The sequence below is a fragment of the Cervus canadensis genome, chromosome 24 (genome assembly GCF_019320065.1).
Source record: "Cervus canadensis isolate Bull #8, Minnesota chromosome 24, ASM1932006v1, whole genome shotgun sequence".
Classification (NCBI taxonomy): Eukaryota; Metazoa; Chordata; class Mammalia; order Artiodactyla; family Cervidae; genus Cervus; species Cervus canadensis.
This window is the reverse complement of record NC_057409.1, coordinates 48,533,936-49,110,651: the sequence shown is the minus strand read 5'-3', so window position 1 is coordinate 49,110,651 and position 576,716 is coordinate 48,533,936. Positions and strand designations below refer to the sequence as shown.

The 576,716-nt window shown below is 39.7% G+C and overlaps 3 protein-coding genes across 7 annotated transcripts in view; all 3 read right to left on the bottom strand.

Moving 5' to 3' along the window:
- The window catches only part of DNAH7 (dynein axonemal heavy chain 7), a 251,585-nt gene extending 218,972 nt beyond the window's left edge, over positions 1–32,613 (bottom strand). The window contains exons 1-5 of the mRNA XM_043444898.1: positions 32,465–32,613; positions 28,102–28,164; positions 12,795–12,857; positions 7,766–7,874; positions 6,893–7,040 (exon numbers count right to left, since the gene is read on the bottom strand). Coding sequence (XP_043300833.1) covers positions 6,893–7,040; positions 7,766–7,874; positions 12,795–12,857; positions 28,102–28,164; positions 32,465–32,479 — 398 coding nt within the window. The 5' untranslated portion in view covers positions 32,480–32,613. The remainder of the gene's footprint in view (positions 1–6,892; positions 7,041–7,765; positions 7,875–12,794; positions 12,858–28,101; positions 28,165–32,464) is intronic.
- A 44,327-nt stretch (positions 32,614–76,940) lies between these two features.
- On the bottom strand, positions 76,941–106,493 carry STK17B (serine/threonine kinase 17b). The gene is made up of 8 exons (XM_043445123.1): positions 106,265–106,493; positions 96,508–96,669; positions 90,603–90,815; positions 86,564–86,708; positions 85,310–85,436; positions 83,734–83,782; positions 82,382–82,561; positions 76,941–80,331 (listed from the first exon to the last, which is right to left on the bottom strand). Exons 2-8 carry the CDS (start codon positions 96,627–96,629, stop codon positions 80,049–80,051), a joined length of 1,119 nt encoding a protein of 372 aa, XP_043301058.1. The 5' UTR covers positions 96,630–96,669; positions 106,265–106,493; the 3' UTR covers positions 76,941–80,048.
- Positions 106,494–131,538: 25,045 nt separating this feature from the next.
- Positions 131,539–551,935, bottom strand: HECW2 (HECT, C2 and WW domain containing E3 ubiquitin protein ligase 2). 5 transcript variants are annotated; one of them, XM_043445118.1, is made up of 29 exons: positions 551,816–551,935; positions 374,747–375,073; positions 292,297–292,404; positions 279,594–279,688; positions 274,437–274,512; positions 266,937–267,106; positions 264,184–264,326; positions 259,095–259,195; positions 257,036–258,382; positions 255,874–255,969; positions 246,276–246,426; positions 245,509–245,612; positions 244,876–245,000; positions 234,729–234,914; positions 220,035–220,169; positions 214,009–214,111; positions 211,585–211,681; positions 194,303–194,386; positions 188,131–188,240; positions 177,687–177,807; positions 176,109–176,222; positions 165,929–166,081; positions 164,059–164,157; positions 159,872–160,001; positions 158,712–158,858; positions 157,907–158,021; positions 154,669–154,754; positions 153,532–153,644; positions 131,539–136,302 (listed from the first exon to the last, which is right to left on the bottom strand). In XM_043445118.1, the coding sequence occupies exons 2-29, from the start codon at positions 375,036–375,038 to the stop codon at positions 136,191–136,193; spliced, it is 4,713 nt and encodes a 1,570-aa protein (XP_043301053.1). In that variant the 5' UTR covers positions 375,039–375,073; positions 551,816–551,935; the 3' UTR covers positions 131,539–136,190. The 5 variants fall into 5 exon arrangements, with proteins under 5 accessions (XP_043301053.1, XP_043301054.1, XP_043301055.1 ...); XM_043445119.1 differs by lacking the exon at positions 551,816–551,935 and adding an exon at positions 551,663–551,782; XM_043445120.1 differs by lacking the exon at positions 551,816–551,935 and adding an exon at positions 550,867–550,969.
- Positions 551,936–576,716: the final 24,781 nt, after the last annotated feature.

Below are 576,716 nucleotides of genomic sequence, written 5' to 3'. Positions count from 1 at the left end.
TGCTGGGAAGGACTTAAGGCAGGAGGAGAAGGGGACGATAGAGAATGAGATGGTTGGATATCACCGACTCAATGGACATGGGTTTGAGCAAACTCTGAGAGAGTGAAGGACAGGGAAGCCTGGCTTGCTGCAGTGCGTGGGGTCACAGAGTGACTGAACTGAACTGCCATATTTAAAAAATAACAAAAATCAAATGATCATCACAGTGGACATCAAAAAAGCATTTGACAAAAATCCAGCACCCACTCATGACAAAACCTCACAACAAACTACCTTAATCTAATAAAGAATATCTTACAAATCTACATTTAACATGCTACATAAATGTGAATGACTGAATGCTTTCCCCGTAACATTTGAAATTTCACTGTCACAAGTTTTATTGAACAATGTACTGAAAGATCTACCAAGAGCAAAATGGAAAGAGAAAGAAAAGAAAAATATCTACACTGAATATGAAGAAATAAATCTATATTTGCAGAGAACACGATTCATATGTAGGAAATTCTAAGGAATCTTTTAAAGAGCTCCAGAACTAGTAACTAGTAAGACCTCATGATACAAAATTAATAAGCAATTTTTCTGTATACTGACAAAGAACAACCAGAAAATGAAATTAAATAATTTCAGTCACATCAAAAAGATAAGTACTTAAGAATAAGTTTTTTAAAGTCTAAGATTTGTACATTAAAAATATAAGACACTATTGAGAGCAATTAAATAAAATTTAATTTAATAGAGGGAAACAACATGTTCATGGACTGGAAGGCTCAATATTATTGAAATGGCAATTCCCTCAAAATTGATTTATAGATTCAATACAATTCTACTATATCTCAGTAAGCTTTTGTTTTTTATAAAAAAGGTGATAAGCTGATATTAAAGTGTACATACATGGAAATGCAAAAGGCCTAGAATAGCCAAAACAATTTTGAAAGAGAATTTTGTGGAACTAAACTACCTGATTTCAAAACTTAATATAAAGCCATAGAGATCAAGACAACATGATAGCAGTGTAAATACAGACAGTTGAAGGGAAATAGAAACCTATATATAGTCAAATGATTTTTGACAAAGGTGCCAAGGTAATTTAATGAAAACTGTCTTTTCAACCAATGGGGCTGAAACATTTGGATATTGATACGCAAAAAAAAAATAAATAAAAGAACCTTAACCCTTACCTCACTACATAGACACTGAAATAAAGCATACATATAAATGTGAGAGCCAAAACTAAAACCAGAGTTAACCTAAACCTTCTAAGAAAACATAATATTTACAATCTTGTGATAGGAAAAGGTCCTTAGATATGACTTTAAAAGAATGAACTATTTTCAAAAAATCAATAAATCAAGCTTCAAACTTTAAACTTTTGCTGTTTTTAAAAATTCCATTAGGAAAATTAAAAGATAAGCCATAGACTGGAAGAAAATAGTTTCAAAGGATATATCTGATAAAGAACTTCCATAGAAAATATATAAAAAACTCTTACAATGCAATAATCAGACAAACAACCCGATTTTTAATAATGGGCAAAAAGTTTAAAATTGAAAAATAAAGGTTTAAATTGACAATTCCCCAAAGAAATTATGTGAATGCCAAACAACTACAAAAGAGATGTCCATCGTTATTGGTCATTAGAGACATACAACTAAAAGCCATGATAAGATACAAAAGTACATTTACTGGAATGACAAAACAAAAGACGAAGCATGGGCAAAACTGTGGAAAGATTAGATTCATTCTTATGGGAATGTAAAATAGTATGATGATTTGCAAAAGAAAATTTAGAATTGTCTTAATTTAAACATACACCTCCTATCAACACATAACACAGAGTTTCTACAACTAGGTATCTACCCAGAAGTGAAAACATACGTCCATGAAAAGACTTGCATGCAAAACTCATAGCAGCATCATTTATAGTGGCCCCAAACAATAAACAAGATGGGTTTCAAATACATACTATACAATTCCATTTATGTGAAGTTTTAGGAAAGATAAAACTACAGAGATAGAAAGCAGATCAATGATTGCCTGGGGCAACCAGTGGTAGAGAGGATTAATTGAAATGGGCAAAAGGGAATTTATGGATGACAGAAGTATTCTAAAAGTGGATTTTGGTGAAGGTTGTACAACAATAGAAATTTACTAAAATTCATTCAATGTACATTTAATACGGGTGAGTTTAATAGTGTATAAATTATATCTTAATAAATCTGTGATTTTTAAAGCCTATATAGAAGACTATGAAAATATAACATTCAGGGGGAAAAAAAAGGGAAAAGACAAACTGACTGTACAAACACAGACTGCAAAGTAGTAACAAATAAAGCAACACAGGCTTCTCATCAACAATAATACATGCCATCATGTGGATATAGAAAATACTGTTGTGTAAATTAAATTTGCTAACAAGTTAGCAAGTAACTTAAGGATAGTACTTAAGGAGTAAAACTTAAGGATTCTTATCAAAAAAAAAGATATATCAGGTGATAGACGTGCTAAATTGACTGTAGAAATTCTTTCACAATGTATATTAAGTCATCACATCATACACTTTAATTTTATTTGTCAATAAAGCTAGGGGAGGCTTCCCTCATAGCTCAGTTGGTAAAGAACCTGTCTGCAATGCAGGAGACCCAGGTTCAATTCCTGGGTTGGGAAGATCCCCTGGAGAAGGAAATGGCAGCCCACTCCAGTACTCTTGCCTGGAGAATCCCATGGACAGAGGAGCCTGGCAGGCTACTGTTCATGGGGTGCAAGAGTCGGACACGACTTAGTGACTAAACCACCACCACCAAATGGGGAAAATGTTAATATGTTTCATTAATATTTTTCAATCTAATGTTTTCCAGATTTGTAGGGGAAAATTACTATTATCCTTTAACTCTGCAGCCAGCTTACTCATCGTTTCAAGAGAAAGGCAAAATTAGTAGAGACCTTTATAAAATGGAAGTCTTAGGTTTACTCTCTACAGATTCTCACTGGAAGAGCTACTAAGGGATGGACTCAGCAAAAAAGAAAATGAACCTAGAGGTGAGAAGCAGAATGCAAAGACTATTTTCTAAAAAATTAGAAAACATATTAGTGACTCTAAGTAAGTGTTAACTTTAGAAAAAAAAAGAGTATGGGGAATTTAAGGACTTGGTAAAACTAAAATATTTTAGAAATATTGGTATAAATAAAATAAGCAATCATATGAAAAATGAAAGGAAAGTTCAGAGATAAGCTAAAGCACTCCAAAATCCTTTCATATTATTCAGTGAGAAAATGAATCAAATGCATTTTAAACTTAAGAAAATATAAATTACAATGTGTGTGTGTGCATGTGTGTATGCAGTCGTGCAGTTGTGTCAGAGTCTTGTGACCCCATGGACTGTAGCCTGCCAGGCTTCTCTGTCCATGGGATTATTTCCCAGACAAGTGTACTAGAGTGGGTTGCCGTTTCCTCCTCCAGAGGATCTTCTGGAACTTCAGGGATCAAACCTGCATCTCCTGCATTAGCAGGTGGATTCTTTACCAATGTGCCACTTGGGAAGCCCCCTATAAATCATAACACATGGTTTCAAATGCTAGGGTAACCACTAAAACAATAAAAATATATTTTATAACTTTTAAGACAATAGGAATAAAGGAAGAAGATAGAAAATTCAATTCAATAGAAATAATAAAAAAGATCAAATAAGGCAACATATAGTAAATAGAAAATACAAAATAAGCTGTTAGAATTAAGCCTACATATGTAGGAATACCAATAACTAATAATGGGATTAAACATGCTACTGAAGTCCAGAAACTCAGACTGAATTGTAATTAGTCCACCTTACCTGCCTCCTGAGAAACCCATAGGAAGGTCAAGAAGCAACAGTTAGAACCGGACACGGAACAACAGACCAGTTCCAAATTGGGAAAGGAGTACATCAAGGCTGTGTATTGTCACCCCACTTATTTAACTTATATGCAGAGTACATCATGTGAAACACCAGGCTGGATGAAACACAAGCTGGAATCAAATTGCCTGGAGAAATATCAACAACCTCAGATAAGCAGATGACATCACCCTAATGGCAGAAAGCAAAGAGGAACTAAAGAATCTCTTGATGAAGATTAAAGAGGAGAGTGAAAAAGCTGGCTTAAAACTCAACATTCAAAAAACTAAGATCATGGCATCTGGTCCCATCACTTCATGGCAGAGAGATAGGGGGAAAAAATGGAAACAGTGACAGACTTTATTTTCTTGGGCTCCAAAATGACTGCAGAGGGTGACTGAAGCCATGAAATTAAAAGATGCTTGCTCCTTGGAAGAAAAGCTATGACAAATCTAGACAGCATATTAAAAAGCACAGACATCACTTTGCTGACAAAGGACTGTCTAAAAGCTATGGTTTTTCCGTAGTCATGTACAGATTTGACATCTGGACCCTAAAGAAGGCTGAGCACTGAAGAATAGATGCTTTCGAACTGTGGTGTTGGAAAAGACTCTTGAGTCCCTTGGACAGCAAGGGGATCCAACCAGCCAATCCTAAAGGAAATCAATCCTGAATATTCATTGGAAGGACTGATGCTGAAGCTTCGATAGTTTGGCCACCTGATGCAAAGAAGTGACTCATTGGAAAAGACCCTGATGCTGGGAGAGATTGAGGGCAGAAGAGGGCAACAGAGGATGAGATGGTTGGATGTCATTACTTACTCAATGGACATGAGTTTTATGATTAAAAAGAAACTTCTGTTTCTTAAAACTCAGCAGAAAAGATAATCTGAAAAATCTCCCCATACAATTCTATAAATACTGAATAATATGTCACAAAGTTCTTTTGAATGCATAGCCAAGTTCTCAAGGAAAAAGGAAATACTCAGGAGGAAAAACCCACTCCAGTACTCTTTCCTGGAGAATCCCATGGACAGAGGAGCCTGGTGGGCTACAGTCCATGGGGTCGCTAAGAGTCGGACACGACTGAGGGATTTCACTTTCACTTTTCACTTTCATGCATTGGAGAAGGAAACGGTAACCCACTCCAGTGTTCTTGCCTGGAGAATCCCAGGGACAGAGGAGCCTGTTGGGCTGCCGTCTATGGGGTCGCCCAGAGTTGGACGTGACTGACGTGACTTAGCAGCAGCAGCAGGAGGAGGAAAAAGAAGGAATGATAAGGCAGAGAACACCCAAGCCCTGCGGTTATGGCTGCCCTTGTGCGGTAGAGCCTTGAACTTTAACGTACATGTGGGTCAGGAGATGATTTTGTAGGCGAGAGTTAAATGGCAAATTCAAACTCACAACTCTGTATAAAGCTAAAACCCCAAATGGGCTCTATCTTCAACCAGGGGAGGACCAAAAATGACAGACACAGGAACATAGTTTCAAAAAGACTATCTGTTTTGACCAGGACACTGGGAAGTGAAAGAGTCACTTCTAAGAATTTGTAACCAGAGGCCCACCCAGCCATGGCTTGAAGTGTTGATTTTACAGTTTGTGTGGTCTGAGAGAGCTCACCTGAAAATAAGTGGTATAAGTGGGCCAAGCTGGTAATGCCCAGTGGGGCCTGGCAAAAGCCAACTCCTAGCCACTCCACAGAGGCTCCTGCTCCGGGCCCACACAACTGCCTTCCCTTTGTAGCATACAGTGACCACTGCCCTCCCCTCAGGATGCTTATCCAGCCAGTAAGATGGCACATGGGGACAGGAAAACGGGGCTCTCCTGTGAGTGACTCAATGTAATGTGTCACTAAACTCTGTTCACAAATGGCAACGTGTGCACCTTGAAAGTCATACTGAAAGAAAGGGGCTACTGAAGAACTAGCACCAAGCAATGAAAAAAAAACAACAGGCAGAGAGGAACTGGTAACTTGCATCTGCACTGCACTCCGTAAACAGATCTGCACTTCAGACTGGGCAAGCCCGGCCCCAACCATGCCGCTGATCATTTCACCCCAGTTCCTGCCTTCTCTGCACAAAAAGATCTACAACTACAGGGAACTCACCACACCACCTGAAGAGAGAAGATGGGGAAAAAACTGCCCTAAATCTTCCACCAACCACCATACCTACACCCAGAGAGCCCATTCTCTCAACCAATATCAAGTATTAATATTGACCCCTGATGGAAGAAATTTTCACATATTGAGGTTCAGGTAAGTCATTCTGGCTTATACATGATTTGGCCTGAACTTCATGCTAACTCGAACAGCCTGTCTTACGACCTATCAAACATGCCTTGTACATCTGTTTTAACCATTAAAGAGAAGACTGAATTTCATTAAAGAGAAGAGTGAATTTAAAAATCTAAATGGAGTAACTGTGTTTCAGGCATTTAAAACTAAGCCAGCTGGCTGTGGTTTCAGACATATTCCCGCATAACTGAGGACCTGTATTTTCTGAACTGTTACCAACCTCAAGGGTACCACCAGTTATGCTCAAAATAATATCTGCTAGCAGCTGTCAGCTACAATTCCTTGTAACTATGTAACTATTCTGTACCCCAACCAATCCTTACTGAACAAGCATCCTTCTTTTTTGCCAGTTCCAAATATAATTCTTCATTTTTGCCTTTTTAAGCCTCCTCCATTTTGTAGTCTAGAAGACTATGAATTCAAATGCATATTGAACCTATATCTCCCAGACTGTAGTCCTAAATTTTGCTTGAGTAAAACTCTTTTCTATCCCTATTACAGAATTTAACTTATCATTCTCATCAGCATACCTTTTCAGATCATGATATTTAAAAATGGGACACCTTAATAGAGTTAAGCTCAATCTTTCATTATTTATAACCTAACCTCATTCCAACAAGGCTTTCAGGAATCCTTAGAGATGCACAGAATTCTTAAAATTAGATTAAAGAGTTTCCGAGGACTCTAACTAGGGTAACACACACTGGTTAATTCACAGAACTTACATGATGACATTAACAAGAGTGCTTCTGAAGTTCTCTCGTTCTTTATGTGGAGATTTGCTCTTTCCTCTGGAAGTAGATGGTCCAGCATGACTATCATCAATCTGGTCAAGTAACTTGCCCTTTTTCCCAAAGCGTTCCTTGTATTCAGCTTGAATATTTTTTTTTTAAAAAAGGTGTAAATTAGTCATCCATTAGTAAGCCAAAACATTTAAGTGGTTAAAATAAAACACTGAACCATCTTTTAATGAAAAAATGACATTCTTTAAGTTCTTAAGTAACCACATTTCCTTTCTTGAAGTTAAACTAATCTCATTTGATGTCATCATAATAGAAACCTTTATTTCAAGAATATTCAACTAATTTTATATTTTGATAAATGCAAATAAACTCAAATTTTCAACTATTTTGCATAGAACCTTCTTAAAATTAAAATTATTATAAACACAGAATGTAAAACTATTTCAGCAATAAAGAACTATGAGGAAAAAGTGTTAACATTTAATGTTATCAATCTAATAAGTCATAAAAATATTAATATGACTAATTTAGAAGTAATGTTTACAACCTATTACAATCTCCCTTAGAAAAAACAATAGTCTTTGACACAGAGGCAAATTCTGAAAACAGTTAATCAAAGTTTTATTATAAACATTGCAATTCCTAAACTATCAGCTTTTATAGCATTTGCAACAGTCTGAAACAATGAAGAAGTGAAATCAAGTATCTTCTGAGGAAATACTTTTGGGGTAAATTTTTCCACTTGATATAAACATAATTATAACTTTACAGTTTCACTGCTTTAACTACATGTTGTGATTTTTTTTTCCCTCCAGGAAATTTCCTTAAATAAAGACAGAATATTAGAGTTCTTACCATATGACTGTTCATTTTTAACACTAAACTGCTCTGGAACATCTTCATCCTGCTTTATATTCAAATGGAACGATGGAGCCGCCTGCTGCCACTGGGGCTTTGTACTCACCTGAAATATGAAATTTTAGATAGCATCAACAAAACAAGAATAGAAAGAAGGTGTCTTTTCATGAAATGCATAAGAATGTATAAACACAGACATTTTCTCAAATGAATTAGGACATCTTATATTCTTTGAAGCCAAAGTTGGAGAAACTCTATACAATCAACATAAACAAGACTGGGAGCTGACTGTGGCTCAGATCATGAACTCCTTATTGCCAAATTCAGACTTAAACTGAAGAAAGTAGGGAAAACCTCTAGACCATTCAGGTATGACCTAAATCAAATCCCTTATGATTATACAGTGGAAGTGACAAATAGATTCAAGAGATCAGATCTGATAGAGTCCCTGAAGAACTATGGATGGAGGTTCATGGCGTTGTACAGGAGGCAGGGATCAAGACCATCCCCAAGAAAAAGAAATGCAAAAAAGACAAATGGTTGTCTGAGGAGGACTTACAAATAGCTATGAAAAGAAGAGAAGTGAAAGGCAAAGGAGAAAAGGAAAGATATAAGCATCTAAATGCAGAGTTCCAAAGAATAGCAAGGAGAGATAAGAAAGCCTTCTTCGGTGATCAATGCAAAGAAATAGAGGAAAATAATACAATGGGAAAGACTAGAGATCTCTTCAAGAAAATTAGAGATACCAAGGGAACATTTCATGCAAAGATGGGCACAATAAAGGACAGAAATGATATGGGCCTAACAGAAGCAGAAGATATTAAGAAGAGGTGGCAAGACTATACAAAAGAACTATACAAAAAAAATCTTCATGACCCAGATAATCACGATGGTGTGATCACTCACCTAGAGTCAGACATCCTGGAATGCAAAGTCTAGTGGGCCTTAGGAAGCATCACTACGAACAAAGCTAGTAGAGGTGATGGAATTCCAGTTAAGCTATTTCAAATCCTAAAAGATGATGCTGTGAAACTGCTACACTCAATATGCCAGCAAATTTGGAAAACTCAGCAGTAGCCACAGGACTGGAAAAGGTCAGTTTTCATTCCAATCCCAAAGAAAGGCAATGACAAAGAATGCTCAAACTACCACACAATTGCACTCATCTCACACACTAGTAAAGTAATGCTCAAAATTATTTAACCCAGGCTTCAACAGTATGCAAACTGTGAACTTCCAGATGTTCAAGCTGGATTTAGAAATGGCAGAGGAACCAGAGATCAAATTGCCAACATCCATTGGATCATCAAAAAAGCAAGAGAGTTCCAGAAAAACATCTATTTCTGCTTTATTGACTATGCCAAAGCCTTTGACTGTGTGGATCACAACAAACTGTGGAAAATTCTTCAAGAGATGTGAATACCAGACCACCTGACCTGCCTCCTGAGAAATCTGTATGCAGGTCAGGAAGCAACAGTTAGAACTATACATGGAACAACAGACTGTTTCCAAAACGGGAAAGAAGTATGTCAAGGCTGTATACTGTCACCCTGCTTATTTAACTTATATGCAGAGTACATCATGAGAAATGCTGGAATCAAGACTGCCGGAAGAAATACCAATAACCTCAGATATGCAGATGATACCAACCTTATGGCAGAAAGTGAAGAAGAACTAAAGAGCCTCTTGATGCAAGTGAAAGAGGAGAGTGAAAAAGTTGGCTTAAAACTCAACATTCAGAAAATGAAGATCCTGGCATCTGGTCCCATCACTTCATGGCAAATAGATGGGGAAACAGTGGAAACAGTGACAGACTTTATTTTGGGGGGCTCCAAAATCACTGCAGATGGTGACTGTAGCCATGAAATTAAAAGATGCTTGCTCCTTGGACAAAAAGTTATGACCAACCTAGATAGCATATTAGAAAGCTGAGACATTACTTTGTCAACAAAGGTCTGTCTAGTCAGAGCTATGGTTTTCCAGTAGTCATGTATGGATGTGAGATTTGGACTATAAAGAAAGCTAAGGACTGAAGAATTGATGCTTTTGAACTGTGGTGTTGGAGAAGACTCTTGACAGTCCCTTGGACTACAAGGAGATCCAACCAGTCCATCCTAAAGGAAATTGGTCCTGAATATTCATTGGAAGGACTGATGCTGAAGCTGAAAACTCCTATACTTTGGCTACCTGATGCAAAGAACTGACTCATTTGAAAAGACCCTGATGCTGGGAAAGATTGAAGGTGGGAGGAGAAGGGGACAACAGAGGAGGATGAGATGGTTGGATGGCATCACCGATTTAATGAACATGAGCTTGAGTAAACTCCAGGAATTGGTGATGGATGGAGAGGCCTGGCGTATTGCAGTCCACGGGGTTGCAAAGTCGGACACGACTGAGTGACTGAACTGAACTGAAAGACGGCATACACACCCAACAGCAAATCACATTAAAGCCTGTGAATGGCATGGTGTGTGACATTTGGAATACATTAGCAAGTGCTCTGCTGTTAGTTTGATGTGGTGCCTGTTACCTAACTCGGGTGTTCATTCTGCAGAGTTTACTCAGCCTCAGACATTGGCAAGTGATTTTTCAGCCTTCCATCTTGCTGGACCCCAATACTAATGAGTTCCAATCCAGCTCCAGAGGATCTTCCTATTCTTATGATGTTAGCAGCTCTAGATTACCCTGGCAACTCACACGTTCATTCTATCATTTAAGGCAGGGGTCATAAATTCTTATACCCATACAATTCCGGCAAGTATCATAAAAGAGGGAGTAAAGCTAGTGATGATAGCTAATCGGCACCCAGCTTCAGTGCTAGGAGACATCACAGGGCCTTGGGGACAGTGTCCTAGGGAGAAAACCTCTGTCTTCAAAAAATGCAGCAGTTAATTAGCTCAAGCCAGCTACTACGATGCCAGAATACAGACCCACTACTGCTAGAACCTACGGCTCTTCAAGAAACCCAGATGGGCAGCCTTTAAAGTAAAATGTACTTATTTTTAAGCATTGACAATTGAATCTGTGTCTTCCTTTCATATCTAGAACTTGGTAGCCCATGCTTGCACTGGCTTTTAGTTTTACTCTTTCCAATCCTTTATTGCTACTTTTAAATAAACTACCTGCACACAAATCCTTTTTTCAAGCTCTTCTTTCACAGGAAAGTAAGCTAAGACAGTAAGTCAATGTTTTTCCATCCTTTCATCTGCCTTGCCAATCTTCCACTGTGATCTTGCTCCATGAAGGATTTCAGGTGAGTGAGATGTTCACAAAGGTTTAGAATCAGGTCCCCAGCTCAAAGAGGATCGGAGCCCCCAGCATGGGTTACCCTTAATTTCAACAACAAGGATCAGCACCAGAAACAAAGGCCTGTAATGAAAATCACTCTATGTTTTAACTACTGGGAAAATTTTATCCAAGAACAAATTTTAATATTCTAATAAAAGTTGCTTAGTCATTTGTCAGTGGATTTTTTTAAATCTCTTAAAAATACGATCTCCCCTAAAACACATGAAACTCAAAGAATGCTAAAAAATGCAAGATATGGCCAAATAAGAACATAAAACCAGGTTTAAATTAGCCAACAAAAACATTTCAGACTAGTATGTGCCAATGACAAGATTAGTATTCAACGCAGCCACTGACTAGTAAGTCAGAAAACTTGAGTTTACATCTCTAAACCTGTATACTAACAAGATGCAACAAACTGAGGGTAATTTTGTTTCAAAATTTATCAAATTTTAAACATATGTCTGTTTCATTTCAAGTCCTGTCTTTTAAGCTAGAAAATTTAAGATAGATTTTGTAGAACCACAGAAAAGATACATCTCACTTCTATGGAACTTGGCAGCATAATCTGGCAATATTAAAAAAATTTTCAGTTAAAATGTATAGTTTGAAATGTTCATTTACTTTATCTATGAATAGTAAGCCAAGTTTTACAAGTGAAAAAGGTCCTCCATCTTAAATTATCAGGAATCTTTCTGTATAAAGCAACACAAATTCAATTTTATAGTTTGTTCTCAGCTTTTAAAATATCTTTCAAAAAACAATCCTTTGGGTGAAACTTGAGAGTATTATACTAAGTGAAATATGCCAGACATCAAAAGATAAATACTGTATGACTCCACTTACATGAGGTACCTAGAGTAGGAAAATACATAGAGACAGAAAGAATGCTGGTTGCTGTGGGCCGAGGAGAGGGGGTACAGAGAGGCAGTGTCTGGTGGGTGTGGAGTTTCAGTCTGGCAATATAAAGAGTTCTGAAGATGAAGGGTGGTGATGGCTGTACAACAATATGAATGTGCTTAATATTAATGAACTATAAATTAAAAACAGTTTAAACAATTGTATGTTATGTATATTTTATCACAATTAAAAAAAAAAAAACATTATTTGTACTGAAGCTCCACTTAAGCTCAACTTCCAGGAGTTACAAGAGCACACTAAATGTCATTAAATTCAATATAACTACTAAATGGAAAAATTTATTACAGTCAAGTATATCTTTCCCAGTACCTGTCAACTGAAAATGTTTGTTAACTGCCTCTTCCATAGAACAATGACAATTTATAGTCATAATGATAACTTTTCAAAAGATGGCAAATTTCAGTGTCGGAAGAATGCATCTCAAAAATCATTAACCCTTCTAAATACTTTCAAACTCAGAAACTGAGGCTCAGAGATTTAAGTGACTCCCTTAGATGGCAGAGCCATTAGTGAGAAGACGTAATCCCCAGCTTCACTCCCTAATTCCAGCACTGAAATATTTTCTGCTAGACCATCCTGGAAACACTTCTATCCAGAATATTCAAATATTCAGTAGAGAATAGTAGGAAATTATAGTTTACATTTATTAAGATAGTCATTTTTCCTTTTATGTGCATCTCAGAATTTCTCAATCAGAACATACTCAAATTGAGCACAAAATTCAAAATCATAAGTTCAGTTACCTATTTACAAGTTTGAAAACTAATAAACATTTTTAAAAGGGCTAAAACCCAATGGGAGTATACACGTAAATTACCGTAGCCAATTGTGGTAAAATTCTTCCTGGTGTCTTAGGTTTTTCTTTGCTGGCTGATTTATCCTACATGCAAAAAAAAAAAAGTTTACTCTGTTAGAGCTAAAACTTATTCTCACAATCAAATATTAGAGTAAAACACTTAGTATCCAAAATATTCATTCAAAGGCATACTCTACCATTTTTTTTTAATTCTCAATGTTTGTCTTGGAATATGGTAAGGCAAGAAAGGAAAGCAGTATCCAACAATACCTGTCAGAAAGCTTTAAAAATGTGCAAAGCCTCTTGTCCATTACATCATCTCCTTGGAATTTATCTGGATCTAGTTAGTGTCCAGGGCTTACTCTGCTCCATCCCCCTTCTCTATCACTAAAATACCATTTTTGTCCTCTGATAACCAGAATGCTCCACTTACTAAGCTGACAGTGTATTCACGTTAACGCATCCTCAAGTTACTGGAAGTAACATGTACTTTTTAGCAGCAACTTTCAGGGAAAAGTGCTGATACTTTGAAGAGAGTATGATTCCATGGTAGGAATTTCACTTAGGTAAGAGAAGACACTGTTGAGAATCATACTTCCATCCATAAAGCAGATAATATAACTTGTGCTAATTCATGTTGATGTATGGCAGAAACCAATACAATATTGTAGAGCAATTATCCTTCAACTGAAAATAAATAAATGTAAAAATACATATATAAGTTATGCTTTTTGCCAATGGTCATCTTATTGCCTCTCAGCTCCAAATCTACCCTTTTTGACCTCCTTTGTGATTCTTGAACAGGACTCTAAACATCTGTCTTTTGCCAACCAGAACTAATAAAGGGTATCAAAACATCTCTGTGAGGGGAGGGGACCCTCTTTCTGGTTCTAGGGTTTTTCTCATTGTTTCCATGGTATGGCTGCCAGTTAGCATCTTTGCCCATGGGTACTTTCCCAGCCTGTGGCGTGTGGCTGACCCAGTGGCAGACCCCCTCCAGCAGGGTGGCAGGTTTGCATGGGCATCCCTAAGGGCAGCTTTCCAGAAAGTTTCCCTTACATCGCAGAGGGAGATTTCCTTTCAAATTCTTCCACATGCAAGCACATGGTTTTCTTACCTCCCAGCCTAAGTCTGCAAAACTTCAGCAAATGCCTTTGGCACCCAGGTGGCCCAGAGCCATTTCCTCTCCAAGAGACCTTAATGCAGGCTTTGGAGAAGGAATGTATCTTCCAAGTCTCTTCCCTGAATCAATCTCCCACAGTCCCAAAAGGAACGGCTTTATGTCTGCTATTTCTGTTTTCAGCTACAGCATCCATTAGCCACCTGGAGCCATTGACCACTTGAAATGTGGCTCATATGAAGTGAGATGTGTTTAACAGTAAAATACATAGATTTTTGAAGACACAGTACAAAGTACAAAAAGAAATTTAAATTATCTTGTCAATCTTTATATTGATGAGAATATCTTTTATATTGATCACACCGTGTGCTATGTATTAAGAAGTTTACAAGAACTACCTCATTCAGTTCTCTTTACAGCTCTGTGAGGTAAGCAGTGCACCACTTTTGTGAGTATTGTATACATAAGGACTTTTTAAAAAACTATGTCTTTTTCTGCATTGGGTATTTGCTGCATCATGCGGGATCTTTCATTGTGGTGCATGGATTCTCTAGTCATGGCACAGTGGCTTAGTTGCTCTGGGGAATGTGGGGTCTTAGTTCCTGACCAGGGATTGAGCCCACATCCCCTGCACTGCAAGGCAGATTCTTAACCAGTGGACCACCAGGGAAGTCTCCATGGAGGTCTTCTTCAATGAGGTAGTCTCTGCCTCCACACAGTACACAGTTCAGTAAGTATTAAAAATTATATGCTTTCATGCAGGATAGGAGATGGTGTGGAACACAGTACTCAAAGAAACTTCCAAAATGAGAAAGGATGGAAACTTAGCCTTGAGTCTCAACTGCATCTCCCAGAGTAGCAGCAACAAGCTTCCTAAAGACAGAGGAAGTAGCACCAATGATGACCTGGGAGGGGATACTGGGGTTGGTGGTGAAGTAGAAGGTATGACAATTCTCTTATTTAGACAAAGATTTACTGAATCCCTACCACATGTAGAGCTCTCTTTAAGGCACTGGATATATACCCATGGACAAAACAAAGTCCCTCCTCTGGTGGAGCTTACATTCTAGTGGGGATAGAAATAGCTACTTCAGAACAAATGTAACATAATTTCAGGATGCGATAAGTGCAAAGGAAACAATAAAACTGGGCAAAGGGATTGAGTGGGGAAAGACAGAGAAGCACTTGGTTAGATTATGGTAGTGAGGCCTCTTTTCAGAGGTTTTGTTTGAGTAGAGATGTAAATCAAGGGCAAGAAAGGGCTGGACAGGGGTGCTGCTATATTATAGAAGACATGGGCCTGGAGGCTTGATTGGCCTGGCTGGCAGCAGAGAACCGTCACTGTCTCCTCTTGGAGTAACCTCCAGCCCCGGTTTGCTGGAGACAGTCCCAGTTCACACCTCTTAGCTAAGCATCAGCAGTAGCGCTTTCACCCTCAGTGGCAGCACCGTTTGCGTGATAAATTACACCATCATGGTATTCATCATGCAACGACCCACAAAGGTGGATTAACCGTCCTGGTAGCAGTAAATAAGATCGGCGAGAAGGAAACTAGAGTCATTACCGAGGGTAGTTCAACAGCTTTTAATAAACCAGGCAATTGGAGATAAATGGACCTTGATTTACAGAAAATGCTAGTAACTGAAGGTCACAAAATCTTGTTAAGACACGGCTCTGAACCGCTGCTCCCCTGGTCAGAAAGATCACAAGGCCCTGTATTAAAGTAAACACAAGTCTTCATCTTGGTTTTCAAAGCCTCCTCAATATGCCCTTTTCACTTCCCAGCATCTGTTACAGCTACTTCATAGCCTTGTAACTCTAGTCAGCCAATGAAAAGTGAGCACCACATCAGGTAGTTTCATAAGAGGTGTGCCTCATTCATAGCGCTCTCATTCCTGCCACAGCCAGTGAGGAGCCAAGTGTTTCTGCCAGTTTTGCTATAAGGTGAAGGAGGGCTACCTGACTCTCATCTGACTTCACATGATCAAGGGGTAATCTCTGTTAGGTTAAGTCTCTGAGATTTGAGGATCTGTCTGTTATGTCAGCTAGTATTAAGTACCTTAACAGAGCCACCAATGTGTTCCTCAATATCCCTGTTAAAATCAACACTTTCTTCAAGGCCAATATTAAATTTAGATTTTAAAAAAAAAACCCTCCAATTGCAGGTGAGCAATTTTTTAATATGTATAGCACTCTTTTGGTAATTCTCTTATCGTTTAAATTCTGTCTGAAATATAATTTGTGTATGTATTTATCCTGCTCTCCTATCCTGTTAATCTGTTCCATTTCAGCCTACTAATAATTCATTCTTACAGAGTTGGATAAACTGACCTTAAAACAATTGACTTTATCATAAGAAAAATTACAAATTGGTTAACCAAGCCTTTAAGAGAAAGGAATTAGGGCCAAGATGGCAGAGCAGGAAAACCCTGAGATCACCTCCCACCATGGGCACACCAAAATCACAAATAGTTACAGAACTCTCAATGAGAATGACCTGAAGACTTACAGAAACATATTCTGCAAATAAAGATATAAAGAAGAAACCACAATAAGACACAATAAGACATGTATGAGGGACAGAGATGTTACATAGTCAAGACTCATACCCCTGGGCAAGTGACCCACAAAAGGGAGAATAATCTCAATTGCAGAGACTCTCCTGAAGAAACCTCTTTGACCTCTGCATGAGGCTCTCCAGCCCAGAGGTCCAGCACCAGGGAGACAAGCCCCCGGAATGTCTGGCTTTAAAGGCCAGTGTACTTGCTTTGGGGAGAGCCAGAAGGCTCTAAGAAACAGACTTTACTCTTAAAGGATACATGCAAAATCTCACATTCTCCAAGGCCCAGGGAAGAAGCAATAATTTGAAAGGAGCCTAAGTCAGACCCACTTGCTGATACCAGACAGCCTTCCAGAGAGGAAGGAGGCAACTGGGACTCAACTTGGAGACACGGATGCTGGTGACAGCCATTTTGGGGAGCTCATTCTACCATAAGGACATTGGTGCTAGCAAGCAATGTTGTAGAACCCTCCCTCTAGCTTACCAGCACTGGTACACAGCCTCACCCACCAGCAGACTAGATGCCATCAACCCCTTTCAGCTCCCAGACACCTAGAAATTTGGCACTACCCATCAGAGGGGCCCAGGACCTGGACCACTCACCATCAGGCAGACACCAGGTCCCAGATCCTGGACCTTGCAGACAGACACACCAAGAACTGGCTTTACCCACCAGGCAGCCAGCATTAGCACTGGGACCTGGCCTCACCCACCAGTGGGGCCAACAGCAACTCTGGGACCCTCAAAGCCAGAGATCCTGAGATGTAACGCCAACCACCAGTGGACCAGCACTAGCAACATTATACTGCCTCATTCAACAGCAAGTGAACACCAGACCCAGGAGCACTCTCAGTCCTGGCACCTTGCCCACAAGCAGGCTGATATTAGCTCTGGGACACCAAGACTTGCAGCCAGCCCCCCTCAAGACCCAACTCCACCCACCAGTGGGCTGGCACTAGCTCCAGGACTGCCTGGAGCTGTGCAACCAGCCTTCTCATGACCCAGCCCTGTCCACCAGTTGCTGGCAGCCTCCATACTTGGAAGGGCCTGGCAACCAAGCAGGCTGGAGTGGAGGTAGTCAGTGGTCAGCCTGCCATGGCAGAAGGGCCCACACAGGGGCACCCTAGAGCACTGCACTCTGGTGACCAGAGATGAGTATGCTGCTGGGCCCCACAGGGCATCTCCTACATAAGGCCACTTCTCCAAGATTGGGGAAAGTATCCAATTTACCAATTATATAGAAATAAAAATACAGAATTAGGCAAAATTAGGGGACAGATGATATAGAGGAATAGATCAACACTAGACGACAGAGTAATGGAAATCACTCAAGCTGAAAAGCAAAAACGTTTTCAATAAGGAGTTTAAGAGATCTCCAGGACAATGTTAAATTTACCAACACTCACATTATAGGGGTCCCAGAATAAAAGAGAAAGAAGAGAACACATCTAAAGACATAATAGCCAAAAACTTTCTTAATGTGGGAAAGGAAATAGACATCCAGGTCGAGGAAGCACAGAGAGTCTCAAACAAGATCAGCCCAAAGAGAGGGCCTTGACATTACACACTGTAAATAAAAATGGGAAAAAAAGTAAAGATAGACAGAATATTAAAAGCATCAAGGGAAAAGCAACTAGTTACAGACAAGGGAATTTTCATAAGCCTATTAACTGACTTTTTAGCAGAAACTCTGCAGGTCAGAAGAGGGGTGGCCTGATACAGTTAAAGATGAAAAGGGGAAAAAAGCCTACAACCAAGAGTACTCTATGTGGCAGAGTCATCATTCAGATTGAATGAGAGATCAGTTTTACCTACAAGCAAAAACTAAAAAGAGTTCAGCATCACAAAACTGACTTTATAAGAAATGTTAAATATTTCTAAGTGAAATATGAAAATTATGAAAGGAAAAAAATCTCATCGTTAAGGCAATACACAGTAAAGAAAGATCAACAACTTACAAAATTAGAAGGAAGACTAAAAGGTAAAATAGTGAAATTGAAAGTAATGATAATAGGATAATAGTAGGGAACTTTAAGACCTGACTTAATCAATGGACAGATCATCCAGACAGAAAAAGTAATAAGGAGACATTGGCCTTAAACAATACATTAGACCAGGTGGACTTAATAGATCATATATATAGAACACTCCAACCAAAAGCAGCAGAATATACATTCTTTCCAGTGCATATGGAACATTTGCCAGGATAGATCACATGCTAGGCCACAAAACAAGTTTCTATAACTTAAAGAAGAATGAAATCATATCAAGCATCTTTTCTGATCATAACTGTAGGAGTCTAGAAATCAACTATAAGGAAAAAAAACTGAAAGAAAACCCCACAAACAGATGGAAGCTAAACAATATGCTACTAAACAACCAATGAGCCACTAAAGAAATCAAAGAGGAAATAAAAAATACCTGGAAACTAATGAAAATGAAAACACAATCCAAAATCTATGAAACACAGAAAAAGCAATTCTAAGAGAGAGGTTTATAGCAATACAAGCCTACCTCAGGAAATAAGAAAACCTCAATCAACAACCTAACCTTATACCTAAAGAATAGAAAAAGAATAACCCAAAATTAGTAGAAGGAAAAAAACCCCAATGATCAGAGCAGAAATATACAAAATAGTTCAGTTGCTCAGTCATGTCCAACTCTTTGTGATCCCATGGACTGCAGCACACCAGGCTTCGCTGTCCATCATCAACTCCCGAAGCCTACTCAAACTCATGTCCATTGCATCAGTGATGCCATCCAACCATCTCATCTTCTGTCCCCTTCTCCTCCTGCCTTCAGTCTTTCCCAGTATCAGGGTCTTTTCCAATGAGTCAGTTCTTCGCATCAGGTGGCAAATGTATTGGAGTTTCAGCTTCAGCATCAGTCCTTCCAATGAATATTCAGGACTGATTTCCTTTAAGATGTACTGATTGGATCTCCTTGCAGTCCAAGGGACTCTCAAGAGTCTTCTCCAACACCACAGTTCAAAAGCATCAACTCTTTGGCACTCAGTTTTCTTTATGGTCCAACTCTCACATCCATACATGACTACTGGAAAAACCATAGCTTTGACTAGACAGACCTTTACAAAACAGAAACAAAAAAAAAAAAATAGAAAGGATCAATGAAACTAAGAATTTTTATCTTTGAAAAGATAAAATTGATCAACCTTTAGCCAAATTCATCAAGAAATATATAAATAAAGGACCAAATAAAATTAGAAATGAAAAATAAGTTATAACTTATACCACAGAAATACAAAGGATCACAAGAGATTACTATGAACTGTTACATGCCAATAAAATGGACACATGCCTAGAAATGTACAATCTCACAAGACTGAATCAGGAAGAAATAGAAAATTTAAACAGACCAATTACCAGTAATGAAACTGAATCAGTGATAAAACAAAAATTCTTCCAAACAAAATTGTGGAATAGGCAGCTTCACAAGCCAATTCTACCAAACATTTAAAGAAGAATCAGCACCCACTTTCTCAAACTATTCCAAAAACTTGCAGAAGGAACACTTTCAAACTCATTCTGAGGCCAGTATCACCCTGATAACCAATCCAGCCAAAGATACCACAAAAAATAAAATTACAGGTCAATATCACTGATGAACATAGACGTAAAAATCCTCATCAAAATTGTAGCAAATCAAATTCAACAATACAGTAAAAGAGTCATATACCATTAATAAGTGGGACTTATCTCGGGGATGCAAGGATAGTTCAGTATTTGCAAAATCAATCAACATGATACACATTAGCAAACTGAATAAAAACCATATGATCATCTCAATAGGCGCAGAAAAAAGTCTTGGACAAAATTCAACATCCATTTATGATAAAATCTCTCAAAGTGGGTGCAGAATTAATATAAGTGAAAGTGTTAGTCACTGAGCGATGTCTGACTCTTTGCAACCCTGTGGACTGTAGCCTACCAGGTTCTTCTCTCTATGGAATTCTCCAGGCAAGAATACTGGAGTGGGTTGCCATTCCCTTCTCCAGGGGATCTTCCCAACCCAGGGATCAAACCAAGGTCTCCTGTATTGCAGGTGGATTCTCTACCATCTGGGCCACCAGGGAATATGCCTCAACATAATAAAGGCCATGTATGACAAGCACACAGGTAACATCATACTCAACAGTAAAAAGCTGAAAGAGCTTTCTTTAAGATTAGGAAAAAGACAAGGTTGCCCACTCTCTCCACTTTTATTCCGCATAGTATTGGGAGCTCTAACCACAACAATCAGACAAGAAAAGAAATCCTAATTGGAAAGGAAGAATGGAAACTCACTGTTTGCAGACAAGATGATACTATGTATAGAAAATTGTAAAGATGCTACCAAAAAATTACTAAAACTCAATGAATTTGGTAAAGTTGCAGAATACAAAATTAATACATAAATCTGCTGTTTCTATACACTAAAAAACTATCAGAAAGAGAATTTAAGTAAACAATCCTTTTACAATGCAATGAAAGAATAAAATATACGAGAAAAAATATGAGGAGGCAGAAGACTTGTACTTGGAAACTGCAAGACACTGATAAGAAACTGAAGACAAAGAAATGGAAAGATACAGCATGCTCATGAGTGTGACTGGACCAAACTACCTCTTTTTTGTCAACTCTATCTTAGGCCCACTGTCCAACCCCTTCTCCTTTATACTTGATTAAGCTTTAGCCTAATTCACAAGGAATCTGCCCAAGCCAGATGAATTCCCATTCAACTTTGACCTTTGTCTTCGTCTGATACCTGAAAACTGGAGATGTGTTTTCGCTGACACAGATGGTTAATGGTCATAAGACATCCAAGCGGAGGAAAAATCCCCAGTTCCCATCTGTGCGGACATGCTTCTCTCCAGTAGTCAGACCCTATCTTTAGCTTTGGTCCTTTTAAGCTCCCCTGCACCCTTTCAGTGGTTCTAAGTACACCTGTGAATGCCTCTAGATCATTTGCTCCATATTTCCTGCCTGTGTGTAACTTACCCACATATACTTCCTACCTGCACTTTATGAATTGCCTGTCTCATTTTTCAACCTCAAAGTTTCCTCTCAGTTTATAAGGTATTATTCAGTATCTCTGACTCCCAATATCATGGGTTGGAAGGATTATTTTATGTGGAAACACAAAAGACCCCGAAGAGCTAAAACAATCTAGAGAAAGAACAAAGCTAGAGGTATCACACTCCTTTATTTCAAATTGCACTGTGTGTCTGTTTTTGACTACTGTAGTTTTACAGTGCATTCGATTGAAACAACATTCAATTAATCTACAGCAAAGGAGGCAAAAATATGCAATGGGGAAAGGCAGTCTCTTCAACAAACGATATTAGGAAACTGAACACCTATATGCAAAAGAATCAAACAGGACTACTTTCTCACACAATATAAAAGAAAACTCAAAATGTATTTAAAGACATAAATATAAGATCTGAAACCATAAAACTTCTAGAAGAAAACATAGGTAGCATGCCTTTTCACATCAGTCTTAGTGATATAGATATATAGATATAGATATAGATATAGATATACATACATAATTTTTTTTTGCTATGTCTCCTCAGGCAAGGGAAACAAAAGCAAAAATAAACAAGTGGAGCTACATCAAACTCAGTTGCTTTTGCACAGCAAAGGAAACTATCAACAAATGGAAGGCTGACCACTTCCAAAATCAGAAAATTTGCTTGTAAATGATATATCCAATAAGAAATTAATATCCAAAATATACAAGGAACTTATAAAACTCAATGCTAAAAAACAAACAACCCAACTTTTAAAATGGGCAGAGGACCTGAATAAACATTTGTCCAAAGAAGATATACAACAGCAAGATCCCCTATGACCCACCTCCGAGAGTAATGGAAATAAAAACAAAAATAAACAAGTGGGACCTAATTAAACTTAAAAGCTTTTGCACAGCAAAGAAAACTATAAACAAGGGGAAAGACAACCCTCAGAATGGGAAAAATAATAGCAAATGAAACAACTGTCAAAGGATTAATTTCAAAAATATACAAGCAGCTCATACAAATCAATACTAGAAAAACAAACAACCCAATCAAAAAGTGGGCAGAAGACCTAAACAGACATTTCTCCAAAGAAGACAGACAGATGGCTAGTAAACAGATGAAAAGATGTTCAACATCACTCATTATTCAGTTCAGTTCAGTTCAGTTGCTCAGTCATGTCTGACTCTTTGTGACCCCATGAACCACAGCATGCCAGGCCTCCCTGTCCAACACCAACTCCTGGAGTCCACCCAAACCCATGTCCATTGAGTCGGTGACTCCATCTAACCATCTCATCCTCTGCCGTCCCCTTCTCTTCCTGCCTTCAATCTTTCCCAACATCAGGGTCTTTTCAAATGAGTCAGCTCTTCACATCAGGTGGCCAAAATATTGGAGTTTCAGCTTCAACATCAGTCCTTCCAATGAACACCCAGGACTGATTTCCTTTAGGATGGACTGGTTGGATCTCCTGGCAGTCCAAGGGACTCTCAAGAGTCTTCTCCAACACCACAGTTCAAAAGCATCAATTCTTCGGCACTCAGCTTTCTTTATAGTCTAACACTCACATCCATACATGACTACTGGAAAAACCATAGCCTTGACCAGATGGACCTTTGTTGGCAAAGTAATGTCTCTGCTTTTTAATATGCTATCTAGGTTGGTCATAACGTTCCTTCCAAGGAGTAAGCATCTTTTAATTTCATGGCTGCAGTCACCATCTGCAGTGATTTTGGAGCCCAAAAAAATAAAGTCACTCATTATTAGAGAAATGCAAATCAAAACTACAATGAGATATTACCTCACACAGTCAGAATGGCCCTCATCAAAAAATCTACAAACAATAAATGCTGGAGAGGGTATGGAGAAAAGGGAACCCTCCTGCACTCTTGGTGGGAATGTAAATTGATACAGCCACTATGAAGAACAGTATGGAGATTCCTTTAAAAACTAGGAATAAAACCACCATATGACCCAGCAGTCCACTCAGAGGCATATACCCTGAGAAAGCCAAAATTGAAAAAGACACATGATGTTCATTGCAGCTTTATTTACAATAGCTAGAACATGGAAGCAGCCTAGATGTCCATTGATGATGAATGGATAAAGAGGCTGGGGTACATATATACAATGGAATATTACTCAGCCAGAAAAAGGAATACATTTGAGTCAGTCCTAATGAGAAAGAGGCTGGGGTACATATATACAATGGAATATTACTCAGCCAGAAAAAGGAATACATTTGAGTCAGTCCTAATGAGATGGATGAACCTAGAGTCTCTTGTACAGAGTGAAGTAAGTCAGAAAGAGAAAAACAAATATTATATACTAGCACCTACATATGGAATCTACAAAGACGGTAGTGAGGAACCTATTTGCAGGGCAGCAGAGGACAGAGATGAGATGCATGGACACAGCAGCAGGGGAGGGAGAAGACGGTGAGATACATGCAGTTGTGTCTCAATAAAATGGGAAGTGACAAAGAAGGGAGTGAAAGAAAACTGCAATGATCTTCAAACAATACTTCCCAGAGAACAAACACCAGATTAGGTGACTGTTTCATGCATACACCATGTTATACCACAAACGACTCTGTTTTCTTTAATCCCCAGTGGGCTACAGGGCTTAAAGGGAAACAAGGGCAAAACATATATGAGCTAAAAGTGCAACGGCTGTCCTCAGAGTGAAAGGCTTCCCTTTGGAGAGAATGAGGATGTAGCAGAAGCTGACGAGTACAGCTGCAAATGATAGAAGGAAAGAAACATAAAGCCCAAGTTCCCTAAAATTTTCATACTGGGACATTCAGGATGAGGTCTATTGCATTAGAGCTACTACAAACGTACAAAACGTCTTGCTTAACCCCAGCCTTGTGTACCAATTCCCATACACCTGACTTCTTAGGATCTCTACAGCATCCCTTTGCACACTAAGCTACCACCCCATTCTCATCAGCACCCCAGGCAGAGGGTGGTGAGGGCCTTCATGTTTTTCTCTGCCCTGCATTGCAGCAAAAAAATTATATATATATATATATATATATATTTTATAAATAGTGGCCCTCTGGTAAACCAAAAAGAGCAGCCACACATTAGCCAGAACACCATCTAGCTAAGTAATGCTGATCTTCAATAACATCAGAGGGGCGAATTTTAAAGAAATATCTACATATTTTCAATGCTGACAAGCGATTCACGAGGTGACTCAGACACAGGCCACTCCTTCCCTCCACTTTGTAACTTCTGAGAGGCTGAACTGAGAATTCCATTGATTTTTCTATCTAGACAACTCCTGCCTCACTTCCTTTCACATCCTCTTGGCCTCACCTCTTGACTTCACATGCGGCTGCAGTGAACAGTTCTGTATTGCCTTCAATTCGTGCAGGAAGAGCGGAGCTTTCCGCTCAGGACAGTATCTTATGCTTTGTGCTGTGAGGCTTCTTTGATGCCATAACATGGGGGCTTCCCCGAAGGCTCAAGTGGTAAAGAATCTGCCTGTGATGCAGGAGACGTGGGTTTGATTCCTGGGCTGGGAAGATTCCCTGGAGAAGGAAATGGCTACCCAACTCCAGTTTTCTTGCCTGGAGAATCCCATGGGCAGAGGAGGCTGGTGGGCTACGGACCGGAGGTCACAAAGGGTCAGACGCGACAGGCATGCATGCACAAGACCCTCAGGGCAGCCCATTCTGCACTCACACGTGAGCAGCCGGAATCAGGTGGAATATTAACGTCCTCGTAAAAATAAATGGGGGAAAAAAAAAACGTAAGAGGAAAAATAAATAAATAAATTAATTAAATAAAATTTAAAAAAATAATAAAAAATCCTCAGGAGGGACCTGCATCGACACAGGATGACAGCTGATGGGTTAGATGCCACCAGCCTCCACCCTAACCATCCTCAGACGTATGAAGTTCAGGACGATCATCCCAGCTGCCTCATACTGGTTTATCCAAGCTCTACTCTCCCTGACCCTTACTCCTGCGTTCCGGGATCACCTCTGCAACTGCACACACGTCCCATCTCCAGGCTCTTTCAAAGGAGATCATCTAAGACATCAAAAGCAATGCTCTTCTATCCTTCCACCTCTCCCCGCTCTTCCACTCTCTCCTTCCTCCATAAAGGATTTCGGATTCGTGGGAGGGCTCTGAGTGAGGTGGGCAGCCAGGGTGAGTCAGGTCCCCGGCTCTGAGCGGCTGGCAGCTCCCAGTGCTGGGCACCCTCGCTTTTAACAAGGATCATCTCTGAGAGCATGAAGGTCTGTGATGAAAATCATTCGAGGTCTTTCAGAGAGAAAGGCCTTATATGCTCACATACTCACTTGGGCTTAGATGCCTGGGGCTTATTTTCTCATCGACTTTATGGGATGCAAATCCATAACTTTTTAAATAACAGCAACTTCTGCCAGTTGTGAGAACTCCAAACTTTGGGTCATCACACAGTATACTTAAAAGCTCTCTGGATGGGGGGAGCACACAATCCTAGAAGCTGATTTTGGAAAAAAGTGGGTGCTCTACTACAGGGCAAGCGGCCTGTTTCTTTATGACCCAGGGTAATCTGAGCAGCGCTGACTACCCCAGCCCCACTCACAGCACCTTTCTCCCTTCAGTGAAAGAGTCTACTGTCATGGAAGCTATCAGGGTAGAATAGGCTAAAAGAAAAACTGCTGGTAACTTCAGTATTTTCTGCAATCCCTCCCCACACTCACACCCACCACCACTGCCCCCCAGCCCCCCACCCCCGGCCAAAGAAAGAAAAGCTATGTATTGCTAAAACGGCCTGATGGCTCTAATTCTACCATTTGTTCTTCCAAACATTTACAATGTCTATTACTTAAAAACACATCAGTTTTTACCAAAAATTTAAATAAATGCAATCAGTATCTCCCCGTCCAAATCTTTAACATCAGAAAAGTTTGAGTGCAAATCTTAACATTCAAATGAAATTTTTTAAATAAAGGAAATATTTAAGAAATAACTTTCAAATATTACTTCTTAAGAAGACATAAAACTTATATGATACAAAAGAAAACCTGGAAGATACAGTCAAATATGAGCACAGTATAAGGTTTAAATCAGCCAAATAAGCATTTTAAACAATTAAATGCTTCACAGGCTACAAGGGATTATTAATCTCAGCCACTGAATATTTATTCAGTAAGTAAATTTAAATTTAGTTGGTATTTCTAAATCTATAAACTAGTAATATCTTTTTAAACTAGTTGCAATATTATCCCATTTTAAAATTTGTTAAATTTTTAAAGAGAAAAATGTCTATTCCATTTTACATATCTTTGTCTCAACACAGAATATTTTAGATATTTACAAAACTAAAGAGGATGCTATGATTTTATACAACATGGTATGATAATCTTAACATCATCAATACAAATAGGTTCACAATTAAAACATGTACTTTGAAATGTTGAAGCACATTCACCTAAAATATTTCTTTGGGGTTTTTTTTAATCTGAAAGAATCCTTAATTTCAAAGTATTGGAAATCTTCTCTGTATGAAGCCACTCACATTCCATTTCATAGTTCACTCTGAGATTTTAAAATATGTTCCAAAACAAATAATGTTTGCTTTGAACCTCCAGTCACACACAACTTCCAGGAATCACCAGCCTATAACTCAATGATATTAAACTCAATATAATTATTTGACAGTAAATCTTACTGCAGTAAAATCTAATTTGTCAAGCACTTGATCAGCTGAAAATGTCTCTTAACTAACTTTTCCACAGGAAAACGATAATTTAACATCAAAATCATGAGAAAGAATGCCAAGATCTAAAAAAATCTCCTGTAGCTAAAAGTGCTAAAAGAGACATCTCTTCAGAAACCAAGTTAGCTATTATCATTTTAAACTCAAAAGGGCTCAGAGAGATAAATGACTCTGCAACAGTCATAGAGCCACTAGTGAAAAACCTGTAATCCAATTCCGTGTTTCTCAACTCTAGCACGACTTCTGCTAGCCATCTTCATAATTCTTTTATTCAGAATACACAAGTATTCTGCACATACCAGGTAATTACAGCTTACAGCTCCTTTATTAAGACAGTTATTTTTCCTAAGATATACATCTCCTAGATATTCTCCATCAGAAAAGAAATGGGGCATAGAAGTTTTTAATCAGGAGTTCAGTAACTTATTTGCAAGTGTGAAAACTAGTAAACAACATTATTACAAAAGCAATAAAATACGTACCATACATCATATACTAACGCATATATATGGACTCTAGAGAGATGGTATGATGAAATTGTTTGCAGGGCAGCAATGGAGACACAGATGCAAAAAGCAGACTTATGGACGTGGGAGGGAGAAGGGAGGAGGAAGGAGGGGGCGGGATGTGCAGAGAGTAACATGCAAACTTATCACCACGTGTAAAACAGACAGCCAATGGGAATTTGCTGTATGGTTCCAGGAACCCAAACCAGGGCTCTGTAACAATCTAGAGGGGTGGGATGGAGAGGAGAGTTGGAGGGAGGTTCAAGATGGAGGGGACATAGGTATACCTATGGCTGATTCTTGTTGAATCAACAAATCAACATAATTCTGTCAAGCACTTATCTTTTGATTAAAAAATAAATAAATTTAAAATTTTTTAAAATGATGCGATATTGGTAAATTACCGTAGACAACTGTGGTAAAAATCTGACTTGCGTCTTGTATTTTTCTTTGCTGGGCGGTTTATCCTGTATGAAAAAACACACACAAACCAAACTGTTACTCTCTTAATGCTGAAACTGATTAATTCAACCAAATGTTATCAAGTGCTTAATGTAAAGTAAAACACATTACCATCTAAAATATATTAAAACATACTTTACAGATAGGATATTGTGTACAGAAAATCATAAGAAATCTATAAAAGATTATTATAGTTAATGAATGTTCAACAAGATCACAGGATTCAATATTAATACACAAAAATTGTATTTCTAGATGCTCTAATAACAGTGAACAAATAAAAACTGTATTTCCAGATGCTAACAATGAATAATCCAAAATTTAAATTAAGAAACTAATTTACAACAGTATTGAAAAAGATAAAATATTTAGGACTCAATTTAGCAGAAGTGCAAGACCTAGCAATGGAGAAGACTTCCTGTTATTAATCCTTAAGTGCCATCTTATCTCTATATTGGTTTCCTCCCCTAACCTTGTCCACACCTCTCCAAATGGTCTTTTTATAAGTCTTCCTCAATTTAACCCTTCTGAGCATGCCATCTGTTTCCTGTTGGGTTTCTAATATAATATTACATTATCAGAATTAAAACTGCTTAAGAGTTAAGGTCTTCCTTAAGTAGTTTGGCTTGGCCCTTAGCTTTTATTTTGATTTTCAGATACTGGTCTATTGGAAGATATATTTTAAGCCTGGTATAATCCAAATTTAACCATTCTGATGAAATGATCAGAATCTATGAATGTGCCTGGTTAAAATCAACAATAATGTTATGAAGTTCTCTGATTAAATCAACTACCACCTCTCAAAAGTTAATAAGGTTGATTTAAATATAGTCATCATATGTTCTGAGTTATGGTTGTTAAAATTATCACCAAGCTGTTGGTTTCATACCCAACTGTTTTACTCTCATCTCCCTTTTAAGCAATAACATCAAGAAGACAGGATGAGGGAAAACAGAATGAGCATCATATAAATGCAAAACTACTTAATTTAACAACTAGAAAAAGCACTTGGGTAGAGATGGGCTGACAGTTTTTCCCTCTTCTTTGCCCACAATCTGTAGTGGATTTGGGGCGGGGGGAGCTTCATGCTCTTTGGATATTTGTATTTTTAAACACTGGAAAGTTCTTCAACTGAAACTCAAAATGCCTTATGTTTTAAGTAATTTTAAAAATGAAATGAGCAGTTGCAAGAGATTTATATTTCTGGTAAATACCTAACTTAAGAGTTCAAATTGCTATTCCTGAAAAATGCCATATCACTCTAAACCTTCCACTAATGAGCTGAACATATTAAAATCTCCTTCAGCAAATATGATTTTACCACCTGCTCACTTTTCAAACTAAATGAATACATAAGTAAATGTCACATAAAAATGGCATTTCCAAAAGTTTAATCCATTCTGTTTGTTTCAGGTTAAAATATAAAAAACTTCCACCTTTTTAAAAGGAAAACTATACTCAAACTTAGCATAAGTGAAAGTATCAAGAGTTTTTAAATTACAGATTAACCAAAGCAGTGAGAGAGGGACCTCTGCTGTTTAAAATAATATAGTATATAGAAAATGTGAATAATTCTAGACAGGCTTATGCCTGTTCATTCAAAAGCCCACTGCTTTTGCAGTAATATCGGTTCTTTTGCAGGGAGGGAAATATAATTTTCAAACATCACTTCTATTAAGATAAAGCAAAACTTAACTGCCAAATGGTTTTTAGTGGAAGCTTTTGAGTTGTAAACTGGTCAACTGGGGCTTTGTGAAATAACAGCTATTGAGAAACACCACTGCAAATATCCTAAATGTGTATTTTAAACTTCTACACCATAGAATATGATTCAAGATTAGCTCAAAGACTGATGCGAGCATCAAGAAAATACTGATCCATGTAATCTACAACTCAATGTTACTTTTAGTTTTCACAGTAAACTCTAACACTACCACCACCACCCCCTCAAATATTATAAAGCCTTGTAAAGGAAAAAATTATAGTTCAGTGTCAAACCAAGAAGCTAAGCAAAGTTTGCAGGCTTAAAAGCAACTGTTTTCCATTCAGTACCAGGGGGCTTAGAGGGCCTCTTCCATACAAGCGGAGAGTTAACCATTGTTTTCTAGCTAGCCCAAAATAAAGTCCACACTTAACGTCTTCCTATTCTCTTCTGACATTTAAAAGTTCGATCATTGTTCAGCATTTGTTTACAGCTACCCTTCAATTCAATAAACAGTTCAGTAAAGTAACTACTGCAACTACGTTACAGAGCAAGGCTCCTTGGCCACAGGCAGAGCAAAGCCAGAACAATGAGACCAGGAGGTTTGTGGCAAAAACAGGGCTTAACTCCCAAGGCAGCCAAGGGGGAGACAGGACAGCAGATCTCAAAGCTGGGGGCTGGGGTATTCACGGGAGAGCAGCAGGGCCTTCGGAGGAGGCCGGGGGCCTGGGGCCTAGGGAGAGGTGACTGGGAGCTGGTGTGGTCGGCGTCCTAATTAGTTCTGTGCCAGCTAAGTCCCTTCAGTCGTGTCCAGCACTTTGTGACCCCATGGACTATATAGCCCGCCAGGCTCCTCCTCTTGCCAGGATTCTCCAGGCAAGAATACTGGAGTGGGTTGCCATTTCCTCCTCCAGGAGATCTTCCCGACCCAGAGATGGAACCTGTCTCCTGTGGCTCCTGCCTTGCAGGCAGATTCTTCATCACTGAGCCACCGGGGAAGCTGCGAGGTGTAACTAAATACATGCGGGGAACAGGATCTGGGCTTCCCTGGTGGCTCAGTGATAAAGAATCTGCCTGCAAGGCAGGAGCCACAGGAGACGTAGGTTCCATCCCTGGGTCGGGAAGACACCCTGGAGGAGGAAATGGCAACCCATTCCAGTATTCTTGCCTGGAGAATCCCATGGACAGAGGAACCTGGAGGGCTTCAGTCCATGCGATCGCAGAGTTGAACATGACAACATACTGACTCAACAAGAACAAACAGGGTCTAAGGGTGGAGTTGTCAGCCCTCTGATGTCAAAAGGTCAGCAAGCCAGATACTTGCACATGGCCAGTTGGAAGGCCAGTGGGCTACCCAGTCTTAATTAGCTCAGACATAAATAGACACATCTGATTCCAACCTCCTGAAAAACAACACTGAGCCTGCAAGTCTTTTGTGGCAAAAATTAAAAGGGAACTTGATGGGTGAAGCCTGGTGAAATGGATGTGACTAACAATGATTAGCCAAGGTTTTGATGCTTTTGAACTGTGGTGTTGGAGAAGACTCTTCAGGGTCCCTTGGACTGCAAGAAGATCAAACCAGTCAATCCTAAAGGAAATCAATCCTGAATATTCATTGGAAGGACTGATGCTGAAGCTCCAATACTTTCGCAACCTGAATCAAAGAGCTGACTCACTAGAAAAGACCCTATGCTGGGAAAGATTGAAGGCAGGAGAAGGGGATGACAGAGGACAAGGTGGTTGGATGGCATCAATGACTGGATGGACATGTGTTTGAACAATCTCCAAGAGATGGTGAAGGACAGGGAAGTCTGGCGTGCTGCAGTCCGTGGGGTCCCAAACAGTTGGAAACGACTGAGTGACTGAACAAAGTTTTATATTCTGGAGAAGGGAATGGTAACTCACTCCAGTATTCTTGCCTGGAGAATCCCATGGACAGAGGAGCCTGGTGGGATACAGTCCATGGGGTCACAAAGAGTCAGACACGACTGAGTGACTAACACAAGGTTTTATATGCATCTTTTGTTACATGCCATGGGAATCTTGTCCTAAGAAGAAATTCCATTTGACACTGACCAAAGCCTGTCATGTGTGGTATGGTATGGCAAGGTATCTTTTATTATTTGAATTTCATAATATTCTTAGAAGGAAGGAAAAGTTGTTCTGATTCTTCCCTTTTGCATAAAAGAGAGAGAAGACAGAAAGATCAAGTGATTTGCCCAAAACTGCACCGCTATGAAGGGGCTTGGATTCCAATCCTAGAGCCCAAATCAAAGGCAATTCCCCACCTGGAGCTTTCCCCACCCAAATACACCCACCACTAGTACAATGGGGGCACTCTGGAACTGTAATTTAAACTGCTGACGCACTGCTCCACCGATGTGTTTCGTTGTTATGACAACACCAAGTACAGACGGTTGGGAAGAATACATATAAAAGTTTTCACCGGAAAATCTCAGTATCCCAGAGCACAAGTGCGAGAAAGAAGCTATAGCCGGCGGGGTCACACCTGGAAAGTCCGGAAGACCGAGGCTTCTATCACTTTTGAAATACTAGGGAAGCTTCGCCGCGGGGACGAGCCTGGCCCGGAGCCAACCTCTCACCTGCTCGCTGCTCATGGCTGCGAGGACGCGCTGGCGGCACCGGGTGGCCCCTGGATCTTTCCTGCCAGCGCCCCCACGAAGCCCCTCGGAAGAGAGATGTGACCCCCGGCGACACGGCAGTCTCCGCTCCCTCCGCTCCGGGGCGGTCTAGCGTCAAGGCTGCGTTCGTTGCTAAGCAACAGGCCCGCGCACGTTCCTTTTCCGGTCACCTGGTGCTCCTGGGCCCGCACGGTGGAACTAGCAGTGCGTTCCGGTGCGAGGCACTTTCCAAGGCGCTGGGTGGCGCCTGAGCCAAAGTGGTACTTCCGCAGCGGGTGCTTTGAACAACTAAGGGCGGTGGGTGCTCCTCCTTCTGCCTGGAGAAGTAAATACACTTTGATGACCATCACACTTCGGCAACCGCCTAAGAGCTGGGTGCTTCAGGTCCCTGCCTTAACTCCTATTTTCCTATTTAACGTTGTGCCTAGAAGGTCTCAGAGGACTGACTACTCATGGAATGAAATGATTGCAAATTTCACTGCTGATGTGGGCCAAAGTAGGAAAACAAAGCATGCACAGTCTAGAACAAGTAAACACCTTTCTTCTATTTTCCACGGGTTTCCAACTCCCCTTCTTGACTTTTCCCACACACTAGAAAACTATCCCTTGGAAGAAATACCAGAAAAAGAGCCATCAAGAATTCATTCAGTGGGAGGAGAGATATCCTGTTGGGGCCTTTCCTTCCTCTTTCTGACGCAGTCCAGTCATGGTCGTCACTTTTCAGTGTCCATCTCTACATTTGCATGGATGGCCAACCACTTTAGTGTCAATCTGTAATGCCTGTCCTGCTTGCTAGCTTTCTCTGTGTTAACATTCTTACATACTTAAAGGCAGGGGTCAGGTCAAGCGGATCTCCTGTGCTTTTCTTGGGATTTTAGGCTCATGGCCATCAAAACTTCTCTACTTCCGTTACATTTCATTTATCTCTCCTTTTCTTTGCCTGTGCCATTTTGGTTGGGGTAGGGGAACATGAGTGGATTTTCTTGAAGATCTCCAGTCACACAGTTTTCTACTCTTGGGTGGCCAAATTTAAGAGTTCCCATCTCACTCAAAATTCAGGCCTAAATAAGGGCGCATTGTATACCACTATGTACACCAATGTCTATTTTTGTCTTCCAACTTTCTTTCTTTCTTCCTCTTTTAGTAGCTATATGTGTCTTTGTTGGGGGTGGTAAGTAAAACACTTGTTTAGCATTCCCCCCCCCCCCGCAAATTTTCTTCAAATTAGACTCCTTTAATACTTTAAAATCCTAAAATCGATTATTGTATTCATTTCACCTTTATATTCTTCATTGAAACACTATTCAATAGAGATGCTTCAAGATTTGATGACACTTACATTGAAGAAACATAATACTTCATAATCATGCTATAAGAGGTATATTTAAAGGTAGATTATATTCTGATAAATTTGTATTAAAATGTATTAAAGTATTATATTAAAGTGTATTAAATTATTAAAAAAAAAAAAGAATTCATTTCTACCAACAGTCCTGGATAGTCTACTGCGTGAAAGATGCTGTGCTTGGCACTAGGAGTACAAAGTTACCAAGGCTCCATCCCTTCAGCACAGGTTAGGGGAGTACGGAAATAAGCAGTTAAAATGCAGTGCTAACAGAATGGAATTGTGGTCCTCAAGGAGAACACAAAATACAAACTTCTTAATTTCCTCCTGAAAATGTGGAAGGGATGTGAAAAGTGCATGGCCCAACTGTGTTGAAAGACAGCAGATTTTATACACACACACACACACACACACACAGGTGTATATATATACACACATACATTCCAATCCCAAAGAAAGGCAATGCCAAAGAATGTTCAAACTACTGCACAATTGCACTCATCTCACACACTAGTAAAGTAATGCTCAAAATTATTTAACCCAGGCTTCAGCAATACTTGAACCGTGAACTTCCAGATGTTCAAACTGGTTTTAGAAAAGGCAGAAGAACCAGAGAACAAATTGCCAACATCCGCTGGATCATCGAAAAAGCAAGAGAGTTCCAGAAAAACATCTATTTCTGCTTTATTGACTATGCCAAAGCCTTTGACTATGTGGATCACAATAAACTGTGGAAAATTCTTCAAGAGATGGGAATACCAGACCACCTAACCTTCCTCCTGAGAAACCTATATGCAGGTCAGGAAGCAACAGTTAGAACTGGACATGGAACAACAGACTGGTTCCAAATAGGAAAAGGAGTATGTCAAGGCCATATATTGTCACCCTGCTTATTTAACTTATATGCAGAGTACGTCATAAGAAACGCTGGGCTGGATGAAGCACAAGCTGGAATCAAGATTGCCAGGAGAAATATCAATAACCTCAGATGTGCAGATGACATCACCCTTATGGCAGAAAGTGAAGAGGAGCTAAAAACTCTCTTGATAAAACTGAAAGAGGAGAGTGAAAAAGTTGGCTTAAAGCTCAACATACAGAAAACCAGACCATGGCATCCGGTCCCATCACTTCATGGGAAACAGATGGGGAAACAGTGGTTGACTTTATTTTTATGGGCTCCAAAATCACTGCAGATGGTGATTGCAGCCATGAAATTGAAAGACGCTTACTCCATGGAAGGAAACTTATGACCAACCTAGACAGCATATTAAAAAGCAGAGACATTACTTTGTCAACAAAGGTCCATCTAGTTAAGGCTATGGTTTTTCCAGGGGTCATGTATGGATGTGAGAGTTGGACTATAAAGAAAGCTCAGCACAGAAGAATTGATGCTTTTGAACTGTGGTGTTGGAGAAGACTCTTGAGAGTCCCTTGGACTGCAAGGAGATCCAACCAGTCCATCCTAAAGGAGATCAGTCCTGGGTGTTCATTGGAAGGACTGATGCTGAAGCAGAAACTCCAATACTTTGGCCACCTGATGCGAAGAGCTGACTCACTGGAAAAGATCCTGATGCTGGGAAAGATTGAGGGCAGGAGGAGAAGGGGATGACAGAGGATGAGGTGGTTGGATGGCATCACTGACTCAATGGACATGGGTTTGGGTGGACTCCAGGAGTTGGTGATGGACAGGGAGGCCTGGTGTGCTGCAGTTCACGGGGTCGCAAAAAGAGTCAGACATGACTGAGCGACTGAACTGAACTGAATTGACATATACGTACATACACACACACATACAGAGAGAAAGAGTGCCTTCCACGGTGGCACAAGTGGTAAAGAACCCATCTGACAATGCAGGAGACTTAAGAGATGCAGGTTCGATCCTTGGACTGAGAAGATCCCCTGGAGGAGGGCATGCAAACCCACTCCAGAATTCTTGCCTGGAGAATCCCATGGACAGAGGAGCCTGGCCGGCTACAATCCATAGGGTCACAAAGAGTCAGACAGAACTGAAGCAACTTAGCACACAGCATATAGTAAAAGGCCCTAAACAAGAGTGGATGGCTGCTGGAAAAATTGAAAGCAGATCTGAAAGTCTGGAGAGTAGATGAGGGATTTAGAGAAAATCTGGAGATGAAGCTGAGGTGACACGCAGGTGCTGTATTTTAAAGGACTCTCTAAAACAGGACGTAATAGTGAAGAACAAATCTGACTCCATTTTGGATCTGTTTCTTTTAACTTTTGTGTTCTGTTGTTTTCACTGCAAGTTAAGAACAGTTGTCTATAGCCTGAAATGCACAGGATAGCCCATTCTCAAGGCTCTGACCCATAAAGTTGTAACAGTTTCCATTCATACAGAGATTTTTTAAAAATGTTGCAGAACAGAAAATAACATTTGTGTTGTGGGAGCTTTCCAGGAACATCATGACCTGATCTACCTGGACAGCTGCAAGAACAAAGAATTCTGACACGGTGAAGTTTGCAACAACCAGCAACACCCTCTCACCTTTGAGTATAAAGAAGCCTTGAATTCTAACTTGGTTAAGATGTTTCTTTCCAACACTAGTCCACCATCTTCTCTGTCTGTTGGCTTTCCAAATAAAGTTGTTACCTTGCCCCAACAACTTGTGTCTCTGTTGGCTTGTCATGTGGTGGAGGTTTGAGCTTGGACTGGGTAAGAGTGCATGTATGTGCTAAGTCACTCAGTCGTGTCCAACTCTTTGCAACCTTATAGATTGTAGCCCACCAGGCTCCTCTGTCCATGGGATTCTCTGGTCAAGAATACTGGAGTGATTTGCCATTTTCTCCTCTAGGGTATCTTCCCAACCCGGGGATTGAACCATGTCTCTTACATCTCCTGTATTGGCAGGTGGGTTCTTCACTGCTAGCACCACCTGGGAAGCCCCTGGTAACAGTGGTATGGAGTTTTTAGACTTCAGGGACAAATGACTGCCACAGAAAACTGTTTTGTTCAGAAATAAGATCTCATCTTAAAATTCATAAGAAATTTCAAGGGACCTGGAAGAGCTAGAATACTCTTGAAAAAGAACAAAACTGAAGGACTCATACTTCATGATATTGAAATTTAGTACAAACCTACAGGATCAAAATAGTGTTCAACAGATAGAGCTGGGAAAACTGCATATTCACATGTTAAAGAATGAAGTTGGCCTAACACTATATACAAAAATTAACTAAAAATGGATCAAAGTCCTGAATGTAACAGCTAAAAATATGAAATTTTTAAAAGAAAACATAGAGAAAAATCTTTATGCTATTGGATTTGGCAATGGTTTCTTGGATATGAAACCCATTGCATAAGCACCAAAAGAAAAAATAGACAAACTAGACTTCATCAAAATTTAAAACCTTTGTCCATCAAAAGGCACTATCAACAGAGTGAAAATATACCCAACAGAAGGAAGCAAATACTTGCAAATCACACATCTGATAGGGATTAATAACCAGAATATATAGAGAATTTCTAAAACTCAACAGTAACAATCTGATTTTTTTAAATGGCAAAGGATTCAGTAAGACATTTTCTAAAATGAGATTTACAAATGGCCTATAAACATCTGAAAAGATGCTTGACATCACTAACCATCAGAGAAATGCAAATCAAAACCATCAGATATGGAAAGATGAAACACTTGGATATAGAAGATACGGAAAAACTGGAACACTTTCACACTATTGGTGGGAATGCAAAATGGTGCAGTCATTATGGAAAACAGTATGGCAATTCCTTAAAAAATTAAAAATAGAATTACCACCTGATCCATCAATTCCACTTCTGGTATTTTTCTAAAAGAATTGAAAACACAAACATATGTGTACACCATGTTTATAGCAGCATTATGCACAATAATCCGAAAGGTGGAGGAAACCCAAGTGTCTATCAAACAATGGATGAATAAACAAAATGTGGTAATACAATGGGAAATTTTTTCATCATGTGCATATTAGTATTTATTTTTAAAAATTATACAGGCACATGAAAAATTCTCAAATGGAGCAAAATTTTACACAAAAATATGTCTCCCTAGCAGTCCTGACCCATCTTTCTCCTCTCCAGAGACAACCAGTGTTACTAGTTTCTTTGGCAGACCTTGAGAAACTTCTATACACAAACATATATATCTCTTTCATTTGTACAAATGCTTGCATACAGAATAGAAACAAGCTATTCTGCAATTTGCTTCTCCTACTCACAATATATCTCAGAGATGGATCCATGTCATGCACTCATTCTTTTTGATACTGCACAGTGTTCTGTTGCAGTTTCTCCACAATTTCTCAAACAATTCCTTATTGATGGCCACAATGATAATATATTCAGCCTCATCACAAAAGGAAATTCTGACACATGCTACAATATGGATGAACTACAAAGGCATAATGCTAAGTAAAGTTAGTCACAGAAGGACAAATTTGCTATGATTCTGCTCACATAAGGTATATAGTCAATTTATATAAACAGAATGGTACTTGTCAGGGGTTATGAGTAGGGGGAATGAGATACTATTTAGCAAAGGGTACAGAGCTTCCATTTTGCAAGATGGAAAAAGTTCCAAAGATGAACGGCAGTGATAGGTGCCCAATGTGAGTGCACTTAATGCCACTGAACTGCACACTTAAAAATATAAATCTTGTGTAATGTATATTTTACAATGACTAAATTCTTTTTTTAAAAAAGAAGAAAATTGAAGCCAAATGAGGAGGAGGAAGAGGAGAAATGACAGGATCACATTCGCATTTCTCTAAGAGAACACTAGCTTCATTGTAGTGAAGAGGGAAAGGTAAGGTGAAGGTGAGAAGGGGTCCTGATAGAAGGCTATTGGGAGAGTTCGCAAGAGATGATAGTGGCTAGAACTGGGCTCATGATGGAAGTAAAAGTGAGAAGTAGACAAATTCAAGAGATATTTAGGAGGTGGTTTCATTAGAATGTGAATGCTTGAAATGGAGAAATAATGTTGAGGATCATTTTACTGCTGTGCAGACCCGTACGGAATGATGAGGTAGAGAAAAGAGGAAGAGAAGTGGGCTTTAAAGAGAGAGTGATGAGCCCAGTGAGGGACGTGGTAACTGTGAGATACCTGCAAGACATGCAAGCGCAGGGATGGCGGGTAGATAATGTACATAGTGGGGGGTTCCCAGGTGACACAGCAGTAAAGAATGTGCCTACAGTGTAGGAGATGCAAGAGACACAGGTTCCATCCCTGAGCTGGGAATATCCCCTGGGGTAGGATGCGGCAACTCACTCCAGTATTCTTGCCTAGAAGATTCCATGGACAGGGGAGCCTATTGTCCATGGGGTCACAAAGAATCACATACAACTGAGCACACAACTCATTCTACATAGTAGTCAAAGCTCAGAAGATAGTTTCGGAACTAAGGACGTGGATTTGAGACTCTGTCATATGAGTGACATTCAGTCCATTCATCCATAGATGAGATGATCCAGGGAGCGTATAGAACAAGGACAGAGGAGAATCTAGTATAAAAAAGCAAACAACGTGAGACAGAAGGAAACCTGGGAAGGAGAACTGAGAAGTGGGAAAGAGAATTGAAAGCTGAGAATATAGACTCATGAAAACCAGAGAGAAAAATATTTCAAGGAGAATTTGGTCAACACTCTCAAATGCTTTGGCACATAGATTCAAAAGTATCCACTGGATAAAGCAATACAGAAGTCAGTGGTGAACGTGGCAAAGGGATTTCAGGGTGATATGGGTCCAGATACCAGAGGTGGGAGAATGAAGCGGGAGAGACTGTCAGTTTAGACAAACGTTTGAGTTATGAACAAGAGAGATAGAGTGGGGATTGTGGGAAGGCATGGATACAAGGACCTTATTTTTTCAAACAGGAGTGTTTTGCTTCTGTTTTATGAAAATAGTAAGGGAGAGGATGAAGATGAAGGAAAAAGTTAAAAGGAGATAGAGTTACTTCCAGATAAAGAGACACCTTGTAGGGACTCTCATAAAAGGAAGGGGAAGGATGAGTGGAGATGTGGGTGTTGTGGGTGTGGGTGTTGACTACACCAGTTTGCTGGTGTGTAGTCGGGGGGCATTTCCAAAAGTGAGTTTCATTCTTTGTGATGTAGAAAGTAAATCACTTGAAAAGAACTAGATGGAAAGTAGGCATCAGGGGTTAAAGGAAAATTTAAGTGGAATGGACAAGTTTTGAAATGACAGAAAAGGGAAGAGAACAGAATTGATCGAGGAAATTTAGGAAAAGCCCAGATGAAGCCGAAGCCTCTGAATCAGTGACAGAAATCTACACTCCAAAGATGTTCAACAGACCAGGCTCAGGCTCAGAAAAGACCAACACATTTCCCAGGCTGGTATGCCAGCAGGATGACTTTTGACTTACAGACAGACTAAAGAAAGAGGCAGACAGGCCACTCAAGATTGGCAGGTGCCTGGCCTAATAAACCAGGGAACTTACACATGAGACTTGTCTTGGGTACTCACAAGATGCATAGATCCCTGCACATACCTGCCAGTATCTTCAGTTTATATAGAGCATTAATGGGGCTCAGTCACATAGATATGGTCCAAATAGTCCCAACAACACATTGCTCTATAAGACTGTGTCTTTGCAAACTGCTCCCACTGTGAGAACAGAACATACATTTCAAGGACGGGGAGGGGATGGGGAGCCTCTGATTGCCTGGCTCCACCTTAGGGGTCAACTGGCGGTCACATGCTCTCAGTGTCCTCCAACAGCAACAGAGCAAGAGAACGGGGCATCTGATAAGAGTGAAGTTGAACTTGAATCCAGGTCCTATAAAAAAAAAAAAAAAAGAGTGAAGTTGAAATAATCTTGAACCTAACATAAGTAGAGGAGAAAGGACTGCTGAATAGACAAGGTGGTGGTCTTCGTGAGGGTAATACTTTGGGAGGCAGTAACCATCAAAGCAGAAAGGATAGGAATGAAGGTACTGACTACTGACTCATTTCAGAAGTCAAGCAATTCCAGATATTGACAAGGTCCTCATAGCCATAGACATAGATGATGGAAGTAAAGCACTTTGGCCATGGATGATCAAGGAACTAAGCTGCTAAGGCTATGCTTGTTCTCCTGGATGTTGAAGTAGCAGAGTGGAAAGGAAAACCATGAGCACATCCTCCTCAATGAATGAAGCAGGAGACAAGGAGAGCAGTTACTGTGAGCCTAAATTAGTAAGAATTTTTTTTACTAGAAAACAGAGAATAAATGCTGAAGACCCCCTCTCCTGAACTTGGGATGTAGAAGGATTGAAAATCCCATATAGGAAAAAAATCTTCAGGGACAGACAAACTTCAGTCAAAACCTGGAGGTAGGGGTAAGGTCCAGAGACTGGGGAAAGGTGTAGGATGCTGTCATATCCCCAGGGCACAATGAAAAGATCTGAATACCCGTACATTAATGAAAGTTTGAGTCAGCCAAAGGGAAGCAAAAAAAAAAAAAATGTAGAAAGTAAGAACTTTGGCCACCTGATGCGGAGAGCTGACTTATTTGAAAAGACCCTGATGCTGGGAAAGATTGAGGGCAGGAGGAGAAGGGGACGACAGAGGATGAGATGGTTGGATGGCATCACCGACACAATAAACATGGGTTTGGGTGGACACTGGGAGTTGATAGACAGGCGTGCTGCGGTTCATGGGGTTGCAAAAAGAGTCGGACATGACAGAGCAACTGAACTGAATTGAACTAAACTGAAGAACATGAGAAACAAACCAAAAAAAGAAAAGAAAAAAAAAAACCTTTAAATGCTCATACCACTGGCAGTAACCAAGAGAGATACAGAGGTGTCATTGATTTAGTAACTGCCTTGTGCGTGCCTGCTAAGTTGCTTCAGTTATGTCCAACTCTTTGCGACCCTATGGACTACAGCCCACCAAGCTACTCTGACCATGGGATTCTCCAGGCAAGAATACTGGAGTGGGTTGCCATTCCCTCCTCCAGGAGATCTTCCCAACCTGGGGATGTGAACTCACGTCTACCTGCATCTCCTGCATTGCAGGCGAATTCTTTACCCACTGAGCCACCTGGGAAGCCCAGTGACCACCCTACATGCTGACGAAAGAACTAATCCAAGTAGCTCCCAGGTGTTTAGAAGGAATTAGGGTAATTGGTAGAATCCCTGTACCAACTGGATTGCTTCAGGGAGGGTACTTGTCTACAGGCCAGGGAGAGACAGAAGGAATTACAGCAATCATCTAGACAGAGGTGAACCTGGAAAAGTCAGCCATAACCCTTTCCCCATGTGCAAATTTTTATTCTTCAGTCCTCTGCTGTCTCACGGTCCATTCACCCCGAACTCAAAAACCGTAACTGAAAGAAGCATCAGGGAATTCTGACTTTCTACATTGCCTTCATTTCTAGCTCCCCACTGGGGTCAGTCTCTCATTGGCAGAATCCTGTTTCTAAATGTGCCTTCTGTTGTGCACCTTGCCAGAATCATGGAAAGAAACATTTTTTAAAAGCTTGGCAGAGAGAGTTCTTTTGTGTTTGTCACACTGTGATCCAGGGACACCAGTGGTACAGAATCCACCTGCCTGGACAGGAGGTGCAGGAGACGCAGGTTCAGTCCCCGGGTCAGGAAGACCCCCTGGAGGAGGGCATGGCAACCCACCCCAGTATTCTTGCCTGGAGGATCCCATGGACAGAGGGGCCTGACAAGCTGCAGTCCGTGGGGTCGCACAGAGTTGGATGGAACTGAAGCGACTTAGCACTCAGCACACACATGATCCCTGTCAAGAGGAATGTGGCTCCTGGCACTGCATTCCCATGGCCGTTCTCACAGCAGTCAGTAATGTCACCAAGCAGACTGTAGCCGAGATATAATCTCTCTCCTCACCATTCAGGTTAAGGCAGGCTCAAAAACCCGACATATTTCCAAAAATATCAGGAATAAGTTTTTGATTAGATGTGTTGGACCATTGGACTCCTCAAGTTACAGAAAGACAGTTTATCACTCCTGTTATTTGTCTCCTTGAAAGACTACATCATGCAATTACTTACTGCTTAATTTGGGTAGCATGATCTATAGGCTTTTGACTTACTAATCTACAAAGATGGAAGTCCATTTAAGAGAAGGTATCTGGGAATAGCAACAGTTAGAATTGGACATGGAAAAACAGACTGGTTCCAAATAGGAAAAGGAGTACATCAAGGCTGTATATTGTCACCCTGCTTATTTAACTTATATGCAGAGTACATCATGAGAAATGCTGAGCTGTAAGAAGCACAAGTTGGAATCAAGATTGCTGGGAGAAATATCAATAACCTCAGATATGCAGATGACACCACCCTTATAGCAGAAAGTGAAGAGGAACTAAAAAGCCTCTTGATGAAGGTGAAAGAGGCGAGTGAAAAAGTTGGCTTAAAACTCAACATTCAGAAAACTAAGATCATGGCATCTGGTCCCATCACTTCATGGGAAATAGATGGGGAAACAGTGGAAACAGTGTCAGACTTTATTTTTTTGGGCTCCAAAATCACTGCAGATGGTGACTGCAGCCATGAAATTAAAAGATGCTTACTCCTTGGAAGGAAAGTTATGACCAACCTAGATAGCATATTATAAAGCAGAGACATTACTTTGCCAACAAAGGTCCGTCTGGTCAAGGTTATGGTTTTTCCAGTGGTCATGTATGGATGTGAGAGTTGGACTGTAAGGAAAGCTGAGCACCGAAAAATTGATGCTTTTGAACTGTGGTGTTGGAGAAGACTCTTGAGAGTCCCTTGGACTGCAAGGAGATCCAACCAGTCCATCCTAAAGGAGATCAGTCCTGGGTGTTCATTGGAAGGACTGATGCTGAAGCTGAAACTCCAGCACTTTGGCCACCTGATGCGAAGAGTTGACTCATTGGAAAAGACCCTGATGCTGGGAGGGACTGGGGGCAGGAGGAGAAGGGGACGACAGAGGATGAGCTGGCTGGATGGCATCACCGACTTGATGGACATGAGTTTGAGTAAACTCCGGGAGTTGGTGATGGACAGGGAGGCCTGGTGTGCTGCGATTCATGGGGTCGCAAAGAGTTGGACACCACTGAGCGACTGAACTGAACTGAGCTGACCTGATCTGGGAACAGAAGCTGGCTACTTCAGTTTAACCGAATATGAAAGACTGCATGAAGAAGACAAGCTGACTTGCTGATACTTCGGTCCCTGGGGTGTCAAGGTCAGTTGCCTTTATGACCTTATGTTTTCTTTGATGGTTTGGGTGTTTTTTTGCTAAAATGATTTTACTAGACATGAACATATGGTTGCTTAAGGATTTTATGCCCAAATTTTTGCTGGTTCTAAGGGAATCTGTTATGAGAAGATATTTTATTTTTCTTTCAAATATATAATGTAAGTTTATGCTGCTGAATTCTGACTTAAGTTGTTACTCATCTTTTCATCTTCCACTTCTGAAACTGTAACATGTGTGAAAGGAAGGAATGTGAGTTACACATGTTCCTTTTGAGGAGGTGTGACAGCTTTTTATGATTGTGGGGCGTGGTGTGAGGCTGAGAAAATCAAGTGTACAACTTAAAGCAGAGCTCAGGATACTGCATTCTCTGCCCATGCCGTTTTCTCTTTGTGAACCTGTACTGTATGTCTTGAACACCAGCTATGGGCCAGGGACTGTTCTAGGCTTGAGAGAGACAGTGGGGCAGCCAAGACCTTGGCTCCTGTTCTCATAAACAAAAAGAGACAATGAGCACAACAAAGTAGGTATGTTAATCAAATACTTATTTCAGATGGTGAAAGTACAAAAAGAAAATGAAACAGGGCAATGAGAGAGACTTGCAGTCAAGGAAATTGTCTCTGAGGAGGAGACGTTTAAACTGAGACTTGAATGACAAAAAGGAACTAGCCTTTCAAAGATGTCAGGAGTGAGTTTCCCAGGTAATGGATGAACCCGAATGTGAGGATGAAATCGACATATTCAAGGGCCTGAAGAAGGCCAGGAGCACAGTGAAGAAGGATCTTATTTTAAACAGGTGGAGAAACTATGAGTTGAAATGGGGTGCAAGTGGAAGCAGGAAGGCCAGTTAGAAGCCTCTTGGGGTTTTGACTTTCCTGGTGAATCTGGCAGTAAAGTATCTGCCTGCGAGGCAGGAGTCCTGGGTTCGATCCCTGAGTTGCCAAGATCCCCTGGAGAAGGGAATGGCAATCCACTCCAGTATTCTTGCTGGAGAATTCCATGCACAGAGAAGCCTGGAGGGGTCACAGAGAGTCAGACACAACTGAGTGACTAACACTTGTTCTGGGGTAGGTCAGGGAAGTAACAGTGGTGCTCGAATTTGGAGGAAGTAGTGGATATGGAGAGAAGGGATATATTTGGGAGAAAAACCCAACAGGACTTTCTGAAGGACAAGGTGTAAGTAATAAGACAGGCTGAAATGACCGGGTTTTTTTGTTTGTTTGACTCTTGTTGGTTTTGGTCTGAGCTGCTTGGTAGATGGTAGTGCATTCAACTGAAAGGGGGAAAGCAGGGGTGGGGAGACACATGCTGGACAGGGCAAGAAAATCTAAAAAAACACTGGGTTTCAAACCCAGTAAATGTAAGATGCCTGTTAGCCCTCCAAGTGCGACGGTGAAGAGACCGAGAGCTATACAACTCTGGGTGTAGCTCTGGGCGAGGAACAGATTGGAAGCTCAGCCATAGGCAGACGGTAACTGAAGCCTTGAGATGAAAAGGAATCGAGCAAGACAGAGAAAACAGAAACAAGAAAGAAAGGTGGTCCAAGGATCAAGCCCCAAGGCTCTCGTGTTCTCTTTCTGGAAACTAGGAATTTAAAAATTACATACTCTGTCAACCCTTTAACAAAGAGTTATGCAAGAACAAAGAGTTACAACAGATAGCTTAGATACAAAAGAATCCTATGACATTTGGTTGACAATTCATGCATGTGGTATTTGTTTGTGAAAATACCGAGCTATATATGGACCAATTCCCATTAAAAACAAATAACGATGCTGCTTTATTACCACACATTGACCTTCGACTAATCACAACCAGATCTGGAAAAGCACAGAGTGATGGCGCTTGGTTTCTTTGAACACTAGAGGGAGATATATACAGCTGCAAATCACAGAGAGGAAAAAACTTTTTTTCCTATACAGTTACTCTTTTACCATAGAATCATAGAATATTAAAATTTTTATATTCTTGCAATCATTGAGAAATTAATCATCTTAACAGTAAAATAAATTACACATGTTTGGAAAGTAACCCAATTCCTTTGTTAAACCAGGTTTTGCTGAAAAGCTATTTCATGTATGTTTACTATATGCTGTATTTTCCAGTGACATCTTAACCATTTTTCTCTTGGGCAAGGTGAAGCAATAATACAGAAATCCGGTCATTTTTATTTAGAGAAGCATCAGTTCTTCCTACCAAGGAATTCTGGTAACATGCTGATTGTAATCTGAAGTGTCAAAAGCTTTGACTCTGGACCTTATGTCTGTGGACGCTGGGAACGTGCTGTACTTCATCACGTTCAGTGTTTTTCAGGTGACTTAAAGGTCATTGACACTGACTTCATTCTGGGCTTTTTATTTGCCCAATAAAATGCTCTTCAACTTTGCTAGGTAATCGCATAGATATGTAGTGTTTTCATGATTGCTTAGGGCAGCTAGAAAACTTTCCCTTTATTTACTTTGGTGATCTTTCCAAGGAACATACTCTAAAGTGTCCTCTTTTCCTGATCAAAGGTTGAATATGAGTCTGATCCAACAACTCTCAGCCTACGAAATACTTTCTTTGACCTTGTAACTAATTTAATAAGTTCTCCTTTCTGTAACTTCAACACTGAAATGCTTCCAGTAATTGAAGGGGGAAAAAATGTCTTTTCTATTCATTGAGAAGGAATCTAGTACAGGAAAAGAGGCGATTTTCTGAAATCAAACTAGTGTGAGTCCTGACTTTGGATGGATGTTAATTAAATGTATTGAGATGATCATTTCAGACATATATCAAATCATTATGCTAAACAACTTAAACTAGTACAATGTTACGTGACAATTATATCTCAAAAAAAAAAAAAATCCTAACTTCGTCTCTACTGGTGGTGAAGGCAAACATTACTTTGCATTTCTGAACTATTATTTTCTTTTCTCTAAATTGAAATCACAACCTTTTAGAATTGTGAAGCTCATTCAGATATTGTAGGGAAAGCATCTAGCTTAGCTCCTAGTAAAAAAATCAAGCATTCCAAGTTCCCTGGGTCTCTCTCTCCTTCCATGTGAAATGCTCTATAAAACAACACAGTAAATCATATCTTCACAGATTGCATGCTATGAGGCATTGGTCAAATGCTGGGGTTGTGTACAGAATGTGACCTGAGCTGGATCGCAGCTAAATTGTCCTATGTTCTACAGGACAGGGACCGGACCTTTCCAAGTGATCAACCACTCATAAATATGGGCTCGTGAGTCAGGAGAGCAGAGAGGTGGCATTGGAAGTCTGCTGAGGACTGCTATCCCTGGAGGAATGACTTCCCCTTTCCCTCCACAAATGTAAATTCCACCTCCCCACTCCCATGAAGGTCCAGTTCAGATCCTCCTTTTTCCAAAAGATATTCCCGGCCTAAATAAACTCACCTCTCCAAACATCTCTAACATTTACCCAATTCAATCATCTGGCGATTCATGCCTGGCATTCCTACTTAACCATTTCATTTACATGTCTCTCCCCAACCAGGTAGGTTCTTATAAGGCACAGTTGATATTATGTCTTATTTTGTAGTGTTTAACTTTAATATATGTCATAGTGCTCTACATGAGGTAGGCTGTATTTAGATGTATTTCCATGCCAGTTTTCATTCAGTTTACTTTGTGGTAGGCAGCTTGACAATGAAACTCATTCACATTAACTGTTTAGGTAGTTTAGATTATTCTGATGACAACATCTGAAATTTGACAACATCTGAATATCTCTTCTATTTAAACCATAGATTCATAAAAAGAAAGAACCCCAAAGCATAACATATTAGGCTTACATTTGTACCATACACTCTGGTATCTCTGCTATGATTTTTGATGAGTATTCACTTTCTTTTTTTTTTTTATCCCCAGCCCCGCCCCCGAGTATTCACTTTCATTTGGAACAGATTAGTTAGCATGGCGTAATGATTATCACTCACAGATAAAATACAGCAGAGTATTTGATAAATACTTTCATTACCAGCAAGCCATTTTTTTAAACCTCTTTGTCAAATCTTATCAACAGTAAAGAAAAGTATGAATGGTAATGTGACGCCTGTAAAAGTCTGGGAGTTGGCATTCATGACTCCATTTTCACATACACAGAATGGAGACAGACAAGGAAATTTTATCATTATTTTTCTTTTTAATTTTTCTATTGAAGGATAATTGCTTCACAGAATTTTGTTGTGTTCTATCAACCCTCAACATGAATCAGCCACAGGTATACATACATCCCCTCCCTTTTGACCCTCCCTCCCATCTCCCTCCACCCCACCCCTCTAGGTTGATACAGAGCCCCTGTTTGAGTTTCCTGAGCCACACAGCAAATCCCCGTTGGCTATCTATTTCACACATGGTCATGTAAGTTTCCATGTTACTCTTTCCTTACATCCCACCCCCGCCTCCCCTCTCCCCATGTCCACAAGTCTATGCTCTATGTCTGTTTCTCCATTGCTATAGGCTTATCATATATGGCCTTTACTATGTTGAGGCAGTTTCCTTCTGTGCCCATTTTCTGAAGAGTTTTAATCATAAATGGGTGCTGAATTTTGTCAAAGGCTTTTTCTGCATCTATTGAGGTTATCATATGGTTTTTATCTTTCAATTTGTTAATATGGTGTATCACATTGAGTTATTTGCATATATTGAAGAATCCTTGCATTCCTGGAATAAACCCAACTTGATCATGGTGTATGAACTTTTTGATGTGTTCCTGAATTCTGTTTGCTAAAATTTTTTTGAGGATTTTTGCATCTATGTTCATCAGTGATGTTGTCCTGTAGTTTTCTCTTTTTGTGTTGTCTTTGTCTGGTTTTGTTATCAGGATGATTGGCTTCAAGAATGAGTTTGAAAGTGTTCCTTCCTCTACAATACTTTGAAAGAGTTTTAGAAGAATAGGCATTATCTCTTCTCTAAATGTTTAATAGAATTCTCCTGTGAAACCATTTGGTCCTGGGCTTTTGTTTTTTGGGAAATTTTCAATCACAGTTTCAATTTCAGGCTTATAATTGGGTTGTTCATAATTTCTATTTCTTCCTGGTTCAGTCTTGGAAGATTGAAATTATCTAAGAATCTGTCCATTTCTGCCATTCTTCCAGGTTTTCCATTCTTTCCCACATAGTTGTTCATAATAGTCTCTTATAATTCTTTGTACTTCTGCATTTTCTGGTGTAACCTTTCCTTTTTCATTTCTAATTTTGTTGATTTGATTCTCCTTTCTTTTATCCTTGAGTCTGGCTAAAGGTTTGTCAATTTTGTTTATCTTCTCAAAGAAAAAGCTTTATTAATCTTTACTCTTGTTTCTTTCATTTATTTCTGCTCAGATCTTTATTATTTCTTTCCTTCTACTGATTTTGGGGGTTTTTTGTTCTTCTTTTTCCAGTTGTTTTAGGTAAAGTTAGGTTGTCTATTTGATGTTTTTCCTGTTTATTGAGGTAGGACTGTATTGCTATAAACTTCCCTCTTAGAACTGCTTTTGCTGCATCCCATAGGTTTTGAGTTGTCGTGTTTTCATTGTCATTTGTTTCTAGAAATTTTTTGATTTCCCTTTTGATTTCTTCAGAAATATGTTGGTTATTCAGAAACGTGTTGTTTAATCTCCATGTGTTTGTGTTTCTAACAGTTCTTTTCTCGTAATTGATGTCTAGTCTCATAGCATTGTCATCAGAGAAGATGCTTGATATGATTTCAATTTTCTTAAATTTACTGAGGTTTGATTTGTGACACAAGATGTGGTCTTTCTTGGAGAACATTCCATGTGCACTTGAGAAAAAGGTGTATTCTTTTGCATTTGGATGGAATGTCTTGAAGATATCAATGAAATCCATCTCATCTAATGTATCATTTAAGATTTGTGTTTCCTTATTAATTATTGTTTTGATGATTTGTCCATTGCTGTGAGTGGGGTTTTAAAGTCTCCTACTATTATTGTGCTATTGTCAATTTCTCCTTTTATGTCCGATAGTGTTTGTCTTATGTATTGAGGTCCTCCTATGTTGGGTGCATCAGTTCAGTTTAGTTGCTCAGTCCTGTCCAACTCTTTGTGACCCCATGAATTGCAGCACACCAGGCCTCCCTGTCTATCACCAACTCCCAGAGTTTACTCAAACCCATGCCCATAGAGTCGGTGATGCCATCCAACCATCTCATCCTCTGTCATCCCCTTCTCCTCCTGTCCCCAATCCCTCCCAGCATCAGGGTATTTTCCAATGAGTCAACTCTTCATATCAGGGGGCCAAAGTATTGGAGCTTCAGCTTCAGCATTAGTCCTTCCAATGAACACCCAGGACTGATCTCCTTTAGGATGGACTGGTTGGATCTCCTTGCAGTCCAAGGGACTCTCAACACCACAGTTCAAACTCTCAACCACACTCTCAACACCACTTCTCCAACACCACAGTTCAAAAGCATCAATTCTTCAGCACTCAACTTTCTTCACAGTCCAACTCTCACATCCATACATGACCACTGGAAAAACCATAGCCTTGACTAGACGGACCTTTGTTGGCAAAGTAATGTCTCTGCTTTTTAATATGCTGTGTAGGTTGGTCATAACTTTCCATCCAAGGAGTAAGCGTCTTTTAATTTCATGGCTGCAGTCACCATCTGCAGTGATTTTGGGAGCCCAAAAAAACAAAGTCTGACACTGTTTCCACAGTTTCCCCATTTATTTCCCATGAAGTGATGGGGCTGGATGCCATGACCTTAGTTTTCTGAATGTTGAGCTTTCAGCCAACTTTTTCACTCTCCTTTTTCACTTTCATCAAGAGGTTTTTTAGTTCCTCTTCACTTTCTGCCATAAGGGTGATGTCATCTGCATATCTGAGGGTTATTGATATTTCTCCCGGCAATCTTGATTCCACCTTGTGCTCCCTCCAGCCCAGCGTTTCTCATGATGTACTCGGCATATAAGTTAAATAAGCAGAGTGACAATATACAGCCTCGACGTACTCCTTTTCCTATTTGGAACCAGTCTGTTGTACCATGTCCAGTTCTAACTGTTGCTTCCTGTCCTGCATATAGGTTTCTCAAGAGGCAGGTTAGGTGGTCCGGTATTCCCATCTCTTGAAGAATTTTCCACAGTTTATTGTGATCCACACAGTCAAAGGCTTTGGCATAGTCAATAAAGCAGAAATAGGTGTTTTTCTGGAACTCTCTTGCTTTTTGATCATGCAGCGGATGTTGGCAATTTGATCTCTGGTTCCTCTGCCTTTTCTAAAACCAGTTTGAACATCTGAAAGTTCATGGTTCAAATATTGCTGAAGCCTGGCTTGGAGAATTTTGAGCATTACCTTACTAGCGTGTGAGATGAGTGCAATTGTGCGGTAGTTTGAGCATTCTTTGGGATTGCCTTTCTTTGGGATTGCCTTTCTTTGGGATTGGAATGAAAACTGACCTTTTCCAGTCCTGTGGCCACCGCTGAGTTTTCCAAATTTGCTGGCTTATTGAGTGCATAGATATTTACAATTGTTATGTCTTTTTTCCCTCTTGGATTGATCCCTTGATCATTATGTAGTGTCCTTGCTTATCTCTTGTAATCTTTATTTTAAGGTCTATTTTGTCTGATGTGAGGATTGCTACTCTAACTTTCTTTTGCTTCCCTTTTGCATGGAATATATTTTTCCATCCTCTTTCAGTCTATATGTGTCTTGAGGTCTGTAGTGGGTTTCTTGTAAACAGCATATATGTGTCTTGTTTTTGTATCCATTCAGCCAGTCTGTGCCTTTTGTTTGGAACATTTAATCCATTTACATTTAAAGTAATTATTGATATAACAAAGGTCCGTCTAGTCAAGGCTATGGTTTTTCCAGTAGTCGTGGGTGAATGTGAGAGTTGTTCTATAAAGAAAGCTGAGCACCGAAGAATTTATGCTTTTGAACTGTGGTGTTGGAGAAGATTCTTGAGAGTTCCTTGGACTGCAAGGAGATCTAACCAGTCCATCCTAAAGGAAAGCAGTTCTGGGTGTTCACTGGAAGGACTGCTGTTGAAGCTGAAACTCCAATACTTTGGAAGGGGATGACAGAGGATGAGATGGTTGGATGGAATCACTGACTCAATGGACATGAGTTTGGGTGAACTCTGGAAGCTGGTGAAGGATAGGGAGGCTTGAAGTGCTGTGGTTCATGGGGTTGCAAAGAGTTGGACACGACTGAGTGACTGAACTGAACTGATGTTCCTATTGCCATTTTCTTAATGGTTTGGGGTTGATTTTGTAGATCTTTTTTCTTCTCTTGTATTTCTTGGCTATATAAGTCCCTTTAACATTTGTTGTAAAGCTTGTTTGGTGGTACTGAATTCTCTTAACTTGTGCTTGTCTGAAAAGCTTTCTATTTCTCCATCAATTTTGAATGAGATCCTTGCTGTGTACAGTAATCTTGGTTGTAGATTTTTCCCTTCCAATACTTTAAATATATCCTGCCATTCCCTTCTGGCCTGCAGGGTTTCTGCTGAAAGATCAGCTGTTAATTGTATGGGGTTTCCCTTGTATGTTACTTGTTGCTTCTCCCTTGCTGCTTTTAATACTTTCTTTGTGTTTAGTCTTTGTTAGTTTGATTAGTATGTGTCTTGGCATGTTTCTCCTTGGGTTTATCCTGTATGGGACTCTGTGCCTCTTGGACTTGATTGACTATTTCCTTTTCCATGGTGGGAAAATTTTCAACTATAATCTCTTCAAACATTTTCTCATTCCCTTTCTTTTTCTCTTCTTCTTCTGGGACCCCTATAATTCAAATGTTTGTGCATTTGATATTGTCCCAGAGGCCTCTGAGACTATCTTCAGTTCTTTTCATTCTTTTTACTTTATTCAGCTCTTCAGAAGTTATTTCCACCATTTTATCTTCCAGCTCACTGATTTGTTTTTCTGCTTCATATATTGTGCTATTGATTCTTTCTAGAGTATTTTTAATTTCAGTAATTGTGCTGTTTGTCTCTGTATGTTTATTCTTTAATTCTTCTAGGTCTTTGTTAATTGATTCTTGCATTTTCTCCATTTTGTTTTTAAGGTTTTTGGTCATCTTTACTATCATTATTCTGAATTCTTTTTCAGGTAGTTTGCCTGTTTCCTCTTCATTTATTTGGACTTCCGTGTTTCTAGTTTGTTCCTTCATTTGTGTACTATTTCTCTGTCTTTTCATTTTTTTAAACGTATTGTGTTTGAGGTCTCCTTTCCCCCAAGGTTGAATTCTCTCTTCCTTTTGGTCTGCCCTCCTAAGGTTGGTCCAGTGGTTTGTGTAAGCTTTGTATGGAGTGAGATTTGTGCTGAGTTTTTGTTCGTTTGCTTGTTTTCCTCTGATGGGCAAGGCTGAGCGAGGTGGTAATACTGTCTGCTGCTGATTGGGTTTGTATTTTTGTTTTGTTTGTTGTTTAGATGAGGCATCCTGCACAGGGTGCTACTGGTGGTTGGGTGATGCCAGGTCTTGTATTCAAGTGGTTTCCTTTGTGTGAGTTCTCACTATTTGATACTCCCTAGGGTTAGCTCTCCGATAGTCTAGGGTCTTGGAGTCAGTGCTCCGATTTCAAAAGCTCAGGGCTTGAACTCTACCCCACCAGTGTACACAGAGGCAGCAATGAGACTGTTCCTATCATTATTTATTATTCAAACTGCAGAATAAAAGCGTGCTGAAGCTGGAATAAGGATGCTCTTCAAGGTCATGGTGGATAAAGACTCACCCATGCAATGAATCACCTCTTCCCCAAGTGTGCAACCATAATACAGGAAAGTCATTGTCCTAAATCTTGACTGAGCAGCCCTGTGATGTGACCCATGTGGCTCTGTTTCAGGCTGGCCCCTTCCCCTTTAAGGAGCACCGAGACAAGGGTCCATGTTCCTGAAGTGAACAATACAGGAATGTGCCTTCAAATACTAAGTATTATAATGGAAGCAACATTATTTTCAAATGAGTGGTATGGTAATTATTTCTTAAAGAATACTCAGGTAAAGGTGACAGTTTTTAAAAAAATAAATGCAGAAAAAAATATGGAAGCAGACACCTTCCCCCTGTTTTTAATCATTCACAAATCTCTTAGCTGCTGACACAAACATTTAGTTGATATTATCTTCTAAATCCTACACAATTTCTCCCTCCTTTCATATATAATTCCTTAAATGGGTGGTCTTAACCCACTTAATCCATTTTCCAATTCTTGCCACTTGATCTCTTTGAAAATCCTCTATACTGTAGCTTCTATTTTTTCAGTCCATTCAACTAGACTAATATCACTAATTGACCTTGACCCACATTTCATTTTTCTTGACTACTATTCAGAATTGGAGAAGGAAATGGTGACCCATCCAGTATTCTTGGCTGGAGAACCCCATGGACAGAGGAGTCTGGAGGGCTACAGTCCACGGGGTCTCAAGAGGCAGATGTGACTTAGTGACTAAACTACCACCACCAACCACTCAGAGTGTGATGTTGCTAATTAATTCCTGCTTAAAATGCTCTCCTTTGTGATCCTGTGTGAGTGCCCAGCCTCATTTTAGTTCTCTCATGCTTTTCTGGCTCTCCTTTGCTTGTCCAACCATTTGTAGATATTCCCTAAAGCTCAGAGGGCCCCCTCACCCCCTCAGATCTCAGACCAGTGGTGCATCTACTCTTAAAGCTTCTTTATCACCTTAAGGCTTATGGCTCCCAAGCCTGTGTCCCCTGCTATGTTCTCTTCACTTGAACATCTATGTCCAATGATCCACATGAATTTTCCCTTGAATTCCCTTTTAATGTAATTCTGTCCAGAGCTACAGAAAAAAACCTGATCTTTTCTTCCCAATTTTTTTATTTTTTCTGCAGTCTGTACTCAATATCTTGAGTTCATCTTGGTTTCCTCCTTGTCCTCCAAATCCTGTCAGTTTCTGTCATTACTTTTCCATAGAAAGTCTTACAGATCAATCATTTTTCCTACTCCTACTGCCACTTTTTAAATCTAGACTCCAAACACCCAGGCAACTGTATGAGTCTTTAAATTGGGTCTCTTTGGTTGGTTGGTTTTCTGGTGTTTGTTTGGTGTTTGGTTTTGGTCCCTAGTCTATCCTATCCTATCAGTTCAGTTCAGTTCAGTTGCTCAGTCATGTCTGACTCTTTGCGACCCCATGAATTGCAGCACACCAGGCCTCCCTGTCCATCACAAACTCCCAGAGTTTACTCAAACCCATGTCCATCGAGTAAGTGATACCATCCAGCCATCTCATCCTCTGTCGTCCCCTTCTCCTCCTGCCCCCAGTCCCTCCCAGCATCAGGGTCTTTTCCAGTGAGTCAACTCTTCACATGAGGTGGCCAAAGTATTGGAGTTTCAGCTTCAGCATCAGTCCTTCCAATGAACAACCAGGACTGATCTCCTTTAGGATGAACTGGTTGGATCTCCTTGCAGTCAAGGGACTCTCAAGAGTCTTCTCCAGCACCACAGTTCAAAAACATCAATTCTTTAGCGCTCAACTTTCTTCACAGTCCAACTCTCACATCCATACATGACCACTGGAGAAACCATAGCCTTGACTAGATGGACCTTTGTTGGCAAAGTAATGCCTCTGCTTTTTAATATGCTATCTAGGTTGGTCATAACTTTCCTTCCAAGGAGTAAGCGTCTTTTAATTTCATGGCTGCAATCACCATCTGCAGTGATTTTGGAGCCCAAAAGAATAAAGTCTGACACTGTTTCCACTGTTTCCCCATCTATTTCCCATGAAGTGATGGGACCAGATGCCATGATCTTAGTTTTCTGAATATTGAGCTTTAAGTCTATCCTATACACACATTTAAAAGCCAAAAACAAACAAACAAAACACTAAAATGATTCAGAAAAGCTCCATCGTGGGGTTTGATGTCATCAAATTCTATTTCAGAAGACTATCCTCCAATTCCTTCCTCTTTACCAACCCAGCCTTATCTCCCACCACTCTCTTCTCTATACAGACTCTATATTGTGTAACATAGAACTTCTACTCAGGTTGTGATCCTCCATATTTCAGTTGGGACTTCCCAGGTGGCCCAGTGGTAAAGAATCTACCTGCCAAGCAAGAGACCTGAGTTCCATCCCTGGGTTGGAAAGATCCCCTGGAGAAGGAAATGGCAATCCACTCTAGTATTCTTGCCTGGAAAAACCCATGGACAGAGGAGCCTGGTGGGTTACAGTTCACAGGGTCACAAAAGAGTTGGATGTGACTTAGTGACTAAAAAACAACAATATTTTGACTGAGCTTACTTTTCCTCTTTATCTTTTTTTTAGTTAACTTTATCCCAAGCAAATTAAAAGGTACTCTATCAATTAAGTGTTTGCTAAAGCATCCAAAGGTCTATTTTTTTTAAAAAATAAGAATTCATATAATGTCAACTTCCAATATATTAACATTATTGTTTGCTTGAATACTATTCTCTCTTCTTTACCATGTTCAAAGACCACTTCCTCTACAGTCTTCCCTGACCCTCCCAGGTCTGAGATTCCCCCAAATATACCTGGCATAGTTTTAGACATGTAATTGAACAGACGCAAAAATATTCCATTTGTTCTATATTTTGGAGAAGAATGACCTCAATGAAACTAATTGCCTTCTCAGACCCAAAGGATATACATAGAAATTAACAGGGAAAGAGGATATATTTCTAGGTTAAAACTGGTATTATTAGTAGAAGAAATAAATAGAAATGAACACTCAGAGTTAGTCTACTTTCAGTGAAATTAAACCATAGCTTTTATAGTAAATTAAGCCTCCTAGAGTCAATGAAATACCTATCATAATAGTGTATGTAATAATCATTATTTTTGTTTTTAACAGCTTTTCCCTAATTACAAAAATAAAAAATTGACACCATAATGGTGAATATATGTAATTATATATTTGTCACAGAATGTACAACACAAAGAGTAAACTTTATGTGTTTGTATGTATGCACACACACACACAGATTGCTGGATCTATTCCAAAGGCCTCTGAGGCTCCACCCACTCCCCCCCCGCCCCAAGTTTTTACTCTATGTGCTTCAGTTTCGATAGTTTCTATGACTTGTCTTCAAGTCTTCTTTTCTTTTCTCCTGCTCTTATTCTTTCTAATTTATCACTGAAAAATCTAGAAAATGCTTTCATTGACGAGCTCCTCTCTAAGCACCTGCCCTCTTATATTTCTGCCTAATAACACGCTGAGACCAGTGTCCAGTGGGCCTCTCAGAGCAAAGTCTTTTGCTCCTCCCTCTCCCCCTCCAATTCTGTCTTGTCCTGTCAGTGGGAATCTTCCTTTCATAAAGGATTTCAATGATAATTCTTGTCCTAGGAACTGAGATCATGCTTGGTGAGTTTTTAGTCTAATTTTTTTTTTTTCTATTTTTCAATCCTTATTGACCAGGAGCTTCTTCTAGAAATCAACACATCATGACTCTGTTCTGTATCATGTATCTTCCAGGTGACCTTCATGTGGAATAAATTTGGAAAACTGCAGGCTCATTTCAGTAAAGTGGCATTGAGCAAGTTATCTGTTTCTATCCCTGTGGGCGGGTTTTTTCTCCTCTGTCAAGGGAATCTTCCATCTGCAATTTGAAGGAGAGAATTTCCACAGGTCGTGTTTCTGCCAAGGCTTTGTCTCATCATGCCTTTCCACTGCTCCAACACACACACACGCACACGCACACACACACACACACACGCACACACACACACACACACACCGTATACCACTTCTAGCATCCAGTATAGTTACTGTTTCCACACTCACATACAAAACTCTTTTCTGTCACAAGATGGTGAACACTGTCACAAAATTGTTATCTCTGTAGGCTGGCTTACATAATGCTGACGTGCTCAGTTGTGGCCGACTCTTTACGACCCCATGGACTGTAGCCAGCCAAGTTCCTCTGTCCATGGAATCTTACATAGAGATGTACTTAAATAGGACATGGTACCTAGCCAAAGATATCCAGAAGGTTTGCTCAGAAACATTTCTTGTTGGGTCAGCCTTTATTAAATCCTCCCCAGGAGATGATATTTTGGGAACAAAATATCACTGGTAGAGAGACACATGTGAAGTTTCCAAAAACCAAAGAGTATGTAACCAATGAAAGGATAAAATTTCAAGGCCTGTACAGTAAAGCAGCTGTTAGATGATTTACTGGAAAATTCCTTCAAAACATAACAGAGGTTTCCTACTACAAAGGAAATCTTTTCCTTCAAGTCCATAATATTACAGTTCAATATGTTACGCTCCCCAAAGACCTCTCTAATAAAATCTGGGGTTTTCATGATCACCCTCACCTTAAGGATCTGACTCTTTTCACTGTCCTGAATAGCCAGGGCATCACTGGTGTGAGGCTCACAATGTGTGTCCTCAACTTCAGGGATTCATTCCTTTTGTGCAGTTTCCAGTGTCAATAACAGAGGCTAGGACTTCATTTTTCAGGCATACCAGTGACTCATGCTAAACTAAGCAAAGCAGATAACCTCTCACTTTCAATTAGAGGAATTATCTTAGACCTGCCAGCAGGGCACTATGTGGATTTATCAATACAAAGCAGCAAAGAAAAGTGCAAAGCAATACTTGTAGGGTGAGGGGAGGGGTGACACAGACAAGAGCACTGTTTCCAGGGCTTCCCTCAGCTTTCTTCATGGGTGACTGACACAAGGAATGACTTTCTCGGATGCTCCAGCACCTGGGGAATTCAGCCAGGTCCTGGTGGAGGCCTGTGAAAGTGACCAGAGACTGAAGATAACTCCACAGAGCAGTGACTGTGGGGGCACCTGTGTGACCAAATGGGCCTAAACGCTCTCAATACTTCCCCAAACCTAAACATCCCCATCTAACCTCATACTTGATTCTGCTGACCTACAGGATCGTTTATTAGGTGTTATCAGGAACGTGTTGGACTCTTCATAAGGTTGTATTTAGCCATAAAACACCTTCTAGCTCAGACTTCAAGGAGGACCCCACCTGTACACAGGGTGCCATTGAACTGGCTGAGGGGTAATTGCTCCTGGGACTTTGATCCCAGAAAGCAGAAATGGCAGTGGAGGCAAGAGACACAGTGATGTGAGCTGAAGTCAGAGCCAGAGGTGGGCCCTGCTGCTCACCTCCTTTTGTATTTTCAGTTTCAGCCTGCCTGTCCCTGGTTGTGCCAGAAGCATGGCCACGACATCACTGCAGACAGGAGAAGCCCCCCCAGCAGACAGCCCCTTGTTGGGTCACTGATTAACAATGAGGAGTCTGCTTTTCCTTGTTTGGACGTTGAGACAGAAAGAACATGGTTTCAACACGTGTGACTAGCTGATTGAACCTCCAGGCTAGACATTCCTACTTTTCTTAAGAAGTGAACCTGGAAATGGTCCAGTGGCTATGGGAACGCTGGTGCAGGAATGACTTGTTCAGTAACTATCACACTCATCTATGACACACAAGTCAAGCATCCAGAGTCAGACGCTGACCTGGGCTGATGCTGCGGGAGCAGATGGCTACCAGCACAGGCTCCCGCTCGGCCTCCTGTAGCCACAAGCAGTGAAGGTGTGAGTCCCTGTGTGGGTGACTCAGCTTTGCCTCTGTTCTCTGAAGATAAATTAGATGTCACGTGCTTGACTCTTGGTGAAATAGGTTATTCTGGAGAAAATGCAAACAGACTTCAAAAAAAAATCCAGTCAATACGAAAGCTGCCCTATCAGAAAAGGTGCATATTTGGGCCATGACAAGAACTTCTTCCTTCCTTGTGAAAAAATATTATCTTCAAGGTTGTTGAGAACTGTTTACCACATGGACCCTTGGAGTTGTGCTGATAAGGAGGGAAGCAAACACCACTCCCAACGATGCTTCGCTGGGCTGCAGGGCCAGCATGCCCCTGCGCTGCCCCCTGGATGTGGCCCAGGAGCAGCCGTGAAGTCTGTTTTCATGGCAGCAAGGAACGGTCCCAGGGCCGACTGTTTTCCTGCGGCAGGAGAGAACCCTGGGGTCCGTTGGAGAGTTGTCTGCTCTATGTGTTGGACAGCTTCCCCTCTGCGCTCTGGGGAGGTGTGTGTCCCAGGAGGCAAGCCCCCTGCCCCCCTCTCGTCCCCCTGTGCTGACAGACCAGTGCCCTCATTCAGAGCCCAGGCTGCACTCTGCTCATAGCAGATCGGCTCAGGCCCAGGGATGACTCATGCCCTACCATTCCCCTCAGCCAGTGACTGGTGCAGGGATCAAGTGAAAAAAAATAGAAAGCACTGCTTAGAGGCTTTGGGAAAGGTTTTCCTCCCTAATAAAAGGAACCCTGACATGACTGAGCAGCTAGATTAACCCTTCCTTCAACCCTGCCTCTGAAGTTCTTGTTTAGGGAGAGGATAGACTTCCTATTGTTTAAACCCCGTTGGATATGGTGAAAATTGCCAAGGAAAAGCATTCTTACTGGCCTTACTGGTTCTTGGTGGTAGAAACCTAAATTTACTTTCCACCTCTGGAAGAGAGCTACAAGTCACAGGCTATTAGCTCCTACATAAAAATAAGTACAAATGCAGTGAGCTGTGTGAATCAAGGCAACTGCAGTTGAATTTGCTCATCTGTAAAATGGGATTAGTAGCAGTAACAACTGCAGAGGTTTATGATGATTTAGTACAGATAAAGCTCTTAAAATAGAGCACAGAGACTCAATTTAAATGTCAAATGTTATTATTATGAAGATGAGACAAGAAAGATTGATCATCTTGGGTTAAATTAGGGCTACCAATTAGAAAAGATTACATCAGAGCCTGGTTACATAAAGGAGACAATAATTGCAGTTTAACAATGTCTTCATCATGCTTGTTCTCTCCAGAGTATACCGGTGACCTGACTGTGACAGCAGCTCTTGTCCCTTTCATCTCCAAGCTTGGTTCAGTTTACCTGCAGGGGAGGGCTGAAAGCTGTCTCTGAGATGGCCCTGCCCTGCCTGGCCGTGGAACTTGTGACTATGTTACCTTACATGACAAGAGTTCGACAATGTTTGTGTATCTGACTCAATGCTTCTACTTCCAAAATTCATTTCCAGGAAATAACACAAAATTCACCAACAAATTTACATCCAATAATATTTGTTTATGTGGTAATTTTGTTAGCCAAGATAAGATACAATCTAAAATGCCTGGGAATCAAAATACAGTTAAATAAATTATGATGTGGGCTTTGCAGGTGGCGCTAGTGGTAAAGAACCTGCCTGCCAATGCAGGAGACATAAAAAGACCAGGGTTTGATCCCTGGGTCAGGAGGCTCCCCTAGAAGAGGGCATGGTAACCTCTTTTAGTTTTCTTGCCTGGGAGAATCCTATAAACAGAGGAGCCTGGTAGGCTACAGTTCAGGCCTCAGTCGTGTCTGACTCTTCGACCCCATGTCCTCCCCTGTCCATCACCAACTCCTGGAGCTTGCTCAACATTCATGTCCATCAAGTCGGTGATGCCACCCAACCATCTCATCCTCTGTCATCCCCTTCTCCTCCCGCCTTCAGTCTTTCCCAGCATCAGGGTCTTTTCCAATGAGTCAGTTCTTCTCCTCAGATGGCCAAAGTATTGGAGTTTCAGCTTCAACATCAGTCTTTCCAATGAATATTCAGGACTGATTCCCTTTAGGATGGACTGGTTAGATCTCCTTGCAGTCCAAGGGACTCTCAAGAGTCTTCTCCAACACCACAGTTCAAAATCATCCATTCTTCAGTGCTCAGTTTTCTTTATAGTCCAACTCTCACATCCATACATGACTACTGGAAAAACCACAGCTTTGACTAGACAGACCTTTGTCGGCAAAGTAATGCCTCTGGTTTTTAATATGCTGTCTAGGCTGGTCATAGCTTTTCTTCCAAGGAGCAAGCATCTTTTGATTTCATGGCGGCTACAGTACACAGAGTTGCAAAAAGTTGGATAGGAATGAACCAACTTAGCAGGCAGGCGCACATGCAACTGTGATACATCCACTGCAGAAGATGTTACTCTCTCTAAAATTTAAAACAAAATGACCAAGTTCTTAAATATACTGAGGAGTACAAGGTGGGCAGAAGGCAGAAGCATCATTGTGTTCGGCATTTTATCTTAACAACATTAAAAAGCATTTTTTAAAGACTGAAAGAAATATATCTCCTAATTCCATTAACAAAAGAAAGGTTAAGTAAGTTGTGGTATAGGGACATGATGGGCTTCCCTGGTGGCTCAGTGGTAAAGAATCTGCTTGTAGTGCAGGGGTCACAAGGGACGTAGGTTTGATCCCTGGGGCAGGAAAATCCTCTAGAAGAGGGCCTGGGGACCCATTCTCGTCCAGAGAATCCCATGGAAAGAGGAGCCTGCTGGGCTACAATCCATAGTGTCGCAAAGAGATGGACACGACTAAAGTGACTTAGCGTGCACATAGGCACATGATAAAATATTTTAAAATTTTTAAATGAGTAGACTTGAGTCATATTAAGGCAACATAGATAGATCTTAATAAATATATCAAAATAAGCTAAACAAAATATTATATTATTTAGGCACAGGTAGGTATACATGTGCATGCTTGTGTGTGTGTGACAGAACTAGGAAACAAGTGGTGATAAACACAAAAATGTGGGACAGTCGTTCTCTCTGGCAGCGAGGCATGGGGTTAGCAGGAAGAGGGGAAATACAAACAGAGAGAGGTCAGTTCCTGCCTGTAGTTCCTGACAGGGCACAGGGTCTTTTGCTATTCATTACATTATACAGTGATAAATAAACAAAATAAAAGAAGTCCTTGCCTGAGCCACTGACAACAGTGTGACACAACTGATAATTATGATTTATTCAATTGTCACATTTGTTAGAAGATGAGGTTGTTGATGACTTCTTCCCTTTATACATTTCCACAATTTATAATTTCTATAATTAGCATTATACTTAAAATTTAAAACAGTAAACAAATCTAGAAAGCCTATAGCTATAAAAATTCAAAAGATAAATTATACCTGAGTCTGGATGAGCTAGTATTTTCAAATTTAAGTCAGCCAGTTGAATCAAAAGTCCAGGTTTAATTGACACGAAACTACAAATAGTCAGTGGTTATATTACCTAGACCTGATTTTATTTTCTTAGTCCTGATGATCCAGATTCTTCTCTGAGAAAGTGACCACACTGGGGCCAAGCTATGAAGATTTAAAAGTGCTATATTTTCTTATAATTAATTATAAGAGCTAATATCAATTATTAGTGTATGCCAAATACTGTGTCAAGTGCTTTTCACCCACAGTCAGATTTAATGCTCACACTAAACATATGATAGTTAGTAATATTGTCAAAATGCGACAGATGAGAAAACTGAGGCACAAAGAATATAGGTGCCTTGCCCAAGACCACAGAAGTGTAAGTCGCTCAGTCGTGTCCGACTCTTTGCTCCCCCATGGACTGCAGCCCGCCAGGCTCCTATGTCCATGTAATTCTCTAGGCAAGAACACTGGAGTGGGTGGCCATTCCCTTCACTAGGGAATCTTCCTGACCCAGGGATCAAACCCAGGTCTCCTGCATTAGGCAGATTCTTCACTGTCTGAGCCACCAGGGAAGGCCCAACCAGTAAATAAGGGAGCTCAAAATTTGGACCCAGAGTTGCTATGAATCAAGCTTCCTCCTGAGGACAACTGAAAAATCTCACCACATGCTGATCTCAATAAATATGTGTCTATCAAAGTGGAAGTGTAATAAGTCTGAGAGAGGAGCCTATAGTTTGGTTCTCAGAACCACGTGTGAAAGCAGATGTACAGGCACGGCTCTCCAGGGCAGGGATCTGAAGATAGAAGTTGGTAAATTACAGACCCCAAGGATATCTAAAAGGAGCACTAGCTTGGCTCTGAGGCCATGACTACTTAGATTTATAGCCAGGTTTCATCACATATTAGTTTGTGACCTGAGAAAATTACTGGAATTCTCTGTGCTTCATTTCCTACAATTGTACAATTATAAAACATTAGTAACTACCTCACAGAGTCATTGTATGTGTTAAATGAGTTAATTTACGTAAGCACTTAGTACAATGCTTGGCACATAGTACTTCATGAAACATTAGCTATTATAATTCTGGTGTATATTTTCCCAGTGCATAATCTTTTCTCTCTCTCTCTCATTGTACATTCATCTGCTGCTGCTGCTAAGTGGCTTCAGTCGTGTCCGACTCTGTGCAACCCCATAGACGGAAGCCCACCAGGCTCCCCCGTCCCTGGGATTCTCCAGGCAAGAACATTGGAGTGGGTTGCCATTTCCTTTTCCAATGCATGAAAGTGAAAAGTGAAAGTGAAGTCGCTCAGTCATGTCCGACTCTTGGCGACCCCATGGACTGAAGCCTGCCAGGCTCCTCCGTCCAGGGGATTTTCCAGGCAAGAATACTGGAGTGGGGTGTACATTCATCAGTTGCTTTGAATTATCTGGGAAATGAGAGAAGGTATAAATAAATACAGAATGGAAAAAACGACCTTTATAATATTAATAAATTCACTTTTATGATGTTGACTGGAAGCTTAAAAATGCAGAAGCTGGTTTTCTTCAATAGTTGAAAGAACATAATTCTAGGACCAGGAGATGTGAGCTCAGGTCTTGGCTCTGTCAGTAATTATACAACCTTGGATAAGTCTCAACTCTATCAGCCACGGTCTTCTCATCTGACAGTGGAGGGGATGATGCCAGGATGGCCTGCCAGAATGCTTTATTCTGGGGCATTTTGGCAGGTTTGTGCTTTCGTTCCATGACCCACACTTGGTGAGCAACTGCCCTGTGCCAGACTAGGTGTTGGAGTTGGGACATGCAAAGCCTGGTACCTTGAGGAATTTATGGCTAAGGAGCTGCAAACCTGACTGAAGAGTGTGCATGTGTGTGAGCCTGCAGCACTGGGTAAGGGCTGAAAGCAGATATACCAATTCAAATGATGATTTCCAAATCCTAGAAAGCACACCAACACCACAAGAGGGAATAATACTGGCATTACCTTGCCTATTCAGAAACAGGTTTTTGTTTTTTGGTTTTGACCCAAAACATATGCACGATTCCATGGAACTTTCCACCTATAATTGCCACCATCTGAAGTATTTTTGTTTTGCATTTGTTTTGGATCCATTAAGATGCCACAAAACTATAACTCACTTTCTTAGGACAGAACATTTGTATTTGTTTGGCAGAAATTTTCCCACTGTCTCTGTTCAATTATTACGTTGTTAGACAGAAAATAATGATATTACCACTCTTCATGCTTATCGCCCTTGACATTTTCCAAACAGAAACTTCATTCATTGGCTGAAATCCTGTTTAATACTACTCAACATCAAAGACATTTGGTATACCAATCTACTTGGAGAAAAGGATGTGGGTCTTTAATTTAGTTACAGATGGAACTGAATTTGATAGCCCCAGATTATTTGCCAATAATATTTTTGTAGCCACAAATAACTGTCAACTCAGCATTTTAGTTTTGAGTCAGGTCAGGAAAAGGTCTACTTTGGGTCTGATTAATCATTTTTTTGTACTTTTTTTTTCAGATGTTCACGTAGTGCCCATGTGCATGGCCATCAGAGCAGAAAAGCCCACCAAGCTGACCAAAGCCATAGCTTGGTGTTGAATTTTAAGGTTTGACCCCCCAACCCAAAATTCTATGCCTGTGGCATCTGCATAAAGGAAACAGACTCTCCCAAAATGAAAATCTGAAGATTTTTTTGTTAACCTATCACCACAATATTTGATGTTCCTTAGACTGGGCCAAATTTTCTTAAATATTGCTTCTCAAAATGTAATAAAAACAGAAATACAAGTGGCTGATAAACCATGAAAAGTTGCCTGGCCTCATAATGATAAAAAATGAAAATTAAAATATAATATTTCTATAATATTGGTAATCTCTTGAAAACTGAAAATACTCAGTGTTGGCAAGGATAGAGTAATAGGCACTCTCACTTAGCTGTTGGACCTTAAAATATTAGTTCAGCTTTCCCAGAAGGGAAAAAAAATCCCAATATTCTATGTATTCTTTTACTTTAAAATTCTACTTTTAAGAAATTATATTCAAAGGAAATAATGAATGTACACAAAGATTTGCCTACAAGAATAATTGCTATATTGTTTTCAATAATGAAGTTAAAAAAATTAAATATCCAAAAATAGGAGATTGGTTAAATAAAAGATGCTATATCCATATAATAATATATAATATAATCATTAAATATATTTTGTGGCAATAATACATTTGTGATTTATTAAGTAAAGCAATTATCATCATTATAGTGGTTATACCTAAAAGAGGGATCTAATTATTTTTCATTATTTTTCAATTTTTGTTTTTCTGTATTTTCTAAGGTGAATGCATTTACCACTTTAATAAAAATTATAAATTATAATGTAATTTTTTATTAAAAAGTATATAAACTATAATGCAAGACTTCTTAAATATGGATAAAGTTCTAAATGGTATTAAAGCAAATAGATACTAGTATTCACCCTTAAATCTCTGTGATAGTAACTTTATTAAAATTTATATTTTACTAGTTTATATCAATTCAATCTCAAGCAATTTAGAATGTAATATTTGTTGAAGACACTGCAAACATATAGACATTTTGTATAATATAGTAGTTTTGCACTATTTCAGTGGACAAAGAGCTGAGATTTGCAAACTTGCACTCCTATCAGTGGGAAGCATGTGGAAATAATAGGAAGAGCTGACAGATGTAGGTACTTTTGTAACTGAGTCCAAAATAATAGGGGTAGAAAGCCAACGCTCTTTGGTATAAAGGGTGGATGCACTAAATTCCTGTCACTGCCCCTCACTGGCTGCATAACCTTGGCCGACTCACTAACTCCAGGAAAACAGGAATAACAATATCTACTCCTTCCAGCGATTATGAGATTTAAAAGAGAGAAGGAGTGACAAAAATAGAATTTGAAATACACATGGCAAAACAAGTAAACTTAGCTATAATTCCCACCCATTGGTCCATCATCTGGTTGGTGTATCTGGAGCCAGAGGAGGACGTCAAATAGCAAAGTCAGTCAGCAGCCGCCCATGTTGTTCTGCTCATGTTCCCCAGGGAATAAGGAGTGCAGTCCTTGGGAAGGAATTGAGATTGGAAATACCCTTGCATTCCTACTTTGTGTGTGTGTGTCTTAATGGAATCCTTTTGTTAAAAAAAAAGAAAAAAGCAGTGGAAGAAGCGACCATATTTAATATTCACCACATTTAATATTGCCAAGCCTTGGGAAACAATATACTCACTGCTTTGTGACCCAGATCCCAGCAGGCGATAGGCTTCAAGGGATCCTCTTTGAATTCTATAATTCTTCTCTTTTCTTTAAGATTGTTTAAATGCTACCAAACTCTTAAGTCCATGGACAGATGGAGGTCACTGAGTAAATTGGTAAATGTTGCAAAAGCCAGGAGATGAGTGCCTCAATACAAGGAAGGGCCTGATGTATTTATTCGAAGCCTAAGCATGAGAAACAGTGACCACATTATGTGGTAAAATAATTAACCTGGTAAAAACAATGATCACTTACAGTAAAAATGTAAGAAAAGTTGACTCAATCCAGGAAGATGTTGGTAAATTTACTGATGCTTTTTTGTCAAATCAGTAATTGAAAACTCTAGCTCCATGTTCCCTAAACTAATAAAACCCCTCAGTCCTGAGCAGGTCAGGGGGAAAAAAAATGTTTGCCTCCTGGAAAAGACAAAGCTAATTTTTTTCAGATTTTAAAGAGAGATATAATTTAGAAAAGGGATAATCACAAGCAACATTTTCTGCTGAGAACAAAAACCAAAGCAAAAAAATATTTATGGACATTCCCAAGAAACCACTATGGCAAATCTCACTGGAACTTTAATTCATGTGGAGGCTTTGAAACCTCAGCACACAGCAGGAAATGAAAGGGCATTTGAAAACTAAAGGACAACACCAGCTTCTCTATCCATACCTCTACAAATTGCAAAGAAGATCCTTATTTTTAGCAAAATTGCTATCACATTGACAAACAACAGTTTTGGAGATGTGTCCACAGTTTGGTGCCAACAGTACTCAGTTGCTACAAATCTAGACCCACCAGAATATTCTTTCAAAAGTAGTTTTGCCTTAAAATACATTCACATGTAGAGCAGGGAATGAGAACTGTCATGTAAAATGAAAAGTGAGGGCCTGAGAACAAGAGAAATATGCTGGAGAGCTCAAGAAGTATACAGGGAAGCAAAGTTCTTTTTTAGCTCCCAGAGAATTCCTCAGCAATTAGTGGTTTGTCTTGAAATGATAGCAGTTGCAAGAACTGCGGCCAGAGACCCATGGCCTGACTACATCATGGGAATATCCCTGGCCTCTGAGACGAAAGAAACTGCATAGTTATGGAGGCACAAAATATGTTTTTCAAAGCTTGAGAGGCATCTCTAATATATGAAGCAAACAAACCAAAAAAAAAAAAAAAAAAAAGGCAAAGAAAAATAGTCCTTGATCAGGATTTAACAGACATTTCAAGGTGGTGGAATGTGTTAACACTGTAAAGTATTGTTTATGAACAAGGAAATGTTTCACTGTACCAAGCTATCCTCCAAGAAGTATCTTAAAGTCTTGGAAGAATAAAGTCCAAGATAAATGGTTGTGGGATTTTGTCGCTAAGATTAACTTCCTGGCATTACTCAAAAAGATATATAATAAAGTGTCATGAAGAACTTCCAAAATCATCAGAGTTTAAGGACAATATGTTATTTTAGTTTTACATTTTTGCTGAAGCAGCTTTGCCCCCTCCCCTATCAAATACCTGATTATAAAAGAAATGCTTGCTTATTGTAGATAACCAGGAAGCATGAAGAAATATCATCTATCACTACACCACCCATGTGCCAATATGATTAGTATACTGGCAACTTTTTCTTGACTTTTTCCTATATGTTTATTTTTAACGTAGTTGAGATTACACTGTGTGTGTATGCATGTGCATGTCTTTTCACATAATGTATCATAGAATTATCCAAGGTCATGGAGAACACGTCACAATTGTCATTTTGCTTAACTGTTTCCTGTTATTGTATATTTTGCACATTCTTTAGTACATTTGTACACTCAAAGTGTTCTGTTATTTCAAGTAATGAGCTTTCATTGCTTCAAACATGAAAGTATTATACATTATATTTATTTGCACACATATGTATCTGTCTCAGTTTTGGTGCTGACACAAAATATTTATATTTATTTTCTTTGATGTAGTTCCTCAGAAATTAAGGAGACTCATTTGAATCTTGATTATGTAGAAAACTAAAAATCAATAGTTAAAGATAAATATAGCCCAATTTTTAAATGGGCACAAGATTTAAATAGACATTTCTTCAAAGAAGATATACCAATGGCTAGTAAGCACACGACAAGATGCTCATCATTAAAGAAGTGCAAATCTAAACCATAAGAGATTTAACTTTATATTTACTAGGATGTCAATTATCAAAAAGACAGTAACAAGTATAGGGAAGGATATGGAGAAACTGGAACACACATATGGCTGGTGGGAATGTAAATTGATACAGTCACTTTGGAAAACACGGTGGCTCCTCAAGAGGTTAAGCATAGTTACCACATGACCCAGCATTTCTACTCCTAGTTATATACTCAAGAGAAATGAAAATATATATCCACACAAAAGCTTTGAAAATATATATCCACACAAAAACTTGTATTAGCAACATCATTCTTAACAGCCAAAAAGTAAAAATGTAAATGTTCAATAACTGATGAATGGGTAAGCAAAATGTGATATATCCATACAGAAGAATATTAGTCAGCAATAAAAAGGAATGCAGTGCTGATATATATGACCATATGGATGAACCTTGAAAATGTGATCCTAAGTGAGAGAAGCTAGTCACAAAAGATCATTTTTTTATTCCATTTATATGAAATGTATCGCCCAGGCAAACATACAGAGACATAAAGTAGTTGAGCAGTTGCCAAAGCTGAGAAGTTTGGGTTTTCTTTGTGGGGAGATGAAAATGTTCTGGAATTAAACAGTGGTGATGGTTGATATATCTTAATAAATATATGAAAAATCATTGAATTGCACACTTTAATAGGTGAACCATTTGGTATGAAAACTATGTTTCAATAAAGCTGTTATTTAAAAAGAGTACTCAGCACATTGTGGAAAATGTTCAGACATTGGCTCATTTTTCATAATTTAAATGTACCAGTAAGGACCCACCATATTTTTGGCAAAAGAGTTTGCCTGACTGCAAAGCACTCTTCGGTATCAAATTTCTTTAAACGTGTTTGAAATGTTCTTACAGTCACTGGAGATAATTACTACAGTCTCTAGTCAAGTTTCAGATGGTTCACTCATAGATCCCTGCCTTTTTAAGAACAGAGTTTAGACTATGCTTCCTGAGTGAACGTAAAGAGTTATTTTTGAGAGAAATTAATCTAATTCACAGGCTTTTACTATAATTCAAAGTAAATGTGAGCTTCCTTATCCAGGAACTGGAAAAAGATTTATTTACATTTGCAATCATTTTGACAAAAACTCTCTATCAATCTCACATATAGAGGTTATTTCCATTCTAAGAATAAATGTAGTCTAGCCAGTTTAATTTAGACAGCCTTTGTTTGTTGTTTAACTTTCACAGGCATTTTAGACAACCCACAAATGACACTTATTCCTACAATCACACAGTGGGGCTGGGGTAGGGGAGCGACTGTAAATATTTCTGTGGTTATTTTTCAGAAAATACAATTTGCCACTAGGGATGACTTTTAAAGCTTATATTAGTTATTTTCACTTTTGCATGAATATATTCCTTTCTGAGATGCAATTTTCATAAGAGGGAGGAAACCTGAGTACAAAGCCTTAAAGGAATTGGGCGGGGGGGGGGGGAGCATAAAGAAGAAAATAAGGTGCTTACAGAAGTAGAGACAGGTTTACCTACCACCACTCTGGCAGGGCAACACATAAACACCTAAGTGTCTTATGCTCCTATCTCTGCTGATAGAAATGGTGGGTATGCTACTAAAAAACAAACAAACAAAAAAACCGCCTCTCTGAAAACATTCCATTCTTCATCCAATCAGTTCTCTTCATCCTATATTACCTCTCTCCTTCTCCCAAACCATGTCCTACTGAAGCCGAGACTTCACTGCAGGTTAATATGAGTCTAATATGCAGAGCTGCGTTGTGGAAGGCGCCGACGGGCGTTGTTCAATGTCACCGGCCCTCCCCAAGTTGCTTTCCTCATTCAGTCAGCCATGCAGGGACAACACCTTGGCTTCACGGCCAGCCACGACACTGACCCAAACCGAGCAATCATTCCAAAGCCAAACTCATTTTCCTCTCAAACACGCTCCTCCTCCCCTGTCACCTCCACTACTAACTGGTCACCGCTGAAGTGGGGACGGTATTGCTGATCCTGCTCACAGGGCCGCGGTCTCTCGAATCTCACCGCGCGCACTGCTGGGCCCCTGAAAGGCAAGGTGCGCGCCACGAGGCTGGGAGACTCCAGGACGAGGAGCTGCAGACAGGTCTATTTTCTCCCGGCGAACACAGCAGCCGTAGCCACAGCCATGATCTAACCTCACATACCTCTCTCTGCACTCTCCAGGCCTTCAGATGCTGCTTCATAGGCGCACCACGCGAAGCTGCCGGTGACCACGCGAGTACCTTTGGGCTGCGCATGCGCAGTGCGACACGTGACCGCAGCTGTTACATAATCGTTCTTCACAAAAGGCGGGGCGAGAGAGCCTGACCACGCCTTCTCGGCTAATTGGTTCTTTCCCTACAGTTACTCAGAAGAAAAACCTGAAAATCATCCTTTATGTGCTCTATCATCTTATACAGCTAAGTAATTAGGAACTCTAGCAGTTCTAAATCTCAAATCTCACTCAAATTTGTCCATTTCTCTCAGCTCCCTCAGTCACCACCATTTCTTACTAGGATGACTGAAATAATTCTCCCAAGTAGGTCTCTGCTTTCAAATTTACCTCCTTTTAATAGTCTCCAGACAGTGTCCAAACAACAAAAAACACAAATTAAGATTATGTGAAACTGGAACGTCCCTAGTGTTCCAGTGGCTAAGACTCTGTGTTCCCAACGCGGGGGGCCAGGGTTTGATCCGGGTTCAGGGAACTAGAATCCCACAAGTCTAAACTAAAAGACCCCGCATCAGCAACTAAGACCCGGGGCAGCCAAATACATATTTTTAAAAAGATTATGTGAAACTCTCATTTAAAACTGACATCTCATGACCTTCAAGTAAAAGGCCCGCCCCAGCCGCTGCTCTCCTCTCCGGCCACTTGTCTGACCTCTCTCTGGAGATTTTTTGGTCCTTTCAGTGAATCTGGCATTTTGTGCCTCAGGCCTCCTTCTGCCTGAAGGCGGTCTTCTTATGAAGTCTATCTAAGAAGCAGCGTTTAGGACTTCTCTAGTGGTCCAGCAGCTAAGATCCTGTGCCCCCACTGTAGCAGCCCGGGTTCAGTCCCTCATCAGAGAACTAGGTTCCGCACGCATGCTCCGACTATAGGTCCCATTTGCTGCGGCACAAATAAATAATTAACTAGTCTTTCCTACTTAGCAAGCACTACATAAATACTATGACTAAGATGATTCAGTCCTAATTTCAATTGACTTTATGATATATTTTCAGTTTTTAATCAAGCATGGGTAAATCAAAATTTAATCTATTTTCTTTCTTTTTTTTTTAATCTATTTTCTTAAATGATGCAGATTCTAATCACTTTCTCCTGTTTTTTAAAAAATTTAATACTGGAAAATTTAATTCCAATCTGGTGTGATAGGGCAAAGAAGGCATTTGAACCCAGGTGGACTTGAGCTCAAATCCCCACATGTGATAATTAAGTAACTGAAAAATTGCTTAACCTGAGACTTAGTTTGAGGAAATCTACAAAATGAAAGAAATACAATCATCCCTCAGTATCTGTGAAAGATTGATTCCAGGAGAATTGAGAATAGTAAAATCTGCAGATGGCTTAGTCCCCTATAAAAAATATATTTGCATATAGCAAACCTATGCACAGCCTTCAATGTACTTTAAATCATAAGTATAAGATTTCTTATAAGACTGAATACAAGTGTCACAACACAAATTTTGCTTTTGGAAAATTCCTGGAATTTTTTTCAAATATTTTCCATCTGCTGTTGGTTGTATCCATGGATGCAGAACCAGTATATAACAGAGGGCCAACTGTATTCAATTTGCAGAGTTGTTGTAAAGATTAAATGAAACAGCATGAATAAAAGGGTCAAATATAATTCTCAACTCATTGTGTGCCCTTCAGTCAGTCAGTCAATTCACTCAGTCGTGTCCGACTTTGTACGACCCCATGGACTGCACAGCACACCAGGCCTGCCTATCCATCACCAACTCCCAGAGCTGACTCAAACTCATGTCCATTGAGTTGCTGATGCCATCCAGCCATCTCATCCTCTGTTGTTCCCTTCTCCTCCCGCCCCCAATCCCTCCCAGCATCAGGGTCTTTTCCAATGAGTCAGCTCTTCGCATCAGGTGGTCAAAGTATTGGAGTTTCAGCTTCAGCATCAGTCCTTCCAATGAACACCCAGGACTTATCTCCTTTAGGATGGACTGGTTAGATCTCCTTGCAGTCCAAGGGACTCTCAAGAGTCTTCTCCAACACCACAGTTCAAAAGCATCAATTCTTCGGTGCTCAGCTTTCTTTATAGTCCAAATCTCACATCCATGCATGACTACTGGAAAAACCATAGCTTTGCTAGATGGACCTTTGTTGACAAAGTAATGTCTCTGCTTTTTAATATGCTGTCTCGGTTGGCCATAACTTTTCTCCCAAGGACCAAGCGTCTTTTAATTTCATGGCTGCAGTTACCATCTGCAGTGATTTTGGAGCCCCCAAAAATAAAGTCTGTCATTGTTTCCACTGTTTCCCCATCTATTTGCCATGAAGTGATGGGACCAGATGCCATGATCTTAGTTTTCTGAATGTTGAGTTGTAAGCCAATTTTTTCACTCTCCTCTTTCATCAAGAGGCACTTTAGTTCTTCTTCACTTTCTGCCATAAGGGTGGTGTCATCTGCATATCTGAGGTTATTGATAATTCTCCCAGCAATCTTTATTCCAGCTTGTGCTTCATGCAGCCCAGCATTTCTCATGATGTACTCTGCATATAAGTTAAATAAGCAGGGTGACAATATACAGCCTTGACAAATTCCTTTCCCGATTTGGAACCAGTCTGTTGTTCCATGTCCAGTTCTAACTTTTGCCTCCTGACCTGCATACAGGTTTCTCAAGAGGCAGGTCAGGTGGTCTGGTATTCCCATCTCTTGAAGAATTTTCCATAGTTTGTTGTGATCCACAGAGTCAAAGGCTTTGGCATAGTCAATAAAGCAGAAGTGGATGTTTTTCTGGAACTCTTGCTTTTTCAATGATCCAACTGATGTTGGCAATTTGATCTCTGGTTCTTCTGCCTTTTCTAAATCCAGCTTGAACATCTGGAAGTTCACGGTTCATGTACTGTTGAAGCCTGGCTTGGAGAATGTTGAGCATCAGTTTGCTAGCATGTGAGATGAGTGCAATTGTGTGGTAGTTTGAACATTCTTTGGCATTGTCTTTCTTTAGGATTGGAATGAAAACTGATCTTTTTCAGTCCTGTGGTTACTGCTGAGTTTTTCAGATTTGCTGGCATATTGAGTGCAGCACTTCCACAGCACCATCTTTTAGGATTTGAAATAGCTCAACTGGAATTCCATCACCTCTACTAGCTTTGTTCCTAGTGATCCTTCCTAAGGTCTACTTGACTTCACATTCCAGGATGTCTGGCTCTAGGTGAGTGATTACACCATCGTGATTTTCTGGGTTGTGAAGATCTTTTTTGTATAGTTCTTCTGTGTATTCTTGCCACCTCTTCTTAATATCTTTTGCTTCTGTTAGGTCCATACCATTTCTGTCCTTTATTGTGTCCATATTTGCATGAAATGTTCCCTTGGTATCCCTATTTTGGGCCCTTAGTAAACTATATTCTTCCTCTTTTAATTAACATCTTATATATCTCTGAATAGACATCCTCACAGGCGATATTTTTATATAAACACATAAACACCTATTCACATACCATAAAGATCTTCAAAAATTCAACAGATACTTAGATACAATGTTGCATGCTGTTTGGGACAAGGGAGCAAAGCCTAAGTAATTAAATCTCTCACAAATTTGATGATATAAATGAGCTCAGCCACTGGCCATTGTAGTTATTCTATTTCTGGGAATAAAGGAGACAGGTTTATTTGCAGTATCCCATGCTTAATCATTAGTATTAAATGAATTAGGACCAGAACTAATCAAAGAAGCAAACAGCTGATTACTGCTGTTTTGTTGAAGAAGTAATTGATGTTCACACAGGTTAAAGCGGCCAAAAAGGCCCCTAAATAAATGGCCCAGCTCTTTTTCTCCCTTTATAGCTTGTTTTCAATGGTCTTTAGTCTGTGATTACTTAAATATTCATTTATTTCAGAAGCCTTTTTGTGCAAATCCCAATTAAAAAACCAATCACGTTCTCAATAAATTGGGCTAACAACTTCTTTCAAAAGAAGAAACAATTGCAATGTTTCATTTCTAAAATTTGATTTCCTATGACTGTATAGGCAGTGAATTCAGTTAAAACCAGGAAAACCTCATAAATTTACTCATAGTGATTGATTAATAGAAGATATACCTTCCGCTATGGAGATATGGAGAATCTTTCTTTGTTCAATAATACTGTCTTCTAATTTTTTCCACATACATTTTGCACTCATTTGTTTACTCAGTATAACTAGAGTGACTCTACAACTTACAATTGTATCTGTAATTAGTGACCCACTTGCATTTTACCATCTGGCTAGAAATATTGGTATAATTAGCACATATCTTTCTTTTGGCCTTTCAAAGGCGTATTACAATCACTAAATTTAAATTCCAGTGGTGAACCACAGAGGGAGGAAATCTTCCGACTAATTATAAAACAATCCCTTTTTTTTGCTTATTCTGAAAGTTGACGACAGCATGGAGTTGGCATGGAATCTAAATGTGAGATATTATTCATTTGATACCGACCACATTTGCACCCACCCTTGCACATTACGGATATTCTTGAACAGTTCATACTCCTAGAGCAGAATTCAGAAGTTGTAACAAGGCATTGTCTGGCCTGCAAAGCTTAACAGATTATATAAAAGTTATTATAACTGGCCCTTTATAGAAAAATTTGTTGACATTTTTCTGGATGATCTAGACAGTCTAGATATAAATGAATGTGTACCAGTACGAGCTGAAAGGAAATGACTACAAAATATATAAAGAAATATCATTGATAGAAATTAATAATTAATAGAGGAGCAGTAAGAGAACAAAATTTTTAGAATGACACCTAGAGAGTTAATGCTGTGTTAACTAAGGGAGATAACATGAATCCAAGAAGTTCGGTGAGGAGGTAATACAGAAAGGGAGAATATGATCATCAATTTACTTAGAAGTAGTTTACATTTGAGGATACTTATATCCACATAAAGATAACACATGTAACTTCAGTGACTAGGAGGAAAGGGGGCTAAAGAGAAAAACTAGGGAGTGCCTGTGTGTCAGAAAAAGAAGATATGGAACCTGAAGATGCTCACAACTGAAAAAAAAGTTCCAAATTTTTATCAATACCTCCTTCCTACGAATTGTCAAGTCTGCACATCATTTCTCTCATCACACTTCATACTTCTTACATGGTGATTTTACTCATCTCTATGCAGCACAGTGCACTGCCATACATTGACATTTTCTAAGAGTATTATTACTTAGAAGAAGTGAATAGCCCTTCTTGTTTTCAAATTTATGTGCTTTATCCAACAGACTGCGTCTAATAAACATAGCTGTACTAGAAAAGGAGTTCAAAGACGATGTGGGTCAAAGGCTAGATAGACTCCAGGCAAAGAGGTTAGCATTTAGGAATAACAAATTTAGAAGTACTTTAAAGCAAAAGACAACCACAAATGTAAAAAAAAAATGCTTTTTAATTTGTAACCAAAAGGATCATTAAGTTGATGTAATTTTTTTTAACTGCAGTATTCAAAACAATTGTAGGCAATATGCCTTAAGCAACATGATTACTGAATAAAAGTTGAGATGGACGGCAGTTGTAATTTGTGTGAAATTTATACTTGAGTTTAAAGTTCTTTAAACTTTCACAAAATTATAAACTAGTAATAATTTCCCAAATTGGAAGTCAGATAACTTAATTTTAATACAATTCAAAATTAAAGTACAATTGCTTATACGACAATGAATAAGGACAAGTTTCCAAGTCAGATGTCAAACTGAAAATTCAAATATATACAGAGGAAATGTAAACAGTTATAAAATATCAACAGTTATAAATGCTACTTACAGCAAGGCTATTCAAATTTTGGTCTATGAATGATTTGTGACTCATTCAAAATGAAAGAAAGAGCTTGTGCCAGAATGGAAATCTATTATGTCACTAATCGGCTATTTCTTTTATAACAAGAGTTTCTTGATAAAGGAAGCAGTATGCTGATTTATATTCTGGAACAGATGCCTTATCTCACTACAACCTGGAGAACAGGTCCTGCTTACTTTCTTTAAAGTGCCATGATAATTTTACTGCTCAGAGTTAGGTTAATTTTAGTGTGGGGGAAAAAAGTTTAAATGATACATGATTGTCAGCTATACCTCTTCTATTTTTAATCCCATTGATCCAAAGATCCTAACCAAAAAGCAAATTATACTTTATAAACCCATCACAATATAACATTAATCCTCAGATGATTACTGACATCTATTCACCTCTGAGGGGATCTCCATATTCCCACTTCAGTGGGAATATATATTAACCGTTTCAATTAACACTTGCTTTCAATCTTGTGGGAAGAAAGTAAGAATTATTTTATAATTATCAAGAAAAAAATTTAATAAGTAACAGTTATTTGTGAATAAGTTCCTCTAAAAATTGGTTTATTCTCATATATCAATCAGAGAAAATTTTAAGCTCATCTTTATGAAAAAATTGAACTTTTATACTGTTTGGGTAACAACTAGTTGCTTTTACAATGAAAATTGGTAGGGAAAAAGGTATGCAAATTTATAACCCTGTGTATTCTATTAACTAAGGGGAAGCAGATAAACTATTTTAAGATTCCTCAGAATAAAAGTAAACTGGCATAAAATATTTTTTAAGAAACAGTTTATAATTCAAAATTCAAACACTGCTTGATTTTTAGTATGGCATAATTCCTCTGGAAATTAAAAAATATAACATGGTCTTTTGTAAAAGTAATAATTTCCTCTTTCTCCAATGACTTACTAAACTTTACCTGCATTAGCTTAATACTGAAGGCAAATAAATGGACAACCAACGATTCAGAAAAAAAACTCATCAGTTTAGATATACAGAAGCCCAATTAGCTTCTGCATTGACTAGTTTATTGAACCGATAACTACTTCTTAAGGAAGTTAAATGTACATTTACATGTCTTAAGATGAGAGCTTCTTCAGCACCTGAGCTGAGTGCAATATACTGGAGGGAAGAATCTCTAACAGAAAGTTGTCTAAGGACTTATTTCATCTATCTATACATATATACATACATCTATACAAACACATTTACACATATACACACACACAAGCAGAAATAACTTTTCCTTCAAGAAATGTTGAAGATGTAAAAAGAATTCTCCATTTACCTAAATAAAGCAATCTGATGGTTATTAAAAAGTTTTTAAGTTATTTGGGATCTCACAAAATTTCAACAAGTTTTTTTAGAATAACATATGATTCAAAGGGAAAAGACTCAAGGATTTCTTTTGACAAAACTGAATTTCTTTTGACACAGTATCATGGTTGCAAAGTTACAGTTATCTTACCTTGATAACATGAGTTTGAGTAGTCTCCAGGTGGAAAGTCATCAAAGATTACCCAATAGGAGTCAATCCCCACCCCCTTAGGACTGAACATAGTCACCGGCCTCCCATCATTCTGCTGTCCTTAGACTATTAGCTGCAGTGGCCCCAGTGAAACCCCATTAAAGGCCACTCTGCTGAGCCCTGTCACACCCTAGGAGAGTTCTTCACGACTTTATGTTTTATGCCCACGTTCACCTCGCTACTGCTGACTGGCACTGTGCTGGCAGTCCTACTGTGCTCTGATGTCTTATGCATACTTTTACAACTCTGAATGACTGGCTTGCACTCCACAACTCAGAAGATACTTAAAATCCTGCCAGTTGTCTAAGTCTGTCAGTACTTTCTTCTACATTCAATTAATAAATATGTTTCGTTGACTGAAAATAGAGCCCATTCAGCTTCATCTAAGCATCTTCTATTCTAGAGAATCTGGAGGATGAAAACCCTCTACACTTGAATAGCTTCTATTCTCCATCTTTCAGACCTTGTTAAATCTGAAGTATGGTGAGAGCGGGCAAAAGACATTTGAGTTAAAAATGATGCCATGCTGCTCTTTCCTCTGTTTTAACTGGTATAGAATATCCCTAATCCACTTTCTAACCCCTCCTCTGCTCTGGTTAAAGGACCTGTCTCATATAGTGGATCATATGTAATGCAGTTTCAAAATATCCATGACTGAAAAACACTTTCAAGTGTTAAATATCTTGAGCATCTATAGAATAGCTCTATTTTTATTTAAACTTGAAACTGTTATCCTAAACAAAATCTTGTCAACAGAGGCATGGTGTAGGGCTTACCTTGGAGAATCTATTAAATTCAATTGTGTTCATTTTGTTTAGTTTACATCAACCATAATATAACCCAAATCACTTTTTTCCTGATATGGAAGGCATTTTGATAAATCCATTTGAACCCAAATTCTTTCATTAACATGTAAACTCACAAGTACAATTTTATTTTTGTTATATATTTAAATATTTTTTGAAGAGTTGATATCTCAGTATAGGGAATGAAATTATGCTAGTAACTACTAATTTAGCATTCAAACATTTCCCTAAATTCTTCAATGCAAAAGTGCATTTACAATATAAACATGCCATACGTGAAGCTACAAACCACAATCTCACACGGGAGTGGATTTCAGATTCCAGATTCAGTTCAAATGGGTTAAGGAGAAAAGTGCTAACAGAGCAAATCTGACACAAGTTCGTGGGGGTTAGGCAATGAGTCATCAAAGCGGAATCTTTTGGACACCAAGCTGCTGTCCTCCGGGATGTTCTCCTTGTCTTCTCGGTCACTGCAGGTACCATTACAAGAGGGCTTGTAAGTCTTGTCCTCTGAGGACCTTACTGTATGATCCTGACTTTGAGAGGAACTGGAGGTTTCTTCGGGGTGAAACAAGTTTCCAAAGTCCCACTGCTGCAGCCAAGAATGAGAAAGGCAGATTTCGGCTGTCGGTCTTTCCCTTTGAACGAAAAGCACCGAGAAGAAATTGAGATCTAAAAATCAGGTTGGAAATGTCTGTAGTTCAGTAAATTAGAGGCTTATTTTTTTATCTATTCTGAAAATAACACATACCCATAGTACAGGAGGGAATAATAATAAGAAGAGTGGAACACCTACAGTTTGTTTAATTCTGACATGTGCTGACACATCATGAAGCTTATAGACAGGACTATCTAGTCAAAACACCAGGGAACATATTTTAGCCTTGCAAATAAAAATCAGTAAAATTATAAAGACTCTTGGGTCTATAAACCCTTTGAAGGAAAATACATGTAAGTAAATTATAATCTCTATATACTTTATTCTTAAAAAGTAGTAACAGTTAAATCTTGAAAACAGAGACTACCCTTCAAAGATGTCTATCTAATATTTTTAGTTTTTAAATTTTGTTTTCTCTTGTGAAAGCAACATGGTCAAATATCATAATATTTCAGAAGGAAAGAAAACTTCAACCTTAACATAACCACCATAACCATTAGAACGTAGGTTTCCTTAGTCTTTGTTTTTATGTTCAATTTTTATGATTATTAAAAAAGATTTTATGATTATAAAAAAATTAAGGTACTCATTACAGAAATGTTAGAATCTAAGTGAAAAATATTTAAGAAAACTAAACAGTTTAAAACCATAAACACAGAGAATAATAACTATTTCTATTAAATAACGATCTATGAATGGTAGCCTGCCAGGCTCCTCTGTCCATAGGATTTTCCAGGCAAGAATACTGGAGTGGGTTGCCACGTCCTCCTCCAGGGGAATCTTCCTGACCCAGGGACCGAACCATGACTCTTACGTCTCCTGCATTGGCAGGCAGGTTCTTTACCAAGAGCACTACCTGGGAAGCCCAAAATAGAGCTAGTCAGTGTTTGTTAAGACTTGCATTAAGCCTACGGTTTTTTTCTTAAGCAAATAAGGAAAGTGAATCCTCCAGGAGATTAAGCAACTGTCAGAGAGAGACTTGACAAGTAACAAATCCAGGATCCCAGCCCAAGACAGTATATCACAGCATCTGAGTTACATGCAGCCAAGGCATTTTCGGGTAAATAGGGCTGACCCGGGGGCTTCCCAGGTGGCTCAGCAGTAAAGAATCCACCAGCAATGCAGGAGACGTGGGTTCCATCCCTGGGTAGGGAAGATCCCCTGGAGGAGGGCATGGCAACCCACTCCAGTATTCTTGCCTGGAAAATTCCATAGACAGAGGAGCCTGGTGGGCTACAGTCCCTAGGGTTGCAAAGAGTCAGACACGACTGAGCAACTGAGTACACACATACAGGACTTATCCTGGTAAAGAAAAGGAGGTGAGCTTTTTCTTTTCCTGCTTTGAAGTTGCCAATGAGTGAGGTAAGAGTCTTAAGACATACTTTCAAGTACCTTCTTTAGCAGGCAAAGAGTATCTGCTCCTTAAAAATTTGACAATCAGTATTTGAACTTGTTATACAACTATAGTCATTTCACTATAAATAATTCATACCAAAGTCTTATCATAACCAGCCACGTATATTATACATCTTTGGTGTGTGTGTTCAGTTGCTCAGTTGTGCCTGACTCTTTGTGACCCCACAGACTGTAGCCCTCCAGGCTCCTCTGTCCGTGGGATTTTCCAGACTACTGGAGTGGGTTGCCATGTCTTCCTCCATGGCATCTTCCTGACCCAGGAACTGAATGCATGTCTCCTGCGTCTCATGCATGGCAGTGGATTCTTCACTGCTGGGCCATCGGTTCTACTACTAATCATTTTAAGGAATTTCAGAGGATAGTAGCAGGTTGAGAGAGAGATAACCCAAATCTTCTCTTCGTTTCAAGATTTCCTGTTATATATTTTACATTTCCTATGTTTGAAGTTATAGATTTGTCATTTAATGATCTCTCATACCACCTCTCTTCCCATTTTACCTGAAACTTACAAAAGCAAACATCTAATAATTTTATACTGTTTTATAATGTATCTTTCTTAATAGTCATATGTAATTTATTTTGCAATAGTATTTAAGTAAATTAATATTACTTACTCTGGATTTTTTACTAAAAGGCTCTGGATGAAGTCTGTGGCCAGCTGTGAAACTGATGAGAAAGTTTCTTCCGAATAATCTACATTAACTTGAGAAATATTGAGGTATGTTTCCTGATTATCTTCTCCCACAAATGGGGATGTGTGAGTTAATAACATATATGCTATTACACCAACATTCCTGAAAAAACAAATAACTGAGAAGATGGGAACTTAAAATGTGTGTTAATCTTAACACACTTATATAAAGTAAAATTGATTCTCAACATATTCCTGTCCTCAAATCTTGTGCAGTTAAACTACAGATTTTAAACTGCTTTTCCAAGTTCCCATAGTATACTATTAAAGCTGAAATAATTATGCTGTCTCAAGGTTTGCCACACAGAAAAAGACTGAGGGAATAATGCACATGTATGTTATATAAAAATAATGTATTAAATATGTATCATTATATCTACAGTCTGCCCTTCACACAGATACCTGTTTATCAAGTATACAAAGCTGTCCTGAGTGGCATTTCCCAAATGGTGTTCAATGACACAGTGATGATCTGTGAGACACAAATACGATTCCATACAAACAGAGGCTGCAGGTTTGGTAAAGCACAGTATTGGGCAGGCAGACTTCTTTTTAATCGCAAAACTTTTAGAACCATAAATATGTTAATGACAACTGTGTTCAGGAACCAGAAAAAGGCAATACATATATAGCACCTATTTCACCCACCTATTCAGCCATAGGACCCTTTTTCTTACCAAACCCATTTCAGTCCCCTACATGGCAAACTAAACTCTTCCTCTTGGTCTGATGGAGTCAGTCCACCACTGTGGTCTCAAGTAAAGTTCTGGTATCAATGCCATCTCTACCCTATAATATTCTCTCTGTGTCAACCATATAAACTCACAATACCCAATAAATATACTCTCATATAACTAAACTTTTAAATGGATCTAATCTCATTTTTCTATTGAGTAAATATCTTCCTAGTTCTCTTAGACCTAGATCATATGTCTCCCATCTGGTGCTTGCCCGCTGCTTCCTCCATGGTTGTTAAATAGCATTCTATCTTTATTATAGGACATATAGCACGCATAGTACTGTGACTATTTTGTTCTTTTACCAGAAGGAGTCTTCCTCCGGGAAAGGGATTTTCCTATTTATTCCTGTACTTTGGCTCAGAGCCAAACTTATTAAAAAGAATGAACAGGTAAATGTTTTCCTGTGGCATAATAATGATACTCAAATAAAATCTTTTAAAGATAGCCTTACTATTTACATTTTGAACCAAAGAACCACAGAATATGTATTAACCAGCTTTTAATAAAGGAATACAAGTAATTAACAAAATCTTACCACATATCTGTTGCTGTGGTAATGGGATCATAGTTCAGGATTTCTGGAGCTGAAAGAGAAAATAAAATTCAAATTCAATACTGACAAATATAAAAACATGACAGTTACTTTGAAGTAAACTGGATTTAATTTTAAAGAATTACCAATATATCAGCAGAAATTTAGCACAGAATTTATTATCCTGTGATTGGACATTTAGATATACCTAATGTTGAGAAAATTATATAACCAGATGGTTCAAAAGCACCAATTATATTCTGGGAGTAACCAGTATCTATGCAGTATTTTTTTTAAAACGATTAAGATTAACCTCAGAAAAAGCAATTATGAAGAAGTAAAATGTTAGAAGCTCAAATCTTTTTACAATTTTAGTTTTATTACTCTGTTAGGAATTAGTTTGAGTTATTTTATTAGAATGATTTCGGTTTTTCTTCTCAGGGTAAAGAGACTCATATGCATTCAAAAATGACACTATGAACAAACCAGCTTCCTGGAAGTGTTTTCAGATTTTCAAGTAGATTAAATATCCCTTTTAAACGATCTAAAACCTAGTTTCCTAAGCAATTAATTTTCCAGTCTCCTCCTTTGCCCCGGCCCCACCCCCGCCAAAAAAATTTAATGGTACAACATAAATTCTCTATACTTTCAGAACATTAGTAGAGTCCAAACTAGTACCTATACTTGAATAACTTTTTAGTTTCACAGTATGGTTTCATAACTTCTCCAAAGAGAGACTGTTATCTAAAGCATAACAGTCTGGTTAATAAAGCCTTTGAGTCACATATATTGTCAGCCTCCACTGCACCACCTGCTACCTTCTCACATACTTCTGTGAACTATATTATATATAATTACAATCATTATTTGAGGACACTGTAGCCTCTATCAGCATTTAGAAGTTAGTAATTTGCTTTGTTTTTCATTTTGGGAAAGTCAGCTCCCTTGCTCAGTAGCACCTGTTCTGTTTACTCATATCTTTTCAATGCCTGCATAGGGATATCAATATGAGCAACAAGAAAAAGTGTAAAAAGATTGTTACTACAAATTAAAATACTTTACCATTTATGTGCTGCTTTACAGGACTTAAAAACATCTTTCATCTCCATGATCTAATTTGTGGATTTAGTACAATATTCCTAGATTATCTAATAATAGGTTCTACTTAACACCTTTCTTTTTAAAAATCCTCCTTTTACAACTCTCAGCAAAAACCTCACTAGGACAAAAGTAAAAGTGACATCTATCAAACAAAAAGGCTTTAAATGCAGTAACACTGATTCAGTTTTCCTCTTTTTTTCATTTTCTTCTGCTTCCTAACTTCCTTTTTACCTATTTTTCTTTATGTACAAAGCTTTTATACACAAACATTAAATTTTTAACTTATATATCCAATGTCCTGTAAATTGTGATTGTCTCAATTCACTACAATTCATTTAAATATGTCAAAATCGAATTTTAATGCACTAAAATATTTGAACCAAATATATCCTGGAGTTACATGCCCTAAAATAGTTCTATATAGGTATCACTTATTAATAAATTTCAAAGTGGTATATAAAATAAAGGAAATTCTTACCCAAGTATTCTGGTGTTCCCATGATTTCCCGAAGTTCACATGCATTTCCTATTTTTCGAGACATTCCAAAATCTACAATTTTTATGTCCCCAAGAGGATATATGCTGCTCAATAATATATTCTGTGGCTAATAAAGTACAACAAGAAATGATAAATAATATAAAACAAGAAAACAATACTAAACTCAAATCAGAGGTAACTTAAGTAGAATTTGTTTAGCTATTAAACATTTATTGAGTCATCCACCAAACATTTACTGAACTACTACTTAGGAGGAGCTATAGAGTCAATGATAAGTAAAAAAATACACTTCAAGAGTATTCTTGGCTTTAATAAAAAAAGATGGATACATTGATTGATTAACTGATTATGATATACAGAATACTCGGTAGTAAAGACTGCTTAATTTTCTGCCCATAAGAAAGTCCAAGAAGGCTTTGCAGTAGAGATGATGCTTAAGGTGAATCCTGAAGGCTAAACAGAAGCATGCCAGTGAGAAAAGTGGTCTAGAGAATAGCATGAAAGAAGGCATGAACAAATAAAAACGCATTCACACCCAGAAAGAGCTAATGGTTGAGTACCGTGGTACGGTCCTGGGTCTGACTACCGCAGGACTGTACCTCAGACAGAAAGAGGCATGGGAGGGTCCATGACAAGGAGAGTGTCCAGGAAGGGAGGAGTCCAGTGTTCAAACAACGAGAGATGATTTGATCCAGACTTCAAGGTTCCTGTATGGCTACAGAGGAAGGATAAGGAGAAAGGATAGTAAAACGAGAGGCTGAAGTGGTACCTCAGGGTTTGGGAAGGGGCCTGAGTGATCTGGGGCGGGGTGTGGGAAAAGGAGAAGCCAAAAGACTAAAAGCCTCAAGAGAAAGATAAATGAGGATAATGGGAGCAAAGGAGTAAGGACTAGCAGATTATCTTCAAGAGGTAGCTAAAAATTAAGTATTTCAGAGACAGACAGTTTTATAAGACAAAAAGTCCAAGGTAAGAACAGTAAGAACAGGATGGAGTGACATGACGGTAGCATTAGAACATATGTAATGATGGTTTTTAAAAGCCCAGTGATTAATCTGAGCTGCTCACACATGCAGTCTTCTATCTATCAATACAGAAGTAAGTCCATGTAGCACATACACAGTCTAGACAAGCATGGCCTATTGTTTCCTCTCAATACCAGTTTGAGTTAGTTGCACAAAGCAAGAGCAGAGAAGGAACAGAGATGTATTGGTACTTAAAACTACATGACATTACCTTTAAGTCAAGGTGTACAATGTTATTCTGATGTAGGTAATGAACTCCTTCAAGTATTTGTTTAATGAGTCTGATAATGTCATTTTCAGAGACCATTTCAGCCAACTCAGGTAAACACAAATTGAAAATTTCTCCACCTGCAGCACTGAAATAAAATTCAAAGAATAGAAACTTGAAAAATCATTGATCTAAAAATGACAACTTTTAAATACTATATACCTTTAAGTAAAAGATATGGCCACCTAAACTTTAATCTCTCTATATATACACATTTAATGGGGGGCAGTGAATGGTGCTGGGAGGGATTTTTAAGAAATAAAATAAATGACAAGAACAGTTTAAAGTCTGGGTGCTAGTATTCACCTATGAGCTCAGCTCTGCTCTATTTTACTCATTTATTCATTAAATATAAACATACCTGTCATCTGTATATAGATAGACATTTTGATTCTCAAGACAATCATGTGAATCATGGCTACCATTCCCATTTTACAGATAAAGAAATAAATACAAAGAGGTGAAATTAAGTGAGACAGCAGAATCTAAATCTGTATAATATGGATGAGAATCTACATTCTTAACCAATATCCTGTGTTGCAGCTTTACAAAGAATAGTTGGGGCCAGAACCCAAATTTTTTTTCTTTGTTTATAAGAGCTGAAAATCTAAAGAATGCCAACAAATGCATAATGAAAAATTCCTAGATTTGAAATCAAATGATTGAAAGTTAAATCATAAATCTGCTATTTGCCAGCAATATAATTTAGGGTCAATCACTTATTTGAGCTTCCTCATCTGTAAAACAGAGATATAACTGAACTCAACAGATTTTTTTCTAAGGACTAAATCTAAACGAATGAGATAAAAACTGTCAGAAATCCTGCAAAAAAAAATCTAGATGGTTATTAATAAAAATTTATAAGGTATGTTTGGGAATATCTCAAGTAAAGCCTACTCTATATGATAAATCAGAAACTCATTTATTTCACAGAACACTATTTTCCCCCCTTTGGTTCACTCCTGTATCCACAGCAACAAGAAGAGTGTCTGGCACATAGAAGGTACTCAGTAAGTGTCTGTTGAATGAATGAATAATGGAATAGACAGTCATTCTTCAGAGCAGCTCAAAGTGCAATTCATTAGTCTTGGTGACTGTCAAGAGGAAGAAGCATGTCATGTATATCTGGAGTCACAAGAAGGAAAAAGAATCAGTGGTCACAAATCCGAGTCTCATTGAAAATCACGGGACTGACCCTTCACACTTGCAGAGGTAACCGGGCCATGAGGTCATCTGCACAGAGCGTGCCGATCAGAAGCTGCAGGGCTTTATCGCTGACACTTGACAGTGTTTCAGAGAAATCTGTGGGACAGCTGCTAAGGCACACGTGGGCATGCTTCAATAATGTTTACTGCATATCTCAATGACTTCCAGCCCCCACAATTCCCAGAAAGTTCATGAGAAGCTAACTTCAAGATCTGACTTCAAGGTTTCATAGTAAAGACAATCTGAGTATGAAAAATTTACTTTGCTATAAAACATGTAATAGTGACCTCCAAAGTTAGGTACCAGAAGACAACATTAGAAATTCATTCATCTAAAAGAAACTAATCTTTGTGAATAGCTAATATTCAGACTACCCACGTGGCCCCTCAGTTCACACGTCAGTTGTTTATTTGTCATAACCCTGCTCAAGGTCTCCTGAGGGAAGAGGGATTCCGCAGGCCAAGCTACTGAGGATACCTCTCTTCTCCCCTTTCTGGTTATGTTATTTAGCTTTAATGAAATGAATCTTCTCAAAACAAGTGGTCAAAATATATTCCTGCAAGGACACTACAGATAAGGTTAATAATGCAATCGTAAGCAAATAAGAAAATGAAGAGATACTTCAGATTCTCTTAGAATGAGTTCTTTGCTGGGCCCTTTATAAGACACATCTGATAAGAAATCAGATGAAATAATTAGATTATTAAAAGAAAATCGTATGGAATATGGATCCCTAGCCACTCTTAAAATATGGAAAATACCCAAAACTATGGGAAATACCAGAAAGATCTAAATTCTTCAGTATCCAGCAGTATATGGCAGCATAAAATGCTTAGATGAAAAATTCATTCTTGAACACTTCATAATTTTTTATATACCAACACTGACATTACAATCTCTAAAGTTAATTCAATAGACAGAATTCTCATTAATTCTAAAGTTCAAAATAAAATATAAGAAAACCACTTGAGAAAACACATGTAAAGCACTTCCCAATGCCTAGACATAAGAAGACAGCAGGCTGCCTGTGGAAGTACCTACTAAAACAAGCAGCCTGACTTCCATCCAGACCCTGCCTAACTAGTTACCCAAGCTGGGGCAAAACATGCTTCTGTTTCTTCCACTGTAACACAGTGATACATAACAAAAAATGACAGCTCTAACTTCACTGGCTTGCTCTAGCAATTAAATCAGAAAAGTCACATCAAGTACTGAGTACAACAGATGTTATAAGGATCAAAGCAGATCACTTGTAGTATTTAATACAGTGTCTGACACACAGTAAATATTCAATAAATATTAGCTATTATTACAATGAGTCAACACATATTAATGCCAACATCTAGCCTTTCTGAATTTGGGGGCTGCTTGTTAAACTCTGATTATGAAGTCAACTTTAAAAGTCCTTGCTAAATTAAAATTCATTTTTAGAAACACTATATTATATATATATATATATACACATATATATATACATATATACATATATGTATACATATATAAATGCACACAACATATTCTTAAGTGGAAAAAAAGGATTATAATACCATACACTTGATAGATCATGATTTTGTTTCTGAAAGTATACATACCTAGAAAAATAAAATAATTTCAAAATAGAGGAATATGTCATAAAAGTAACCACTGTTTACAAATGATTTCTATTTTCTATACATTCTAAATTTAACACAATAAATAGATGTTACTTTTATACCAGGAAAAGTATCCTAAGGGGTTTGGGTTTGTTTATTTCAGTAACGAGATCAAACAAACACTGACTGTCAGCCAATTACACTGTTTCTACCTCTTAGTTTGACCAGCTGACCAATGTCTTTTGTAGGACTACCATTTTTCCCACAAAAGAGGGAAAGCTCTTTACCATAATTTACCATAGCTTTCCAAAGATGAAGGTATGGTAAACAGAAAATGAAGGGGAGTTAAAAGGAGGAGAAGAAACGATAACACAAGAAGCAGAAGTTAGCAGAAACTGGAAGCATAAATGGAAAGCAGTGAAGAGCAACAGACCAACAGACCCTTTGTTAAAACAAGGCACCCAGACCAGTGACTACAGAGAAGAAAAAATTCAGAAATGTGGAGTATTTATGTTTTTTGCTTATGTGCTTGTGTATGTGTTGTGCATCTGTGAATGGATGTGATAATTGTACTTTAGTACAGTTACGCTGTCACATAAATCTGTGAACTATATACTACTTACATCTACGTTTGTCTTTTACAGCTTTCTAAAGCACAGTTTAGAAATTAGTAAGAAAGTCAAGAATATCATTTAAAAAACTCCCATAACACAATAAAGTTAACATGTAGAAGATTAAAATCAAACTACATGGTTTACCTTTCATTCATGCAAGTTTACCTTTTTATTCTCCTTGGGTAACTTCACTGGATGTGCTTTTCAAATAAATGAATACACAAATTATTTCAATCCTATCTGCCCATCAGACTGTTTTGCAGAAAACAGTCTATTTTCTGTGCCATTGGCAATGAAAGTATACTCAATTTCACTATAAACACTGTATTGTCATTTGTTTATTGAATGCTATTTAATTCATTTTGGGGTATCTGTGTGAGGCTACACATTATAAGTTTTCTGAAAATATATGAATATATACTATGTTCCTCTAATATTTTATTAACAGGAATCTTTACAAGTTCTTGTTATACTTTTATCATTCTTGTTCTTGACATTTCAAGCAACCTTACCCAACCAATTCAAATAGGTACTATAAACTTACTTCAATTTTTTAAAGAGTATACTTACTATTCCAATATCAAAATGATTTCACTTGTATTTTCATAGACTTCATGAAGATTAATCACGTGGGGACAAGATTTTGCCAATTCAAGTACTGCAATTTCATGGAAAATCTCTGCACGACAGTCCTGTCCTCTTCTTCTCTTTTTCAGAAACTTTGCAGCATATTCTTGTCCAGTAGATTTTGATATACATTGTCTAACCACAGCAAATTTTCCTCTGGGGGAAAAGTAAGAACAATAGTTAGTATAACACAGATACTGTTATAACTTTATCAATCCTTTCAAACATCCATGCCATTAGGAATTTACCTTTGCTCTCTTAATCTAATCAATTACTACATGTACTTTTATAAAATTTATAGTATCATCACACAAAAATACAAATGGCAAATGTAATATAAGACATAATTATATTTATTCTTCACTATCATATCATTAACATGATACATTACCATTGTAGGGAGAGATCTCATTTGCCCACCAACTCCATGCCATACTCTTGATATGAATTATTTTGTTTAAGTATGATAACAATCCTATAGAGTAAATATTATTCTGTCTGGCAGATTCCAGAGAAGATATGTATCTTGGTCTATTCCCCTCTGCTAAAAAGTTTAGCTTTCCTTCAAATGAAAAAAATTAAATGCAAAAATGGGTATTCGTCTTGTTTACTTCTATTAGTGTAAACATTTTGCCTCTCAACATCACTTTCGACAACCTTTGAAGCTTTTTATCACAATTTGTCAGTTGTGTTACCAGAGTATCTGTTAGTATTGCTCAGTAGTCCACAAAGCTTGTAATAGATATATCAAAAGTATACATGTCTTATGGAAAATATCCAAAGGCACGTCATGATTAACTAAGAAAATTCATGGTTATCAAAAGCTATGTACAAACACATTATTAAAGTCATGTTTATCGTTTTAGGAATAAACATGTTTTAGCTCTATCCAGTAACAGTGCTCAACATTTCAGCCAATTTTTGAAAGACTCTGGCAAACCTATGTATTCTAAAGTAAAGATTGTGAAAGTCGTTCAGTAGTGTCCGACTCTTTTGAGACCCCATGGACTATACACGGGCCATGGAATTCTAGGCCAGAATACTGGAGTGGGTAGCCCTTCCCTTCCCCAGGGGATCTTTCCAACCCAGGGATCAAACTCAGGTCTCCCACATTGCAGGCAGATTCTTTACCAGCAGAACCACAAGGGAAGCCCAAGTATTCTAAGCCTACAGTTTTCCCAAATCTAGTTTCCCAAAGACTCAAGCTATTTTGAGTCAGATTGTTTTAAGAAACTAATAAAAATTATTGACTGCCTACCCAGAAAATGTACATATGCCTTTAAAAAGAAAGCTTTATATATAATTCCAGAGGGTTTTTAGATTTCAAAGACTATCCATAAACTTCCTAAGCCTGGTTCATGGGTTTTAAAATTAAGAACTTCTATCCTAAGGCTCAAATGACTCACTGAATACCAACAAATCAGGTATAAATAAAAACCTATTTTTAATATACTTTAAATTTGGGGTAGAAGTCAGGGACAGAATAAATTGCTTATCATTTCTACTTACTATTGTCAAGGGCAGAATGACAAAGATCCCTACTCTTTATATTCTCAATTTCCTCAAAATTGGTGCCAATGAAAAGCACTGACTGGAAATCAAGATGAAAAGGTATAGCTACTAATGCAAAAAAAAATTTTAAGAAAGTGGTCAAGCTATAATTTGATTCTTCTACATATATCAAAATATATATCAACTCAGAAAATGTGCATGCATAAATTTATTTTTTTGATAGAACTTTTCATTTAAGATTTGAGAATGTTTAATTTGTATTTTCTCACCATATGCAAAAGGAATACAAATCAAAGCATTTCAATGAGCTCACAAAGAAAGTCAATCAGTCCCTTTGTTTTATATTCAAAGTGTCCAAGTTTAAAGATTTTATACTGGATAAATTGGGTCAGACTAGGAGTAAATGACTCATGAAAGGTCATATATGGAAATGGACTGCCATGACATAAATTGCGGGATGTGAAATCCTAGCTTTCTATTCTGACCACTACAAAACAATTCCTTCCTTTAAGATTTTTTTTTTTTAAAGAAGTAGATTCACTTCTGCCAATTCTTATTTAGATTCAGAAGTGAAAATTTGTCTAAAACAAAAAGGAAATTTTAAGTTTTATGAAGAAATTCACCTTGTAAAACTTAGGAAACAGAAGCTAGTTAGCCAAGAACTCTGTCCATCTGAAAAAGTTTACAGTACCAGCTGTAATAATTAAGTTCTGCTGTAATTTTATAATTATATCTACAAGCCAGAATTCTCTCAGAAACAAAGAGCAAAATTAAATAATAATAAACACTTTAACTGTTTCAGGTATTCTCATGAGGCTTACAAGAACAGTACTTATTAATGCAGAGCAAAGATGACCAAACAATATTGGTAACTACTTATTTGCCAATGTTCATCACTAAGTAAAAGCCCTATGAGGGCAGAAACCCTATCTGTCCTAATTATTAATCATAAAATCTACACTTCACTAACACATAATAGAAACATCTGTTTCTATTATAGAAATATCTGTTGAGTGAATGCAAGAGTTATGCACTTAATACAGTACCATACACTGCACTATTCTGTATACTGTACTTAAAGCATTTACATTTTTAAACCTTCTTTGAGACTCAAAATTTTACACACATATTCATTTATGTGTGTCAATCACTCAGTCGTGTCTGACACTTTGTGATCCCATGGACTGTAACCCACAGGCTCCTTTGTCCATGGAATTCTCCAGGCAAGAATACTAGAGTGGGTAGCCATTCTCTCCTCCAGAGGATCTTTAAATATTTTTACCATAATTATCAGATGACTTAGGGGGAAAAAACCAAGTATTTGTTTTCCATTCTAAAATGCTAATTGTCATTTAGAAGTATCCAAAATAATAGTGAGGGCTTCCAGGTGGTGCTAGTGGTAAAATATCTGCCTGCCAATGCAGGAGATGTAAGACATGGGTTCCATCCCTGGGTCAGGAAGATCCCCTGGAGAAGGAAATAGAAACCCGCTCCAGTATTTTTGCCTGGAGAATCCCATGGACAGGGGAGCCCGGCGAGCTACAGTCCATGGTGTTGCACAGTCGGACACGACTGAGAGCCTAAACACACACATAAAATAATACTTAACACATAATGTCCCTATATGAAATTTAACAGAAACATTTAGGAAAATTTAAAACCCTTAACAGTAATACTTAATGCATAACCTAAAAGGGCAAGGCTAACTAGATTTCCCAGCAGCTAAAAGGTCTAGTTAGTTACCCTTCTACATTCTAGAACAGACAATAAAATGTGAAAGGAGGGGGGAGGGTAGGCCACAAAGGAAGCTGACGTTTTATTTCTGCATCTGCCTCACCCTTCTAACCACAAGAAGTCCTATGAAACCTTGATTCAGTTGGGGGAGGGGTGGAAAAAACTTACCCAACATGTTAAAAAACAGGAACAATGCAAAGTTTTTTGAGAACAGTCAAAAATTAACTGCTAACTTTTACATATCTTATTCTAATTTGTTTAAAGAAAAATTCTAAAACATTAAACATCTTAAAATTAATTTAAAACCTGGTTTATAAAGATAATTTTGTAATCATCACATGCTAGAATTATGTTTGTATGTTTCAAAACATATAAGTCTCAGAAGAATCAAGATTATGATCCTAATTTTCACTTTGCAAAAGTGTGGGATAATATAAAAATTGGTAAAACACTGAAAGAATTTAAAGCAAGTTCATGGCAGATGAAAGGTCATGACTTCAATTTATCAAGGTTTATTAATGAGACTATCAACATTTACCAGGTGACTCATTAGGCCGTATCAACTAAAAGAAAAAAGGTCTCTTTCATGAAGCTATTAAAAGATGAAATATTAGGAATCTGAATTTGTTTTCATCAGAGTTTATCATGAATTTTTGCTCTAAAATGTTATAAACTGAGTCAAGTTTATGATTGTGATTTATGATGGCACCCCATTTACAAAACAATTTCAAATTATTAATATTGTTCCCAAAGTTTATGTTCTCCAAAACCAACAAAGAAAAAAAAAAAAAATCAGTCCTTCTAGCTCCCACACAGGCTATCTCAACAAAGTTTTGTTGTATTTTGGATGGTAAGATATTAACAATATTGCATCCATTCTAGACTTTTTCATTTTAAGGCTGAGGATAAAAAGCTACAAGTGATCCAGAAGAGGCTACATGGATCAAGGAAGCTGTCTGGAAATCAGGTCATAAGATGAGCATCTAAGGAAACTGACAAGATTTAGCTACATTCAAATCTCTAAAGGATTTTTACGCGGATATTATATGCAGCTACAAAAGGGGAACTATGTATATTAGGTAGAGATTAGCAGAAAACAGAATTCTGTGTGTAAGTGCCCACAAAATGGAACAGACATATTCTGAGGAAGTGAGTTCCCTATTCCTGAGACATTCAAATTGAGGCTGGATAAAAAACTTGTCAGAAAAATTACAGGAAAAATTGCTGCACTGCATAAAAAATTATATTAGAAGGCCACTGATCATTGAAGTTCTTCCAAAGCAAAGACTCTATGACTATTTAATGAGTAATGAGATACAGTCAACTAAAGAACACTTACTCTTTCCTGTATAATGCAAAGAGAAATAATTACAGACTCAGAACTAAACTATTTCTTGAAAATACCCTGAAAGCTTTTAAAAACTATATCTTTTCATAAACCATTAAAAGGCCCAAATATTTTGCACACAAAATTAAATAAATAAATATGCCTGGAATTATGAAATAAATATGCTTTCATATTTAGTTCTTAGTCTGTGACACAGATATTAGCACCCTTATTTTGTAAAAGAAAGACTGCTCCCAATATCTGACAAGTGAAAAAGCCAGGACTTGCTTTCATCTTTGACGTAAAAGACCACCATGAACAGAATTACTTGCCATGTTTCAGTCAATTTTTGTTTTCACACTGAGATTATCAAAGACAAAAAATCATTCATACTATTTTACTGTGCATCCATCAATACAAACATGGGCTTTTACTATTTTAACATAAAAATCAAACTAAAGACAGAAAATGATCACCATCCTCCCTTTGTTAAGAGTTTAAAGCTCAAAATGCTGAATACATATCATATTATCTGGTATATCTTATGCAATTTTCATATATATTCAAATGGTAGCTCTCACAATCTCAGGTCATTCCTTGGCCTGAAGGAATTTACACCTTCATTAAACCAAAACGGATCAGTATCAGTGTAAATAAATACAGGCTTTAGTTACAGATCATGCACTGTTTGTCATATGGAATTATACTATCAAATATGAATTAATTCATTTTGTTTAGAAAAGAGAAGGAGGAGAATCTCCACATTTTTTTAGGCCAGCACCATATTCTAAGAATTAGAAAAGCTATTCAACAAAAACTTTATAGCATGCTACTAAATATTTTATAAATATTAACTTGTTCAAGACTCACAACAACCATATAAAATATATACGATTACTTTCATCCCCACTTCTCAGATGAGGAAACTACAGAACTGAGAGGTACAGTAATTTGAGGTCAAATAGCAAATGGCTAACCCCAAATTTTGATGTGACAGTCCACATGCTAAGCTGCCTCTTCCCTTGGACAGCCTCAACTAAGAGCCCTGACTTCCCACTACGGGCTCTGAAGCGAGGTGCGATGTATCACACATGCTCACTAACCCTCCGTGGATCTGATTTCCAGGTCACTTAAGACTAGATCCCTGTACAGCATCAGCAGAGATGAGGACTTTTCTTTCTAATCATTGCTAAATAATAATCAAGTGAGTTTTATAAAAGTATAGACAAAGAAATCCTGTGATTTTAAACACACACACATCAAAAGTTTCCTTACCTTCCCAGTTCTTTAGATGTGAGTGTGTAAAAATTATTAAAGTTTTCCACTTTAATTGGAGTTTGAGGAGTGGTAGTTAGCATGCCTGAAATGCTTCGGCAATCAAATCTTCTCCTCAGCATGATGACTCCCAGAAAGGCTTCTTCAGTCACTTATTTTTATCTGTTTTAAAAAAAGAGAAGATGCACGGTATAACATATGTAATTAAGAAAAAAAAAAAGATGTTATCTTAGACAGGATATGTGTTATACTATACAGCTCCAAATATAGCTATAAGGTACAACCAAAAAAAAAAAAGACGGAAGAAGATTTAAAAGCATATTCTACCCAAAAAGAAGAAAAACGAAGAGCAGACACATAAATTGGTATCACCTATGGTACCTGAACTAAGTTACTGAATTTCATTTCAGAATAAAACCACTGAAAACGCCTGTAAGACCTACCAAATTCTTTTAAAAAGTTACAATTGTAATACAATCATTTAATTTCATTTTAAAACTTTGATTCTTTAAAGTTGTATCTTCACATAACAAGATAATTTAACAGAAAAACAATTAATCATTTTAAATTTAATTTTACATGGGCAAACAAATACAGTGGTGAATTCACATGTTGTGAGTTATATTACTGACATCTGAGTCACTAAGAGAAATAGACTTGTTTCATGGGTCTTAGATTCAGAACGCAGCACAGAGCCTGCTATGTATGAAGAGCTCTATAATTCTGTCGCATGAGTGAGCAACTACACATAAAGCCCTTTTCTGGAGTTCTAATCTGTACCTGAAGCTCATATTTATCTGGAACTTTTATGATATTTACAAGTATTCAGTTTTAATATTACAACTACTATTTCAATTAATTGAATTCATATAATAATGACAGACTACATATTTTTAGATACTTCCCTTTGCTATGCCTATGTCATAGAAGATCAGTATTCTTCTTCTAGCACACTCTTAAAAGAATCCCTAAGCTTTTTTCCTTCTCTGTCACATTTTTCTTCCGTTTATTTCCTACTTGACATGTTCTATACCTTCCTATATTCAAATGCCACCTATATGCACCTTAGCAAGTGAACAATGTGATTAGACGGGAGTGTTTTCAGTTTCTGTATTTTCTTGGTTTTCTTTTTAAGTCGGCATTTTTTTCCTCTTGGCCCTTGGAAAAACAGACCTAACTAGTTTTGAGGTACATCTCTAGTGTTCCAAAATTAGCAGAGTACCTTTCTGAAAATAACATTTGGACTGAACCACATCTGAGTCTGAATCCCATTTATCCATCATACCAGCTATGAGACATTTACCTCTGCTGCTGTTCTGAGGTGAATTACGTCCCTCCCTTCAAAATTCCTACCTTGAAGTCTTAATCCCCTAGTACCTCAGAAAGTGACTGTATTAGGAGAAAGGGACTTTAAATGGGTAATTAAATTAAAATGAGGCCATGAGGGTGGACCTTAAAGCAATATGCCAAGTCAAGTATCTTTATTAAAAAATATGATGAGGATACAGAAACACAGAGAGGAGACCAGATGAAGACACGGGGAGAAGGCCGTTCACAAGCCGGAGAAAGGCCTCGAGGAGCCAAGCCTGCCGACACCTTGATCTCAAACTTCTGTTCTCCAGAATTGGAAGAAAATTAATTTCTGTTGCTAAGTCACCCTACCTACAGCACTCTGTTACGGCGGCCTGGCAAAGTAATACAGCTACTTTTAGAAAAGAAAGAAAGTGGTATTTCAAATGTGTCGGAAGGGATACAAATATAACAAACACTTGGGGGTTTCAACCTTATTATTTTGTTTGAATTAAAAATAAATAATTAATCACAGAGTTGGTCCCTTCTTTTCATCCCGCTAGCCCTGAGTAGGACAGCTTATCATTTCCTTGCCAACATATGCCCCATTCAGTTTTGTGGTTTACTTTGCATTTCTCCTGATTACTAGCAAGGAAAGCTGCAATTCTGCTGCCCCTAAAGTATGGACGAATCATAGAATCTATCTTGCAGTGCTCTAAATACTAAAAATTAAAATACAAACTCATGAAGGATGAGACTGGTACAGCGCTAGTCGTGAAAGCACATCGTGGAGGTCAACCAACACACACTGTTGGTGCCCTGAGAGATCTCCAGGGACGGCCCCTGCCCTGTTGAACAGCTGTGCCCTGTCCATACACAAGACTCTCACCCCAAGTTAGCTCAAACTTGTTCTTAAAATCTGTCTCTTTTACTCTGTTCTGATGAGTTCTTTGCTTCAGTTCCGAGGGCGCTCAGTCTCGCCGCTCACACACTCCTCTCTGAAAAATCAATACTGTTACCAACTTCTAGGCTTAGTGTTTCTTTCTTCAGGTCATTCTTGGGCTTTAAGACTTTTTCCCTAAATTTAAAAGTCTATAGGTTTGTATGTTTATGATCATATTTATGTTATTAGCATACATACAGAAAGAAAGGATATACCTGTATCAAAGATGCAAACTGGGCTACATTCCCAACACTGTTCCACATCAGGCCTTAGGAATCATGAGCACAAGAACACAGCAAATTTACCCACAGAGACAGAGTGTAGGCTCTTGATTCTAAGATGTTCACCTCACCTAGATTCTAGAATCTAAGATGTTTACCTTATGCTGTAATACATCAGCTAAAAAGCAATCTATTCATAAGAATCTAGTAAAACAGAGATATATTTTATAATTATTTTCTGCTCTCAAGTTTCAAAAGAATCAATATGAATCTTAGATGTTGTCAAAGATAAGCTTAATGAAGCATGATTTATAACAGTGGGAAAAAACCAAAAAGCTTTCAGAGTGAATGCATCCCAAAGCTTAACAATAAGGAAATGGTTAAATATACCTAAATAACAGGATATTACATACCTAATAAAAATTGTGCTTTCAAATATTTTAACTCATATAATGAAAAAAGGAAGACAGTTTTATATACAGTATGTTAATTTTGTTATAAGTATATATGTTTGTTATATATAATTTTCAAATATGTTTTAAATAATATTGTTAAATATGAAAGAAAATAGATGAAAATACAGGAAACTATGACAATATATTAACAGTGGTTATCTTTGGATTGTGAAATTATGGCAGTATTTATACTCTCCTTTGTTTAAGTTATCTACATCAAGCTAGTATAGACAAAAAACTAACAAATGCCTTTGGCTAAAAAAGATGGCTGTGAATATATATGACTAGACTCTAAATGCAGAAACTAACCCATGTGCAACAGTAGAACATATCTCTTTACACATTAAGGGTTTACTTGGCTGAAAGTACATGAGCCATTATTGCTCAGATTTTTTAAGGCCTCAATGTTTTCTCCGCATTTATTTAGAGCAGATGGTATTCATTATGCAAGTAACAGGTCCATTCTTATGCAAAGACCATACAGGCATTTAGGGTAAATACTAAGCAAGAATCAATACCCTGTTTAATACCACCCAGAAAAAACAATTTTATAAATTCTGAATTAATGTCAAAGTTCTATAGAATAAATAATAATTTGTAACCTTAAGATATATGCCTTTATTGTTATATTACTTGTGAAAATTCAAATTCACCTCAGGATCCCTCTAAAAAAAAATCCAAAGTGTGATATGTAAATATAATACTAACAGGTGTTAAGTTTTATAATACCTATTTAGTTATTAGAAGGAAAATTAAAGATAGCTTTTTTTTAGGACTGGAATAAATCGTGATAATATAAACATGGCCTAATAATCAAGCTACTTAATAGCATTTCCTGATACTAGACATTGGAGTATGCTTAGTCTTCTACCCTAACAGATTTTTTCCCCTCACATGTACTGTTGGTCATCGCAATGGATGAATGGCCTATAGATATTTGTATATTTGTATGGCTATAAATGCAGCTGAAAGCAGCACTGGACAATCAGCAGTTTTTAAAACACGTGCTGGTACAAAAATAATTTTTTGAATTGTGTTACATTTCACTCTGGCTCTGAACATACTGGAAACACAAGATATGTCCCAGAAAAAAAGGAAAAACACATTTCTGAAGGTTAGACTTTAAACTTACCTACATACTCCTAATACACCTATATTACAAACTGCTTTAGGGATCCATACAGCATGCCGTAAGTGTATCTTCCTTCTATTTACAGCACTTGCACCAGCTGCCACAGCCTAGATATTTTTCTATTTCCTATCCTTTGGCCAATTTTGTATATAACAGAGCAAGAATGTCACCTTTCTCCACCAATCCCTCCACAAACACCATGCTACCCTTTATGTAAGATTTAATTCTTGGGTACATGAAGGTTATCAGTTAATTTTCTGTCTTTCCTTGCATCTTCCTAAATTTCTCACCAGATTCTCTTTACTTCCAACAAGCAATCAACAACCTTTTCTTGCTTTCTACCATAATTCACAGACCTATAACCAATTCTAAATTACCAATAATCTGTGTGAGTTACTCGATTGTGTCCAGTTCTTTGCGACCCCATGAACTATAGCCTGCAAGGCTCCTCTGTCCATGAAATTCTCCAGGCAAGAATACTGGAGTAGGTAGCCATTCCCTTTTCCAAGGGATCTTCCCAACCCATGGATGGAACTGGTGTCTCCGGCATTGCAGGCAGATTCTTTATTGTCTGAGCCGCCAGGGAAGCCCACATTACCAATGTATCACTTCAAAGAACTTTACTCCGTGTATGTGTGCTAAGCTGTTTCCGTCGTGTCCGGCTCTTTGCGCCCCAATAGACTGTAGCCCACCAGGCTCCTCTGTCCATGGGGTTCTCCAGGCAAGAATACTGGAGAGGGCTGTCATGCCCTCCTCCAGGGGATCTTCCTGACTCGGGAATTGAACTCCTGTTTCTTACGGCTCCTGCATTAGCAGGTGGGTTCTTTACCACTAGAGCCGCATGGGAAGCCCATAACACTTTATTAGGCTACACTAATAAAAAAAAAATCTCAAGGGACTTAGTAGACAAAATGTGTATGTGTGTATGCGTGAGTAGGTACACAATTATAGACATAATCAGGCAATAAAACAGTACAAGGATAATAGAAGAAGGCAAGATACAATAAAGCTTCCAATTACACAGTACTGCCAGGAATAATGCAATCTCAAGTTTATTTGCAGAGATTTTTTTCTTCATTAACTCTCATTACAATAATTACAACAAGAATTCAGATGGGATCAGTGAAGGAAGGAAGAGAGAAAATGTTAGGCTTGATCTGGACCTAAGTTTACTAGAAGGGAGAAAGCAAATGTGATGTGATCAACAGTAAGACCAAAAAAAAAAAAAAACCCTTACAAACCTTTAAATAGCTCTATTTAAAAATGCTCATCATGATATTCACCTCAAAGTTATCTTATAAAAATGTTTCATAAAATCTAACACATCATATGACAATAAATAAAAACTTCTAGAGAATTAAATTGTCTGCTTTGATCCCTGCATTAGCTCCCTGGTAACTAACTACAAGTTCAAGCCCTAACACCAAGACACACAAAATCCTTCGTGGCCAGCTTCATTTCCTGCCACACTTGTACCTCATATTTTGCCTCCACATCTCTGTTACACTTTTCTGTCTGAACATCTTTTCTACCTTTCCTTAAATGGTTAACTTTTTATTTCATCTCCTTACCTCAACAAAGAATGTCAACTCCCCCAGGAAGCTTTGCCTAAAACCCACAGCTTGTCTTTAATGCCTGTCCTTTATTCTTCAAACAGGAGGACCCTTGACATACCTCTTTATCTCAACATGTAACAAGTTAGACTGTGATTATATTTAGTGTCTAAAGGATAGCAACTATTTGCTTTCTGGCCTAAACTCCCAGCATGGTGTCTGGCACCTGGTAGGAATTTTTTTAAATGTCTGATGAACTGAACTTAATATTAAGTTAATATTAACTTAATATTTCTTAAGAATTAAGAGATACAGCAAGAATTTTTAGGTACATCTCATGTCTTTGAGGGTTTAGCAGAATTTGAGATCCATCTTGAAATTATAATATTGGGGCTTCAAATGCAGCTAATCTCTGCTTAATTCAATAGTTGACTAAATAAAATAAGAAATATTTTAAATTGCTATACGAGAACTTCAGTTTTAAACAGGATAGCCATGAAGTCTGGAAACATGGATAAAGTTATTATATCATGTATTGTAATACAATACCAACAGATTATTTACTTTGCATCTACCTATCTTTCCAGACTAGGTAGCCAGATGTTATCATACCCCTACTTCAGCTAAGAACATCAATATCTTAAGAGCTATTTCAATCATGAAATCCAGATACTTGTCCTGCAAAAGGACTGATAAATTAAGATTCTCATGAAGAAATCTAAAAGGCAATGGAAAGCAAAGTAAGGCACAAGGTTACAGGAAAAAAAAAAAACTTTTTCTTTCTGCATGAGCATTTACAGCTACCAAGTTTTCCCTATGAAACACAGGAACTGGAGATTTATTTGTCTAGAATCCATCAAAATAAAGAACTTTCTGCTAGTGTGGCAGAAGGATCCATTTCTAACTAGAAGCAAAGGTACTGGTATAGGGAAAGGGACGATGATGATTTTCAATGTCAAGGAAGAGACCATTCCTTCTACATATTCTACTAACAGGTTAATCGGTTTGTTTGTTTTTTTTTAAAGACTGAATAGAAAGTATAATCCAAGAATTTAATCCTTCGAAAAATCACAACAAGAAGCCAGCTAACTGACTCTAGTCTAACCAGCCTAGTAAACACTATCCAAGGGCTAAAGTCCCAGGTAATGACCTTAGACATGATCCTGTGTCAGTTCAGTAAGGCCAGGTGCTGTCTCTTCCACCTTCAGAAGGAGAGTTAAACCCTATAATTGTGAACCAGGACGGAAAGATGTTGAGAACGGAAATAGAGTGCGCCAACAAACACACAGTGCTTTTCATTCATCAGATGGAAAATTAAGTTTCTGTTGCAAAATAAAGTACTGTTTACTTATAGCATCTCTGAAGTACTGTTTATTCAGTAAGTATTACAATGAAAAATGAAATATGATCCTAGGATTAAAGGTGAAACTATCGTTTCACTGTTAATATTAAAATTTTTAAATGCTTAAAATATAACTATTCCCTCTTTTAAAGAGGTTGCAGAGGGTCTAGGACACCACAACACATTTATAAATGAAAAGAAACTCACTAGTTTAGATGTTTACAGTGGTCCTGAAGTTCAAGGTTACATGTATTTTGGGGGAAAATGATAAATAAATAAATCCCAAAAATCAAAAGTTCACAAAGTATGTCCTGAAAATTACACTTGTCACAACACATTTATATAGAAATATGTAACTTAATTCTTACACACATTTGTGAACTGAAATAGTCAAAGAAATCCTTTGATAAAAGTCTATTGTAGAATACAAAATACTTAAAATCACTGAATTTTGACATCAAAATTGTAAAAAACTAAAATAACTAAAACATTTAAAGTTTTCACAAGTGGAAAGTAAATACATAAATGATTGTTAATGTTTTTGACAGAACCAATACCCACAGAACACAAAGAATTCCTTAAAAAAAAAACACAGCCCAAAATCCTTTAAAAGCAATACATCTAATAGCACTGTCCTACTTAGCTACCAATACGCACTGCAATACAGTATACATGCAATTGTAAGACAATTTTAGGATTAAGTGAAAGTGTCAGCAATGGATTTCCTTGATTCCTGCATTTAAAATTGGGTCTCTAAGTAAAAACAGGGAAATTTTGATAAGGAAATTCTCTCTTATAATTATCAAACAGCTTAAAAAACCAAGCATTTAAAAACGTATTTAAATGTTTATTTAACACTAGTAAAAAAAACTCTCAGTGCAAGTTTAAAGACAGAATTGTTTGACTGGAAACATGCCATCAAATGCCTGTATCTTCTTCAGCTTTGCTATTAATATTCTGACACAGTGATCAATTAGTCAAGTCTCAACTTTCCTGAAAAGTGATTCTATCTTAAGTGAAAGTTGCTCAGTCGTGTCTGACTCTTTGTTACCCATGGACTACACAGTCCATGGAAATCTCCAGGCTAGGATACTGGAGTGGGTAGTCTTTCCCTTCTCCAGGGGATCTTCCCTACCCAGGAATCGAACCAGGGTCTTCTGCACTGCACACGGATTCTTTACCAACTGAGCTATGAGGGAAGCCAGATTCTATCTTAGCCAATCAGTAATTCAGTTTTCAACGAGCCCAAGAGAATATACAACTATCCTGTCCACAGACAAAAATGAAAGGACTTCGATAGCACAATTTTTACTTTTAAAACTTAAATATATTGCCATGTAAATATATCTCACCTTAATTTCAAGTCCATATTTTAGAAAAATGATGTAAAATGTATGATAGGTACCTCAAGAATAAAGCAGCTATTACTAACTTCAGCTATTAAAACAGGAAAAAAAAACTGAACATCAGCTCAGAGGAGGATGAAGAGGAAAGAAGAGGAGTTTTAAACTAGGACACTGCTTCTTGGACCAACTTTTTCAAACACATCATTTTATGGGCATGTGGTTTAATTTGTAAAACAAACACTTTGGAAGTTGCTGAAAACTACTTCTGGACAATCTACTATAAAACTAGCGGTGAATCAATGACAAAGTAGGTTTATCATCTTTTAATAAGATTGTGTGCCCAGGCTCAAAATGCCAGGTTATATATGCAGCCACTTGCCCAGCCTTCTCAGTAGACCATGCTGTCTCAGGGCACACATTCTCAAACACTTGGGAACCTAAAGGGGCGATCAATGTATCACACATCACTGCATATCATCACTACCAGAGATGTAAACATTACACGCTGGCAAAACAATCAGCGAATGTGACACACAGACCTAATAGAATTGAAATCTTATCAGTATGTGGCTTTAAAATGTTTTCTTTTCCTTAATTTCAATTTGCAGACTGATGTTATATGGCCTCTGTCCCATCACAGCCAGAAGAAGAACTAACATCAGCTACCAGCCGACCACAGTCTCTTTCAGCTTCGTCTCTAAGGGAATTCAAATGAAGTGCTTTCCCTACATAGAACAGAGTTGTGTAAATGTCAAAACCGTAGCCGTCACGCAGTTGTATTACATGGCGTCAAAATAAAACCAGATCGCAGGAAATCACGGAAACAACTGCAACTCGACTTCTCTATTCACTGACTTTAAAAAATCTGTTCACAAGCAGTAACTGAAAATGTCCCACAAGATGAGCACAAACTTTCTCCCGACGAAAGGCAGCTGTGAGCAGGACGTGTCCATGAGTCCAGATGTGAACACGTCCTGGGCCCCACACCCCAGCTGTGAACTCGAATGGGACCTGAAGGGACCACGTCGACGCGCCGTGGAAAGGACGCGAGCGAGCCGGTGGCGAAGGCGGCTCCCGCGGGATGCGACCCGGGGAGAGACCGGGCCACACACACACAAACACACACGCACGCACACACGGACCCGGCTGAGAAAGGTACTGGGAGGTCCAGCCGCCGCCCCGAGCGCCTCACCCAAAGGAACCAGGGAATCAGGACTCCAGCCGGGATACTGCAAGGGGTCCGGAGCAGTCGGGCCGCCCGGGACGACGGTGTCTGAGCCCATCTTCCCCAGGCCGGAGGTCTGAGCCGATCCCGGGTCCGCCCACACCGCCGGCATCCCTCCCCGGGACCCCTCCCACGTCGTGGGTCTCCGTTCCACCCAGAAAGGGGGCTGCTTTCGGGGTTTGGAGTAGCAGCACCGAGCCTACCCGCCAACCCAGCAGGACCGAGGACGCGCGAGGCGGAAGACACTGACCGCTCGGGCCGCAGCGGGTTCTCCCGCGGCTGCCCCCTCCAAGGGGGCTCCAATCCCGCCCCACGCAGGTGGCCACGACAGGACGCGTTCTCCAGCTCTAGCCCCTTGAGGTGCCGGGCAGCTCCGAGCGTGGCAGGACCCACTTTCACCCTTCCGGACAACGGCCAACAGTTGTGACCTGACCTCCCCAGCGAGGTGGCTCCCGACTACGGCGGCGAAGACGGTGACGGGAGCGTACAGTTGAGGTTTGAAAACTGCAGCCGCGTTGCGGGGCGGGGCTGCAGGCTAGAACCCACCCCATCGGTCTCGAGAGCCAATCCGAGCGCGCGCCGAGGGCTGGGCTGTCACGTGACGGGAGGGGCGGGGCGCCGGCCTGCAGCGCGTGCTGCGGGGCAGGGCTCCGCGGTGAGGGGTGCGGCCGGCGCCGGTCGGAGGCTAGGCGGAGCTGCACAGCAGGTGGGGCGCTCCAGCAATTACGGCGAGGCAGGAGTGAGGTGGGCGGCAGTCTGACCGCGCAACCGGCTGCAACTCCAGCCGAGTGCACCCCGGCCTTCAGAGCGGTCAATCCACGAGGACTGAGTATCTGCAGACTAGGGACCGGGAAGAAGCAAAATTAGTCGCTGCTTCGGACTCATTCCCAAACTTCTGCGCCTGTTTTCAGACTGTTGCCAGTCATCTCCCTTATCACCTGAACACACTCGGCCAGTGGAGACTCCGTTTGCTATAACTTGGCAAGCATCAACATCGCTTGGGGATTTATGGAACTTGGGCTCCACCTCTCAAGTCTGCTCCAGCGAATTGAGGTCTTCTGAGGCTGGATGGCATCACCGACTCCATGGACATGAGTTTGAGTAAGCTCCGGGAGTTGGTGATGGACAGGGAGGCCTGGCGTGCTGCGATTCACGGGGTCGCAAAGAGTCGGACACGACTGAGCGACTGAACTGACTGTTTGGAAAAATAGGGCTTGGTAAAGAGTCTGCCTGTCAATGCAGAAGAAACAGGTTCGATCCCTGGTCTGGAAAGATCCCCTGGAAAAGCAAATGGCAATCCAATCCAGTATTCTTGCCTGGGAAATCCCATGTATAGAGGAGCCCCGAGGGCTACAGTCCATTAGCTTGTAAAGAGTCCACAACTTGGTGACTGAACACCACCGCCATTGGGAACATATACTGGGAGGGGAATCGTTTTTTAACAGACTTCTCCAAGCAAATTCCCATCAAGCCATCCATTTCCTCTTCCATATTGTATTTTTCCCAAGATAAGTCCATAAAATGATTCACAAAAATCTTCTTGTTGTTACTTAACTGACTCATCCCAGTTTAACGTGTCTATTCCCTTAACCTTGTCACTTGGGAGAATATTGCCTTCATCTACTACTTTCTTGTTGCTAACAATTGGACTGACAAGAGAAGCCTAAAGTTAAGATGGAGAAAAAATAAAGCTGCATGCTGAAATGGATTTTTCAGCTATCGTTATTTAAGAATACACAAGCAGCAAGACTGTTTCCATCTTTTCTTTCAGGAACACGCGGTGGTTCCTAGAAGGCTTAGCACTGGGCCAGTAACCTGCAGAAGTCTCATGCCTGCAGTATGGTGGTGATTTCTGTTGTGTCTGTATGTGTGTGCGTGTGTGTGTGTGTAATTCTGGACATCCTCAGTGTCAACGTTTGATCAATAGCGAGCTCGCCTCACAGTCTGTCTTCCCTTCTGTCACGAATCCCATCTAACCACATGCCTTTACACTGCAGACCTTTCCCTCTCCCATCACTGCTTTAAACCAAACTTCCTTGTGGTCACAAGCCCTCTGCTCTAACCAGTCCCTGCTAGGCTGGTAAGTCTTTTCACGTCTCGTTTTTTTCTACCTCTTCTTCAGTTCAGTTCAGTTGCTCAGTCGTGTCCGGCTCTTTGCGACCCCATGAATCACAGCACGCCAGGCCTCCCTGTCCATCACAAACTCTCGGAGTTCACTCAAACTCATGCCCATCGAGTCGGTGATGCCATCCAGCCATCTCATCCTCTGTTGTCCCCTTCTCCTCCTGCCCCCAATCCCTCCCAGCATCAGGGTCTTTTCTAATGAGCCACCTCTTCCCATGAGGTGGCCAAAGTATTGGAGTTTCAGCTTCAGCATCAGTCCTTCCAATGAACACCCAGGACTGATCTCCTTCAGGATGGACTGGTTGGGATCTCCTTGCAGTCCAAGGGACTCTCAAGAGTCTTCTCCAACACCACAGTTCAAAAGCATCAATTTTTCGGCACTCAGCTTTCTTCACAGTCCAACTCTCACATCCATACATGACCACTGGAAAACCATAGCCTTGACCAGACAGACCTTTGTTGGCAAAGTAACGTCTCTGCTTTTTAATATGCTGTTTAGGTTGGTCATAACTTTCCTTCCAAGGAGTAAGCGTCTTTTAATTTCTTGACAGCAGTCAACCATCTGCAGTGATTTTGGAGCCCCCAAAAATAAAGTCTGACACTGTTTGCATTGTCTCCCCATCTATTTCCCATGAGGTGATGGGACCAGATGCCATGATCTTAGTTTTCTGAATGTTGAGCTTTAAGCCAACTTTTTCACTCTCCTCTTTCACTTTCATCAAGAGGCTTTTTAGTTCCTCTTCACTTCTGCCATAAGGGTGGTGTCATCTGCATATCTGAGGTTATTGATATTTCTCCCAGCAATCTTAATTCCAGCTTGTGCTTCTTCCAGCCCAGCATTTCTCATGATCTACTCTGCATATAAGTTAAATAAGCAGGGTGACAATATACAGCCTTGATGTACTCCTTTTCCTATTTGGAACCAGTCTGTTGGTCCATGTCCAGTTCTAACTGTTGCTTCCTGATCTGCATGCAGGTTTCTCAAGAGGCAGGCTTTTCACCATCCTCCTCATGAGCGCCTATTCATAAATCTCCAACTTGACGAAGTCACACCCTCCAGAAGTCACAAATCTTTACTGATTTCTGCTTTCTGCTCCCAGCCTGGTCACCTCTTTGCCGTCTGTCCCTAGGTGCAGGACTTACACTTGTCCCTTGTGTTTCTCTTGCCCCTAAATAGATTGTAACCCTCGTGCCTGAGGTCAGATTTGCCGGCTAGCACTGTGTGTTTAGTCGCTCAGTCGCGTCTGACTCTTTGCAACCCCGTGGACTGTAGCCCACCAGGCTCCTCTGTCCATGGGGTTCTCCAAGCAAGAATACTGAAGAGGGTTGTCATTTCCTTCTCCAGGGGATCTTCCCAACTCAGGGATTGAACCCATGTCTCCTGTGTCTCCTGCATTGCAGTCAGATTCTTTACCTGCTGAGTCATCTTATAGCAAGAGCATTCAGCTATGCTTACTGGGTCTCGGGCTCTGTGGTACAAGCAACAAGAAATTCCTGGTATTGAGGAACAGACGGTACCATCTGTGATTTTGCAGTAAAACTCAGGAGTCAAAACACCCCTTCATCCTACCTTATTTACTAAAGTCATTCACAGTCATGTCAAAGGTGCATGTCCTTGCCTTCATCCCTCGAGTAGGAAATCCCCATGTGAACTCCTGGTCATTCTGTGGTCACTGCCGCTGACCACACAGTTCAATAAACTGATCCTTGAACACCACACACTGACAAGAGATGGTGATGGTTATGGGCTGAATGTGTTTCCACCAAATTGATGCGTTGAGGTCCTAACCCCCAGTACCTCAGAATGTGACACTGTTTGGAGATAGGGCCTTTATAGTCCATGGGGTGACAGAGTCGAACGCAGCTAAGTGACTGAGCACGCAGGCAAGAGGATAGTGGGCCATGATCCAAGATGAAACGATTACACCTCAGCAAAAATGAAAAGGCCACCTACTGAATGGGAAAAATGTTTTCAAATCATATATCTGATAAGGAGTTAACATCCAAAATACATAAAGACCTCATAGAGCTCAATAGCAAAAAAATAAAAACCCAATCCGATTTAAAAATGGGCAATCTGAATATACACTTTTCCAAAGAAGACATGCAGATGGCCAACATGTGCTTGAGAAAAATACTCAACATCACTAAGCATCAGGGAAATACAAATAAAAACTATAATGCAATATCACCTCACACTTCTCAGAATACTTACTATCCAAAAAAAAAAAAAAAAATGTTGGTAAGAATGGGGAGAAAAAGGAACACTTGTACCCTGTAGGTGGGAATGTAAATTGGTGATGGAACTATGGGGGTTCCCCTGAAAATTAAAAATGGAACTGCCTTGTAATCCAGAAAAGTCACTTTCTGGTATTTATCTGAAGAAAATGAACACATTAAGTGGAAAAGATATATGCACTCCATGTTCATTGCAGTATTGTTTACAATAGTCAAAATAGGGAAACAAACTAAATGTCCATCAATAGATGACTGGATAAAGAAAATAAATATATATACATATATTTGTGTATATATACACACACACAATGGAATACGATTCAGCCATAAAATGAGGAAATCTTGCCGTTTATCCAATATAAATGGACATTGAGGACATTATTCTAAAAGAAATAAGTCAGACAGACAAAGACAAATACTGTATTATCTCACTTACACATGGAATTAAATACAAAACAACACACACACATACTCACACACAAAGTTTGTAGATACAGAAAACAGACGGATCATTTGCCAGAGGCAGGGACTGGAGAACAGGAGAAAAAGGTGAAGGGGTCAAAAGGTACAGGCTGAGAGTCATAAAATAAATAAGTCAAGGGGATGTGATATACACCATGGTGACTATAGCCACCATATTATACTATACTGCATATTTAAGAGTTGCCAATAGAGTATATCTTAAAAGTTCCCATAACTAGAAAAAGACTTTTTTTTTTTTTTTTTGTAACTATGTATGGTGACAGATGTTAACTACATTTATTGTGGTGATCATTTGGCAATATATACAAATATCAAATCTTATGTTGTACAGCTGAAACTAATATTATAAGTCAATTATACCTCAATTTACAAAAAAAAAACTTTTGAAAAATGGATTATGACACAGACTACACAGACTAAAGGACGGCCACTGGGGACACAGGGAGAAGGTGGTCATCTGTGAGGCAAGGAAGAGGCCTCAGAAGAGACGGAAACCACTGGCTTCTGGCCTCGGGAACTGTGAGAAAATTATGTCAGCCGTTTAAGCCAACCAGCCTGTGGTATTTGTTATGGCAGCCCTAGGAAGCTAACACAGCGGTGCTCCTCAGTCACGCCACGGGAACCCCAAGAAGGGACCAGGGATGGAGTCTTTTCGGATCATGCCAGCACACTCACCACATTCTCTCCGGGGAAAGTGACCCTCCCCAGTCACACAGGTCAGTCACCACACGCTGACCACACGTCAGTATGATGTGCTCCGCATGTAAGTGAGATGAGCAGGTTGACAACATACAGCCCTTCCCAATTTTGAACCAGTCCACTGTTCCATGTTTGGTTCTAACTGTTACGTCTTGACCTGCATACAGGTTTCTCAGGAGATAGGTAAAGTGGTCTGGTATTCCCATCTCTTTAAGAATTTTCTACAGTTTGTTGTGATCTACACAGTCAAAGGCATTAGCATAATCAATGAAGCAGAAGTAGATGTTTATCTGGAATTCCCTTGCCTTCTCTATGATCCAATAAATGTTGGCTATTTGATCTCTAGTTCCTCTGCCTTTTCTAAACCCAGATTATGCACTTGGAAGTTCTCGGTTCACATACTACTGAAGCATAGCTTGAAGGATTTTGAGCATAACCTTACCAGCATGTGAAATGAGCGCAATTGTATGCACTCATGGTACTTTGAACATTCTTTGGCATTGCCCTTCTTTGGGATTGGAATGAAAACACTTTTTCCAGTCCTGTGGCCACTGCTGTTTTCAGAATTTGCTGCTATATTTTGTGCAACTCTTTAACAGCATCATCTTTTAGGATTTGAAATAGCTCAGCTAGAATTCCATCACCTCTACTAGCTTGGTTCCCAGTAATGTTTCCTACTCAACTTCACCCTCCAGGATATCCGGCTCTTGGTGAGTGACCACACCATCGTGGTTATCAGGGTCATGAAGACCTCTTCTGTGCAGTTCTTCTGTTCATTCTTCTCACCTCTTCTTACTTTCTTCTGCTTCTGTCAGGTCCTTACTGTTTCTGTGATTTTTCATGCCTATCCTTGCATGAAATATTCCCTTGATATCTCCAATTTTCTTGAAGAGATCTCTAGTCTTTCCCATTCTATTATTTTTCTCTATGTCTTTGCACTGTTCATTTAAGAAGGCCTTCTTATCTCTCCCAATATTCTCTAGAATTCTGCTTTCAGTTGGGTATATCTTCCTTTCTCCCTTGACTTTCACTTCTCACCTTTCCTCAGCTATTTATAAAGCTTCCTCAGACAACCACTTTGCCTTCTTGCATTTCTTTTTCTTAGGGATCGTTTTGGTCACTGCCTCCTGTACAATTTACAAACCTCCATCCATAGTTCTTCAGAAACTCTGCCTACCAGAACTAATCCCTTGAATCTATTCATCTTCTCAATTGTATAATCACAAGGGACTTGATTTAGGTGATACCTGAATGACCTAGTGGTTTTCCATACTTTCTTCAATTTGAGCCTGAATTTTGCAATAAGGAGCTGATGATCTGAGCCAGAGTGAGCTCCAGGTCTTGTTTTTGCTGACTGTATAGAGCTTCTCCATCTTTGGCTGCAAAGAATATAATTAATCTGATTTTGGTATTGATCACCTGGTGATGTCCATGTGCAGAGTTGTCTCTTGTGTTATTAGAAAAGAGTGTTTGCTATGACCAGTATGTTCTTGTGACAAAATTCTGTTAGCCTTTTCCCTTCTTCATTTTGTATTCCAAGGCCAAACTTGCCGGTTATTCTGGATATCTCTTGACTTCCTACTTCTGCATTCCAGCCCTCTATGATGAAAAGGACATCTTTTTTTTTTTTTGGTGTTAGTTCTAGAAGTTGTTGTAGCTCTTCATAGAACTGTTCAGCTTCTTTAGAATTACTGGTTGGGGCATGGACTTGGATTTCCGTGATACTGAATGATTTGCCTTGGAAACAAACTGAGATCATTGCGTCATTTTTGAGATTGTATCCAAGTACTGCAGTTTGAATTCTTCTGTTGACCATGAGGGCTACTGCATTTCTTCTAAGAGAATCTTGCCCAGCATCAGGCTTTACTTTTACCACCAGACACATCCACAAATGAGCATCATTTCCACTTTGGCCCAGTCACTTCTTTCTTTCTGGAGCTATTATTAGTAATTGCCCTCCACTCTTCCCAGTAGCATATTGGACACCTTCAGACCTGGGGAGCTCATCTTCTGGTATCATATCTCTTCGCCGTCATACTGTTTATGGGATTCTTGTGTTAAGAACACTGAGGTGGTTTGCCATTTTCTCCTCCAGTGGGCTACATTTTGTCAGAACCCCTCACTATGACCTGTCTGTCTTGGGTGACCTTGCAAGCTATAGCTCATAGCTGCACTGAGTCATGCAAGCCCCTTCACCATAACAAGCCTGTGATTCATGAAAGGGCATAATCACATTAAAGGTAAAAATAGAGGAAATTAATTTTAGTAATACATTTCTTTTCAGTTCAGTTGCTCAGTCGTGTCCGACTCTGCGGCCCCATGAACTGCAGCACGCCAGGCCTCCCTGTCCATCACCAGTTCCCGGAGTCCACCCAAACCCATGTCCGTTGAGTCGGTGATGCCATCCAACCATCTCATCCTCTGTCGTCCCCTTGTCCTCCTGCCCTCAATCTTTCCGAGCATCAGGGTCTTTTCAAATGAGTCAGCTCTTCGCATCAGGTGGCCAAAGTATTGGAGTTACCTAATCGCATATATCTAAAATATTGTCTGTCGTTTCAACATGAGAAATGATTAATGAGATATTTTGGTTTGGCTTTCTGGTGGTTCAGACTGTAAAGTATCTGCCTGCAACATGGGAGATCCAAGTTCAATCCCTGGGTCGGGAAGATCTCCTGGAGATATTTTACATCCTTTTTTTTTATATTGTGTTAAATCTGGTGTATTTTATATGTACAACACATCTCAATTTAGATGCTAAATTTTCATCAGAAACACTTGATCTGTATCTACATTGTACAAAATTTGAAAGAAAGTCAAAGTTGCTCAGTCATGTCCAACTGTTTGTAACCCCGTGGACTGTAGCCTGCCTTGCTCCTCTGTCCATGGAATTCTCCAGGCAAGAATAATGGAGTGGGTAGCTGTTCCCTTCTCCCGGGGATCTACCCAACCCAGAAATCGAACCCAGGTCTCCCACATTGCAGGCAGATTCTTAACCAACTGAGCCACCAGGGAAGCCCAAGAATTCTGGAGTGGGTAGCCTATCCCTTCTCCAGGGGATCTTCCTGACCCAGGAATCAAACTGGGGTTTCCTGCATTGCAGACGGATTCTTTACCAAGTGAGCTCAGGGAACCACTGAAAAAAGACTCATATCCTTACCTTGTTTCAAATGTAAACATTTTTAGTAACTGAATACAGCACCACTTTCTGATTTCAAATTTAATTAAAGTGACATAGAATTATAGATCCATCACATTACATTTCAAGTGTTCCATAGCCACATGTGGCTGGCAGCTCCAGTACTGGACAACACAAGTCCAAAGGGCTAGACACATGTTTGCTAATTGCCTCTGGACCTTAAATTGTTTAATGCACTAGACACAGTGTAGGTTCTTGGTTCATCATGGCATCAGAGCAGTTAGGAACTTCAAAAACCCTGAAGGTTCAGCAGTCCTATTTCCTTATATCTGAGGAAAGAGTACCTAGGATGGGAGAAGTTAAGTAACTTGCAGAAGATCATACAATTAGACTATCAGCATTCATCTGGTCAAGAATTTAGGTCTCCTTATTTTTAATCCTGAGGTCTTTCTACCTCATTACGTCAAACATACATTAGGAAGAAAGAGGATTTTTAAATTTACTTGACTAATCACTTGAATAATATAGGCAAAGAAAAACATACTTATAACCTAGGTGCATTTGCATAACCTGATAAAGCCAGTGCATGCGAGAGTGTTGCAGGCCTTCGTCCCCTGTGGTCTGGGGGCCAGGTGGTCTAATCTGTCAGTCCAGCTCACCTCTGCTCATCACTGCTTACTCTGCTTGCAGCCGCCTCGCTGCACATCTCCTCCTCCCGGCCCTGGAGCTTCCGGCCACATTTTTCTGTCTGCAGCTGTCCTCCCCAGCTGTCTGCCACAGTTTGTTTAAGGCTGTGCTTCAGCGAGCCCTTTATATTTGCAAATCAAAGTATTCAGTAGAAACTGCAGCAAAATTGGAAAAGAGCTTCTATCCAGCCACAAACGCACCAAACTCTGAGGTCCTGCTTCCTGAGGGAGGGTGTGTGATTGTGTGTGTGTGTGTGGGGGGGGTGGCAGGCGAGAAGACGGATGTGTGGTTAAGTGTGTGACATCAGACAGACCTGCGCTCAAGTCCCAGCTCCACCATTCCTAGGTGTGTGGCCTTGGGCAATCCTGTCTCCTGCTCTGTAGATGAGGACAGTAGGAATGGCTGCCTCCAGCAGATTTCAGCGTGAAAGCGCACACGGGGAGTCCAGTGCCTGACGGGAGGAAGCTCCCACTTCACACAGGCTGATGTTACTTTCCAGTGGTCTTCAGGCTCCCTGAGGGTGAGGACTACATGTACCAGACTCAATACTGCATCTTGTGACTAGCAAAATCCCTGAGACATAGTAGGTCCTAAACGAATATTTCTCAAATGATGTTATGAGATACTTACGATTTCCCTCAAATCTTCTAACTGATGCTAAGAGAGAGAAATGGAGGGGGTGGCGACATGGTGATGAGGAAAGGGGAGAGGGAGGTAGCTGCTTCCCTCTTCAGAATCTATCTGGCGATGACACCAGGCTCAAAATGAAACTGTAAGTTCAATAAATGATGACGTCCAGAGGGTTATGCAAGATGAAAGAATTAGAGTCATAGTGTTCAAAGGGGAAGAGATATGGAGTAGGGCAAGTAAATACAGAGTGTAACATTGTCATGGATTTGATTTGAGTAGATAAACGTCTACAGGTTCTGTCCAACAAAGCACCTCCTTTTGTACTTCTAAGACACTTCTTTTACCAACTGCATATTCCATGAATCTTGACCTGGTGTCACATTCCCCAGAACACATGACAGGGAAGAAATAGTAAAGCTTCCAGGAATCTTTCACCAAGCAAGTCTTCTCATAACAAGAAGGCACATGTGTAGACAAGGCAGAGCTAACTTTTAACCTACTCCTTGGAGGTGACCTTTGCCTTAACTGGCTAAAGGTGACAACATGAGCATTGAGAAGGCTCATCTACTCTTCTGGCTGAGTCCTCTCCTGGCATGAAAATGTTGGTAATGTGGGAAATGATAATGATGATCACTAGATATACAAGTATATAATAAATGCAAGAGGAGGGGCTGGAATGATCCATGTGACAATGAATTCATATGAGACATTGAGAATATTCAAAGCATCCTTGAGTGTTTTCAGTAGTTAGCCTTCCCTTTAGATTTACAGAGTGGCACTTTATATCTTAATGTAACAAAAAGAGATATAAGTATAGAGCTGTTCAGAAACCCTCTAAAGGGCATAGTTTATGAGAAAGTGGGTCTGTAGTTTACTAACTATGAGATTTTGAGCAGGTTATAATATCCCTATGCCTCTCTTTCTTTCATCTGTAAAGTATAAATTATAATATGTTTACCCAATAGTTTATATAGTAACAATTGGTCATAAATTCTGATCCTGGCCCTATTCTAAGTTTGCTGTTTTTGTTAACATTTACTCCTCACACTCCTGTGAGTAGAGTGCTATATTTGCCTGCTTTAAAGATAAGAAACTTCAAGAGACAAGGAAGCTATATACTATATAACTGTAACCTGAGTTACTCGTGGAGTAGCAACAAGATTTAAGCTTACTCTGTATAAGGCCTTTTACTGTGGATACTCCATAACTGTAGGTATGAGCACCAGAGTACAGGTTCTCGGATGTTTAATTCACTTTAGTCACTGCAGTTCTGGCTCTTTTCATTCTTTTGTTTCCTCTCCTACCTCCATTCCAAAATTCCTTCACTGTTAAAATAATTTTACAGGTATATAACAAGTACAAGAAGAGAAGGGTGTAGAATGACCCATGTGCAATGGATTAGAGTTAGAGATATTGGTATGAACTAATGTTTAGTTTAATATAGATGCAGATGTTTACATATAGATTTATTTATAGATACCTGTGTGTACGTGGGTTAAGACACACATTTTCTTGCTCTGTCAGCTGAGAGCACATAAAAGCAATGACACCCCAAGAGCAATAAGTACACCTCTCACTCGTGTCTTGGTTTCTAATATTGTTCTTCAACAAAAGGAAACAAAGCTCTTTGGAGAAATTGATGCTGCTAGGACTGGGGCAGGAAACACATAGCTGCGCCTGGAACACCATGTAGTGTGAGAAAGAAGGACGTGCAAACCAACCAACAAACAAACGACCACACAATGATGGTGGTGTGTCAGAGGGATTCAGGAGCCAACTGGACTCATGAGAAATGATTAATGAGATATTTTGGTTTGGCTTTCTGGTGGTTCAGACTGTAAAGTATCTGCCTGCAACATGGGAGATCCAAGTTCAATCCCTGGGTCGGGAAGATCTCCTGGAGATATTTTACATCCTGCAATCCTTTGACCCCAGTGGTCAAAGCTAGAACAATTTGAGCTATATAATAAATGAAGTACTAGTGGATTATATACCAAAGTATAAAGTAAATATCTGTGAGCACATATAAATATAAATGATTGAACAAATAAATGGGAAAGAACAGACACACCTCTCATGCAGAATTATGAACAGTTTATGTAGCCACTCCACCCTCCAGTTGGCAGAGTCTAACTCCCCACTTCTTAAGTCCATACTTAAGAAGCTGTGCATAGTGACTTTCTTCCAAAGAGCACAGTGTGGAGATGGAGAAGAAAAGAGTAACTTTATGGTGAAGACCATGAAAAATAGTACATCAAGCCAGGGGATCAAAGTTAACACCAGTAGTCATAAGTCACTTTGATAATATGTACCCATTATTTGATGTAATGCAAATGACATGTTGCCTGTGTGGTCTTCCTCCACAAAACCCATAACCCAGTTTAACCATGAGAAAAACATCAGACAAATCACAGTTGAGAAACATCCTACAAAATACCTGACCTATAAAATACTTCTCAAACCTGTCAAGGTCATCAAAACGGAGGTAAGTCTGAGAAACTGTCACAATCAAATGGAACCTAAGATGAATGACGACTAAACATAATGTGGTGTCCTAGATGGAATCTTGGAGCAGACAAATGACATTAAACAAGAGACAGATAAGGAAATCAGAATAGACTATGAACTTTAGTCAACAGTAATGAGTTAATATCAATCTCTCCTATGACAAAATGTGCCTCGCAGGGGTAAGGCACTATCACGGGAGACCGGCTGCGCAGTACTCTCTGGACTCTCGTCACAAATGATTATGTAAATCTAAGTGTTAGTCGCTCAGTCGGGTCCCACCCTTCGCAACCCCATGGACTGTAGCCTACCTGTTCCTCTGTCCATGGAATTCTCCAGGCAAGAATACTGGAGTGGGTAGCCATTCCCTTCTCCAGGGGATCTTCCAGACCCAGGGATCAAACTCGGGTCTCCGGCATTGCAGGCGGATTCTTTACTGTCTGTAAATCTAAACCTGTTCTAAAATAACAAGGTTGTTTTCAAAAAGTAAATGAATCTGTCATTGCTTATAATATGCAAATTTAGGGAACTATAGAGTCAGAAATTAAAGTTAGGAATAACCTGTGAGATCAAAGGAGAGGACAAAACCCCATTGAACAACCAAAATAGAATCCTGCTATTATTTTTGCAGTCTATTAAAAATATCATTATAATAATAACTTGATACAGGCTCTATCCTGTCAACCTTCAAGCAAGGTTTCCAAGTCGTGGATAAAAATATATATGACAAGTAGAATAGGATCCAGAGAATTGTGTGCTTCAGTATAATATATATCACCTAATTACAATCACAAAGTAAATCTTTCATCTAACAATTCTCAAACTGTGTTAGGGAGACCCCAGTACCTTTTAAGGAGCCTCCAAAGTCAAAACTATTTTCATAATAATATTAAGATGATATTTACCCTTTTCAGTCTTATTCTTTCACAAGTGTATGGCTTAGTTTTCCAGAGATTACAGAATGTGTGATATTACAAAAGGTTAATGTAGAAGCAGTTATGAGAATCCAACTGCTTCCTATTAAGCTAGAAATCAGACAAATTGCAAACATGTAAAATAATACCATCCTTATTCACTTCCTTTGTTTTGGGTAGTATAGCTATTTTTCATAAAATATATCATTATGTTGCTATTACTGATATGTAATTGTTAAAGTAATACATCTTTTAAAAATTCCTCTTAACTCATAAATATGATAAATATTGATAGAAATTACCTATATAAGCAAAAACTCTCTGAGATCTTTAGTAATTTTTGAGTGTAGAAAGTCTGAGAACTGGAAAGATGGACGACTACTGTACTAATCATAGTGACCAATTTGCTCTTTCAGCTTTGGGACACTTGTCACTCTATTGTCATCTTGTACCTCAACCTCTCCAGTGTTTTAAGAATTCCTCACCTTCTGAGTGTATAGAAGTGAAAGTGCCACTTTCCAGCCTCCCTTGCGGCTAGATCAGAAGCAGCTACCTTAGGTCCTATCAAACTACCTGAACACATTGAGCCTTAGAATCTGGAGGAGGTGAGGCTGGGGCCAGACACAGCTTTTTTTTTTTTTTCCAGTGGGTTTTGTCATACATTGACATGAATCAGCAATAGATTTACACGTATTCCCCATCCCGATCCCCCCTCCCACCTCCCTCTCCACCCGACTCCCCTGGGTCTTCCCAGTGCACCAGGCCCGAGCACTTGTCTCATGCATCCCACCTGGGCTGGTGACCTGTTTCACCATAGATAATATACATGCTGTTCTTTCGCAACATCCCACCCTGACACAGCTTTATAATGGAAGCAGAAGTGGCAAGGAGATAAAGTCCTAGAAGCAGTAGCTCTAATGCACCTCGTTAGTCCACTGATAGTTGTGTCAACAGCACATATTGCTATAGAATCCTGTATTTCGGCAGCAGTGGGATCTTCACCTGAACAATCTATTTCTGTGAATCTGGCTATTATTCCTGGTTATCTTGTCCTGACACTGAATCTCCAGCTGGGATCTCTGTTCTATGAGCTGCACAGTATATTTTAAATAATATTCCTTTTCAACTTCAAACATCCAAAGATGCTTAATGCCTGCAATTATAACTCTGACTATTCTACCAAAAATTGGTTTCTTAGTTAACGTCCATCTTGACCTCTTTCAATATCAGCCTTTCTGAAATTCCATAAGTGAACCAAGATTAAAGGAGAGAAAAAGCAAAATAAACTTACCCTTTACTTTATCTACTATAGAAATCAAGTAACTACAAAAATAAATGTAGATGTTTACCATTTTGAAAGATAAAAGAAACTTCTGGCCTTCTGCTCTAAACTTTTACCTATGTTTTGGAATTATGATCCAACTTTCAACCAGCACAGTATAAGATTTTCATGTGTTACTTCCCAGTTATGCAATTTCTATAAAACAAGCAAGAGGCTCTGAAGAGAATGACTTATGACACCATGCCATGTGCTTAGTTCATTATAAGTCATTTCAAGGACCTCCAGTCATTCTGAGCCAATCAAAACAGAAATGTTCTAACACATTTGAGAGTATCTTGTTTTATAGAGTGCTTAAGAAAGGCAAGAAAAGCACGCTAGATTTCAAATGTACCAAATTATCCAGAAAGGATTTTGAAACTGGTCCCTGTTAGGTTACTTTTCTTTATTATTTAATGTGGTATATAAAATATAATACTTTTCTGTTTGAGCTCCTAGGACCTGGAATGGTTCTGCCTTTTAAAATTTGGCAAGCAAATTATAAAATATTTTTATTCTGCTCATTTTCTTGCTAGATTTCAAAAGTGAGAAGTACAAAGACAAGTTAGGCCCTACAGATCTCCCAATTTCATGCTAACTCAGATTAAGAGGGGCTTAAATTAATTTTGACTAGAAAAAGCATCTTCTACAATTCAAATACTACCTTAGAATAAGGATCCTTTGAAATAGTGTCTCGAAATAATTTAGCAAAAACATATGAGGGCAGTAATCCATTGCTTTTTCCCTCTCATTCTCTTTGTCCAGGTTAGAGTTTAGGGGTCTTGGATCTGGATATTTCCACATTTGAGTTGTCAGAGGAAAGGTCTGTTTACAGGCGAAGTCAACAGAAAAGCATTCATCAGCACACCTTACCTTGCGAATAGGTTGAGGAATTGAAAAACAGGCAGATACAATGACCAATGATGACCTACTTCTTGCAAACCTAATTTGGGGGTGCATCTTTTAAAATATGAGGTTTTTGAGGGTGTACTTGAGAGAAGCTGCACAGACAAACTCATTTGTCTCTGTTTCTTCCTGTCTCTTACCTAGGGTATGTTTTTTCTCTACTTGCTAAGAACAGGAAATTGCAGAATAAAGATTTGATCAGTTTCCATCACCTGTATATTTGCCCAAATAAATTACACAATGCATCAGAATAGATTAGTTTTATGTAGTTTTAAATTATCTTTTAATCTTCCAAGTCTGGAGTTCTCACTATTAAAAGCCTATCTCTGAGAAGGTTGCCCTTTCAAAGTAAAAATAGGCGATACCTTTGAGACATTTTCCATTACTGGTTGACCTAGAAAAATCCCCTTCTCGCAGCTCAGCCCTGAGCAGGTCTAAGGAACTTCCCAGCCAGTCATGCATCATGTGAATGTGGCGCAGGATAGGCTAGTATTGATAGCACCTGCAGTCTGGACAGCATTTTAGAGTGAATAGAGAGCTTTCGCACACAGTATTTTGTCTGGGCTTCAGCAGCCCTGCATTTACGGTAAGCAAGGCTAGAACTGTTCCACGTTACTTACAAAGAGAATGAACTATGAGAGGGGCTCTCCCCAGTGAGGTGAGGGCTGAGCCTAGAACTGCAGACTTAGACCGTCTGGGCCACCCCTGAGAGAGAGGAATATCCAGGGAGCAAAGTCATCTGACTATTGTTCTCTCCTCTCCCACCCCAGTTTACAGAAAGGAAACATTTCAGGAAGCCCAACAGAGCAACCAGGAACAATGGAGAGGAAAGGAGAGCCCAAAGGCCAGATGGCAAGGCAGGCGGAGCCCCCGGGGGATGAGGCAGCAGGAGCCTGGTGTCATCCCACGCTTGGGGTTCACTTCTCCCCAACCGGCCTGGTCATGTGTATTCCCCGGATTGCCTGAGGTCATTTTGGGTGAGAATTAGGAAAATCAGGAATGATTTATCACCTAAAGAAATAAGATTTAGCACAGAACTAAGAATTCCAAACCAACAGCCAAGGTTTGAGAAAGAAATTTAAGAGAAAGGAATGCACCTGCTTTTAAAAGCTGAAATTTCTGTGGCGAGACTACCTAAGTACACAGGATTTAAGTTTTGTAGTGAAATGACAGGAATGTTCCAAATAAAGCATGGCAATACTTCTTCATGCAAAATGCTAAGTATATATCATTTCATTTAATTCTTACCACCTGCCTTGAGGTCACCACTATTATTCTTGGTTCTCCGGTGAGGAGGCTCAGGCTCAGAGAAGTTGAATGACTGGCTTAAGGTCACACAGCTGGAAATGCAGACAAAATTTGAACTCAGATGACAAATCCGACGTCCTGCTCACTATACTGCACTACATCCTAAGTAGTAGGTTACTTGTTCTCATTTTTTATTTCCCTTTGTGTCCCATCTTCGTGACTCATTATAGTATACAGATGAGTTTTTAAAAAATATTTTATTTTCCTTGTTTATTAGCTGGAAAAATTTTTATTAAGAGACATTTACAATCACCCATTCTTTGGTAGCCTGCAAGTACAACAAAGTTTATTAGGAAAGTCAGAATAAATTAAATCTGTAATATCTTACAAAATAATGAGTTTATATTACTATAGCAAAAAGCTACTTACTTCTAAGAAACAGGAAGTATGCAAACAACTCTTCTGAGAAGCAGAATAGATGTTACAACAAGCATTCATATGTGAGAAGATTCACTTTGGTGGTGATTATGTCTTTTATGTGTACTCTGTAATTATTTGGGATGTTATAAGACTTCAATGATAGGATACTGCAGAAGCTTTCCCTCTGATCTTCCAGGGACTGATTGCTCTTCCACCTCCAGTTCTCACCTGTCCATTGCTGTGCCCTGTTCTTTATAGCACTTTTATCATAATTAATAATTATGGATTTGCTTACTGCCTTCCCCATGAGACTGTAAACTCCCAACAGACAGGAATCATGACTGCTTTATTCAGCAGTGTTTCCCTAGCACCTATCATGGTGCCTGGAACATAGTAGCAATTCAATAAATGTTTGATTGGATGGATGGATAGATGGATGGATGGGTGATGGACGGATAAATGGGCGAACAGACATGTCAATATTCCCAGTTTCCAAAGATTTGAGTAATAGGCAAGTTGGTAATGTTTGATAACTTTTGGGACCAAGATGAGTCAGTCATCCTTTCCCTAAAAATAGGCCTGAGAGCTGGTGGTAAGGAATTTTGAGGCCAGTATACTGGGGTGGAGAGGAAAGGGAAGTCAATATACTAAGCATTTATCAGGAGCACAGCAATGGGCTCAATACACATTATCTCATTTCACATAAAAGTACTGCATGAGAAAGGAATTTTTTCTATTTTACAAATGAAAAAAGTGAGACTCAGATTGGTGAGATTACCCAAGGTCATTAAACAGAATACAGAGAACCAGAATAAGGACCTTGATTTATCATATGTCAAAGACCATATGTTTTTCCTTTTAACAAATTTGCTTTCCTTAAAACATCTTTTTAATTGGCTTGTAACTTACATATAATAATTGATCCTATTTTAAGTGTATAGGTTGATAAAATCTAAATATATATATATATATACATCCTGCAACCACCATCCAGATAAATAACATAATCCAACTTGATTATTAATAAACATTAATTTATTTAAATAATAGTTCCTCATTCTGAGATTGCCTTTCTCTTCCTGTGGGTGTTAAAATTTATTACATTTTATGATAATAATTGTAAGAGTGGATGATACTTGAAAATTGTTGTTAGCAAATGTTCAACTATATGTAAAGTTCATAACACTAAATCATTTCCCTGCCCCTACTAACCACAGTTTTTCTTTTGGGTTGTATATGGAGCTGAATTTTATTGCTACATGACATCCAGGTGGGAAAGCCACTGCTTCACACCATTCTCTAAAACCTGGGAATTTTCATTCTTTTATTCAAGAACAAGTCTAATGGTCTCATCAACATCCTATTTATTAATGTAGCGAGAATGTTTGGTGAGTTCATGATAGTGATACATTATTATTAACTGAATTCCATGCTTTATTCAGATCTTGGTATTTAGATGATGTCCTTTTTCAATTCTAGTATCCCATCCAGGATACACACCATTGTGTCTCACTAAGCTCCTTTTTGTGTGACTATTTCTCTGTTTTCTCAGGGATTTCTTGGTTTTGATAACCTTGATAGTTTTAAGAAATACAGGCCAGGTATTTTTTATGATGTTCCTATATTGGAATCTATCTGTTTTTCTAATGGTTGAACTGCAGTTATAGGTTTTGGGAAGACCACAGAGAAAAAGTGTTACTTTAATCATATTATATCAAGGGAACATATGATCCACATGATTTACGACCACTGATATATTGGCTTGATCACCTGGCTGAGGTAGTGTTGGTCCGGTGGTTTCATTTTAAAGTTTCTCTTTTCTCCCTTCCCTATTCTGCACTGTGCAGGGAAGGGAGTTAAGCAACCGACATTTAAAGGTGGAGTATCCACATAAATTACTTGGAATTCTCCTGCATGGATGATTTCTCTCTTCTCCGTTTATTAATTATTCAAGTATTTATTATCAATATGGACTTATGGATATTTATATGCTGTATTATAATTCAATACCACTTTTTTTGCTCAAATTGTCTCAGCTTTTTTGGTTGGAAAAAAAGTTGTATGTCTTATATCCCTTTGACATACTCCCACTGCAGGTCTTTTTATTTTTTAGCATTTCTTTACTTTCCAGCACCACAAGATGCACCAGGCTCATTGTGTATGTTTCCCAGAATCAGTAAGTGCTAACTTTAAAAATATGATTTTAAATATATATGATTTATACCTTAACTAAGGACCTTAACTCAGGACAGGTCAAAGTCAGCTAGGAATCATTAGTTTACTAGTGTGTACGTGTACAACCATCACCACACCCAAACTGTGTGGCTGGTTAGAAAAGATCTGTGCATATACTCCCACCACAAAACTACTGGCATTCTTGCTTGGTTCCAAGATTCAGACAGCCTATTATCTTCATTCCTCCTTAAACATCATTATGAGTGTTAGACAGTTTAATTGCAGATGAGAGAAAATAAACCCAAACATTTTAGCTCCAAATCATCAGTAGTATTGTATGAGGAAGAGATTCTGATGATATAGACATTGCTTTTCAAACCAACGAGTGTATACCCCAAGTTACCCAATGTCTGGCCAATGAACAGACAAAAGTAAAGTGGTAATGTACTGGGTCATCACATTTCTTTTATATCTGGGGCAGTGGGCAAGCAGTTGTTATTAAAGCTAATGGAAAAAAATCATATTTTCAAATTAAAACCAAGTCTGATGATACATAAAAGTTTTACTCGAAAGTAAATGAAACACACATATGATTTTGTGTTGGTGGAGCTGACTTCAAGCTACATTTCCATATTTGGAGCATTCTCTATCCCTACTGGTGATTGGATGCAACATTTAAGAAACGTTGACACGGTTTCCTGAGTGAAACTGGAATAATAGTAAATCTTCCCTAATTGGTGAGTAGTTCCTCAGCAAACTTAAAATGGTTTGTTCTGTTGTTTTGTTCTGTGAGAGGTAGGGAGAGCATGTGCTGGTAGAGTCATGACAAGGTTCAAGAGTTTGGATTTGAGTTCCATTTTCCTATGCCAACTAAATACCGGATAGACGTGAATTATTATTATGTCCAAGAATGTAGTGTTGCAAGAGGTAGTATTTTATAACAATATTATAAATTATCAAAGAATATATATTTGACAGATTTATGGCTTGGAAATTGCTGGCTTTTCCTTTCAGTTCATTAAACTAGACATCAGCTAAACATCTTTTGATATGACCTATAATAACTGGGCAAATAAAATATGTGAAATTCATTTCTATCAATATATACAATGTATCTTTATTAGATATTCTCATTTCAATTTACTGTGACTCCAAAGTTTACTTTGGTTGACAAATGCTATATGAGTCAACCTAGTATCTGTTTAGAAGAAAGTATATATTTAAAGGGAAAAAAATGGAATGTCATTAACAGGTAACATTTTTTGATCAATAAATAGAGGAAAGTATGGAAAAAACTTTTTTCCATTCCTTGATAAAGGGGTTAAACGCTTTCTGGGCAAAGGATGAAATTTTTTTAAAAAATCAAGAAAGATTTCCTGTAGGTGATTATGATGATAGTGGGAATTGTGCATTGTTAAAGCATTCACCAAGTGAGTTTCAAGTTTTCTTAAAAGAATATAACGAAGGTAGATAAATTTATCATAATGAAAGTACAGTGAGGTCAAAGGTTATAGAGAGAGCATTATGACACAATAACCATGAAGTCAGTGTCATAGGTTAATCTCTTGCTCTTCTCTTTCAATGACAATATCAAACTTCAGTTAGTTATAGAAGATGAGTCTTTGCTTTAATTGCTCTTATGTGATACAGGAAATTCATTTCTAGTTTAAAATACATGAGTTTAATGGCACATCTACTTCACGAAAACTTGACATAGATTCTCAACTTACATGAATGAACACAAATTGGTTTTCAAAAAGATACTGGTAAGCACGCATCATTTTCAAGTATATCATTTACTGACTATCTATCCTTCCAGCATATATTAGCCTTTCCCCACGCTGCTGCTACTGCTGCTAAGCCACTTCAGTCGTGTCCGACTCTGTGCGACCCCACAGACGGCAGCCCACTAGGCTCCCCCGTCCCTGGGATTCTCCAGGCAAGAACACTGGAGTGGGTGCCTTTCCCCATATCTTCTATTAATTGCCATGTCTCAGTAGTATTTATTTGGTCAGTTCACTTACATTACCAGCCAGTCATAAAATAACATTACAGAGTAAATCAAGTGTTCCAAACTGGAAGACCTGCAAGGTAAATTCAACCTACAGACTGATTTGCTTTGATCCACCCAGTATTAAGGGGCTGCCCTGGTGGCTCAGTCGGTGAAGAATCTGCCTGTGATGCAAGAGACCCAGGTTCGATCCCTGGGTCAGGAAGATCCCCTGGAGAAGGGAATGGCTACCCACTCCAGTGTTCTTGCCTGGAGAATTCCATGAACAGAAGTCTGATGGACTACAGTCCCTGGGGTCACAAAGAGCTGGACAGGACTGAGCAACTAACGCTTTCACTTTCACCCAGTATTAAAGAGACCTAGAAATACTAGTTTTAGAAATCTAAAGTTTTAGATTTCTGGGTTTCTCCTGATAAGTAAACACTGACCTGAATCTTTCAACACTGACCTGAATTTCACGTGAGTAGAATCTGCCGGAGCAAAGTATTACAATGCCTCCTTTAGGCAAACCCACCATTCTCTATTGCTTACACCCAGCCAGTTGCACTCAATAAACACATCCAGCCATATGCTTGTTTTACTATTGTTTTACTTGTCTGGCCCCTGCAGGCTTGTGAACATGTGACCTCTCAATTAGACTGATGTGGGCGGTAGTGGTGGTAATGTGCATATGTGGTTATGAAACAAGCATTCAACCAAGATGGTTTAGCAAATAGTCTCAACTCATGTGAGTTAAGAGATTATGATTTGTGTTAATTCATTCCTTTAACATTAATTTATGCACTACCAAATAGTAAAATAATCTTTTAGGGATAAACAAAATAGATTCCTAATTATAAATATCATGAAAAGAGAACTTCCTGTATCCACAAAGCTGCATACTAATCCCATGAGACCTTTATCCCTACTTTGCTCTCTTTCCTCTTGAGTTTTTTTCCTCCCCAAATGTATCACAGAAAAATCATAATCTATTTTTTTTAAAGAAGATTTATTTTGGATTAAGTGATTTCATGATGCAACATGGTTTTAAACAAAAATAGAGATCAGTATGAAAATAAAACAAATTGTACACATAAAATATCTTTCCCTCAAAGCATTTCAGAATCATAAAAAAATACAACTCAAAAGTCAGGGGTTCAGGTAAGGATAAGAATACAGACTTTCCAGAAAACAAACAAGTCTACATTTCAGAGTCCCAGGCTCCATTTAAGACCACCCATGATTCATTTCTAGGATGTCAACAGTCTGCATTATTTGCTTGGAGAAAAAAAGATGAAATTTAAATATAAGGTAAAATGAGAGCTGTATAATCTCAATGTCAATAGCAAATACTTCCCATTATTGTTCTCTATTAAAAGTAACATTGAATAAATATGAGGCTTAAATCAACTCAACAAAAATAGAAACATAGCTATTAATTGTGACATGGTGTAATAGACACAATGGGTGGAATTTGTGAAAAGAAATTTGAAGGCTTAAAAAATACACCACCTGTGCTCCACTGAAATCTTACACATAACGTGGCTTTTTTTTTTTACAGAGCCTAAATATTAAAAAGTAATCATTACTATAAAATTAGATTAATACTTTCAGTAAGAGGCAGGAGAGATGCATGTATCTTTATTTATTTACTTTGGAATGCCTGCATCCCTATTATAAAAACGTGATATTATGCACTTTCCAACATATTAACAGCCTCAAATTTTACTTATGATACCATATAAAGAAAAATAGGTTGTAATACCATCTTTTAGAGCGTTAGGGTCCTAAAAGAACATTCAGTTTTGTATGTTTCCTGGTTAGTCCTTCCAAGGTATTTCTTGAACATTATCCATCCTTTCTTATAGAAGGTGATAGTAACCAGAAGTTTACTGATTCCTTACCTGCATCAGTAATATTTGATTCAGTTTGAATCATACACCATACCTATCAACACTGCTCAGGGTTGTAATATCTTAAAAGAAAATTGGATAGAAAGATATTACCTGCCCAAGGCCACTCCACATAAAAATTTCATGTATAAGTTTAATTTTCCTGTGTTTCCCAGAAGCCATACAACTAGGGCCTTCCAATTCTGCTGAACTGTTTGATCATGAAAGCCAAATAATCTACCTTACAGATTAAATCTAAGCAAATGTATTTCAGTCTTGATTAATTTCTTGGAAAACTGGAAATACAGATTAGGTCTCCATTTGCAATTCAGTAACCCAATTGTCAGGTTTTTTGCTTATACATGACCAGGGAACATTTAAGTTACCATTAGGAGCCATGAAAAATGTTTTGGAAGTGACTGTCATGTCAAAGAATGTCTGCTAAAAAACAAATTAAGCAAAAGAAATGTGTCAAGCAATGTGTGCTCTCTTTTCCCCTAAAGTTCAATTATAACAACAACAATTGTTAAAAGTAATCCACAACACAACTTAATGCTAAATCATTGGATCTCCTAATTAAGCTATGGTTAGCTTTAATACTTTTGGACTAAATTCTGTTTTGCAATACAGAAAAATGTTATCACCCTACTGAAGATAAGGGGACCCAAGCAGTGCTCTCATTGGGCAGCATATAATTCTTTTCCTCAAAGTCAGAAACCAAAGTATATGTTTCTACCCACAGCCGCAGAGCCATAAGGTGATCCTTTCACCCTTGTTTTAACTTTCCCCCTGCAACAGTATACCTGTTGATATGGGCAGGGCACACACGTTCAGCATATCCTTTGTGCCAGCTCCTTGGAATGCAGTTACCACTCCTGAATCTTGATAGTTGGTCCATAATTAGCATTACATTCTTGGCAGGGGTGGGGGAGAAAGCGGGGGCATGGGGGGATAACACTACTGGTTCCATCTTTTCTGATTTTCTTGTTCCTATCATCCTTCTAGTGGGCAGCAAGTGGTTGGCCACAGTTTAGAAAGCTTGATGTCTCTGACATCCCCTTGCTTCCATGTGAGGCAAGCAAATCTAGCTAGAAAACACAACTGAATTAGAAAGGCAATATAGGCTTTGCAAAATTAGAACCTAAGTGAAAGTGACATTCTCATTAATTTAAACTCAATTTTATAGAAGTAAGGTGTCTAAGATTTAGAATATTTTCACTCATCAATTAAATCAGAAAGCAGGTAAGAACACAAAAGGGCCTGAAAGTCAGATTCACTTTGAGGGTGAGGCCATGGTCTTTATTTGTATTTGTACTATGCAGTGTGATAAGTATTTTGTAATGATGGTGTAGCATCATTTCATCTTCAGTGGGAGTTTCCTCAACTGGGTTGGACTGAAAAGACTCTTCATTATCAGATGTTTGCCTTAGTTAGAAGTGATCAAGTCATAATTTGTGCAGAAAGAAGAAAAAAGGTTGGATCAATGTGCGGAAGACAAAGAGGAAAAGAACCTGCAGTGGTCCCTTCAACCCGTATCACCGGAACTCAGCTATCAGGGTTTTCTAGATCATCCTTGTTTAAAATTAAAAAATAAAATCAGGTTTCTGATTAAAGTGCTGTTTCATTATCTTGCTTCCAAATAATATTTGAGAAAACTAAACTTACTATAATATAGAAATCCACCAAAAGCAATCAAATTTTGCATTTCGTTTTTAATTTCTCATAATAACGTAGTAAAACGGAAACATTAAGGATATTGGGAATTTTTTCTATGAATATGCTAACTTCTTCAAGGACTTTTCAGAAGGTGTCATGTTTTTAAGAGTGATTCAAAAAATGAGAGTTTGGGTAGACAAGCAGCTTGCAAATTTCGGTGAAACTGGAATAGGCTGGTATACATATTAGTGTCCACATTTCTCAAGATGAAACCTGGAACTGTAGCTGTGAAGTGCTGAAAGTGATCTCACAAGCCACCTGTGAAAATCAGCCCCAATGCAGACAAGACTTGATACCTTCTACTCCACGGAGTATGTGAGGATCAAGACAAACCAAGCGCCCGAAAGCACTGAGAAACTCTAAAGCACTGTTTAAACATATTCCACCATTACTGTCAATCATTTGAACGCAGTTTTTTAAACATGATTGTTATATAAGAGAAACAAATTTTCCTTCACTTATTACAGAACTTTTACTTAATTATAAATATAACAGATGCTAGAAAATTGCAACCACATTTCTTTGGCCAAGATCCATTCATTTTTTTTTTTTTTTTTTTTGCACAAGAAAAACATTTTGGCCCCAGAGGTGGATGGGCTCAGGAATTGGGATTTTTAACACTGCAAAGCAAAGTTATTAGATTGGTGCAAATGTACCTTTGGTTTTGCATTTCTGAACTTTGCCATTTGATGCCATTCTTAAATGTGGTTATGTTACACATCATTTTAATGTGCATTTCTTGCTTTATGTTTTTTGCTAGTGAATTATTACTTGCTATTTATTTTATATGTATTTTAGGCTATGGAAATTATGTTAGACAAAAGGTAAATTTGAGCAATTTCTTATTTGAGTTCAAAATGGGTGGTAAAGCAGTGGAGACAACTTGCAACATCAACAACGCATTTGGCCCAGGAACTGTTAATGAACATATAGTGCAGTGGTCGTTCAAGAAGTTCTGCAAAGGAGACAAGAGCCTTGAAGATAAGGAATGCAGTGGCTGGCCATTGGAAGCTGACAACGACCAACGGAGAGGATCATCAAAGCTGATCCTCTTACAACTACATGAGAAGTTGCCCAAGTCAACCATTCTATGATCGTCTGGCATTTGAAGCAAACTGGAAAGATGAAAAAGCTCAGTAAGTGGGTGCCTCATAAACTGACCACCAATCAAAAAAACCCATCATTTTCAAGTGTTGTGTTCTCTTATTCTATGCAACAATGAACCATTTTTTGACCAGACTGTGACATGCTACACAAGGTGGATTTTATACAACAACCAGCGATGACCAGCTCAGTGGGTGGACCAGGAAGGAGCTCCAAAGCACTTACTGAAGCCAAACTCGCACCAAATAAAGGGCCATGCTCACTGTTTGGTGATCTGATGCTGGTCTGATCCACTACAGCTTCCTGAATCCCAGCAAAACCATTACATTTGAGAAGTATGCTCAGCAAATCGATCAGAAGCACCACAAGCTGCAATGCCTGCAGCCAGCATGGTCAACAGAAAGGTCCAATTATTCTCCACAACACCCAACAGCAGGTCATACAACCAACGCTTCAAAAGTTGAACAAATTGGGCTACGAGGTTTTGCCTCATCTGCTGCATTTATCTGACATCTCAACTGACCACCACTTCCTCAAGCATATCAACAATTTTTTTGCGGGGAAAATGCTTTCCAAGAGTTCGTCAGATCTTGAAGTATGGATTTTTATGCTACAGGAATAAACAAACTTATTTCTCATTGGCAAAAATGTGTTGACTGTGATGGTTCCTATTTTGATTAATAAAGATGTGTCTGAGCCTAGTTATAATGGGTCCGAAACCATAATTACCTTTGCACCAACCTAATACACCATAGTGCAGATGAAAAAAGAAACAGGGAAACTATTGAACTTAATTGTGTCATTTTTTGGATAACTCGAAGATCCTTGGGTTGGTCCATCATGGTTCAGTTCCCCACCTTTTCACACTTTAAACCCCGTGTGTAAATGCACTCTGGGCTTCCATGTGCAAGCATGTGTGCACGCTCAACTGTATCTCTTCTGTGACCCCATGGACCATAGCCTGCCAGGCTCCTCTGTCCATGGGATATCCCAGGAAAGAATACTGGAGTGGGTTACATTTCCTTCTCCACTGGGCTTCCACACTTGACCAGTATCATCATACTATTATATGCCATTAGGTATCAACAGAAAGAGCATTTATATGATTTTTTTTAGCCACAGTATCTCCCACATATGAAGTTGTCATTGGAACTCCCAGATGGAGCAAGCTGTTCTCTTGATTGTAGAACATATCAAATTTTATTTAAAATATTTTTTGAACCTTGGTATGTATTCCAATAGACTGTAAACTTCTTGAGGACAGATTTTGAATCTTGTAGCTCAACCATCAACCATAGCAGCTGGCACAGAGTGAATGCCAATGCCTCTTCTCTCACCTAAGAGATGTTCTGCATGTATTTGATGTATCATGACCATCTTTTATAAAATGGTATACTATATGCATCATTTATAAGCATTTTAAAGAAAATAAGACCAGACAGCCAAATTATCTAGGTTCATAGTCCAGAAGAAAATATTTACGGATATTTCTATTTGTAGAGTACATTAAAGTTGAATTTATTCTGTGGAAATGTTAATTTAATGTTTTAAATAGTTATTATCAGATTCTTTTGTTTATACTAATGAAAAATAAGAGATCAATTATCATGGTATTCTGATGTGATAGGTACAGCTTGGATAACTTTCAACTCTGAGAATGGTAGCAATTAATGATTATACTGGTATTTGGAAAGAAATAATTAGAGAGATATATTTTATTTCAAATCTTACCTAATAATGCAGAATGTGACAACAAAGTGTCACAAACCAAAATGCAAGCTAACATGGTCTATGAAAATAGCTTTGAAAGAAATGCTGTATTTTCGAAACCTTCTATCAGCTGCTTAGGGAATGCCAGCTCTGAAACATCTTATATACCATCAAAAATGTGTTTTTTTAAAAGTATGTTATACTATTTTCCCTTATAATGAAAAAAATACAAACAAGTAGAAATAGTTTGTAAAATTAAATATATACTTATATTCATGATAAGTAAGTACAAACTAACATTTCCAGTTAAGATTGTTTTCTTCCCTTTCTTTCTGACACAATTATAGTACACAGATAAATCCATCCTTCTTACTTCCAGATTGTTGTAACCTTTTTCCCCAGAATGTTTCTCCACACTGCAGTACCTGCCTTTAGTGTAGGCATACAATGAGTAGTATTCCTCTTGAGGGTCCCCATAGTAAATGTAGTTTAACCAACAGAGTAATCAGTTCTTACCATCATCAACCATCTATGAAAATCATGCATTTGACCTCTATAAAACATTAAGATAGCTAACACCCTATAACAGGAATTCCATGGCTACTATAAATGTTGTTCTCGGCAATGCCTGTAATACCATAGGCTGGCAAACCAAATGTTTAATCCAATGCTTTTATTACCCTCAATTTAACTTAATTATATCGAACACCTGGTTAGTTGTGGCCATAAGTTAAGAAATAAACCATGATGGTGAGTAACCCCAAAGTAATAAAAATGAAGAACACCCTCTGATAAACTAAGCAGAGACAACGCCAGTGATGTCATGCAGTTTCTGAGATATTATAGAAAAATTGTTTCTTAATATTGATAAGAAAATTATGCATCAGTGAAAATGCAGACTTAGAAATATAGTACTGAGACTTTCAATTTGTGATGTCTTGACTGATGAGGGAAAATGGAATTCTTATTACTAAAGAGAGCTGATCTCTTGGGTGTTGCTGATGGCTCCCTAACTGAGCTTAGTGTTTAATGAGGCTGTACAAATAAAAAGCAGTGGGGGAAATACGAAATACCTGTATTAAATGCCATCCTGTAAAGTATTTGATGGATGGAAGAGTCTAATGCATTTTAAATAAATGCATATCATACTATCACATAGAGTGAGTCTTAAAAAATTATTACTTAGATGCACAGTCCTTGTAGTGGTAGACATGGCACTGTGAAGAAAGTTTGATTTAGAAGCTATTTTCTATTACACTTATCAAGTGATGGAGTTGTTGTTAGTCATATTATAATGTCCCTTCAACTTTGGTACATTCAGTGCAAAATATTTTGGGGAATTTTTTGTACCTTTATAAAAATAAAAGGCCCTTTTGTTCCCTTGAGAGTGCTTAAAAGGATACATACACGCATGATGCCCGAATAAGCATGGAACATGAAAATGGAACAGATGATACATATAGTATGATAGGTCGATTCTTATCTACATCTTAGAGAACATAAATATAATGAAACTATAAAAAATAAACAGAACTCACTGTGTACTTTTTTCCTGATACGCTGTGATTAATTGCTAGTTATTTTAAAATTGTTTTCATGCATTATAAAGCATAAAATCTGTCATTAGTAATTCATTGATAACAGTTTTGTCTTCAGCCATAATTACACACATATCACTTTGCATATACATTGTCACAGACCACCTTATTGCAAATCTTAAAGGTTACCTCATATTGACTTGGTTTCATTTTCCACTTGTGTCCCATGAAAGCTGAAACCTATGGTACACACCATGCAGGTACTCAGAAGCAAGAAAATGAATATTCTGTTATAACTTAGGGCTTAAATGAATGTATTTTCAGGAAATATATTTGTTTTTATTATACTATTTAACTTGCACTAATTTGGAGATTGGGCCAAGTGCTGTCAGTTTGGCTTGAACCATGTTCAAAGGTTAAGTTTCATGATTCTCCTGAGTCTCTAAAAGTTACCATGGAGCTGATCGTGTACAGGTTCATCTTTGTCTTGGAATATAACAAATGGAAAAAAGTTTGGCAGTCAAGAACTGTTGATTGAAAGACTGTTGGGTGGTTCCCTGGGCATCAAGCTCACCCAAATCCTTCCAAGAGGATCATCATCACTCTCCAGTACCCAAATGAGACAGAGCATCCGTTCCTGGAAAATAACAGCATTCAGCTTTACTCTAATGGAAGCGACTCTTGGAACTTCCAATGCTCAGCCATTCTTCAGGAAGGCAGCTTCTGGGCATTGCGCCTCCAGGTCACTCAAGTCCAAAGGTACTGGTCTCTTCAACGGCTGTCAAGAGTTTCTCATAGAGCATGGAGAAGGATGGGTACGGAGGGAGATCCAGGCGGTTAAAGCAAGTGTGAGCTCTGCAAACAGAAGAAGCAGTAGAGAGTTGAGAACGCTGTGAGTGACCAGAGCCTTCCTTCTGGTGTCTGTGCATGCTCGTCTTTCATATTCAAATTTGCTTTGTTGCCAATTTTCACACTCCTTTTGGAAACACTTTGAAAATGTTTTGACTTGAACAATTCAGAACTGAATTCTTTTAAGGGAAATAATATCTTTAAAAAATTTTTCTTTACATTTTCACGATCATTTAAAATCCATATTACATATATATTACTGTTTGTTTAGTTGTCTAAGAATTACAAAGACAAGTTTGTATCTTTATCTCTCTTTTGACGTTAGGTTTTTTGGTTTTTTTTTCCCTAAAAGACATGAAGATAAGCTCTTGCAAAGTAATTTGTTTTCAGAGTTGGCATTTGCCTGAATGTTTCTTAAAGAGTCAATGGTCTTGCATTTTTTCATTTTGTTGGTCAGGGAAGAGCACTGAGTGTCTCTGAAGACCTCATGGCTTAGAGTTTTGGGAAATTCCCTGGCTGGACTCTCCTGTCATAGTCAGTAGACCATTGTTACTTCTTTGACTCCTGTGCTATAATCTGATTTCTCCTAATTCATGATGCAAAATAATGGCCATTTAAATCATTATGTTACATTCTTTTTTAGAAATACCTCCCCTTTTGCCAAGATAGGAAAAAATATGCTTTCCTGTTATTTGCACCTGAATCACAATAAAAAAATAGACAACCTCCAAATAGCACATCTTATCAGGAAGCAAATCTGCCCTTTTGACATGAAATAGGAAGCTTTTTGCTTGGAATGTACAACAGTTTGTTTGCAGGAGCTAAACAACTTTGCTTTTAAAAACTGCTCCTGAATTAATATGGAATTTTAGGAGCTGTGATCATTAACAGGCTGTTTTTACAAAATCACATGATTTTAACCTTTTATTCTTATAAATCACTTTAATATTTATGAGATAAATAGAGTCATACTCCTAGTGTTGTGGGAAGATCAGAGGTTTGCAGTTGGAGAAACTTGAGTTTGAATTTCAGCATTACCGACCAGCTGTGTAATTTGCAGTGAATTATTAAAAACCTGCCACTCGATTTCTCATCTATAAAATGAGAATCATATTATTTGTTTCAGAAGGATATGAGGATTAAATGAAATCATAGAAACACTATTATTTGTCTCAGAGGATATGAGAAATTTAATTTGAAATTTAATATGAGAAATCACAGACACACACTTAATAGAATGCCTGGCTCACAGTGTTTGACCAATTAATAAGAGGTGCATTTTTAGCTACATTTCATTACCATCAAAAAGATTTACTCTAATCACCTTCATTAAATTGCCAAAGGATAATCATGACTCATGGAAACTGAGATAACAAAGAGATAATAAATAAAGCAGGTGTGTGGCCACATAGCTTATTAAAAACATTAACACGAAGGGCTCTGTCATATTAGGAAAATACAGATCTTCCTCAGCGTACAATGAGGTTACATACTGATAAACCCCTCGTAAACTGAAAATATCATAAGTCAAAAAAGCATGTGACACACCTAACTAACTGAACATCATAGCTTAGCCTAGACTACCTTGTACATGCTCAGAACACTTACATTGGCCTACAGTTGGGCAACATCATCTAACACAAAGCCTCTTTTATAATAAAGAGTTGAATATCTCATGTAATTTATTGAGTTACGGAATGTTTGTATGTGTACCGTTTTTTTACCCCAGTGATCACATGGCTGACAAGGAGCTGAGGCTCACCGACACTGTCCAGCATCATGAAAAAGTATAGCACTGAATATTGTTAGCCTAGGAAAAGATCATGACTCAAAACTAAAAATACGATTTCTACTGAAAGTGTATCACTTTTGTGTGTGCACGCTCAGTCATGTCCAACTATTTGTGACCCTATCGACTGTAGCTCGCCAGGAAATCTTCCTGACCCAGGGATTGAACCCACGTCTCCTGCATTGGCAGGCAGGTTCTTCACCACTGAGCCACCAGGAAAGCCTCTTATCATTTTCAAGCCACTGTAAAGTCAAAAAATTCTAAGTCAAACCCTCCTGAGTCTGGGACTGTCTGTACCAATTTTGGGACACAGAAATAGAACTGGCTCAGAGTTTACAAGTTCTTGTTATTACAAACTCTAGAATATATTGGGGGGAAATCATTTAATCAATCTTTGCAATCAAATACTTTTTTCATAAACTATTTCAAAATTGCATTTGACATAGTTCATATTATACCTCCTTACATCAGAGCCTTAACTTGGGTCTCGAAGAACATTTTACTTTTTAAAAGAAACTGAACTAGCATACTCAAAGTCTTAGAAATGGTTTAAATATCTATCTTGTGTAAAACACTGGTATAAAAATACTAACTGAAAACTTTAAATCTGTTATAGGGAAAGGGGAGGAAGAAGCAGAGAAATGAAATATATTTTGAATATAATTATCATCCAGGCTTTGTGAGTGAGACCCATAACATTCATTATGGGTCTACCCATTAGACTAAAGACGGTACTTCTTTTAGATGAAATTTAAACATTTTCACTTCATTGGCTACCAACAAGGCTGAGACCCTTTCCCCAAGTCAGTTTATTTGTAACATTTCCTGTTTTGTGATCTACATGTTCATCTACTTTGCCCATTTCTTTTTTCTTCAAAAATTTTTATTTTAATAAATACACATCACAAAGGATGTTTCATATTAACCATTATCAAGTACACAGTTCTGTAGCATTAAGTACATTCACATTGTTCTGCAACCATTACCATTATCCATCTCTAGAAATTTTTCCTCTTTCCAAACTGAAAATCTGTACCTATTGAACACTGACTCCTATTTTCTCCCAACCCTGCAACCCCCATTCTATTTCCTGTCTCTATGAATTTGACTACTCTAAGTACCTCATATAAGTGGAATCATACAATATTCATCCCTTGTGATTGCTTTATTTCATTTAGCATTTTCCAGGTCCATGTTGTAGCATGGGTTGCAAATTCCTTTTTTTTTCCCTGCTGAATAATATTCCATTGTTTGTATATACTATGTTTTGTTAACCCATTCATCCATTGGTTGACACTTGGGTTGTTTTTACATTTTGACTATTGTAAAAAAGTATTGTTATGAACATGGGTTCCAATTTTTCTATATCCTCTCCAACACTTGTTATTTTTTTTTAATAACAGTCATTCTTATGAGTGTGAATAAATTTATCACATAAAGTTTTAGGATTTCTTATTGACTTGTAAGAAATACTTCAAAAGAAAGAGATTTACTCTTGTCTTCTCTCTCACGAATCTCTTCTAGCCTGTTCACCTTTTTATTGGGTTTGCCAAAAGGTTTCGTCAGGTTTTTCTGTAACATCATATGGAAAAATTAGAATGAACTTTTTGGCCAACCCAATATTTAGTTATGCATTTTATTTATATGGCAGTATTAACCAGATTCCCTGCTACCCATTTTTAATACACTGTCTTTCTTCAGCATGCTGCTGTGATAAGAAATGTTGAAAAGATGATCTCCAGAGTTTACACCTCACAGAAGTTGTTCACGGTCTTTTTTGCTCTGGGTAGTGCTAGTGTACCAAAGAGTATGATAGATGAACTTTTGGGATAACTCTTAAAAGAGTAACTCATTTTATATAGGTGTAATCTGGAATAGATATGTGTGAATTCATTTTTGTGAACTGAGTCATATTGGGGAAACTAGGAAATAAAATAATTCAAGTAAACCTTTTCTCTAGTTAAGCAATAATCCCTGAAGTGAACGTATTAGTTGCTCGGTCATGTCCGACTCTGTGATCCCATGGACAGCAGTCCATGGAATTCTCCAGGCCAGAATACAGGAGTGGGTAGCCATTCCCTTCTCCAGGTGATCTTCCTGACCTAGGAAGTGAACCCAGGTCTCCTGCATTGCAGGCAGGCTGTTTATAGTCTGAGCCATTAGGGAAGCCCAATAATTACTGATTAAAGTTTCTTAGAACAGGACAGGACTGTAGGTGTAATATGTCTATCACATGCTTGTTAAGCCTGTTTCTTCCCTCTTGATAACCAAATAATTTCTCTTAACTGAAGGTTAATTTTACCTCATCAGGAGTTAACAAAATAATCACATACATGAGGATGACAATTTATAAACAGTAATGTTTGAATCCTACAATTAATTTCTTATGCATACTTGGATTGAATGATGAATTTTAATTCACTGTGGTCTTGTGGTATGATGAATTCTAAGATGATCTTCCATGACCCATGCCTTTGTATAATCCCCATCTTTTAAGTATGACAGGGGACCTGTAATTTGTAACCAATGGAATATGGCAAGGGTGAAGATATATTGAAGATGTAATTAAGTCTCTCATCCGTTGATTTTAAGTTAATTAAAAGGGTGATATCCTGAACTTGGGCCTGACCTAATTAGGTGAGACCTTTAAAAGAGCATCTAGAAATCAGAGAGTCTCTCTGTTGCTAGATTTGAAGAGGTAGACTGCCATGAATTCTGCAGATGCAAGGAATAAATTCTACCAACAACCTAAGGGAGTTTGGAAGCAGGTCCTTCCCTAGTTGAGCTTTCAGATGAGAATGCAATCCAGCCAACATTTTGATTTCAGCTTTCGGATGCTGAAAAGACCTGGCTCAATAGTGCTCAGACTCCTGATTACAGAAACAGTGACATAGTAACCATGTTGTTTTAAGCTGCTAAATTGGTATTAATTGGTTATGAAGCTTTGGAAAACTGCTACAGGTCTCAATGTAGTAATGTAGCCTAAGAAGAGGTAGTTAAGTGTAATAAATGTAATACAGTAGCATCACCCCTATCAAGGGCAGTGGTGCAAAGCTGGGAGTCAATAGCAGTCCTTTCATCCTCCCAGGCTTCTGAGCAAAAAAAACAGGAACTCTGAACGTCTCTGCTGTTCAGTAACTTATCCAGTAAATCCATCAGCCTGGACGCTCATATTTTTGATTCAGTTCTCAACACAAAAGGAAGGACTGGACAACTTTTTTGATCCTCTTCAGTCACAAGACATAATCACCATCATTGGTCCTTAACCTAAAGCTATCATGGATTCCTAAATTGCACCTGGTTATATTGCACCTAATATATAGGTGCAATTGCACCTAATATATAGTTACCATAATAGAACTTTCCTTCTGAATAAACTGAAAATGTTTCATGAGGATGGAGAAAGTATGTATTGTTGAGGGGGAAACTGTAGAAAGATTAAATGGGTCCGCCAAAGTCAAATCAAAAATAGACCACAACCTTGGGTTCCTAGGGGAAGTCCAACATTAAACTGAAAGCAGGGAAACTAATGCTTCGTTTTTTTCACTTTTGGAAGCCTGAGTGTTCATTTCATCCTACTTCATGATTTAAAGTGCTAGTCCTCAACACCTTACCAGATTACACACATTTTGAAGACAGAAATTAGAAAAATTAAGCTTCAAATATTTTTTAAATAAATGACTCAATCAAAACATACAGAAGCTTCAGGGAAAATGGTCCAGATTTGGTCAGTTCAGAAAAGTCTGGGAGATACCAGGGGATTTTTTAGGTGCTCTAACCAACAAGTTCTATCTCACGCTCACCAGAAAGCAGAGATATTCAAAGAGATACAGGGGGAATTCATCAGAATCATCCAAGAAACTTGTTTACAATGGAGATTTTAGGTGCACTCCCTGAGATTCTACTTTAGAAGGTCTGGGGTGGGCCTAGGGATCTGCTTTTTAACTATCAATCTAAATGAGTCTGATGCAGGTAGGCTCCACTATTGGAGAGGCATCAGTTACATTAGAAGTAAGATATCTATACTGGCTATTCTCAGCAGAGTTTTGTGTGCTTGCAAAAATTTCAAAACTCCTTATAAACAAGACAGCATTGCTAATAAGGAAATTGAGGAACAGTGTGGTTAAATAAATTGCCCAATATTTACCATCAACTGGCTGTGTGAGCCAAGAACAGGGGAAAAAAAAAAGCAAAACAAAACACAATCCTCTGAGGCTTCTCACACCCCCCTCTCCCACCCCATTCCATGTCCTAAGAAAACTCTAGCAGAAAATAACAGAAGGGCCCTTGGATTATGTTGATATTGGCAGCAAAAGCACATCCAGTTATTCAGTCTCAATAAAAGAACATTTTTCAAATCTTTCAAAGCCAGCCACACTAAGGCTATAATGAGTTTACCTCATTTTACTCTATGCAGCCAGAACCACTCAAGGAGGGCAGATCTGAACTAGTCTTTGGGAAATCATGCTGGCATTAATATAAAGAAGATTTAAAAGCCCTCCAGACATCTGGTCTGACTTAATAGACCTCTTGGTGCTTTCTGGATTCTTTAAACGTTAACCAGGAGGTCATATGCTTAACCCTCTTTTCTTTCCTATAGATACAGATAAGTCGATTATCCAAATCCAAAGAGCCCAAAGTATCACAATTATATCTGAAGCTTCACAGATTGATTAATTGATTAATGCATTTCTGTGGGTGTATGCATTTATAAATTGATTCTCCCAGAAGTGACTCTTGGTAGCTTATAAGGACTCAAAATACGAGGCAAAGAAGAAATTAGAATCAAGATTTTAAAGAGAGGGTGAGAAAACCATGGGCTTCATTTTATCTAGTAGATATAGCCCTAGAAATAAAATGTATATAAATCTAATAAGTCCTTTTTATTTGCATTATCATTTAGAATGTGTTTTTATCAGTACTCTCTTTTCAATTGGCAGTGGTGCCTAATCCTTCTGATTTGTTTCCTTACTCCTATTTCAACCTTTTCATTGAGTAATTAATAAATCAAAAACAAATACTTAAAAGCATTCTGGGAAATCCCTAAAGGATATTAGAATATCACACTTTAGTGTCATGATTTCTTTGGAAGTGGGAGCTTTCCTGACCAAGTTTACTTGTCAAGCTCACATTCTCCCCATCGAGCCTGGCTTCCCCACAAGGGAATCAGGTGTTCACGCAGTCTTGCTGGCAGGGCAGCCTAGATGAAGGGGCAGAATTGGCCAGGAGCTGGGCTGTGAGGTGGGCAAAGAGGGGCTCTCTTCTTAGGCTCTCCAGGGCCCCCGCACCTGCAGACTCTCTTTGATTATGTACCCTCTTGAGACCCCATATTTGAAAGCTTGGCATTTCTATACAAAGTTCCCTGATGAATAAAAATTAATTTTTCAACTTACATTTCATTTATTCCTTAATTCATTGAACAAACAAGTTCTAAGGTTATACTGCATGCCAGGCATTGAGCTGTCCCCTTGTATATGAGGATGAATAGTCTGATCTCTGCCCACAAGAAGTTTATACTCTGACAACAAAATGTGCAGGCAAATGGGACCCGCCAAAGGTTATGCAGTCTGTGCTCTCTACTAGAGGTTTGAAATGCAGCTTACCTTTGACTCTGCTCACCAACTCATAATCCCTAGCTCAGGGCTGCTTTTCTCCAGAAAACTATAAGAAACCTTTGCCTATTCCAAAAAGATTCCTATGGGCTATTAGTGACCCTGCATATAACGCGCTATGAGTCTGCTCTGTGGAGTCAAGAAAGGCTGTACTGTTTATAACAGCCAGGACATGGAAGCAACCTAGATGCCCATCAGCAGATGAATGGATAAGGAAGCTGTGGTACATATACACCATGGAATATTACTCAGCCGTTAAAAAGAATTCATTTGAATCAGCTCTAATGAGATGGATGAAACTGGAGCCCATTATACAGAGTGAAGTAAGCCAGAAAGATAAAGAACATTACAGCATACTAACACATATATATGGAATTTAGAAAGATGGTAACGATAACCCTATATGCAAAACAGAAAAAGAGACACAGAAGTACAGAACAGACTTTTGAACTCTGTGGGAGAAGGTGAGGGTGGGATGTTTTGAAAGAAAAGCATGTATATTATCTGTGGTGAAACAGATCTCCAGCCCAGGTGGGATGCATGAGACAAGTGCTCGGGCCTGGTGCACTGGGAAGACCCAGAGGGAGGGGGTGGAGAGGGAGGTGGGAGGGGGGATCGGGATGGGGAATACGTGTAACTCTATGGCTGATTCATATCAATGTATGACAAAACCCACTGAAATGTTGTCAAATAATTAGCCTCCAACTAATAAAAATAAATAAATTTAAAAAAAAAGGCTGTAGAGAGGACACTATCCGAGCCAAGCCTTGAAGGATTTGTAGGTGTGTAGAGCTTTTCTAGTTCAACAACAAAGAGAAGGACGTTCCCAGCAGACTGCCCGGAAGCGAGAGGAAGCACTGCAGCAAACTTGAGAACTAAAGTGCTTGAGTGACAGAAGCCCAGACTGGATGTGAAGGCACAGGCCTTTCCCATTCGGTCCATGTGTTAAAGGCAGCGAGTGGGCATGCAGCCAGAGGTGGCACGGGCGCTATCAACGCCAACAGGGAGTGGAGGAGGTGTGGAAGGACGAAGACGCTGAGTTAGAGCTTGCAACCGGCGTGAGAAACACACCTACCAACCACACAGAGTGACCCATTCAACGGAAGGAGTTCAGCCATTGCTTTGTTAGCCTAAACTTATTAACACAAACAAAGCTATAACTTTTGTCACGACTTTATAAACATTCACAATTTCTCTTTTATCCCCACTAATACTGTCTTAGACCATGGGATTTAGGGCAGGAATTCTCACTACCACTAGTTCACAAGTATCTGTGCAATCCTGGTGGCAGAGCACAACCCTGACCCTTCCCAGGTGTTCAGTAAATGGGAAACAGTGGAAAGGAATTCTATGGCACTTACTACACCCACTACCCATGTGTTATATACCATTCGGCAGTGACGGTTATCTGTTCACTGAAGTATCTGTTAGGCCCTTCTCTAGGTTTTAAAGTCCATGCTGACAAGAGATCAACTTATATCTCCCATAAGGTAATTAGTATCTAAAGGCTTATTAGAGAATTAGATTACTAATTAATATCTTATTCTAAAGTCTTATTAGGTTGCCTGGGTTAAAATGAACTGGATCTATAAATACAGTGTAGAATGTTCCCACAGTGGGAATTCCTGCATGGGGGATAATCAGCAGAAGAAACTCTTGAAACTGTGCCTGGTAAGCAGGTCACGTCTCACCTGTGGGTAGCTCTGGGAAAAGATGAAGAGTACATACTTTTCAAATGTAAGAATTTAAACCCAACAGAAGAACACCCAGTGAGGAGTAGTTCCAGATTGAGAACTCAAACAAAATATAAATATCCTGGGTGGATACAGCAGATTTCTTAAATATCTAAAAACTGTAAAATGCCAGGTGAGCTCTGAAGGCTAGGGATTAGTGAAAACAGTCAAAATAGCTGAATTAATTGAACAACGTGTTAGGCATCATTTTTAAGCACTTTGCCCATTGTAAGCAACGGCAAACCTAGACAGCATATTAAAAAGCAAAGATGCCTATTATACAGAGTGAAGCAAGTCAGAGAGGAAAACACCAATACAGTATATTAGTGCATATATATGGAATTTAGAAGAATAGTAATGATGACCCTATATGCAAGACAGCAAAAGAGACACAGATGTAAAGAACAGACTGTTGGACTCTGTGGGAGAAGGCAAGGCTGGGATGATTTGAGAGAATAGCACTGAAACATGTATATTATCATATGCGAAATAGACTGTCAGTCCAGGTTCGATGCATGAGGCAGGGTGCTCAGGGCTGGTGCGCTGGGATGACCCTGAGGGATGGGATGGGGAGGGAGGGTCAAGATGGGGAACACATGTACACCCATGGCTGATTCATGTGAATATATGGCAAAAACCACCACAATACTGTAAAGCAATTAGCCTTCAATCAAAATTTAAAAAAAAATAAAGCAAAGACATCACTTCACCAACAAAGGTTCATATAGTCAAAGCTATGGTTTTTCCAGTAGTCATGTATGGATGTGAGAGCTGGACCATAAAGAAGGCTGAGTACAAAAGAATTGATGTTTTTGAACTGTGGTACTGGAGAAGACTCTTGAGAGTCCCTTGAGCTGCAAGGAGATCAAATCAGTCAATTCTAAAGAAAATCAACCCTGAATACTCATTGGAGGGATTGATGCTGAAGCTGAAGCTCCAACACTTTGGCCACCTGATGCGAAAAGCTGAGTCATCAGAAAAGACCTTGATGTTGGGAAAAGATTGAGGGCAGAAAGAGAAGAGAACAGCAGAGGATGAGATGGTTAACAGCATCACCGACTCAATGGACATGAATTTGAGCAAACTCTTGGAGACAGTGAAGGACAGGGAAGCCTGGCATGCTGCAGTCCATGGGGAGGCAGAGAGTTGGACAAGACTTAGCGACTGAACAACAAAACATCTCACTTCATCTCCAAAACAGCTTTGTAATGTAATTACTAGTGCCTATCCCAACTGTTCAGATGAGGATATAAAGACACAAAAGTGATTCTGGCATATCTTGTCTGGAATGGCCCAGAGTCATATGTTAAACTTAAGAGCTTATCAAAAATATTATGTGCTATGGCTTAGCATGACAGGCAAAGCCAAAGCCACATTCAATTCACATAAGCTCCTTGTTCTCACAGGGTTAGATCCTAGAGAGGGGAGACAGTCAATGGGTACACAATGACAGAACTGAAGGAAGCCCTACACAGTAAATAAGGTAGGACAGAATGACAGGCACCCTGGGAGCAGAAGCCTGGAGGGCCTTTCTGAGCACTGAGCTGAGTCCTTAGGGATGACAAAGCCAGTCGCATGCAGAACCAGCAGAAAAGAGATGGGGCAGAACGTTCTAGAGTCTTGAGGCAGAGTCACGTTTGGTAAATGTGAGGAACGAGGAGGTGGCTGGTGGCTGCGGCTGTGAGGGGAGAGCGTATGTGTGGAGGTTGGGGTAGCAGGCCAGCACAGGCCATGGTAGTGGTCCTCGGTAAGGAGTCTGGATTTTACTATAACTCACTGATGGATATAAGTAGGGGAGGGAGGTGATATGGAGATTGCAGAAGCTCGCTTTGGTTGCTGAGCGCAGAATGAACCACAGTATGTATATACAGAAATTGTCGTGTAGACAGCAGGCTATGGCAATAGCCTTGTGGAGAGGGGCTTGTGCAGTGGACTATGGTGGTGGAAAGAGATGAGCCCAAATTCGTTTTTGGTCTTGAAGCCAAAGAGAAGGGGATGACCAGTTCCTTATCAGCCATAATGTTCATCATTCACAAACACATACTTTATGATTTACAGCTGCTGTGACTTGAAAGACTCAATTCTGTTGACAGAAACAATGAAAACTATCAAGACTTTTACTCCATTTAGGAACTACAAATTATTTCAATAGTATTTTACATTATTTACTACAGTTCTTTTTTTTAGACAAAGTATGCTCCCTGGGTCGGGAAGATCCCCTGGAGAAGGAAAAGGTAACCCACTCCAGTATTCTTGCCTGGGAAATCCCATGGATGGAGGAGCCTGGTGGGCCATAGTCCATGGGGTTGCAAAGAGTCAGACATGACTGAGCAACTTCACTTTCACTCTATGCTTTATGAACATTTTATCCATTTCCCAAAGTAAAGACTAATCCAAAAGGTTCAGCATATTTAAGCATCTTTAATAGAGTAATATTCCTAGTCATCATGGGTATATCTTTGTTAGCACATGCTGATTCAACGGTGGGATACAATAAAACCTTAAAATATTATTATTAGAGAGCACGAATTGAGTAAGAAGGAAGAAAGGGAAAGGGTGGGAGATGGCTTTATATAAGAGATTAAACCATGGAGCTGCTGCTGCTGCTGCTAAGTCGCTTCAGTCGTGTCTGGCTCTGTGCGACCCCATAGACGGCAGCCCACCAGGCTCCCCCATCCCTGGGATTCTCCAGGCAAGAGTACTGGAGTGGGGTGCCATTGCCTTCTCCGAACCATGGAGCAGACAACTTTATTATAGGAGAGTCTTCTGCCAATTTGCTCTCAACCAAGGCCCCTCAGCTGACCAGCAGGTTGGGGGGAGCTGGGAGACGGGAGGGATGCCCCAAGACAAGGATGGGAAAGAGGTGGCACCAAGGGATCCTTACAGTGCCGGCTCTTGGTCTGAACTTTTTTTAATTAAAGAGAGTGACATGAGCTTCTCACTTACTTTCCCATTTCCTAGCTGACAGCTCAATTTGCCAGTAGACAATGCTGTCTATACTGGAGGAGGAAGGGCTGAATTATTGATGACACTGTAAAGCAATATTTCATGACACTGAAAGATGTTCATGATTAGTGATATTTGGTGAACAAAAAGCAGGTCATAAACAGTATATATGCTCTGATTGTATCTTGTTTTTAAATGTGTGTCATGCATGATGTGTATGTTGTATACAAATGAGTAGAAGTATGTTTAGAGGTTATCTCAGTAGTGGACTTTATATATTTTTATTATATATTACTATAATATTTATTAATTATATTACAGTATATTAATGATATACTATAATACATACTAATTTTTATTATATATATTACTATATATGTGTTTATATTATATACCCATCTCTTTATTTTTAACTTCTTGGCATTTTTGTGAAAATTTTTCTTTATATGGGTCTTCCCTGGTGGCTCAGATGGTAAAGAATCTGCCTGCAATGCGGGAGACCCAGGTTCAAGCCCTGGGTTGGGAAGATCCCCTGGAGAAAGGAATGGCTACCCACTCCAGTATTCTTGCCTGGAGAATCCCATGGACAGAGGAGCCTGGCAGGCTATAGTTGATGGGATCACAGAGAGTTAGACATGAGTGAATAACTAACACTTTTCACTTTTCTTTACATGAGACTAAAAAGTGAAAAAATGTCTCGCAATACAGGGGTTAGGGAGTAAGAGGTACAAGCTTATGTAAAAAATAAGCTATAAGGATATATTGTACAGCATTGGGAATATAGCCAATATTTTATAATAACAATAAATGGAGAATAATCTTTAAAATTGTGAACCACTATATTGTACACTTGTAACTTACATAATATTATATATACATCAATTAAAAACTTTTTTTTTCATTTATTTTTATTAGTTGGAGGCTAATTACTGAAAAAAATTTATCTTTAAAAATGATGCTATCTTTTAAAGTTCTATTCCACTGGAAAAGCTGTCTCCCTGAGACACTCATTTCATAATTAACTTACTTTTTATTTTTTAATTTGGGTCAGAATTGCATTTATAATCATCTCCAGACACAGGCATTTTCTAAAATGAGTGTTTCCCTCCTTTGGCAAAACCAACACTGCCCCATTACTACAGCAGCTCTCCCACCGCCCTGTCCCACCGTCCTACTGGGCAAGAGCCTCTGGGAAGAACACATAAAGTCTACACCACCCTGGGAAAGAGGATCTGACCTGCATTTTCCTGCGGGCATGCGAGCAGCCTGTTTTTCAGAATGTTTAAGAGAGCATTTGCCATAAAGTGAATTTACAGTCTCCTAAGCCCATCAGGGCACGGGGGACAGGAAATCTACAGAAATGCAAAATACAGAGCTAACTACCAACCAGGAAGCAGAGGAAGGGCAGTAATGTGTTCAAGTCAGACGCCTCCACAGACACACCGGCCTGCCTCCATCATTATTTACCATCTGGTCTATAGTTACTTTATTACCAAAAGACAGAAAAAGAGAGCCACGGATTCAACTTGTTCTGGCTTCAGAGACACCCCTATATACTTTAACACACTTCTTGGCCCATGTTGTGAGTAGCATTATTTACTGCTACTGCAATGAGGACTAGGAAGTCGGAGAAAAGAATGAAACTCATTTGCTTCCCTGAAAGGCCGAAAGGCCCTCAATCATCCATGTCTAGAATAAGATGCCCTCCCTTCTGCTGGGACTGCCTGTCCTCAACCTTTACAGCCACTTCCACTATCACTTCTCCAGGGTGCAGCCTACCCTGCTTGACATAGGATGATGCCAGACTTCCTAGGGAAAACACATTTTAAGGAAGAAGTAGATCCATTCATTTTGTATCCAGTATGTACAATGTCACATTTTGAATGTTAGACATCATCTCACAAATAAGAAAAAGAAATACATTGGGGTTGAATAGCTTGGTACAGACCAGTTCTTTAGTTCTACAACTTAAACTTAGTAGGAAACTGCAGGAATGATGGCTTTAGTGTATCTGTGCTGACAGTAGGAAAAAATGGACTCAGTCATATACACCATCTCTTTAGATCAGAGCCAATCTTACAGATCTTTTTGGCACTTAACACGCCACATTTCATGATGACAGTTATCAGTGAAGAAATCATTTCTGATAAAACTATATGGTCAGGCGCTGAAGTTCTCCTTTTATGTTTTTCTTCCAATGTACCACTTTTGTGAAGCGAATTTTAATAGTTTCAGCAGGATGGTGGCTCCCAGAAGAATCATAATAAAAGGTTTAAAAGAACAAAGAAAACATACTATCCTTAAGGACTTTCATGCACATTATTCTCACTCACTTGACACAAATACTCCTTGAGCAGGGCATTGTTATTTCTACTCTTCAGAGATGGATCCAGGCTCTCAGGATCACATAGCTAGTGTATCAAAGTGCTTAAATCTGCACTCATATCTCCTAACAAGGCTATGTAAATTGATGAACCGGTGAAGCAGAATAGTCAAGTAGCTCTTTCCTCCCACTGGACTTAAAACATTAGAGCCTGTTACAGGCAAGGTATGAAAATGGTCTGCTTGCCTGATGTGCCTCATATCTTTATGTATGACTTTTACAATCTGGGTAGAACTGGAATCTAGAACCTAGAGCCTCAGGTCACAAGGCAGAAAGGAAGCAACAACAAAGCCTGTTGCCCAACTGCATGTGTGCAATGCTACGAAGAGCCCCACCATGTATGATGAGTCAAGTATATGAACTTCCTGGAGCTCCTGGGGAAGTAGACAAGTGAATATGGCCTGACCCCCAAGATTCTTCAGCAACCTGTCAGTGCTACTTATTGATGAACTGAACCTAACAGACCACCCCTTCCCTGGCCATTTAAAGTTGGAGAAACAGAGGCTGAGAGATCAAGTGGTCTTTTCTGGTCCCAGACTCAGCTGGTGGCAGAGGTGGGCAAGAAATCCCAACCTCCCAAAAACTCCAGGTCTTCTAACTTCCAACCCTGTGCTCTTTCCAATAAGCTGCAGCCTGACATATATTACAGATGATGATGGCAGAAATCATAATTGCAGCCATCATCAGCTGGGCCAGGGTCAGCAGTAAATGTTTTATATGCAAGATTTCATTTAATCTTCAGAATTACCGACCTACAATGTAGATGAGGAAACAAACAGAGGTTCAGAAAGATTAAGTAACTTCTCCAAGACTACACTGCAGGCAAGTAACAGAACTGGGGTAGAGCTTAGTCTCTCTGAAGCCAAAGTTTGTTGTTTACACCAAATTGCCTTTCTCTGCTCACCAGGTTTGGTGAAAATTTCAGTGATTAAATAAAAACAGCTGATATATCTGCCTACTATTATAGTTTATTCCATCTACTTTACAAAAGCAAATCTTGAAAGAACACAATTCATCTGTCCTTTCTTGACTCTTTAATGCATCCTTGAGTTTCTCAGAAAGGTGAAAGGCCCTACTCAGAGAGTGAAAATCTGCTTTTGTGTTGCAAATGTGGCTTAAGGGTGAAAAGGCATGTTTCAGACATAAGGAAAATAAAATAAAAATTCTTCTTTAAATAATGAAATTAAATCTCTTACATTTGGAGCACCAAATCAGCCAGCTAATACTTAGATGTTTGCGTGCAAGCACCTCTGTTCACAGACTGAGATGTACCCAAAGAGGTGGCTCAGGTCAGCCCTGAGTGAGCTCTATTCATTGCTCTCTGTATTTTCAGCACCACCTTTTTACATATTTATGCTTAGAACGCTATTCTTAAAAACCAGTGCCTTACAACTGCTAAGAAGTCAGTCTTCTTAACAAGTTTCTCAAAGTCATCTGTATAGTTGTCTTGGTATCCTCAGGGGATGGTTCCAGAACTCCCTCAGAGATACCAAAATCCGTGGATGCTCAAATATAAAATGGCATATCATTTGCCTCTAACCTATGCACGTCTTCCTGTATACTTTAAATTATCTTGTGTTCAGTTGTATATGACTCTTTGTGACTCCATGGACTGTAGCATGCCAGGCTCCTCTATCCATGGAGTTTTTCAGGCAAGAATACTGGGGTGGGTTGCCATTTCCTACTCCAGGGGATCTTCCCAACCCAGGGAAGAACCCACGTCTCTTGCATCTCCTGCACTGGCAGGCGGATTCCTTACCACTGAGTCATCTGGGAAGCAAGTCATCTCTAGATTGCTTGAAATACCTAGTACAATGTAAATGCTAAGTAATAGTTTCCGCATGTAGCAAACTCAAGTTTTGTTTTCTGTAACTTTCTGGAAACTTTTCAAAAAAGTATTTTTGACCTGCAGTTGTTGGGAATCTGTGGTTGGCTGAATCCGTAGATGCAGAACTCATGGATACAGATGGGTGACTGTACTTAAACTCAGGATAACATCATGGGGAACTTAGTATCACTTGGGAAGATTTAACCTCCCCAGAAAGCAGTTTTATTATTAGTAAAATGAGAGGCAATCTGAAATCCTCTTTACTCAAAAATTCAATATGTTACTGCTGATTGATAAAGGAGTTCTGAAACTAACTCTTCTCTGTTCCTCTTTATTTGCTCCCTGCTTTTCTTCTGCTTCAGTTCCAGTTTGCTCCATTCAACCCAGTTTTTTCATTCACAGATGCTGCCTTACGAGTCTCTTAGATTTATTAGTAGCAGCAGAAAAGCTATTTTTTTCCACTCAAGGAAATATATCATTTTATTACGTATGAGAGTACAATGCAGAGAGCATTCACAAGGTGGAAAGGCATGTATGATAGATTGAAGAGGCATATTTACATGATTTAATTTTCCTTAGAAACCACAATGGTCATTTTTAGTGAAGGGATTCAAAATAGTTACCAGTGAAAAACTTAAAACTAGAGCTTCTGAGACATAAATTAGAGCCACAAGTGTGACCAACATTGCTTCTCCAATCACTAACAAACGCTTTGGTTCTGTCGTATTTTGTATTTTAAGATATGTACGTATGTTCTTCACATATGATCAGGAATATCTTTCTTTCCATTATTTAGAAAGGTAATCCAAGATCAATTCATTCTAAAAGCTTTTTCCACTCTTCTAAACTTTCAACATAGAAACAGCAATAAATCAACATACACTTAAGCTGAAGTTCCCCCCTAGAGCACTGTAGTGAGAGTACAGAAATGTTTTCTACTTTACCTGGGAAGAGCAGTGATTTTCCCCCATTTCTCCACACAGAATCTTCTTGGGCCATTACTGCCTCGGAGAGAAGCAAATCCTTCATAGGGAATGCTGGATGTGCCTGTAACGAACTATCAACCCAAGAAAACAGAAGGAGAAGGTGAAGCCAAGAGACCAGTCTCTAGGAAAGGCTGGCATCATTCATATACAGAGGTCCTGGGGAAGAACAGCATACTGCTCACTGGTGGTAAAGCTCAGAAGATAAAACTATATAAAGACAGAATAACTATAATGTGCGAATTCTGACTAAGAGCTGGAGAATCCCAAGGAAGGACAGTGCATTAAAAAGGGAAAGGGGATGTGGACGGTTTGTAGAAAATACAGCATCCTATACATTCTTTAACTTAGAAGCTTAAACCACGCATACTTTCCACTAGAGATTAATAAAGTGGACATGTCGATTAACCTAAGTCTACTTAGCATCAGTCCTTGATCAATTTGAGGTGAATGAAAAACAAAAAGAACTTCTAGGCCTGCAAATTTGAGACTCAGACCTGTAATCCAAAGGAGCTAAGATTCAGCCTACTTGTAAGATTTTGTCTAAGCAAACAAAAGGCTTCCTCATGTCTGACATTTCTTTAGCTGCAACCAACAAACAATTGCCGTGTATAACTATAACACCATGAGAAAATAATGGGTTAGTTCTCCCAGTATTCTTAAACTTCAACATCATCTCAAATTTGTGGAAAGTTAGATGGAAGAAAAGAAGGGACTCTCTATCAAGGAACTGGATCATTTCTTGATAAAGGAGACTGAAGATTATCTCTTTCTGTTGCAGAGATGCTGGCCTGCAGAGAACTTGGAGGCCCTCTTGATGAAGGGATCAAAGTGCCCTGAAGGCGGATGTTGTTCTGAGGACTCTTGGATGGCAATCGGTACTTCCTCACAACTCTAATGAGATGCTTGGACTAGTTAGAGATGTTCTGCATAGTGATGGAACCAAAGAACCATGCAATCAGAAGAGTCTGGAAACAGTGTACTCAGAATATGCAGATAAACATGGGATATATTTACTGAGTATAGTTAGCTATTATTAAAAATATGAAATTCCAACAATAATTAATGCATTAAAAAGATTAACTAAAGGCATCTTACCTGTAACAACCTCAGTCGTTGTTCATTGTTGAATCTTTCCACTGCAGCCCAGAACCACCGAATTACAATGTGATTGTCATGATATCCTATCAAATCAATCATGAAAACTAGTATTACTTTGAGTTTTCTATCTTAAGTCACTATGACACTGGCATGTCAACAAAAGACTCCCAGACATAAATCATCATCTTGGATTCATTAAAGGTTATCTACCATTTTAGACCAAGGAATAACACTGTTAGTGTGATCACATGAGTGTCAAAAGTAAAACAAAACATTAAATGGAACCAAGAAATCTGTTTCCATTTAGAGGTCACTAAATGAAGCTAGCGGAGAGAACAAGTGAGTTATCGTTAACCATACCATTTTTGAAAAATACAGTTGCTGGTATTGGAAATGCTTGAACCTTTCGTTCATTCAAGAAATAATTTTCTACAGGAGTCTGAGCAAACTCCAGGAGTTAGTGAAAGACAGGGAAGCCTTGCGTGCTGCAGTCCACGAGGTCACAAAGAGCTGGACACAACTGTGTGCTGAATAACAAACCACTATGCCAAGCACTGTTACTACGTCTGAGGGTTGAGGGTACAATAGCAAAGAAAATAGACCCTCACAGGGCTTCTGGTAAAGGAGAGAGACATAAATCAAATAATTACACAAATAAACATATATTGCAAACTATTTTAGAACTATATATAATGTTGATATTTTAAAATCAAATTACTTTTTGTTAACAAAAAGGGAAAATAATTACACTACTTTCATTCTTTCAACGTGTAAATTTCAAAGAATCATCAACCTAAATGTTACTTTTATTCCACACTGTAGTAGAGTTTAATAAAATGTCAACAGTGTCATCCCACAGGAGGATTAAGGGAGTAGCAGTGGATTCCAAAACCTCAGTGGAGAAAAATTACGTTCAGAGAGAAGCTTGACAAAGATTACGGCACAGTTGGTGATTCAGCCCAGCTGACTGACATACGCAGTGTGCAGAGAGCAGCTCTAATTCTGAGTCAGCAGCAGTGAGTCCTGAAAAATTTCCTTCGAATTTTTCCTCACGTGGGTTTTGAGGGGACTCTTGCCTTACTGTTTACCATCTGGTCAGTGATGCCCTTTGGAGAAGAAAGGGATCCAAAGGAAGGGTAAATACAGCTAGATTGGACACGGAAATCCAGAGGCTTGTTGTCCTGCCTTTGGCAAAGATGAGCTATTTGGTGCTGAGAAAAGAGTTTTGTCATCTATAAAATAAGTGCAGTGGCTCTTTATAGCTTTAAAGTTTTCTGACCCTTTGAACTGGCCCTTTTATGCCTCTCCTTTGCTGTCTGTGCCAAAACCATTTAGAGAAGGAGGAGGAGTGAAAGTATCTCGTGGTATTCTCTACAAACAGCTGCCCGTGAACATACGGCAAACGCCAGCAAAGCCGCCCCTTCATTCAATGCCAACTAGCTGGGTTAGCAAACACGGCAACTGCACATCTTGCCCTTTTCCTGCCCCTCCCTCCCCCCAGCACTCTCTTCCCAAGGATTTTTTTTTTTTTTTGGTTTTTTGTTTTGTCTTCCCAAGGATTTTATTTGATAAGATTGACAATAAGCAAAGAAATAGGTACTTGATTTGTCATAAACAGAGAAAAAAAGTCTATCCTATGTAAACAGAAAAGTGGCTGATGTGATTGTTATTAGAATCTCCTGAGGGTGTGTGTCGTGGGTAAAGAATGAGCTAATAGTATTTATGGTAACACCTAAGTGACGTAGCATGCTGGAGAAATTGTATTTTAGTGAATGAAACTGGTTTAGTTAACAGTTATAACAGCCAAGGCCTCTGTGGCTTATGCAGAGGGCCGATTGGTAAAGACTTATTACAGCAACTGGACTTCAGAAATAGCAGCAATGGACACTGCTATTTAATCCTGCCTTTCAGAGAAAATGGGTAGGCAAGGCCAGCCCAGGGCAACAGTGATGGACTGGAAGAGACAAGCATAAGCCAAAATAAAAGCAACTGAGCCAATGTTAAGGTATACTTTTACTCCGTAGTTTTAAAGTTTTCTTCCTTTAAATCTCTGTTTCAATTTACCGATAACTGGAGAACTGCTCAGCTCTAATTTTAGTCTGCTAAGTGATTAATTCAGTGACTTAAAGCTTGTATTCTTCACTCTCCAAGTTCATAATTACTGCTCACCTCTTACATTCTAAATTAAAAGACAAAAGCAAAACCCAACTGTCATTTGTCATGACTTTCTGAAGACTTAATAACACTACAATAAATTTCAGAAAATATATTTGTTCTTCCCTTCAAAGTATTGAATAAAACTAACTCTGGGTTAGCATCAGGTCGTTTTCCAAGTGTATTGATTCAGCAATCAAATCACAATGCCAACTGCTAATTGAAAATTTGTACTGATCTATAGAATGCCAGCCCTAAAGCTTCCTATCTGGTGACGTGTCCAGTTTTAAGCTGCTTCCCCAGTGGCTCAGCAGTGAAGAATCCACCTGCAATGCAGGAGATGGAGGAGATGTGGGTTTGATCCCTGGGTGGGAAAGATCCCCTGGAAGAGGGTATGGCAACCCACTCCAACATTCTGGCCTGGGAAATCCCATGGACAGAGGAGCTTTATGGGCTACAGTCCATAGGGTCACAAAGAGTCAAACATAATTGAAGATACTGGGCACGCATGCAGGTTTAAGCTAATCTTACAGCAGTTTCCTTTTTGGTTGAACCTAATGCTTGAATTCTAAAAGGGCTTGTTCAATAAATTTGAAATCTGAGAACCGTATCTTATTCTATTCATGAGTTTCAACTGTGAATTACAGCTGGTAAGTAGTTCAAGTGAAATGTAGAAAAACTACGTTTGCTCATTAAGAAGTTAAGAGGGTGTGCCTCTTCAGGTTTGAGAATGAAGACAGAAGAGGTGGAGTTTAACCAGTTGGATATGAGCTCCTTGATGCTTCACTAACAACACCATAAAACAATTAATTACTGTTCCTATGGTCACATTTCTTCGCCAACAATTAAGACTTATGACATCCTCAGATGGTGCGTAAACAATCCTCCTTCCACTTGACAGATGAGACAGCTAGGGGAAGAAGGGCATGTACCTTGCCCACGGTCTCAAAGGAGAGGGCGTCAGACCTATGATTAGAGAGCAAGTGCCTCTGCCTGTCCTGGATCCAGATCCACATGCTGAACCACTTGCCTCCCTGTAGTCTGAAACTTAAAATCCAGCCACCTATAAGTCAAATTTCACCTCCTCTGTATTCTGTGTTGTTTCTCCAATCACTTAGGTCTATTTCAGCTGTGCCTGCGATGACCAGTTCTAGTTCTCGTGCATCAAAAACAGATACCAGCCTGGCATCCACCACCTGTGGAATAAAAAGAATATAGGACATGGCTTAAGAACCTGGAGAAGCCTCAGCTACAATTACACTTCATCAGAAAAGGAGGGCACAAGGAGTGTTGGGAACGCATGGATGTGTTCTGTGGAGGCACTTTTAAAACTGTAAAGTTCTCTACAAATATATTTTTAGTACAAGGTTGATGAAATTTTCAACAGCATTTTTGTTTTATAATTGGTCACTAATTAATTCTTTTTTTTTTTTCCTCTTGGAGAAGATTCAGTGCTTCAGTCATTTTCATAGTTTATCTTTATTTTAGCTATGTGGGCTTTTTCACAAAAGAAGTCACATGAAATACTTGTAACAACTCATTCTGACCCTCAGATACTATCATTTCACATACCGGGCATGAGATTTGATTACCCATATCTAAGCATGAGTAAGATGCATGACTTAAATGTTATTAGTGGTCATGAAACTCTCAAATGCTATTTGAATTCAGGTCATTTCAATGATTTCTTGTAACAGGGGAATAATTTTTTCTTTTTTGTATTCTTGAAACATATAGGAAAAATCATTGAAGTGTTTAAATTGAATTAGCAACAGTAAATAAGGCAAAAGAGAAACGAGAATACGACACACATATGAAGCAGAGGGAGGCGGACCCAGGTCCCACTGGGCTCAGCTGAGGTCCCCACTGCAGCTGGTGGCCTTTACCTCATAGAAGCCGCGCACCAGGCTCTCTGTCTGCTGCACGACGCCCCTCTCAATCCTCCACTTCACCATCCTCTCAATATACTCCTTCTTGTTCTTCTCTGTGACTGGGATGTTGGCACCCCCTGGTTTTAATTCTCGTTCAGTAATCTGTGATTAACAAACAAAAAGGCTGACCATAAAGCAATATGCTTGATGTTGTAAGACTAGTGCTTGCGATGAGCTGGAATCGGACGCTACCTGTCCCAGCCCTGGGCACATCTACAAGCAGGAGGTCAGCACCAGCAGAGCTGGTACCACACAGTGGTACCAGGGAAAACAGGCACCAAGCTGCTGTCTGAGCACCTCCATGGCTAAGTATATACGTGCCACAAGTGCTCCAGGGTAAGCTTTAAATCCACAAATAAGTCTTCTAAATGAAAACGAAGAGGTTTCAAATTCTGTGTCACTGCTATCTGAAGGTCTGACAAGACATTACCACAAATTTCTTCAGGATTCAGAATCAACTATATACAGAAAGCAAATATTTAGGTAAAGGTTTACCTTAAGGAAGCAGAATTACATTCAAGCAAATGTTAACTTGAGACATACTTTCCAAAATATGAAATTCAAGAGACCAGCCAGGTATTAATGTCTAACTAAGAACATTACTTATGAACCAGCATACAATTTCTGAAAGAAATCTTTTAACCAACTCTTTCATCAATTCAAAAAAGAAGTGTTTTCAAGCCTTTGCCAAAATAGTGTTTACTTTCCCCCAGCTTCAAAACAATCCATTTTAGTTCTTAACCATGAATGAGAATTAAGTACAAGTGCCAACTGAATATTTTAATATTCAACTCTGCGGTAGCATGGATTTTTATAAACTATATTTTATATCAGGTACATTCTAATATCTCATGAGGATATTTTAGTTGGAAATAAAAAGATTGCTTGTAACTCACAAATAGTTATCACTCTCTATAAATTAAAACATCTTAATCTGAAGCTGGCATTATAATAACCTTTGTAACCAAGATTATTGTTAACTGTACATAAATTTGGGATTAAACCACCCAACCAGCCACAAATAAATAAACATTTGATCTTAGCCACTGAATTAATCCTTCACCAACCAAAAGTCTTCAATTACCACACACAATCACCATTATTCACACACAGACCTGCCCAAAAACTTCTTCGTTCACAGTGAACGTGAGGTCCAGGATGTCATGGATGTCGTTGTCTTTCATCCACTGCAGGCTCTGATGGAACTCTTCATCAAGGTATTCTAGATCACTCAGGTCACAGAGACTAAGATGACAAACGAAGAGAAACAAATATGTAGGCATAGATATTAGCAAAATCCCAGAGTCGTGAAGAAACACACTAAGAATTAGTGACAAGTACAATATCAACTAAATAGGCAGTGATTTCTGGAATGTGTTTTGTCAAAGTCAGTAACCAAAGTGGTGAAATAATTCAGAAATGTATAAAATTTTTAAATCCTGATATGTAAAATGCTTTAGGAACCACACAGTTTGTTTTATCTTTTACAGACACAGAACTGGGGGTGCAGAGAGTGGCTGCCCATTTGCACAGCCACCCACAAGCAATGCCAGGGGTGGGACTGGGACTTGGGCTGACAACTTGGGTTCAGTAATCTTTGGCTAGGTTAAACTATCTTAAATTATCATCTTCCTAATTAGAAATTCTTTGTACATTTCTATACTGTACTTTAACTTTTTTTTCCCCCAAAGACTAGACTCTATGATCCACATTCACATATATCCCTTTCTTCTTCATGGTTCTTACTCTTTCCATGATTCTGAAAACTGAAAGCCACAGAATTGCTCTACAGTTTTAATAGCTTTCTATAGTTCTCTCTTCTTTCTTCATTGCTGAGAGAAGTTCTACATGAGATGGAGCTACTATTACATGTCCCTGTTGTAAAGGTAGTAGCAACTGACTTGCTTTATTGTTTTGGAATTTCCTCCCATCAGCCCAGTTTCAAAGATGATTTTTGTTTAGTTCAGTCTACACATGTGTGAGACACCAAGTATGCACCAAACATCTTAATAGCTACTTGATAAACAGTTACTGCCCTCAAGGAGCTAACGGTCTACTTGGAGAAACAAAGATACAATTAGATAAGTTGATTTAAGGTGGTAAGAGCCTAGGGTGGATAACACATTATTTGTGCACTTTTTTATATGCATGTTATGCTTCAGTTAAAATAAAAAAAGGTGTGTAAAGTAAATACAGGGACCTCCCACAGAAAACATGCAAGACATTTATTTTGACCTGGAAACTGATTGATTTTTCTGATTATGTTTTTCATTTAGTAAGACAAACAGATTTCTATATAATATTTTATTGGTTCCATAATGCTTTCACATATAGGGTCTCCACCAAAATGTTACAGAGTAGGAATACCTATCTCAGTTTTACTGATGAGAAACTCAGCTAAGGAATGTTATATAAGTTGCCTGATGTCACACAGCCAGTAGGTAGCTGCGACAGAGCTTGAAATCAGATCAACATTTAAAAAAAACATTTTCTCATTTTTAAGATGAGAAAACTGCATATCAGTAACTAAGCGAAGATCAAAAGTGGCTGGGGAAAAGCTGTTTTATCTCCTGATTTCTTGTCCAGTGCAAATTCTACTCCTTCCCCTCTCCCACAATGGTATTACATTTTCTCCAGCAACAAATGACATCTTCAGTTTACTCTGTACAGTTGATTTAAGACACAGTTCAACCTAATCCATGTAAACATTTGAAGATCAAAACTAATCTTCGGACAGTTTTTAAATAGATTATTTATCAAGCACTGTAAGTGCCAGGTGTTGAGGCTATGATACCTGATATAAACAACCAAGCTACACAATCATGACCTGGAGATTTAGAAGAAGCTTTTTGGAGTAGATGACACCTATATTAAAATCTGCAGGATGTTTCAAGCTCAAGAGGTAAAGGGGAATGAATAAAAAGGAGAATGGGAGAAAAGAGAGGCAGGAGAAGACAACCTGAACAAAGCACAAAGGGATGGAGTATACAGATATTCCAAGCATATGGCAGCACCAGAGAGTTAACCATAAGACAGGATGTCCAGAGAATGAGGCTGGAAACGTATCTAGAAGCTGGTCTTGAATGTCATTCTAAGGAGCTTGGTGACTCAGAACTACTGAAAGGTTTTAAAACAGGCAATGACATGATCAGATATGAGGTGTGACTTTAATTTGTTTATCCGCAAGTGGCTGTGTAGAGGATTACTTATAATGGGGGGTGGGGGTGGGTATCATTGGGTGGAAACCAATTAATAGACCACCACAGTAACCTGTCTAAAGTAAGATAAGGATTTTACTTAGAGCACAACTATCAGTGTAGACTGGGTATGTGTGTGATCGTGTCTGACTCTGCAACCTCATGGAATGTAGCCCACCTGGCTCCTCTGCCCATGGAATTTTCCAGGAAGGAATATTAGGGTAGAGAAGATGAACTTTAGAATTATTTAGGAGGCAAATGTGGAAATGAGTAAACCATTTTAGTGGGTGGGTAAAAGGAAGCATATCTAAAATGAGACAGCAAATGAACTCAAGTTATAAGATAACTCTGATTCACTGCCAGTCTTGAGGGCCACTAGCTGAAAAATTCCTAAGGCCACAAGTTTAGCAGGCAAGACAACCTGAATGATTTGTGACCTGTACCATGGGAATGGGGTAGGAGGTGGGGAAGAGAAGAAACTGCTGTGCATTTACTCCCCTGTTTAAGGGTGACTCCCAATTTCTGACCAGAGTGATTTGAGTGTTGGTACTGTGAACTATGATGAGGCACATGGCAGCAGGTATATTTTTAGGTCAGGAGAAATTGATGAGTCTAGTTTTAACCATGTTGGTTTTGAGGTGCCTGTGAGACATTCAAGAAGAGACAGTAAGTAAAATATTGACTGCTTGAGCTTACAACTCAAGAGAGATCATATCTAAGGGTGTGGACTGGAGAGTCAGTAGATGAGACAGCTGAAGAGATTTCCCATGAGAACATACATAGAGAAAAGAGGGGGGACCAGGATGGAAGCTTCAGGAATATCAAGGTTAAAGGGCAAGTCAGGACACCCACAAAAGAGGCATAGAAGTAAAAGGTGAACCCAGAGAGCATAGTGTCATGGACACCAGAGAAGGAAGAACTCAAGAAAAACGGACAGGTCTGGGAGGGGTCAAGAGTATCAAAAGCAGCAGAGTGGTCTATTAAAACAGAGACTAAAAAGCATTCTTTAAAAACTTCCACAGGTTACTGGTGAGAAGAAAGCTAGACTGAAGTGTGTTGAGGGCATGTCAACAGTCAGCATAGATTACTCCTGCAGGAAGTTTAAATGGGAAGATGAACGATAAGGCAATGAAACAGAAAGAGGCAAATAGGCCAGAAGAACCAGAGAGGCAGAAGGCCAGAGTCTAGGTGCTCAGGGCTTCACTGGCCCAGACATCAAAAGAGACGATGGCAGAAGTCTTCCTACTGGCCCTCTTTAAGAAGCCATTAGAAATCCTTTCCGTTGAGGTCTAGGCTCACAGAAAGCAGATCCATGGACACATGGCCTTGGTGAGGGGATGAGCTGGTCAGAACCATGCAATCAGGCTGCACTTTCTCGTTGCAAGTTTGAGCGGCTACTCTCACAGACAGTTGCCTTCTGTTCAGCCTTGTAAATGACTACTGATTACAGGACAGAAACTGTTTGCTCTACATTTTACAATAATTGCAATCTTTCACTGTGGTAACAATGAAGAAAAAGTTCTGTGAATGCTAAATTTTCATCTGCCATCATAAATTACTGCCTTGCATATGGAGAGATTTCAAGAAAAATATGGGACTTGAAAAATACGGCCCACCTCTAACAAACAAATGTTAAAAAAGGAGAGGGAACATGTGAATCAAGAATAAGCAGTTCAATGTTTGCTTAAGGCAAAATGTAAAATGCATCTTGTGAAAGATGGGGGGCTATGAGTCACCAAGACTAATCCACAACTATTCTATTAATAATTGACATTAATACCACAGGAATTTCAGCACTGTATTTGAAGTACAATTGTTTTGAAGAAACATGTGTAGCAACAAATGAGAATGAATTACTCAGAGCAGAGCAAAACTAAGCCTTTGGGAACAAGACGGGAATAAAGGATCAGAAGCTGGAAAAATCCAGTAACCATTTTTGAAATTAGATTAGTTGATTAGTTTCAGAAATCTAAACCACTATTAAGTAAATAATAATAGATTTGAGATAGTGAGTTAAAAAATGACCTTGACAAAAGATTCTTTTGGATAAAGGAAATACTTCATTCTTTACATGCAAATTACACAAGCAATAAAAATACTCTTACATTCTGAGAAGAGCCTTGTAAAAGGGCCGTGTGAAGAAGGCATCCAACAAATACTGGTGAATTAGTGCAAGACCAAGGATCCTACCACTGAACCGGAACCTGTGAAGGAAAAGCAGGAGATGGTTTACATATCTTGGAGCAGTTTCTAAATGGTTCTGTTTCCTCTCAAGAATGCCTTCCAGTTCTAACCACCTAAGTTTTTCTAAGATGAACTGCCTTCCAGGTTCATGAGAATCTGTATGCACGGCAGGCTGTCTTCATTAGTTGATTTTCACATCTACTTGCAGAAAAAATCTGTGTCAATCTGATATTCAGAGAGATACTGCTGCACCTCCCCCCATGTCAGTGAGGTCCAGCATGTAGCACTCTACATGGCCAGCGTGAAATCCCTGTTAGCATGACAGTGAAATGTCCTTAAATCACTTGTAAGAAATGTTGACACAATGAGACCAGTAATGGTGGGGAAAATGTAGTTTGCGTGCATGAATATTAGCAGGATTTCTCTAATGCAAACCTAGTAGCAATTCCCTTTTGAGGAAAAGCCCAGGCTCAGAGTGAGAAAGTTTCTAGTCCTATTCTCTCTCAAACCCCTCTCTTAACAGAAACTGTCACCATCCAAGAATTATGCATGTGTACATTTGAGGGAGTTTCCTCATGGGACATTCTGTTCTCTAAAATTTCAGTGCTCAATTCTATTCTGAATCACTTCGGAAACTTTATTAAATATATCTGTCATGGCTGGATTTGCTGAGATGTACATATATTTTCTTTTTCAAAAATATCCAAGTTTCTAGCCTTTTGAAAGCCTGATGCCCTCTGAAAGTGTAAATCCACACTGAGGTTCGTAGTGTCCAACTGTAATTTCACTGTTAGGCAACCATCTTAAGATGAATGCCCAGCAGCTTTGTTTTTCTTTATTTCCACTTAGGTAAGCATAACTGCAATAGCTACTCTTAGGAGGACCTCTAATTGTAGTTAAACGGAAGTTAATTTGAAGAATAAGTCCTAAACCTTAATGCCCTCCACCCACCAGCATTAACCTCATGACTCAAAGAAATTTTTTCCATGATTCCTATTCACATTCTTTTTTTTTTTGTTACAATAGTGAAAATGAACAGAAGCAAGCAAACGGATCATACAGATACTTCAAGTCTATAAATGCAGGGATGTAAAAAATGTCACAGAGTGCAATTTGAGGTTTTAAGAATAAATAATTCCCAGATGGGAATCCTATACCAGCTTTACTTGACTTTGTGTTAAAAAATAGGAGTGGGGCAATTCCTGGCTACAAACTTGAAATAGTGACGGGTAAGGGGCCTCTGCTGTGACCCTACACCCCTGCCTGCCTGCCGGGGTTCTCTTCCACCATCGGTTCCTCTAGGCCACTCTGCCTTCCTGTCCTCCCTCCCGTTAGAAAACCAACAGGCCCAGCTGCTCTGCCCCTCCCTACATGTGAGCCACTTCCCCAAGGACTGTTCTAGAAGCTGCCTGACCTTTGGGTCAGGATTTTGCCCTACTCACCCCCACCAGTCCCCTGTTATAGCTCAGAGTCGCCCAAAGCTTCAGACAAGGATTTAGGGTCTTGCTAAGAACCTAGCATTATCTGCAACTTTCTCTCAGGAAAACCTTTTGGATTCTACCCAACTCACTTAAAATTGGTCTTACAGAACATAATCTATTCCTAGATTGGAGAGTGCCTGTATGTTAAATTTGATAACACAAACAAGAATCAAATGAGATATTTAACTGAAAATATGATTTTCTCAAAAAAAAAAAAAAACCTTTTTTCTTTTTTTAAAGTTTAGATGCTTATAAAATCTAATATCACAGAAAATCAGCTAAAGAAAAATTTGTGGAGAAAAATACTTACCATTCATGGTGATTGTCTACAAAGGCAGACATGGGACTTATTTGTACTGTGTATGTGTCATTGGCTGAATATTCAAATAAGCCATAATATGGGTTAAAGAGTTCTCTGGATACCAGGAAGAAAAACTCTCTGGAAGGTCCACTGTAATCCAGCCTTTAAAAAATTCACAAAAAGAGTAGTCATTATTTTTTTTCTATGTATTAGGCACATTTTACGCAGTGCTCAACTTTCGGTAAAACAGGAAGTCTAATTATCAAGTTTGGTGGTGGTGGTTTAGTCACTAAGTCATGTCCAGCTGTTTCAACCCCATGAACTGTAGCCTGCAAGGCTCCTTTGTCCATGGAATTTCCCAGGCCAGAATACCAGAGTGGGTTGCCATTTCCTTCTCCAGGGGATCTTCCCAGCCCAGGGATCAAACCCATGTCTCCTGCATTAGCAGGCAGATTCTTTACCACTGAGCCACCAGGGACATACCAGGATCGTCCAAAATACTACACATTAAATGATCATGACTCCTGATTGGAGACATGTTGTGACCCAAAACAGCATAATGAACATTTACATGGAACATATCCAAAAGCTAATTATCAGATAATGGATGAGATAGGCAATATGCTAATACTTTGATTGCATAAATACGCATCCAAAGGTAAATAACTTAGGTGCCCAGAGCCAGGCACTGGGGAGAGAGATTGCAGTGGGAATGCCTTATTTAAGCAGGTTAAACCCAAGGGCATCAGTTACATACATCCATGGGAACATGGAGTTCTCTGTTTTTCCAAAACAGTTTTAAATGGGGGCAAAAAAGACTTTAGTGAATTGGTGAGAGGATATTACAGATACAAGGCCTCCTAGGGAGATCAGAGGCAAAAGATGGAATGATAGGGTTCAGATGAAAACTTTAAATTATAAAACACCAAGGAAAATTATAGACAAGAAAAGTGAGGGTGTCTAAAGCTTCCTCGGGAAGGTAGTTGAGAAGAGGCTGAAATTCTAGCACCTGAACAACAGTGTAAATTCCATTTTACTTACAAAGACATCAGGGTCAAAGTAAAATCTGAGAAATGATTATGTGAGGTTTGAGGACTGACAAGCGGCAAACAATGCTGAGAACAAAAAGCGCACCAAAGAGGAGTATGTAATACAGCAATTTGATACACTCAATTCAAAACGAAAAATGTCAAGTACATCTATCTACCCCATGGTAAAAAGTTGACATAAGGGTTCAAAGACAGGAAGAAATTCTGAAGGGAGAATGAAAGCTATGGATAAGTTGGTGATGGGATTTAATGAGACTTCCTTTGTTCACTCTATTTTTTTCCCTCTATGGAATTTCCTTCAATGGCCACTTCTGTATTTTTTTATGACAAAGGAAAAATTCCATATGTGTGGTATGGAATTGTGTGATAGAGAAAAGGATCTTATTATAGGTAGAAGAGGGGCTAGAATAATAGTAAGCAAAATTAAAATAGTAAGGAAAATTAAAATTAAAATATATCTTAGTTGAAAGTTTAACAGAATTTTCTTAAAACAGACATCAGCTACCCACAGACTAAGTTCTTAATTTTTGCCATATCTGAATATATATGCACTACCATTTACTTAATATTTCCAGCTTTACTTGCTTTTCCAATGTAGCCTTGTCTTACACAATATTTTGGAATTGTGATGTGTTAGCTTTCTTTCTTTTCTAATACACATGAAAATAAACACAAATGTTAAAATAAAAAAGTATCAGTCTATGTAATAGGCCAAGGCGGCTTCTGGTGGTTTCCTTCCACTGTCCTAGTTCTGGTCTCTGACACCACCAAGTAGAATACTTCTTCCACTTGCACACTCTTCACACACTTAGGGGCTTCCCTTCAACAAATATGTGAGTGCCTGTTAGGTTTTGGGTATTGATCTAGATGCTAAAGGTTTAAAGTTTTTTTTACGTCATTTTCCACAAGATTCTAAGTTGAGCAGTGCCTACTCCTGGTCCCGGCCGCCTCCTCACTCATGAACAACCTCCTCTCAAGGCCTGGCAGGGAGTTCCCTTGTCACGCGGGGCCTCTGCTCTGGATACTCTCCAGGGTCAAAGTCTGACCTGAGGGCGTGTCTCTACTGATCACAACACTCCAGGTGCGGTCTTGCCGGCAAAGCCTCGGGCTCCTGGCCTCTCTTAGTGGACACTTCTCTCCACTGCTGTAGCTTAATGCCACCCCGCCTTGTGGGCAGTCACTTTACTTTGTTGACGCATCACAAGCCAGTCATCAGCTCAAACCTTTCACCTGTGTTGCTTTAAACTAGGACTCTCCCACCCCGTCTGCACGTCGCCTATCTTTTTAAAACCTAAGCACTAGACGCTAATATTAATACTTGCCATACTAAATTTCACGTGAGACTGAGTCCATGGTTCCAGTCTACCTGGATCCCTGTGGACGCAAAACATCTCTCTAAATTCCCGCTGGTGATGAATTACATCAGCAGACCCCTATGTCTTTGCAGAAACAGAGAATGCCAATCAAAAGTATCTTAGCAGTCCTTTTGTCCATCCCCTCACCTTGCTGAGAAGATGACTGGGGCCGAAGGAAATCACTGACTTGTATCAAATGAAAGCTGCAGTGGAGGATCCAGGCCTTGACACAGGTTTCCTGACCCCATGTGTGATGTTCATTACTCTTCGATATATTTAAAACGTCCATCAGGATGAAACACAACATTGCTTATAGAGGAGAGGTCAGAAAACTGGGACCTGCAGGCCAAATCTGGTCCAGGCCCTCGCCCTTTGTGAAAAAGTTTTACTGGAACACAGCCATGCTCGTTTGTTTATGTGTTGTCTGGGGCTGTTATGATGGCAAAGTGAGTAGGTACAACAGGGAATGGCCTGAAAAGCTGAAAATACTTACCATGTGGCTCTTTACAGAAAAAGTTTGCCAACCTCTGTTACCGAAGAAAGTAGGAAGAAAATGTTACTTTATTAAAAAACCTAGCTTACTCTAAATCCTCTTTAGTGAAGATCAGTTCAAGAAAAGGTAAAATCACAACAATATCCTAGGGTGTATGAAATCTTCAGGAGTGGTCACAACTGCTAAGCAGGAAGCCATGAGCCCTGGCCTGGAGGTATCCAGGTCTAGGAGGAAAATGTATCTTCCTCAACTGGTCAGGCTTTTATCTGCTCTTTTTCTTTTCTTTTTTAAACTCCAGCAGCATTGATAGAGTTACTCTAATGTGAAGACATTTTTAAAGTTTGATTTGATTATAATCTGAAATTCAGAACCACATATCTGAGAGCAGGTTGTTGATTACAAATTACATATGTCTACCTAATTCAATAAGACGTGTCCCAGCAGGATACCTTATGCATGCACTTCCTGTAATGTCTTAGCAACCTCTTCCACATAAATAGTTAATATGACTCATATCACAGGGATCATTTGTTACATTCCTGTTTTGCCAGTTAGGTTGGTTCCACGGCTAAAGACTTGGCACGGAAATACAGAAACTCCGGACAACGGGTGTGTAGCCACACAACAGCTGCATCTGAGGGCATTTTGGAATAAGCACAGATGTCTTTAGGGTGGTAATGTCTTTTTGAGCCCCATGAAGTGCTGATAAGGCATTTTAAACACTATCATGTTGCTGGGCTGACACCACCCAAGTTGTTAGAGGCATCCAGTATTTGTTAAATAATTTTATTCTCTGGTTCTTTATGTTCAACTAAAAATTATCAAAAACAAAGTATCCCAAAGGAAGCAGACTATAAAATGAAAGAGGATAGTGGCATTGGGAAGTCTGACGGTCATTTCCTACACGTTTTCTGGAAGACAGGTTTTCTTTCTTACAAGCTGGTTCAGGCACACGTGGTCTACACACCCTCTGATTCACTCTTACACTTGTAGCAGCAAGGCATTAGTTCTTGAGCCACTAAAGAAGTGATAGGGGAGTAGGGAATTTTGTGAGCAATTAACATGACAAAGTTTTACCCGGAGATACCAAGCCAAAGCCTAGAAATTAGAAGCACCTTTCTCAACATGGTTTGGGTCAGTTAGGTTATCCTGCAAATGTCTCTCTTTAGAAGAAAACAAGCAACACCTTAGTTTCATTTGAAGCTTTACAAATATCTGAGGAAACACTGGTCAAGGCCAGGACCCAAAACAACTTCTAGACCAGTCAGGTGTAAGAGCTGCTGGTTATTTTATAAGCAGGGACTCAAGAAAACCTTTCAGATCTCATCCCCCCTAGTTTCTTGCATGTGTCTAAGTAGAAATATCATAGGAAGAGCTCTCCTGTACTTAAATCCCCAAACTAAAACTGTTTGCACGCATCCCCTCCCGAGTCCAAGTATAGCTTTGCAAGACGGATGACTAATGTCATATAGAAGGCACCTTACATATAATGAACTCATTCTTTCTTAAAGAAAGGTACCTTTTATAGAGTTGGCCATGGAGGAAAGGAAAAAGAGGCAATCACAGTGTAAACATCCTCTCTTGATCCAGGCCATTATTTCCTTACTTGTTTTGGGTACTAAGAACTGAATATAAACCTGAAACTAACACACTATTATAAATCAACTCTACTTTAATAAAAAGAAAAACAAGTGAATGGCCCAGGATGTCCTATCTGAACACAATAGTCTACGTAGCTAACTTCTGACACCAACAAGCTTTAGTTGCTAAAACTTTTAATTCAGAAGAAAATAATACACTGAAGAATATGCAGTCCTTGTGGCTCCCCTCTTAAAGAAGTAATGTCTAGGCAGACAGAAGCCCAAGAGGCAAGCAGACCATGCCATTTCCTGCCACACTCAGTCCAGATGACTCAGTTTCCAAGTCATTCTGCACTGCTATTTTCTCCTACTCCCCACTTTGCACGAGCAGATAACCAAATTAAACTGAGTGGAAATTTAAATGACTAGAACAAAATCTCCAGCTCTGACCAAATTAAATCAGTGTTTGCTTAGAAATTTTCTGTATTTCATAAAAAGCCAAGCATAACATGACATTAATTTAGTGAGATACACTAATCACTTGTCAACTAGCATATTTACATTAAAAGGCTCTAGAATTATTTTTGCATTTTTAATTGAATACAGGTATCTCTAATATTCTGGGGTTAATTCTACCTCACATGGTATTTGTAACTGTCCTATGAATTTACAACTATGACATCTCCCATCAATTTCTCTTGACTCAGCTCTTCCAGTTCAGGAAAAATCTATATATCATGTGTCAAGACCTACACAAAGAAACATCTTAGAGCAGAACAAGAAGTCTCTGAGTGAATCTGCTAATTCACACTTTTTTGGAGATTAGGCAGACACATTATTCTGAAAAGAAAAATCCTTTCTCTTTAAGCCCTCACTAATCTATTGTAAATAAAGACCCTGATCATGACAGGTAGAAAATACTATCAGTGAGATGGTATCAATAGAAATTGCAACATATTATTCCCTCATAGATAACAAAGTTGACCTTAACAACACAAAATAATACTCTATACATACCAATACCTCTACTAATTTGGACTTTCCACAGAATTAACTCTCTCGAAAGACTTACTACTCTACCGACCTCAAGTGCAGAAGGAAGCATACACATTCCAAAGCTACCCCGGTGGGCCCCATCAGCAACACCAGAATAAGAAAAGTTGTTCAGGGAGACAGTTTCTGACTCTCCCTAACTCCTGTCTCTATGCTTTCTTTTAATATGTGATCTTTTTAGAATAGCTTTTCATTTATGGAAAGGTTACAAAGGCAGCAGGGAGAATTCTCATACACCTCACACCTAGTTTCCCTCTTAACAACATTTTACACAAGCATACTATATTTGTTACAATTAATGAACTGATATTGATAGATTATTAACTAAAACTCACACGTTATCCAGACTTTTTTCATTTTTGCCTAATATCCCTTTTCTGTTCCAGGATCCCATTCAGGGTACCATATTACATTTAATTGCTGTTTCCTTAGGTTCATCTTGACCTCATCTTAAGCGCTTCTTAGGCACTTCTGGTTTTTGATGACCTCGACAGCTTTAAGGGGCACTAGTAAGGTAATCTGGTAGAATGTCCCTCAGTTTGGATTTATCTGATATTTTTCTCCTGATTAGACTGGTGTTACATGTTTTTGGAAGGAAGACAATAAAGGTAGTGTCATTCTCATCACATCATATCAAGGCTATATACTATTAATAGGACATACCACTGTCATCGTTTGATTTTAGCCTCAATCGCCTGCCTGTGTGTCTGAAAGGCTCCTCCACGGTAGGCTTACTTCTTTCCCACCCCTTTCCATAGGGTACTGTTTGGAAGGAAGTCACTATGTGCAACTCATAAGGAGCACTGAATTATGCAGAATTACTTGGAAATCTTCTGCAGAGGAGATTTGTCTATTTTCCTTCATTTAGTTATTCAATTGTATATTTATATCAGTATAGATTTATCTTATACTTCAGGGTTCTAATCCAATACTACTTGATTTTGTCGCTCAAAGTATTCCAGCTTTGACCACTGGGAGTTCTTTCAGATGGTTCTTGTGTCCCTTTGACATCCTGTGAATTGTTTTGAGTTTCCCTATACTATCTGGCACAAGATGCTTCAGACACTGTCTTGTACATTTCCTGCCCCAGTCCAAGAATCATCCATATCTACAAGGAGCCCTAGTACCCTTTACTGAAGAACAATATTAAAAGCCAACATCTACGCACTAGTTGTATATATATATTTTAATACCTATTACTAGAGCTAAACATGAAAAACTTCCAAAATAACACATTTTGAGGACATTAAAATTAATGAAGGAAAAGCGACAGAAAATTTTCAGCTCCATTCTAGAAATTCACAGAAAAACCTAGGTAGCTTTTCTCTTTGGGTATTTATTAGAAATCAGAAAGAAATGTCATGATCTTTAATTTTAATGTAATAAGATGGCAAAGGCTAAAATAACTACTTAATTTTATGTTGTTTTCAGGTTAATCTTGCAAAACATATGATGTATTCCTAATGATTTAATAGCAAAATAAATCTGATATCTAATAATACATATGTATGATACTGACATGATATGGCATGAGATGAGAAATTATCTGGACCCATTCCAGCCTCAACAAGCCTTATGCTGAGATTGTCCCTGAGGGCTGAGGTCACACCTCAAAATATCTTCTGTCTTACTTTCCTTCTGGGGTTACAAGAAGAAAATAGGTAATGGAGGCAGGAAGTATCTGGACATTAGTAGCAATTAAACAAAGAGGTTTCAATCCCCACTCTGTCTGGGCCTCCTCCTAGGAATGGATGTCAGTCCAGATCATGGGGAGACAGCTTTAAGATGATAAAGCATGATAAACATCTGTTCTATTCAAACCTAAGTAACAGCACTTCCAAAGACTCTTGACTACATCTCTGAGATCTCAACAAACTGTGGTCTAACAATTATGGAAGACAGCTGGAGCTCTGAGGGAGGAAAAGTATTCTCATCCAAACTAGGCTTGTTATGTAAGGAAATACTTGGAATCCCAAGCATACCTGTGATTAGGCTAAAAACATTTGCCTTCATTTTCAACTGTGCACCTGCATCTTTAGGGCAACTAACAAAAGCTAGAAGTCCATTAAGGCTCATTAGCAACAAAAGGCTCAAGGCTCAGGCAAGCTTCTCAGACTTTCTCACATTATATTGTTCTCCCATCTAATACTTTATTTTAATCCAGGCACAGCTGGGAGACTCTACATTGAGCAAGATAAATTATCAGTCACTAGCTGAAGTAGTGAAAAGACCCATGGGTAGGAAAAATTCAGGTAGATTAGAGTTCAAGAAGTGAAGTGAAAATGTTAGTAGCTTAGTCGTGTCCTGCTCTGTAATCCCATGGATGGTAGCATGTCAGGCTCCTCTGTCCATGGAATTCTCCAGGCATGAATACTGGAGTGGCTTGCCATTCCCTTCTCCAGGGGATCTTCCCAATCCAGGGATTGAATCGGGGTCTCCCACCTTGCAGGCAGATTCTTTACCATCTGAGCCACCATGGAAGCCCAGAGTTCAGCATTTTTGCCTAAATCCCAATATTGGTCTAAGAATCCTTTATGGAAGACAAGATGCCTAATTTTGAATTTTAATTTTTCTATTATCTAGTTTGACTAGCACATGAAAATTATGTTACACTTTAACAGCTCCATTTCATCAACCAAATACCACATGGCTGAATTTGTTGAATATTATTAAGATTCCATAATCTACTTTATTCCTGGGCAAGAGTAGCGTGTAGCCTTAGAATGAGCCAAATCAATAGGAGTTGAGCAGTTAAAGAGAAGACAACTGGAGTTCTAGCAATCATGTGATATTTTTTAAATTCACTCTAGTGATGTCTATAAAGAAGGTGCTAAGACTCCAAACCTAAACCTGAAATGAAGAAAGAGGAATGACTCTAGCAGAGATGAGAGCTGCCATCTTCTGAAGAGTCATAAAACCACTGGTATGCCTATTTGAATGGAATAAACACCATGTAGGAGTCTTCATGCATTCATTTCCTAACTTCATCTCCACAAGCACACTCATGGAAGAGTCACAGAAGGCTGGACTCTCTTTATGGTAGGTGTGCCAAAGAAAGAGAAAAAGTGGGGACAGAGAAATAAGAACTAAGGCCTAGAAGTTACTGCTGGGGAAGTGTCCAGGTAGAATAGGAGGATTTTTCCCCCTCTTTTTGTCTCTCTCTCTTTTTAATCGAAGTATAGTTGACATACAATATCACTGTCAGATATACAACATGGTGATTCCATATTTTTATACACTGTATGATAACCACCAAACCACTGTGGGTCTAGTTACCATCAGCATGGAAAACTATTACATTGTTACTGACAATATTCTTTGCTATACATTACATCCTGTGACTTATTTATTTTACAACTGGAAGTCTGCACTTCTTAAAACCTTTTGTCCATTTCACCCATTGCCCCTTGCTCACATCCCCTCCCCTCTAGCAAACACTGGTTTCTAACTCGTGATTCTAAAACAGAACTTTTTTGACAGGTGAAGTATGATTTACTTCACATCCCTGTGCACATAACAAGATCATAGATGTTAAAATGCAATTCCTTGTTTTTTTCTCTCAAAGTCCATGTCTTGAACCTTCTTATACTGTTGTTGGGAATGTAAAATGGTGAAGCCACCATGGAAAATAATATGAGGGTTCCTCAAAAGAAGCAAAAATAGAGTTGCCATATGATCCAGCAATCCCACTTCTGGGCATATAATCAGACAGAACTCTAATTTGAAAAGATACACGCTCCCTGTGTTCACAGCAGCGCTATTCACAATAGCCAAGACAACAAACGTCCATCAACAGATGAATGGATAAGAAGACGTGGTACATATATACAATGGAATAATACTTAGCCATAAAAAGAAATTATGCCATTTGCAGCAACATGGACAGACCTAGAGATTATCATACTAAGTGAAGTAAGTCAGAAAGAGAAAAACAAATACCATACGATATCACTTATATGCGGAATCTAAAAGATGACACAAGTGAACTTATCTACAAAACAGAAACAGACTCACAGACATAGAAAACACACTTGTGGTTTCCAAAGGGGAGGGGCTGGGGGAGGGATGGAGCGGGGACTTTGGGATTAACAGATGCAAACCATTATATACAGATAAACAACAAGCTCCTACTGTGTGGCACAGGGCACTATATTCAATATCCTGGGATAAACCATAATGGAAAACAATTTTAAAAAGAATGTACATACATAAAACTGAATCACTCTGCTCTACAGCAGAGACTAATACAACACTACAAATCAACTATACTTCAATTTTTTAAAAAACACATTTTCCTCAAAAAAAAAAAAAAAAAAAAGAGGTTGAGATAATTAAAACTCTGGGGTGACCTCAAAAAAAAAAAAAAAAAAACACATTTTCCTTTTCAGAGAAAGAGTTAAAGAGGGAAGAAATGAAACTAAGAGTCTGCTCTCAAAAATGATCTATAGTTATGAGCTTTTACCAAAGAATCTTTATGTCAAATGATTTAAAAACCAGGGGAAGCTTTAAAAAAAAAATAGCTGAACGGTTTAAGTGTATGAGAACAGCATTTCCTGCCAGAAGGATTTCCTGTTTTAGGCAACCACAGGGGACGTGGTGGGGAAACATCCGCCGGCAGCCGCAGCCGTGCTTCAAAGGCCACTTCTCTCTGCTACTCACCCTTCCTCCCCGACGAATGTGACGTACAGCTTATTTCTCTGGAGGTCTTTTCTGGAGTACCCCATAATTTGATTAAAAGCATCTTCGAGCAAGTGATCTCTTCTGATAATTAACCTGTCCGTAAAGAGACAATTTGAAAAAACACAGATGATTTCCTAATCCTTACCTTTCCGAGCACTTGCCATTTAATTTCCATTTACCACAGCTAGGTGAAAAGTAGCATGACTTATTATCATCGCTGTCTGCAATAAAGCACACGTCTGTCTGTAACTCTTAATAGCATGAACAAAAGTTACATCAGAGAATCATTGGTAAATAGAGCACCCCACCTAAGACCTGTAAAAACAATGCAAAAGTTCTTTCTGATGGTCAAATTCATTTATCCCGGGAGGAAAATCATTAGAAACAAGACACACACTCATAAAACTTTTGTTTATAAAAGGAAGATTAAACCTAGGAGGTAATGTTTTAAGCATTCTATGTAATGAATGCACCTAGACCAGGAATTCAATTCTTAAGTAGCTAGAAAGATGACAGTGAGAACAAGAAAGATGAATTCTTAGTGTCCTTTAAAGAAGAGGAGTTTACATAAATTTCTCTAACTTTAAAATTAGGTGAACCTTGAAACTCTCTAGGTGACAGATAAAAATGAATGATACTTGCAGTTGATTAATCCACTTATGACAATGGCAATTTAAGGCATCTTTAAACAGGTGTCAATTTGCCCTTAATGCAAATAGTAACGGAAAGGGAGATGACAGGGAAGCCAAAGGCATGAAAGTTTGATCAGCAAGATTTTCATAAGTGAAGCTAGAGATGTGCAGTGTTTGGAGCAGGTTGATGTTTTTGAAGGTGATAAAAGGGGAACCGGCAAGTTCAGGGGAACAAGCCCTGCACGGGGGCGGTGAGCTGTGCAGCTGCTGGGCTGGGCATTTTTCCTGGCACACCCAGGTCATGGTGGGGCTGCAGTCAGACGCCCTCCTCTGTCCTCTCAAGTGGCATAGTGATCTTTAGTGGAGACATGAGATGGGGTGGGGTGGGGCTGAAGGGAGTATGGGTAAGTGGGAAATTCACGTAATTCTGGGCCAAACAACCTGATGATCTTTCAATTTCCCCATTTAAAGGGAGGTAGATAAAGACAGGCAGAAACAACTTTCATGCCATATTCTGTTGGACAAGTGAAGCTTATTTCACGGAAGGAAACAGAGCTACGCAGTGGTGGTCCTATACTCCAATCAGCCAGGCAGCACCGGACTCCGTGACAGCCTTATATCCAGTGAATATGTGAGCAGTCAACAAAGAGGTACTTTTCAAGAGAACAAAATAAATCAGCTTTTCATTTTGCTTATATTTTCACATGAAACATGATTGTCACTTTCCTGTCTGCTTTAAAACCTTAATTGTGCTTAGTTCAGCAACTATGTTTTAGGTGATACTGTTGATTTACACACACCAAAATAATTATGTCAACTAAACAAATTCTGGTCATCCCAAACCACAATCTATTTCCTACAATTCCCAAAGCATCGCATCCTATTACCATCTACCAATCCTGGGGTTTGTATCATTTTGACTTACTTTAATTTCCCTGGGCCTTGTCCATATCCTTTAGTCTCTAACTTCCTGTAAAAGTTCCTTAGTTTGGCTTCAAAGTCTCGCTTGTAAGGGGCTGGAGCGCGGGCATTGGCACGCTGAGTACCTACAGCAAACCACAAAGAGACAAGGGTGTGGATTTGATGTTCATCACATCACCATGAAAAAAATACCACCATGGGGCTGAGACCACAGTTAACAAGTAAAAGGAGGCTACACTTTCGAGTCCTTGACTTTCACCTCTCCAAGTCAAAGGACATCACAGGGCTTAACCAGGATCTTAAGATGTCTTAGATGTCTTCCCTGTGGCCTTTTGGTTGAGAATAGCAATTCTGTTTGAAGAGTTAATGGTGCCTATGTGTTAGTCAGTATGTTCCTCTTTTCAGCCCAAACTAATATGAGTCAAGCAGAGTTACTGATGTCTGATGGTGAGATGGTATCACGGCAGTTAGACAGGAAGTCACAGTGTGAAAGTACGTGGTACAGAAAGCCAGGGCAGTGAGTTCCCATACTTGACGAAAAACCTTCAAAAACGTATTTTTGATATGTACTGTAATGCAACTAAGAAATACTGTAGACACATAATTTCATACATTTCATACTACAGGGTGGAAAGATACTGATCTGAAACAAAATTCAGCCATAACTGCAGAAAGCCCACGTCTCCTGGTTGTGTAAATAATACCACGATTTGTTGTGTTCTTAATATGTGCCAAGTACTGTGATGACCTACAGATTATCTATAAAGATGTTTTACATGTCCTTCCACAGCGAGCATAATTAATAACATATAAAAGCAACATAGTTTGTTCCCCCTTTCCATAGAAAAATCTGGTTCTGTGTCACACTGACTAACTGACAAGCTGGGATACAAAACTGATGATGGACGTGGGAATCAGCCACCATGACAAAAACATGGGAGGCTTCCACTAAACTTCACAACACAATAGGAGACACAGGGAAACACAACCGGTGATGTTCCTTACATCACACACCATGCAAGCTCCTTCCAGGTACCCTCAGGCATGAACCAACTAAGTGATGATTATTTTTTCCTAAGACTGTTCAGCACCAGATCCTCAGAATGAAAAAGGTCAGCTTGCTGGAGTGGGTGTCTTGGTTGGGAAGACAGAAATAGTATGCATCAAACAACTAGAGAATGGCTAAGTCCTAAACTAGACGGTATACAAAACTCCTATAAAGCAGAAGGAATAAAACTATAGCCTGGCCCCATAAAACTAAAAATAAAAAATAAAACTATTTATTTTTTAAAATATTAATAAATAAAAATAAAAAATAAAACTATAGTTCGGGCATGGCCGAGCTGTACTTGGCCCTATCGATCTATTTTGTTTGCCATGTGATGTTTTTAAATTAACTGTCAACATTTAAAATTTAGGAGATTTCAAGTAAAAAAAAAAAAATCTGATTTGTCCTGAAAATTATCTAGGGACTTTTGTAACAACTGGCTTGCATTTCCCTAGGAGGACAGTTTCCCCTTCAGGGGAAGTCTGTGCTCCCCACTGTGCCACAGCCTCTCAATGACAATGCATTTGAGACCAGTGTTACAGAAAAGTAATAGTAAATGAGGATAAGCAGAGATCAAAATGCTATTGGAAGCAGGCTTTATAAACATGGGAGAACCCATAGTCTATACTGAGGCAGGGTAGCAGGAGCTGGAATAAGCATTGCCTGCAGGTTCAGAAGACACTGTGGAGACCCCACTAACCTAGAGCAGATGGGGAATGCTGGAAAGTAGAATATTAAATAGGTCAGAAGTCTGATAGCAAATTATGAGAAGACTTTCTAAAAACCTAGCCCAGAAGTGTGAGCATGATGCAGCAAGCAGGGGGAACCCTTTATAGCAAGGAAATAACAAACAAGTGATGCTTTCCTTCAGAAATGAAGGAAATCATTCCTTCAGAATCATTTCCTTCAGAAATGATTTTCAAAGTGTGCTGAGTGGATTGAGGACAGGAAGGCGGAAAGACTCAGGAGTAGCTGCGGAAACAGGCCTGAGGGGATGAGAACCAGCCTGGACTGGTGACTCAGAGGGGCTTTCACAATGTGAAATAAGAACTGGTAACCATAGGTAAGTGAGGAAGAGAAATAAGAAGCTCACATGGGTGGGGGGAGGAGGTGGGAGGGGGGATCGGGATGGGGAATACATGTAACTCCATGGCTGATTCATGTCAATGTATGACAAAACCCACTGCAATGTTGCGAAGTAATTAGCCTCCAACTAATAAAAATAATTGAAAAAAAAAAAAAAAGAAGCTCACATGGTAATATAAAACCTTTCAAACAGTAACAAGAGTTGTCATTTGTTGTGTCTGCTCTTCAATAGAGACCATTCACTTCACAAAGCGGATCTTGGGAAATCCTCACAAGTCTAAGAAGCAGGCGTTGTTATTACTACCGTCACCAACACTTTGTAACTAAGGAAGCTGAAGGCATATGCCAGTGAATGGTAGATTTAGGATCTGAGCCAGTTCTGACTGACGCGGGAGGACGGGGGACATGTGAGGCTTTATCCATACTAAGCTGGAGACGACCACTGTTCAGGTGGATATACCCTATCAGCGCTTGAAAATATGGTACTGGAGTTTCAGTGTGAGATCCAGGCCACACTTGGGGATTAAATAAGTCAGTGTATGTGTGGATAACACTTCATGCAGTGCCTCCTGCACCAGCAGCCCCGTGTAAATGTTGTTATTGCGATTATCTGCATAGCGGTGAATACTAAACACATCGGGAAATGCAGTGGGATTTGGGGAATGGAATTTAATGAAATCATCTATTGGTTAGTAATATGTGCAGAGTTCTATTGGCATAATTATGAATCTTACCCAAAAAGCTATGCCATAAAGGAAACAAATAAACTTGACCTTAAAGGTCTGGGATACAGAAGGCTCCTCCTAGGCAGTAGTTCTCAATCTTGAACGTATATCAGAATCACTGAGGATGCTTTTAAAAAACCCAATGTTCAGGCCACAGCCAGGACATACTACGTGAGAGTCGGTGGGGATGAGACATAGACATACGTGTGTCATGCAGGTCTCCAGATGATTCCAACATGCAGCCAAGGCTGAGAACCATTATCTCCCACAAGAAGGTCCAAACTAACCAATGAACCCCCTGGGCACCATCCAGGGACAAAGTGGGGGTACTTCCCGTGTATTCGTAAGACATCCTCTGCAACATGAAGGAATACGGTCTGCATGAACTCTAGGCTCCTCTCTTGGACGGCTCAAGGCAGAGGCCCGAAGCACAAGGGCAGTCAGAGTGGCAGAATAAAGCTGTGAGGCTGCAGTCTGAGCAACTGCAGACAAGTAAGCCCAGACAGCTCAGAAAGCAGCCGTAATGAATCAGCTCTCAAGAGCACGGACATTGATAGGGAAGAGGAGGAAGAGGAACAAAAGACTGAAAATCTTTCCAGACACAAAAGAAACACAATTCTTTAAGAGCTGATTACTTTTTAAAAATAGCACATATTCCACTGCCATATAATTTGAGATGCTTAAGAGGACATGAGAAATGCCATAATGCATTCCATCAATATCAACACAGACACTTAATAAAAATTAGCTCTAACTCCATTTCAGCTCTAGGTAAAGGAATTCAATTACGGAGACTCTGGAGACAGAAACTGTTAAACGCAAACATTCTTTTGCTAATAGTTCTATTATGAAAAAATCATTTACACATTACATCATGGTTTAAAAATTACAGTAAATTACGCTGCTGGCCCTTGTCAAAGTCTTAATGCAAGTCAGGTGCAACTGCCAAGAAAATCCAGGGCAGAAACAATATTACTTCCACTTTGGAAATTTTAAAAAAAGTATCTTGGAGAGTGAGCTCACAGTACTGAATAAGAATCATAACTGCAAGTGAAGTTCTAGGATATGATTCACTTAGAGAGAGAGTCATGTCATAGTCTTCATGGTCTTAAAAAAGGAAGTCAGATACAAAAGGTCAACACTGCATACAAGAAGTGATCAAATAAAAGGCTGATTTTATGAAGAGTCAGTATTATGTTAATTATTTGCAGGAAAAATTTCGGTAACAGATATAAGACTTTAAAAAAAAAAACATTGCTAAGCAGTTCTAAAGCACTCCCATATAATGCTGTTAACATTAGTTCCATAGACTCTTACAAAACTGCACAGTCCTATCCAAACTTAAAGAATTCTACCAGACAGAGGATTTCTTTTCTAGGTGATACTAAGAAAAACCTTGGCATCAAACTGCTAAGAAGTCTGCGTCTTCTTTGATGCTGGGTGTGACACCCAGAACCCAAAATGCTCTGATGACTGGCTCTTGGTCTGTGGTGGAAGGGTGAAGCTCAGCCCAGTTCAGCATGGTTCCAGCCCTCTGAACTGGGATGCCTGAGAAGAGCATTTCTTTTCTGTTCACTTCCTAAAGACAATAAATGCTATGCCTTTCTTTTTTATAATTCCCTGTTAGTGAATGAGAATAAAGTATCAAGCACTAAAATAATTTCTGGAAAACTCTATCTTCTGGAACATAGATCAACAATGGAATTAAGAAAAAACTCATAAAAGTAGCTGGTACAGAGCACAAGCAAGGAAGTCCCAGCAAATTTTGCTTTATTCTCTAAGAGTAATGAAAGGCCCTCACGTCACTATTGTGACCTTGTTGATGATTCTACTTACATACCATTTGTTTAAAAAAAAAAAACAATCTGATATCTGATTTTTCAAATGTTGGCAAATTAAAAGCAGTTTATTAAAAGAGGAAGGCTGGAGGGCATGCCACGGACTGGCATCCTCTGAGAACACCAAGAGCGGGGAACAAGGAAGAGTAACAGAAACACAGAAATAAAAACACCTGCATATTGTAATAGAGACAGTAGTCTGTGGTTCTCCTTCAGTCTTTGGAATCATACCCCCATCCCCACCCACGAATGAAGAGCTTCCTTCATTTGTATTGTTTGGTTCCTAGATCACCTCTGTGGGGCTGAGCAAAGAGCCCCACAGATACACAGCTAAAACAAGTGGCAAGCTAGGATACTGAAACAAAAGCAAGGATGAAACTACCATCCTAAAAACAAGTATAAAGCTACTTCAGAGACTGTAAGGGAGAGGAGGGGAGGTGGGAGGGAGACAAGCGGGAAGGAGGGAGAAGGGGGAGAGAGTCGCAGAAAGGGAGGGAGCAGGGGGGCAGACGGGAAGAGAAGGATGAACATTCCTGACAAGAGCTGACAAGACAAGCAAAAGATGGGATGATGACTTTGGAGGGAAAGGGGGAAAGGGGGAAAGGGGGGCCTTAAGGAGTTGCACTGTGTGTTGGGAGAAATAACTGCCCACGAGACAGCCTTCAGTGAAGACCCACACGGCTCTTCAGGGCTCTCTGGTCTGGTTACTTCCCTTGAGTATGACCTGGCGCTCTACTGGCTTCCAGAGGCTCCAGTTCTAGTCAAGCAATAACAGCTCTGTCTGAAGATACCCTCAAATATGAAATATCCTCAAGGCACTGAAGACAGGGAAGCAGGGAGAGATATAATGTACTGATAAAAGTCTCAGCAAACGGTAGGTTAAAGAAATTCTCTGATGTTCAACAGTATAGCTTTGGTCACGTGGAAAATTCACATAAGTGAGCTCATCTCCAACAATATCAGATAAATTAGGTGTTCTTGCATTTAAATTCCTAGAAATGTGCAGCTACAAAAAGTCCTGAAATAAACTTCTGGGTCCTATATTTGGCATAATAAACCATATGGTAATTGGAAAGGTCTTTTCCTTCTGGCATAACTAAGGTCAGGACTGGCACTATAATGGACCTAGAAAAACAAACCTTCACATTCCAAGATTTTGACAACTTTAGGTGAGCACTATAGCAGCTGCAAAAAGCAGTGAGTCAAAGTTTCCAAAGCCCTTCTCTCTCCTGCACTTGAAAAGACATGTAAATGTGCTTGGAATGAGGAAAAGAGTGGAAAGTTTAGCAGGTTCCTAGGCGTTCTGAAAGAAGATCATTAAAATTTACGACTGTCATAATTTTCACAATATTATTTCTCACACCACTAAAAGGGATGAAATTCTAGTCATAAGAAAGAGTATAAGACAACTTTCAAAAATCCATTTGAAATGTTTTCATAAGAACTTCAGGAGTATTGGTAGAAGAAGAGGCTATTTTACTCAAAGAAACAGATTCTTCCACAGGATAAATGAGGCTAGTCCTGCCTTTGTATCATGTGGAATTAGTTATAGTTACTTCCATTGATATCAGGCAGTACATCCCAATTTCAAGATCAAATAAAGCCCACTGAAAGACAGTAGGCCAAAAATACGGAGATGATCCTTCCTGAAAATTAAAACCACCACAAACACTGCACACAATTTAGATATCTTTGGAAATCGTAGAACTTTCAATCTGTTTCCAGAATGCATTTATTGCCACCAAGAATTACTCATGTACATTTGTGATGCCTCATGAAAACAGAAACTCAGTCACCATTTAGAATGTTCATAGAGTCTCAAGAGTGTCAAACTCGTCATTGAGAGAATATGCCTTTGTAGGGCCCAGAAGGGATAGAATCTAGGGATCTACCTTTTTCTCTGGGAGGATGGGGCCACAGTAAAGGTCTGGAAAGGAGAGCTTTGACTGGAATGAGCAATACTCCAAAGAGCTTCATTTATTTAACCATAAAGCATGAAGTGAAGGGACAACCCATTTAAACACCCCCACAGGTTCTAGCTAAGATTAAGGCCAGTCAGAATGATTACAACTCCAGGCAGCTAGTTCAGTAAATCAGGAATAAGTAGATTCATACAGACCAGTTATTAGTGGTTCAAATATTGACAAATTATACTTCTCAATTTCCAGAAAGAAAGAAAAAGGGATAAACTAACATTTATTGGATGCTTGTCATGTTCTAGGTACCAGGCAAGGTGTTCTTCTCCAGATAACTATGGGAGGTGATTGTTATTATTTCCATATTAAAGAAAAAAATTCAAATTCAGGAAAGACAGTAAATTGCCCAAAGTTACACACAGTTGGTAAATGACCAAGGCCGGTAGCAAATTCCATTAATCTTTCTCCTATTCCTTTAACTTTCCCCTAGAGTCATATACTTGTTTTTCCATCCTGTATCATCAAAACAGGGTCCCTACTTTGTTCGAAAGTTGGCCTGTGCTTTTGTCTCCCGCAGGCCTGTGCTTGCTGAATGCTGCTTCTTCACCCCATTCAACAAACCACTTTCCTCCCACCCACACTATCTGACCTTAACACATACATAAACACTCCACTTCCACATCCTAAAATCCTTCCTTAATTCTTCTCCTTCTAAGTATTGCCTTATTTTGGCTTATTTTCACTTCCATGTTTCATGAAAAGAGTATTTTTTACACCCTTTTTCTACTTTACATCTCCTATCATCATGTAACTGGTAACATTCCAGTTTATGACCTATTAATTCATGGAAACTGCTCTGGGAAATGTCATATAAAACTTCATGGTCTTCAAATCTAATAGACACTTCTCAGGCCTCATCCTTCTTGACTCCTTCGGGCACCTGGCCCTGTGAGCCAGTCCTTCCTCCTTGAAACCTGGCTTTTCCGAAAAGACATTCTCAATTCTCTTCCGAAATCCACTGACTCACTTGCATCCCCAACCCCTTAGTGAATGTTGGAGCTGCTTAGGTCACCATCCTTTATTTTCTCCTGTTTTCCACTGACCTGTCCTCCCGAGCTCCTCTAATCTACGCTGTGGGCTTCAGCTGCCACCAGCAAACCTGTGTTCCTAACTGCTAACCTCTCCTGAGTGCCAAGACTGTTTTTCCAGCTGTCTTTGGGTATCTCCAGTTGGATGGTCCAAAGATTCTTCAATAAAACATGTCCCAAATCAGTCTCCTTTAACCCCCTTCCCCCTTCGGTCTAACGTTTTCCCTTTCTTGGTAAATGGCATTACCATCTGCCAGGCAGTCCATGTGGTGAGGACCTCAGAATCTGCCTTCACTCATCCCCGTCTAGACTCAAAGTTCTAAAATCTACGTAGATCCAACATAGTCTTTGTCTTTTTTTTTCCCATTTATTTTTATTAGTTGGAGGCTAATTACTTTACAATATTGTAGTGGTTTTTGCCGTACATTGACATGAATCAGCCATGGATTTACATGTGTTCCCCATCCTGAACCCCCCTCCCACCTCCCTCTCTACCCGATCCCTCTGGGTCTTCCCAGTGCACCAGCCCCGAGCACTTGTCTCATGCATCCAACCTGGTGATCTGTTTCACCCTAGATAATATACATGTTTCAGTGCTGTTCTCTCTGAGCATCCCACCCTCACCTTCTCCCACAGAGTCCAAAAGTCTGTTCTATACATCTGTGTCTCTTTTTCTGTTTTGCATATAGGGTTATCGTTACCATCTTTCTAAATTCCATATATATGTGTTAGTATACTGTATTGGTCTTTATCTTTCTGGCTTACTTCACTCTGTATAATGGGCTCCAGTTTCATCCATCTCATTGGAACTGATTCAAATGAATTCTTTTTAATGGCTGAGTAATATTCCATTGTGTATATGTACCACAGCTTCCTTATCCATTCGTCTGCTGATGGGCAACTAGGTTGCTTCCATGTCCTGGCTATGATAAACAGTCTTTGAATTAACTTCCCTTTCTCCATCACCATTGCATGCTAAGTCGCTTCAGTTGTGTCCAACTCTTTGCGATCCTATGGACTGTAGTCCACCAGGCTCCTCCGTCCATGGGATTCTCCAGGAAAGAATACTGGAGTGGGTTGCCATGCCCTCCTCCAGGGGGTCTTCCTGACCTAGGCATCAAGCCCACTTCTCTTACATCTGCATTCACGGGCAGGTTCTGGTAAAGAACCTAGCGCCACCTGGGAAGCCCTACAGTCCACCCCTTTATCATGTCACCTGAGTTAATGCAGCAGCCTCCCAGACGGTTTCTCTAACTAGTCCCTCATATTCCAACACAGTCTGCACCTGGCCACCAAACCGAACTTTGTAAAGCAAGTTCTACGCTTCTGTTTGTAAATTTTCAGTGGTTCCACATGGAGTACACAGTGAGGCTTCAGTAACCAACCAACTCTGGCCTATTTTTCCAACCTGAGAACTTGCCTTCACTAGTATGTATTAGCTTGTCCTAAACTGCTTTATGCTTCTGAGGTTTAGCTCATGCTACTTCTTTACCTACAATGTCCTCGTTCCTTTGGACCATCTGGTAAAATCCTAGTCATCATTCTTCAAGGCTTCCCTTCACACCTGTTGTATTCACCTTTCCCTAAACTCCCCACCCCCACACCTTGAAGGAAGAATCATTCCCACAACTGTGTTCCCAATACATCTCATTACAGGACTAACCACAGAGCTTTCAGGCACTTGCTGACTCACTGGCCCACCATGAATTTTCAAAGGCAGAGACTGTACTATTCATCTTTGTAGTACCAGGGTCTATTTCAGTGCTTGGATCATAGCTCAATAAATCTCTGTTAAATGAACAAATTAATAGACCTTTTCCTGTTTGCAGTATTCAGTAAGTCTGTAGCTTCATTATGATACCAACATATAAAAACAAAAGTTATATGTCAGAGAACACAAAGCAACTTTTAGTGACACATAAAGAGTTTGGATTTCTAAATAAATAGCCTTTTTATTACTTATTTTAAATAAATATTATTTAACATTTAATTATTTAACAAATATTATTTATTATTTATTTTAAAATAAATAATTTTTAAATAAATTTAAAATAGTTTTAAATTCTGATAGATGCTATTGGTGTGAACAACATATAGCTTATAATAAGGATAAATATAGCTGATGTTTTGTCAACATCATGACTACTTTCCTTAAAAAAATACTCATTTACTAAGCTGCATTATCTACTTTTTATTTGTTCATTCATTCATTCTTCTGTTCACATCATACCTCTTTCAAAAAGAACTTAAAATTTTTAGTTTATTTCATTTATCAACATGTTTTACCTGTCCATGAATCTCTGGTCTTCTTATCTAATGCAATTAGTGCCTACTGAAGGGAAAAAATTATCTAAGACCATTAAACTGGCTAATTTGAATTCTGTATTATTTCTTGAAACTGGAGATTTCTTTTCATTATTCACTGAATCAATCTCCTAACTCGAATTTTTTAAATCCAAAAAGCTAACATAGCATTTTGTGCTCCAATACTTTCTAAGAATTAGCAGACACCACATGACATCATGAAAATAAATTCTCTATCAGTGTGTTTCATACTGTTAATATTCATCCTCCTATTTTGGAATGTCATTATCTTCCTGTCAAAATGAATCCCCATGGAAACAAACCATTTTAAGAGACAGGAAGTGCCACAGAAACCTGTGCTAACACTACAGATGTAGCCAAAGTGTTCCCTTACTGTCCTTTATGAGGACAGAACATCCCCTGCATGCAGCAGGGGGACTCACCTGGAGAGTTCTGGGGCGAGGACACAGGGGAGCCACGTGGGGACTGACAGTAGCTGGGGTGGAGTAAGGCATGTGGAGGCACATATGACATTATCTCTTCTTCAAATAAACTGGGGAAAGAAGAGAAGCAAGATGCACACGTTAGCCAAAGATATGGGTAAATGCTTTGTTTCCACAATGAGTAAGTTGATCTTTCCCTTTGGCTCACTCCATCTGAGGTCCAGTTCACATCCCAAAGAAAGCATCTGTCCCCTTTCTCCTGTGGGTAATCCTTGGGACAAAATGCTGGCTGTTTGCAGCTTTTGTGAAACCTGCCGTTATTTACCCGTTTTGCCACCAACTTTGGACAACATAATTTCTACTGTGTCACTTAAATAAGTGAGTTTGAGTTTGCGTGTTCATTTGAAAATAGACTGGATTTTTGATTTTTACATTTGAGAATAAGATTCAAACACAAGAGATGATGTTTATTGAGGACCCATAATAAATGCACAGTGTGTTCTATATCTTCATTCCAAGCAAATAGAACAGGATCTTGGCCTTCAAAGAACTCAGGATTTCATAGGAGAATTAAAAGCAAAATATAACAAAACACCTTGTAAATAATTACAACTGCTAAATAATTAGCTTTCTTATTTACTCTGACTTTATAATATTTTTCAAATGTGAGGATTTTGATCTTATTCAATCTAGTGTCTTCTTTCTGCTCCATAGTGCAGCTTTTATTTCTAATACTCTCCTAAAAGATAGTAATCAGGGATCTGAGATCTTAAAATCCTGACTTTTAATTAATTGCTATAATAAAGAAATGTACTGTTGATTGTCAAATATACAAACACTTGACAAAATAGAATCAACAACCTAAGTAAGAGTACTTGTGCTTTTTAACTAAGAGAAGTGGCTTTTCTTTAAAGTTAGTCAAATCTAGAAATCTGTTAAATTTGTTTTCAGAAAACACTGGGAAAAGGCGGCAGCAGTTTAGTCTTCAGAGATTTAAGGAAAGAACTCCTAAGGATTATAGAAATGGCTTTCAACTGAGGCGATTCTGCCCTTCCGTGCACTCTCTGAGAACACTGCACGATGTCTGAGGACATTTTTGGTTGTGGTAACTGAGAAGGCAGTGCTCTTGGCATCTAATGAGTGGGGTCAGAATGCTGATAAACATCTTACAATGCACAGAAGAGTGCCCTGCAACAAAGACATATCCAGCCCGAAGTGTCAGTACTTTCAAGGCTGAAACTCTGGGCTATATTAATAGCAATACAATAACAACTTGATAGCGCTTTTCTGGTCTTCATTCATCTGCACACGTCTGCTAAACCACTATAAACCACTAGAATGAAAGCATTTTTAGATACCATATTGTTAAGCCATCTATCCACTTTTAAACTATAAAAGTCAAAAGATTTAGAAACAGAAGCAATAAGTAACTGTATTTGTAATACCAAATTAGGCCCCAAAACAATCAATTCTCTTTCTCAATAAATCAGTAACCATTAGAATATTGTGAATTTTAAGTTGACTGCTAAGGAAAAATGCCACATAAAACAGTTGATACCACAAAGATTTAGAAACTCACAGCAAAATTAAGAGTAGCAATTAGCACCCTCTCCTTGAACATCTATATCTGTGTCCCTTTGCTCCATGACACCTATCATTTCCTTTAAATACAACCAATATGTGGAAAACTTTCCTATCAAGAGAGAAAATGTTCTACTTGAAAAATTTAACACAGAGACAGAGAACAATATAAAAAAACTCAATACATATCATCCAGGATTAATACATACTTACACTATTATCTTTTGCTTCAAACATACATACACACTTACAGAGGTGAATATACCTATATATAGCTGTATCTATGCATCTGTGTATGTGCATATTGTATAGGAAGTCCCTTTTGAGCCCCTCTATCGTGATTTCAGGGATGGATGTGAGAATCGGACTATAAAGAAAGCTCAGTGCCGAAGAATTGAAGCTCTTGAACTGTGGTGTTGGAGAAGACTCTTGAGAGTCCCTTGGACTGCAAGGGGATCCAACCAGTCCATCCTAAAGGAGATCAGTCCTGGGTGTTCATTGGAAGGACTAATGCTGAAGCTGAAACTCCAATACTTTGGCCACTTGATGCAAAGAGCTGACTCATTGGAAAAGACCCTGATGCTGGGAAAGATTGAGGGCAGGAGGAGAAGGGGACAACAGAGGATTAGATGGTTGAATGGCATCACTGACTCGTTGGACATAGGTTTGGGTGGATTCCGGGAGTTGGTGATGGACAGGGAGGCCTGGCGTGCTGTGGTTCATGGGGTCACAAGGAGTCGGACACGACCGAGTGACTGAACTGAACTGATGATGATTTTAACATATCCTTCCACAATTTTAACTTTTCAACATATATATACAGGAACAACATATAGCTTTGCCTTATGTGTTGCTAGAAATCATATAAATGATTTATAAGCTTATTACATTCTTAAACTTTTTTACTCAACAATATATTTCTGATATCCATGTGTGTTTCTATATAAGGGACTTACTTTACTACTTTCACCTGCCATGTAATATACAGTCCATTCTATGAATGTTTGTGCATGTATACTCAGGCCCTTCTGTCATATTTGACTCTTTGCGATGCTATGGACAGTAGCCCACCAAGCTTCTCCGTCCATGGGGTTCTTCAGGCAAGAATACTGGAGTGGGTTGCTGTGTCCTCCTCCAGGGGATCTTCCTGACTCTGGGATCAAACCCCCATCTCGTGTGGCTCCTGCATAGCAGGCGGATTCTTTACCGCTGTGCCACCCGGGAAGCCCTGTCTATGAATGTATCCGTTTACTTATCCATAACTTTCTTGACAAATGCTGACTTTTCCCCCAACTGTGTGCTTTAATCAATAATGGTGCAAGGATTATATTGTATGTATTATCTTGTATACACATAATAGAGTTTCTTAGTTCTAAAAGCAGAGTTCGCTCAGTCATTAGTGTAGGTTTTCTATCCGTACAAGATACTGTCAAATTGTTCTTTGAAGAGATGGTAGAACTGCAATACCACCAAATACAGACAATATGGAGTTCCCATTTCTCACCTGGTATTATCAGACTTTTTTATTTTTTCAATTGAATAACATGAAATAGTGTCTCATTATTTGAAATTGCATTTTTTTTTTCTTTTTTTTTTGAAATTGTATTTTATGATTACTATCATCTTTCCATGAGTTGACTGGCTAGTCATGCTTCGATTCTTTTGAAATGCCTTTTTATATCCTTTATTTGTTTTTCTTTTGGGTTATTTTCTTTCAAATTGATTTAAAAGCCTGCTTTATGTATTCATGATGTCTTTGTTTTATATCTGGCGAACATAGTCTTCTAGTTTGTTGCCTTTCTTTATGTCTTTATGTGTGATGTCTTTTACTACATAAATTAACAATTCCAATGTAGCCAAATTTATCAATCATTTCCTATGTAAGCTCTGCACACTTTTTATAATTTAACAGAATATATGAATTAGAATGCATGCTAAGTTGCTTCAGTCATGTCTGACTCTTTTATGAGCCCATGGACTGTAGCCCACCAGGCTCCTCTGTCCATGAGATTCTCCAGGCAAGAACTGGAGTGAGTTGCCATTTCCTCCTCCAGGGGATCTTCTGGGTGCAGGGATCAAGCCCATGGCGCTCATGTCTCCTGCACTGGCAGGCAGGTTCTTTACCACTAGTGCCAAAATAGAATAACCAATAACAAATACAGAAAAGTTATCTTAAAAGTCTTAAGTTTATAATAGCCATATTGGAAAACAACTTTCCCTGGGTTTATTTTGAAATGAATAATTTCCTGGAGCTGTATCATCTCTATATTGCAGCTTGCTGATATTCAAGTCCATTTGTATCAGGCCTGCCTTTCCTTTCTAAGAAACAGACAATGTGTATAGGTAAAAAAAAATAAATCAGATACAAGGATATAAAGTACAGCACAGAAAATTTGGCCAATATTTTTATAATAATTTTAAATGGAATACAATAAATGAAAACATTGAATCATTGCGTTGTACACCTAAAACTAATATAGTTTTGTAAAAATCAATTATGGGCTTCCCTTAGTGGCTCAGTGGTAAAGAATATGCCTGCAATGCAGGAGTTGCAGGAGACAGGGTTTCGATCCCTGGGTTGAAAAGATGCCCTGGAGAAGGGCATGGCAACCCACCCCAGTATTCCTGTCTAAAGAATCCCATGGACACAGGAGTGTGGAGGGCCACAGTCCATAGGGTCACAAAGAGTAGGACACAACTGAAGCAACTCAGCACGCACGCACACAAATCAATTATACGTTAATAAAAACATTTTTATTAAAAAATAATTCATACAAATAGACAAAGTATAAAAAGAGATATAGAGACTCCATCTATGTAATGAACAAATCCACTGCCTGAGTTTATAGTTACTGATGGGAATGACTCAAACTCCAAAGCAAAATAAAAAATAAAGAAATGAGAGTATCCCAAAATGTTTCAATAATCATTAAATATTATTTATTAAGCATGCACATACAGTGTAAAATTATTTATTTGCTAATCCAAATGAAGTAAAAGTCTAGAATTAAATATCATTTATCACGTGTACGTAATAATTATAAAGCTATTAATATGTAAGTAAATTTCTCATGTTTCTCCAAAGGCTCATTAACTTCAGAAAACATGTCTATTTTCCTAAAGGTGAAAAATGTAGTCTTTTTCTATATACAAATCAGTTTTCAAGTATTTTAAAATTCAACCACATAACACATAGAAACTCATGCAAATTACAGTGCTTACTAACATACAAACATTATAGACTATATTGTAAGTCAAACTATTTAGGACTATATCATTACAGGTTACTTAACCAAGAGAAGGTACACAATAATTGTGATTTCTGTTTTGTAATCATTTTTGTTTTTACTAATTCCAACAGTAGAATTCTTTAAATAGAAAACCACAGACTTCTAGAATGAATCAAAAGAGTCCTATCTCAGCCAGAATTCTGTAATAAAACTTACTATTTTATCAACAACCAAACTATGGTTAAAAACATCATATTCCACATTAATTGACCAAGAATCTTCATGAATATCTAGCATGCTACATCCTGCTTTCAGAACTGCCTAAACACCACAGTTGAGGGTTAGCATCTAGCCTGAGAAGTGACCCCTACCCACCAATTAGGTCATGTTCAGGATAAAATGAAGGAAGATATCCATGAAAAATGGTCATATCCCTTTGAGTTATGTTCCAACGGCAGAGTAAAAGAAAATTACTTTTTGGCTTTAGTTTTACAAACACGGCAGCAATCAAGCCTGCAGTATAAATGGTTAGAGTTAAGATTCTCATGAATAATATGAATGAGACTAGTAACACTTTGGAATAAATAAAACATTGCTTGATAATGGCCCAGCATGACTTCCCTTTAATTCTGTGGAGATTATAATAGTGGGTGTCCCAACCACTAGGTAGAGCAAAATATTATTTTACTTTGGTCTCCTACATTTGAAAAATAATCAAAACTGAAAAAGTGTCTTAAAAACTTGCCGGTTTGCAAAAAAAAAAAAACTTGCCGGTTTGCATTCTAAACTACCCTAAAGTTCATAAACCAAAGCCCATCTAACTATTAAAAAAGAAAATATAATCAGTCAGTTTTTATGAAAGTCTATCAAAGTTGGCAGTGAGTACCAGTGACCAAATTTCAACTTTCTTCTCTGATTTCCCAAACTTAAATTCTCAAAGCCATAAAGTAAATAAATAACTTCAAATCAGCAAAATGGGACAAAACACATTCTGAGAAAAAACTTTTGGATGAAAATACAAATACAACCTCTCTTTTACTCTCATGGGTAAGCGAGGTATAACCTTCTGCCTTATTCTGTGATGGGACATTCTACTCACTGGTATCTTTCCCTTTCCCAATACTGCATCCTCTGCCAGCAGGGTAAAACAAAAATCAAGCTGATTCCAGTGATAAGAAATGAAATCTGAAATGACTTATCACTAAATCAGTATTCTGCATCTTCATCATGAGTATTCCACAAGAGTCTTTCAGAATAAAAGAAAAGCACTTACTGGCTGCCAATACTAGCACATTATTTTCTAAAGTGCTCCAGAATGCCTGATGATAGGCGATTTCCCACTTTGAGAAGGCATTACATACCTCAGCAGCATGACAAGGTCTGCATCACTTGAAAGACGCACCAATCCTGGAGTCCCTTCAGTCCGGATAAATTGGATCTTCTCCCTATTCAAGCAAATAAAGAACTCAAACATGTGTAGTAAACGTTGGCGACATGATTCAGTACTTAAGGCACCATTTTTTTAAAAAAGAATGGTCACCACATTTTTTGGTACCTATTATGTGGTAGCTACTGTGCCCTAGGAATACACATCCAAGTAAAACGTGGTCCTTGTCGTCAAGGAGGACCCTCATGAGCATCAACATCACCCATTTCTAACAATGATAAAAAAATATTTTATTGCTCTCATCTTTTGCTACTCAAATACTACTATAGGTAGCAGCACCGTCCACCCAATAAAATTCAGTCTCTGCTTTGAGTTAAAGCCTTGCTGTGGGCTTGACTATAAGTAACAGTCTGGACCATTCAGATTGATTCCTTCTTATTACAAATAGGATATTCATTTATTTTCCTGAGGATATGCCTCTACATTATGCATGATGAGCACATTTCTACTTGGAAGTAGGTACTATCTGTAAATTATATATTCAGTATAAAAGCATGTGGCTCTTTGAAATAACTGAAACCTAAAACATCTTCAGGTTCTACAGTTGGTGACTATATGTACACTTGTGCAAATATGTATATACCTATATGTACACATACCAAACACAATTTTGGACCATTATTTATTATAGATATATGTGATAACACCAGCATTCACTTGTTTGAAGAGTCACTGTTTTGTTAATCTCAATTCTTTATATGAATATAAATTCAATAAAATATTGTTGGTTGTTTCCGCTCATTTACATTATGCCATTTCAAAGCACACCATATCAATTTTGATAAGAAGACAAAAAATAAGAACATAAACTAGGGTACTGAAAGCATTGCTTTTGATAGGAACATACAATCAACACAAATACACAATTTTACTCTAAGTGCTAAATGACAATATATTCTGATTTCTGTATACTATGAAATAAAGTATCAATATCTGATGTAAGTATTTGTTTAGATTTAGTTATTTTCTATAGACTATCTTGTTTTCCTATTTGGTAGTTTCATAAAGTTATAATTAATTTTTATAATCTGAAATTTCAAATTCTAATTTACCTGTAGACTTGAAAGTAATGAGGTGAAAGACAAGGTTCAACTGTTGAGATGAAAAATTCCTAATGTGCGCTCTTAGCCACATAGCTTACTGGGAATGATAAACTGAGTTTCAGTCAGTTCAGTTCAGTCCAGTTCAGTCACTCAGTCGTGTCCGACTCTTTGCGCCCCCATGAATCGCAGCACACAGGGACTCCCTGCCCATCACCAACTCCCGGAGTTTACTCAAACCCATGTCCATCGAGTCGGTGATGCCATCCAGCCATCTCATCCTCTGTCGTCCCCTTCTCCTCCTGCCCCCAATCTCTCCCAGCATCACGGTCTTTTCCAATGAGTCAGCTCTTCACATCAGGTGGCCAAAGTACTGGAGTTTCAGCTTCAGCATCAGTCCTTCCAATGAACACCCAGGACTGATCTCCTTTAGGATGGACTAGTTGGATCTCCTTGCAGTCCAAGGGACTCTCAAGAGTCTTCTCCAACACCACAGTTCAAAAGCATAAATTCTTTGGCACTCAGCTTTCTTCACAGTCCAACTCTCACATCCATACATGACCACTGGAAAAACCATAGCCTTGACTAGATGGACTTTTGTTGGCAAAGTAATGTCTCTGCTTTTTAATATGCTGTCTAGGTTGGTCATAACTTTCCTTCCAAGGAGTAAGCGTCTTTTAATTTCATGGCTGCAATCACCATTTGCAGTGATTTTGGAGCCCAGAAAAATAAAGTCTGTCACTGTTCCCACTGTTTCCCCATGTATTTCCCATGAGGTGATGGGACCAGATGCCAGGATCTTAGTTTTCTGAATGTTGAGCTTTAAGCCAACTTTTTCACTCTCCTCTTTCACTTTCATCAAGAGGCTTTTTAGTACTTTTTCACTTTCTGCCATAAGGGTGGTGTCATCTGCATATCTGAGGTTATTGATATTTCTCCCAGCAATCTTGATTCCAGCTTGTGTTTCATCTAGCCTGGCATTTCGCGTGATGTACTCTTCATATATGTTAAATAGGAGGTGAAAATATACAGCCTTGATGTACTCCTTTTCCTATTTGGAACCAGTCTGTTGTTCCATGTCCAGTTTTAACTGTTGCATCCTGACCTGCATACAGAATTCTCAAGAGGCAGGTCAGGTGGTCTGGTATTCTCATCTCTTTCAGAATTTTCCACAGTTTATTGTTATCCACACAGTCAAAGGCTTTGGCATAGTCAATAAAGCAGAAATAGATGTTTTTCTGGAACTCTCTTGCTTTTTCGATGATCCAGCAGATGTTGGCAATTTGATCTCTGGTTCCTCTGCCTTTTCTAAATCCAGCTTGAACATCTGGAAGTTCATGGTTCACATATTGCTGAAGGCTGGCTTGGAGAATTTTGAGCATTACTTTACTAGCATGTGAGATGAGTACAATTGTGCGGTAGTTTGAGGATTCTTTGGCATTGCCTTTCTTTGGGATTGGAATGAAAACTGACCTTTTCCAGTCCTGTGGCCACTGCTGAGTTTTCCAAATTTGCTGGCATATTGAGTGCAGCACTTTCACAACATCATCTTTCAGGATTTGAAATAGCTTAACTGGAATTCCATCACCTCTACTAGCTTTGTTCGTAGTGATGCTTTCTAAGGCCCACTTGACTTCACATTCCAGGATGTGTGGCTCTAGGTGAGTGATCACACCATCATGATTATCTGGGTCGTGAAGATCTTTTTTGGGCAGTCCTTCTGTGTATTCTTGCCACCTCTTCTTAATATCTTCTGCTTCTATTAGATCCATACCATTTCTGTCCTTTATCGAACCCTTCTTTGCATGAAATGTTCCCTTGGTATCTCTAATTTTCTTGAAGAGATCTCTAGTCTTTCCCATTCTGTTGTTTTCCTCTATTCCTTTTCATTGATCGCTGAGGAAGGCTTTCTTATCTCTCCTTGCTATTCTTTGGAACTCTGCATTCAAATGGGTATATCTTTCCTTTCCTCCTTTGCTTTTTGCTTCTCTTCTTTTCACAGCTATTTGTAACGCCTCCTCAGACAATCATTTTGCCTCTTTGCATTTCTTTTCCATGGGGATGGTATTGATCCCTGTTCCTGTACAATGTCACGAATCTCTGTCCATAGTTCCTCAGGCTTTCTCTCTATCAGATCTAGTCCCTTAAATCTATTTCTCACTTCCACTATATAGTCATAAGGGATTTGATTTAGGTCATACCTGAATGGTCTAGTGGTTTTTCCTACTCTCTTCAGTTTAAGTCTGAATTTGGCAATAAGGAGTTCATGATCTGAGCCACAGTCAGCTCCCAGTCTTGTTTTTGCTGACTGTATAGGGCTTCTCCATCTTTGGCTGCAAAAAATATAATCAATCTGATTTCGGTGTAGACCATCTGGTGATGTCCATGTGTAAAGACTTCTCTTGTGTTGTTAGAAGAGGGTGTTTGCTATGACCAGTGCGTTCTCTTGGCAAAACTCTATTAGCCTTTGCCCTGCTTCATTCCGTACTCCAAGGCCAAATTTACCTGTTACTCCAGGTGTTTCTTGACTTCCTACTTTTGCATTCCAGTCCCCTATAAAGAAAGGGACGTCTTTTTTGGGTGTTAGTTCTAAAAGGTCTTGTAGGTCTTCATAGAACCATTCAACTTCAGCTTCTTCAGCATTACTGGTTGGGGCACAGACTTGATTACCGTGATATTGAATGGTTTGCCTTGGAAACAAAGAGAGATCATTCTGCCATTTTTGAGATTGCATCCAAGTATTGCATTTCGGACTCTTTTGTTGACCGTGATGGCTACTCCATTTCTTCTAAGGGATTCCTGCCCACAGTAGTAGATATAATGGTCATCTGAGTTAAATTCACCCATTCTGGTCCATTTTAGTTTGCTGATTCCTAGAATGTCGACATTCACTCTTGCCATCTCCTGTTTGACCACTTCCAATTTGCCTTGATTCATGGACCAAACATTCCAGGTTCCTATGCAATATTGCTCTTTACAGCATCGGACCTTGCTTTTTTCACCAATCCCATCCACAACTGGGTATTGCTTTTGCTTTGGCTCCATCCCTTCATTCTTTCTGGAGTTATTTCTCCACTGATCTCCAGCAGCATATTGGGCACCTACCGACCTGGGGAGTTCCTCTTTCAGTAACCTATCATTTTGCCTTTTCTGACTGTTCATGGGGTTCTCAAGGCAAGAATACTGAAGTGGTTTGCCATTCCCTTCTCCAGTGGACCACATTCTGTCAGACCTCTCCACCATATCCCGACTGTCTTGGGTGGCCCCACACGGCATGGCTTAGTTTCACTGAGTTAGACAAGACTGTGGTCTGTGTGATCAGATTGGCTGGGTAAGGAGCAGCGGCTGCCCTTTGCTGGAGCAGCCGTGAAGAGATACCCCACGTCCAAGCTAAGAGAAACCCAAGTAAGACGGTAGGTGTTGCGAGAGGGCATCAAAGGGCAGGCACACTGAAACCATAATCACAGAAAACTGAATTTAGTCCTAGGCTTCTTCTGCTTAGATCCATTTTACATAATGTGTTAGCACATGAAACACCAAATCTTTGATATTTTCAACTTTTCTGCCTTTTATTGCCAGTATAAATATTACGTTTTACATAATTTTACATAATGTTACATTACAGCCATATTATATATACTATATAGCAGCTAGCTACTGGAAACACAGATATAGATGAATGGTATATAGATGAATGGTAGGCATACATATAAAGGAACTACCAGAAAAGAAAAGCCAGCCTCTCCTCTCTGCTTATGGTTATTTCAGTCTGAAGTCTCAAACCAAGCAGAACATTGTCCCTCAAGTGTTATAATCTTATGTCTGAAGCACATGATGGAAACAAAGGCCCATTATCAGGTAAGTGGTTTTTTGATAAGAGATATAAAAGTTGGTTTAAAGAAAGCTAAATCAGAAAAAAATTATCTTGGGAAAAAATGAACTTGACCAAAGAAGTACTGTTACAAGGGTGACTAACAGTATGTTGTGATCCTGAAGAAACAAAAGCTACCTCTAGCTTATCACCACAATGGACTCGGCAAACAATAAAAGCAGAAAACAAACAGGCTGGACTCTCTCTTCCACTCATCTAACTGGAACCACACGGAACTGGTTGAGTGATGAAAACGATAGCCTGCTCTTGACTGAGGCTGTGCGGATCACATGATATTCTGTGGATAAGGAAGAGACCATAGCTTCCTGAGTCAGAAGGATGACAGGATGAGGGAAAGAAAGGGACAGACAATGCAGGAAATACACCAACTGGGAAACTTCTCATCACTTTCCAGATATTAACTATGAGGCAGTGAAGACAATTGGCCGGATTCTTTAGGCCGGAACATGCAGAGGTGTGGCTTCCCTGGAGGCTCAGACAGGAAAGAATCTGACTGCAATGTGGGAGACCTGGGTTTGATCCCTGGGTTGGGAAGATCCCCTGGAGAAGGAAATGGTAATCCACTCCAGTATACTTGCCTGGAGAACCCCATGGACAGAGGAGCCTGGCGGGCTATGGTTCAAGGGGTTGCAAAGAGTTGGACATGACTGAGTGACTAAGAACATACCAGAGGCAGGCTAAGACTAGTTCTCTACAGGGCCAGCTAATTTATCACAATGACAAGAGATGGGTCATATGCTTCCAGGAACAAGGCACTGAGACATGTTATCTGATATATATCATATTACTGTTGTTGTTCAGTCGCCAAGTCATGTCCGACTCTTTGCGACCCCATGGACGGCAGCACCAGGCTTCCCTGTCCTTCACCATCTCCCAGAGTTTGCCCAAATTCATGTCAACATTCATTCATTCAGCAAACAATTTCTGAGTACCTACTACGTGCTAGGCATTGTATCACATACCGGGAATCAAATAGGGTATAAGACACTGCCCCTTTCTCAAAGAGTTCATGGTGCAGTGGAAGAGAGAGTCCATGGGCAATGCCAGCATGACATGAATATATTTAAGTTATTCCATTCATTTAACTGAGCCCTGTTTAGGCTTTATGCCCACTCCTCTTCTATTAAGTCCTTCAAAGAGTTCTTTCATGTAAAAACAAAGAAGGCATTGGTTTACTGACTGTCAAGAAAGAAGATCAAGGCTGAGGAAGAGAAAAAAGTGGGTAGTTATCCTCAGAAATATCACCAATCTTTCCTGGTGGGAGGAAAAATGGGAACTATTCCTTGGTTATCAGGTATTTGCCCAATATTCTTTAGTCTAGCATTTCTTAAACTGGCATCATTGCCTACTAGAAATCTACAGATATAATCTTGAATACTAGGAGAATTTTAAAATGCTGTGTTTCCACTTTGATGATTAAAACTGCTAATATGAGATAAGCATATTTTGGACAAGCTGGATGACATTTATGACTAAATATTACAAAGTGACATCAACTCCCATGTTTGCATTTACAAGACACTTGTTGCCAAGTGATCAGAGGTGAACTTTTAGAGTGTTGATGAGCAGGGCTTGATGTTAAATGTGATAACTGTACCTGTCTGCTACTAACACGCAATTCTTTCACCATTTAAAAAGACAAAACTTTTCTTTGGCAGTATTAAATTGCAAATTAAATGATCATGATGAAATAAGGCAAGGTAATGTATATGTAAATTGCCACAGGCTAAAGAGAAAACAAAATAAATGGACTTAAAAATGCTAAATAAAGCATAAAAGATGCTATGGATTTTTCCAAGAACAAAAGTTTTTAAATAGTTTATAAGTAGAAAAATGGCAGTAGAATCATCACAGGATATGTTTAATGATATATTTTTCTTCAGTATTGTACTTGGGGGTACATTATTAAGTGAAGTGGCTCATCACATTGATGAAAGTAAGCTATTTGTTAAGCAAGAAAAATTATGATCAAGATAATGCCACAGATGCATGTCACAGACCATTAAACACAAAAATCAAAAGAATCAAGTCAAATACAAGTGAAACAAAAAGCACAAATACATCTTTCCACTGACACTGGTCTCAACATTGGTGATTTGGCTTCTGTAAAACAAAATCTTCTTGCAATATCATTAATTCAAATTTTTTTTGTGTTTGTTTTTACTTAATTTATATTTCTTTTGGTTTTATAGCTTATTAAGCTATAAGGTTATGGAGTCTATACATATTTTATATTTGTACACATTTTACATTTCACTAAATACACATGGTTGAAAATCACTACTGTAGATCTGAAATGTTTGTTTTCCTTTTAGGATGGAAAATAACAGATTGGATCCTAAAAAATTTCCATGAGTCCACCCAGTGTCTGAAATAATCATAACAAGTTTGAGAAATATTGTTGAAGATTCACATGACTCTGATTAGAAGGACTTTTGAAAGTTACATTAACATATTTACTCAAGTTTATTTTATAAATTTATAGAGTTAGAAGAAATCTGTGGTAATCCTCTAATTTCTTTATTGCCTTCACCTTAATGAAGAAATTCTATTCAATTTTAGTGGTTTATAATGAGAATTAAGATTATATTTGGCTTCCCTGGTGGCTCGGTGGTAAAGAATCTGCCTGCAATACAGGAGATACAGGTTCGATCCCTGGGTTGGGAAGATCCCCTGGAGGAGGAAACGGCAACCCACTCCAGTATCCTTGCCTGGAAAAATCCCATGGACAGAGCAGCCTGGTGGGCTACAGTCTATGGGGTTGCAAAGAGTCAAACACGACTGAGTGACTGAGCACGCAAGATTATATTCAAAGAACATTTTATCATTTGACCGTTTCCTCATGGGCATGTTGCTCATTGTACCCTTTACAACACACTCTAGCACTTCCTCCAGCAGCGTACTTCCTCACACAGCCACTCAGATATGACTTCAGTTCCTCTTGAATCGTGGGATTCTGCAGGGCAAAAGCCCTTCCCCCTTTATCTCTGTGCCTTCCAGTACCCAGCACGATGCTGTGCAGATAAGAAGGGCTTAGTCAAACCAAACCAGGCGGATGATCAGTTAACACCAAAATACATTTGGCTCCCAACAAATTTCCCTGAGTCCATTCAGTATTTGGAATAAACTTATCTTTATAGCATTTTTTATTGTGGTGGAGAAAAGAGAACCAGAAAGCTAACACTATTTACTAAAACAGAACCTACTGCAGGAAGGACAAAGACAGGTAAAGACAACTTCTTCATAAGAAAACACAACTGTTACATAGCTAAGAGATTCATACGGATACTAGACTATATACATTGTGACATCTCAGGAAAAAGTTGCTGGCTATCACTGTCTCTCAGATGCCTGTCAAATTCAGACCTTGGTAACCACTTCCTCCCAATGCGTAGAATCACCCCACAAGATCATCTCAAGCAGAAGATCATCTGAGGACAAGGAACATAGTCTCAAGACCGGAATTCCCACAGAAAATAGCCTCGCTAAAACCAACCAACATTTTGGTGAAGTTAAAGTAGGGCACGTGATCAGACACAATCAGAAGCAGCAATGCCTCTAAACCACAACACTCTCTTGATTTCAGACTCTGAACACATGTTTCCTGTATGATGTTGCTGTTGTTCAGTTGCCCAGCCGTGTCTGATTCTTTGCGACCCCATGGACTGCAGCATGCCAGGCCCCTCTGTCCCTCACCATCTCCTGAAGTTTGCCCAAGTTCATGTCCATTGCATCGGTGATGCCATCCAGCCATCTCATCCTCTGACACCCTCTTCTTCTGTAAACAGAAGGTTCCTGTATAGTTTAGTAAACCTTCAAAAATATACATGTTGTGAAAAATTGCCTCAGGGCAATTTTAGAGAAATCCCCATGACTTTTCTGATGGAGTAATGTCAAGAAAGGAAAATCAGTACTAATGATTCATATTTCTGATTACAGTCATAGGGCACGGTCTGGCTTGAGGTAAGAACCAAGCTGTAGAAAGGTCAACTTTTCTTTCTACTTCCCATTACATAGGTAAGGTTTGAAAATACAGATCCATTATTATCTCATAATGGTGATGGACACACACAGGTGAAATCAATTAGTCATATATTTAGAAGCAATATTTGTTGTAAGTGGATATAAATCAGCTCTGTGTTAAGAATTCAGAGAGTTACTTCACTCTCTCTCTGCTTGTTTTCTCATCTTGAAATAAGCTTAGTTATAGTATTTGCCTCATAGGTTGGTGGAAAGGATTCAATGAACAAATGCAAATAAAATGCTTATCACAGAACTATTATATAGTAGCATGCAAAAATTTCAAAATATTGAGTATATTATCAGATAGGTCTCATAATTATTTATTCCTTTTTCAACAGACAGAATGATCTATCGAAAATAGAGCCAAATTAGATGTCTGGTCATATATTCCTTTTTCTGCTTCTATTGTTGGCAAGTTGTTTTAATCCTGGCATTTATCTTGGTTAATTCCACAAATACCTATTGAGTACTTCTATGATATGCACTAGATAAGACCCTGGCCTCTCTGTAATACTGAAATAATGCTGTGAGGACCAAAGAGATAATACATACGAAGGGTTTAAAATCCTCAAAATTTAACAGATAATGGGAAACATTATTCTCAGTAAAGCAAAATAAAGCAAAACTATTTTAACGCTAACAAAAGGAATTTAGTTATCACATGCAAAAAACATGTGGCTATAAGACACTTTAATCAGGCATTCTTAAAAGCTTGTACCCTAAGTCCATCATTATTCTGAAGAATTAATATCTAGGTTATGCTAAAATGTATAGCTAGAGGTTTATGTTTTCTTATGAATTATAATAATTTATTATGTATTTGATACAAGTGTTTTAACTGAAAAGATATTCAGGAATTTAAACTATATTATATAGGCATGTATTTTATTTAAAAATAAATATATATTAAAAAAAACAGGTTACAATATAACCCATTAACATTAGAATGGACAAGTCTGTTCAACGGTATGTAAAGGGGCAGACAAGGATACCGCAGCATTTTTTAAACAATGATATAAAATGTCAAGGTAAACGAAAAAAATAACTTGAGACACCAATTTCCAGAAAATCGTACTATAAAATTGTACTAGCAGTTTTCTAGATTTGGCAGTCATTATTTAGAAAACTATAAAAAAAGTCCACTCATAACAGAAACGAAAATATAAAATACTTTTGGAAAACCTAGACACAAAACTTTCAGTGCCTACATAAATAAATAAATAAGAAAACTGTATTGCAAGAAATGCAAAGGTTGAATGCATGAAAAGTTATACCTGTAGAAGAAAAAATGGAAAACTGTAAATATGTTAATCATATGCAAAGTAACTTAAACTTTTTAAAAATTTCCATCAAAATCCCAATGTAATTTTAAAAGTTAATAACATTATTCAAAATTTCATCTTAATACTCAAAATAATGCTACGTGCTAGAGAATTTTAGCCAAGTTTTTAAAATAAATAATTGTTATGCTACCACTTCCTGGGATCTAAAGTAATTATTGGAATATACAAAGAAATATAAATTGATTTATTATAAAGAGGGATTCTGTATCTTTATACATGTGATTTTGTATACTGGAAATGTAGTTACTTACCCCTTTGAGGTAAATAATTTTAGAGGCTATCATTAAGTTCCAAATATACTGCTATGAAATTGATTAATTTAACAAATATTTCTCAAACACCCACTTTATACAATATAAGATGTGAGGTACTATAAGAAGCAAGAAGTTATAAAATGAGTAAAATATAACTTGATTTCATGTAGCTTATACTTGATTTGGAATATAAGTGTAAGAAAACATATGGTAGAAAAATATAAGATGTTTTTAAACATTTTAAGCACAGATGGTAATATTATGCCATTTCTATTGTAAACTATAAAATTCAGACACATATGATACCTGATTTTTGGTATAATGGCACTCTGATGGGTCTGCAAGAATGTTTACTATAAAATGTACCGTGGCTCAGAGGTTAAAGCGTCTGCCCGCAATGTGGAGACCTGGGTTCGATCCCTGGGTTGGGAAGATCCCCTGGATAAGGAAATGGCAACCCACTCCAGTATTCTTGCCTGGAGAATCCCAAGAAGGGAGGAGCCTGGTAGGCTACAATCCACGGGGTCGCAAAGAGTCAGGCATGACTGAGTGACTTCACTTTCACTTTCACTTTCAAGGAACAGACAGTAATAACTTATTCAATGGGATGTATTAATATTATCCATTTGTATGTAGGACAATGTGCTTGGAATAAGGACATTTTAATTTTAATTAAATTAATTTTTCTGAAGACAGTTTCCATAACTACTCAAATTCATTGAGAAAGACAAAAAAAATACATTATTAACACAGAGGCTATGTATATTTTATTTGTTTTGTAAGAAATACTTCTGATTCACTAGTAATTTTGCAATTAAATGTAGATGTAAAAATCAGATTTCATTAAAATTCATTTTTAATATCAGAAATAGTAATACATTGTTCTCTATGATTAAAGAAATGGTTTATTATCTTCTTGGGTTTAGGGAAAGCATTAAGGCTAGAATCCTTCCTGATACTGTACTTTGGCCCACACAGAGTCCGCATTTGATGAGCTACTGAAGAAGGATGCCATTTTGCTGAACTCTTTTTTGCTATGTGCAACAGAATATAGCAAAAATTAACAACAGAACAGACGTACCTAAAACATGGTTATTCTTCATGCAAGAAAATGGTTTGAAAAATCCTAAACGAATCCTTTGTTAGCCAGAAAATATAATGCTTTGGAGAAATATCCAGCAGATGAATATATTTAAGAACTTTATTTATGGAAAAATTTAACAAATACCTGGGCATAATACTTTAAGAGAATCTAAACTAATCTTGGCTATGAGAATTTTTCTTTTGGGCCTTTTTTAACCTTAAGTGATTGACTGTCTAGTTATTTTAAAATTAATAGTTATGAGATTCCACATAGAGAAAATGTGAAAACTAGATAATTATTTACATTTTGATGTACATGTCAAAAATCTATACACTACTACAAATTGGCATATCTATTTGCATAAAACATAAATAGCAATTATTTATTCTGCAGAAGCTGTGAAATAGATACCTAGGACTAAGGATCTGTGTTCCTTACTATCCTAGGTAACAATATTTCAACCCTCTCATTAGCTCTATAAGAAGATAATTGCCTGAGAAGATGAGTATAATTCACCTTTGGATGACTTCTAAAATGTGTCAATGACTCTGCCATGATGTTTGGCCCTCAGTAATTTGCACTGAATCTTGAACCAGAAGACTCACTCTTCTGTGCAGACGTGGAACAGTCAAGGCTGGTTTCATTGCTTACATGTAAAAAATTTTAGGACAAAGTTTCCTAAAGAACATAGTGTAAGTGCAACACTAGAAAGCCGTCCAACATAGAAATTAGTGATGGGATGCAAAAGGCCATTCCTTTATTTTAACTATGTCCACACAATTATGTGATGCCATTTATACATATGATCCATCTTAAGAAGAGTGGTTTAGAAAACCAGTAAATTTAGGGGTAAATTACTTTAAACTGAGTCCTTGTGATATAATCAAGATGTGAAGGACAGGCTACTAATAAAATATTACTTTAAATTTACTGTATCCTTTCTGTTGCTTACATAGTATCAGGGGTAGTAAGCATACTATCTCATTTAATCTTCAAAAGGACACTGCAAGTTAGAAACTCCTGTCCCCATCCAGATGAGGAAACTGTGACTTAGAGGAAGGAGCTAAATGCCTCATTCACAGTCTGGTGAGTAAATTGCAGAGCCAGAAACCAAACTGTGTCTCTTTGACCCTGAACTCTTAAGGTCTATAGTCTACCACTTTCTAAGTGTCATTTTTAATGCTGATCTTCCAGTTGGGAAACGGACCAGGACTCTCCAATAACATTATGTGGTTGTCAGTGAATTATCTTAATTATTTTTTTTAATTCAATAGTTAAGCCTATGTAATTTTTTCATAAGAAAAAAAGTTTCAATGAATTTTTCCTGTTACATATAACTTGGTACAACAAAGTTCAGAAATTTGTCACATTGGTTCCAGACATCTGAAGGAACAGTAAACAAGTGAGGAGAAAATGGTGAGAGAGAGCTAGGCAGGTTGTAACAGGAAATGCATAAGGATTGGCAAAGGGAAATCTATGCTATTTTGAACAAGTAGATCAGATGTTAACTGAGATTAATATTCTAGCCAATATTAAATGCAGAAAAACTGATCTGTTAGAAAACTGAACAAAAAATAGGTTAGAAATTTTGAACACGGGGATTTGTTTTCGGGTGGAGAGGGAGGTGGGAGGGGGGATCGAGATGGGGAATACGTGTAAATCTATGGCTGATTCATATCAATGTATGACAAAACCCACTGAAATGTTGTGAAGTAATTAGCCTCCAATTAATTAAAAAAAAAAGATTAAAAAAAAAAAAAAGAAAGGTAGCTTTCGGAAATTTTAACTTTTTATTTCACAAAATCCTGTATTATTTGGTAATTTCACAACGGCATGCACTGTTTTTAAAAATGAAAACAAAATTAACCATATAATTTGAACAATAACGAAACTCCAGGGCTCTTAAAATAGGGTTATGTGAAGAAACAGAAGGTCAGAGTCTGCATTTGCTTCTATTCTGGTGAATCCTGGGACACATAGTCATTTGCCTTTTGCAGCTCAGAATTTCTTGACTTCCAATTTATTGATTTACTAGTGACATAAACAGGAAATGGCCCAATTTATTCAGAACAGAAAAAAGTATCATAGATTATTCCCATGGGAAGGAAATTTTTCTAGAACATACTCATGGAGGAATTGACCTATAGTCCGAAATAATTATCATCAATGTCTGAGGAAAGCTGGGTTAGTAGGGAGTAGATCTACTGGTTAAATTCAACTATTACACAAAAGGGAATTCTCAGCTCTTAAGTCAGTTTTATGGTACTTGGTCCCTTGTTCATAAAACAATATTGTACAAGTACCAACACCAAAGTTTTATTGACTTTGTATGCATTACATTCATCTATAAAATATTCTTAAAAGGTTGTGTTTTTAATGAATAGATTTGTCTTTGGATAAAATATTAGAACATTTTTTATCAGTCTATATTTTAATGTAATTCAATGAGACACAATCCATTTGACGGAGCTACAACTTTTGGATGTTGAGTTTTCTGAGCAAATAGATCTCTTCTGAGATTAAAAAAGAGAGAGAAAACAACTTGGTAGCATGTACATTTGCTTGGCAGATGGCGTTAGAGGAAGCAGAGTTTTAAAAATAGCAATTGAAAGCAAAAGCTATAGCCCAGTGCATGAAAACCCATAACCATTCTACAGGAAAAGGTACTCAAGGTGTGTCTCAAGGAAGAGAAAGCTGTGTATGGATACAAACTAAACAAATTGCTTGCTATCTTCTGGAGGGCAAGGAAGCATACGAGAAAAATGAAAAAAACTCAAAGCACAGAGGTGTACCTATTTGAATTTCCCAAAGGCTGACACTTATTTCCTCATTGTATTATGGAGAAAATAAGAAGGAATGTTTTTCTCTGTGCCACAGATGAGGAACGATGTACACACAGCTCAGGATACGCTCACGGTTACCTTTGCTACTTTTGAGCCATGACTCAGCAGTTCCAGTCCAGGCATAAATCTCTTATCAAACATATGACTGAAATATGAGATTAAAGAAACCCAGCTTCCCCGCCTTCATTTGTGGAAATGCTCCTTACAATGCAGTTTTTAACTATAGGAAACAGAGTGTTCCTCTGGATGTACAAACTTCCCCATCACGTAGTTACGATAAGCAAAGTGCTGAACTATCAACAGATTTTCAGGCTAAAAGCACATACTGACACGCACTCTATGTAAGAGCAACATGATCCCATTGACTGAAGTCCCTGCTTCTTCCTACTTGTCATGACTGCTCAAGCTTTCTATGGTCAAATTCTATAAACAGTTACAGAAAATGTAAATGGAAAATTTATTAATAAGTTTTGAAATAAGATGGAAACTTAAAGTCTATCCAATAATATCTTAGCAATAGATTACCACATGAGATTGTCCTTAAATTGAGGACTCTGGGTGTCACCAAAAAATATAAACCTTCAGCAATTTTTAGGAGATTAGAGACTTTAAAGACTCTAAAAAGCAGAAGGAATAAAACAAAACTGGAAGCTTCCAGTGGGGCCTCCAGGTTTTTCCTCTGTTAGGACCTGTTATGGTTCTGTCAAGTCATTAAAGAATAATGATAATGTGAGATTCCTTGCTCAGGTAGATTATATCATATTATTTCTCTGACAACAGAGATGTTAAGATATGTTAAATTAATAATAATGCAGAGTTGCAGAGCAAAAGTGGAAAATTCTGTGAGTTTCCTTTTTCTTGTTCTTTTTTGTTGGGACACGGTTCTTTCAGAGGAATGAATATTGACTAGAAGTGAGGGGAGGAGCAGGTTGGAGCTGAAGATGGTAAAGAGAGAAAACAGAGTTCTCCGTATTTTCTGATTTGCAAAAGAGGAGGGATTTTGTTTGTATGTTTGTTTGTTTTGCTTTGCAGCCCAGAACCTCTAAGATCTCTCATTACAGAACTGAGGGGCTCATTTCTGCAATGTTATTTTTACAGAAGACTCTCTAGAGGCCCATGGGTTGCTGAGTAGATGGTATAATATAAAATATACAAAATGACAGCTTGTATAATTTTTATAATTCTTCCTGACTGAGAACAGCATGCTTGTCAAGTTGGGGAAAGCACTGATTACCTGAGTTAGATGTTAGTTAACTATGTGAAAACCGGGTTTCTGTATAAGCAACATTAGTAGTATTATACTTGAAATTATGTGAAGTTTTAGCCTTTAAAAACTTTAGAAAGTTTTAATGATGACTTTTAAGATACAAGAGACTAAGAACATCATAAGAAGGATATTCGGGAATTTATCTCCATATCAACATATACGTACATTCACTATATTTGCAAAATGTTACTAGATATTTTAGCAGTAAGGAAGGAGAAATAATGAATTGGATAAGATCCCTATTTGCAAGGAGCTTATAATCTAATTGGAAAATAAAGCATAAGGACTTCAAAAGTCAAAGCACAAAAGTCACATAACCAAAATAGTAGGAAGAACAGCTTGATGCATTAAATAATTAACGATCAAATTAACATCTAGACCAGAGGCTATTACACCTGGATGTGCCATTGAAATTATATGGAGAAGTTTTAGGAAATTAAATGCTTGGACTTTATCTAGACCTCCTGAATTAAATTCCTGGGCAGGGCATGGGAGGATAGAGGGCATAAATTCAGAGAAGGGAGATAAGTTGGGGGAAGCCAGACCTGGCATTTTGGACTTTATAAAACTCCGCAGTAATACCGACAAAAACAGTTCCACACAACTTACTGGAGCAGTATTTGAGAACTGTCATGGGCCAGGATGGCACCACTGGGCAAACATATTTTTGCTGTTAAAAGTGGCACGTAGACTAAATGGGCTTTGGGTTACGCAGGATTTCAGCAGAAACTCCCAATTCTTTCCATCTCCACCTATCTGATGCTGAGCACACCAAAAAGAAAGACAAGGCTACATCATGAGAGTGAGATTCCAGCATGGAGCCGAAAGGCTTCAGGAGGGGCATCTCACACTGAATTGAAAAAGAAAGATCTTGCCACACACAGAAGAGCTTGCCAGCGAAAAGGAACAGCATGTATTCAGGAAAGTAAAACTGGGTTTGAAGCATGACGCACTGAAGAGTTGTTTAGAAGAGAGGGGTCATACAGGGGAATGCTGGATTCTGGAGAGGATCAGATTTCTTCCTTGAGTTCCACTGTGTTTTTACTATGGAGAAATGTCAGTACCAAGTCTAAGATTCTATAAGTCTCAGTTAAATAAACATTATGCTGCTTTTGCTTATTCATGCTACATCCAAATAGTTAGTGTCTTATTATATTCATTATAAGCTACACATCTAGGATGCATTCTTGGCTGTGAAATTTTATTTTTTTTTCATATTCTTTAAAGATGGTTCTAGATTCCTTAGTCAATTTCATTCAATTCTCATACTTAACAGAGAAAAGCCAGGACTGCACTGATCTGCTATTGGTGACAAAGTATTTGTGCACAAAATGCCTTTGTTCAGAATGACAGAAAATAAAAGTGAATTTCCAAAACAATTATCAGTGTTGCTGAAGATTTCATGGTTGGGGCTTATGCAACCTGAATTAAATACCAATATTTTGGTTACCTGAGTGAGTGATTCCTGGTAAGATCAGGTTGACGCTCCTGCAGAATTTCAAAGATGTTGGGCTGGCGCAGAAATGCAACAATCTTGTCATTGTAAGCTGAAAAATATATATATATATATATATACACACACACACACATATATATAGTAAGTAACAGTATTTAAAATCTGTTGTTAGTTTTATTCACATAAACCCAGACTTCCTTTGTTCTCCTGATTAACATTTCCTGTGCTCAGAGACATAGTTTAGAGCCCCCGTGCTGTGTTGGGCTTGGTCGCTCAATCGTGTCTGACTCTTTGCAACCCAGTGGACTGCAGCCCACCAGGCTGCTCTGTTCATGGGGATTCTCCAGACAAGAACACTGGAGTGGGTTGCCATGCCCTCCTCCAGGGGATCTCCCTAATCTAGGGATCGAACCCAGGTCTCCCACATTGCAGGCAGATTTTTTACCGTCTAAGTCACCAGGGAAGCCCAAGAATACTGGAGTGAGTAGCCTATCCCTTCTCCGGGGGATCGTCCCAACCCAGGAATCAAACCAGGGCCTCCTGCATTGCAGGCGGATTCTTTACCAGCTGAGCTACCAAGAAAGCCCTTAGAACCACTATAGATAACTAAATTCCAATCTGTGTCTGTCCTGTCAATGAGTATTGGACTTAGATGTTAGGTATGATTGATTTAAGCACTCATTAAACTCATTTGATGAGCCATAGTTATTATCAAATTGCAAGAGGAGATCATCAACAAGATTCTAGATACTGACACTAATACTGATTCTAGATACTGAGACTTACTGCTACTGCTTACTAAAATCACCTCATGAACAATTGCTAGGAATGGAAAACCATCTTCTGATTAAAGGTCAGCCACCCACATGGGTAAAGAGGCAGGGCAAGAGCTGCTAAAATACAAGAGCTGCCAACAGCAACTACTGAAATACAGAGGCAAGCCATTCCCAAATTCTAGGTGGAAATAAATGTCACTAAGTCACAGGGTAGCTCTTTACCAACTCAGCCACACCAACAGTTACAATACAACCAGCAGCATCAATTATGTACATAATATTTTAAAAGGAAAACCTATATCATAGTCAAGGCTGGCTAATGTCTATAGAAATTTTAAATGTAATTAAAATTTATTAAAGGCTCTGCTAATATTCTTTTATCAAGAAAACTAACTTGCTCACATAAGATAATTCATCTTGATTACATATCTATTTCTAATTCGAAATACAGATACATTTAAATCACAGAACAGAGGATCTGAATCCTCAAACACCAGAGATTCTAGTCAGTTAATACTCTTGTGTTCATAAATATGATCAAGAAACATGCCTTACTTAAAAAGAATATCAGTCAAAAGAAACATAATTCTCGAGTCATCTGCCACGTCAAAGCTTAACTACATCAAGCTTATTTTAGTTAAATGTGAATGAAATTTTAAAAAATACTATCTGCTAAAATGGAATCTCATTATCGAACTCAAAGCGTCCTAACTGCACTTTTGACCATATATAAATAATAAACATACTTTTATAGTTGAAATCTTATCACTAGATGTTTACATTTCATCTAAGATCAGAGACTAGATAATTTTTAAACTACAATTTTATAGTACTTTAAAGTTCTATGTGCAGTATTTAGCATCAAATTAGTAATTATACAATAAAATATAGACTATTTGATTTCTACTCAGGATTTCTTCTGAGTAGAAGTGGTTCTCAGTGATTCTGAAACTTCTTTAGGACATGGGCACTGCATTATATTTCATGGTAAATCTTTCTTTAAAAAATAAAAATTTTAAGATAAAACCAGACAAATGAAGAGCTGCTCAAATTGAAGATGGAACAGCCCATTTGCCAGCCTATCCATCCCACCTGCCTTAGGGGCTCCAGGTTCGGAAACTGATCTACTTCAACCTCATCATTTTACTAACAACTCAAATTATTCTTTAGGACTACTGGCTTGTATTCATTTATTTTTATTTTACAATTTTGGCGGCTTTTGCTATCTTGAATTTGCCACAAAGCCCCTTAAGAATGTACCATCATTAGTACTACAGGCTCACACGCCATTTAAACTCTGTCTCAAGTATTAGATATATATTAAATAAATATTTGTTTGTCCAAATGCCTAATTTAAAATGGTCACACAATCCAGTTGCTTTAACAACCTATTTTTCCTTAACTTCAAGAATCTAGCATAAAGACTTCACACGGAAAAGGCAGAGTAGTATAAAAATTCTCAGCCTACAGGATTTTACAGGACATAAGTGTTTGATACTCCAATGAGTTTTTTAGGGATAATGCAACTGTTTCTCGGTACAGAGCAAATGTAGCAGGCTGACAATAGGGAAGTATCAGCAGAGAATGCACGGTACACATTGATATGAAAGCAAACAAAGACTTTTGGGAAGAGATGACATACCCACTGGAACCATGTCCTGGTACTGTGGCCTGCTGACTGTATTGAACGTACTCGATGGCCTGGGAAGAACTGGTGGTCCTGCATGTCGAGAATCTTCTCCTACCTGCAAACACAAGCAGTGTTTATGTTCTACACTAAATTCCAGAGTACTTTACAAAGGTATCCTAAGCCAAGTTGTTCAGAATACTGACAACAAGCATTGCTAAGTACCAACTGATCAGAACAGAGGCTAGCTTGAAGGGCGGACACAGGACTCTCAAAAGCTCTGCTTCAGTTGCTGAATTGAGGGGAGGGGTTGGGGTATCCATGTCCCTGAGAGGGGCCAGGGCTGTGACAACTGAGCAAACATACAGAAGGAGTTCAATATGCCTATGGGGATGTAGATGCTGAATACATGTTCCTCTGAATATCTTCTACCTGACAGAACACAGACCTGCAACAATGTATCAGAGAGAACACTTGGGTGCAGCCTAACTCACTGGGGCGGTGCCAGGATATGCCTTCTTTTGGCCAAGCCTCAGCAGAGGAGGAGCTGAAGAGCAGCAGTCTTCGTGAGGGGTTCTGAGTTGGGCATTATCTCCTCAGAAGCAATTTTACATGCTTATTAGTGCCCTCAGAGCAACAGCTCTTTCTGGTTTGAACCTCCCACACCAGCAAGCTAATCACAGCAGGTGTGGAGGAGCTAAATAGGGTTGCCTCAACCGAAATGAGTTTTTTACCTACTATAGACTTAGAAACTCATATATACAAGTAGATAAACAAAAACGCCCATTAATAGTCTTACCCGAAAACTCTAACACTGCTTTAGCTTCTGTTTTAGAAACCGCCCCCCGCCCCGACCCCTACGTTACAGAAGTCTTTCATGACAACAGTAGAACAATCATATGAGAGTTAAGAGAGCAAGGGGCAAAATAACTTCCTGGATTTATAAATTTGTACATTTATTTTTTAATGAGTTTTTGTTCTATTTTTATATTTTTAAAATTTAGTTAATTTATTTTTAATTGGAGGATGACTGCTTTACAAGATCGTGTTAGCTTCTGCCATATATCAACATGAATCAACCAACCTCCTGAGCCTCCCTCCCACCTCCCACCCCACCACCCCCTCTGGGTTATCACAGAGCACCAGAGCTCAGATCCCCGCATCATACAGCAAATTCCCACTGGCCATCTAATTTTACATACAGCAGTGTATATGTCTCAATGCTACCCTCTCAATTCATCCCACCCTCTCCTTCCCCACCACAAGTCTGTTCTCTATGTCTGCGTCTCCACTGCTGCCCTGCAGACAGGTTCAGTAGTAACATCTTTCTAAATTCCATATATATGTGTTAATTATGCAATATCTGTCTTTTGCTTTCTGACTTACTTCACTCTGCATAGGCTTTAGGTTCATCCACCTTACTAGAACTGAGTCGAGTGTGTTCCTTTTTATGGCTGAGTAATATTCCACTGTGTATATATGTACCACAACTTATTTATCCATTTATCTGTCAATGGACATCTAATTGCTTCCATGTCCTAGCTATTGTAAATAGTGTTGTGATGAACAGTGGGGTACATGAGTCTTTTTCAATTATAGTTTCCTTAGGGCAAATGGTCAGTAGTGGGCTATTGGGTCATATGGTAGCTTTATTCCTAGTTTTTAAGGAATCTCTATACTGTATGCAGGTCAAGAAGCAACAGTTAGAACCGGACATGGTACGACAGACTGGTTCCAAATTGGGAAAGGAGTACATCAAGGCTGTATATTGTCACCCTGCTTATTTAACTTATATGCAGAGTACATCATGAGAAATGCTGGACTGGATGAAGCACAAGCTGGAATCAAGATTGCCAGGAGAAATATCAATAACCTCAGATATGCAGATGACACCACCCTTATAGCAGAAAGTGAAGAAGAACTAAAGAGCCTCTTGATGAAAGTGAAAGGGGAGAGTGAAAAGGTTGGTTTAAAACTCAACATTCAGAAAACTAAGATCATGGCATCCGGTCCTGTCACTTCATGGCAAACAGATGGGGAAACAATGGAAACAGTGATAGACTTTATTTTCTTGGGCTCCAAAATTACTGCAGATGGTAACTGCAGCCATGAAATTAAAAGGCACTTGCTCCTTGGAAGAAAAGCTATGACCAACCTAGGCAGTATATTAAAAAGCAGAGACATTACTTTGTCAACAAAGGTCTCTCTAGTCAAAGCTATGGTTTTTTCAGTAGTCATGTATGGATGTGAGAGTTGGACCATAAAGAAAGCTGAGCACCAAAGAATTGATGCTTTTGAACTGTGGTGTTGGAGAACACTCTTGAGAGTCCCTTGGACTGCAAGCAGATCCAACCAGTCTATCCTAAAGGAAACCAGTCCTGAATATTCATTGGAAGGACTAATGCTAAAGCTGAAACTCCAATACTTTGGCCACATGATGCGAAGAACTGACTCACTGGAAAAGACCCTGATGCTGGGAAAGACTGAAGGCAGGAGGAGAAGGGGACGACAGAGGAGGAGATGGTGGATGGCATCACCAACTTGATGCACATGAGTCTGTATAAACTCCGGGAGTTGGTGATGCACAGGGAAGCCTGGCCTGCTGCAGTCCATGGGATCACAAAGAGTTGGACATGACTGAGCGACTGAACTAACTATACTGTTCACTATAGTGGCTGTATCAATTTGCATTCCCACCAACAGTGCAAGAGGATTCCCTCTTCTCACCCTCTCCAGCATTTATTGTTTGCAGATTTTTTGATGATGGCCATTCTGACTGGTATAAGGTGATACTCATTGTAGTTCTGATTTGCATTTCTCTAATAATGAGTGATATGGAGCATCTGTTCATGGATTTGTTAGCCATCTGTATGTCTTCTTTGGAGAAATGTCTGTTTAGGACTTCTGCCCACCTTTGGATTGGGCTGTTTGTTTTTCTGGTATTGAGTTGAATGAGTTGCTTGTACATTTTGGAGATTAATCCTTTGTCAGTCGTTTCACTTGCTATTATTTTCTCTCATTGTGAGCATTTTCTCTTCACCTTGTTTATAGTTTCCTTCACTGTGCAAAAGCTTTTAAGTTTAATTAGGCCCTGTTTATTTATTTTTGTTTTTATTTCCATTACTCTAGGAGGTGGGTCATAGAGGACCTTGCTGTGATTTATGTCAAAGAGTGTTTTATGTATGTTTTCCTCTAAGAGTTTTATAGTTTCTTTGAGTTTATCTTTGTGTATGTTTTTAGGAAGTGTTCAAATTTCACTCTTTTATACGTAGCTGTCCAGTTTTCCCGGCACTACTTAATAAATCTGTACTTTTAAAATACAGTTTCTACTCCTACCCACTCAAAGCCTCACAATCATTTTATCACACTGCTTCAGTCAGGTGTTTGGTGAGGGTTTTTCTAAAGACCCTAAAGTGGAAACACTGTCCCTGTCCTTCACTGCCTGTTTATCCTTCAAAATGTTCTCACTCATTTTTCAAAGTACATTTCAGAGCCTCTCCTCGATAAAGCTTTCCCTTGCCTTCAAGCTGAGGTCAAATGCCACCTTCTCTGACTGCCATAGCACTTGGGGGACATTTTAAAAGCAGCTGCCATTATTAACAGTCTATAAAGCATTTTTCACTTGTATTGTTATTCATCTGGATTATAGTTAGTTTTATACATTCTCTCCTTAGTAAGAACACAGGGACACATGTCATTTTTTTGCATACCTCACATTAAACACGTGTCTACACTGCCGCTCCTCAGTCACTTCAGTCGTGTCCGACTCTGCGACCCCATCCCTGGGATTCTACACTACTGGTGTTCAATAAGTATTCGAGATACCCAAATTTCTACTACCCGGAATATTTGCTAAATGAGTCTAACAGAATGGCTGGGAAGACTTGTGAATGCAACTAGAATTTTCCCACTCCACTTCTCTTGAGTTATTGCTTTGAGAAATGAAGCCTATATGTGTATATATATATATATATGAAGCTAAAGAAATCTCCCCTTGGGAGAGATTTCGATCATTAACTATACCTTGTTCGTCATTCACCAAACTTATTGTTTCAATCTACCAATCTATACTTTCAGTCCTTTCAGTCAGGAAGCTGACTTGTGTCATCATTTCCTGGAATAGACAAGGTTCTTCTTGACATCCTGCTTCTTCAAACCAGACCATCAGACTGTGGGCAAGCCACGATAGACGTGCAACTACTGCAGGATGTGTGTGCTTCCAACAGTGGGCCAGAAGGCACATCCCCCTCAAAGGTTTAACAGTGCTGAGGCTAAATGCTGAGGCTTTATAGGGTCATCTTAGTCCCACTCAGTTTCCATCCATAAGAAGAAAAATCTTCATTCAAATTTTAAGGTGGACCTTAGTATCCTCACTACTAGACCATGACAATAATTCAAGTTCTGAGGCAGAGGAGTTGAAAGAAAATATAAGTAAAGTACTAATCTCATGCACGCTGCCCTGATCAGACTGAACGGTCAGCGTCATGTCGTGAAGTGGAGATAAGGCAAGGGTCTAAAGGGCACAGGTTGTGTGATAAAAGCAGGCAGGGCCTAATATGCTACATATGATGTACAAAGTCCAAAGGTGAGAGGTCTACACTGCTTTTTAGGTGAATGTATTAGCATCGTCCATTTTACCACTAATGGTTTATATGACAGCCAGGTAGAGATTTATTAGCTACTCATAAAACATACATATTTTTGTGCATACCTCATCCTGCAATATATTTATATATCATTTTTATATGAGCTTCTTGTGTGTACTCGTCTGTGTCTGCACTTTTAACCAGCAAACACACATGAACCTTAGAGCCAATATGTAAATCGTGAGGGGAAATTCCAAGAGTGGAATTCTGGTAAATCAAATCCAGTTATTTAGTGCAATCATAATCTTTTCTTATAATAGAAGCTGCAAAAATATTTGACATACAATATAATACTGCAAAGATGATATGCTCATAGACATAACATGGAAAAGGAATGCAGGAAAAGAATCTTGATTCTACTTGTCTAAGGGAATGTTTAGAAACAATGTATATAAAGTGATGATATAGGACATTCAAAGCATAAGTCCATTGTTGCCATTGTTGGGTCGCTAAGCCATGTCTGACTTTGGCAACTCCATGTATGTGTATAGCACACCAGGCTCCTCTGTCCTTCACTGTCTCCTGGGGTTTGCTCAAATTCATGTTCATTGAGTTGGTGATGCTACCTAACCACCTCACCCTCTACTGCCCTCTTGTCTTGTACTGAGGAGAAAATATTTGACATAAAGCATTCCTCTTTTATTTATTTAACCTGCTACCGAAAAGGGGAAACAGAAAGATAGTATTCCTTTTTTCTATTCTTTTTTGGTTAGGTTATTGGAGAGCCCTCATGTGGTTACCACGGGTCACTGCAAAGCAGCAAGGCAGAGTACAGTAGAGCTTTTAATTCTTAATTCTGCCCCTTTTCTCTGGGCACGGAAATCAACTCTCAGATAGACTCTAATTTTAAAGAAGATTAGAGAGGATCACAACCTCATAGCCGAGGCCGGAGATTTTCATCTAATCCAGGAATCCTCACTTAAGAAACTTCCCTACCTTTAACCCAATTTTAATCCCCAATGAAAATCTCAGGGACAGAGAAGCCTGGCAGGCTACAGTCCAAGGGGTTGCAAAAAGTCAGACCCAACTGAGTGACCGAGCAAAAGTCACGTCCATTTCTTCCTATGAAGTTACTCTCAGGTGCGCCAAAGGGCTCACCACCACCCTCTCTTGAACACTGCATTGCATTGTGAATCTTCTCTCATCACCCACTGCACTTTAAAAAAAAAAAAAAATCTAATTTCTTCAGCCTTTCCTCTAACGTCCTACTTTTAAACTTGCAATTTAGGTTCTATTTGTTCCCAGGGAAGCCCTGTCAACATCCCAGTACTTCTCAGCCTCCAAAGGACAGTCTCAGACTAGGAAAACAAGGCGGTAAGGAAGGGCCCGCAGCCTTCAGGGAACCCCACGCCCTGCACCCCGCCGCCGACAGGCCAGCCGCCCGCCGGGACTCACCTCGCCGGCGCTGTGGCTGCGCTGCCGGGTCAGATGCTGGCGATGCACCAGCGCGCTCGTGGGTCTGCTGCTCTGAAGCGGGAGCCGGGGGTCGATGAAGGTGGTGGTCCGGGAGTTGTGGTCAACAAAAAACGCCTAGGAAGCAATCCACCGGGTCAACAGTCCATACATGCCACAGACGTGTCCTATTCGTTTCACACATTCAGGGAGAGACCCACTTTGGAGCAATAACCTTCCCTCTGTTTTCTCGTAATTTCAAATCTTCGGGAGAATTACTCCTTCCTCCCTCAAGACAGACCAGAACACAGGAAGCAACGCTTAGACTGGATTCAGAGTGAAGAGAGCAGGAAGGAACGTGGTCCCCGTGTTCAGCAAATACTCTTAAGAGACAGTCGTCAAAGTTAGGATCTTAGAAAAAAATCACCTGAGTGGACATTTGGGCTTCTCTTAATTGATGCCAAGTGCATACTGCTATGGGATATTACCAAGTTCTTCTTTCAAACATCATTGACTTCTCTTTTCCTTTTATGCAATCAGCTACCAAGTCCTCCCCCCATTTTCCCAATATAGAGTCTCTTCTATTTGTCCCATCCCAGTCTGGCTGCCATTGATTCCATTATTTCAGGACTTTCTCTTAAATGTAAAGTTATTAATAGTTTCTTGGTCGTTTCCCATCTCTAACAACCTTGAGTCACTGAGTTGGCACCTCACTGTGAGAATATATTTTTCTAAAAGCTTTGACTATACCTCCACTCCAATCCAAAGCCTCTACTGGCTACCTGTTATCTAAAAAAAAAATTCCACCCTTCGGTCACTTTTCTAAGACTCTTTATTTAAAGTCTCCTTATTTGCTCTTCCAGTTTAGTCATCTAAATTTTATCATGTTCAGTGACTCTGGGCAAGTCACTTAAGTTCTCTGGGCTGCAGATTTCTTATAAGAACAGGTCTCCCTCTCTCTCTCATTCATAACAAACACTTCTCCCCCATAACGTGACAGGCGGGAGGAGACCACGTCTGACACGTTTACTGCAGAACCCCCAGTGACAGGAAATCATGAATGAGCACAAGCCATTTCCCTCAGTTTTGCAGTAAAGTCTGCACACAATGTAGACAGGCCTTTAAAAATTCTTTTTAATTCTAAAGCTCTTCAGAAGAGCTTATTTTTCATTATCAGTAAGAACCAAATGGTAGTAAGTTTTCAAAGAAAAATTCATTCAAGGCAATTATGAAGCCCATTATCTCAAGGACAATTAAAAATGCAAGTTTTCCACGAACAGGTAAAGTTAGTTAGGTCATCAAAGATAAAAAGGACTATTAGGAAAACCTGGAAACTCATTACTGATTAAAATGTCAGGACACAAGCTATATGCCAAATAACCTAAGCAAAATAGAACTGACAACTCAAACTGATGGAGCTCCTTTAACAAAGTACCATACCTTAAAGGCTAGGAAAGAATATATCTAGATAAATCCCAGGGGCAGATGGTATATTTATGCCAATTAAAAAAAATCACCTTTCCATTATGAAACAAAATGTTTCTGTAGATACAAAATCAGGAAACGGCACAATAATTTGTAAGTAGCTCCCAAATAGGCAGAAAATGACTTCTTTAAAAAATAACTTTGAGCAGAAAGTGCACAAGAAACAGAGCAGAGAAATAACGAGAACCAGAATCCTTGTTGGCCCTTTTCTCAATGTCTGATTTCCAGGTACAAAGCTTAGACTAAACGGAAGTTGTGTAGGAGATGGTGTCATCAACCTTATATCCCTGAGTAATGTTCCCTTCTTTCATAACCTATCAGGTGGAATGTCTCACTTCTCTGACCCTGTTAAAAAAAAAGTACATCAATTGTAAACCCTACACAGGTTTGTATTGCCAGGCTCTGGTCTCAAATGTGACACCAGTTCCTGTTTGATTTGAGCTTCTAATCAACATCTGGATATTACTTCTGCCACTGTTTAAAATGGCATAAAATAGAAATTCAATTATTTTTATAAGTAGACATTTCAAAATAATATCATATCAATCTCACATCATCTTTAAGAAGATTAAGCTCTTATTACTTACAACAATAATATGAAAGATGCTAAGGGGAAAATGCAAAGAGTATGAAAATAGAATTGCCTACTTACTCTACCTAATTTCTTAGGCATGTTTTGAAGGTGCAGGTGGCCATTTAGAGGTAACAATGATGCACCTGTAATTGTAAGCACAAATGGGTGTGTACATCTAGGTCAGTTGTGATTTACATGGAGCGTCACAGTATAATTTGATGTTAAGAGGCTTGTCTAAAATCCATTCTCTAAAGAATTATACTGTAAATGCCTTCAGGGTAGGGACTCCTTACTCACCCTGTTCTCTCTGATAACTTTTAGGGCTATCAGAAAGAGGGTGCTCAGAAAATAAACCTCCAAAAACTTGAATAGCAGACTCTTGACCAAAATACAAGAAGACAAATGACAATGAACCAAGTATTAAAAATCACAGTTTTTTTTTTACATACGCATAGAAAGACTGACAAGCTTGAGAAAAATAAATGAGAGAAGTGTGTGTGTATGTGCTGGGTAAAACATGTGGAGAACTGAAGACTACAAAACCACAAATAAGACAGAAGGTTTCAAAATATCCCAAATGGACATGTATCAACTACCAAGTCAAAACCTGAGAAGTCGAAGCGTAAGCAGTGATTACATGCTCGTGATCCAGGAAGACAGCCTGGGTCTGAACCCCAGCTCCGCTGTGTACTAGTGACATAGCCTGGGGTAAACTACTTAACTTCTTTAAACCACCATTTCTTTTCTGTTAAATAGGGGCAGTAACGCCTACATCAAACAAAGGTAAAATGAGATGGTTCACATAAATTTTTGAACATAGTGTCTGTGACCCCTTAAATGTGACTTACTATTATTACTATTATTATTACTAATACTAGTTTTAACGTCTGAGACATTTCTCTAAAGATCATAATTTTTCTCCTTACAGTCTAGACACCAACCTCAAAAAAAAAAAGGACAGCCAGTAAAACTGTACTTCCCAGGCTCCTTCTAGCTCTGTGTGGCCTAGACTAAGTTCTGGCCAGTGAGCTGTAAACAGCGTGCCACGTGATACTTCTGGACAACCTCCTCACAAGGGAGATTTTCACAAGGTGAGGTCCTCCTTCTGCTCATCCATTCAGCTTCCTAAAACAAAGATGTGGGCCACACACAGCTCCCGCAGCCACACTGAACCTTGAAGAGTTTGGCTTTAGTAAGACCGAGTGGCGAAGCCAAAGACTGTAAGCAGCTGGGGCTCTTACAATTTAAGGAACCACCCTAAGACCCACAGACTGCCTGCCTCTGAACGTCTTCATATGAGAGAGTAAAATCTTGCATGTTAAACTTTGTATAGGTTTCTGTCGCAGGGTAGCCGTACCAAATCCTAACTGATGCACCGTCTCAGCACAGACGAACACATAAGCCAGCCACCACCATTATAAATAAGATTTTTCATTATTTTATAAATAATGATGTCTTACTGTTGTTCACCTTTAATACAGTTGGGTAATGGTTCGAGGTATAAGTGAAACGTAGGGCTGGGAAAGTATAAAGCTGAGATTTGAATCCGTCTTCCTGACTCCAAGGCCCATGAGAGTGCCTCCTTCCCCCCTTTTTACTTGTTTCTTCTTTTTCCCATTCTTTCTTCCTCCTATTTTTCCTTTTGATGATGTTCTCACTCTCTTCACACCTCACATAATACTTGAGTTTAGAAAAATATGAACATATTCACTGAATTAGGCCGACAAGAACATTCACTCTCAACGCTGACCAGCCCAGTGCACCAGCCCTGGCGAAGGGCAGCGCCAGAAACTCCTTCCCCAGCACACGCCTGAGCTCTGCGCATTAACTGCGTGACCCTGGATGGTGCTCTGCTACATCCACATAAAGTAGGAGACTCAAGTCCCGGCTGAGCCGTGGAAAACGTAGCCCACTTTAACATGAAGAGGAAAGCATCAACAAATACCACCCAAAATTTAGGCCTGCCATTTCTATTTGTGATGCACAAATCAATTATGCCACAAAAGTGGATCACATTCCCACAGGATAGCCTAAGTAGCTCAAGTCAGTAACAAAGTTGACTACTTTTTTTTCCTCTTTTTACTTTAATTTGGGTCACTTTTTATGTCATCATTCTTGAGTGGTCTGCCTTTATTTATGAAATTTTCTACCCTGTATTAATAAATACTGCCTGAGTAAACAGTATGTTGAGAATGCAGACCACATAGAAAAAGCAATTGTATCAAAAAAATGAATCTTTTTCAGATTAGCCACTACTTAAGCAAATTTTGAACAACATAGAGTCTCTACTGTTAAGTTTCATTAAGGAAATTCACTCAAGCTTCCCCGTGCTGGACCAACTAGAACTAACAATATAATAAAAAACTGAAAGGAATGCAAATATCCAAATTCAAATCTCATTTTAAAAACTTCTACCCTTTCACTGCTTCAGGGCATGGTCAGAGTCAGAAAATATGAGCTGGTTGGAGCCAAGTGGTATTTTAGGGAGGCCAAACAAAATACACTTCTCTCTTTACACAATTCTTTTTTTAAGTTTCTATTATTTTAAGAAAAGAAAAAGCCATCAGTATTTGTGAAGAAATACCAACCTCGGGCTCAACAAATCTAAGTCACAGAAGTTTGAAATTGTTTCCAGTTAACATTTTGCCAAACCAGGAATCCGTATTAAAAGACCATGTAAACAAAATAAAACAAAAAGCACTTGTAACTATGCTACAGAAAGACAGACATCAGAGCTTCTTTCTTTCCCTAAAAGAACAATTTAAAGATCAGAAGTGCTACATACTGAATCTGTTCTAACTTCTAGTTTATCAACTCTATAAAATCTTAAAATGCTCAAAAAAGTTAATTGTAATCTAATTTTTATAAAGATTTTAATTTACTCACACATTCTCTCCCTTCCAAAATATAAATCTCCTCTCAGCTCCTGGTCCCCTCTCTAGCATTTCCCCAATTATGAGGAATAAACATGCTATTCTTTTCTCTATATTGTATCCCAGACAGATCTCTGTTACCAAATGATAGATGAAAAGGCCTGAGTGATATAGTTTATTATAAGTAAAAAACAGTCATGCTAACATTTTCTACCATTTGGTTCATTTGAAGGAATGAGTGGTCCTAAATATCTCATGACATCTGTATCAATCACAAAAAAGTTAAAGAAAGTTATTTTGTTAAATTGTTATGATCAGAGAGCTAAAGTGGATAGAAGAGAAAAGCAGGGACACAAGGACTGGGTTAGCGTTCTGGAAGCAGCTGATCAGTTAGTAGATGTGGAGAAGTGAAGCATTCCCAATGCTCCAGACACAAATGTTAGCTCAAGGCAGGGCGGGGCACAGGGGAGGCCGATTTCATGTGTTGTGAGTGGTGGTATTTAGGTGTTAAGACAAATAATACAGGGAAGCCAGTGTCACGCTGGGGATGGCTTGGACCAGCTTCCATGAAGCTGGATAATGGCAAATGCTACAGATCAGCCCTCTTCCCCACCACCCCTAAGGAGCTGGTTGCTAAGCATTTACCACTACAGAAAACCAAGAATGAAGTTATCCAAATCAGTACATTTTAGGTAATATGGAAGGGCACTACCATGAAATCTGAAGATAGTATACTACATTTTTTATAAAGATCCAATGCTGGCCAGAGGACAACCGTTTAAAAGCAAAAGGCAAAGGTCATCTTCACATTTGAGCAATTCCTTCAAGACTCCATGGTACTAGCATTTTATTAAAAAATACATTCGCAAAACCAAACTCTGCTCTATTCTCTCATTCAGAAAGGTATACAGCCTCAGAAGATTCTTCGCTTCAGGCTCTGTGTGCATTTGTGTGGGTTACTTTTTGGTCTAACAAGTTTGTACCCCCTTAAAAATAAGCAAGAGATCCTCTAAAAGTGTGCTATTTAAAGTTTAATTTCATTTCTACTTGGAATGCTATGTAATTGGAGGTGATTAAACCAGATCACCACCACAAAGTTATTAGTTGTTTCAAAGCAATTAAAGAGATGCACCACAAAAATAAGAAATACAGTGCTCTAATAGACAAAAAAAGAAAAAAAAACATAGTTTTCTAAGTGTAGAACTTACTCAGCTAAAAGACTTTTGGGATTCACTTGAAACTTCCAAATATTAAGTTGCATTCTACTCATTAAGATGAACCTGACCTAATAAACTGTGGTCATGAGCTTCATATAGGATTAAAACCAGAGTCTATGTCATCACTTGGGCAACTTCTCCAGCCACATAGCCTATTAGAGTATGGTAAAATGAGAATTCTCAAGTAGGCTAGGACTGTGGTAACTTTCATGGTACAAATATTTTCTCTCTTCTAAAAATCTATCGTAACCATAACTGCTACTTGCCATGGTCATTCTACTTGCCAAGTTGAATATTCAGACCATGCTGATACTCAACGCCCCAATCTGACATCCAAAGTCACGATGTCCTAGAATTACAAAGCTTGGCTTTAGAAAGCTTTGGGAAAGGATGCTTCACATTAAATAAGGAGATGGTTACCATTTTACATTTTTCTTTAAAGAACCGATAACATTTATATCACTTTTTTTTAAGTTCAAAGTTTCTTAGCATATCAACTTAGGCTCAAGTAGAACGATCTGGGGAAAGCACCTGTGAGGTGCCCCACAGTACTCTACTGTTTGAGAGTACAAAGCAGCAGAAAAACAGGGTTATTCCATATTTGCCATCTGAAAGGGGAGACAAAACATAAATAACTTTTTCCAAAAATTAAACCAAACAATAAGCTCACTATATAAACTTAGGGAATATCAAGCTTTGTCATAACTTTCTAACTGTCCATGTCTTTTGTATCATTCTCTGTTATCCTTAACTCTCTGCAATGGTGCTTTGACAGATTTTACTCCACTGATATTGATCTCTGATGGTTAATTTTATGTGTTAACTGGGCCAGTGGGTGCTCAGACATTTGGCCAAACAATATTCTGGATGTGTCTGTTGGTGTTTCTGGAAGAGATACACCTTTCAATCAGTAGCCTGAGTTAAACAGATGGTCCTCCCCAGTGTGGGTGAAAGTGAAAGTGTTAGTCACTCAGTCCTGTCTGACTCTTTGCGACCCCACGGAATGTAGCCCTCCAGGCTCCTCTGTCCATGGGATTATCCAGGCAAGAATACTGGTGTGGGTTGCCGTGCCCTTTTCCAGGGGATCTTCCCGGCCCAGGGATCAAACCCTGGTCTTCTGCGTTGCAGGCAAATTCTTTACCATTTGAGCTACCTGGGAAGCCCTCCAAGGTGGGTGGGCCTCATAAAATCATTGAAGGTCAAAAGTCTGCGTAAGAGGGACCTGCTTTGGCCTGACTGAGTAGAACATTGGCGTTGTCTTGAGTCTTGAGTCGTGAGCCTGCTGGGTTTGGGATTGGATCGTATGCCATCGGCTTATGCACATGCCCGTGTGTGTGTGTGTGTGTGTGTGTGTGTGTGTGTGTGTGTGTGTGTGTGTGTGTGTGTGTGTGTGTGTGTGTGTGTGTGTGTGTGTGTGTGTGTGTGTATCTAACACAGGGTTTCTCAATATTTTCCCATCACCCCTTCAAAGGACCCAACGTGCCCGCTCAGCATGTGTCCTTTTTCCATTGCTCTACTTCAGGTGTTTCCCTCCTTTCCCAGGCCCTGCTCTCTCTCCTCCACAATCCAGTGTTATAAAGACCCCACTTATCATTTAGGGTTCGGTTCAAGTCCAATCTTCACTATGAAAACTCTGCAGGTATCCCACTCCAGAAACGTCATTCCGCATCTACACTAGCGCATGATGCCTATTCTGTGTTTTCATAACACAAATCAGAGGCGCTGAAGTAGAACAGGCTTGGGGAGGGTGCCTAGAGGTTTTACACTGGAAGTGCATGATTCTGTGCAAATGCATGGATCTGATTTCAGTTGCGGTTCTAAGAAGAAAGCTGCTTCTCTTGTGAAGGATGTTTCTAAAATGCTATCTTCATGCCCAGAGCTTACAGAGTATGTAACCACCACAGAAGAAGACCAGTAATCCAGCAAGAGACAAGTCCGGCAGAGAGGCTGCCACAGCAGAGCACTCACAGTGGAGAAACAGAGAATGCTCTGGGTCAGCACACAGCTTTCAGGCAGAAGCAAACGCTCGAGGGCAGACTGGTCAAGAACAATACGGACAAAAGGGACAAGAACAGTAAAGTGACCCGTATTGCGACAAAATCATTTTGTTGGACCACCGTGGTTAAGGGAGATCGGCAGGCTGTTAAGAGGAGGCATGGGACACTACACTAATTCTATACTGTATCTTTGATAAGTCACGGTGTATTTCCCATTAGAGTAAGGATTCAGCCATCAATAACAAATCTTCATCACTTTCATAAAAGTCTAAATGGAAACTGTTTAGTTTTTGTTCTAGATAGATTCTTGCTTCTACCTAATCATTCAAATCAAGATTTTAGTGAGCTGGGTAGGAATAACCAGGTGAGTAGCATTCCTGACTTAGAGTGCCATATGGTCCATGTTATTCTGTAGGTGTCTGCATAATCCATATTTTTGCTTTCCCCAAACTAAGTAATAAAAGTCTAGAGATTTGTAATTGTACTGCTTTTATTTTCTACACTATAAGTAATGAGTCAATTACTGAATAAATTGTGTTAATTATAATCCTAATTGTTTTTCTTCCATTTGTTATCCCATGATTATCTAAGTGGATGCCAACCACAGCCCCAGGAGCTGGACAGGACAGGTTACTAACTCTCACTTACGAGAAAACTGAGGTTTGTAGAAGTTAGATCAGACCAGTGATGGATCCAGGAATCCTGATCCACTGCAGCATAATTTCCTCAAATTCTTCAAATTAACAATGGGAAGGAAGAAAAGAATGGAGTGAAGAATGAAGGGAGGAAGAAAAGAAAGAAGAAAGGAGGAAAGGATAAAAGTAAGGAAGAAAGAACAAACACTACTATGTTGAGTAACATTTGGTTTTCCTTATTAAAACTCATAATCGTCTACAGATATATTATCCCCATGAGCACATACTAATGATCAAACCCAGCCAAGAATCAGAAGCATTTTAACCAAGTCACATTTTAATACTACTGATGCATATTTCTTGCATAAATATAAAAAGTTTATATCAACACTGTAACCCAGATCCCAAATTACCCTTTTTTTCCACAGTCCTGAGAGTGTACAAAAGTTTAAGAATTATTACAGTAAGAAGAAAGAAGAGATTTTCTTTCTATGCTGGCCTACTTTCTTTGCTTAAATGTTTTGTTTCAAATAAGACAAGTCAAAATGTGTCCTGTCTGTTAGTTGAAAATCCTAGACTTTAGGTTCAACAAATATGTATATACAGATGTTAATCATAGTCTCACGAGGACTATCCTGCACAAAGTAAAACTTGGATTAATTGCTAGGATAAAAATAATTAAGAAAATCAAGTAGTGAAACAAAATACTAATTAAAACACAGTGTGGAATTCTGAACAAGATACCTTTTCAAATGTAATTAAAAGTAGAACTATATCATCTAATCCTTAAGACTAAAGAATCAAAGATCTATAAAATCCAGGAGCTAAAAAGGGAAACCTAGTCTTCCTCTAATTTAACCTACTGCTTTTTAAAAATAGTTTTATTGAGATATAACTCAGATACTATACAATTCACCCATTTCAATGGTACAATCCACTGTTTTTAGTATATACATAGGATTGTGCAACCATCACCATAATATAATTTTAAAACATTCTCTCCACCAAGAGAAATCCCACACCTATTAGGTTGAATTATAGGAAGACTAGGCTTCCCTTTTTAGCTCCAAGATCTATGGTATTTAAGCATGAAGTCATGAATGTGTTTCTGGTGGGGTGTCATCTGATAAAATATCTATAATCTAATCAAAACCTATTTGTATGACTCAGCCTTGAAGGATACGAGTAATCCCAACACCTGGACTGGAACTCTTCTTCCTTGGAATGATAAAGTATACCTCATTTTCAAAAACAATCCCTCCCAATAGAGTGCAGTGGTTAAGAGACATGCTCCTAAAGTTAGAATCCTGAATTCCTCACTTGCTTACTAACACACACATTAGAAGAACCTGACTGTTGATGCAGGAGACGTAAGAGATGTGGACTCGATCTCTGGGGCAGGAAGGTACCCTGGAGGAGGACATGGCAACCCATTCCAGTATTCTTGCCTGCAGAATCCCATGGACAGAGAAGCCTGGTGGGCTACAGTCCACAGGGTCGCAAAGAGTCAGACACAACTGAAGCGGCCTAGCAGACGCATGCATGCATGCAAATTTCATTAAAATGTGAACAGTAATGATAATACCCACCTCATAAACTGCCATGAGGTCTAAATAAAATAATCCATGAACAAATACCTAGTGAAGTGCCTGGTACATGGATTGAGCCCAATAAATGTAGGTGTCATCATCATTATCATCTGATAAAGAAGGCCTGATAGTCTGTTCTTACTCTTGAACTCACAATGTTAAAAGAACATTTAACTTCTCTTCTTTCATGTAAGTCAAGGACATTTTTCACCCTAGAACTCCCCCAAAAAGCACACCAGATCTAGAATTTTGTGAAATCTCAGCCAACTTAAACCATTGGCCTTAAGTAATTAGAAGAAAAGTCTCTTCCAAATTGGAGACAGCTAAACTGTAGTACAAGCATAATCACTACCCTGTTCAAACATGTAATGTGAAAAATCCAAGCCAACACATGGAATAAGAGAGGTCAAACCAGGCAAGTCCTAGGAGCTACTTCCAGAGAGTGCACAGGAGGAGGATTAAGCGGCAATGGGGAGAGAGCCTGGGAGCTTGCTTGTTTGTCCAAAGCAGAGATCACTGAAAAACCAGGAAGCTACAGATGACAAATTTCATTCATTCATCAAACCTGTTTTGAGAATCTTCTACGTGAATGGCACTGAGGTTGAAGAGGGAGTAATTAAAAAATAAACAGAAGGACTCTCAAGGAGGGGATCATCTGCTTGGGAAGACAAAACAAGTTAACAGCAACACCATGAGACACAGAGGTATAAGCATCATGAAACCGTGCAAGGGGGATTGTGGGGACTCGCTTATGTCTAGAGAGCCGAGAGCAATCCACCCACGATGCTGCCCTTCGGGGTGGTGTATGAAAGCCCCCACCCTCTCGGCCATGGTAGGAGACCCCACCACATGCTCCCAGAGCACCGCTTACTGCCGTCACTGTCAGAGCTAAAAGATGTGTATTCACCTCCTCCCTGCTGAGAGGCAGGGAGACAGCACAGACTGGATCTGGATGGCCTAAGTCAAATCCAACTCTACCACACAGTAATTACAGGACCTTGGTCAGCTCACTTAGCCATGCTGTGCTTCAGTTTCCTCTTCTGAAAAACGTGGATTAAAAATAGCAGTTATGTACAAGGTTGCTTTGAGAATGGAAGGAATTAATCTAAGTGCACAGCCACATCTAGCACATATCTAGTGGTCCACACTACATAATACTACACTGTGAGCTTGTATCATGGTTATCAGAGCGGCATGCTTATAGCAGGCATTCGGAAGTGTGTTGAATGGCAAAACTAATGAAAACAAAAGGAAGATGTTGCACTTGAGAAAAGAAGATGGAGCCAAATTTCATAGGCCTGAGCAGCTAAATTTGACAACCTTTCTCATACGAACCATGCCTTTTCATGCAGGTGAGTATTTGGTGATTCTATTCCATGTCAATTCTAGAAATTAGTCATCACTATGGGGAAAAAACTCATAGTATTTAATAGTTTTTTGATGTTATATTAAATGAGAAAAAAGTTTACTCCGTTTAAACATTCTAGAGGTAAAGCAATACATCAAAAAGGGGCAGTTAAAATTTCAGGCTAGAAGAAAACCTGTTAACGGCGAAGGATGGGAGCTATGATTTTTAAAGTACAGCTATCGCAAGAGCCTCTCCCAGATGTTCTTTCAAGCTATTTCTGTTTATTGGAAGTCAGTCATTTGTAAAGAAAGGATGATGGGGAGCACAGGGAGATATGCCTGCTTTCATTAAGGTATCCAGCTTAGCTAAAAATCATTAAATTCTAAATGCACAAAGCAGAGGAATCAGGCTAAAGTGATCATCTTTCAGGCCTGTCTGGTAATTCATTCCATCCACATCTTTCACGCCACACATCTTCAAAAGGAAAGTCACCAGCAACCTGTGAGGTTCGCTGTCTCCCAACTCACACTCAATGCTCTTAACAATGCTTACAACTTTAGGCTGAAACCCCACGTGAGTCCAAACCCTCAGGGAAGAAGACAGATGGTTATGTTACCCACAGAGTCGAGATAATGTTCACCTCTGTTTAACCATCGAAACTTTTATAAAAGCTATGAGACAGAACTTGTTCTTAAGAATACATCGTAACTCATCTTTTTTTTTTTTATGTTAAATTAATTTTAATAATGTATTTATGCATTAAATAGTATTCTAAGTTCAACTTAAACTCTTCTCAAGGTTCAGGTGTTATTAATAAGAAGCTCTCTCCTGAAGCATGTCTGGCAAGTTATGACTGGCAAGAAAGGAACCTCCCCTTCCAGGTCTGCATGATAAGTTCCCGATTCCGTTCAGCTAAGGATACAAAATGAGCTAACACGTTAAGTCTCTGCACAGAGCAGAAATACATGCAGCATTATCTCAGCTTGGGTTTTTCCCTGGACCTGTGGTTTTCCAATGAGTACAGATCCCTATGACATCAGGAAAAAAACTGTCAGAGTTGAGAACAGAGCTGATTCTTGGTCTGCTAATGCTCTTTTACAAGCAGGCATAATACCATCAGTATTTTCTGTCACCCTATCTTGGACTACCTGCGCATTTCCATTCAGTAGAATGTTTGCAAACACTCGGCGCCAGCAAAGTGACATCCTCCTCGGGAAAGAGAGCGCACAGAAACTGCCCAGTGTCCCTGCAGGGTCCCCGCGTCCTGGAGAGGCTTCCCTGCCGTCCCACCTGGCTCTGATAGACCGCCATTCTACCTGTGCTTTAGGGACCTAATCACAAGTCCATTCTCTTTCATCTATTCTGAGCTTCATGCTTACCACTTCTAATCTTCTCTGGGCTGAGAATTAGAGGTTTACTAAAAAATTTTACAAAACTCAAGTCAGTAGTTTCAATGAAAGTCTGAGGGTTCCTCCCATGCATTAAAATGTATCCGTGAAATTTGTAATATCAATTTTGACTGCTTCTGAGTCCTCAGATAAGATTGCTGGAAGCTGAGTTCAGGATGAGCAAGATAACACTGTGGTATTTTTGCTAGAGGGTACTTTAGGGAAGAATGGAATGCACTGAGTACTTCCCACATTCCACTCACCTTGAATGCTCTTCCCTGGTAGAGTTTCTTTCTCACTTCATCTACGTCTGCGTGCATGCACAGCGTAATTTGTGAGTCCTTCCCTAGACACCTCTATAAAAATAACTCTCTTCTCCTGCCTTTTCCTAGACCCCGTATCCTGCGTTTCTTTAAATCAAAACTTTAATCAGCTCTTCGCATGCCTGGTATTCACTTGTCCACTGGCCATCTCTTCCATCAGAATGACAGTTCTGAGGAGTAGCTGGCTGCTTGTTTAACACAGGTGTTCAATAAGTATTTGCTGAATGAAAAAGTCAAGTACAGTTACTATAAATATTTTGTCAACTTAATCCTCCCCACACAAGTCACGTATTTCAAGTATTTTTACAGACAGGGAAACTGTGGGTTTCTCAGTGCTTGGAGAGCATAACATGGTGGTTAGGAGCAAGGACCCTGGAACCAGACTGCATGGGTCAGAGCCCAGCTCAGACACTGCCCATCTCTAGTCCCTGGGCAAGTCACTGAACCATTCTGCACCTGAACTCTGCATATGTAAATAGCGATAATAACAAGAGTATTGTCTTACAGAGTTGTTGTGGAGAGCTTGAACATAAAGAACTTAAACAGTTCATGGCTCCTAGTACATGCTGAACAAGAGTTAAATCAACAAAATCTTGGCTGAGAAACACCTTAATAAGAATTACTAACTTTCTCACTTTGATTTCTTACTCATAAAACAACCTCCTGATAGCAACCCGGCTTTCTGATTCATTTGTCTAAGAAGGAAGTGCAGATGTGGTTACCTGGTCTGTTCGAGAGTTACGTATTTCTCATCATAAACTAATCAATCTTTGAATCTTGTTTAATGTGCTAACAAAATCAGGGTTTTGAACCAACAAGACTAAGGCCCAAACCCAGATGGTGTCACAGACACACCCTGTGTTGTTGCTTAGCAACGACCTCGCCACCTTCTCCAAACAATGCCACAACTTGTATTCAACTATCCACAACACAGCTAGGAGAAGGAAGTATCATTGCCTAAGAAACCTCTTCTCTAATCAGTAGAAAATGGTGAGAGATTACAGTTCAAAGAATATCCATGCAAAGTGGGTGTTTTTGCCCATCGAGTGCCCCGACCCCCATACACTGTATATACCACTTCAAAAGAGGGCAGCAACTGCTGATGGTGACAAACAGCCTGCTTGCCCAGGTTTCCCTGGAACCAGGAGATGGAAATTTTCCCCTCACAAAGGACTTTCGGCGCTCACTTGACGGGTAGAGCCAAGTGCCAAAGTCACAAGGTCGCACGGTCATGTGGCGGCTTCCCCAGGGCCACACCCACAAGTTACCTTGCCCTGATGATCGTGTTTCATTTCCCAGCCCCTTGGCAGCTCCAGCTGTTTGTTTGCAAACATGTTGAGGAATCCCACGAGGTCCCGGTTATGCTGGTAGCGTTCAAAGTGGTGGGTGTCCCGCCGGACTTTGGTGATCATGTGCTTCAAACATGTGTTGTTTGTAAACATGCGGTAGGCACTCTGGAGAGAAGGATGGGAAACCCACGTTAATCTGCTTTGTAACATGCAAAAGCAACACATAAATTCCCACGGACATATTTAATCTTCGGATGGTGTACCAGATTCAGTGTAACTCTAGACCCACACAGGAGACAGAGCAAAATAATCTTGATTAAAGTAAAATAGACTACAGAAAGTCAGGGAGTCTTCATTAATGAATCTAGATTTCTAAGGAACAAGAACACTGTGGAGTTTCATTCTACAGGAGATGTGAGACCTTAGAGATGGTTTTAGGCAAAACCCACACAGTCAAAATTATACCATGCAGGAAACAAATATACCACCTCACAGAGAGTCCCAATATAGCCAGCATTTCCTCCAGCACAAGATCTCTGGCTCTTTGGGTGCATGCCAATGAAACAGTTGGCATACAGTTAGGAGCCAAGTTGTATAGAAAAATGGCCATAAATCTGAATATTAGAAGTACATGCAATGGGCTGAGTAGTTCTCCCTGAGAGTCATATTCAACTGAGACTATAGTAGATTAGAGGTTTTCATCTCACTTGTGCTTAAAAGCATAATCTCACTGAATGGGACAGCGAGCAGAATTACCTAGACTGTATATCTCAATATTTTTTTAAATCTTTTTTCTTCTTTATTTTTCCTATACACATACACACACACATTACCTATATATGACTAAATTTACATGATTGAAATACACATTTAGTAAAACTCCACTATACCAGCACACATAACAAAGTGATCTGTAAAATGATACTTAAAGAAGAGTCCAGAAAAAAAAAAAAAGACCATAAGCCGTAAGCTGTCTTCATGAGTCAGTCAACAGATATTCAACACAGAAAAGGAGGAACCATATAGGCTGTTTCCTTGAAGGAATGTGATGTTCATGAAACTGACCCACCATGAAGGATCTCTCCAGGAACGCTATGCTCCTCAGGTAGATTCAAAGAGCTTTGGATTCTTCCTACCTTTAGTATCCCAGGGATATCAGACTGAGTGCAGAGGCCTATAGACTTTACTTTATGAGTTCTGTTATTTATTTTCTTTTAGACAGACCAAGGTAAACCCGAAAGAAATCAGAATCTCTGGAAATAACTTCACCTTAATAAACATTTACTGTGCTGGTTATTGAAAATAAAAGGTGAATAAGTAAGGATAGTCTGTCGGGAGCCGGAGAGAGAAACCCCGCCCGTGACAAGGTCTGGGTCCAAGAAGCTGGCACGCAAAGGTGTCCGGACCTCCGGACCGCTCCACACGCAAAGGCGTCTGGACCTCCAGGGGTTTCTCGGGATCGCCCCACCATCCACTCCCAGGCCTTCGTCCTTTCATCTTCTGATGCTTGGCGTTCTTCTAGGTTCCCTAAAAACTAGTCTGACTCTTACCTAAAATCCCTCCTTGAAACCTTTGCATGGCAGCAACACAGTCCCTGGGGGCACATGGGTCCCAATAAACAGGCCAGAGGTAAGGAATACATTACGCAAAATATCCTGCCTGTTCTGGCTCTACTGGAATTATGACTGCCAATTTAGAATCTGGAATGCTCATGATTGCACAAAAACCCTTCTAGCACAAAACCAAATCTGCTAGCAACAGGCCTATCTATCCCATAAGCAAAAGTAGATAAGAGTCCATTACGAGATTGAGAAGATTCCTTAGGGTGTGATCAGGAGGGAATTCATGAGACTTCTGACCCTTAGGATTACATACCAGAGCTAAGTCGCCTGGGGCGAGCTTCCCAAGATAAGGTTTGTAGATGGCTTTTCACAGTTGACTAGCTGCTGCCATTAAATTGTTTAAAAGTTATGTGTAGGTATTGATTGTTCTGGAAAGTTATTTATGATGTAACCTATGATTATGCACCTGATACAATCTTATCATTCCCCCCTCCTTAAACCTCTTTAAAGGATTATTGGTTTTAGGGTATATAAGCACTGATGTAAAAGAATAAAGTAGTCTTGATCCTGCACTCAACCAAGACTCGACTTGCTTTCTTTTCTTCGCTGACGCCGCTCATCCGAAGGGAACCCCTGGACTCCGCTGGGGCTGGACCCCGGCAATAGTCAACAATGCTCCTATCTTTCCAGAGACCCTCAGAATGTGTCACATCTGGGTCAGACGTCGGCAATTCATTGCCAACGGGAGTGCCTTCAAGAGCTTCCTTTCCTTTGACATGGGGAACACAGCAACTGGCCATGTCTGAAATGGTGGCTGCTCTCAAGTTTGGGTTCCTGGGTTTCTAAAGGACTCCAGGGATCAGAGAACCCTGACAGCTCAATTTGGGATGAGAAACAGACCTCTGTTAGCTTAAGCCACTGAGATGTGTCGGTCACCATGACTGATGTATAACTCACACTACACAAAGTAGCTGTTCTACAGTTATTCTGATTGATTTGCTATCATTAACCTTTTGCTTTGTATGGAAATTATTTTTCCCCTATGAAAATGGAAGGCAGGAAGGTCAGACACATTAAACTCTACTCAAATACTAGTGAACTACTTCCTTAGTGCACCTGAGTAGAAAGTATTTTGAGATCACATTTCAACCTGATAGCCTAAATGAGAGGAGGTTTGACGGCCACGAGAAGTTACGAGGTTCAGAGTACGGAGCCCTGCCAAAGCTGGCAGGCCCACGCAGGGGCTCTGGACAATTAGAGCCTGAGAGAATAAGAAAGTGATACCATGAAAGCAGAGAAGGAGGCTAATAAAAGAAGTTGGAGGCTGTCAGAGACTAACATTAGCTAACTAATCGTTTAGCCCGTGGCTGACCCTGCCTTGGAGTCTTATGCACAATCAACAAGGCATCTGTTTTCTGTGTTTGGCTGCATGTTGCTGGTTTATTTTCACACAAGCCATCGCAAGCATAGAGGCCGGAGAGAACACTAGCCTCTGTGACGGTGACAGTAATGAACTTCCAAGTCATTCTCCCTAATAAGTCTCTCTGGGAACAAATTACGGTGGGATGATTCTGCCGGAGAAATCATCGCTAAACAGGTGTACCTCTTGTCACCCTCCCTTAATCCTCCCCCCACTGAAATAAGTAAATAGGCCACATCCTGACTCTTTATCTGGGGCACCAGAAAGGCGCCTCCCTCTGCTAAAGAAAAGCAGCAGAACTGCGCTAGGGCATGGAGTAGCAGTAATTAGGTGAAGGGACCCACCCCGGCCTCGGAACGAAGCAAGCCCCTGCGGCCAGACAGCTCTTTAAGCACAGGAGTCTTGAGGCTGGTCTTGTGATTAACTACATCCTTTCATCTTCCCCCTCTCCACTCAATGACATGTGTAATGTTGTGCCAAGTTCAACTGATCTTTGCAAAAAGCATCTACCAAAGTAAATTTAAGTATAAGAAAGATTTCTCTCATCAGTATCTAGCAAACAACCTTTAGAATCACGGCTTTTTCAAGTCTGAATAATATGCACATGATTATCAGGGTCCATATAAAACACATAAGGCAAACAGGAACATCCCTCTAGACTCTGGCTACATGTTTATAAAGAAATACATATATACTTACTCACATCTATATGTTTACTTATGTATGTTTATATATGTGTATGTGTAACATATTTATACATGTCTGTATTTATATACAGGCTTCCCTGGTGGCTCAGTCAGTAAAGAATCCGCCTGTAATCCGGGAGACCTGGGTTCAGTCCCTGGGTTGGGAAGACCCCCTGGAGGAGGGCATGGCAACCCACTCCAGTATTCTTGCCTGGAGAATCCCCATGGACAGAGGAGCCTATCAGGCTACAGTCCACAGGGTCACAAAGAGTCGGACGTGACTGAGCAACCAAGCATACATACACATGCTTGTATACGTATCCATCTATTCCAGTTTTGAATATATATTTATGTTTATTCAATATATATATAGTATTGATTTTAAAATGTACGTTATATATATGACCAAAAGTATACTTATTCAGAAAAGATATTTATACTCCAGTTAATACAGAACTATGGTGAGGTTTCTAATCACAGCTCATGGATAGAGACAAAGAAAGTCATTTAATCTCTGCCTCAATTTGCTCAACTCTATGATGGGATAACAGTAACTGCCCTGATTTCTTCATAGGCATGTGGGATTCAAATCCGTGGAAAAAAAAGGGTGTAAGAGTGCATTGAAGAGGTAAAAATCACTGTAAAACCATAGAGTTGAACTAAGTACAAGAATATATAAGGGATTATACCCACCATCACTGTGTCCTAACAGATCAATGATAGTAGTAAAACTCTTTTCTACTTTCAGTCTTTGAAGATCTTGGGCAAGCATTCCACTTTCTATTCAGGGAAGAAGGGTCTCATAACCTCTTATTAATTATGTGCGAAGCCCTGTTCTAAACCCTGAGGATACAGAGATGAGCACAACCTAATCCCTCAAAAGGATGGAGAGGGAAAATTACAGGGGAAGGTGGGAGAAAGGGGTTCACTGGAGGCAGAAAGTGGAGCTTGGAAAACAGAGGTCACAGTAGCAGTGAAAATGCTGAAATACACTGATAAAACTAGCAGAGCTAAGAATCAGAGGGGTCCAAAGAGCTGAGAAACACTAAACAGGTAGGATTAGGTAGAAAGAGCCTTGTCTTCATGGAAGCTGACAGGACAAACCTGTGTGAAAAGAAAAGAGACATCTTTATTCTCCCTTCTGGGGTTTAGTGGGTCTAACTGGAAAGGGATCCTTTTTTGCATTTGAGTTGCTGTTTTGCTTTGGTCTGACAGAACAAGATGCAGTAAAGGGATCTGATCTGCTACCTGAAACAAAAGTGGATTTATTTCATAGCAGTGTCATGATAAAACTTCTTGCACAGAGTGATCTCACCTTGGAAGATGCTGCATGTGGATTCACACCGGTTAAGGTGATCTGGCAACTGTTAATAGTAAGCAGAGCCCCTTTAAATGATACCTAAAGGATGCAAAGTTTTCTTGCCGTTCAATGTGAATTAAAATGTCCATTTTGGTTATCCCTTCTCTAATCCAAAACTCCCTTTCCCAATCCTCTTGGTTGTTTCTTGTCTTATCATTCTAGTAGAGAAATAAACACGCATGGTTGGATGAATGATCAACTGAGTATTAACTGAATTTCTTTGTGGAATTTCATTAAAATTACACTCCTCAGAGCTTAACGTGTTTTGTATGGCTAACTGTTTGAAGAGTAAGAAGTGAAAAATATTGAGAAGAACCGAGAGGAAATTACTGCCATTTGGCAACAGAATAAGAAAATTATATGTCTTATCAATCAACTAATTTATCAATTAATTAATCACAATCAATGCAAATAATAATTAAACCTCCTTTTTCGGGAGCAGGTTTTTTAAGTGTTACAGTGATCGTATGTCCAGGATTACCTGGCCCAGTCTTAATTTACTCTAAATCTGTTATTTCCAATAACACAGGTTAGTACATTATTGCTAAATAAAATCTTTCATTTTCCAGAAATCCTTCATCAAGAATAGGTATTCTGAATTCATGCTTGGAAAACATTATCACTGCTGCCATAGTAAATGTATACAAAGGCTCACAAGGAAGTAGATGTGAGCATCTGTATACATTATTCACTAAACAAAATTTGTTATAAACAAAATCAAGTAATATTGTTTGCATAAAATATATGCTAGTATATGGAAATAGTCTTGTTTTATGCAGCTTATCTTCAAAATATTTTTAATCATAGGGACTTTATATTTTTCTCATCTGGCTAAGAAGTAAAATGGAGGGAAAACTAAACTTATTGACAAAACTAACTGTAATTATCAACTAATCTATTTTGCAAGAGCACAAGTTTCTGACTTATAAGAATATATTTGAGTATTTTAGGACAATACTTTTCGTCATTAAGTAGAAAGGAGTTTATATAAAGGAATTAAGGTATTTCTAGACCATATTAAAAGCTAAAGTAGTAATTATTTAGGGCTTTCCTGGTGGCTCATAAGGTAAAGAATCTGTCTGCAATGCAGGAGACCTGGGTTCAATCTCTGGGTTGGCAAGATTCCCTGGAGAAGCGAATGGCTACCCCCTCCAGTATAAAATAATCATTTGGCATGTATGTTGGAAAAATTATTTAGTTGCATATAATGAAATGTATGTATGTTTGACAATTATTAGACAAACACAGTAATCCCACATATCAAAGACATAACACTAAGAATTAAATCTTGAGTTACCAGAGGAAACGGTTTAAGACAATTTTGGAAGCAACCTGATCACAACCAGCAGAGGGCAGTAGAATATATCTTAAAGCAACTACAATGCAAAAATAGTAAAAACAAACACACATACACAGACACACAAACGAAAAACAGTATTTTGTTCCTCAAGTTTTCCTTTAGAGTTATGGCAACTATGTATCTACTTAATTTTTGTTCTTTTCAATAAAGATGATAGGTATCCACCAAAGAACTATTAGAGCTAATAAATGAATTCAGCAAAGTCATAAGAAACAAGATTAAAATACAGAAATCTGTTGCTTTTCTATTATTCACTAATAATGAGTTAACAGAGAAAGCAAAATAAAAATTCCGTTTAAAATTACCTCAAAAAGAATGAACTTAGAATAGAATAAACTTACCTAGAATAAACGTAACCAAGGATGTGAAAGACTTATGTCCTGAAAACTATAAAACATTGATAAAGGAAACTGAAAATGTTTAGAAAAGGAAAGATCTTCTGTATCCTTGGGTTGGAAGAATTAATATTGTTAAAATGTCCATACTATTTACAATAGCCAAGATACAGAAGCAACCAGTTTCCATCAACAAATGAACAGCTAAAGAAGACACAATTACCCAGCCATAATAAATAATGAAATTCTGCCATTTGCAACAATGTGGATGGACCTAGAGAATATTATGCTTAGTGAAATAAGACAAAGACAAACACAGTATGTTATCACACAATACGTGAAATCAAGAAAATACAAAAAATGAATTTATATAACAAAACAGAAATCACACAACAAAAAAGATGGTAGCTTGAAATTGGCCACAGTGGGAATATTAACACTATAGAAATCAGTAAGTGCAAATCAAGTCTTAGTACTGTTTTATGGGCTGTCTAGACTAGAAATGAGTAAACTAGACACTTATGGACTGGCTGGCTGTGTTTGCAAACAAAGTTTTATTGGAATATAATCACATCCATTCATTTACATGCTGTCCTTGGCCCAAAAGCTGAAGATATTTATGCTCTGGCCCTTTCCAGAAAAAGTTTGCTTGCTGCCAGTTTCTAAGCATAAGTTCTAGATTTAAGAAATCGACAAAGAAAATAAAATGCTAATAATATAGAATGAAGTTCAAATTGTGCTGTTACACTGCAAATAGCACACATAAAATGAACAAAAATAAATCCAATATTCAAAAACTATTATCTGGCTCAACAAAAAAGGTGCTGACCTTATTGACACAAGTGTGTGAAAAGTATCAGCTCTTTCTCCAAGACACATTCTCACCATCTCTACTGCTACTGCACTGGTCCAAGTCCTTCCCATGTCTCACCACAGGGCCTTTCCACTTATTCCTAGATGACAAGTTTGCCTTTTAAAACCTATTTTCAACATGGCAGGTAGAAGAAACTTTAAAAAAAAAAAAAAGAGAAAACTACATCCCCATATGAACTCCCTTAGGAATAAAACCCACTTAGAATGAAGCCCAAACTCCTTGCCAGATTACACAAGCCCTACGTTTTGAAGCCCTAATCATCCTTCTTGACTTCCCTGGTGCCTCAGACGGTAAAGCATCTGCCTAAAATGCGGGAGACCCGGGTTCGATCCCTGGGTGGAGAAGATCTTCTGGAGAAGGAAATGGCAACCCACTCCAGTGCTCTTGCCTGGAAAATCCCATGGGAGAAGCCTGGTAGGCTACAGTCCATGGGGTTGCAAAGAGTCAGACATGACTGAGAGACTTTACCTACTTGACCATCCTTCTGATCATACCACATACTACATCAAACATCATTCCTGTCCTCAAGCCTTTGCTCTTCCTTGGCAAGGAGAGTTCTTCCCTAAGGCCTTTACCTTCCTAGCTTCTTGAAATTTTATAAAATCTTGGAGAAGTCTTTCCATCCACCTGATCTAAACCAGCATCTCTAATAGCTTGGCCCCTTACTCACCCCAGCCCGGTCATCTATACTGTTTTAGTTGCCTCATGAGACATTTCACTGCCTGAATTATCTTTTTTTGTTCACTAGTTCATCTTTATTCTACTCTTGTCTTGTTTACCACTTTATCCTGAGAGTCTGGAATGTACTAGGCAAATTATGGGCATTTAATAAATATTGGTTGAATGAAGGCATGAACAAATGAACAAGCACAGAAAACTTGTGTTACCTGATTCCAAGTTCAAAGCTGTTCCCACCACAGCATGACTTACTGTTTTACAGTGACAACTCTCAATGTTATTCATTCTTCCTCATATGAAAGCCTTCAATCTCCTAGAATTGTTCCATACACGAGTTTAGATTCCTGTAACCTGGCTTCTGAAAAGATACATCATTCTGCCAGCAAAGGTCCATATAGTCAAGGCTATGGTCTTCCTTGTGGTCAGTTGTAAGAGCTGGACCATAAAGAAGGCAAAGTGCCAAAGAATTGATGCCTTTCAACTCTGGTGCTGGAGAAGACTCCTGAAATACCCTTGGACAGCGAGGTGATCAAACCAGACAATTTTAAAGGAAATCAACCCTAAATACTCATTAGAAGGACTGATGCTGAAGACGAAGCTCTGGTATTTCGGTCACCTGATGCAAACAACTGACTCATCGGAAAAGTCCCTGATGCTGGGAAAGACTGAGAGCCAAAGGAGAAGAGGGTGTCAGAGGATGAGATGGCTGGATGGCATCACCAGTGCAATGGGCATGAACTTGGGCAAACTCCAGGAGATGGTGAGGGACAGGGAGGCCTTGCGTGCTGCAGTCCACGGGGTTGCAAAAAGTCAGACACGACTGGGACACGTAACAACAACCTGGCTTCTGCCTACCTTTCAAATCTGACTTTCGCTAGTGTCCTATGCTCTCCACATACCAGCAAGACCAAACTGCTGAACTAATAATGCAGCTTCAGTAGTTCTACAGATTACTAAGACAGCTCTGCAACTTCATGAATCTCTTATTTTGTAAACGATGCTCCTTCTACATAGAGAACTCTGGCCCATCTTATTTCTAGGGCAAACTCCTACTCAATCTTTAAAACTACCAGTCTTCAAAACCTTCCACTATTGCCTTTCTACAGCCTCCAAATCCAAGAATGTCACTCTGATCTCAGAATAGAATCTAAATCCCCTGCCATGCTCCACAGGCAGATCTATGATCCGGATCTTGCTGACTTTCCAACGTCCAGTGTAATACCACACCACTCATTCTTTCTATCACCACACAGCAGCCCCTATGCCCTCTTCTGAGCTCTGGGGTCCGTGTACATGCTATTCCAATTACTCCAAACACCACTACTCTCCTCCCACAGAAGAAAAACACGCTCTCCCATACACATTTTACATATTTTAAAATATTCCTCTATTTATTGATTTATTTTTTCAGATTACAGCAATGTAACATTTTATATTTCTTTGTTCTTTTGGAGAGCCCGTAATCATGATCTCAAAGTCCAAACTAACCAATGCTTGTTGTCAGTGCTCAGATATTTGGTTATATTTGTGCAGGAAAAATAAAAGTGGTCATTAAGAGTACAGAGAGTCAGCATCTCTGGGATTTTAACCCTAACAATCCCTTGAGAAAGTTATTTCACCCCTCTGTGCCTCGGTTTGTTCATCAGGAAAAGACAGAAGTTTGACCGAACTCACAGGTTTCTATGTTTGGGCTAAATGGTTCGAGACATGGGCAGTACTTAATGCTGAGCTGGAAGACATGGCACTTGGTAAACATCAGCTATTTCCATTCTTACTGTCAATACACAAATGAGGGTCATTTCCTCCGGCCTATTGCTTTTCTGCTCACACCCTCTCAGACTGGCTACTCACAGGGTTAGAATGCAGCACGGTGAAGAACTCGGGGCTGATGAGGAACTTCACGGGGGGAGACTGCAATAGCAGCGTAAGCCTGGATCTGGAGGTAGAGTGGGGCAGGACGCTCTCCCGTCGGAAATCTAGATGGGGCAGACCACAAAGGCTTCAGAGACCTTCGCACCTGGTGGAGACATACTCATTCACTTGCATCTTTTTTTTAAAAGAACACCTATATCATTTACTGTTATTTTCATCCTCAAGATATTGTTTTATATCTGTAAATTCATGTGTAAAACCCAACTGTTCTTCATCACACTAAAATGGAACTCAGTCATGTTCATAGTCATTATTAACATTTTAATGCATCCTGAGATGTTTCAGGTGATCAGATTCTTTCTTTATTCACTACTGCACGGATCCAGAGATTTAAAGTAATTTATATTCTCTTTGGTTTTGTGATTCTTAGTACTAAATAAAAAGTCAAAAATTAGAAGAGGTGTCTGGTGAATTTGACTTTTTGAGTTGGATTACCAGATCTTAATGAAGATCAGAAATCCTTTTAAAGAAAGCCTCATTTCTTGGAAAGCCTTACTTATTTGTTTTCTACTTTTGTGAGATTACAAAACAAACCAACCTGCAGGCTCTTACCTGCACTGGCTTGGTGAAAGTCGGCTTCCTCCCCGGCCCCATCAATAGCATTGCTATTTTCCTCAGGCCTCTCATTGGTCATGGTTCTGCGGATACTCTGGTATCTAAAATCAGGAGCCTAGAGTTAGATCACAGCAGCCTTGAAAACATGGGGCTCACCGCTGCCCCAGAACTCAGACATTTTCACCATCTTCCCAGCCTGGGCCATTTCCTCCCCCAAACTCACTCCCCTACCTTCTGGGCCATCTGTTAAGTAAATCATTGAATTTAATGTCTTCTGTTCAAAGTTTGCGGAACATTTTCCTAACAAATTAATAAAACTTTTTTTTAAAAATTGTGGCCTTTAATCAAAGAAAACTAAATTCCCATATTGTTAAGAACAACTTTTGTTCAATAGCAATTCATTTTTGAAAAAGAAGGATAGATTTTAAAAGCTTAGGCAAATAATAAAGATGCATCACAAACGAAGATTCTAGATATTTAAAAAGCTATTTGGCTTCAAATGACAAATACATATGCTCCGTTGTACTAAAAATCAATGCCTTGGGTTGATCATTACTTATTTCCTCTCTCTAGTTTCCAAGCAAGCTGTGGATTTGCGCGCTTAATACTTTTCAACCAAGAGACAGACAGTCAATGAGGTCTATGAATCAAGAGAGGCCACAGCTCCGCGTTAATGACAGGACACCCAAAGATGAAAGAGGCAACCACGTTTCCCACCTCGCACATGTAAAAGCTGGCCCAACCACGAAACTGCCCGTCCTTACCGCCGGTTGAGCTGCTCCATCTGCTGTATGGAGTTGGACCTCTGCAGCACCTGCGGGGCAGGGGGGGCTGTGGGCCGCTGCCACGTCGTGGTTCTGTTGACGTGGTCCACGTAGAAGATCCTGCCGTGGCTGTCAATGCGCGCCTCCCAGTCTAAACAGCAGTAACGCAGGCAGAGGGGTCAGGAGGAGCAACCGAAGCCACTGGTGTGGCTCATTAAGCAGCACGTGTTTATCTCGGCGACATGCTATAATCTGGGGCTAATAACACACACCCGGCCACACAATCCAGCAACCCCCACCCCTAGTCCACTCCAGAATGTGCTTCACCAGTCAGAAAACAGCTCCTGAGTGCATTACCGACCCCTTAAAAACTCCTGATCATGGGGGATCCCCCTTTACATGTGAGTACCAGCATTTAAAAAATACTAGTTGGTATCAGAATATTTTAGATATTCACATCAAAATTGGTATTGATATTTATTTCACCAAAAAAAAAAAGATTTTTCTGTTTTTTCCCCAACTTGGAAGAAAGATTCATAGCTAGAAATTTCCACATGCATATTTCTACACAATTTTAGTAGATGTAGTCTTCAGAAGAAATTGCTATCCTAGTCATCAAATAGTAGCATTATCTACGAATTTCCATTTGCACTTTCCCAAAGAGGAATACATTTCCAGAGCAAGGTTAATGACTTGTTTCCAACCTCAAATAAATACCACGTTTCAAAAGATTATTTAATTTTATGTTTAAGCTATCTCATTAAATGTATTAGTCTTTGTTAATAAACATATAAGAGCACGTTCAATAAACACAGCAACCAGACTGGTCTTCAGGGCCAGACATCCCACCTCTGTGAATTCTTTAAGAGGCTATTTCCCTATTAAAATAAGCAGATCATGAGTTGATTTTTACAAAAGGCAACATTTTTAAGTTGGCTGCAGTTGGGAAGGGTAATTTATATAGGAATATATGAAAACAGCAGAGATCTATTCTTTAACCAGGAAAGTTCTTTATATAATGCTATTTCTATGGCAAATATGTTTTGAAATTAATAAGCACCTTTCTCTTGAACAGCTCTGTTAATTATCAAAACTCTCCATGTGATCACACAGTTTATCAACAGGAAACATGGATCTAAAACTAGAGACCAAGGGGAAAGCATGCTTGCTCCTGACCAGCTATGGCATTTACTCTGTAGGTGAGCGGAACATGTATTCCAACAAAGTCTTTAGGATTGCAAAGACCGGTATGGTGGACCAGCCAGCACCAGAAGATCACTGAGGGCTGCCTCAGCTGGAATTGGGAAGATTTCCTCTTGTTGCTCTCAGCCTGTCGTAACTTACGACATATGGCAAGGGAAAGAAAACTCGGGCTGAGGAAAAGCAGATCACAAGACAACAAACAACCCCATGTCACTCATGCTCCAAGGTGACACGGACTCATGACGAAGCAGGTTGCCAACCCTGAATTATCTGGGGACAGCTACAATCTCATCAGTGGGACAGCTGCAAAAGACCGCGTGCTCAGCCTGCCATGTGCGGTCAAACGGTAAGGACATAAAACCACGTTCAGGGACCATTTTTCAAACCCTTTGATCCATACCATTGTTTTGCTCTGCTCTTCACATAGTTTCCCATCTCCAAGATTCTGAGAACAAGTATTCCCACTGCATTCCTCTCTCATCAGAGCCAGGATGATTCAAGCACATGCTGTATGTCAAATCAAATGCACATGGAAACAAATGGCCGTTCCTTCCCCCCAAGAATGTTTACAGTAGCTTCCAATTTTTAAAAAATGTAAAATAGGTCAATTAGGAATAAAAACAGAACAGAAACCAACTAAAGGAAGCAGAGAGAGAGAGGAAGATGCTGCCAAGCTCCCAAGATAAGGTTGTAACTAAAATTTGGCTCCAAGTTTTCTGGCATTTGAGTCAGAAAAGAAAACACACTGTTGCATACTTTCCATCTTCTGACAAAAGAAAATAAAAAATTAACTTCAAAGGTGGAACTTTTCCCTTGAATAAACTACATAAGAATTTACCCCATGAAACATGACCTGTATGAGGCCCACATGGGTAGCAAAATGGAGGGGAGTGGCTTTGAGGGAAAGGGGTAATCTCCAAATATATTCACCACTGTACCTTGCACACAGCATGTAATAAATGAACAAATAATTTAAATAAAGTATAGCTATAAAAAAGAATGAATCAAAAAAAAAAAAAGAATGAATCTTGTATTCACTTTCCACAAAGACCAGGAATAACCTTAATTTGTATTTCAGTAAAGATATTTCTATACAAAGGGAAGAAGGACTCTGTGGGAAAGGGCAAGGGTGGGATGATTTGGGAGAATGGCATTGAAACATGTGTGTTATTGTATATGAAATGGACCGCCAGTCCAGGTTCGATGCATGAGACAGGGTGCTCGGGGCTGGTGCACTGGGATGACCCAGAGGGATGGGATGGGGAGGGGAGTGGGAGGGGGGTTCAGGATGGGGAACACATGTACACCTGTGGCGGATTCATGTCAATGTATGGCAAAACCACTACAATATTGTATAGTAATTTGCCTCCAATTAAAATAAATAAATTTATTGGGACTTCCCGGCTGGCCCAGTGGTTAAGACTCTGAGCTCCCAATGCAGGGGGCCCAGGTTCGATCCCTGGTCAGGGAACTAGATCCCACATGCTGCAACTAAGACCTGATGCAGCCAAATAAATGAATAAATATTTTAAAAAAATAATAATAAAATAAATAAATTTATTAAAAAAAAGAAAACAATTTCCAAAAGTTTGCTTTCTCAGAATATGTGATGCTGGATGCACATTATGCCTCTCCCTATCAAACATCATATCTTTACATTGAGGTTGTTACCTAAATCCCCATAAAGAGAAATGCTATTTTACTGGTCTTAAGTGGACTCTTGGCATTGAATCGGGAAAGACTGTCATGCTATTGGCATATTCATGAACTACACATCCACGCTTACCCAAGTAGCCGATACCCTTCCATCCAGGCAAAGATAGCAGAGGTGCCTACAGGAAGGTCAGTCCTCTCTCATTATATATCAAAATTACTTTTCAGGAGGCAGGGGTATGGTTGCTTTAATGTAAGTTTTCACATGAGGCCTGGTTTGTTCTTGGTTAAGAAAGCAAATGAGAACACATTGGCTGACTTAAGTTTCGTTCACAGCTGATGCTAAAATCAGACGGGCAGGGTTAGAAGACTGGGGTCTTAGCGTCTACTTCCTTGTCTTGCCACACTGTAAACTGGGGTATATAATCAGTATGCTGTGTGTGTTTGTGTGTGCACACGCATGTGTTGAACTAGATTAGTAAACAGAAAGCCTGCATCTAGCCATGGCTTTGTCACACTTTTGCTACATGATGTTCAACAAATTACGACACCGCTATGGACCACAGTTTCTTTACCTGAAAAATTAGAGGACAGAAGCAAGCATTGCTAAGGTCCCTTTCATATCTAAAATAACATGAACCGGCAAATGACATGCATTTTACCACATTAGGTTCAGTAAGGACCTAGCGCCATCTTATGTCTGGGCCAGAATTTCCAACATAGACCCTAAACCCATTCATACTTTTGGTCCAGAGGCTCCGGGGTCCTGAAAACCACCTGCTGACTGCACTTCGGTCACTGCAGTTCCAATATTATCTTCTGTGCATTTGGTCTTCCACATAAGACTTCATTTCCATAAAGAGCTTCATGGCAATAAAAAGGTTTGAAAACTATGATGTAGAGAAATGTATCTCAAGGTGTGAGGCTCTGAAAGTATGTGTCAGAATCACTGTGAGGATCAATGTAAATGCAGATTCCCAGGAGATACCCCAGCTCTTCAGAATCAGACTATCTGAAGCCAGCATTCAGTTACCTACATTTTTAACAACCTTCCCAGGTGATTCCTAAGCACACTAAAATTTAAGAACACCCACACAAATTAATAAGAACTTAAAAATGTAGCTAATTCACTGTACAAACCCATGGAGCTAAGGCAGGGCTTCTCAGAGGTCCTGAAGTACAGGCTCACAAGAGACAATTTCAGTCTAAATTCTCCACACTGGAATCCAGGAGCAACGGGTCACCTAGATACCCTGAAATTCAACTATATTAATAACATCCCCCTTTAAATAGCTGGACAATAGGGGGAAGCTGCAGAATTAGAAAGCGTCAAAATGTGCGCCAAGCCACTGTCAGTGTCTATCCCAGGGGCAGGAAGGTGAGGTCTTAGATAGTTTCAACTTTTGGAATCAGCCCACATGGGCATGGAGCAGGGGTCAACCCTAAGGCCCCTCTTCATCTCATCATGCTTCTTTCTCACGCCCTTCACACAGACCTTGGTCTCCACTGGACCACCCAGCTGATGAGACGAAGACGTGAACCCATCTCAGCGAGTGCTGAGGCTGGGAAGAATCGATGTCTAGACAGGGTGAGTCACACCTCAGGGAAGCCAGTACCGAACTGTCTACATGAACCAACGCGGTGAGAGGACTGTGAGCGGGGCCTGACTTCATTATGACTGGGTTTAGAAAAATGAAACACCTGAGTGTTGTGAGTAAACTTACAGGCTCAGTATGAGAATGATAATAATCATGGTATCCTCACCAAAGTGGTGAGATGACGAAGTTATAATGAACTAAAGGTACTCTTAAGGAAATAAGCTTTGTAATAGATGCTACAAATCTTTCCTTATTGAAACAATCAAGGAATTATGATACCATTGTATAAAGTACAAAAGTAAGTTAAACTTGTCTATGCCTTTGGGAGTCAGGACAGTAGGTCCCCCTGCCTCTGGCAGTGAGAGTGGGAGACGGCAAGGGGCCACAAGGACAAGTGAGGTGGGGCTGGCTGCCCACGGGGGCTCAGTTTGTGGGAATGTAGCAGGCGGAACGGGCTCTTTTCCGCATGCATGTTATGTTCGAATAAGAAGTTTTAAAAAATTTAAAAATCTCAAATCTCTTAATATTCAGTTTGTAAGGAAGAAGCTTTTTAGATTAAAAGCATGATTTTTTTCCCTCAAAAATAACTTTAAGGTTCTAGAGACTAAGAGCCCCGAGCTTTAAACAGAGTAGAAATTCTATAAGATTAATTGTACTTTTCAGATTCACTGCCTTCTTTTAAACCTTTATTTCAAAGGATGTTCTAATAACAAAAGTGCACAACCACAAAAAAAAAACATGGTAACCATTCCCCTGTGTCTTTCCAGGGCTACCCATCTGAACCCACCATATAAGTAATACACTAATCTAGATTCTATAAGAGTCCACTGTTCATCAGTGAATTATTCATCCTGAATCTATTCCTATTCCTACCCTTTTGGGGGAAAAATATTTTTCAACAGCTTCCTATTGTCTCCAGTGCAGCCATGGGTTAAGTCACAATTATACTGGAGGCAATAAGAGAAAAATAAAATAGCTTTTCAGAAGGGGCTGAGCTGACCATTCTTTTTTTCTCACTCATCTTAATGCTAAAAAGACCAAGATTCGTCATGCTGATAACATCTGAGTGGGCTTCAGCCCTGAATGGCCTCCAGCTGCCAACCTATCAATCATCTCAGAATAAGATACAGCAGATTCTTAAGGCACTCAGTACATATTCAACTCAACCAGCTTCCCTGCAAGGCTCTCAAGAGAGCCATGGCGCTTTTAAGAACCAGAGCTTTCTTATTTTGTATGGCTCATTGGAATGTCTCTCAACCAGTAGTTGGGGTTATACAGCCTGCAAGGTCACAGTACAGGGTCCGTGGCCTAAAGCAAAAATAAGAGTTTGAGAACTAATTGGTAGATGATCATTACAGCTGAGGCAGCCTTTGTACTAAGTCCAAGATCTGCTCCCCGATCCTGAGATAGGAGGAATGAGGCTGGAAGAAGCAAACAAAGCAGGAAAATTGCTTTACATAAAATGAGATCAAACAGATGTTCGGAGACTAAGTTATAACCCTGACGTATAGATGACCACACCGTCAGCTATAAGAGTGAGGAAGCGTAGCAAGGACATCCCGTGTCCCCTTAATTGAGTTTGCAAATCTTCAGAGAGAAGCAAGCTTTACTGGATGGCTTCCTCACTGTATGTTAGTACACACATATTTTTAAGGCAAAAATAAGCTAAAATAGCAACAGTAATAATAAGGAAGAAGAAAAAAAAGTCAAGAATGGGGGGATCATGCTTCAGTACCCCATTCTGCAGGTGTGGGGATAATGACATACACAGAGGAAAAGACACTTCTGAGTCCAACACAGATGCTTAACAGACCAAACCCACTGCACCAAAAGATGGTGTTAATACTATCACCGCTCTTCTTCTATGTGAGGGCCTCCCAGGGAGAGTTTCTGCTAAGTAACTTTAACCTGGAAAGAAGAGACAGCTGAGCATCTTCTCAGTCTTCCTAGGTCTGCCCTCAAAACACAATGTAATAAAGTTTCAGAGCACTGCCCAAAGTCTCTAATTTCAGGTGTTGCCTGGGCCTAATACCAAAATATGTCACCACTTTGCCACTAACCAAGCTTTCAGAATTTACTTTCATCTACCTACACAATAGTCCCTATCATTATAATCTTAAATCATAGAGGAGGAAAAAATGTTTGAGATTCTGTCTCAACTTTTGTGTGTTCATTGCTCAGTCATGTCTGGTTCTTTGTGACCCATGGACAGGGGCTTGCCAGGCTCCTCTGTCCATAGAATTCTCCAGGCAAGAATACTGGAGTGGGTTGCTATTCCCTTCTCCAGGGGATCTTCCCAACCCAGGGATCAAACCAGGGTCTCCTGCATTGCAGGCAGATTTTTCACACTCTGAGCCACCAGGGAAGCCCATCTCAACTTTTACTAGTATGAAATCTTAAGTTACTTATCTGGGCTTTGCTTTCTCCATCCATAAAGAATCAGATCAGTTGATTTCTACCCATTGATCTATAAGCTACAGATAAGACTTTCTTGACCTACTTCACAAAATTGTTACAAAGAATTTTTTTAAAAACATTTAAGATGCATTTTAAACTGTAAAGCACTATATAAGTTCTAGGTATTATAATGCATGCACGCATTCTAAGTTGCTTCAGTCATGACCAAACCTCTGTGACCCTGTGGACTGTAGCCCACCAGGCTCCTCTGTCTGTGGGGATTCTCCAGGCAAGAATATTGGAGTGGGTTGACATGCCCTCCTCCAGGATCGTCCCAACCCAGGGATTGAACCCATGTGTCTCTTACATGTCCTACATTAGCAGGCAAGTTCTTTACCACTAGCGCCACCTGCGAAACCCCCAGGTACTACAATAAGTAATGTTGAAAATATAACCCTAACCTTAAAATAATTCGGCGAGGTCATTTAAGAGACCAACCAATCTTTACACTCCAAGTGGATCCCCTTAGCTGAGGCTCCCATGAGACAATATGTGAATGCAGAATGCCATGGCTCTAAGTTAGAAGCACAGTCAGAGACTGCTAGTTCCACAGTGCCCAGTGAGGAAAGGAAGGCAGAGAACTGGCCGGGACAGGACAGACAAATAACACAGGCAGCCAAGTGATTAAATAAACTGTCAACAGATGAGACAGACTGGGAACAGGAGAGAGCGAAGCAGTGTGGGGACACAGTTTGAACAGTAATCAGGTATGCTCAGACATAATCTGTAACTGATTCATGATAATATAAAACCCCAAATTTGTAAGTTAATAGTACATAAGAAGGAACAACTCAAGAATTTTCCTTCTGTTCATCAGTTACTCATTAAATTGAATATACTACTAAGGTGCTTTTCTCATTTTGGATATATTAAGTTGTTAAAATCAACAGCCAATTGTTAATTTTTTTAAATCTTAAAATTTTAGTATTACATCTGTGTAATGCAAATACCAGTGTTGAAACAAATGCATGGAGACAGCACAAAGAGTGGACATAATTTCAGCAGGCAAGTACCCGTCTTTCTTAAATACAATCTAGCGACCAAATTATGAGTCCAACAGAATTCAGATATAGCCAGCAGGCTACAGCCATACGACCCTGAATGCACCCGATCTCATCAGAGGTGGCCAGGAGGATGCCATTTATCCATACACTGACACAATGCCATGCCTCATGTCCAGGTGTCTGAAACTCCAATTACTTATTATTAATCCACATAGGCATGTAAACAAGCTCTCCCACAATTCTCTCCTGATGTTTCTAATTCAATTTTCTCCAATTATATCTATATATCACCCAGGAATATTTTTCTTTTCTGCCCCTAATGTTTTCTGCAAGGGTAAGTAATAAGGAAGTTTCCCTCCCCCACCTCCAACCTGCTTAAGATGACACAATGGTTAATCTATCTCTTGGCTTATTTTTTAAAACTGCTTAAAATATATGTTTCCTATGAATAATCACCCCCCAGTTATCCAAATATATGAACAAGGGGAGGATTTGTGCACAACAGTATTTCCAAATGACTCAATATTTCGACAAACTGCACATAGCATCCTTCAGCTCTTTTGTCAGAATTCACCTGAACTAACCACTCAGCATTTTAGCCTTTTAAATGCATACTATCTCTCCCCTCTTATGTCCTACCATTTTTTAAACACAGAGGGCCAAAGGGATCAGCTTCTTGCCATGATCACATATAAGAGAGTGAACAGAGAGGTGAATCAGAACGAAAAGCAGTAAGGCAGAAAGATGTATTTTCCAGTATGTTCTTAAATGCAGTATTTACTATTATTAATATCATAGTTTACCAAAATGCCTTGCTCTCACAGAGTAATATTGCTTTAAGGGATTCTAGGAACTTAAATAGAGTTTAAATTACATCCAGCCAATGATTGGCCATGGGCATCACTCAGTTCTCTGAATTTAGGTTGCACAACTTTCCTAGCATCCCTAGTCCTCACCCATGTCTCCTTTAAGTGCTAAATGTTTCTTGAAAGTGAAGGAAATAAGCACTACAATATTGTTAAGTAATTAGCCTCCAACTAATAAAAATAAATGAAAAAATAAAATAAAATCAAGGACATTTTTTTAGTCCAAAAAAAGAAGAAAGTGAAGGAAATGAAATGTCTTTCAAATCCCCAGATAATCATCATACTCCAAAAAAAATAGTAACTTCTGAAATTAATAACACTTCTCTGGATATCCCTAAGAGAAAAACCAGGACCCTGTACTTAATGACTTAAAATGTTACAAATAAATAAAAAAACAGTATAATACATGGAGCTAAAGCTTTTCCAAGAGATTCTACCTATTTGTTACAGTCTCTCTATGTGTAACAATTGAAATATTTGTGTAATAATTAATTACACAATAATTGAATATTCGTGTAATAATTGAAAACTCATGCTGTCATTAGGCAAATTTAAAGCTTTTCTATTGTATACCCAGTTGTCCATAACATCTGGACTTCTTTCCCTTTATATACTTTCCCCAGCTGCCCTTGCATCTGATGGAACAGTGCCAGCCAGAAGCCGACAGCGAAGCACTTCCCAGACTATCCGCTCAGTCGAGTGGCAGCTGCCAGCTCCCTTCTTCTGGGGTCCTGGGCATCCATCCTTTAAGTCCCGTGGGTCCTGTCTCCCTTGCACCCTTTCATCAAGGTGAGCCCTTTAGGTAGCAGTTCCTCACTTGGTGGGAGAGCCTCGTCCACCCTCTGGTACCGGCTAACGTCCTGGCGAACCGAAGGCAGCGATCGCAGTGGCTGGTGGCCGTTGGACTGACAACCTAGGATTAAAGGTAAACAGTTACCTGGGTCTTGTTTTCCCCTTCAGTGTCAAAACAGCCTTTGTAAAAAAAAAAAAAAAGAAAACTTTACATAAATCCTGGGGCCAGTCACATTTCCCACCCCTCCCCTCCTCTTCCTGTTCCCACGCTGGCTCGGTCCTAGTCAGGCACCAACGCTTCAGGGTCACACCGTGACCTCAAGATAATGAATCGAGAACAAAATATGGAGGAAGAGAAAAGGGGATGCTTTAGGTAGCAAATAAATTACAGAATAAGAAAATCATTTCTATTTCTGAGTCTACGCTATTTAGGCATATGAAATTATCCTTGGGCTTTTTGATGCATCTATGATAGAAGAGTTTGAAGGAATCATTCTACCCGTCCACATTCACTCAGAGAGAAAGCAAAGTTCACACGTAAATTTGCATCCTCAGACACTCAAACAGCATATTTCCAAGTGTCAGAACACGTCACCTGACTTAGCTGACGTTTCTTATACTGCAGAAGGCAAAAAATGACTTTAGATGCAAAGCACACATGAGCCATCTGTGTTGAAGCTTCGTGCAATGAGGAATGACCTAAGACGTTCCAGAAAACCTCACAGATAATACTGGTAGATGCTGCCAGCCTGTGTGGTTCTGAATCTACACACCTAGAGATTCCTTATGAAACGCTTCTTCGCACTGCCCAGATGAGAGAACCGAGCCCTGGGCGCGTGAATGCAAGGGTACACAGCACGCACACGCGCGGTTTGCTCCTGGACATCTGCCCCGAGGCACTCCAGGCCTCCAGGGTTGCAAGGACCACAGGTCCCCCCACCCACCAGGCCACTTTCCTAGGGAAAGCAGGTGCCCACATTGATACAGAGCCTTGAAGTTCATTATTTGACAGCCCTCTTATTTCAGCAATAGAAGATCCATTTAAAAAATAAATAAATAAAAGAAGCTGTTGAACCCAAAGGTGAAGAATTCCGCTAATATCTGACCTGCAGCATAATTTACATTGAGGGGCAACCCTCTGAGCAGGGATGCCTGAGACACGGGCCACACTGTCTCCTCCATCCTACCTCCAATCGCGCCCTCCTCCTGGGCAGTGGCCCCTTCACAAGCCCCTGGGGTATCCCGAGCAGCACCCTCTTCCTGGGGCTGGCTCTCAGCAGCAGCAGCTCCCTCCAGGCTCCCCCGCCGCTGCCAGACGGCCCCCACCTCCTCCTGGTCAGGCACAGGGGCCGATTCTGACCCTGGCCCTTCCTCCTCTCCACTGGGCGCCTGCACCACAGGTAAGGAACCAGCAGTGCACGTGGAATCCTGGGACCCTTCAGCAGGGCCACTGCTGGCGGGCCCTGCTGCACAGGCTCCGTCTTCCTCCTCCTGAGAAGAAAAGGCTGGCGTTTCAGGAAACCGTGCGCTCTCGAGGGATGAGCACCGTGTCTCCACCGAGGAGAGCTGCGTGGTAACGCTCTCATTGCAGGAGCTGTCGGCCCCTTCCAGGTCACTCTCTCCCTCGGGCCTGGTGCTGGCCTCGCTCACGCTCTCTGTCCTGGCAGGGTCGCTGGGTTCTGTTTCTGAGGACACCTGGGAAGGCTCAGACCCCTGATCGAGGGACTCCGTCTCACTGACGGCTCTTCGGCTCCCCCCCGACGTGTCAGAAGTGCCCGTGTCGGCCCCACTTGTGGGCTGATCCGCCTCCTGAGAGCCACACAAGTCAGTGCTGCCCTGGTCCACACTCGGTTGAGACTCTGGGCCATTCTCGCTTTCATCTGGGCCCGGGCCTGAGGGTAAAGAGGTCTCCGCAAGCTCTGGAAGATTTCCCGGCTTATCCTCGAAGGAAGCAGCTTCGTTAAGGGAGGCTTCCTCGGCCTCCACTGGGTTGTCTTCTGGCTTTGTCTGAGAAGTCAGGCTCCCATCATCAGGTCTCGATGCCCTGCTAAACATGATCAGCCCTCCGTCCTCCTCCAAGGAGGATGGATAGCCCAGGTCTTGCTGGAACTCATGGTCTTCTTCATCTGAGTCAATATGAAGCATTGCATTGAGTCTTGTGTCAGTGGGAAAACTACTCCTTAGCTTTGGAGAGGCTCCCACAGACCTCTCCGAGCAAGTAGCTGCACCTGACCTAGAATGGCCACTGTGTTCAATAGCATCTAAATAATCATTGAGTGAATCCTGACGTCCTCTGGGAGGTGAGGTCCTTGAAGACGTAGAAGTTAATTCCTCTGTGTCTATTTCCAGAGTAGAACTAGTCCTGAGAGAATGCTTGGGGGTCCCATCAGCACTCTCCTCAGAAACTGGGCCATTGGAACAAACTGGGCTGTCGTGATGGCCCCCTGGCATGTCCTCCTCATCAGAAGGGCTTCCTAGGTCTCCGTTCACAGAACTGACTCCAAGTATTGTGCCAACAGCTTCCGGAGAGGCATCTGAAGGAGAAAACAGCGTTTATAAAAACAAAGTGTTATTACGAATTAGCTTTTAATATCCCAATCCTTTGCCGCCAATCTGTTCAAAGAATTCAGTCATCCCATGGGGGGCTCTTCACAGCAAGGGTCCCCAACCCCAGGGGCACACACTGGAAAAGTCCACACAGCCGAAGGTGAGCGGCAGGCAAGGGAGTGAAGCCCCGTCTGCACTCACAGCCTCTCCACATCACTCACGTGGCGCCTGAGCCCCGCTTCCTGTCCGTGGCAGCAGGACGAATGGAACGCACTTGGATGACCACAAAGCCGCCCCCCACATCCCTGGTCTGTGGAAAAGCTGTCTTCCATGAGACCAGTCCCTGGTACCCAAACGGCTGGAGACTGTTTCACAGTTATCACCAACGTGCTGAGATTCACTGCTCACTACCTAACAGGTACATATACTGCCGGCCAGCCTGACACATGAGGTTTTATATGTTCACTACTGCTGAAAATGCCACATCCCAGTTTCCAAACACAGATAAAAACCTAAGTGAGATTTTATTTTATATATAAACAGACTTTCATACCTGCTTGAAAAACTTCAGCAGGTAATCAATCGATAGCTATTTTATGTTCAGAACAGGACACAAACAATTCTATTCAAATGTAAACTGGCAACAGACTGAGATGTAATAAGTTCTACGACAGTGGTGTATTTACTCAGATATCTCACCTTCGTGCACAGAAGATGTGACCTCCACTCTGAACTGGAGGTACCCACTCACATGGTCAGCTGGGAGCCTTCTGCCAAGGTTGTAGCTGAGCATCTGATCACTGCAAGAATAGAAATGGTCTTTTCATCCTGCTTCTCTGCTGTAGGCTTCATCTCCTTCCTGCAGGCCACCCCCTAAACCCCACATATGTCTCTTAGAATTCTCAGACTCATGAGAAAATGAAAAGGTATGTTAGAGTCAACGTAATATTATTAATTTGTACAAATGAATACTTATAAACCCAGGGATAAAAGGGAATCTTGTCACAAGGAAAATTATTAGTAAATGCAATATAATACAAAATGCAATACAATGTTATGATTTTTCAAAGGGCACTGATTTGTTCTCTCACTGCTAAGACTGATCAGGAAAAGGACATTTTAAAAGCCATCAAGGAGCTGGAAAAGGCCTAAAATTTTGACTGTTTTCTGACTCAAGTATAAATGAATAGAGGGCCTGGTTCCAAGCATTTAGCATGAGGCAAGAATACTGGAGTGGGTAGCCATTCCCTTCTCCAGGGGGTCCTCCAGACCCAGGGATTGAACCGGGTCTCCCACACTGCAGGCAGATTCTTTACCAGGGAAGCCCCTCTAAAAAGGCAGGCATGTGGAATTCGCTGGTAGTCCAGCGGTTACAACTCCATGCTTCCACTGTAAGGGGCGGGGGTTTGGCCCCTGGTTGGGGAACTAAGATATGCCATGTGCCATGGACAAAAGCAAAGACAGACGAGCTAAGGGTCATCATGTGGAGGGCACAGAGCTGCTATATCCTGAAGAACAGGAGTGGGGAGCTAGGAGAGAGCCGAGTGAGAACAGGCCAGGCTCTGAGAGCTGCTCCGGTGTGTGAGGGGCAGGGGCTGCAGCTCCTCCCCCTTCTCGTTTGCAGAATAAGGGGCTCGCTCTGGGCCCTCACTTGGTGGGGGTGACTATCACTGATTCTCTGCGCAACCTGTGAGTGATACTGATGGGATGGCTGGAGAAGCGGGCTGCACCCCCTGGAGGGGTCTTGTTGCCACACTGGCCGGCGGGCGGGAGGGGCCCACACAGCGGGCCCTGCCTAGCTTCTGCTCCATCTTAGCTCCAGGCTCAGGCCATCGGCCTCCTGGAGGATGAAATAGCTGATATTTTTCAACTCTGTGCTTATTTATTAAAGTCAAATACAATCACATCATTTCCTTGTATGCAAGCAACTCTTAATTAAGGAAAATAATCAGAGGGACAGGACCAGATCACCCATCTCTGCTCTCACACTGCCCTCTATTGGCAACTTCGGGAGGAAACACAGGGCCTCCACCTAAACACTTGGACCACTGTAGACTTCAGAGCCTCTAGTCCCTACTGATTACTCATCTACACACGATTTCCTTTCTTCTCTACCTCCTCGGCATAATTTTAAATAGATGCTACCTGTTTAAAAGAACACATGCTAATGTAAAGTCCCAGTTCAGCTCTTATGAATTTCTTTGGCTTCATACAAAGAATTTCTTAAAACAATAAGGTTTTTTCTTTTTCTTCCCCATAAATTTTGTAATAAATATTTGATTGATGCTCTTAAAATGCTTTGTTTCCCCCATCTGAGTGCTAACACCCTAATAAGGGCTTTGCATGCATCATCATCCCCCTGTGAGCCAGGCGGTGGCCCTGTTTTCTAGAGGAGGAAGCTAAGGCAGAGAGAGGATAGGTAACTTGCCCAAGGCCAGACAACAATTAAGTGACAGAACCAGGATTAGAACACAGATATCTATGACACAGATGCCCCTGCTCTGTTAGGCCCCAGATCATATCTCATTTTATGAGCACTTTCCGTAATCCTTGGCTGCTTTAAGTAGCATGGATTTTAATGATATTTACTCATGGCTCATCCCAATGCAATTGATATCACGATGTTTTGTGTACTTAAACTGATAAGTTAAGAAAAATTTTTTTGGTAAAGGGATGTTTTGGCATTAACTATTAGATGATATAAGTATGTTAAATGCTATTACATTAGAGTGTTCCAATAATTCTGCAATGACTGCAACCTGCATAACAGAAGTGATGTCTCTTTCCTTGACTGCTGTCTTCCAGCATTTGGAGAGTGCCTGACACGCAGAGACGCTCCACCTTTGTCCACTAATGCATGAAGCCAGCAGCAAACTTCCTCAACCTGCTCTCAATACTGTGGTCCTCATCCATCTCTTTGGACATTCAGTCTTGGAATAATAAAATCTTCCCTTCTTTGCTAAAATCAAATTGACTCTCCTCTCCTCCTCTTTGGGCAATAAAAGTAAAGTGTTGGTGTCGATGATGAAGACTTAAAAAAGTGATGAATTTTAGCTAGGAAGTAAATGTTTAGCAGGGATTCTAAGAATGGGATCCATTCTTTTGCTCATTATCATATTCCCAATACCCAAAACAGTGCTTAACATTTAGTAGATACTATACATATACATATCCACATATTTGTTGAATAAACTTAACAAATGAGACTCTTTACTTTGAAAAAAGATTTTTAATAGGTATTAGTGCTGTTGTTAACCCAAACTGACAAGATACTCAGCTCTACCATCTATAAGTACAGGAAAGACTCCCTATTCAGAAATTCCAAGTCAAGGGGGTTTCATCCTTCCTGAGTGACTGCCAGGGGATTCACCTGCTTCTTATTCTTAGTTTCATCTGACTCATCCTGCCTCTTTCCTGTGACAGATAATTGTGTACCCTACATTATATATTATTATGGTATATATAATAAGTGCCAAAGAACTCCCACTGCCTGATTGAGACATTTTCTCACTAGTGTAATCAGAGCAAACGACAAAGCATGGGAAAGTGTTGTGCTTTTTGGACAGAATGCAAGCCACTTTCTGAAAAAAAGCTCACATTCAAACCAATACTCTTGAAATAGGTAATCAGTAAGGAGTTTCAGCTCATCCTATAAAATTTCACCATATGAAACTTCAATTACTTCAGAGAGTTGCAGTCTACAAACACATAAGTAAAGAAAACTCATTATTTTTCAAGATGTATCAATTACTTGATAGAAAGTAATAATCAGATTAAAAATATATTTAGATGCTAAGAGCAGATACACTAATATGTAGTATCATGTTTATTTAATAAAGCAAATCCCTAAGTATCAGGCAATGCTTTTGATATATCTGTGTGGAAATATTTCATAATTCTGGCATATCGCAAATTCATGCTGGACTTCCTTCCAATATACACAGAATCTATGCTAGGCAGTATTATGTGTCCATTCTTTAAAAGACTGAATGAAAGCCAGCAAGTTAACAGGAGAGTCAAGCACTAATAAGGCTTTATTTTTCCTTGATCATTCTTATGGGTATACATAAATGGACACTTCTGTCAAAAGTCACAGATATTATATAAATTATATGATTAAACTTACATAAATTAAATTATAAACATATTATATTTCCAATAGTTAATTCTCACCAATTATAATTTTTCATTTTCTATCAATCCTAAAAATAATTTTTAAAAACTTCCCAAAGCTGAAGCTCCAACACTTTGGCCACCTGTTGCTAAGAGCCAACTCATTGGAAAAGACCCTGATGCTGGGAAAGACTGAAGGCAAAGGTAGAAGGGGCCACAGAGGATGAGATGGTTGGATGGTATCACTGACTCAATGGACATGAATTTGAGCAAACTCCAGAAGATAGTGGAGGACAGAGGAGCCTGGCGTGCTACAGTCCATGGTGTAGCAACGAGTTGGACATGACTTAACGACTGAACAACATCATCAAAAGAGTATTATCTCCACTAGAAGCAATAATTGCTATCCTTAAAAATAACTGTAATTTCCCTGTTTTATCAAATTAAACCAGGCTGCTAGAATTTCAGCATAATATTTCTACTTTATGTGGTCTTACTCAACCATTGCCTCTAATGGACAGAGAATTAGATTCCATCAGAATCTCTTAATTTCAGATTTCAAAGGGGTCTTTGAGATCACCTGGTCTAAAGACTTTATTTTTCAAACGAGGAAACTAATGTCTGAAAAAATCGTGGCTTGTCAAAATGCTAAGAGGACATTTAATTAGCTGCAAAGTGCCTGTGAATGATCAACCTCTCAGTTAGCTGGACGCGTATTCCATCACCGCCAGCCTTAAAGTGTGGCAGAGAAGTCGAGATTCTGGAACAGACTCATCTGCGCAAATCCCAGCTCCACCACTGGCTTGCTAGCCTCAGCTTCCTCATCTCTGAAAGGGGTACAACAACACTGTTCACCTCGCAGAGTTGTTGAGATTATAGAAGCAGAAGAGAGTAATTTACTTAACTCCTGACATAGAATAGGGCCATACTGTTCATCACTGATACTGCTGACCACCACCACTGTTATCATACATTCATAATGTTCCCCTAAAATGAAAAGGATGCCCCCTAGTGCTACGTCAGAGCAGCTGTGTTACTGAGTTTGCTGGTACTTACCGTGTGAAAATATATCCACCATTTATAATAAGGAATGGGGGCATGTTATGATTTCTCAACTACTTGATTCACAGCTTACAAAAAGCTAACAGAAAGGAGACAGACGTCAAACCACATTTTAAAATTCTCTCAATGAGTAATTTCTAGTTGCCTAAATGAATGTCTTAGAGCTCTAAGTACATGTCTTAGAGCTCCACATCATCTCTGAGTCCAGGCTCTGTTTTAAATGGCCCTAAAATAAGGCAGTTTTGGTATCTCAGGCATAACAAACATCTCTGGATAGGGTGAATCCGGATTGGGAGGTGTCAACCTGATACTGGGATCCTGTACTAAGGAGAGGCTGTTATAGCAAGACTTCAATATACTCAAAAATCAATTAAACATGTGACATTTTACGCTGAAATGCTAATAGTAGGTACATCTTGGAAAAGATAGATAACTCAAAAAAGGTACATGAAAATAAAGTCCTTTTTGTCCTGCACATTTTAAGGCATATACCAGCACTTTCATTTTTAAAAGAAGTATGTTATCACTTCTTATCAGTGAGAAAAGTTCTAGGACTTCAAGTATCATTTCAGTTGCTTCCGTGGAAACTACTTGCAACAGGATCCCTGATTACCCAATGGCTTGCCGCTCCAGTAGCCTCTGGACTGGGATGGTGAGCTTCCCCAGGAAACGCTTAATGATAGGCCGGCTCTTAGCAAACTTGTCTTTAATTTCAATCTCTAAGACATCAGTAAGGAGTGCAAAAAAGGAGTATTTCTGAAAACAAAACATAACACAAGTCAAAAAAGAAATATGAAATTATGTATATCATTTTACTAATGTAAATGACTATAAGAAAAAATAGTATCTCTTAACTTCTAATGACATAGAGAGTCTACATTGCCAGACATATCTGCAACAACTGTCAATCTTTTACTCAGTCAGAATCATGAACAGTCACAAAGATTAGAAAGCAAGAGTCAGGATCTAGATGACAAAGGAAGCACCTGCAATCATCCAAGTCTTCTGGGCTGAATAGTTTGAGGAGATACTATCAAATATTAAATTATGCACAATACAATTTTAGTGCTCACCACATTTACTGCATTTTAACTCTTTAATATTTAATATCCTGTTATATGGTGGCTTAGAATTAACCAATACCCTGATTAACAGCAAACTTAATTCCTGATCCCATGGAATTTTGAAGTTGCACATCATCGTCCTTCACTTAGTGGTTAAAATAGAAGCACCTAAGGAATATTATGATTTCCCTGGTTTATAGCAAAATAAAACAATGTTCAAATAGAAGTTACTTAATTTAAAAGGCACATAGAGACACTTCTCCTGGGATAGAAAAATAAAGTATGAGGTTAAGATAAGCTTTGTTGTTTTCAGAACGCCATTGGGAAACACTGGATCAGATATTAATAAGGATATAAAAGAAAAATAACCAACTTTACTCACTTACAAACACTTTCACATATATTACAAAGATAAGGTGTTCCTTTTTATAATGAGGGTCTCACAAAAAGTGAATGATGGAGCCAGAAATCTAACCTGAACCATTTGTCTCTGTCCCTGGTAGTATCTAAGCAACAACAAGGATGTCTGGCTAGTGCCAGCCAACTTTACACTCAGGGGTCACTAAGTTTATATAGTCATAACAATTTAATTTCCCCAAAGGGCCATGAAGTTTAGCAATCTGCTTAATGGAAAAAACACTTGCTTAGAATAAGACAGCAGAGTTTAAGCACTACTTCTGCCCCTGAATAGCTAGTTACATGAACATTTTAAGCTTTTGTTCATTAATCACAAAAATAGAGAGATGAGAATATCATCCCTTACATATCCTTTGTCATGCCTGTACTGGTAACATGGCTAAGAACTCTGTAAATATTAAATGTTAGAAAAATAAAGTTATTGCTAGTATCATTACTATCTCCACTCTTTACCTTCTAAGTGATCATCTTGCCATCATCTAGGCTTCTAATGTGTTAAATTAAGTGGTATTTTTTAAGAGTTATTCACTATTTGGAGACAGTATTTCACACCAGGAATAAAAAAACTGGCAATATTTAGCCCCTAAAATAACCACGAAAACTGCCCAAGAAAAACATCTTGCTGTGCTGGTAAGTTTCAGCCATAGCTTTCCTCCAGTTGGTTTTGGAACTCTTGAAACTCTCTCTCCAGTGAAATACTGTTCAGCATTGTTAGAACGTATTATTGTCATTAAACATTTAGGGAGTGATTTAATAAACTGTGCAACTCCCATGCCAATATACATTTGTCTTAGCTCAGTTGGTAAAGAATCCGCCTGCAATGCAAGAGACCCCAGTTCGATTCCTGGGTCAGGAAGATCTGCTGGAGGAGGAATAAGCTACCCACCCCAGGATTCATGGCCTTTCCTTATGGCTCATCTGGTAAAGAATCAGCCTGCAATGCAGGAGACCTGGGTTCGATCCCTGGGTTGGGAAGATCCCCTGGAGAAGGGAAAGGCTACCCTCTCCAGTATTCTGGCCTGGAGAATTCCATGGACTGTATAGTCCCTGGGTTCGCAAAGAGTCAGACACGACTGAGCAACTTGCACTTTCACTTTCAGAAACACTCATTAAAATTAGTATGTGAACGGTGTCTTGATTCCCTGAGGAGTGGTAGGAGAACTCACGCTTTGCTCCCTAGAAGAGAATCAATGTCTCTGTTCAGTCTGTGACAAAACAATATTTCCAGTGGGAAAACCCTGGGCTTGATTTCACTAATACGGCACACTGCCGTGACTGGTAGGGTATTGTAGCTATGAGGAAGTCTGAAGTACCATCAACACAGTCTGCCTTCCCTCAGGACGACAACTCCTCAACTGCCTTGCGTAATTAACCAAAATCCAGAAATCAAAAAAACATTCGCCAAAGCCTGTAGGGAGAGAAATTCCTTTAATTTATATTGAGTATGTGCTAGAACAAAATATAAAAATTTTAAATAAAAATGGGATCGATATTACTGACTTTTCCTTCTGCCTCAGGCTCGCATATGGCTCTGCAAGGCACTGTTACTGATGTTGTCCTTACAAAATTTTGATATTTTGCCCATCATTAATTTTTGCCTTTATTTTGATTTCTTTAAAAAATGTTGCATTGAAATATTAATTTTGATCATTGAGTCTTTTGAACCCTATAAATAACGCATCTGAGGGAAGTCCCTCATTTGCTTAACCCTAGACCCACCCCTGGTTAGAAGGGAATTTCTCATTGTACCCTTTTTCTAACAACTTCCAGACACCTCAGCCATCTTACCCACACCCATGGGCAGCTCAGTGATACAGAGACCAGTGGAGAGAGATGGAGCTGGCCAACTTCTTGTCAAGCAGAAGGTCTCTGACGATCATCTTACCTCTCGGTGCCAAATTGGATTGGTGGTGTTACTGATGATAGTAGACCTCCTCTCCTGCCCGTGGTGGGCACAGGTAGGGAAACTGCTCTTCTTCCCTGGCTGAATGGACATCTTAAGGTAAGGGTCAGGATTGAAGAACATGCCTTTCTTTAGCCCAACTGCCCTAAGGTCTTTAAAGAAAGAAAGAGAGGAGGAAGAAGGGAAGGAAACAGAGAGGGAGAGGAAAGGGACAGAAGATAAGACAGTCACATATTCTGATTAGAACAAGCGGGTCAATGGCAATTCGCTCTTAAATAATTACACAGAAAACTCTGAACAGAATCTATTCAGCAAACAATAACAAAATTAATCACTCTATGATTGCTTAGATAAGTGAGGGCAAGTAGGTTATGACTAACTCCAGCAAAGGGTCCTCTAACGGGCTGCAGAATGAAGCCAAATTTGTATCACCACGTTATATACCTCCAATGACTTTCCTAGGTACCATTTTGATTCTAACGTATGCATCTTCACCACCTTTTTCTGTGTAGCTTGGCAAGCAGCACTTCACACAATGTCTTAAGAGAAATCCTTAGTAAATACTGTATTTAAAAAGAAAACCAATATGTTCTTTCATGAGATAAAAGTGGATCTTCTGCATAAACATACAAAACGCAGAGACTTCAGTTTAATTGCGGATGAAACTTCAGAGCACACATTCAGCTGTACCATATGTAAAATGTTATATATATTCTACAAATGAATGTTAGAAGAAAAAGGGAGACCAGAAATATTTCTAAAATTTGATTGCTATTTGCTGTATTAAATAACTGTAAGGTTATTTTTTCAGCAGCCTGTTAAGTAACTTAAATATTTGTTAAAAGTCCCATAAAAAGTCCCATCTTAGATTCACCAGTTGTTATTTCATACAATATGAGCTGCTAAAATTTCTGGCTAATGTCTGGTTAGTGAAGAGACTAACACTTTTTAAAATGGTCAAGCTACAGGATGCAAAAACGTCAGGATAAAGCTGGCCTCACAGGGTCCCCAGTTCCTTTCTGAGAATATCGTTAGCGTAAGGTTGGCTTGAGAGCTAAGTGATCTTGGAAGCTTCTGGAGAATAGACAGTTTGTAGGTCACTTTATACAGTTATGATCAGTGTAGGGAGGTCCTGACCACTGATTCAGACAAAGAATTCTGTGGATAGGCTCTGAACCCTCAAAGACCTTGTGCGTGTGTGCTAAGTCGCTTCAGTGGTATCTGATACTTTGCGACCCTATGGACTGTAGCCTGCTGGGTTCCTGTGTCCATGGGATTCTCCAGGCAAGAATACTGGAGTGGGTTGCCATGCCCTCCTCCAGAGGATTTTCTCAGCCCAAGGATCAAACCCAGATGTCCTGCATTGCAGCTAAATTCTTCACCATTTGAGCCACCCAGGAACCCCCCCCCCCAGGTATGTCTCCTGCATTGACAGGTGGGTTCTTGACCACTGAGCCGCCTAGGAAGCCCCTCAAAGACCTCTGAATGACCCGAATCAGCTGGGGAAGAGTCCCTGTAGAGTAACCTCACAATTTTTAAAAGGTCACCAGGGTCATCCTACTCAAGTCCACCATTCCCGAAACACAAAGTCTTTCTCAGAAGGACAGAATTGGCCTGGGGTTGCCCATAGCACCATATTCTCTAAGGAGTGCTCCCTGGAAGAAGTTCACCAATGTCCAAAAAAAAAAACTTGTGACCTAGATAATGTGTAATGAAAACAGACCAGGACTGTTTACTGTCTCATAACTGGCAGCAGAGGGAGGCAGTCTAACACATCAGAAAAGACTGAAAAACTCAACCAAGAGGACCTATGTTAAGAACACTGCATGGAAGACAGTAAGATCTTTCATCTAAAAGCCCGTGGGAGAAGAGAAAGATTGAGCAAAGAACTAGACAGGCACTTCAGAGAAGCTGCTATAATCTCATTAGCCTCATGGATCCCATCTCTGGCAAGTCCTACTATGGAATCATTATTAACACAGCACTTGAATTTTACTGTCAATTTAATAATGCTACATGTTTTCACTTGGTTTTATTTGGTAACTTTGAGAAAAAATACAATTTGAATATTTTCTTATCCTTATTGTTGGGCTTGCCTCTGACTCAAAGACAAAAGAATGATATTCTTTAGCTGTTCAAGGGATTTTTTACTTCTCAAGAAGGGATTTCTTTGCAGTAAACAAGTACATGTACAGAAATGGCTGTCATGAAGTCTGACAGAGCTAAATTATTCATGCAAAACACTCCTTTGAAAAAACAGCATCCACCAGATTAAGCCATAGCAATGAAAGATGTCACTGTTAACCCTTTCTACAAGAGACACTACACAAGTAAGTCTCCATTAATAAATACAATAAACTACCAGTTATTTGTACTCTGATTATACAGTTCACTTTATCCATACCTTGACTTTCTCATTTATGCTTTACATATTTTATTGCTCATAAATATGCATAACACCTAATAGGTTAAAGAAGGAACGACAGGTTAAATATCTTTAACTTTTTACTTGGAGAAGAGGTTTAAGACTTTCATCAAAAAACAGTTTTTGTTTTATTTGTAGAGTTCAATTATTTGTGTCCCTACTTATTCACAGATAATCAACAGCAGAATATTTGCAGATAGATATTCTACAGAGCTTAAATGTTCTCCATAAATACTGTCATCCACTGTCAATATGCTACACCAGATGAATTATTTAGAATTACCATTATAAAATTGCTTTCATCTTCTATACTTTTTAGACATTTCTGTATATCATCTGCAAATATACCTGATCACACAGTAGGAAATAAAACAGATTTTTAGATAGCCAGCCTCCGTGTGTACTGTGGTGGATACTGGAAAACGTTGTATATAAAGAAAAAGCATCTGGCTACGCCCCAAAACTTATTTTCTGCTTTTCAGGAAAATGTCTTGGGATGTTCAGCCCTCATCTGGTCGTTCTCGAATGGTGGGTTAATTAACATCCCCTCTGAGGTCAAAATCAATATGTGTGTGTCATGTTTAGAAAAATATTGATCACTCGAAAGCTTAGAGCAGTTCTTCTAAAATAAGAAAACTGTGGCATGGGCAAACTAAGTTTTCTGGGCCATGGAGGTTTTCCAAGTGTTCCTTATCTGTAAAGGAAGGGTCCATTTCTGTTTCTGCAGCCCACCCTGCACCCCTCCCCGCCACCCACCCAGAACCCTGAAGCACAGGTAGCCACTGAAATATTCTCAGAAGAAAGACAGATAAGGGGGGTGAGGAGTTTATCACAGGCTGTGGTACTAAGTATTTTTAAATACTTAGATTTTAAAACCCTGAGGGTTCCAACCAAAATATATCTATTGGTCAAATTTGAACTATTTATAGCCTCTGAGATTTGCCAGAGAACCGAAGCAAAAAGGTAGTCATGGTAAGCAACTTCATACGGGGAGGGGAAGGAACATGCTAGACCAGAAATGGATACTACAATGGCCTTGGGCTAGAAATGAGTTAACACATGAGCTTCCATCATACACGATAATCATGTATCCATGGATGTGTGTTTTCAAGATCAGCCTCCTAACTTTCACTATTAAAAATGTCAATTTTCATGAATAACATTTTCTGCAGTGAAGAAAAAGTGAATCTATCAATAATTTAAGTTTCATAAGTACTACACCAATGGAAAAAAATGAAAACATCTTATGGTGACAGACATCTGTTAGAATTTATCTTACATGTGCTGCAGTACAGTTGTCTGTTTCAAAAGTCCATTTCAAATACTGATCTCCTTAGAGAAATCAGTGGTCATATATGGGTATGAGAATTGAAACTATAGAGAAGGCTGAGCGCCGAAGAATTGATGCTTTTGAACTGTGGTGTTGGTTGAGAGTCCCTTGGACTGCAAGGAGATCCAACCAGTCCATCCTAAAGGAGATCAGTCCTGGGTGTTCATCGGAAGGACTGATGCTGAAGCCGCAACTCCAATATTTTGGCACCTGATATGAAGAACTTACTCATTTGAAAAGATCCTGATGCTGGGAAAGATTGAAGGCGGGAAGACAAGGGGATGACAGAGGATGAGATGGTTGGAGATGGCATCATTGACTCAACAGACAAGAGTCTGAGTAAACTCCAGGAGTTGTTGATGAACAGGGAGGCCTGGCATGCTGCAGTCCATGGGGTCACAAAGTATCGGACATGACTGAGCAACTGAACTGAACTGATGGGACTAGATGCCATGATCTTAGTTTTTTGAGTGCTGAGTTTCAAGCCAGCTTTTTCCTCTCTCCTGTTTCACCTTCTTTCATCAAAAGGTTCTTCAGTTTTTCTTCACTTCCTGCCATAAGAATGGTGTTATCTGCATATTTGAGGATGTTCATATTTCTCCCAGCAATCTGAATTCCAGCTTGTTACTCATCCAGCTCAGTATTTTGAATGATGTATTCTGCATATAAGTTAAATAAGCAGGGTGACAATATATAGCCTTGTCATAATCCTTTCCCAATTTTGAACCAGTCTATTTTTCTATGTCTTGTTTTAACTGTTGCTTCTTTACCTGCATACATGTTTCCTGGGAGACAGGTAAGGTGGTCTGGTATTCTCATCTTTTTAAGAATTTTCCACAGTTTCTCATGATCCACATAGTCAAAGGTTTTAGCATAGTCAGTGAAGCAGAAATAGATGTTTTTCTAGAACTTCCTTGCTTTCTCCATGATCTAATGAATGTTGGCAAGTTGATTTCTCGTTCCTCTGTCTTTTTGAAACCCAGGTTGTACATCTGGAAGTTCTCGGTTCATGCATTGCTGAAGCCTAGCTTGAAGGATTTTGAGCATAACCTTGCTAGCATGTGAAATGAGTGCAATTGTATGGTACTTTAAACATTCTTTGGCATTGCCCTTCTTTGGGATTAGAATGAAAACATCTTTTCCAGTCCTGTGGTCACTGCTGAATTTTCCAAGTTTGTTGACATACTGAGTGCAGCACTTTAACAGCATCATTTTTTAGGATTTGAAATAGCTCAACTGGAATTCCATCATCTCCACTAGCTTTACTTGCAGTAACGCTTCCTAAGGCCCATTTGTCTTCACACTCCAGGATGTCCAGCTTTAGGTGAGTGACCACACTATCGTGGTTATCTGGGTCATTAGGACCTTTTTTGTATATTCTTGCAACCTCTTCTTCTTTTCTGCCTCTGTTAGGTCCTTGCTGTTTCTGTCCTTTATTGTACCCATCTCTGCATGAAATGTTCCCTTGGTATTTCCAATTTTCTTGAAGAGATCACTAGTCTTTCCCATTCTTCTGTTTTCCTTTATTTATTTGCATTGTTCATTTAAGAAGGCCTTCATGTCTCTCCTTGATATTCTCTAGAACTCTGCAGTCAGATGGGTGTATCTTTCCCTTTCTCCCTTGCCTTTTGCTTTTCTTCCTTCCTCAGCTATTTGTAAAGCATCCTTAGACAACCACTGTGTCTTTTTCCATTTCTTTTTCTTTGGGATGGTTTTGGTCACTGCCACCTGTACTATGTTACACATATGCATCCATGGTTCTCTGGGCACTCTGTCTACTGGATCTAATCCCTTGAATCTGTTTGTCAGCTCCACTATATGATCATAAGGGATTTGATTTAGGTCATACCTGAGTAGCCTAGTGGTATTCCCTACTTTCTGCAATTTAAGGCTGAATTTTGCAATAAGGAGCTTAAGATTGGAGGTACAGTCAGCTCCAGGTCTTGTTTTTGCTGACTGTATAGAACTTCTCCAACTTCAGCTGCAAAGAACACAAATATCTGATTTCAGTATTGACCATCTGGTGATATCCATGTATAGAGTTGTCTCTCGGGTGATTGGAAAAGGGTGTTTGCTATGATCAGCATGTTTTCTTGACAAAACTGTTAGCCTTTGCCCTGGTTCATTTTTGTACTCCAAGTTCAAACTTGCCTGTTTTTCCAGGTATCTCCTAACTTTTGCACTCCAATCCCCTATGATGAAAAGGACATCTTTCTTTGGTGTTAGTTCTAGAAGGTCTTGTAGGTCTTCACAGAATTGGTCAACTTCAACTTCTTTGGCATCAGTGGTTGGGGCATAGACTTGAATTACTGTGATGTTGAATATTTTGATTTGGAAACTAACTGAGATCATGCTGCTGTTTTTGAAGTTGCATCCAAGTACTGCATTTTGAATTCTTTTGTTGACCATGAGGGTTACTCCATTTCTTCTAAGGGATTCTTGCCCACAGTAGTAGATATAATGGTTATCTGAATTAAATTTGCCCATTCCCATTCACTTTAGTTCACTGATTCCTAAGCTGTTGATATTCACTTGTGCCATCTCTTGCTTGACTATGCCCAATTTACCTTGATACATGGATCTAACATTCCAGCTTCCTGTCCAATATTGTTCTTCACAGCATCAGACTTTACTTTCACTACCAGACATATCCCCAAATGAGCACCATTTCTGCTTTGTCCCCAGCCATTTCATTCTTTATTGAGCTCTTAGTAATTGCCATCTGCTCTTCTCCAGGAGCATATTGGACATCTTCTGACCTGGGGGCGGGGGGGCTCATCTTCCAGTATTGTATCTTTTTGTCTTTTCATTCTGTCCATGGGGTTCTCACGGCAAGAACACTGGAGTGGGTTGCTGTCTCCTCTCCCACTGGACCGCGCTTGCCCAGAGCTCTTCACTGTGACCCGTGCATCTTTGGTGGCCCTGCACGGCATGGCTCATAGCTTCACTTCACAAGCCCTTTTGCCACAACAAGGCTGTGATCCGTGAAGGGGGTTCTTGGCCTTTTAAAACTGCCAATCAATTTTTTTTTTTAATCATTGGCTTTCAAACTTCTTTTGACAGTGACATCTGTATGAAATCCATTATACTGAAACTCATTTTACACATATATATACAGGTGTGTATTTTTTATTTGTGAAGATTTTCAGTTTGTATAAACTGGTGTTCTATGAAAAACATTTCCCTTTAGTGTTTAAACTCTATTTTTTTTCCTATTCTTTTTTTCATTGTTAGTTTCAACTAAATTCATCTTATAAACCACAAATGAATTCCAACTCACAAGCCGAAAAGTAGTGCCTTAGTTGTATGAAAAATATACAACAATCAGAATATTTTACTAACCAGAAAATAAACAACAAAATATTGTCTTCTCCATTTTCCAACATTTATATGTATTTCTCCATAGAAACAGGAGTATCTCTTGGGTTTTTTAATCTTTTGTCTCTAAATTTTTCCTTCCTCTAAATGAGGTAAGCAGAGCACATATTGCATTACAGTTTTTCTTAAGTAACAGTCTTTTTATCACCAGAAAACTTCCTAGAAGAAATAATTTCTGAATATATACTAATAGTTTAATTTTACCTTGGTAAGAAATATGCTTGAATCCAGAAATATTACAAAAAAATACTTTGCATATCATATTTAAGAATCTATAGAAAGAAACAACTGTTCCTAAGTTTGACTTGCACACTTTCAAACTGGACATAGTGTTTAAAGATATCCTTACCTGACAAAGTAAAGCTAACAAGCTTCCGAGAATGCTGATTTCCTGAAGCCCCTCCTTCCATGCCTTCTGCCCCCATCTGCAGAGAAAAAACACATATCTGAAGTTTCAAAGGAATATAACACTTTCCTAGGGAACCACATATGTTTGCAAATATGATGGTTTTTGTATCAAACATGTATTGTAATACATGACTTCATTTGCTACAAAACTTGGAATCGACACACAAAAGCAGATTCTCAAAAGATGACAGAAAAGGTCATACCTAAATTTAACCTTTGCCCAAAATATGACCAACATGAACTTTTATAATCCCTGGGATAGGAATCAATGTACTTTATGTCTTTTTATTTCTTTGATAAGAATATAGTTGATATGTAAATAAGTTGATAAGTAAATTACTTATATTGCTATTATAGTATTAAAACATGCCCTTAAGTTAAAAATCAAACATCAAATTTCTTCCAATTAGGAAAACCTAGGATAAACTAAACATGTGATTTATATCAAATTCATTCATATATAGATAGAATTATCTCCTGTTAAATATTTGTGAGTGACCATGTGGATGTCCCGTCGCCCTCATAGGCTTCTATTTTATTATGCTGCTGGCATATGACACATGCTATTACAGTTAGCAACAATAAGAACTTGCAATCCTATTGTAGTATTATCGCATTGTAAAGCTTTTCCTAAAAGCTTCTGAGTAAGTTATATCTCACTCATTTATAGACCACGGAGCAGATTAAGTCTTTCTCTCAATTCATGTATAATTAGTGCTCAACTCATGGTTAAAAAAAACAAAGGAAAAAAATTTTTAGGAAAAAACGTTTTTGTGGTTCTTTAAAATAGAAGTCTGCAATACTGTAAGAAACAGAACTGAAGGCAGAATATATTTTGAATAGTTAAGAAGTAGAAACCACGTTTTAATTCTGAAGGATAGATAAAACCCTTCCATCTTATCTTTATGGCACTCACCACCTCCTTTAAAAATCATACATTACCAAGAAATAAAACTTTTACTAATCTAAGCAAAGTTGAGGAACTTGAAACTAAATTCCATTCAAATAATGAAAAATAAATTTCTACTTTCTGAGTACTTTATGTACTTAGTTACTCAGTCTGGTCCAACTTCTTATGATCCCATAGACTGCAGCCCGCCAGGCTCCTCTGTCCATGGGATATCCCAAGCAAGAATACTGGAGTGGGCTGCCGTTCCCTTCTCCAGGGCATCTTCCCTACTCAGGGATCAAACCCGGGTCTCCTGCACTACAGGAAGATTCTTTACCGTCTGAGCCACCAGGGGAGCTTCAAATATAATTAAACACTCTCCACCCTGCTAGGTAATTCTAGCCAGGCAGTTTCACCTCCGACTTTCTTTCTCTTTTGGGGGCTGTGGTGGGCCTTCCTTGTGGCCACAGGCTTGTCCTGTTGGGGAACACAGGCTCTAGAGCTCATGGGCTCAGGAGTTGTGACTCGTGGGATCTTAGTTCGCCAACCAGACACTGAACCTGCATCCTCTCCATTGGAAGGCAGATTCTCAAACCCTGGACCACCAGGGAAGTCCCTCCCGACTAGTTTCTGTACCTTAGTCAAGACTATCCTGTATGACACTTAACTACTTCCTGATTGCGTCACATGTCATTGGTAATAGACTAGAGTACCACCCAGACATCTTTACTTCCTTCCATCCAATTGCAAACAGTCTTGAAAGAAGTAACTGAGAAACTCTACAGGGGAGGAAACGAGCTGCCATCCTAATCATAGGCTCTCCTCTATCACATATCCTTTTGCAATGAACCAAGAATTTTTTTAAAAGTTGTGTCTTCGCTGTCACGTGTACTTTGACGTCATTTTCATTCATCGGAGTACACAGTGATGTGTGCCACCTGCAACAGGAAATCCTTCACTTCAGGAACAGATAAAGGCGACCATCACTCACTGCCACGCATTGCTTCAACAGAATTAACAGTGTTGCTTATGAGCTTTCCTGGATTAAATCCATGAAGGGAGTTTATTTAAAATCCTCTCTCTAAACAGAGTGCAGATGTGCTTATTATTACTGATGTCACTACATCTGGTGGTCAGCTTTGGTCTTTCCTGGCTTTATTGTCATGAATGATGAAGTTGGATTCTCTGAATATTAGCTCATATGAGCATTCACCAGAGTCCTGGTAAAGGACACTGTTTGCCTATGAATTATGTGAGAATTATTTCATATTAGCCTTTTGCCAGACAGAGAACATATTTAAAAGGAGAATTTGAGGGCATTTTCCTTAGTTTCGATAACATCTTACAACATTTTGAGTAGGCTTTGAATGACGAGACTATGGATCTTTTCAGAGTCCCATTGATCTCACTTGGCATGAAAAGACATCGTGTCTTCAGAGGGGGCGCATCCCCCTGGGCAGTGTGGTCCACTTGAGGGAAGGCCATGATCTGTGAGATGCCCGGCACAGGAGGCACGCGTGTTGCTGTGTCTGTCTCAGCTGTAGTCCGTACTACCTGCTATTCGTGACCTTGTAGTCCAGCAGTGTGGGGACGGTGAAGGCAGGGAGAAGCAGACAGTGATGCTGTCTGGCCAGTTTGGTGCTGTCTTTGCTCTATTTAACCTGGGAATGATGAGTCAGACGGGTATAACACAATATAATAAACCACAGATACTTCAGATACTTGCTGAGAGCCAATCAAGGTCCCGATTTTAGCACCACCAAGAATGAAAATGTGGTTTCTATTGCTCAACTATTCTTTGCATCTTATTGTGGAATAACCACACTGAAAGGGGTTTGTGAATATCAATGTTGTCAGTCAATCACAATACCTACACACAGGTCATACACCTAGGTGACCATCATGCTGTCATAGAGACCCAGTGCTCAGCCCACAATGAAGTGCCATTGGCACCGCCTCTCAATAATGGATACAGACCCAACATCTCAAGCGTGGTCAGAAATCTATTGACCATCAATTCCATTAGTCAGTCTTCGAACCAAAATGTTCTATTATGGTTGAGAGTGTTGTGTCTGTGAAGCTTTTAAGCTGGTCTAAAATCTGTCTGAAGCAAATTAATTATCTCCAACTGTCCACAGGCTTTGACAGAATAATCTCGATGCAAAATCAATGAAATGAGATCAATGCTCACCAGGCTATAAGCTCCCCCTGCCATCAGTGATATCTGATCATGGAAACTGCTCAAGTCTAAGAAAATCTGAATCCAGAAAGTCATGTTTGGAAGCTATTATTTAATTTCACACACAGTTAAGCTTTCAAAAGTTTTATTATAAACAGCCCCACTTTTCCAGTTTTGTAATTTTTTTTAGAATATTAATTATAGCATGTTCCCGTGCACATGACTACAGATTTTCTAGTCAACAATTGTTATTCTCTCTGTGAACCTTCAAAGTCTCATATAGCAAGTGTGGGTTATTTTTAATGCTCTATACTTTGGTCACTTCAACAGAAACTCAAATATAATTCAAATGTGAGCAGAGGACTTAGATACTGAAAATTATACACATATTGTTCCCTCTATCTCAAATGCTCTTCCCTCCCCCTTTTCACCTAAGCAACTTCTATGCATCCTTCAGATTGCCCTGTAAACATGCCTTCTTCAGGGAAGCCTTCAAGACCTTCCAGATCAGGATGAATCTTGCTAGTATATGCTCTCATAGCGTCATTTTACTGTTACTCGTGGTAATTATCACTCAAATAAATACAATTTAACTGATGTGTCTCTCAAGCCCTACCAAACAAGAAAGCTGTGTTTTTGCTTATCATTTCACTCCTAGTGGTGAGTATAAGCCTGACACTTAGAGCCTCCCAGTGAATATCTGTTTGATGAATTAATGAAAGGGAAAGATTGCTTGATATAGCTTTGGGGGGTCAGACGATTTCAAAATGCCATCTGCAGAAATTACTTTCTGAATTTCAGGGAGTAAACCTGTCCACTTACCTATTTCCAAAAACACATACATCTGTAAATGTGTACACACACATATATAATATTATGAAGATTTTATACTATGGGAATTGATATTTTTATTCTGAATTTTTTTGACCTGATTTTTATTAATGACTTATAAGAACTGCAAAAATTTACATATCTTGGACTCTCAATCTCCCCAAACTAAGTCCATGTCTGCTCAGTCGCTTCAGTCATGTCCAATTCTTTGTGACCCTAAGGACTGTAGCCCGCCAAGCTCCTCTGTCCAGGGGATTCTCTAGGCAAGAATAATGGAATGGGTTGTCATTTCCTCCCCCAGGTGATGATCTTCCGGACCCAGGGATCAAATCCATGTCTCTTATGTCTCCTATAATGGCAGGCGGGTTCCTTACCACTAGTACCACCTGGGACAGCTATCTAAACCCAACCATCCATATACAATGGAATGCATTTTGTGAAACTGTTAGATTCTAAAGTTATTTGGTGAAGTGAAAAATCACAAAATTGTGAAAAGTAATTCTTAAAAAAGTACCATATTGGAAATGGACATACTCTCCTTCAAAAGTCCAACACAATCAGTTTCCTCCAAAGCTAAACTAGACATCTGCTTCCTTAATTGAGGACCTGGTAAAGAGGCTGGCTTCTGCCAATTAGCCATACTGAAAATATGTGTGCTACCTGTAGGCGCTAGAGCTCAACTCAGCATCAAGAGGGATTCGGCACTAAGAACGTCCAAAGGAGTAGCACATTCACAATCCTATCTCATACTCTCTTTGGGTGAAAGCTTGCTAAGCGGACTGGAAGGTAGACTCACTCACGATTTAAATTGCTTTTTTTCCCCCTCTCTTTTACCCACTGAGTTCATGTAAACTAAATTCACAAAAGATGCAATGCCACCATTTCCTACCAACCAGCCACCCCAACAGAGTTTAAAAAACTTTCCATGATGGCCACTCACTAATTTCTTTCATGAGAAGATTCCCTAGAGAGTTGACTATATACAGAATTATTAATCAAGCCATATTTTCCCACTGATTTGTGTTATGGATTTAGTTAAGCCATCCTGTAAGTTATTTTCCTTTCCCAAAACGGCACCCACGCTGTTATGTGTTTCCTTTTTCATTGTTTCCCATAACCGTGCCAGAGCTGCAGAGGCAAAAATAGAAACCAAGGCCTCTAGAACTGAGGCTAGAGGGAGTGGGCAGAGGGGCACTCACCATCACAGCGGGGTTCTTCACCGTGATGCAAGGGGTCGTGGCGCGCAGGGCTCCACTGATGCCGTGGTAGTATTTGAAACAGATTTTTATCTCGGCTGCAAGTTGATTGGAGAAAAACAACAATTTAAACATAGAAACAAGTCCTTGGGGCCTCACCTGAGGAAATCCACCAGGCTGCTTCTAGGTAAATCACACTCAGGACTCTGAATGACCCCTCCCTTTCCAGTCAGAGACAATAGATTATACCGAGTCTTGTTGGATTTTATAGGCTTCTCTGAAATTTTCTAAGAACAGCTCAAATATATTAGAAAAAACAGTGCATAAAAACAACATGCCAAATACAGTGTAGAGAGGAGCTCCTGATGGACAAAACACAGGTTGGACCTCTGCGCCCATTATTATTTACCCCTCACATCAGGAAGCAGAAATTCCTGTCCCCATAGTACAGATCAGGCAGCTCAAACCAGGGCTCTGCAACAGCCTAGAGGTGTGGGACAGGGAGGGAGGTGGTGGGGAGGCTCAGGAGGGAAGGGGCGTAGGCAGACCTATGGCTGGCTCATGTGGATGTTTGGCATAAATCAACACAATACTGCAAAGCAATTATCATTCAATTGAAAATAGATTAGTTTTTTAAAACACTGTTGAGGTTTGCTAATGGTCAAAGAGAAAATGACAGAGTCAGGATTCACACCCCATCTGTTCCATCACAAAGCCTTCCCTCCTATCCTCTACAACAAAGACAGACAGCAGCCGTAAGTGCAGACAGACAGGAGCAGACTAAGAAGTATGAGGGAAACCTGCAGGTGACTGCAGGGAGAAAGTCTGAAACCTGGATTAGCTCAACCTTCTGGGACTTCCCTGGTGGTCCAGTGGTTACGACTGTGTACTCCCAAGGCAGGGGTCCTGGGTTCTATCCCTGGTCAGGGAACACGGTCCCACATGCCACAACTAAGACCCGGCACATTTCAGTTCAGCCACTCAGCCGTGTCTGACTCTTTGCGACGCCATGGACTGCAGCACGCCCGGCTTCCCTGTCCATCACCAACTCCCAGAGCTTACTCAAACTCATGTCCACTGAGTCAGTGAGGCCATCCAACCATCTCTCTGCCATCCCCTTCTCCTCCTGCCTTCAATCGTTCCCAGCATCAGGCTATTTTCCAATGAGTCAGTTCTTCACATTAGGTGGCCAAGTATTAGAGTTTCAGCTTCAGCATCAATCCTTCCAATGAATATTCAGGACTGATCTCCTTTAGGATGGACTGGTTAGATCTCCTTGCAGTCCAAGAGCCTCTCAAGAGTCTTCTCCAACACCACAGTTCAAAAGCATCAATTCTGTAGCACTCAGCTTTCTTTATGGTCCAACTCTCACATCCATATATTACTACTGGAAAAACCCTAGCTTTCACTAGATGGATCTCTGTTGGCAGAGAAATGTCTCTGCTTTTTAATATGCTGTCTAGGTTGATCATAGCTTTTCTTCCAAGCAGCAAGCGTCTTTTAATTTCATGGCGGCAGTCACCAACTGCAGTGATTTTGGAGCACCCCAAAATGAGGTCTGTCCTGTTTCCATGGTTTCCCCATCTATTTGCTGTGAAGTGATGGGACCAGATGCCATGATCTTAGCTTTCTGAATGTTGAGCTTTAAGCCAACTTTTTCACTGTCCTCTTTCACTTTCATCAAGAGGCTCTTTAGTTCTTCTTTGCTTTCTGCCATAAGGGTGGTGTCATCTGTGTATCTGAGGTTATTGATACTTCTCCTGGCAATCTTAATTCCAGCTTATGCTTCATCCAGCCTGGCATTTCTCATGATGTACACTGCATATAAGTTAAATAAGCAGGGTGATAATATATAGCCTTGACATCCTCCTTTCCCTATTTGGAACCAGTCGTTGTCCCATGTCTGGTTCTAACTGTTGCTTCTTGACCTGCATACAGATTTCTCAGGAGGCAGATCTGGTATTTCCATCTCTTGAAGAATTTTCCACAGTTTGTTATGATCCACACAGTCAAAGGCTTTGGCATAGTCAGTAAAGCAGAAGTAGATGTTTTTCTGGAACTCTCTTGCTTTTTCTACAATCCAGTGGGTGTTGGCAATTTGATCTCTGATTCCTCTGCCTTTTCTAAATCTAGCTTGAACATCTGGAAGTTCTCGGTTCATTTATTGCTGAAGCCTCGCTTGGTGAATTTTGAGCATTATTTTGCCAGTGTGTGAGATGAGTGCAATGGTGTGGTAGTTTGAACATTCTTTGGCATTGCTTTTCTTTGGGATTGGAATGAAAACTGATCTTTTCCAGTCCTGTGGCCACTGCTGAGTTTTCCAAATTTGATGGCATATTGAGTGCAGCAGCAGCATCTTTTACGATTTGAAATAGCTCAACTGGAATTTCATCACTTCCACCAGCCAACCAAAAAAAACCATCTTTTCCCCAAGTGAGTTCAATGCAGTCACTAGACAAGGATCAGACTGAGGAACCACCAGTAAATATACATCTATATCTCCAGAGGCATGTACGTGTATGTATATATACGTTAGATATAACTACAGATATATACATATATATGTGCATATATATATATATGTATTTTTATATTATATAATTTGAACTTGATAACAAGACTACAAATGCCAATTATTGTTTTTGGAAACTAAGTACAGTCACCAGGAAGCCAATGTATGTCAAGGAGTAAAGCTGAGAGTCAGTGAAATTTTCTGTATACAGAGCATGTGGGACACTTAAGTTCAACTGTGAGCTGTCTTTTCCCAAGGCTTTGTCTAACAGAGGCGACAGTGCTGACGGGCGGAGCCCAGAGGAGAGTCCCAGCCCACCCGAGTGGGACTCCTCTCTCAGCTGGGTCCCCCAGATTATTAAACAGGGGCTGCTCAGTGTGATTCCCCAAGCAAGTTAATCTTGCACTGACTTTCCTAACTGCACCAAATGTCCTCGGTACAGGGTATTTGGTTTGCTTGTTTTAAGAAAAAGATACAATAATTAAAGAAAAATCCTATTTTAGGTCTATATAGGAATACTATATATAAAAATCAAATACTATATGTCCCATCAGTTAAAAAACACTAAATCTCAAAAAAAAAAAAAAAAAAAAGGTTTATCATGGGGTAAAATATAGACTGTTTCCACTATGTGCGTTAATCACAATGCAGTAATTCTGAACGCAGTTGGCATTATCAAGCGAAAGCTTTTACCCATGCCCAGCACTATGTGAGACGGTGCGCAGGAATCAGAGAGAGGAGTCTGGTCTAGCAGGTGTTTTACGGTGCAGCTGATGAGATGACAAAATCCAGAAGGCAAGCACTGAGAAGGCAGAGCGCCGGGGTACAAGGGTGCGAGTGGTGGAGAAGATCCGTGAGGGCGTGGTGGAGTCAGAAAGGCCTCACAGAACGAACAGAATCAAACCTTCAGCTGGGAAAAACGAGGTGAGAGAGAGAGAGTGCGGAGCAGCAAGAGCAGGGATCCAGGGATGACATGCTGACTGGAGGGCCAGCGAGACGACCTCGGCAGGAATTCCCCGGGAACCCTAAAGGACTGGACCGGGCACTAACACTGGGTTTTGATGATTACAGAAACAGTAATAACCGTGTTCAGTCCAGTTCAGTCACTCAGTCATGTTCAAATCTTTGCAATCCCATGGACTGCAGCTTGCCAGGCTTCCCTGTCCATCGCCAACTCCCGGAGCTTGCTCAAACTCATGACCATAGATTCAGTGATGCCATCCAATCATCTCATCCTCTGTTGTCCCCTTCTCCTCCTGCCCTCAATCTTTCTCAGCATCAGGGTCTTTTCTAAGAAGTCAGCTGTTCTCATCAGGTGGCCAAAATATAGGAGCTTCAGTTTCAGCATCAGTCCTTGCAATGAATATTCAGGACTTATTTCCTTTAGGATGGACTGGTTGGATTTCCTTGCAGTCCAAGGGACTCTCAAGAGTCTTCTCCAACACCACAGTTCAGCAAATCACCCTCCCACTTGTTTTCTCCAAGAATGATAGCATGTATTCTATAAGAACAAAGCTAAGTCATACACACAAGGCCTGTCAAAGTGAGACAAGCTCGGCAAAAGGTGGGAACTCTATGGGCATGAGCTCATTGGCATCACGTTCTACATGCTGGGAAACAGCAGCATGTGAATATGCCTGCAGCAGTGCCTCATAGATCCAATCAATAGCCAGTGAGTGAGCAGCTTGTTTTTCAATAAACAGAAGTGCATTTTTATAAGGTATCTTCCCCCTGCCTCTCAAGTTAGGACACCACCTCCTCTTTTGTAAAGTTTTAATAGTCAGCTAGGTAACAGAGCTCCAGAAAAACATCTATTTCTGCTTTATTGACTACGCCAAAGCATTTGACTGTGTGGATCAGAACAAACTGTGGAAAATTCTTTAAGAGATGGAAATACCAGACCACCTGACCTGCCTCCTGAGAAATCTGTATGCAGGTCAAGAAGCAACAGTTAGAACCACACAAAGAAAACAGACTGGTTCCAAATCAGGAAAGGAGTACGTCAAAGCTGTATATTGTCACCCTGCTCATTTAACTTATATGCAGAGTATATCATGAGAAACACTGGGCTGGATGAAACACAAGTTGGAATCAAAATTGCCAGGAGAACTATCAATAACCTCAGATATGCAGATGATACCACCCTTATGGCAGAAAGTGAAGAAGAACTAAAGAGCCTCTTGATGAAAGTGAAAGAGGAGAGTGAAAAAGTTGGCTTAAAGCTCAACATTCAGAAAACTAAGATCATGGCATCTGGTCCCATCACTTCATAGCAAATAGATGGGGGAACAATGGAAACAGGACAGACCTCATTTTGGGGGGCTCCAAAATCACTGCAGTTGGTGACTGCTGCCATGAAATTAAAAGACACTTGCTCTTGGAAGAAAAGCTATGACCAACCTAGACAGCATATTAAAAAGCAGAAACATTTCTTTGCCAACAAAGATCCATCTAGTGAAAGCTAGGGTTTTTCCAGTAGTCATATATGGATGTGAGAGTTGGACCATAAAGAAAGCTGAGTGCTACAGAATTGATGCTTTTGAACTGTGGTGTTGGAGAAGACTCTTGAGAGTCCCTTGGACTGCAAGGAGATCCAACCAGTCCATCCTAAAGGAAATCAGTGCTGAATACTCATTGGAAGGACTGATGCTGAAGCTGAAACTCTAATACTTTGGCCACCTGATGTGAAGAACTGACTCACTGGAAAAGACCCTAATGCTGGGAAAGATTGAGGGCAGGAGAAGGGGACGACAGAGGATGAGATGGTTGGATGGCATCACTGACTCAATGGACATGAGTTTGAGTAAGCTCTGGGAGTTGGTGATGGACAGGGAGGTCTGGTGTGCTACAGTCCATGGGGCCGCAAAGAGTCAGACACGACTGAGCTACTAAACTGAACTAAGGTAAGAGACTAGGAAACTGACAAAAATAGTAGCTGCTTATTTTTATCTGTAGAATGTTGATAACCAAACCAGCTTTGCTAGCTACTTGTTTTAAGTGCTATTTTATTCCTTACTAAAACAACAATCTCCAACCCCTGAGATAAATTAGAATCCCTGAAACTATAAGATAAACTCATTCTGAACTGTGTACAGCAGATTTTGTGGACACAGTCACCAAAAACCACAGAACTGCTTTAAGATTTGGTGTAAAGACATGGGAACTTACACAGATCACTAGTTACAAAACCAAATGCATAAGCTGATTACCAGGGAGAAAAACCCAGTACCAGACAGAACTAGCTGTTTGCACCCGGACTGAAACTAACCACCTCCTTCAGCAGGACAGCAGTGAAGCTTTCTGCCCCTAAAATACAGGAACGTTTCACGGTGAGTGGGAGGTTTCACCTTCACATATTAGGTAGTGTTTGAGGAGGTCATTCAAGATTACAAAAAATGATGCAACTAAACAACATCCCCTCTTGAGGAAGTGAGAGCAGCATTTTGATAAATGTCTCTGAACATTTTAGTTATGAGAAGAGGTAACTGGGGAGAATACTCAAGAGGGTGGATGAGAGAAGCTGGTGTTCATGTTTCTATTTTAGCTACTATTTTAACCTCCAACTGCAAGAGGAAACAGAAAGCTATTCCTGAGAAACAGATGCAAGAACAGGTGAAAGCAAATCCAGGCACGATGACAGAGCCACTGGTCACAGGGCCAGCCCAGCTCACAGGCAGTAGAGCTTCAGGATGAGAACTAAGGAGCTTTCTACCTGAGAAGGGTTTCTCCATAGCCTGATGTGGCAGCTACATCGCCCCTGCACGCTAAGTTACCTCAGTCATGTCCGACTCTCTGCGAACCCATGGACTGTGGCCTGCCAGGCTCCTCTGTACATGGGATTCTCCAGGCAAGAATATTGGAGAATATTGGTTACCATGTCTTCCTCCAGGGGATCCTCCTGACCTGAGGATCGAACCCACATCTCTTGTGTCTCCTGCATTGCGTATGGATTCTTTACCACTAGTGCCATCATCTGGGAAGCCCAACATCACCCCTACTTGCCTCAAACTCTGGAGAGGGAGATACACACATATCTATGTATACATATTTTATGTGGTTCCTTTGGATTATAAAAAGCAAAAATATTTTCTTCCCCAAAATCGCGTCATTAAACATGTTGTCTCAGAGACAGTAAGGCAGGAGAAGATTGAGGCCTCCCACTTTAACCTATAAGGACCTACAGTCAGGGGGGCCAGCTCTCACCTCAGAGGAAAGTGGCATCTTCCTCTCTCTCACATCCCCTCTGAACACCTGAAGCCAGTCATGGATCATGGAAACATATTTTGGCCCCTTTTAAAAATCTTCTGGACATGTTTATTTGTAAAGTTATGAAAATAAGGTTTAGCAACCTCTAAGTGCTGATAAGACAAAGAAGCCCTCTTATTTTCAAAATTTTAATTTACCAGCTTCCATAAATACAAATGAAGATGTCCCTCAGAGCAAGGACATCTCAACTCCATGTCCACCACAGACGGAAGGGTGATCACTGTCCAAAGACAACACTATGTACTTGTTGGGAGTGATTGGGAAAGTAGAAAGAACTTAAATCTGTTCCCAAGTAAAGGAGTTCCTGTAATTGTGTCATGATGACATTGCATTTTAAAGCAATCATTCTACCATTTGTTTAAAGAAAGAATATACTTCTGAGTTTATGTATAAATGAAGCATTTTTAGAAAGATCAGATAAAACTGGTAAAAGTGGTTGTCTTTGGGAAGGGGAAATTGGTGACTGGGGCATGAAGTTGGGGAGCTATTACTTTCATTTTTTGTATCTATACCCTTTTCATCTGTTATCTGTTCAAAATATATTTTTTAAAAGAAATCTCAACTCAGCTACATTAACTCTAGGCATTAGTGTAAGATTCCATTTCAAGCTCTCTTTGAAAAAAAGGTTCTACAGGCCACTTTCTGCAAGAAATGATTTTGCTTCAAAGACTAGGATCTTTGAAACATCATCTACCACATTAAATATCTTCAAGATTCCCTTAGGCAGTAATTAATAGCTTGCTCCTTTTTAGAAAACCTGGAAAAAAAAAATAGAAAACTTGGACTTCTCTCAAGTTTTAGAAGTTGACTATTTCGAACCATAAATGTCCTTCACTTAGCCATTTCTATCTCATTAAAATAGAATAATTTTTAAAAATCAAGCTAATTGCAAAAAATTTTTAAAAAAGATTTTAACCACTGCCTTTGTGCTTTTAATAAAGTCTTCAATATGATTCCTATTGATAGGCTCTTTTATTCAGAGGTCACAAGTTGAAAAAGAGTAAACACATTCCAATTCTCATGCTTTTGATAAATTCACCCTTAGTTCCAGTGACATGCTCACTTGGTTATATGTTACCGCATCATCGTCTCTTTAACGAGAGCAAATGCAGCCAGAAGGCTTCCCTTGTGGCCCAGCAGTAAAGAGTTCTAGGTGTGGAAGATGTCCTGGAGAAGGAAATGAAAACCCACTCCACTACTCCTGCCTGGGAAATCCTGTGGACAGAGGAGCCTGGCAGGTTACGGTCCATGGGGTCACAAAACAGTCAGACTGGACTTAGTGACTAAGCAACAGCATGCAGCCTGAAAGAACCAGGGTCTCCCCTGCTTAAGCTCAGAAAAACGATCTTGAATATCGAAGACAGACTGCATCAGTGAAATGTGGCCCATCCTAACAGGACGAGAGGAGTCACTGGAGCCAAAACATAAAGCATGCTCATAGAGCATGAAAAGAGCCAAGTCCCTCCAAGGGGCAGAAAGGCCCTTCTGATGGGGGCTGAAAAGGGCTGAGCAATGGAGAAAGCTAGAGCAGGGGCTCTGAAAACACAAATAAAAGCTGGGGCTCTCCCTTCTCCCCCCACCCATTAAAAAGTCACCCACAAAGGTTCTGCTTCAAACTTGAGTGCCAATCAGAGGTGAGGCTGTCACTTACACAAGCCACATGCATCCATAATGCACAGCTTCCTAATCCTATCTACTTCCCAGGGCTGAGACAGATGAGATATGTGAAAACACTAGGTAACTTATACAAATAGCAATGTTCTGTTATCACCATTAAGGATCACAAAGCAGTTCAGTTCAGTACACAGCAATGAAGCTGTGGTTTCCAAACTCATACTGATCCAGGATTTAGTGAGTTCTTGAATGGTGCCTGGCACAAGGTTGGACTTAACCAAATACTTCATGATGGCTGGGGATAAACATGAACAAATAAATGGAAGGGATGAAGGAAGGACAAAAAGCGAGTCTGAATGAATGAACGACCAAAGTCTATGAAAGACTACAGAGAATAAAATAGATGTTTTAACATGCCAAGACAATTTTTGAAAACTCTTAGATGTAAAAACTCAAGAATATACATTGCACAGGTGATCCATTCATCTTCCATGAGCATAACCTCATTTGAGGAATTTTGACAGTCTTGTGACAAATGAGCGCACATGAAGCTGATCCTCCTCTCCAATGTCTAGGAAGGGCATTTACCTAAAATTAAACCTGTCTTTGTCCTTCAAATTCAACCCAGTGGGCCCTGTAATAATATAAGTCTGGATCACCTGCCTCCTCTGGAGGTTTATCCAGATAAACAAAAGCCATCTTTACTTTCAGAAACAGCCTAAATAGTGCTCAAATCGAGGTTTGCCCACAAACTTAAGTCAATTTTCAGAGAATTTTACTTTACTTGGACTTTGAATAGCTAAAGATAAATGTTCTTTCTGAAGATGAAAGCAAAAGTTTTTAACGTCATAAATTTTCAAGATCAGAGGCTGAAAATGTAGACGTGTTTAACCCATTCCCCAATCCCAATTTTTTTTTAGGTTTCACACCATTATCTCCAGAATCAAGCAAAAAACTTCATTATGCTGGGAAGTCCCCTTAGATCTGCTCTAGCCAGACATGGAATTAAAAAAAAAAAAAAAAAAAAAAGATGTCTAAAAGACACTGACTACACTTTTAAGCACTGATATAAATACCACCTGAGGTTTTTACACTGAATGGATTTCAAAGGGATAGAAACATGTCCTGGGGGAGACCCCATTCTGATGAATGAAGATAAGTTTATTCTAAAGCCAAATCTTTCTGTACTTCCTATTCACTTTCACTTTAACTTATACAGCTTTACTCAGTCCTTAAAAAGGTATTACTGAATATTTCCAGTTTCACAATCATGCTGTACAATACCCTCACTGTGTGAAGAATTAAGGTGGAAATGCTAAAGTAGAGGAGAAAACCAAAAGCATTCCCAATTCCTAACTTCAACGTCTAGCCCACTTCTGCTAAACATTAACAGTGAGATGTAAAGAAATATATTTGTCAAGACAGAGATGCTCACTATATCCTAATCAGCCAGGACATTACAAATCTTTAATTCACACTTCATGGAGAAAGAAAGAAAATCAATCATGGCAAGTGGGATACTCTGTAAATGGGTTTTTTTAAATTCATAATGTTCCAAATTACAGCAGCATGTAGTACTGACCTCACCCAGGTGTTCACTGAGCCTCATAACGTGAATCTGCACACTCCATCAAAAGGTAATCATTCCTAGAAGTCTTCAGCAGTTTAGAGCAAACAGGAAGGTTTTACCTGAAGTTCAACTGGCAATATTTCTCAGCTGGATCAGCCTCTTAAACCCAGGAGTCTTTTCAAAGGAGGAATCACATTGAAAGTAAACCCAACTACTTCCCATTCCATTTTTTACCAGGTTCTTTTATCACTTATGCTTCTCATTACTTAGACACAGCAGTTAGACCAATGTCGGAAAGTAAAGATGAGAAACAGGCAATAAAAACAAATCGCCCATAATCTCACCTCCCGGATACAACCGTTGTTCACATTTTGGCGAACCTCCGAGACTTTTTCGTACATGTGTATTAGCTAGGAGAGGATGAGATGGTTGGATGGCATCACCAATGCAATGGACATGAGTTTGAGTAGGCTCCGGGAGTTGATGATGGACAAGGAAGACTGGCGTGCTGCAGTCCATGGAGCCGCAAAGAGTCGGACATGAGTGAGCAACTGAACTAATGCTTTATGTATCTGCTTCCCGCTCCCCTCACTTACTGTTACATGATGAGCATTTTCTGTTAACAACCACATTACACGTAAGGTTTAAAGACAAACCAGAAATTGAACTCTGAAAAAAAAAGACACTCCTTAGAGGGCACAAGTAGGATTAGAGAAAGCTATGAAAGGCTGCCCTGCCAGTAAAATGGTCAAATTATCTGATGTCTTTAACGGCAGTTCAAAAACAATAGCTGCTAATATTTTAAATGACTTTTTATATTACAGAAGTTTTACATGCTTCAAAAAAGATATGCTTACAGCAGGTTTCCATTTTTAATCAAACTGAGATCCAACTAGTCCATCCTAAAGGAAATAAGTCCTGATTATTCACTGGAAGGACTGATGCCGAAGCTGAAAATCCAATACTTTGGCCACCTGATTCGAAGAACTGACTCATTTCAAAAGACCCTGATGCTGGGAAAGATTGAAGGCAGGAGGAGAAGGGGATGACAGAGGGGCATGGTTGGTTGGTTGGCATCACTGACTCTATGGACATGAGTTTGGGTAAGCTCTGGGAGTTGGTAATGGACAGGGAAGCCTGGCATGCTGAGGTCCATGGGGTCGCAGAGTCAGACATGACTGAGTGACTTAACTGAACTGAGCTACCATTCTTTTTTTTTTTTAATTAGTTGGAAGCTAATTACTTCACAACATTTCAGTGGGTTTTGTCATACATTGATATGAATCAGCCATAGATTTACACGTATTCCCCATCCCGATCCCCCCTCCCACCTCCCTCTCCACCCCATCCCTCTGGGTCTTCCCAGTGCACCAGGCCCGAGAACTTGTCTCATGCATCCCACCTGGGCTGGGGATCTGTTTCACCATAGATAATATACATGCTGTTCTTTTGAAACATCCCACCCTCACCTTCTCCCACAGAGTTCAAAAGTCTGTTCTGTACTTCTGTGTCTCTTTTTCTGTTTTGCATATAGGGTTATTGTTACCATCTTTCTAAATTCCATATATATGTGTTAGTATGCTGTTTATGTTCTTTATCTTTCTGGCTTACTTCACTCTGTATAATGGGCTCCAGTTTCATCCATCTCATTAGAACTGATTCAAATGAATTCTTTTTAACAGCTGAGTAATATTCCATGGTGTATATGTACCACAGCTTCCTTATCCATTCATCTGCTGATGGGCATCTAGGTTGCTTCCATGTCCTGGCTATTATAAACAGTGCTGCGATGAACATTGGGGTGCACATGTCTCTTTCAGATCTGGTTTCCTCAGTGTGTATGCCCAGAAGTGGGATTGCTGGGTCATATGGCAGTCTGAACTGAGCTACCATTCTTAAGTATCAGTATCTCTGGTACCAGTATATTCTCTCTCTTTCTTATATTAAATTCCTTGCATACAGAAAACTTAATTCTTACTATGGAGTTAAACAGCTCAGAAACATTTTAAAGAGCTCAGTTTTCTGTATATTGCAGAAAAATAAATTCTGTAAATGTAGAAGTTAACCTGGACAGGCCAGTAAATCATTTATATGTATACATGTGTGTGTATACAACATACATACATACATACATATATATATATAAAACTATATAGAAGTACAGCATATAGGCATGTGTGTTTATAAATAAATATAACATCAAATAAACTGGGAAATGGTTATTTGCAGCCAATCTCTGATCCCTAGTAAATGACCTCTATGGTAAAGTGCCCCAGATTATCTCATCTACACTTGGAGAGACCAAGAGCCAAAAGCAAAACTTATTCTTCTGCTGGGAAAAATAATAGTGAAGTATCCCAGAAGCAAAAAATTCTTAAATTAACTGAAATCTTGAACTATACTTTCTTCCCTTTGAAATTAATACAGTATTAATTATAAATTAAGAACAAGGGTATATAAAATATGTAACATATTAAAATAACCACAGAATTTATATACCATTCATTCATCAGATATATGTTATACACACACCTAGAGACATACAAACACTTTTTTCAAACCATACTAACATTCTCTAATGAATATTTCCCAAAAGAATATATTTTACAGTTTGGGGTGACAAGGCATATATTGATAAATAAGAATCAAAAACTTTTACAATAAAATTCATAAAAGACTTCATAGATTTTTGCATATTTCTACAATGTTCAAATACAAACTTATGTTGACACTTAGGTACTTACGTTCCATGAAATAGGGCCCAGGCTCAATTCTCCATACAATTTGTCCTTTTTGTGTTCCAGTCACACCCCTGTTTTTAGAATCCCAGAAGTTGGCTGGAGAATTCTCATCTGGAAAAACCAAATAAACACTTTTTAAGCTTATAATTATAACCTCATTGTCTTTCCTTAGCTCAAAGCCATAGTATGAGTTCTAAAATAAATGGAAAAAAATAAAGAGGGAAATATCAATGAACATTATTGTTAATGACGGTTGGACGGCAGAGTAGAAGGACATGAGCTCATCTTCTCCTGCGAGAACTCCAAAATCACAAGTCACTGCTGAACAATCGTCAACAGGAGAATGTTGGATCCCAGCAAAAAAATATACCCACATCCAAGGGCAAAGGAGCCCAAGCAAAACGGTAGGAGGGGTGAAACTGCATTTAGAATCAAACCCCATGCCCAACAGAAACGCTCAGAGAGCTCAAACTAAAATCTTGTGCACCCCAGGAGACTCCACAGAGACTGAGCCAGACCTGCCTTTGAGGGTCTGAGTGTCTCCTGTGGAGCTACGGGTCAGCAGTGCATTACAGGGGACTGGAATGCAAAAGTAGGAAGTCAAGAGATACCTGGAGTAACAGGCAAATCTGGCCTTGGAGTACAGAATGAAGCAGGGCAAAGGCTAACAGAGTTTTGCCAAGAGAACGCACAGGTCTTAACAAACACCCTCTTCCAATAACACAAGAGAAGACTACACATGGACATTACCAGATGGTCAATACCAAAATCAGATTGATTATATCTTTTGCAGGCAAAGATAGAGAAGCTCTATACAGTCAGCAAAAACAAGTCCGGGAGCTGACTGTGGCTCAGATCATGAACTCCTTATTGCCAAATTCAAACTTAAATTGAAGAAAGTAGGGAAAACCACTAGACCATTCAGGTATGACCTAAATCAAATCCCTTACAATTTGACAGTAGATATGACAAACAGATTCAAGGGATTAGATCCGACAGACAGAGTGCCTGAAGAACTATGGATGGAGGTTCATGACACTGTACAGGAGACAGTGATTAAGACCATCCCCAAGAAAAAGAAATGAAAAAAGCAAAATGGTTGTCTGAGGAGGCCTTACAAAGACCTAAGAAAATAAGAGAAGCTAAAGGCAAAGGAGAAAAGGAAAGATATACCCATATGAATGCAATTCCAAAGAATAGCAAGGAGAGATAAGAAAATCTTCCTCAGGGATCAATGCAAAGAAACAGAGGAAAACAATAGAATGGGAAAGACTAGAGATCTCTTCAAGAAAATTAGAGATACCAAGGGAACATTCCATGCAAAGATGGGCACAATAAAGGACAGAAATGGTATGGACCTAACAGAAGCAGAAGATGTTAAAAAGAGGTGGCAAGAATATACAGAAGAACAAGACAAAGGATCCTCATGACCCAGATAATCACGATGGTGTGATCACTGACCTACAGCCAGGCATCTGGGAATGCAAAGTCAAATAGGCCTTAGGAAGCATCACTACGAACAAAGCTAGTGCAGGTGATGAAATGTCAGTTGAGTTATTTCAAATCTTCAAAGATGATGCTGTGAAAGTGCTGCAGTCAACATGCCAGCAAATTTGGAAAACTCAGCAGTGGCCACAGGACCAGAAAAGGTCAGTTTTCATTCCAATCCCAAAGAAAGGCAATGCCAAAGAATGCTCAAACTACCGCACAACTGCACTCGTCTCACACGCTAGCAAAGGAATGCTCAAAATCCTCCAAGCCAGGCTTCAACAGTATGTGAACCCTGAACTTCCAGATATTCAAGCTGGATTTAGAAAAAGCAGAGGAACCAGAGATCAAATTGGCAACATCCACTGGATCATCAAAAAAGCAACAGAGTTCCAGAAAAATATCTACTTTTGCTTTATTGACTATGCCAAAGCCTTTGACTGTGAGGATCAGAACAAACTGTGGAAAATTCTTCAAGAGATGGGGATATCAGACCACCTGACCTGCCTTCTGAGAAATCTGTATGCAGGTCAAGAAGCAACAGTTAGAACTGGACATGGAACAATAGACTGGTTACAAATCAGGAAAAGGGGTACGTCAAGGCTGTATATTGTCACCCTGCTTATTTAACTTATATGCAGAGTACATCATGCGATATGCCAGGCTGGATGAGGAACAAGTTGGAATCAAGATTGCCGAGGGAAATATCAGTAACCTCAGATATGCAGATGACACCACCCTTATGGCAGAAAGCGAAGAAGAACGAAACAGCCTCTTGATGAAAGTGAAAGAGGAGAGTGAAAAAGCCGGTTTAAAACTCAACATTCAGAAAACTAAGATCTGTTCCCATCACTTCATAGCAAATAGATGGGGAAACAATGGAAACAGTGAGAGACTATTTTCTTGGGTTCCAAAATCACTGCAAATGGTGACTGCAGTCATGAAATTAAAAGACACTTGTTCCTTGGAAGAAAAGCTATGACCAACCTAGACAGAATATTAAAAAGCAGAGACATTACTTTGCCAACAAAGGTGCATCTGGTCAAAGCTATGGTTTTTCCAGTGGTCATGTATGGATGTGAGAGTTGGATGGTGAAGAAAGCTGAGCACCCAAGAATTGATGCTCTTGAACTGTGGTGTTGGAGAAGATTCTTGAGAGTCCCTTGGACAGCCAGGAGATCCAACCAGTCCATCCTAAAGGAAATAAATCCTGAATATTCATTGGAAGGACTGATGCTGAAGCTGAAACTCTAATACTTCGGCCACCTGATGTGAAGCACTGACTCATTGGAAAGGACCCTAATGCTGGGAAAGATTGAAAGCAGGAGGAGAAGGGGACAACAAAGGATGAGATGGTTGGATGGCATTCACCAACTCGATGGACATGAGTTTGAGTAAGCTCCAGGAGTTGGTGATGGCAGGGAAGCCTGGCATGCTTCAGTCCATGGGGTCACAAAGAGTAGGACACGACTGAGTGACTGAACTGAACTGATTGTTAATGAGTTACTTAATGACTTGCATTTACAAGGAGAACTAGAGAGGAGAGTGGGCAGGTGGAAAGAAAATGGCATGTCTGGGCTTAGCCAGGTTGGTCACTAAACTGCCAAAAGACAAAACTGCAAAGAATAAAGAGTATGACTGTTCATCAACCAGCAATGAGATGACACATAAAAAGAGAGTGGGTGAGTTCCTGTCTATAAAATCCTTTATAAAAAAAAAAAAAAAAAAGATGAAGAGCTGAGCTGATAGAATATAAGAGAATCAAGATGGGGTTAAGGGAGGGGATGTTAAGTAGGAAACTGAGTCAAGACACAGCACAGGTTTGCCACGGACACAGCACAGGTTTGCCACGGAGAGTGTTCAGGAAATACCAAGCGAGTCAGCGCGTTGGCTGGGGTAATTGTTCCCAACGGTCAGCAGTGGGTTACCGTGACGCCACGTAAGAGAAGGAAAGAGGAAGAAGGACAGAAAGGACGGCTCCAAAGAACAGGCCTGAAAGCAGCATCCTGTCTAAGCTCTCTGACCTCGGGGCACTGAGAAAGTGGTCATATTTGTAGGACACACTGGGGTCCATGAAGGAGACACAACACTGCTCTGGCTGCCCGGGGCTCGGCCCCACCCTGAAGGCAGAAGGGATTCATGTTCTTTAACTTGCTCACATCGCACTAGTCTGAAGCTCGGTTCTAAGGTCCTGGAACAGGAAGTGAAACTAAGGATGTGACAAAGAGACCATCCAGAGTTTTACAGGTACACAAGTGTGTGTGCAGAGACCCTGGCTCTTAAAGTCGGATGCACCTCATTTTCATCCCCAAACCTCTTTCCTAGGAGGGAAGATTAGGCATACACTTTAACTGAGAGCTGGAATTAAGCAGACAGGGTGAAGTCAGTGAGCCGCTAAAACAGGAAATGTAGAGAACAGGTTCAAAGTCCAAGGGACTAGTCCTGAGAATAAAAACCTCAATTCTTAAGAGCATAAAAGAAACAGAAAGTGGCCCACATGAGGGGCCGGATGATCCAGCTCTGAGGGATTCCTGTCTGTGGCTTCCCTCGGGGCTTTATGACATTGAGAAGTCAAAGAGGTCTGGGAGGAGTGGTCCTTTCCACTGTCTGTAATCAACACAGTGTAAGTCAAAGATGCTTTATAGTGAAAGGCCAAGAAGCAGGGTCACCTCCTCTCAGAAACACAACACAAGCCAATCCACTCCATTCCATCACAGAAACACAACCCCAGTGACATTTAGAAGGCACTCAAGGATCACCTAAAACTGGATTTGAAAGATGGCATGTGGCTCCCTGGGGCAGATGCTGCTCACTGCCTCTCCCCTGAACCTCTTCCTTGTCATCTGAACCCCAATTCTGTCCAAGGTAACAATGTACCCAGTTAAAACAGTTACCCTTAAATGCAGCTAAGGATGTCATGTGGCCAGGACATGTGGGTTGAATTCTACTGGGTGGGACTTCTGGGGGAGCTATTATTTTTAAGACTGATAAAAGGACACTCAATAATCTTTTTGCTCTCCCCCCGCCACCTCCTCTCTCCTTAGATGAGAGCCACAAGCTAAGGATGACAGAGAAAGAAGCTAGAAACATCCATGATGATCATTTGAACCCTAAATGGCCCTCAGACTTCTTGCTATTGAGGCAAAAATAAAGTCCTACTTATTTAAGCCCCTGTGGTTGGGTTTCTGTTACTTGTGGGTGAACACAATTCCTAACAGACACAATTACCATCCTAAAAGTCATTCAGTGATTTAGACCCATGAGGCCTGACTTGAACCAGAATCACTGACTGCATCACTTCTCCAGTTTAGACAAGGGTAGCTTCTTCTTCTCTAAAACATACTTTAATGGGTAAAGCTGCTTGCATAGGAACAGAGACGCTCATGTTTTCAAAAACAGATGTATTGTACTAGCTGTTGGTCTCATGGAAGGCTACAGGAAGCTGGACCCTGCGGGGCACAGAACACAGGCACGGGGAGCAGAAGGTGTCCGTCCGGCTGTTCTAAACGCAGACAGCTGTGCACGTGAGGAGGCTTCTGAACATACTGCGGAGCCAGTTTCCTCCTGAGGCCTCAGGAAAGACAGGCAATAACAAATCTCATTTTAGGATCCCAGTGATAAAATGCAACACTCACAAAATTATACTTCTTAAAGTGTGACCTCACCATAAGAGGGTTGGCACTTCTACTATTACTAAACTTTTTCTCCCCAAGCCATCAGTTAAGCCAAATCAAGTACACACTTCTGACACATCAATCCTTGGGAGATGGAGGGCTGAGGAGCAGAGACAGAGGGGAGGGCGGAGGTGATGCGATGAGAACTGTCGTAAGAGGACGTATCCCCACACAGAAGTGGTTCCTGGGGCTTGATACAACCCTCTACATGTGCCCTGGAGAAGAATCGTTGTCAGAGAACCAGTGCCAGCCCTCCTGTTCCAAGAAGAGCCACCAGCAACTTTTTCTTTGCCTATTATATTCACTTAGAGGTAGAAACACTGCACCGTGTGAATACCCTCCCTTGGTCTCAGAAGTCAGAAATAAAGGAGAACGAGTTATGAGTGCTTCCTCCTCAGACCCTCTACCAAGAAACAGACCTAGAGTAAGGTGTTCAAATCACCTACCAGCTCGTGGGGTTAGCATAAACCATATATCTCTGATTTTAGCGCCTATCATTGGTTTATAGGCAATGTGGACAACTCCATTTGGCTAAATTTATGATAGTTAAAGAAATAAAGGCTAGTCTCTGGAAGCAAAATATTGAAAATGTACCGTGATCATTCAGACTCATAAGGAGCTCAAATGTCCCATATATGATGAGAAATGAATAGAATTAGGATGAAAAGGCCCAGAGCAAATGCTTGATGGGTCTGCTCTTTTTTTTTCAGCAAAATGTCACGGTGAGAAACAATCCTGTAAACCTTCCTGGGGAAGGTCTTATTCCCCGCCATGCATACTGTCTGTCATGGAGAAGTCACCCAAGTTGGTTAATATTCTGGCTATTCTACATGGAAATTTTTCTCTGATGAGATAATATTTCGGATAGTTCATTATCCCTGACAGATAGTAGCACTCTTGGCATTGAGTGACAGCTACTCGTAACTGAGATATAAAATTCCTAGAAATAAACCAGCGGAGGGTCACAGTATTTTACAGTGGTGTTCACAGCCTCCACGGCTCCAGCTCCCACTGCACAAGCCAGCGGAGCGCTGGGCAGCCTTGGCGGCACCATCCTAAAACTAAATAGAATGACTCATCCTTTGTCTTTCTTTCAAGAACACTGATTTTAATCTGTCCTTCAGACTAAAACTCTTTAAAGTAGGTAAACACCTTCAATTAGGTTGCAATCCATTCTCATCTAGCCAAAGAACACCTTCTGAGTGACTGTGTTTCTCTGCTCAGATCTACTTTTCATGGATATTTGAGGACAGAATATTTTTTCCCAGGTTGTGTAACTTGTTTTTCTTTACCCTCATTTAACATCTATTTTAGGCAATTCAATCTTTCTTAAATGCTCCTACTCCAAAGAAGAAAAATAATTGAGTATAAAATACTATACCAAAGAAAGGGTTCTGAACTCCCTAGATGTATCATATAGACATAAAACATGCATCTATTTCTTCCATTAATTGAACAAAGATTCTGATAGATCAAATAAATGTCATTGCTCTTTAAAGTCAATTATCAATTGTTCTGTTTATACTTGGAAACTTCCCTTCCTCATTTCTCTTAAGAATTGTGCAAATCTGAGGATATCTGTCCTCATACCCTCTAATTTCTACCCTCTGACTTAGACCAAGGTGCCATGCACTCTGTGACATCCAGAACACGGATGATATGAGGCCCCATCTGCCTGGTTTCTCCATTCCCTACTGCCATCTTTTCTGTACCCATGTCTATTTCTTGCCTTCTTGCCCAGAGTTCTAGGCAATAATGTGGTGCCCTTGACTCAAACACTTCTATTAGCACCTTTTCTCACTTTGACCATTAGATTCTTCCTCCCAACCTAGAAACATATCAGCTTCCATGAGGTATATTCTCCTGCTTTTGCTCCTTGACCACTGCCTTCCCTTGCCCTTTTTCTCATTCACATTCTTATTTGCCTTCCGACCAAGATTAAAGTGTCTATTACAGTTACAATGGAGTTTATAATCTCGGAGTATATATTCTAGATATTTAGGTAACTTTCTAGCTGGAACATAATCATAAAAACATTGGAGATGATCAATGCATGTGCCTAAATATCTTCTCTAAATGTAATTTTGTTTGGCAGAGTTTATATAAAGCTTGTCCACTCATATCTCTTACATATTCTTTGTTTTCTTATAAATCTAGTTGGCAGTACATTTTCTCTAAATATAAACGCATAGCGCACACCCCCAAAGCCCTAAAAGCCTCCTAATAAAACTCATACCTGTTTGTGAATATTGTGGGATCATAATCAAGAAAACTCTTGAAAATCTTTACTCTTGCCTTATTTTAGCAATCCATGATACTTTCCCAAACTGATTTCATTTAGTGCTTTTTAAAATACAGTTAGCCCTTCAACAAAAGCAGGGGTTAGGCAAACTGCCCCTCTCTGCAGTCAAAAATCAACCTATAGTCAGCCCTCTGCATTCAATGGGTTCCTCCTTATCCACAGGTAGTTTCACATCCACAGATTCAACCAACCGTGGATCATGTGGAGCTACAGTATTTATACTGAAAAAACTGAGTATTAGTAGACCTGAGTAATTCAAACCCATGCTGTTCAAAGATCAGCTGTATTCTTTAGGGCTACTCCAGTTAATTTTGTTTTTAATACGAGAACTACTTATTATGTTAAGTCTGCTTCTCCAAGGGAAAAACAAAGTATTTGGACCCAGGGAAAAAGGAGCAGGTGTATAAGATTACACAACACAAAACTAACTCTCTTTTTTATTAACTATAGAGTACAATAGCTCAGAGAACTTTCTCAGATTTGGTTAATTAGATGAGAAACAGTCTCCTTCCCTTAATGAAAACCAAGTGTCTTAAACAAAATCTCTGTATAAGCTGATTCACCAACATCTCCTACACATTTGCTTCCCAAGTGGCTCGGGGGTAAAGAACCCACCTGCCAATGCCAGAGCCACGGGAGACGTGGGTTCAACCCCTGGGTCGGGAAGATCCCCAGAGGAGGAAATGGTAACCCACTCCACTATTCTTGCCTGGAAAATGCCATGGACAGAGGAGGCTGCAAAGAGTCGGACATGACTGAGCACGCCTGCACCTTCTTCCCCTTTAGCTAAGTGATCCTCCCGGGCAAGGATCGCCTGACTCCACTACTCACAATGAATACCCTGGGATTCTGCAAAACACAGATTTCTAGTTAGTAGGTTTGAGTCAGGATGCAGGAATCTGAATTTTAGCAAACACCTCATTCAGTTGATTCTGATACAGTACTACAAAAATACCTCATGTGGGAAAAAACATGTTCATATAATCTCCAGGGAAACAGAGCAATCACATCCGCCATGCACATCTCATTAATCACTTCCCTCACATTGGTCAGTTTGTTCCTTCCTCCGTTCCTTCCTTCACCTGAAAGGTTTTTATTGACTGACTACTATGAAAGTCAACACTCCATCTCCTGCCATAAGGAGATGGCAGTGTAATAGGAAGAGACTGGCACGTAAGGTACAACGCAATACTAGAACTGCTAGGATAGAGGTGTGCACACTTTATAAAGTACTAAAGGAGAACCAAAGAGGAATGATCAGCATCCCCTGTGACTGTGTATAATGAATGCGGTGCTGGTCTATCAAGTCTGAAACGTCTCTGGGAGATGAATATGGAGCTAAACTTTCGGAGATCTACACATTTAAGCCAGTTATTACGGTATTTCAATCCATTTCTCCTTTCTTCCTTAGAAGGAAGGTTAATTATATCAACTTACTATATGATTGTAAAGATTAATTTTAAAAAATAACTTCTTCTAAAATACCACTGAGACCTAAAATAACATAAGCATAAAGTCTTTCATGCACCAAACTCTTCCTTCCCCATATTTCACAAAGAGAGATCAGTGTGAAAGTAATCTGTTAAAGATTAATTTTTTCTGTATGATTTTTAGATTCCAGAAAATGTCCTATGAATAGGTTTTGAAGATAATAAAAATATCTATAGGAGATATGACCAGATGTATCAAACATATCCAAATATAATTTGGATTTGAAAATGTTTCTATGTCTATATTAATATTTCTAAAACCATACAGTACTGGAGATAAAACAGGAACAAAAAAAGTATTCAAAGTCCTCACACTTCTATCAGCCAACCTAGGGGAATTGAAAAAAGATGAGAAATTTTGCGAGAAAGATGCCATGTGACAGACTGTGCCAGAGATGAAAAATGATGCTTACAAAGTTTCTTTTGCTCTAAAGCAATTGCTCCCTATATTTTCTCATAAAATGGCATAAACATCTAAATTGATTTAAAATTACTTTGGGATACAAATTGAATATCCCTATACCCTGAGATAAGATCATAAAGGAGCCTCAATTTATCCCAGCTACACTCAGAAATTAGATGCCCTGTCTACGATTTGGGATTTAGAAAGCAATCCTAAGCTATTAATATAATTTGAATCAAAACGATCATTCTAGACCTGGGCAAAAACACACCTTCACAGGTGCTGCGTGACTGTTAAAACTCTGCAAATTTACCTGCAAGTGCTAGGCAAGTTATGTGAGAGGAAAACTCTGAAAATGATTGAGATTTGAACTAAATTGCAGGGAAGGGGTGACTCTTTACCACTGATTGTACCAAAGAGAGCACCAATCTTATTAGTGCTATGAGAATTCCCTAACAAACTGCCTCATGAATCGGCACACTTTACATTTGTCCCTAGATTCCCAATTCTGTACACTAACACCCTCTCTGAGTGGGGAAAAAATAAAAAAGAGTGTGCATATCAGACATATTTAGAGACTGCAATGATGACACATGTTATCAAATGAGAATGTCCCCATTGGTGACTATGGCTTTGGAACCACTTGAATGGCATTTTTCTTAGACCAGAAAGTTTTGCTGATCATAACGTGCTGGAGATGAAAGAAAAAGACAGTAGCACGTTACAGTGCAGAAGAAGCAACAGGGGCTGAGAAGATAACGCTTGTAAGAGGGAAGGTCTGCCCTCGGGGATGTTTGCACTGAAGTCCGTGTCTCACTGCCTGCAAGGGAACAAGGCAGCATTTAGCATGGGATGGGGGGGTGGGTGGAGTGGGGCGCATATACTGATTCAATGCCATACACACCCGCAGTATGAGAGAGGCGTGTTACTGCTGTCTCTACAGGAGGCCTCACCAGGAGTGGGAGAGCTCAATCCAAATTATGTTTCAGTAGCTCCATCCTGGGTGACATAATTTATAACCAAGTCCTAACCAAACCCCTGAGGTCTCCTCAACACTCAGACCTCCATACATGCTGGGCAGAGGCTGGAGGCCCTGCTAAGCCACTTCCTAAATAAAATACCTGACCCTACACTAGTCAGTTAAACCCTCATTTTGACAAGGAAGGAGTGGGGGAACCACCAACAGATCAGTGAGAACTACTTGCACTCATTTCAGTAAATACCTCCCAAGAGTTTCAGTCAGAGAGGGTTTACGGAAGAATTCATTCTAAACACAGGCATCCCAGGTGGAGCAGCAGTTAAAGACTTGCCTGCCAATGCAGGACACACAGGAGACACAGATTCAATCCCTGGGTCGGGACGATCCCCTGGAGAAGGACACGGCAACCCACTCCAGTCTTCTTGCCTGGAGAATCCCATGGACAAGGGAGCCTGGCAGGCTATAGTCCATGGGGTCGCAAAGAGTTGGACACGCATGCCGGCATGATGTTGACATGTAAAAAAGGGATCCCTATTTCCTTCAGAGTAAAATTCAAAGTCTTTACAGAGGTGAACAGTGTCCTACAGGACCTGGCAGCCCCAGTCTCCACCCCTCAAAAAATTACAGCTCTGAGTTCACGTTTCCCTACGCTGCCCCTGTCCCCACCCTATCCTCGCCAGCCACAATGGGCTCCCTGACCGGGAAGGGGATCTGAGTACACCACGCCAAAATATGCCACTTTGGGCTGAAAGTCATTAGTTTTCGGCTCTTGCCTTTAAATCTAAAAGCAAGACCCAAATTTTCATCTGTAAAATCTCCCTATTCTGTACTAGAAAGAGTAAAATGCCTCAATCACTACTCACCAAAGGAGAAGGAACTAGCTTCAGTCTGCATAGCAAACCTTCCTAAGAAACTCTTATCTTCCAGTAGCTCCCCCCATATATTCACCTTCCCACAATTTCCCACCCCTAGAAGCCAACTCCCTTTATCTAGTTACTTCTCCACAATTTATTGCCCTTTGTTAAAGTAGCATATAAGCCCAAGTTTAATCACTCTTTCTGGTCTTCATATCTAAAAAGGCTTCATATAAGTAGAAATAAAAATGTTAACAATTATTAAAATCTGTATATCCTTTTTCCTCTTAATCTGTCTTCTGTCAGTCTAATTTGCAGGCCTGCTAGCCAAACCTAAGAGAATAAAGTCTTTTTTCCTCCTCTACAATATCCCCAAAGTTCTGTTAAGGATTCTGCCTCAGGATCTATTTGTCTGAAACTTTCCCCCCATATATCCATATGGATCAGTCTTCTCCTTAAACCATTTTTCTTTTTTGCTTGCACATAACCATCTCAATGAAATCTACCCTGACTGCCTCTAGCATTCCTGGAGTATTTTACCCTACTCAATCTCCTTTCCAAAACCGTATCACTATCTAACACACTATATAATCTACTTATATTTGTATATTGTCTTTCTCTCCAAGGGGTAAATCCCAAGAGGTCAAGAACTTTTTGTCTATTCTGTTCATTGATTTATATTAAGTAACTGGAACAATATCTGGCACATAGTAGGTGCTCATGTTTAGTTGAATAAGAGATGTCTTCATATATTCTTTTAATTATGATGCTATACCATTAAGTTAATATCAGTATTACACTGTTAAAATATACAAAGGAGGAAATAAAATTCTCACCAAGGAATGCATAAAACCTTTTTCAAAGACATCTCTGTCTTTTTCAAAATAGAGAAAAACAAGGACAATAATGCTAAGTCCTATCACACTAACTTAACAAGATCAATTTATTTAAACTCTCAATCTTTTTTTTTATTAGTTGGAGGCTAATTACTTTAAATATTGTAGTGGTTTTTGTCATACATTGACATGAATCAGCCATGGATTTACATGTATTCCCCATCCCGATCCCCCCTCCCACCTCCCTCCCCACCCCATCCCTCTGGGTCTTCCCAGTGCACCAGGCCCGAGCACTTGTCTCATGCATCCACCTGGGCTGGTGATCTGTTTCACCATAGATAATATACATGCTGTTTCTCTCGAAACATCCCACCCTGCCTTCTCCCACAGAGTCAAAAGTCTGTTCTGTACTCTGTGTCTCTTTTTCTGTTTTGCATATAGGGTTATCATTACCATCTTTCTAAATTCCATATATATGTGTTAGTATGCTGTAATGGTCTTTATCTTTCTGGCTTACTTCACTCTGTATAATGGGCTCCAGTTTCATCCATCTCATTAGAACTGATTCAAATGAATTCTTTTTAATGGCTGAGTAATATTCCATGGTGTATATGTACCACAGCTTCCTTATCCATTCATCTGCTGATGGGCATCTAGGTTGCTTCCATGTCCTGGCTATTATAAACAGTGCTGTGATGAACATTGGGGTGCACATGTCTCTTTCAGATCTGGTTTCCTCAGTGTGTATGCCCAGAAGTGGGATTGCTGGGTCATATGGCAGTTCTATTTCCAGTTTTTTAAGGAATCTCCACACTGTTCTCCATAAGGGCTGTACTAGTTTGCATTCCCACCAACAGTGTAAGAGGGTTCCCTTTTCTCCACACCCTCTTCCAGCATTTATTGCTTGTAGACTTTTGGATAGCAGTCATCCTGACTGGCGTGTAATGGTACCTCATGGTGGTTTTGATTTGCATTTCTCTGATAATGAGTGATGTTGAGCATCTTTTCATGTGTTTGTTAGCCATCTGTATGTCTTCTTTGGAGAAATGTCTGTTTAGTTCTTTGGCCCATTTTTTGATTGGGTCATTTATTTTTCTGGAATTGAGCTGCAGGAGTTGCTTGTATATTTTTGAGATTAATCCTTTGTCCGTTGCTTAGTTTTTATTATTTTCTCCCAATCTGAGGGCTGTCTTTTCACCTTGCTTATAGTTTCCTTTGTTGTGCAAAAGCTTTTAAGTTTCATTAGATCCCATCTGTTTATTTTTGCTTTTATTTCCAATATTCTGGGAGGTGGGTCATAGAGGATCCTGCTGTGATTTATGTTGGAGATTGTTTTGCCTATGTTCTCCTCTAGGAGTTCTATAGTTTCTAGTCTTACATTTAGATCTTTAATCCATTTTGAGTTTATTTTTGTGTATGGTGTTAGAAAGTGTTCTAGTTTCATTCTTTTACAAGTGGTTGACCAGTTTTCCCAGCACCACTTGTTAAAGAGGTTGTCTTTTTTCCATTTAAACTCTCAAGCTTTGTAACAATAATTTTGTATTAATTCAATCACACTGATACCCCAAGCTGACATTCAACTCTGTTTATATCTTACAGTCTGTCACACCAATGCACAAAAAGATGAATTAGCTTTCCTCAGAACACATGATCAATCTCCCACAAAGGTCTTTGAAACATATTAAACAAGATTTTTTCCTGATGAAGACTTTCAGAGCATTTCTAAATTAAGATTTATCTTTTTCCTCAGCTGAATGTTTTCCTATAGGAAAACATTTGTATTATCAAATTCCTTGATAATACATCAAATGCAATAATCACTAAAAGTTTACTTACATCAAATACTCTATTTTATTTGGCTATTATAAAAATTTATAATAAATATCATTGTGAAAAAAGAATATTTGTAATAGTTTCAGTCAATTTCATGTTAGAAATATGAGCAGGAATTAGATGCTCTTTGTAAAATTTGAGACTTAAAAATGAAGTATACACTGCTGCCAGTACATAATTTTCCCCAACAGTTTGCATGGCTGTATTTCCTCCAGCAATTATACTTTTACAATGAGAATGTAAGCCTAAGCTCCTTTAAAGGGCCAAGCAGGTCAGCATATGGTATCTTGGTAAACACCTTGGCACAAGATCCACTTTAGGAATATTATGTAACAATGACACTGAAATACCACAATTCCCATCCTGGTACCAAAGCTGACAGGTTAAAACAAGACTTCCTATTATTAAAGAACTTTCATGAGAAAGAGTAGGTAAATGATATTTTTCTAAAGGTCTATAATTTGAGGCAAGATGATGGCAGGTTAACAAAAGTTAGAAGGGAGACGTTAAGGCCTAAAAACAGAAAGAAAACAATTACAGAAGTGATGGTGGAAATGAAATTCAAAATTAATTCAACACATATTTACTGAAAGAAAGCTGAGCGCTGAAGAATTGATGCTTTTGAACTGTGGTGTTGGAGAAGACTCTTGAGAGTCCCTTGGACTGCAAGGAGATCCAACCAGTCCATCCTAAAGGAGATCAGTCCTGGGTGTTCATTGGAAGGACTGATGTTGAAGCTGAAACTCCAATACTTTGGCCACCGGATGCAGAAAGCTGACTCATTTGAAAAGACCCTGATGCTGGGAAAGATTGAGGGCTGGAGGAGAAGGGGATGACAGAGGATGAGATGGTTGGATGGCATCACCGACTCAATAGACATGGGTTTGGGTGGACTCTGGGAGTTGGTGATGGGCAGGGAGGCCTGGCATGCTGCAGTTCATGGGGTTGCAAAGAGTCGGACACAACTGAGCCACTGAACTGAACTGATTATTTACTGAGCAAATCCTCTCTGGCAGGCCATATTCTAAGTGACAGGGATGTGAGGTGGAATAGGAGAGTCAAAGTCCCTGTCCTTGTGGAGACTTTGGTCCAGTGGGGAAAGCGATGAATAATCAAACACAGAATAATGTGCATGCCAGGTAGCGTAGTAGATATAACGTAAAATCAGGTGGTGGCAACATGACTTAAAGGAATACAGCCAGGGAGCATGAGGGGTGTGAGGTTGGTGGAAGAATACCATTTTCCTTAGGCTGTTGAGGGAAACTTGGAACAGGGCCATGAATGAAGTGAGAATGTTTTCAACTGGGAGATTTGGGAAAAGGCAACAAAGGAAAATCCAAGCACCCTGAAACAGGACAAGCCCTCCACGTTCCCAGGAACAATAAAGTGATGCAGGCTGAATGATGAGGCAGAGCGTAGGAGAAGATGAGATGGGAGAGGCAGGCAGGGCCAGCTTGCAGACATGAACAGTAATAAACACTAGAGAAGCTTACCTTGCCCTGGGCACTGTTCTACTGTGTTGCCTTTACTAACTCATTGCAACCTCTAACAATCCTTTGAGGTATCATTATGAGATTTTTAACAACGGGGAGACTAAGGCACAAAGAAGTTAAGAAATGCACGACAAACCCAAAACTAGTACGTGCAGCGTGAACCCAGGCTGGCTTGTTCCAGAAGCCACGCTTCTCAGTGCTATACCAACCATCTATCTAGACCACAGGGAAGAGTCTGGATTTCACTTGGAGGATAATGGAAAGTCACTGGAGAATTCCAAGCAGGGAAGTGACATGATCTGCATCTAATTTAAAAAAAAAAACACAAAACCTTCTGGTTGCAGTGTACAGAGTACATTGTACAAGGATAGAGAGGATGGTGCGCCGTGACGCTTCAGGCCCAGGCCCAGCACCAGCCTTGGAGCCATAACCTAAACATGACCCTCCTCCATCACCATCTTTCCTGTGCAGACAGAGCCGCCGAAGCTATAAATATCCACCCTTAGTGCACAAGGCTCTGAACCAATTCCAGGCTTTTCAGTCCAGTGACCCTGGGAGATGACTCATCTGCCTCTAGACTCTCTCCAAGCCCAACCATCACCCTCACCAAGTCCACCATTCTCCTCCTTTCCCGCTCTTATTCAAGTAAGTCCTGAAACTCCAACTATCGCCACATTCAACCTTAATCAGCCAGCACAGGAAGTTCTGATGCTCCATCACTTGGTGATTCAATAAAAGCCTTCCTGCAGCATATTTAATATGTCACTAGCGGTTAGTTCACAAGGACACTCTATTCCCCAACAGAAATATGCTTTTTGTTTTTAGGTACATACCACTTATTACAGGTGATGAAAGTAGTATACTGCCTGATAACCATGTTACCAGCTGTGGCTGCTAGGTGATGCTAAGATCCTAGAACTTCATAAAACAGCAGACCTAAGTCTAAAGTCCATTTTTCCCATTTACTGTATGACTTAGGGCGAGTCTTAAAACTGCAAATACTCCATTTCTTTCTTCCATAAAATGATAGCAGCACTCCTAGCTCAGAACGCTGCAGGGAGGATGTGTGTACAGAACGTGAACCTGGTACATACTAGGAGCTACATGTCCAGGTTTTTAAATCTAGTTCATCCTTTTTAAAAAAAGCTACGTCTTTAATACCCAGAAAGCACAGTTTCCCAACTTCTTTACTTAGTTTTAACTTTTTAAATGTATTTCCTTTAAAGAAACTATTTTATTCTGATTTTTCAAAAATACACTTAAAAAAAAAAAGCATACTTATTTATATGTTTTTGGAAATTTTTCTTTCTTAGGCAAAAGATGCCAAATAATCAGACAGCAAAAGTGCAGACCATAGGCACAGTGATAGTAATAGCACATTATGCCATGTACTATGCCCCGTAGCACATTCTCCCACATAGAGCATCTGCCTAGTTCTTGGACAGAGGGTCACTCAAAGCTGAAAGCTCTTTCAAAGAGCTTTAAGCCTGGCTTAAAAAAAAAGTCAGGTAGGGACTTCCCTGGTGGTCCAGTGGCTAAGACTCTGTACTCTCAACGCAAGGGGTCCATGTTTGATCTCTGATCAGGGAACTAGTTCCCACAGGCTACAACCAAAAGACCCAGCACAGCCAATTAAGTATTAAAAAAAAGAAAGAAAGAAACAGGCAGAGCCGCCCTCATCTCTATACATAGTAAATCCAAGACAGAATACAGTTTCCACTTAGGAATCTCTGTCACCCACTGTGTGCATAAAAAGTCACCAGAAATTGCATTGTTTTGACTACATATCCTCCTTTTCTTTCCTCTGATTATTTTTTGTGAATACACTAAGCTCTCACTCATAGATAATTCCTTCTAATACTAAATGAAGTTTAAAAGCAACCTCTAGATCATCCAGAATGTCTCTTTTACACTGGACATGATAACTGAAGATCCTGGGAAACGTACCATCATAAAATATAATGTTTAGCAGCAAACCATCCTTTGGTTCAGTAATCCTTTGGTTACTACTTTGATCTTAAGAAGCTCAGTAAAAAGGACTCATAATAAGGATTGGAAACTGTAATAGATAACCTTATTTAAAGAATGCTATTGCCCTTATTGAAGTGAACCAGATGCTTGTCGGAGCTAATCCAAATGAGTTCTGAAAATATGAATTAGAAACACGTGGGAGCAATCTTTCTGGAACAGTTATTGCTACTGATTCTAAAGAATAATTTTGTGGAAGGGGCTACTCCTTTGGGTCCTGCCCCAAAATGGCTTTATCAGAAGATTGATAACCTTCCCAGAAATCAGATTGCTCACCTGAATCTTTACTACATCATCAATTTCCTTTTCATTAAACTGAGCATGTTATTCAATAAGGATCCTCCTGGCATTCCAGTGGATAATTCTTCATATCTGTCCAGTACATTATAGAAATAGTTAAGGATCCCTGGCTCTCAGGCACTAAATGCCACGTATGCTATATGCCAAGAAAAAATAACATCCCCGACCTCTTTGAGAACCATTTTTGGTACACAGTCAAAAAAATAAATTTTTTCATTTGAAAATACTAATTTGAAAAAATTAAAATAGAATTGAAATTTTGCCCTGCCTTCATCCCAGTTTCTAAACAATTAAAGCAGATTCAGAAGGTCTATAGAAAACTGAGACAGTTTGCCACAGATGCCACAAGAAAATATTTTTTAAAAACATGGTTTTATTCTTGAGTTAAAATTTTCTTGTAAGATTGTTAAATCATCACTCTCTAGAATGTGAATTCATATGAATGAATACTTTCCCACAAAAATTCTACATTACAAATAAATCAGTTTTAACTTCTCATTCCCAGAGAGAACAGTTTTTAAATCCATCAAAAACACTATTATTCCAGAGGCAGATGACCTGTCATGAAATCTATTTTGACTCAATCTAATGCCATTTTCAAAGCATTCTTGTAGGTAAAACCTGTACTTAACATGCACAGTAAAATAATTCATCTAAAACCAGTGCAACTCTAGAAATTCACAGGGAGGGGACTGTATAAGTAAGTACGTAAAGTCGCTCAGTCATGTCCGACACTTTGCGACCCCATGGACTGTAGCCTACCAGGCTCCTTCCATGGGATTTTCCAGGCAAGAATGAATACTGGAGTGGGTTGCCATTTCTTTCTCCGGAGGATCTTCCCCACCCAGGGATCGAACCCGGTCTCCCGCATTGTAGGCAGACGCTTTACAGTCTGAGTTGTAAAAGTTTCACAAAAGCTTTAATCCCAGCACTGATCTCTTATGTCAAGATGTCAAATGACTAAACATGATAAATGCATCAGATAATTTGTTAATAATTGTTCCTAACCAAGCTGAGAGCGGACAGTATTAAGAATTTTTCAAAGAGAAAGGCAGAGAGAACTGTAAATCCCAAGCAACTGGGCATGGAAATTAGAGAGTGGAATTCATTTTACAGAACATTCTAATACCTTACCTCAAAAAATTTCAAAGAGTTCATCTCTGCTTTCACCAGGGCACAATCCATCATTTTAAATCAGATTTAGGAAGCAGCAGGAAGAAACATTTCATTTTCCTTAAAACAATGCACCTAGCCTACCCATTGGAAATTTCATTCATAGGAGTGGCCAGAACCGAAGTCTAAGAGGGTCTGGAGTCCTAATGTGGTGGGGAGAGAGCTGCGGGTCCACTCCTGAAGCTCTTCCTGCTCTTCTTCCCCCGAAGTTCTAGAAATGAAATACTGAGTGGGACTCGGGCAGGCCGCTAAAGAGACTTCTGTCCAGCGATGAACTGAGAGCTGCCCCTGCCTTTCATCAAGACTTATCACTGTTCAGGCCTCCGAAGTGAAAAAACAATCCTGTACCAGTGTCCCCGAGGCTGAGGCAGCCGTGGCCACGCCCCCGTCAAGCACAGGATGCAATCGCCCCATCCTCCCCTCACTTCCTTCCTTCGCTTCTCCATGGGAGAATTCCAAAGAACGAGTTCCGTGGGTACACACACACACACACACACACACACACACACACACACTCGCACACACAGTGGGCTGATGTCAATAAGCTGTTATCACAGAGACAGGGGCTTTCTGTTTGATTTGCTCAGAAAAGAATGGCCACTATATGGGGAACTCTAATTTACTGTTATCATTAATCAGACACAGCCTTCATTTAAGTTACCGAAATAGGCTCACGGCATCCTAGCCAACCCAGAACGGAGTTTGTGGACTTGTGATTTCAGATTGTAAACAAGTACTAAAACTTTTTCATATATCAAATTGCTTTCATGAAAACCCCCAAATGTGGTTATCAATCCAGAGGTTATTTTCAGACCCTACTTCTAAAGCAAAAATAGATACAGTCGCCAGTTTAGCTGGTGCTGCTATCTTAGTCTAGGAAGCAGTTGTGGTAGGAGACTCTCTAGTCAGCTGTGTTGTTCTTCAGTGGAGAAATGGGCTTCATAAAACTGTGTGCCCACTGGGCAGTCGTTGCAACTTTGAAATGCTGGCTGAACTGGGTGAGTGCAATCAAAGGCTACAAGACCATCTCTTCCCAGCAAAACTTGGAAAGCAAGATGAGATGCCTCATTTGTCACATGCTTTGCTGTGAAGTGGGGCAGACTAGATTTAAGCTCCATGCTACATTTGGTGGCTATAATTTCCTTTCCACTGTTCTCTTAACTGAGACTTCATTTGCCATGAAGCTTCAGAACTTTGGACTGATTCTGGAGTAGACTGAGTGACCACAGCAAGCTTGGCATTCCAGAACCGCCACCACCCTGTCCAGGCTCTATTGAACATGCAAACCCAATCACGTCTTAAGACAAATCATTGTGGATTTCTGGGTGTGTCCTAGCAAACAACAATAATAGCAAGCAGGTATGGAATGCCTACTCTGTACCAGGAACCATAGTAAATGCTTTAAAAAAATAGTCTCTAACGAATGCTCTAAATCATACTCTAAAACTGAGGTCGGTGGTGTTATTAGGTCCATTTTACAGATGAAGAAGGGCTTCCCTGTTGGCTCAGATGGTAAAGAATCCACCTGCAATGCAGGAGGCCCAGGTTCAATCTCTGGGTCAGGGAAGACCCCTGGAGAAGGGAATGGCTAACCACTCCAGTATTCCTGCCCAGAGAAATCCATGGACAGAGAAGGATGACAGGCTACAGTCCATGGGGTTGAAAAGAGCTGGACACAACTGAAGTGACTGACTCTTCACTTTTCACAGATGAGGAAACTGAAACTCACAGAAAGGAAGTGATAACAGCCAGGATTAAAGTCAGATCTGAATATATATCCAAACCCAAGCTCTTTTACAATACACTGCCTCCCTCAAATAACACTGTGAAAATGCCAGTGTCCTCACTGATTAATAGGTGGCCAACAGGCCCAAGGCAGGCTCAGTCACCATTAGGAGATTAGAAAAAATAAGCTAGAAAAGATGAATATGTTTCCTATTGTTGGCATGAAAGACGGCTACAGCCTATGAACAAGTCTTCCCAACAATGTCAGCATTTTTGTTTTCATCCCAAGTCTGTCTAACCCTTACCTCCACTCCCTCTCAGGCCCCTGGACCCACCTGATGCTCCCATCACTCTGGCCCTCCAAGCCATTATTCTTTGCCTTCCCAAGATTGTAACAGTGGCCAGATATGCCACTTAAGCTGAACTCTAGGTTCTGGCCCATCCACGTGTCACTGACATTCACAGGTGACAGGCTATTTTCCTACATAAAGGAAATCTTCCTCACAGCACAAGCCTTTGTCATAATGGAACACAGATCTCTCCAAGTTGATCAAGAAAGAAACTTATAGAGTGGAGCCAGGGAGATAAGATGACTGTTACAGCTTAGCCTTAAGGCCATCAGATACCCACACCCTTTCATAGCCAGTACCCCTTCACTCACAGTAATCTACTGTAATAAAAAGATACAAGCAAAGGAGAACAGTGTTAGACCTTGAAGGTTACATATGCCTTTCTTTCCTCTAAACCACACCTTTGAAGAAAACACCAAAAAATAAAAAATAAAAAAACAACAGCAACAAATAAAATGGTAAAGCACCTTAGTGTCAATTTTGTGTCCACATGATACCTTAGCATTTTTGCCTGTTGGGTTATCGTAAGGCACCAGGCGCTGGGAAACATATGTGAACAAGGCAAACGGCTCCTGCTCTCTCTTGCAAAGCTTCTATTTTAGAAAGAGAGAGAAACGTAAAGTAACAAACATCAATTCTTCAGTTGTTATTATGAGACACGCTACTAAGGCAAAAGAGAAGGTGGTAATGAAATGGCTGAGCTGGGGACATGACCCAGGTCAGAGAATAAGAGGAAGCTTCCTCCAGGAGCTGGTGTGTGGACTAAGTCTTGAAGGATGACTAGGAATGGGGGCGGGGATGGGAGAGGAGAGACAGCTCTTTCCAGACAGTCAAGAGCTTTGGAGAGGCCATCAGATGAGAAGCAAATGACCTTCTCTTTTTCTGCAATTTGTTTATTCATTTATTTTCTCCCTTTCCCCCCCAAAGCTTTAAACTTTTTATTTTGTATTGGGGTACAGCCTGTTAATAATGTTGTCGTAGGTTCAGGTGAGCAGCAAAGGGACTCAGCCATACATATATGTGAGTTTAGTTGCTCAGTCGTGTACAACTCTTTGCAACCCCATGGACTATAGCCAACCAGGCTCCTCTGTCCATGGGGATTCTCCAGGCTAGAATACTGGAGTGGGTTGACATGCCCTCCTGCAGGGGATTTTCCTGACCCAGGGATCGAACCCAGGTCTCCCACATTGCAGGCAGATTCTTTACCGTCTGAGCCACCAGGAAAGCCCCAGCCATACATATATATGTATCCATCTTCCCCTGCAAACCCTCCTCCCATCCAGGCTGGCACATAACATTGAGTAGAGTTCCATGTGCTATACAATAGGTCCTTGCTGGCTATGCATTTTAAATATAGCAGTGTGTACATGAACTTCCCAAAGTCCCTATCCCTCCCCACCACCACCCTAGCAACCGTAAGTTCATTTTGAAGTCTCTGAGTCTCTTTCTGTTTTGTAAGAAACTTTTTAGATATCACATATAAGGGATGTCACATGATACTGCTCCTTCTTTGTCTGACTCACTTCACTCAGTACGACACTCTTCAGGTCCATCCAACAACATGACCTTTTCAAAGACTGGAGGAAGACCAGTGTGGCTAGAGCACGTATGATGGGGGAAAGGTGAGGCCATGGGAAGAGAACAGACTGGACATTTTCAGCATCAGTGTATTGGGAGAGAAAAGGAAGCTTAAGAATAAGGGAATGGAAACTGTCCTTTCCCCTTTCCTAAGCTCTTGTTCTGAAAGGACAATTGATGATCGCAGTTCTGAACATTCTAAGCAAGGATGCTGTGGGTGGAACTGTGATTTGTGGCTGCTGAATGAATTAATCACATAAATTAAATTAAGTGATTAAAGACATTACTTAACTAAAGTAGCTTACTTCCCCAAAGTTCACAGAATATTTTTTAAGAGTAAAGTAGAGAAGAGCAAAACACAATTCTTAGATTATAATACAAATTGGCAATGGAAAAATTCAACAGTGTCCCTGCCAGCTATCTCTATGCTGGCACCAAACCACAAAACAAAAGCCAGGTTAGCACATGAGGAAGCAACCCCTTTCCTGAAAAGCCCATTACGATCTTCCTTTGTGTTTATGCCTTTTGCATGCCTGAGTCTGACATCACTCACATGCATTATTGAAGTCTTGCAGCAAGTGTCTGCTATCTGCTACAGGTTCAACTGCCTGCTTTCTCTTCAACATTGTGTTCATGAAGCAGCCAGATGAATGCTCATTTCATCATCACTCTGTTTTCGAATTCCCAAAATCTTCCAATGGAAATACACATTGGCTTGTGTATAAATCAGAAAGCTTTTGAAAATACATCTTAAAGTGAGACAGCTGCTAAAAAATCCGGGAGAGAACCCTTAAATCTAAACTCAAGCAGGCACATGTATATGAAACATGTTTTCACTCTATATATTTTTAATTTAGCTTAGAAAGTGGTAGCAATCAAATACAATAAAAATAATAATGGCTATCATCTGTTATCTATTAAGAAACTTCTATGTGCCAGGCACACACTCCCTCATTTAATCCTCAAAATAATCTTCTGGAATTGTCACTACAATGCCTATCTCACAAATTAAATGGAGGATAGACAGATTGAATTACTTGCTGTTATTTACATACCAAGAAACCAGCTGAATTTCAAAGCCAGGGTTTACATGACATCAGAGCTCATCCATTCTGCACTGCTGTATAATTCCCAGCAATAACTATCTACCACTCACCGATGCCAAGAACTGCGCTGGTATTTCAGAATCATTAACTGATAAGAGTTCTCCCAGCCATCCTGAGAGGTGTTGCTATCCTTAACATGAGGAAACAGTTTGGAGAGGTGGAGTAATTTGATCAAGGGCACACATGGCGAGGCTGAAAGGCTCAAGGGAAGACTTTCCAATAACCTACATAACTTCACATCCGCAGCACTGCTGGGTTACTCACTGTTCAGTAAAATAAGTATGGGTCTGTTACTTTCTTAGGGTTTTGCAGTTTTACCTGGGAAATCAATATGCTTAGGAAAAGCATAAAGTCCCCAAAGAACTGATTTTCTTATCCTAAATGAATAAGGAAATCTCTTTATCAATGCCCATTCAAGTCAAAATACCAGGATTCTGATTCTCTGCTTTCATAAACAAGAATAAATGACCCTTACTTTTCTGACAAATAAACACACACAATATAATGTGCCAAAAACTCTGAAAGGCATAAAAAAATAAGTGGTTCTTTTTTTTTTAAAAGTAATTTCCACTAATGAACTAAAGATACAGCTATAGTGGAATCTCTTTTATTTCACTGATGTGTACTTTGGAGCTCTAAGAATATACTATTTCTCCTTATGGGTTAATTTGGTAATAACACCTAAAAATGCAGTATTTTTCCTTATCAATACATTTTGTTTTAAGTTCAGATTAATGTAAAGACAAGTGTTTTTAAAAGAAATATTAACATATTGCATACAATTATATACAATCCCACAAGCCTCATTCAATTCATAATAACCATTTAATTACATTTTTAATGGATTCTGTAGCTATGCTAGTTCTTATTCCAAATAAAATTGTATTATTATAAAGCAAGGTGAATTAAAGAATAGACTTTAGGCATGTAAGCTCTGAAAATAAAATGAAAAAGATGCAAAATGACTACAATAGAGAAGGATGCAGAATTATTTTATTTGTGTATGTGTGTTCTGTGTTTCTGTCTGTAAAATGAGAACATATGCCTTTCCAATAGGGCTTTGTTAATGCTTGCGACTGGAGGAGGGCATGGCAATCCACTCCAGTATTTTTGCCTGGAGAATCCCATGGACAGAGAAGCCTAGTGGGCCACAGTCCATGGGGTCACACAGAGTTGGACACGACTAAGCAACTCACACACACACACACACACACACACACACACACGCTTGAGATAGCAATGAATCCGAGATTCTCTGCTGGAAGCACCTATATAGAGATTCCAATATATTCACATTAGTGGACACTTCAGAATTGGCATTTTAATATACCACCATAGTGTATGATAATGTAGACTCTAACACAGAGATTTCCAAAAATCCTGAAAGAGTACAACTCAAATTCCATTGTGTACTAGAATCAACTGGTAAGGCTCATGTTTAAACTTTAGACTAAATTTCACAGAGCAAATCAGAGAAATTCTGATTCAGTGGACATAAGAAGGATCTTAGGAGTCTTCATTGTTACACATTTACCCAAGCTAACTCTGGTACCAGTGTTCCTTAAACCACACTGACCTGTAATCTCAGAATCTGATAGACCATATATGTGCATGTGTATGTGAGGTATACATGCATATAAATGTCATGTTTGATTTTGTGAATTTGTTTTAGTAGAAAACTCAAAAAGAAACATGCTTCTTTGTCCCTTTGCAGTGTTCCCTACCCTAACAATCCTCGTGTTAATTATTTCCAATCCATCTTAAGAGGAAAACTATATACTAAGAAGACAAGTACGGGGAAAATGAAGAGACAGGAAGGGACACTAACATGAGAAAAAAAACCTTTTGTCTGTATTCAAATCTAGAACAGTGTTCCTCAAAAATGGGCCACCGGTCAGCACTGGGTCATAAGCTGGCTGTTAATGACCTGCGAAAAGTACAGAAATCACGCATGAGCCTTCAGAAGCTTTTACAGAAATTTGTCAAGAGTAATTTTAAGTCTGTTCAATACAATTATAAAAATGTGGGCTTATATTTTGTGGATCTTATTTTTTACTCCATTTCATTCTTCTAGTAGCTTATTTTTACTCTAATTTACAAATGATCAGTGTCGGTGATAAATCTGACTAACCACAGGTAATTTGAGAAACTCTGGTAAACTCTAGATGCAAGAATCGGTAATCTTTGGGAGCCTCCTAGCCCAGAGTTTGATTTTAAAAAGTGGCTATCTATAACATCATTTCCAAAGGTTAGGGGCCAGAAACAATTTATTGAATGAATGTCTGAACTAACATCTTTAACTTTTCATAATAACTCACCCTACGTTGTCAACAATGCACCAATCTATGTGTTACATTGAATTGACCATCTTTTCTTTTAGCTTGTACCACCTCTTAGAATAATATTTTAGTAAAATTTCCCAGAAGTTTACTTTCAGGAGCAAAAAGCAGTCCTTGTTTCACTCACTGTAAATCTGTATCTTTCAATTTGCAAAGAAAGCCTTGAGTTTTAATATTTGAGAATTCAGTGATGAGCTTTTATCACCACATCTACTGTATAGATATAATATCTATAACCCTATCTGTGAATCTTTGTTGACATGAAACTATTGTTTCAGGCTTTTCTCAAGAAAGCAGCCTGGTCCTCTTAGCATTGGGTCTCTATCAGCTATCTAATGATATCTGAACAGCTATCTGATTGCAATTTTTGGCTATGAGAACAGTAATAAGAAGCACAAAATATCAGTACATTATTTCAGTCATAAATATTTACATTGACACAGATCTCATTTTGCAGTCTTCCTGCCTCCTAGTAAAATCTGAATAATAATTCTCTTATTGAAGACCCACATTCTAAACAGAATTGAACCTAAACACTAGGCATATTCCTACAGTTTCTGTTTCAGGTCAGTATATCCTTTCATGTCCCCCCCCCCCAAGTTGCTACTTTTGCTCTACAAATGTTGCCAAAAATAACTTTTCCTCTTCCCAGTTAAATATGGTATTTATAGAAGGTGGGAATGGAGAATTTGAGAGCATGAATCTGTACACACAACAAACTCACAATAATAGCAATTGCACTCCTAGCTGTCAAGATTTCTAGCCAGGAAGAGTGAGAAATGAGGGTGTTTTTTTTTTTTTTTTTTGCTCCAAAGTAATTATGGTCCCTTTTTAAAAGAGAATAAAGCCATCTTTAAATATCTAAGTGTGTTCTGCGTTGCTTAGATGTCACACACTAAATTTGTTAATTATGTTTTCTTAACATTTTTAATCCAGTTTAAGACATTTTTTTCATTTAGTGAGTTTATATGACTAAGAACTTTCGGACAGCTTGAAGGCAGCACAGAAAAGCACGGGTTCTGCTGCCAAAACGGATGCCTGTTAGTGGTGTGACACTGGCCAGGGAGTAACCTTCCACACACTGCATGCAGCTCACTCATCCCCGCTTATAACACGGGTGCAATCACGGTGTATGACCAGAACAATTCTGAGAGGGTGGTAAGGCTGTATAAAGCAAGGGGACAGTGAGCCTGGCACCGTGGTCTCACTCACTACTGGCAAACCCAGATTCAAGTGCTGCCTTTATTCTCAATAGAGAAGACGCTAAATCACTGAATTATTTCAATAAGTTTTCAGAATTTTATTTTGGTGACAAATATGAATATTAAGTAGATTAATGACAATCACTAGGAAGGCAGTTGGCTAGATGAACTAACCTCAGAAGTCATTTGGAGCCAGTTTATCTAACATGACTCAACCAGGCTTCAATTTAGCACTTTCATTAAAATTCAAGTAACAATGTTGGGGAAAAAGAATTGCCTTTTACTAAAGAAATTAAAATTATGTCAATTCCTTTTATTGTACTACATACATTTGCTTCAGCTTCAGCAATCAATTTGGGAAAGTAGAGTAGATAAAACTAAAACAAAACTAAAATCACAAGACATATTTGTAAAAGTAGATGGCATTCATCCAAAATGCCTTTCCTGGAACAAACTGTAACAACTTGATTCACTGCCGCCCTTTCCTACCAAACTATATTTAAGGATCTGTAAGCATTTCCATTATGAACAGCTATCAACAGGATTTGTCATTTTACCTTCTAATCTGTTTTAGAGTTTATGTATAAACCTCGTAAATAATAATCTCTTTTTAAAAAGCTTTTGTTTTTTTAATTGAACAACTTCCTTCAGTAAAGAATACTTTCAGTACAGTACAGAAAAATTTCTTCAGTACAAGGTGGGCGATACCATAAATAACAGAAAATTACAGATTATTTTATTTTTATTTTTTTTACAGATTATTTTATACATGAAAAAATGTTTTAATAAGCAAAATAAGATGTGTGGTCAAGATATATGTGGCACCATAGATTATATAAATTCAGTGGTCATTGTCTCATGAACTACAATAATTTGAAACTAGAAAAGTATCCAAAAAGATCAACAGGCCATTTTATGACACAGCCATTTTATAGAATGTTATGTAGTTATTACACTATGTTCCCAAATAATTTTTAATGACACAGGAAGTGCTCATGATATATTAATAATCCGTGGAAAAACATACTGCAGAGTTATATGTATGTAAAAGTCGCTCAGTTGTGTCCAACTCTTTGCAACCCCATGGACTATAGTCCATAGAATTCTCCAGGCCAGAATACTGGAGTGAGTAGCCTTTTCCTTCTCCAGGGTATCTTTCCAACCCAAGGACTGAACCCAGGTTTTCCACATTGCAGGCAGATTCTTTACCAGATGAACCATAAGGGAAGCCCAAGAATACTGGAGTGGATAGCCTATTCTTTCTCCAAAGGATCTTCCCAACCCAGTAATCAAACCGGGGTCTCCTGCATTGCAGGAAGATTCTTTACCAACTGAGCTATGCAGGAAGCCCAGAGTTATGTGTATAATATGAGCTTAATTGTCTTTAAACACACACATGAAATTTATAAAAATAAAGTTGTAAAAGGAATATTCAAAATATTCAGAGCAGTTATTGTTTGGCAGGAAGACTTAAGGGGCTACCCAGGTGGCACAATGGTAAAGAACCCACCTGTCCATGCAGGAGAGACAGGAGACTTGAGGTAGATTCCCGGATCGAGAAGATTCCCTAGAGGAGCAAATGGCAACCTACTGCAGTATTCTTGCTAGAGAGCCCCATGGACAGAGGAGCCTAGCAGGCTACAGTACGTGTAGTTGCAAAGTCAAACACGACCGAGCACACACACATGCATGCAGGCAGACTTAAATGTCCTGTATTCTTCCATATTTTCTAGCTTTTCAGAAGGAACTTGCATGACTTTAATGAAAAGAGAGGCTTCAATCTGGCCTAATGCGACAGAAAAATTCAGAAACAGTAATAAATTTAAAAATGAAGTTTCCCTTACAAATCTATCTATCCTGACACTTGAAGATATTACTTACAGTGTGAATTTCTTAAGTACTCATTCAAAAGGAGCTGTTATTTACCAAATGGAGTTGGCCCAAAAAAGTGATCTTGTAGCTAACGCACATTATCCATAAACCTTGTCCAAAGATACTAAAAACCACAAGTATCATCCATCACAAAAGCACCTTCAGGGAAAAAAAACACAAATTCAAGATATATCTGATAAAGGAACTGTAAAAAAAAAAAAATCGAAGCAAAAGATGTCACATGAAAACTAGTTTGACTCTGAGTTTAAAACTGTATTTAAAACTCCAAGTACTGAATATTCATTAACTCAAAGAAATCTGCTCCAAATGGAATTATGACATCAATTTAAATCAAACATAAATATACTCAAAGAATTCAGATTCCCAGGCTATTTCAGTGCCTCTCTACCTCCTAGTGTAAACACAGGAGTGTGTGCACACATATAGACATAAACATATAACCCAACAGAAAAATCATACTACAATCAATAAACATTCATGATCATAGATATTTCCATTTTCTTTGAAAAAATTGAATTGAAATAAATTTTATTGAAAAAACAAGTTTTACATTTTTCATCAAGATTACATTTTTAAAATTTATATGGTCCATTATATGTCAGCTATTATGCAAAGTATTTTCACCTAAGCTCTATTTTTCAGTATGTCCTCTTTCACCAGTGTTAGAAAATCTGGTCCATGCAGATACACTGCCATAGTCAATCCACTCTATCAGTCTGTGTTCTTTGAGATAAGAACACAGAAGATACTTTCTCAATTATCATATTCCAAGAATTATCCAGTGCTGGGAAATATCCAGTATACATTTTAGATTAAATGAATAAGAACTGATTCTCTATCCCAGATAACCACGATAGTGTGATCACTCACCTAGAGCCAGACATTCTGGAATGTGAAGTCAAGTGGGCCTCAGGAAGCATCACTACAAACAAAGCTAGTGGAGGTGATGGAATTCCAGTTGAGCTATTTCCAATACTAAAAGATGATGCTGTGAAATTCCTGCACTCAATATGTCAGCAAATTTGGAAAACTCATCAGGGGCCACAGGACTGAAAAAGGTCAGTTTTCATTCCAATCCCAAAGAAAGGCAATGCCAAAGAACATTCAAACTATCACACAATTGCACTCATCTCATATGCTCACAAAGGAATGCTCAAAATTCTCCAAGCTAGTCTTCAACAGTACATGAACAGTACATGAACTTGAAGATGTTCAAGATGTTCAAGATGGATTTGAAAGGCAGAGGAACCAATTACCAACATCCATTGGATCGTAGAAAAAGCAAGAGAATTCCAGAAAAACATTTACTTCTGCTTTATTGACTACCAAAGCCTTTGACAGTGTGGCTCACAACAAACTGTGGAAAATTCTTCAAGAGATGGGAATACCAGATCACCTTACCTTCCTCCTGAGAAATGTGTATGCAGGTCAAGAAGCAACCGTTAGAACCAGACATGGAACAACAGACTGGTTTCAAATCGGAAAAGCAGGATGTCAAGGCTGTATATTGTCACCCTGCTTACTTAACTTAAATGCAGAGTATATCATGCGAAATGCCAGGCTGGATGAAGCACAAGCTGGAATCCAGATTGCCAGGAGAAATATCAATAACCTCAGATACACAGACGATACCACCCTTATGGCAGAAAGCGAAGAGGAACTAAAGAGCCTCTTCATAAAAGTGAAAGAGGGAAGTGAAAAAGCTGGCTGAAAACTCACCATCCAAAAAACTAAGATCATGGCATCCAGTTCCATCACTTCAAGGCAAATAGATGGAGAAACAATGGAAACACTGACAGACTTTATTTTTTGGGGCTCCAAAAATCACTGCAGATGGTGACTGCAGCCATGAAATTAGAAAACGCTTGCTCCTTGGAAGGAAAGCTATGACAAACCTAGGCAGCATATTAAAAAGCAGAGACATTACTTTGCCAACAAAGGTCTGTCTAGTCAAAGCTATGATTTTTCCAGTAGTCATGTATGGATGTGAGAGCTGGACCATAAAGAAGGTTGAGCACTGAAGAATTGATGGTTTTGACCTGTGGTGTTGGAGGAGACTCTCGAGAGTCCCTTGGACTGCAAGGAGATCAAAACAGTCAATCCTAAAGGAAATCAGTCCTGAATATTCATTGGAAGGACTAATGTTGAAGCTGAAGCTCCAATACCTGGCCACCTGATGCGAAGAGCTGACTCATTTGAAAAGACCCTGATGCTGGGAAAGATTAAAGGCAGGAGGAGAAGGGGATGACAAAGGATGAGAAGGTTGGATGGCATCACTGACTCAATGGACGTGAGTTTGAGCAAGCTCGGGGAGATGGTGAAGGACAGGGAGTCCTTGCATGCTGCAGTGCATGGGGTTGCAAAGAGTCGGATACGACTGAGTGACTGACCTGAACTCTATCCCAGTTTCTTTATTTCCCTCAGACTTTGCTTTCATAAGTATAAAACATTTTATAAATTTTTGTTGTTGTTGTTAGTCGCTCAGTCATGTCTGACTCTTTTTAACCCCATGGACTACAGTCAGGCTCCTCTGTCCATTGGACTTTCCAGGCAAGAATACTGGAGTGGGTTGCCATTTCGTTATTCAGGGGACCTTCCCAACCAGGGATGGAACCTGAGTCTCCTGCATTGCAGGCGGATTCTTTCCCACCTGAGCCACCAGGGGAAGCCCCAGTTTATAACTGTATTTTGGAGCAACCAGTAAAAATTTGAAGAGATACTAAGAGTTGAACAGATAGAAAGCAACATCTAAATAATCTCCTTATACTGACTGACAAGTAAATAAGAAGAATCTGACAACAAAATATAAAATCTAATAGTTTCTCATCTTTAGGGGAAATCATAAGTTACAAATTCTATTAAAACTACCATTGGGGATTTCCCTGATGGTTCAGTGGTAAAGAATCTGCCTGCCAATGCAGGAGACACAGGCTGGATCCCTGATCCAGGAAGATCCCACTTGCCTTGAAGCAGCTAAGCCCAGGAGCTACAACCACTGAAGCCCACACACCTAAAGGCCCTGCTCCACAAGAGAAACCACTGCATTGAGAAGCCCGTGCACAACCGGAGAGGAGCCCCCGCTTTTCTGCAACTAGAGAAAAGCCCTCATAGTAATGAAGAGCCAGCAGAGCCAAAAATAAATAAATACAGAAAACTATATTTAAAAACTACTCTTTGAAGATGCTCAAATTCCATAAGCAGATCAGGGACGTTTAATAACATTACTCTCTAAATAAAACAGAAACTAAGTTAGTTGAAGCTATACATTCAGTAGCTTGGACATTCAGTGCTAAAACACTGAATAAACAATTAAGACCTTAAAGAGAGAGGAGAATCTCAAACACAACCTAAGAGGAAACATATTATGGCTACTTTTAGCTCTTCAGGTGCTTAAGTTTATATATTTGGAAGAATTATATTCCTTATATTTACGGTGCTAAAAATTATCCTGGTGTAAATTCTTCTAAATGGCATAAGAACAGTTAATTCACAAATGTGGAAAAGCTTCCATTTTACAAATTGATCATGGAATAACAACTGTAACATCTGAAATGGCTTAGAATTAGCTTTTCTCCCCACTTCTTGCCAGCAGATTAAGTCAATACAGCTAAATTAAAAGTAGAAAATGTGAACCAGACAAACAAGCAAAATACCAAAGAGAAAATGGAAAAGAAAATAAAGAAATTTTTTTTCTTGGCAAGAGTCTATTCGTATGCATTCTCACAGAGCATTTTTGCAGGTCTCTGAAAACCAGCTTCCATTGCCAATTTTGTGTTCAGATTACTTTTCTACTCATTACTCTGAGAGCAGCAAAGTCAACACATCCCTCCTCTTTGGGGCTACGGGTCGGTGAGACTGCCGTACGTATAACAGAGCAGTTAAGAGCCCACTGTCGGCAGTCAGGCTGCGGGGTTTAAATCTGGACTCTCCCATGTCCCCTTTTGGTAATTTTGGCTAAGCTGCCTTGAGTCCCATTGATGGCAGTGATGATGGTTTAGTCGCTAAGCTGTGTCCAGCTCTTGCGACCCCATGGATTGTAGTCGACCACGCTTCTCTGCCCATCAAACCCAGGTTTCCTGCACTGCAGATGGATACTTTACCATAAATCCCACTGCACAGAGTCAAAATAGTATAGTGTGATACAGATAATACATACAGCATGCTGAACACACATACACACTTTTGTTTTCATTTATGAAAAAATATACAGATAAAAAAACAATGCCACCACAAATGGTTACCTATAGAGACAATGAAGGGATAAAGTATAACACTGCTCTTCACACACTTTCTTACACAGTTTTACCATTGGCCTAAATGGTATAATATGAATAGTTTTTTAAAAGCTGCACCCATTAAAACACATACATTTTTTAAACACATGAGCTCACAACAGTATTAAAATGTGCATAGCCACTCACCAAAAAGGAGTAAACCTCTTAATCACAACTGGAAATAACTAGGCCACTAATGTCATGCATTTTTAAAACAGTCATTGAAATCAAAGAATTAAGCATTTACCTTGACAGTTTCAGTGTGAACTGTACTTTAGAGTAACAAAGATGCTGAAGCTGATGGGGAAACATGCATCTTAAATAAGCATCCCAGGAAATAAATGTGGAAGGAATAAAATTATTAGAAAATACACAATTTTCTAACACCTAAGAAGCAAACTTAAGCAAAAATATTATGTGACACATCAATGGGAAACTTTCTAATGAGGACATTAAGGTGTCATAATCTGAACCCGCAAATCAACCTTAGCATCAGGAAGAATGGGAAAACCAGATGTTAAGGATTTAAAGTATCTTTTGACTGAATGAAATGTGGAGTATTATAGCATCACTAGTGACTGAAATCAATGCTAGTCAAGATGTTTGCATAAATTTCAAATTTACAAGAAATACAGGAGACCGACGAGCAAGTTAAAAGGTACTGTTGTTTTTTTCCAGTTGCTAAGTCATGACCAACCCTTTGTGACCCAATGGACTGCAGTACACCAGGCTCCTGTCCTTCATTATCTCACGGAGTTTTCTCAAACTCATGTCCATTCAGTTGGTCATGCCATCCAACCACCTCATCCTGTTGCCCTCTTCTTCTCCTGCCCTCAATCTTCCCCGGAATCTGGGTCTTTTCCAATGCGTCGGCTCTTCACATCAGGTGGCCAAAGTATTGGTGCTTCAGCAGCAGTCCTTCCAATGAAGATTCAGGGTTGGTTTTCTTCCGGATTGACTATTTGATCTCCTTGCTGTCTAAGGAACTCTCAAGAGCCTCCTCCAGCACCACAATTCCAAAGTATCAATTCTTCGGTGATCAGCCTTCTTTATGGTCCAACTATCACACTGGTACATGGCTACTGGAAAAACCATATCTTTGACTATAGGACTTCCGTCAGCAGAGTGGTGTCTCTACTTTTGAATACACTGCGTAGGTTTGTCATAGCTTTCCTTCCAAGGAGCAAGAGTCTTTTAATTTCAAGGCTGAAGTCACTGTCCACAGTGATTTCTTGGAGCTCAAGAAAATAAAATCTGCCACTGCTTCCACTTTTTCCCTTCCTATTTGCCATGAAGTTATGGGACCAAATGCCATGATCTTAGTTTTCTGAACATTGAGTTTTAAGTCAAATTTTTCACTCTCCTCTTTCACCCTCATCAAGAGGCTGTTTAGTTCCACTTTACTTTCTGCCATTAGAGTGGTATCATCTGCATATTTGAGGTTGTTGATATTTCTCCTGGCAATCTTATTCCAGCATGTGATTCACCCAGTCAGGCATCTCCCATGATGTACACCGCACAGATGTTAAATAAGCATGGTGACAATATACAGCCTTGTCATACTCCTTGCCCAATTTTGAACCAGTCAGTTTTTCCATGTCCGGTTCTGTTGCTTCTTGATCCACATACAGGTTTCTCAGGAGACAGGTAAGGTAGTTTAGTACTCACATCTCTTTAAGAATGTTCCACAGTTTGTTGTGATCCACACAGTCAAAGGCTTTATTTAGCATAGTCGGTGAAGGAGATGTTCGTCTGGAATTCCCTCGCTGTCTCTATCATCCAACAAATGTTGGCAATTTGATCTCCAGTTCCTCTGCCTCTTTGAAACTCAGCTTGTACTTCTGGAAGTTCTCAGTTCACATACTGCTGAAACCAGACTTTGCTAACGGGCTCTATGTGTGTGACGGATCACACCCTGAGCACTCAAGCCTCTTGCCAGTCTGCCTCAGCCTTCACTTGCTGTTTGCCCAAAGACTCAAGATCAGAGAGATGAGAAAAATGAAAGCCTTCTCAGGTCTTTGCTGGGTATAACACAGTCCTGTATATGTGTGTCCCTAGATATATCATAGAGTCCCTAGAATGTCAAGATTTTTCAAAGTCCCGCATATTATTCCTTTACATTTTTCAGCCAGCCATTCGCATGCCCCAGCATTATCGCCACCTCAGGCAGCTGCGATGCTAAACAGTCACCAGTGATTGCTGTGTGTGCCTGGTCAGTTAGTCGTGTCTGACTCTTTATGACACCACGGACTGTAGCCCACCAGGCTCCTCTGTCCACAGGAACTCTCCAGGCATGGAGAATTGGGGTTGGGTTGCCATGCCCTCCTCCCAGGGATCTTTCCAACCCAGGGATGGAACCCAGGTGTCCCACACTGCAGGCAGATTCTTTACTGTCTGAGCCAGTAGGGAAGCTCAGCGATTACTTTCGACAAATATCTTGGAGACACCATGATTTGCTCTGAGCGAGCTCTGAGCTAGGTGAAATAAAGAGAAGTTCCATGAATTGGGCTTTTCCAGAGAGCAGCCAGACACAGCAAGCAGTGGCAATTCTCTAAGTATGAGGCTTTGCAGGGAGCTGGGAATCCATTCTGCTCATGCTTGTAGCTGTCAAGCTGCTGGTTTTCTAAGTCTCCTTGGTCATAAAGCTTTTGGTTTTCAAAACTACTGTGCTGTTTGGCCTAGGGAGTTAGAAATAAGGTAAGTTAAAACATTGGGAAGCCAAAACCTGTTGTTCTATTTGAGATTCAACTAGCTGAACAAATGCTCCTCTTGTACTTCAAAACATTCAGATGATTTTCAGAATGCCAAAAAATTTAATTCTGAAAATTCTCTCCAATGTTCTCATTATATTTTAGAGAAGACTTCTGAAGATCCTTATTCTACCATTCAGAACTGCTTCTCCTCACAAGGATCCCTTGAAGATTACATTAAGTTATTCCTATCAGCCTTCTCAGTTCAACAAGTTGTCACTTTCAGGAACCATATATACTTAAAGCATGATCCTTAGGGAACTAAAAAGTCCTTTATAGACAATTGCTTTGACCGCAGACCTCACTGATAATCACACATGGTTATCATGTCACTGATTGTAAAGATCACTCATCACAAACTCATCCCTCCTAATGAAAAAACAATTAAGTACAACAGGCCCTTCTGACCATGGGGGCTATGACAGCAGTTTCTATTAAATTTTTATCTTCATTTCATAATGCTTCTGCACCTTTGCTGTTAACAAGCTGTACACCAGTACAGCAAATAAAGTAAATGTCCATATACAATGTCCACTAAAAAGGAATCAACAATGGAATTTTCAAGGTGTTCACTAGCTTATCATGGTATAAGGGATTACGAAGGGACAGATTCCAGTCTATTAATAAGCAGAAAATATTTCTTATGTCAAAATTAGTAAAAGGTGAAGAGAAGTTCTAGGAAGTTAGAAAGCAGACGCTTACCTCCTACCAGGAGGGCAAGAGTCTCCCAGGATCCAGACTCAGACCGGCTGGAGGGGTCACTAGGAAGGCAATGCCCTTACACCAAGGCTCTTCGTAAACCACGATTTAGAAGCTTAGGGTGATACTAAAAAGTGAACTTTCCTAAACTGCCAAGAGTGTACCATCTAATACAGAGCATGGCTGACATTAATTTTTTAACTAGTTTAAAATGAAATAAAATTAAACATAACCTTAAACAAAACAAAATAATTAAGTTCCTTAAGAGTTAAGATTAAAAAGAGGTAAATGAATGAACCAGTATTCCCCTTTATGGTTAGGAGCAAACTTCCTTTAGGATCTTAAATAATTCTTCTAAACCTCAAATTCTTGGATCCTTAAGGGTGGATTTTTGAAGATACCAAAATCCATAATAGAAAGTAAACTTTGTATGTATGTACACATTTTATTTTTCCCTGTAAAGAGGGCCCACAGCATTCATCACACTCTCAAAGGATTAATTATAAGTGCCATAACAGTAAATGTATCATAAATTGCACCTAGCACCATATTAAAAGGGTTATACACTGAGGCCAAGTGGGATTTATCTTAGGGATGCAAAAGTAGTTAACACACAAACATCAATCAATGCAATATACCATATTAAAAAATGAAAAGAGGAAAGCCACCTGATCATCTCAACTGATGCAATAAAAATATATGTGAAACAATCTAACATTCTTACGATAAACATACTTAACAAACTAGGAATAAAAGGGTATTTATGAAAAACACACAGCTAACATCATATGCACTGGTGAAAGACTGAAACCCTTCTCCTTAAGATCAGGAATAAGATAAGGACATCTGATATTGCCACTTCTATTCAACATTGTACTGAAAGTTCTAGACACAGAATTAGGCAAGAAAGAGAAATAAAAGATATCTAAATTGAAAAAGAAATAAAACTATTCATGGTAACATGTTCTTATATAGAAAATCCTAAAGAATCCACAAGAAAAATACTAGAGCTAATGAATTCAGCAAAGTTAAAAGAATGAAAAAATTAAGTTTTATTTCTACATGCTAGCAAGAAACATCCAAAAAAGAAGAAAGCAATTCCATTTACAAGAGCATCCAGAAGGATAAAATATCTAAGAATAAGTTTACGCAAGCAGGTGAAAGACTTAAGTGTACACTGAAATATATATAACATTGCTTAAAGAAATTAAAGAAGACACAGATTGAATGCAGTAACTATCAAAAGTCCAAGTGATTTTTCTTAAATAAATGAGAAGACTGATTTCAAATTCATTTGGAATTTCAAGGGGCCCAAAACAGTCAAAACAATCTAGAAAAAAGAGCAAAGTTGGAGACTGTACTTCTTAGTTGATAATTTACTATAAAGCTACAGTAATCAAAACAGCATGGTACTGGCATAAGGACAGATATACAGACGAACAGAACAGAACTGAGAGTACAGAAATAAGCCCATACATTTATGGCCAACTGATCTTTAATAAGGATACTTAAGGACTTCCCTGTAGCTCAAACGGTAAAGAATCTGCCTGCAATGCAAGAGACCAGGGTTCGGTCCCTGGGTCAGGAAGATCCTCTGGAGAAGGGAATGACAATTCACTCCAGTATTCTTGCCTGGAGAATTCCATGGACAGAGAAGCCTGGCAGGCTACAGTCCTTGGGGTCACAAAGAATCGGACACGACTGAGCAACTAACACACACAAGGATACTTGAGACTATATAATGGGGAAAGAACAGTCTCTTGGACAAATGTTTCTGAGATAGCCAGATATTCACATATAAAAGGATGATAAAGCTAAAACTAATAAGCACTGTGCAGGGCCACCAAGCCGGATAGGTCATAGTGAATAGTTCTGGCAATATGTGGTCCATGGAGGAGGAAACAGCAACCCACTGCAGTATTCTTGACTGGAGAACCCCATGAATAGTATGAAAAAGCAAAAGACATGACACCAGAAGAAAAGTCCCCCAGGTCAGAAGGTGTCGAGTGTGCCACGGGGGAAGAGCAGAGGGCTTAAGATTACTAACAGCTCCAGAAAGAATGGCGCAGTGGGGCCAAAGTGGAAATGATGCTGTTGTGGATGTGTCTGGTGGTGAAAGTAAAGTCTGATGCTGTAAAGAACGATATTGCATAGGAACCTGGAATGTTAGGTCCATGAATCAAGGTAAATTGGTCATGGTCAAGCAGGAGATGGCAAGGTTGAATATCAACATCCTAGCAATCAGTGAATAAAATGGACGGGATTGGGTGACTTTAATTCAGATGACCATTATATCTGCTACTGTGGGCAAGAATCCCTTAGAAGAAATGGAGTAGCCCTCAGAAAGTGAAAGTGTTAGTCGCTCAGTAGTGTCTCACTTTTTACAACTCCATGGACTGTAGCCCTCCAGGCTCCTCTGTCCACGGAATTCTCCAGGTAAGAATACTGAAGTGGTTGGTCATTCCCCTCTCCAGGGGATCTTCCCGACCCAGGGATCAAACCCGCATTGCCTGCATTTCAGGTAGATCCTTTACCCTCTGAGCCACCAGGGATGCCCTCATAGTCAACAAAAGAGTCCAAACTGCAATACTTGGGTTTGAGTTCAAAAACAACTCTATGATCTCAGCTTGTTTTCAAGGGAAACCATTCAACATCACAGTAATCCAAGTCTGTGCCTCAACCACTGATGACAAAGAAGCTTAAGTTGACTGGTTCTATGAGGACTTACACCACTTTCTAGAACTAACACCAAAAAAAGATGTCCTTTTCAACTCTGGAGATTAGAATGCAAAAACAGAAAGACAAGAGATACCTGTAATAACAAGCAAGTTTGGCCTTGGAGTATAAAATGAAGCAGGGCAAAGGTTAACATAATTCTGTGTAGAAAATATGCTGGTCACAGCAAACATCCTTTTACAACAACGCAAGAGATGACTACACATGGGCATTAATTAATTAATATAACTAAAATATTAATCATGATAATATGATTAATATGGAAAACAGACTGATTATGTTCTTTGCAACCTAAGTTGAAGAAGCTCTATATAGTCAGCAAAAACAAGTCCTGGACCTGACTGTGGCTCAGACCATGAGCTCCTTATTGCAAAATTCAGTCTTAAGTTGAAGAAAATAGGGAAAACCACTAGGCCATTCAAGTATGACCTAAATAAAATCCCTTATGATTATACAGTGAAGGTAGCAAATAGATCCAAGGAATTAGATCTAATATATACAGTCCCTGAAGAACTATGAATGAGGGTTCATAACACTGTATAGGAGGCAGTAACCAAAACCATCCCAAAGAAGAAGAAATGCAATGACGCAAAGTGGTTAGAACCAGACATGGAACAACGAGGAGGCTTTGCGAACAGCTGAGGAAAGAAGAGAAGTGAAAGGCAAAGGAGAAAGGAAAGGCTATACCCAGCTGAATGCAGAGTTGCAGAGAAAACCAAGGGGAGATAGAAGGCCTTCTTAAATGAACAATGAAAAGAAATAAGGGAAAACAATAGGATGAGAAAGACTAGAGGTTACCAAGAAAATTGGAGATATCAAGGGAACATTTAACTAAAGGATGGGCATGATAAAGGACAGAAACAATAAGGACATAAGAGAAGCAGAAGAGAAAAAGAAGAGATGGCAAGAACACACAGATGAAATACACAAGGTTCTAATGATCCAGATAACCACCATGGTGTGGTCACTCACCTAAAGCCAGAAATCCTGGAGTCTGAAGTCAAGGGGACCTTGGGGAGTATTATTGTGAACAAAGCTAGTGGAAGTGATGGAATTCCAGCTGAGCTATTTCAAATCCTAAAAGTGCTGCACTCAATATGTCAGCAAATTTGAAAAACTCAGCAGTGACCACAGGACTGGAAAAGTTCAGTTTCCATTTTAATTTCAAAGAAGGGCAATGCCAAAGAATGTTCAAAGTACCATACAGTTCCACTCATCTTACACGTTAGCAAAGTTATGCTCAAAATCCTTCAAGTTAGGCTTCAGTAGTGGGTAAACGAGAACTTCCAGATGCACAAGCTGTGTTTCAAAGAGGTAGAGGAAAGAAAGAAAAAAAGTGAAGTCGCTCAGTCATGTCTGACTCTTTGTGACCCCGTAGACTGTAGCCTGCCAGGCTCCTCTGTCCAGGGATTTTCCAAAATCCTTCACGCTAGGCTTCAGTAGTGGGTGAATTGAGAACTTCCAGATGTATAAGCTGGGTTTCAAAGAGGCAGAGGAGCCAGAGATCAAACAGCCAACAATTGTTGGATCATTCAGAAAGCAAGGGAATTCCAGAAAAACATCTACTTGCTTCACTGACTATGCTAAAACCTTTGACTATGTGGACCACAACAAACTGTGGAAAATTCTTAGAGCTATGGGAATATGAGACTACTTTACCTGTCTCCTGAGAAACCTGAATGTGGGTCAAGAAGAAACATTTAGAACCAGAGATGGAACAACGAACTGGTTTAAAATTGGCAAAGGAGTAAGACAAGGCTGTATACTGTCACCCTGCATATTTAACTTATACGTACAGTACATCATGAAAAATGCTGGGCTGGATGAATAACAAGCTGGAATCAAGATTTCTGGGAGGAATATCAACAACCTCAGATATGCAGATGATACCACTCTAATGGCAGAAAGTGAAGTGGAACTAAAGAGCCTCTTGATGAGGGTGGAAAAGAGAGTGAAAAAGCTGGCTTGAAACTCATCATTCAAAAAATAAAGATCCTGGCATCTGGTCCCATCAGTTCATAGCAAATAGAATTTGAAAAGTGGAAACAGTGACAGATTTTATTTTTGAGGGCTCCAAAATCACTTGGACGGTGACTAGAGCCATGAACTTAAAAGATGCTTGTTCCTTGGAACGAAAGCTATGACAAACCTAGACAGCTCACTTGGACGGTGACTAGAGCCATGAAATTAAAAGATGCTTGTTCCTTGGAAGGAAAGCTATGACAAACCTAGACAGCATATTCAAAAGCAGCGATGTCACTTGGTCGACACAGGTCCATATAGTCAAAGCTATAGTTTTTTCAGTAGTTAGGTACATATGTGAGAGTTGCACCATAAAGCATGCTGAGCACTGAAGAACTGATGCTTTCAAACTGTGGTGCTGGAGAAGATGCTTGAGAGTCCCTTGGACTCTTGAACTGCAGGGAGTTCAAATTAAATGAAATTAACCCTGAATATTCATGGGACGGATTGTTACTAAAGCTGAAGCTCAAATACTTTGGCCACCTGATGTGAACAGCCAACTCACTGGAAAAGACCCTGATGCTGCAAAAGACTGAAGGCAAAAGGAGAAAGGGGCAGCAGAGGATAAGATGGTTAGACAGCATCACCTACTCATCTCCAGGAGACAATGGAGGACAGAGGAGCCTGGCGTGCTGAAGTCCATGAGATCACAAAGAGTTGGACACGATTTAGCGACTGAACGACCACAACACCCATTGGAAGGAAAGGAGACATTTGGAAAAGCAGGAGAGGTTAAAGGGAGACTTTTAATCTATACCCTTTTAAATTTAAAGAAACTTTTGAGCCGTATGACTAGATCACTTAATCCAAAGAAGGCCTCTGTTACATGGTCATTAAAATGTGGCAAAATATTCTGTGATAAAATATTTTAACACAGCTATTTTAAATAAAATTAGAAACTAGAGACACTTTCAAATATTGCAAATCACTGTAGTCAAGAGAAAGTTGATGAATCCCAAAAGGATGGGAGGAGAGTCTGTTTATTTGACAGGGGGACTGTGTTCTCTGTTGGCAGCCATGAATACTTTGTCTTCATTCATAAATAATCTGGCACTAAAAAGAGATCTACAGAGGAAACTGCACTTCCATCTTGCTTCACAATGATGGTCTTAAACCAAGGTGGTTGACATGATCATGCCATATTTAAAAAATGTAATAGGCTTCAATATTAAAGAATTCTATTGCAGATGATAGCAGGACTACAAGTAATTTTTATTTTACTCTTTATATTCCCTGTATTTTCCAACTTTTTCCTGAGCTTAACCTTCATGATCAGGAATAAAACTATGTTTTTTATAAGACAGATGACTCCAGAGGCAGGATGGAGGAGGAACTGCAGCAGGAAGAGACTGGTAGTAGGAACATCAGTCAGAGTTCCTGGATGGAAAGTTAAGGGGAAAGATGACAAGGATCTGAATAAAAACAGAGGTAGTGGGGGTACAGGGTATAAGCAGGTAAGATGAAGAGGTGCTGACCAGGCTAAATGGATAAAATAATGATGAAAAATTCAAGAATAAGTCCCAAATTTCTGAGTTGAACTAAACTCAGTAATATTATTCCTGAACTGCCACTAGCAATATTGGAGAAAAAGAAAGAGGGGGGCTGGTGGCAGGACTAAGATGGAGGCAAGTTAAGTTCAAGCAAGAGTTAAGTTTGAGGGATCTGGGCCCATTCCAGTAAAGATGTCAAAGCAACACTGGCAATACAGTAAAAGCACTCAGAACTAGAAGGATTGGTGATCTAAATGTATAGATGTCAGCTGAAGCTATGGAAGAAATGGAAGAGATTGTTCAGAGTTTCAAGAGCAAAATTAGAAGAAAATAGCCTAGGATAAAAGACAGAAGAACACCAGTCTTTAAGGTGAAAACAAGCAGTAAAGGAAGGAACAGAAATAAACGTAAACAGGTAACTAGGAAAGAATGGACTTATTTTCAAGAAAGAAAGTGTAAGATCAACATTATCAAACACTGCAAAGATGAAAGGATAAAACCTGAAAATGTCATTGCACTAGGCAATGACGAGGTCCCGAGTGAGTTTAGTGGGAGCAGAAACAGGTCAGTGTTGGGAGTCTGGAGCTAGACTGCTACGGGTTGAAGAGTGAGATGGAAGATAAGTATTCCAACATCAAACCTACTCAGTTTTCAACTGAAGGATAATTGCTTTACAGCAAACCTAACCATTGAAAATCCAACTTTCACACTGTATATATACCATTCATTTAAAATCTTTAATAAGTGAGAATGGAAAGTTAATCCTCCTTTTATTTGATGACAAAAAGTGAAGAAGTTTAGTTCAATAGTTAAATATATCCCCTGTGTTCAAGTCCTGTTTCTATCACTTGACTGTGTGACTTTGGACATATAATTTTACGCCTCTGTCCTTCAAAATCCTCACAGGTAAAATGGAGATGGAAATTGTACAATTTCAAGAGATTGTTGAGGAGTAGATGATGTAACTCATGCAAAGCAACCAGTTGAGTATGGGCTCACTCGAGATTCAGATGTTGTATGTCCTAATTCTTCTAACTGTACAAAACCAGAAAGAAATTAAACATGGATCTCCCCAACTGAAGTTCTAATTATTTCATTTAGGACTTCTCATTAAGCTTTCTCATTCACTAGACAAGGAACACTCACTGAGCCTCTTCCATGGACCAAATATGTGCTGGATCCCAAGACACAAAAATGATTAAGTTTTGGTCCCAACTTTTACAGGCCAGAGGAGGCACTGGCTACATTGAAAAAAAAATCATTAATACATTATTTCTTTGTGTTAAAAATATCACAAGTTGACAAGTAGAGTAATGGAAGAGTTATTATAAGGGTTACTTATAAGGGTTGTGAAGAAGCAAAAAGAGAATACAAATTTATATGTACTTACAATAAAATGATGAAAAGAACACTTGATGTATCCTGTACTTTTTACAATCTTTCCTTACAATATCCCTAGCTAAGATTTTAAAAAATTCTAAGCTGCCAATTGATTAATTTCTTTTGCATGCTTTATAAAATATTAATCACTAATTTTAAATACATGTTTAATCTGTTTATTTTTCTCTGCATTTCTCAATAACTTCCTGGCATTAACAATAAATCTCTTGACTCACCAGTTGGTTTCTTTTCTGTAACTCATATGCAATAAATCACATGGAATCTCATTAAGATGTAAATGTCTTCTCTGCCTTACAAACAACAGCTTATTTACTTAAACACAATATGAAAGTTACAGTTAATGAAGAGTATTCAATAAACCACCGAAAATGGAATTAAAGCAAATCTTTTAATGTGATCTCAGTAGAGAGAAATACATATTTCATCCTGTAAAGCACCTTCCTGAGATCCTGTATTATTAGTCACCCCTCTCCCTTAATAGCCTATAAGCTGATACTATAACCTGCTAGAAAAAAAAGCACAGTGTTTACCTAGGTGGGACTCTAAAGACCTAGCTTCAGGTCTTAGAAGATCATTTATGGGCTTCCCTGGTGGCTCAGATTGTAAAGAATCCACCTGCAATGCAGAATACCTGGGTTCATTCACTGGGTTGGGAAGACTCCCGGGAGGAGGGCATGGCAACCCACTCCAGTATTCTTGCCTGGAGAATCCCCATGGCCAGAGGAGCCCGGCAGTCTACAGTCCATGGGGTCATGAAGAGTCAGACACAGCTAAGCAACTAAGCATACATAACCTGCTAGAAAAAAAGCAGTCACCTAGGTAGGACTCTGAAGACCTACCTGCAGGTCTTAGAAGATCGGTTTTCTGATCTAGGGCTAGTTCTTTATTCTGAACTTCAGTGAAGGAGGACTGAAAATACCTGTTGAGCCTAGCCACGGTTGTTGGAAAAAAAAAACAAACTAGAAAGTTTTATCCAGTGCTCTTCAAATTCCCAAGTCCAATACTAATGTGAAGTATTTTACTGAAATGTAACTTCCCTGGACTAAAATAACAGTTATAGTAGATAAGCTTTGTTTTCTTAATTACTTATTTTAAATTAGTCCAAAGGAAACTAATCTGACGGGAAGTCAATCTCTAAATATCTGCCAAATACATTTCATTTACTATAAAATGCCTCACTTACTGTGGAAAATGTCAGGACAATGCAGAGCTGTGCATCCTGAACTTCTTTCCACTAACAGATACAAATGTGCTACTTCCACCCCATCCTGGAAACTGGAAAGAAGAAACATGGGCTCTAACCTTATAAAGAATTGGACTGAGGAGAAAGCAGAGTGACAAAATTCACTGAACAGTTATTTACTGAGTGCCTATTTCATGCCAGAAACAACTCTGGAATACATGCAAGAACTAAACAACAACAAAAACTGCTGTCTTCGTGGAACTTCCATTGCAGCAGGAGGCAGAAGAGCGTGATCGACAATAAACAACAGACATAAGGCAAGTTCGGGAGAGCACTGGAAGGTGTAGAGGGCTTGGGGGCAACAGCAGAACAGGTCAGAGGCTTCAGAACAGGAACCAGGATAGAGTTCACTCAGGAAGGAATGTCGGAGCAAAAGGCTGAGTAAGACTGGGGAGTCAGTCTATGTTCTGGGCAGAGAAGAATGTGCAACGGTGCTCATGCAGGAGCTTGCCGGAAAATGCTTGGAGAGGAGCAAACAAATAAAAGGAAAATTTTTGAAGATTTAAAAGGAGCAGAGAAATTAAGAGCAATATAAAGAAAGAGAGCACCCGTCTGAATTAGCTTTCCCTGCAGTCACTTTATACAGTGTTGACCTGTCTTGGTTGGTAAGCTGTGTACTCCAGCACTGCAAGTTAGAAAAAGACAGAAGAAATCTCAACCTTCTAGGTTCTGAATCTCTTTTCAAGAAAAATGAAGGCCTCAGGGCCAAGACCATCTCCTTCCTAGGCAGTGTTTTTCAAATACAACTAATGAATGGATTCTTTATATAAAGAGAAAAAAATTTCTGGCATGATTCAGCATAGATAAGTTCTTTTTACTATAATATTAAATATACACAAATGTATAACTAAACACCAATAGTGCCAAACAAAATTATAAAACAAAAAATTATGCATTAAATACAAGCAAAGCTAGAAAACAAATAAAATTCAATTAACAAAGCTCATGTACTGAGATTGATGATGGTGTTTGTTGGAACTATAATGAGATCCTAACACTGACTACTAAAGCAAAAGCTAGGTTGAGTTAATCGTGCAAATAATGCATGAAGCTGGGTGATGACTCAGTTCTTCTCATTTTTCTTTATTAAAGCTACTGTGAAATTTTTGTTTTGGGCCCTTTCTTGGCACAGGCACATTAAGCTTACCTTTTATCCTCCTCATAAGTTCAGACAATTAAAGCAGTATTACATGGTGACAGCAACATTATAAGCACAAATGCTATAAGCTGATGATCCTAATGAGTCACAATATGTTTAAATATGAATACTCTGGAGAAGGAAATGGCAACACACTCCAGTATTCTTGCCTGGAAAATCCCATGGACAAAGGAGCCTGGCGGGCTATACAGTCCATGGGGTTACAAAGAGTCAAACAAGACCCAGCAACTGAGCATGGGTGCTGGGTCCTGAAGAGGCAGAAGGTCCCGGGAACAAAACCAGAGAGTTTAAAACTCCTCGTAAAAACAAACCCCTGAGAAGACGCTTCATGTCCCCAGGGATCAGGGTCTTATGGCCGTATTTCAGCCCACGGCAGAGGAGCGACCACTGAAGTGTGTAGGGTGTAGGACACAGGTAAGAGAACAACAGGTCAGATTAGAGCGTCCGTCTTCCGTGCTGTGAGTTTGGGGCTATCGTTTAGCAGCTTCCTATTTCACTAAAAAGTAGCAGCACTAGATAATTTTTATCAAAAATCAAAGCCTTCATTTGTCTCAAATAAATAGTTTATGAATGCTGAGTGATGAAGAAACATTCCTTAAAATACAATTTCGTTATTCTTATTTACAGAAAAGTCATTTTCTAAAGACTAATTTTTTGCTTTTTCATGACTTTCTTTAGGTATATGGATTCGACAGTTTATATAGTGTGTATTATCAGTCATCCACTTAGATGCTATTATTATCCCCATATTATAGACGGTGAAACTGAGGCACAAAGAGATTGCATAATGTGCCCACAGGCACACAGCTGACAAGTAGCAGGGTCACACTGCAACTCAGACGCCTGGGTCAGAGTACATGGGTTTCACTACCATGCTATACTCTCTGATCCTTACCTATGGGCTTTAAACATACACCTATTTTCTTCTTCCTTAATGTATTTATAGCATCTAATCATGTGTATGATATTCAATACACAAGAAACCTAGAAAAATGTAATGAGGATTGAATTTTTCTGTGTATCAAAAGCAAAATATTCTGGCAGTTTTGCAGAAGTGAAACCATTAGGGTTACTAGTTGTGTTTATTTCTCAGACTCAAGAGTCACCATCCACAGAGCTGCTTTTCGATTATTATATGTTACACGTTGGCTCCTGTTGGCTGGAAAGGCTAGCACTGGGGGTGTGGCTACTGCCATGATGAAAAGCACCCCTGTGAAAAACTCACCAGAAGTATAAACCTTTCTCGGCAACAGGAAAGCAACAGCTCCTAGAATTGGAAGCATGGATAGATTGGTACATAATAAATTGTGATCGCAGTGCAATCCGTTGTGAATTAGTCACTTCATGGGCCATTCGGGGCAAAATTCTCACCTGTGTCTGGTTTCTCTCTCCATATGGCACAGCGACCTCATGCCATTAACTGAAGAACATTCCATGAATGAAATTAACTGTTGTATTGTGGAACTGTCTGTTGCTGGCAAATGGATGTACTACCAAGAAGCCTTACAGAGAGACATTTCCTTATTGCAGCATTTTCTAAAGTGCATCTTGAGAAACCTTAGTGCTTTGAGAAGCTACTAGGAAAAGAAGCTCCTGGTCAAATACAATAGACACAACACGCTGCCCCTTGGAGGTTCATAACATTCATTAGCAAATATCAATATAAACACTCCCAGAAGCCTTCTGACATCCATGGTATCTTAAACTGACTTGATCAGGGGACTCTTTACTACATATACCTACAAACAGCCTGAGGACTACAGTTTGAGACTGTGACTTGAAATTCCCACTACTGTGGATCTTCCTCCTGGCTCTGCAAGAAGTTTGATCTTGTCAGGCTCCTAGAAGTTAGGTAGAATCAGAACTGCAGACTAAGTTGACAAAGAAAAAAGCAGCTTGAAGGGGATATAATTTCTGCATCTTCTGGTCTTCTAGGAAAACTACACAGAAAGTCAAATTATCACTAGAAGTTTGGTAGCAAGAAATCAAAAGTAGGGGAACAACTTCAGACGTTTAAAAGTGTCTGGCTACTCCCATCTGATACATGCACACTGGCCCTTGGGACCACACAGCCCTCATCTTGAGCCAGCACATCCTCTCCCCGGACAGTGACTGGATGGACACTGCCAAGGACTACACTGCTCACTCTACGCTTCTGAGACTCCTTCTGATTTTTCATTAACTCTTTGGATTTTTTAAAACCTCAGTTCTAGCATAGCCAGGGCTTGGAATAATAATACTTAATTATTCAGTACTTCCTCGGTGTCAGGTATTTTATGAAGTACTTTTATTCATTAGTTCATGATATTTTCCTTACAACTCCATGAGGTAGACCCTACCATGGCACCCATTTTTTTTTTCATGAGGTACCTGAGACTCAAAGAAGCTGTGTGACTTACCCAATGTCACAGAGAAAATGAGGCCAAGCCAAAATTTAAATCCAGGCCATCAGTTTTTGAAACCTATGCTCTTCAGTAGCAACTTCAGTGACTTAAAGACCTGAAAACTTGACAAGTTCTTTAAGATTACTTGGCATGATCAATATGGCAACTTGACAGTTTAATTCTGAGGGAATTACTTTTACATTCTTGTCAGAATCCCTTCCACTCCCCTAAACTATCACATATCATGACTTCTCAGCAGCCGCTGATCAGTTCTCACACTGAGCAGAAGTCACTGCATGGAATACTAAACACACCAGACGTGACCCTGAGGAGGTTATTAATCTGTTCTGTGCCTTGATTTTCTTGTCTGTAAAACAAAGTATACTTCCATTAATTCTTAATATGGCAGGGATTACATTTTCCTGTGAATGCATTTTTAGCCTTCTGGGGAAAATAATGCCATCTAAAATCTTGTTGTTTTTTTATTAATACAACACTCTCATACTTAATGCCTACTGGGGCCAATGCAGTCACTCTTCTGGAAACAAATACACACTGCTACAAAACCTATCAGTATGAGAAACAAGATACTTGGACAAAAATGGATTAGGACCTCACAATAGGCAAGAGTGTTGTTTTTATTTGTGATGAATGGAGCAAGTATTTAGACCAGAGAATTTTCTGATTTGAACTTTGTATGCTGTCTAGGAAATTCCACATTGTGATATTCTTACACACATTGGCATTGGTGATAGATTATCTTCCATTTGCCTCGCTCCTACTCCCATCCACTTTGCACCCTTTTCACTCTACTCTCTGCCCTGGGACACTGACTTGTATTGACTACATCACTGAACTCCATTGCTTTCAAGATTGAAATTGGATTTAGTCAACAGGTAGTATCAGCAAGAGACAGAAAGGAGGGAAAAGAGGAAAGTCGGGATATTAAACTCCCAGTCCTAAATATATAGCTCCTCGGCACGTTACATAATTCCTACCAGGCGACCGTCTCCACCTGGCTCTCTTTGTCATCCAGGTTCTGGTAATGGCCCCTCTTCTTGCATCTTCAGGCCTAGCTGGTAATGGTACACACTCCACTGTTACCAACCATGTCACCCCTGTGATTTCCCTACGCCCTGCTCTTACCTTGTATCAAAGGATCTTCAAATTACCTAAACTTAGATGGCCATCTGCTTCTGCATGGACCCTGACTGATACAGAACACGATCAAGAACACCCTTGTGCCATTTTTGTACTGAATGAGTATTGCTCTCATTATAATATTTAATTCTTATGAATGCATGTTTTAGATTGTACGATCTCACATTGGAACCCAGTGTAATCTTATAGAGTTTCCATTTTTGAGGTTTAATTCTTATATGCTTTCTCTCTCATATTGCACTTGACTTCTGAGGACCAGAATAAGAAGATATATATTCTAGCTCCAGATATTATATTAGCTTCCTAGGACTGCTATAAGAAAGCAATACAAACTGAGTGACTTAAAACAACAGAAAGTTATTCCCTCAGAACTCCAGAGGCAAAAAGCTTGAAATCAGTGTGTTCAAAAGGTCAGACGCCCTTGCCTCTTCCTCGCTCGTGATAGCTCCTGGCAGGCCTTGGTGTCTTTGGCTTGTAGCTGCCCCACTGCAGCTTCTGCCTGTTTCCACCTGGACACCTTCCCATGTCTTTGACTGACCTCTCCTCTCCTTTTAAGGACACCAGTCACCGGATTTAAGATCCACCTTAATCCAATAGAGCTTTATCTTAGTTAATGATATCTAAGATCTAATTTCCAAATAAGGTCATAGTCTGAGGATTCAGGCAGACATGAATTTTGGAAGGACACTATCTAACCCATTTATAGATATGCTATGTAAATTTGTTCAAATAATTTTCTTTTTCAGATTTAGTTTTTATCTATAAAATAGATTATATTAAGGTTGGTAATATAATAAATGGAATAATATTGTCCTCTATTTCCTAGTCATGCTAATCGCTTATACAACTCTTTACAGAATGAAGTCTATATTTCACTAAACATAGTACTTCATGTAACTTCTATTATTCAATTCAGATAGGCATGTAAGATGAAATCTATTTTCTGGGTCAGGGTTATATAATCTTTAAGGATCCTTCTAGTTCTTTGATTTTAAGTTTTAAACTCATCAATTAAAATGCTATGTACAGAAGCTTAAAGAACTGTATCATATAAAAGAAATTTATTCTTTTAATAGTAAATGTAAATGTTCAAGTCAAGGACTTGGGAAAAGAGATCTGTTAGTGTTAAGTCAGCAATGAAACACAACATATTCCATCTCTAAAAATCAGAATAGTAGTTTATAAATCTCAGAAGTAGGAAGAGTTAATGAAAAAGCATTAATCATTTCCCCTAATGAAATGCAAAAATGACAACAGTATGTTTCAGAAATATTTCTGGAAAACATGAAAGAAATACAGAGCAACAGAAATCAACACGGAAACAACAGTAAATAGTGAAAAGGAAGACATGAAAATATCACTGTTAGCACACAAGACTTACATATCTAGAAAATGACTCCAGAAAAAAATAATACAGATAATAAGAGTGGCAATAGAGAACTATTTGTTTTCTATTTCTTTCATTACCTAAGGTATAAGACAAACTAATTAGATAAAGGGAAACTAAATTTTGCCATAACTTAACTAAGAATAATATACTTTCCTCCATCCTTTACCTAAACTTGGAGCTGTAACTATAGTGAGTCAATAAGCACCATCCTTTAGTCCATGAGAGAGTTCAGGCCATCTAAAAGTAGACACAGGAGCCACCAGATGGATGATCCATCTAACACCCTGGCTCAGAAAAATCACCTAACTTACCCCAGATCATATAGTTAGTTAGTAGCAGCACTAGCTCTAAGCTCGGTTTGTATAATTCCAAAACTCAATATACCAAAATAACTTTCTAAGAGAAAGAAAAATGGATTTGCAAGTATTCTTTTTCAGATGTTTGCCACTTAATGGGGACAAAATAGCCTTTTGAACAAAAGGGAAAACTGGGTATCTACATATGAAAGAATAAAGTTGGACTATTATCTTATACCACATACAAAAAATAACTCAAAATGGATCAAAGACATAAGCATGAGAGCTAACACTATAAAATTCTTAGAAAGCCTTGTAATTCATGATATTTCATGTTCAATGTAAACAACACGCAAATAATTCCATCCCAGTAGCAGACCACCTTGGGCTATACTTTAGAGGCCAGTGTTACTTATCCACCACTGTCTGAAGTAGAAATTTTCTGGTAAAAAACTCTAGGAAGCCCCGTTTTAAGTTTCCACAGTTTTAAGTTGCCAACTATAAGAACAGCAACTTATGATCAAGCTCTTCCTTCAAGTACAGTGATATATGCACTTCACATTTATTAATTTTTTTCTCCAGTCCCATAAGACTTATGGTGTCCATCTGACAGATGATGAAAGTGTAATTTATATAATGTGCCCAGGTCCAAGCTGCCAGTAGGTAACAAAGATGGAATTCAAATCCAGACTTACTGAACATCAATGCTGATGTTCTAACTACATAGTCTTCTATGTAAGACTGAAAGATGTTTGAACTTGCAGGCCTAACTGTTCTCAAAAGGATACTTCAAGTTATAAGCAAATGTTAACACATCTTTGAATAAAAGGTTCAATAGCCTTTTAATGCTGTGTCTACTGACATTTTCAAGACAAGAAAATAGTGGCACTGGATGCTGCCAAGCTTTCAGTACAAGGAAGGTTCTCTGGAGATTTAGATAAACTCCTGGAGAAGATGCTAAGACAGTAGGAACTCAATATTATACTATGAATAATTGAACTGCAAGAGTAATGAATAACTGGGAACCACCTAGAATAATAAAAAATGCTAGGATCTGGAAGTATGGCGAATTTGTCTAATAAGAAATTAATTGGCTCTCTCCCTCAGGCCAGTTTCTCATGAACTTTTTCAGAAATCTAAGAACCAAATCTCAGATTTTTAACAGTCTTTCTAATGACAGTAAATAGCGTTTGTTGCTTTTGTAACCTTCACTGTGGGATTCTTGAAGCCTTTCCAAAAAGGATAACCTAATTTTAACTGCCAACATTGCAGGAGAAATTGCATCACTCCTGTTACATACATCAGTAAGGAAATGGGACAGACAGAGGAAGGAACAGATATTCAAGTTGGGGGAAAGGAGAGTAGAGCATATGACTAATGCCTGCCTACCTCTGAAAAAGATACAGCGTTTTCGCTGTTGAGTGAAAAGATAAGCTTGTGCATTGTATTAAAATCAAGCCCTTTGACTGAAACAGGATAGCCTAGAAATAGTTCAGAAGCACGGGATATTTGAAACTTGAAAATGGACTTTCAAAGACTCTATTTTTATAAACCAAATGTGCACAGGAAATTCTGTTATTCTACTTCTATTCCATAGCTTAAAGAGTTGCATTGTCCTAGCACAAAGATTTTCTTGGACTCAATCCCAGTCATGTTTACTTAAAAATCATGAAAATCGCACTAAATATATCTTATCCCAGATAGCATCTTCCTGACAGATGCCCCATCCATCATTTTCCAAGGCTGAATGGTAACCCTTTTGCCCCCTCTCTAAGCCACTAACGTGCATTCTCAGGAAATGTAAATACAAAGTTTAAAATAATTTTCTATTCTTATATTCATCTAGTGTCTACTTAAAACACAATTTTAAAATTTCCATGAAACCTAAAAAGGTATACAACTTTATTTGTGATGTACACCTTAATCATTTGGCAAGCTTGTACCTGCTATCATTTGAGTGGTTTCTAATTTCATTTCATAGCTAATAACAGGCTTTAGCAAAATGATATAATGTTTCTGGAAGGATATTTTGCAGTATCCCTCAAATTAAATGTGCACATTCATTGCTTAGCAATTCAATGCCTAAAAGTAATCTTTTAGAAATACTGATACAGATGCTCAAAAACATAACTGTAAGAATATTTCTTGCAGTACTATTTGCAATACTAAATTTTGGCACCAACCCAAATAACCCTCAATAGACTACTGATTAAATAAACTATGGTACAGGTATATAATGAATATTTCAAAAAAGTTAAAAAAAATACCAAGATTGATAGATGTCCAAGATGCACTGCAAAGTGGAAATAAAAGCAATTTACAGAAGAATATACCTAGCATGATATATTTTTTGTTTAAAAGTCTATTTTTGCATTTATATGTACATGTGTGTTCATGTGCATTATCACACAGAATCCATCATTAATACTTCTTACCTTTGGTAGAGAAAGGGAAACAATCTGTATTATTTGAAATTTTTACAAAAAAATACAATATTCTTGTAGAAGTTTTTAAATAAAATTTCTTTTTAAAAACTCTAGCTTTAAAAGTATTAATCATCTCCTCCTCTTACCTAATATTTCAAAGTATCATCAGGTAACAATATACCTTGCAGGTAACAATAAAAAAATGTTTTATACACACATATGAATATACATTCACAGATACTTTTAAATGAAATGAACATTTAAAGAACTTTATTTGTATCTTAGCAAAAAAATATTTTCTTAATGGCAATATTTATTCATCAATATAATTTCCAATAGAAAACAAAATTGCCCAGATGAGTGAAAATACTGAATCACAGGATGGTAACTGCTTATGAAATCACCAAATGGAGGGGATACCAGTGACAACTAGGCAGGCATCCCAAGGAGAGAAACTTGCCACAAAAACCTTAAATTACTAAAAGAAAAAGGAAATGGCAAGCTTTCATCAGAAATTCAATAATCAAGCCTCTATATAGTACCTGACCATTTAACAGACCTTGGATTTAATTCGGGAGGGGGTGGTTTGCAAGCAGCATATTTTTTATTTTATAGTCAAAAGGAAACTTTATTAACTAGTGCCGAACATGAGAAGACAGTAGAGGCTTTTAGCCACAAGAGTCCCGCACACAGCGCCCGCCCCGCACAGGTTGCTTCGGTTACTTCTGCTTTGATGGGTCAGCCCCCCTGAGAGATATTATGCTCCGTAATGTTTCCCTGTCAATCATTTAATGGCTTTTTTCAGAATGAATAAAGCAGCATATTGAATAATGTGTTTTTCATGGTACCAAATACAAAAGTATGCCTTTGACAAATTACCAAAGTATACAAATTACACCGGAAGCCCCGCCCCACTCCAGGAAAAGCAAAGTGTAACAGAGCAGACAAAACTTCTGCGGCTGACGATGTAACTTGGGAGACCACATAAGTACCTGGGGGGAAACTGAAATATTTGTAAACCAAATAAAGTAAGAATTACCAACAAATAAACCTCTTTGCCTTAGGGTTTTTTACTCTTTTGTCACTCTCCCAACTAATAACCAGCTTTAACTGCGCCAGTTTAGGTGGAATCACAGGCAAAGAGACAGCTAGTAAGTACAAAACAGCCACCGGCTACCAAAATGATGCTCAACTAAATGCATTTTCATTCTTTGATAGTTGATGTAATGTGCAAGAAAATGTTTCATAAATATGCTTTGAGGAACATTATCATACTAACAAAGTAACAGATCACTAAAGGCTCCTGTTTTCCACACACACTGGGATTACATATAAACTACTTCTAAGGAAAGGTAGACTCTTCCATTAAAAATTCATCTCATGAAGTTAAAGAGTTTCCGTAAGCGTAAACCTTCACATCTTCAAGATGCCATAATTTTCTAGATGTCCTTTCCAAAAAACATTTATACTATGCAGCTCATTTCTGCAAAATGTGACTTGATTACCAACTCCTCAGCAACTTATGTGATTTATTTTAGGAGACTGACTCATTTCCCTAAAGCTTTACAGCTATCTCTTGTTAGTGAAAAAACTCTAAAGCTTAAAAGCTCTCAAGGAAATGAACCAAAACATTCTGGAAAATACATTCTTGCAGGGAAGATAACAATGGCTATCTGACTAGAAGGTGTAAGGAAGTAACAGGAAAGAAGAATGACAAAATGTAATAGGACTCAGATCTTTTGAAGGAAATTTAAAAAACAGGAACAGGTCTGTCTCCCATCTTAATATGTGTAACCAGATTGTAAGCCAGACACTTTTTTAAGTTTTCACAGGTTGTATATCAAGCATGTTGTCCTAATTCAACACCATACTGTCAATATTTTCTATAGCATCTTGTCTTTCTTTTAAAATTATGTTACAACAATATAGTTCGGGCTTTATATTCACCTAAGATTAATGTTTTAGGCAGATGCCATTTGACTTTGATAATGTACAATAGAACCACTTACTGGCTGTGGCTGGCTAACCACGTTATATTAGGTTTTGGCCACATGCAATTAAGTTTTAGGGTAAAGTTTTCTGTTTGCATCCATACAATAAACAGCTCCCTTACAACTGAAGGATCTGCAGCAACTTGCAGTATCCACACTGGATAAACCTGATTTTTGAAATCTTTGTTGATAGGTGGGGAGTCACATGGTGCTAGAGTAGTCTTGTTCTGCAAACCCCAATAGTCAAAAAACATAATCCTCCCTATGACTCTCCTTCACGAATGTTTACTTATCTGCCAAAGCATTAGTCACGCTTCTTTCTGCCATCTCTGCTAGGATAATGTAGGAATAGAGAGTCTTCAAAATCTTTTCCTAAATCTCTCAGTAGTAGAAAATGATGTTCTCATTTCCCAGCACCCAGTAAACCTGGCTTTGGAGCCTCTTCTCTTTCCCACAGCATACCTTATCTGAGTCATGAGGATTCTGCTGATACTATCTTCAATAATGCCCTATACACATTCTACTTCCATCAATTTCTCCTCTGTCAGCCCATACTCTCTGTCACCTTCACTGCCACAAGACTGTGACCTACAATTCATTCTCCACCAGCAGCTAAAGTGATCTAAGAAATCAAACTTGTTTCTCTGCTTCTTAAAATCCCTCACCGGTCTCCCCTATACTTGGAATAAAACCCAAACTCCTTATGCTGGCTTATAAAGTTCTCTGTGATCCAACTTCTGTCTGTCTGACCCCCATCATGTCTCACGTCCCCCTTATCTACTCTGCTCCAGCCACACTGGCCCTCTTTCTGTTACTGAAACCTGCCAAGCTCATTCCTGTCTACGACTTACACTAGAACTATTCCATCTGTAAATTTCCCATCTCTGACTTTGGCGTGGCCTTTTCCTTCTTGTCATTCAGCTTATAAGTGTCACTTTTCAGAGAGGCCTTTTTGGACTCCCAGTATAAATCTACACGATCATTCCTATCAGATTACCCTGATTTTCTATTCGCACTGTACTTACTCAATAATACTGATATTTTATTGCTCACTTATTTGCTGTCTTTCCGCTCTAAAATATAAGCTCCACAAAAAGAGACCCACTCTGTCCTATTCACTGCTGTATCCCAGAATGGAGAAGGATGCCCAGCACCACGCAGGCGTACTATAACTGCTTCATAATGAATGCTTGCAAGAAGAGCTCAAAGGATATGAGCTTTCTGGTACAAAAATGTGACATTTCCAAAACGACTATATTGCATTTATGTGGCAGACAGTACTTTCAAACACTTTCACAATCATTTGTTTAATCCTCCCAATGACCTTTTAGAAGTTCACCATGATTCTTCCTTTCCCTAACACAAACAGAAGATGCTAAGTGATTTGCACCAGGCCATACAGTCAGGCAGCATAGGGCTGAGACTAAAACCTAACTGCTGGACTCCTTGCTGGACTCTCTTCCTACTAAGCCTAAGTTAACACACGAAAGCATATACTGAACGGAAGCCTTCTGCCATCATGTGCTCTGGGTATGTACTGCACTTAGAAGATCATAAAGAAGTTATTTGTTCACATCTCCTCTCCCACATGCTATATGCCCCTGTAAAACAAAGCTGATGTTTTATTCATCTGTTTATTCCCAGTGCCCAGCACACTGCTTGGCACATGGTAAGCATTTAAATGCTTGTTGAATGTAAATCAGAGCCAAGTGTTCTCTGTGCAAACCAGATGGGTTATTCTCTATTTCAATACTGAAGGTTTCATGCTGAATACATAAAAATCCTTTAATGATTCTTTTGAAAAGCCTCAAAGTTCACATCTTCCATCACCTGAGCTCTTCTCATGTATCACAAGTTGTAGGGTTGAAAGTGAAATTGCTCAGTTGTGTCCCATGGACCCATGGACCCGCCAGGCTCCTCTGTCTATGGGATTCTTCCAGGCAAGAATACTGGAGTGGGTAGTCATTCCCTTCTCCAGTGGATCTTCCCAACCCAGGGATTGAACCTGGGTCTTCTGCATTGCAGGCAGATTCTTTACTGCCTGAGCCACCAGAGAAGTCCAAGATGAAGGGCTTAAATGAGTCCAAATGAGTTCCTCCAACTCAGTACTCCAATTCACTTTCTATTTCTTAATGTGAACAAACAGCATATAGAAAATCTAAGATTCATTTAATCTGAAGTCAGAGGCTAGTGACATATACTATATTTTTGTCCATGCTCTGAATGTGAGAAAAACAAATGGTCATAATGATTTAATAAGAACACTGAATGGGATATAAAGAATCACAGGTTTCAGTCCGAGGCAATGACTCTTAACAGCCATGTGGGTATTTACCTGCAGGTTTCCATCAGTTTCTCAGTTTCCTCATCTATAGTTTACAAATTTTCTATCATCTTTAGGGCCCTTCTGGTTCTAAAGGCTTCCCAGGTGGTTCAATGATAAAGAATCCATCTGCTAATGCAGGAGATGCAGGAGACTCGAGTTCGATCTCCGGGTTCAGAAGATCCCCTGGAGAAGGAAATGGCAATCCACTCTAGTATTCTTGCCTGAAGAGTTCTATGGACAGAGGAGCCTGGCGGGCTACAGTCCATGCAGTCACAAAGAGTCCGTCACAACTGAGCACACATGCCCCCTCGCTGGTTCTACAGAATCTGTTATTCCGTCAGCAGTCCTGATTAGCATGTACTGGCCTCAGTATCTTACCCACATCCCCAGAGTCTCTGAACTCAAATAGCTAGATGCTATATAGTTAAAAGTGCTATAATTAAATTTGCAGTGGTAATAGTCAAATATATATAAATCAATAAAAAAACGACTGACTGACAAGGTGGATGGGAGGGGTTCCTCACCTTCCACTGGACTTTCTCTCAAGATGCAAAACCTTTTGAACAGCAAAACGTAAATTCCACATGATTATTTCAAAATGCTGAGGAACCAAAAGAAACATTCCTTCTTAGCACTAAGCATTTACTATCAAACCTTAACTCAAGAAGACTACAGTCTTATGAAGAGATTAAAATCCAGGGAGTGTTGGACTCATTTTAACTGAGCTAATCAACAAAATGGGCTCTTATCTTAGTCTTTTATCTCCAATTAGCTCAAGGGGCCTACCTATCTCACAAAGCATTGATCACTGATATGCCACCAGTAATGCTGAAAAGAACAAGCAGAATACAGCTGGTGGTGTATTTGAGCTGGTTGGTCATAGTTTCTGAAACTTGGAAAGCTGGTTGTTAGATAGCTTGAAATTGGCCATGGTGGAAGTCTTTATATGATAGAAATCTATGAACACTACAAATCAGAGGGTATTTTTTAAAGAGAGAACCAGGTAATACTCTAATGCAAAGCAACTGGCTGAGCAGTTGAGTGAGCTGGGCTCACTCAAGACTCAGATGCTATATTTCCTAATTCTAGAATTAGGAAAGACTGGGCAAAACAGACAACACAAACCAACAGAAAACAGACAGAAGATGCGATTTCTAGCCCTATATTTCCACTGATTGGCCTTGATAACTAGAGTGAGTCTATGAACCTCTGTTTTGTTGACTAAAATGCAAAAGAAGTGAAACAAAGATCCCTTTAGAATCTAAAAGTTAGGATTTTAAGGTTCTCTATCTAGGTTATTCCTACCCCAACTCCTGATGTCTTCTTACAGGAAATGCTCCATGAAACAAACCTGGATAACACCAAGACACTGCTCAATCTTCCCTCCATTGTAAGAGCGCTACTTCAGTCTGATGCATTGGGCCAATCAACCATGCTCAAACCTGGCCAGAGCTTTTAAATTCCCAGGATCTCTTAACTAATGAGCTGCATCCAAAAAAAAAAAAAGTTTTTTTCCAGAAAGCCTCCTGCACTGATTTGAGGATTTCCTTCAGATTTAAACTAAAGGCTCAGAAAGGATTCCTGGCCATTTTGTCAAGCATGTGCTACTTCAATATCCTGTTGCCGCAGTGAAGTTAAATAAGAAGCCCTCTGGCAAGCAGGCAGGAATGAAAAGTGTCATGCTGCTAGAATAAGATGTAGAAGAAGCACATAATACCAGAGCTAATATCCTAATACAAAAGCTTCTACGTTGAACCTAAGCCACCATCCCGAGCCCAACATACAATAAATCCCTTAAAGGCAGAGACTGGGCATTATCCACAAAATCTGGCATGGAAACCATGAAAGATCTGCTACAGTGAATTCCCTGGTTTGGCAGAATTTGAGGTTAATTAACCTGAGGTTGGTATATAGGCAACAAATAACATTTAGTTAAACATTTCTCCCAGAGCAGCAAAGGACTCCTCAAAATAGCTGCTCCCTCTTGAGAAGCCAGCACAGATTTATCCCACAATGTAGGATGGCAGTGTTATCCTGCATGATTGGATCATGAACAGATATAAATACTCTTGTTGCTCTTCCAAGTGTTCTCATTTCTGGATGCAAGGATTTGTAAATATCATCATCATTCTACTGTCTCGTTCTTCAAAATAAAAAGGCACACAACACATTTGGGGGGAAATATTAAATTGGTAAATAGCAACAGTACAGTTTGGACACAGTCCTAAAAGTGATAAGAAATATATCACCCAAGAGGACCAATTTGTCAGTATACATACTGACAGCCAAAAAAATTTTTTTAACATTCAGTCACAGAGAACAGAACTTAAAAATAGAGAGAGTGGCTTAAATTTAGACTGGATTCTAGAAAATGATCATATATATCCAATCTAACTCATAGAAATAGATTTTTGAGAAATTATGGGAAAAGGCAGGGAATTATTCAATATTTAAGTCCATCTGCTGTGTTTAGGTCCAGATAAGTACCTAAGCCATTGAAAACAATTCCTAAAGTTTACTAGGAATACAGGAACCAAAAAATCTTGGAAAACCAGTGCACAACTAAAAGTATTCTCTATATCAACAATATTCTGAATCTGAATTCTAGAAGAACACCTCGGGTGCAATACATAACTGAATTCAATGGTATGTCAAATGGAAATACAATCTATAGGACACAGAATCTCAATGCTCACTGTTTCAACAAACTCATACTGAATTTGAATTTGGTACTGGAACTAGGGATCCAAACACGATTAAGACATGGCCAGTCTGTGACCTCATAGAACAGAGCAGAAAGCACAGACCCACCAATGGTAAAGACACAGGATGCTGAGAGCTGTCCTAACAACAGCCCATCCAGATAAATACAGACTCTGGAGCTTCAAATGCCATACAAGGCAATAGCTCAGCTAGAGGCAGCAGCATCTTTTAATTAAGGACCAGGCTCTGTGGTGAATTCAAATAGTGTTCTTTCTTTTAAGTGGGTGCTACCATTTCTAAAGATAACTTTTTTTCTGGCCAGAAGAAGAAGAAAAAAAACTACAAAGCAGTGGAAGCTTAAAAAAAGCAATCCGGGTTCAATACTAAGGATTGTGGAAAGGAGGACAGCCCTTTACATCACACAGGGTGCCGAAGTCCAGGCATCTAGGGGACCTTACATAAAAGGAGCTACACCAGAGGATGCCCAGACTCGGGATATGATGGTGCTGGGGTGGGACTGGAGGGGGGCGTTGTTGAAGTAGAAAGAGAGAGAAAGGCAGCCTGCGAAGGCCTTAAAGCTCTTGAGAAGGCATTTTTAATTCAAAACTCACATGTTTGATCAGAATTACACTGGAAGAAGATCATGTTTTTCACTTTAAGAATTCTTGGTTAGTTACATTCCCAGCATTTAAGCAAATACCTACTGTATTCATTTCCTAGGGTCATCATAACAAAATACCACAAACTGGATATTCTCAACAGAAATGTATTGTCTCACAGTTCTGGAGGCCAGAAGTCCAAAATCAAGGTGCTGACAGACCTTTGAGCACCGTGAGGGCAGGGTTTGCTCCAGGCCTCTCAGCTTGGCTTGCAGATGGCTGTCTTCATATTTATATGGCATTCCCCCTGAATGGCAGGTCTTTATCCAAATTTCCCCTTTTCACAAGGACAACAGTCATATTAGATCAAGGTCAATCCCAAGGACCTTATTTTTAACTTGATTACCTCTGTGAAGACCCTCTCTGTAAATAAAGTCATATTCTGAAGTACTACAGTTAGGACCTCAGCATATAAATTGTCAGGAGAAAAAAAAATAATAAATTGTCAGGAGACATAATTCAACCCATAACATCTATATTATAAAAGACATGGTCCCTGCCCACAAAGAGTTTATAAGCTAATTGTGACGTCGGGACTGAGTCACATGAAACAATTCAAGAAACAAACATTCAGAGGATGTAATCGAATTATAAGCTCTGTGTTTTGGGCAAAAGTCTCCAGGGTAGTGGTTCCTAAACATACATGAGCATTGACCCCTTCATAATGATTGCCACATCTCGGTAGCACTATTTACTTGGTGCTTTTCCATTTCTACTCTTTCTACCTAACTAAGTTTATCATAGTCCATTAATGAAAAAGCAGTATCCTTGCTAAAAATAGTGAGGCAAACTTAAAAATAAACACATCACTATTAAAATTTTTAAAACAGTCCATAAACTATAAGAAATTCTCTCACCTTAGTTGTTAACACAGCAGTAAAGGCTGGGATACTGGAGAGAGCTCTTTGAATTGGGAAATCATAAGACAATTTTAATCAAATTTGTTACCATCTATCTAACATTGGATAAGCAACTTAACCTATTGCGTTTCCTCATCTAGTTTCCACCATCAGGTGGCACAGTTAAAATTTAGTGGTTGGTTGCCATAACAATTATAGGAAACGTGCCCGAAAGAACTCTCTAAATATAAAAGCACTCTAAACATAGCATCATGGATAAACTGGAAGGGAGACTGAACCCTTCACCTTAATTCCGCCTTCTTTTTCACTTTAATTCGGAGCTCGCCCTTAACCTTTGAGGTTTACCATCACTGCGCTGACTGCCCACACCACCCCTCGCTTCTCTCACTTGTCAGCTCACGCTGCTCTCTAGAGGACACAGGGCCGGTCAGCGACAACGGCCTCATTTTAGTCTCCCTGTGCCTCATGCCCTGAGAACAACGGAGGCAGACCTGCCTCAGCTTCCAGTCTGTTGTTGGCGATGATCACTGCTCTGCACTTCACCTCCGCACCCAGCTGTATCTCACCAAAACACCAAAAACACAGTCCCCTGATTCTCTCTTCTTTTCTGCTTTTGAGTGAAATGCTTTGCTTTTTCACAAATAGTTCAGAACCTGATGCCACATGCATATTTTCTTCAAAAGTGGCTCTCTCCAGGGGGCTGGAGCAGAGCTGTCAGTCAGCTTGGCTTAGAAGCAAGAGACCAGAGGAAGGCATTTTCCCCAATGGTACCATTTTCCATCCCACTTTACCTGGTTCCAGTCAGCTCAATTTCACCTCTGACCCTCAGCATAAAACCATGCCTGTAACATCTCTGTAACCTTCAGTCTTAAAACATCATAATTTGCAACTTGAAAATCAAATCTCAAAGTGTCTTCTCCCTCTCAAAGCTATGGTTTTTCCAGTAGTCATATATGGATGTGAGAGTTGGACTATAAAGAAAATTGAGTGCCAAAGAATTGACGCTTTTGAACTGCCGTGTTGGAGAAGACTCTTGAGAGTCCCTTGGACAGCAAGAAGATTCAACCAATCCATCCTAAAGGAGATCAGTCCTGGGTGTTCATTGGAAGGACTGATGCTGAAGCTGAAACTCCAGTACTTTGGCCACCTGATGCGAAGAACTGACTCACTGGAAAAGACCATGATGCTGGGAAATGATTGAAGGCAGGAAGAGAAGGGGATGACAGAGAAGGAGATGGTTGGATTGCACCATCAACTCAATGGACATGAGTTTGAGCAAGCTCCAGGAGTTGGTGATGGACAGGGAAGCCTGGCGTGCTGCAGTCCATGAGGTCACAAAGACTCAGACATGACTGAGTGACTGAACTGAAGCCCATATTTTTCAACATAAATTTTATAACTGGGTATTCAATAAGCTATTACATTGAGCAAGCAAGACTCATTGGGTGCAACTTAGCACTATTCTTAACCCTGCTGCTTGTCCTCATCTGCTCTGGGGGACTAGTTCTTTGCCCACCACTGGATGGAATGAGAACAGGCCCCTTCCTTTTTCTGGTCATTCTGAGATAATGAAAAGTTCTTTGGTCACATCAAGTCACAAGAATACTCATTTCTGCAAGAAAATGTCTAGTCCTGTGGCAGAGGCAAAATTTCTGGCTTCAGTTAATGACCTCTTCTCTCTTCACATAAGCCTGCTTCAGGCAGAAAACCTTCGGGGAGAAAAGGAAACATCGCTAGATTCCACCATGTGGATTGTTTCCCACCAGCTTCTGATTCTCAGGGTAACAGTAAGGTGGAAAGAAGAGAGGCTAGGAGGGAAAGGAGGTCTGACCAGGCTGGTATGGCCACAACCTGGTGCTCATACTCAGCAAACTTGGAGTAGCTCTCTCTCAAGGGGACCTTCCTGGGTTCTGAAAAGATACCCTGCTTCTGAAGATGTGTGTGAAAGTCCCTCAGTCATGTCTGACTCTTTGTGACCCCATGGATTGTATAGTCAATAGAATTCTCCAGGCCAGAATCCTGGAGTGGGTAGCCATTCCCTTCTCCAGGGTATTATCCCAATCCCGGGATCAAACCCAGGTCTCCCGCATTGCAGGTGGATTCTTTACCATCTAAGCCACCAGGGAAACCTGAAGATTCTCACCTGTAATTTCCTTGATGTGGTCACTCACAATCCTCTTCCCCCCCAACGCTGGGACTCCATGAACACACTTGGCCTCTTTTTGCCAAGGTCTTCGGTCCCATTCTTTTGGGTGGTCCCTAGGAGACAGCAGCTTTCCATCTAGTTCTTTGAGCAGGAGCAACAATGACCCCACACCAGCCCTGCTGTGGGCAGACTCCACTCCTGATTCATAAGAAACACGTATTCTTGTGCCAACAACTCAGGCCATGCAGGCCATTGCCAGCAAGCCCTCCTCACTCAGAGGTCCAGCACAGCTTTTTACCTCTAGAGCCCTCAGGAGAGGGCCAGACACCAGTCCACTGCGTCCCTCACACTGCAGAGGACACTTGTGAGCCTCTCAGAGCGGTTCCTCTGGCATCCCTCTCAACTGATTTCTGGTGGAAGGAAGCACATTACCTATCAGAGAGAAGGAACAGGCTCCCCAGGGCATGGACAACGCTCCTAGAAAAAACCCTTCATCAAATTAACAGCTCTGAACATCTGGGTGGCCAGGTAAGGGTCACAAGAATGACTCTGGATCACCTCCTTCCCAAGTGTTTTTTGGGTGGTCGAGCATTTCACTTTGGAATGTGGACGTGGCCATCATCTTTCACCTGCGGGCCTCTGCTGAGACTGATACAAAACTAGTTCTGTATTAAGATACTTGCACACCAATGAGGCTATTCATCAACTGAAGTAAACAACTGCGATCATCACATTTCCTACATACAGTGTTCAGTTTTATTTTTTAACTCAACAAATACTTTATCCAAAAGTAATGGGATGTACTTGGCAGTACAGCCAGCAAATGGAAACAGAACAAATGTGCTCTTTGCCCGGCTCAAATATGCAGTTTCATCATTATCAACATCATTACATTTGGTTCTTCTCATACTCTTATTAAGTCAAGTCCTGTGCATAGCACTTTATATATATGCAGAAAAATTCTACTGGGGATTTTATTATTTCCTATGAGATTGCCACTGTTATCAGAGAGGGTATGTAACCTGTTCATTACACAGGAAGCAAGTGGTAAAGTAGAGATTTAAACACAGGTCTATGCAACGTCGTAGCCTAAACACTTGATCTCTAGCATCTATTATGTAAGTTGGGAGGTTTATGACAAAAGATGATAGAGCATAAGCTACAAAGTTGGAAAAATTTCAACTCCTCCTTATTCTAATTGAAAACAGCTTGAAAATGTTAATTAAATTCTTGGTCTATTACTTTGGCTATAAAATGAAAATACTAATAACTGCCTCACTAGACGTCCACTACACTGCACAGCATCCATCTCTCGCCCATTCTCAGCAGGGCAGCTTTTGCAGCAGGATCCCACCCCTACCTCCAGGTGGAAGCTGGGTGGTTTGGAGGACAGTTTGCATATGCCAGTCTCCTGGCCACGGTCATTTGTCCAGGGAAGGGCTAGATTTGTTTGGCTCTTCTTAATCACGGACAAATCCCAACTGATACACTACTCCTTAGGGTCGTTTTAAGAATTAAATAAGGTAAGTGTGCAAAGCACTTAGCTTAATGCTTGACAAAAATAAACTTACATTTATTAAACATTTGGTGGTACTATGGAACATGGATTTGACTAGAGAATATCAGACTGAGCAGATTACTTATGTAGCTAATAATAAAGGCCTAAACAAAATGAGAATCAAGAGGTGACGGTATAGGACTTCCCTGGTGGCCCAGTGATTAAGAATCTGTGCTTCCAATGCAAAGAGAGGCAGGTTTGATCCCTGGTTGGAGAACTAATATTCCACAATGCCCTGTGATGTGGTTTTTAAAAAAAAGAGAAGTAACAGTGCCAGGAATCATTACTAAATTAAAACTAAAATATATATATAGCATTTCCACTAACAAAAATAGGAAAATGAAGCTTGTGTGGCATGTCAGTCAAATTGTTTTGAACAAACTGAGTGTGAGAAGTGAGTAGGATATTCAGAGAGAAGTAATCTTGGGAGTTTTAAACAGAGGTTGGGACTTAACTAGTGGTGTGCTGGAAAACTAGCTCTTGGTAAGTGGAAGGAAGCTCTAATTTCAAATGTTTGCCCCTTCCTGTGACGTAACTGCTCTCATCAGAGCTGCCTTCATGCTAACTACAGGAGGAACTGGGAAGGGATGTGCAGAAGTGGCTCTCCTGAGCCAGGAAGAGATGGTTCCAGGCACCCTTGTTGGAAATGAAGCTTTCTGCTTCACCTGGGAGTAAAGGACACCATTCAAGGACAGATACATTAAAAAGAAGAGACTTCATAATAAAGCCGAAAGAATATTTAGAGGATAAGAGGGGAAAGGGAGTTTCAGTAAAGAGGCAAAGAAGAATTGCCAGAAGACTGGGGAGCCGGAACAGCATCACAGCCGATGAAGAAGCAGCTTCGAAAACGGAGGCAGCAGACAGCCCGTAGGCAGCAGGTGAGGACTACAAACACCTCAGCGTCTGACTTACGGGTGTTATCACTGACTTGCAAGTGCACAATTTTAGCAAACAAGAGGGAGAGACAGACTACTGTAACCTCTTAAAAATAAGAATTCTTGCAAACAAGAGGGAGAGAGAGACTATTGTAACCTCTCTTAAAAATAAGAATTCTTGCAAACAACAGGGAGAGAGAGACTACTGTAACCTCTTAAAAATAAGAATTCTCGCAAACAAGAGGGAGAGAGGGACTATTGTAACCTCTTAGAAATAAGAATTCTCCATGAATGTCATTATTTCTCCCTATCCCTTTCTTCAGAGAGACATTAAAGAAATTTTGTTGAAATATTTCAGCTCACGGACACTTTCGGGTGTTGGTCACATCTGCCTTTAGAAAACCAATTACAATTTAGAGAAAGATGTGGAAGTTATAAATTCATTGCAAAGGAATTTAATAGGAGCTATGTATATGCAAAGAACTGACTCATTGGAAAACACCCTGATGCTGGGAAAGATTGAAGGTGGAAGGAGAAGGGGACAACAGAGGATGAGATGGCTGGATGGCATCACCGACTCAACGGACATGAGTTTGGGTAAACTCCGGGAGTTGGTGTTGGACGGGAGGACTGGCGTGCTGCAATTCATGGGGTCGCAAAGAGTCGGACACGACTGAGCGACTGACTCTTTTCGACCCCCATGAACTGTAGTCCACCAGGTTCCATTGTCCATGTGGATTCTCCAGGCAAGAAAAGTGGAGTGGGTTGCCATTTCCTCCTCCAGGGGATCTGCCCAACCCAGGGATTGAACCCAGGTCTCCTGGGCGGATTCTATACTGTCTGAGCCACCGGGGAAGCCACCTAATAGGAGCTAAACAGTCATATTAGATCATCTCAGCCTTCCTTATGTTCAGAGCTTATAAACACACTCGGCCCCATGGATTTATAATCCCAAAGCATGGGGTGCTCTACTGCAAAGGAACTGCAAGAAATGACAGTAATATCTAACAAGAGAAGTCAACTGAAGCACTGTGACAGTTTAAAAGAAACTCATTCACTAAAGTTGCTCAAGGTGACAATAATTATGAGGGAAGGGGCATTTTAGATAGTGCTATAAAAACTAGTAAAAAAACAGTTTATAAAATAAATCTCTATGAGGCTCCATGAAAGGAGCTAACTCAGCATACTCTACAGAATCTTCAAAGATGAACTGATGTTCAAAGGAGGCACAGCAAATACCCATTCAGCATATTCCAGTGTAACCAACAAACTTACTCAGGACAAGCAGAGAGACTGAGAAAGAGAACCATCTAAGCAGGGTAGGAATCATTCCAGACAACTGAGCACATGCTCCCTGGGGAGCATAAAATGTGCAGTTCTTCTAAGCATCCCACCAGGCTGAGTGGAATTTTAGTTTAAAAAGATAGTATATACATAAACAGCCCCATTGCAGTAGAGAATGAAGCAGGGAAAAGACTAACAGAGTTTTGCCAAGACAACGCTCTGGTCATAGCAAACACCCTCTTCCAACAACGCAAGACTCTACACATGGACATCACCAGACGGTCAATACAAAAATCAGACTGTATACTCTTTGGAGCCAAAGATAGAGAGGCTCCATATAGTCAGCAAAAACAAGACCAGGAGCTAACTGTGGCTCAGATCATGAACTCCTTATTGCCAAATTCAGACTTGAATTGAAGAAAGTAGAGAAAACCACTAGACCATTCAAGTATGACCTAAACCAAATCCCGTATGATTATACAGTGGAAGTGAAAAATAGATTCAAGGGATTAGATCTGATAGACAGATAGACAGCCTGAAGAACTATAGACAGAGGTTCGTGACATTGTAAAGAAAGCAGAGACCAAGACCATCCCCAAGGAAAAAAAATGCAAAAAGGCAAAATGGTTGTCTGAGGAGGCCTTACAGATAGCTGTGAAAAGAAGAGAAGCTAAAGGCAAAGGAGAAAAGGAAAGATATACCCATTTGAATGCAGAGTTCCAAAGAATAGCAAGGAGAGATGACAAAGCCTTCTTCAGTGATCAATGCAAAGAAATAGAGGAAAGCATCAGAATGGGAAAGACTAGCAATCTCTTCAAGAAAATTAGAGATACCAAGGGAACATTCCATGCAGAGATGGGCACAATAAAGGACAGAAATGGTATGGACCTAACAGAAGCAGAAGATATTAAGAAGAGGTGGCAAGAATACACAGAAGATCCATACAAAAAAGTTCTTCATGACCCAGATAATCACGATGGTGTGGTCACTCAACTAGAGCCAGACATCCTGGAAGCAAAGTCTAGTGGGTCTTATGAAGTATCACTAGGAACAAAGCAAGTGGAGGGGATGGAATTCCAGTTGAACTATTTCAAATCTTCAAAGATGATGCTGTGAAAGTGCTGCCCTCAATATGACAGTGAATTAGGAAAACTCAGCAGTGGCCACAGGACTGGAAAAGGGCAGTTTTCATTCCAATCCCAAAGAAAGGCAATGCCAAAGAATGCTCAAACTACCGCACAATTGCACTCATCTCACATGCTAGCAAAGGAATGCTCACATTCTCCAAGCCAGGCTTCAACAGTTCATGACCTGTGAACTTTCAAATGTTCAAGCTGGATTTAGATAAAGCTGAGGAACCAGAGATCAAACTGCCAACATCCGTTGGATCACTGAAAAAGCAAGAGAGTTCCAGAAAAATGTCTACTTCTGCTTTTTTGACTACTCCAAAGCGTTTGATTGTATGGATCACAACAAACTGTGGAAAATTCTTAAAGAGATGGGAATACCAGACCACCTTACTTGCCTCCTGAGAAATCTATCTGCTGGTCAAGAAGCAACAGTTAGAACTGGACATGGAATAACAGACTGGGAAAATCACGAAAGGAGTACATCAAGGCTGCTTATTGTCACCCTGCTTATTTAACATATATGCAGAGTACATCATGAGAAATGCTGGACTGGATGAAGCACAAGCTGGAATCAAGACTGCCAGGAGAAGTATCAATAACCTCAGATATGCAGATGACACCACCCTTATGGCAGAAAGTGAAGAAGAACTAAAGAGCCTCTTGATGAAAGTGAAAGAGGAGAGTGAAAAAGTTGGCTTAAAGCTAAGCATTCAGAAAACTAAGATCATGGCATCTGGTCCCATCACTTCAAGGCAAACAGATGGGGAAACAGTGGAAACAGTGGCTGACTTTATTTTTCTGGGCTCCAAAATCACTGCAGATGGTGACTGCAACCATGAAATTAAAAGATGCTTGCTCCTTGGAAGAAAAGTTATGACCAACCTAGACAGCATATTAAAAAGCAGAGATATTACACTGCCGACAAAGGTCCATCTAGTCAAAGCTATGGTTTTTCCAGTAGTCATGTATGGTTGTGAGAGTTGGACTATCATGAAAGCCGACCACCGAAGAATTGATGCTTTTGAACTATTCTCTTGGAGAAGACTCTTGAGAGTCCCTTGGACTGCAAGGAGATCCAACCAGTCCATCCTGGGGGAAATCAGTGCTGAATATTCATTGGAAGGACTGATGTTGAAGCTGAAAGTCCAATAGTTTGGCCACCTGATGCGAAGTAGTGACTCATTTGAAAAGACCTTGATGCTGGGAAAGATTGAAAGCAGGAGGAGAAGAGGACGACAGAGGATGAGATGGTTGGATGGCATCAAACGACTTGATGGATGTGAGTTTGAGTAAGCTCCAGGAGTTGGTGATGGACAGGGAAGCCTGGCGTGCTGCAGTCCATGGGGTTGCAAAGAGTCTGACATGACTGAGCGACTGAAGTGAACTGAATTAATGACTGTAACTTTCAAAATAAATTTCAATAGATGAATAATATATTTTAATGATTCCCAATGACCAAAAAAAAAAACAGTACTTCACGACCACTTCGGGCTTTCCCAGTGGTTCAGCAGTGAAGAATCTGTCCGCTGTGTAGGAGACAGGAGACACGGGTTCAATCCCTCAGTCAGGAATATCACCTGGAGGAAAAAATGGCAACCTGCTCCAGTACTCTTGCCTGGAAAATCCCATGAATAGAGGAGCTACAGTCCATGGGGTCACAAAGAGACACAGCTGAGCATGACGAGTGAGTGAGTGTCCACCTCACTTCACTACTAGCATTCAATTTTCTTAAATAAGTAACAAGGTTTCCTTACATTTGAATGAAACTTATGTAGGATGAGAAATTCCAGGGTTCTATACATAAGGATGATAATAAGGCTGCTTATCTTAGCAATATTGCCATAGTTACAAACACTAACAAGTAATAATAATTTCTAGAAGAAATTTTGTTCTTTTCATAGCACTCCACTCAGGCAAATGAATCACATGATGCACTAGAAAATTCTATGTTAGCTGACATATGCTGACTGTAACCCTGCTCAAATCAACATTTGCAGTGGGTCATGTGCATAACATAATTCACCTTATTTATCCCCTTGAAATGGCTCAGGAATGACAGATTTTGGCAGTTAAAGTGAACAAAGGAAAAAATGGCTGTTACACAGCCCCAAAGTAAGAATTTAACCTCCTTCAGATGTTCACTGAATTCTTAAGGCTTTCCCTTTTCACATGAAATGTTTCATCATATCAAAAATATGCCACAGGACTTACACTTAGAGAAACACCTATCTATTTGGATGCTTTAAAAAGATACATATTAAATACTTCGAATCCTATTAGCTAATGTAAATTTTCAGTTGGAAATTTCAAGATTTTTTTGGTTAGTCTTTCAGTAACATATCTGCTTCTATATTACAGCTTAATGATGTAACTATAGTCTAAAAAATTGTTCTTCTTTTTGCAGAGTAAAAAGATGATCATTCTTTGATCTATCAATAACACATAATAGCACTTTTTCATACCAGAAGTGTAATCATTATATAATGAATATACAGGTATATATTTCTGAATATCAAAAACGGTACAGACATTCTTCATGTCAAACTCACAGTTTTCAGAAAAACATCCAAGATTGCTTAGAGTGGAAGATGCATGTTTTGAAAACATGGCCAAAAAAGTGAGTGAGTGAAGCAGTAGAGTTCAGGGAGTAAATTTATTGGTCTTTAACCATACCGCGCTCTCCATATTAAAGCTGGAATCCATGCGTAAGGAAACAGCAATCTAAAGGCCAATATATTGTATAGTAATTGGGAAAAAAAGTAAAATGACAGCACTATATTATCTTAAATATAGATATTTAAAGAATTTTTTCAGATGCCTGCTACACAGTAAACTCATAACATTGTTGAGCAAATGAATGGATGAATACCAAAAATAATCTTTTGAATAAAATTGTTAAGAGAAAACTACACAGATGGCCACCTGGCACATGAAGAGATGGTAAACATCACTAATTATCAGAGAAATGTACATCAAAACCACAAGGAGGTATCACCTCACACCTGTCAGAAATATCATCAGAAAAACAAAAATGCTGGTGAGGATGCAGAGAAAAAGGAACCCTCCTACACTATTGGTAGGAATGTAAACTGGCCCAGCCACTAGGGAAAACGTTATGGTGGTTCCTCAAAAAACTAAAAATAGAACTACCCTATGATCCAGCAGTTCCACTCCTGAGTATATAAACACTAATTTAAAAAGATATCTGCACCTCAATGTTCATAGCAGCATGTTCTACAATAGTCACAAACAAATACTCTTAAATGTATTTGGTAGCTACTCTGGAAACTAAATACCTAATGCATAAATTATTCCACTTGATTGAATTTCAGATTAAATTGCAGTTTTTCTATTGCCTTGGAAATCATGCTGGTTTAGAACCTACATACTACTCAAATTAATATACTGCATTATTTAACAGTCATGTTTTAGGTGCTTTGTATAATCCCCAGAGCTCAAGCTCAAAAGAATGGATTTTGTTTTCTGTAAGTAGAAGTAACCCAGTATGTCACTTTAATCTGAAAATCCCTTCTTCTGGACTCAGTGGCTAAATTCATACTGCTGCTTTAAACTGCCAAGAAAATGGTTTCATTATTATTAACAATAGCCAACATAAGGATGATAGTTTACAATCAGTAAGCTCCTACAAAGAGCCCAGGCACTTTGCTAAGAATATTATATGCATTATCTCATTTAATTCTCATGATACGGGTATTTTTCTTCGTCCTTTTTTTTTTTTTTTAAGATGAGGAACCTGAGGTTTAAAAACATTACACAATTCTCCCAAGCTAGTAAGTAGACTTGAATTTACTAGTCTGACTGCAGAGCCTGTGCTCTGAACCACTGATAACCTCAGAATTTCTCAAAGTGTGCTGCATGTGACAATCCTGGGTGGGCAGCCCACAGACAAAAGTTATTTATTAACAGTTAATGCACGTTAGAAAGAAAACCAGCTAACACAACAAATCTTTCCCAGACCCTGTGGCTTAGAACAACAAGGTCAGGGTAAATAACCAGTTCATTTTCTTTAATCAGACGGTTTAAGGAAAAGGATAAATAGTACAAATGGCAATCCAATACTGTGAAAATCAAGAAAGTAATAATTAAGGAAATAACTAAAGGTTGAAAAACACTGGACTATATTTTTCAGCACACAAGAAGAAAACTGAAGACTGGTTCACAGGACACTTAAGCCCCAGTCTTGACTGCCCCTAACTACCAGCATGGTTTCACCATTATGGACCTTAGTTTTTCTTATCTATAAAACATGAGCTTAAACTTTGGGATCTTAGAGCTCAAAAATACATGATTCTAATGCCTTGGATCATTAGTGAAATTTTATTGAAAGAGAAGACTCTTGAGAGTCCCTTGGACTGCAAGGAGATCAAATCAGTCAATCCAAATCAACCCTGAATATTCATTTGAAGGACTGATACTGAAGCTGAAGCTCCAATACTTTGGCAACCTGATGCGAAAAGCCAACTCACTGGCAAAGACTCTGATGTTGGGAAAGACTGAGGACAAGAGATGGGGTGACAGAGGATGAGACAGTTGGATGACATCACCAACTCAACAGACATGAGTTTAATTAAATTCCAGGAGATAGTGAAGGACAGAAAAGCCTGGCGTGCTGCAGTTCATGGAGTCACAGAGAGCAGGACACAATTTAGCAAGTGAACAACAGTCTTTAGAGATGCAATCAGCATAGATGCTGAGAGGTATACTCAAAGGATGGTCCAGACAATGTTGGTAAATTATCTTTTTGTTGCTGATTCATGACAAGAGAAGAAGCTGATCCAGAATGTGAAATACCTATGTCAGTAAGCCCATTATTTAGTTTAGATGATTTTTTACAGCAAGATCTTCTCAATGAAGGAAGCTTCCACATTGATTTACATTCTATAGAAAGTTTCTTACTGAGTCACAGATCAGTAACAAACAGTTCAATCCATGTGCCTGAAGTGGCCTGAACATGAGAAAAAGCAAATAAAGCTTCTTGAAGTGTTTTTCTTTTGAAGAATCCAAAAAACAAGCACAAGATAAAAGGTTAAAGGGAATTTAACAGTGAACCTGAAACAAATTTAATATTTTCTGCCTCTCTTTAAAAAGTGTCCATTTAATGTTTCATGGAAAGCTGTGTATGCTGATTGCCCAAGAGTTCTTACACAATAAAAGCATTTGGCTCTTTTTATTTGGAGAGTTTAGGAGGAGGCAATGAGTAGCACTATTAAATTTGTGAGGGGTCAATTCTAATTTTGGAGACAATAAATTATAAATATAGTGATTTCTGGAAGCTATCTGCAAGGTATTAATGGCTATAATTCAGAGATTCAGGGCTATAGGTACATTGTGATCATCTCTGGAAATCTTAGGGTGTACATGAGACTTTCTGGAGGGAGAAAACATAATTAGCTTCCGTTTTAAGAACAATGTTCACAAAGTTTCCCCAGATAGTGTTTTGACATTTTCAACTTTTTGTCTCTGTATTCCCAATAGGATCTCTACATTGCCCAAACTGTCTAAAGAAAGATTCTTATTTCTGATCCAGAAGGACATGGTTTCCCTCCAGATTAGTAGTGCTAAAAGTCATTTGGAGCAAACTGAACAGTGCAAAACATTAGCAATTAGCTAAACAAAAACAAATCACACTTCTAGGTAGGAAGAAAATGTAAGCCAAGAGAAACAACAATCAAAAGGCACATTGTGCCAATAAGCCACACCTCACCAGCCCTATATTCCACCCAAATCCTTCCCCTTTGGGACTTATTTCTATAGAGACCATCTCTCAGTTCCACAAATAAAACTAGATGTTGCTAGGAAACAATCCGGCTTCTCAGGACACAGCTGAAAAGGAGTGGCTGCTTCCTACTGAGAGGTATAGAAACCTGAAGCTACCCCTGCTCTATGTGCTTTTACGAAACTTACTTCACAGAGCCCAAGAGAGAACATATTATGCATATCTTTTAGTGATGACAGCCTTAAATTCAGGACGTAACTAAGACAGACGCCAACATTCATTTTCCATCCTAGCCCTGCATTCATTCTTTACTCTCAGGTCTTCTCTAAATTCATCATCTACCCTATCTCCCTTTAACAGGGGCCAAGAAAACTGTTTTGCATATTTTCAAACTACTAAATACTCATTTGAAAGATTTTTCCCATCATATCATTGATTCTATTAAACTTTTGAAAATTTCCACATGGGTTGGAGTTACTGTTTTGAAAATTTTATGTCAAATTTTTGTTACTTCTTTTGAAAACAACCGAGTGGTTTTTAACCTATATTGAAGCAGCCCAAACCATCTCTGAAGCAGTAACTACAGAAGTAGCCCACTCACGCTTCATCCTGCCTTTGACGGCAGTTGTGTTCCTCTTTTTTGCTTTCTCATCTTAACAGCCATCCCAGCGGCTCAGTTAGGAATGACTGCTGGCACAAGAAAGGCTCACGACTGATGACTGAAACACAGGTGAAGATTTTTTCTTTAGAGTGCCAGTCCAAGCTCTTTATTTCTCCTCTGTAATCCTTGGCTTTTAATCTTCTTGACTGATAACTTACGGTGGTTACATGTATATAACAAGTCAAGACATCACATCCTTTCACCAGAGTCCCAAGTACAAGAAAAAGTGGGGGTTAAAGACTGTCTTTGTGAGGCTCTGGCTTCTCCTTGGAAATGGAAGTGGCCCCAAAGTCTTCCCTTCACACATCACTGGCCAGAACCAGGCCACATGTGCACTCCTAGACTACTCACTACTTGGACTGCCATGTCAGTTCAGACCCTTCTTAAGTCTGGAGAGGGCCTACCTGCCCTGAAATCAAGGGCTTTCTGCCCACCTCCTAGACCCATAACGAAGCAGGGATCAGGAAATGGCTCAGTGAAAGACCACAGCGCTGCCATCCTCCTGTACCACACGGGATGGCCAAGCATCACAGAAGGGAGGCCATCTCCAGTCTAGAGGTCAAAATAACCCATCCAGAATGAGATGGACCAGCCCCAGGAGAGAAAGGGCTATCTCTCCTTAAATCAAGGCCTCTTACTCTCACTCTGAGGTCCCAGATAAGTCAATCTTTCTATTAAACACAGCTGTGGTTCTGCGACTATATAAATGACCCATGCTTAATGTTTCAGATGTTGGAACCTTTGCCTTTTAAAGTCATTTACTGTGGAAGACCTGTTAAAAACCAACAGTGTGTCTGAAAATACCACATATCTCATTCTACCTACACGATACTTCTATTCCTGAATGCTTGTCTCTGTGTTCATCCATCCTCTTAAGAGGTCTGAGGGCACTAACTCCTCACACCTCTTCCATGCTAGGGATCTAAAACTATTTGAAAATATACTAAGAAGGAGACAAACATATGGGACTCAAACTATCATTTATTATTTATTCAGAGTTTCTGGAAACAGCTAGATGGGGAAATTAAGTAGAACTTCTTACCGCCGATCCTAAATCAAAAGTAGGGGAGAAACTTCTGCTCCAGGCCATATTGTAGCAATTAGTTCCAGACTTGTCTTCCCAATGAAATGACTGTAAAACTAGTAGGCAGTTATTTTATGACACTGCACAATGGACTAAAATCCCAGACAGAAGGGAAACTTATAAGGTGACTCCATGACCATCCTGATCCTATCCGGGGAACAATTTCCTGAGTGTAGCACAGGGAGCTAGAGTTCATGACAGCTCTAATGAGCTAACGAGGCAGCAGGGCTTCCCTGGTGGCTCAGAGACTAAAGCGTCTGCCTCCAACGTGGGAGACCCGGGTTCGATCCCTGGGTCGGGAAGATCCCCTGGAGAAGGAAATTGCAACCCCCTCCAGTATTCTTGCCTGGAGAATCCCATGGACGGAGGAGCCTGGTAGGCTACAGTCCATGGGGTCGCAAAGAGTTGGACACGACTGAGCAACCTCACTTCACTTCAAGGAGGCAGCAATCAGAGTTTGGGTCAACTGAAGTGGCTAGAATCTGCAGGCAAGGCCCTGGAAAGAGTGATGAGGTAATAAAGGCCAAAGGTCCACATGGGGATCCCCCACAAGCCTTTGGCCGTGGTCTGGGCTGCATATGTGCAGGGTGAGACTCCCAAGGCTTTCCAGAGAGTAGCTGCTCCAGGGCTGAGAGTGCAGTGGAGTTAAAGTAGTCAAGCAGTTCTGGAGAACACTGGAATTACAGCCCAGCCAGAGAGATTGGTTAACGTTCCAGGCATCTGGCTAAGACATCAGAAATGGCATTACTTAGGAATAAGCACAAAGTCCTAGAGTAAAGCCCACAATAGACCTACTCTAACAAAACCCCAAATCAAGTCCTAACAAAATCCATAAAGGAGCCTAAACCTGAAGACTGAATCCCATCAAGTTAGAAGAGCTGGATAACTATATAAGGTTTTCCACAGATACATTCTAACCAAGTGTTAAATCATACCTAGTAAGTTCAGGGAAATAAATCATCCAACCAGAATAAAAATTAACATTAAAAGTATGCCACAGAACTCAGAGTTTCTACAATAGAGAATCCTCAATGTCCACTGTAAAGTGAAAAAATGCAAAGAAACAGAAAAATGGGACTCACAGTCAACAGAAAAACAGACAATAAAAAAGACCCTTAGACAAGCTCCCCTCTAAGATTGGATATAGCAGAGAATTTAAAGCAGATGTATTCAAATCAATTCAAATAGCTGAAAAAAGATATGACCCGATAGAGTTAAGATATATCAGACTCTCATAGAGAAATTAAAACTATAAAAAGAGAAATGCATAGTCTATCAATGAAAAGTCAAATAACTGAAATTTTTAAATCCACTGAACAGGCCTAACAGGAGAATGAAGAAAAACAAAAAGAAAAGTTGGCAAACTTGGTTGAATCCGAATACTAAAGAGATTAAAGAAAAATTAACCAGAGCCTCAGAACCTTAAAGAACAACATGTAACATATGTGTAACTGAAGTCTCAGAAAAAGAAGTTCTCAGAAAAAAGAAAAAAATGTCCAAAGAATTAATGACCAAACTTTTCACAATTTTCATTAAAAACATTTACTTAAAAAGCTTAAAGAATCCCAACCAATATAAATAAAAAGAAAATCACACCTAGGTACATTATAGACAAACAGATGAAAACCAAGATAAAGAAAAAAATATTGAAAGTAGCCAAAGGGTAAAAAAGAGACACATTACATAGAGAGAAGCAAACTATCATGATGATATGTGAGAAAGACACAGAGAAAACTTGAAATTAACTAAAGAAGAATAGCACTTCTCAAGAGATTTATTTGCCAAAATATTTTCCTAGCTATATATTTTGGCTAATTCTCGATTTAGACCTCTGATCTATACTCTAGAAAGTGAAATAAATACAAGAACACCAAGATTTTGTGACTTTGGTCACTTGGGAATAAGATAAACTTGGCTCTCCTTTCCTTAGTTCCTTCTCAGTTAAATATAGATAAGGAAATAAAACAAGAGGGATGCAGAAACAGAAAGAGTGGCGGAAAAACCATAAAGTAAGAGGAATCATTGTCCTAAGTGATTCTAGCCTCTTAGATTAAAGTGTTCTTGTTGTTTACACTGTCTTAAGTGATTCTAGCATCTTACAGATCATTGTTGTGGTTGTTTAGTCGCTAAATCGTCTATTTCTTTTGCAACCCCATGGACTGCAGCCATCAGGCTCTTCTGTCCATGGGATTTCCCAGGCAAGAATACTGGAGTGGGTTGCCTTTCCTTCTCCAGAAGATCATCCTGACCCAGGGATCAAACCCACTTCTCCTGCTTTGGCAAGCAGACTCTTAACCACTAAGCCACCAGGGGAGCCCACAAATTAAGATATTCACACACAAAGAAGGAATCACCCTATGCGAGAAAATAAAGTTGCATCCCAAAAAATGTCACATAAAAAAAATCACCTAAGAAAACACAATATGCTATTTGTAGCTTCATATTAAGCATTACAAAATCTTAAGTGAGAAAAAAAAAAAAAAGGAAAAATATGAGAAAAGTGAAAATAAAAATGCTTCATAAAATCCAAAAGGGCAAAATTATATCAAAACTACAGGAGTTACCTCTAAAGTCACATCAAAACTGCAATACTCTTTTGTGAACAGAATAGATCTTAGATATAAACATATAATTTTATTTTTTTTCCCATTTATTTTTATTAGTTGGAGGCTAATTACTTTACAATATTGTAGTGGTTTTTGTCATACATTGACATGAATCAGCCATGGATTTACATGTATTCCCCATCCCAATCCCCCCTCCCACCTTCCTCTCCACCCAATCCCTCTGGGTCTTCCCAGTGCACCAGGCCCGAGCACTTGTCTCATGCATCCAACACACAGAAATCCCTTGCATTCCTACGCACTAACAATGAGAAAACAGAAAGCAAAATTAAGGAAACAATACCATTCACCATTGCAACAAAAAGAATAAAATACTTAGGAGTATATCTACCTAAAGAAACAAAAGACCTATACAATGAAAACTATAAAACACTGATGAAAGAAATCAAAGAGGACACAAACAGATGGAGAAACATACCGTGTTCATGGATTGGAAGAATCAATATTGTCAAAATGGCTATACTACCCAAAGCAATCTATAGGTTCAATGCAATCCCTATCAAGCTACCAACGGTATTCTTCACAGAATTAGAACAAATAATTTCACAGTTTGTATGGAAATACAAAAAACCTCGGATAGCCAAAGTAATCTTGAGAAAGAAGAATGGAACTGGAGGAATCAACCTGCCTGACTTCAGACTCTACTACAAAGCCACAGTCATCAAGACAGTATGGTACTGGCACAAAGACAGAAATATAGATCAATGGAACAGAATAGAAAGCCCAGAGATAAATCCATGAACTTATGGACACCTTATCTTCGACAAAGGAGGCAAGGATATACAATGGAAAAAGACAATCTCTTTAACAAATGGTGCTGGGAAAACTGGTCAACCACTTGTAAAAGAATGAAACTAGAACACTTTCTAACACCATACACAAAAATAAACTCAAAATGGATTAAAGATCTAAATGTAAGACCAGAAACTATAAAACTCCTAAAAATATAATTTTAAAATCATGTATCTCCCTCACTATAAACATATATTTAAATACACCAGGGGAAAATGCAGAACTCTGAAGACTTTTCCTCCCCTTTCTTTTTGTCATAAGAGGAAATAGAAAAATTAAAATTCATTGAATTTTTGTTTCCATTTCTTGCTATCTAGCATTATTCAGCATTAAAATTTACATAAGTAAATACAAATCAATTTTATTTTCATCAATATAAAATTGTCCAGAGAAACAAATGCAATGGGTTTAACATTTTAATGAAATTTCAGCAAGGATATTACTTTGCCTCAACTAGGGTTTCTCAAGAGTGTGCTGACATGTGAGGATAGATAAGTCTTTGTTGTGAGTGGGTGTCCTCTGCATTGTAGGATGTTTGGCAGCATCACTGATCTCCCATTTCCCCTATCCAGTTCTGCCAAGCAAAAACATCACCAAACACTGCCAAATGTCCCGTAGAGGAAGTAGGGGACCTGGTAGAGAAGCAGTGCATAGACTAGTTTTTCCCACCCTACTCCCACTCTATTCACACACACACACACACACACACACACACACACACACACACACAAAGTGCGTGGCTTATAATCTACATTGAAAGGAACAATGCCTTCTGATAAGACATCTGTTGTTAATTTTTTTTTTTTAAGAATTCCCTTCATTCAGTGATAAAGTTCTCCAACTTTGGGGAATGTTAAGATTTTCTTACTAGATTTGATTTAGATTTCTTTATGACTGGTTAGTAGGTTTTACTTTTGCTTTCAACTCAAGTAACAGATACTATATTTTCTGGGACACGCTTATTCATCATGCACTCACCTATGAAAAAAGATACAAATAAGCTAAACAGGGTTGGGGCACTTTTATTAAAACAAATAGCAACCTATTTCTAAGTTATTTGTTAGAGGACTACGACACTTTCTTCACCGAATTGATCTAGGACACATCAAGGAATTTTGAAATAAAAAGATACCTTAGACTGCAAGTTATTCTTAATGTAATTCAACCTTCTGAAAATACAGAACATTTTTTATATCAGTTATCTATATCCAAACATCTTTTTCATTGGTTTAAAAATACTAATAAATGTTTATAGCCACCTCTTTCCAAAATGCAGCTAATGATCAAGGGTAAAGTGAAGTTTTAAGAAGAAAATACTGCAGGTTCTGACATTTAATTAGGGTAGAAATTAACCACAGAATTCATACCAGCAAAGGTATTTATAATTGTTGATTCCCCTACCTCAAAGAAGAAGAAAAAATTCCCAGGATATGGCTTTTTTAATTTATGTATGTGAATTTCTTCCCAGGAGAAAACACAAAATAGTATAATGTCAGAGCAAAATCTATGTGCTAAGTCACAAGCAAGTCCAGTTCACTTGACTCACCTATGTGATACAGTCCAATCCAATCACTGGGATCGACCTCCTCTTTAATGTCCCAGAAGATGATGAGGTTCTGGGCTTGCCCCAGCGTGTACTCATACATGCTGGCCGTCAAGCTGGAGCGGCTCTCAGAGGTCACCAGATCTGTGTCACTGTTGGCCCGCTGTAGGGTCATATTCTCAGTCATGGAGCTCTGGGCAGCCAGGCTCTGGAGGTTCTCTGGACTCAGGGTGTACCGCATCTGAGGATTTCGACGCCTTACAAAAAGCAGGTGCTCCCGGGCTGAGCTAGCCATCCCGTCTGCCTCTCTGAAGTTGACTTCCTACAAAGCTGTAGAGACAAACACGTACAAAGCATTAGCACTACAATGCAAGGAATTACATTTAAGCTTCACAGCCAATGACTTTGTGTTTGTTAAAGCCTAACCCATGCAATAATCTGCTGTCAAAATAAAATGTACTGCTCTACATTATCTGTCAACTGATGATGTCAGGAACAACTCCCATAGACTGAGGTCACATGATGGCAAAGGTCATCAAACACCTGTGGCCTCACTTTCACGACTGGCCACATTATCCTCATAGCAATTAAGAAGGGGCTTTCCCTACCATCCCTTCTATGTCTATCCTTCCTCCTTCAAAAATAGCATCCTCCTCTCCTTCACCCAACTCACATAGCTATTTGTTGATGCAATTAAATTTTCAAATAGCAGGACAGAAAATTCTGACCCATGTTAAACAGAGTTGAAACACACCAGTGAGGACAAGTTCATGTACTCAAATTCCTTCTCATAGGAATAAAACCCACCAAATCCTTCTTCAGGAATTTGCCCAAATGTTACCTCCTCACTTACATGGAGTTGACCATCCCATTTAAAACTGCAACATCCAAGCATTTCCCACCCCTCCTTCCTTGCTCTACTTTTCTCAAAAGCAATTACTATGATCTGATGTACCACAGAGTACCATGCACTTATTTGGTTCTTGTGTATTTTCCCCTATAAGAAGGCAAGCTTGGGGAAAGAATAGTCTCCTCAATAAAAGGTGATTGGAAAAACTGGGCAACTAGGTGAAAAGAATGCAACTTGGCCACTGCCTTGCACCATACACAAAAAAAGCAACTAAAAATGGATTAAAAACTTGAAGACCTGAAGCCATAAAACTCCTAGAGGAAAACACAGACCAAAATTTCTTTGACATAAATCATTGCAATATTTTTTTGGTTCTGTTTCCTAAGGCAGAGGAAACAAACGCAAAAGTAAATAAATGGTATCTAACTAAACTTAAAAGTTTTGGCACAGTAAAGTAAACCACTGACAAAACAAAAGGACAACCTACTTAACGGAAGAAAATGTTTGTAAATGATGTGACTGACAAGGAGCTGAATATGAGGAGATGACACATCCTGATAAGGAGCTCAACAAACGATAAGGAGCCAACATATACAAAGAGCTCATGCAACTCAATATCAAAGAAAACAAACAACCCTACTAAAATATAGGCAGAAGATCCGAATAGACATTCTTCCAAAGAACAGGCACAAGAAAAAATGCTCAAAATTTCTAATCATCAGGGAAATGCAAATCAAAACCACAATGAGATATCCCCTCATATCTGTCAGAATGGCTTACCATCAAAAACCAAACAAATAACAAATGTTAGCTAGGACGTGGAAAAAAGGAAACTCTCCTGCACTGTTGGAGGAAATGCAAATCACTACAGCCATTATAGAAAACCATATGGAGATTTTTCAAAATATTAAAAATAGAACTACCATATGATATAGCAAGGAGATCAAATCAGTCAATCTTAAGGAATATCAACCCTGAATATTCACTGGAAGGACTGATGCCAAAGCTAAAGTTCCAGTATTTTGGTCATCTAATGTGAACAGACAACTCATCAGAAAAGTCCCTGATGCTGGGAAAGATTGAGGGCAGAAGGAGAACAGGGCATCAAAGGATGAGATGGCTGGACAGCATCACCGATGCAATGAACATAAACTTGGGCAAATTCAGGGAGATGTTGAGGGACAGGGACGCCTGGCTTGCTGCAGTCCATGGGGTCAACAAGACTTGAACATGCCTGGGCAACTGAACAACAACAACAACGATACAGCAATTCCACTTCTGTGTCCAAAAGAAATGAAAACAGGATCTAGAAGAGACATCTACACGCCCATGTTCATTGTCGTGTTATTTGTTATGGCCAAAATATGTAGACGACCTCAGTGTCATTTAACAAATAAATGGATAAAGAAGATGCAATATTAATGTATGTATGCAATACATACAATGGAATATTATCCAGCTGTGAGAAAGAAGAAAATCCTGCTGTTTAGAACAACATAGCTGAACACTGAAGCATCATGCTAAATGAAATAAGTCAGAGAAAGAAATGTATTATCTCACTTATACGTGGAATCTAATTTGAAAAGAAAAGTCAAACACCTAGAAACAAACCAGAAAAGTGGTTACCGTGGGCTGCAAGATGGGAATAACGGGGAGGTTGGTAAAGGCTACAAACGCTCAATTTTCAGATGAATAAGGTTTGAGGAGCTAAAGTGAATGATGAATGACTACAGTTAATAACACCATATTATATAATTGAAATTTGCTAAGAGAGCAGAATTTAAATGTACTTATCAAAAAAAATAATAAATGAGGTGATGAAGGTGTTCATTAACTGGATGGTGGGAATCCTTTCACAATGTACATGAATATCAAATCATCATGATGTAAACATTAAATATCTTACAACTGTATTATCAATTATACCTCAATAAAGCTGAGAATTAAAAAAAAAAAAAAGAATGTAAGCTTCACAAATTCATCTGTTTGCCCACTGCTTCATCCCCAGCATTTCCAACAGTGCCTAGTAAACAGTTCAGTTCAGTCACTCAGTTGTGTCCGACTCTTTGCAACCCCATGGACTGCAGCATGCCAGGCTTCCCCCTCCAGCACCAACTCCTAGACCTTGCTCAAACTCATGTCCATCAAGCTGGTGATGTCATCCAATCATCTTATCCTCTGTCATCCCCTTCTCCTCCTGCCTTCAATTTTTCCCAACATCAGGATCTTTTCCAGTGAGTCAGTTCTTCGCATCAGGCGGCCACAGTATTAGAGCTTCAGTTTCAGCATCAGCCCTTCCAATGAATATTCAGGACTGACTTCCTTTAGGATGGGCTGGTTGGATCTCCTTGCAGTCCAAGGGACTCTCAAGAGTCTTCTCCAACACCACAGTTCAAAAGCATCAATTATTTGGCACTCAGCTTTCTTCATAGTCCAACTCTCACATACATGACCACTGGAAAAGCCATAGCTTTGACTAGATAGAACTTTGTTGGCAAAGTAGTGTCTCCGCTTTTTAATATGCTGTCTAAGTTGGTCATAGCTTTTCTTCCAAGCAAGCATCTTTTAATTTCATGGCTGCAGTCACCATCTGCAGTGATTTTGGGGCCCAGGAAAATAAAGTTTGTCACTGCTTCCATTGTTTCCCCATCTATTTGCCATGAAGTGATGAGACCGGATGCTATGATCTTCATTTTTGAATGGTGAGTTTTAAGCCAGTCTTTTCACTCTCCTTTTTTACTTTCATCAAAAGGCTCTTTAGTTTCTCTTTGCTTTCTGCCATAAGGGTGTTTTCATCTGCATATCTGAGGTTATTGATATTTCTCCAGGTAATCTTGATTCCAGTTTATGCTTCATCCAGCCCAGCATTTCACATGAGGTACTCTGCATATAAGTTAAATAAGTAGCAATACAATATACAGCCTTGACGTACTCCTTTCCCAATTTGTACCAGTAGGTAGTACAAAGTAGGTATCAATAAATGTTGAATAAGCAGATCAGTGACCAGTGAGCATCCTTCTCCAAGATACCCGTTAAGTTCCTAGGAGACACTCCTTACTATCTCCAAGATACTCATGACTTAACACCTTGAGTCCCTTTTCTGGGCCTGCCCATAGCCACCCCTGATTTCTAGCTGGTCCACAATATTTCTACCATCTAGATCATGATAAGTTATTTCCTTTGGCTCCCATCTAAAAGAACAAAGCCTTTCCTGTTTGAACTTAGATTCAGCCCCCTGCTGGCTCACTTTGAGTCTAGTCATAGATACCCAGTTTCTTCTCCATTGCCAGACTCTAACAGAGATTCTTTCCAAGACCTCTGAACTTTATTCAAAAAACGAAGATCATGGCATCTGGTCCTATGACTTCATGGCACGTAGATGGGGAAACAATGGAAACAGTGACAGACTTTATTTTCTTGGGCTCCAATATCACTGCAGATGGTGACTGTAGCCATGAAATTATGTATGACTCTATGCAGAGCCATAGGCTCTACACAGCTCTCTTCTTCACTACCTCTTTTATGACTACTACATTCATCAATAGGTTTATGGATTTAACACTTATTCTGCATCCCCAGTACGTGCTGGCCTCTTCAACATATTACATCTTTTCAAAAGACCTCTCCTATAAGGTGTTCTAGAATGTCAACAAGAACTTCCATTAAAAATAAAGTAATCCTGAGTTCAATGTTTACATTATTAACTAATAATCTTGGATACCTGGGCCAAGGGAAGAAAAGAGAAGGGTTCCCTAATTTCTCCCATCCCCTCATCCATTTTCACAAACACTTGGGTGAAGGGGAAAATTCTGCCACTGCCAAGGTCACAGTACTTGCAAATATATTTATTCAATTAATTTCTGTGATAAAGTTGATCTCACACTTTTAGCACTATACTTGAATTTAAAAAATCACTGGGATTGGTGGGCGAGATGTCCTGTGTAAAAAGGACAGAAATAAAGTGAACAGAGAAACTAATACTCCTCTTCATAAATTTAAATTAATACTCCTCTTCATTAATTTAAACTAATACTCCTCTTCACAAATTTAGCGCTTGCTTTCTGATGCAGTATATAGTAACTCTGACATCATATAACCCATAACTGTTACACAACTTCAAATCCATGAAGCCTAAAATTCAGGCCAACCTCTAATGTGAGGTTTCATGAAATTTTCATTTTAGTGAATTTCAACAGGCCATTCTTTGTCTGTGAACCCAGAGTGAGCTCGGCACCACATCAGCTTCAACAAGCACCATAAATAATTAACTCCTAACACACTGTAGTCAAATAGAAAATGCAGGCTGTACGTAACTAAGCGATTTCCCTGTAAGAAATAGGCGAGAATCTTTACTGCTTTAAGCCACAGCAAATTACACCTGAAAAAAGGGGGGAAAAGGGATGTATACGAAAACTATGTTATTTTTTAATGACCTCTATTTAATCAGAGAGATAGGTAAAACACAATGGAAAAAAGAATAAGTTCCAAACTCTGATTATGGGTTTCAGTCATCTCTCTATTATTAAGTTGCTCTGTCATCTTGAAAAATTTACTTTAACTCTCTGTGCTTACATCTTCCCATCAGTACAACAGAGACATAATAACACCTGGTTCCAACATAGAATTTTGGAGAAAACTAAATGAATCAGTACAGGTAGAACATTTAGAACAGTGCCTGGCATATAAGTGCTCAATTGTCTTTAACTATTAATATTAATAATGTTAGTGACTACATTCTACTTTAATTATACCAAGAAGTACTGATTTTAATACTCCCTTGATCCCCACAATTATTGGGAGAGTAGATTATCAGCACCCTCAATTATTCACAGCATAGTCCCAAAAACAGAAAGAAAAAAAGAGCCTTGTAGGCAATGAGGAAAAGCTATCCTGAAGCCCAAGTCTTAGCCCTATAGCAATGGCCTGACAAGGGCCACTCTCTGGTCCTCCAGCCAGAGATAAAGGTTGAAATTTTATTTTCTCATCATTACTGGGTTCATTCATTTATTCACACATTCAACAAACTTTTATTGAGTACCTCCCTTGTGAAAGGCATTAAAGATAAAACAGAGGAAAAGATCAAGTCCCTACCTTGAGCAGTTTCATTTTTACAAAGAGAAAACAAGAGACAGGTCAAAAGAAAATGAATAAATAACATTTATTTTTAGTGGAAAAGCAAAAATAAGCTAGAAATGTGTTAATTTGCTAGCCTAACTGAACTCTGAAAAAAAAAAAAAATGAATGAAGCATCTATGACTGGCATAAAACTATACAGTATACCAAACAGTAAAGAGAGTAAGGTTTCCTTTCAAATTCTTCCTTTTCTTTCCCTAAGGCATGTAACACGGCCCTTACTCTTCAAGAACTTTGAGAGGAAAAAATTCACAAATGAAAGAATTCAACCTGATATTAATGACACTTCATGTACATGTACAATTTGTCCCCCAAGTATGTGATAGAGCTAGTAAATGCTCATGGGGCATCAGGAAGTGACAGTAATAGAATATTTATAAAATATTTTACAGTTTTCAAAACATTTTCACTTCTATCACCTCAAGTGAGACCCCAAAATAATATGAATTAAGTTTGAAAAATGCTATCATCTCTGTTTTCAGATGAGAAAACTGAAGATCTGCAAGACAAAAGATTGGCTGAAGGAGATCTGAGGTAAGTCTTAAAGGATTAGAGGAAAAGAAGAAATGTATGAAAAGCATTCATACATCCTAACTGCAAGGATGGTTATGGAGAAGCAAGCAAGGAAGAAGATATGAGAGGGAAGAAACAAAATGAAAAACAGAGGTTCTGCAGATGTTTGTGTCTCTTCTGCTGTCTCGCATAAAGGATTATCATTACCATCTTTCTAAATTCCATATATAGGTATTAGTATAATGTATTGGCGTTTTTCTTTCTGACTTACTTCACTCTGTATAATAGGCTCCAGTTTCATCCACCTCATTAGAACTGGTTCAAATGAATTCTTTTTAATGGCTGAGTAATATTCCATGGTGTATATGTACCACAGCTTCCTTATCCATTTGTCTGCTGATGGGCATCTAGGTTGCTTCCATGTCCTGGCTATTATAAACAGTGCTGTGATGAACATTGGGGTGCACGTGTCTCTTTCAGATCTGGTTTCCTTGGTGTGTATGCCCAGGAGTGGGATTGCTGGGTCATATGGCAGTTCTATTTCCAGTTTTTTAAGGAATCTCCGCACTGTTCTCCATGTTGGCTGTACTAGTTTGCATTCCCACCAACAGTGTAAGAGGGTTCCCTTTTCTCCGCACCCTCTCCAGCATTTATTGTTTGTAGAGTTTTGGATAGCAGCCATTCTGACTGGCATGAGATGGTACCTCATCATGGTTTTGATTTGCATTTCTCTGATAAAGAGTGATGTTGAGCATCTTTTCATGCATTTGTTAGCAATCTGTATGTCTTCTTTGGAGAAATGTCTGTTTAGTTCTTTGGCCCATTTTTTGATTGGGTTGTATATTTTTCTGGAATTGAGCTGCAGGAGTTACTTGTATATTTTTGAGATTAATTCTTTGTCAGTTGCTTGGTTGCTATTATTTTCTCCCATTCTGAAGGCTGTCTTTTCACCTTGCTTATAGTTTCCTTCGCTGTGCAAAAGCTTTTAAGTTTAATTAGGCCCTGTTTGTTTATATTTGCTTTTATTCCCATTACTCTGGGAGGTGGGTCATAGAGGATCCTGCTGTGATATATGTCAGAGAGTGTTTTGCCTATGTTTTCCTTCAGGAGTTTTATAGTTTCTGGTCTTACATTTAAATCTTTAAGAAATATACCATGTTCATGGATTGGTTGAAGCAATATGGTGAAAATGAGTATACTACCCAAAGCAATCTATAGATTTAATGCAATCCCTATCAAGTGACCAACGGTATTTTGCACAGAACTAGAAAAATAATTTCACAATTTGTATGGAAATATGAAAAACCTCACATAGCCAAAGCAATCTTGAGAAAGAAGAATGGAACTGGAGGAATCAATGTGCCTGACTTCAAGCTATACTGCAAAGCTACAGTCATCAAGACAATATGGTACTGGCACAAAGACAGAAATATAGATCAATGGAACAAAATAGAAAGCCCAGAGATAAATGCACACACCTATGGACACCTTATCTTTGACAAAGGAGGCAAGAATATACAATGGAGAAAAGACAATCTCTTTAACAAATGGTGCTGGGAAAACTGGTCAACCACTTGTAAAAGAATGAAACTAGAACACTTTCTAACACCATACACAGAAATATATTTACATTTTGAATTCTAAAAGGAACTCAACCACAGCTCTTAAGGAATTGTTTCTATTTAAAAATAAAGTTAATTCCAACTTCCAAACCACCCACTTTAAAGGAACTTTTAGAGCCAGCAGTTTCAAGCCAGTTGCTGCGTGTAGTGTGATGTGAGATAAGGGAGAGAAAAGAAGATCAGAAAAAACCTGGGCAAAGAATGTGAAGTAATATACTTGGAACCTCACCAGTGAGCAGGGAGCCATTCCAGGATCTTAAGCAGAAGAATCAAAATATGAAATTTAAGCATGAGAAAGCATGAGAAAGTTAATCTGAAAGCTTATAAAGGACTGATTTTAAGAGGAAGAAAACAGAGATGAGGAAAACAGTTAAAAGCTAACTGATTAGTTAAGACATCCAGCACTGAGTGTTAAGAATAGATTTCATTAAGAAAAGAATTCAGTTCATTTTACAGCAATATTTCAAAGTAATAACACAGTAAATCAGAAATATTTCAAAGAGCGAGCCCCAAAACTTCGTGACATATTGGATATACGGGATAAAAGTGAGGGAGCAAATTAAGACTCAATTCTGGATTTTCAATCTAACTGAAAACAGAATCCCAGAGGCATTGATGAGGCCGAGAAAATCAATACTACTTTGGGTGTTTAAAATAAAAGCAATACATCTCAGTAACTGTGTCCCAAAGACTCTTGTGAAGGTGGGCCTGGGGTGCTAGTTATTATGAGGCCAGGGACAAAACAAACACTCAAATGCAAGTTTCTGCTTAGTAATGGTCTTAGAATTTATTAGTTACAATTAACTATGCCAATATATCTCTAAAGGAATCAGCTCAGTGTTTAAAAACCTCACTCAGATGTTTTACTCTACATAACTTGGATTAGTGGAAAAGAAATAAAATAAAAATGCTGAGATTACAATGAGGCTAATCACTGTAATCATTACCAAACCTGCATTGGAAAACTTCATTTTTCCCTTATAATAAAAGTAGTGTATTTTTTAAGAGTTCATGTCTCCATAATAAACAAGATCAAATACCATGTAGAAATAAATTTGCAAAGTTGCATAAAAATTTTAAAAATTAAACTACTCTACAGTTAAAATTTGAGTTTATAACTACCACATTTCAATGCAATCTTCTCTTATGGGAAAATCAGTGTTACTCAAACAACAGGTAACAACTGCTTCATATTTTCTGTTGATATCTAAGAATTCTTCACTGGTGTCTTGGTTTCATACCTATGTTTTTTGCAATAAGAAAGACAAATGTTCTTTGGACTGTCATCCATGAAAAACTTTAGTAGATAAAGCTAATGGTAAGGGAAACTGATTAGTAGTCACCATATTTATTCAAAAGACAGCTGGTCCTTTAAAGCTCCTTAGACAATCCACCCCACTGTGAGCCTCTGTGAGGCTCTATGTCCCATTCCCAAAGGACACAATTTAACATGATATAACACTCCTGGGGCGGGGCGGGGAACACCCTCCTCTTCTAATTATGATTAGGTCTGCAATAGGTTTCTCTCTCGCATTAACAGACATCTGCTTAAACAACAATCAAAACAAAATCACCTTTATTCCAGAGGTCGAGAGAGTTATAATTACTACACAAATTGCAAAACGCCTTAGTATATACAATTTCATTTCCAAAAGCAGCAGATTTTGTTTAGAAGATAAAGACAGCAGCAGATGACAAATACATTAAACAAGTGTTTTCATTTGAAATGTTTGTTAAAGAATCTGGAGGTCAATTTATTAAACTTCACCTGAACAGCAAACACTGAAAATATTCATTATGAAAAGATTTTTACAGACTGGAAATGCAACCTCAGATTTTAACTTCTTAGACTGAAAAAAAATAATAATAATGACTAACATCTCTGTTAACCCTTCAAACTCCTTCAAATACACCACATGCATATGCATACACAACACATATACATATATTATATACTTCAAATCCTATTTGTGTTTTACTATATAAATGAGGAAAACAAAGTGGGGTGAATTATATTTATGTCAAGAGACACTAAAGAAAATATAATGTGTCTGAAATAAGCACAGATGTGAGAGGTCTGGGAAGAGAAAACAGTAAGCCATTAGACCCCAAAAGGCAAAGTGTCACCTGACATGAAGAAGTGAAAGTCGCTCAGTCATGTCTGACTTTTTGCAACCCCATGGACTATAGTCCATGGAATTCTCCAGGCTAGAATACTGGAGTGGGGAGCCGTTCCCTTCTCCAGGGGATCTTCCCAACCCAGGGATCAAACCCAGGTCTCCTGCATTGCAGGCAGATTATTTACCAGCTGAGTCACGAGGGAAGCCGGAGATGAAGAAAGTTATCACCAAATTCTCAACTAAGACCCCGCCCCAGTGGCTGTTCACAGTGCCTACTTGCTAAGAGAAAGGATATTCATTATTCATTGCTTATCATACATAAACCCATACATAACCCAATGCAAGCTTACTCATCAAGGATGTGCTAAGAAAATGATTGAGAACAGAAAAAACCCTCCTATACAGCCTACCAATAAATGATTTCAGGGCATTCAACAGAGAGCTTGGGCTGACTGAAGCTGTCCCTCACGTCCTCTTTTCAGGTGTTAAAGTATCAGTTCAGTTCAGTCCAGTTCAGTCGCTCAGTCGTGTCTGACTCTTTGCGACCCTATGAACCACAGCACGCCAGGCCTCCCTGTCCAACACCAACTCCCGGAGCCTATCCAAACTCATGTCCATTGAGTCAGTGATGCCATCCAACCATCTCATCCTCTGTAGTCCCCTTCTCCTCCTGCCCTCAAACTTTCCCAGCATCAGGGTCTTTTCAAATGAGTCAGCTCTTTGCATCATGTGACCAAAGTACTGGAGTTTCAGCTTTACCATCAGTCCTTCCAATGAACACCCAGGACTGATCTCCTTTAGGATGGACTGGTTGGATCTCCTTGTAGTCCAAGGGACTCTAGAGAGTATTCTCCAACACCACAGTTCAAAAGCAGCAACTCTTCGGCGCTCAGCTTTCTTTATAGTCCAACTCTCACATTCATACATGACCACTGGAAAAACCATAGCTTTGACCAGACGGACCTTTGTTGGCAAAGTAATGTCTCTGCTTTTTAATATGCTGTCCAGGTTGGTCATAAGTTTCCTTCCAAGTAGCAAGCATCTTTTAATTTCATGGCTGCAATCACCATCTGCAGTGATTTTGGAGCTCAAAAAAATAAAGTCAGCCACTGTTTCCACTGTTTCCCCACCTATTTGCCATGAAGTGATGGGGTCAGATGCCATGATCTTAGTTTTCTGAATGTTGAGCATTAAGCCAACTTTTTCACTCTCCTCTTTCGCTTTCATCAAGAGACTCTTCAGTTCTTCTTCACTTTTGGCCATAAGGGTGGTGTCATCTGCATATCTGAGGTTATTGATATTTCTCCCGGCAATCGTGATTCCAGCTTGTGTTCCTTCCAGCCCAGCGTTTCTCATGATGTACTCTGCATATGAGTTAAATAAGTAGGATGACAATATACAGCCTTGATGTACTCCTTCTCCTATTTGGAACCAGTTGGTTGCTCCATGTCCAGTTCTAACTGTTCCTTCCTGACCCTGCATACAGGTTTCTCAAGAGGCAGGTCAGGTGGTCTCTTTCAGAGACCTGTCTCTTTCAGAATTGTCCACAGTTTATTGTGATCCACATAGTCAAAAGCTTTGGCATAGTCAATAAAGCAGAAATAGATGTTTTTCTGGAACTCTCTTGCTTTTTCAATGATCGAACAGATGTTGGCAATTTGATCTCTGGTTCTTCTGCTTTTTCTAAAACCAACTTGAACATCTGGAAATCCACGGTTCACATATCACTGAAGCCTGGCTTGGAGAATTTTGAGAATTACTTTACTAGTGTGTGAGATGAGTGCAATTGTGAGGTAGTTTGAGAATTCTTTGGCATTGCCTTTCTTTGGGATTAGAATGAAAACTGACCTTTTCCAGTCCTGTGACCACTGCTGAGTTTTCCAAATTTGCTGACATATTGAGTACAGCACTTTCACAGCATCATCTTTTAGGATTTGAAATAGCTCAAGTGGAATTCCATCACCTCCACTAGCTTTGTTTGTAGTAATGCTTCCTAAGACCCACTTGACTTCACACTCCAGGATGTCTGGCTCTAGGTGAGTGATCACACCATCGTATTTAACTGGGTCATGAAGAATCAGGAAATGCAATTTTTCCTCCAGGCTGCTGCCCTTTAGAAAAAGGCTCTTCTCCCCACAATTTTAGCAAATATGTTATGATCCAAATGTAATAATAGCCAACCTATAAAACTTGGAAAGGGGTAGATAAAAATAGACCTAATTTTAAGTTCCAAAAGTTGTTAATTTTAAAGACTGACTCCAACAGAGCTTTCAAGCTGTTGATTTAGTATTAAACCACTGGATATGCAGCCAGAGAAGTAAGAGAAAATAATTAAGATTTGGTTTAACTGTTTTGAGATTAACTACAAATACTCTATACTCCACAGGTACTTTCTTCCATTCCCATTGCCACAACAGCCCTAAGTCAAATTCACATCAGACCAGATCTAGGCCATCATTTCTTTTTGTAAAGTTTTTAATGACTTTAGCATATTTTTTATTTATTTATTTTTATTTTTTCATCACACTACTTCGTCTGTGAGATCTCAGTACCCTAATCAGGGAATAAACTCACATCCTCTGCAACGGAAGCATGGGATCTTAACCAATGGACGACCAGGGAAGTCCTGGCCATCACTTCTTAAAAGACCTCTCCACCTTAAAAAACTGAAAATAGAACTGCCATATGACCCAGCAATCCCACTTCTGGGCACACACACCGAGGAAACCAGATCTGAAAGAGACACGTGCACCCCAATGTTCATCGCAGCACTGTTTATAATAGTCAGGACATGGAAGCAACCTAGATGCCCATCAGCAGACAAATGGATAAGGAAGCTGTGGTACATATACACCATGGAATATTACTCAGCCATTAAAAAGAATTGATTTGAATCAGTTCTAATGAGATGGATGAAACTGAAGCCCATTATATAGAGTGAAGTAAGCCAGAAAGATAAAGACCAATACAGTATACTAATGCATATATATGGAATTTAAAAAGATGGTAATGATAACCCTATATGCAAAATAGAAAAAGAGACACAGATGTACAGAACAGACTTTTGGCCTCTGTGGGAGAAGGTGCGGTTCGGATGTTCTGAGAGAACAGCATTGAAACAAGTATAATATCAAGGGTGAAACAGATCACCAGCCCAGGTTAGATGCATGAGACAAGTGCTCAGGGCTGGTGCACTGGGAAGACCCAGAGGGATGGGATGGAGAGGGAGGCAGGAGGGGGGATCGGGATGGGGAACTCATGTAAATCCATGGCTGATTCATGTCAATGTATGGCAAAAACCACTACAATATTGTAAAGTAATTAGCCTCCAACTAATAAAAATAAATGGAAAAAATAAAATAAAAAAAATAAAAGACCTCTCCAATGCTTGTATTTTCCCCCAGACAATCCATCTAGTCTCTCCCCATAGCACTCTTTCAGTGACAATACTCCCAATCATGTAAAACACATAATTAAAGGGTTACAAGAGAAGTGAAAAAGGGGCAGGAGTGGGACCAGGTTTAGGCAGGGTGAGTGGACAGGCTTCTCACAGGTAGTGACAATTAAACTGATTAAGCTGAGACCTGAAGTTAGCAGGCCATTGCATACTGCAGGTGAGAGGTAAGAACAGCATGGATTTGAGTGGTGTTTCTGGGGGTTCACAGTGGAGAAGGGAAGGTGGTTTTTAGTGGATTTCTTTATACTACTATAAACAAACACAAAGCTCTTTACAAAGTTCCTCCATAGAAGGGTAACTATCTGTTCCTCATGAAAATGCTTACAGCGTGCCCAGCATTGCTCATGCCATCCTCTCCACCTCCTGCACCTACTCCATCTTCAAGGCCTTAGGACCACTTTCATCTTGAAGAACGCAGAGACAGAAGGCAGCATTCCTACTACTGAATTCTAGCAGTCTTTGTATACCATTCGTATCTCATGTACCTCACAATGCCTCAGAATCTAATCATAAATATTCATGTCTTTCCAGATTTTGAGGACATGTCTTGCCATGTCTTTGAGGACAAATTACTCTTTCTCTTACATGCTATATCCTGTATAAAATAATAATTTTCATAAATATTTTTCAAATACATGAACAGAGTTGACTCCTACTAATAAGAAAATAAGAATATGAAATTACTAAACAACACTATAAATAAATGTTGAATTTTCTTTAGATTTAGCCACAATAGCCATCCAAAAAAGACTAATACTGTATATTATCAACTATATGTGGAATCTAAACAATGAACCAAATTATTAAAACAAAATAAACTCACAGATATAGAGGACAAACTAGTGGCAATCAGTGGAGAGAGGGAAGTGGGGAGTGGCAAGATATACGTAGGGGATTGAGACACAAACTATTATGTATAAAATAAATAAGCTTCAAGAATATATTTTATAGTAAAAGGAAATACAGCCATTGTATTGTAATAACTTTAAGTGTTATATAGCCTATAAAAATATTGAACCACTATGTTATATACCTAAAACTAACATAATACTGTAAATCATCTATTACTTCTGTTAAAAATAAAATAATAATAAAATACCAGTACCCAAGATTTCCATGGTATATAGAATGATCTGGAAGAATCAAAAACTTAAATGAATATTTAGTATGTGGATGATAAATAGTTGTATTCTATATCATGACCCTGCTTATTGACACCAAGCTTAATTTTGATTCAAGTATTAAGATAAAAACTGTTTTGAAACTGTTCCCAAAAGGACTACCTACATTTTCATAGCACTATAGTCTCCAATGTTTTTTGACAAAGAAAAAAATCCTTTCTACCTAGGTAATCTATCCAGTCACACACTATTAAGAAACTGAAGAAGAATGCAAAAGTTTCACAAAACAAAAAACTTAAGACTTTTTATATGAGTCTCCATTCATTTAAAATTGATCCCTGCCACTTATATTTCTTTCAGTTGGTCCCTCACTGAAATTCAGATGTTCCAACAATAAATTGATGCAAAGAGAAACTGCATGAACTGATAAAAGACTCAGAATTTTATAAAAGTCAATTAAAATGATTTTGAAGAACTAGAATCATATGCTAAACCACTGATAATGAAGGGTCTGGCAAAGTTAGAATAGTTGATAAATGAAGGAGAAAATTTTAAGTGCAATTTGAATGTCATAAGATTAAAAAGAGGCCACGGGAAGGCTGATAGCAGCCTGGGACAGTTCTTATAATATGACTTTCGTGATTGGTTCAGTCAGTCAGTTCAGTCACTCAGGCGTTCCCGACTCTTTAAGACACCATGAACTCCAGCACATGAGGCTTCCCTGTCCATCACCAACTCCCGGAGCTTGCTCAAACTCATGTCCATTGAGTTGGTGATGCCATCCAACCATCTCATCCGAAGTCACCGCTTCTCCTTCTGCCTTCAATCTTTCCCAGCATCAGGGTCTTTTCCAGTGAGTCAGTTCTTCACATCAGGTGACCAAAGTATTGGAGTTTCAGCTTCAGCATCAGTCCTTCCAATGAATATTCAGGACTGATTTCCCTTAGGATGGACTGGTTGGATCTCCTTGCAGTCCAAGGGACTCTCAAGAGTCCTCTCCAATACCACAGTTCAAAAGCATCAGTTCTTCAGCGCTCAGCTTTCTTTATAGTCCAACTCTCACATCCATACATGACTACTGTAAAAACCATAGCCTTGACTAGATGGACCTTTGGGGGCAAAGCAGTGTCTCTGCTTTTTCATATGCTATCTAGGTTGGTCATAGCTTTTCTTCCAAGGAGCAAGCATCTTCTAATTTCAGTTTCAGTCCCATCTGCAGTGATTTTGGAGCCCAAAATATAAAGTCAGTCACTGTTTCCATTGATTCCCCATCTATTTGCCATGAAGTGATGAGATCAGGTGCCATGATCTTAGTTTTCAGAATGCTGAGTTTTAAGGCAACTTTTTCACTCTCCTCTTTCACTTTCATCAAGAGGTTTGACAAATATCATATTATGTATTATACAATTTTTTTTGAAAACATTAACTCCCCCAACCCTCTAAAAATATCAACACTTCACTTTTCCTTTTTTCACTCTAGTAAGTAGGCCATGTCTGTGATTATAGGAAAAGCTATTTTGGATCATGTTGGATCATAGAAAAAGCAAGACAACACCAGAAAAACATCTATTTGTGCTTTATTAATTACACCAAAGCCTTTGACTGTGTAGATCACAACAAACTATGGAAAATTCTTTTTTTTTTTTGTCTGTCATATTCTTTTATTTAGAAAGATGGTAACGACAACCCTTTATGCAAAACAGAAAAAGAGACACAGAAGTACAGAACAGACTTTTGAACTCTGTGGGAGAAGGTGAGGGTGGGATGTTGCGAAAGAACAGCATGTATATTATCTATGGTGAAACAGATCACCAGCCCAGGTGGGATGCATGAAACAAGTGCTCGGGCCTGGTGCACTGGGAAGACCCAGAGGAATCGGGTGGAGAGGGAGGTAGGAGGGGGGATCGGGATGGGGAATACGTGTAAATCTATGGCTGATTCATATCAATGTATGACAAAACCCACTGAAAAAATAAATTAATTAATTAATTAATTAAAAAAAAAAAAAAAAAGAATATGACAGACCAAAAAAAAAAAAAAAGATGGGAATACCAGACCACCTGACCTGCCACCTGAGAAATCTCTATGCAGGTCAAGGAGCAACAGTTAGAATCGGACATGGAACAACAACATGTTTCCAAATTGGGAAAGGAGTACATCAAGGCTGTATATTGTCACCCTGCTTATTTAACTTCTACTCAGAGTACATCATGCAAAATGCTGGGCTGGATAAAGCAATAGCTGGAATCAAGATTGCTGGGAGAAATATCAAAAACCTCAGATATGCAGATGACACCACCCTTATGGCAGAAAGTGAAGAGGAACTAAACAGTCTCTTGATGAAAGTGAAAGAGGAGAGTGAAAAAGCTGGCTTAAAACTCAACATTCAAAAAACTAAGACGATGACATCTGGTCCCATCACTTCAAGGCAAATAGATGGGGAAACAATGGAAACAGTGACAGACTTTATATTTGGGCTCCAAAATCACTGCAGATGTTGACTGCAGCCATGAAATTAAAAGACACTCCTTGGAAGAAAAACTACGACCAACCTAGGCAGCATAAGAAAAAGCAGAGACATTACTCTGCCAACAAAGGTCCGCGTAGTCAAAGCTATGGTTTTCCCGGTAGTCATGTATGGATGTGAGAGTTGGACTATAAAGAAAGCTCAGCATCAAAGAATTGATGCTTTTGAACTGTGGTGTTGGAGAGGACTCTTGAGAGTCCCTTGGACTGCAAGGAGATCCAACCAGTCCATCCTAAAGGAGATCAGTCCTGAATATTCATTGGAAGGACTGATGCTGAAGCTGAAACTCCAATACTTTGGCCACCTGATGCGAAGAGCTGACTCACTGGAAAAGACCCTGATGCTGGAACAGATTGAAGGCAGAAGGAGAAGGGGACGACAGAGGATGAGATGGTTGAAAGGCATCACCAACTCAATGGACATGAGTCTAAGCAAGCTCCAGGAGTTGGTGATGGACAGGGGAGCCTAGTATGCTGCAGTTCATGGGGTGGCAAAGAGTCAGAAACAATTGAGCGACTGACCTAAACTGAATTGTAATTATAAACTAAATGTTGGGACTTTCCTTGTGGTTCAATCGATAAGAAACTGCCTTGCAATGCAAGGGACAGCAGTTCAACCCCTGGTCCATGAAGATCCCACATATTGCAAGGCAACTAAGCCTGCAGGCCACAACGACTAAAGCCCATGCACCCTAGAGCCTCTGTTCCAACAATGAGAAGCCCACGCGCCACATTTGGAAAGCAGTCCCCCGCCGCCACAACCAGACACATCTGGCGCAGCAACAAAACCCAGCACCGCCAAAAATAAAAAGTAAATAATTATGTTTTAAAAACCTAAACGTTATACGTAAGTTTAACTGATTTCCATTATCTGACCTTTGGTTTGTGGAGATTACGCCCTTTCCCCTAATCACTATGAAATCCGGCTCCCCAGTGTAAATGGAGTCACTTTAAGACTCCTGCCTCTCTGGTATCTCTGGTCTGTGCCCCGTCACCACACTCGCTCCATGTTGTCTCCATAACCACCCTCTGATGGAGCTGTAAATCCAGCCTGCATCTCCAGATGAGAGCACCGTGCTGGTGGATGACACAGCTGAGGCCCACACTGTGTCTCTAAAGCCTGGTTCTCTTCCCATATGTCACAGCTCCTTGTGGCGACTATACCTGAGCCACATCATTGGTACCCATGCTTACCCACAGACCCGTGTCGGGGTGGGGAGGAAATCTTCTCTTTCCAGGATTTAAAATCAGCGCCTTAAAGGCAGGTGTCAAGCAGCCTCCTGCTGCCAAAGGAGAGTTCCTGAGCTGACCTGTCATGCCTCGTCCCTGCCTTCTCACTCTCATTTTCAGCCCACCTACTATAAGCTTTGCAGACACAGAAAGTCATTATTTACTCATTTGTTATGAGCCACAGATTTATTATAAGTCAACTTCATAAAACCATAATATTGCTAAGAAGCAGCAAGTTCCCTCTCTCAAGACAGTCTCCATGGACTCTGACAACCATGTGATGTGAAGGCATGATAAAGAGGCCCCTCAGAGTGGCTTTGCTGATGGGAGCAATGCCAGAACAGGACAAATCAGAAAAATCAGATCCTTTTTGCTCTTCTCCTCTCACCCATTCATTTTTTAAAAGGATAATGAATATGTATTAGGACTGTCCTTAAGCAAGCACATGGAAGTTTGTACACAGAAATTCTGTGGTAGGAAGAGATGTAAAGTTCTAACTCCCATGTCAATGTTGGGATTGGTTTTCATGGCATTTCAATATATGTTAACAGGAAAACAGTGCTGGCTTCTTACCTTGAAGATACAGGGAGGAAAAAGGAAATTTGTGATGTCAAGTCAGGGAAGTTTGCCTGTCTAAACTACCAGCTTTCTTCTGCTCAAATGCCTTGATGTATACAACTAATCATCAGGGACCCTAACAGCTCTTCAGCCAACTTCAGAACAACATGTCATTAAGCAACTTCATATTTTCCACTTCTTTCCCCTTCCCATTAGTTTCACCAAGATGTCCAGGCAGTATCAGTGACATGGAAACTCTTCAAGGAAGTGAAACAAATATGGAATGAAGCAAGGCTTAAGTTGGTGGAATCATTTCTATAGAATAGACAATTCTTACAAAATAAACATAGCACCATTTCAGTTAGGTTATTTATCAGATAAAGTTCTATAACTTTAAGTAAAATTGCCAACATTTTTCTAAAGATGCTGAAAAAAATCATTAGTTTCAATGAGTCAAATTATTTTAACTTATTAAATTTTTAGAAATTGGATTCCTACTCCAAATTCAATATGCTACAAGAAGCTGTGTTTTAACTAATGGATGAAAATCTATTCAAAGAAAAATCCATTCAGTTTATAGATATTTACTTTTGCTTAAAATGCTACACTATTAAATTTATAAAAATATCATGGCCTTATAGTTTCAAACATAAAATTTCATTAAAATGTAAATCAATTATAACTGGTTGTAATTGAGGGAAAATCTCAAAACACTATGCACTTATTCAATACCTCATTAATTCAATTCTTTCCTTAAAAGAAAGATCCCAGTGTAAACCAAAAACTCACTCTCTGACATGATCAGTCTTTCTGTGGTAATATACAAGTAACTGGGATAAAGAAAAGATTTTGAATCACAAGTATCAGTATTTCTCCTCTCTTTCTCTCCCACTCAAAGAGGAAAGTATTCTCCTCCTTGCCTTCTGGAGGTATGGAGACCTCGGTGGTCAGCTGGGCTGAGAACCAGGGAGATAGCGATATTTTGACTCCGGCCTCAATCCACTGTGCCTGAGACAAGGCTCACCCCTGGGCTGTTCTGCCACTTTTCTTTTTCCTCTTTTTGGTTAGGCAAGTTGGGTTGGGTTTCTGTCACAGACTTCAGTTCAGTTCAGTTCAGTTGCTCAGTCGTGTCCGACTCTTTGTGACCCCATGGACCACAGCATGCCGTAGCAAGAACCACTAGACCATTCAGGTATGACCTAAATCAAATCCCTTCTGATTATAAGTGGAAGTGAGAAATAGATTTAAGGGACTAGATCTGAAAGAGTGCCTGGTGAACTATGGACAGAGGTTCGCGACATTGTACAGGAGACAGGGATCAAGACCATCCCCAAGAAAAAGAAATGCAAAAAAGCAAAATGGCTATCTGAGGAGGGCTTACAAATAGCTGTGAGAAGAAGAAATGCTAAAAGCAAAGGAGAAAAGGAAAGATATATCCATTTGAAAGCAGAGTTCCAAGGAATAGCAAGGAGAGATAAGAAAGCCTTCCTCAGTGATCAATGCAAAGAAATAGAGGAAAACAATAGAATGGGAAAGACTAGAGATCTCTTCAAGAAAATTAGAGATACCAAGGGAACATTTCATGCAAAGATGGGCTCAATAAAGGACACAAATGGTATGGACCTAACAGAAGCAGAAAATATTAAGAAGAGGTGGCAAGAATACACAGAACTGTACAAAAAAGATCTTCATGACCCAGATAATCACAATGGTGTGCTCACTCACCTAGAACCAGACATCCTGGAATGTGAAGTCAAGCGGGCCTTAAGAACCATCACTAGGAACAAAGCTAGTGGAGGGGATGGAATTCCAGTTGAGCTATTTCAAACCCTAAAAGTCACAGACTTAGAAATCCTAGATAATAAACTGGAGATGTCCCACCACTTAGTCACAAAACCTAGATAGTGGGGGAAGCAGGGAGGGGAAAACTGGAAAGTCCAAAGATCTGAGTTGACCTAAAAAAAACAGAGAGGGGCAGGGAAAAAAAGATAAGAAAAATACATGATGATGGGAAGGGAGATATATGTACAAATTTCCAGCTTTAAAATAAATAAGTAGTTTTGAGGATCTAATATACAGCACAGTGATTACATATGAAACTTTGTAAAAGGATAGTAAATTTTACCACCACAAAAAAGAAATGGCAATTATATCACATGATGGAAGTGTTAGCGATAGTGGTAATTAATCATTTTTCAATATATAAGTATATCAAATCAACATGTTCTACACCTAAATTTACATGTTATGTGTCGATTATATTTCAATACAGCTGGGGCTGGTGAGGGGAGAACCAAAAGGGAAAGACTGTAGGAATTAAGCATGAAGAACATTTTTTCTGGGAGATTAGTAGGAGGAAGAAGGCAGACAGGAGAAGCAGCTATCAGGAATACGACAATCACAGAATGTGTCTACCACATTCTAGACCTCAACCCAAATCCTAACCCACCATGGGATGGGGCCCAGGAATCAGACTGTTCACATGTTTCCCAGTTGGTGTTGATGAATGCTGAAATTTGAAAGCTACCAGCTTTGTAGCTGTAAGAAAGTACCAGCTCATCTCTATACAGTGTCAAGTTTAATAACTGAGATGCTCTTTCCCCAAGTATATCCAAGTTTATTAAACTAATTTTAAAAGAACCAGAAGTCAACTGAGAGACTATTGTCTTTCTAAAATTAAATTCTATTTCCCATAAAATTTAGAGCAACATAATCATTTAAGCAATTAAAAACTTAAATAACACAAAATCTTGTTTATTCATCTTCATTCTTATTCTTATTCCCAAAGTTTTTCATGGCATGTTGCAGTACAACAATTCAACATGCTAAAAAGAAGTCAGTGAAGAAAAGCCAGGGGAAGCAACCCAGGGATAAAGTTTACACCCAGAACTCTTGCCATTCAGCACAATTCAGATACTAGAAATAGGCCATTGATTTGTCTCTAAATTTCCCATTAACAGCATCCCAACCAAACATTCACAAAAATCACAAGCCTAATCCATACTCATGACCTCAAAGCTCTAAGGAAAAAAACATGGACCAATAAACACATCCTGGTGTATTTTCAGAGCAGGGCGTACCAGTGGGCCACAGGCCAATGAGATAGATAATCCTACGATTTCAGTAAATCAATTGCAGAGGAGGGAATATAAAAACACAACTAAGCCTCATCCACAAGACCAGTGAGGATCCATGATAAAATTGTGACCTCCAATAATGAGCTTACTTTCTGGTAAATTTGCTTTTAACAGTAATTAGTTCGATTGTAAGCAATATGTCTAGCGAAGTCAGGAAGACCTTAATTCATATTACTCTGCCTACAGAAACCCTGTAAGCAAACGAATTCACTCACACAAGAGGGGACAGGGTGGACTCCATTCCCCTTTAAGAAAACAGACTTCTATGACTGAAAACACCAAATCACCAAGACTACCTGCAAGAAACTAGCTATGACTTCCTGTTTCTATTGCATCATAAAATTTTAGGATATCCAACTGGGGTGATGCTGCAATCTAGTGGACAATCAATTACTTCAAAAGAAGATTTTGAAAGAGAACAGCCAATTAAATTAGTATTAAGCATATATACCCAAAGTCTAAGTAAAAAACAAATTGGTCAAAAGTAGGGCATTACTAACCAAGTCCAAACGCAGTGTGGGGGTATGCGATAGAATACAAGCTCTGTGATGTTTTTACACCAAGCTAAAATTTACGAAGAACATTCTAATCAGGATATGCCTATATGATCACAAAGGAAATGTTAGACAGTTTGACAAAAGATTCTGGTTTATAAATGACATTAGTTTACTTCCAATGTAGCTTTAAGATATTATCTGCTTTGATGTTTAGTAATAGCTTGTATTTAGTTATTTTAACCGAGTTCTACCTTTATATAAATTGTTATAGAAAAGTCACATTTACATCAGGGAGTTCACGTCAACCAGGGTGGGCTCTGCAGTTCAGCGCATCCAGGGCTCATGAGCCCCACCTAATGCTCAGCAGCAGCAGCCGCAATGAGAGGGCATCTAGACCTCTGCAGCAGTTTCAGAGTAAGGAACAGAGAACCTGGAAGCCGAAACTTCAAAACCAGAACTGTGACATGGAGCCTCAGGAAAAGCCCACATAAAACACTGCCTCGCGTTCGGAAAGTACGACAGCAAAGTAAAACGTGCCAGCCCCATTTTATCACTAAAAAATAAGAGCTGAGGGAATGAGGAAATAAGTTCAGGGCTTTTTTTCCAACTATAAAAATAACACACGCGCAATATAAAATTTCAAAAAAGATGAGAAAAGAAAAAGATAAATATCATCTATAATGCCAGCACCCAGAGATGCCAGCCCACTGATATTCTGGTCTGGAAATACATGACTAGCTATTTAAACATATAGATGAGATGAGATCATACTGTAGAGTACAAACTGTTTTGCAATATGTTCTTTTCATACAAATTCTAATGTGGACATTCATATTAATAAACAGCACTATACCATCCTTTTTAATAGCCATATAACATTCTATTATGTAACATCATAATTTTGTTAAACAATTCACTCGAGATGGTCATTTTCTCATTGCTGTAAACCATGTTGTAAACACATCTTCTCACATTCATTAACGCACACTTAACTGATTATTAGGATAAATTATTAAAAGTGGAACTATTGGATTCTAGGGTGTTGAAGACTGCTACGAGAGTGCTTTTTTTTTTTTTCTTTTTCAAAAAGAGGCACAATAAATGTTTCTCACACTTGAAATGCAGGTGAGGTGGCTATTTTCCTTCCAGATACCTTCACCGATACTGAATGTCATCAACCTTTGCAGATAGTTTAGTGAGTAAGCGAACAGTTCAGAGGAAGAGTTCTACAGCTGGGTTCAAATTTTAGCTCTGCCATGGACTAGCTCTATGACCTCTGGAAAGTTAATGTCTCTGCAGATTTCTGTGAAACAGAGATTGTATCATTATATCTACCATCAAGGGTTATTTTTAGGGATTAAATGAGTTACTATAACACCTGATACACAATAAGGACAAAATAAACATTCACTCATTATATTAGATAGTGCCCATCTGAAAGTGAAAACAAAGTTCATTTTTTAAAATTTATTTATTTATTTTAATTGGAGGCTAATTACTTTACAATATTGTAATGGTTTTTGCCAAACATCGACATGAATCAGTCACGGGCACACATGTGTTCCCTATCCAGAAACCCCCTCCCACCTCCCTTCCCAGCCCATCCGCCAGAGTCATCCCAGTGCACCAGCCCGGAGCACCCTGTCTCATGCATCGAACCTGGACTGGCGATCTGCTTCACATATGATAATATACATGTTTCAACACTACCCTCTCAAATCATCCCACCCTTGCCTTCTCACACAGAGTCCAAAAGTCTGTTCTTTACATCTGTGTCTCTTTGGCTGTCTCGCATATAGGGTCATCATTACCATCTTTCTAAATTCCGTATATATGCATTAGTATACTGTATTGGTGTTTTTCTTTCTGACTTACTTCACTCTGTATAATAGGCTCCAGTTTCATCCATCTCATTAGAACTGATTTAAATGTGTTCTTTTTAATGGCTGAGTAATATTCCATGGTGTATATGTACCACAGCTTCCTTATCCATTCGTCTGCTGATGGGCATCTAGGTTGCTTCCATGTCCTGGCTATTATAAACAGTGCTGCGATGAACATTGGGGTGCACATGTCTCTTTCAGATCTGGTTTCCTCGGTGTGTATGCCCAGAAGTGGGATTGCTGGGTCATATGGAAGTTCTATTTCCAGTTTTTTAAGAAATCTCCACACTGTTCTCCATATTGGTTGTACTAGTTTGCATTCCCACCAACAGTGTAAGAGGGTTCCCTTTTCTCCACACCCTCTCCAGCATTTATTGCTTGTAGACTTTTGGATAGCAGTCATTCTGACTGGTGTGAAGTGGTACCTCACTGTGGTTTTGATTTGCATTTCTCTGATAATGAGTGATGTTGAGCATCTTTTCATGTGTTTGTTAGCCATCTGTATGTCTTCTTTGGAGAAATGTCTGTTTAGTTCTTTGGCCCATTTTTTGATTGGGTCATTTATTTTTCTGGAATTGAGCTGCAGGAGCTGCTTGTATATTTTTTAGGTTAATTCTTTATCAGTTGCTTCATTTGCTATTATTTACTCCCACTCTGAAGGCTGTCTTTTCACCTTGCTTATAGCTTCCTTTGTTGTGCAAAAGCTTTTAGGTTTAATTAGGTCCCATTTGTTTATTTTTGCTTTTATTTCCATTACTCTGGGAGGTAGATCCTGCTGTGATTTATGTCAGAGAGTGTTTTGCCTACGTTTTCCCCTAGGAGTTTTATAGTTTCTGGCCTTACGTTTATATCTTTAATCCATTTTGAGTTTATTTTTGTGTATGGTGTTAGAAAGTGTTCTAGTTTCATTCTTTTACAAGTGGTTGACCAGTTTTCCCAGCACCAGTTGTTAAAGACATTGTCTTTTCTCCATTGTATATTCTTGCTTCCTTTGTCAAAGATAAGGTGTCCATAGGTATGTAGATTTATCTCTGGGCTTTCTATTTTGTTCCACTGATCTATATTTCTGTCAAAGTTCTTTTTTTTTTTTAATTTGCATTTATTTGATTCTTACTGGGATTAAATATAGGCCCTTTCATTTTAATAAGCTATTTTTACTTTACTGGTAATTCTTTAAAGTAGTCAATCATATCATTTACCAATAATGGTGACTTCTGATATTTTCCTATTTCATTTTTCTGGAATAATTGCATTGGTTAGAATTTGTGGTCTTACATACACTTACATATTTGTGTTTATATATATCCTTATATCATTCATGACTTTATGGTAATAAAAGCATTTTTAAAGTATTCCAAAATTCAAAAGTATAAAAAAGTGATGGTATAGATGCAACATAACTGTTAAATATAAACTCTGCATTGCTTATAAAGTGTGGCATTTAATCATGGCATTTCTTTGGGAAAAAAGTCTTTGATATTTAAAAACAAATCTTTATTAACTAAATTTGAATACACCTTTAATAAAGATCATAGTAATATTTAACACTAGGAACATGAAATATAAAATAAAAAATTGTTATATTACTCAAATTAGAGAAGCAAAGGAAATTCAAAAGACAATAATGTAGCTTGCCCAATGATCCCAAATCAACTATATTTTGTTAAAGAAATATATGAATAACAGAAAAATTTTAAACCACCATTTGTAACCAAAAAACACTGAGCCATTTAACTTTTAAGTATCTGCATTTGGATCAAGTATTTTTGACTCCTAGTGTATTTTCATCCTAAAACATCATGTAAATTTCAAAAGACTCCATTTCTCACAGTTCACACATACGCCCACATTTTGAGAAGGAGCCTGAATTGTCTCTAAGATATCAAAGCCTTCAGTACAAATTAAGTCCCTTAATTGCTAATCCCCAATTTAGGGCTACTAAAGCCACAGAACATGTTAGTTTTCTTTTTTTAAGTTAAATAACAGAAAAGACACTGTATTAAAACTCAATACTAAGTCAAATATTCTGAAGGATCTTCCCCAGGTCCTAACAAAATGTATGGGCCTGCTTCCTGTTTGGGCTTCCCCAGTGGCTCAATGGAAAAGACTCTGCCTGCAATGCAGGAGTTGCAAGAGATTCAGGTTCGATCCCTGGGTTGGGAAGATCCCCTGGAGAAGGACATGACAACCCACTCCAGTATTCTTGCCTGGAATATCCCAAGGACTAAGGAGCCTGGCAGGCTATAGTCCAAGGGTCGGACACGACTGAAGTGACTTCACACAGCATGCTTGCTGATAGCCTGAGAGCTACAAACCTAGAAGCAAAATTATGGAACAGAACAAAAGCATTATTTACTGAGCACGTAAAATGCACCAGACCTTATGCTGGGAGCTTATACTATAGTCATTATCTCCTTCACCTAGGAAGGAAAATATTGTCATCCCACTGGCTTCACATTGGCTTTGCCACAGAGTCTTTCCAAGGCATCCTGAACACAGACTGCAGATTGTTCTCTGGGAGTCATGACTGACCAGCTGCTCTCCGAGGAAAGAAGAGGAACTGTCAGGGCGACAGGAACTGCAGACACACTTTGAGCTTGGAGTGGTGAAAGACTGATGACAATCAGCAAGTAAGAGTAACCACACCCCAGGGCACATGACAAGGTAAAATGACACTGAAATGTGACCAGATGACCCTTTTTACCCTCCTGGATACTGTCTTTGAATAAGAGTGAACATGGCTAAGAAACACTGGATTTGCTGTCCTACAGAATGTAAAACAAGGGAAGTTTACCAGGCAAAACACACTATTTCAATGAAGCAAAACCCATGGATAAGTTATAGCACTTTCAATAAAAGATGCTTCATATTTAAACAACCTAAGTTTTCTTTATTCTTTAATACAACAACGCACCTACCATGTACATGGACTGTTCATTTGGAAGAGCCAAAAGATTTCTAAATAATAAGTTCATTGGTTCTTTTATATCTATTCACAGTATTCCTATTCTGGCAACAAGCTCAAAACAAGAGATCCAAATTAAGCCTAAGAAATAGAAATCATCTGGAAAAGCATCAATCGTGCCTAACGAATAGATTTGGTATAGAATCAAGAAATAAACTCTAATGTTGAGCTGCTGACATGTTGGGTAAGACACTAGAAATGTCAGTCTTTACTCTGATTTCATAAAGCTTTGATCATGTCAAGTTCCAAGCGCTTGTCTTTGCTTCATTTTTACACAGAAATTTAGAAATAAAGGGCTTCCCTGATGGCTCAGAAGGTAAAGAATCCTCTTGCAATTCAGGAGACCTGAATTCAACTCCTGGGTTGGGAACATTCCCTGGTGAAGGAAAATAACACCAGTAGATTTTCTGAGTGCTGTGTGATTTCTGTTCCAAGGTCACTCCATTTGTAATTAATAAACCTAGAATTAGGACCCAGATTTTTCAACTACAAGCCCCAGTGCATAGTATTTCTACCTCTCAACTATGTTCTATTTGAGGTCACCTTGTATATAATATTGCATATGAAAGATCATTTCAAACACTTCTTTAAAAAAAAAAAAGTACACTTTTAAAAATATGTGAGTTTCTCAGTTATCTATCTCCAGAATAAACTGCATTGGAGAGTCACAAGTAAACTGATTATCTCAACCTACCCTGACCGATGCTGACTTGCCCTAACTGTAACCTCACCTAAGTCACTTAACCACACTGGTCTTTGATTTATCTTACCTATAAAAGCTAAGATATCTCCTAACTCTATAAATTTATATCTGTGTCTCATTTATAAAACAGAACCATGTTTTATGGTTTAACCATGTCTGTCTCCCACTGCATTTTCCTTTCCCTCACAACAAACTTTTAAAAAGCACTATTATCACAAAATCTGAAAAGACCAAGAACAAGAGTCTATGCTTAACAAGCATGCCAGAATATGCCAAATTGTTTATCAATAAAACATAGAGTATTTGACCCAAAGAATCAAACGGGATAGTACTCACAATTCTTTAAAGCCTTAGCATACTAGGAACTGTTTCCTTCTCCCATGTCCTCTACAAGTTCTATTATATTATATAACTGAGTTTCCCAATCTCTGAAGTAAAAGGTATTTTAATGCTAGGAATATCTATTACATCAATACTTCATGGCACCAACAAAGGATGAAAATCTGTGACCTATATTGCTAGGTATTAAAATAAATGATACATGCCTTCTAAAAGCTCCAGAATGAAAATTATGAAACCAGATGATGAAGAAGACAAGCATGGAAACGTGTTGACCTAATAACCATATATCCAGGTGACTAAGTACGAGGTGTTCATTAAGCATTTATTTTATGTCCAGTCTACCATGTTAGGCACTGTAGAATATACAGAAGGAAAAAAAAAAAAAGAAAACTTGGTTCATATTCTCTAGAAGCTTACAATCCAGTTGAGCAAACAACATTAAATAAATAACAAGCAGCACAGAACTACAGAAATTAAATGATAAATTCTGCACATGAGTGACTGAAGAATTATTGATAATTAGAAATGATATGCAAAATAAATTAGCCCAAAGAAAGAACAGAATGAGGGACACCAGACTTTTTCATAAACTTTGGATTCTACTCAACCCACTATATTTTTCTTCAGGGCAAATTATATTATATAATTCAAGATGACAATGACATTTCTGGATCCATTAATAGTGCTTTCCAGATGGCCAATTTCTGGTTATGCTTTAATCAGGTCTTAGCTGAAGAGAATCATAAAACTTAAGATTTTAAGTTTTCACTATGTCCCAGAGATATAACCAGAACAGATTTCTTTTTTACTAGTAGGTCTTCCTTTAAGACCATTTATTTATAAAATGGCATAGTTGGTGGCTCAGTTGGTAAAGAATCTGCCTGCAATGCAGAACACTGCTTGCAATGCAGGAGACCTGGGTTCAATCCCTGGGTTAGGAAGATACCCTGGGGAAGAATGTACTGAATTTTTAAGTACATGATAAATTTATATGGGCTTTCCTGGTGGCTCAGTAGTAAACAATCTGTTTGCAATACAGGAAATGAAGGTTCAATCCCTGGACTGGGAAGATCCCCTAGAGAAGGAAATGGCAACTCCAGTATCCTTGCCTGGACAGAGGAGCCTGGTAGGCTAACGTCCATGGGGTCACAAGAGTCAGACACAACTTGGTAACTAAACTATTACCACCAACAACAAATTTATATATCTCCAAACCATGACCACCACAAAACAGAAAAACAGGCACTGAACAAAATAAAGTGATCATTCATTATGCTTAACAATCCTGAATATTACTGGAAATAAGTCCGGTCAAAACAACTGTATTCTTTATCTCAACAGCATTAGAAATGTAGACTCTAAGGAGACCCATGAGTGAAAGAATGAAAAGATCAGGAAATAAAATGTAAGAGAAAGTCTTAAGGGAGTGACTGACCCAAGCAGACGAAACAAATAGGTAAGAGTAGATAGGGAAGGCAGCTCTCACTGCGCTCTATCCCCTGTTCCAAACAAAAGAGCGATGCCCCTACTCGCACTAGCAGTAGGAAAAAATGCAAATGCTCCCATTCTTCCAGTGATACCAACGCCAAGGCTTCTGAGCCCTGGAAGAAGTTCAGCTTGGAAGTTCTAGTCACCAAGCAGCAGTTAGTACAAGGGTATGTAGTAACACAATTCTGCCTTCCATAGTTGATCACCAGCAATCACACCAAAAGCCCTGTGTGTGCAGAAAGGGTGTCTCACCTCTCTTGTGAGATTAGAACATAAGAAAAGCAGCAGTGGTTCTTGTAAAAGACATCTGTTCTATTAATTACAATTGTTAGCAGGGATTACTAACTAAGAGATGAAGTCTCTAAAAAATAAATGCGATGCCTGAGTGCCTGGGATGTTTGGCAATAGACTGAAATGAATCCGAAGTAGATTCTTCATGCAAGTCAGGCTGTATGCTCCTCTCCTCCACAACCAACACCCTGACAGGAAAAAAAAGCAAAATGTAAAGTAGAAATTTTAATAGAAATGAAAGTTCCAAACTATGAGGCTGGGCTTCTCCAGAATACTAATATAGACTGACACCAGTCTACATTATGACTATAACAGAAATAATTTGTAAAGAAATAGCTAATATTGTTTACCATTGTTTTAAACTTGCTTATATAATGTCCTGTTGTATAAGGTGAAACCATTTCCAAGGTGACTTAATTGAACTACCTGATCTCTTTGTTCTCTGAATTCTACTAGACAATGGTTCTTTGCAACAATTTGCCTCACCTGTACATTTTACACTGCTGCAATTAGGCAGTAGTTCTTGTCCAGTGACCCTCTTCCCCTGAAAATCCAGAGAGGCAACTGAGCTACCTGTACCCTGCCTCGTCTCTCAGGTGTATCCGACTCTGCAACCCCATGGACTGTAGCCCACCAGCTCCCCGGGCAAGAATACTGGAGTGGGTCGCCATGCCGTCCTCCAGAAGACTGTCCCAACCCCGGGATCGAACTCAGGTCTCTCTCACTGCAGGTGGATTCTTTACCATCTGAGACACCAGGGAAGCCCAATGAACCAAACTAGCAACATTCATTATCTGCACTTCACTTTGACCCAAGAAATAAAATAAAACTATGCTGATAGTCTCATGTAAAGAAACAGAGTATTTCCCCTTCCTCCCTCTTCCACCTATGAGAAGTCAGGTCCTTTTTAACCTTGAAATCTATCTCCCTTCCTTCCTTCTTTTCTCCCTCCCGTCCTTCCTTTTTCTTTTTTTCCAGAAGCTCTTTTACCAATACTTCAGAAGAGGGGTACATTAAAACTGCCACCCACTTTGGGGGCCCTTATCTTCCCTGCTGCTTCCAATTTCATGTTGGATCTTCCAACATGAAACATTAAGAAAATGGCACCCAAGAAAGCATATGCTGCCACAGTAGCACCAGCTGTTACTGCCTCATTTTTCACTTTAAACATACTTCAGAACTCCCAACTGAAAAACTGTATACATTATATAGAAAATAAAAAATTTATTTGATCCACAGTAAAATAATATTGCTGGGACTTAGAATTACAGCCTAAGTACCATCAGTGTTTCAGGTGTGTTGTGTTTGAACAGTGAGGGCTCCACCAAAACTAAAGCAGATCCTGTTTCCTTTCAAGATCTCAAATGATTGGGTTATTGATAACTAAGCTCAGTATTTAATCCACTTTCCATTATGAAATTACCAAGCAATCAAGAAACAGAAAAAGCCGAAGGAAAACCTGAAGTACTATTCCCAAGATTTCAGGAACACACAGTCTATAATTATCTCATTGGCCAAGCTCAAAGCCATAAGCATTCTAGGAGGGCAAAAGGTTAATGCCACAACGATTGTTTATGTGCCAGTTAGGCCAGAGGATGAGAAACCTCCAAAAATAAGATTACACATTTCTAAAACATTCACTTAAAGGAGGGGGTGGTAATCTGGAATTTGCCTGGAATCCTAACACCCTCCTGCAGAGGTGGTTCTATATACACCTCAATGGAAGGTGAAGGAGTTCACAGCTTTAAAAGTGAACATGTTTTATTTCTAACTAACAAATTCAAGTATTTGGCAGTAATTTTTTTAAGCAGATGGATTGGAATATTTTGGGAAATGCTAAGGGGCTGATTTTCTATTGCTTTTTAGAATTTCAAGTTATAAAATAAGATTTTGGCTAATCTTCTAAATTCAGCAGTGTTTATTAAAGGCAACAAGCTTTAACTTTCTTATCTGGATTATCAGTGAAGCAGTAATCAGCTTTAATTAGGAAGGCAAATTCACATGGTCAAAATAATGCTGGATTAGGTGACTTTATTCTTCCAAAATAAGGAGAGGTTAAAAAAATAACAATGTGCACAGGACCGAACGGGTCCAAACTTACACCATGGTGTTCAGGGTGCGCTTAAATCACTATTTATTCTTCCGCTTTTAAACCAAACCTTGTCTTCAGGAACCTGCCTTATCTTTTACTCTTTCCACGACAAAGATTAGAACACTTTCCCTATAAACACCCATATTTATATTAAGCTGGAACAAACTCATGTTTCCTGTGTCAGGCAAGTCCATGGCCATTCTGGTTGACCACCGATCCAAGAGGACACTAAATAAAAATGAAGCTTTGCAATTTCTTGATTTATATTACTACTACTGAATATTCTACTGGATACAAAGTATCTTTCTTTGGCTTCTTCCTTAGATCAATCATCTGGCCAATATTTATTGAACATCTGGTATGCACACAGTTTTTCAAAGAATCACTTTCACAGGCTGTACAAACAGCTATAAATTTTGCTAAGATCCAATCCCATAACCTCTTCATTGGCTCTCTAACATAGAAGCCTGTAAAAATATTTTTTAGTAACTGGAAATTTCGCCTAAAGGATAAGAATTCTCTTCACCACACCTACACACTAAAAGAATCCAATGAACAAGAACAAATGATCCCCCACCTCATTCATAAATTGGACAGTGAGAGGAAGCATGTTACTCATATCTGCTAATATTTGGCTCCTGAAATCTGGGTAATGAGTTGGGTTAATGATTTAAGCTGTGTGCGAAAAGGAGCTGGCTCTCACTGGAGCAGGCTCTCAGGAGCTGACTGCAAGCATCTCTCCCCAACCTCTGGAGACCTCAAGTTGGCAGCCCAAGATAACCGAGAGGAAAATATTTACACCCCTGTGACTAGCCTCCAAATATTTCCCTCTCCTGAAAGCTGTCCCAATCTATTCTGCCCCTGGATTCAGATGGTAGGAGTTTAGCTAGCAAGGGTTACCTTTTACATTAGGAAAACATCACTTTTCAGAAACAGGAAAAACTAAAAACAGAAAATTATAAGATCCTCAGCCCTCAGGGAACTTGAGGATCCAACACAAAATACTTCTGAAGTTTGCAAAGGGGGTGGACATCTGAAACTGTCAGGAAGAGGTCACAGAGTAAAGGGAAGATGGATTTGATAGGGAGTTTAATTGATGGCTATGATTTTGGTCAGCCGGAAAGAGGGGAAGCAGCCGTCCTGGTGAGATTACTGAATGGGCAGAAGAAGAGAGGTAAAAGAGTAAGGTGAAGGACTTCACTGGTGATCCAGTGGTCAAGGCTCCGAGTTTCCACTGCAGGTGGCACAGGTTCCATCTCTGGTTGGGGAATTAAGATCCCACATGTCGGGTGGCACGTCCACAAAACACATGGACACAGAAGAGTAAGGTGAGCCAGAAAAGGACCGTGGGCCTGTACGCTTCGACCTAGGAAGCTAGGGGCAGAGGGCGCTACTGACGTTCCGTGAAGAGTGATAAAGACGTGTTTTAGGAAGAGTCTTTCCAGTGTTGCTTGACATGTTGTTTTTCGGATCTTTGACGTCTCTCTGATCTCTGATGATGCCAAGCCCGTTGGTTTTCAGTCTGGTCAGACTAGCACTCACACTCATGAGCTCAGCACCCTGTTGTGTCCCCTGCTAACTCTGAGCCTCCTGCTGGGACATAAAGAATTGTAGCTGATGCCAGCTTGACCTCATAAAGTCAGCTTGGCTTCATAAAGCACACATTAGGGCATCCCAAGGCAACGGTTTAGGATAAATTTCAGCCTAGCCCTTGTCTTCAGCAAGTTGCAAATTATTAGAATTTAAATGAAGGTGATGCTCATCTTCAAGACTTAGAAAAACTATGCATTTGTATTCTTTAAGCCATTCACTTGGAGTCTCAAATGTCTCTCCCCTCCTTATCTTTGCACCCTATAAATAATATACCACAACTACTATTCTTAGTACTAACCTGTTAGTATAACCTCTACAGACTCTGGAATCAAACTGCCTGGGATGAGGTGAAAGGGAAGGATGAGAGATATGGGATGAGGCAGGGAGAGGATGGGAGGAGGACCTACTATTTATCAAGACCTTTCTCTGGGCCTTTTTGCGGATCCCATTAAATCCTCTCAGCAATCTTGTGAGACAGGAAGACATTGAGGCTCAGTTCAATACCTTTACCATTGGACTTCCCATGCTTGTTAAAATTTTTATTTCAATAACTGACCACTCTTCCTAGCTGCTATGGGCTCAAAGGGAGGAAACGGCTGCAGTGTACATATATATCTCCAGTCTGCAATATGCCCACAAGGGTAGTCGATACAAAACTGATGACTAGAAATAATGTCAGAAATGGTAATTGACTTTCCAGGTTAAACTTGAAAAATTAAAAATAATAATATTGGGTTTTGGCAATACAAATTATTACAACACAGAAGCAAGAAAAGAGAAGGTCCTTTCCATTTGTGAGCAAAATCCTTGATGCTCCTTTTATCCCACCTCCTGTGTCGTCTTCTTACTGAATAAATTTCATGCTTCCCTAGACTTCCCCTTACAACCCCTCCAATCCAGGCCTAAGACTATCCCCCACTCTTCTCTTGCTAAAAAAAAAAAAAAAAAAATTCATTTCCTTATAAAACAGCAGATAGCAACAAAGTCAAATAATTATCAACATACAGATGACTGGTAACCCCCTCATTCTCCCAGTTGTTTCTTTGAAGAAGAACATCTGAATTAAGGAAATGAACTAAAAGGAATACCTCACTGGTGAGCCTCAAGCTGTTTGGCCTATGTACAGCTTTATCAACACCACCCACTCCCAGGCTTCAGTTACTTTGAAAGAAAACTAGGAGAGGAGAGGGTTCCTTCTGAGGCAGGCCAACGTTTCCCGGAATTCTACTGTTGAAAGCGAAACTTCTCAAACTTCACTTGTCAAGACACAGTTTCTGATTCAGTGGGACTGGGGTGGAGCCAGAGTCTGCATTTCTAATCAGTCACCAGGTGTTAGAGGAGCTGCCCGGCTGCAGACCACACTTGGGGGAGCACTGCTTGAAGCTATTCCACTTCACTGCTTGTTCTGAATGCCTGCACTTCAACACCCAGACTTGCAAAATGTATGAAGGTATAAGGTCTTTTTTCAATCTAAACCTCAGGAAGGCAAGATCTGTAACACTGGGAACTGGACTTGGGGAGGAAAGAAACAGGGGAGAGGATGACATGCACAAATCAAGACACACCTGTCTAGACCAAGCCTGCAGGTGTTCAAAAGAGAACCACAAAAAGGCCCGATTGTTGGGTTTTCCCGCATTTCTCTGAGCTGTCTCCTAGGGAGCCTTTTGGTTGTCCAAAATGTCTTCTAGTAAGTGAATGACAGCTTCCTTGCACTGTAATGTTACCTTACAGAAGAAAAAATGAATTTTCTAAATGGGAAGGGCCTGATTTGATACCCAACCAAGGCCAGATGTGAGAGCAAAAACAAAGATCTTTTACTTTTATTGAAGGTCATTGAATCACTGTGTGTGTGTGTGTATACAAATATGACACCAGCAGAGAAAACGCGATAAGAAAAAAAATGGAAAACTGAACAAAATATGCAAATACTTTACACAAATAAAATGTAAATAGCCAATAAACATATTGGCTATTTACATAACATATAAAAAGATAAATATTATTTCACATCCATCAAATTGGCAAAACTTAAATAGTCTAATGATACTAAGTGTCAACAAGGATGAGGAGCAAGGAGAATTCCCATATACTCTGGTTTTGAGTATTATTAATATGAAGGGGTGCATGCTTTGCAACACAGCAATTCTACTCCTGGTACATCCCAGAAAAATACTAGTGGATTTTCATTTTAAAAATCCCTACCAGGATTATTTGTAATGGGAGGAAAAAGAAAGAAACTAAATGTCATTTATAGAAGAATAAAGTGTGGCATTTTCAAACTTTAAAATATCATAGAGCTGTGGGAATGAATGAACTAGTTATCCAAAATCAACATGTATGGGGGAAGCTATAGAGAAACACATGCAACATATTATGTATTGCAGAAAATTTAAAACAAGCAAAACAATAACTCATTGTTTAGGACCCAAACATAGGTCTACAGTTTCATGGAAATAAGAAACAACAAATTCAAAAGAGTGGATAGTTCTGCAGGAAGAAGGCAGTGTTTCATTTTTCAAGGTATTCAATAAAAATATGGGCCTTGGTTATACTTTTTGTATGTCTCACATATTTTATAATAAAAATTCAGGACCTTGTCTTCATAAACTGGTAACCATATTCCCTTAATAGATAACTGATAGCAAGTGACTGCAAACAAAAGTGATATTCAAGTCATATCATTCTAAAGTTTACTAAAAATCTAGAATTAGTGCTATGACTCAAAAGGAGCCATGTGATTACACTGAATAATCTGCTTTCTAAATCAGTGGTCTCCAAAGTGGGGTACACTGGGCTCAAGAATAAAATATTTGAACTTATATTTATTCGTAAAAATCCCTCTGATTTCTAGCTCTTGTCCACTACATAATATACATAATCTTGTTGTTTTTCTTCAGTTGCTAAGTCGTGTCTGACTCTTTACAACCCCATGGACTATAGCATGACTGATTCCTCTGTCCTCCACTATCTCCTAGAATTTGCTGAAATTCGTGTCCATTGAATTAGTGACGCTATCTAACCATCTCATCCTCTGCTGTCCCCTTTTCCATTTGCCTTTAATCTTTCCCAGCATAAGGGACTTTTCCTGATGAGTCAACAGGCAACTATTCATATTAGGTGGCCAAAGTATTGGAGCTTCAGTTTCAGCATTAGTCCTTCTAATGAATACTCAGATTTGATTTCCTTTGGTCTCTTTGTAGTTCAAAGGACTCGCAAGAGTCTTCTCCAGCCTCACAATTCAAAAGCATCAATTTTTTGGCCCTCAGCCTTCCTCATGGTCCAACTCTCATACTGAAAGTGACTACTGGGAAAACCACAGCTTTAAATATACAGACCTTTGTCGGCAAAGTGATGTCTGTTTTTAATGCTGTCTAGGTTGGTCATGGGGTGTCCCTCATAGCTCAGTCAGTAAAGAATCTGCCTGCAGGAGTCCCGGGTTCGATTCCTGGGTCAGGAAGATCCCCTGGAGAAGGCAATGGCACCCCACTCCAGTACTCTTGCCTGGAGAATCCCATGGACAGAAACCTGGCGGGCTGCAGTCCACGGGGTCACAAGAGTGGACAGGACTGAGCGACTAAATCACCACTACTAAGGTGGTCACAGGTCTCCTTCCAAGGAGCAAGCGTCTTTCAAGTTCATGGCTGCAGTCATCATCCATAGTCACTCTGGAACCCAAGAATATAACATCTGTCACTGATTCCACTTTTCCCCTTCTATTTGCCATGAAGTGATGGGACCGGATGCCATGATCTTAGTTTTTTTAATGTTTTTCAAGTCAGCTTTATCACTCTCCTCTTTCACCCTCATCAAGAGGCTCTGCAGTTCCTCTTCACTTTCCGCCATTAGAGTGGGATCATCTGCGTATCTCAGTTCATGTACTGCTGAAGCCTAATTTGAAGGATTTGGGGCATAAGCTTACTAGCATATGAAATGAATACATCTGTATGGTAGTTTGAACTTCATCAGCATTGCCTTCCCTTGAGATTAGAGTGACCACCTGATAATGTCTGGTAATGTCCATGTGTAGAGTCGTCTCTTGGCTTGTGGGAAAAGGGCGTTTGCTGTGACAACCGTGTTCTCTTGCCAAACCTCTGTTAGCCTTTGCTCTGTTTCATTTTGGACTCCAAGCCCAAACTTACCTGTTACTCCAGGTATCTCTTGACTTCCTACTTTTGCACTCCAATCCCCTATGATGAAAAGGACATCTTTTTTGGTGTTAGTTCTAGAAGGTGTTGCAGGTCTTTATAGAATTGGTCAACTTCAGCTTCTTTGACATCAGTGATTGGGGCATACACTTGGGTAACTGTAATGTTGAATGGTTTGCCTTGGAAATGAAGCAAGATCATTCTATCGACTTAGAGGCTGCAAACAAGTACTGCATTTCAGTTTCTTGTTGACTCTATTTCTTCTAAGGGATTCTTGTCCACAGTAGTAGATATAGTGGTTATCTGAATTAAATTCACCCAATCCTGTCTATTTTAGTTCACTGATTCCTAAGATATTGATGTTTATTCTTGCCATCTCCTGCTTGACCACGCTCAATTTACCTTGATTCACAGACTTAACATTCCAGGTTCCTATGCAATATTGTTCTTTACAGCATCAGACTTTAGTTTCATCCCTAACACATCCACAACTGAGTGTCATTTCAACTTTGGCCCAGCCAAGTCATTCTTTCTAGACCTATTAGTACTTGCCCTCCGCTCTTGCCCAGGAGCATAATGGACACCTTCTGACCTGGGGGGCTCATCCTCTGGTGTCATATCTTTTTGCCTTTTCCTATTGTCTATGGGGTTCTCCAGGCAAGAACACTGGAGTGGGTTGCCATTTTCTCCTCCAGTGGACCACGTGTTGTCAGAACTCTTCACTCTGACCTTTCCATCGTGGGTGGCCCTGCACGGCATGGCTCATATAGCTTCATTGAGTTACAGGCCCCTTCACCACCACCAGACTATGATCCACAAAGGAGAATGTACACCACAGAAACAAGCATAAATTAATGTATATATGTGCTTGCACAGGGGTAAGAGAAAGTCACATATACCATTTTCATTGATCAGTGTTCAAAACTTAAAAAGTTTAGAAGCCAGTATTCAAGATGACCACTGACTTTAAAAACCACCCATCCAAGTAACCTATACCCAAACCCTGAAGTTTAAAAACAGAAATTTTGGAAGAGGACCACATTCACAAAGAGTTTTATTAGTGAAAAATACCCTGAAGCAGATGATTAAAACTATAACCTGGTATCAAACCATGTCTGAAAACTTTCTATAGATCAAATTTTACATCAGACTTTAAAATAAATATTGATACCAATGTCAACCAGCGCAGTACAAGTCTGTATCTGTTAGTGTTGAATATTGTTTAAAAAAGAAAAAACAGAAATCATTTGGAAAATTCACGTGGAAACAGGACACAATCTAGGAAACTGCCTCTCATTAACACAAGAGCTAAGTTAACATTCTCCAACTGCTTTCAGCTATTGATATTCATTTTGGAACAGGCAGGACACATTTAGAAAATGGCACATTACCAGAAAGTGTGGGTGAGGGTGTGCAATTTTGCTTATTACAATGCAGCCAGAATCTTTCCAGAACCAACTTCAGGAGCCAGAGAAGAAAATTTGTTGCATAAAACCTTTACATTGGAGTGTAATCCTCCTACAAAATAAACTATATAAAATTGAGTAGTATCATCTTACTATAAATAGTCATTCATTGAGGATGCATTTTAAAATAAACTTCTTGGCCTTTAAGCTAGTGATTCTGGTTAATGACAACTGAATTCAGAATTAAAAAGATATAGTTTCACTCAATGTATAATTAAGAATCTACATTTACCTCTTAATAAAAATGAGATGACTATTTATTGACATGTATCATTTATCAATTTCACAATGACAGAAAAATATAAGAACAGACACATTAGCCAACTACCATAAAGGCTTGCCTTTGGGCAGAAGCAGAAACAGAGGTAGGAGGATGCTAAAACTATCATGAAGCCATAAATTGAGGGAAATTGATCTATTTACTAGGATTAGTGTGCATTTTACTCTAATAATACTGTTTTCATACCAAGTCAAGTAAAGCCTTCTCAAAAGCATTTCTTTGGATACTAATTTGGAAAATCTCACTAAACAGGTCTTTCGTAGTACCAATCTATACCAACATCTATTTCATGACTTGTAAAGGAGGTACACATCTCTTAGAAAGATACAAAGCTTATACAGAAAACTGTCATTTCACATCTGAGAATAGAAAGAAGTATCAAAAATTTCGCACCCTGTTTCCATTGCTGACTACTTGTTAAGGTGCATCACAGGATGAAACAGATCATGCCAGGACAGATAAGTTTCTGATGAAAGCATTTGCTGTGATTTCTTATTTCTTCCCACAAGTTCATGAGACAAAGCAATCACTCTAATATCCAGGCTTTTGAAGCAGTGGCCCTTTTATTAGAGTGTATTTAATATACAATAAAAAACATGGTCTGCATCATACTCCCACCCCATAGCCTCAACCCCATGGCATAGGCAGAGGGGACTCATCATTGATGGATCTCACAGCTCAACAAAGTTCTCTGATGCATAGCAGTTCACTCTGGATCCATTGCCCATAGTTCTGCCTTCTGAGGAGCTTTAATGACCTAAGTCTCTTCTCAGTTGTTTTCTCTGAAAGGCTCAGAAGACCCTGGGCAACACAGCCTCTGCCCACCTAGTCTGCTGCCCCTGATGCGGGAGAACAGTTCCTCCTTCAGACCAGGGGCAGCGCTGAGGGGCTGTCCAGGCGGGAGCGGTCCTGCATCTGTTCGCCTTTTGTGCCAGAACTCTTTCAGCAGTCAGTAATGGGAGCGGAGGGGAGGAGTAGAAAAGCGAGGGGAAAGCAGAAGGGAGGTGAGAGGGAAGGGGGAAAAAGGAGGCTCACGAAACTGAAAACTCTATGGATGGATAGCCCATATGTCATATCTTCAGACATAGTTGCATCCACGAGACAGCATTAGAGCTTGATCTCTTTTTCTCCATCTCTCCCCTCTGCTTTTCTCTCCGATCCTCATTTTCTAGCGGGGTCTAATACCTGCTGGCCACTCCAGGCTTACCTCTTCCAAGTCTTACTCTTTCTAAAGATTCCCAATAAAATTTCCAGAATGAACACTTACCAGCTCCAATCAGCCTCAATTGGGTTCTCTGCTCATCTCTGAGCCAATCACTGCGGTCTGAGAAGTGCAAGGCCTTCCATAACTGACCCAGACTGGGTCATATGCCCACCCAGCAACTGGAGGAAGGGCGGTTTCAGAAAGCAAACCCAGGTGCTACTACAGAAAAAAGAGCCTTTAGGTAAACCCACAGCTGATCTCAGGACCCTCCTCATTCTGCCCTGGTCTTCAAACTCCGTCCCACTCTCCCAACCTAGGACCCTTCATCCCTCACCATGTCTGTCCAGGATAGGACCTCTCAAAATATTTTCCTAACACAGGAAACACCATGTGGTATAATGACCCTAAAGGCAAACACCTGACTTCCAGTTCTAGCTCTATCGCTTCAGCAAGTAGGATAATGTCTGTGTGCCTCTGCTTCTTCATCAGAGAGAGGGAAAAAAGGCGGGGGGGGGGGGGGGGGGCAGGCAAGAACAGCACTTCTACCAATAGGTTGATGGCACAAATAAATAAGATGATACAGGCAAAAGAGCTCCTCGCATGAAGTTCTCTCTCAAATATGTTAGGTATTAATATTCAACAATTGGTTAACATTTCACTAACACTGCCTCATTTTTGCTTATATTTGAGACATCTTATAAATGCAGTTTATAAAAAGATATCACTGAAGAACACATGTAAGATAAGCAGGGGGCATGTCTGAAGAGTGTTTTCTAAAATTATATTTCCTAATTTATCTTCTCACCATCAGTGTATGAATGGAAGCATTCCACTGCATCCTTATACCAAACTGGGTGTTATTCTCTAATCCTTCTCAGAGCCATTATGAAAAAATTCCTTAGTAACTATCAATTAGATCTATTTTTAATCCACAAGACATTATAAACACCTAAAAAGTCTAAAAATACATTAATTACTTTACATTTCTTCCAAAGCTCTCACTGATTTCATATTGTGCCTATTATCTAATTTGGTTACTGATAAACTCAGAAAAGAAGGAAGCACAGCCTAAAATGAGTGTTTAGGAAACTCGAATTCTGAACTGAAGAAGACTGAGCTTTTTTACCCTAAAGGGAATACAAAAAATCTAGTTAGAAATAATATGTTCTCAGCTCATTAAAAGCAAAAGTTAAGTGGATATATGAAAAGAAGAAATTAGTCAATTTTAATGTGTGGAAGAAAGCTGTAATGAATATTTTTCCAGTAGTTATCTAATAAGCATTTTAGTCTATTCAACTCATCAAATTGCTACCATTTAAAAAAATCAAACTCAATTTTCTTATTAAAGTTAAAAATTAATAGGCCATTTATAGGAAATCTTATATGCCTTTTAAAATAAAGAAAACCCTTCTCTGCTTTCTCAGCTTTCAAGTGTTTCAGGAGGAAAATTCTAAACAGCATGCAGAATGCATTCATCATCAAAATCCTCTACAATGTCCCAGGGGATTTCATTTTCAGTAGTGCCATATTTTAAAACAAAGTCTATGTATGCTATTAATTGACTTTTCTTTAATTCTTTTCAAATGCTTGTTGCAGAAAGAAGAAATTTGAATGGAGGCTTCATAACTCCTTTGAAGTGAAATCTGAGTAAAACTGACAGACGGATGCTAAGCTCCCACTGCATGCATGACAGTCTGGAAGGGTGGGGAGCTGAGGACCACCTGTCTTGCAAGAGCTGAGCACTGCTAAGCTCCCACTGCATGCATGACAGTCTGGAAGGGTGGGGAGCTGAGGACCACCCCTGTCTTGCAGGAGCTAAGCACTTCAGAGAGCACACAAGTCTCCAGTGACTCAGACGCTAATCTGCGAGAAACAGAAAGAAGTTTAAAAGAGTGAAATCAGAGTTTCCTTGGTGACAGAAGAGGTTCCAGATAAAGTGAACCCCTGACCTAGGCCAGGCTCTGTAGAGCAGTCAGATTTAGACAGAGTGGGGAGGATAGAACATCCCCCTGCAATCCCTGGGCAACACACTACGGCTCCCGTGAAAACGGGTGCATTTCCAGAGACACGTCTCCTTGCCGCTGGTATGTAACATCTTCGTGTTTCCTACTGTTCAATAATGTACAAAGATCTTACATTGCCCAGCAGCTTTGCAGTCACTGTGGTCTGACCATAAAGTTCTTTAAAGTAAGACTGAATATCCTGTTGCTTATACCCAATAACCAGAATGGGTAAAAAAGCTGTGTCAAGGGGAAATAATTATTGTCTTTGTTATTATCACTATCTGGTTTAACTTTACTCTCAACAGTTGCTTTTTACACCTAATTCCCATAAACATTTTCATAAAGAATACTATTAAAAAAATTATGCCAGAAGTACCAGAGGAGAGCCAATTCATAACAAAAGAAGTAACCCAGCCCTGCAAGGGGAAGAGGGCAGTCTAAGATACTAGAAAGCAGGCTTTGTTGCCACTTGCTCCATTTTTGGAAAATTCTGTACTGATCTGTATTGCCAAATAGAGACTTATTCACAGCATCCTGTAAGGATAGCTAGCAGCCAAGGCTACAGCAAAGACAACCTCTAAACTGAAGTGTATAGAAGAGGGGCTCTTTTATAACACACTTGATGGTTACTAAATTTCATTCCTAGAGAAAGGTGGAGTCAAGCAACACCTCTTAGAACACGTGTTGGAACCCCAGTTGGTGAGAAGCAACACAGCCAATATCAGAGTCAAAAAGAAGGGTACTTATAAGCTTCAAATATTGAGAATTGGCCGCAATAGTAGAGCATAAACTCATTCCACTAGGATACTATTACTCAAGCACAAAGCCACCTTCTCCCTTTTGTACGTAGTGAATAAAGAAGCAACAGTGCAGAAAATTGAGCACTCTGGGCCTAAGGGGGGAAAAGGGCATACAAGTTGGTGGTAGAATAAGGAAGTGAGCCCAGAGCTTTTCATGTCACTGTCAGCTCCATCTCAGCCATATGTCTCCCTCATCCCTCTCAAAAGGGAACTGGGCATACAATTCCCAAAGTACCAGCACCCCTTGGCATACTATTCGGCCCTCTATTACAGACAAAAACATGAGAAAGAACTCATGCTGGCCAACAGGACTGCGTGCTCTCTGACTCCAATCACCAATCTTCTCAACAAGAAGTGCAACTGGCAACCGGGTGGGACAGCTCTTGCTAGTGCAGGGACGTCTCAAGTGTCAGCAGCACAATCACAACTGAAATCGCCCCAATATATTTCTCAGACGACCTCTGGTTAACAGTCACTGAGTCAGGACTTTCCCAGTGGTCCAGTGGTTAAGACTCCACATTCCCAATGTAGGGGGCACAGGTTCAATCCCTGGTTGGGGAACTAAGATCCCAGATGCCAAACAGAGTGGCCTAAGAGGAAAATAAAAAGTCACTGGGTCACTGAGCCATAGCTACTCACCCTGCTCCACTGGCCAGGTCTCCATACAACACTTAGCCAAGTACATTACACTGTATGTACACAGCACTCAATGTTTCCAAGGGCAAACTCAGAGTCTGTCTCTTCTTCCTCCACCAGCTCACTCTCTAGACAACTTTATTTCTAGAAATAGAAACTGCCTTAAGAGCTCTGCGCTATCTTTGACTCTTTCTCCCACTCCATATTTTCTTCTCAATCTTGCCCTGCCTTTCCATTCCTCTTTCCTAAAGGACTAAGATATTCTCTCATTGAATCTCCCTGTCACTGGACAACCTATCTCCTCCTAGTCTGTCTTAACACAGCTCTATTTGCTCATCATTCATGCTTAGAAATACTTGAAGGACTCCCAACTGCCTACTAGACGAAATACAATGACCCAGCATTGAGAACCTTTCTTAACACGACCCCCAAAAGATCTTCCCACCACACCATTACTCCCCTCAACATACCTATCTTCCAATCTGTGCATTCTTCCCCAGCCCAGTCCTCATCTCAGCCATGCGCTTTCTGTATTTCTCCCAATGAGAGAGAGGGCTCTCTTTGAAACATCTTTCCACATTTCTAGCCAAATCAGTCTGGAGGTCCTGCTCACAAAGCTTTCCCAACTTCCCCAATGTTAAGATTTCTTTCTCCTTCCATCCTCCCTCCTCCACACAGTACTTTGTATTTTATTGTCCTCATACACTTATTCTGGTACAGATCCACTGAAGTGAGGAATAAATGTTGGGTCTGGATTATTCCACGTGTGATAAAAGCTTAGCTTCTGTTGAGCGACCCACTGTCTCAATCCACTAGAACTGGATGAGGTCTCCCCCAGGTCCCAAGGGTGGAGCAGAGGATTTCAGAGGCCGTTAACACATCACATCTGCCAGCCACAGGGAGGGGTTCTGGGATGTACATGCACATCATACAAGGCTAGGCAACAGTACTCAGTCAGAATCCAGTCCCCGGCTTTTCCTCAGGGAGCAGGAAAAGCACTGAATAGGGAGGATGCGAAGCTGGATGGGACAGAACTGAAAGGTGAGACTCATCACCTGACACCTGCAACGTACCACGCAGCGCCTAGTCGTATCCCTGAGGCTTTCAGTTATGAGTAAAAAGACTTTTCTTGCTTCAGCAAGTTTGAGGTCCCTCACCACCATAAATCCAACCCAAAATATCCTTTCTATGTCTGTTGGCTACATAACAAAATGTCTAACCCTAGTCACGCTTCCCCTCCATTCTTGGCTCAACCATGACTCTGCACATTATAAATCTGTACAAAGACAAATGTGCATTGTACTCATTTAGTACCTGTACTCAAGAAATCTTTTCCATATGGACTGGAGAGTAAACATTTTAGTTAGAAGGAAATAAAGGATTTCATTTTAGCCCTTTGCAGTCTTTCCAGTCATCACCTTATCACCTGTAGTCAGCAGACACCGAAAAGCTTTTATTAACAAGTTTCAGGACGGTTCTGCATTCATAATTAAACTCTTCTGTAAAAACCCATCTCTGTTTTCAGGATTACCTAAGCACTCGTGGCATATGGTAAAGCAGGTGTTTGCCAGCAAATGTTTTTTAGAAGATCTTTTCAAGACCAGAAACTGGTTTCTCCTTCTAAAATTAGAATATTACAATTTTAGCTTGGATTCCCTGACCCTTCCAATTACATATTAATTTCAGCCTACTAAAGAAGCCACAGGCTGATTAGGTGCTGCCAAAAGAGGTGCAGTTATGCTGGTTTTCTTCAAGACCTGAGTAAGCTTCACAGACGTGATTTATGCCAAGACTACATACGATCTGGAAAAATAAGCACATATGTGCCCAGCCACATTGGGATGCTGTGGACTCACTCACAGTGGAGATCAGGAGCAGTGCTGAGTCTAGCCCACCAGGCTCCTCTGTCCATGGGATTATCCTGGCAAGAATACTGGAGTGGGTTGCCATTTTCTCCTCCAGCGGATCTTTCCGACTCAAGGATAGGACCCGCATCTCCTGCAGCTCCTACATTGGCATGTAGATTCTTTACCACTGAGCCACCTGGGAAGCCCTGGAACTCGGGAGAACATCTCCTAAAAGACATCCCAGGATCTTGCTCCTCTCCAGGATTAACTGATCCTCAGTTTCAAGTCCCAGCCCTCAGGCTTACAAACTCAAAAACACACGCGGCACTCTACCAAGCTGGATGCATTTTCAAAGGTGAACTTTCATAAAACAAGCTTCTGGACCAATACAGAACATTAAAATGCTAATAAGTATGGTTAACAACAACAAAAAAAAATAATAATAACTATCTTTCTTAGATATTAGAAAACTATTGGATATTAGGGACTAAAAAATTTAAAGTTCACCTGATCACTCTATTCTGTCCCATAGCTAAGCTCATGAAAGACAAATCATAGTCATAAGATTGCTTTGGTAAGCACAGAAATCAAAGAAAAGGAGACTTAGATGTCCTTACAAAATGTACCTCAGACAAGACAGCTAAGGAAATGTCATTCCTACAAGAATTCATGTCAACGGGCCACACTTCTCCACAGAGAGCTAGCTGTGCCGTGTTGAAGCCCCCCTCATTCCACATGCCTTCTAACTGCCCTTTCAGGCTTAGCTACATAATTCACAGAGCTCAACCCAAAAGAAAAATGTGGAGCTCATTGCTCAAAAAGTGGGATAAAAGTGCCACAAAGATTCCAAAATGCAAAATGTCTCCTTCCTTCCATTCTCTGTCTCTTTTTCCCCCTCCCTCCTTCCCTCTTTTTCCTCCTCCTCCTCCTCAACCCATCATGGTATTATTTAATTTGCCACTTAAAATCTGCTTCCGTCAGTAAAGAGATACTGACAGGGCCAGTAGAGACCCTCACAGGCACCCAAGAGCCCTGGTCCCGTAGCTCGGCCTAAGTGTGCAACCCACCAGAGAGCAGGTTCCCTCTGCTAGCAGGTCCCTCCCTGGCTGGACTGACAGGGTCTGAGCCGGGGGCACTGAAGTCAAGTGAAGAGAAGTGAAGTGATCTGCCCTTGCAATGTGGCATGTGCCCAGGCCATCCCAAAGAACTGCAACCCCTGAGTCTGAGCACAGTCAGTACCTGGATCGGGAGTGGGCAAGGGGTTCACTCCTGTTGCACTCGATATGCCAGCAAATTTGGAAAACTCAGCAGTGGCCACAGGACTGAAAAAGGTCAGTTTTCATTCCAATCCCAAAGAAAGGCAATGTCAAAAAATGTTGAATCTATCACACAATTGCACTCATCTCACACACTAACAAAGGAATGCTCAAAATTCTCCAAGTCAGGCTTCAACAGAAAGTGAACCACGAACTTCTAGATGTTCAAGCTGGATTTCGAAAAGGCACAGGAACCAGAGACCAAGTTTCCAGCATCTGTTGGATCACTGAAAAAGCAAGAGAATTCCAATAAGACATCTACTTCTGCTTTATTGAGTACGCCAAAGCCTTTGACTATGTGGATCACAACAAACTATGGAAAATTCTTCAAGAGGTGGAAATACCAGACCTCCTGACCTGCCTCCTAGAAATATGTATGCAGGTCAAGAAGCAACAGTTAGAACTGGACTTGGAACAATAGACTGGTTCCAAATTGAGAAAGGAGTATGTCAAGGCAGTATATTGTCACCCTGCTTATTTAACTTATCTGCAGAGTACATCATATGAAATGTCAGGCTGGATGAAGCACAATATGGAATCCAGATTGGTGAGAGAAATATCAATAACATCAGATATGCAGATGACACCACCCTTATGGCAGAAAGTGAAGAGGAACTAAAGAGCTTCTAAATGAAAGTGAAAGAGGAGAGTGAAAAAGTTGGCTTAAAACTCAACATTAAGAAAACTAAGATCATGGCATCTGCTCCCATCACTTCATGGCAAATAGATGGGAAAACAGTGGAGCAGTGATAGACTTTATTTTGGTGGGCTCCAAAATCATTGCATATAGTGACTGCAGCCATGAAATTAAAAGAAACTTACTCCTTCTAAGAAAAGTTATGACCAACTTATACAGCATATTAAAAAGCAGAGACATTACTTTGTCAACAAAGGTCCGTCTAGTCAGAGCTATGGTTTTTCCAGTGGTCATGTATGGATGTGAGAGTTGGACTATAATGAAAGCTGAGCACCGAAGAATTGATGCTTTTGAACTGTGGTGTTGGAGAAGACTCTTGAGAGTCTCTTAGACTGCAAGGAGATCCAACCAGTCCATCCTAAAGGAAATCAGTCCTGAATATTCATTGGAAGGTCTGATGGTGAAGCTGAAACTCCAATACTTTGGCCACCTGATGTGAAGAACTAACTCACTGGAAAAGACCCTGATGCTAGGAAAGATTGAAGGCAGCAGGAGAAAGGGACGACAGAGGATGAGCTGGCTGGATGGCATCACTGACTCAATAGACATGAGTTTGAGCAAGCTTCGAGAGTTGGTGATGGACAGGGAAACCTGGCGTGCTACACTCCATGGGTACCAAAGAGCCGGACAGGACTGAGCAACTGAACTGACTTCAAAACCCCATTGAGTCACTGTGGTTCTGCCAGCATAGGGTGGGAATGTCCGCCACCACGCTTTATACCAAGACACCAAGGCGTGTGTATATTTGGACCCTGACTGTCTCTGCATCTAGACTCCCACCCAGTCAAGACAGGAGCAGGCCTGGACCAGGGTGCCAGGAGGTGAAGAAGCAGACACCCAAGCACCTGTCCCAGGGAGGCTGGGCTCCATGCTCCTGGTCATGCTCAGGTGTCCCATCAGACTTCACTTACAAAAACTACAAACTCAAAGGTAAAATCATCCAGAATTTCAAGACAGCAACTACAGAGCACTTCACCCCAAGCACAGAGCCCTTCTGGTGAGACCATCTTGTATGACTGTAAAGCTGGCCTGCTTGTCCCAAGTTCTGTTTTCTTTTAAATGTCACTGGGTATGCCACAGCTTCAACTAGCAAACATAGTCCGATTTTGCCTATAGCTACAACTTGATAGCTTACTTCAAGAAAATAAAAGTTCCTCTTTAATTAACCAATTACCTTTTAAACTGATATTTTAAAGGGTAAGCAACTTCCACAATGTGTATTTATTTCATAGTCAAACTAAAAGGAGCATTCTTATTTTCCTTATTTCCAAGCCCTTCTATAGCCCCAAACAGTGACAACATCGACCACTGGCCAAGTGTAGCAATAGCCACAGACTGAAACTGCCTCAAGAATGCATTTATCTCCATTCATTTATTTATTCAATGGATTTAACAGATCTTGTGTGCGTACATACCAGGCATTATGCTGTGTGTTACGAAGTTCAAGAAGCACACAGTCCCTTGAAGAGCAGACACTGGAACAGAGAAGACACACAGAAGTGGACAACCTCGTTTGGTAAGTGCTATGAGACCATCTGTCGTGGAAGCACAGAGGCAGGGCATTCAACCCAGCCTGGTGGAGTAAGATGAAGGTTTTCCAGACATTTTCCATCAAGGAGTGAGAACATTTTCCCCAAGAATACGGAGAGCACCTTGGAGTTACACATTCCTTTTTCCTCAGATCTGTCATATGAGAACACACCACCTCCTCCAAAGTTCCAAGTAGTCTTGCCCCTCCCTCCCCACCCCCCCAAAAAAATCAACCTAGATCTGTTCAAGACTTCAGAACCAACTACCAATTTACAAGTAATATAGGGGATAGGGGACCATATTAAACTGGCCACAAGGAATGCAGTCAGCAAAATCCTGTGAGAAACTCTTAAGAGGACAATTATCTCCATTTCTTCAAAAAATAAACTACAAGAAAAAAATAGGTAGAAGGTCACTCAGTAGATTAACAGAGACTTAAAGGACATATCCACTGACTGCAACATGTGGGCCTTGTGTGGAAGTTTTTGTATCCTTGTGGGGGAAAACATCGTAACATTTATGAGACCAAGATAGTTAATGAAATTAAGGATCTGTTCATTGTCCAGATGTGATCATAACACTGTAGTTACAGTTAAAGAGGCAAGAAGGTATAACGGATAGGGCTCCAAGCTTTGGGAACACATTTCCTGGTTTCAGACATCTCTTCGGAGACAGGGCAACAAAACTCTGAGTAACATGGCTTACTCAATGGTTGCATGTCCTCATCTCTAACACAGGAAATAATAATGGCAGTTGCTTCATTAAGTTGTTGGAGGATTATGAGATGTACCATGAAAAAGCATTCAGTGCAGTGTCTGGTTCACAATAATCATCCACACTGTTTTTATTACCACTGAGGTGATGAGGAACCTTTTTAAAACCTTTCTATTGATTGCCCTCAGCTCAGTTACTCTGGACTAGATTCCTTCTTCTGCCCAACCAGATGCCTTCAGGACATCAATTAAAGCGAGTTCACCATTCACATCTGTGCTCCTCCCTATTCTACGCCTCCCCTCCCAGCTGCCAAATTCATAAACCCACATTCCTTCTTTACTGCCCAATGGACTTGAAAAGTCCAGGAATCAAGGATTCTCCTGAAAATGGCTCTGGTTCATCTCCTTGGTTAAATCTCTTCAGATAAAATCTCTTTCAATGCATGCACTGATGCCCTAATTCACCCCAGTGGGGCCCAGGCAGGGTCCTCCCATCCCTGGCAATGGCAATCTCATGCTTCTTCCTCCACCTCAGGCTTATGTTGTGTGTCCTGGATTCAACAAACAATTTCATTATTTGCTGCTTATCACTGCCTTTAGGCTACAGAACCAAGTCTGAAAGTTTTCACCCTCTGCTGCAATTGTGACCCTTTCTCCACTTCAGAGCAGAGAAGGGCAAGCCACCTGGTAAATCCTTAAGACGAGGGTTGCCTTACACCTAACTCATTCCTCCAAGGCTACTTACTTGGTGCTTTGCACATGTAGACACCCCAAAATTCCCTCCTGTTTTTTATAAAGGAGGGAATTAGAAGAAGGAAATAAAGCTAGTTTATATGCCAGAGTCTGGAGAAAACAGCATACAAAGATGGGATGCTATTGGGAAACCAGTGTAGAGAAAGTGATAATGTTCTTAAAATCTCCCATTCTAAAAGGAAAAAAAAAAAACTCTAATTCTTCCTGACTTCTTAGGAATATACCTGGGCTGTCTATCATAGTTATGCTTTTAATTAGCTGTTCACGGCTCCTGGTAGATGATTTAACCTCTCTAGGCTCCAGCGTTTTCATCTATAACATGAGGATGTTGCATTATAGGAGCTCTGAAAAAACTCTCAGCTCTAAAGGTATGATTATAAATATTAGAAATAAAAGTCCCAGATGCAAATGTTGATCCAGTGTTGCAAGCAGGTAGACCCATAGTCACTGACACTATTTTCTCAATAACTGTTAACCAAAAATGTTTCATGACGACCAAAATGAACACTAAAAGAACTATTAACAGCATTATAAATTCTAATAATAGTAACATATATCAGTTGCCTTAAGTTGCATTACTAGAGTCACATAGTATTAGTCTAACGCCTTGGGAAATAGAATCATAATGTTAATATTAATAACTTACTGGCACAGAGTCCAGTGTATTTTCAAACGCTATCGATACATGGTAGCCAGTCTGACAGCTGCTGAGCTCGTTCATTTAATTAGGAATCTTGCCCTAGATGATGATGTCCTGTTCAAGCTTTAGAGACTGCATCATGCTAAGGGGAGACGCCCTGGGCTGAGCTAGAATAATTCTTTGCTTCCTCTTCCTCGCTCCCCTTTGTTCTCTGGAATTCAGGTATAAAATTGAACTATCAACCACTTTTGTTCAAGGCTGACCCACCTTAACCACCATGTTGGAATGCAGCCAATGCTATAAAAATATATCTAGAGACAGACATTATTTCCAGGAAATTGAACAAGACTGAAATAAACGTTTGTAAATAAAATCACAGGCTCACAGTCGGCACAGAAGTAGGATTTCAGCTCAGTATCCTACCAGCTGGAATCTGTTTGGGGCCCATATTTTTACCTGTCCTGGAAACTCCATTACAATGAATATAACAGCCACAGTACATAAAGGCAAGGGTTTGTTAGGAGCCATAGCGAAAAGCTGCCTCAACTGTATGGGTGGTCTCAAAAGAAAAAAGGGTGGTCTCAAAAGAAAATCAACATAATCATGTCATCATTTTTCCTCACTGGCTACGGAAACATTATATTAGAAAGGAGGGGATAGGTGTAACTTAAAGAAGTAGTATTTTAGTGATGGAGGTCAAATCATCATTGCAGTCTTTCTTAAAGTTTTTGCAACTGAATGATGAAGCAGAAAAGAAATCTAGACACTTGGGTGCAAGAGCCAGCCATAGGAGCCAACCAACCATTAAAAGGAGGGTCAAAATTGACAGAAAGTGTAGCTGCTATTAGAGAATATGAAAGATGACCTTACAAGCACTGAGCTAAACTTCTTTTATTCTTAAAATATCTCATTGTACGTAGAGCATTACCTTGCATGTTCTTCATGAACACCAACCCAGGTAAGTTCACACAATGTCCTTAGGTTGGTTGCTTAACCTTCCAAGTTTGTGCGCTGTGCTTAGTCGCTCAGTCAGGTCTGACTCTTTGCGACCCCATGGACTGTACCCACCAAGCTCCTCTGTCCATGGGGATTCTCCAGTCAAAAATACTGGAGTGGGTTGCCGTGCCCTCTTCCTGGGGGTCTTCCCCACCCAGGGATCAAACCCAGGTCTCCCGCATTGCAGGCAGATTCTTTACCATCTGAGCCACCAGGGAAGCCCAAGAATACTGGGGTGGGTAGCCTATCCCTTCTCCAGGGGATCTTCCCGACCCAGGAATCAAACCGGGGTCCCCTGCATTTCAGGCGGATTCTCTACCAGCTGAGCTACCAGGGAAGCCCTAAACCTTCCAAGTTTAAAGCACCTCATTTTTATCTTAACCTGAAATTATTCCGAGCATCTGCAGTTGTAGAACACTTCTAAACAATTTCAGGCAACTTGGCTCGTCTAGAGAATCTTTAAGAAGCAATTTACAAAGTGACTCACTCTGGTGACCCAAAAGTATTTTCACATCTGGCAAGTACATCATTCACTCATTCAAGGGCACAGCAAGCACCTATTACATGCAAGGCACTTGGCAGAGTCAAGGGAGATCTGCAACTTCAATAGGACAACATCTTCCCCATCAGGGAGGCCACAGGCCAGTGCATCAGACACACGAGCCCATCAGGTGAGTATAACATGGAGATGCTCCCTGGAGCAGAAGAGGACAGCACAGTCTCAGGGCCCAACGCCAGCTGAAAAACATTCAGAACACACTGGAAACCTGAGGATACGCAAAACACTCTCATATCACTTCCATCTTTTGGAAATGAAGATATAAAAAACTCATAAACAAAGTCAGGAAAAGAAATCAGTGCTTTCACATATTATTTTAAATGCCTATCATTTCCTTTGTCTAGGTACCTATTTCACAGCTGCATTAATGCATATTTTAAATGACCTAAGACGTAAGTCAACATCTTTAAGAATAAAATTAATTCTCATTACACTTCAATTTAAGGTTTCCAAGTTGAAGCCACTAACCCTAGGAAAACAGATTCTTAAATAAAAGCAGGCTAGTAGCCAGAAGAAATTCAGGGGGGAAAAAAGTACAAACATATAAATGAAACATATATTGAACTTGAACACAGGGGAGGGTCTTTGACGCACAAAGTTCAGCAACCTAAAGCTACGCAGGGCTCTTCCGTGCGAAAGCGTCGGCTTGTCTATTGCTTCCTGATTGGATCCCCACTTGTAAGGTTTCTTTAAACTTCTATAGAATAAGCAAGGTCACTGCCTCACCATATTGAAAAGTTTTATCAAGAAAATGTCACAACCCAGTTGAAGTCATTCATTAACAATTATAATTTTTAAAAGTCAGCAGAGGAATTCGTTCATTCAACAGATGTTTATGATATACTGTATTTGTTTGCTTGGTCGCCACAACAACAAAATACCACAGACTAAGTGGCTTAAACAACAGAAATTGATCTTCTCACAGTTTGGGGGCAGGAAACGGAGATGAAGAGCAGCAGCATTCACTCTTCCAGGCCGCTTCCTTGGCTTACAGACGGTCACCTTCTTCGTCTTCACACGGTCTTTCCTCTGTGTGTGTCTCTGTCCTAATCTCCTCTTATTATAAGGACATTGTCATATGGGCCAAGGCCCACCTTAATAACCTTATTTGAATTTAATTATCTCTTTTAAAACCCTATCTCCAAATACATTCCATTCTGAGGTAATGAAGGTTAGAACTCACCTGTAAATTTTGAGGGGCCATAATTCAGTCCCTAACATACCTAACCTGTGCCTGAGAGAAGAGCACTGAAACACGTATGTTACCATAGGTAAGACAGAGGGCCAGGGCAAGCTCGACGCATGAAGCAGGGCACCCGAAGTCGGTGCTCTGGGACAACATAAAGGGATAGGGTGGGGAGGGGTTTGGGATGGGGGGGTTCAGGGTCAGGTGGACACATGTATATCTACGGCCAATTCATACTGAAAAAAAAAAAAAAAACAAGAGCAGAACATCAGTGTTTCACCCATCTTGATGGTACTTAATTTTTCATTAGTATCTTTCACATGTTAGTTACACATATGTAGTAATTTAAGGACCAATAATCAACAGGCATAAAATCTAATGACCCATGGACTATAACTGATAAATCATGCAACCATACCGAAAGAAAGAGCAGCAAACAGGAATGAAATGAAAGGTACAGAAAGAGGAATGAGCTACTTTCCATGACTAGATGCTGGAGCTTGTGAACAGCACAGAGAATGGGTGACCTTCATTCCGGTCACAAGGCCTACAGGTTCCCAGCTGCCCACCCAGAAGCTCATTTGCTTCAATTGCAGTAATGTTGTTGAACAGCACTAAACACATACGATTTCAATCAACCCAAGCAGGCTTTCCATACTTTAAATCTACTACAATATTGCTGCTTCCCTCTCTTTAACTGCTTGGTCCTGCAACTATCTTTACCAAGTATAATTTCCAGGATCCAGGAAGAGTCATGTCAGTAACCACCACATTACCAGTCTGTCCAGATCATAAAAATCATGTTAGGTAGCTTACGATCATCCTCCCAGACTTGCAATCCAAAGCCTTGGTCTTCTTCATTTCTTTGGTTCCTCCATTTTGGAGCATGAGTTGTATTAATTGTAGGATCAGAATAGAAAAAATTAACTTATTTCAGGCCAGAGCTTAAATTAACTCCATGAAAACAACGAGTTAAGTAGTTTTAAAATATCAGTAACAGCAGGAATGAAGGGCAGGAAAATAGTACACCATTTCTGAAGGGGAATTTAGAAATAAATGTCAAATTCTTTGCCTTAAAATTACATATTTTTGACCCATTAATTCCATAAATAGAAAATTTCCCCAAAGATGTGCATTAAAATGTGAGTGCCTTTATATTCCTTACCTGATATATAGCATCAAAATCTGGAAACAACCTTAACACTCAAAGTAAAGAAATTATGGAACATTCAAAAGACAGAATACCAAAAATGTCTACTAAAAATATTTATGGATATGGAAAATGCTTCAACTATAATTAAGTTTAAAAATTTTAAACTGTGCAAAACAGTGCTATACCATAACCCCAGAGTTTTCAACTATACCACATTTATTTTGGGTATGCGCTACATATGAATTTATTTATGTCCTGATTTTAGAATTCAATTTTTCTTAAGATGAAATTACACACAATAAATCTGTTAAAATATACAAAAGCAACACAATATTGATACTAAAACAAAAATGAGTGAATCCTGGAGGTCAACTAGAACATTTTAAAATTCTCCACACAAGACCACCGGATGCCACAGCAGATACATACCTTCCTTTCATCCACCTCAGCAGTTCTCCAAATGTCATATACATAAACACTTCTGCCCCATGTAACACACACAACTCTTCTACACTCTTTTCTATGATTGAGTCAAAGGATTTTTTTATGGGTGCTTTGACTTTAACCTCCAGTGACTACTATATGTATATACATATGTATATATATACACATATGTATATGTATATTTCTTTAAAAATGTATAGTTTATATGCATACATATAAAATGTACATTATGTGTTCCTTAAATATATATTTATATATTACACATATTTTAATATATATGTATCTATATATTAAATATATTTTATATGTATAAACAGATATATGTACATATATCCTTCATGTATATTTTATATACACACACATATAGCATATATGTGTATGCACTTATCTGTGTGAGTATGTGTTCCTTAAAAATGGACTATCTGGATATACACTAGAACAGTGGTAGAACGGTAGGTTAATTTGTTATTCTCTTGTACTTTTCATTAATCTGCAATCAGAAGAAAATATTACTATTTCAAGAAGATAACAGACAAGGCTTTTTCTTTTCCTTTCCTATATACCTGATCATGTTACAAGGAAATCAGAAAAAACAATGTCTCTTATCTAGCATTTCCCAAGTTAATGATTCAGAACCACTCTACCTAAAATTCGATCCTTCAACCACAGCCGGGTATAACTCCTGTCTCTCTCAAGAGGCCTACTCAGAATTGCTTGTCCATACATTAGATAACCTCAAATTGCTTTGCTTCTGGAATTCCTTCACTTTTTATTTTTCTGGTCTGCTGCCTCTGAGCCTGTTTTCAGTCAACCAGCCGCTTCCTCTTCCAGCATGCTGTTTTTATCTGCTTTTCAGTGAGAAACTAGATAATTATGTCATCACTGTTCCGAATTTAGACGCGCCAATCAATCATTCCAAATTTAGACGTGCCAATCGATGGGGTTTAACATCGCACCTATAGCCTCAACACACGTGCTTTTATTTTAATGCATAAACTCGGACATACACTTTCGTTTCACAAAGACCTTCTTTGTCCTCCACATTCTTTAAAAGCTGAGTGTGCTGAGGATGAACTACGTGCCTCGAACTGCCCCAGTGCTCTACAAGACTAACCCTTCGGGCTTTCACAACAGCCTTAAGAGGTAAGGAAAAGAACCCCCATGTTACAGCATGGATTCAGGGAATAAACCCAGGCATGCTGCTTCTCACAGATATGTTATCAGATAACTGGCCTCAGAGTAAGCGAGGTACTTTTAAAGAAAATGATATGCCCAAATTTTCTTGTCATTGTGCAAATAATAATCTTGTATATTCACTAGGACTCAGTTTTCATAAAATCTTAGCAATCATGAAGACCTTCAAAGCTATCTTAGTCATGGAGTCAAACCCTTTTGTAAATAATAGATAATTTCCACTTTTCACATTATAAAAATTAACCACTTCTTTCACAAAGGAAGAGACCCAGTGAGTTCACAATTCTGTTCTCCATTCCCACACTCAAGGCTTTCTTCACATATGAATATATGTTGAATTAATATAATAGTTTAAAACGTGTGTTTTGAAGACTGGCAGCCCTGGTTTGAGTCCCAACTCTGCAATTTATGAGCTCTGTGGCTGTAGGCAAAGCTCTCAACCTCACTGAGTCCCAGCTTTCTTACTGGCCAAATAGAAGTAACTGTACCCACAACCTCTGAGTCTTTGTAAGGATGAATTAAATAACACATGTGAAGTACACAATACCTGTCACTTAGTAAACGCTTAATAGAGGTTCTTAACATTTATAAAGTTTCATGCCAGTTCAGCATTCAGCCAGATGTTCAGTTTCACAAAATAGGCCTTGTATGCAAATCAAGAGTTCATTACAAAAAGCCCTTCAATTACAACCCCCCCTCAGAATTACCTATTAGGAAGCAAAATGCAGAATGCTACTAATTACTTTTCTGAAATCAGTAAGTGCTTAACCAGAAGATATTTTTTAAGGTAGGCTAATTTTAGCCTCAAAAGATAAATTTTTCTTTGAAGCAAAAATGAGATACTAGGCCTGTTGCTCTTGTTAACCTAGTTTTTCAAAAAATATACACAAATTCTAGCTTTTGAAAATCCTACTGTTCTAATTTTTGACTCTACAGTTTCCTATTGTCATCATCCTACATTGGATTGCACACACATTGAGAGCCTTGACTCAGCCTCTCACCGTTAACAAGGTAATAGCATGTGTCATAGAGCCTTGTGGCTATTACATGAGACATCACAAGGCGCTTCGTGTAATGCTTCTAAACAGCATGCAGAAAGCACTTGCTGGATGTAGCAGTCATTCATTAACTACATAAATCTTTCTTTATAAATTGAATAGCAGAGACCAACTGTTCACATCTGGTAGTGTATGCAATTGTGGAAAGCACAAATCCTGAACTGGGTAATGATTATGAAGAATTATAGATATCACTGTTCAGCAAGTTATCAAAATTTCTTAGCAACAAACCTGCACTCCTTCTGGATAAAATATCACAGGGATTCCAGTAAGAAGGCCAATCACATTATAACTTTGAAATGGCATTTGGAGCCTTTGCATTTCCCTAACAGACACCTGCAATTACTAAGCTCTGAATTTTGGAGTGGTGATTATTTGATGTTTGTGAGGATCAATGTTTGAGTTCAAAGAAGTATAAGACATTCCTTCTTGTACAAAGCACAGGATGTGTGTGAGGCAGTGGGTCTCATCCTGGCTGCATATAAAAACCAGCTGGGTGAGGAAATCAGATCTGAAAGAGACACGTGCACCCCAATGTTCATCGCAGCACTGTTTATAATAGCCAGGACATGGAAGCAACCTAGATGCCCATCAGCAGATGAATGGATAAGGAAGCTGTGGTACATATACACCATGGAATATTACTCAGCCATTAAAAAGAATTCATTTGAATCAGTCCTAATGAGATGGATGAAACTGGAGCCCCTTATACAGAGTGAAGTAAGCCAGAAAGATAAAGAACATTACAGCATACTAACACATATATATGGACTTTAGAAAGATGGTACGATAACCCTATATGCAAAACAGAAAAAGAGACACAGAAATACAGAACAGACTTTTGAACTCTGTGGAGAAATGTGAGGGTGGGATATTTCAAAGAACAGCATGTATATTATCTATAGGGAAACAGATCACCAGCCCAAGTGGGATGCATGAGACAAGTGCTCGGGCCTGGTGCACTGGGAAGACCCAGAGGAATCGGGTGGAGAGGGAGGTGGGAGGGGGGATCAGGATGGGGAATACGTGTAACTCTATGGCTGATTCATATCAATGTATGACTAAATAAATAAATAAATAAAAATAAAAACCAGCTGGGGGACTGAGGAACGGGTGATCCCAAGGAAGGCGATTCCCCTAGGAAACTCAAGCCAATAAAAACCGGGTCCTGGGATGGGGCCTCGGCATCTGTAGTGTTTTGTTTTAAAGTTTCCCAGGTAATTCTAAAACACAGTGAAGAAAGAACTATATGTGTCAGGAGAAACAAGAGAAGCAGGCAAGAAAATTCTGGAAAAAGAGATCAGGCCATTTTACCCCATTTGTAGCTGGCCTTTTCACTCTGTTTTCTTTGCTGCACAGAAGTTTCTAAGTGTGGGGTCATCCCACTTGTCTATTTTTGCTTCTGTTGTCTGTGCCTTTGGTGTCCTACCCGCCCCCCCCAAAAAAAAACCACTGTCAAATCCAATGTCAGGAAGCTTTTCCTCTACGTTTTCTTCTAGGAGCTTCATAGTTTGAGGACTTTACATTTAAGACTTTAATCCATTTTGCATTAAGTTTGGTATATGGTATAAGGTGAGGGTCCATCTTCATCTTTTTGCATGTGGATATCTAGTTTTCTCAACACTATTCATTAAAAAAAAAAAGAAGACTGTCCTTCTCCTAATGTATAGCCTTGGCACCCGTGTTGAAGATCACTTGACTAAATACTTGATGATTTATTACTAAGGCTTCTTTTTCAACATACATAAAGCAAATCCGTGTTCCTTTTGTATATATTATTTTGTAATCTGCTTCCTTCATTTAAAATAGATAATTGATGATTACTTTCCCTTGTAATATTGTTTTTTCCTATTATTTTAAAGGCTTTACTCTGAAAGTAACACATGCTCAATGCAAATGAGAAAGATAAAGAAAAAAGTATAAGTAATCAGTAATCCCACAGCCAAAGTTAACCACTGCTAACAGTTTGGTACATTTATCCAGAACATTTTCTTTTCTGAAAATGAAAATCTTTTTCCAGATTGCAGTCTCATATGCTACTATTTTCCACCCACTTACACTTTTGGTACCTGACCTAGAGCCACAAATGAAGCAGCATCTAGACCAGTGCCTCACACATAGAAGGCACTCAAATACTTGTTGAATGAATGGAATGAATGAAGAGATGTGTGACCTCAATTAATTTAGTTAGTCCAGTTAGGAAGCAAACAAATACAAAGATAACTACAGGACAGGATGGTAAATGTTACAACAGAGCTGTGACAGGCGCACCAAAGCACAGAAGAACACTCAGAATATTGGGTCACTTCCTCCAAAAGAGGCGGTGCCTACTTTGAGTCTTAGAGAAGGACCACAAGAAGACACGCAGGTGAACAAAAAAAGGAAGAACAATCAGGAAGGGCACCAAAGCAGCAAGCAAAGGAAAGGAATAAGAGAACAGCGTAAGGAGGAAACAGCAGAGTTCATCTCCAAGGGAAGATAAGAGTAAGTGTGTATCTGTGCACATATGTGTGTGCATGTGTGATCATGTTTGAGGGACAAAGAACTGTGTGGCAGAATACCAACTCAGGAAGCTGATAAAGCATGAGGAAGGCAAATCATAGAGGGCTTTGAATGTACCCTCAAGAATTTCAACTTCATCTTGAAAACTATGGGAGCAACTAAGGCATTCAAGAACGAAACCTATATACTCAATGTGGTACACAGTTCTCTGGCTGTTCTTTGGGCGGGCGACAAGACTGGAAGCTGTGAGCAGTTCTGCTGCATGATTCTAAGTTAAAAGTGATGTGGGTCTGACTCACCCAGCACAGCGGTGTGAGAGGGGAAGGGAGAGGACAGAGATCAGCTAGCAAGTATTAAAGCAGAAGGGTCACTAGGGCACGGTGAGTAATTAGGTTTGGTTACTACGAGGAGGAAGAGTCCAGACAACCCCCAGCTTTCTAAAAAGCAGGGTCACAAGAGAAAAAGCGGTTGAAAAACAAAAAAGGTTGAGTTCCACTGGGTACATGTGGAGTGTGAGGTATCTGGGACGCAAGGAAGGGGAGGCACAGAGAAATGGACCTGGGAGCAGAGCACAGAGCTGCGAGCAGGGAGAAAAAAGAGAGGAGGCCGGGGACAAGGAGCACGAGACGGGGATGAGGAGGGCGTGCCTGGAAACAGACTGGGAAGGACAGAGTGACAGGGTGGGACAGAATGTCACAGAGCGGCACTCAGGAAAGGAAGGACACAGCTCACTATCGTAACAGCAGAGCTGGTAAGAACTCATCTTAAAAAGAAAAAAGGAGTTTTAAGCAGAAAAAGGTGATTAAGACAATATGACAGAGGAAGACACTTAGAAAAATAAGAAACTATAAGATCAGTAAAAAGAGTAAAAAGTAGAAACTCTCTAAACACAGGAAGACAAACCCCTGAATCACTTAAGAACTGGCTGTCTTTCATCATACCACTCTATCCTATCTCTTACCAATACCGGATACAGCATCTATCATTTCCCCACCTGCATCACACAAAACAAGGTAAAACTTGTCAACTTCATAGAAGGTGTGACTGTACTCTAGATTCAGATTCTGGCACCACTGTCCCTGTGATGATCTGACTTCTTTGGTGGGCAGAATCCACCCAGACCTCAATTACTGCAGCCTTTTGTTATCTTGTAAAGGGGAGCGTGGGGGGAGACAGAAGGAAGAAAAGAAAGGAAGGGAAGGGGAAGGAAGGAAGGAAGGTAGAGAGAAAGAAAAGAGGGGAGAAAGCAAAAAAGAGAAAGAAAAATGGAAGAGGAGAGAGGGAGGAGGAAAAGAAAGGAGAGAAAGAGAAACAACTTAAAAAGAAGGGCAAAGAGCAATTCAGAAAGTCAGAAAATGTTCTTGAAGCTCTACCAGAAGACCTCACACGGGATCAAACATTTCTGTTCACACACTAACTGGTATTTTCAGAGCTCTCCAGAGCCTCCCTCTGAGCTGCTTGCCTGTTTCCCGACTTTAATGTTGGCCAGCGGGACTGAGCAGGCAGACAGAGCTTCTCATTATGGCAGAGCAGAGGGAGGGTGGCCAAGCTTCGCACCAACATACACTGCAGATGCAATCCCCCTCGGCTCAGAGAAAAACTATGATGCTGGAAAGGCCTCAAGCCCGTGCACTCTGCCAGCATTACACAAATGAGTGTTCATGAGAGAAAAATAAACTCAGCAGCAACACTGAGCATCCTCTCAGGGACAGGGTGAGGGTGGCAGCTTCCTCCAGAAGGGACAGAGACGGGAAGAAAACACGCGGGACGAAGCACCCTTAATTATTAATGAGTACTCTGCCCTATTTTTAGACAGGTTTAATGAATGGACTGATATTTTAACTTGGTAACAAAGACTGGGACCCAGCATCCAAAGGAACTATTAAACAAGAATAGAAAGCTCAGTGTCCACCCCTGGTCCATGTGATTCCAAATATAAGTTCAGAGAAATTTAGCAGCTTTACCTCTACTTGTTTCCTCATGAGGAAAGCAGGGCTAATATTAAATCCTCAAACAGAAGATTTAAGTAAACTACTATAAATGCTGAAATGGTGCCATGAAAGATGGGTAACTATCATTACATCATCGATCTCTGGTGATAATGTTCAGATGAGCTCATGAACAAAGGCCCCGTGTTTATTCTTAGAAAAATTTAACACTATCCAGATTTTGCTTATTAATGTACCAATATGCAGACGTTGAGACCTCAGCCCTGAAGTAGAATTGCATGCCACCCTCCAGGGAAAGAAAGTGGCCTATTCCATCATAGCACCTGCAGAAATGGTCTCAAAATAGCTGTCTTAAAACTACAATCCCATGCTAAGCAACATCTTGTCAGAGAATTTGACATGTCTTCTAAGATATGGACCAAATGTTGGATGAATTTAGTCACCTCAAAACTATAGTATAACCATAAATGCATGGTTTAAATAATTTGATATTGTTAGGAGATAAAAATTTTCATATAAAGCCATAATTCTATTAGATCAGTGTATTTACTAGGTGGTATTCTCAGGAGTACAGATCAGTAACATCTATCCAAAATGCACCAGCTTTAACAGAAGTCCTTGGGTCTTTCACGACACTTGTATATTTACATTAGCTGGCTAGTAAAATGTAAACAAGCCTTAGTTTTCGTTTTGTTTTTTTAAAAAAGGTATAGTCTTAGAACTACAAATTAACAAATGGAATAATTTCAAGGACCATAATGTTTGTGAAACCCCATTTACTATGTTTTGTCTTTAAAATGGGAATGTGCACGTACACATTCTAAGATTGGGAAATATCCACTAAGACTACCATTACCACATTGAGCAATAGAGCTATATGCATGAAAGTCAGTTTGCTCATATTCTTTAACATAATCCCATCTCTCAAGGGTGTATTATAAGGAATAGAATCAAATCCCTTCTTACATTCAAAACAACAAAGCACCCAATTCCCTGCTTAGAATAAACACCAGGAAGAGTTAAGGCATGTCAGATCATAATTCTGACAAATATTTCCTCCCACATGTAAAGAGCTCTTTTAAAGGAGATCAAGAATGGAAAAAAAAAGTCTCAAAACATAAACACAAAACCATGATTCTGTTTCTTCTTTATATTTCTGAATTTATGGACTGAATAACAATGAGCTTTATTCTGTTTACAATAAGCAGGGGAAATGATTAAAATGATATTATAGAAGAATATGTAATGGCATGGGGAAGTGTTCATAACACTATAGATTGTTAAAATAATAAAATGCATATTTTAAGACAACATATACATTAAGGTCCTAAGTTTATCACAGAGAATACACATACGCATGCACACACCACATAAAAAAACTCCTGCACCCATATAAACCCCAGAGGAAAAAGAAGCAAAATTAATTTTTCTAATATGTCACCTCTAAATGGCTGGATTGCTAATAAATTTTTTCCTATTTTTCAGGATTTTCCTATTTTCTACAATAACCATGACATTTAAAGTCAAAGTAGCATCTAACCTGTTTCGAATATTGTGGAAACTAAATGATATCATTCTCAGGGTATAGCACAAAACTCAGTACCTACACATAGTAAATACGCTGAGCACCAAACAATTGATGCTTTTGAACTGTAGTGTCGGAGAAGACTCTTTAGAGTCCCATGGACGGCAAGGAGATCCAACCTGTCAATCCTAAAGGAAATTAGTCCTGAATATTCATTGGAAGGACTGATGCTGAAGCTGAAACTCCAATATGTTGGCCACCTGACGTGAAGAACCAACTCATTGCAAAAGGCCCTGATACTGGGAAAGACTGAAGGCAGGAGGAGAAGAGGACCACAGAGGATGAGATGGTTGGATGGCATCACTGACATGATGGACATGAGTTTGAGCAAGCTCCGGGAGTTGGTGATGGACAGGGAAGCCTGGCGTGCTGAAGTCCATGGGGTATCAAAGAGTCAGACACTACTGAACAACTGAACGGAACTGAACTGAAACATTAGTTTAAAATTTTACGTAAAATAAATGTAGTAACTTTTATTCTTGTAATCTTATTTAAATTCTTTTTTCTTAATGTGTACTTATACCGGGAGATGTCCTCAAGAAACATGAAATTTACAGAGACAGTGAGTCCCTGGTATTGTTTTGCTTTGTTAATCAGAAGACAGTATAATATTATAAATTAGTAGGCTCCTAAGAAGGGTACACTAAACATACTTTTCAAAATGGTGCTTTGTTTTCATGCTTTGTGAGAAGCTATAAGAAGGTTTCTCAAGGGCTCAAAGAGGGAGATATTACCACCCTATCATCTATGGTCCTCAAAGCTATTTATTCTCAAAGACACTGTTATAATTCAGTGGTGTTAGAAGGATACAGCTAATTTCAACAGGGACTAATAAGTGATCAGGAGAGAGATCAAAAGAACGCACTTCATGGAATCACACAGTAAAGCAAGTCCCCAAGAATCAACAATACTTAATCCAAATCCTGTCTTTCAAACCACTAAACTAAAAAATTTCCAAAAGAAAATAGCCTTGGGATGTGAAGGAGCAGACAGAAAGCCCGTGAACACTTTACACACTCAAGTTTGCCACTGCCCTTCCAGCGACCCAGGAGGGCCCGCCCACTTGGCCCCCAACCTTGGGACGTGGGTCTTGTAAACTAGCAAATAATCCTCAGAAGCACTCCGAGATGGCAGAGCAAAAGGTAAAGAACGGAAAAGTACTGTTTCCTTCTTCTAATAGTGGAATGATACTCTAACCTTTGTTACTGTAATTGAAGTCCATCCGCAGAGAAGATTACGAGAAGAGCTAGGCAGTCCAGGGGAAGGAGGTGGCTGAGAATTAAGAGAGCCCAAGGACTTACAAGTCAGGGCAGAGACACACTTCACACCAGGGCTGGCTCCACACAGGGTCTCTTTCTCTCACACTGATGCCACCACACTCCACTACACCCACAGCGGAGCAAGAGGGGTCAGCAGCAGCCCTTCTTTCTCACACTCAGCCCACTGAGGAAGACGCCAAATAAACAAGTCAATAAACACAGGTAGATGAAGATGGTCAAAATGCATAAGCTTCCAGATATAAGACAAGAAAGTACCATGGATACAATGTCCAACATGATTAATATAATTAAAACTGCTGTATGGTATATATGAAAGTTGTCAAGAGAATAAATGAAGCCAATCAAACCAGTCCATCCTAAAGCAAATCAACCCTGAATATTCACTGGAAGGACTGATGCTGAAGCTGAAGCTCCGATACTTTGGCCACCTGATGTGAAGACCCCACTCACTGGAAAAAGACTCTGATGCTGGGAAAGTCTAAGGGCAGGAGGACCAGGGGGTGACAGAGAATGAGATGGCTGGATGGCATCATCGACTCAATGAACCTGAGTTTGAGCAAACTCGGGGAGATGGTGAGGGACAGGGAAGCCTGGCGTGCTGCAGTCCGTGGGGTCGCAAAGAGTAGGACACGACTGAGCAACTGAACAACAGCAAAGAAAATAAATCCTAGGAGTTCTCATTACAAGGAAAATTGTTTTCTTGTTCTTTTATTTTTTATCTATATGAGATGATGGATGTTCACTAAACTTTCTGAACTTATCGTGGTAATCATTTCATGATTGCCAAATCATTATGTTGTACACCTTAAACTTACATGGTGTTGTATATCAATTATATCTCAATAAAACTTAAGAAAAAAGACACACACATAAACACACAAAAAACACAGGTGTCCAACTGCCTGGAATATCCCATTCCCTCTCTAGACTAGGCCCTCTTTGGAAGGATTTTATTTAACTGCTCTTGATAAGCTCTAAGAACACTTCAGCCAAAACCAAATAAAACAAACAAACAAAATTAAACAGTATTTGTTCAAAGGTTGGAGGATGGGGGGCACCCGTCTTTCTCTTTATTTTTTGCTCTTTCTTCCCTGTTTCATACTCCCTCACCTGTTGCCCGGGATTCCCAAGAGACTCAGTGGTAAAGAATCCACCTGCCAATCCAAGAGACACAGGCTCGATCCCTGGGTCAGGAAGATTTTCTGGAGGAGGAAATGGCAAACCCACTCCAGTATTCTTGCCTGGAAAGTCCCATGGACAGAGGAGCCTGATGGGTTACAGTTCACGGGGTTGCAAAGAATCGCACATGACTGAGGCGCATGATGCATGCACCTGTTACCCAGCAATGACAGGCGACATACGTGCCCACAAACTAAACCTATTCACAAATCTGCTCTCATTCAATGCAGAGAATCCCTTCAAAGCATTTTTAAAAGATTTATTCCAATAAGAACATTCATGTGCAGCTGGTGGGAATGCAAAATGGTACAGTCACTTTAACAAATAGTCCAAATTTTAAATGTAAGTATTTGTTTACTATATAACCCACCAAGGGCACACCTAGGTGTCAACCCAACATATTAAAATATGTGTCCATATAAAAGCTGCACAGGAATGTTCCTAACAGCATTATTCATAATAGCCAAAAAATGGAAAACAACTCAAACCTCCATGCTGGGGAATAGTTAATATATGATATGCCATACAACAGAATACTATGCTGGAGAAGGCAATGGCACCCCATTCCAGTACTCGTGCCTGGAAAATCCCATGGATGGAGGAGCCTGGTGGGCTGCAGTCCATGGGGTCTCGAAGAGTCAGACAGGACTGAGCAACTTCACTTTCACTTTTCACTCTCATGCATTGGAGAAGGAAATGCAACCCACTCCAGTGTTCTTGCCTGGAGAATCCCAGGGACAGGGGAGCCTGGTGGGCTGCCGTCTATGGGGTCACCCAGAGTCGGACACGACTGAGCGACTTAGCAGCAGCAGCAGCAGAATACTATTCAGCAATATAAGGAATAAAGTACTGATTTATACTGCAACATGCTGCTGCTGCTAAGTCACTTCGGTCGTGTCCGACTCTGGGCGACCCCATAGACGGCAGCCCACCAGGCTCCCCCATCCCTGGGATTCTCCAGGCAAGAACACTGGAGTGGGTACTGCAACATGAATGAACCTCAAAAATATCCTAAGGGAAAAAAGCCAAAACCAAACCAACACATATTGTATGATTCCACTCATATGAAATAGTCAAAAAAGCAAATCTAGAAATGCAGAAAGTGGAATAGTTGTTGCCGAGGGCTGAAGATAGGGGAAAGGATTAACTATAAATGGGCAGAGGAGTTTTATGGTGATGAAAATGTTCTAAACTAGATTGTGGTGATGCCTGTATAGCTCTGTAAATTAACTAAAGACTATTGAATTATATAGATAAAATGAGTGAGTTTTATGATAAACTATACCTCAATATAAGAAAAGTTATAAGAAAAGTGCACAGTGCCTAGACTACCAAAAACACAAGGTTTATTCTACTCCTACTGCACTCCAAGTCTGGGTAATCCCTATGCTTAATGAATTTAAAATACAATGGAATATTACACAAATTTTTTAAAAAAGAGAAGCTTTAGGGAATTCCTTGGCAGTCCGGTGATGAGGACTCACTTTCATTGTCGAGGCCCGGGTTCCGTCCCTGGTTGGGAAACTAAGAACCCACATGCTACATCGTGCAGGCCAGAGAAAAAGAAAGAAAAGCTTTGACCTCCTGACTGATTTATTTATTAACCAAGAACTGTGTCTATAATGCAAGAAAACCAACCACAATCAACCAAGACCAATTTCAAGATGTTACCAGACAGCTGATATTACTTAAAAGAGTAAATCATCTAAACATCATTTGCAAAGACCTCCTGACTGATTTATTTATTAACCAAGAACTGTGTCTATAATGCAAGAAAACCAACCACAATCAACCAAGACCAATTTCAAGATGTTATCAGACAGCTGATATTACTTAAAAGAGTAAATCATCTAAACATCATTTGCAAATTGTCTCAATTCCAAACTCTTTCGTATTCTAACTGTCCATATATCAGTATAGTAAATAAAACAAATTTACCCCAAGTGTACAACTGGCTTCCAAGGTAAAGATAATTACAAGGAAAAAAATGTACTATGATTCCGGATTAGCTCTTCTAAGATTTCACTTAAAGTTAATATAATCCCAAAAAAAAAAAAAAAAAAAAGTTAATATAATCCCAATAGAACTGAGAGACAATTTCATGAATGACTTTTTCAAATAGAGGTTAAATCTCTGAATCTGGGTGGAAATTTTAAATTTCAAGCCTAAAATAAAATCCTGATTTCAAAATATACATGACCATTTAAAATGGTATACAAACTCCGGGAGCTGGTGATGGACAGGGAGGCCTGGCGTGCTGCGATTCATGGGGTCGCAAAGAGTCGGACACGACTGAGCAACTGAACTGAACTGACTGAACTGATGATTTAATGCTTAAAATAAAGACATGCAAATCTCTTAAGAAAAACTAACAACCAAAAATGTTGCAAAGTAAATAGAGTAAAAGAAATGTTTGTGTTTGAGAGTAACATTTGGTACAAAATGTGAGGCTGAGCACAGAATGCCCCAGAAACAACAGGTACACGCTGGTCAGAAAGCTACTGTGCCTTTGTTACCTGACAGGCAGCACACGGGCTGGCGTTCTCCCAGACTACCCGTCCCCACGATGCAAGGCCATGGACAGAATTACGGTGACTTTCCTGCCCCTCATTAAAAAGCTCCAATGTAAGTAAGTTACTCCCACAAACCACTGAGGAAGGTGTCCAGAGCCATGGCCAAACCTGCAAACAGTTTACAGAAGACTAAATAGAAAATAAAACTACATAGTCCATTAGGTGTCAGGCCTGTTAAAGACTAGATTATCAAACTGAAATTAATAAACTCTCCAGCAACTTCATCCTCAGCCAGAAGACAAAGGATTGAGGATGAAAGGTTGGGGATGAGGGGTAGGGGGAAGAGATGAAGTACATTTCTCTTTCTGATGTGGTAATTTAAGAGTGTTACCAAAGTATTCTCTTGGAAAGAAAATTTGGGTGGAAAAAATGCATTCAAAAGCAATTAACATCAATAGCAGCAATTAAATGTTGCCACACTTTTTGGGTCCTCATCGTCTTTAATCTTGCATTACATATTTTTGAAGGTGTCAGAAACTACCCTTCTTGAACAAAGTTTCAGTTAAAAAATTCAATAGATACATTTTACTGACAAAAACAACAAAAAGTTTTCAAATTTGTAATGCTAGAGAGCAGAGCTATGACCTTGACAAAGATCTTGACTCTTCAAAAAAAAGAAAAATGACAGAAACTCTGCCATAAAGTTGAAGGAGAAATAGAGATGGCAGATTAAAATAAGTATATTCAAGATATTTCAGAAAAATCTGCTTGAATATTTCTAATAAGTTCAGAAAAAGATAATAAACAAAAATTCAGCTATGTCTTTGCTACTAATGGAAATACTTTATTTTTAAACATTGAGTCTCTGAGTATCTGAATTCTCAATCCAATTATCTTTCAAAGAGTCAATTAGGGAAGTCAGTGTACTAGGTACTGTCCATTCCTTTTTTAAAAACATATGTTGCTTTTGCCTGTCAAAGGTCTTGTTTTTCAGTCACTTAAGTTGTGCCCAACCCTTTGTGACCCCATGGACCTCAGCATGCCAGGCTTCCCTGTGCTTCACCATCTCCTGGAGTTTGCTCAGACTCACGTCCACTGAGTCGGTGATGCCATCAAACTGTCTCATCCTCTGTCATCGCATCTCCTTTGGCCTTCAGCCTTTCACTGCCTTGGGGTCTTTCCAATGATTCGGCTCTTCGCATCGGGCGGCCGATACTGGCGCTTCGGCATCAGTCCTTCCGATGGACATTCAAAGGTCTGCAGTTCAGTGACTCAGTCATGTCCGACTCTTCATGACCCTGTGGACTGTAGCCAGCAGGCTCCTCTGTCCACGGATTCTCCAGGCAAGAGTACTGGAGTGGGCTGCCATTTCCTTCTCCAATTCAAAGGTCTAACTGGCCATAATTCAGATGAGACACTGGAGGAAGAGCATTTTCTTGGTGCTTTTAATCCTTTAAGTCAGTGAGATTACAAGCAGATTTATACAATAGCCAACATTAGCTCCTAAACACGGGAAGGGTGGGGGAGAAGCTTATTTATTTATTATTCAGAATTAGTTTCCCTCTACAAGCATTTATGACTGTTCAGTGTTTACATACCCAGCCCTAGACTACAAAGACAAGCTGTTCATTATCTAAGAGAGGAAAACCATCATGTAAGCAAATATATTACAATTCAACTCTAAGTTAGAACTGAGTTGGTAAGAGGAGGTAGTGACTAACCCCCCATAACACCCCTCTTTTCCCCAATCCACGGCTTCAGCGATGCCTCACAGGAGTCATTGCTTTTGTGTTCCGTCCTTAAGGATGTTTAGCAATTCGTCAGGTAGGGAGAGCCATTCCAAGCCCAAAGTCATGAACATCTGAGAGCGGACTTGTCCTGGAAAATGGTCTGAGGAAGCAGAGAGGGTAGAGATGGGAGCCGAGGCTGGACAGAGAATTGGAATCCAGATCATAAAAAAATACATATGCCACGGTGACAAGTTGGCAGCAGGGGGCTACCAAAATAGGAATTTCCCACTGATGAGGTGATCAGATTTCCATATTAGAAATAGCATTCTAGCAGAAGTGTGGAGGATGGTATTGAGAGAGGAAAACCTGAGGACAATCGTAGTGACCCCAAACAACAGGAAAGATGGTATAGATATTTAAAAGGCAGAATTCCCAGAATTCAATACTCAGATGGGAGAGAAAAGGAGGGCAGTTACAGAAGGGACAAGTTTAGGAACAAGTTCCCAGATGTCTTGGTCCAGCTGGGTAGATGGTGTTGCCATTTACAAAAACCAAGCACATGAGGGAAGGGCATGCCAACAGAGTGGTGGTAGGAGTCAGTTCAAGATAGTCTTGGACATTCAAGACATCCAGTACAGAACTGAATATATGAAATCCGAAAGTTTAATGTTACTACAACGTCCCGGTATATTTTTGTATGCAAAACTCTCTTCAGGTGACAGACACAGTGATTCATGTTGATTCATTCCATAGATTCTACTCCATGTTTCCAAGATGCAAGTCTCTCTACTGAAGATTCCTTAAGGCTTCTGTATGTGGAAGAAATAACTCTAGATTCAAAGTCAACACTCAGATCACAAATATTGGCTTTGCACATGCTCTGCGATCTCCAGTGCTTGCCCACTTTAATCTTCGGTAAAATGTAGATGCTTTCTGCCCAGCACTACTGGGAGGGTTAAATAAGGTAAATGCATGGGAAGGAGCAGCATGATACCAGGCACACTGCAGATGACCAATAAAAGTTGACAGAATACAACATATATCATTCCATATACTCAGAAAGTTGGTGAGCTGGTGGGAAGATGAGATGTGTATAACAACAATGATATAATGTAAAAGATGATGTATGCCTCTAAGGAGATAAAAGAGTGACAGCTGGTCAAAGGAGGGAGATGCCACTTACAAAAAAGATTTAGGGAAGAACTTTCACATAAACTGGACCTGAAGAACAAGTAGGATTTAAACACGTAGAGACAAAGAGAGAAGGGCAATCCTTTCCAGGTGCTGGGGAAAGGCAGGATGGCATCAGCACGGGCAACTGTGATCAAAGAAGCTGGCTTTATATTAATATAAAGCTGGCTTTATATTAAGGCTCTGACACTCACTAGCTGCATGACTTTAGACAAAATATTCAACACAAATGAGGATAACAGCAACCATCTTTTAGTCATCATCAGGATTTTATAAGATAAAATAAGCTAAGTCTCTTAGTGCAGGGCACATGGCGGCTAGCATCATATTTAGCAGAAACACAGAGACAAGAAATCAAGGGAAGGCCAATTTGGCTACAGAACACAGTTCACAGTGCTGAATAGTTTGCATAAAGTGGAAAATAGACTACAGAGGTTAAAAAGAGAGAGAAAGAGGATTTGGGACTTTATTCCTCAGGAAAGAAAAGCCACTGAAGGCTTTACAGCAGGAAAGGAAGATGTATGTCCTCTATCTTTCCCAATATGACTTTTTATTTATAATACAAGGAAATTTAATTGTAAAATCATGTGCCTTCCACTACGAATGCTTACTGCACACAGAAATTCTCAATGACAACATCTAGAGATTGAAAAGACTAATTCTAGACTAAATTTAAAAACAAAAAAAAGAACTAGCTGAAATAGCAGGTGCTTGCACATATTTTTTTAACTTTAATTATATGTGAGTGTGTATGTGTATGTCCTGAATCACTAAAAAAATACAAACCCCTTGGGCCATGACAGCCCCAGAAACTAGTACAGTTCTGAAACATAAAACTCAGACAATATTTATTGATATTTTGAATAATTTTTCTTTTTATCAATGACAACTGCAATATACTGGTGATGATTATGAGAATGCTGATTAACTTTTTCCATACATATATATATGTTTACATATACATATATGGAATACATTTTTACATACACACATGTACATATGTAGTAATTCTCACACATTTACATTCTATCAGTATGACTGATACAATGCATCAAGTATATCAAGTATTTTTTATACTTGTCACACTCATATTCTTTTTAGAGCATGTTTGCTCCCAAATCTTAAGTCCTTATTCACTCTTAATTTGCCATTGAATGCCCACTGGAGTTAAAAATCATCAAATTTCCAATTCAGATATGCTTTGACTTTTCCTTCAAGGAGCTTATTTTGCTTTATAGTTAGTCTCAAATTTATTAAGTCCTTGTGAGACAGTAGGTATGAAATAATATATAACCTAACTGGCCTGTAAGACAGAGTAAATAGTCTTCCTAAAAGTTTACCCCCTCAAGAGCTATGGCACTGAGAAGGCCATGTGTTTTGTATGTCACTCAAATATTAACCTGATGTTAACATCTGGATGATGTTTCTTCATCTAACTATTCTGTATCACAGTAATTCATTTTTTCCAAGCATTTATTGAGTACCTGCCATTTGCCAGACATTATGAAAGGCTAAACCAGAGATCAAATTGCCAACACCCGCTGGGCTACAGAAAAAGCAAGGGAGTTCCAGAAAAAAACATCTACTTCTGCTTCATTGACTATGCCAAAGCCTTTGACTGTGTGGATCACAACAAACTGTGGGAAATTCTTCAAGAGATGGGAATACAAGACCACCTGACCTGCCTCCTGAGAAACCTGTATGTAGGTCAAGCAGGAACAATTAGAACCAGACATGGAACAACAGACTGGTTCAAAATGGGGAAAGGAGTATGTCGAGGCTGTTTATTGTCATCATGTTTATTTAACTTACATGCAGAGTGTATGCATGCATGCTTAGTTCTGTCTGACTCTTTGCAACCCTATGGACTGCAGCCCACCAGGCTCCTCTGCCCCTGGGATTCTCCAGGGAAGAATACTGGAGTAGGTTGTCATTTCCTGCTCCAGAGGGTCTTCCAGATCCAGGGATCGAACCCACATCTCTGGGGTCTTCTGCACTGCAGGCAGATTCTTTACCACTGAGCCACCTGAGAATATCCTTATATGCAGAGTACATCATATGAAATGCCAGGCTGGATGAAGTACAAGCTGGAATCAAGACTGCCAGGAGAAATATCAATAACCTCAGATATGCAGATGACACCTCCCTCACAGCAAAAAGTGAAGCAGAACTAAAGCGCCTCTTGATGAGGGTGAAAGAGGAGAGTGAAAAAGCTGGCTTAAAATGAAACATTCAAGAAACGAAGATCATGGCATCCAGTCCCATCACTTCATGGCAAATAAATGGGGGAAAATTGAAACAGTGGCAGATTTTATTTTCTTGGGCTCCAAAATCACTGCAGACGGTGACTGGAGGCATGAAATTAAAAGGCATTTGCTCCTTGGAAGAAAAGCTATGACCAACCTAGACAGCATATTAAAAAGCAGAGACATCACTTTGCCAACAAAGGTCAGTATACTGAAAGGTACAGTTTTTCCAGTAGTCATGTATAGATGTGAGAGCTGGACCATAAAGAAGGCTGAGCACCAAAGAATTGATGCTTTTGAACTGTGGTACTGGAGAAGACTCTTCAGAGTCCCCTGGACTGCAAGGAGATCAAACCAGTCAAGCCTAAAGGAAATCAAGTCTGAGTACTCATTGGAAGGACTGATGCTGAAGTTGAAGTTCCAATACTTTGGCCACTTGATGTGAAAAGCCAACTCACTGGAAAAGACCCTGATGCTGGGAAAGACTGAGGGCAGGAGGAGAAGCAGGTGACAGAGGATGAGATGACTGGATGGCATCACCAACTCAATGGACATGCATTTGAGCAAACTGTGGGAGAGAGCGACGGACAGAAAGCCTGGCATGCTGAAGTTCATGCCAGGTCACAAAGAGTCAGACACAACTGAGTGACTGAACAGCAACGAACAACCACTGATTATTCATAAACATTTTTGAGTGGATATCAAGTTTGCATTCAGACACTGGAGATTTTAGGCCTTCATTTTTGTATCTCAAGGACCAGCTTAATATCCGGCAGCACAAATTGGAAATGAGTGGTTCCTGACTTGACTGAGTGAATCACAAAGCCATTATTCAGCGATGACAGTGCCTCAACCCATCAAGAAGGTAGTATTCAAGAGCTACTGCCACTACCTAATAAGTGGAAGTTGTATGAATCTTACAACCCGCGTTTTTCTCCTCAACAGTTTAGCCTAAGTGTTTTCTCGTTTAATTCAAACATTTCAGCATGTGTCAGTTTAGAAGCTATATAAATAATTATTGCATGACTACATAATTTTTCTAGCCATTCCCATTTACTGGAAATAGCCCGAAGGTCCTTTTTTTCTTCATTTTTATGAATAATATTATGGTGAACATCCTTCTGCGTAAAGTTTGTACGTATTTCTGATCATTTCTTAGAATAGGAACCCAGAAGTAGAATTTAAAGGTCACATTTAAAGTTCTTATGCTGTACTGACAAACTGCTTTCAATAAAAAGCTTGAATTCATTCTGACTGTAGGATATAAAAGTACTAATCTCACTGCACCTTTGCCAGCATTAGGCAGTCTTAATTTTTAAATCAATCCTAGTTTGCTAATTTAAACACATTAGACAAATAAATGAAAATAATGCTATTTGCATTTAAAGGTTTCAAAGCAAGAGATCCTGAAAATACTTGGGAATGCAGAAGAAAATAACCTATTTTGATAGGGGCTTAACTTGGAAAATGATTCTGGGTTTATTATTAGAATTCACAGGCAGTTTCAGACATCTTTTATCTTTACTGCTAACCTTCTCAAAGTCAAATTGAGAGTCCTTCACTCTAACTTTTCACATTACACTGAACTCTAGGGCTTATTTCTCACTCTTAGACTCAACAAGATATTAAAAAGCATGCATTCTTTTTGTTGTTGTTGCTACATGTCTTTTATTTATTTTTTTTTCCATTTATTTTTATTAGTTGGAGGCTAATTACTTTACAATATTGTAGTGGTTTTTGTCATACAGTGACATGAATCAGCCATGGATTTACATGTATTCTTTTAAAGGGACGAGAATTAAATTTTTTTTAAGTATTCAATATACACTAAACATGAGTGTTAACAAAATGCCCAACACCTCTAAAAAACTCAAGGAAATCTAAAAAATTCCTTTCCTCAAAGGTTTTATTTCTTTTAACTTCATTATTCTTAATCATTCTGAATTAAGGATTAAGCTGCATGCCCTTTCAGAGAGACCTGACATTGTTAGAACGAAGTTCACCTGTGTATTAATTACATTTCTATTTTCTATAAGCATATGACAACAGACAGGATAACTTGCCAATTTATATTATTTCTGAGATTCCATTTTATTTCAAGTTCTACTGTGTATTTTATTTTAACCTTAAGCATTTTTAAAAATGTCCTTCCTCAGAAATGAAACAGATACAGTAAACTCCTTGCTCATAATGGAATGAGAAAGTCATCTGAAATTCTGAAATTCCAACAGAATTTGGAATTTCACTGATTCCAAACAGTGAAAATTACATGTGAAAACCATCTAAAGAACTGTAAAACTTCCTTTCTTCAAGTTTCTTAGCTAAGATCCAGCACTTTAAATTATCAACTTTTAGAAAGAAGAAAAAACAGCACATAACTTGATATAACTCAAGATAAAGCAAACCAAAAACCCAGTTCCCCATCCCATGACCTAAAGACAACACAGGCATTAGAAGTAGTCTGACCTCCTTAATATATAGATACATAAAACACATACATACATATACAAATACATACATGAAATATCCCAAAATCAATTAAAACATGCGAGCATTTCAAATAATCTTCATAGAAACAATTCCCATGGCTAAGAAAAAAAGACCAAAACCTAATAAAGTATTATTGCTGCTATTAGACTCTGGGTATCACAGAACAATAAGATTCCAAAAACATCCTGCACACCGACATAAAGTACCTTTATATTTTGTCAAACAAAGATATTTAAAAGAAAAAAAAGCACAGTTAACACCATTTTATCACTATACCATTTAATTCCTTAGGTTAAATAACCTCAGCTTTAATAAATACTCAGTCCATGCTTTTCTAAACCCACAAAAATGTTGTCTCAGAAGAACTGGGAATGACTTAGCTGGACTGGACCCAGATGAAGGACGGCCACTGCCCCCTCCACATCCTTCTTTTTGTCCTCCACCCTTTCTCCGTCAACAGGGCAGTCACCCATCCTGGACCCAGCACTTCAGAGACTCAGGTCAAGGCAGGCTTGGCTTGAAGGACACAATGCCCACAGGTGGGGCCAATTTCCAATAGCAAGAAAATCCTTAATTTTCCTGCACTAATGGGTTCAGTTAAGCTACTTTCCAAAAGTAAAGATTTTTGTCTTTGAAATATAAATGTAGAGATGGATAAGGAGGAAAGATAAAATGAGTGTAAATAAAAACATAATGAAACTACCTACTTATTCTGATATCCTTGTGCAGAAATTGGTAATTAAAGTAACAATATACAGATTTTTATGTAATAAAAAATAATCCAGCAGTGGCAGAAACACATTTTTTTAATCTCTTTTAAGAAAACCCTAAAATAGAATAACTTTTTAAAATTATAAGTTATAAAAGGTGACTACTTTATGTTTTCTTTTCTGTGAAATTCCCCTTTTAAATTTTGCATGGCATTAAAGAGATAGTTGGAAGGGATGCCAGAATGAGAGAAAAAAATAATTTTTTTAGGAACAAACTACCAATTCTCAAATTAGCACTAGTAGTCTAAGTCCTGCATGTGTTTTGTATTTATATTCCTAGGAGGACAGGGTTTCTCCTGCTTTAGATTTTTTTTTTTAATGTTCCTTTAAAACGTAAAAGATTCGCAATATCTAAACCCACAAGTACCATCATAGGTCAAAACATTAAGTGACTTAGGCTTACTTCTAATTAAATATAAAAGGAAAATGATATCTTCTGGTTTGGAAATGTGAATGCTTCCACATTTCTTGAGCATTACATAGAAAGAGTTGTTGCATAATTTTCTGAAGCCAGAAGTAAGATTAGTATATATACCATTTTGCTAAGTTTCAGCTACTGTACTTTCCTCAATAAAGACCATTAGACACGATGAATCCCACTTCCCATTCTCTTCTAGCACCCTCTCAACCCCTCACCCCCACAAACGATGTAGATTACAAGCAAACTTACTCAAGTCACCTTGAACAAGCAAATTTCACCTAGTTTTCCTTGAATCTAACTCCCACCGTTTTATTGATCTTGAAAATACTTTCAAAATAAGTGTTAGGACTTACATTTAAAAATAGTCATATAATATAATATTCCTATTTTGCTTTAAAATTTAGCCTCAAAGATCAGTAAAAACAGTGGTCTTTATAATGTGCCCTATTTACTTGTCTTCATTTAACCACCTCTGGTAGTCAGAGGGATTGTGTATGTTTGTTTTGCCCCTTCCTTCCTTCCAAACTAACTGAACCACATGCCATTCTATAATGGATATTTACAGTGAAAATGTGAATCGGGACATTATTGTGAAGTTTCCTTCCCTCAGAGAGAAAATATGCTATAGTAATATGCTACAAGAACATATTATCAAGTTCACATGACTGAGGATCCCTAAATGATACAAAAAATACTGAAAATTTTTATGTTCCAAGACAAAAATGGATACAGAAGAGCAACAGCTGACTCTTCAGTTACACATAACTCCACCCCGATGATGAAGGGAGATGATGAAGGGAGATGATGGAGGGAACTTCCCTTCTCATCCCTTTCACTGCTGAATAACTCCCTCCCTTCCACTGCTGCTCAGATCTCATGACTATTCCTTCTTTCATTCAACAAGTATGTGCCAGGCATTGTTCTAAGAAACAATGGAGAGCGGGAGCAGTGATGGTCCCTGCCTCCTGGAGCTCATGTTGGGTGGAGGGGGCATGCTCTTTACCCAGCCTTGATGCTGCCGACACCAACAGGCGGTGGTGTGTGGGCTGGATCCATGCTCTCACGAAGGCCACTGTTAACTGCAGGGTTCAGAGCAAAACTACAAACGGAGGCTGGCTCACCTCCTTGCAAGTGTCTAAACACTGAAAGGCTATAAATTAAGTTAATGAACATGTTTTATTCTCCTACCTTGATCCTCATAATGGCTTGAAAGGCCAGGTCTGAATTGAGAATTCCAGCCAGAATGTGGTGTCAAAGGGGCCACCAGCTCTATCCAACGAAGGCGGTCTCGCCCAGGCATACCTGTGGGCACTGAGCCAGTTCATCAGCCTCTATCCACACTTCTGCAAAGACATCCTGGACACCCCTTGAGCGTGAGTGTGTGCACGCTGACTTCCCAGTCTACCCTTAATAGGAAATCCACAGAGGTCAAACAGGCTCTAGAAGCAGGTTTGGGGCACTGAAGCAAGGAAATCCAGTACCCAGAGTTCCCAGAGGGTATTTCAGAAGGCAGGGCAAGTTCAGGCATGGGGTCTGGGTAGATACACTGCCTGGCCCTGCGGACTCCTCGCCCCATGGGAAGGAAGGGCCTGTTGCCCAGCTCTAAGGGCACAAGTGTGTTCCTGAAGTACAGAGGCAGGAGGTTAAATTGCTCAGTGTCTTCAGCATCATTTAAGAGCTGGAAGACAGAAAGTGGAGCACAGGAGTCAGGGCAAGGGGAAAAAACCTACTATCCTAACGCCACCAAGCAATCCCACCACATTCCACCACAGTGCTCTCCTTCATCCAGGAGGCAAACAGCAGAAGGAAGGGGAAGGAGGGAAAGAAGAGAGCCAGGATTCTGCTACTGCGGAGGGCGTCTCCTGTAACAGTCGAGAGCACAGCCCAGAAGAACCGGGTGGGAAAAAAAGAAAGTAAGGGTAAGTAAGGGAACTGATATTACCAACCAAGCCTCTGCCGAAGACCAGTTCTGCCCATCTCATAGGGACAGAAACACAACACAAAAATTTCATCATAAGCAATGTTTAGTAAGTTTATTAAATTATACCCAATAATTTAAAGTACTTTTCCCTCCACAGGCTTTGCTCTGCTCTTCGTGAGCCTTCCGCAGCAGAGCCAACCCAATGATTCCTGCTGGGAAACCAATCACAGATGCTTCTAATCTGGGAGCAGCCCATGCTTGCTTGATTCAAAACGTCAGAGGCCCTGCAATGCCTGGCTAAGCAGTGTGCTGGGACTCTGGTATGGCCACCCCCCAATCACAGAGATGTAATCTACACTCTCCTGGGCTCACCTGCTGGAGGCTTCTTCTACCTGACTAATTCATTCAGTCCCTCCAAACCAGAGACACCCAGCAGCGAGGCTGTCACACAAGATCGTCAGAGCAGTTCATGCCCCTTCCTCTTCCTCGATCTACCCACCAGGCAGATGCATGGACTTCCAGGGAATGCTTACAGACCCATGCCAGCCCATGGGTCCACAAACCTCTCCATCACATTACAGTCTACATTGTGTTATCCTTCCACCAAGAGCATAATTCTCCCTTTCTTCCTCAACACCAGCCTTCACCTTATAAGGATTCAAGTTCACTCCCTTTTCTCCATGACATACCTCTTTTACTTGACTTATTTATTTGTAAGTTCTTTGGGATGGAGTATATGATCAAACATTATGTTCAGTTCAGTTCAGTTCAGTCACTCAGTCGTGTCCGACTCTTTGTGACCCCATGGACTGCAGTACGCCAGGCTTCCCTGTCCATCACCAACTCCTGGAGTTTACTCAAACTCATGTCCATTGAGACGGTGATACCATCCAACCATCTCATCCTCTGTTGTCCCCTTCTCCTCATGCCTTCAATCTTCCCCAGCATCAGGGTCTCTTCAGTGAGTCAGCTCTTTGCATCAGGTGGCCAAGTATTGGAGTTTCAGCTTCAACATCAGTCCTTCCAATGAACATTCAGGACTGATTTCCTTTCAGATTGACTGATTTTGATCTCCTTGCAATCCAAGGGATTCTCAAGAGTCTTCTCCAACACCACAGTTCAAAAGCATCAATTCTTTGGCGCTCAGCTTTCTTTATAATCCAACTCTCACATCCGTACATGACTACTGGAAAAACCATAGCCTTGACTAGACGGACCTTTGTTGGCAAAGTAATGTCTCTGATTTTTAATATGCTATCTAGATTGATCATAACTTTCCTTCCAAGGAGCAAGCGTCTTTTAATTTCATGGCTGCAGTCACCATCTGCAGTGATTTTGGAGCCCAGAAAAATAAAGTCTGACACTGTTTCCACTGTTTCCCCACCTATTTGCCATGAAGTGATGGGACCGGATGCCATGATCTTTGTTTTCTGAATGTTGAGCTTTAAGCCAACTTTTTCACTCTCCTCTTTCACTTTCATCAAGAGGCTTTTTAGTTCCTCTTCACTTTCTGCCATAAGGGTGGTGTCATCTGCATATCTGAGGTTATTGATATTTCTGCCCCACAATCTTGATTCCAGCTTGTGCTTCCTCCAGCCCAGTGTTTCTCATGATGTGCTCTGCATATAAGTTAAATACGCAGGGTGACAATATACAGCCTTGACATACTCCTTTTCCTATTTGGAACCAGTCTGTTATTCCATGTCCAGTTCTAACTGTTGCTTCTTGACCTGCATACAGGTTTCGCAAGAGTCAGGTCAGGTGGTCTGGTATTCCCATCTCTTTCAGAATTTTCCAGTTTTATTGTGATCCACAGAGTCAAAGGCTTTGGCATAGTCAATAGAGCAGAAATAGATGTTTTTCTGGAACTCTCTTGCTTTATGTACCTGCACTCAAATACTGGAGGAGGTTTTGAACGTACCTTTTACATTTAGGAACCATGTTTCTTATACATATTTTCTCATTTACTGTTCACAAAATTTCACAACCATTATTACTATCCACAGTTTTATCCACTGAGTTTAGAGAGATTAAACAAGTTACTCAAGATATCAAAGTCAGAATAAGTGTGAACACAGCAGAGTTCTACCCATACCTGTGAAAGTTCAGTCACTCTCTTTACACGGTTTGTTTCCTGCCTGATGAATGGCTGCTGACCATAGAGACTTACGTATTGGTGTTTGGCTACATTTTGCCTTAGATAGCCTGTAAAAGACTGATCCGCAATAACGAGAATATTATATTAACAAGACTTTATAGTTTAAAAAGAATTTTTAAAATAATTTTTAAACACCAAGATAGCAAAAAGAAAGAATACGGATTAAATAGCAAAGAAAGAAAAAACAAACTATCTTGTTTAATAAAGCAAAAGATGATAGTCTGAAGAGACCAATAGAGCACAAAATCACAGGTTAGCCTGATTTTTAAAAAGAAGAAAACCAGAAATAAGCAACACTAAAAAAGAGAAAGAGATTGTTTCAGATTTTTACCAATAAATTTTAAACTCTAACCCAATCTGGGAAAATATAAATATACCAATCATTCAACAAATACTTATGAAGGACCTGCTATATGCCAAGCCCTGGGTGAATCACAGTCAACAAACAAATGAAGTCCCTCCCACTGTAGAGCTCTCTGAGCAGAGGGAGGGGGGATGCTGAGGGATAGAGAAAAATGCGTATGTAGTATGTCACACAGTGATAGGGACCAAAAGAAAAATAAACGTGATTAGTGGAGAGAGACCAGGAAAGAGGTTCAACTTTTAATGAAGTGGTCAGGGAAGGACAGAGTCATATGGGTCAAAGCGGAAAAAAACTGGAACTACTTGACTTGTTCAAGTTCTGTGAGGAGAACAGAGAGGTAACATGATCTGACATCACTTTAAAATAAGCACTACTGCAGAGACCAATAATTCTGGGAGAAATTTGAAAAGTCATTAAAAAAAAATACTACCTCTAAAAAATGGGGTGCTTCTAATAGGTTTATAAATGAACTCTATCTAGCCTTTGAAGGACTGATAACCCCTGTATGGAAAGCTTCTGAACATTTACGAGGCTCACAGAGCCTGCAAAACAAAGCAGACAAGGCTACATGTAGAGCTGTCCATGCACCCCTACCCTCTTCTCTAGCACCGTCCCCTACACACACACACACACACACACGCACACATACATACACACACACACACACACACACGCACATGCACCACACACGCACCACACACACACACACACACACACACACGCACACACACGCACCACTCCAGAGGCCAGCGCTTCCCAAACCTCAGTCACTCCAGGACCATCTTCACAACTTCTAACATATTCAGATACCACCTATAGTACATGTAAATAGCACTTAACATTCATTTAAACTGATTGACTACTCTAAAAGATAAATTTCCACCACTATCATAAATGGAAAACTAGCATCATTTGTCAAAACTAGCTACAATAATTGCATGCCTGTGACAATTTTTCAAATACTCATCTGCAAACTACCTAAGAGGAAGTCACGCTCGGCCAACACCTGATGCTGGCACGTGAGCCGTATTTTGAGAAACACTGCCACAGGCCAAACTCCCTATGACTCTAGGTGTAGACCATTTTAAATATCATATTAAAAAATCTAACACGGAGATGGTTTTAAAGAACAATGTATCGATAAATTTTACTCCAGAAATAAAAGAACAGCTCAACACTAGGAAATCTACCTTTGTGTGCATACATTAAATTTAATATATGTGCATGGGTTTATACACACTTAGAGAGACACACGTGGATAGACTACAAAGCACATTCAAAACCACTCACTCTCGCTCTTGAAATAAGTCATATTATTCTCTAAGTTATCCCAACTTAGAGAAAAACAAGCTAAGAGGGTCTTGTATAATCTGACCAAGGTCTAGCTCATACATTTAGAGCAGCAGCTCTCAACCAGAGGTGACTCTGCCCCCCAGGGTACACTGGGCAATGTCTGGGAACATGTTTGATTGTCATCACTGGAGTAACTGACGCTGACATACAGTGGGCAGAGGCCGGGATAAACATTCAATAATGAACACACAGGACAACCCCCATGACAAATATTAAGCAGTCCAAAATATCAATAGTGGCGAGGTTGAGAGACCTTAGCTTAGAGGACATACAACATCTAACTCCAAAATCTGGCTGCACATTCCAGGACTCTTTCCACAGCATTGCACTGCACTTCTATCACTGAATTAAAATATTATTCCTATGAAAAAAAATATTTTGAATTCCAAACAACCAATTCTAAAACTTACCTAAACATTAAACATACCTGAAGACTCACAATCAAGAGAAAGGACACAAGGATTTGTCTTCCCCCACTGGAATCATAAGTAAAGAAAGTTAACACATTTCTTCCACCACCAGGGAATGGTCAGATGATTTAAGAAAAGTCAACCAAAATGTGCGTCCAGATACTCTTCTCCTGTGACATTAACATTCCTCTTTGACTCCAACATGCCCTGGAGTCCTGGGTCCATCATTTTAAACTCTCCTGGGAGATTTTATAATAGGCTAGTGTGGTTTAAGTACTGTTTGCTTACACCATTTCTTCAGTTTAGGTATTAGGGAGAAAAAAGATGGACTCCTTTAAACAAGCAGGTATTTTTATCCCTCTGCAACTGAAAGAGTACTGCTTTCTGAAAAATGGAAAGAGACATAAATATATGTTACCTGACTTTTCTTCTGTTAAATCTCCTGACTTCCTTTTTCTAACCTGCTTTTGACTCTTTAACTACAAGTGCAGAGGGGAGAAAAGAACAGTTAATAAGCCACCCTGTGTCAAACATAGAAGCTTGCCTCCATCAGTCTCTGGGGACATTCAAGACAAACAAGCTAAATATCTCCACCCTTCCCTGTGGTGCAGCTAAAATACAAATTATAAAACTAAACCAGTAAACATTTTCTACAAGATCACAATTGAAGAGCCTGAAAAAGAAACCTACTGGATTCTCACTGCAGCTGACGAGTGTGAACTGTTTTGACTTTCAAAATTCATGGATTATAAAAAGCATCAGTGTGTGTGGAGGGTTATGTGTAGGATGAGTAGGTGGGGGTATAATAAGAAACAGTATTTTGGTTCTTCAGCAGATTTAATTCCTTCATCCCAGCCTCCCACTGGTATATGAGGACATGCAAATGACCCCAGAATGCGCCTCTCCATCTACCTCCTTCTGCCTCTTTACCCTCCATCCCCGACCCCTAAAGACATCTTATCAGAGAATGAGCACTTGCTTCTTTCACCTTTCCTCCATCTTTCCCATCTCCAAAGAGAACTCCATGATTTCCTACAGGATTTCTTTTTATGAATATTTTTATCTTGAGTTTTCAAATAACCGGTTATTACTCTGTAAGAAATATTTCTACCAAAATCAGGACAAAAAAATAAATTGTTAAATGTTTAAATTAGTTTCTGGCTTAAATGCAGAAAATTGTAAAGGGTTTAATAGAATTTTAACGTTTTCTTTTAAAAGATTCCCTTTGTTACATAGTACTTCATAATATTTAAAAAAAGAAAAAAAACCCAGCCCTCCACACTAAAGACTTTTAAGTATTTTTAAGTGGTATTTTAGTAGTACTTTCCACAAATGTGGGGATATTTTTAAAACTTAGGCATCTGTTTTTTTAATGGTATGATCAAAAAACCCCAAAGAGCTTATGGACAAGGAGTTGTAGTTATTATGTAGCACTGCAGTTTTAATCATTATGAAACTAATTTAATGGTGACTTATTTTTCCCCTCAGAATTGTAACCACAAGCAATTAGTAGTAAGAACTTCTCCCCTATCCTCCTGAAAAATCTCTAAAAATTAAACTCTGTGATCTGTGAAAATACAGGTACAATAAATAAATTATTTTTAGAATTTTAAAGTATTACTGCATTCCCAAATGTGAAATCACAAGCACCGGGCTGTAATTAATAAGCTTATTAAAACATCAATCAATATTTCCATTCATTTTCTGAAATAATTCAAAAGAAATGGGTTTTTAAAGCAGGCTGGCTGCCATATTGCACACTGCAGAGGTGCAAATTAATTCCACAACCCACCCTCAAGCCTACTGCGCCAATACCTTCATTTAATTTATCCAACAAATACATGAGTGCCTGATACATGCCACACACAATAGCAGTGGCTGAAAACCCCGTGATGAACAAGCAGAGAGGGCCAGTCATGGAGCTTACAGCTTGGTGTTAAATAAGTTAGCACATGCGTAAGTTTATGATTAAGTGTAAGTGCAATTGAAGAAACAAACAGGAAAGACTGCGCCAGAATAAGGATGATACTGCTTTGTAAGATTAGCATTGCATGAGAAAACTGTATAATCCAAAGAATAAAGCTGGAAGAGGCAAGCAGACAGAGGATGATACATGGAGGTTTCTAGAAAGGTCAGCAGGGGATGGAGGGGAGGAGCGTGAAAGGCAGGGTCAAGAGAACAGCAACCTTTCAGAGCAGGCCCTGGAAGTCAGGGTGACATGGGTTACGACATCACCAACAGGACAGCCTGACTGGGTCCCTCACCACAGTCTGCTCACTGGAGAATCTGTGAAGCAGGAGGGATTCTGATACATTCTTCTCTATGCACAACTCCCATACCCCCAAAGCGGGTAGGCAGGTAAGGAAAATTAAGCCAGCTAGAAACACACCTCATGAGAAAGATGGGGATTGTGAAGCCACTGGTGGAAACCTGGAAAACAGGCAGCCAGCAACTGCCACCCTTACCTATGGGGCCAAACATTAGGAATTTTTTTTTAAAGATGCTAGAAATTTAGATTTTTTTCATGTGACATATCCCAGTTTTTAAAGATAATATGGGCCAAATAAAGTTTGAGGACCACCACTCTGCAACCTTCTTGCAGTATTTTATGTTACTTAGATACAAAATTCCTAAATCCTCAACTGTTTTTACTTTTTAATCTACAACTAACAGTGTCTCAGACCAAGAAAACAAAACCAAACCTATAAGACAATCCATTCCACTATTACTGTCCTTCATTCTCTTTTTTCAACCGACACAAAACTGCCATAAAAAGCGGCATTAGTTTCCAGTGGGCAGCATCGTGACTCAAGCTCTGTATGTATTTGCAAAATGACCACTGTAAGCCTAATTAGCATCCATCACTACACACAGTTACAAATCTCTGTTCTGCAAATTTTCAGACCTACTCTCTTAGATCCAAATACTTCCAAACACACGTTACAGTACCATTGACTACAGTCATCATGCTGAACATTACACACCCAGGACTTGTAATTACTAGTCTGCACCTCTTGTCCCCTTTTACCCATTTCAGCTCTGTTCTTTAAATCTAAACAATCCATACATATTTTAAGCACAGATAACATTGAAGATACAATAGCATATCTCATATCATTCTATACTTTACATGTAAACTTTGCTGTCTTTAAATGTTTAAGTCTACCAAACGGTTGTTGTTTTTTACCCGTTATAGCAGTCCACCTAAAGAACGCTTAATAAGCATTTTCAGCACAATGCTACATCTCCAATCTCAGAGTGCTTATAATACTGTTGATGAGAAAATAATCGCAAAAAAAACAATTAGAAGACAATGAAAATCAGTATACAATTAAATCTAAATGTATAGAACAAAGGAAGATAGTAAGACGTCACAAAAATGAGATTCTAAGAGACTGGCTTACCAAGGAGGATGTAGATAGGGACAGAAGAAGAGAAAAAATAAATCATACAATAGAGAGATAGAATAATACTTGAAGAATGTATGTTATTTAAGAATAATACTTGAAGACTATTGGCCAATAGTTTGCTACTGGTCTATGAAATAAGTACAGAAATGGGAGTAAGCAGTTAGAAACTTCTCTAGCATCTTGACACTGCCCTGACGTCCAAGCCAGTAGTCAGAGGGCTTTTCTCATTGGACAAGTCATAGACCAGTTAAAGTACCATCAAACTAACAGGCAGGGCCACGTGTGGCAAAGCTGTGTGCCAGGAATATGCACTAGGTCTACATCACAACATATTAACACTTTCACGCTTGTGATCAACTATAACCCAACAGTGTGTGAAACTCAGAAATCATTTCTTTCTTCAAGATGCAAATTATTTACTATAGAATTGCTGAAATCAGTGACTTATAAAAGATGGAAGATTGGTTTGAAAATAATAGGATGACTTGCTTCACTTTGGATAAAAGTTTAAATAAATATCCTGAGCCTGCTAAAATTGCTTTAAAAATCTATTCTTCCTTTCCTGTCTACATAGCCTTTGCAAGAATGGTTTCTCTACTATGAGTGTTATCAAATCAAAACCTAAAACACTTTAGGTAGACATTATGCTTTACGAGTAGCATGTCATCAGCCCTGTAATTTTTGTAATTTTCTTCTTTTCTTCCTATGTTATGTTTGCTATTGTTTACTGAAATGTCACTTTGTCTGTTGAATCTAATAATAAAAAGTTTGGGCTTATATTTTCTATGTATGATTCCTGTTTTATTTTTCTAGTTAGTAATTCATAGTATCAGCCCATAATGTATTGACAATTAAAATTTTAAAAAAAGAAAAACTGACCCTTCTGCACAGATAATTTGAGAAATACTGACCTAACCCCAGACTGCTAGAAAAATAAGCCATAATTATGCAAATATAGCTTTCCCAAGGGCTATCTTTTCTAAAATTCGGGACATGCTGCTTGGTAACAGACTTGGTATCAAATCACACTGAACCAGAGAGTAAGAAAGTTTCTGCAAGATGCCCTGTTTGGAAAGGGCTGGAGTCTTTTAGCAAGAATCGGTTAAGCTAGGTACAAGCTATATATTCTATTCCTCATGAGTTTCCTGCCAGGGAATATGTTATAAATTGAAGTCACAAACTAAATTAAGCCAGAGGTACACTTACTACTGAGCAGGCACCAGACCTATTTTGTAATTCAAGGAAGACCCACCTTCTCCCTCTGGTACTTCCTACTACTACCTAAGACAAAAGACACTCCCAGAAAGACATCAGGGCATCCTGAAGGCAGGACAAACCAGTATTCTGGGGTCCCTGACCCAGTGGTGACTCCCAGGCTTCCCATAGCTCATTTATACAAATGGCATTCATTTCATGGATGAAAAATTATTCCCAACATCCCTTCCTGCTGCTGCTGCTAAGTCGCTTCAGTCGTGTCCGACTCTGTACGACCCCATAGACGGCAGCCCACCAGGCTCCTCCATCCCTGGGATTCTCCAGGCAAGAATACTGGAGTGGGTTGCCATTTCCTTCTCCAATGCATGCATGCTAAGTCACTGCAGTCATGTCCGACTCTGTGTGACCCCATGGACAGCAGCCCACCAGGCTCCTCTGTCCATGGGATTCTCCAGGCAAGAATACTGGAGTAGGTTGCCATTGCCTTCTCCAATCTGAGATCCCTGCTCAGCCTCAACTCCCGGGATTTACCAACATCTCTTAGGGTAATGAAATTCTCTGGTGTGGATTTCTATAGTAATACTTGAAGTTCTAAATAAATAATACTGAGGTGTTTATTCCTTATGTAGAAGTGTTAGTCACTCAGTCGTATCCAACTCCTTGTGACCCCATGGACTATAGCCCACCAGGCTCCTCTGTCCATGGGATTCTCCAGGCAAGAATACTGGAGTGGGTTGCCATTCCCTTCTCCGGGGGATCTTCCCAACCTGGGGATTGAACACAGATCTCTTGCACTGCAGGCAGATTCTTTACCATCTGAGCTACAGGGAAGCCCCACTTGAAATAATAGGCTCTAAGAAGAAAATTAGGCAGGGATCATGCAATTATTCTGAAGCACTTTTGGACTACATTGACACACACACAATAGAAGGGTTTTAAAGGCCCATCTAGTCAAAGCTATGGTTTTTTCAGTAGTCATGTATGGACGTGAGAGTTGGACCATAAAGAAAGCTGAGCACCAAAGAATTGATGCTTTTGAACTGTGGTATTGGAGAAGACTCTTGAGAGCCCCTTGGACTGCAAGGAGATCAAATCAGTCAATCTGAAAAGAAATCAATCCTGAATACTCATTGGAAGGACTGGCGCTGTAGCTGAAGCTCCAATATTTCACCCACAAGATGTGAAGAGCCAACTCACTGGAAAAGGCCCTGATGCTGGGAAAGATTGAAGGCAGGAGAAGGGGATGAGATGGTTGGAATGCAACCCCGACTCAATGGACATGAGTTTGAGCAAGCTCCAGGAGATGGTGAAGGACAGGGAGGCATGGTGTGCTGCAGTCCACGGGGTCCCAGAGAGTCAGACATGACTGAGCGACTGAACAATAACAACAAATCCCAATAGTTCTACTGAAATAAAGTCTCTCTTTGATGCCGTGAATATATCAACACTTGCTCATCTCCCATTTTAACAAGGAGCATAAATCTGGCTTTAGGATCTTTGGCAAGTATCAGTATCAGACTAGAAGTTAATTGCCTTGTTTTGTTTTACCTTTCATTTGTTGTCAAAACAATTTCATTCATTGTTTTGTTTTCATATGTTAATTACCTTGTTTCATTGCTACAGTTGCTTTCTCTTAATCATGTAATAATGATACATCGCTACCTTTTAAATTAAATTTCCTTAAGTTAAATTAAAACCAAATTTAAGACCAAAATGGTGTGGCTTGCTCTAAAACAACAGGCTTCTGGGTATCATCTCAGAGCACTCCCTCAGAGAGTTCCCATCTAGTGGTGTCAGACGAGCCTTAGCCTGTCGCCTGCTGCCCTCGTGGCCACCTGGCTGTGCTCTCTGTATTTCTGCCTCGCCCGGTCATGCCCCTCTGGCTCCGCACATCTCCCCCTCTGCCAACCCCACAGTGTCCCGTGTGCCAGCATACGTCTCCACTACTACATGCAGCACCCTGAATACCAGGATATGTCATTTCTCTGAGTCTCCAGTGCCATGCCCACATCTCGGGCACAGAGACGGAGCCCAACAGATGTCTGCCTCAGGACTAGAACTGATTCCATTTACAACCATTAAAAAGAAACAGAAAGCATGTTTAATATCGATAATGTACATCAGTGCTTTATACAGCATCTCAGTTAACCCAGCCTTCAGTCTTCCGAGGCGTTTGTCATCATCCCTGGGCTATGCTCAGATGCCCAGTCATGTCCTACTCTTTGCAGCCCCATGGGCCGTGTAGTCCGCCAGGCTCCTCCTCCACGGGATTCTACAGGCAAGAATACCGGAGCGGGGAGAGGAAACAGGTGGGAAGAGGCTAAGTTCCTGTCTGTTCTCAAACCCTTAGAAGGTGGTGGATTCAGGATGAAAACTCCCACTTCACGTGAAACTGACTTTTCTCTGCTACCCAGATCCACTTTCACAGGTTCACCTGTATAGCAGACATGCAAAATCACGATCAACAATTTCTCCCACAACTCCCTATAAGTAACTCAACAACTGTACCACCTTCCCTCAAAAACCAAATAAACAGGAAAGAAAGATCGTCGGCAGTTTGGTTCAGCTGTGATATCAGCATCTTAATCAGTCGATGTTCTAAAGAATATTTATGCACTTTTTTATTTCTTGAAAACACATGAGTGTAAAATCCCACAATAAACTCTGCTTTAAAAAAGGAGTAATTTATGCTAGGAAGCATTCTGTCTGATTGCTCCTCAGTTCTTGGGATCAACCCTGCCCACTCCTGATGGCAAAAAGGTAAAAGCTTCCGAACTGAAAGATGCAGATTCACAGACCACAGGTATTCTGACAGTTTCCTTGTTTTTCACCAGTGTTGGGAGTAATCGGATTGAAGGAAAAATTTTACATTCAAGCCAAGACGGTCAGAATGATGAGAATTATGTGAATTAGGCATATTTACTTTTTTTTGCTCTTCTATATTTTTCGCAAGGCTTAAAAGTGAACAAAAGTACTACTTTTTATAATTAGGGTGGAAAATGTTATAATTTTCAAAAAGAACTAAAGATTTCTTCTTGCCAATTACCTATGGCACATATTAACTTAAACCAAATTTGAGCATAAGCTAAGTGTTACATTACCTACAATTTACCTTTAAATACTACAGCAGAGCAATATGAAACGTATGTGTGTGTTAACCAATCTCCCATCCTAATTGGAACTGTACACTCTTACGGCAGGCAGCTGACACTGACTCAAAAGAAGCACTCTACCTTCCTCTCCAACCAAAACCAGTGATTGTGATCGTAGGCCTTTAGATGCTAGAGACAAGATGCCACTGTCAGATCAGTGGTGCTGAAGATGAGCTCAAAAATGTAACGATTAAGTGCAGTGTGGTATTCTGAATTGGATTCTAGAACTAGAACAGGATGTCAGTGGGAAAAAGTCTGGAGTTTAGTCAACATTGATATGCCAGTGTTCATACTCAATCCCTGATAGCTCAGCTGGTAAAGAATCCACGTGCAATGCAGGAGACCGCAGTTCGATTCCTGGGTTGGGAAGGTCCACTGGAGAAGGGATAGGCACCCACTCCAGTAATCTTGGGCTTCCCTGGTGGCTCAGCTGGTAAAGAATCCACCTGCAATGCAGGAGACCTGGGTTTGATCCTGGGTTGGGAAGATCCCCTGGAGAAGGGAAAGGCTACCTACTCCAGTATTCTGGCCTAGAGAATTCCATGGACTGGACTGTATAGTCCGTGGGGTTGCAGAGAGTTGGACACAACTAAGCAACTTTCACTTTACTTTACTTCTTTAACAACTAGGTCATGGTGATGTGGAAGGTTAACAAAAGGAGAAATCAGATAAGGGGAATATGAAAACTCTGTATTATCTCTGCAATTTTCCTGTAAATGTCAAATTATTAACATTACCAAAAATAAAAACCTACGAGCTTATAGACCAAGACATTAAGACTAGCACCTTAGGCTTGATTCTTCAAGGCCCTATAGATAGCCTCTGTTCCACCAGATTCCTGTCCACACCCAACAGTAGGCAGCTAGCTAACAAAGTATTCTTGCTAGAATACTGTTGCAATAGACCCCAGGAAAACCTATCATGCAAAGTACAACTAAAAATCACCAAAAAATGAGAGACTGCTGGGAATTCACAGAACTTACAGAACAGGCTGTACAGTTCTTTTGTACATTCTTGCTAACAAACATCTTTACGTGCAATGGAATGAAGTCTGAAACTTGCTTTCATTATTACCCAGTAAGAAAGCTACCCCTAAGTATTGGAGGTTAGGGATGTTTTACAAATAAGTCTAATAGTTGTACATAACCAGAATGGCTTAGACTGTTTTGTAATACAATACTCAAAACAGTTTTTTCAAAGGTAGCTTTTAATGGTGGATGTGCATAAGAAAGCAGAACAGAGACAAGGAAACAAAGCAGGTGTGAGGAAATTCAATCAGGTCTCACAGGAGGAAATACCTGAGTAAGAATTCACCAGAGATAAGAAGAAATTATATGGTCAGAAAAACACGCTGAGGGCAGCACAAAACTAGCTAAAACATAGAACAGTGTGGTTTTAGGATCTACAGAGTATATATATATAGAGAGAGAGTGTATACAATTAAAGCAAGTTTCTGAACCATTCCTTAATGCTGCTCATACTCCTGCCAAAATCCAGTGAACGTGGGGCATATGAACACAACACACGAATAAGGGCAAGAAGAAAAGCCTGATTTCATCTTCCCAACAATCTAATGCAGTAGCTTAAATGTTACCATTCCATTTTACATGTGGAGAATTGACATTCTCTTGTACGTAAAATTTTAACTGGCCAAAGCTCACAAAGCTAGAGAGCAGAATGAAATCCAAGCCTGTCCCTTCAAAGCACTTTCTCCAATCCTGCACCGCCTCCCTTCTAACTGACCACTGCTGTGAAAAGTGAGCACCAGAAAGAAAAACCCATGATGAGCTGCCAACTCACAACTGATTTTACGCAGAAAACATCTAACAGAGATAATTATAAAATATCCTCTTCACAATGTTTCAGAAACGTATATATGAATATTAGTGAATTATTTCAGCCCTTTCGTTTTTAACCCAGTCATTGTCCACAATGTGAAGTTTTCTTACCAAACTTGGAAGCTCACCTAGAAGATTTGAGGCAATGCTAAGAGCACTGTGAATGCCAGGAAAACTTTCTCAGAATGTCTAAGTTTACCTGAAGTGAAGTAATGTAAGTATTTCTATGTTAAAAATAAGAAGTATCTGTAAACTAAAAAGCTACATCAGCATGAATATTGGAAGCAATGCTTTTCAGAGAAACTTCACACTTTCAACACACTGAACTGTACTTCAAGCTTCTGGGAGTTTACAATTCTCATAGAAGTATTTCAGTGGAAATTTTTAAGAAACACCAACTGATTTTTATGTCCAGGTGAAAATTTCACATGCAGTCCTCTAATTTAATGCTTAAAGAAAGTTCAAGGACATGATGACTCTCAGGCTTCCACTTTTTGGTATTTCAACATTTTTTTTTAAATATTGATAAAAATTCCTTCATTTTTTGTTTAACAGAGACCATAAAAGGTTGAGTGAATTACCTTCCTCTCAAAGTTTCATTTTCCTCTTCTAAAAAATGAGTCCCACAGCAAGGGCTCAATAGATGTTGATGATGAAACTGATAGTATCTTTGGTTAATGTTCACCTACATCTTAAGGAGATGTATATGTCAAATCTTCCCTAATAAAAATGACATAAGACTTTTAAATAAATCATTTTAAATGATCCAATGTATTACCAAGCAATTTATTAAATATTAAGGTAATATTGGTGCCTACATGATTGGAAATTGACTAATTAGTGGAAAACAAAGTTAAGCATATTACTTTTTAATTACATAAAAGCAACATTACCACCATCTTGTCCTCTCTATGGGAGGCAGAACACACCCAGCCTCCCCCATTTAAAAACAACTTGTTGCCTGAGGCAACCAAAAGCTAGTAGATTTCCAAAGTCAGTGTGGAGAGTCAGTGGCAAAAACACCAGGACTAGAACCCTGGTATTCTAGCATTATAATCCTAGGCTCCACTGACCAGAACATGATGCTCCTTCAAAAAGCAAAACAAAACAAAACAAAAAAGAAGGCTTTTCTATTGTGCACATCCAAGGTATTGTCAACACATCACTGCTTCATTGTTCTGCCCACTCCATCAGAGCAGTCACAATCCTGCGGTCATGCCTGGTTCTTTTCCTAATTCTAATAAGTCAGAAAAGAGAGGAGGCCGTATTCCTACAACTTTCCATTCTTCTCTGGAACTCCAAATTCACCATTTAAATGTTTCATTCAATGACTTGAGTAAAAACGAAAGAGGATAGTCAAGTATCTAGAAACTCTGTTGCTTCTCTGATCTGTATTAGTTAAATGCCCCCAAAACTGTAGGATGAGATATTACTTATCTGTGCAGGCAGTTGTGGTTACCCAGAACTAGAAGACTGATTTGACTAATGAGAACAATTCTAGCCAAGACACTCTCTAAGAGTTTTCTCAGAAATAAATATTGAACGAGGTTGAGGGTTATAACCACATGCAGAAATCACACAAGGAATCAATGTTCCTGTACATAATTAAACTAACATTTAAGACAAAAGAATTTTCTGGTACTGCCAAAGCAAAACCATCCTTCTAAGCACTCAACTGGCTGTTGGCTTTTGTAGATTCCCCTCATCTGATGCCAGGAGTGATTAAGAATGGTAATTTGGAAACGGAATATAATAACACATCCAGGAAGAAAATGATGTATTTTTGCCATTTCTCATCACACTTTGACAAATGACTAAATTTTATTTGGTAATAGGAACTCAAACAAGTTGAGTTTTATTTTAAATATTTATTATAAATACATCTAAATTTATTATTATTAAAAACTCAGCCAAGATCTATTCTAGTCCTGCCACTAATTCTCTTTATGATCTTGGGCAAGTCACAACCTATTTGAACCTCATTTCTATATCTGTCAAATAAAAATAATAACCCATATGCTAGGTTCAAAAGTTTAAAAGGATTAAAAAATTACTAGGGAAGTATGCTAGAAAATATATATATAAATTCTAAGAGGTGTTAAGAACATATAGCCAGATTTAAGACAATGGGCATGCCTCATTCATGCTCTCTTTCTCTCTTTATGAGGACTGGAATCCAGGCATGACGACCCAATTTTAACCACGCAGACGAACAACAATACACTTGGGGATGGCGGAACAATGATGTGGGAAGAACCTAAATGATCACGAAGAGCAATGACGTCCAGCCACCTGTCCAAACAAACTGACTGTCAAATGAGAAACAAGCATCTCTGTTCTTTTGGCCACTATTTTATTGGATTTCTTGATACAGCAGCCTACCCTACACTAATTAATATAGTTTTTAAGACCTAAGCACAAAAACGAATCAGTACAAACCAAATCCTGTTTACAGATATTTTCTGCTTGGTCCTTACGATCTTAGTCTGCACAGTACTTTGCTTGTATGTTTGTTTAATTTTTACTTAGATGTCACCATTTAAAAAACAGACAACTTCGCATAACGATCCAAGAGTCTTTAGAAAAAAGGAAAAAAAATTAGAAGATCAGGCAACAATGACAAATGGCAACACTTGGAACTGGACATGTCCCCTTCAGAGAGGACATGTGCTATCCCCATAACCTCCAACCTTTATAACAGGCCTCTTTTATTCATTTCGTTTTCCTATTCTCAAGCCCTAGTAAATATTGGACTTTGCAACTTCTAATTAAATAAAATTATGAACATTTAAACTTTGGGTGATTTATATAATGCTATGAATTTCAGGCCTGGATAGCAATAGATTAAAATAGTTAATTTCTGCTAAACTCTCCTCCATGATATCCTGCCTGTTAACTACATTATGTCTAATAGATATCCATCCCTACAGAGTCCATATCACCACATCCTTTCTCACTTGAATTACTGTAATAGCCTACCAGACTCCCAGCCTTCCACCTTGCCCACATATTCATTCAGAGCACTAAAACCAGAGCCACCTTTTCAAATTACAAACTTAATTCCCTTCTTTCCATGGGTTTCACAATTACCTTTGGATAAATCCTGAATTCCTTATCATTGTGAAGCTGTCCTGTAATTTACTTTAAAATTACTTTAAAATATAGTGAGATGATGAGATACATAGTTAATAGTCCAAGTTCCTGAAATCAAGAACTCACTCCGCTTAGCATTACTAAGACCCTATTCAGGTATCACCCTCCTCTAGAAGCTACTGTACCGAATCCTGACCGTTCTATGGGAGGTATATAAACTTCAACCTTGCTTGAGTTATTATAATCTGTGGCCTCTCTGTTGTAAACGCCTGAAATTATTTGCTAACTAACTATAGCCAGTGTTTTTCAATTCCTTAAATACACCATATTCCCTCTTACCATGAGTTCTGTGCATATGTTCTTCCCTCTGCCTGGAACTTTTCCAACTTCTAACCTTCATCTGGCCAACTTTTATTTCCGTTCTCACTTCCTTTGAGAGATTATCCCTGGATCTTAAGACCAGCTTCCATCCCCCTTGACATGTATTCCAATAGCAGACTTCTTCCTAACTCTGAGAAACTCTGTACACAGTGGTTCACTAAATAGAAGGGACACCAAAAATAGTTTTTCATTGGTGAGGTGACTGATCAAGGAAAAAAAAAAACAACCTGAGTTCCAGAATGACCTTCAGAGCAGAGCTTCTCTGAGCTACCGTAATATGGGCCGACTCTGTTATAGCAGCTTAGCTTCTACCTTAGAAATGCCTTATTGTGTTTAATGTTTTTTGAGTCTATGAAGAAAACACATTCTCTCTCAATTCTGAGTCTTTACACATGCCAATCCTTGTACCTGGAATACTCGACAACTTCCTAACATTAACCTAGCTAACTATTAGTCTCCAGATAGCAGCTTAAGGATCATCTTTTTGGAAAAATCCTCCCTTTGTGTCCATCAGATCCAAAAGAAGACCCTACAGCCCTCTCATCGTTGCATCACATTTACTGACCTTTGCTTTGTAATAGTCTCTTTGCTTAGGTACATTATAAGCTCCCTGTGGAGGGGCCGCTTCTGACGTGTTTATCACTACGTTGGCAACAGCTAGTCTGTGTCAGGCACCTATCATTATGACCCAGGTCACATCCCTCCATCTTGGCCACAATGCCATTATCTTGCTATAATCTACATATACCTCCACACTCTATTTTACTTACGGCAACACTAATAAAGAACAGCAAAGATAGGAGGACAAACAGGAGGAAAGTGAGAGAGAGAGCAAGGAGAGATGAGTTTGGTAGATTCGGCACAGCTTAGTGAACCCTCCTGTCTAGGCTATTCCCCAAAACATCTTGTTTAAAAAAAAAAAAATACATTAAAAATATGTAGAGGTTGAAAAAAGCTAGATAACACATGTTTTCTTTAGCTATAATTTTTCCAGGCCCATAGCATATCTTGGTGTGGAGACAAACCCAACTGGATGCCTTCTTACTATTTTTTTTTATCTTGGATAGACCTTCAACTGCATCTTAACCATGTTAGTCTGGAAACTAAGGTATGATGCTTCACTAGTATGTTTTAATTCTTCCTGGAAACCAGAAACTTGGAGGCTGGTCAATCTTTGGGTAAACAAGTAAATTGTAATGTTGTGAAAATGTCCAAACTGATGCTACCTACCCCTCCCTAGAGAAACTGTGAGCAAGCTCCCTACACTGGTTGGGAATTACCAATCAATGGCCTCTATTTGCCTCCAAAACTATGTTTCTAGCACATAGTTAACCGGGATGGACAGGGCACTTTTTCTTCTTTTCTGGCTTCAAATCGTTTTAGGGGAAAACCATCTTGCTACAAGCCCAAGATACCAAAATCAAATTCTATTGCAACTGCCACAAAGCTCCTCACAACTAAATGGGGGAATTTTTAAAATGGTATCTATCATTGACATGGCCCTGCCATAATACGAAGCAGGCTCAACCACCGGAAGTAAAAACTGCTTTTTAAATCATTTTGCGTCACAGCACCCGAGAGACAATCCGTCTCTGCTGCTTCTCACCTTGTATCCCATTTCCCTTCCCAGCTTTAACGTGCCGGTTATGAGACAGAAAGGCTCCCATTCCTTAATTTCAGCAAGATCGTATGTGTCCTAGTCCTGGCACCAGAGAAGGAATACATAGATGTAATTTCCTTCTTGATTTTCCATTAGTAATGTGTTTAATTGGGCAAATTAGTCTGATCGGTTTTTCAGTTGTTACGTTGTATCTGACTCTCTTGTGACCCCATGTACTATAGCCCACCAGGCTCCCCTTGGAGGAAAACATATGTTATATAACTTTTTTCAACCACCACATATTTTGAGAAAAGTTAAATTGCCAAGTCCAAGGGATTTCCCAGGCAAGAATACTGGAGTGGGTTGCCATTGCCTTCTCCAGATCTTCCCAACAACCCAGGGATCAAACCCACATCTCCTGCTCTGGCAGGCGAATTCTTTACTACTGAGCCACCAGGGAAGCCCAAGCAGTCGGTTACTGTCACCTTAAATTAGGCTGCCTTGTTTCCATCAAACAGTATAATGTCAATAGTAGATTCCAGAATTCAATGAAATGCCTCAGATGAAACCTTTACAGTCTCTTCCATTTTTACTTCGCATGAAGATCAAGAAACTGAATTTTGCTTGAGGCTGAAATATAATACTAGCCTCGTGTAAAATGATTATTGTACATAATTTATATCCTTATTCCCATGAACTGTCTAACCCAGTGCATCTGCTATCTTGATACTGTTCATGAGTTATCAGCTGGGCAGGGGTTTTGTTTATTTCTTTATTCTTGCTCCTTGATTTACTATCACACACTATTCCCAGAATTCTGCTTTCATTTGCTTTCACTGATAATATGAATCTGCTAACAAGACCCCTCTGTGTCCTAGACTAAACAAGATCAGACAATGGGAAAGTAGTACGTACAAATGTTAATATCCAGCTATTTATTCTTCTACTTCCCAGGTGTATTTCCTGACCACAGGAAAGGTTCAGTCTGGCTATGAATGAGTCTTCAATATGTGTCAGAGCCTCCTGTCCTTGTGCCATAAAAAATCTTTACTCTGCTTTGTTCTTAAATTATTCAGCTCTTCCCTACCGCACACACTAACCACTCGTATGTCAGTATTAATAAACAGGAATAAATTATTAGTGGCATCATATTCTGAGATCTCAGCCCAGGGAGTGTGAAACATCATGGGAGCATCTGTTACTTTTCTCTTCTTTAAATAATACACTCAAAGACCACAGAAGAATCTTTGCAGCCTTAGAAATAGAATGGGGGTTAAAATGATGGCTAAATCCTCTCCTATTCTCCTATGCCTCACTCCACCTCCCATAAATATCAGAAGAGAGGCTGCACATTCTGGGGAATGTAGGCCAGCTGCTGTGACGTAGGAGGGAGATTTGGGGCTCGGAGATATAAATTTTTCAAAGAGCTAAAAGTAGCTCCTAAGAGCCTACTAACACAAGCCCCTGCCTCAGCTTCAGACAGCATTTCCATCGCCAACCCCCACTCTGAAATAAGATGGTGCTCACTTTGCCTCCTCTGGTGGCTCCACCCAGCTGGGCAGGGTTAACCGGGATGGACAGGGCACTTTTTCTGCTTTTCTGGCTTCAAATCGTTTTAGGGGAAAACCATCTTGCTACAAGCCCAAGATACCAAAATCAAATTCTATTGCAACTGCCACAAAGCTCCTCACAACTAAATGGGGGAATTTTTAAAATGGCAAAGGCTAACTTAACAAAGCCACTAACTCCCAAGTAACGTAGTCGCCTTCAGTCTATGCAGGTTTGTACAACAAGACGACTAAAAAGAAAACAAACTGTCAATATAACTAAAAACACGCTTCTTCAGCTGCTAAACAAACTAGCTTCTAAAAAGCCATATTTAAGGCTTAATTTTTCACAGTACTCCCAGAACAGGAAAAATAGATATTCCAGTCTGTAAAAATCAGGGCTGCTTTCAGAACATGGGTAATGACTCCAACAGAAGAAACACAAAATCAGGATCAGTACTAAAATAAATATGGGTTGGTTCTTGCCACCACTGAGAAACAGACTGCTTACCATGCTGGTTTTGTTATTATCTTAAGTACTGCTTCCAACAGTACTTTGGAACAGTACTTCCAACAGTACTTTCCTATGCATAGGAAGGACAAGATTTCAAATATATCAGTGTTTAGAAATTTTATACTGTCTGACATCAAATTTACCTGTCACAGGCAGAGGTTGGTTGAGTTTGGTGTGATGCCTTGTGTGATACACTGAAAGATAAAAGAGACTGGCTAAAGGCAAATTATAGGGCAATTTAATTAAAGTCTCAAGCACACTTCACTGAGAGCCTACACGTGAGAACACTGTGCACCCCCTTACCATAAACCTCTGTAGGTCCAATTCCTGTGGCAAAACCACCCCTAATTGTGGCTATTCTTCCCCTCCCCAACCTCACCTATTCCTAATCAGTAGTCACTTTGGAAATGCAGAGATGACATAAGTTTGAAAGAGCAGAAGAAAAGTGCGAGAAGCAGAAACAGCTTGGAAAATTAGACTTTAAAGACGAACAGTCATAAACTATGTTGTCACTCTGCTTTTGTCCAGAATGTCTGAAATTGGTCATTTAATTATGATTCATGTCATCAATTAGAGATTTGAGTTAACAAGCACTGTTTGTTAAAAGAAAGATCCAACTGCCTCCAGGGGAATCACTAGACTATGAAAAATTTAATCCGATTTCTTTCTACTCTAACACCTATCGGAGAATAGTTTCAGAAGGGAAAAAATGGATGATTGTGAATTCATAATTTAGGAGCACTTTAGAACAATCTGGAAAGGTAAAGTAAACCCTTAGGAACTGTATGACATTCTAAAAGGTCAAGCTGTATTTTTCTAAGTGGCCAGGGTTGGATACAGAGGACGCATTGAATAAGTCAGTGATTAACAGATCTCATGGAAGAGTAACTTGATATTGTTACCAAAACACAGGTTTCTGTGCCCAACGCGCAGTGAGGCCAAACAATATCAAAACGATGATGTTTGGAACAGAGAAAGGTTTACTGCAGGGCCATGAAAGGAAACAGGTGACACGTGCCTTAAAAACCCCAAACTCCCCCAAAATCTTTCAGCAAAGCCCTTTTACAGAAAAGGTGAAGGAGGGGTGTGGTTAAGTTAGTTATTGCAAACTTCTTGGTGTCAGAGCCTTTGTTCTGTGGTCAGGTCACGGTCAGGTAATGATGTTCCTGTAAATCTCCACCAAATGAATGTTATTCTCTGTTCTGACATGAAAGGGCAAGTCCCAAGGCTCAACTTTCACCCTCCAAGGTCCAGGTCCTGGCTAAGAGCAGGCAGATCTCAGCTGGCGGTTCCTTCAGGCCCAGGTCCCCAGGCCCTGGCCAGCTGTCATCACGGAGGGAGCCAGGTGCTCAGGACCCAAGCAGGACCCGAACCCGGAGGAGGTCCTGCAGACCATGTCCTACGCAGACCGCTGCCATTGGGTGGCAGAGACAGGGATGGGGGAGAGCTTCGCCACTGCCTCAAGGCCTGGGCCCAGCCCGTGGGTGGCCTTGGGGACAGAGCCCTGAGCCTGTTCCCTGGGCCTCTCAGTTCACTCGCTGGCCCAAGACGGGGTAAGCTGGAAGGGGAGAAGGCTGGGGTCCGCCTCTTACCTCACTCTCCTCCTGATGACCACCACTCCACCGACAATGATTGAATACACTCGCTGACGGCTGGCAGCTTGTGGGCAGGACCCACCGCAGCAGCGACCAATGGCTGGGCAAGACCACGCATGGTCCTGCAGCAGGTAACCTTCGCCTGGGAACAGGTTACGGGTGCGGGACAGCACACGGCAAGCAGAGTGCTAAGTGGGCTGCACGCAGCTGCTCTATCACAACACGACACCACCTCGCTGCTCCTGTAAAATGCATGCAAAGCCTCTGGCTTGGTCCAGCGCTGAGCCCATTAGTCTTCCTGGTCCACCTGGCTGCGTGGTTTGCCAGTCTGAACCGTGACACCTGTGGCAACACTGCGGAAGGGACGGCTGCTGGGGGTCCCAGGACTATAAGAGAGAGCCAGACTAGAAAGATCAGAAATGTCACCAGGCACTCGCTTTCCGGAGAATGTGTCTAAACTCATCAATTTTAAAAGCTGGCATGCTCAGCCTCACAAAACTCCTACTGTCTATGCACCTATGTCTGCATCAATTTCCAGAATTCTTCTATAGATAAGCAAAAAGAGGAACAATGATAAAAAATAACTTCTTGATATCCACTAGAGTTTGCCATTTGGTGCCTACACCCCCCACCCAGGACTCACGTTCATCTGAAGAGGGAAAAGTAGTTACGCGGCAAATGATCTTCAAGAGGCACAAAACCCTATCTTCTGGATAGGAACTGAGAGCTACAAGTCAGTTACCTCCAGGATTAGTCTGCCAAGTGGCTATCATGCTACATGAATAAACGGAGCATTGATCCAACCAAGACAGAAGCTTCTGAAACTCACTGGGTCTTTGATGGCCTATAATTGAACAGGCCCAGAGCTCGCCACAAATCACCAATCTCATGTGTGGGACACACAACACCCATCTCATAGCTAGACCATCTAACTCCAAACACAGAAGCCAAGAAAATGGAACTAGTGAAAAGGAAGGAGAGGACAAAAATCAATTCCTATTTAATTCTGCCTAAAGTCACTCCTATCTAAGAAGAAGGAAGAAAACTATTCTGCTTTCTCTCTATATATCACAGGTCTCCTGCTCCTAGCAAAAAACTGAGTTACCACACACCATGAATCAGCTTCAGTGGAAGAACCTGAACACCTTAACACCATTATAGAGTTTCCAGGAAACTGTACTCCTAGACATAAACAAAAACAAGGAAAGATACTGGGAAAATCTGCTGGGGATGTAGAATGTGCTATGTATTCATGCGGACAGGGCTGGAGGTGGGACGACTGAAAGGCTGTGGGTGGAAGGCAATAGATCCCAGGGGAATTCAAACACCCAACCTAAAGACAGCTAGCTCAATCCAAAGTGAAAAACTGACCAAATCTCAGATCAGGACGTGGCAGTTCTTGGCCTACCAAGCAGACAAGCAGGACACAGATGACTGCAATTATGAAAAGACTTCTCATAAAACCAGGGACAGCGTGAACCAGGGTGGAGAACAGCCCAGCTGGGGTGTGGCTGCATGGCACTCAGTAGAAAGACTGGGGAGTCCGACAGACATCGAGAGCTTCAGCTGCTTCTTCTCTACCACATAGAGGTCCCTCCCCGGCGTCCTCCACATCACTTCCGCAGAGTGACCTGTCTGAGTGTCTCTCATCTGCCCGTGATAATGACTAACAAGGGAGACGAGGAAGGAGCAAGCGGTTGTCAAATTTTAAAATATCTATGAGTACTTGAGGAGCTTTTTAAAAATTAAGAATCCCCGGCCCCACCCCAAGAGAATCAGTCAATAAAAAAGTCAATAAAAAAGCCAGCACAGCAGCCTCAGATTCATTCTGGCAAAGAAAAAGCTACCCACACACTCCATAATCTTCTGGGAAGTTACTGCAAAGAAGGGCTACAGAATCACCCATGTTACCTTTAGGGGAAAGCTGTGGCTCCAACTTGGATCACATTCTATTAGGCAATCACCTCAGAGCTCAGTTAATCCGAGCTAGTCAGTGCCCCTCCACCCTCAACCTTGAGCATTAAAAAAGAAAAAAAGACTTTTGTCTTGTTGAAAACTCTGAGTTTGTAAAACTACACAAAGGAATCATGAGCAAACATGTTCTGACACTTTTCTTTTTGCTTGTGTAAGTTTTACTCTCAGATCCCTTTGCTTTTATATGAAGAAAAGCCTGGTAATATGAGAGAGAACAGAGACCAGCTTGCCAGCCTCTCGTCAAAGATTACCAGAAAGAAAAGCTGAGGAACCTGCCTGGGTACCGGCTGTTGCTCTGTACCAAATCAGCCCGCTGCCACGACAGTGTCCTTGGAGCCAAAGTGTTCTTTGAAAGTGGAAAACATATCTCTGAACAAAGAAACCAAGTCCTTCCAACAATAAGAAGCAGTAGTCTGAAAAGGAAGAGCCTATTCAGTTTGTTGTTTTTTTTTTTTTTGTCCTAAAAGCAAGGAACTATTGCCCAATTGGCATGAATATCAGCAGAAGTCTAGAAGTACCCTAGAGTCTCAAACTTGGGCTAAATGGATTGTTACAGAAACTCTGAACACTCCTAAGCTCTTGTCTGATGAGCTCAACCACTGTAGGACCTTAAGTGAATCACTTAACCTCTGAGGATCATTCTACAAACATGCAAAGTGGGGATAACATCCCCTGCCATCCCTCCTCATAGGAAGTGGTACGCCTCAAATGGCAGAAAACATGCGAGAACTCTGTGTAAAATGTTAGTCAACAAATATTTTAACATATTTTTATCACCATAATTGCTATGCCTTTAAGACTTTAAAAAATTGAAAAGGCAGCTATTCGCTCTATCCATTAATGACTTGGGGCTTCCCTGGTGACTCAGATGGTAAAGAATCTGCCTGCAAAGCAAAAGACCAGAGTTCTATCCCTGGGTCAGGAAGATGCCCTGGAGAAGGGAATGGCAACCCACTCCAGTTTTCTTGCCTGGAGAATCCCACAGACAGGGGTGCCTGGTGGGCTACATACAGTCCATGGGGTCTCAGGGTCAGACATGACTGAGCGACTTTCACGGGAACAACATTAATGACCTACTCATTAATCTTTAAGTTATGATGCTACTCTGTAACCACGAATGAGATTGTTCAGAAATAGTAATAATCAAGCATAGGAGAGAAGGAATATATTTGTGCCTAAGGAACTTCTGGGTTCAATCCCTGGGTGGGGAAGATCTTCTAGAGTAGGAAATGGCAACCCACTCCAGTATTCTTGCCTGAAAATTCTATGGACAGAGGAGCCTGGCAGACTACAGTCCACGGGGTCACAAAGAGTAGGATGCATTCTACTCTTGAAGAGATTAGCGAGCTTCCCTGGTGGTTCAGGGGTAAAGAACCCACCTGCCGAAGTAGGAGAGGCAGCTTCAGTCCTTAGAGGCCGATAGAGGACCGCATCAAACTAAAAGTTTTCTGTGCAGCAAAGGAAACAACAGAGAGAAGAGACAACCTACAGAAGGGGAGAAAATATTTCCAAATAATACACCTGATAAGGAGGTAATATCTAAAATATACATTCATAAGGTACTCAACTTGATAGAAAGAAACCTGGTTTGAAATTTGACAAAGGATCTGAAGAGACATTTCTCAGATGACACACAAATGGTCAATAGGTGTATGAAAAGAGGCTCAACATCACGAATCATCAGCAAAACGTAAGTCATAACCACAGTGAGATACCTCACACCTGAGTGAACAGCTATTATCAAAGAGATGAAAGATAAGCATTGGTGAGGATGTTGAGAAAAGGGAACCCTCACACGTCGTTGGTGGGAAGGTAAATTGCTACAGCCATCATAGGAAACAGTAAAAACAGTGTATGTATAACGGAATATTACAACAGCACTTAAAAAGAAGGAAACCCTGTCGTTTCTGATATGGGTGAAACTGGAGGACATTATGCTGAACGAAATAAGGCCGGCGCAGAAAGACAAATACTCCGCGATCTTACTTATATGGAATGTAGAACAAATTCGTAGAAGCAGAGTATAGAACTGTGGTTACCAGGGGTTGGGGTCGTGGGGATGAAGAGGAGAGGAGGAGATGTTAGTCAAAGGGTATAAAGCTCCAGTTGTGTAGGATGAATTAATCTAGAGATCTAACGTAGAGCATGATGACTATAGTCGTTAACACTGTACTGAATATTGGAAATGTGCTAAGAGAGTACTTCAGGTGCTCTCATCACAAAAAAAGCTATGTGAGGAGGTGCTCTATTAACTAGCTTGACTGTAGTAATCAATTCACTAGGTATATGTATATTAAATTATCGTATTTTATAATTTTTAAATATATACAATTTTTAAGTGGCTTGTACAGATTAGTAAGCTTCCCTGGTGGCTCAGTGGTAAAGAACCCACCTGCCAAAGTAGGAGAGGCAGCTTCAGTCCTTGGGTTGGGAAGATCCCCTGGAGAAGGAAATGGCAACCCACTCCAGTATTCTTGCCTGAGAAATCCCATGGACAGAAGAGCCTGGCAGGCTACAGTCTCTGGGGTTGCAAGAGTCAGACATGACAGTAACCAAACAAGAACAACAAGGTAACTAAATCTCAAATATCATCTTCTTTTATCATACATATTCTTGAAACCAAAGACAGAAACAACTACGAGAAAGTACAATATTTTTAACCATTACACTTTGTCCATGGAACGATCGCACAAAGAAACGACTGGTCACCCTAATTACATACCAGGAACTAGAAAGGAGAAAAAACAAACAAACAAACAAACAAGAAACTACACAGAACTACCCTCAGCTCATCCGTGTTCTTCCATCCATCTGTATCTTTTCATTAAAATCTCTCTTCCCACCTCCACTAACCCAGGCTTCACTTAACCAATCATCTCACATAGCCAACGCTCTTCATTTCCTCCGTAAAACATGCTAATGCCCTTGGACCTCCTAGGGGGCTGCCCTCCAGGCTTCCTCTGTGCCTCTGTTTTGACCAGTTAACCTGTGTGCCCCTAAAAGCCAACTGTGTTTGCTCCTGACCTGCTTACACCAGTTCTACTTGTCATTATAATTATATAATTTAATATTACGTAAACCATAGAAATTCAAGACTAAAAGAAAGACTTGGTTGTATCCATGGAAACCAAGTTAAATGCTTTAAAAAATTTGGTAAAGGCAAGCAACTAAAAATATTTCTGTCAAATTAAGAATGAGCAAGGTGTTCTCCAGGCAAGAATACGGGAGCATATTGACCAATACCGGTTGCCATACCCTTCTGGAGCACTATATCTCCTGCTGCCCTAGTCACCAAGTCCCCTGAATACCTGGTGCTGCCAGAACCCCTGCGACCCAAGCAGCTGCACCACCTCCTCACCTGGCCCTCGCAGGGGCAAAGCCAAGTCCTCCAGGGCAGCCTCAGGAGCAAACCCCAGTGCATGACCCACATGCAGAGGTGGAAATAAAACCACAATTGAAACCCAGGGGCAGTGTGGCCAAGGAAGAAGACCCAAAACCTTCCCACCAGCTCTACAAGCTGCAGATTAAATCCACAGGATCAACTAGGCAGACTCTGTGTCTATGGAATCTATAAAAGGCCACTGAGAGCTCCCACAAGAGAAAACGCACTAGTTCTGACAGCTATGGACATCGGAGGCAATAATGCACAGGGGGAGGACCAGATTAGACTCTGAGCTGCCCCCACAGCAGGTCCAGAGACCAGCACCGTGTTGGAGGGCATCCTGGGGAGGTGAGGTGGACAATGACTCCCAGCGAGGGAAAGGACTCTGAGAGCAGTGACTCAAGAACAACATTTATTATTCTGATGTTTTGATTGTTTTGCTGATTCTTTGGGCTTCCCTGGTGGCTCAGCTGGTATATTCTTTTGGATTATTTTTCTTTTTTTCTCCTTTTCCCCCCTCTATTGTAGTTGTCAAGTTTATTGGCACTATGAAATCTAATTAAGCTTTTGAGCTTTTTTCTTTTCCTTTTTTTCCTCAGTCACATTTTTTATTGTTGTTATAAACCTCTGCCTCCACATTGGGCTTTTGCAGTTCTGGGGAGTTTTCCTTTTTTTTTTCTTTTCTCTTTTTTTAATTTTAATTCTTAATTTTTTAAGCCTATTTTTTTTCTATATTTATTACTTTGCTTGCTTTTCCTACTGTTCTTTTCCCCTTGCAGTTAATCTTTAGTGCATATAAATTTTCTTTAACTATCTGTATTAGTTTTGTTTTCCAGTTTGTGCTTTAGATAGTGTCATTCTGATAGACGTAATTTTTGGTTCCCTTTGTTCACTGAGTCAATCTATTGTACTTTATTGATGTTGGACTGTTTTGATTTTGCTTATGGGTGTATATGTATATCTGTATATTAAGTCACACTTTTTATTGTTGTTATAAACCTCTGCATCTACATTGGGCTTTTGCAGTTCTGTGGCGTTTTCCTTTTTATTCCTTTTTTCTTTCTTCCCTCTTCCATTTTTTTTCTTTTCTCTTTTTTATAATTTTAACCTTTAATGTTTTGGAATCTACTACATTTTTTCTACATTTATTCCTTTGCTTGCCTTTCCTACTGTTCTTTTCCCCTTACAGTTAATCCTTGATGTATATAACTCCTCTTCATCTACCTTTTTTTAACTTTGCATAACTATTCTTTCTTTCCTTTCCTCTCAACATATTTGTTAGTTTGGTTTTCATTGCTTTATTCCCTACTTGGCACCTTGCTTTAGTTTTGTTTACCACTTTGTGCTTTAGGTAGTTTTGTTCTTAACAGGTAAACATAATTTTTTATTTCCTTTGTTCGCCAGGTCAATCTATTGTACTTTATTTTTGTTGGACTGTTTTGACTTTGCTATGTATTTGAATATATATATATTTAATATATATTGCATTATCTTAATTATTATTCGCCTGATTTTGTAACTGCCATTTGTCTGGGGTTCATCTTTGGTTTCTCGTTTTTGGATATTTGTTTTAATCTCACTTAATACCATAACAAACCATTTGTGGAATCTTCCTTCCTGACCAGAGATCAAGTCCTGAGCCTTCAGAGTGCGAACACTAACTCCAACACCCTAGACTACCAGAGAACTAACCCAGTTCAGTTCAGTCGCTCAGTCGTGTCCCACTCTTTGCGACCCCATGAATCGCAGCACGCCAGGCCTCCCTGTCCATCACCAACTCCCGGAGTTTACTCAAACTCATGTCCAATGAGTCGGTGGTACCATCCAGCCATCTCATCCTCTGTCGTCCCCTTCTCCTCCTGCCCCCAATCCCTCCCAGCATCAGGGTCTTTTCAAATGAGTCAGCTCTTCGCATCAGGTGGCCAAAGTATTGGAGTTTCAGCTTCAACATCAGTCCTTCCAGTGAACACCCAGGACTGATCTCCTTTAGGATGGACTGGTTGGATCCCCTTGCAGTCCAAGGACTCTCAAAAGTCTTCTCCAACACCACAGTTCAAAAGCATCAATTTTTTGGCACTCAGCTTTCTTTATAGTCCAACTCTCACATTCATACATGACCACTGGAAAAACCAGAGCCTTGACCAGACGGACCTTTGTTGGCAAAGTAACGTCTTTGCTTTTTAATATGCTCTCTAGGTTGGTCATAACTTTCCTTCCAATGAGTAAGCGTCTTTTAATTTCATGGCTGCAGTCACCATCTGCAGTGATTTTGGAGCCCAAAAAAAGAAAGTCTGCCACTATTTCCACTGTTTCCCCATCTATTTCCCATGAAGTGACAGGACCAGATGCCATGATGTTTTAGCTTTCCGAATGTTGAGTTTTAAGCCAACTTTTTCACTCTCCTCTTTCACTTTCATCAAGAGGCTCTTTAGTTCCTCTTCACTTTCTGCCATAAGGGTGGTGTTATCTGCATATCTGAGGTTATTGATACTTTTCCCAGCAATCTTGATTCCAGCTTGTGCTTCTTCCAGCCCAGTGTTTCTCATGATGTACTCTGCATACAAGTTAAATAAGTGGGTGACAATATACAGCCTTGACGTACTCCTTTTCCTATTTGGAACCAGTCTGTTGTTCCATGTCCAGTTCTAACTGTTGCTTTCTGACCTGCATATAGGTTTCTCAAGATGTGGGTCAGGTGGTCTGGGATTCCCATCTCTTTCAGAATTTTCCACAGTTTATTGTGATCCACACAGTCAAAGCCTTTGGCATAGTCATTAAAGCAGAGATAGATGTTTTTCTGGGACTCTCTTGCTTTTTCGATGATCCAGTGGATGTTGGCAATTTGACCTCTGGTTCCTCGGCCTTTTCTAAAACCAGCTTGGACATCTGGAAGTTCACGGTTCATGTGTTGCTGAAGCCTGGCTTGGAGAATTTTGAGCATTACTTTGCTAGCGTGTGAGATGAGGGCAATTGTGCAGTAGTTTGAGCATTCTTTGGCATTGCCTTTATTTGGGACTGGAATGAAAACTGACCTTTTCCAGTCCTGTGGCCACTGCTGAGTTTTCCAAATTTGCTGGTATATTGAGTGCAGCACTTTCACAGCATCATCTTTTAGGATTTAAAATAGCTCAACTCGACTCACACAAAGGAAACCACCTGAATACAAGACCTGGCATCACCCAACCACCAGTAACACCCTGTGCAGGATGCCTCATCTAAACAACAAACAAAGCAAAAATACAAACCCAATCATCAGCAGACAGGATTACCACCTCACTCAGCCTTGCCCATCAGAGGAAAAACAAGCAAACAAAACTCAGCACAAATCTCACCCTACAGGAAGTTTACACAAACCACTGGACCAACCTTAGGAGGGCAGAAAGCAAAAAGAATAAAGAATTCAACCTTGAAGACTGGGAAAAGGAGACTTCAAACAAAATTTTAAAATAATAATAATAATAATAATAATGAAACGGCAGAGAAATACTACACAAATGAAGTAACAAACTAGAAACACAGAAGTCCAAATAAATGAAGAGGAAACAGGCAGACTACCTGAAGAAGAATTCAGAATAATGATAGTAAAGATGACCAAAAACCTGAAAACAAAACGGAGAAAATCAAGAATCAATTAACAAAGACCTAGAAGAATTAGAGAATAAACATGCAGAGACAAACAATACAACTACAGAAATTAAAAATACTCTAGAAGGAATCAATAGCAGGATATCTGAAGCAGAAGAACGAATCAGTGAGCTGGAAGATAAAATGGTGGAAATAACTTCTGAAGAACAGAATAAAGTAAAAAGAATGAAAAGACCTGAGGACAGTCTCAGAAATCTCTGGGAAAATATCAAAAGCACCAATATTCGAATTATAGAGGTCCCAGAAGAAGAAGAGAAAAAGAAAGAGTATGAGAAAAATTTTGAGGAGATTATAGTTGAAAATTTCCTCAACATGGAGAAAGAAAAGTAGTCAATCAAGTTCAAGAAGCACAGAGTCCCACACAGGATAAACCCAAGGAGAAACACACCAAGACACATACTAATCAAACTAACAAAGATTAACACAAAGAAAGAATATTAAAAGCAGCAAGGAAGAAGCAACAAGTAACATACAAGGGAGACCCCATATGCTTAACAGCTAAAGTTTCAGCAGAAACTCTGAAGGCCAGAAGGGAATGGCAGGACATATTTAAAGTTCTGAAAGGGAAAAACCTACACCCAAGATTACTGTACCCAGTAAGGATCTCATTCAAAATTGATAGAGAAATAAAAAGCTTTTCAGACAAGCAAAAGTTAAGGGAATTCAGTACCACCAAACCAGTTTTACAACAAATGTTAAAGGGAGTTATATAGTCAAGAAATACAAGAGAAGAAAAAAGATCTACAAAATCAACCCCAAACAATTAAGAAAATGGCAATAGGAACATAAATATCAATAATTACTTTAAATGTAAATGGATTAAATGCTCCAGCCAAAAGACACAGAGTGGCTGAATGGATACAAACACAAGACCCATATATATGCTCTCTACCAGAAACCCACTTCAGACCTAAAGACACATATAGACTGAAAGTGAGAAGATGGAAAAATATACTCCATGCAAATGGAAAGCAAAAGAAAGCTGGAGTAGCAATCCTCATGTCAGACAAAATAGACCTTAAAATAAAGAAGATTACAAGAGATAAGGAAAGACACTACATAATGATCAAGGGATCAATCCAAGAGGAAGACATAACAATTGTAAAGATCTATGCACCCAACATAGGAGCACCTCAATTCATAAGACAAACACTAACAGACATAAAAGGAGAAATTGACAGTAACACAATAATATTAGGAGACTTTAACACCCCACTCACACCAATAGACAGATGATCAAAACAGAAAATTAATAAGGAAACACAAGTCTTAATTAAATGATGCATTAGATGAGATGGAGTTCACTGATATCTTCAGAACATTCTATCCAAATGCAGAAGAATACATCTTCTCAAGTGCACATGGAACATTCTCCAGGATAGACCACATCTTGGGTCACAAATCAAACCTCAGTAAATTTAAGAAAACTGAAATCATATCAAGCATCTTCTCTGATGACAATGCTATGAGACTAGACATCAATTACAAGAAAAAAACTGTATGAAACACAAACACATGGAGATTAAACAACACGTTTCTAAATAACCAACATTTTACTGAAGAAATCAAAAGGGAAATCAAAAAATTTCTAGAAACAAATGACAATGAAAATACTATAACTCAAAACCTATGGGATGCAGCAAAAGCAGTTCTAAGAGGGAAGTTTATAGCACTACAATCCTACCTCAAGAAATACGAAAAACATAAATTAGACAACCTAAATTTACACCTAAAACAGCTGGAAAAAGAATAACAAAAAACTGCCCAAATTAGCAGAAGGAAATAAATCATAAAGATCCAAGCAGAAATAAATGAAAAAGAACTGAAAGAAACAATAGTAAAGCTTAATAAAACTAAATGCTGGTTCCTTGAGAAGATAAACAAAATTGACAATCTTTTGTCAAAATTGACAAAATTGATGAGTCTTTAGCCAGACTCATCAAGAAAAAAAAGAGAGAAGAATCAAATCAACAAAATTAGAAATGAAAAAGGAGAGGTTACAATAGACAATGCAGAAACACAAAGGATTATAAGAGACTGTTATGAACAACTACATGGCAATAAAACGGATAACCTGGAAGACATGGACAGATTCTTAGAAAAATTCAATCTTCCAAGACTGAACCAGGAAGAAACAGAAATTATGAACAACCCAATTAACAAGCACTGAAATTGAAACTGTGATAAAAAAATCTCCCGAAAAACAAAAGCCCAGGACCAGGTGGCTTCACAGGAGAATTCTTGGAAACATTTAGAGAAGAGCTAATGCCCATCCTTCTAAAATTCTTTCAAAAAATTGCAGAGGAAGGAACACTTCCAAACTCATTCTGAGGCCACCATCACCCTGATACCAAAAACCAGACAAAGTCAACACAAAAAAGGAAAACTACAGGCCAACAGCACTGATAAACATAGATAGAAAAATCCTCAACAAAATTTTAGCAAACAGAATTCAGCAACACAGCAAAAAGCTCATACACCATGATCAAGTTGGGTTTATTCCAAGAATGCAAGGATTCTTCAATATACACAAATCAGTCAATGTGATACACCATATTAACAAATTGAAGGATAAAAATCACATGATAATCTCAATAGATGCAGAAAAATCCGTTGACAAAATTCAACACTCATTTATGATTAGAACTCTTCAAAAATATAGACACAGAAGGAACCTACCTCAACATAGTAAAGACCATGTATGATAAGCCTACAGCAAACATTATTCTCAATGGTGAAAAACTGAAAGCATTCCCCCTAAGATCAGGAACAAGACAAGGGTGCTCACTTTCACCACTATTATTCAACATAGTTCTGGAAATCCTAGCTACAGCAATCAGAGGAGAAAAAGAAATAAAAGGAATCCAGATTGGAAAAGAAGAAGTAAGCTCTCATTGTTTGCAGATGACATGACACTGTAACCAGAAAACCCTAAAGATAGTATCAGAAAATTACTAGAGCTAATCAGTGAATTTAGCAAAGTTGCAGGATACAAAATCAATACACAGAAATCACTCGCATTTCTATATACTGACAATGAAAAATCAGAGAAATGAAGGAATCAATCCCATTCACCACTGAAACAAAAAGAATTAAATATCTAGGATACACTTACCTAAGGAGGCAAAAGAACTGTACACAGAAAATTATAAGACACTGATGAAAGAAATCAAAGACAACATAAACAGATGGAGAGATATTCCATGTCCTGGGTAGGAAGAATCAATATTGTGAAAATGACTATACTACCAGAAGCAATCTACAGATTCAATGCAGTCCCTATCAAACTACCAATGGCATTTTTCACAGAACTAGAAAAAAAAATTAACAATTTATATTGAAACACAAAAGACCCTGAACAGCCAAAGCAGTCTTGAGAAAGAAGAATGGAGCTGGAGGAACCAACGTTCCTGACTTCAGATTATGTTACAAAGCTACAGTCATCAAGACAGTATGGTGCTGGCACAGAAACAGAAATACAGACCAATGGAACAAGATAGACAGCCCAGAAATAAACCTATGTGCCTATGGGTACCTTATTTTTGGCAAAGGAGGCAAGAATATACAATAGGGCAAAGACAGCCTCTTCAATAAATGCTGCTGGGAAAACTGGACAGCTACATGTAAAACAATGAAATTAGAACACTTCCTAACACCATACAGAAAGATAAACTCAAAATGGATTAAAGACCTAAATGTAAGACCAGAAACTATAAAACTCTTAGGGGAAAACACAGGCAGAACACTTGATGACATAAATCAAAGCAAGATCCTCTATGACTCACCTCCTAGAGTAAATGGAAACAAACACAAAAGTAAACAAGTGGGACCTGATTAAACTTAAAAGCTTTTGCACAGCAAAGGAAACTATAAGTGAGCTGAAAAGAGAGCCCTCAGAATAGAAGAAAATAAAAGCAAATCAAACAACAGACAAAGGATTAATTCCCAAAATATACAAGCAGCTCATACAACTCAATGCCAGAAAAACAAACAACCCAATCAAAATGTGGGGAAAAGATCTAAACAGACATTTCTCCAAAGAAGACATACAGATGGCTAACAAACACATGAAAAGATGCTCAACATCGTTCATTATTAGAGAAACGCGAATCAAAACTACAACGAGTTATCACCTCACAGTGGTCAGAATGGCCATCATCAAAAAGTTCTACAAACAATAAATGCTGGAGAGGGTGTGGAGAAAAGGGAATGCTCTTGCACTGTTGGTGGGAATGTAAATTGATACAGCCACTATGGAAGATGGTGTGGAGATTCCTTAAAAAACTAGGAATAAAACCACCATATGACCCAGCAATCCCACTCCTAGGCATGTACCCTGAGGAAACCAAAACTGAAGAAGACAGAGGTATCCCATTGTTCATTGCAGCACTATTTACAATAGCTAGAACATGGAAGCAACCTAGATCTCCATCGACAGATGAATGGATAAAGAAGCTGTGGTACATATACACAATGGAATATTACTGAGCCATAAAAAGGAACGCATTTGAGTCAGTTCTGATGAGGTGGATGAACCCAGAACCTATTATACAGAGTGAAGTGCATCAGAAAGAGAAATAAATATCATATTCTAATGCACATATACAGAATCTAGAAAAATGGTACTGAAGAATTTATTTACAGGGCAGCAGTGGAGAAACAGACATAGAGAACAGACTTATGGACATGGGGAGAGGGGAGGAGAGGGTGAGATGTATGGAAAGAGTAACATGGACATTTATATTACCATATGTAAAATAGATAGCCAACGGGAATTTGCTGTGTGGCTCAGGAAACTCAAACAGGGGCTCTGTGTCAACCTAGAGGGGTGGGATGGGAGGGAGTTGGAGGGAGGGTCAAAGGGGAGGGGATGTATGTATACCTATGGCTGATTCATGTTAAGGTTTGATAGAAAACAACAAAATTCTGTAAAGCAATTATCCTTCAATAAAAAAAGAAAAAAAAATGAGCAAAGGATTAGGGGAAATATTAAAATTCTAGAATTTGTCAGTTGGACTGCCTCACAAGAGTCTTTAAGTACTTTCTCCAGTGAAGAAACTGGAATTGGAAAGCATGGAGGACTCACTGTAGGCACAGCTTAAGCAAGAAAGCCTATGAGGAACTGAATATACTGGAAGGTGGTGTTTCAGAGAGTTTTACTTTTATTTTTGCATCATTCCATGTTTTCCAAATTCTGGTAATCAAATATTGCTAGAGTCAGAAACTATTTCAGACATTAAGAATTAAATACAAATTTATAAGTGAAGAGTGTTACAAAATAAGATGCACATGAAACTGTGAAAATGTTAGTTGTGTCCCACTCTTTGTGACCCCATGGACTCTGGCCCAGCAGGCTCCTCTGTCCATGGGATTTTCCAGGCAAGAATACTGGAGTGGGTTTCCATGCCCTCCTCCAGGGGATCTTTCCGACCCAGGGATCGAACCCAAGTCTCAAAAGAAATTATTTCCTACATAAAACACTCAAGATGCATTTTAATGATCAGCCCCAAAAGATCAATCTAGAAATGTTATAATACATTTTCATGTAAAATGTGCATAAAAAGGAATGACTTACCCAACATAAAATGTTCGACACATAGGTAAACTATTAACATTACTACTGATAGCACACATGATGACAGAAATTTAGCTTTCATGTTGCTCTCCTCAGTATTTAATTTGACCTTGGTGTGCCACTCTTCATATTCTAAGATGCTGTAGGTGATGTTTCTTCAGAAAGCCAGGTAAATTGATAATAAAATATCTGGAAAGCCTCAGGCAGACCTTATCATAGTGTTCCTGTCATCTGTTACCCCAGCAGCTCCATGCCCCCAGACTTCAGGATGCTGCTAGGCAGAAGGGAGACAGATATGAAGGGGGCAAAGCAACTACCTCAAAGAGGATTCAGAGCAGGCACAAGACACGGAAGCCAGCCTGAAGGGAAAGACACTGGCTTCCCTCAGAAGGCCCAGCTCCCCCGAGCATGGGCAGAAGCACAACTCTGCCCCTCACCCAGGCCCTGACACAGGGCAAGCCTCCACGCGGCCCCCACAAGGACGAACCACCCAGGGCTGGCCTCCATCCTGAGCCTCGCGGGACCCTGAAAGACCAGATGAAAATGTTTACCATCTGGGGCAGGCGAGAGTGGTTAGTGAAGTCCCGTCTGTCCTTGAGCTGAGAAACAGGAGCTCCCCACCGTCAGGGGACAGGAAGGGGAGAAACAGGGGGATGCGAGGGCTGCGCTGCCACCACCTTCTCTCCCAGCTGCACACCAACTCCCCCTCGGGCTCACCCCCACTCTCCCCTCGGACACCTCCGGCTAACACCCAGGAAGTCTCAGCCCACTGTTGCAAAATTACCTCCTGATTCCACAGGTACCATTTCTGGAAGTGATTTCCATCCAGAGTCACATTTGCACAGCATGAAGTAGAAAGAGGCAAATAATAGTACTACTTCTCAAAGAGCAAGTCACATCAGAGGTCTCTAGAGAATATTTACATTAAATACAAAGCTGGCTGCACAACAGGTCTGATCTGTTGTGGCAATTCCCATCTTCCCGTTGCCATGCCCTTAAAAACCGGCATACCATACATGCAAAGTGTAAATGCTGTGGGAATTCAAAAGGAAAAAGCAAGGGAAAACAGCAAGGGAAAGGAGACCGCCACAGGGTCTCAGACCTCAGACTTCCTTTGTCCAGGACCAGACTTAGTATTTCAGTCTGGAAAATTCTGGAGTCTGATTACCTGGTTGCCACAATCAGAGTAGACCCTTCCCTCAGGGGTAAATTCACCTTACTGTAATTCGTAAGATCCCTATGTGTTGTGTGTGTGGCGGAGGGGGTGCATGTGCGTAAACACATACACACACAAAAAATGTCACTGTATTAATTTACAGGGAAAACTGTCAACAATTAACACAGAGGCAAATGCATCTCTTTCTACAGGCACATCACATGGAAATAAAATAATAGGGCAACAGTGGAAAACTGCCATCTCTGCCTATCCAAATGTATTCCTCTTTACTCTTGATTACTTCTGGGAACAACACATTCCTATTAAGAGAATATATGGGTTAGATGGCTGGGTGGGCACACGTCTCAGGTCTGGCCAGTCATGGGCCTCACACTGCCCCAGTAACTGGTGAGACTGTGAGCTGGGAGACACAGAGAGCCGCCTGAAGGACAGAGCATCAACTGAAGAGGAAACCAAACGCATGAGCAGAACCAAGAGACGGAGAGACACTGTCTGACAACATCATTAACCATGAGACTCAGCCAGGAGCCTCCTTGACCTTTCCATTTCGGGGAGACAGTGAATTCCCTCCTTTCCTTGAGCCACTTTGAGGTGGATTTCTATCTCTTACAAACAAAAGAATGTCCTGATTAACACATAGGAGTTTTGACAAAGAAAATGGAGTTGGACTAAGAAGAATTTATGACTTGGATGTTTAATCAACATTCATTTAAAGCAGCTTAATGCATCTGTGTCTACGCCAGGGCAGCTCATCCTTGGTCATCCCTCTGTTGTTTGACACCTGCCCTGCCCTGACACATCCTTTTAAACCAGGCTGGTACAGCCAATCCACCTGGCAGGCCGGCAGTCATTCTGTCTCTGCTCCATTTAACTCCAGAGGGCAATCATATATCCCTTGTTCCCAAGTCCTTAACTGGATGCATCACTGGATCCCAAGAATTGAGAGTAATCAAAAACCACTTAATAAATTGTTAATTCTACGGCACCCAAGAGAGCTACTAAATCCTCCGAGTTAAATGCTACAGATTCCTCCCAGTGAATTCTAGCATCGAAAAATCATTTACTGAAGCAAAACTACACAGACAAGAGTTTCCAATTATTAGGATATATCAATGATATTTTCAACTAACGTAAACACATTGTTCTTATACTCTGATTAAGGTGGGCTCTTTAAATCCACATTATCTTGATTACAAAGAGTTATTCATGTGTAATTCTGTAAGAAGTTCAAGAACAAGACAAAATGGTGTATCTTTGTAAGTTTAACTCCTATTATAGTTATTTTTCATGCAAATAAAGGCTGCAGAACTCTACTTCCTCAACTCAGGCACAAATTCTGTCTGAAGTGCCAGTTGCCAGCTCCTGGTCCTCATTAACCAATGCCTTGCAGAGACGCAAACAGCTGTTTTCTCATCAAGCTGTTGTCATCATTTGTTTGTACATCTCCCCCACTAAATTCAGCTCTTTAGAAGACTTCATGACTAGTCTAGCAGATGCTCTATAAACATTAGTTGAGTGGATTTAATTAACTACATTTGTCAGGCTTTTACCAGAATATCTGGTTTACAACCTTTATGTCAGTGTTCTGTTTCAGGCATCAAGGAAAGACTGGACAAGAGTCATAGAAGCTTGGTGTCTGCTCTCCCTTCAAGGACAGGGTAGAGATAGGGCTTCTTCCACGCAAGCTTTCAACCTTTGTAAAATGTATGCTGCAAGCTGCCTAAAACTATCTGGACCAGGGTTTGGGGCCTGACCTAAAGGTGTCAGCTCCAGACTGGACATAAGAAAGGCCACTGACCTTCAAGGTAGCTTGCTATGAAAGTTCAACCTGAGGAGGGATAAAAATGTACTGAACAGTGATTAAGCACCTAAATAAAATGCTTTCTCAGGGTGTTTGAATGCATCCTATACAGAAAAAGTTGTCATATAGTAGAAAGGCATACACACACACAAAAAAAAAAAAATCAAGAAAAAATAAAAACAAACTCTAAAACGAGAAGCCAAGAAAAATCAAAATCTATGAGGATTCCAGGGAGAAGAAAATATCTATGATTTCAGAGAAAGAGCAGGAGAAAACACAGCAAGAAGCTAAGTATCAGGAAAGTACTATAGCTACCGTTATGTGGTCTGAAATTTCCTTTAGAATATAATATGAGGAGCCAATTTATCAAAGGGCCTCACTAAAATACAGTAAGTTTTCCAATCATCTTTACCTCTACTCACGAGCTGAGGTTGTCTGCTATCAAAGTGGACATAAGACATCAGTTTTTATTCTTGAAATTTGAGATGTTCAAGACTTGTGAATTGTCTATAAATATTTCCAGGGTACCCCACAATTCCATGGAGGAGTATAACCTAGCACATTCACAAAGCTGGACTCAGAAGCCCAGCCTCAGGCTGGATTCTGCACTCCACGACAGTTTACTGGGAGATTTTGGTTGCCCAATGCTAACTCTCAGGTTAACTGAATTCTGCCTCTACCATATTATCATGTTTTCCTCAAGGGAACGTCTTAGGCAAAGGGAGAAACACCTGAAAAGGCGGAGACATAGACTTTATTGAACTTACAAAATAGGTGCTAGGTGTATTGTTATGCCCCCTTACAAATTAACGTCTGTCTCCACATCTGGGAGTGGGGGCACCAGTGAAAGGCCTAGCCCTCACCTGCCTCCATCTACTGGAGGGTATTCCTTAGGGATACAGAGTCAGGCACTATTACACAGAAACTGAACAGGAAACTGGCTCAAGTAAGAGCCAAAGCTGTGGCTTAACATTTCACAGTCCAGAGGTAACCAGGCAGGAAGAGCTTCTGCTTCCAACTCCAAATGGTGAATTTCGAGTCTCAGCACATCCCAGCCAGCAAGGAGGAGAAAAAGAAACGGACAGTACACCCCTTCCCCATTGGCCAGATTTTGTCACATGATCATGCCTAGCTCCAAGGGCCGCGAGACATATAAACTAATGTCTATACCAGCAACTGAAGGCCACCTGAGCGGAATTATACTGCGGCACAGGGCGACCCAGGTGGCTCAGGCGTAAAGAATCTGCTTGCCAACACAGGAGAAGCAGGAGACGCGGGTTCAATCCCTGGGTCGGGACGACCCCCTGGAGGAGGAAATGGCAACCCACTCCAGAATTCTTGCCTGGAGAATCCCCATGGACATAGGAGGCTGGTGGGCTACAGTTCATGGGGTCGCAAAGAGTGAGATACAAGTCAGCAACTAACCGCACACACACACACTTAGAAGTCTCCTTCCCTGTGCAGCTCCCATAACCTAAGGGAACCTGCGTGAGATCTGTCCTTCATGGCAAAGATTATATAGGAATGCAACTCACTGCTTAAATAACACCAATAATAAATCCACTATGAAGTCATTACAGAAAGCAGACAGATGTTTACGCACCAAGAAAAGGCAAAAAAAATAGTCAATGCCCTGACAGAGAATTAGGTAACTATTATATTAAACAAGAGCTAGATGACCTGAGACTAAAACATAACTCTGTTCCCAGCGTTCTTCAATTAATTAGAGATTCTTGACTCACATGGGAAAAGGAGCCGTCCCTGCTCTACTTTGAAAGGCCCCCAAACATCACTGGGTTAAGTAAAGCCACCAGTTAAAAGATAAAGTCTTTGTTAGTCTTCCAAACTGTATTTGTATTTGTTAAAGCTGCTGTAATAAAGACCACAAACTGGGTGTCTTAAACCATAGAAATGTAATGTCTCACGGTGCTGGAGGCCAAAAGTCCCCAGTCAAGGAAAGGGGCTGGCAGAGTGGGCTCCTTCTGAGGGCCAATCTGTCCCTGGCCTCGCTCCTGGACTTGTGGTTGACCATTCTCTCTGTCTCTTCACAACACTTTCCCTCCAAGTGTGTCTCTGTGTTGAAATTTCCTCTTATAAGGACATCATCCAAACTAGAATAATATGCACCTTAATCACCTCATTTTAACTTGATTACGTTTGTGAAGACCCTATTTGCAAATAAGGTTACATTCCCAGGTACTGGGATTAAGAATCCACCTACAATGCAGACCTGGGTTTGATCCCTGGGTTGGGAAGATTGCCTGGAGGAGGGCATGACAACCCACTCCAGTGTTCTTGCCTGGAGAATCCCATGGACAGAGGTGCCTACAGCCTACAGTCCACGGGGCTGCAAAGAGTCGGACACGACTGAGTGACTAAGGACAGCAAAACTGGGGTGAGGACTTCAATATACGCACTTAAGGGTGGGGACATGATTGATTCAACCCACAACACAAACATAAAAGCCCTTTAAACCTGAGATCATACTTACTACAGGAGTCATTACATGCTTTTTAAAGTCTTTCTATTGGAAAATATAACAGATACAGAAAATGCATAAGACATAAATGTGCAGCATAGCAAATAATTATAAAACAAGCACCTGTATAATTGCCATTTGAGTCAAAAACAGCAATGTCAGTGGCCAGGAACCTCTTACTGATCACAAATCTTTCCTTCTTCCAAGTGTCATTAGCATTACTTTGAGGAAAAAGGTGTCTTTTTTTTCTTTATTGTTTTTATACTTCTGAATACATCCCCAAACAACATAGTTCGGTTTTACCTGTTTTTGAAGCGCATGTAACAGTAATTCCAGCTGAGCTATTTAAAATCTAAAAGATGATGCTGTTAAAATGCAACATTCCACATGTCAGCAAATTTGGAAAACTCAGCAGTGGCCACAGGACTGGAAAAGGTCAGTTTTCATTCCAGTCCCAGAGAGGGGCAAGGCCAACAAATGTTCAAAGTACCCATACAATTTGTACCATTTCACACGCTAATAAGGTCATGTTCAAAATCCTTAAGCTAAGTAAGCTTCAGCAGTACATGAACCAAGAATTTCCGGATGTGCAATCTGGGTCTAGAAAAAGCACAGGTACTAGAGATCAAATTGCTCACATTAACTGGATTATAGAGAAAGCAAGAGAATTCCAGAAAAACATCTACTTCTGCTTCATGGCATCTGGTCCCATCACTTCATGGCAAATAGATGGGGAAACAGTGGAAACAGTGGTTGACTTTATTTTTCTGGGCTCCAAAATCACTGCAGATGGTGACTACAGCCATGAAACTAAAAGACACTTACTCCTTGGAAGGAAAGTTATGACCAAACTAGATAGCATATTAAAAAGCAGAGACATTACTTTGTCAACAAAGGTCCATTTAGTCAAGGCTATGGTTCTTCCAGTGGTCATGTATGGATGTGAGAGTTGGATTATAAAGAAAGCTGAGAGCTGAAGAATTGATGCTTTTGAACTGTAGTTTTGGAGAAGACTCTTGAGAGTCCCTTGGACTGCAAGAAGATCCAACCAATCCATCCTAAAGGAGATCAGTCCTGGGTGTTCATTGGAAGGACTGATGTTGAAGCTGAAACTCCAATACTTTGGCCACCTGATGCGAAGAGCTGACTCATTTGAGCTGATGCTGGGAAAGATTGAGGGCAGAAAGAGAACGGGACAACAGAGGATGAGATGGTTGGATGGCATCACTGACTCAATGGACATGGGTTTGGGTGGACTCGGGGAGTTTGTGATGGACAGGGAGACCTGGCGTGCTGTGGTTCACGGGGTCGCAAAGAGTCGGACACGACTGAGCAACTGAACTAAACTGAACTGCTTCCTTGACTACACTAAAGCTTTTGACTGTGTGAATCACAACAAACTGTGGGAAAATTCTTAGAGACAGGCATACCAGACCATCTGACCTGTCTCCTGAGAAACCTGTCTCCTGAGAAAACTGTCTGTGGGTCAAGAAACAACAGTTAGAACAGGACGTGGAACAATTCACTGGTTCAAAATTGGGAAAGCAGTATGACAAGGCTGTATATTGTCATCCTGTTGATCTAACTTCTATAAGTTAAGTACAGAGTACATTTCTCAGAGTACATCACGCAAAATGCCGGGCTGGATGAAGCACAAGCTGCAATCAAGATTGCTGGGACCTCAGGTATGCAGATGATACCACTCTAATGGCAGAAAGTGAACAAGAATTAAAGAGCCTCTTGATGAGGGTGAAAGAAGAGAGTAAAAAAGCTGGCTTAAAATTCCACATTCAAAAAAAGAAGATCAAGGCATCTGGTTCCATCACTTCAGGGCAAATATAAGGGGAAAAATGAAAGCAGGGACAGCTTTTATTTTCTTGGGCTCCAAAATCACTGTGGCCCTGAAATTAAAAGATGCTTGTCCTTGGAAGGAAAGCAATGCCAAACCTAGTTGTTGCTGTTGTTTAGCTGCCCACTCGTATCTGACTATTTGTGACCCCATGGACTACAGCACAACAAACCTAGACAGGATATTAAAAACAAACCAGAGACATCACTTTGCAAACAAAGGTGCATAAAGTCAAAGCTATGATTTTTCCAGTAGTCATGTACAGATGTGAGAACTGCATCATGAAGAAGGCTGAGTGCCGAAGAACTGATGCTTTTGAACTGTGATGCTGGGGAAGACTCTTGAGAGTCCTTTAGATTTCAAGGAGATCAAACCAATCAATCCTAAAGGAAATCATTCCTGAATATTCATTGAAAGGACTGATGCTGAAGCTGAAGCTCCAATACTTTGGCCACCTGATGCAAAGAGTCGACTCATTGGAAAAGATCCTGATAGTGGGAAAGACTGAGGGCAGAAGAAGAAGGGGGTTGCAGAGGGTGAGATGGCTGGATAGCATCACTGACTCAATAGACATGAATTTGAGCAAACGCCAGGAGATAGTGAAGGACAGGGAAGCCTGGCATCCATGACATCACAGACTCAGACTCAACTTAGAGACTGAACATAAACAATATTATTTCTTCTATCCCTTAACATATTTGTAATATTTATCCTCATAGTGTACATTTTAATGGTTTCAGAGAATACTTCATTAACCTAAACTCAATTTTGCACATTAAAACTCTATTTTCTGATTTTTACCATTTTCTCACATTTTTAACATCTCCACACCTTCCAATGTCTACATCAAAGTCATACCTGTAGATAGAAACTACTCTGACTAAAACTTACTTTTATAGTTTTTTCCTTACAAAATAAAATAAAAAACCACTGGTTAAAGGTTCTATCTATGCAAGCAGATTATAACACAAGCAATTTTTAAGTGTTGCTTCTACAGATACTTTCCCAGTAAGACTGAATAAGAAATGATAAGCAAAACATATTTATCAAAAGACCTGCTTTGTTTCAGGCAATATTATAGTACTGTAGTTTGAACCAGCCCATGGGCTATTTCTCACAAGGTACATTAGCTGCCAAGGAAAGGCAACAGAAGGCATGATTCAGCAGTTTGAAGGGACAGTCATTTGTCAGGGTCTAGTTGACAGGCTTCCCTAGTGAGCGAAAAACCTTAAAGGAATAATGACAATGTAACCTGCTGGGCTACACTGACCTCTGAGGCTCACCCAATGCTTGAGTTTTCAATAGTGAAAGATCTGTTTGTCAGTTCTGTTTGAGATGTGCAGTACTCTGGCCTTGCCTCCCTGCTCACCTATCTGAACTGTATCTCTGTAATCTCCAGCTGGACTCTGACTCTAGCCTGATTTCCTCACCTCCGGGTTAGCACCTGGCCATGCAGAGTAGACAGACTGCTAAGATCCAAACTCTTGCTTAGCAGGCTCCATCCAGACTTCACTTCCTGGTCCTGATCATCAGTTTTATCGTGCGATCCCAACTTAAATTCCAGTTCTAACAGTGATGTAACTCCTCTCCAAACTGAATCACAGTTGGGAAGCTGTTTTCTGTCACTCTACATGTATCTCTATGAAGTAGAAATGAGCTAAATAAAAAAGGAAATTAAGAATACTGCAGTCATGAAGTTTTCACGTTTAAGTTCTTTAAATAATAAAGTAGCTTTTCCTTTCAAATGTGTTACTAATTTTTAGTCTCTATAAATGTTATTAGCTGGCAAGCCACCCTTATTTCTAGCAATCAGAGATAATCACTATTGTTCTGGAATATCCTTCCAGACTATTCTTTTCTATTCATAAATACACAGGTAAATAGGCATAAAAATGAGATCATGATATAATTTATACTACTATTTTGTTACTTTCTTGCTTTAAAAATCTATTTTTAGATTTTTTAGATATTTTAGATCACAGAATGGTAGAGGCGATTCTGTGACAGTAAGTTTTTCTTCACAGCGTGACTTTTAACAGCAAAATAGAATTCCGTTGTAAGAATGTACCATAATTTATTAGCCATCTAATATTTAAACAATCTTTTTCATGAAGGTGTATGCTGGATCAAGAATACCCAGTTCTTACCTTCTGCCTTGGTAATCTGTTACACTTTAAGACCAAATACAGTCAATTATAACAAGATGCTAAAGGAACTTTATTTACAACCAAGAAAATTAATGACTAAAAAGAATTTGTAGTAAAATCAATAAAGATTTTAAATCTGTCATGCCTTATTGCTTGAACATAAGCAAGACAGTGCTAAAAATCAAAATTTCCAATTAGGATAAAATCTAAGTATTTGGCTTTCTGCCCAGTGAAAAGTCCATTGTCTGCAAGGGCAACTAGGAAATCCAATAAAATCCAAATGTTCTCATCTCCATCATAGTAGACCAGCTCTATCTTCTAGGTAAGTTAAGATAAACAGTTAACTTACTCTATCCGCTGAGTAAGTTAAGCAAGAGTCAAAGAAATGCAATACCACAGAGACCAAAAAAATGAGTCTCACAATGAAAACAACCAAGAGACACACCCACTTCATTTTATTAGGAAAAAACAATAACTCGTATAGCCAAGGACAGGGGCAGGAAGTTAGATGCTTTTTGTTTTTGTTTTCTCTTTTTACAATTTTTACAATTAGATGCTATTTTTTACAAACATTTATATAAGATCTCAAAAGATCAAAAATGTTCAAGCTATTGTTAAAAAGTGACAGACTATACAATGGAAAAAAGACAACCTCTTTAACAAGTGGTGCTGGGAAAACTGGTCAACCACTTGTAAAAGAATGAAACTAGAACACTTTCTAACACCATACACAAGAATAAACTCAAAATGGATTAAAGATCTAAATGTAAGACCAGAAACTATAAAACTCCTAGAGGAGAACATAGGCAAAACAATCTCCGACATAAATCACAGCAGGATCCTCTCTGACCCACCTCCCAGAATATTGGAAATAAAAGCACAAACAAACAAATGGGACCTAATGAAACTTAAAAGCTTTTGCACAACAAAGGAAACTATAAACAAGGTGAAAAGACAGCCCTCAGATTGGGAGAAAATAATAGCGAACGAAGCAACAGACAGAGGATTAATCTCAAAAATATACAAGCAACTCCTGAAGCTCAATTCCAGAAAAACAAATGACCCAATCAAAAAATGGGCCAAAGAACTAAACAGACATTCCTACAAAGAAGACATACAGATAACTAACAAACACATGAAAAGATGCTCAACATCACTCATCATCAGAGAAATGCAAATCAAAACCACAATGAGGTACCATTACACACCAGTCAGGATGGCTGCTATCCAAAAGTCTACAAGCAATAAATGCTGCAGAGGGTGTGGAGAAAAGGGAACCCTCTTACACTGTTGGTGGGAATGCAAACTAGTACAGCCGCTATGGAGAACAGTGTGGAGATTTCTTAAAAAACTGGAAATAGAACTGCCATATGACTCAGCAATCCCACTCCTGGGCATACACACCGAGGAAACCAGATCTGAAAGAGACACATGCACCCCAATGTTCATCACAGCACTATTTATAATTGCCAGGACATGGAAGCAACCTAGATGCCCATCAGCAGACAAATGGATAAGGAAGCTGTGGTACATATACACAATGGAATATTACTTAGCCATTAAAAAGAATTCATTTGAATCAGTTCTAATGAGATGGATGAAACTGGAGCCCATTATACAGAGTGAAGTAAGCCAGAAAGATAAAGACCAATACAGTATACTAACACATATATATGGAATTTAGAAAGATGGTAACGATAACCCTATATGCAAAACAGAAAAAGAGACACAGATGTACAGAACAGAATTTTGGACTCTGTGGGAGAAGGTGAGGGTGGGATGTTTAGAGAGAACAGCATCGAAACATGTATATTATCTAGGGTGAAACAGATCACCAGCCCAGGTTGGATGCATGAGACAAGTGCTCGGGGCTGGTGCACTGGGAAGACCCAGAGGGATCGGGTGGAGAGGGAGGTGGGAGGGGGGATCGGGATGGGGAATACATGTAAATCCATGGCTGATTCATGTCAATGTATGACAAAAACCACTACAATATTGTAAAGTAATTAGCCTCCAACTAATAAAAATAAATTTTTTTTAAAAAGTGATAGACTATAGAAAAGACAACTATTTTGAATCATTTCACGCTAGGAAGTAAAAAGACTAATATTTGTGGACTCCACCTAACAAAAGTTGGCTTCTGTTTATTGCTAAAACTATTTCGGATGATGAATCAGAATACACAAATGCTTGAATTCAATATGCTTTTTTATATGTGTGTAAATTTTCCCCACATTATATAAAGATTTACATTTCTGCAGTACTATACTAAACAGAGTGTCCAGTAATTTTGTTTAAACGGTAAACATGATTATAAATTTCTCTTAAACATATAATAATTATTTCCTGCTTTGGAAGAGAATCAATATGAATTGAAAATTATACTAAATTCTGAGGAAACATTCCTTGGGCTTCCCAGATGGTGCTAGTGGTAAAGAACCTGCCTGACAATGCAGGAGACAGAAGCAGGTTTGATTCCTGGGTTGGGAAGATCCCCTGGAGGAGGGCATGGCAACCCACTCCAGTATTCTCGCCTGGAGAATCCTATGGACAGAGGAGCCTGGCGGGCTACAGTTCAAAGGGTCAGAGATGACTGAAACGACTTAGCACACATTCATGTATTACTTTCACAAACTTCTGCAGTCTGACTTCAGGATTCAAATCTTGCCTGAAACTGTCCTCTCCATGGTCATTGGTAACCTCCCTCAATGTATAAGCAATAATTCTCATTCTTGAATTTCTTTTTCATAGAATATTTTACTGTTGACTATCACTTTTTCTTGTTCTTCACTGTAAAGTTAATTCATATATTGGGACCCACAAAATGGAGATCAACTCAGTGGTCCCACCCATATCACAAATCTAAACCTAAGTCAGCCTGCACTTACAGGAAACATCTGCCAAGAAACCCTGCTAAGTCGCTTCAGTTGTGTCCGACTCTGTGCGACCCCATAGATGGCAGCCCACCAGGCTCCCCCGTCCCTGGGATTCTCCAGGCAAGAACACTGGAGTGGGTTGCCGTTTCCTTCTCCAATGCGTGAAAGTGAAGTTCGCTCAGTCGTGTCTGACTCTTAGCGACCCCATGGACTGCAGCCTACCAGGCCCCTCCGTCCATGGGATTTTTCCAGGCAACAGTACTGGAGTGGGGTGCCATTAACATACATCAATCACAATTCTCCAACTTAGCTTTACCTAGCTTCCCTTACCTTAGAAAATTGAAACTGCCAGCCTTATAAGAAAACACTCAACCCTCCAGCCAATCATTCCTTGCTTCCCTGTTGCCCCCTCTAACTCTCTATAAAACTACCTCCTGCCCCAAATCCCTCAGGAACAATGCTCAAAGCTTGTGGGAAATTCCCACCATCCATGAGTTATTTCCCTTGACCAATGGACATCAAACTCATTACTAAAGTGTATTATTTTTTCCATTTGACATTACTCTCCAGCTTTCATAACCATACACCATTCTGAACCACTTCTTACCCTTCTCTTACTTCTCTGAGATAATTCAAATATTACCCAGAGCCTCATGAGATGGGCATAGATAAAAGTCCTATAGGTGGGCTTCCATGGTGGTCCAGTGGTTAAGAATCTGTCTTGCAACGCAGGGGACAGCGGTTAGGTCCCTGGTTCAGGAAGATCCCATAAGCAGGGTGGCAACTAAGCCCACACACCACAACCACTGAAGCCCACGCGCTGCAACTACTGAAGCCCGTGTACCTAAGGAAAGCCACCACAATGAGAACCCGGGTATCACAATGAGGAGCAGCCCCCACTTGCCACAACTAGGGAAAGCTCATGCACAGCAGCAAAGACCCAGCATAGCCAAAAACAAATATTAAAAAATAATGAGTGGTTGTTACCAAAAAAAAAAAGTCCTATAGGCAAAGACAGAACAAGGCATGACCTACCCTTAAGGAGAGAGATGCAAGAAACTAATGCTTCAGCCAAAAATGATAAGAATTATAAAATATGGCCAGATGGGTGGAAGAGTACCAGGAAGAAATATTTAAGCCATAAATCAGACTTGAGGATTTATGGTCAAAGAAGGCATCTTGGAGAATGTGATGCTGACCAATCGTGTTTGTGCCAGACACATTTGTATTCCCCAAAGTAGCCATCAGGCCCTCAGCTGCCTGGAAATCCTCCTAAGTGCTCCCTAGGCAGCTCTCTGGTCTACTTCCATGATAGCTATTTCTTGCTTATTTTCTTCACTCTCCTCAAAATTTCCAGATATCCTCTATTGTCTCATTCAGACAGAGAAACGTCAGAGCAAACCCGCAGCTTCAGAGAAAACAGAAATACAGCCTATTAGCAGAGAATTCTTATTACTAAAAAATGAAGCACAGAGTTCAAAGGATGGTACAAAGAGTTATTTTACTATTCCCTACATCACCATTTCCAGACATGACCACTTTGAGAGGCACAAGGAAGTCCTTCCTCTATTTGGCTTCCCTGAGGTTTCTGAAGTGTCTTCACTCCTCAGTCAGAGCCCCAGACTCCCTCTCACCCTCTGCTGCCGGCCCAGGGTCTCCACCATTCCATTCCATTCCATTTTCCTTCAGGAGGAGCAGAGTGGAGGCCAGAATGATAGTGAAGGGGATGATCCTTCCATTTCAGAGAATCGAGGGAAAGGAATTTCCAGATCCAGCTAAGGCTAGAGTGTCTAGGACCCTCTCAACATAATGCCAGACTTAAAACTCCTCCAAATCTCCACCCCACCTTACCAAAATATCCTGTTAACCTAGCTTGGTCAAGGTCCCAGACAGGAGATGGTTATGCTCCAAGTCCCAGGAAGGTTAAGTGTGGTAGGGCCAAAGGGATGAAAATCCCATTCCTTCTCATGGGCTTTTATGTTTTCTATGAAGAAAAGTCTCTCAGTTGTGTCCAATTCTTTGCAACCCCATGGACTATAGCCCACCAGGCTACTTGGTACCAGAGTTCTCCAGGCAAGAATACCGGACTGGGTGGCCATGCTCTTCTCCAGAGGATCTTCCTGATCCAGGAATTGAACCTGGGTCTCCCTCATTGCAGGCAGTTTCTTTACCGTCTGAGTCAATAGCTTCTTTAAATCAATGCTTTTGAACACTGGTGCTAGAGAAGACTCTTGAGAGTCCCTTGGACTGCAAAGAGATCAAACCAGTCAATCCTAAAGGAAATCAGTCCTGAATATTCATTGGAAGGACTGATGCTGAAGCTGAAGTTCCAATTATATGACCACCCAATGTGAAGAGTTGACTCACTGGAAAAGACCCTGATGCTGCAAGAGAGAGGGCAGGAAGAGAAGGGGGTGACAGAGGATGTGATGATTGGATGGCATCACCGACTCAAGGGTCATGAGTTTGAGCAAACTCTAGGAGATAGTGAAGGACAGGGAAGCCTGGTGTGCTGCAGTCCATGGGGTCACAAAAAGTCAGACAAGACTTAGCAACTGAATGACAAGAACATAGCTGCTTTCTAGGAATCAAATTTAAGTAAGCTAGAAACTACCAATTGTTTATGTAAGTCGTTAGAAAATGCATCTCACACACAAATAATGGTTCTTCTTCAGAAACACCATTTTGTTCAAATTCTGCTCAACAGTATGGACTACATATGGTAATTCTACTATACCTAAAAGAGTTTTGAGATCCAGTTAATTGAAGTTGTGTGTTAGCCAACGAAAGTCAAAAACAAGTTTATAACTCCCACATAACTGAAGGTAGTGAAACTCATTCAAGTTCTTCATTCATTCAGCAAATATGAATGAAGCGTCGGCCTCATGTCTGATACTACACTAGGCTCTGGGCACACAGTGGAGAACAAACAGACATGTCCACTGCTTAAAGACAAAGGAGGAGCTAGATAAAAAACAAGTAAATAGAGCATCACAAATGGTAATAAATGTTTGCGTTACACCCGGCAACAATATTATACTCCAAGGCACAACACAACTGCCATCAGGCTCCTCAGCAGGGTAAAACAGTGACCAAGAAAAAGTGGCAGAAAATTGTTTCAAATTGTTGGTCTAGAAGACATCTGCATTTAACTCTGATTTGCAAAACAACAGTCTGGAGAAGTCTACAGGCTGATGACTCACTGGACCAAAGAGAACCAAATTGATGCCCTATATACACATGAGTTTTTAAACAAAGGTACCCTTCATGTGGAAGGCTTCCTATGTGGCACAGTGGTAAAGAATCCACCTATCAATGCAGCGTGTGCAAGAGATGTGAGTTCAATCCCTGGGTCGGGAAGATGCCCTGGAGTAGGAAATGGCAACCCACTCCAGTATTCTTGCCTGGAAAATTCCACGGACAGAGGAACTTGGCGGGCTACAGTCCACGGGGTCACAAAGAGTCGGACACGACTGAGCACACAGGCATGCACCTTTAACTTGAGCCATGAACAATATCCAAGCCACACAAGTTTCAGAGCACATTTACATGACACTTGTAATTTCCACAAACCCAATAACATCTCTTCAGTAGTAACCGCAACATCTCACTGAAATGACCCAGCCCCATGGACAGAAGCCATGGAGCAGTTCACCAGGACGGGAACCTCAGAGACATCTCAGGGGAGGTGGGAGGGTTTTTTAAAAAGACTTCTGAATTACCATGGCAGAAATTAAGCAACTCTTGATCTACACTCCTTGGCTCACTGTCTTCTCAATGACATTTTTATGGTCCTGGAAGCTCCACAAATGTCTCAGTGGCTTATCAAAACAATTGCAGAGGACTTACCTGGTGGGACAGTGGATAAGAATCTGCCCGCCAATGCAGGGGACATGGGTTGACCTTCCTGGTCCAGGAAGATTCCACATGCCTCGGGATAGCTCAGCCTGTGCACCACAACTATTGAGCCTGAGCTCTTGAACCCGGGAGCCACAACTACTGAGCATATATGCCACAACAACTGAAGTCCCCACACCCCAGAGCCCATGCTCTACAATAAGAGAAGCCACTTCAGTAAGAAGCCTGCACACCGCAGCTAGAGAGTAGTCCCCACTTGCCCCAACTAGACAACTAGAGAAAGCCTGAGTGCAGCAATGAAGACCTAGCTTGGTCAAAAGTTAATTAATCAATTTTTTTAAAGCTGGAGAAACATCTCCTAACTAACCCCCATTTGATTTGAAATCTAAACTGAAGAAGGAAGGAATAATCAGAATTTCATCTCCAAATATATGTGCCCCCTGCAACTCCAGTCTGGGCTTTGTACATGAAGGGAACAAACTTCTCCCTCAAACTGCTTTCTAAGGAGCTGGAAGCTACACTCTTACACCAACACTTCTTTTTTTACACCAATTCCACTTTAATGCTCACAAACTACACTTCCCAGAATGCAGTGAGGTTGAGAGGAACTTTGATCCATAAAAATGAAGTCAATCATTGTAGAAGTTCAGTAGAACAATAAGCAAGTAGTCTCTGTGGTGTACAAACCTTCTGGCTTGGAAATTACGTGCAATGTTTTCAGATCATCCAAGAATAAATTCTCACCCATATAAAAAGATAACAAGGACAATGAATCAGAAAATTCCTGTTTTGGACCACAGATCCACAAATAATAGAGACCATGGTAACATAGCACATAGCATTCAGCCCTCTAGCTTAAAGCCCAGAAGGAGATTATAAAACCTAAAAGGTAAACCCAGAATAAGGATACCAAGAATAAAGATAAGTATGGCTTACATCAAGAATGAACTGACTTCCCCTCATATAAGACTAAATAAGGGAGAAAAATCAATACGGTTCTATCAAAACATCTCACAGCATAAAAGGCACAAGTTATATGTAAAATTTTATTAGAGGATAGAGTATACTTCAGATCAATGGGAAAAGGAAGAACAGGATAATAAAATAATAGCAATAACAATAATAAGTTTTCCGTTATTACTGTATTTGTTGTGGTGATCTGTGATCAGTGATATTTGATGCTACTATTCTAATTGTTTTGGGGAACCATGAACTATGCCCATAAAAGACATGGTGAACTTAACTGATAAATATGTGTGTGTTCTGACTGCTCCACTGCCGGGCCATTCCTCTGTCTCACTCCCTCTCCCTGGGCAACCCTCTTTTCTGAGACACAACAGTATGAAATTAGACCAATTAACAACGTTTCAGTGGTCCCTAAGTGTTCAGGTGAAAGGAAGAGCCACATGTCTTATTTTAAACCAGAAACTAGTAATGATAAAACTTAGTGAGGAAGATGTGTCAAAAGCCGAGATAGGCCAAAAGCTAGGCCTCTTGTGCCAAACAGCTAGGCAGGTTGTGAATGCAAAGGCAAAGTTCTTGAAGGAGATTACAAGTGCTACTCCACTGAACACAGAAATGATAAAAAAGCAAAGCAGTCTTATTGCTGATATAAAGTTTTAGTGGTCTGGACAGAAGACCAAACCAGCCACAACACTCCCTTAATCCAAAGCCTAATTCAGAACAAAGCCCTAACTCTCTTCAATTCTATGAAGAATGAGACAGGTAAGGAAGCCGCAGAAAAAGAGTTGAAGTTAGCAGAGGTTGGTTCATGAAATTGAAGGGAAAAGCCATGTCTATAATATAAAAGTGCAGGGTAGAGCAGCAAGTGATGATGTAGAATCTGTAGCAAGTTATCCAGAACATCTAGTTTAGATAACGAACGAAAGTGGCTACAATATGCAACAGATTTTCAGTGTAGACAAAACAGCCTTACATTGGAAGAAGATACCGTCTAGAATATTCATAGCTAAAGAGAAGAAGTCAATTTCTGGCTTCAAAGCTTCAATAAACAGGCTGGCTCTCCTATTAAGGGCTAATGCAGCTGGTGACTTTAAGTTGAAGCTAATGCTTATTTACCATTCTGAAAATCCTAGGGCCCTTATGAGTTAGGCTAAGACTACCCTGCCAATGCTCTACAAATGAAACAAGAAAGTCTAGATGACAGCACATCTGTTCACAACATAGTTTACTGAATATTTTAAGACTACTGTTAAGACTTACTACTGAAAAAAAAAAAAGAAAGAAAGATTCTTTCCAAAATATTATTGTTTATTAACAATGAACCCGGTCACCCAAGAGCTCTGATGGAGATGTACAGTGAAATTAAATGTTTTCATGCCTGCTAATGCAACATTCCAGGGCTTCCCAGGTGGCTTTGTGGTAAAGAAACCACCTGCCAATGCAGGAGACATGGGAGATTTGGGTTCGATACCTGGGTCAGGGAGATCCCCTAGAGAAGGAAATGGCAGCCCATCCCAGTATTCTTCTCTGGGAAATCCCATAGACGGAGAGGCCTGTCAGGCTACAGTCCACGGGGTCACAAAAGAGTTGGACATGACTTAGTGATTAAACAAATGCAACATCCATTCTACAGCCAATGGACAAGGAGTAATTCTGACTTTCAAGTCTTATTACTTAAGAAATACATTTCAAAAGGCTGTAGCTGCCACAGGTAGTGCTCTTCCTCTGGCAGATCAAGGCAAAGTAAATTAAAAACCCGTGGAATGGATGTCCCATTCCAGGTGCCATTAAGTACATTTGTGAGTCATGGGAAAAGGACAAAATATCAACATTAACAGGAGTTTGGAAAAAGCTGACTCCAATTGTTATGGATGACTTTGAAGAGTTCAAGACTCAGGGGAGGAAGTAACTGCAGATACAGTGGAAACAAGAGGACTAGAATTAGTAGTGGAGCTTGACGATGCAACAGAACTGCTACAATCTCATGAAAAAATGTGAATGAATAAAGAGTTGCTTCTTAGGGATGAGCAAAGAGAGTAGTTTATTAAGATGGAATCCACTCATCATGAAGATGCTATGAAGACTGACGAAATGACAACAAAAGATTCAGACTATTATAAAAACTTAGTTGATAAAGCAGTAGCAGGGTTTGAGAGGATTAACTCCAATTTTAAAAGAAGTTCTGGTGTGGGTAAAATGCTATCAAGCAGCAGTGCCTGCTACAGAGAAACTGTGAAAGGAAGAGGCAGTCCATGTGGCAGAGTTCACGGTTGCCTTAATTCAAGAAATTGGGCTTCCCGGTGGTCCAGTACTCTTGCCTGGAAAATCCCAAGGACAGAGGAGCCTGGCATTTATAGTCTGTGGGGCCGCAAGGTCATACATGGCTGAATGGCTGAGCACGTGGTAACCAGAAGTTGAGACTCTGCCTTGCAGTGTAGGGGACAACGGTTCAATCCGTGGTTCGGGAAGACCCCGCAGACGGCAGGGCAGCTAAGCTTGGGCACCACCACTGCAGGGCCTGTGCCCGGAGCCCTCGGGCCGCCGCTGCTGCGCTCTGGTGCTCCAACTACTGAGCCCACCAGTCTCACGGCCCGTGCTTCACAAGCGAGGCCGCCACAACGAAAAGCCCACGACCACAACTAGAGCGGCTCCTGCTCTCTGCAACTAGAGAAAGCCCATGAGCAACAACAAAGTCTCGGTGCAACCAAAAATTGAGAGGGGAAAAAAAACAGAAATTGCCACAGACACTCCAGCCTTCAGCAACCACCACCCTGATCAGTCAGCAGCCATCAACATCAAGGTAAGACCCTCCAACAAAAAGATTGCAGTTTGCTGAAGGCTCAGATTATGGTTAGCATTTTTAGCAATCAAGTATTTTTAATTAAGGTATGCACATTATTATTTTAGACATAATACTACTACACACTTAATAGACTACGCTATAGTGTAAATGTTACTTTTATATGCACTGAGAAATTTTAAAAATTCATGTGACTTGTTTTATAGCAGGATTTGATTTACTCTGGTGTTCTGGAAGCTAACAGGCAGTATCTCTAAGGTATGCCTATAAACTCCAAAAGGAATCAAGAGTTAATTTAAAAAAAAAAAAAGAAATCACCATGTCATTTACTTTAAACATTCTGTTTAAATTGCATTAGTAGCTTTCCACTGTTCTTCCAATGAAAGACCCAAATCCACAGAAGGACTTAGAAGTCTATACAGGGTCTGGCTTCAAAATTCCTCTCCAACCATAAACTTGACACAATCACACTTCCTCTTGACCTCTGTGCTTCAGCAACAATGGCTTCAGCCAGGGCCCAAAATACCCTCCTCCATCACCCTCTTATTGTGATTTAACTCTAATCTTACTTCAGAGTTTAGTTCGAGGTCACTTCCTGAGAAAAGCCATCCTGGACCTTCCCAAGCAGGTCAGTTATCTTCACCAGACATTTCTATATTACCACTTACCTCTCCTTCATAAATTAAGGTCTATTATCTACTAGACTGAAACTCCACAAGGGTAAGGATTTTTTTCACACAACTGACTTATAACCACCATGTAAGACACTCAGTAAAGTTCTGTGGAGCTAATGTGAATAAAGAACTGAACTAAAACATTGATGATCATATAAATAATCTTGGCATGGAAGCAGACATCCTGAGCATAACTCAGAGGCAGAAACCATGAAGGAAAAAAATTATCAATTCGACTAACAAAAAAAATGAAAATCTCTATCAAAAACATTTTGAACAAACTTAAAAGTCAAATTAAAAACTGGAGGAAATATTGGCAATATCACTGACTAGAAGTTGATAGCCTTAAAAAACAAAAAGCTATTTACAAATCAATAACCCACCCCCAAAAAAATGTGCAAAAGACACAGACAAGCAGTCTCAGAATAATAGTTTCTAAACACAAAAAAGTTTAGTATCAATAGAAAATTCTTTAGAATTTTATACAAAAATGATTTTTATCTACCAAATTGACAATTTTTTTAATTCAACTTTCATTGTTAGAAGAAATGAAAACCAGGTTTCATATATTCTAAGTGGGAATATAAGTTTGTGGAACTTCCCTGGAGGTCAGTTTTGCAATAAATACAAAAATGAATATAGCCTTTGATGCAGCAATTCCTCTTTCAAGGACTTAGTTCAAGGAAAAAAATTCAGTAGAGAATTATTTATAAATAATGAAAGACTACAATAATGAGATGCCACTACACATCTATTAAAATGGCCAAAATCCAGAACACTGACAATACTGAATGCTTTGAGGATGTGGGGCAACAAAAACTCTCATTCACTGCTGGCTGAAATGTACAATGGTACAGCCACTTTAGAAACAGTTTGGTGGTTTCTTTTTTCCTCCAAACTTTAAACTTTTTACTTTGTATTGGGGTAGAGCCAACTAACAATGTAGTGGCAGCTTCTGGTGAACAAGGAAGGGACTCAGCCACACATACTCATGCGCCCACTCTCCCCCAAACACCCCTCCCATCCACAGTGGCACATAACGTTGAGTAGGGTTCCATGTGCTATACAAAAGTTTGGTGGTTTCTTATAAAATTAAACAGCTCTTTATATATGACTGAGCAATTATGCTCCTTGGTATTTATCCAAAGGAGTTGAGAACTGATATCTACATAAAAACCTGGACAAGGATCTTTATAGCTGTTTTATTCATGATTGCCCAAATGTGGAAGCAACCAAGTTGTCCTTTAGCAGGTGAATGGATAAACTGTGGTACATCCAGACAACAGAATATGATTTTGTGCTAAAAAGAAATGAGCTCATAAGCCATGAAAAGTCATGGAGGGGGACTTCCTTGGTGGTCCAGTGGCTAAGACTCCGTGGTCTCAATGCAGGGGGCCTGGGTTCAAAGCGCCAATCAGGAAACGAGATCCCACATACCACAACCAAGAGTTTGCAGGCCACAACTAAGACCCAGTGCAACTATATAAATATATATATAAGTCTATGTGACATTCTTGAAAGACACAATTACGGAGACAAAGAGATCAATGGCTGTGGGAGGGGGGGCAGATGAACAAGAGGAGCACAGAGGATTTTTAGGGCGGGGATATTATAATGACAGATACACGTCATTATACAGTTGCCCAAGCACACTGAATATACAACACCAACAGTGATGCTGATAATGGACAAGGCTGAGCACATATGAGGGCAGGGGCTATAAGAGGAACCTCTGCGCTTGCCTCTCAATTTTACTGCAGCTAAAAAATGCACTAAAATATTTGTCTTAATAAAAGAAAACCTGAAAACAGTAGAAGAAACAAATTTTAGGACAAAAAATGCCAATAAAATCATGTAATAAAAGAATATTCTATGACATGAGAAAATATTAATAATATAATAAGAAAAAAGGTGGGTTTCAAACAAGATCCTGGATTTATATTCAGTATCTTTTGACAAACCATAATGGAAAAGAATACAAAAAAGAATGCGTGTATATATATATGTACATATGTATGCATGCTATGTCGCTTCAGTAATGTCCAACTCCTTGCAATCCTATGGACTGCAGCCCACCAGGCCCCTCTGTCCATGGGACTCTCCAGGCAAGAATACTGGAGTGGGATGCCATACCCTCCTTCAGGGGATCTTCCCGACCCAGGGATTGAACCCATGTCTCTGACATCTCCTGCACTGGCAGGTGGGTTCTTTGCCACTAGCACCAGCTGGGAAGCCATATATACATATATGTAAATAGGTATAACTGAATCACTCTGTTATGCAGTAAAAATTAACACAACATTATAAATCAACTATACTTCAATAAAATAATTTTTAAAAAAGACGGGTTTCAAGCCAATGTAATTTTGGTTTCCCATGTAAAACATGTATATAGGGAAAAGTTAAGACTGGGAAGATATATTAAAATGTCAACATCAGTTTTCATTAGTTGGAGAATTTATGGTGACTTTTATTGTTTTATTTTACATTTTCCACAATAAACATCTCCATTCTGTAATCACAGAGAAACTAATAACAAAAATCAATAATAACTAACATTATTATAAAATTACTTACTGTGTGCCAAGTACTATTCTAGGCACTTTATATATTACTTCATTTATCCTATGAGGAGGGCTTCCCAGGGTGGCTCAAATGGTAAGGAATCTGCCTGCAGCACGGGAGATCTGGGTTCAATCCCTGGGTCAGGAAGATCCCCTGGAGAAGGAAATGGCAACCCACTCCAATATTCTTGCCTGGACAATCCTGTGGACAAAGGATCCTGAGGGGCTACAGTCCATGGGGTCACAAAGACTCACACAAGTTCATGAGGGTCACAAAGAGTACTGAGCGACCAACACTTATCCTATAAGGAAGATAGTAAAGGTGTGAAAACAGCTACTATTCTTATCCCCATTTTACAGAAAAATAAAAGTAATTTAAATGAAACAAGAGCTATTTGTTTGCTAATTTTCTTAAATCTGATAAAGAAAAGTAACATTTTCCAAACAGCAACCACTCAAAAACAATCAAGGCTCCACATCAACATTAAAATCATCAAACTTGGGCCGTGGGCTCAGATTCAGGGAGAGAGAGAAAGGAGAGAAGGAAGAGGCTATACAGTCAGTCACAGTGCGAACACAGAAGAATGAGGAATCTGTGCCGCTGTTTCTAGCTTCCTAATGGAAGCAGAGTTCTGAATTCAGTTACAGAGCTTTATACTGAACCTTATATCCTTTCCAAACTGTACAGAAATCTTTCCTTTCCCGGGGTCACATGAGCACACTTTCTGCAATCAAGGGTCACATTTCACAGTCTTCCTCGTGAAAAAGAACTCCACATACTCCAGCCATTCAAACACGGCTAATTCACCAAAGCTCCTTTCATCCCAAGTCAATGAAATCGCTTAATACACATCCTCTTTTCTTCCTGACTCTGACTGCATGCTGGCGTATCCTGCATGTAAAATGGAAGACTCTCCGCTCTCTGGACATGTAATCCCTGCTAGCTATGATCCAGCTAATGAACCTGCCAGGCTGAAAACACTGTGCCTCTGAAAGCCAACATCTGCAATGGTGGTAATAACAAAAGATGACGAACGCTCAAATATATTTCCAGAATCACTTGGAAATATATTTGATGGACAAAATTACCATAAGCTATACAGTTCAGCTGAGACTGGCATGAAAAAAACTGAAACATCTATTTGCTATACCAAATGTATACTGTAATGCATAATTACCATTCAATGGGCTCCGGACATGGTATTAGGCTCATAATGTATTTATATCATAAGGGCCTCACAACCACCTTGGGGGGTATGAGTCAACACTACTTTTATAATTATGGAGCCCAAAAATCAGAGATTAAATAACTGGTTCTAGTTCATAAAACTAATAAACGGAGATTCAAGCCTACACCCACCTAATCCCAAATCCAATGCCCTTTTCACTGCATCATGCTGCCGCCCTCCCTCCAGCAGTTCCCAGTGGGCTGCCCACCTGAGGGGCCAGGAAGATGTACCTGCAGTCTGCCACTGGCTTAAGGTATTCATTTCGACAGCACACTTATTACCTTATCAGAGTCACATCTGACTCATCCATCCCTCAGAAACATCTGGCATGTGAGGGAGTCTCGTACGAGCAGAAAAGGGTCAACTCCTTCACCGTCACCCCAGATACAGTGAAAGATCTGGACGTATAAGAAAATTATATAAAAATACTTACATCAAGTTGTCATCAACATTACTAAAGCTAATGCTGGTCTATGGAGAGTTATCCACATCTAGTATTCAGCTGATTACTTCCCATGGGGATATGCAGTAAGTGGGCCCCTCGGCCCCAACCCTCCAGTGTCATGGAACCAACAGGCCATCCCACTCTGCTTAGAGAGCCTGGCAAAGTTAGGATGCATACAACCAAGGCACCCTAAAGCCTTTCTTCATGGAGCTTTCCCTGCACTTTGAAGCATGACTTCAAAAACATAAGCACCTAGTAATACAGTACAAAAAATATATATATAAAGCAGAAAAAGGGAGGGAAGTATTTGAGCATCCTAGCCCATGACTAAGAAAATCACCTTTTAAAAAAATCACTTTTTAAAAATAATTTTCTTGGTCTTTGGGAAACATCTCTTTCAGTCTTCCCAGAAAGAACAGTGTGGAAAGGTTACTATCTAACAACTGTACTGATGCAAGAGTTTACAATAAATATCCAAAATGCTTTCACTCTAAGATAACTTTCCTAAATATGCTATCCAGTATCTGCAGGCATACTTCACAATGAGTCTTGATCACTCAACCAGTTAAGGTGCAGAGGAAAGTTTCACCAAAATGATTCCCAGTGCTTCTCAAACCTAATTTATATATGAACCACTTGAGACAGTGTCAGAATGCAGATCCTGAGTAAACAAGACCATAACAAAATCTAAGGGTCTGCAGTTCTACCAAGCACCCAGATGGTGCTGAGGCGTAGGGCCCACTCTGTTGGAGCAGAAGTCTCAGCGACTGTTTCTTCAGTGAGATCCCATACGCCTCTGCCCCCCAACCCCGCCCTGGAGAACTGAGCTTTACAGAAAGTAAAGCTTTTTGTTGTTGTTTAGTCACTAAATTGTGTCTGACTCTGAGACCCCATGGACTGCAGTACACCAGGCTCCTCTGTTCTCCACTATCTGCTGGAGTTTGCTCAAATTCATGCTCATTGAGTTGGTGATGCTATCTAAACATCTCATCCTTTGCCACCTCCTTCTTTTTTGCTTTCAATTTTTCCCAGCATCAGGGACTTTTCCAATAAGTCAGCTCTTCAATCAGGTGGCCAAAGTACTGGAGCTTCAGCTACACCAACAGTCCTTCTAAGGACTATTCAGGGTTTATTTCCTTTAGGATTGACTGGTTTGATCTCCTTGCAGTCCAAAGCACTCTCAAGAGTCTTCTCCAACAAGTACTTTAAAGTCTACATACTTTAAAAGTATATAGAAGTAAAGTCACTTATATCAGAACTTTACATAAGGATTCAATTTCACTATACTTTGAAGCAACCACCATTGATAAAGTTCTAGTACTTAAAATTTAATGACATTTTCTCTGTATGAGTTAATTATTTATTTAAACTGTTTTCAATGGCAAATTCAGTGGTCATGCATAAAGAGAGGTTGGAAATAGAAAAAGGAGGTAAAGTGGATGGCACAGAAGCAGTAGAGGTTTTTCCGATTAAAATTTGGGTAAGATAATGGATGCATTATCAGGTCAAGAAGCAGTTAGAACTGGACATGGAACAACAGACTGATTCCAAATTGGGAAAGGAGTATGTCAAGGCTGTATATTGTCACCCTGCTTATTTAACTTATATGCAGAGTACATCATGCGAAATGCTGGACTGGATGAAGTGCAAGCTGGAATCAAGATTGCCGGGAGAAATATCAATAACCTCAGATATGCAGATGATGCCACCCTAAAGGCAGAAATCAAAGAGGAACTGAAGAGCTTCTTGATGAGGGTGAAAGAGGAGAGTCAAAAAGCTGGCTTAAACTCAACATTCAAAAAACAAATATCATGCTATCTGGTCCCATCACTTCACAGCAAATAGATGGGGAAACAATGGAAACAGTGACAGACTTTATTTTCTTGGGCTCCAAAATCACTGCAGAAGGTGGCTGCAGCCATGAAATTAAAAGACACTTGCTCCTTGGAAGAAAAGCTATGACCAACCTAGACAGCAATATTAAAAAGCAGAGACATTACTTTGCCACCAAAGTCTGTCTAGTCAAAGCTATGGTTTTTCCAGTAGTCATGTATGATGTAAGAGTTGGACTATAAAGAAAGCTGAGCCCTGAAGAATTGATGCTTTTTAACTGTGGTGTTGGAGAAGACCCTTGAGAGTCCCTTGGACTGCAAGTAGATCAAACCAGTCAATCCTAAAGGAAATCCATCCTGAACATTTATTGGAAGGACTGATGCTGAAGCTGAAACTCCAATACTTTGGCCACCTGATGTAAAGAACTGACTCATTGGAAAAGACCCTGATGCTAGGAAAGATTGAAGGTGGGAGGAGAAGAGGACGACAGAGGAGAAGATGGTTGGATGGCATCACCAACTCAATGGATATGAGTTTTAGCAAGCTCTGGGAGTTGGTGATGGACAGGGAAGCCTGGCATGCTACAGCTCACAGGGTCACAAAGAGCCAGACATGACTGAACTGAACTGAACTGAAGATAATGGAAAATGGGCAACAGTATATTTCCAAAGTGTACGGGGGTGGGGGGTGAAAGAGCAGATATACATATGAGGAGGGCTGTACCCTTTAAGTATCCACACTATTTTGCATCTATGGGACCAGAGAGGGTCCCAGGAGGTAGCACTCAGGAGTTTTCATTCCGAATCATAAATCAGAAAGGGACCAGCTTTGCCAAATACACCCAAAACTTGTTTCTTGATATGCTTTACAGTCTTCAGTAAATTAAAGTTATGCACACATCACTAAACTACAGGGAAGCAGAACCTTCCATTGGAGAACTTAACAATACAGGAAATTAATTTATTTTAAATGTCTAGGATATTTTTATCTACTTTATTATAAAATAAACAGTATTAACTTTATTTTACTCACTTAAAATGTTTATTCCCCAAAGCAGAGAAGTGCTTAAATAGTACAGGAGTCATGTGTAAAGAACATAGAAGCCAGTTTGAAGGGGGACCAGATTTAGGACAACTGGTACATCTAAAAGTATAATCAATCATAACACATTTACTTCTAAAAATCCATAAATATATATAAATGGGGGGAGGGTTGTGAGAGAAGTCCTTCTTGAAGAATGTCAGCTACTAGATGAATAAGAACAACAGAATAAGAAAATAATCCCTTTGCACTCCCCAGTATAATTGATTCAGGCAAGAATGACCTATGAATGTTACTAGCAGTTGGGAGAAAATTTTTAGAAATAGGATATTTGCACAACATTGTTAATCATCTATACTCTAACATAAAATAAAAGGTTAAGAAAAAGAAATAGGACATTCACATGATTTCAAGAATGATCTCACAAATTGCATTCTAATCATAAATGTACTGTATATAAAATATGTGCTTAGCCGCTCAGTTATGTTCGATCTTCTCGAGCCCATGGACTGTAGCCCGCCAGGCTCCTCTATCCATGGGGATTCTCCAGGCAAGAATACTTGCGTGGATTGCCACGCCCTCCTCCAGGGAATCTTCCCAACCCAGGAATCAAACCCAGGTCTCTCGCATTGCTGGCAGATTCTCTATCATCTGAGCCACCAGGGAAGCCCTGATTTCCTTCTAGTTCTTATTTGAAAAGCAAACAAACCCCTAGCATGAAAGGCCTTCACATTTTGACAGCAGCAGCTCCGCACACAGTAAGAGGCTAGGCAGGCTGTTTTGGAATCACCATCAGTCCTGCATCCTGCCCCACTCCACTTGGGCCCTGCTCTGGCCTCTGGGAAGACTGGCACCCACTGCCCAGCTCAGGCCTCTCTGGCTCCACAGCCTGGGCCTGCTGCTGGGAGAGGAGAAAGGGAGAAAAGCAAGCCCATATAACCAACCATAAATGCACTTACGTATGAACAGCTAAGGTGGACACCACTTAACCAAGTGACTCCATTCCACAATAACCAGGAGGAGAATGATCAGACCTCATGTGCCTCCTGGCAAGATGCAGTAAATGGCATCACCTCAGCTGTCTTCTGGTCAAAAATGCTTAACCTGAATCTAAAAACTGGGAAGCAAGCAGACAGATCCAGAATGTGGAATATTCTACAAGCTGGTCTAAACTCTTCAAAACAATCAAATCATAAAAGAAAACAAAAGGAAGGGACGCAACAATCAAATGTAATACATGAAACTTTACTGCATCCTGAATATTTTAAAAGTTGTGGATAATTTCAACATAAAATATATGTAAGATAATATTATTGGTTTATGGTTAATTCTCTTAGGTAAAACAATGATGATAATATTACAGGTGGTAAGAGAATATCTTTATTCTTAGGAAACAAGGAAGTATTTAGAGTGATGTGTCATGGTATCTACAGCTTATCTTTGAAAAGTTCAGAAAAATATATACAAATGTAGAGAGAATGGGCTCCCCTGGGGGCTCAGATGCCTGCAATGCAGAAGACTGAGGTTTGATCCCTGGGTGGGGAAGATCTCCTGGAGAAGGGAATGGCAACCCACTCCAGTATTCTAGCCTGGAGAACTCCATGGACACAGGAGCCTCACGGGCTACAGTCCATGGACTCGCAAAGAATCAGACAAAACTGAGCAACTAACACGCATACACACACACAGATAACATAATGTGATGGGATGTTAACAACTGATGGTAAAGAGTATATGAGTGTCTTGCTTTCTATTTCAATATTTTATAGTTAGTAATTTTTGAAAAGTTAAAGGTTGAGGGGAAAAAGAAAAAAATTTTTAATTTAAACATTATTAATTTTTTTATTCCCTCTCAGTCTTATTTTCTCCATAAAAGCTTATGTTCCTCAACCTCTTCATGTCCCTTACTATAGAAATTTCCAGTATAAACTTCTCCTTGGAGGCTTGTAAAAATTACAGTTATCTCTGACCTATGTATTCAATATTCCAAATGTACATAGGTCATAATAAAAGGTATATTTAAAAATAAAATAAAGCATCAAAAGTTTAATGAACAGAGTCATCCAGTAGCGAATACATTAAGAGCTGTGTGCTAATTTCTGTGCTTTCAATTTTTTTCAAAGCAAGATTTCAACTGTTTCTTCAGAGAAAGTTAGAGAAATCCTGCAGTAAAATTCAAAGCTGCCTTTAGCGCAGTGCTTCCCACACAGTTAACAACAAAGTCCAACCTAAGTGTTTACAAGACGGATAGCTGCGTAACCTCATGCATCTTCCTGCATGTAAAGATCATCTTCAGCTCACCCACAAAATAAGCCAGTGAGTCCAAAGACCAAGAATAAAAAGCACCAAAAGCTTCCTGTTAAATCACTGGGAACACAACCTAAATTGGGGGAATTTAATCTACATTGATGATGACAAAGCAGATGGCATACATATTCTCCTTTGGCACTTGGCCCCAAGAAATAGCAAACCAAGCAAGAATTCTTGTGGAACAAATGAACGTGTTTTAGAGATGCTGAATCAAAAAAAAAAAAGTTCTTCACTTTTTTTATTTCTTATTCCTTATCATCAAAGAAAGTAGAGGATTAACGAGCAACGAGAACTAAAGGTCAGTTTTCTCAACTTTAAAACTCACTTCCAATGGAAACAGACGCTACTGTAACCAAATTAACCTTTGATTTCACAAAACTAAGGAAAATCCCTCAATAACTGACTCCTCACTTTTTAACCTTTATTTTCTGACCAAAAAGTGCTTTCTGCTAAGAACTGCTTCAAATATGTTAATGAATGATCTTCAACAACTGACAGGGTAAAATTAATAATAAGGAAACCAAAATTCAAAATAAAGTTAACTTTCTTTATTCAAAAAATAGTAACAACTGGCTATGAACAATTAAAGATAATCTGTTATAGATTTAAACATTTCTTTCAAGCTACCAAGGGCAAATGATACATAGTACATTCCAACAGGCACAATATTATATTATACTGTGATATGTTGAATTACATTCCCTACTTTCAAAATCAAGCTGTTTCAAAACTACTCTTATATATATTTCAAAATATCAAAAATAAATAAATTTTATTTTCTTTAAATAAAATTTAAGCAGTTTTATAGTTTATTTCCCCCAGCAAATATCAGGAAAACAAGTTTTAAAATTACAGAAGCATTTTAGAATTCTCACTTTTACAGTAAATCCATATGCTAAGAATATCCTGCCAAATAAATGAATTGCTTCTAGCGATGACCCATTTTAAAAGAAAAATCTAACTAAAATTTGTGCAAGTGAAATTAAGTGGACTCTAATGGACTACTTACCTCAAAACCTACTTATGTGTTATCTACATGAAAGCTATTCTAAGAAATAGCATGAAATACTGTTCCATAAATAATACTTTTTAGGGGACTTCCCTGGTGGTCTGGTGGTTAAAAATCTGCTTGCCAATGCAGGGGATGCAGGTTCGATCCCTGGTCAGGGAACTAAGGCCCCACATGCTGAGGGGCAACCAAGCCTAAATGCCGCAACTACAGAGAAGCCCGCGCCCAGGGACAAAAGATGCCTCACGCTACAGCAGAGATCCTGATGCAACCAAATACATAAATTTTAAAAAAAAGAATACTTTAAAAAATAAGCTAAAACAAAACTCTAGACATTATATTTCTGTAACACCTGTGGTCTTCATCTATTTAGCTAAGTATCTTTTATCGTTTCAGATAAAATAGTGTATTTTCCTGCAGTAAAATAATCATTGCTTAAGAGTTCTGGCTTCCCTCATAGGTCAGTAGGTAAATCATCTGCCTGCGATGCAGGAGACCCGGGTTCGATTCCTGGGTGGGGAAGATCCCCTGGAGAAGGAAATGGTAACCCACTCCAGTATTTTTGCCTGGAGAATCCCAAGGATAGAGGAGCCTGGCAGGCTATACAGTCCATGGGATCACAAGAGTCGGACACAACTCAGCGACTAAACCACCACCACCAAAAGGTCTGTAGGCATTAAAAAACAAGAAGGCAACACTTACTCTTATTTTAAAAATATCTTCATAATTAACGTTTACCGAGTATATTTTATGTACTAGAAACTGAGTAGATAATTTATATGTATTACACCTTGCCTAACCCTAAGACAACCCTCTGAAGTGAGACACGATTACTGTCGCCATTTCAGAGATGTGAAAACCAAGGCTCAGAGACGTTAAGTAACTGTGGCAGATTGCCAGGCACTGCCCAGAGCGCTGTAACGGAAGTGTAGCTGGGCGCAGGCGCAGAGCGCTCCAGCGCCCACTGGGTTTGGCGCAGTCAGGGACCGAGCTCTCCCCAGCGGTCCTCCCTGGTGAGGACTCACTGGTGAGCTAAGTTCCCTCACGAGCGGAGCTGATACGCGCACTTCCGTGGCATTTGCTTCTCCGCCTTCTCTCAGGCTGGGACACAAGTGTGGAGCTGAGGCAGCTTCAGCCGCGCAGATGATGTCAGCACCCTAAGGGGCGGCAGACTACCAAGATAAAAGAAGTGAGCAGTGTTCAAAGTGCCCAACGATCCTGGACCACGATCCACCTGTGAAACAATAGAAAGTACATATACAGTGGTCCCTGGCCCTGGTTCCTGACATAGGGCTCCTGAACCCTAATAATTTCCAGGTGATAGGAGCAGCTTTTGTTCTAATGAGGTGACTCTGGGTGAGCTCCAGGGTGAGGGCTGGTCGCCAGAAAGAACAGCCATGATTAGAAACTTGAAATTATCAGCTCCGCTTCCCATTCTCTTGAGAAGGCAGAATGGCGGAAAATGAAGTTAATGATCTATCACACCTACATGATAAAGCCTCCCTAAAAAAATCCCAATTACATGGGATTCTGAGAGCTTCCAGGTTGGGTGCACACATCCATGTACTAGCAGCATGAAGGTACCCCAACAGGGAAAGAAGCTCCTGCCCTCAGGACCCTCCTAGTCCTCACCCTTCATACCTCTTCACCTGAATGCTCACCTATGCTGCATGCGTGCATGCATGCTAAGTCGCTTCAGCCGTGTCTGATTCTGTGTGACCCCAAGGACTGTAGCCGACCAGGCTCTGCTGTCCATGGGATTCTCTAGGCAAGAATACTGAAGTAGATTGCCATTTCCTTCTCCAGGGGGTCTTCCCAACCCAGGGATCAAACCTGCACCTCTTATGTCTCCTGCATTGGCAGGTGGGTTCTTTACCGCTAGCGGCACCTGAGAAGCCCCTGTTAATCTGTATCTTTTTTCATGTCTTCTAATAAACTGGCAAACCAAAGCAACTGTTTCCCTGAGTTCTGTGACCTGGCCTAGCAAGTTAATCTAATCCAAGGTGGAAGGAGGTTATAGAAACCTCTGATTTGTAGCCAAGTTGAACAGAAGTTGTGAGTAACTTGGGGACCTACTTCTTGCCCTTGGAATGCAAATTGAGGAGCAGTCATGGGACTGAACCCTTAGCCTGTGGGATCTGAGGCTATATCCAGGCAGATAGTGTGAGAACTGACTTAAGCCATAAGACACCCCACTGGTGTCCCAGAGAGTTGCTTGTTGGGGGGAACCTCCAAATATTTGGTAACTAGAGGTGTCCAAAGTGTTCTGTGTGAAAGAAAAGGAGACACATGGAGGGAAAGGAATGAAGTTTTTCCAAAACACTACCTCAAGTCAAAATGAGAGAGAAATATTAAAGAAAATGTTACCAAGCAATGAGCTTCTAGCTTTAGAGCCTTTGTTTTGGGGAAGTGTCCTTTACAACAGCTTAGCTCATACTCTTATCTTAGAAACCGGTAACAGAAGTGAGATGCTGATATTATATAAAATATAAAAGATGAGGGGCTGGCTTAGCAATTGGCAGCTAGGCATTAAGAAAGAAGATACTGCTAACTCAAAAACATTGTAAACTAGTGATCCGTGTTGGTCACAGTAAAATAGCTGGCCTTCTGGCATCTGAGACAACCTGCAGGGCAGCTGAGCAACAAGGCTACAGAATCCACTTCTGTAAGGAAAGCAGATGGAACGTTCAGAAACAGGATATTTCTGTAATTTCCAGGTGTTCAACCAGAATTAATTCTCTAACTTTGATAGGGCTACTGTCACAAAGATCTCCTGAAACTAACTGCATACATTCTTTGGCAAAAAAGTGAAAGATTTTCTTACCTCATACAATAAAATTATCAGTGGTAAGATGCCTCAATAAGTCTATTTCTAAATTAGTTTCATCCCTCCTTCAATGAGAATTGAACAGAAAACACTAAATAAAAATCTTCTCACATTCTGAAAACTGAGAAATGGAATATTTCATTTCCTCCAAAATTTATTTGAGAAAAACAAATTTTTAATCTTATATACCACAGTCATCCAGTAAATCTCTCATTTCACTTTAATATTACACATATCTAAAAATAAAACAATTAGTAAGATGTATCATTTTAAAACACTTCCTTCAGAAATGTTTAATTATTTTAATTGGAGATTTTGATATTTTACTTCACTTGTTCTCTCTCTCTCTTATTATTTTTCATTTCGAAACTTACCTAAGGATTTGTCAGAATTTCATTCAAGGTCAAATCATGTGTTTCTTCAAAAACTGGGAATCCTTATATATGAAGAAGGAGAAGGAAATGGCAACTCACTTCAGTACTCTTGCCTGGGAAATCCCATGGACAGAGGAGCCTGGTGGGCTACAGTCCATGGGGTCACAAAGAGTCAGACATGACTGAGCAACTAAATCTCCCCTATATACAAGTATAAATGCAGCGTTACATTAGTTATTATGTGAAACACTGGTTCCTAGAAGTTTCAATTAGCCAATTTAAAGACTCACAGTGCTTAGTTTCATGCACTTCCACCTATAGAAAAATGGAGACTAGATCTATGAATAAAATTAACTGGAAGAAAACAAAGAGTCCAAAAAAAGCACTAGCCAAAAAACTAAGAAAAATTATAGAAATAAACTTTGTCTAAGAATCGTCTGATACTTTCTATCCCTAAACATATTTTTCCAAGAGCCTACTTATTTATCAGTGAAATTCAGACCACGATGCTGTGTCGTTTGCTTATTCAAAAGAAACTACAATGATTCTTAATCCCTACATCCTTCTTTCTTTAAACACATAATAAATTAAAAAACACAGAAATTCTAGATTTCAACTAGGAATTAGAAGTTGGATTCCATTTAAGTTTGCAATTTACATCCTAGCCCCTGACATGGCTTCAAGTCATTTAAAATTTTTTAAACTTAAGCAGCTTAAAAATGGGAGATAGTGATGTCTGAGTAGAATCAGAAAAGAATACTTAGAACTGTGCCTAATGAAACTGTATTATATAGCAAAATGTGAGACAGTCAGTAAAAAAAACTATTAATGTGGATATCTCTATAGATGCTTCCATTCACAAGGAAAAACAAACAATTACACACTTAAGAGAATTGAAGCCAGGGTCTCAAAGAGATGTCTGTACCTACATACGCAGCAGCTCTATTCATAACAGCAAAAAGGTGTAAGCAACTCACATGTTTACTGATGGATGAATGCACAAGCAAAATATGATATATCCACACAACAGAATATTATTCAACCTTAGAAAGTAAAGAAATTCTGACACCTGTACAATGTGGATGAACCTCGAAGACATTATGATAGATGAAATAAACCAGCCACAAAAAGATAAATACTATATAACTCCACTTACATGAGATACCTGGAATAGTCAAATTCATACAGACAGAAAATGGAATGGTGTTTTTCAGGAGCTGGGTGGAGAGGGAGAAATAGGGAGCTTTGTTTAATGGGTGTAGATTTTCAGCTTTTCAAAATGAAAAGTGTTCTGGAGATTGTTTGCATAACAATGTCAGTGTACTTAACATTACTGAGTTTGACATTTAAGAATGATTAGTTAAGATGGAAAATTGTTGTTATGTGTATTTAACCTCAAGTAATTTCTGAATGCTGGGAAAGATCGAAGGCAGGAGAAGGGGAGAGGATGAGATTTTTGGATGGCATCACTGACTCAATGCACACCAGTTTGAGTAAGCTTCAGGAGTCAGCAATGGACAGGGAGGCCTGGAATGCTGCAGTCCATGGGGTCGCAAAAAGTCGGACACGACTGAGTGACTGAACTTAACTGAATTCCTTTAATCTACACAAGGATTTTTTTTAAGTGTGTACCTAAGGGAGAAGTGAGCAAAACAAAGGTAACAAAGAAAAAAAAATTTTTAAATTAAGTTTGGCAATCTTGAAGGTAAGAAAGAAGCCAATCAAATAACATCAGAAGAGTAGCAGGCAGCTGTAAAATTCAGTAGAAGGAGGAAGCACTTCCAGAATGGCCAAGTAAGGACCTCCAAAAACCTAATCTTCCATAAAAACAATGAGAACATTGGCAAAAAAAAAAAAAATTGTAAAAATCCATTTTTTCACAGTTCTGAAAATCAACAACAGGATCACCACACTATGAGAATGATTAAGTCACAAAAAAATGGCGGTGTCACAGTGAAAACAGAGAACTTAGCGGCATTTTCACTTTCCCTATTTCCATCACTCTCTCCCCAGCATCACAATACACTTTATTTTTTTCACAATACACTTTAAAACCAGCATCCTTGCAGTCACAGTGACTGCAGAAAACAGTACTCTCGTAGGCAATGGGGAGGGCAAACTGTGTTTGGAGTTCCGTGAAATGGCTCTATGCCAGTAACCTGTCACTACTTGACCTGGAAGTTACATTGAAAAGCTATATTCCCAGGGCTTGTGTTTACTGGAGGTAACTCAGAGCCACTAAATGGAAAAAACTCTAGACCCACAGCATTTATGGAAAACAATAGCAGCAAATGTTTGATTATACAGATGTCTATGGCAGCAATACCAATTGGAGCAAAAAAGCAGCTGGCTTAAAAACGTAAAAGATTAATCCTTTGTCTGTTTCTTCATTTGCTATTATTTTCTCCCAATCTGAGGGCTGTCTTTTCACCTTACTTATAGTTTCCTTTGTTGTGCAAAAGCTTTTAAGTTTCATCAGGTCCCATTTGTTTAGTTTTGCTTTTATTTCCAATATTCTGGGAGGTGGGTCATAGAGGATCTTGCTGTGGTTTCTGTCAGAGAGTGTTTGGCCTATGTTCTCCTCTAGGAGTTTTATAGTTTCTGGTCTTACTTTTAGATCTTTAATCCATTTTGAGTTTATTTTTGTGTATGGTGTTAGAAAGTGTTCTAGTTTCATTCTTTTACAAGTGGTTGACCAGTTTTCCCAGCACCATTTGTTAAAGAGGTTGTCTTTTTTCCATTGTATATCCTTGCCTCCTTTGTCAAAGATAAGGTGTCCATAGGTTCGTGGATTTATCTCTGGGCTTTCTATTCTGTTCCATTGATCTATACTTCTGTCTTTGTGCCATTGATCTCAAAAATATACAAGCAACTCTTGAAGCTCAATTCCAGAAAAATAAATGACCCAATCAAAAAATGGGCCAAAGAACTAAACAGACATTCCTACAAAGAAGACATACAGATGGCTAACAAACACATGAAAAGATGCTCCACATCACTCATTATCAGAGAAATGCAAATCAAAACCACAATGAGGTACCATTACATGCCAGTCAGGGTGGCTGCTATCCAAAAATCTACAAGCAATAGATGCTGGAGAGGGTGTGGAGAAAAGGGAACCCTCTTACACTGTTGGTGGGAATGCAAACTAGTACAGCCACTATGGAAAACAGTGTGGAGATTTCTTAAAAAACTGGAAATAGAACTGCCATATGACCCAGCAATCCCACTTCTGGGCATACACACTGAGGAAACCAGATCTGAGAGAGACACGTGCACCCCAATGTTCATCGCAGCACTGTTTATAATAGCCAGGACATGGAAGCAACCTAGATGCCCATCAGCAGATGAATGGATAAGGAAGCTGTGGTACATATACACCATGGAATATTACTCAGCCGTTAAAAAGAATTCATTTGAACCAGTTCTAATGAGATGGATGAAACTGGAGCCCATTATACAGAGTGAAGTAAGCCAGAAAGATAAAGAACATTACAGCATACTAACACATATATATGGAATTTAGAAAGATGGTAACAACAACCCTATATGCAAAACAGAAAAAGAGACACAGAAATACAGAACAGACTTTTGAACTCTGTGGGAGAAGGTGAGGGTGGGATGTTCCAAAAGAACAGCATGTATATTATCTATGGTGAAACAGATCACCAGCTCAGGTGGGATGCATGAGACAAGTGCTCGGGAGAGGGAGGTGGGAGGGGGGATCGGGATGGGGAATACGTGTAAATCTATGGCTGATTCATATCAATGTGTGACAAAACCCACTGAAAAAAATAAATAAATAAATAAAGGAAAAGGAAAAAAAAAAAAAAAGAACGTAAAAGAGAGGGAGATTTGGAGAATGAAATGTCCACAGAAGAATCTGAAAGGCTCTGATATATTGTTTATGATTGAAAAGGCCACATTCATGTGTAGAAGTATACACGGAGCCAAGAAATACCCGAAAAGACCCCATTCTTTCTCCTCTGGCTGATCTTGAGACTCTGTGCATACAGGACATGAAGGCTAAGACAGAGTTGTCAACTGTTTGGCTGCTTATGCCCCAACATGCACAGAGAGCTCCTAGCAAATACAGAGATACTTACACGGGTCAGTTCAGTCACTCATCGCGTCCAACTCCGCGATGCCATGGGCTGCAGCACACCAGACCTCCCTGTCCATCACCGACTCCCAGAATTTACTCAAACTCAAGTGCATTGAGCCGGTGATGCCATTCAATCTCATCCTCTATTGTCCCCTTCTTCTCCTGCCTTCAATCTTTCCCAACATCAGGGTCTTTTCCAACGGGTCAGCTCTTCGCATCAGGCAGCCAAAGTATTGAAATTTCAGCTTCGGCTCAGTCCTTCCAATGAATATTCAGGATAAATTTCCTTTGGGATTGACTGGTTGGATCTCTGTGCAGTTCAAGGGACTCTCAAGAGTCTTCTCCAACACCACAGTTGAAAAGCATCAACTCTTTGGAGCTCAGCTTCCTTTATGGTCCAACACCCACATCCATACATGACTACTGGAAAAACCATAGCCTTGACTAGATGGACCTTTGTTGGTAAAGTAATGTCTCTTCTTTTTAATATGCTGCCTAGGTTTGTCATAGCTTTTCTCCCAAGGAGCAAGAATCTTTTAGCCTCATGGCTGCAGTCAGCATCTGCAGTGATTCTGGAGCCCAAAAAAAGAAAGTCTGCCACTATTTCCACTGTTTCCCCATCTATTTGCCATGAAATGATGGGGCTGGATGCCATGATCTTAGTTTTCTGAATGCTGAGTTTTAAGCCAGCTATTTCACTCTCCTCTTTCACTTTCATCAAGAGGTTCTTTAGTAGTTCTTCATTTTCTGCCATAAGGGTGGTGTCATCTGCATATCTGAGGTTATTGATATTTCTCGCAGCAATGCTGATTCCAGCTTGTGCTTCATCCAGCCCAGCATTTCACATGATATACACTGCATATAAGTTAAATAACCAGGGTGACAATATATAGCCTTGACGTACTCCTTTCCTGATGTGGAACCAGTCCACAGTTCCATGTCCAGTTCTAACTGTTGTTTCTTGACCTGCATAAAGATTTCTCAGGAGGCAGGTAAGGTGGTCTGGTATTACCATCTAATGAAGAATTTTCCACAGTTTATTGTGATCCACACAGTCAAAGGCTTTGGCATAGTCAATAAAAGAGAAGTAGATGTTTTTCTGAAACTCTCCTGCTTTTTCGATGATCCAATGGATGTTGGCAATCTGATCTCTGGTTCACCTGACTTTTCTAACTCCAGCTTGAACATCTGGAGGTTCACAGTTCACATGCTGTTGAAGCCTGGCTTGGAGAATTTTGAGCATTAATTTGCTAGCCTGTCAGATGAGTGCAATTGTGCAGTAGTTTGAGCATTCTTTGGCATTGCCCTTCTTTGGGACTGGAATGTAAACTGACCTTTTCCAGTCCTGTGGCCACTGCTGAGTTTTCCAAAGTTGCTGGCATATTGAGTGTAGCACTTTCAAAGCATCATCTTTTAGGATTTGAAATAGCTCAACTGGGACTTGCCTGGTGGTCCAGTGGTTAAGAATCTGCCCTCCAATGCAAGGGACACAGGTTCAATCCCTGGCTGGGGAACCAAGATCCCACATGCCTTGGAGCAACTAAGCCGGTGGTCTGCAACTAACAAGCCCAGGCTCTCCAGAGCCCATGTGCCACAATTAGAGAAGCCTGTGCACCGCAGTGAAAGGCCCCACACAACACAGCTAAGACCCAGGGCAGCCAAACAAGTAATCAACGCATAAGTATTTAAAAAAAAAAAGAAAAGAAAAAAATAGAAAAAAGAAAGAAAAAAAAAAAAGAAATAGCTCAACTGGAATTCCATCACCTCCACTAGCTTTCTTTGTAATGATGCTTCCTACGGCCCACTTGACTTCCCATTCCAGGATGTCTGGCTCTAGGTGAGTGATCACACCATTGTGGTTATCTGGGTCATGAAAATCTTTTTTGTACAGTTCTTCTGTGTATTCTTGCCACCTCTCTTCGTATCTTTTGCTTCTGTTAATTCCATACCATTCCTGTCCTTTATTGGGCCTATATTTGCATGAAATGTTCCCTTGGAATCTCTAATTTTCTTGAAGAGATCTCTAGTATTCCCATTCTATTGTTTTCCTCTATTTCTTTGCATTGATCACTGAGGAAGGCTTTCTTATCTCTCCTTGATATTCTTTGGAACTCTGCATTTAGATGCTTATATCTTTCCTTCTCTCCTTTGCCTTTCATTTCTCTTCTTTTCTCAGCTATTTGTAAGGCCTCCTCAGACAATCATTTTGCCTTTCTTTTTCTTGGGGATAGTCTTGATCAATGCCTCCTGTACAATGTCACTAACCTCCATCCATAGTTCTTCAGGCACTCTGTCTATCAGATCTAATCCCTTGAATCTTTTTGTCACTTCCACTGTATAATCATAAGGGATTTGATTTAAGTCATACCTGGATGGTCTAGTGGTTTTCCCTACTTTCTTCAATTTAAGTCTGAATTTTGCAATAAGGTGTTCATGATCTGAGCCAAGGTCAGCTCCTGGTCTTATTTATGCTGACTATATAGAGCTTCTCCACCTTTGGCTGCAAAGAAAATAATCAATTTGATTTCAGTATTGACCATCTGGTGATGTCCATGTGTAGAATCTTCTCTTGTGTTGTAGGAAAAGGGTGTTGCTATGATCAGTGCATTCTCTTGGAAAAATTCTGTTAGCCTTTTCCCTGCTTCATTTTGTACCCCAAGGCTAAATGTGCCTGTTACTCCAGGTATCTCTTGACTTCCCTACTTTTGCATTCCAGTCCCCTATGACGAAAAGGACATATTTTTGGGGTGTTAGTCCTAGAAGGTCATATAGGTCTTCTCAGAACTGCTCAACTTCAGCTTCTTCAGTATTACTGGTTGGGGCACAGACTTGGATTACCCTGATATTGAAAGGTTTGCTTTGGAAATGAACAGAGATCATTCTGTCATTTTTGAGACTGCATCCAATTGTATTTCTGACTCTTCTGTTGACTATGATGGCTACTCCATTTCTTCTAAGGGATTCTTGCCCACAGTAGTAGATATAATGGTCATCTGAGTTAAATTCGCCCATTCCAGTCCATTTTAGTTCATTGATTCCTAAACTGTCAATGCTCACTCTTGCCATCTCCTGTTTGACTACTTCCAATTTGCCTTGATTCATGAACCTAACATTCCATATTACTATGCCATACTGTTCTTTACCGCACTGGACTTTACTTCCATCACCAGTCACATCCACAACTGGATGTTGCTTTGGCTCCGTCTTGTCATTCTTCCTGGATATATTTCTCCACTCTTCTCCAGTAGCATATTGGGCACCTACTGACCTGGGGACTTCATCTTTCAGTGTCCTAACTTTTGCCTTTTCATACTGTTCATGGGGTTCTCAAGGCGAGAATACTGAAGTGGCTTGCCATTCCCTTCTACAGTAGACCACTTTTTGTCAGCACTCCCCACCATGACCCGTCCTTCTTGGGTGACCCCACACAGCATGGCTCATAGTTTCAGAGTTAGACAAGGCTGTGGTCCATGTGATCAGGTTGGACAGTTTTCTGTGACTGTGATTTTCATTCTGTCTGCCTTCTGAGGGATAAGGATAAGAGGCTTATGGAAGCTTCCTAATGGGAGAGACTGACTCTGGGGGAAACTGGGTCTTGTTCTAATGGGTGGGGCTATGCTCAGCAAATCTTTAACCCAATTTTCTGTTGATGGGCAGGGCTGTGTTCCCTCCCTGTTGTTGACCTGAGACCAAACTATGGTGGAGGTGATGGAGATAATGGCGGCCTCCTTCAAAACGTCCCATGCACACACTGCTACACTCAATGCCCCCAACCTGCAGCAGGCCACTGCTGACCCACACCTCCACCAGAGACTCCTGGACACTCACAGATACTTACTGGTTTCAGGTATTTGAGGAAAATCTTCCTAATCACTAATCAGCCACTAAGGGAATCAAACAAAAGTTTCAGTAGCCACACGTGAAAAAGAATGTATACTACAGAACTTATTCAGGAATGTCAGTAAGCAAACCAACAACAGCAACAAAGAGCAAAAACACCAAACCTTGGCAAGGGAGGAAAATTTGATTTTCAGTGTTATCATGTGATATTCTGTGAAATTCCCATTTTTCAACAAAAACCAAAAACATACACAAGTAAACAGAAAAGCATGGTCAATACACATGAAATAAAGCAGTTCAAAAAAAATATTTCCCTAAGAAGCCCAGATTTGGGACATCCTAGACAATGATTTTTAAGTTACTAAAACTATGTTCAAATAATTAAAGGAAACCATATTTAAAGAACTAAAGGATAATTTTAAAACAATGTTTCACCAAAGAATATCAATATAGAGATAAAAATTATTTTTAAAAAGAACTAAATTAAAATTCTGATGTTTAAAAGTACAATATTGGAAGTGGAAAATTCACTAGAGGAGTTCAACAGCAGATTTTAATAGGCAGAAGAATCAGCGACCTTCAAGATCTGTTTATTAAGATTATCCAGATTTAGGAACAGAAAAAGAGTGAAAAAAAAAAACTAACAGAGCTGCAGAGGCCTGTGAAACTTCAGATACTGTATCAATCCATGCATTCTGAATTCCAGAAGGAAAGGAAAGAAACAGAAAGAATATTTGAAGAAACAATGGCCAAAGACTTCCCAAATTTGATGAAAACATTAATCTATACATCCAAGAAGCTCAATAAACTCAAGTAGGATAACTAAAAAGAATCCACATCAAGGCACATTATAGTCAAAATGTCAAAAGACAGAGAAATCTGAGGACAGCCAGAAAAAAGGTCTCATCACAAGCAAAGAATTCTCAATAAGATTAACAGTTGACTTCTCATCAGACACTATGAAGGCCAGAGGGCATTAGAATAACATATTCAAAGCAGTGAATTGTTTTAAAGTTAACCAAGACTTCTATAGCCCACAAAATTATCCTTCAAAAATGAAGATAAAATTAAGACAAGCAAAACCAGAAAGAATCTGTCACTATTAAATCTGTCCTATAAGAAATACTAAAGGGAGCTCTTAGGCTGAAATGAAAAATCACTAAATATTAAATCAAATCCACCTGAAGACACAAAGAGACCTGATAAAGCTAACTACACAGTTAAATGCAAAATACAGAATGAATGTATTTTTTATAATCCTTTTCTATTTAAAAACACTGCATAAGACAATAACTATAAAAGTGGTAATGATGGGCTTACAACATATAAAGCAAGGATTTAACCCATACTGAAGTAAAGCTTTTGTATACTTTGGAAATTAAGTTGAAATTGATCAACTTGTTTTAAATTAATCAAATTGCTTAAGAATTTCACTGTAAACCCTAGGCAACAACTAAGAAAATAATTCAAAAATAATCATAACAATATCATCAGGAATGACAGAATAAAGGCCATGAAAATTATCTTCTCCAGAAAAGCAACAAGAAGAAAATTTAAATGGCACACTAGAAAACACACATATTTAATATAGACAAGTAACAGAGGAACTGAGGAACAAAAAAGATCTAAAACACAAAGAAAACCAATAGCAAACAAGGTAAACATATCCATCTGATAAACAGCAATTACATTAAATGTAAATAAACACTCAAGTCAAACATTCTAGTTAAACACTTACAAAAGCCAGAAATTAGCAGAAAAAAGTTTTAAATGATTCAACTATATGCTGTTTGAAAATTTAGATTCAAAGACACAAGTAGGTAAAAGTAAAAGGATGAAAAAAAGATATATCATGGAAACATAACTCAAAAAAGAATTACTGTGACAATGCTGATTACAGACAAAACAGACTTTAAGACAAAAATAGTAACCAGAGAGAAAGAATATTTTATAATGATAAGTAAGTCAATTCAAAAGGAAAACATAAAGAAAGATCATAAACATATATGTTATAAGGGGCTACAAAAAACATAGGCAGAAACTGATAGAGCTGAAGGGAGAAATAGACAATTTAACAACAATAGTTGAAAATGTCAATACTCCAGTTTCCATACTGGATAGAACAATTAGGAGATCAACAAGGATAGAAATGTACCAAAAGCACAAGAAAGAAAAAGAAAAGATAATTGAGTTTTATCAAAATTACTAAGTTTTGTGCTTCAAATGACACTATCAAAAGAGTGAAAAGGCAATATCCACAGAATAGAAATAATTTTTCAAGTCATACATCTCATTAGGCTCTAGAATCCAGAATGTCAAAAAAAAAATTGTACAACACAAAAATTTAAAAATAAGTAACCTTATTTTATTATAAAATTACAAAGGATTTGAATAGATCCTCCTCCAAGGAATATGCACAAATGGCCAAAAATCACACAAAAAGATGCTCAACATCATGAGGCATATAGAAAAGCAAATCAAAACCACAGTGAAATACCACTTCATACCCACCAGAGTGGCTAAATTAAAAAAGCAATTATAAGTGTTGGTGATGATATAGAGAAATTGGAACCCTCAGACATTGCTGCTTAAAATGTAAAATGGTACATTCATTTTGGAAAACTGTTTGGCAAATCTTAAAATGATAAACATACAGAGTTACAATATGACCCAGCAATTCCACTCCAAGGTGTATACTCAAGAGAATTGAAAACATATATCCACATAATATACATCAAGGCTATATATTGTCACTGTTCTTATTTAACTTATATGCAGAGTATGTCATGAGAAATGCTGGGCTGGATGAAGCACAAACTGGAATCAAGACTGCTGGGAGAAATATCAATAAGCTCAGATATGCAGATGACACCACCCTAAAGGCAGAAAGCGAAGAGGAACTAAAGAGCTTCTTGATGAGGGTGAAAGAGGAGAGTAAAAAAGCTGGCTTAACCAGAAAGATAAAGAATATTACAGCATACTAACACATATATGTGGAATTTAGAAAGATGGTAATGATAACCCTATACGCAAAACAGAAAAAGAGACACAGATGTCCAGAACAGACTTTTGGACTCTGTGGGAGAAGGTGACGGTGGGATGTTTCGAAAGAACAGCATGTATATTATCTATAGTGAAACAGATCACCAGCCCAGGTGGGATGCAGGAGACAAGTGCTCGGGGCTGGTGCACTGGGAAGACCCAGAGGGATCGGGTGGAGAGGGAGGTAGGAGGGGGGATGGGGATGGGGAATACATGTAAATCCATGGCTGATTCATGTCAATGTATGACAAAATCCACTACAATATGGTAAAGTAATTAGCCTCCAACTAATAAAAATAAATGAAAAAAAAATAGATACATTAATTAAAATAAATAAATAAATAAAAGTCAATTTAAAACTGAAAAAAAAAAAGCTGGCTTAAGATTCAACATTCAAAAAACAAAGATCATGGCATCCAGTCCCATCAATTCATGGCAAATAGATGCGGAAAATATGGAAACAGTGACTGACTTTATTTTTCTGGGCTCCAAAATCACTGCAGATGGTGATTGCAGCCATAAAATTATAAAAAACTTGCTCCTTAAAAGAAGAGCTATGACAAATCTAGAAAGCATATTAAAAAGCAGAGACATTACTTTGCCAATAAAGTCCGCCTAGTCAAAGCTGTGGTTTTTCCAGTAGTCGTGTATGGATGTGAGAGTTGGAAAAAAAAGAAAGCTGAGTGCCGAAGAATTGATGCTTTTGAACTGTGGTGTTGGAGAAGACTCTTGAGAGTCCCTTGGACTGCAAGCAGATCCAACCAGTCCATCCTAAAGGAGATCAATTCTGAGTAGTCATTGGAAGGACTGATGCTAAAACTGAAGCTCCAATGTTTTGGCCACCTGATGCAAAGAGCCAACTCACTGGAAAAGACACAGATGCTGGGAAAGACTGAAGGTAAGAGGAGAAGGGGATGGCAGAGGATGAGATGGTTGGATGGCACCACAGACTCAATGGGTATGAATCTGAGCAAACGCCAGGAAATGGAGAAGGACAGCAAAGCCTGGCATCCCGCGGTCCGTGGGGTCAGAGTCAGGCGTAACTGAGCGACTGAACAACCACCATCCAGACCACAGCTTTCACACAGACGTTCAGAGCAGAGTCATCCGTAAGAGCCAAAACTGAGGACAGCTCAAGTACCCACCAACCGACAAATGGATCAACAAAACGTGCTATATCCATTCGACATAATTTTGGCTATACATAAGAAAAGCATGCTAACACATGCTACAGTATGGATAAACTTTGAAAATATTATGCTATGTTAAAGATGCTAGTCTCAAAAGGCTACATATTATATAATCCCACTTTTATGAAATGTCTACAAGAGGCAAATCTAAACAGATGGAAACTGGAGAGACGGTTGCCAGGGGCTGGAGGCAGGTGAGATGAGGAGTGACTGCTAAGGATACCTGTCTTCTTCTGAGGGTAACAGGTTCTGCTATTAGAGGGTGGTGATGACTGAACAACTTTGTAAATATACTGAAACCCACTACACGGTATAATTTAAAATGACGGATTTCATGGTATGTGAATTGTATCTCAAACAAAGCCATTATTTTTTTTAAGTCAGTGAGGAAAATGAATACCTCCAGAATGACTCTCCAAGACAGAAAATAAACCATATTTTGTCTTATAATCATTACAGATCATTGACCCAGACTGTACTAAATGTAAGGATGATAATAATATAGGTAAATAATAAACAGTACTAATCCTTAAGAGATATAATTTTTAACAAGAAACATAATAAATCTTTGAAAGAATTTTAATTCTTATACCTATTTTTACTGTCAAAATATATAAAATGCTAACTTTAGCATGATGAACTTTATTTGAAAACTCAGTTCCAGCAAACTTTAGATATTAGCCACCACCCAAATTCAACAACCAAATGCTAAAGATAAATTAACTCTAATTCTATCTGCAGCCACACTTCTCTCCAGCACAATAAGTCCCAAGTTGTGGTCCAGTCTCCCAGCTCTGTTGCACTGTGTGATCCCAGGTTGGGGGTGCCAAGAAATTTCCATGACCTCATTTCTTCACCATTGTCCAAATCCCATGCTCACTTCTCCTTCAGATTTTTTTTTTTTTTTCATCTCTTATATGTAGAATTTATTTTTTTTTCCCAGTGGGTTTTGTCATACATTGATATGAATCAGCCATAGAGTTACACGTATTCCCCATCCCGATCCCCCCTCCCACCTCCCTCTCCACCCTCCTTCAGATTTTATAGAACCTAAGTTATATGCCTTTAGGCATCAGTTCAGTTCAGTTCAGTCGCTCACTTGCGTCCAACTCTTTGCAACCTCATGGGCTACAGCATGCCAGGCCTCCCTGTCCATCACCAACTCCCAGAGCTTGCTCAAACTCATGTCCATTGACTCAGTGATGCCATCCTAACTGTCTCATCCTCTGTCATCCCCTTCTCCTCCCGCCTTCAATCTTTCCCAGCATCAGGGTCTTTTCAAATGAGTCAGCTCTTCGCATCAGGTGGCCGAAGTATTGGAGTTTCAGCTTCAACATCAGTCCTTCCAATGAATATTCAGGACTGATTTCCTTTAGGATGGACTGGTTAGATCTCCTTGCAGTCCAGGGAACCCTCAAGAGCCTTCTCCAACACCACGGTTCAAAAGCATCAATTCTTCGGTGCTCAGCTTTCTTTATAGTCCAACTCTCACATCCACACATGACTACTAGAAAAATCACAGCCTTGACCTTTGTTAGCAAAGTAATCTCTCTGCTTTTTAGTATGCTGCGTAGGTTGGTCATAACTTGCATCACTTTCCTCCAAACACCATTAGTTACTGAGGTTCTTCAGACATGTATTTTATTGACAAACCAGGTTATCAAAGGAAGTACAACTCCCTTCTTTATGTCTTTTTATTTCTTTTACTTAGTAAAGATCCAAAGTGGTCCTACTAGAACCAAAATGCCTCTACCCATGTTTGGTGTCCTAAACTAAAAAGGTCAGATATTCACATCACCACATACATTTTGTTGCTCTAGAAGAGGGGTTACGAAACAGATGCAGGCAGCATATGAATTTTGTTTGGTCTGAGCCGTTCTAAAAACATTTCAATTACCAACATATTACACTCAAAGAGGTTTTGTATATACAAACTTAGATTTTTAGCTTTATTTGCTGAACACAAATTCCCATGTGGCAACAACTGGGTAAGCTGTGTGTGACACCTCCTTCTCCTCTGATGAAGAATGCCTCTCCATCCCACAAGGTTTCCATGCACAGCACTTTAAGCCGTTTCATTTGTGACCACCTGGCTCTGGAGGGGTGGCAGGGGGAGAACAGAACTGAAGTCCAGAGAGTTAGAAGTTGCCTCTAATCGTAAGGGGAAGACCTCTTCCCTTACCATTGGTTTCAGGTTTCATGGCCATGTTTCTCTACCTTTGCCAAGCTCTCCAAGTTTCTCACTCCAAAATGCTTTAATTCCTGTAATCACCATCACATCTAACATCTAAGAACCACTCTCATACTTAAATTACCCTGCGGCGTTCCTGCAGAGGCATTTTCTGGCCTGGCAAGAAGCAGTGTAATCCCAGGCCACACGACAAAAAACACTGAGGATCTCATGCACAGACCAATGAAATCGTCATTTCCAGACTCACTGCTCTTTGAAGATAAATGCTCCTCTTAAATTTCTGAACTTTGGGTTAAAAATAAAATGCTTCTGAAACTTTACTGTGTACAGAACATATCTGAAGATCTTGTTAAAATGCAGATTCTGACTCAGTAGGCCTGGCTTCCGGGTGATGCCGATGTCCCTGCACCAGTGCCGTCTGCAGACTATGCTCTGAAGAGCAATGAGTTAGAAGGCTCACAGAGGAAGAGGACTTTTCTGAGATGTGAGTTATCTCAATGAATTGGCCTCCAAGAACAGACTTTCTGCCATTTTAGAACTACAAACATGTTCATCTTTTAGTGTCTGCACCAACTTAATACCTGATTTATATAAATGACAGGTTTCCATAATGGTTCATGAAAAACAAAAAACATGGTCTCTTCAGCCATTAGCCATTGATTATTGTATATGTATTCATTTCATGATCAATACTGGGCACTATACAGAGGTATCAGCCAAGTTCGCATATCTTCAAAGTACTTAAATCTAGTTGGCAAAAACACTAATAGCAAACAAAATAAGTAGTGCATCACTTAAAACAGCAGATGATTAAGATCTTAATTGCTATAAGATAGCGATTCCCAAGAGTGGGGCATATCCATCCAGCGGGAAGATATAAACTAAACACGCTGTCCCCAACCCCCGCCCAGAGCAGGATACTCACTCTGCTCCCAGGCTTACTCCCAATCACAACAAAGGAAGCTACATCTACTTCTAGAAACGCCATATTCTTCATAAGGGTAAGACAGGGGGTGGGGAGGAAGAAATGACACAAACCAATTTTTAAATGACGCACAGAAAAGCAGGTAGAATTGGCAGGTGTTCCAGATGGGAAGTGCTTCCTGCGGTGAAAAGTACTGAGGTGGAGATGAGCTAGGGCATCTACTGAATGGAAAGAAGACCTGCCTAACTGAAGCAGACGTGAGTGCCCCACCCGCCGCCACCCCATCCTAGGTGGGGCAAGAATGAAAACGGTCTGTAGAACTTGATGACCACCTATTAACGACATTAAAGAGAGACCTCTTAGGAAGAAGGCTGAACTCATTTGCCTTTCGGGTCCTTTCCAATTTTTCCTCAACTAGAGAACAAAATTCCAGTTTTCCTCTGACACATTAATTCTAACCTGCATCATGGCCCTTGCCTGATGTTGAACAAGAGAAATGTGTGAAGAGAATGTGGATGTGTGAAACAGGATGGTGAAAGAGAAAGAGATCCTAAGTCATGGCATCGGGTTAAATTCCACAACTGTTCTACATCCCTGGTTCTTTGAGACGTCTCTCGTAGGTCTTATTTCCAACTCAGCCGTCAATCAGTCAATCATCTGTACAACTCTTCTCTGAGCCCTGTCCAAATTGTCCTCACCCCTCTCACACAGACAAGTGATGAATTACACTCCAGGTCTCGCCTGCCCACCCCGTGGAAAGGAAGTCTCAGTTACACTTCATTCTCTAGCCAGCTCCTCCTCTGCAAAGCACTTAAGACACTTCCAACTATGGTTTTGTTTTTCATTTTCTACTTATGAGATATTTCAAAAATACATTCAGAAGACTGTGAAGTTCAGAAGTTAACATAAAAGTAGCCCAAATACCACCACCGTAAGGTAAAAATGCTTACCTTTACAATTTCTGCCACATTTGCTTTGCAATTACATAGTCACTTGTTCATTCATCTCTCTGTTGCTGTTGCCTATTTCCTAACTTGATTCTCTGTCTTATCTGGTCAGGGCCATGTCTGAATATTGACCGCTTTTAACCTATCCCTCAGAAGACAGCCTGGTACATATAAGGCTCTCAATGTTTATTCAATGAATAATGCATGAATGACTTCTGTCCTGGAATGAAATAATGGCCATCACTATAGAAGAGTTATGAGACAAAAGACAATGACTCCATCTTTATTAAAATCCAAATAAATAAAGAAAAGAATCGTTTTTTTTTTTTTTTTTTTTTGGCCTTGCCACAAGGCTTGCAGGATCTCAGTTCCCCAACCAGGGACTGAACTCCAGCCAAGGCAGTGAAAGCCTGGAACCCTAACCACTAAGCCACCAGGGAACTCCCTGGGAAACAGATCTTTACTTAAGGAAGAGGGTTCAAATTTAAGTGTGTGCTATAACTGGATACTCCATATTAGAGTGGGTTAGCTGAATAAGGAATAGAACTGCCATAGAGCCCTGATCCCTCTTGCCCTGGACAGCACATATATCTGCCCAAAGACACAGAGAGAACATAAGCTCTCAAAGCATCTTCTAGTTTAAAGATGCCAACTCAATAGCTTAAAGAGGGAAAGAACAAAAGAAGAGACAGAGGTAGAGGAGAAGAGGGGAGATGACAGGAGGGTTGGGAAGAGGCAGGGAGGGAGGAGGGGAGGAATGAGCAGAGTCCTATGCAAAGAATCCTAGAACACTAGAGAACATTAAATTTTTTTCTAGGTTACATCAGGGGCAATACAAATCCTGTTCTAAAAACGAAGTCGAGTACCAAGTCCATCTGTGTGAAATGAAGCCAAGCCTAAGGCAAAAGTCTAAGAAAGGTCAAGTGCAATTGTCAGGCTTCTCCACCTCCTTTTACCCGCACTCCTGGCCGCCCAGCATCTTAACAAAATCCTTAAAGCCTGGGTTCCTCCCACTGTGGTTCTCTACATGCTCTCAAATGTTATATACATATACACTTGTATTCTCACCCCATCAACTTTATTGGATCTAAGTTCTCTTTCTTTGTGCTCTTATTCTTCCAATAGCTCACCGAGAGATAATATGCTTCTGATTTAAAGGACTGTCCATTACTGAAAATATTACTTCCTTAACTCTTTATAGCCAATATGGACCTCCAACTCTTTCTAATGAAAAAAATGTCTTAGTCCCTATGATTGTAGCAGATTGTTTTGTTAGCAATTCTCCCTTTCCTCCCTGTCCCTGACATGGTTCCATGTGGGCAACATATAGTACTGAGGCTTGACACTTGATATAAGAGAAATCATTTCTAATTGTGATGTCGTAAAGAAACATCTTTCTTGCTCTGCAGATATCTTATAGCATAGGTAAAATACCGTATGAGCACCTTTCCCCTAAACAGCCAGAGTACATTGGTGCAGAGAAGCAGCTTTATACTCCTTATCCATCACCTTGCACAGCATACACATGTACACATGGGCCATAATTTACCCAGTTTTCACTTTCTTTCAGTTCCTCAAGATCGGAAGGTGCTACATCTTTGCTGTGAATGGAAGACCATGTAGATGGGCTTCTAGGTACAACTTCTTTTCTTCATGAAGTCACCACCTTCTTATCTGTACATGAACCCAATGCTCTGTCAGTCCTGCTTGCTGAGGACTTTTCCTGTCTCATATATAATGGCTAGCCAAAAGGAAAATCTCTTCCTCTATAGCACAAGTTTCCAGTGATAAATGAACAAAGCATCACCAAGCACTCCTCCCTGAACAAATGCCAAAAGCTGACTCATTCTCTGCATGACATCGGTGGTTTCATCCAACCACAAAGTGAAATATCTGCCAGTGTGTTCTTGATAGCAATCACTCTTCCACACTCTACTCCACTGACAATATGCAACAGCCAACCGTGTCATTTGACAAAGGAATTCTGTCAATAACTTCTGGCTTCTCTCTGCTCTGTGCATAATGTTTGTCTTTAACTTTCCAGCTGATTTTCCAAGTGTCTCTTCAATAAAATGACTTACACTTACTTTTGTTACAAGAATCACTTAATGATGCTACTAAAGTTTTAATCTCTTTCCTACTGTTAGAAGTTTAACACATTAATTTTGTAATGGAAAATATCATTGGGTTCTTGTCCTGGGAAACTTGAATGGTATAACAGAGAAGCCACTGTGCTTTGTTTGAAAATGACACCAAAACATCCATGGCTTCACAGAAAAAGTTTCACAACAGGCGATGACGGAGGACTAGGAGCAAATGGATGGCAAACCCAATAAAAAGCAGTTTTGAAATAGTCATCATCTTATTTCCTTTTGCTTTTTTTATACTTTTCCATTTCAGCTACTGTTTTGAAATCATTACTCTCACAAACTCCCTTGTTTTTGCATGTACAGATTCACATTTTATATTTGGAATGGGATTTAGTTCTCTGTTTGTGACATTTTGAACTGTAGCATTTTCATTACTGTTTTCATCACTATTTTCACACTGCAATGAACCACTTTTGAGCCTCTGATCTACTTTTGTGCAATGAAGATACAACTTAAGACCAGCAACAATAAACTACACTATTTTAACAACAATGAGCAAATGACATGAAAAGTATATTAACTAAGATGAAGTCCACCACGTATGAAATGCAAATGATATTGACCAGAGCAGTCTTCATAGCACAAACACAATTAATACCAGAATACCTTTTAAGAACATAATGGGATTTCTGCTAAATTTATAATCTCTCACATCTCAAGATCCTACATGCTCTGCTACTCCTACATCATCTTTCTGATTCACATTCCCACGTCCCCCCATCACTCCACCCTCTTCTGTTGGTTCTCTCACTAATCTTTGAACACATCCAAACATATTCTCACCTTCACTCCTTCACACTGGCTGTTCTCTCTGCCTGGAACACTCCCCTCTGGTATCTGTATGAGCAACTTCTTTCACTTCCTTCAAGTCTTTGCTGAAGGTTTCTTCATGAAGGCTATTCAACTAATTTATCTATTCCACTTTCTTCCAAAGCATTACCTCCTTCTAGAATGCTATATAATTCACTTATTTATTTGGCTTATTGTGCATTCCCACTCCCACCTCTTCACTCTCAATAAAATGAAAACTTCATAAGGGCAGGGATCTTTGTTTTATTCATTCAGCATCTAGATTCATGGAAGGTGCTCAATAAATAGTACTAATAGTTGAATGAATAAATGAATGAGGGAGTAAGTAAAATTTTTTCATTGCTTTTCCTCTCTAACCACCAATCTGTCTGTGGATCTTACTTGAGAATTAAACAGAAAATGGAGAACCATCAAATGATTTAAGCAAGAGAACTACACAAGGTCAGAAGATTACTTAAAGTTTGGAGAGGCTGGACTTTTTTTTTTTTTTAGTTTAAAAGTCAATCTATGAAAGAAATGATCAAAGTCACAATTTTCCAAATGACTAAGTCTTCTTAAGCAGTTAATTTCAATCCCACAATACACATACCTACAGATAGATGATCAATGTCTGTGTATATACACATATACGTATATGCATGCAGAAGTTAAGGACATTCTTCTATCATATGGGTATTCGTCATAGAAAAGCTAATGACTTAGGTAATAGTTAAGACAACCATCCAACATAACTTTCCTGCTACAACAGTATAAACTCTTTGATATGGTGCCCCTTCCAGTTAGTACCTCTTTTTATTCTCAAGGGGCTTTCCTGGTGGCTCAGACAGTAAAGACTCTGCATGCAGTGCAGGAGACCCAAGTTCGATCCCTGGGTTGGGAAGATCCCCTGGAGAAAGAAATGGCAACCCACTCTAGTATTCTTGCCTGGAAAATCCCATGGATGGAGGAACCTGGCAGGCTATAGTCCATGGGGTCGCAAAGAGTCAGACACAACTGGGCAACTTCACTTTTCACTTTACTCTCAAGAGTGTCCTTGTCTGAACAAAAATAACTATACAGTCATCCTACTTATAAAGAAGATACATACATTTCTTCTTATTCAAGCGTGCTGACCAAGCTTTTGAGGATTTCAATGGAGTAGGTGTGGAAAAAGTGACAGCCATAATTATTTGTAACACCTACTGGCCAGCACTGCAAGCGAACTCTTTCAAACCGGCAATTCTTTAGCAAAGAAGCACAGCCATTGTTGTAAAAGTCCATGCCACAAGCTCCATGTATCTAGTGTTCGAACTCAAACCCCCGTCCGGTCACCTGCACAATCTCCAGTCCTGTGAGCATGCTCATGTGGTAAGCGGGCACACCACATTCTTCTCTGCAAGCTCTTTGTCTGAGAAGCTGAGACCCAAACCCAAGACTCTCGTCAGAAGAGAGGGCAGAAAACAAAGGCTCTTCTATTATCCTCATGGCCCAGAGGGCTTGGAAACTAGGAGAATGTGGAGTCAGGTCTTCACAACAACACATGTGTTTTGGTCTCTCAGTGAATTCCAAGAACTTGACCAAACACCAGATCTTGAAATTTGCATACGTGCTAAGTCGTTTCAGTCATGTCCAACTCTGTGATCCTACAGACTGTAGCCCACCAAGCGCCTCTATCCATGCGATTCTCCAGGCAAGAATAGTGGAGTAGGTTGCTATGCCCCCCTTCAGGGGATCTTCCCAACCGAGGGATAGAAGCCAAGTCTCTTAAGTCTGCTGCATTGGCAGGCGGGTTCTTTACCACTAAAGCCACCTGGGACGCCCTTGAAACTTACATTCCAATCTGCAAAAGCCATGTAGCCACTAGGTCTATAAACAGGTTTTGTTGAAGCTGCTGTCCCGAATCATAGGAGTTGTCCCAATTCGTGTCAGCCCTAGGCAAACAGGTATTAATTCTCATTGTGCTCGAAGACAATAATAACATGGGCTTAGAGGCAAAGTAGAGACTTAACACCTCAAGCATAAAACTTTTATTTCTTTTATGTGTCAATAGATGACAAGCTACCAAATACCTCATTCTTTCATCTTCTTTATTATTTTTTTCTTTAAGCATTTTTTAAGTTTTTTTTTTTTTTACCTTTTTTATCTTTGCATTTCACAAATTAAAGACTAAAATAAAGCCAGACTCAAAATCTGAAGTCAGAAGAGGGTGGTGAAGAAAATAGTGAAGATTCCCGAAAATCCAGGGTGACCATACAATTTATCATCCAAACCAGGCCACTTTTAAATGCGAAAGGGGATACATTTGGTGATTCAGACAGGGCAATAGGAATAAACCAACGAGAAGGTGTGGTCACACTTCTAATCTCTCATTCATTTCCCACACAAAAGCCATCCTGTGTGTAAGGAGGTAAATCTGCCTCTGCTATGTCAGCCACGTACACTTCAAATGCAGTCCTCTTTTTCAGGCCAGGCCTGCCTTTCCACAATGGAGCTGGAAGGGTTTTCACTCCACCCTGCATTCCCTATTTGTGTAAAACTAGTTCCATTTTTATTCAGGAAAGGAGGCAGTAACACACAAGAATGTGGATGCAGGCCAGGTGCCCGGCAAACCCCAGGCCTGGTGCCTTGGGTTTCTCATAAAGGAACACTTCACAAGAGAGGAAGCAACCTATTGAGAAGGTACACAGATACCAGCCGCACATTTAACAATCCGAACTTGAATGTTAGACCCTTTTGTTGATGCCAAGGCACATGCTGAAACTGGACAGAGCGCAAAAGCCACCTCTCCCACAACACAGATTCATCCAGAAGAAATAGCTAGGGTATCTGTCCTCAGCTGCAGGTAACAGCCTTAGTTTCTTTGCCTTTTGCTGAAATCAGTGGTGTAGAAGGATTTGGGAAAAAGTAAGGAAATATATTTTTTCCCCAAGATCACAGTTTCCATGCTAAGCAGAGCCAATGCTTACTTTTACCCCACACTTCCTGTTTCAAAGGGTCAAACATTACTCATGTTCTTCATAAAATTTAGTCCTGTGGCTAGTGACTATGAATTTATTGAATATTTTCCCTCACATGCATACAAAGGGCAGACCAATTTTGCAATCTAGCTGGAATCTACAGCCCGTAAAGAATCTATAATGGTGGTAGGAGCAGAGATGCTCCAGATGGCTTATCACAAATGTTCAGAATGACTTTAACTTCTTCACAGACTCCGCAGTCACTCAGAAAAATTCACTGCCCAAGGTTGCTCAATGCTGTGATAGAGCGCACTGCTAAAGCAAAAATCTTAGGCTTTTGCTAAGTGTAGGGGACTGAGCAAAAGACTGATGACCCAACAGTCTTAGGCTGTTAAGTCTTATACAAGTAGAGTACTACCCACAGCTGAGAGTCTGGGGACAAATGCTGGCCGTCATGAAACCACCTGTCATGGAGGCAGTAGAAGAAATTCCTTTTGAATTCATGCAGGTTGGACTAAAGTCCTTCCGGGAAAGGGAAACTGTAAGTGCAAGGGGCCATTTGTACTCAAGAACTACTGTTTTTCCCAGCAGTATGATAATCTTAAATTCAAAGACATTTTTGTTAATATAACTGTTTAAACTGCTTCACATAACAAAAACTGAGGCCAAAATGTGCCAAAGGAATAATCAAAACAAACAGCTCAAAAATGACTTTTTAAATGTTCAAAAAAAGAAGAAACTCACTAGTCAAGTTGCTGGATGACACGGTTATAATATCTTCTTTGGGAGATGAAAACTATGTCTTCCCCACTCTACCCCATCTCCCAACAGGGAAGTGGATAATTTTTGAAGAATACAATGACTCTTTATGCTGGGCTTCTCTTGTCTGCTGGGAATGCCATCTGTCTCCCACACTATATAAACAATCCCTGCAGGAATCTTCTGATGCCCAAACAGATTAGCAAACTCCAGATTTTCACACCATCAATAGCATCCCCATCCAGATTAGGGTTCTTGCTTTAATAACTCCAAGGATAAGCCTAACAACTGATCCTTCCTTGTTTATAGGTAATGTGAGTGTCATTTTAAAGATAACCTCTCAGAACATACAGCCATCTGTTGGGGGGGGGGGGGTGCGGTGGAGCTCTCTCTAGGCAACAGAAGAAATGAGCCCTTGAGGGGATAGGAGAAATAGTAAACTGAAAATCATCCTTATAAGACAATACGAAAACATGAAATTTCACCGGGTTCACTCTACTAATTACGTTTAAATCTTTTTCTTCCAAATTACAAACTATAGAAAACAATTTTTTAAAAAAACAGACAAGCTTCACACTTTGACAAAGGTATGCGTGCAATGAGAATTCAGTTTGCTTGACTCCAAGACAGGGAAAGCAGAAATCGTACTGGGAAGGCTAAAGGCCCCCGAGAAGTTTGCCTAAGGTCGACCTCTACCCTCTGCCCGCGACGCTTGCCGATGCCTGCCTTTTCCAAGTTCAACAGCGCTTGATCCCCTGTAACTGTGAGCTCTGTATTGTCTCCAAAGACTTCCAACTCTAAAGCAAACAAATGTGCCTGTAAAGATGTTCCTAAATTAATAATGATAATCAAGGGGGAAACACCTGAGCTCTGCTAATAGAGAAAAACACAAGGCAAGTAAGAGCCAGACCTCTGCAGTTGCACGTCCTCCAAAACGTCTACGTCTAAATCTGCAGCCCCAGTTTCCTCCAGGCCCCAAGCCGCGGCAGAGGATGTTCACAACACATCCCAAACCAAAAGGAAATGAAGCCTCTCCTCCCTCAAGAGATGCTCAGATGGACCCAAAAGTCTCAGCTCCCCGGAGAATCAAACCTTGAAACACGTCCCGGTGCCTCTCACCCACGTCTCGGGGCAGCGGAAGCCGAAATGTCAAATGAATGACCGCGCCGGGGCGCAAGGGAGGAAAACAAAGCCATCTCCCGTCGTCCAGCTTGCGGAGCAAGGGCCGGGCAAGGGCCGCGCACTCACCTGGAGTTCGGCGCCGCCCGCCGCCGGCTGCGGGTGGGGATGGGGCCGCCGGGCGGCTGGGCGCCCCGGCAGATGCCCGGACCCGCGGCCCCGGCGCCCTCCGGCCGGTCCGCGCGCGCCGCGGGGAAAGCAGGCGGCCGCGGGCGCCGCCGCGCGTCGCATGCAGCTCCCGGCTGCGGCGGCCGCTGCCACGGGACCTAGGGGCCCTGCGCGGCCGTCTCCGACCCGGCGACCCGCGGCAGCCACGAGAGACGCAGCGCGGAGCCGAGCGCGCCCGGCGCGCCCCTCAGCGGCTCTTCCCGCCGCCCTCCGCAGCGGGCTGGATCTCGGCTTGCCTTTGTGTTGGCATCCTCCTTCGCTCCCAACGACGCCCCGAGCTCCCCGGGCGGCTCCGCGCCACCGCCCACCCCCGGGTTACGCCGCGCCCCCCGCGCGGCCCGCCGATTCTGTCGAGTCAGCGGCGGCGGGGACGCGCGAAGCCATGTCTTCCGGCCGCGCTCGGGCGGGCACCCGGGGGTCCGGGCGTCCCGGGGCGGTTCTCCGCCGAGCTCCGCGGCCCGGGCGCGGCGCGTCCCCGAGCGGCCCGGCAGCGGCCGGCTCCCCGCCGCTTGCTCTCCAGGCGTCGCCCGCGAGCCGCGAGCCGCGCGCCGGCCCGCCCGCGTGGCCCCCTCTCGCCGTTCCCGGCGGGCTCGCCCAGCCTCCCTCCGCCGCCACCTTCCTCGGGCCCGGCGTGCCCCGTGCCCCTCCCTGCCCCGGCGCCGGGCCCTCCGGGGGGCGATGGGTGCGGGCCGCTCACCTCCGGCGGCGCCGGCGCCCCTCCCGCTGGACGCCTGGGCGACATGTGCCCGCATCTCCCTGCAGGGCGCTGGGCTGGGGGCTTCCTGCACGTCGTGGACCAGAGGGAGGGTAGCGGGAGGGGTGAGGGGAGAGGACGGGAGAGACTCCAGACCTTGTCCAGCTGGACGTTCCCGGGGAAGGTGCGGGAGAGCGGGGCGGGTGCAGCCGGGAGAAGGACGAATCCCGAGGCTGCGGCGGAGCCTGAGCTGCTCTCCTTCTGCGACGCCGAAGGACATGAGGGCTCCGAGAGGCGCCGCGGAGGAAGGAGGAGACCCTCTGATATCAGGCAGGCTGGACTCTTCCGAAATGCCCCCGGAAGGCTGAATGGAGGAGTGTCATGCCTCGATTTCCCCAACCGCAAGGGCAAGACGGTAATACTCATGTCACCTACACGGGGTGTGGTCACGATTAAAAATGGATTGATGAAAGCACTCCCAGCTACTTTGCCTAAAGAGGGCACTCAAATTTAAAATTACCGTATTAATACTTTAAGCTTTCTGTTTACTTTTTTTGCAGCGTCTTCATTGACTCAGTCCCACTTAGAGGAAAGAGTAAAAACGAGGAAATGTTAAGACTATTATCCCGCATGCATGATATCTATCCAGATAAGGGAAAGATTTGCACGATTTTACAGTTAAACTACAACCATGTGGAGGAAATCCCAAAACATTTTTTCCCCAAATAACTGATACCTTTACTGAGGGATTTTTGAGTGTGTACTTTCAGTATTATCCATTTCTTCCCCTTCTCTGATAACAGCTATTCATTTCCCTCCCCACCCCGCGGCCCCGGAGTCTTTGTGGTGGTTCCAGAATACTGACACCTCCCACCCTCACTCCCCAGAACTGGCCAGTCATCATATTCCAGACCACAGTGATTGGTTCTGCAATGGGCATATTGGTCCAGGAATTCAATCTGGAACTTTTGCTGAATCAGTTCAGAAAAAGAAGTCCTTCCAATTAGGATAACTAATTTAGAAGGATATAAGCCACCAAATGTAGATATAATTACCACCAGTGCACGTGGACGAAGTCACCTTTAAGGAAGGAAACCTGTGGGGGAGGGGATGCTATCTTTTGAGAGTTACGAGGCAAATACGTCTGAGTGAACTCTACCCCTGAAAGCAATTACCGCCCCCCGCCCATTTCCTCAAGGCAGTTTCAGTTGTGTTCTGTCAGGGGACACAAAAAGCCCTGACTCATTGTTCCTCTGGATCTACCCATCACACACATCGTTGCTGGGCTCCTCCAAAGAACTGACAACCCCACACATACACCACAAAAGAAAAAAGTTCCTATTCTTGTACCTACTGGAAGAATAGGAATCCCAAAGGATCCCACATGATGTTCTCTTTGTATAACTTGCTCTATACCCAGCCATCACATACCTGCAACCTTTAACCTCCTGTATTAATTAACCACCATCTTACAATCTAACTTTCAACAAAAAAGCATAAAAAGAGCTAAAATGGATCATTCTTGCTGCCCTTAGGTTAAAAAAAAAAAAGGCCAAAACGTTTTTCTCTGACCTTAAAAGCAGTCACATCTATCTTTAAAACTCTCTTATATATCAGGCATTAAACTTGAGGCTGAGGCTTCAAACAGAATTAATAGCAAAGTCATCCTAAAATCTCAGATTTGCAAAAGTGTGAAAAGATTAGCTTCTTTCATACTGCACTCCCTATCCTTGTCACCTGCCCCAAACTGGGGTCTCCCCTTCAGAGGATTTCTGACTGGTTCTCATTTAGCCTCTTCTTGAGCTCATTTTTTCACAGGTTGGTCAATTCTGTGTTGAAACTGGCCTAACATTAGGTAGTGATTCCTTATATTGAGTTGAAATACTTCTTTCACCTCAACAAAACTACAAGGACCAAAGACAGACTCAGAAACCACTTGAATTGTCTATTCCAAGATTTTTACGTGATCTCTAGCTGCCACAGCTGCTTATCATAAGGCGAGGTGTCCTGACTTCACCATCCTCCGTTACCTCCTTTCAATGAATTTACTCAGGTGAGCACTCCTCCTGAAGCATAACGTTCAAATCTAAACCTGAAGGCAGATCCCAGGAAACAAACTTAACTTCGAGCCTCTTCCAGCACAAGAGGGATCCTAGAAGTATGTTCCCTCGCTATTATGTTTCTGTCCATTTCAAATGTAAAGTATTTTTATCTCAAAAGATTGCTGTCTTTTTATTCTAACTTCCCTTCGGTCAAAATTTTCCTTGTGTCCCACAGCACTGAAGTGATTGCAAGCATTTTGGGGATCTGGCTAAGGGGAAAAGTGAAAGTCGTTCAGTTGTGTCCAACTCTTTGTGACCCCCATGGACTGGTTCATGGAATTCTCCAGGTCAGAATACTGCAGTGGGTAGCCTTTCCCTTCTCCAGGGGATCTTCCCAACCCAGGTCTCCCGCATTGCAGGCAGATTCTTTATCAGCTGAGCCACAGGGAAGTCCCAAGAATACTGGGATGGGTAGCCTATCCCTTCTCCACGGGATCTTGCCCACACAGGAGTCAAATCAGGGTCTCCTGCATTGCAGGCAGATTCTTTACCAACTGAGCTACCAGGGAAGCCCCCTGGCTAAGGGGAAGTTGAGTTAATTAACTGGAATAAGTTTATGAGGTTCATGGGCATTACAACCCATTGTAACAGTAGCATCTATTCTGTTCAAAGGCCTGCCGTCACCTGGCTTACTTGGTACTGTGACAGGAAGGTGGATGGCCAGAGACCAATCAGCAAATGGATGCTTTGGGGCCCAGCACAGAAGCATGCAGTTGATGGAGTAGATGATGTTTGAAATGTATGGATCCAGAACTAGAATTGGAAAATCTTCCCACATCTTATTCTGTATATGTTAAACAAATTTGATAGAGATTTTCCCAAATTTGTTCACTGTCTTCAAAATGAATGTGACTTTCCCAATAATGAGTTGTTGACTGGAGAGAAGCTCTTCTAAACTACCAATAATAAAAAATAAATTTCAAAAAAAAATAAATAAATAAATTTCAATCAACTCTGCTAGTGAAAAGACCGAACTATCTTTTAAGTCTATAGAACAAAATGTGACAAAATCATTTTCATATGAAGAAGAAAAAAGAGTATACAGTCAAGATATGTAGGATAAAGTATTGTAAAGGTATGCTAGGCAATTAATTTAAAACATCATGATATTTTTCTGAATTTGGTGATGTCTGTTGCTTGTAATTTTTTTTTTTTAATTTTTTTTTTTTTTTCCCAGTGGGTTTTGTCATACATTGATATGCATCAGCCATGGATTTACATGTATTCCCAATCCCGATCCCCCCTCCCACCTCCCTCTCCACCCGATTCCTCTGGGTCTTCCCAGTGCACCAGCCCTGAGCACTTGTCTCATGCATCCCACCTGGGCTGGTGATCTGTTTCACCATAGATAGTATACATGCTGTTCTTTTGAAACATCCCACCCTCACCTTCTCCCACAGAGTTCAAAAGTCTGTTCTGTATTTCTGTGTCTCTTTTCTGTTTTGCATATAGGGTTATCGTTATCACCTTTCTAAATTCCATATATATGTGTTAGTATGCTGTAATGTTCTTTATCTTTCTGGCTTACTTCACTCTGTATAATGGGCTCCAGCTTCATCCATCTCATTAGGACTGGTTCAAATGAATTCTTTTTAATGGCTGAGTAATATTCCATGGTGTATATGTACCACAGCTTCCTTATCCATTCATCTGCTGATGGGCATCTAGGTTGCTTCCATGTCCTGGCTATTATAAACAGTGCTGCGATGAACATTGGGGTGCACGTGTCTCTTTCAGATCTGGTTTCCTCAGTGTGTATGCCCAGAAGTGGGATTGCTGGGTCATATGGCAGTTCTATTTCCAGTTTTTTAAGAAATCTCCACACTGTTTTCCATAGCGGCTGTACTAGTTTGCATTCCCACCAACAGTGTAAGAGGGTTCCCTTTTCTCCACTGTAATTTTTTTTTTTTTTTAATTTGTAGTTTGTTGTGATTTTTATTCTGAATAAATATTTTTTGAACCTTCTTTCATACTGGTGAGTTTTGTTTTGTTTTGTTTTCTTAAAAAAGCCTTTGGAATGTGTAATCTTCAGACTTCACAAAATGTGGATCTATCCCCTAATGAACCTGTAACTCTGAGTGCAGTCTAATCAGTGTAGCATTCAGGGAGTGGGAGCTTCCAATAGAAGAAATAACAAATTAAGCACAAAAATAGTCGAGACAGCCATTACCGTCCTACTTCATCTATCAACCATTATAGAAGAATGAAAGACTAGTTACAGCTAGGGAATTTAGGGCATGACTGAAAAATGTCCATTTGAATGGGGAGAAAAAAAGCTTTCTCAAATGTATTATAATTTTTCTGTCTTTTTAAAAAACATTTTGTCTTTTTAAAGAATGTATTAATATACCAAACCAAACTGAGTCATCATAGTGGCTGTGATTTATTTACTTTGCTATGATTCAGTGATACCCTTGGGACCTGTGTAGGTATAGATGTTTTTGCCTCTGCACTGAAGAGCCTTAGGCTACTATAGTTTTTATTGTAGTTTAAAGGTAACTTTTTCCTTTGAACCCCATATTTTTTCCACTTACCACCTTTTCTTTTATTGATAATCTTTCTTATCTCATTTTAAGTTCCTGTTTATGGTCTGGTATGGAATTGATAGCTATATAAACATTCTTTTTTACTTTAAATGATTTACTTTTTTATTGAAGGATAATTGCTTCACAGAATTGTGTTGGTTTCTGCCATACATCAACATGAATCAGCCATAGGTTTACCCATGTCCCCTCACACTTGAACCTCCCTCCCACCTCCCTCCCCATCCCACCCCTCTAGGTTGTTACCAAGCCCCAGTTTGAGTTCCCTGAGTAATACAGCAAATTCCCATTGGCATCTATTTCACATGTGATAATGTAAGTTCCATGTCACTCTCTCTGCACATCCCACCCTCTCATTCCTCCCCGCTCACCACGTCCATAAGTCTGTTCTCTCTGTGTCTCTATTGCTGCCCTGCAAATAATTTCATCAGTAGCAACTTTCTAGATTCCATATATATGCATTAATATATGATATTTATTTTTCTCTTTCTGATTTACTTCCCTCTGTATAATAGGCTCTAGATTCATCCACCTCATTAGAACTGACTCAAATGTGTTCTTTTTTATGGCTGAGTAATAGAATTTTGTCTAAAATGGCTTGTGGGAGGGAACAGGTTCAGTGAATAATATAGTTGCGTACATTTCATTGTATGTATTTTGGTTGCTTGGAATCCTTTATTATTTTCTTCCAATTTCTCACTCACTAGTGATGGTAAGAAGCCCTGGATTCTCCTTTTCACGTATTTCTTAGTAAGTATTTAATAACCATTTATTATGAGCCGGGTATTCTTCTAAGTGTTAAGGATACAGAAGTGAAGGAAACAGACAAAATCCCTGCTCTTATGAAGCTCATATTATGGTCGAATAGGGAAGGAGAGGCCAAATAATAAGATGTGGCAGAAAGTGTTAGTGTTTGCAATATCCACATGTTTCTACACGTTTTCCAGTCTTCGCATTTAGGATAGCTATGTGACTACTTCTGGCAAATAGAAGTTAAACAGCAATACTGGGAATCACTTCTAACAATGGAGTTAAAAGTCCAATGTGACTTCTCTCCTCTTCACCTTCACTGGATGACACCACCTTCACTAGAGGCCATGTGTTGTATGGTGTCATCCCAAGACGGAAGAAGCCTGTATCCCCGAACCATCACCTGGAGGAAAGTTAATTAACTGATACAAGACTATGATGAGAGCAAGAAATATAGCATTAAGCTACTTATTTATTATAGTACCCAGTATTAATGATCCTGACTACAGTGGAAATTAATACCTTGAAATAGGGTATTACTATAATTAAAACCTAAAATATGTGGCATTTACTTCGGTGTTCAGTAGCAAATGCAGGAGACCTGGGTTTGATCCCTGATTTGGGAAGATCCCTAGAGAAGGAAATGGCTACACATTCCAGTATTCTTACCTGGAGAATTCCATGGACAGAGGAGCCTGGCAGGCTACAGTCCATGGAGAGGGGCGGGGGTCACAAAGAATCAGACATGACTGAGCGATTTTTAATTTCAATAGCAAGTAGCAAAGAACTAATATTGGAAACTAGAAAGATAGTGATGAAAGTATTCTGTGGCAAAACAATTAGTAAAATGTTATTCTTATCACATAACTTATCTTGTGCCATTAAGTCACAGCAGTAAGATTAGTGATTGGAAAGAACCAATTAGTAAGTGATAGAAACTACTGGTTGCATATGGCAAAGTATCACAAAAAAGATAGGAGTTCAGGAAAGAAGTCACCAGTTTTCAAAAACAAATGAGAAATTACAGAAAGCCTAGAAATTTCAGTCTTTGCAGAGGTGGAAAAGCTGACTGCTTTTACATTCCAAATAGTAAAGGGTAGAATTTTAAAAAGCTCTGATAGATGCCCCAGTAAAATTCAGCCAGAGAAAAGACAAAATTTGAAGGTGTGGTTTCAAATAGTGTCATGGTTTTCATTAAGTTGAAATAGGTTTAAATCTTATATTTAGAAAAACAATGGGTATAGATACTGGTGCACAGAAACAACTGGAAACATAAAAATCAGAAACCTATTTATTTTAGAAGAAATTATATTACCAGAGAAACTATCATGCCAGTGTGTGTGTGCTGTGCTAAATTACTTCAGTCATGTCAGACTCTTTTCGACCCTATGGACCATAGCCCACCTGGCTCTTCTGGCCATGGGATTCTCTAGGCAAGAATACTACAGTGGGTTTCCATGCCCTCCTCCAGGGGATCCTCCCAACCCAGGGGTCAAACCCACATGACTTACTTACGTTTTCTACATTGGTAGGTTGGCTTTTTACCACTATTGCCACCTGAGGAGCCCAGACTAAAAGGTTATCAGTTTAAGATTTAGAACAATTATCCATGTGAGAAAGCAGGTTTGGAATTCTCTACACCACCACCCCCCCACCATCAAGGAGATCCCTCATTTTATATAAGTCCAGGAAGAATTGATGCTTTTGAACTGTGGTGTTGGAGAAGACTCTTGAGAGTCCCTTGGACAGCAAGGAGATTCAACCAGTCCATCCTGAAGGAAATCAGTCCTGAATATTCACTGGAAGGACTGATGCTGAAGCTGAAACTCCAATACTTTGGCCACCTGATGCGAAGAACTGACTCATTTGAAAAGACCCTGACGCTGGGAATGATTGAAGGCAGGAGGAGAAGGGGATGACAGAGGATGAGATGGTTGGATGGCATCACTGACTCGATGGACATGAGTTTGAGCAAGCTCTGGGAGTTGGTGATGGACAGGGAAGCCTGGCATGCTGCAGTCCATGGGGTCGCAAAGAGTCGGACACGACTGAACTGAACTGAGGAAGAGTAATGGGAAAGAAAGAATCTCACAGAGGAGAAAAATGAATGGCTGGAGGTAGAGGAAACAATATACAATTGTTGTACATTGTACATGTTCAGAACCAGAATTTAATCATGAAACTTCCCAAACTGCTAGGGCAGGTGGGGATACAATGCAGTGCCTACCCATAGGATTTTTGGATTTACTCTGGAGACAGCTGTATGTCTTCCATTCTTTTCTTTTCCAAATGTATCTATTTTTGAGTGTTTTTTATATTTCAGGTTTCAGAGGAGGCAGATCTCTTGTCCTTTAGACCATGGGTTTCTAGCTACCCTAAGTTTCTAGACCATAAATGATCACATCTGAACCTGATAGAGAGAACCCACATCACCTAGAATTCTAGGGGAAAAATGACTATATTTTCTTAACTATTTAGAAAATGAATGTTTTTTAAAATACAAGAATGTATTAGTTTTTCTTTTTATTGTTGCATAACAAATTACCACAAATTTAGTGACTTAACACAGCATACATTTTTTTATTTCACAGTTTCTATGGGTTGAGAATCTGGACACAGCTTAGTAGGAATTTCTGCTCATGTCTCATGAGGTGCCTGCTGGGTTATATTCTCATCCGAAAGCTTGACTGCAGAAAAATCTACTTACTCAGTGTGTTATCAGAATTCATTTCCTTATGGCTCTAGAACTAATGGCATCTTGTTTCTTCAAAGCTAGCAGGAGAATCTGTCTTTCCAATCTTCTACCACAGTCTTATATAATAAACCTTAGTTGATGGAGTAACATTCTATCATTTTTGCCATATTCTGTTGGTTAAAAGCATGTCACAGATCTCACCCACATTAAAGGAAAGGTATTTTATAAGGAGACTTATCTCATTGTCTACCACAGGGAAAAGGGAAACAAATAGATATTTGGTGACAAGAAGGTAAATATATTGGTTTTTACCAATCACTATTTGTTCCTGTATTTTCCAGGCCATGTTATGATTAAGTGGAACATGTGACTAGTTCTATCCAATGAAACATGAGCAGAACTAATGGTGGTCATTTACAGACTGAGATGATTAATTGTACAATGTGCCTTTCCTTATCTCCTCTTCCCCTTTCTCTAGAGCATTAAGGCCACATGTTGAAAGATGACAGCATTACAACAAAGAAGAAGCCTGGCTCTCTGAGCAATGCTTGACGCAGCCACCCAGGAGAATAGCACTTACGCCCAGACCAGGACAGAGGTCAGAAATAAACACTTCTCGTGCTACAAACAACTCATTTGGGAGTTATTTGTACAGAAGGTTTGATGGCTGTGGAATATTATCTAGTGGAAGAAGATAACCTCCCTGAGAAAAGAATCAAATAAAGACCTGAAAGCAGTAAAAGGATAGTCACCCAATGTCTGTCTGGGGGACAGACATTCCAGGAAGAAGGAATAGTAAGTATAGTCATGCTGAGATGAGAAATGGATAAATAGTATCTTACTGTATCAGAGGTTAAGTCGATAATCACCTTGTTCTTAAGATATTTTGCAGTAGTGTTTCTCCATCACAAATTTATTTTAATATATTATTTTTATGAGCTTCATTCATTAATTCAAAGACAGTTAAGTGTTTTAGGGACTAATATAAAATATGAATGTAGAATGTGAGTAAATTTGTGATTTTATTGCAAAGATATTACTATCATTAATACTTCTATATTTCTTTATTTTGCCCTTGATTTCATCATTTCTGCCTGGTAACAGAAATATTGTATTGCATTTAAGAAAGAAAGCCTACCTGGTAAATTGGTTTCATAAATTTAAAGTCTCTTTAAACTTAGATTAATTCTGCCTTTTTAATTTAACAGGCTGTTTCCCACCCCCACCCTCAAGACAGTGCCGGGGAAGAGAGGTGGCAGTGTGGGATTGTGTGGTGATGTGACCGCAGCTGGAGAGCTGCATCCAGATGTCCACGTGGCTTCTTCTGGGTCTAGGATGGCCTCGCACAGGGAGTAACCAACCGGACTGCTTGCGCTGGGGAACGTCAGCCGGTCCCACCTCTGGGGATTGAGCTGGTGGAGCTGCCGAAGCCTGTGGCTACTGTGACTCACCGTCTGATCTCTCAGCTTCCTCCGGGCCCAGCATTGCTCTCTGGCTGACTGAGCCTCCTCCCAGCTGCTGCTGCTGTAGACACCTCTAAACGTCTGATACATGTGCTGCCTACTCCCCGGCCTAGGCCATGCCTTCCTTGAGCTCTGCCATGGAATCATCTCATCTTTCATCACCTCTGGCCCAAGACAGCCACTTCGGTTTTAGAGCAGCTGTTGTCTATATTCATCTCATCATCATGTGGCTAGTTCTGAGGTCTATCCCCAACAGGGAAGCTGAGGTCTGTTCATTAAACTCTGGGTTTCTAACTACACTGTGCCTCCGAATTTACTTTGATGCAGCTGCCCTCGGGTTGTTGTCAGGGCAACTTGTGAGTTTACTAGAACTTACTAAACCTTAAACATAAATAGAAGAAGATTCTGGAAGATAGTAGAATAGGGAGGACCAGGAATCTGTCTCCCCACCCTAAACAATGATTGTACTATCAGAATCTGTATGATGTATTATTAGCTATTTTAGAACACTGAAGTCTCCTAAAGACTTAAGCCTCCAGGGGAAGATCTGGATGGTAAATTGTGGTTAATTTTGGCCAATTTCAGCTCTTAACACAATAGCACCTACCCAACTCCCACACCCAGCCACGTGCCTGGCCGCTATAAATGTGTTCTTGGAGCAGCTTGCACACAGCTTAGGGGAGCCCGTGAGGTCACAAAGAATAGTGTCCTCCGCATTCAGGGATCTGCGTGGCTGACGGCAACTTGTGGTCACAGAGGCCATTGTCGCTGCACTGTTCCTGCTACTGCTGCTTGGTCACCGCAGTCGTGTCCAACTCTGTGCGACCCTGTGGCTTCTCTGTCCACAGGGATTCTCCAGGCAAGAGTACTGGAGTGGGTTGCCATGCCCTCCTCCAGGGATCTTCCCGACTCAGGGACTGAACCTGTGTCTCCTGCCTTGCAGGCAGATTCTCTACCAGGGAAGCCCTGTTGCGGCACTACCCTCTCCTTGATGCAAGCCCCTCCCCATACAGCTGAAGTGGTTTCCATGGGATTGAAAGAGCTGGTGCCCTTTCCCCCTTTTCTTTTTCTTTTCTTTTTTCTTTCCTTTTTAGGGAGCAAACATTAAAGACCAGGACACTCAAAAACTACCGCTTTACGAAGTAAATTAGAAGTTGACTGTGCATTCCCAGGGAAAGGCAGAAAAGAGCTGAGAAGACCTTAAGTTTACACCTCAGGCTGATCCTTGGCAGAAAGACAGCCTGCAACAAAAGAATTAAAAGTGCGTCTCAAAGAAATATTTGTATTCCCATGTTCATAACAGAATTCATCACAATAGCTAAAACGTGGGAGCAACTCTTTTGACACTGACAGATGAATGGATAAGCAAAATGTACTATATGCATAGGATAAAATATTATTCAGCCTTAAAAGGGAAGGAAATTCTACAACATGCTGCAACATGGATGAACCTAGAGGACATTATGCTAAGTGAAATAAGCTAGTCACAAAATGACAAATATTACATTATGATTATATGATATTGTATTATGATTACATGATTTCACTTACTTGAGGTACGTAAAGCAGTCAAAATCACGAAGACAGAAAGGAGAACAGAGGTTGCCAAGGGTTAAAGGGAGAGGAGAATGGGGAGTTATTGTTAATGGGTATAGAATTTCAGATTTCAGGATGAAAAGAATTATAGGGACAGGTGATGGTGATGGTTGTAATACAAAAATGTGGATGTATTTAATACATAAAATGATTAAGATGGTAAATTTTATGCTATGTCATTAAAATAAAAATAAACACATAAATAAAATAAAACAAAGCTAATGTCCCTGCCCTAACATATCCACCCCCTTGGGGAGATGGAACAACAGACTGGTTCCAAATCAGGAAAGGAGTACATCAAGTCTGTATATTGTCACCCTGCTTATTTAATTTAAATGAGTACATTATGAGACATGCTGGGCTGGATGAAGCACAAGCTGGAATCAAGACTGTGGGGAGAAATATCAATAATCTCAAATATGCAGATGATACTAGCCTTATGGCAGAAAGCAAAGAAGAACTTAAGAGCCTCTTGACGAAAGTGAAAGAGGAGAGTGAAAAAGTTGGCTTAAAACTCAACATTTAGAAAATGAAGATCATGGCATCCGGCCCCATCACTTCATGGCAAATAGATGGGGAAACAATGGAAACAGTGACAGGCTTTATTTTGGGGGGCTCCAAAATCACTGCAGATGGTGACTGCAGCCATGAAATTAAAAGACGCTTGCCCCTTGGAAGAAAATCTATGACCAACCTAGACAGCATATTAAAAAGCAGAGGCATTACTTTTCCAACAAAGGCCCATCTAGTCAAAGCTATAGTTTTTCCAGTAGTCATGTATGGATGTGAGAGTTGGACTACAAAGAAAGCTGAGCACCAAAGAATTGATGCTTTTGAACTGTGGTGTTGGAGAAGACTCTTGAGAGTCCCTTGGACTGCAAGGAGATCCAACCAGTCAATCCTAAAGGAAATCAGTCCTGAATATTCTTTGGAAGGACTGATGCTGAAGCTGAAACTCCAATATTTTGGCCACCTGATGCAAAGAACTGACTCATTTGAAAAGACCCTGATGCTGGGAAAGATTGAAGGCCGGAGGAGAAGGGGACAACAGAGAATGAGATGATTGGATAGCATCACCGACTCAATGGACATAAATTTGAGTAAACTCAGGGTGTTGGTGATAAACAGGGAGGCCTGGCGTGCTATAGTCCATGGGGTCACAAAGAGTTGGACATGACTGAGCAACTGAACTAAATTGAACCAAACTGGGGCCAGAGCCCAGAGGGAGAATGTATTTTGAGAGATACATCTGTCCCACTATGGGTTGCTTCTGTCTACCTTCTTTTCCTCTGACCTGCTGGCACTGGAAGAGATGTTTTTCTTTTAACTTCTCCTTCCTTATTTCTTACTTTCTTACTGTTTTCATCTTTTTAGCATCTTCCTTAAGACCTCTGCTGATGCTAAGTCACTTCAGTCCTGTCTGACTCTGTGCGACCCCATAGACCGCACTCCACCAGGCTCCTCTGTCCCTGGGATTCTCCAGGCAAGAATACTGGAGTGGGTTGCCATTTCTTCCTCCCTCCTTAAGACTACCACTCCTTATAGAATTTTTAATAATATTCATACAGGAAGAGCTCCAGTTAGCATGTTAAATGAATATATATCTTCACAAACTCTTGAGATGAGAAGTCAAAATGAACTTAATGATATAGAAAGGTATCTATCCCCCAGAAGGATAATATTTTTATTATGTAAAAAATATGATGAGTGCTTTAAAAACCCCAAATATTTTTCTTGTTGGCACATTTTTCATGTTGATGAATAAATATGTCGGATAAACCCAGCATTTCCACTTGGCTCAAGATTTCAACCCCAAACAAGACTCTGTTGGGATTGACGATTATGAGTGGTGCTGTAGCTTTTGGCCAAAGAAAGTACATCATTCCCAGAAGCTGTATCATTATTGAAACTTTGCCAAGGAGTTTATGTTGTGATTTAGTTCAAGGTGACTCAGATGAAGCAGGTGATGCAGCAGTTAATCTAAGAAGACTTAAAGTGAAATAGAAGCCTAGAAAATACATTGTGAAATTAAAATCAAGGATGGGGTCCTAGAAAAATAATATAAATTTTATTTAAAGTTTATCATGTCTTTTTTAGTGCTATTCTTGCCCCATGTCCTGAAGTCAATGATATACCACATACAGCTTATTCTTTCATACTGGTTTTCTTTGTATGCCAAGCAACTTCCTCTGGAGACCTGTGCTCCACCCTTCTCTGCCCTGCTTTGGATCCTGGAAGAGTGACCCATGTGGACTGCACAAGAGGTCCCCTTGCTCCCTGGCATTGGAAGAGATGGGAGAGTAGGACGGCAGAGGAGTTGGAGTATTTTCTCCCCAACTCCCTCACGGACTTGGTGATGCAATTCCAAGGTCCCCCAACAGTCAGTCCTGCTCTGCTACTCCAGCCATCACTGGACTATAAGACATCATTGCCCTTCTGCTTAAGGATAAAGAGCAGCTTTCCACTGGTCTCTGGCTATCTCAACATTCCTATTAGTTTTCTTAACTCTACCCAAACCTCTGTGAATAGAATTTTCATAACATTCTGTACTACAGTCCAGCTCAACCTATATTCTTTCTCCTGGCCTCTCGACTGGCATTCCTTTCCAGGATATTTACACTTTGAGAAATAATAGATTTAGACACAGTTAGAAGGACATTTAAAGGAAATAGTCTTTACAGTTCACATCAATATGGTTCAGGTCAACAGAGCTCAGATCAATTGCCATCAGGTCATTTTAGATCTAGACTCATTGAGAACTTATATCTCAGTTTTGACTGTTAAAAACTTGCATTTTATCAACTCACCTGGAGATGACAGAATCATAGGGAATATATTCATGCCAAATAAACTCATAGGACGCTGAGTTTTATTTCTAGACTTCCATTTATTAACTTGCAGAAGGGAATCTTTGGCACCAGACCTGTTAGACCATCAGCCCAGGGTTCTCCTTTCAGATGGATAGAGTCATGTAGAGGCTCAAATTACAAATTGGAGGTTTGCATCATGGTGTGTACAGAGTTAGAATTAGAGACATTGGGTACTTTTAAGGGCTTTTTCCTTGAATTTGCATCAACACAATGAATTATTCTTATACACTTCAGGTATTTGCCTACACAAATGCAGCAAAAACCAAACAGTATTCACATGGAATACTATAAAGTAATGAGAATAAACAAGTTACAACCAAATAATATGAGTGACTCTCACAAACAGAAAGCTGACTAAAAGAAGGCAGACACAGAAGAGCATAGATTATATAATGCATTAATTGATGCCATTTAGAAGTTAGTGGTTAACTTGAAGTGGGGTGGGAGGTTGGAAGTTGGGGAGGTTCTCCTTTTTAATCTGGGGGCTGGTTACACAAAAGAATCAATTTGTGAACATTTATCATCAAGCTATACATTTATAATAGGGGTGCACTTTTTTGTATTTGTATTATACTATAATAAAGTTTTTCAAAATTATCAGTACCACTCCTAGGAACAGAGGTTGCCCTCTTTTGGATGATACTGTAGATCCGCTGACCAACAGCCATCAATCTTGTGTGTCTGATGGAGTAGTCATAGTCAGTACTAAAGCTTCTATCATGATATTATCTCAAATAATATACCCCAACATCACAAATATTTTACATCAGCATCTCAGACTTTTTGGATGTCTTCCAGATGGAACATAATGATAACCCTCTGGTTCCATTCACAAAAAAATTCTTAGAAATAATTTCTTAGGTTAGGCTATTTCTGGAGAGAGTCCCATTGATCTCTTTTAAAACTTTTATCTCAATTTTTATGTGCCTTCTTGATGCATCAGAGCAGTGATGTGTAATATGATATATGCCTTGGGATCTCACCCCACACCTACTGAGTCAAAGCCTCTATAGTTTCCCACTTTCTTATCACATGTATTTTGAAAATGTGTTCTGGATGAATCAGATGCATTTCTCTATAAACCACTTTCTTATTCGAACAGATATTTGGTTCATCAATGTTCATAGCTTCATTACGTGCAATAGCCAAAAGGCAAAAACAACAAATGTCTGTCAACAGATGATTGGATGAACAAAACTGGTATAAACATGCCATGGAATATTATTCAGACTTAAAAAGGAATGAAATCTTGACACATTCTACAGTATGGATGACCCTTGATGACATTACGCTAGGTCAGATACCAAAAGACAAATCTTGTATGATTCCACCTACATGAGGAACTTAGAGAAGTCAAATTCTTAGAGACAGAAAGTAGAATGATGATTTCCAGAAACTAGAGATACAGGGAATGGACAGCTAGCGTTTAATAGTACAAAGTTTCAGTCTGGGAAGATGAAGAAGTTCTAGTGATGAATGGTTATGGTGGTTGCATACCATTGTGAATGCATTTAATGCCACTAAAGTTAACGAAAAGTGAAAGTGTTAGTCGTTCAGTCATCTCTGACTCTTTGTGACCCCATTGACTGTAACCCTCGGGGCTCCTCTGTCCATGGAACTATACACTAAAAATGGTTAATACAGTAAATTTTATGTTACATATATTTTACCACACAAATAAAACCAGTCCCCTGGAGTCTTATTTAGTTTATTTTATGCCAGAACAAGCTAAGGTTTCACATTATTTGACGAAGATAATAAAACCAAATTCAAGAGCCATCCTAAATGGCAGCAGCAGCCCCCTACTTGAAGACCAGAGTTCCCCACAGCCTTAAATGTAGACAGATATTTGTACGGTGCCATTTTGGTTCTTGTTTATTTGATCTGGACTGTGATTAGTGGGAGCAAGCATTATGTACTCAGCCTACAGACTACATATGGTTCCTCTGGCCTGTTGATTAAAAGCAGCCTCTTATCTCATTGAACTCCTTAGGAAGCTAAGCCCTACATGGCAACAGTTGCCATGCCAGAGGGACTTTGTTTAAACATTGTTCAGCAATGTCACTAATGAGCATTAAAAAAATCTTGCAATAAAGAAGTTTACTCCATTTGTCTTGATTCTTCTAAAGAAAATATCACTTTTCTTCGAGTACTATCATATAGTTGTTTCTAATAACAATAGTAGTTTTATTTTAAGCATCTGATTGCTTTGGTTTAGTTTGTCTGTAATGAGATTTATTTCACCCACCTAGCTGTCAAAAGAAACATTAAAATCCTACATGGATTTCATAAGAAGCTCCTTTTGTGGACAAATTCTGGATCGTTACAATCTCAATGAGGATATTCACCATATGAAATTTCCCCAAATATTTAGTATGTATCAACAACATTAGAAAATTACACCCTAATTAAAATTGTCCAAATACCCCTTTTGTAACCACTGTTTGCATAACAACCAGACTTCCAGTGCTCTAATCTACTTTTGGAAATCCAGCTGTAAATATGCTCTTTTTCCTTTAGTTAACTAAAGGTGTTGCAAATATAGGTGCTCTTAACCCTCCCTCTCACCACCAAAAAAAAAAAAAAAAAAAAATTACCTTTTATGAGCTAAAGATCTGACAAAATGACAACACAGAACTTCTTTTCAGCCAGTTATGATTCCAAATTAAAGTGCATTGACTAAGGCACTCTTTATAGATGAACCATAGTTCTATGATTACAAGAATGCAATAGTAATTCTCTTGTAAACTGGCTGTACTTAAGCAGCAATGGATTTCAGGAATGCACAACACTGCACACATTTATTATCTCCCATTCCAGCTGAAACATGGAGCATATGTCCTTGGTAACAGAACACTGACTTCATCTAGAGCAGTGTATCCGTTTCTTATTGTTGAGATAACAAATTACCACAAATTCAGTGTCTTAAAAAGCACAAATGTAGTATTTTTTGGTTCTTAAGGTCAGAAGTCTAAAATCAGTTTCACTGAACTGAAAAGCTAACATATCATCAGGCCCAACTTCTGGAGACTCTCAGGGAGAATCTATGTCCTTGCCTTGTCCAGCTTCTACAGCCTGCCTATACTCCCTGCTTTGTGAGTCATCCCTCCATCTTCAAAACTCTTCATCATTCCAACCTTTCCTTCCACTTGTCCCATCTCCCCCTGCTTTGAAACTTCTTGCTTCCCCCTCTTACAAGGATCCATACAAATATATCGGACCTACTTGGAAAATTCTGGATAACCCCCCTGTCTCCAGATCCTTAATGTAATCATACCAGCAAAGTCCCTTTTGCAATGTAAGGTAACATACTAACAGATTTGAGGAATTAAGGGGACCATGACTCAGTCTGTGGGAAGCTATAGCTCCAGCTAAAGTACTGATGTTATACTCACCAGCTTCCCTTACAGGTACAATAATAAGGTCAAAATTTGGCCAATTAAATGTAATAAGTGGACTTTCCAGGTTAGAACAGTTAAAGGAAGTTGATACAATTGTAAGGTTTTACCCTTTTGTTCTTCCTTTTCTCTTCCTCTCTTCTGCCTCAAACACAGACACGTTGGCAGGAATAGCAGCTACTGAGGAACCTGAATATAAACTGGAAATAAAATCTATAACTAGGATAATGAAGCAAAAAAGGTAGAATAAGCCTGAGCGTTTGCAGTTTCACTGTACCAGCCTGAAATGTCAAACTCTGGATTTTCTGTCCCTGAGAGAATAAACTCCTGGATACAGAACTCACTGTTTGTGTCTATTACTATCATCCAAATACAGTTCCTTCCTAACTGATTGTGACTCTTTGCCTAATTTAGCAAATCTATCTTGTTAGTTGATCAGACGCAAAGAATCACATGGAACTATGGGTCTTTGCATTAGCTTTCAAACAGAACTTAGGAGGAAGGAAAAAAGAAAGGGAGGGAAGGAAAAGAGGGGAAGGAGGAGGGGAAGGGAAGGGAAGTGTGAGGAAAGGAGGCGAGACGAGAGGAGACAAGAGGAGAAGGGAAGAAAGCCAAGTGTTAGCCCCCATAACTGAAACCTTCATTTAGGGTTGGCACCAGGCACAGCCTGCCTTTAAGCCAAACTGGAACATTAGGATCATGTGGTCATGTTGACTTTGCCTCCTCGGGGCTTCGTCATCAGGTTGGTTCCTCTCCTGACAGCAAGATAGCTGCAGCAATCCCATCTTCTTCATGGGCTCATTTCCCTAAACCCAGAGGAAGAGTGAAGGCCTCTCAGTTCTTAAGGTCCCTTCAAGGTCTTATTAGGTCCCACTGACTTTAACTAGATTATGTGCACGTTCTTGAGCCGGTTGCTGTGGGGCTGAGGGTTGGAATAGCCTAACTGAATTGGTTTACGCCAATCAGGACCTGCCCTTATGGATTGAAGTGGGGTCCATCCCTCACAGACAATCTGACTGAGAACAAGGGAGGCTGTGTGTTACGCAATGAGTATTCAGAGGCAGTCTAGAAGACTTAGTATGTCTGTCTACCAGTTTCATAAGAGACTTCTCCAGGGCCCTAGAAAGAGAATTTGAGCCATAGAATAATTAACATAAATGTTTCTAGCTCAGAAAGTGAGGATTTAAAGCAAATACCTTTAATTCCTAGTCCCTGGCCATCCTCACAGTCTTCCAGTTTGCTTACACTATTGCTCATGGACTCTTTTCCTCCTCAAACCAGAAGCTTCCAGAGCCAGTAAAGATTCTCTTTATGGTAGCTTCAAGGTTAAATCTGTTCCAGGTTAATCTGCACATACATTTTGCAAGAAATTATATGGTTCTGAGACACTGTTTCCATGAGAGCTCTAAGATAGGTAATGTCATCACACCTCCCGGGAACAATAGGAACTTATCTTTGATAAGTTGTGTGTATAGATTCAACTGTTTTTTTGTGTGCAATTCAACCAGTCTAGGACCTTCGATGCTCAAGCATTGATTCCCTTTTCTTTAGTGCATGAACACAAATCTGCATTCATCTGTACACGTAACCTGACATACAAAGTAGATTCTTTTACAAAGAGGTTAAACTTAGAAAAAGGTAATTCTTACTTCATTTTTTATTTTTCAAAAAAAATCAGAAAAAAGACATCCACATGTCCATGATCAAGATTCAGTTCAGTTCAGTTCAGTCACTCAGTCGTGTCCGACTCTTCGCGACCCCATGAATTGCAGCACGCCAGGCCTCCCTGTCCATCACCAACTCCCAGAGTTTACTCAAACTCATGCCCATCGAGTCGGTGATGCCATCCAACCATCTCATCCTCTGTCGTCCCCTTCTCCTCCTGCCCCCAATCCCTCCCAGCATCAGGGTCTTTTCCAATGAGTCAACTCTTCACATTAGGTGGCCAAAGTATTAGAGTTTCAGCTTCAGCATCAGTCCTTCCAATGAACATCCAGGACTGATCTCCTTTAGGATGGACTGGTTGGATCTCCTTGCAGTCCAAGGGACTCTCAAGAGTCTTCCCAACACCACAGTTCAAAAGCACCAATTCTTTTGCACTCAGCTTTCTTCACAGTCCAACTCTCACATCCGAACATGACCACTGGAAAACCAAGATTAAACAAGCATTAATTATTTGCCATATTTATTTTAGCTTTTGTTGTTACTGTTAAGTGTTATTTTCACAACTAAGACAGTTTAGAAATAGTTTTAAAAATAGAAATCCTAACTCATACTTTCCTCCTCTCCTCTCTTCCTCAAAAATAATCACTACTCTGAAACTGATATATATCATTCCCATTCTGTTTTGTTTTTTGGGTGGTTGGTAACATTTTTCTTCCTGTGTGTGTCTGCTATAAAATACACTAAATCAGTTAGGATCCCAGGGAATTCTCTGGTGGTCCAGAGGTTAGGACTCTGCACTCTCACTACCAGGGCCCAGGTTCAACTCCTTGCTAGGGAACTAAGATCTCCCAAGTCCACAAAAAAATAAAATTTAAAAAATCTATTAAAAAAAATCAGCATCCCAACAAGAAAGTGAAGGCACACTCAGAGGGCTAACTAGGGAGAGGTAACAGGCGGTAAAAAGGGACTGTTTATAGAGGGATTGTTGTTGTTTTAGTGGCTAAGTCATGTCCGATTCTTTGAGACCTCATGGACTGTAGACTGCCAGGCCTTCCAGAGGAACAAGCAACTTAAAGAATAACAGGACGTGACGAGGCAGCCAGGAAGTTGTAAAGGTGGGAAACCCTGACCACCTGGACACTTGAAAGGATGAAGAGTGGGAATCATGCTTCCAGAGCCTGGTGTGAGTTGCAACTTGGGACAGAAGTCTGATGGGGCATTGATCTACAGTAGAGGAGTTAGGGGATCTCAGTTGTTGCCTAAACCAAGACCTACTGTGTGTGTGTGTGTGATTGTCACTCAGGTGTGTCCAACTCTTTGCAACCCCATGGACTGCAGCCCACCAGGCTCCTCTGTTCATGGGATTCTTCAGGCAAGAATACTGGAATGGGTAGCCAGCCAGTCCCTTCTCCAGGGGATCTTGTTGACCCAGGGATCACATTTGGGTCTTCTGAAATTCAAATGAGCCACTGGGGAAGCCCTAGTGAAAATCAATGCCAGGCTCTCTTTCCTCCCTCCTCTAATCTCTTCCCTACTCCTCCCATTGGCCACAACCAACTAAAAGCCAAGATGGCTTGTCTGATGCTCTCCATAAAGGTCAATTTCCTGTGGCACAGAACAGGAAAGAGAAGGATAGGAAATGAGATCTGAAAAGTCAAACAGGTAACCCAATTGTTCTGTATTTTAAAAATTAACATAAAAACGACCACAGGGCATATTAATCTAATTTCAAAATGTTGTATAAATTGCTTCCTTTAGCCATAAGTTAAAAAATCAAGTTACTAAAGTTTTATCTCTGAGCACTACAGTTGCTCATCAATATGCATTTGGCAATCAAAAAAAGAAAAAAGAGAAGAAAAAAAAAAGGAAAGGGATTATGGTGGAGGGAGAGCACAGAGGGAGGATGAGAGAGGGGAGAACGTGGTGACAGGGTACGGTAGGGTGGGGTACAGAGAGGTTGATTAATTCCAGAGTTTACTGAAGAAAGGATTTGTTTTTCCTCTACTTTGGCTTAGAGAAGCAGCAAGAGCCACAAGTTTCTGATTTCCTGTCACTGGTCATTTTAGAATCACTCCATGTTCCACTTGTCACCTTGCCCTAGTGGAGAATAAAGATATTTGTTGTTGCTGTTTTCCAGTGGCTCAGTCGTGTCTGACTCATTGCGACACCATAGAATGCAGCAAGTCAGGCTGCCCTGTTCTTCACCATCTCCTGGAGCTTGCTCAAACTCATGTTCACCGAGTTGGTGATGCCATCCAACCATCTCATCCTCTGTCATCCCCTTCTCCTCCCGCCATCAATCTTTCCCAACATCAGGGTCTTTTCAAATGAGTCAGCTCTTCGCATCAGGTGGCCAAAGTATTGGAGTTTCAGCTTCAGCATCAGTCCTTCCAATGAATATTCAGGACTGATTTCCTTTAGGATTGACTGGTTTATTCTCCTTGAAATCCAAGGGGCTCTCAACAGTCTTCTCCAACACCACAGGTCAAAGGCATCAATTCTTCTGCACTCAGCCTTCTTTATAGTCCAACTCTCACAACCATATAGGACCACTGGAAAAACACAGCTTTGACTAGATGGAAAAGTTACTTTGTTGGAAAAGTGATGCCTCTGCTTTTTAATACGCTGTCTAGGTTGGTCATTGCTTTTCTTCTGAGGAGCAAGCGTCTTTTAATTTCATGGCTGCAGTCACTGCCCACAATTATTTTTTTGCCCAAGAAAATAAAGTCTGTCGCTGTTTCCATTGTTTTCCCATCTATTTGCCCTGAAGTGATAGGACCAGATGCCATGATCTTCGTTTTCTGAATGCTGAGTTTTAAGCCAGCTTTCTCACTTCCCTCTTTCACTTTCATCAAGAATCTCTTTAGTTCTTCTTCGCTTTCTGCCATAAGGCTGGTGTCATCTGTGTGTCTGAGGCTATTGAAACTTCTCCCTGCAATCTTGATTCCAGCTTGTGCTTCATCCAGCCCTTTTGCATGATGTACTCTGCATACAAGTTAAATAAGCAGGGTGATAATATACAGCCTTGATGTACTTGAAAAATAAAGATATAGAAGCTGGAAAAATATCCTCTTAGCAAAGAAATACCATTGCCCCATCTTAATTTAAAAAACAAAATAAACAAAAGACACAAAACCTTTATTGAGATATAATACAAATACTATGCAATTCACCCATTAAAATTGTACAATTCAATTGCTTTTAATATGTTCATAGAGTTGTGAATCCATCACCACAACCAATTTTAGAGCATTTTCGCTATCCCAAAAAGAAAGTCCGTACTCCTTAGCCATCATCCCAATACTCTCTTTTTCAACTTTTTCGGTTGCTTGTTATAGCATTGCAAAAACTAATACTGTTATCTAATTTCTGCAATTTCCTAATTTACACAATCTACAATTTTCCTGTAAATTCTGAAGAACTAGGTCAGATATATTATGATAACCTGTTGAATGTAATGGAAACATTGTTAACACTTTATTTATTACCCTTCAACAGAGATGCCCAAATTAATCTGTTGAACATGTCAATAACTATATACTGCTTCTTACTCTTTTAAATTACTATTAGATATGTTCTGAGGTTTTTAATTACTTTGAAATCTCAATTACTTTTTGCTTATTTCAATATTGTCTCCAGTAAGTGAAATACCATTTAGGATACAATAAATTATTTAAAAGTTTTAAATTACATTAATGGGGACAAACAAAAAAGATTGTGAAATTCCCTGGAGGTAGTTCTGCTTTGCTGGGAATTAATTATAACCTTTATTAATGCACTGCCTCTAATTTTAGTTCCTTCTTTCAAGCATAATATGTAAAAAGAAGTGAATGTCCAGCGCAGAGCAAAGAAAACAAAGGATTATAAAGGGGAGTAGGTACAGAGAAATTAGAAGTGGGTGTTGGGCATTGTTTCACTCGGAAAAGAGGAAGGCTGAGAAAGAAGCTGCCTTGTCCTCAAGTTTAAAGAGAAGATATTAATTCACCTGCTTCTCCACAGATGCCTACATATATACTCTTCTGCTCTGCCCACACTGCACTTTCAGTTCCCATATGCATCTTGCTTTTCAACACATACACCCTTGCACCTGTTCCTCCTACCTGGAGTTCCCTTAAGTCAACAGACAGCTTCTACTCACCTCTTTTAACTTGAACTTGGTGTCATTTTCTCCAGAAAATTTTCCCAGCCCTCACTGTCTGGATCCATGTGAGATGCCCTTCCCATGTGCTGTCTGAGTCCTAATGGGCTTGATCACAGCAGATGGGTTATTTGTCTGCACTTCAGTCTCTTTCATGAGATAGCAATCCCCTTATCTGCTGGGTTTTCCCTTATTAATTTAAATGTTCCTCCTATAGTTATCATTGTGTTTGACCCAAGCAATAAATGGTTGTTTAATTAATGAATCAATAAGCTTGCACTTTTAAAATATATGGCAGTTGGCAGTGAATGCAGTTAACTGCACAGTGAGAAGATACTGACCTTTATGAGCAAGACGTGAAAGACAAAAATAGCCTTATTCTGCCCTCAGCTCAAGGGTCAGCTCCCATGTCTAAGGCATGTGCTTCACAGACACTTCCATTTTTGCAGAGAGTGATGATGGGAGATTGAACATGGTTCCTAAAAATTCAGTCTTGGCTCAACATATTTCTAAGATCTTTGAAGCACTGGTGGGAATAGTAGAAATTGGGGGATAGTGTAAAATGTCATCTCAGAGCTATAATCAGTCTCTGGGTAAACGTCATCTCAGAGCCATAACCAGTCTCTGAGTATTGGAAGTTGTGGCATCTGGTCCCATCACTTCATGGCAAATAGATAGGGAAACAGTGGAAACAGTGAGAAATTTATTTGGGGGGGGCACCAAAATCACTGCAGATGGTGACTGCAGCCATGAAATTAAAAGATGCTTGCTCCTTGGAAGAAAAGTTATGACCAATCTAGACAGCATATTAAAAAGCAGAGACATTACTTTTCCAACAAAATTCTGTCTAGTCAAAGCTATGGCTTGTCCAGTAGTCATGTATGGATGTGAGAGTTGGTCTAGCTGAGCACCAAAGAATTGATGCTTTTGAACTGTGGTGTTGGAGAAGACTCTTGAGAGTCCCTTGGACTGCAAGGAGATCCAACCAGTCCATCCTAAAGGAAATCAGTCCTGAATATTCATTGAAAGGACTGATGCTGAAGCTGAAACTCCAATACTTTGGCTACCTGATGTGAAAAACTGACTCATTTGAAAAGACCCTAATGCTGGGAAAGATTGTAGGCAGGAGGATAAGTGGGCAACAGAGGATGAGATAGTTTGATGGCATCACCAACTCAATGAACACGAGATTGAGCAAGCTCCGGCAGTTGGTGATGGACAGGGAAGCCTGGTGTGCTGTAGTCCATGGGGTTGCAAAGAGTCGGACACGACTGAGCAACTAAACTGAAGAATTGAAGACAGCTTTGATACCAGTTATTTTTTAATTTTAAAAAGTCACCCAAATAGAACATTTAAATACATAAAAGAAAACTAGAGCCCATATAAAACCATGTAGAAATCAAGAGTTCTGTGATTTTCAGTTTGGGTTTTCCCTATACCTGAAACTGAATCAAGACCTGGGTGTAGGTTGTTTATTTAGAAGGTGAACCCAGGAAGCTGAAATAAAAGGGTGGAGAGAACAAGCTAGAAAAAGGAGAACAGCCAACAAAACATGCCTCATTGACCTTGGGCAGCCGGGGTTTGATTCCCATCGGAACCCTCTGAAGAACCATATAGAATGTGCTCCAGAATCATCCCACTGAAGAACTGGTTATTCACCAGGAGCTCAACCTGGTGCTCTGTGACGACTTAGAGAGGGTGGGATGGGGGTGGGCTGGGAGGAAGGTTCAATACGAAGGGGATATGTATATACTTCTGGCTGATTTACACTGCTATATGGCAGAAACCAACACAACATTGTAAAGCAATTATCCTCCAATTAAAAAACAAAAATAAG

Bases quoted from the DNA above. Each gene is read 5' to 3' on its own strand.
- HECW2 (XM_043445118.1), bottom strand. From the start codon at position 375,038: ATGGCTAGCTCAGCCCGGGAGCACCTGCTTTTTGTAAGGCGTCGAAAT. The intron at 245,001-245,508 runs GTAAGAGCCTGC...TGCCCCATCTAG, and splicing joins CTTTCACCAAGCCAGTGCAG to ATTTCCGACGGGAGAGCGTC. The intron at 194,387-211,584 runs GTAACCAAAATA...TTGCTTGAATAG, and splicing joins ACCAGGAATCACTCACTCAG to GGAGAAGATCCAATTTATCC.
- STK17B (XM_043445123.1), bottom strand. From the start codon at position 96,629: ATGCTGAGGAGAAGATTTGATTGCCGAAGCATTTCAGGCATGCTAACT. The intron at 86,709-90,602 runs GTAAGTATACTC...ATTTTATTTCAG, and splicing joins ATCATTTTGATATTGGAATA to TGCTGCAGGTGGAGAAATTT. The intron at 85,437-86,563 runs GTAATGTCATGT...GTACTTTATTAG, and splicing joins TTGTACACCTTGACTTAAAG to CCACAGAATATATTATTGAG.